General features: G+C 42.1%; 2 protein-coding genes and 1 non-coding gene across 4 annotated transcripts; all 3 read left to right on the top strand.

Annotated features, from left to right (window-relative positions):
- Positions 1-52,498: 52,498 nt before the first annotated feature.
- Positions 52,499-336,759, top strand: RNF150 (ring finger protein 150). 2 transcript variants are annotated; one of them, XM_026499389.4, is made up of 7 exons: positions 52,499-53,022; positions 205,220-205,470; positions 230,431-230,502; positions 230,960-231,042; positions 256,679-256,775; positions 264,238-264,448; positions 304,386-312,812. In XM_026499389.4, exons 1-7 carry the CDS (start codon positions 52,536-52,538, stop codon positions 304,502-304,504), a joined length of 1,320 nt encoding a protein of 439 aa, XP_026355174.1. In that variant the 5' UTR covers positions 52,499-52,535; the 3' UTR covers positions 304,505-312,812. The 2 variants fall into 2 exon arrangements, with proteins under 2 accessions (XP_026355174.1, XP_057166067.1); XM_057310084.1 differs by lacking the exon at positions 304,386-312,812 and adding an exon at positions 334,555-336,759 and having other exon boundaries at positions 52,513-53,022.
- Positions 336,760-389,545: 52,786 nt separating this feature from the next.
- Positions 389,546-498,653, top strand: TBC1D9 (TBC1 domain family member 9). Its single transcript, XM_026499388.4, has 21 exons — positions 389,546-390,596; positions 434,143-434,253; positions 446,550-446,668; positions 453,532-453,760; positions 454,173-454,434; positions 456,165-456,372; positions 461,768-461,974; positions 462,880-463,050; positions 463,796-463,946; positions 466,641-466,855; positions 469,189-469,306; positions 470,616-470,901; positions 471,643-471,772; positions 482,369-482,467; positions 482,615-482,683; positions 487,305-487,545; positions 492,654-492,719; positions 493,516-493,602; positions 495,148-495,222; positions 495,317-495,420; positions 496,488-498,653. Exons 1-21 carry the CDS (start codon positions 390,467-390,469, stop codon positions 497,205-497,207), a joined length of 3,798 nt encoding a protein of 1,265 aa, XP_026355173.1. The 5' UTR covers positions 389,546-390,466; the 3' UTR covers positions 497,208-498,653.
- On the top strand, positions 467,613-467,717 carry LOC113255828 (U6 spliceosomal RNA). The gene has a single exon (XR_003316451.3). It is a non-coding gene; the product is annotated as a U6 spliceosomal RNA (small nuclear RNA).
- Positions 498,654-499,013: the final 360 nt, after the last annotated feature.

Here is a 499,013-nt window from a genome sequence, read left to right as displayed (position 1 = left end):
TTCAATGGAAACCATGACAGAAGGATTCTTATCTGGTTTCTGATTTTAAAGAGAATGTTTTTATGATATTGCCATTAAAATGATGTTTGAAATTATAGATTTTAATAGATAACCTTTAAAAAAAATTCTTGGCAGCAGGGGGCAGAATAAGAATGTTCCTTTCTATTGCTAAGAGATTTTTGTGGTAACCATGAATCAGGGATGAAATCATGAATTCTTAAAAATAAACTTAAAAAGACAAACAACCCAATAGAAAAGTGGGTGAAAGATATGAACTGGAAATTCACAGACAGGATAATACAAATTGTGAATAAATGTATGAAGTTATTTCTAGCCTCATTAATAATCAGGTAATTTCACACCTAATTAAATACTCTAAAGAAACTTCTGTACATATGCACCAATAAATGTATGCAAAAATATTAATTGTGGCATAAATAGCAAAATATTACAGACCAGCTCAAAAGTTTATGAACAGGAGAACAGATCTGTAAATTGTTACATATTCACCCAATGCCATGTTTTATGGTACTGAAAAGAACAAAGTATAACAATATGCGGAATCATAGATAATTTCAGATATAGCTTACATATATATTGCATATTTTTTTAGATGTTGCAAAAATTATGTATTTTAAATCATAAGTGAATAATTGCTTTGTATCCTATCCTCTCAATACTTTCTATGGAGTGGGTGTTGAGAGAGGCAATGGGCCCTCCTCACCTGCCCATTTTTGCTGGTGTGCCAGGAATGCAAGGCCCTTTAGCAGGGCCATTTCTCGGGATTATGTTTGCAATGAGCAACCTTGAGGATTGAAGTAACATGTTTCACTGGACAAAGAGCAGACTTGCTTCCACATGCTAAACAAGGCAGTAAATTCCTGGAGCCCGGTGTTCTTGGGCTATGCGGCAAACCTGCTATGTGCACAGTATCCATGTGGCCCCGCAGCATCACTTCTATGAGATTTGGGAGCCAAGAGAAATCAATATGACGACCATATTTACACTCTGACTCAAGTCTTTCATCTCTGACCCAAGAGTCTTGCGTCTTCTGCCAACATCCACGGTAAGACGCTATCCTGCTAGCCTGTAAGTCGAATCAAATCCCAGATCCTTCACGGACCTTGACATAAGTCGAGAGACTAGAAAGACTTCAAAAGACCCTGACCCTCTTTAGTCACTAGCTCTCTTGACGTGGACTTTTCAGCAACCTCTACAGCCTTCTTGTTCCTCTTACGTAAAAGGAGAAAAGTGAAGTAAATAGTTTCTAATAGTCCATGATTCTATGTTGTGTGAGTACAGAAAAAAATACGCCAAGATCTGGAGGCAAAGATAAAACAGAGCTTGCAAGGAAGACTAGAGGCTCTTTTACTGTTTTACTTTGTAAGCATCTGAATCTTATATCATTAAGTGCTTTGGTAGATGGTCGTCTTTCCTCTTCCAGCCCTCCTTTCTTTTCCTACAGGTGGTATTAATACAATGGAAACCTTGAAATATGGTGATGTGCCAGCCCTTCGGAGTCATTTTCCTTTTGTGCTCATCTCTGGATTGCAGGAGTGGAAGCCTGGCTTCTGACTTTGAATCCACCAGCGAGAGGCAATCACGTGAGGTTTGAAAGCAGAAGAGAGGCAAAAGCCATTATTATCCCTCCAACAGAGCAAGGCAGGCATAGAGCCGTAGCAGACAATAGAAATGAACGTTCGCCAACCCCTTTCAGTCATTCTTCTGAGAAGCACTCATTTGGGTGCCACCAATAACTGAGATCATCTGCAGTGGGTTCTTGTGGTTCCTTCAATTCCCATATTTCATTACGCGTGGTTTTCCTCACTTTTGTTCCTTCGACCATGTTTTTCGTTTTTTGGGTTTTGCTTTTAAAATGCTTAGTAGCCTTCCTGCTTGAAATACCTGCAGTGGTTTCCCTTGTCCTGACTGAATCCTGCCTGATAAAGGAAGGTTAATTTGGGAAAAGCTTTCCTAAATTGGTTTTAGTTCCCCCCACTTCATTGTCAGAACTTGAACAGTAAAAATAGAACTAAAGATTCTATTAAAAGCTATATCCCTATATGTTAGTTACTTGCTGCCATAACAAATGTCCGAAACTTAATGACTTAAAATAACACTTTTTTTTTTTTTAATTTGACAGTTTCTGTAGGTCCAAAGTCTAGGTGGAGTTAAATAGGGTTTCACCAAGCCAAAATTAGAGGGTCGGCAGGGTTGTGTTTCTTGGTAGAGGCTGTGGGGAAGAAAGTTTTTCCAGTTCATTTGGCTTGTTGGTTTACTTCAGTTCCCTGTGGCTGTAGGACTAAGGTCCTCGGGTCCATGCTGGCCATCATGGCGGAGGTGGGTGGTGGGGTGTGGACTGGTGTCTACTCCTTGAGACTGACCACATTCACTCTCATGCTTTCCATGTGACCCTCTCTAATGACAGACTTGAGGAATTTTCTTTCCCACATTTCTCATCTTCCTAACTTCTGCATCTCCCTGATTCCAACCAGAGAAGCTTCTCTGCTACACCCACCTAGATTATCCAGGATAAACTCCTTAGTTCAATTTATCTTTAATTAGACCTGCGAAGTCCCCTTCACCAGGTCACATAACATATTCACAGGTTCCCGAGATTAGGGTATGATCACCTCTTGGGGTGGGGAGGGGTAGTCTGCCTGCCTGCCACACCATCTAAAAATGTGAATGTTATTTGTTACATATGCTTCATTTGACATTCTCACATGAAACTTTATGATACGCCTTTGACGGCAGCCATCTTCTTTAGCTTGGTATTTTGGTTTCTAGACACCCCTTTAGGTAGGAGTAAGACAAGGAGAGATGGAAAGGAACTACCGATGTAAGAGAGAAACAATAACAAAGCCTACCCCAGGTGACTTTCGAGAGCAAGAACTCCAGCAGTGATTATGAACGGACCTGGAAAAAAGAGTGCACCCACTTGTAAAGGAATCACTTCAATGATTTCCTTTTTAAAAATTAAGATTTAAGACCCGCTTCTTCCTTTCTCCAGCAATTACACATTAATTCTTTTTAATTGAGCAGCCTCCCTTCCAGCGAACACACACACACACCCACCCACACACACACACACACACACACACACACTGGAAGTGGCCAAAATTGGAAAACACAGTAATTTCTTAAAATCAGTTTTTGCCAAAAGTCTGATCTGAGGTGAATGGGGAATTTGGAGTTGTTCCTTGGGACCTAGAAATTAAGAGGTCATTCTGTGGGATGTGAGGACATCACCAATTTTCTTGTCAAATAAGCAAAATAAGTGTCTAGCTTTACAGTGATATGAAATATATTCCCTGCTATTTGGCTCTCAAGAAGAAATATTTCTCATCATAAGGATACCCCCTCACACATAAACCCTGAAACATATTTGTGCTTTGATGTGGAACAAAAATATTCATTAGAAGGATGACTGAATCTTTTGTCCTGCCTTGATAAATTCATCATCTTTCTCCATAATAGAAACTATTTTTCTTCTCTAATTTTGTCCTCCCAGGCCCAATTCTCATTCTTTCTGTTTCCTCTATTACCCATGAAGCATAGTCTAGAAAGGAAAAAATTAAATATGCAGAGATAAATAAGAACTTGAAAGAAATTTCTGTTTTATCATCTCAGATCTTTTGGTCTCAGAGCATTATAAGAAAAAATGGGATATGAAAAACATTTTATAAGCATTGTAAGTGAATAGCCTGTATACCTTTACTAGTCACCTACGGTATGGAGGGGCTACAGAAAACTCAAACGATTTCTTAATACTTGAAATTTATATTATACAATAAATGCAGTGAATTTTAATTCCACTTACTGGTAAAATTAAAAATATATCAAATTTAGCCTCTGGTTAATATTCTAGTCTTGTGTCAAATGACCTTAAAAACATGTCAATATTTATTTGATGTAAGATCATTTTAAGAATGTTTATCCCAAATGGGTTAACTATGTTCGGAAAAGACCTCAAGGCATGCATTTATAGGAATATATCAGATGGCCTTGCCAAAATTCTACGCTCAAAAATACCCCTGGGTTTTGCTTATATGAGAAAGGTCCTTTAAAATAATAAATGGTCTTAGCTTGTGGTTACACTGAGATTAGAACATTTATATCTCTGACCCTAAAAACATTTATTAATATTCTACCAAAGACTGAGGACCTCAGCTAGTATAAAATGTGCAAAAGAACATAATCATAATCTTTATATTTGTATTACAATTTAAAGTTTATTGAGAATTCCACCTCAGTTACCTTATTTGGACAAGATGAGTGTCAAGTTCGTCATTATGAGTCCCAAGAACGATTTCAGCTCTGTCACCAACAGTAACCTCATTTTATCTCCCTTAAAATCTCTCTCCACCTTTAGGGGAGAATATAGATCAATTTAAATGGCACGTATTCATAGAACAGGGAGGAAGTGGGGTGGACAGTATTTGTGTTTATTAAGTGTCTACCATATATTAAGTACCAAAGATGCATAAGTGAATAGGTAAGGAATTTTGTCTTTTTGTCTAAAAGCAAGAAGCTAATGAAGGCATTTTAAACAAGGTGAATAGATTATCATAATTACTTTTTGCAGAGATCATTCTGGGCGCTGCAGGAAGATCACCTCCCTTTCAACCCTCACATCCGATAAATCATAAGTTGTCAGTAATAGCTCCTACGTGTCACCTCCTTTTTCCCCTTCTCACCTCTCCTGCATATACCCTCGGGTCTTTCACCTACTCTCACCCAGGAGATTCCCAGCGGCGGACCGAGTCCCTGCTTCCAATCTCATCTGCCTGCATCTGGCCTCTAGTGGCAGCAAGACCAACCCGTGCTTCCAAACAGCACCCTGCTCGGAGAGCTTCTCCATTTCAAATGGACCTCATAGGTCGCAGAGCGAAGTCCAAATTCCTTCGCAAACTGCGTCCAGTTCCTGCATGTTTGTGTTTTCCATGGTATCACCTTGACTTAGAGTCCTCTCCCCACTCTCCTGTGCCTCCTACCAAGCCCCACCCAGCCCTAACAGAAATGTTACCCCTCTGAGAAGGGCTAGAGAAGAGCTCTGTTTTTCCCCCACTGTGTTCAGGAGAGCATGTGTCTGTTACTCTCGTGATTAGATGCCAGGAAGACCCGAGCTGACTTGTGGCCCTGGGGCCGTGTGACCGTGTGGCAGTTGACCTGCCTAAAGCCACAGCTCTCCTTTCAATCAGCGTTTTCTCTATCCACCTCAGACCCCAGCAGCACTGTTGGCAAAAGCAAAAACAAAACAAAACAAAACAAAATCTCCCCTGAAGGCAATGCCCAGCTAACTTGCAAAGGTACAAAGAAAAGACCTCTAAAGGTTCAGGAGGGCTGAGAGCAACCTTGCCAGACCCGGTGCCTTTGGGTCTGAAGTAAATTAGACGGAAGCGATCCTTGTCTATCCAAGGGCTGGCATCTGGGGAAATGGTGACTGGTACATAATTAGTTCTCAATCACACAAAATGATCAGAGTCCACACTTTTCAATATAATCACATTTTTTGTCTGCATAAATGTGCCATGATCCTTTTTAATGAAAAACAAAACAAATAAACAAAAAACTGCTGAAGACGTATTCAACTGAGTGGTCATATAGTCAAAATGTATATTACGAAACAAAATTGGGATAAATCCTTTGGCATTTCCACAGAAAACATGAATTCTATTTTTAAATGCATGCCAGACAGCATGCTCTTGTTTTAAGGATTTATTGCCGTTACATCCTCTACAGCCATTCCATTTTATGGAATAGGTTACAGTTGCAGAGTGAAATATTATTGTTTGTTAATTTGGAAGTGGTCTGACCCCTAAGGACTTATGGAAATATTTTTCTGACACTATATACTTAATAACTTTCAGAGTTTTCTCCTAAGACAAACGCCAATGACAAAACATTTGACTGCAGACAAGAAAATTTAATATGTTATAAAGTAATGAGAATAATTTTCTATGTAAGTCATAAACTGATTTTGAAAGCATTTTCATAAAAAATTCCAAATATCTGGGGTATCTTGGTGGCTCGGTTGGTTGGGTGCCCAACTCTCGATTTTGGCTAAACTCTTGACTTCAGCTCAGGTCGTGATCTCAGGGTGGTGGGATCGAGCCCTGACTTGGGCTCCGTGCCTAGCAGGAAGTCTGCGTGAGATTCTCTTTCTCCCTTTCCTTCTTGCCCTCCCCGCATTACATTCTTACTCCTTCTAGAATAAGTGGATAAACCTTTTTTAAAAATTCCAAAAATCTTTTACATATTTGCAGGATGTTTTAAATAAACCCTCCCCCGAAAAACTAAGTTGAAAAATAATCATTTGATATGAATTTCTGTGGTATTTTTAAACAAAAGTTTTACTTTATTTTTTTAAGTTCTTTTTTTAAGATTTATTTATTTATTTATTTATTTATTTATTTATTTATTTGAGAGAGAGAGAGTGTGTGAGAGAGGGGAGGGGCAGAGGGAGAGAGTCTCAAGCAAACTCCCTGCTGAGCTCAGAGCCTGACCCATGAGATCATGACCTCAGCCAAAATCATGAGTTGGACACTTAATTGACTGAGCCACCCAGACGCCCCTAAACAAAAGTTTTACTTTAAAATCACACCTAATAAACATGGACAAAAATATCTTCAGGAGTACATTTATTATCAAAATACTATGATTCTGACTAAACTCTGATTGTGTTTAAGACAAGAAGGATTCAGACAGTTTAGTGGGCTATTATTTTTATCTGTGCAGGAAGTTTTCTCATATCTCTTCATAAATAACAGGACGTGCTCCCCTGATTCCACTTGACACAGGACTTAAATTCCCTAACAACAGTGAGATGCCCAAACAGGGACAATCAAGGTTTTCCCTGGGATTCTGAGTGAAACGATCAAAATAACTCTTTCTACTATGGTCTCTAACATCTTTGTTAGAGATGGCAGCCATCTTCCAAATGATAAGGAGAGACTATATCTGCAAAATGAAGCCAAGCAGAGGGAGACAGCGAACGAGGAAGAGAAAAAGAAAAAAGTCTCTTGATGTGGTTGAGTCCCTAACTTATGAAGCGTTCAAGGCTTTGGTTTCAAGAAGAAAACAAGAGCAGGGCTGTACCCATCCTCTGACTTTCAGGCAGGCATTGGGGCAGTGGCATCTCCAGGGAAGAAATGAGAAAGGCGATCTGGTCAAATGTCCTTATAAACACCCGAATGACTGACCTTCTAGAAAACAGGCCAGTGATATTTACTAGGAGGAGAATTTTCATCTATGCAATGTCTTTAGAAGGATGTTCCCAGTCTATGTGGAATCACTTACAGTAAGCAAATCTGGACTCCATAAGTTTATGGGGCATGGCTCCCCAGAAAATCTCATGCAAACTATGTAATTATTTGGGTACAAAACATTCCTAAATAAAACAACATTCTTTCGTGTGAGTAATATTGCCTCGTGCATTAGAACACATATATAATCTGGGCCAAAGTGCATCCAGATGTGATAACAAAAGATGTGTGGCCTTGCACCAGTGGTCGGGGGGGGGGTCCCCAAACATTTCCCTGCTTCATCTATCACAATTACTTGTGTCTTTGAAATTATTGGTAAAGCTTCATAGAGTAAGATGTCAAATGCATGAGAATTCTGTCCCTTTTGTAGTTTTCCCATTTTCTACACCTTTTTCTTTCACCTTCTGGGTTCTGTGGGCCAGTAAACTATGCTTCTATTTAATCCAATTGAGGTTAGGTCTCTGTCGTTTGCCACCTGTGGAGTCCTGACTAGTAGAGCCACTAAAATACTTGATAGATCGGATTTGTTGAGAGTTCCCAATGGACACGATACCTGAACTTTTAGGTCCCTACTCTTTTCCAACAATTTCAGAAGCAGGGGTAAGCAAGAACTAAACCCAAAAGTGCTCCTGTAAAACCAAATGCAAAGAGTTGCTCTCTCACTATTCACAGATATTTCTTGATGGTGCCCTTGCACCTTTATATGGGTTGTCCTTACTCTGTTTTTATGGATTTTTACATCACAGCCTTATCAGAAATTCATGGTTTTTAAATTAATTTCCTCTGTTCATCCTTTTATACTTGAAATAGTTGGTATCCATGTATAGATCGAGCACTTTGAGTGTAGAGATCTATGTGCACACCTGTATAACTGAATAGTTTGTACTCTGATGGACTGAACGGAACTCAATATTGAGGGCATTACACTAAAGGTTGAATTTATTTTTATCTTCTTATTTATAGTTTTGAGCAAAAGACTAGGAAGTAAAACCCTGCTTTTTTTCATTTTTTTAAAATTTACATATAGTAAAATTCATTCTTTGTGGTGTACAGTTTATGGCTTTGACAAAAACATAATCATGTTTACGAACACAGTCATGGAATAGAACCATTCCGTCATCCCGAAAATTCCCTTCCTGCCTTTCTTTTGTAGTCAACTATCCAACAATCCCAACCCCTGGCAACCGTTGATTATTACTCTCTGTCCCAAAAGTTTTGCCTCTTCTAGAATGTCATATAAATGAAAATATACATTTTGTGTCCTTTTGGGGCTGACTTCTTTCAATTAGCAAAGTACATTTGAGATTCATCCACATTACTGAGTATATTAGTAGTGTGTTTCCATTGCTGAGTAGTGACCCATTATATGAGGGTATCACAGTTGGTTTATTCATTCGTGGGTGGAAGGACATTTGAATAGTCTCCAGTTTTGGGCAGTTAATAATCAATTCTATAAACCTTCATTTATGTAAATATAAGTTCTCATTCTATTGGCTAAAAAGTAGATTGCTGGGTCATATGGTAAGTGTATGTTTGACATCATGAGAAACTGACAAACTGTTTTCCAAAGTGGTTATAAAATGTTGCAATCCCACCAGCAGTGTATAAAAGTTCTAATTGCTCTGTATCCTCACTGGCACTTGGTGTTGTTGGCAGGGAGAAGGTGAATGGTATTAGCCATTCTAATGGGTATGGAGTGGTATCTCACTGAGTTTTAATTTGCATTTCTCTAAATAAATAATGATGTTGAATGAAACACATTGAATCTTTTCATGTGTTTATTTGCCATCCGTATTTCTTCTTTGGTGAAGTATCTGCTCAAATCTTTTGCCCCCCCCCCCCTTTTTTTAATTGGGATCTTCTCTTTCCTTTCCTTTTCTTTTCCTTTTTATTTTAAGCAGGCTCCAACCTGGGGCTGGGAGCCCAACACAGGGCTTGAACTCACAACCCTGAGATCAAGAGTTGGATGCTTAACCAAGTAAGCCCCCCAGGTGCCCCCCCCCCAGGATGTTTCTTTTCTTATTTTTGAATTTTGAGAGTTCTCTTTATCTCCGGACATGATAATCTTCATAAGATATGTGATTTGCAAGTATTTCTCCCAGTCGACAGCTTGTCTTTCATTCACTTTTGTAGAGAAAACCTTTTTAATTTTGATAAAGTCTAATTTATCTTTTTTTTTTTTTTACTTTTATGGATTATGCTTTTGGTGTTGTAAAACCCTACTTTCGTTAAGCTACCTAATTGCTCTATTTAGCCTTATCCGATAAACTTTCTCTTGAAGATAGAGAGTATGCTTGGGATATTCTTAGCATCAAACAGAGCAAGGAAATTTTTATGGATTTTTTAACACAGATTTGAAATTTCTGAGCTCATCTTCTGTGAATCCTTTCCTATCCGCAGACACCTTACAGATGTACATGTATGTCCATTTGATCCTTATCCTCTGAATGTGTACCACTGACCGCACTTCACCACTTTTTGCTCTTATCATCTGTTTACTCTTTAACTCCTTCTAACTCCTTGAAGGAAGAGATAATGCACAGAATTTCTGTGTAAGCCTGAAGCCCAACGCATTATAGATGCTCAACAAGCTTTATGCAATGACTGAGTCTCACCTCACGTGAACACTTCAGGTGAGCGGAGAGCGTTTCTGTATGAACATGGTGCAAACAGACCTAACTGATAAGCCTGTGGGTTAATCCCTCACGATATGTGAAAAGGGACAGATGAAGAAGTGTGATTTAATGCCCTTTAACATAGTTTGCAGTGAATAAAAAAAATTCAAATCAAATTGTCTTGTTCACTTATTCAATAAATATTTAATTAACCATTTACTGTGTGTTGGCACTTGGCTTGTTTTGACTATTTCCTAATATTTGATCACTTAACTTTAGAAAATACAAATTCAAAAAGATTTGATAAAGGTATATTCAGAGGGAAAAAGTAAAAGAAACTTTAGATTAACTTGCTTTATTATTCTGAAAATGGTTTCTGCTACAACGTAAGTTGAAATACAAAATGTTAAAAATTTTTTAAATTAATACATTGAGTATATTTTAATTCTTTATCTTTTAAATTATGTATTAAAATATTAAGATGATAAAATTACAGAAAAGGAGAGAAATGAAACTCAAAAATCAAGAAAACATATATCTAACAGATATAAAATTAAATTTATTATTGATAAATGATTCAAACCAACACTGATATATATTCAAATTAAATTTTGGTAAAAAAAATGACATTCAAAATTGGATTGCAATTATGAATTCACTAATTTTTGAGATGAATGATTTTTCATAAAATAAAAATTTCAGCGTGGCATTTATATAGTAAACAAAGTTGCAGCTCACGTAAAAGGAAATGACACAAAAGGATAAGAGAAAAATTATTAAAACACTTTGTCTTTGGAACAAAACTGAATCCAGCTCTTGATGTCAGCCACTGATCTGAACAAGATAGGTTCATGTTAATGTTTTGAAAACTGTATATTAAGGAAACAAAACTCATGGGGACATAGTGAAGATGAGGGATCATCTGTTAATTGATCAGGAGATTTGGGAGGAGGCAGCCACCTCCCTGGTCCTCCTCCTTGTGAAGCAGATTCTGGGAGAGGGGGAGTGGAAGGACTCCATCACTTGGGCTGAGAAAGAGGAAAGATGGGTCACCTCTTACTAGAAGGGTCAGTGTGCAAAGCTGAAGGAAATGCCAAAATGCATATCTTGGCGAAAAGCCTAGGACAACTATGACTGCAATTCGTCACTGGTTCCTCAATCCAAAGCTACATACCATAGGACAGTAGGACGGTTACTGGAACTGTCAGTTTTAGGAGTTGTAACCAAAAAATGCCAATTCTTCCTAACCTTATGTTTCTACCCCAAACCTTTTGAACTGAAGGGGAAGGCGGTGAAAGTGTAGGAAGCAGCTCTCAGAATGAAGGCAGACCTGCAGAACGGGTCCTGCAGAGGACAGAGGCTGGGCAGCAGCGGATGTGTGCACCAGTCAGATCCAACAGAGCTTTGGTACCTGGATCTCTCCTCGTCGGAAGCGAAGTCCTAGAAGAGGGAAGTCTGACTGATCTAATTTGGGCCTGAGCCCCCCTTCCTCTGCTATTGGAAGACTTGACCAACAAGTACACTGCATCTCCTCCAATGGGGGGATGTAAATGTCCTCAAGTGGGGTCAAGGTTATGTTAGCAAAAGAAAGAGAAGGATTGCTACAAGGTCAAAACTCTTTCCCAAACCATTACACTTTGTTATTTTGTATTCCTCAAATTAATTTCTATTTTGAGGCCCACTCATCCAGAAGGTGGGAAACTGTACCTGTCACTTCTTGGCTTTTCTCTACCCATAAGCATTTTGCTACTGTTTCCAGAGCTTTCTCCATTACCAAGACATAGGGAAGGGGCACTCTGAATTTTGGTCTACCGTCCACATAGATTACTTGGAGAATCCCATAATCTTTGTCCTCATGTGTTCTGACTGCCAGCTCTTTATCACTTCCAACCTGAGCTTTGCATATGGAAAACTTTAACAAGGTGTCTGTGGTCCCAGCTTCCCCGTGTGCTGTGCAGCCAATCCTGGAGTCACATCACAGGTTTGAAATTTTGGCAGGGAATAATGTTCAGATCTCTTCTACTGGTAAAACAGTCTGATGGCAAACCCTATCACAATCCAATAGGACCTCAAAAAATTGCAGGAAATCATTCTCTCCTTATGTTTCTTCTAGACTATTCTACCCCCACAAATTCACTTAACCTTTCTACCAACTTTATGGATCCTCTACTTATCAGATGTGCTTAGATTTTGAGCAAAGAAATTCAGGACGCTTTTCAGACTACTAGTGCCTTCCATCCTAATCACATCCCCCAACTTCACTTCCACCTTCACCAGTTACTGAAGCAAGCAGAGCCGAGTCAAAGGTCAGCTTGAATAGGGGCAGAGGAGGAAGAGAGAGCAAAGTTGTCAGGGGCATTGCAAAAGAAAAGATGCAGGAAGAAAGCCACATAAATTAATATCTGAAAAGATTATCTAATCACACAAGATCAAGGATTAGCACTACTGGCAGATGGAAAATGACCTGGAATTTGTCCAGGGAGAGAGCTTAGAGGCCTTGCAGGGACCTTTTACAGAGTCTCAGGTCAGGTTTACAAGGGCAGGCTGGTTCATTTAAAGGGGCAGACACTACATCCGGATCCCTGCACCCCTTCAAATTAGTGTTCCTGGTAGCCTGGGAAGGAACCTCTTCTCTTCATTTTCATGAAGGGGTTTATGTGTCTGCAAATGTGCATGTGTAGAGAAAGGTCTGGAATGGAGTCTTGTAGAGGGGACGGGTAGAAAAACACTTATTAATGCTCTATTTTGTATTTTCTTTTTGAGTATGTGTGCTTATCGTACCTACCATTAGCTAATAGTATTGTGTCTTTTGCACATGCCAGGCATCGTTCTACATGCCTTCACATGTTTAAACTAACTCCTGCAATGCTCACCACCACCCTGTGAGGGAGTTACCACTGTTATCCTCATTTTACAGAGGACTGCCCTGAGGTACAGGGTCAAGTGGCAGACTAGGGGTTTGAACCCAGGCAGTCTTGCTCCAAAATCCATGGTTTTTGCTACCTTCCCTGTGAACTGTGTTTCTCGAAGCCAACCGGTTTATATGCCATCAATTTGATCAATTCGACCCACCCTGAATACCTCCTACATGTGGGGCTCTCCTCGGTGCTCTAGAACCGTGAGAATAAAGAAGCATGAGTAGGATTCTGTCTCTCCCTGAAGGGGCTCACAATTATAGTGCTCTAGCAGGTAGTTCGGCAGCGTTCATGAGATAAGAATTTTATGTGGGCCAATCTAAAATATGAAAATGATATTAGCTATTAAGATTCATTTATGTATGAAAATACTATGCATTCATTAGAATGTAATGTCTAAATAAATAAGTACCATATATATGTTTCTTAGCCTTTTTCATCAGCTGTAATATACCAATACAAATTGATTCTCCCCAGGAAACTTTAAGCTATTTGTAATATTTTGAACGTGTATAATACTCTATTTCCAATTTCTTTCATTGTAATTATTGCCATACATCAAAACCCCCTTTGTAAAGGCATTAGCGCCAGCTATGGGGACCCGTCCGATTTTCCGGTTAACTTTCTATAGGCATTTGCCACATTGGAAGGGCGCCGTCTGGAGCGCACAGTATGTGCGTTTCAAATGGCGTGTCCAAATGCAAACCACGCGCTTGTGGGGATCGGAATGACAACGCTCCATTGCTTTTTACGGCCTACACAGATGTAGCCATTCTTCCTCAGTGGCCATTCCAATTTATCTAAGAACAAATTCAGAATAAAATGAGCCTCCTTGTCCTGTAATGAGGAAGTTTAACGGTAGCAGGAAATTGGGTAGCCGGTTTGTATTTATCCACAACGAGGGAATCCACGTCACCGCTCCCTCCCCGCTGAATAATTCCTTCAGGGGTTACTTGCCCGGGCATCTCTGCATCCCTCTGCAAGATTTGCATCAGACAGGCCTGCATCTCATTTCTTGCTCCTACCCTCCCCCCCATGACGCCATAGTTGGTGACTTGGGTAGTGGTGCGTCTTGCCAGGCTGGCTGCTGTTCCTGCCGCTCTCTGGCAGGTGGAAGCAGAGGAGAGTCAGAGGGAATGCATTTGTCACAAGACAGAATTTCTGGGGAAAAATTTTTGCTTAAAATCTAAGCTCCGTGGTGACAGGGATATTGTCTTCCTGGTCACCACATCTCCAGTGCCCAGGAAAGTCCTGATACATAGTAGGTGCCCCACAAATAATCATTAAAGGTGTGAAGGAAGGAACAAAATTTGGGTCACCAGCTAAAAATGCAGGTGTCTGGTTGCCAGGGATCTATAGCAAAGAGACTGAGATGAGACAGCCTTGGTTAAGAGGACCGTAAGAGGCTACAGGGACTGAGGCCGAGCAAACTCCATGAGGCAGGGAAGAAAACAAACCAAAGTGCATCGAAAATGAACAGATATGGCAACCACCTGTTTATTCATTCAGCAAACACTTATTGAATGCTTACTATGCGCCAGGCACTATTCTAACTCCTAAGATGCAATAGCAAATAAAACTGACAAAAATCCCTGCCCTCACAGCTTACATTACAATACACGGGGAAAGACAATCACTAAGACAGATGGATAAAACATATGGTTCATTAGATAATGAGAAGTGCTAAGAAGAAAAGTAAAAACAGGAAAGAGCGACATGAAATGTCAGAGCAGGAGGAACTGACATTTTTAGATAAGATGACCGAGGCAAGTGTTACAGACAGGATGCATTTTGAGTAAAAACTGGGAGAAGATGAGAAGTGATCCCTGTCACTACCCGGAAGAAGAGCCTTCAGCCAGAGAAAATGACAAGTGCAAAGGCCCTGAGGTAGGAACTTGCATGGTGTGCTTGATGTACAGAAAGGGGGTAAGCGTGGCTATTCCAGAGGGAATGATGAGGAAAGAAGGGGTAGATAAGGTCAGAGAGATAACAGGAGCCCCCAGCATTGGTTTAGATAATGGGGTAACTTTTACACGGCAGAGCGTTGTGGGTGATAGGAGGACTTTGGCTTCTGCCCTGAGGGAGATGGGAAGGAAGCAATTGCTGGCTTTCTCTCATGCCTCTTACCTTAGAACCCATGTTGCTCCCTCCACCTGGAGCGCGTTCCCCCCTGCACTGTGCCTGACCAACATCTACTCAGCCTCAGGTCTCTGTTGCTTTTCAACAGGTGCCTTCCCTGATGCCCCTGTCTAACTATGCCTCCTACCACGGTCAACCTCAGGCGTTTTCTCTCCTGCCAGCTGTTTTCCTTCAAACCACTGCCCACAACCTAGCATTATATGTTTATTTGTATAATATCTGTCTCTCTCACCAGGCTATAGCTCCAAGAAGCTGAGAATGTTCCATGTTATTCACTGCTGTTCACTCTGTGCACTTCAGTAATAACCTTACAAATATTACCCTGTTTTCCTCTCCTGCATTTCTGTGTACCCAGCTCTCTCCCCAGCCCTCTAGCTGGCAGGGGTACACAACTGCCTGCTGCAAGTGGAGAGAAGACATTAAGGTTATTACATTAGGAAAGAGAGAGAATTAAGGAATTAATTTTCATTTTCTAATATTCAGAATAGGGTTTTTGCAGTAAGGCGATGGACTCGAAGGGAGTTAGCATTTTCTAAATCCTTTAGCAAACCAGACTCTAAGCATTTGGGATTCAGATCGCTGTGGCTGTAGGACAGGAAGCAGTGGTGATTTTGAGGAAATCTGGACCAGAAAAAGAAGAAACAACCCAATTCATGTTCCATCTGGTTCATGGGGATCTGGGGATAAGGAGTGGGGCCCGAAGGAAGCAGGTTTGTCTACAAAGCCGGGGAGAACCAAGGTGGGACCAAAGCCTCAGGAAAGATGGCTAGGCCAGACCAAGAGTAAGAAAACAGGCCAGGACACTTCGGCCTTAGGCCTTTGGAGCACACACTGTGGAGCACCCAGAGATGGGACCGTCAGCTCTCAGCGGGCACAAGGCCATGGAATAGCCCTTGCTAGGATGTTCTTTAAGAGCTTTATAAACAACATAAAGCGTTGTATGTGTGGGTGGGTGGATGGACAGAGAAAGAGACTGTAAATCAGTATATTATATAAAGTGTTACATATATGTGTATTGTAAGTGTTGTATTTCTTTTTATAAAGCACCATACAGATCCACGCATGTTGTTTTCCCTCCATCATCAAGCTATACCACCCCTCCAATCACACAGATGCTCTCTCGGGCAGGAGCTATGTGGAAATACAAGGAAATACGCATGTCTATAGAAAGATATGGAGTATTATCTCAAAGGGTTGTTTGAAAGATTTCATAGCACAAAATTCAGGCTTATGAGGGGAAGCAAACCACTTAACAATAAATTAAATAAGCTACATTTTCTTTCCACATCAAAAGAAACAAATCTGCAAGTTTGCTGCATGAAGTAGCCCATTTGGGATCTTTAAGAACCTGTGGGAAGTACAATATCTGTACTGCTGACAGGTAACAAACACCCAGATGAGAATTTGAGAGTTGAATAATCTTGATGCCAAGACAATGAATACAAATTATTTATACAGGCAATTATAGACAATTACCAGATGAAAGAAAGGAAGGGGTGGGGAAGAGGAAATAAGACTATTTCTCTTTGAAATGACTGAGCCTTATTCAGCAGGGTGAAGTCTTATGCCAGCAACTCAGGCCCAGGACATGTTTCAAAAATTATGCCTTGGAGAAAGGGATCAGACTCCAAATCTATATTTAGGCCAGAAAGCATCTCCATAGCTGACAGATATGAAGCAAAGTTTGACTCGAGAAATTCACAAAGATAGAAAGTGAGGGCATTCTGGTCTTAAGACATAACCTCAGTGGTGACCTTTTCACTTCTGGGTTAGAGAGTCATGGCCAAAGAGAACGTGGAGGTGGATTCAGGTTTGGAGGTGGCATCTCGGAGAGCCTTCTATCTTTAAACATAGGAAACAACTCATCCCTAGCTAGTCAGGATCCCCTGAGTCTTACCTTTACTCAAGGGAAGCTCCACTTGCACACGTGACCTGGGTCTCTAAATGGCCAGTATTGGAAAACTCCAGCTTTCTTGGATCTGAGATGTATCCCCGAACACTGGAGCTGACCAGTCCCCAAGTTTACCCAGCTGCCCTCAGAGGACCTGGGGGCTGAGACAAATCAGAAAGTAAATTCAAGGCAGAAATTTAGCTCTTGCTATTTGGGTAAAGGGAGAAGGGACCCCTTAAATAGGAGTAAATATATCCCTGACATGGGGGAATTTTTATTACGCGGGCATTGTAGTTGGATATACTATTTTCAAAATACCCTCCAGTTTAGACTTATTGGCCAACCTGTCTTTCTCAACCACTTCCCATCCTCCATTATGGGTGAGGAATTAGGGAGCACAAAGCCCTCCCTTCCTGGCCCAAATGTTTTCAGGGTGTTCCTGGAAGAATAGAACGGATAAATAAAAATAAGCTGCTTCTACCAACAAGGGATGGTAGAGAAGAAAGAATCTGAGGGAGGAGAAGCAGGGAGGAGATATGTGTGTCTAAATCTGTCCCTTTAGCCTTTTTCTAGGTTGGCAGAAATGCGATAGATAAGTCTATGGAAACACTGATGGAAGGGAGTGTTGCTCTTCTTCACATCTAGGATTTTGGAAGGAGAGTGCCTCGCATCTTTGCAGCATGTAGACATGCCAAAAGAAACTCACCAGCATATTGTGATCTGGCAAAGGAAGGTTGAATTTTAGCTGTCTCAGGGAGGATGAGATCCAGAAGTTTCCGCATGCCTTTTGGAGACAGGCGAAGATGTGGATAAATGTTGAGTTAGAACCTTAGGTTCTGCTATTGGACCTACAAGGGCAAAAGGTTGAGAAGGAACATCCAAACCAGGGACAAATGGAAGGGGTTCAGAGGGAGTCAAGTGAGGCTGTGTCAGCCAGGCAGTGCCTGAAGCTCAGACCAAGTGAGAGGGATACAGCCATGGTGTATGGCAGCCACAGATCTGCAGCAGACCCCAGCAGAACGGTCAGTGATCAAAATAGTCCCAGCTCAGTGGTCACCACCTAGAGAGAAGCCCAGATCCACCCTTTCACGGCCAAGACCAGTAAGTAACCAGAAGTCATTGCATGGATCTCCCTTCTACCACCGTGAGAATGCAGAAAGGCAGTAAGTTCTCGATGGAACCAAGATGCCAACTTGGGAAGTAGGGGAACAGGTATGGGATGTTGAAATGTGTCTGATGGAGCTAGACTTCAAATTGACTAAATACTTACATGAAATGAGAATGTTTAAAATTAGAAGGAACAGCAATCACTTTAATCAGCAAGTTTAAGTTTAGAATTTTGACTAACATACCAACTAAATGAGTAATTAGGAGATCTACCACCATAATTACCTAGGCTTGTGAAGTGTTTTCCATGCCCCAACTGGTTACACATAGACTTTCAGGGTAAGGACGCAAACTGTATCTTCTCCACCCATGAGCACAAAGGGCCATTGCCCAAGGGGTCTTATGCCAAGATAATGATATGTGGAAAACATTTCCTTTCCTACGTGTTTTATTGAGAGTTGTTGGACATTTTAGTTCTTTAATCAGTTTCTTTTCTTTCCAAAACAATCCACATGGGAGACCCACATTTATGTGCTTAAGAAGCCCCAGTGTAGACTGACATGCTAGTCCATCTAAACCCTGGGAAAAACAATATAAGAGAGACCCTGAGATGCTAGGTACCTTTCCTTAGGATCTGATAGAACTGGGAGAAAACGGGGGCATCTGGGTGACTCAGTCAGTTAAACATCCCTCGATTTCTGCTCAGATCATGATCTTAGGATCAGAGATCAAGCCCCACGTTGGTCTCCGCACTGGGTGTGGAGCCTGCTTAAGATTCTCCCTCTCCGGGTGCCTGGGCGGCTCAGTCATTAAGCCTCTGCCTTTGGCTCAGGGCGTGATTCCAGGGTCCTGGGATCAAGTCCCACATCAGGCTCCTCCGCTGGGAGCCTGCTTCTTCCTCTCCCGCTCCCCCTGCTTGTGTTCCCTCTCCCGCTGGCTGTCTCTCTCTCTGTCAAATAAATAAATAAAATCTTTAAAAAAAAGAGAGAGATTCTCTCTCTCTCTCCCTCTCTCTCCCTCTGCCCATTCCCTAACCCAATCATGTTCTCTCTCTATTAAAAAAAAAAAAAAAAAGAACTGGGAGAAAACAGGTAAACATTCAGTCTTCATATGGTCATATGGTAGGGGAGAAGCTTTCCACACAAGACGTTTCCATTCTCATTGCCCCCACTTTCAAATTCTTCCCACGGCAGATTATAAAAATGCGGAGTCTGTCTGTATAAATATATTCTCCATTGCTATGACATGAGGAGCTTACCATTTATGCCAAATCACCGTGCAGCACAATAACAATTATACACATCATTAAATATGTGTCAGATTAACTTTCTATATATTTTATTTAAACACTGAACTCCATTTGGATGAGCACGGTCTTCATATTTGTAGGTCATGTCGCATGGACATTTGATGACAGCAAAAAAAAATTAGAGAGGACATTTGTATGCAAAAGAGAAAGTGTCATTGAGTGAGTCAGAAGAATTTCTATGCGTGAGTGATTGCCCATGCCCAATCAGAGAGGCAAACAAAAAGCAGAGCTCCAGGGTATTTTCAAAGAGGTCAAATCAAGACTATCAAATAAATGAATTAAAAAAAAATCGTTCGGCTTGCAGAATTCATTTATTATTAATTATATACAGATGAAAAAACTGAATAGTTCAGGTCAATCCATTTTTGTAAGTAATCACAATTATAGGAAGATTATACAGATTCTGTTTTTTCTTTCAGGTGAAAAGGTAGCACATTAGGTAACTTGATAGCATTACGTACTGAACTATCAACAATTACCAAGAACGTTGTCCTTTTTTTTTTCTCTTCTCGGCGAAATGAAATGTGAATCCATTTGCCCTTCAGGGGCACCCGGTGACTTAAGATACCACAGGTAGGAGAAATTCAGCCACAGATTTTGTGCTCATAATTTCGCGATGATTCCACCCAAGAGGCTCCAACTGAATGGTGGGACTCCTATGTGATAACACCTCTAGCATGGACAGATTTTGATTAAACTGTGTACTTTAGAAAGGCTGGCGGTGAGGACAGCATCTACCTCACATTACCTTTTCAAACAATAACAAATATAGTGACGTTCACAGCAATGCTTCTGTGCACCATGCAACCCAAATGGTGGAATTACTGATCTCACATCATTTGTATATCAAACTAAAAAATTAACTGTAGTCTGGTGTCAATGCCTACATTTATGATTCTAGGAATTGCAGTTACCTGAGAAAAGCCCATAGAAAAGAGGAAAACAATACCCTAGTGGTGGGGAGAAAAACATTTGAAAAAACATTTTTTAAACGTAATCTTTTTAAAATCGTATGTGTTCCGCTGATATGCTTAATCTACCATAGAAAGGTATGATTTGCTGATTCAGGGCCAAATATTTTTTTAAGGAGAGGTCAGGTGGGAGGTGTGGCACCAAACAGAGAAGCAGGAACATCTTAAGATCTCAAGGTATAAGAATGTCACCACCAAGAATGCAGATTTGGTCCTGTAATAAATGAGATTGGGAAGGGCTGAGCAGGGCCCCACTTAGAACCGCCTACAGACTCTTCTTCTCTCTTCAAAAACCATTTCCAAGTCCCTTCTCCAATTTCCATTCCCTACTATGCTCATTTTTTTCCCGGTTGGAGCAGGCATGTAACCTAGTTCTGGACAATAAAGCGTAAGGGGGGGGGAGTGGGGGGTGGAATAAAGGAAGCTGGGAAGCTTATGGGGAAGGTTTCTACCTCCTGGCGAAGAGAGAGACGGCAGTGAGCAGTAAACCTTTGCCGCCAGCTGCCCCGGCTGCCTGCCCGTGAACCTGGGCGTGTGAGCGGAGGCTGCTGGGAGCTGCGTCCAGCCTCTGCCTGATGTAAGAATCAGAGACACTACCCCAGAGTCCTGACTTCGTGAGCCACTGACCAAACATCAGCAAGCACCAACCTCCAGATTTCCTGCGACGGGACAAGTAACCATCTCCTGTTTAAATGACTGGCGGTCAGATAGCCCAAGGCGTTCTAAATGGGTACTGAATTATTGAGATCCTTGTGACTAAGAGGGAAAAGACAAATTGGCACGGTCACCAGAGGTGACGGCGCACCCAGGCAGGGTGTTCTGCTGTGTGTATTCAGCTGTGTTTGGTTTCCCGGGAAAGAGGGTCGGTGTGTGCCTCTGGATTGTGGAGCCCCGCCCTTCTGACCGGTTGAGCAGACTGTATGGTGGGTTTTGTTCTATTTCGTCGTACTAGGAGGAGATCTTCTGGCTCAAGAGTAATTACTACTCATTAATTGGCCTCATCTCCCCCCTGCGGCTCTGTGTGGCATCGGGACCGGGCTCTGGCCCCACAGCAATTGTGCATCTCGAGGTTATGAGCCCAGCGACTGCCCCTGGCCACCCACAAGCAAAACAGAACCGAATCTTCCCAAATCCTGTTAAACTGTGCTGTGGGGGCGGTGGGAGGTGAGAGTGTCCTTTACTGAAATTTGAGTGGGGTGTCAGCACTTGTGGAAGGACACTGCCCTAGCAGCGAAACCCTGAAAACAAGGGAGCATCTGTGAGAAAATAAACACAACCTTTAAAAGAATATGAAATATTTATACAATCAGATAACTTCTTTCTTTACAAAACAAATCTCTGTTGAACTCCTTTCAATATTAAATCCCCTGGCAATGAAGGAAGAACGACACAATTCTTAACCTGAACCGGTAAGGAGTAATGCCAACCAAAGATTACTTAATAAAGACAGGGAAGCTCTCAAACTCCACTCTGAAACAGAGAGGCAATATGTACGGATTCACTCAGGAAATCCTGCCTGGCTGTCTACTGTCTGCTACCGGACTGTCCAGATAGGATTCCCATCCTGTTAGAGAATATAGTCGCGTGTAGGAGAGAAACTTTTAGCAAGAGAGAGATCTTAATATACAATTATAAACGATCTCCCTGTACGTATATGTCTATACATATATTACTCTAAAGGAAAGGAACAGGGTACTGAGAGAGAAAAATAAAACAGGATCCTTCTATTTTATTTGAACTCAATTAGCCAACATAGGGGACATCATTGTTTCAGTTGTAGGGTTCAGTAATTCATCAGTTGCATATAACACCCAGTGCTCATCACATCACATGCCCTCCTCGATGCCCGTCACCCAGTTACCCCATCTGCCCACCCACCTCCCCTCCAGCAACCCTTAGCTTGTTTCCTATAATGGAGTTTCTCATGGTTTTTCTCCCTCTCCGATGACTTCCCTTACAATTTTCCGTCTCTTCCCTTATGATCCTTTGTGCTATAAAACAGGATCCTAATTTAGAAGTCAAATAAGGTTTCCTAGAGACAGTGGCAATAAGCTTGGACTTGAAAAATGGTGTTAGTCAGAGGAAGAGTGGGGCCAGCATTCCAGGTGGGACTACTCAATGTCGCAGGAATACTTAGATAGCAAAAATACATAATTGAATCTGAAAAATATTAAGGAGCATTGGAATCAGACCTGCCCTGGTCCTCTACGGTACAAGTTCAAATCTTTGACTGAACCTTGAGTCTCTTGACATCTGCACCCTCCTCCCCCCTGTCGGCCCCCAGGAACTCAACCTCTTTAAGCTAAAGACAGTAAATGAATGACCAAGGGACCTCTCAGCTGATAACTTCAAGCAATTGAGAAGTGGCCTCCTCCTTTTAGCCCTAAAATTTCTCCAGAACTGGTTCTTTCTGACACATCTCTCAGGTGGAAAAAAGAGAGAATGTAAGAGAAAATTAACTTCTTTAAATCTAAAGCACAAAGATTACTCTTTCACTACTCATTTAGAAAATTATCATTTTTAACCTTGATACATGTTTGGACCTCAAATTAGATAGAAAGCCTCCAATAAGCTAGCACTGCTAATTTAGCTCTGGAGAAAACGGTGTGTACGTGCATGTGCTTATTCTCTCTCTCTCTCTCTCTCTCTCTCACACACACACACACACACAGGTTGCAACAGACATGGAGAAAATACCCTCTCAAAGGTTCATCCCTAATCCTCCTCCCCAAATAAAGAAATCCTATTTCAGATACCTCCGAAAAGAGAATTTCTTCAACCTTCCTAAGTACTTCTTTTCAGTGTTATAAATATACTAGAAATCTTAATGAAACCTACTTACTCACTTCCAATCAAATGACCAGGTTTGTCAGTTCTATAGATAATTTGGGGACAAAATACTGCAGTTTAATTTGAAAAGGGTAAAACTGCCATGTCTCCCCAAAACTTTAATTATCATATTTCCAATTGTATTTATTATTTATATAGCACCATAACAGTATGAGATTCTTTATGGTAAATAGAACATAAAAGTAAACAAAAACAAACAAATAAAAAGCCCTTTGTTCTAAATGAGTCATCAGCAAGCCCCTCCTGGTCTCCCCAAGGTATCAATTAGATCTGCTGAACAGTTAAGATGATAAAGCACCAGGGCTCCTAATTTATTCTGTTCCATTAATTTTCTTCTATAATGTCAGAGAAAAAAGAACAAGAACTGAGTGTGAGAAATAACACACCCAGGAAAGAGAATGTCAGTGCATGCATCGAGATTGTGGAAGTTCTCTTAAAGAAAAATCGGCTTCTTAGGAAAGTTTGACATTCCTGGACAATGAAATGCCCTGCACCATGGTTTCTGCCCTGATATTAATGTACATTCAAGGCTGTATCACGAGAGAGAAAAGGAACAGGTGAGATCAAGATGACATTGCCACACCCCTGGACCTCATCTGCAATGCTGGCAGGCTGGCAGACCCTACGATCCTCAGTAGAAATATGGACTGGGTTTTAGGATGTATCAGAACAAAGCAGCAAAGAGCCAATTTGGAATTTTCCATTCCTATAGTGGGTTCATTGGAGGGAATCAGAAACATTTCAAAGTCATCTTCCTTTTCATACAATTACACACAACCGAAGTCCAGGATACAAACCCTTTTGCTAGATTTCCAGTTCTGTATGTAACTATAGATTGTTATTGATGATGGTGGAGAAATAAACTTTTTATATCTTGTACTTTTTATTAATCCTTGACTTATAGAACCAGTAGACATGAGCATGTTTAGTAGAGAACACTTGAGAGACTTAGAAGCTTTGTGCTAGTGGGTGGCTAGCCTGGGTGGCTCAGTCGGTTAAGTGTCTGCCTTCAGCTCAGGTCATGATCTCCGGGTCCTGGGATCGAGCCCTGCATCCCCCATGTCCCACATTGGGCTTCTTGCTCTGTGGGGAGTCTGCTTCCTCTCTCCCTCTGCCTTTCCCCACTGCTTGTTCTCTCTCTCTCAAATAAATAAATAAAATCCTTTAAAAAAATAAAGTTAGTATTTAAAATTAAAAAAAAAGCTTTGTGCTAGTGACAAAATGTTGGGCATGCAAGGCACTGAATGGGCTATTTTGCTTGTTATCAAGATAAAAGACAAGGAAATATTGATAAATTATATTCCTTGAAGATACTGAAAGTATAACCTATAGTCTTAGATGGTGAAGGTTCTTTTTCATCAGATTTTTACCTGCTTTGGGCTTTATTGTTAAACTGAGTGAACTGTCATTTCTTTAAAAGTTTCCCATCCTAATGGCTGGATGGGAAAGTTAGTCTAATTCTGAGGTTCCATATCCCAAAGTCTGTTTTTGTCACAGACCAAGCCACAGACTCGAATTTAGCTTTCCTCGGTAATAGGTCCGTGCTCTGAGTGGGATCACCCTGACTCCTTCGCTTTATCTCTCATGCGGACTAAGGTTCACGTAGGAAACAGAGTTGCAATGAATGTTTTAGCTCCCTTAAATCCCTGCAGTGAGTAACGCAGAAGGATTTGAGAAATAACATAAATTTTCCTGGGATGTGATAGCCACTGGTAATCCTCTCCCTGTTAGCCTCATCAGCTTCTCACCACTCTCCACTCTCTGCAATTACCGCGTTATCTGTTTACTTGATAACTCTCTCTCCTCTCTCTACAATTCAAGACCCACAACAATCATGTTGTCCCCAGCCCATGAAGGGTGCCTGGCAAAATAATAGGAGCCCAACCAGTTTGTGTTGAGCGGAGCGACAAGCAGTTTTCCAGGGCAGCGCAGCTAAGAGGCTTGATCCCGGCACTCGGGCTCCAGCCCGACCTAGAGTGCCCGAAGACTACTGCTTTCCTCCCTCCCTTCAGTATTCTGCCTGTTCCCTTTTCTCAGCTTGATTTTGGCCGCCTAGAGGCCTTCTGACGGTCACCTTCTGAAACAATCAATTTGGAAATCAATCCTCTTAACCTGGATCTTTTAACGCCCGCACGCCCTCCACCCCACCCGCCCCGGAACCCAGGGCTGGGTTCTGCTATTTGTCAGGAAACTCTTAGCAGAACTCGATTGAGAGGACTTGGGGCTTTTACTTCCTGCTGTGGCTGCTAATCCAGAGTCCTCGCTTAGAACTTCTCCATGTGGGTGTGCAACGTTTTCCTTTCGTAGATGGTCCCACGTAGTAGCCAACGAGACAACTTAGATTGCAGTTTCCAAGCAGAAATGCGGTCTGTCCTTCATGCAGCTGTGTTCTCTTCCAGCTTGGATCTCCCTGGATCTCCCTGATGCGGGCTCATCTCTCTTGAGTGGGACTTCGGTGCACCCAGAAGGCAGAAAGTGTAGCCATCAACACTCACCAGTTTCTCGTCCTTTCCCCAAAACCTACAGCCCCTGTCAGCTTATGGTCTGCCTTTCAAGACACAATAAGGACCACTGAGCTAAATAAGGATCATGACTTCCTAGCCAATAATATTTGATCCCTTGCCATCCACCACCTAAGTCACTTCCGCGGAGGCACGTGCTCTGGGTCAGCCACTCGCTACAACTCACGATTCTGGGACTAAGACCAGGTGCAGATAATGGCAGTCCTCAAACTAACAGTGGCTTTAACAAAATAGAGATATATTTCTGTTTTAGGCAAAGAGAGGAGGATCAGAACTGGTATGGTGTCCCATGGGGTTGACACACGGACCTCTGCATTTATTGCTCTGTTATGTTTGGTCCCAACCCTGAAGCTCAGGATGGTGTCATCTGCATTGCAGACAGCAGGATGGCAAAAAGGACAGAGAAGGAGGGGCCCAAACAGCACATGGCAATTTGTCTCTTAAAGAAGAGAGCCAGGAGTTGTGTCAACACTCCCATATACACCCTGATGCCCAAAATTTAGTCAGGTGGCCACACCTAGCCACCAGGAAGAGTAGAAAATGCCACTTTATTCTGGGCAGCATATGCCCAGATAATAATCCTTCTATTAATGAAGAATGGGGAAATGGATATTAGAGCCAGTTAGCACTCGGTCACAGACACATCTCTGAAATTGAATGTTAGGTAAGAAATGCACATTGTAGAAGACTAGGTAGGATATGACTCCTTTTCTGTAAAGTACGCACGCGCACATGCACACACCCCAATACCATGTAAAGACACACCCACAAACATAAAACGCATTTATAAAAGCATAAGGAAAGGCCAGGGAAAATTCACACCTAAGTGATAACAGTAGCTGTCTCCGAGGGGGGAAATGGAATGAGATTTGGGGATTTTGACAGTGAACTTTCACTTTTTACTCGAAATATTTCTACCCTGTTTACATGTTTATACTTGAGGCTGCATTTATTATTTGTAGTAACTAAAGTTTTCAGGAAATAAAGCAAAGGCAGCCCAGAGCTCCAGGTCGAGGAACCGTATGCAGGGTGTGAGCGCTCTGTAACATGGTATAAAGGCTGGGCACTTGCTACAGAGCTGGAAGATCCGGTCAGCCACTTATAAGCCTTGGCAGCTTAGGCAGTTCCTTGACCTCACTGTTCTTCAGTTTCCTCTTCTGTCAAATGGGCCAAACAAGAACTGTCTTGCATGGTTGTGGAGAATATTTGCAATGATACTTATAAAGCACTCAGCACGTGACTCGTTTTGCTTATTTATGTATTTAATTTTTTTTACAATAAACATACGGCGTATTTGTAATGAAAATAAATAAACACAAAATCAAAAATTTATAAAAGATGCCCAGTCTAAAGCCAACGTGTTAGCCATCACTGGAAGTAACAGGCAATAACAGATCAAAGCATCAGGGATTGGCCGATAAGATAAGGGAAAGCCTTATAAAGGAAGGGCCATTGTGGACAAAACACTAATATTTGGTACAGAGAGAGTAGTCACTGATTATCTCATGGCAATGAGTTGATAGAAGGAGCTTTTTCCTGGAAACCTGCCCTCAGTAACATTTTACTTTAAAATGAAATAAATATCCTGATTTTCTTAAACCCGGCTTTGACCACAGTGTAATTCATGCCCAAATGAGTGTGGTGATCCTGGGCATACAGGAAGGTAGCGCCAACCCTGGCAGTTCACCTAAGTGACTTGGCCTCATGGGCACCCGACTCACCAGCTGATGGAGGTACAGTCGGGTCACATCTCATACACGAATACATGATACCTTTCAAATACTTCTGATCACTCACAGAACAGAGCGGACATTGCATGGGTTGGGGGCAACTTAGGAGATTCAATTATTGGCCCCAATTTTTCCCCTCTATCCACATCCACACTCTTGCCATAGTCTCAATGTGGAGAGAGTATATTTATCTGCCCCTTCACTTTTGTGACTTGCTTTGGCTAATGAAATGTAGACAGAAAGGACTGTGCCAGTTCCAAGTCTGGGTCTCAGGAGATCCCACAAGTTTACACGTGCTCTTTCACACCCCTGCCTTCATCACGAGAAGCACATGCTAGCACAGCCTGCTCATGGGCCCAGAGAGAGATGAGAAGTGTGTTGAACAGAACTTACTGGCAAACTCAGGAGAAAAGAATGAAAGCCTATTGTTGGACACCATGGAGATTTTGTGGTTCTTTGCTAGAGAACATTATTGTGGCAACAGCTAATTAAAACATTGATCTTATATGTAGCTATAAAATAATGTATACATTATTATACAGTGCATACCAAATACCAGCATATAATGAAAGTATAATTTAAGTATTTTAACTCCTTCTAAGCAGGGTTAGATGATCACAGGGAAAGAGGTACCTGGGCATGGCAGACACAAGATCTACCAGCAACAAGCTTCCCCAGGAACACGGGGATATGTCTGAAACCTGAAGAAAATTATTCCAAAATATGGGGGAGGGGACTTAACACTGTCATTCAATATCTACAAAATAAAACTTGATGTCAACTAGTCAATTAGTCCAGCTACTTCATGGTTACATGTACATTGTATTGAAAGTGGGATATGGGGGCGCCTGGGTGGCACAGTGGTTGGGCATCTGCCTTCGGCTCAGGGCGTGATCCCTGCGTTATGGGATCGAGCCCCACATCAGGCTCCTCCACTGGGAGCCTGCTTCTTCCTCCCCCACTCCCCCTGCTTGTGTTCCCTCTCTAGCTGGCTGTCTCTATCTCTGTCAAATAAATAAATAAAATCTTAAAAAATAAATAAATAAAGTGGGATATGGATACATTTTAATAAGTTTTGATTTAAGGAGGGGCGCCTGGGTGGCTTAGTCAGTTGAGCAACCGACTCTTGGTTTGGACTCAGGTCATGATCTCAAGGTCTTGATACCAAGCCCTGTGTTAGGCTCCGCACTCAGTGGAGAGCCTGCTTGAGATGTTCTCCCTCCGCCCTTCCCCCACTCACTCTCTCTCCCTAAAATAAATAAATAAATCTTCAAAAAAAAGTTGATTTAAGGTGGCGTAGAGCCTCAAAAGTCAGCAGCCATCCCTGTGCTCAGAGGTCTTAAGCAGCCCTGACAGGTGCGTGGAATGAGGTGAATTGAGAGAAAAGCAGATTCAGTTCTCCCATTCCCTGCTTACTCACAGGCAAGCAGTGGGAATCCCCACTTCTGTCACCAAAAATGTTTTCCTGAATTCACCAAGAAGGAGAATCCACTGTATGGGTCAATCGCTGTGTAGACCACTGTAAAGAAGAAAGATGCCAAGAGGCATCTTCGTTGGCACAAAGAGCACTGGGAAGCACAAGAAGGTCCAGGGGCCGGTGCTGGTTCTGCTACACGGTGCTAACATCATGCCGAATGGGCTGGAGGGAAGGGGTCTTCCTCTGGAAGCCTCCCTCCGGCAAGCCAGTCTTTCTAGCCTTGTGTTGAAAGCTTGCTCCTTGCTTCCTAAACAGACTGTGTGTGTACTTTCCTAACATCGATGAGACTGTATCAGAATTACAGTTGTGCATTTTTGCCTCCTCCACGAAACTGTTGCTTCCTTTTTTTTTTTTTTTATGATTTTATTTATTTACTTGACAGAGAGAGAGCACAAGCAGGGAGAGAGGCAGAGGGAGAAGCAGACTCCCCACCGAGCAGGAAGCCCGATTTGGGGCTTGATCCCAGGATCCTGGGATCATGACCTGAGCCGAAGGCAGACGCCCAACAGTCTGAGCTGCCCAGACATCCCGAAACTGTTGCTTTCTTAAAGAAGCATCTAAAACTATTCTTCTTCATATTCTCAGCTTCTAACACAGTGCTTGCTACATCCTATACATTAATTAATACGTGTTATGTTCTAAAACTCAGCCTGGATGCTTCATATCTTGGACACAAACTTATCCAACTGGGGGAGGGAGTCAGAATGGAGATACTTCTGACACCCCAACTCACAACGCTCAAGTTCTAACAAGAGTGACTCTTTTCTGGAACACTCTGAAGCCAGTTGACATATGAGGTGATTCTTGTGGCCATTTCCAAAATGAGATTATTTACTGATTGTTTTAGTATCCCTGTATGGAAGTCTCCCCAAGACCCCCACTCTAATGGATTTTGAAAGTCCAAATAGAAGTTATGACCTTATCTTAGGAAAAGTAATCAGAGTCATTTTTGACTGCTTTGGTAATAGACTCTTCTTTGCAGAGACAGAAAAGAAATCTTTATAGATTTCACTTTCTTAAGCAGAGTAGGAATTATATCACAAGAATGGAAGTAATAAGTGTGAGTTAAAGGAGTTACTTTTTATTATTTTTTCAATCTGTGTGTAAAAATGGATTTTGACAGCTCTGATAATCTAGAGGCAACCTTCAGTCATCTAGGCATTATATGGCGATTCATGTCTCAATAAAAAATCATCCACAGGTGCCTCAGGACATGGAGCAAATGTCATCTACATGATAAAGTTCCTCAAAATAACTGTGAAATCACAGGCTACTTGGTCTAAAGTGTGTTTATCAACGTGCTGTATATCAAATGATTTATAACTGTTACAAATATTTATAATAATGGAATATATTGTTTAACACGATGAAGCCTGAAAAAGGCTCATTAACTCTAGATTTGATTTAGTATCTCCATTTCTTTTCATTTGCAGACTCATGATTCCACAGTTCTGTAACATTAGCTTAATTATATGAGCAGTGAACCATCCCTAAATCTAGATTCATGTTTAGTTTAGTGCAAAATAAATATTAATGTTGGGATTCTTATTTCTGAAATGCTTCTCTTAACAAGTTCATTCATCTCCTTTACTTCTTGGGATTTCCAGAACTACAGCACAAATTGGAAATTGTAGAATCATGCAGTTTAAGGAAGTGAGGACCCTTGAGGCCACAGAGATTAGGAAAACATGTTAAATGACTTGATAAGCTAGATAGTTTTTGGAGAGGTACAGAACTATAATTACCTTTCTACATGGCAAAAGGAAATAAATCGCAAATATTGCGACAAAACAAAGGCTAGACCTGAAAGGTGAAAATGACTAGAATAACAAAGAGCGAGTTAAATATAATATCTTAAAGTCAATCCGAACGTGACTAGATCACTCAAAGGAAGATGAGACTATAGCTAAGTGTAGGGGGAAATTTACTCCAGAAGGTCTTCGTGCTCACTCTAGCCCTGTCATGAATCCCATGTCAGACTCGCTCCTTTAAAATGTGGACTCTAAAAAACGCTGAGCAAATGAACTCATACAATGCAAAACAGAAAGAGGCACAGATGTAGGAAACAAACTGTGGGTTGCCAGAGAGGAGGCCCCGGGGGCTGGGCGAAACTGGAGAAGGGGGTCAAGAGGCACAGACTTCCAATTGGAAAGTCAGTCACGGGGATGCATTAGGGAATATAGTCAATAATCTTGCAATAACCATGTACGGTGACAGATGGTAACTAGACATATTGTGGGGTCATCTCATAATGTATAAAAATATCCAATCACTATGCTGTACACCTGAAAATAATAGGATATTGTGTATCAATTATACTTCAATACAAAAATAAATAAAATAAAATCGGAAGACCTGAAAAAAGAGAAAACAGTCTCTCAAAGACCTTGAAATGCAGACAGAAAAAAAAAAGTGTGTAAACATTAACCTTTTTATTGTGATTCTTGGCTCTTTTCCTGCTACTCATCCTGTGAATGCTTTGTTTCTCCTTCCTAAATGAAGTACTCTGATTCTTTACCAAATTATGACCATGAAAAAAGTGCCGAAGAAATATGTGTGGAGAAGTTAACTAATTTTGTTCTTTTACGTTTTTCCAGGAGGTGACACATTTGTAGACTATTTGTAAAGTTTTACATTATTCTTATTTTTCTTTGAGAAGACATCTTACGGTTATACTTTTGGGTTTATACAATCATATGACTCTTGGGATAAGATCGTCAGTATACCCACCAGCACCTCCCCTAAAATGCAGATTTCCAGCAGGCTTCCTTTCGGTTCCTACTCTTTAACAGTTGTTTTTGCCTTAGCCAAATAATCCACGATAGCTTTCAGACTCTCTTTTCCTTATCTTCTAGTATGTTCTGTCTAGTGGCTGTCAAACAGTGGTTGTTTTCGAATTTTAGCCTATGTCAGGATAACCTGGAGGGTTTATGAAAACACAAGTCACTGGACCAGCACCACAGGTCTAGGGGAGACCTGACGATTTGCATGGTCACCAACAAAGTGCCAGATGACGTTGATGCCGCTGATCTGGAACCCAGTTTCCAGAATCATAGCTAAAGAACATTTGGAAACAAGGAAGCTACTTATCTAAGGATTGTTGTCAAATTTTATCAAATGCTGCAGATTGTAACAGATGAAAGTAGTTTGGGAGTTAAAAACCAACTCTTGGTGTTTGTGTCTGAAACGTCAAGTAAATGAATCAGAAATAAGGGTTGGAATAATTTTCAAAGGCGAAAGTCTCAAAAACATCAGGAGGCCTTAGGATCCCTGACACTACTATCAAAGTCGCGCCCACCATGTCTGCCCCCTCAATGTCCCCAAAGATAGGATATCTACTTTTTCCTACTCACTTTTTAAAGTTATCTTGATCTGCTTTGACTGGACATTTCTACAAGTGCATTCTAGAAGGTCCTGTTCTTTTACTACACTTGTTTTTCTGTTAATTTCCAAGGCATAGTTCAAAAAACTAAAACTGTTCCTGGGATTAATGTTATTTTCCCCAATGTGTTACAGCTTTACTGGTGTAATTTGTGATCAAATTTTTCTGTCTTTCTGCCCTTACATTTATCTTCCCTACTCAAAGCCTCTGGAATAAATGAGTAGAAGAATGGAGTCTGGGTAATTTTGTCTTTCCTACTCTCCTTTAGTGCCAATGCCCGGATCACTATTAACTACTTTCTTAGCAAACAGAGGGCAGAATGTCATCTGTCCAGAAATAGAGGCAAAATCATTGCTTCTCTTGAATTATGTACAGGTACCTCAATTGTCCTGGGTCATTTCTTTAAGGAAGCAATATATCTAAGAAGAGATCCAGGAATGTAACTCATGGATTATAACATTGTTTACAACATCAAAAATTGAAAACAAGCAGGGGTACTTGGGTGGCTCCATTGGTTAAGCATCTGCCTTCAGCTCAGTCATTATCTCAGGGTCCTGGGGTGGAGCCCTGCGTAGGGCTCCTTGCTCAGCAGGGAGCCTGCTGCTTTCTCTCCTTCTGCCTCTCCCCCTACTTGTGCTCTCTCTCTCTCTCTCACTCACTCTCTCTCTCAAATAAATAAATAAATAAAATCTTAAAAAAGTATATCTCAAGTAAGCAAGCAGGCTGACAGATTAAAAAAACAAATGCACAAGAGTTAGATACCGCTCTTTTCCAAATTATATTCTTATCGCCCCTTCGGTCTTAATAAATGCCACATGAAAAATGAAAAAGTAAGGAGAGAAGGCTTGTGGTCTAAAGCAGGGGTCAGCAAACTCGGCTCATCAGCCAAGTCTGGTGCACATCACAAGCTCCAAACAAAATGCATACAGCTGCAGGTTTTTAGATTTTTAAATGGTGAGGAGAAGAATCAGTATGTCAGTAATATTTCATGACATGTGAAAATTACATGATCTCATGTCAGTGTCTATAAACAAAGTTGTATCGGAGCACAGCCACAGTCCTTCCTTTATCTGCACGCTGCCCCCGGCCTCCACCACCACCATGCTGGATTCGAGAAGTTCTAACAGAGACCCGGCATGACCCACAAAGGCTGAAACATTTCCTTATCTGGTCCTTTACAGAAGTTTGCTGACCTCCGCTCAAAAAAATTGGAAACGTTGTTAAAGCAACACCAAAGATTTCTTGGCTGCTGAATTTCTCTTCATTTAACTTGCTAATGAGGTTCTGCAGCTGCAAACCGGACTATCTTTTGCAGCATTTCCCCGTCTGACTTGACTGAAGAACCCTCCTTTTTGTGGCATGTTGCATGCCTTACCAATTTTGAAGAACTCCGATTTTGGAAATGCCGCTCTGGAATACAGGCCCTCAAAGCGGAAATGCAAACTTAAAAAGAAGGAATGAAGAGCTAATGATGAAGTCAGGTATCCGTGAATGAATTGCAAGGATGGCCCAGGTGAAAAGAGGGTATGAGTTCTAAATGTTCAAATTATACCCACGGGAAATATAGATGACTCCTCCTTGGGAATAGAACAAGGGGGGAAAACCAACTTTGAGGAAAGAAAATTTTCTATGAACAAAACAACCCCACCATCTTTACCTTGTAAAAAAAAGAAATGGTAATTATAAACTTGGGGAAATGTCACAGAAAAAAGTTAGCTATGGCAGTCAGCAGAATGTTTGGTAAATGTTAACACTAAATACACCAAGCGTAAGTTTTCTATTCCAAAAGCCTTGGAAAGTCAGAGCCTTGGGAAGTCAGGCAAAGTTATGTAACAACCACCATTATCATTTTACTTGGCATTTTAAAACAGAAGAGGGTGTTCTGACAGAGTAACAAGTTCTCCTTTTGTGAAATCATAGCGACCTCCAGTGGCAGTCTGGTTATAGTGCTTTATATTTTCTCAAACGCTCCAAAAACAAATCACTTAAATGACATGCACACTTTTCCAGAATTTTTAAAAAGTAGGTCCCGTGCTCTGTGTGGAGCCCAACAGAGGGTTTGAACTCATGACCCTGAGATCAAGACCTGAGCTGAGATCAAGAGTCGGAGGCTTAATCGGCTGAGCCACCCAGGCATCTCAACACTTCTCCAAGTTTTACATTGAATCCATTGATTTAACAAATATGTGCTGAGTGCTTATTCTGTTGTCCCACTGTTCTGTGCACTGGAGGGAGGCACTGGGCAAGGAGTCAGAAGACCTGGTTTTATTTATTATTTATTTGAGAGAGAGAGCACGGGAGTGTACAAGCAGGGGGAGGGGCAGAGGGAGAGAGACTCCCCACCGAGCAGGGAGCCCCCCCTCATGCAGGGCTCAATCCCAGGACCCTAGGATCATGACCTGAGCCAAAGGCAGCCGCTTACCCCACTGAGCCACCCAGGCGCCCCAGTTCCTTTCTTTTAATCACCCATAGATTATGCTCAGAGAGTTGCAAGTGCGTATACTGTATACCGTAATTCTCAGGTTAGTGGAGCAACAGGAGTTCAGACAAGACAAAAAATCTTTAAGAAGGAGGTTGGTCACATATGCAAGTAGGACAAAGGATGACATCCCTCAGCATTTGCTTTTGTGATCAATCAGTCGCAGTTCCTATCTCCTGTCACTATGTGCCAGGCATGGAGGTAGTTGCCTCTACCTACCTTTAAGGTAATTAAGGGGATTGAATGAGATGCTGCATCTGAAACATAGGTTCTCCTTGAATAATGGTTTTTTTTCTATTCCTTGTCTTTACCAATTTATATTCTTTCACCCATCAAACCTTACCAAGAGCTCACCTTCTAAAACAAGCTTTCCCCAAATTAAATTTATATGTTACTTTATGTCCCCTTTGAACTCCAGTCTGTGGGCTGCATTTTAAGTACCACTGCTAGAGTCTTCTGCTGCACGTGGGCATATGCTCTCTCTCTAGATATATACCAGGACTGCAAGGAGGTCAAGCAAGGCAGAAATTTTGGCCTTTACTTATCTGTAAATATGTGTGTTCTCTGACTCCACCCCCACCCCCACCCCCCCAGTATTTAGCCTTCTGATCTCAACAGTCATTGCCAATAAGTGGCAAGAACGGCTTGCCTTAGCAACCCTACTAACAGGAGAGTGTTGAGCTACAGGCAGGCTGAGGAAGGGCAGAATGACCTTGCTCTTTATCATGCAGGCTGCAAAGTTCCTTTTTAGCTTTCTAAAAGCCAGTTCTTCTCCCAGAGTGGAGAGGATTTGGCTGTTTACTGGAAAGAACAGAAGTTGGAATTGGGCCAAAGAACTGATAGCGGGATCACCAGACCCAGAATCCTGCTATATGTCAACCAGGAAGGCAAAGCTGCCCCTGTCACACACTCTGGACGTTCGTAAAATGACTGAGTTAGTAGCAGGGACTTCCTGGGTGCCTTTTCTGTGCCCTGAGCCGTTCTAGGTGCTTTCGCACGTGTGTACTCATTTACTGCAGCAAACCGATGAGGCGGGTATGAGGAAGAGCTCTGTTGTACCCACAAGGAAGCGGAGGCAGGGAGAGAGAAAGAAACTTGCCCAAGAGCAGACCACCTGTAAGTGACAGACCTGAGATTCAACCTCAGGCAATCTCACTCCAGAGCCTGCTCTCTTAACCCTGCAGTTCCCCACACCCCCCCACACAGGATGTCATTGCCGCAGCCTCCCCCAGTTAACCATGATCTATTCTGAGGGTTGTAGGAGCGCCCACTGTTGTGCAGAGGGCAGGGCATTCGAAGGCTAATTAGACAACATCTCTGCTCTGAGCAACACCACAATCCCGTTGGGAAACGAATAGAAAAGTAGGTAATGGAGATCCAGCATCCCTCTGGATTATTCTTGATCTACTATCCCACTATCTTGGTTTTATTTGGGTAGGTGAATGCTCAGCCGAAGATGTTTTACCTTTATTGCTTTGTTACGCATTACTTCGTGGAGTCCGCCAGAGCACAGCACCAGAGGCTGGGAGGCTCTCAACAATGGAAGTTACTGTCTCACGGTTCTGGGGTCTAGAAGTCCAACATCAAGGTGTCAGCAGGGGTGGTTTCTTCGGGGGGCTCCTCGGCTTGTAGATGATCGTCTTCTTCCTGGGTCTTCACCTGGTCTTCCCTCTGTGCCTGTCTGTGCCCAAATTTCCTCTTCTTATGAGGACACCTGTCAGTTGGATTAGGGCTCACCCTAATGACCTCATTCTAACGGAATCTTAAAGACCCTTTCGCTAAGGGCTCCTGGGTGGCTCAGTCGGTGAAGCATGTGACTCTTGATTTCAGCTCAGGTCGTGATCTCAGGGTCATGAGATGGAGCCCTATGATGGCTTCCACACTCAGTGTGGAGCCTGCTTAAGATTCTTTCTCTCTCTGCCCCTTCCGCCCCCCTCCCCCAGCTCTCTCTCTAAAGGGGAGGAAAAAAAAAAAAAAAGAAGAAAGACCCTTTCTCTAAACACAGTCACATTCTTAGGCACTGGAAGTTAGGACTCCAATATATGAATTTGGGGGAGTGGCCACAACTCAGCCCATAACACTGCATTAACTCCCTGTCCCAGACAGTGCTCTGACATTTTTAATGACAGTATACCCCAGCACTTGTAAGAATGAAAAACCTTTCTCAGCTTAAGGCAGGGAAAAAAAGAATATAATTATGTATACTGTAAGCAGAGTGTATAATTAAGATGTTGTGAATGATTCCTGGGGACATGCTCTTGGTTCTTCAAAAACACGGCCTAGAATCATTTTCACAGGTTAATTCGAAGTGCTTCTCGTCACAAGGTGTTACATATACAGACTGCAGGAAGTGAAGTTTATCCTAACAATAAAATATTGGTTGAACTTCCCTCTTATCCCCCAGAAGTGGTTTGTGTGTCTCAAACACCTCGTGGGGCAGGATAAAATTGAGAGTTGGTCCTAAAAATGAGGATAAAACAAATAGAAAGGTTGGGAAGACCTTATTACGTAATTCAGAGTGAGATCTTCTATCTACTTCAGCAAATAGAGGGCAATGCTTCCTGTGAATAAATTTTACCTCCTTTTTATACATATAAATAACAAAATAAATAGAAAAAAACACAAATAAATGGATGGCACTCTGTGATTCGCAGTGTGTTACATTAAAATAACAAACTGATGTCACAGTCTGAAATAATACTGAGATATCCCATATTCATTTTTTCAAGAGGGCAGACAATTCCCTCAAAGACTAATTATTTAGCTCTGTTCATCTTAAAACTTAATAACTTTGGAAAAGAATTCTCATGTTTTCTTTTCATAGAACTAGACAAAATTTCACAGTGTGGGTGTTTAATACACCCTCCGGTGACACAGGCAATAGAACTGAACTCCTAAGTGAATTTCACCCTGGAATTGCGTCACCCACTGAAGAGCCCCTGTGGGATAACGTAATTCTCTAATAAAACGTCACCGTTCAAACCTTCATGTGTTTCTAATATTTCATAGCAACACTTACCAAATTGCTTGAGAGGGATTAATAGATTGCGTAAAAGCCATTGTTAAAATTGAGTAAATGACAATTTTATCACTGTTACTAAAGTACGTATTTCTTTGGACATACATGAAAGATTTGTAAAAGAACACATGGCAGACTGACATCATGCTTTTTTCCAAAAATTAAATATTTCCCGACAGTATCTATCTGTTAAATCCATTAGAACAGCTTTTCTTTTCTGAACGAAATATGAAGCTGGTATAATAAGGAAATTTTCTGTGAAGAATTTTATTTTATCACAGCAACACATTGGCTTCCGCAGGGAATTTCAAATTGTTTGTAAATACAAATGCGATGAAGATTAAAATAATCATTTCCCTGCCCATAACGTCCTGAAATGTTGGCAGACAAGGAGCCACAGACAAATTTAAAACAAATAAACAAAACCACTCTCGTAATGCTGGAATTGTTCTATGTCAAGGTAAAATGTTAGATAATATTTAGGTTTCCTCCCAATTTATATATCACTGCAACCTCTGATTCATCTAGATTATTATCAACCTAGTTGGAACAGTGTATTTCAACGAGTTAAGTGTTGACTTAAATTACTTTTATAATAACATTGCTTAAAGAACTTAAAATAAAAAGCTGGGATTATTCTGAGTTATTCTTACAATTCTTTAATGGCTGTAAAAAACAACAAATTGGGGCACCTGGGGGGCTCAGTCCTTTAATCGTCTACCTTCAGCTCCGGTCATGATCCCAGGGTCCTGGGATGGAGTCCCGCGTAGGGCTCCCTGCTCAGTGGGGAGTCTGCTTCTCCCTCTTCTCCCCACTACTGCGCTCTCTCGCTATCTCTGTCTCTTGCAAATAAAAAAATAAAATCTTTAAAAAAAAGAAAAATTAAAATTAAAATTAAAATAAAATAAAATAAAAAACAACAAATTATCTTAATATACCTGATTCGTTCATTCATTCCTGAATTGTTTGTTTAGTGAGCGTGTACTATAGTACACAGGAACTAATCCTGGTCCTAAAGTTACAGCTATAAAGAATGTAGATGCAAAGCCCTGCCCTCTTAATATTTAAATTCCAGTGGAGTGAGGAGGGGAAAGAAAGAGAGGAAAAAGACAATAAACAAAATCAACTGTATACCATGTTAAATGGAGATCCGTTGAGGGGGATGAGGGGAAGAGCAGGAAAGGATATGGGTTCATTTTTAATGAAGTGATCAGGAAAGCAAAGATTTGAACAAGGTTTGGAGAAGGTGAGGTGGTGAGCCACATGGATACCTTGGAGAACAGCTTTGCCGAGGGAACAGCCAGTGACGAGACGCTGAGGTGAGAGGCATCCACAGGGAACAGCAAGGAGACCAGAGTCGTTGCAGTGGAGTGAGCTAAGAGGATGTTAAGGTACAATGAGGACTGGGATGTAGGGATGTTGTTTGGGGCAGCCAGTTCCGGGAGGGCCACATAGGCCATTCTAAAAACCTTCCCCCCACCCTGCCCCGAGTGGGATGGACTAGAGCTTTTGAGCAAAGGATTGATACCACCTGTCTTCTGTTTTAACATGATTACTCAGGCAGCTGTGTCAGGGAGGCCAGAGTAGAATAGAATAAAGACTGTTTCCAAGGGGCATGATTTTTCTGGACTAGCATTCCTGGATTCTCTCTTCCCCCTTTCTCTGACCAATAAGATGGGAAGAAAAATTGGTAGCATTCAATCAACCCTTTCCTCCCTACTCTCTGGAATCCACCTATGTGCTCTGAGCCTCTCCATCAGCCATGTATGAGCCGCAGTGAGGCAGCGGCTGCCCTGCAGGGATGCTCTGTTATTCAGGGATGAGTCTACTCAATTCCCAGAGGAAATCTTAGCAGGCCCACTTGCCTGAGATCTCATTATGTTGGCCAAGACCGCCACGTTTTCATGAAAATCCATCTCCTCTACCTTTTGGACATAGACTAAATTCCCAACATCCCCAGGCCTCCTTAGTGTTAGATCAGGCCACGTGACTAATGTAAGCGAGTGTGACCTGGACTGATGTGTGCCCCTTCCGGTACTGGCTTATAAAAACCTCCTGTGTAATCTTTCACACTCTCTCTGTCCAGTCTGTTGGCTAGGTATAGAGTCTTCAGAAAAATACTCCAAAACCCGAGGGGATGCTGGACCCACATGATGGAAGATCACCGAATGACCCTATGGAAGGGTACCTACCAAACAGGAACGTCCTTATTGGATTTCACGTGAGCAAGAAACAAACTTTGGCTGTATGAAGCTACTAAGATTTTAAGATTGGCTTGTTGACAAAACAGCATTACTTATAACCAATACAGTCACATTCTCCAAAGAGTTTTTATCAGTAATAGAGCTAATATATTGCCTCCACCTGTCTGAATCCTAATCTACCTCTCAATTTGTTCTACTCCTGGTAGTAGAAACGGTGTTATGTATCGATTCCTTAAACCTCCAACAGATTGTATCGTTCTCTTGGTGCTGATAAGAAACTTGCCCTGTGTGAGATGTAGGACCTATCGGACAGATGCCAGCGGGGCTATTTGGTAAGTTTCATATCTAAGAGCGCTTCAAGTTTTGGCTAATGTTCAATGGCAACTTTGTGTAGGGAGCTGTGTATGGTCTCATCCTAAATGTTGACATTTTTACCCTTGAATTGTATCCCCAACAAGTTTTTCTGTGAACCGGATCACTGGTTCACTCCTGAGGACTCCCAGGAGGCAGTTCCTCATTCAGAAAAGAGAAGATGGCTTACCCTACACTTTAAGGATAGCTGATTCATATTATGTGATCATAGTCACATGCTGACCCCGTTTCCTAAAGAACGAAATTACAATTCTCTGAATGACATGGTGAATATTTTTAATTAAGCGAACAATTATTCTTTCATGATCATATAATAATGGAGGTTGGAATAAAAAGCGTTGAAGAAGGTTTCAATCTCCACAAGGAATATTCCACCTGCAGATGTTTTCCTCCCCAGGAAAACAGGGTCAAAGGCTCTATCATTGAGATCCATGGTGTGATGTGAATTGAAAAAGTGCTTTGACTCTGTCAAGTGGACCAACCCTGTTTGCGACTCATTAAATGTGTGTCCCTAAGTTATACAAAGTAATAAATCCAATTGTTGGTTAGAACATGTCCTCTTCCTGAGTTCTAGAAAGATTTAACCAGTAAAGTTAGGTTCTTCTTTCTGATGTATCAGGAAAAGGGACCAGCAAGAAGCTGGTTATGTCCCATTGAGCAGTAGGTGGGAGGCAGCTGGACACTAAAAATGTCTGAACCCCAGGCATACACCCAGGCAGCTGACGGTGGCTGCCACATCTGTCCTGACACAGTGATACCCTGAGACACAACTTGACTCCTCAAAATCTCCTCAACTTACAGAAATTGGGAACTTGAACCATGGTAGAACCAAGCACTGGATCTTCCATAATATACAGTCATCCAAATAGGCCTTGACCCATGAGAGACTTTATTTTGGGTGAATAGATGATATGATTTCTGTCTTTCGTTTTTTGTCTCTATACCAGATAATGAGATTTTCTTTTTCTTTTTGTAATACCTGGTTTTAAAGATTATTCAATTTAGTGTACCCATGCCAAATGCAGCAAGAGTTGAAATAGGCTGTAAATCATTGGCCAGCTCCCAGAAGTTATTCTGTGATAAACGGTCAACTACACTATTCACAAGAACACATACACACACTCCTATTAATTGAAAATGATCCATGCATATTTTAGCCATATGGTCGTTGAGTTCCTTTATTTTATGTTTCTTTATTGGCTGCCTCCTATTAAGCTAGGCTTCATAATATTCTACACGTTGCATATTTTTATTAGTTTCACCTTATTCATTTTAAATGAAAACATTTTTAACTCAATTTGTATGTATTGCTTCATAGGCCAGTATTTATTTTGTTTTTGTTACCTTAATAGTATTTTGTAAACTATTTAAATTCTATACAGTTTTATTTGCCATTTAAAAACCGATATAACCTAATTTAGGTAAAGTTTAGGAAATGATTTAGCCAATTATGAACACTGACCAGTGCGGGAGTTGAAGTGTAACAGTTATTACCCATTATTCTTTTTTTAAATTCTCACTTTTCTTTCTTTCTTTTTTTTTTTTTAAATTATCCAAATTATCCATGGTTCTCAGCCTGGGTTGCTTTTAAAATTACCATCATCAGAGCCCCACCTCGGGTCAACTAAATCCAAATCTCTGTAGCTAATATATAAACACAAAAGCAAAACAAGAAACCTTCCTAGGTGATCCCAGTGTGTAGCCAGGGTTGAGAATATTGATTTACTCCAGAGACTGAGATCTGGACCTAAACGAGGTGATCTGAATGTTCTCTTTCCTGCACTTACCATCACCAATAAATCTGAGGATGTGAATTGAGAATTAATAATTAAGGGTGAAGTCAGCCAAAATCTGAAAATTTTACACTCTTATTAGGTATGATCAAATTTCTGTATCTGAATTTAAATATTTAAAAATCCCCAAGGTCACTCCTACAGTTGGCGAGAAAGTTAGATACGCACCAAAACAAACGTATATATGTAAATGTGTGTGAGTGTATATTTTCATTTTCCATCTAGTAGTGGGTCCTTGCCAACGGTTCGCTTTAATAGCACGGGAGTAGTTCCCACTATAGTTCATTACGCCCTTAGGATCCTCATTGAATGCCTTACAAGCAGAAGTAATTGCAAGTTACAGCCATAACAGTTAATATTTACTTTGTGTCTAAGGACAAATTGTCTTTATTTTTTTTATGAAACAAAAAACTACTTAATCCAATGTTTCCTTTTATTAGGAAATTTTGACTATACTTCGCACTCAAGAGCAGTAATTAGGCCAGTGCCTTGTCCAGAAAAACAATGGGTTTAGATTTATGAAATAAAATATAATAGAAAGTAGGCCAATTAAAAGAAAATACTAAAGCAATGAAAAGTAGAAAGAAAAAAGTGTAACCAGCACAAGAATATTTTAATTACTGCTCTTGAGAGCTAAGTTTAGTGAGATCCCCAATAATAAACGATAATAATAGATATGAGCGGGAATTCTCCTTGACTCCTGTCACGCCAGTGCTCTCCATGGTATAATGGGCTGAACAGGCTGGCCATGCTGGTGTCACCTTCCTCAAAGTTTCATTCCCATCGTACTAAAAGAGGAAAGCATTTCCAAAGACAGGAGGTCTGTTCTTCTGTCGAGAGTATTGAGTAGCTAGAAATTCCAGGTTCTTGGGATCCATTTGGAGAACTCAACAGAGTCAAGCCCAACAGCAACAATAACAGGAAAGGACATACACAGTTGTATGTGACCTGATGAAGAAAATCATGAAATTCACAGCAAGTGATTGTTGGATGGGTCTATAGAAATCATCTGTTCTGACACCCTCGTTTTACAGAAGAGAGAAGAGACTCGGAGGCGGCTGTCTCAGCTCCCATGTTGGTCACTGGCAGCACTGTGGCAAGACTTCAGCCTGGATAACTTAGATGACAACTAGCAGAGGGCTTGGGTTATGGGGCAAAATACACGAATGTTATTTTCTGTCCCTTGTTCCTACTCAGTGACCTTTCCATGTGGTGAGAGAATCAGTCAGTGGAAATATGTTAATGCTGTAGTCTTGGGACAGGTCCGTGTGACCACAGCTCAGTGGATGTTTCGGAATTAGTATCAAAAGGAAAGTATGCCCAAATGAGTGATTAGTCATTCTGCAGTCTTGACCTACATAGCAAATTAGACACGGTGCTGGGATTAAGACGCTCACACCTGTGCCCTTCAGGCCTGAGGCTGTTTCCCTCAATTGTGCAGATTGCTGTTCACCGGCCTCACGGCAATGGGCTTCATCCTAAAAGGGAAACGATGAAAACATCCTTCCAAATGGCGGACAAATGGCAAGGCCAGGAAAGGGCCTGAATTCTCTCCCCTTTGATAATTCTGACAAAGTATAGTTGAAAGCTGCTTGTGTCTAACAGCTGTTATGGTCAGTCAGCATGCAATCCTCTAAGTGTCTTGGCCTGTAGACACATCCTCTCCCATCCCAGCTTTCTGGTGAAAGAGGATAAGATGATCTTTAAAACTACAGAAAAGAAAAGATGCCAGTTTTTTAAAATGTTCCCAATGAAACATAATCACTTAGAAAAAAAATGAATAACCATATGAAAAAAATAATACGAAAAAGAAAAAAGAAACAGATGTATTGTGGTGAAAATGTTTTCTGTTGGTTTTGGCTCAAGTCCCAAGTGAATTTTTCTAGGCTGACTTTCCATTTCTAGTCACTCAAAACATTTCATGCCATAAAATTGTTTGGAAAGGTTCTGGTTAATGAGAAGCGTAAAGAAACCCAAATTAAAAGTCAAAGTTGTATCAAAGACTGAACTAAGAGGAGCTCATTTGATAATTCAAAGGAGCAAAAAAGAAAAAAAGGTTATTTTTAGCAAACTATGCTATTGTTCTGAAATTTGAGAAATTGGTAAGGGAACAAAGAGCCAAGAAAGGAATATTGTTACTTTTCTGCACACTCTCCGAGAAAACTTTCTATAACCTTCCATTTCCATCTGTAGCTAGCACTTGCAGCAGAAGTTGGGGTAGGGGTGGGATGGGGTGGGTGGGGGTGGGACACTTGGGTGGCTCAGTCCATTGAGCCTCCGACTCTTGGTTTGGCTCAGGTGATAACCTCCCGGAGCTGAGGAATGGAGCCCCCAGTCTGGCTCGCGCTCAGTGCAGAGTCTGCTTGTCCCTCTCCCTCTGTTCCTCCCCATGTTAGCAGGCTCAATCTCTCTCATTCTAAAATAATTAATTAATTAAAAAATAAAAGGAAGTTACAGGGCTTGTTGGATGCCAGAAGTTCTCCCACTCCGCCTGTGTAGCTAGTATCTGGTTGCAGAAAAACAGGACAGCCCACCACCAGTAGTGGGTAAATTGCCTATGGATGGAGGTTAAAGTGAACACAGCCTGACTGGAGTGAACAAAGAAATTAACCAGAGCCAAAAGAAGTGGAATTACGGGGCGCCTGGGTGGCACAGCGGTTAAGCGTCTGCCTTCGGCTCAGGGCGTGGTCCCGGTGTTGTGGGATCGAGCCCCACATCAGGCTCCTCCGCTATGAGCCTGCTTCTTCCTCTCCCACTCCCCCTGCTTGTGTTCCCTCTCTCGCTAGCTGTCTCTCTGTCGAATAAATAAATAAAATCTTAAAAAAAAAAAAAGAAGTGGAATTACAAGATGAAATCAAGTTAATGGACAAGATGGTGAATAGCTACGACAAAGAGAATACCAATGTGGTAGGATAGCTCTTAGGCACAGAGCCTGGAGACAGACTTCTGGTAATCAGATCCCCATTCCTGCAGTTGCTAGGTGCATGTCCTCAGGCAGGTTACTCTGCTTCTTTGAGTTTCTGTTTCCTCATTTATGTAATGGGACCAATGATACCTACCTCATAAAGTCATTCCAAGAATTAAATAAGACCATCTATGTAAAGCGCTTAGAAGAAATAGTGCCTGTATATATATTAAGTGCTCAAAAGTTACAACTCTTGGGGGCGCCTGGGTGGCTCAGTCGGTTAAGCATCTGACTCTTGATTTCAACTCAGGTCATGGTCTCAGCGTTGTGAGATGGAGCCCCAGGGTTGGGCTCTGCTGGGTGTGGAACCTGCTTAAGATTCTCTCTCTCTTCCTCTTCCTCTGCCCTTCCCCCTCCCCCTCTCAAAAAAAAAAAGAGTTGCAACTCTTCATTACTATTTATTATTCAACACCTGTATTGATGCTTACTATATGCTTACTGTATCATTAAACATCTTAGCAAATGTTTGGAATATAAGCAGGAATATGGCGTCCCAGTCCTTGGTAAAGTTGTCTCTGCTGAATGTGATACAGAATCAACCTGGTTCAGTCTTCCCTGCATTTTGTCATTTCCAGGTAGAATTCTTTTTGCTCTCACTGAATTCTTGTTCTGGTTAAAAGCTACCACATTCTACCTTCACGGTTCTCTTGGATGATAATGTCTGTCCTACAATCCAGATTCTGAACTCCTTGAAAGAGGTTCCCTGCCTTATTCCTCTTAGCATTGAGCACAGGAACTAACACAGGTTAGGTGACTGCATAAATGAATAAATGGACTTTCTTTAAATTTTTCTGGACACTAAATTTTCTAGATTCTGTTCCCTCCTATTTCCCTTGTCCTGACCTGTCCTTGGAGTCTCTCTCACTCTTCTATGTGCCCAAAACTCGTTAGAATCTTCCAACAGTCCTGGGAGGAGGTGTAATCACTCCAGGTTTAAAGAGAAAACTGTGTCCCAGCACAGTGAAATCGCCCATGGGGCAGGACCGAGATTCTAATCCTGGTTCACCTGGCATCAAAGCCCCCATTCCTTCACTCCAGCACATTGTACTTCCCCTCCACACAAATATAGAAGATGGGGAAAAGGAAAATATCTTTAAGACAGACCATATGAAATTAAATACCATAGAATGTTTCTCCATAGGAAATCATTTAAAAAAATAATGCCAGCCCTTACACGTATGGGCTTCTGAATCCCCCATTATATTTTGAGGATTCTTCCCCCTTCACAGTCATGTTTTGAAGGGTTTCCCTTCTTGTCAGTCATGGGGATAGTTATTTAGGAACTTACTGTGAAAAAAGGACCTATGCTGAAAAATTGAATGGTCATCGATTTTTTAAAATTATCATCGATGTAAAATCGAAAACACAATATAGATCAAACTCTGATATTGAAACTTCTCCACATTAAACTTTATTAAATCATTAAAATGTGTACATGTAGAAGGAATTGTACTTTCAAGGGTTTACATTCATTTTTTAAAAGTCTACAGTAGAGGGACACCTGGCTGGCTCAGTTGGTAGAGCGTGCAACTCAATCTCGGGGTTGTGAGTCTGAGCCCCACGCTGGGTGTAGCGATAACATTAAAAAAAAATTTTTTTTTAAGTCTATGGTGGAATTCCTTTTGAACAAACAGTGCACATTAATGGCAAGATGCAAAGGCAGTGTGGAGGCTGAGAGCTCCGAAAGGAAAATCCTGTTGGCTGCCATTTGGAGAAATGGGGCACTGCAATTCTCTGCTGGGGTTGTTCTTTGTTTCTGACTCAGACATGTGTGTGCTTATGCATTTAAGCCAGATCTACCTCTGCCCCTTATGAGAACACGAATAGCTCCCTCCACTAAAAAGCCCTGGAGAAACTTATGGCCTGGGCTGCTTGGCTGGTGGAGAGAGCCCCCCTTCCGGTCGGGACTCACCACTAAGCTGTCTTCTGGTGATATTTCAAAACTTAGGGAGCTCACTCTATTCTGGGTCATGGTCTATCAAGTGAGGCCAACCCTTGGAAAAGCAATTTAGCCATCCTGCCTGTGTCAACAACTTGGAAACTGTTCATGTACTTTCATCCAGCAATCTTCCTTCTGGGATTCTACGCTGAAGCAAATGACATTAAATTGCCATTTGGATATCTCTAGGCACCTCGGACCTCCTATTCAAAACTCTTGATTCTGACTTCACCCAGCTCCTTGGACAACTTTTCTCATCTCAGAAAATGACAATTCCATTCTGCCCGTTGCTTTGGCTCCAAACTGTAGAGTCCTTCTGAAATCCTCTCTTTTTTTCATACCTCATTTTATTTATTTATTTATTTATTTATTTATTTATTTATTTATTTGGATTTATTTATTTGAGAGAAAGGGAGCAGGTGCAGAGAGAGAAAAAGAGAGAGAGAATCCCAACGGGACTCCCTGCTGAACGCGAAGCCCAATACAGGGCTCCGTCCCGTGACCCTGAGGTCATGACCTGAGCAGAAATCAAGAGTCAGATGTTTAATTGACTGAGCCACCCAGGCGCTCCCATCATACTGCATTTTAAATGCACTAGATAATACTGTTTATTCCAGCTTCAAAATATTTTGAGGATCCAATCACCTCCCCTTGTTCATTGCCACCTTCCTGGCACAAGTCACTATCCACTGCTTCCTGAATTATTATTATAGTGCCTGCTCGTTCTCTTTGCTCCCCTACTTGCGCCAATAGAGCCAAAATAAACCTTTATAACATGTCAGACTATGTCATTTCCCTGCTCCAAACTCTCCAAAGGTTTTTCTTCCTACTCGGAATAAAATCCAAGGTGTTCTTACGTCGGACTCCAAGGCTCCGTATGATGGGCCGCCCGGCTCTCTGACCTCTCTTTTTCTCTTTCTCTCACTCCTCTCCAACCTCTTCTTCCAGCACAGCAAATACAATCTCACCCCAGGGCTGTTGTATTCATGCTTCCCTCTTCTAGGGACAACCAGTCCCCCAAATATATGCACGGATCCTGTACTTGGAGGATTCTGTTCCAAGGTCACGGCATCAGAGCCACTGACCTTGATGTAAAATAGCACCTTATATGGAATAGGGCTCCCTTTCTCGCTCAGCCATTTTCTTCAATAGCACTGTTATTACCTGATATCATCTGAAACTTAGAAGAATGTATTTCTTCCAGCCCAGAATGTAAACTCCACGAGAGCAAAAACCTTACTTGTCTTATTTCCTAGTGAACACCCAGCTTCATGGGTCAAGTAATGCTCCTGGAAAGAGAAGAATCGTCAGCACGAAGCTGGAAACAGATTTATTAACCACTCCCCCGCCGAAGTAGACTCGATTTTCTATTTTATCATGAATTGGGTTCCAGCTTCTCTGCAATAGTGGCTGGTGGAAACCAAGACCTTATAGGTAGATTATCTCACTTTTTTTTTTTTTTAACCATGTCAGAGCAAGTTGCAGACAGAATGCCTCATCACTACTGCGTACTTCAGAGCATATCCTCCCACAAGAACCTTCTTCTCATAGCTACGATACACACAGCCAAATGAGGTAATCAGCCCCGCAAAGACATTACCGTCCGATCCACAGATTGCATTCAATTTTGGCCAACGGTCATATTTTTCCTTTCTGGTCCAGGAGCCAATCTAGGTTCATTTGTTGAATTGAGTCGTCATGTCTCTTGAGTCTCCTTCGATTTGGGTTGATTAGTTCTTCTGTCTTTCTGTCTCTCGGGAGCTTAAGAGTTTTAAAGAATACAAATCTTTCATTTTATAGGCTGCCTCTCACCTTGGGTCCGCCCAGTGATTCCCCATGTCCAGATTTGGGGCAGACGTTCTTGGCAAGAAACGTGAGAGAAATGATGCTGTGTTCCTCTCAGAGCATCACATGAGGCACGTGATGTGACCCACTCCACTCCTGGTGATGCTTATCTTGTTCCCCAGGTCAATCTGGTGTCTTCCAGGGTTTTCTTCAATATATTCACTATTTCCCTGCTGGTAATTAATAAGCATTTTTCAGGAGGTACTTCAAGACCAGGCTGTCCATCAAACATCCACCCACCAGCCTTAGCATCCACTGACGGCTCCTAACTGAATTAATCAACACTGCTGAATAGTGACTTTCTATTTTCAACAATCTTATTAGTTTGAATTCTGCTATAAGGAAGAGCTGTCCCTTCTCCTCCATTTATTTATTCTATCATTATTTATTTATTCATTTATGGTAGCAGAGACTCATGGATTCCTGTTTTATCCAACAGGTTGTAATCAGTTACTATCATTATTTATTTTGATGCTCAAATTGTTCCAGATTTGGCCAGTGGGAGCTCCATCCAGCCGGCTCATGTGTCCTTTCGGCACGTTTCCCATCATGTTTTGAGCACTGCCCTATAAGAGGTTCCAGGCTTACTGTGGATTTTCCCAGCCCAAGCCCTGGTTCTTTTACTGGAGGAGGGTACTTAGAAGCCAAGATCTTTTGGCCACTTAATGATCCATTGCTTCTAGCCTCTGAATGAAAAGAGTTATGGTGTACATGTGTGTGTGATTTCACACCCATTTTTATTTAATTTAATTTATTTTATTTTTTAAAGATTTTATTTATTTATTTGACAGAGAGAGAGACAGCCAGCAACAGAGGGAACACAAGCAGGGGGAGTGGGAGAGGAAGCAGCAGGCTCGATCCCAGGAATCTGGGATCACGCCCTGAGCTGAAGGTAGACGCTTAATGACTGAGCCACGCAGGTGCCCCTCACACCCATTTTTAAACTAATCCAACACCTCGGAGTTCTTCAGTGCTTTCTTTCTTTCCATATTTGTAAAGTTTTTTCCAACACTAAGAAACCTAGCTCCCATTATATTCAATATTTTACTTATTTGCCCAATGTCCCTGTAATTAATCACTTCCCATCCAGGATGCTGCCTTCTTGATCCTGTCATTTCTTTAGCCTCTAACTTTTCTAAGAGAAAGGAAGGATAGTGATAGTCATGGATTGCTGGTTTGAGGATTTCCAACAAGCACTCTATTCCCCAACAGTGAGTCCCACACTATCACCCTTTCATGCTCCTGGCCTTGACCCAGTATTTACACAGAATCACAGCCTTTCACTTATTTCTTGCATGCTATTCTTTAACAGGCCATGATAAGAAACGTAGATGGTGGTGGGTTGCAGAAAATTATAGATCGGTTGGCTGTCCTTATTTATTTTAATGGATACAGTATTCTATTTCTTTAAAAAATGTGATTGTCCCACTTAAGTTTTGTTTTGTTTTTAATTTTTAAAAGATTTTATTTATTTATTTGTCAGAGAGAGAGCACACAAGCAGGAGCTGCAGACAGAGGCAGAGGGAGAAGCAGGTTCCCCGCGGAGCAAGGAACCCAATGCGGGGCTGGATCCCAGGACCCCGGGATCATGACCAGAGCTGAAAGCAGATGCTTAACCAACTTAGCCACTCAGGTGCCCAGGCAGTCATACATTCTTAATGATACAGATTCTCCAAGTGTTGTGGCTGGAGAAAAATTGCTAAGAGATGGAGAGGTTTGGGGAACCACTTTGGTTTGCTAAGGCATCTGTACAGAACCTAGCTAGGAGTTCTCAGCCAATGGACTCTTCCCTTCAGATCTCCAGTGGTTTAGGAACCAGCAGCCAGGCAGTCTCCACGTCTGCCTCCTTGGCATCAGGTACTATAAAAAGCACTGTCCCAATTGCCTAGAAGCCTATTTTCTAAAATGAGTAAGTTAGGAAAACACACAAAACCGGCACATCAAATACCATAGAGATGAATTCTTCTAAGCAGTTCTTCTTGTGCCTGCTTCTAATTTGGGGATAGCTGGGGCTCCTTGCTCTCCCCAAACAGCCACCAGCTGTTTGCACTGCTGCTGGAAAAAGAGAAGTTGTGCTGGGGGACTGTCATTAACAGAAAGCTGCAAACATACTAAGGTCTTATGGAAAAGGTGGACTTTTCCAGGTGGGAAGTTCAACGTGAGTGATTGAGAACCATCACTTGAATTATCTTAGAGACTTTATATGGCAGGTATCTCAAGCCAAGGAAACTGTTGGTGTAAAGTGTAACAACCTTCCAAACATTTAAATGGTAAGGGACTGTGCTGTGTCAGTTTTAAGAACACTCTTCTAAAGGGGCTGTACGCTCTGCTGAGGAGTTGTGATCTCTAGCTCCACCCAGAGAACGTGCTATAAACAATAACACAAAGAACCCTCCCTTGCCTGTTGACACTACCAGTCATGACAACCCAAATCAACACAGTGGAGAAATAGCGCACTCAGTTTCTTTTCTTATAGAGAAACACCCCTTTTGCAGGTAATTTTGTAAGAAAACAAATGCCACATGTTTGCTTCCGGATGGAAGGAAAGAAACCCATACCTCCCTCTAGTAGAGTGGTCCCTAGACCAGTAGCTTGGGCATCACCTGGGACCTTGTTAGGTATGTTCTGGAGCCCTACTCCAGTTGTGGTGAATTAGAAATTCTGTGGCAGGGCCCATCAGCCTGAGCGTTAACACCCCCCCAGGTGATGCTAATACACACTTAAATCTGATCGTCACTGCCCTAGAAAGTCCAGGCGTGGTGTTGGAAGGCCCTCGCTACCAATTTGCCTTAGCCTTTGGCCCTAGGGTGGGTAGTTACCAAGCTCGCTGCAGTTCTCCTGCACAGGACAAGGTTGTTTACGAGAGGCACGCTCGTTTCGCTATATTTAAGGCTCAGGAAGTTGTTCTTGCACGCGTAGGTCAGGGGGTCGCTTCCCCTTTTGCCTCCACCTGGACCAAGTCAAAGTCTGTGTTGAGTTTGAGACCCGGCAGGGGTCGCTGCTGCCCATCTAGAAAGACGGAGGAAGCGTGGCAAGCGAAGCCCAGAATCTTTGACATCACACTAAGCTCCTCCTTGCACGCACACATTATACACACACACAAACATATACGGACATACACGGACCTCGTACTCCCCTCCGTCCGCTCTCTCCCTCTGCCCCCGAGCCGTCCCCTCCTCTGGCAAGTGTGTCCCCGGTGCGGCCCCCGGGCGAAGAGAGGAGCGCAGCGTCCACAGCGCCAGGGAGGCGGCGCGCAGCAGCAGCGGCCGCCGCGCCAGCAGCGGATCCGCTCGCCGGACCGCTCGGCGGCGGCGGCGACCGGGACACCCTCAGCAGCTCCCCCGGCTCCGAGCAGCCGCGCCCGCCCCCGCCGGGGCCGGAGCGCGCGGAGCCGCCACCCCGCACGCTCCTGGGGCCCCTGCCACCCCTATGAGAGAAGCAGAAGCCGGGCCCAGGAGCCGGACACTCGGCAGCTGGACTCCTCCTCTGCCCGCGCCCCACCAGCACCCGTGAAGCGAAATGCAGCCGCCACGCTCCCGCTGAAAGGGGAAGGGGCCGGCGCCACCCCCTGGCTCGGAACCCGGCCCCCGCGGCGGCTGCGCGTCCCGGCCGCGGGCCCGCGGCTCCCGGGAGTGAGCGGCAGGAGGAGGAGAAGCCGCCGGCCGGGGTTGGCCGGGGCTGGGGAGGAGGGACGGCGCGGGGGGAGGGCGCGGGGGGCGGGGAGGGGGCCCCGGCGGATAAAGATGGCAATGTCTCTCATCCAAGCGTGCCGCAGTCTGGCTCTCTCAACATGGCTGCTTTCCTTTTGTTTCGTGCATCTGCTCTGCCTGGACTTTACCGTGGCTGAGAAGGAGGAATGGTACACCGCCTTCGTGAACATCACCTACGCGGAGCCCGCGCCGGACCCCGGGCCCGGAGTGGCGGGCGGCGGCGGCGGCACGGAGCTGCACACCGAAAAGACTGAGTGCGGGCGCTACGGGGAGCACTCGCCCAAGCAGGACGCCCGCGGGGAGGTGGTCATGGCCAGCTCGGCCCACGACCGCCTCGCCTGCGACCCCAACACCAAGTTCGCCGCCCCGGCCCACGGCAAGAACTGGATAGCCCTCATCCCCAAGGGCAACTGCACGTACAGGGATAAGATCCGGAACGCGTTCCTGCAGAACGCCTCCGCGGTGGTCATCTTCAACGTGGGCTCCAACACCAACGAGACCATCACCATGTCCCATGCAGGTAAGCGCCCCGGGCGGGTGCGCGGCGGACGCGGGGGAGGGGGAGCCCCAGGGGATGTAGGCGCCGAGAAGGATCCAGCGCCTGCCTCCTAGCTCCTTTCTGGGAAGTCTGTGCAGAAGACGCGTCTCTGTTCCCTGGACCTATTAAGTTTTGCTTCGCGTTACTTTGGGGGTTTACCAAGCAGGACTAATCGGATCGGGGAAGGCGGGCGGGGGGGGTGTCAGAGAGTGTGTTCCGGTTAGCATAGAGCCGCTGCGGCGTGGGTTCGCCGAGGTGGACTAACTTTTCCGAGGAGGATCTGGACGGTGAAGTTTGGGGGCAGGGCTCGCCTGTCGTTCTCAGTTATTGACCGGCCCCGCACCTGTTTGGAACCGGTAGATCTGATAACTCAGCCCTGCGCTCACTCGTGTGTGCATCGGGTACGCTCCTGATGCAGGCGTTCGTGTGTCAAGAGGCGGGTAGGGTTACTGGTGCTGGCAGTTCACCACCGCTAACTTGCTCCTTCAAGTCAGGTTTCAGCCCTTCCTGGGAGATTAAGAGTTTCCCCCTCCCTGCTGGGTTGACGACGCACGTCGTTAATAATAATAAAAATCCTGTGCTCTGTGTCATTCAGGCACGATGGTAAATAATCCTCAACCGGCCACGAAGAGCGTGGTGGCCATAAAGTTATGCCTACTTTTCCAGTATTGCATTATCCTTTGTCTCATTGGGAGATTAAATATGCTGAAGGTTTTCTTGCGAGAATGAGGTGACTTCAGGGTAGAAAGAATAAGCTTTTCTTAATGATTGAGGAGTGCCAGGGCTAGAAATACATTACTGCCCTGAAACTCATAATTATTTACCCGTAGGCCTGACATACCACTGCTTCCCTGATAGGAACCAAAAACAAACAAACAAACAAACCCAACAAAAACAAAAAAACACAGAACTCTCCAGGCTTGTCAGCATAACCAGCTACTTTTAGCAGACTGGCCTACTTGAGTTGGGCCCTCCTTCCCCAGGGGGGGTTCCTGGGTTAAGGCTGTGGCATCCATAAGGGTGTGTGTGGGGGGGGAGAAGAAATGACAGATGCATTTTTCTGACTGTGTTGCCTGATCAAAAATGTCATTTTCTTTAAAAGCTAGGTTTTAACAAACAGCTATGCTACTGAAATGGGCTGTATTGTTGGGGGGGGGTGCATTCTTGGGGACAAGTTTTTCTTCTGAGAGCTATATCACCTGTTAATGAGGTATAGAATTGGTCTGCCTCTGGTAATCGACACCAGCTGTCTTCAACAAGGAAACTGTCAGCCTTAACACAAACAGGTGAAATGGGGAAAGTTCAGTGCTTTTAATAGGCCAGAAAAATGCAGTCCCTTAATTAATGAAGAGGAGAGACAGTTCACTTAGAAAAGCTATGATACAGCATTTAGCAGAACTTAATCTATTTTCTTGAGCTCAACAGTTTTGTAGGGGAAAAGATTGTACCCCAACATTGAGTCATAGGAACACTCCTTAAACTTTATGATATTTGAGGATTTGGAGGACTGTGGAAGAGCACTTTAGGTCATGTAAAATATCTTTAAATAAACATTTAATATCTAAACTCTGATTTGAGGGGTCCTGAAGGAGGTTTTTTTGCTCTGTAAATTCCAAGAGGATTGTTAGCTAATTTGCAGGATTCCTTAAATGTTTCTCTGTGCATATGCATGAAATGTTAGACTTGGCTTCTTTGAACAGAAAGAGGCATCATTTGTTCCTGTCTAAAAAGGTTCTCAGGAGCTGCCAACACATTGGATCAATTAATGGCTTGCTTGTTCTTAAAGAAAGCAGTAGGCTGATTTTCCATACAAATGATGCTTAAGACAGAGTGGGAGTAAAGGGTTTGGTAATAGTTTGAACATTAAAGGCTAAAAAATGTAAATGAAATTCTCTATTATTTTGTTTCCAAAAATGTGTTAAGGCTCTGTCTGCTAATGGCCATAAAGCTTCCATATTATTTGACATATTGCCATATTAGGAGACTCTGTATTCGTGTTAGTCAGAGATTGCATTGATTTCTGCTAAAGTCTCATTATTAAGGAGATGCATGACTGGGTAGCTTGGCAAATCCTTCACTTTTAAATATTTCTCCCACATTTCAAACCCTGCACTGATCTCGCTGTCCATGTCTTTCCCCTTAGCTCCAGAACTTGCTCTACTTTTTTCTATTTAAAGTCCTGTTTCTAAATTCATCTTAGGAAATGGTGGACATTTTAGATGCAGATCAGTATTCTTATTTTGTGAACATGGGGTGCAATACGCCAGAGGATCCTTGCATTTGTAAACTTTTAGTCTCCAAAAAGCTAACATCAGGCTTTGCCTGTTCTTCTTGTTTGTTTTTAAATCTCACCTCTCCTCTAAATCCCTTATTTTTTGGAACTGATAGCTTTCGGGTGAGAAGGTCAGAATTTAGTTATGCAACCCATCGTATAATATCTATGCATATGGGGTGATATGACCCCGACACACCCACTACCTTGAAATTCAGTTAAATAGCAATCGGTTCCCCTTCCCCTTTCCATATAGACTTTCTGATTTTTTTTTTTTCTTTTCCTGCTGAAATGATTTTGGGTTTCTGCCACTTCTGCAGTTATGGTTTCTCATTCACAAAGACACAGATTCTCCTGGAATACACTAGTAGTTTTACTTGGTATCCAGTTTTTAAAAATCTTTTAAAAAATATGACTGCTTTATGGAGAGGGAATTCACATTTACAATTCACACATTTAAAGTCTGCAATTTAACGGCTCTTACTATACTGAGAATTGTACAACCCTCACCACTAATTCTGAAGAGAAACCCTCCGTGAATTAGGAGTTACTCCTCATTCCTCCCCAACCCCCCAGCCCTAGGCGATGACTAATCTGCTTTCTGCGTATTTGCCTATTCTGGACATTTCATTTACAGATGGTCCCCGAGTTAGAGTTAGGATGGTTTGACTTTATGATGGTGTAAAAGTGATACACATAAAGTAGAAACTGTACTTCGAATTTTTATTTTTTTTTTTAATCTTTTCCTGGGCTAGCAATATGCCGCTTGATACTCTGTCATGCCTGGCAGCAGCCAGCTAAAGCTCCCAGCCACTCAGAATAAACAACGGATACACTTACAACCATTCTGTACCCATATTACCATTCTTTTTTTTTTTTTTTTTTTACTTTCAGCATGGCATTCAATAAAGTACATGAGATATTCAACATATTATTATAAAATAGGCTTTGTGTTAGATGATTTTGCCCAACCGTAGACTAAGTGGTCTGAACATGTTTAAGGTAGGCTAGTCTGAGCTCTGATGTCCATAGGTTAGGGGTACTTAATGCATCTTCAACTTACGATGGGTTTATTGGGATGTAACGTCATTGTAAGTTGAGGAAGATCTATAAATGGAATCATGTAATATGTGGTTTTATGTGACTGGCTTCTTTCACTTAGCATGATTTCAAGATCTATCAATGCTATAGCATATATCAATACTGCGTTCCTTTTGTTGCGAATATTTTATTGTACGGATATACCACATTTCATTTATTCATCAATTAATAAACATCGGGGTAATTTCCACTTTTGTTTATGGATAATGCTGCTACGAACGTTCGTGTCCAGGTTTGTGTGTGGACATGTCTCTTGAGTATATAGGTAGAAGTGGAATTTCTGGGTCCTGTTTCAACCTTTTGAGGAACTGCCTGATTGTTTTCCGAAGCATCTGAATCATTTCACGCTCCTACCAGCACTCTATGGGGGTTCCATTTTCTCCGTATCCTCATCAACACATGTTACATTTTTGACTTTGGCCAACCTGTCCAAGAGTAGTATCTTCACTGAGGTTTTAAGCTGCATTTCCCTGCCGACTAATGGTTACTTCTAACATAGTCTTGATTTCTTTTTCTGCTTTTCATTTTGCTTCTTTTCTCCTTGTTCGCCATCACTTGTCCTTTCCTGGACTTTGAGCTCATACACTTTTTGTCCTACAGAAGAGAGAAAGATTAATAGAGAAAAATCTACCTCTTCCAATTAAAGCCCATGGACCACAGACTTTACATGTCCCCTATAAAAGGACGTGGGGAAGTGCCTTTTTGGTTCTTTAGAGAGCCTCTGCCTAAGTTTTCCTTGAGTAAAAAGCTATATAGGAATGTAGCTGCTGCCAGTGAGAGTCCTAGAAGTGAACTGTCAGGGGAGGGTAAAGGCCTTGAGACCCCACTTATCTCCTTGGAGCTTGTCAGATGCCTGTGAACCTTCTTATGGTGCAGTCTGAGGGAAGTCCTATCAGAAATCTATAGTGGCAGTTTCGGGAAGTGGTTAATTAGTGTGACCTCCAGGGCCAACCACTTGGGTTTGTGTCCTCGCTCTCCTGCTTTCTTTGTATCTTTTTTTCCTTAAGATTTTATTTATTCATTTGAAAGAGCGCGTATGTGCACAAGCAGGGGGAGGGGCAGAAGGAGAGGGAGAAGCAGGCTCCAAGCTGAGCGGGGAGCCTGATGTGGGACTCGATCCGGGGACCCTGGGAGCATGACCTGAGCCAAAGGCAGACTCTTAACCCAGGCACCCCTCTTACTGTGTCTCTTTCAGCAAGTGGCTGTACCCCTCAGGGCTTCATTTGCCCTGTTTGTGAAATGAGGGATAACAGTACCTACCTTGCTTGTAATTAAATGGGTCAGTACACACACGTACAGTGCTTTCATCTGTCGCCGGCACGTAGCAGTCAATAAATGTGACCCTTACACGCATTGTACACAGTGATACACAGAGCCATAAACTGGATCATCAGAGCCTTCGGGTGCACTGAGGCCCTGGGAAAGATCACTTTACTTACCCTCTTATGCTTTGAAGACCAGGGCGGTAGTGCTAATTTCTTTTCGTGGCTTCTGTGATTTGAGACAGGCTATTCCAGCTCCCTCTGATGGTTGGTGAACGTTTGAGGATTCTCCTGTTACACGTGTGCCTCTCTCTTGGCTGAAATTGAAATCTCCTAGCAGGGACGTGCATGATGAACATGGTAGATCTGTGAGTGTGTGGAGACAGTTTGTGACTGGGTTGTGACATCGAAGGAAGGATACCTTTTTTTTTCCTTTTTTAAAAGAATGTGTTTGCTATCTTTGTCTATTGCTAGTGTATAGTGAAAGGGAAATGAGAAGACTAAACGTCCAGCTGAATGGAAGAACATTTGAGGGACTTGGTCCCTAATAGTCCTCGGAGATGACAGAAGGGAGGAGGTGGTCGAAGTACTTGATTAGAGAATAAGCTCAGTGTGGTGAGGAGGAGCCCAGGATGGAGGATATCCCTTGTAAACTAGGACTTCTCCAAGGCTGGAGGAGAAAACAGGAAGCTTTTTAATGCTTTCTTGTTTTGGCGGGTGCTAAGAGTTTAATTTATGGGTTCATGCTACATTTGTGGCCGTTATTTTAATTTCTGATTTCTAATGGCTACCTTTGCCTTAACCTCTGTAAAGAAACTAGCTGCTAGAACTTTTTTCAGGACTCCTGATTTTCTAGGCCATGTGTGGTTTTGTTTTAATTAGTATGTTTGCAGTAACTCTCTTCCTTAGCATATTGTAGTTCTCTCTCTGAAAGTAATGTTGGCCATGCAGTGCTTACTCTGTCACGCATGCGGTAAGCACCTTATGTGTATTAGCTCATTTAATTCTCCCAACAACACTCAGGTGGGTACTGTTGTTATCCCTGTTTCACAGACCAAGGAACTGAAGCCTAGACAGGAGAGGTGCTCTGCAGGTGGCAAGCGGTGGAACCAGGCTTGCAAACCTGAGTAGTGTGTCTCCCGAGCCTGTGCTCCATATGCTCTCAGCTTGAAGGACACTATGAAAACTAGACGGGGACTGTGAGGACTTAATGGATACAGGAAGTGAGCTCAAGCTGATTCTTAGCTCAGAATCCTTTAGCAAGTCTGCAGGCTGAATGCACTGTTGACTCACAGGCTGCATGTCTGTGCTGGGAGAGGTGGGACCTTATGTTAAGGGCTCTCCTCCTTCAGGCATGCCTCTGATTAACTGGCTTGGGGTCACTCACGCTTTCTGTTCTGGATCTCCGTTTTCATGCTCTATAAAAGCTTTGGGTTAGTTGATCTCTAAGAGTTGTTTGAACTCCATAATTTATTCCTTATAGGTTCAGAAATCAAGATATTTCTACTCAAATTCAGATTTCTGGCTTCCTCACAAAAACTGATGACAGGGACCTGTGTCCCACATGGCAGCAGCCGGCTGGAGCAGAGCAGTGGCTAGCCACTAATAGGGGCAGTGCGCTCTTTGGTTGGCCCCAATCCCCATCACTTCTGGCCTGTGCCACTCCTTTATGCCCCTTCCTCAACCCCAAGGCCAGTGTATTTGGGGTCCCCACTTGATGGCGTCAAACCAAGGTTAGTGAAGAGAAGTTCTAGAAAGTAGACTTCTTTAGTAAAGGGAAATGTTCAGAAGCAAAGAACTGTATGAGGGGGAGAGGCTTCCTGGGGTAGATGAAGCTTTCTCTTGTGTTCAGATTGAAATCAGAACGGGTTTGCTGTGGAATAGCTGAATGTAGGAGTCATGCACAGGGTTCCACTGGGTGATGCCTTAAGGGTCTTCTGAAGCCTGAGCACCCATGATTCTCTGAAATTTGGATATGTAAGAAACATTTAAGAGCCTCAGTTTCCACTTAGATTTTCTGTATATGTCTTTAGAGGAAAATACCATTTATGCTTGTTCTTAATCTCCCAGGCCAATATCACCCTCCACACTTGATGTTTATATACTTCTTTATGTGGTACTAAACTACTTCTTCACCTGTCTCTCCGATGGCACACAGACTTGCAATAGCCAGGAATTCCAGACGCTGTTATTAAAAGTCATAATTCAGTGTCAGTGTTAGATAACATTCCTGGCGGTGTGACTTCATATGGCCTGGGCATTTCAAGAAACTGTATGCCTTGTTTACTCAGTTCGGGTCCTAGAAATACATATTTGGGGGATTTGGAAGGAATCCTACAGTCTACCTTCCTGTCTTTAGTAAGCATTCCATCCTCCTCTCTCCCGATGGCTCTGTTCTTAAAGATCCCCAGGCTTCGCAAAAAGGAAGGAATTTTAGGACTAGGAAATTTGGAAAGATTTAGAAAGAATCCAGGACTTTAGAACTCCTAGTTTTCTAGAAAGGAACGATTGAGCTTCTGATGCAACATTAATTTATCTAGACACCAGGCTCCATTTTTTTAAAAGGAGCGTACCTGTTATCGTTGCTTTTCTAGACGTAGAACTTAGTATATAAAGAATGTAATATTTTCATGGCCCCTGAAAGTCTTCAGCCTATCCCTGGAGGAGATGCCCCCTCTCATATACACTCTAGAGTCCGTCTTCTCTTACTGCTGAGTGACTGAGGTGATGCCCCAATTCCCTGTATTTGAACATGTAAATTGAGAGATGGTAAGTTTGAGTTAAAATGGAACTCAAATCCTATTCAGATTATCTCTGCTCTTGAGGATTTTGTTGGTAATATAAGACCCCGAGAAAAAAAGGCCGCCTTATGCTGTGCGATTGTTCTTTATGAAGTTGCAATTACAGTGGTTTTGTTCCGTGGAAACCTTGTCTGTAGGTTTAATGTCATTTTTTATTTTAAACACTGAAGGATTAATCCCTTGGCAGTTTAACTTAAGGTAAGACAAGTGTGTTTTACATATTGAAATAAAAATATTAATGATTATATTTCTAGTTCTTTTTTCTCTAGGAGAGGAAAGTTAAATTTCTTTTACTTCAAAAACATTGGTAATAAATTGATTTCTGTAAGTATCTTAATTTTTTTGTCTATTCCATAGTATATGTGTATTTAGAAACAGTTTTTTCATCAGAAATAAGCATCCTTTGTCATAAAATGAAAACTTATGCATTAGATTGTTAGCCCTTTTTTTTATATGAAATATGTGTTCATACATTGAATAATAGAGGTTAAAGATTAGAAATAATTTTGTGTTACATGTATGGCTCATTCATGTCCTTTCCAGGCAAAGATATATAATGAGTATATATTTTAGGTAAGATCCAGGAAATGTTTTTTTAACCAATTCAACCTGCTATCGAGCGATAACATCGTAAGTGGCTTTTTACATAGTCTGCTAAAGCACTGTTGAGAAGGCAAAGATTTGACATTTTTCTAAGTGTTGACCTGCACAAATCCCTCTTTTTTCCTCAAATTTTTCTCTTTTTCTGGTCCCCACTTTCCACAGAAGAAATCGTCAGGCCATTCTGTAGCTGTGAGCCGACTAAACCTACATCAGGAATGTGATTTCAAAACCCCTAGAGAATAGTGGAACAGGAAAGATGTTTTCCCCTCTCTTTACCAGAAAGCTCCTTGAAATGTTCTTCCTCCCAGAGACCCACAGGACTGGCTGCCTGGGTTAGGTCCCTTCTCTAAAGTGACCTCATCACTAAGGCACTCCCCAGCTCCTCTATTTAAAACAGCAGCATCCCTCCCCCACTCACCATCCCCAGCACTCCCGACCCCTCTCCCTGCTTCATTTTACTTCTCATTAACATGTTTCATTGTCTGTCTTCTCCTCACCCCCCAGTATAAGAGCCACAGGCAACAGGGCTTTAGACATTTTTTGTTCATCGTAAAGTTCCCAAAGCCTAGAAGAGTCCCTGGTGCATGGAATGTGCTCAGGAAATATTATTAAGATCTGTTAAATAACCTGGAGACTGGAAAGATGGACTGTGTTAATATGTATCTAATGTCATGAAAAAATATTCTATGAAACTAAAATTTTTCTTAGCTTTTGACTTACATAAGTGAAGTCAGGGAGATTCTAATTAGAGTCTCCCGCTAAAATGCTTATTCCTCCTGTAGAATGTGGCAGGAAGTAAGTGCCTGGTTCATCTTCTTGGTCTAAAGCGAAAAAGACATAAGCAGAAGGGTATCAAAAACAAGCTGTAACCAAATACAGTTCTGTACATGTGTTTATTGTCCTGCTTTAGGAAAAAAGTATATATTTTTTCTCTTGTTTTAAATGAGAGACATATGCTTAATAGAAAAACTTGAAAATATGGAACATTTAAAAAGAGGGAAGATAATAAAAACCATCTATAACTCAACCACTCAACTCTTTTTTTCATTATGTGAATACATATTTACTTTTACCAGCTTGGGAATATATTGCATATGTTTTATAGCTTTTTTTCAATTTAAGGGTACATTTTGAAATTTGTTTCCATGATATTTCTGTGATGATCCCACTTTCCCCCGACATAAACAGTGCTGCTATAAACATCCTTATGTACCCCAAAATGCGTGCGTATCCATGATTACTTTTCTTCGGTCAAGTTCCCGAGTATGGGACTAGCTAGAGGTTTTTCATGGGCAGCTGTGGAGCAGGGGTTTTGGTAACCCACTTAGTGTGAAGTCTTCAGGGGTATGCTCACTCACGAGGACGGCTCCATTGAAGGAGAAGGAACATCTGTCTGTTATTGGTGCTGCTGTGGGGGCCTAGCGTAGCTTTTCTGCAGGATTTTGCTCCAAGCTAGACCAGTCTGGCAGCTGGGGCAAGACGCAGTAGGTGGCGGATCAGAAGAAATGAAGCCTGGGTAAGAGGATCATCAGGACTGCAGCTGGTGGAACGCCTCTCTGCTCCCTGACATTCATCTAAGTCTTGGAGATGTTAAATGCAGATTGAACAGTGTGTTAGGAAATGCGGGTTTCAGCTGTGGCTCTACCTCGCGTTGGCTTTACCATTGGCAAGTGACTTCCCCCCTCTGGGTCTCATTTTCTGTCATTTGGAGGTGATAGGCAGGAGACTCCTGGAGGGGGCCGTGGTTTAGAGCAGTGGTTCTCCACTCTGGCTGCATGTCAGAATCATCTGGGGAGTTTAAAAATTACAGATGCCCAGCTTCCACGTGCGGAGATTCAGGTGTAATCAGTCTGGTGGGCGCAGGACTCTCCAGATGAGTCCAATGTGCAGCCAGGGCTGGCAGCCACCACGCTGGGTGAATCTAAAGGTCGCCTCGAGTTCCAACATCCCGTAGTTCTTAATAACCTAAAGAAATACTGTTTTTTTTTTCCCGTTAATATCTGAATTCTACAGGAGTATGTTTTTAAATTTCAGGATTATAATGATTAAAACTAAGAGGGTGTGTACAATAAGTATTATTTCAAGACCTGAGTTAGTGATTCCCTAATAATAACCAGATTTTGGGGACCAGCGGGAACACAAACAGATGGCAAACACAGCAAGTACAGGAAAGCACACAAACTTCTGTAACAGTCAAAAAAGAATACAGTAATGAGTCAGAAAAGATGAGACATTTTAATTAAGTGGGGTGAAATTTCATCGATGTGCTGAATGTTCATTATCTTGATCGTAGGCTTCTGGCATAAGAGGGAGAATGCCATGTTATTTTCACTGAGTAGGAAGTATCGCATTTGGCACATCATGGTTGTCCTTACCCAGTTCGGGAGGCCGTGTACGGTGGTGATGGTGGTGAGAAAGACAGTTCTGGTCCACAACTGGCCTGGGTCTGAACTGACAGAGTCACTTGCTTAGGGAGACCTAAAGCACCGTATGTATGGAGGTAGAAACTTGAAGTCTTCTGGTTGGTGAGAGTGATGGGAGGACTCTAGGATTTGAGTACAGTGGAAAAGGAACTGTCAAGAACTAAGAGTCTTGCGGGGCAGAGAGGGCTAGAAGCTCAGGAAGCAAGGGATTAACCTAAGTCTTCACCTGTGAATGAGTCTCATATGTTGTCCGTCAGAACTGTTGTGAACTCACACAATGCAGGGAAGGGGCAACTGTGAGCATTTAATTGTCAAAAGAAATATATTCGGGCTCGGACTACAAACTGACCAGATGATTCCCAGCTGTCATGATCTCTGCCTGGGCTGTTGTCATTCCCGGCCGATGTCCAGTTTCCTTTCCTGCCCCCCCCTGCAATCTGTTCTGCATGCTGCAGACCGGCTGAAGTTTCAAAAATCAAAGGACATCACTCCCTGCCTCAGATCTTCTGGGGTCTGTGTATCATACTTGGAACCAAGTCCAAGTTCTTGCTGTCACCCCCAGGGCCTGGCCCGGCGTTGTCCCTGCCTCCTGTCCAAGCGTCCTTTCCAGCCATGTTTCCCCTCCCTCACTCTTTCCCAGCCCCTCCTGCTGGTTTTCAGATATGCCCAACCTGCTGCCACTTGGGGCCTGTGGAACGCTCTTTCCTCCAGCTTTCCTGACAGAATTATTACGTATTTATACAGCAAATCATCTCTTTATGGAATGTCTCTTTATACTTCTGAAATGTGTGAGAATGACTCCCAAACAGGAATGTCTGGTAGACATTTATCTGTTTCCCCCTTATTTAACCAACTTATTTTTTTCAATTCCACTTGCTCTTCTATACCTTGTACCCTGAGGGGAATACCCTTCAGCAAAGTTCAGTGTGGTGGCTCTAGAATCATGGGAGTTAAGCACTCACGTGGGCAGGGAGAGTTACCAGTCACCACCCTCCATTTTTTGCAGGTTTCTTCCAGAGTTTTGTATGGCTCGCTCCTTTATATCAACGGACTCTGCTCAGTTGCCCCCTTTATCAAGAGTTTTCCCTGGCCACATCAAGTTTTGTGGGGCTTTTTGTTTTGTTTTTTATCTGCTATTCATTCTCTCCTCCTTTATTCTCCCTTATGTTTTTTCATAGCATTTATCACCATTTGAAATTGTTCTATTATTTCATCCGTTAATTTACTTGATTACTGTTTATCTACCTTAGGAGACTATAAACTCCACAGAGACAAGGTTCTTGTCTAAACTGCTGTATTCCTGGAGCTTGACACGTTAAAGGCATCCGGCAAGTATCTATGGAGAATGAGTGGGTAAAGGAAAGGTGGGACACGTACCCAGCCATAGTTTCCAGCTGCATTGCTTACTTAAGGGACGATGTAATGACTCCTGTAACATCTACATTATTTGCCTTATGTTGAAGTTAAGATTTGAATGATTAAAAACTTTTTTTATAATAATATTTTTTATTATGTTAGTCACCATACAGTATATCCCTGGTTTCTGATGTAAAGTTCAATGATTCATTAGTTGCGTGTAACACCTAGTGCACCATGCAGTACGTGCCCTCCTTACTACCCATCACCAGCCTGTCCCATTCCCCCACCCCCCTCCCCTCTGAAGCCCTCAGTTTGTTTCTCAGAGTCCGTAGTCTCTAAAAATTTTCTTATCCTGTGCACAGGGGTACTGCCTGACCTGAATTTAACCCTTGATAAGGTGCCCCCTTATAGGGCTCATGGAACCATTTTTTCCCTATTCATTATTCCCAGCAAAATGGAAAGGGCCTTTTTCTTTTGGCTTCCCTTCAGGAATGTTGGGAAGTCTGGAGCGGGAAGCCAGTCATTATTTTCTGAGATCTTCTCCAATCCTACCAATGTGTCTGAGGAGACCTGGATGCTTACTCCCCAGTACCTAAAAACAAGTGCTTCTCTGTTCTGAGGCGCTTTGCTTTGGTGGTCTGCAACCAATCTTTTTTTTTTTTTTTTTTACCGATAATGGAATAGAAATGTCCTTTGGAGTCACCTGTGAGGAAATACAGCAAGAGATCTGAAAGAAGTAGCTGGGCGTAGTGCTGCCTGGATGGTTTTACTCAGAGCTGGGCATCTGGTAGACTTCATACTTTAAGGGGACCCGAGTGTTACTGCAAGGAAAGGTTATAGGTTGACGGTAAACCCTATTTGTGTGGTTTATGAATCCGTCTCTCTGTGTACACACTACTTCATTCCAGAAGAATCTAAAGTTAATGGAGCAGGAAAAAGGATGTCAGGAATTCTCCAATGAAGGAAATAGCAAATGACAAATGATCAGTGAGATATGCCAAATTGTGACCTTTTGGGCAGTGAGAGAAATCTCAGGTTTTCTCTTAAATCTGAGTCAGAGGAATTTGCTAAAGCAACTGTTGGCTGCAGCATTGAAGTTTGCTCTAGAAGGAATTTAATTTCTTATGTATTTGCATGCCTTTACTTTTTAGCTCTTAAGAACATATGCATAGAGGGAGGAGTTGAGATGGCGGAGGAGTAGGAGACACCTTTTTCAGCAGGTCCCCCGAGTCGAGCTGGATAGGTACCAGACCAGCCTAAACAACCACGGAATCAGCCTGAGACGCAGGAAGATACATCTGGATCTGTACAAATGAACATCTCCAGCTCTGAGTATTGAGGTACGAAGAGGGGAGCCATGAAACTGTGCACAGATATCGGAAGATAAACGGAAGGGGGAGGGAGCCGCCGTGTTCGAGCGCCCGGAAGCGGTAGCCACTTGCACGGGAGAGCGGGCGGGCTTGAGGTCGGCACCCGCAAAACAGCAGACTGAGACCGTGAGCCGGGTGCCCGCGCCACCAGGCATCTCGCGGAACACCGGAATCCCGGTGCGCTCACTGGATCCAGACTGAGACCGGGAGCTCCCGGAGCGCGCGGGGCGGCTGGCGGCGTTAGAAACACAAAGGACAGAGACGCGCCGGCCCTGGAGGTGAGGGCTGGGACGCCGGGTGTGGGGCGCACATCCCGGGACGCTGCAGGGTTGAGCAGCACCAACAGGAACAGAGTTAAAGTGGCCAGAACATCAGTGGAGAACGGGCCGCAATCCCTCTGTTCTGTGACAGAGGCTGAAATTCGGCCGCTGCTGCTCTGACTCTCAGAAGAGGCACAGCAAACCGCCAGGGAAAGCCGCCAGAGAACAAAAGCCTGGAAGTACCGGCTCAGAGAGTGTCCATCCCCATCCCCCCTCGCAGGGGACACGGAGTCTCTACCCAAACAGGGTTGCCTGAGTATCGGCGCGGCAGGCCCCTCCCCCAGAACACAGAAGGCAGGCTGAAAAATCAAGAAGCCCATAACCCGGGGCGCCTGGGTGGCGCAGTCATTGAGTGCCTGTCTCCGGCTTAGGGCGTGATCCCGGCGTTCTAGAAAGGAGTCCCTCATTGGGCTCCTCCGCTGGGAGACTGCTTCTTCCTCTCCCACTCCCCTGCTTCTGTTCCCTGTCTCGCTGGTTGGCTGCCACATAAATAAATAAATAAAATCTTTAAAGAAGAAGCCCACATCCCTAAGATCCCTATAAAACAAGGGGCACGGCCTGGGACCCAGTCAATAATTTGGGCTCTGGACAACCCCGCAACCTCTCCTCATCAGAATGACAAGAAGGAGAAGCCCCCCCCCCCCCCCAGCAAAGAAAAGACAGTGAATCTGTGGCCTCTGCCAAAGAAATAATGGATATGGGTGTAACCAAAGTATCAGAAATGGAATTCAGAGTAAGGATGGTCAAAATGATGAGTAGAATTGAAAAAACTATTAACGAAAAGGTTACTGAGAATATAGAATCCCTAAGGACAGAAATGAGAGCGAATCTGACAGAAATTAAAAATTCTATGAGCCAAATGCAGGCAAAACTAGAGGCTCTGACGGCCAGGGTCGCAGAAGCAGAGGAACGGGTTAGTGAATTGGAGGATGGGTTAATAGAGGAAAAAATGAAAATAGAAGATGGTCTTGAAAAAATCCACGCCCACGAATGTAGGTTACGGGAGATTACTGACTCAATGAAACGATCCAATGTTAGAATCATCGGCATCTCCGAGGGGGTGGAGAAAAACAGAGGTCTAGAAGAGATATTTGAACAAATTGTAGCTGAAAACTTCCCTAATCTAGCGAGGGAAACAAACATTTGTGTCCAAGAGGCAGAGAGGACCCCTCCCAAGCTCAACCACGACAAGTCTATGCCACGGCACGTCATAGTGCAATTCGCAAATATTAGATCCAAGGATACAGTATTGAAAGCGGCCAGGGCAAAGCAATTTCTCACATACCAAGGCAAAGGCATCAGAATTACGTCAGACCTGTCTACACAGACCTGGAATGAGAGAAAGGGTTGGGGGAGCATATTTAAAGCTCTTTCAGAGAAAAACATGCAGCCAAGGATCCTTTATCCAGCAAGGCTGTCATTCAGAATTGATGGAGAAATAAAGACATTTCAGAATCGCCAGTCACTAACCAATTTCGTAACCACGAAACCAGCCCTACGGGAGATATTACGGGGGGTTCTATAAAAGTAAAAAGGCCCCAAGAGTGATACAGAACAGAAAGTCACAGCCAATACAAACAAAGACTTTACTGGCAACATGGCGTTATTAAAATCATATCTCTCAGTAATCAGTCTTAATGTTAATGGCTTAAATGCTCCCATAAAACGACACAGGGTTGCAGATTGGATAAAAAGAAATGACCCATCCATTTGCTGTCTACAAGAGACTCATTTCGAACCCAAAGATGCATTCAGACTGAGAGTAAGGGGATGGAGTACCATCTTTCACGCAAATGGACCTCAAAAGAAAGCTGGGGTAGCAATTCTCATATCAGATAAATTGGATTTTAAACTACAGACTATAGTTAGAGACGCAGAAGGGAACTATATTATTCTTAAGGGAAGTATTCAACAAGTGGATATGACAATTATAAATATATATGCCCCCAACAGGGGAGCAGCAAGATACACAAGCCAACTCTTAACCAGAATAAAGAGACATATAAATAAAAATACATTAATAGTAGGGGACCTCAACACTCCACTATCAGAAATAGAACACCCTGGCAAAAACTAAGCAAAGAATCAAAGGCTTTGAATGCCATACTCGACGAGTTGGACCTCATAGATATATATAGAACACTGCACCCCAGAACCAAAGAATACTCGTTCTATTCTAATGCCCATGGAACATTCTCAAGAATAGACCATGTTCTGGGACACAAAACAGGTCTCAACCGATACCAAAAGATTGAAATTATCCCCTGCATATTCTCAGACCACAACGCTCTGAAATTGGAACTCAACCACAAGGAAAAATTTGGAAGAAGCTCAAACACTTGGAGACCAAGAACCATCCTGCTCAGGAATGACTCGATAAACCAGGAAATCAAAAATCAAATTAAACAATTTATGGAGACCAATGAGAATGAAAATACAACAGTCCAAAACCTATGGGATACTGCAAAGGCAGTCTTAAGGGGAAAATACATAGCCATCCAAGCCTCACTCAAAAGAATAGAAAAATCTAAAATGCAGTTTTTATATTCTCACCTCAAGAAGCTGGAACAGCAACAGAGGGACAGGCCTAAGCCACGCACGAGGAAGCAGTTGACCAAAATTAGAGCTGAAATCAATCAAGCAGAAACCAGAAGTACAGTAGAGCAGATCAACAGGACCAGAAGCTGGTTCTTTGAGAGAATCCATAAAATTGACAGACCACTGGCAACACTTATCCAAAAGAAAAGAGAAAGGACCCAGATTATTAAAATTATGAATGAAAAAGGAGAGGTCACGACGAACACCATTGAAATTGGAAGGATTATTAGAAATTTTTATCAACAGCTATATGCCAATAAACTAAGCAATCTGGAAGAGATGGAATCCTTCCTGGAAACCTATAAACTACCAAGATTGAAACCGGAAGAAATTGATTTTTTAAACAGGCCAATTAATTATGAAGAAATTGAGTCAGTGATAAACAACCTTCCAAATAACAAAACTCCAGGCCCGGACGGTTTTCCTGGGGAATTCTACCAAACATTCAAAGAAGAAATAATACCTATTCTCCTAAAGCTATTTCAAAAAATAGAAACAGAAGGAAAGGTACCAAACTCATTCTATGAGGCCAATATTACCTTGATCCCCAAACCAGGCAAAGACTCCCTCAAAAAGGAGAATTACAGACCGATTTCCGTAATGAATATGGATGCCAAAATCCTCAACAAGATCCTGGCTAATAGAATCCAACAGTACATTAAAAGGATTATCCATCACGATCAAGTGGGATTCATACCTGGGATGCAAGCGTGGTTCAATATTCGCAAATCAATCAGCCTGATATATCATATCAACAAGAGAAGACTCAGGAACCATATGATCCTCTCAATCGATGCCGAAAAAGCATTTGACAAAATACAGCATCTTTTCCTGATTAAAACCCTTCAGAATGTAGGAATAGAAGGTACATTTTTCAATCTCATAAAAGCCATCTATGAAAAGCCTACTGCAAATATTATTCTCAATGGGGAAAAGCTGGAAGCCTTTCCCTTAAGATCAGGAACTCGACAAGGATGCCCAGTCTCGCCACTATTATTCAACATAGTACTAGAAGTCCTTGCAACAGCAATCAGACGACAAAAAGGGATCAAAGGTATTCAAATCGGCAAAGAAGAATTCAAAATGTCTCTCTTCGCAGATGACATGATACTCTATATGGAAAACCCAAAAGAAGCCACTCCCAAACTATTGGAAGTTATAGAGCAATTCAGTAACGTGGCGGGATACAAAATCAATGCTCAGAAATCAGTTTCATTTCTATACACGAATAACGAGACCGAAGAAAGAGAAATTAGGGAATCCATCCCATTTACAATAGCACCAAAAACCATACGTTACCTTGGAATTAACTTAACCAGAGACGTAAAGGACCTATATTCTAGAAACTATAAATCACTCTTGAAAGACATTGAGGAAGACATAAAAAGATGGAAAGATATTCCATGCTCATGGATCGGAAGAATTAACATAGTTAAAATGTCCATGCTACCCAGAGCAATCTACACTTTCAATGCTATCCCGATCAAAATACCAAGGACATTTTTCAAAGAACTGGAACAAATAGTCCTTAAATTTGTATGGAAACAGAAAAGGCCCTGAATCTCCAAGGAACTGTTGAAAAGGAAAAACAAAGCTGGAGACATCACAATGCTGGATTTCGAGCTGTACTACAAAGCTGTGATCACAAAGACAGCATGGTACTGGCACAAAAACAGACACATAGACCAATGGAACAGAATAGAGAGCCCAGAAATGGACCCTCGGCTCTTTGGGCAACTAATATTTGATAAAGCAGGAAAAAACATCCGGTGGGAAAAAGACAGTCTCTTCAATAAATGGTGCTGGGAAAATTGGACAGCTACATGCAAAAGAATGAAACTTGATCACTATCTCACACCATACACAAAAATAAACTCCAAATGGATGAAAGAACTCGATGTGAGACAGGAATCCATCAAAATTCTAGAGGAGAACATAGGCAGCAACCTCTACGACATCGGCCAAAGCAACCTTTTTCAGGACACATCCCCAAAGGCAAGAGAAACAAAAGATAAAATGAATTTATGGGACTTCATCAAGATTAAAAGTTTCTGCACAGCCAAGGAAACAGTCAGAAAAACTAAGAGGCAGCCCACGGAATGGGAGAATATATTTGCAAATGACACTACAGATAAAGGACTGGTATCCAAGATCTACAAAGAACTTCTCAAACTCAATACACGAGAAACAAATAAACAAATCAAAAAATGGGCAGAAGATATGAACAGACACTTTTCCAATGAAGACATGCAAATGGCTAACAGACACATGAAAAAATGTTCAAAATCATTAGCCATCAAGAAATTCAAATCAAAACCACACTGAGATACCACCTTACGCCAGTTAGAATGGCAAAAATAGACAAGGCAAGAAACCACAATTGTTGGAGAGGATGTGGAGAAAGGGGATCCCTCCTACATTGTTGGTGGGAATGCAAGTTGGTACAGCCACTCTGGAAAACAGTGTGGAAGTCCCTTAAAAAGTTAAAAATTGAGCTACCCTATGATCCAGCCATTGCACTACTGGGTGTTTACCCCAAAGATACAGACGTAGTGAAGAGAAGGGCCATATGCACCCCAATGTTCATAGCAGCAATGTCCACAATAGCTAAATCGTGGAAGGAGCCGAGATGCCCTTCAACAGATGACTGGATTAAGAAGTTGTGGTCCATATATACAATGGAATATTACTCAGCTATCAGAAAGAACGAGTTCTCAACATTTGCTGCAACATGGACAGCACTGGAGGAGATAATGCTAAGTGAAATAAGTCAAGCAGAGAAAGACAACTATCATATGATTTCTGTCATCTATGGAACATAAGAACTAGAATGATCGGTAGGGGAAGAAAGGGATAAAGAAAGGGGGGTAATCAGAAGGGGGAATGAAACATGAGAGACTATGGACTATGAGAAACAAACTGAGGGCCTCAGAGGGGAGGGGGGTGGGGGAATGGGATAGACTGGTGATGGGTAGTAAGAAGGGCACGTATTGCATGGTGCACTGGGTGTTATACACAACTAATGAATCATCAAGCCTTACATCAGAAACCGGGGATGTACTGTATGGTGACTAACATAATATAATAAAAAATCATTAAAAAAACAAAAGAACATATGCATAGAGTTTGAATCAATTAGGTGATATTATCCCTATCAATTTAAGAGCTTATTTGTATAAAAAATACATACTGTATCATTACTTTGTTCTTTCCTTTCACAAATGCACATATTATATGAACCAGATTTTATTTTATTGAGATGAATTCTCTCCTTCTAGACCGTGAGCTTTCTGAGTGAAGGTGCTTTATGCTTCCAGCCCCTTGCCCTGGTAATTAGCACGGGTTTCTTGTATGATTCCCCATCTGTGCTAATAATCTGGTGCATCATGACCCATCATGATGCCGTTCACCTGGTGGGAGGTACCTGGCCTTTATACCAAGCATTTAAAGGAAATAATCAGCATCTTATGAGGCTCCCCTTGCAAACACTAATCCTGCACAGGAGAGGTAAGTGTCCGTCTTACGGGGCCAAGCTTAGACAAAACATGAAGTGATGCTTTATTACATACAATCCAAGTTCTGTACATTAAAAAGTATTTAGTATCTTTCATCCTGTCAACCTTTACGACTATCTTGAAAAACCATTTACCTAATTAAAACTTGATTCTTTTAAATTAGAAAGTCTTATTCTCTTTGGTAAAATGAAATGACTCTTGTGATTTGGTTTACTGCTGTCTGAAACTAATCAACTTTCTCCCTTTTCTAGGGAGATTCTATATTAAGTTTATCTTAGCTTATTACTCAAGAAGACTTTTGTGTTTTATTTAGTCCTATTGTGAAAAATACATTGTAGGTAAAAGGAAAAACCATTTTCTTTGGTGAAACTAATTAGAACCTTAGAAGCATCTTGAACCGTAGCATAACCATGAGCCTGCTCATTACTTTTATATTTAATCTTTGAAAAGGTGGCACATAATTACTAAGGTACATTTTGTGCATTTCAGAGTAAGTGATATTTTGACATTAAAATGAAATTTGAGTAGGTTAGGATATTGGAACACAGTGCATGCTGTCACTGCTCTGTTAAAACAATTGCTGTTCATTGACTCATGCAAATATATTCTGTTTTGTTTCCTGTTTGCATTTCATCACATTTACTGTCAGAATAATTTGAATAAGAAAACAACAGCTCAAACTCTGACCCTTGATTGATAGATTTGCTTACTAAAATGGGGCATTATTTTTCAAAGGAACAGTAGCCTTGAAATATGCCATTACCTTGCTGGCCTCTTGGGTAACTGCCATATTTCTAAAAAAGGTGTGTTGTCACACAGAGGGACTGATGGGGGGGGGGTGTCACTGTCAGGATTCATTCCACTGTCCTGTGCTTCTGGGTGAGTCTCAGCCCCAGATTCCATCCATCTTTTTCAAGGAATGGGAATTTCTGGTGAAGAGGACATGCTTCCTTTCTGTAGCTCACAGGCGGTTTGAATAAGCTACTTGCTCAACCCCGTGGAGCCAGTCTTCCCTAAGTGTACAGCGTGGCTGTTACTGAACTGTGCTCCAGGCTGAGAAAAACCTGAGACACAAGGAACCAGGATCATTGCAAACTGGTGTTCAATGGCGGGGTTCAAAGGCTAGTAGGTGTGACTCGACCCTCTCCACCAGCCCATGTCTTGCTGTCTAGCAACTCGGTGATGGACAAAGTCATACTATGCCTTGCTGTTCGTGCGTTTAGGGCCATTCAGCAGTTCCCCAGAGATTAGGACCTGTAGAGCGGGAGTTCTCAGCAGCCACTCTGGGGGTGGGGGTAGGGGTGGGGGGCATGTGGCCATTCTAAATAGTCGCTGCACTCTTTCCACATGCCCCATCTTTTCTTCCCATGGAAGACCACTGAGGAAGATTCTTCTTTTATGAATAATCCCAGACAGCCTTTCAGCAAATCCCCTCTTCTGGCTCCAGGCTTATATATTAAATCTGTCACCTTCTTCGTTAGAAGAACTCCACAAATCTTGGTTGGACTGAATAAATATTGGAAGATTGTGAACACTCATTGTGAACACAGAAGGTTCTAGGCACTGTGTTAGGTGTCTTCATACTTTCCTCCTCTCACAGACCCTGTGAGTTGGAAACTTGCCAAAAGGCACAGATGGACCAAAGCAAAGCTGGTATTTTAATCCAGCTCTATATAAATTTCAAGTATATAGTAAGCCGTCTACTTTCTACTTTCTACTAATTTTTGTTTCAGTATACGTTTTTATGAGGGGAAAGATTTCTTTACAGATAATAAGCTGCATGGAAGCATTGTTTCCCATAAGAATTGGGAAACTTAGTCTGCCATTGTTAAATTTATCATGTGTCTGCAGCAATGTAATTCCTTGGTTGCACCAGAAATGTTTCTTACTGAAATATAAGGTATAAATTACCATGGATTTAATTGTTCCACAAGTCAAACCTTGTCCCCCTGTGAATCTGGTCATCTCTTTGGTATATTATAGTCCTTGTCTGTATATTGTGACTTAAAGAATAGTTCTAGTTCGAGTGATTTATTCCTATCAGTTAAAAATGATGGTGTTCTTAGAGAGTTGCATCCGGCTCCTGTCTGCTAATGCTATTAAAGTAAAAGGGTCTCTGCAGATTTCTACCACTGAATGTTATTTTTAGTTTTATAAATAAATCATTCCCTTCAAATTTATCCTACTGTGATTTTCCTAAGTTTGTAATTACTCTTAACATTTGCAAACCACTGCCAAACCTCATTTACCATAAAAATATTTCCAGGTCAAAATGAAAGAATGACACTGTTACTGTCATTATGGGAATTTAAAAATAGGTACGTGTATACATGTGTATATATATAGTATATAGCTTAGCATTTTAATTGGACTTGGATGATGTCTGATTCATGTAATCCCAGAACAGTTTTGCTTGCTCATTAAATTGCTACACCCTTGATTTTAAATAAGATTTTCTTTAATTGGGTTTGTGGTTCTTCATGCTCAGTAATTCACTTGTCTATTTTTAGTGTTCTTCTGTTGCCTATTTTAACATTCCTAGTATATTCTACTTGTAAGATTCTTATTAGTAAGAGTACTCCTGAGAATTTTTTTCTTTACATATGTACATTGTTTTTGTTCACAAACTTCCCTGGGTGCAAGTAGGCCAAAAAGGCCCTTATAGCGTGAGCTTATGTCTGCCTGTTGGTCAGTGGGTTTGTAATTTTTTTTCGTCTTTATTAAAATTACCTAGGTATTACTTATATTATTTAATTAACCACAAAATAGAAACAGACTTTTACTGAAAGATTTCAGAGATCATCAATTTTGATCACTTTATTTTATTGACAAAAAATATGAATTATTTTTTTAAAGATTTTATGTATTTACTTGACCTAGAACACATAAGCAGGGGGAGTGGCGGAGGGAGCGGGAGAAGCAGGCTCCCCACTGAGCAGGGAGCCTGATCCATGCGGGGCTCGATCCCAGGACCCTGGGATCATGACTTGAGCCAAAGGCAGACGCTTAACTGACTGAGCCACCCAGGTGCCCCTAATCATTTTACTTTATCAACGAAAACCACGAAGCCCCAACAGTTTGCCTTGCTGAAGACTCCATAGCAAGGGAGAAGTGCAGTTGGAAGGGAAACTCTCTTGGGTGGTATCTGGGACAGGTTTAGGGACCATTTCCTCTGGGTTGGAATTCTCTACCCTGGCACTATTGGCATTCTGGGCCGGATAACTTATGTGCGTCACAGGTTTTGTGAACACTGGTTAACTTCTGTCCCTTCTTATTCCCAGGGCACGGCCCTTCAGGTTCCTTACCAGATAAGTAAGTGGATGCAGAGGAGCAGATTTGCCCATGGTTACTCTGAAATTGCCAAAATAGCCGACTGGCTTCGTAGCCTTTGAACAGTTGCTTTCTGGTTGGTTTGAAAGCCTCTTCCCTTGACAGTGCGCAGCTCAGGTGTCGTCAGAGGCCTCAGGAGGAAGTTGCCTGCAGAATGTTCTCGGCACTCTGGTTCCTTTTTATCTGGGTCCTTGGTCTTACATGTCTTGGCAGCTTAGGTAGCCTTGACCTCCTATTTTTTCACCCCAGCTAGTAAGATTGCAGTAAGCCCCGGGCCGCTGCTTTCTGTCTGGTCACTATGATTTGAGATCCCATTTCACAGATTCCCTGGGGGAGGGGAGGGAGTTGGGGAGGCAGCAAATGTAGGGCTCCCCTAAGTGTATTTTCCTTTTTTCTGGGCTCTTGGCCCCTCATGTCCTTGTTGCCTCGATTATTCTCATCTTAAATGGCTATTTGTTTTTTTAATCTTCTGTTAATTGTGAGGGTTATTCTGTTACAGTCTGCTCCATCATAGGTAAAAAAAGAAATTAGCCTATTTAGTTTTCCTTATGCATTTCTGTTCCTAGAATCTGCAGCTATTGTCTTGCCCTCAAGGCTCATCTTAAATGCTTCCTCTTTTCTGAGGCATTTCCCTATGCTCCCTTCTAGATGTGAACTCTTCCTTACATGTTCTCAGACTTTTTGTCTGTACTTGTATTAAGGTATTTGCCATATTTCACCATGAATCTTATGTTTGCGTATCCCCGTCATTAGATTTGGAGTGACCGAAGACAGAGTAACTCCTTCTACACCCTGGATTCCTTTGTACCATCTAGTACGAAGGACAGGACCTTCTACAAAGCCCGTGCTCAGGATGTTGTGTAGAACTGAAGTGCCTGTAGAGGGCTAGCTAGCATGGGAGTAGATGTCTTCAAGTTTAGAACTAGAATTTTTACCATAAAATGTTCTTTCTTTTCTTGTTTTTTTTAAAGATTTTATTTATTTATTTGACAGAACGAGAGAGCACAAGCAGGGGGAGTGGCAGGCAGAGGGAGAGGGAGAAGTAGACTCCTCACTGAGCAAAGAGGTGACATGGGACTTGATCCCAGGACCCTGAGGTCATGACCTGAACCGATGGCAGATATTAACCAACTGAGCCACCCAGGTGCCCCCAAAATGTTCTTGGTATATGATAGGAACAAAGAGGCATGGTCATGGTAATATATTATTTATAATAAAATTGGGCTGCGGTAAAGAGCAAAGCAGACCTAAATTAATTCCCTTATCGCTGCCACTCGCTGACCACTTCGTATTTCTCATTTTTTCCTCTCATTGTGCTCTAAGCTTTTACATAGATTATCTCACTTAACCCTCTCAGAAACCCTCTAGGGTTAGATTACTTCGCCCATAGATGAGGTTATTAGGTTTAAGCAACATGCCCCAAATCATACTTAGTTTTACCAGCAGCACTGGGACTTGAGCCCCAGTGAAACTCCAGAGCCTGAGCTGTGGGCACGTATTATGGGATGGATTCCCTGTCTTCAGCCTGCAGTGAACTATAAAAAAGAAGATAAATGAAAGTGCCTTCTATTGACATGCAAATATGTTTACTTAGGTTGCTATGTCAATGTAAGGAATCTTGGGCAAATCCCGGTAACAGGTTGAACCTCCTTGTGTTCGACTTTAAAATAGCAATCAGTATGGTACTTACTAGCAAATTTTGTTGAATATCTTATGTACACTGAAAAAAAAACAATATCACAATTTTGACGTATTGATTATAAGCATCTTGATTTCAGAGATGTTAAAATGTAAAAAAAAAAAATCTTCATAGAATTGAGCTACCATGTCATCAGTTTGTTGGGAGAATTTTATGAGCATGAGCATGAAAAGCACTTAGTGTAGGACCTTTTAAATGATTAAATACAGGACCATAAAATATTGATAATGCACCAGTATGTAATCTAAGAACCCCTGTGATGCTGAAGAGACATGGAATTTATTTAAAAAGAACCAGTATTAAACTAGAAGAATATTCTCAAGCCAGTAATTAAAAGCCTGCTGGTACCAACTAGAACATGTAAGGATTAACCCGGCTGGAAGAACCCTGCAGAAGACTGGTGTGCCTCAGTCCTTGTGATGAGAAGTGCTCCCCAGGTCTGAAGCCAGCACAGGCCAAGAGTACCACAGAGATGCGAGCTGGGCTGGAGAGCCTGTTTCAGACCGTTCCTCCCTGGGGGGTGTGCTCAAGAGGGAACTGGAGGAGCTCCGTGGTGAGGGGAGGGAAGACGGATACCCGGTAATACAATGTGAACCATCCGTGTTGCCTGTAATGGAAGATGTAATTGATGTATTGGGATGTGTCAGAAGACCACCGGAAGAGCTGAGAGAACAAAAGTGGTGACCCCTCCCTCTTGGCCTCGGCCCAGTGTAATGGCATTTTCATCATTCAACAAAAGAACAAAGACATCCTATTTGGATGAATTAAGAGCTAGTAAAAATGGTTTGATCTTTTCTAGTTTTCTCAGAAATTCCAGAAATTCTATTCATGTAGTAAGGAGGGTAATACACGATACAGACAAGATCCCTTTCCAGAGAGTCTGTATAGCATGGGAAGCTTGTCAGGAGATGATGTAATAGGCCTCATGAACATTTGCACGTGTTGTCATCACTTCAGCACCACCACGTTCAAAAGAAAATGAACATTTTCAAGGATTTACTGGGGGTCAGGCGTTGTGCTGGCCTGTCACATCATGATTGAGGTAGGCTGCATGCATGGCTTACTGTTAGAGCCAGGCGAGACCGTCTGCATAGACACAGATCCCCGTTCTGCCTCATAATAGCTTTGCGACCTGGTACGCGTTAACCAACGTTCCTGGTTCAGTTTCTTGTATGTAAAATGCGAATAATAGGACTCAATGTTTCATTGAGTTTTTGTAAGAATTAAATGGGTTAATTTATATAAAGCATTTATACATACAATCACTGTAATAGCATTTGGTAGTAAGAAAGCAAAGTAATATGAGCTACTAGGATTCACATCTATGTTTTATAATATAGTGCTTCTACATGCCAAAACTTAATATCATAAGATCACATTAAATTGTCACCTTTGATTTTTAGCAAAACCGAATGCTAACATATTCATTGTGTTGGTGTTCATCCCCAATTTGGGCATTGGCTGTGGAATCTCTTAACCTTTGATATATTTCAGGTGAACAAACATTAAATGATTCTCTTCGATCATACTTAAAATATTTGTATTTAACATAATACTTCTATTTGATTTGATTGATTCTTATAATAGTACTTCATAGATGGAAGAGATACTATTAGCTTATAAGTGAAGGAATTGAAGGTCACAGGGTTTGAGTTCTAGCGAAGCCAGGACTCAAATTCACGTCTTAATTCAAAAGCATTTTTCACTGTGTTGACATATTTACTTAGCAGTTGTTAATTGGACACCTATTATATGTGGGTGTATTTAATCCTAGCTTTGCAAAGAGCGTTATACCACTTTTTTGCTGAAGCAGGTGACCGTCTAACTGACAAGAAGGGTGGAGAGGATGTGTGATACTGTTAGTGTGAACAGAGTATTAGAGGAACACCCAGGAATGATTAAGTGGCCTAGAGATTTGAGGGAGGTTTTATAGAGAAGGTGACATTTTAAAATAAGCAGAACTGTGAGCAAAGTAAAGATGGGAGCACTTTTAGCAAAGGAAACCATGCATTTGACTGTTGAGAGAAGGTGAATGGACCAGAGTGACAAGGAGATGGCTTTATGGTGAGAGGAGACTAAAAACTAGTTTGAGATGGGAAGGATGCTGAGGAAATTGGACTTTTTTTTTCACAGGTGATGGGTGACGGGAAATCATTAAAGGTTTTTAAGCAGACGTTGTCAGAGCTCTGCTTTAGAAAATAATTGTGCTAGGTCTACTGAAGAGTGTGCATAGGAGACATTGGTTATAACGGATGTTAATTATATGGCTGATAACAGTGGTCTAGAGATTTTAGAAATTTCTAGAAATTGGTGTCTGAATATGAGAGTGGACTAAAAAATGACATTGTGGACTGGGTGAATGATGAATGACATGAAAAAGGCAATACAAGAAAAAGGTTTAGAAAGAAAATGTAGATTTTTGGTATTGGGCGTGTTGCATTGGAGACTGTTGATGCTGTACACTGATGTTGGTATCACTAATACATTCCCGACATTGAAATAATGAGGATGGATGGGACCAACACTGGAGGAGATGTAAGGGGAGGATAAAGCCTGGGGGGGGGGGGGACAGGGGACAGCATTTTGGGGATGGGTAGTGGAAAGGAACTTTTTAGTTAGAAGGAAGCCAAAATGACTAAAATTATGGGAACCTAGGAATGAGTGAATTTCAGCAAAGCTGTATAGAACAATGTCAGATGCGGAGAGATCAAGGGGCTGAGGCTATTGAATTTGATTTGTAATGGTATACTTGGACTAGATGATATCAAAAATCCTATCCAGCTAATATGCTGGCCCTTAATTTGGGAGTTTTTTTTTCCCCCATACAGATTTGCCCAAGGACAAATAATATTAGGTAAATAGGCCAATCTGGAGAAATGCTTTAATTTACAAAATCATTGCCAGAGGCCTATTCCTGTTTGTGGGTGTGAATTTGGTCTTGCAGTGCTAGTCCTGGCATTCAGATCTCCAGGAAGAAATGTGTTAGTGGTTGGGATGTATGGAATATATAGAATTCAGAAGACTCTCAAATGTAACCTTGCAAACAATAGGCTTACAGGTTTGGGACTATAAAAATGAGGGTAAAATACCATGATTATATTAATATTTGGATGCCAAATCATGATGGGAATAAATAAGATCTGGAATTGCAATGCCATGAAAAGGTGGGGGGGGGGGGGCGGTGAGAGAGTGTTCTCACCATGATGGTGCTCGAAGTGCTTGAGTTTCTATTTGGGCCCTACAGAATGATTTCAACTTAGACATCCTTTCCAAACTTACAAAGATATAAACATTCAAAAATAATTCATTACTGGAATGATCATTTTTTAGGCCATTGCAAACACTGGCATTTTAGCAAGCATTGCTCCCCCCGCCCCCTTATGAAAATAGGTTGACAATTTGGGCTCCTTACGTCTGCAGCCAGTTTGAATTTAGGGTACTGAGTGGAATCATCAAAGTATTATTGATATTATCCGGAGTATCATTTGTTCCCTCCTCAGAGGAGGGAAGCGACGTGTTGCTCAAGCTCGAATACATCATTCTTAAGGTATAAAGAGATCTAAGGTGTTCTAGTTACTGGAAACTTGCAGTCTTCTAAAGATTAACTCTTTTCTCCTTTAAAGAATGGAAACACGTCATAGCTCTTCTGCTGAGTTGCTCCTTAGCTCTGACTGCCCTTGGCTTTATTAGAGATGATTCAAAACATATAGAAGACCAAGGTTTCTGCACTGAGAATTTTGTCCAGGGATGATGAAAAACAGTTGGAAAGATGGTTCTTGCGGTTATGCTTAGAACCCACATAATAAGGATGAGCAGATAGTTTTTTTGATCTTTACTAGTGACCTCTGACCTGAATTGCAGGAGTCTGTTCTCTTGTGCTCCAAGCAGTAGGTGCTGAACACTCCAGAACACTACCAGGTTCAGGGTTGAACCAATTAGGTGATGTGCTTAAGCCAAGAAAACTTGACCTTTCCTCCTTTGCCTGCATACCTCTTCACCATTTGCTTCTCTTCACCATTCCTGATCAGAGCACAGTCTCCATTATTTCATTTTGGAGTGTAAACTCGTTAAATTATTATGGGTTTATTCAGATGTGGAGTAAAACACTACCTACTTCCCCCTGCAGTCCTACTGCCTTGTCATGTAATAAAAGCTAAATGGATGTCCCCAGGCCTTTTGGTTTGGAATTCTGTGTAAATGAAATCATCCTGATACCTAAGGGAACAGAACTTGACATCTAAAACTTCCACACTACTGTTTCTGAGATTTTTCTATAAATAGGTCAATTTAATTATATTTCCACGTGTCTCATTAACCTTTTATACTAATTTTTTTCTAACTGCAATTCAAACAATAAATTTAGAAAGTTATACAACGCTCAGATGAAACAAGTGAAAAATAATGATAATTCACTGCATGTGTATGGGTTGCTATTGTTCTGCAGAACTTTTTATTACATACCCATGTATGTGTGCGAGAGGTCACAGAGGGTTTAACAGCTAAGGTCTTAGATAATATCTCAGTGATTCATCATATTTTTTTTCTCCACTCTCTAAGAACGCTTTCAGTGCCAAGTATTATGACCCTGTGTGTTCTCCGCTGTGCTGAGTAGTTTGGGAGCAGGCTGGTACCTGCTCCCACCAGGATGTTTACTAATAGAAGCTTGCACAGAAGGGCTTCTGGGTAAAGAAGAGCCATCACAGCTCAGAGTCTAGTCTTTCCTGAACAAAAGCCAGGAAGATCTCTTAACACTCTCCCTCGATTGTGCAGAGGTGTTTATAGCTTTTATCAGAGGCAGAGGGCTGTGTGCTCATGTTGGAGAAGGGTCTCCAGCGAATTTAGCTCTTGTGAACTAGCGAGTGGGGTCCGGAATCTCTAGCAATGGAGTGCGGTTGGTGGCGGCTGCACAGTGCGGGAGAAAGGCTCTGTACTTTAACCTCCAGATCGCGGAGGACAGGGGATGGAGTACACAGTTAGGATCTTCATTTTGAAAGTGGCTGAGCATGGCAGCGAATGAGTATTTGACCGAGACTCTGGGGAAAAGCCTGTGGACCGGGAGCCACGGCCCCTCTGGTCTCTCCAGGCTGCCCTTTAGTCGTAGCGAGTGAGAAGGGACTGCAGTGATGCCAGAACCCCACCCTACCTCTCTAGTTATTTTTACTTCGATTATTCAGTTATTTTGTAAGACAACTGCGTGGTGAATGGTGTACAGTTCATTCTGTGGTGTAAGATACATTTTCTCAACCGTGGCTTTACAAATGGGGAAGTTAAAGGGCCCTTCCTCCTGGATTAGCAGCTGATGTCTAAGCCATGGCAGGCTGGCCTGCGGTCAGCCCAGCCGGGAAAGCAGGACCACCACGGAGTGGCTTCTGGAGAGGGTGATTCCTGTTTGTGACCACCACCGCTCACGTAGGATTTCCCCCCTGCGGGGGAATGTGATGTGATCTACTTCTCTTTTGATACGGAGACTGTCAACCTCCCACAGCTCTCTGCTGTTGTCAGGGCAGGTAAGAGGTGCTAAATGGCCAGGTATTCATGCTGAAAGGCGTTCCTGAGCTTTAGGAGGAAGGAAAGGATCAGGGAACAGCTATCGGATGTCTGGCTTTTTGCTCTTCCTTCTTGTTTCTTACATTCTATGTCTTTTGGCCACTGTAATTGTTTTTAGAAGGGTGAACTAAGCTGTAAAATCCCTCATAGATCTTTAACAGGATTGATATAGTGTCGACAGAGAAATGGCTTAACGAAAAGACGTTTTGTAGATACGCTTGAAAGCTTACCCCAGATCTGTTTCCCCAGCGTGCATCCTCGTGCGGTACCCTCCATCAGATGACTCCCAGATCGGCTATCGGTGAGGCTGGTAAATGTCAGAAAGGGAAAAGGTGCGGTGAAATCCTGTCCCTGTGTGGCCTTTGCATTGTACCCCGTCAGTTTGCGATATGAGGGTCCGAACATCCCTGATGCCATGTAGTACGTATGTGGTATTTGGGTTTATCACTTTGGACTTGATGGAAGAAAAGATATCACTCCTTTCCATTAGTGAAAAGATTCTAGAATCTGTTCCAGAATTCTCTCCAAGTAGAGATGAAAACCTCTCACCCTGTTCTTGCAAGAGAGAATTATATATTTCTTTCTGGAGATAACTGCCTTCCTTAGGAAAGATTTTGAAAGAACTTGAAGACGTATGTAAATATATAAAGACTGGAACATAATTAGCATACTATAAAGTTATGTAAATGGTATTTGGGTAAAGAAGTAAAATCCAGATATCAGTTGGGGACCCTCTGTTCCTTGAGGTCTACTTAGTATTGATATGAATCTTCATTCTATGTCCTATAAAAGTTGAAATTCTTCCCTGAGATTTTTTGAGCTTTCCAGGGAGCTTATGTTTTCATGGTTATCATGAGATTTTTGCTTATGTCTGTCTCACATCACATTGATCCAAACCTCCTCAGCTTTCAGTCTCTCTGTCTCTCTCTCTCTCCACACCCCTCTAAGACAAAGACCCCCACTGAAACATAGAACACATGCACACAAAATCTCCATGTTTTAGTGCACCAGATTTTGCTGAAAATCTGAGGGATCACATCACATACAGTATAGTTCAATATTGCATTTTAGATCTTGAAAGTTGTTGTTTTTAACTTTGTGGATAACTGACACATCCTGTTCTTTGTCGTCATGTCAAGTCGCTTCCTGGTGTAACCCTGTGTTCAAACTGGCATCTCTGGTCCCTGATTTTTCCATCCGTTCCCCTGAAATAGATATTACCTCAGACGTCAAAATGTCCTTCCTAGCCCTTCTGCGTGCTCATGTGGTTTCTCATTAGACTTCTCTTGGGTGTAAGACGCAAGGATGGGGTAGGGTTCCCATGGTAGGTGTGCAAGATTTTGATGACAACTCAACAGAAGTTTCTCCTTTCCTGGTTCCTCCCTCCTCGCTCTCCTTTCTTCAACAGCTGCCAACTCCAGAACCGTCCATTTCTCTCCCAGGTTGTTGTGGGCCAGTTTCAGCCTCCTCCCTGAAGCTTTGGAAGTCGTGGATGCTCTCTGCTTGAGCTGTTTCATCTCCGGCCCCAGTCAAAGAGGTTTCCTGTGTTTAGAGTAATTCTGCCCTTTTATACCAGCATTGTGATTGTCATTCAAAATTCTCTGAACGCTATAAATAAGAAAATCTTAGGGTTAGTTTTCACTATATGAGGGGCAAAAAGTATTGAGATATGGGGACAGTAAGAAGGAGAAGAATCCCCCAAAGACTGCATTTCAGAAACAAAACTCCTGGTAGAGTTAGGTAATTACAGAACAGATTTTTTAAGGAAGTGCTGAAAGAACCCTGTCTCTGTGATTGGTAAAAACACCTGGAAAATGAATTCAATGTGCTTTTAAAGCCAGTCTGTGCTGGTGGAGGTGAGTGGGTCAGAAGTCTAATAAAACTCCTTGTGGTTTCTAACCTTGACTTTCAAGTCAACCCAGTCCTTACGAAATGAGGAAGGGAAACAGCTCAAACTGCTCTCTCTGAATGCAAGAGAGGCAAGATAGCAAAACATTGAAGAAGAGCACCTGTGGAGAAAGAGACACTTTGAATACATTATTATTATTATTATTATTTTATGATTGGGGCAGCAAGTGAGGAGAGCTGATTAGGTATGTACCACAGGCCAGGGGTGGGCGTTGGAAAGACCCTGGAGATCCCATATTCCTCCTGCTCCTATCCTAAAGATGAGCAAACCGAGCCCCAGCAAGGTAGAATTATTTCTCCAAGGTCACATCTCTGGTTAGAGGCAAAGCCAAAGTTCGGACCCATGACTCCTGACCCTGGGTCCAGGGCGGCACCCACCGTGCCCGCAGTCAGGCTGTGCTTGGACATGGCGGAGGCCGGCTGTGTTTGCGTGCTGTACTGGGGATGTCTGGCCTGCTGTGGCATCAGGAGGCCTGTGTGCTGACAAGGCCGGACGCAGAAAGCTGGAGGGTTCTAAGGAGTTGCTGTCAGAAGCTATTTCTCATCAAACTGCCTTTGAACAGGTGATCACATTATCACTGAGCGGCTGTGAAGTCACCCAAAACGAAAACCCAAAATGAATGCTGGTCTGCAAAGACCTCTTATGTCATTCTTTGAGGGGAAAATGTGACCAAAGATGGGAACTGGATGCAGGTCTCTGGTGTCTTATAATTTTTAGTGTGTGCTCATGGTAACTGGAGTTATTTCTAGCCATGTGACATTTATATGCATATGATTTTCCCCTGTCTGTGGGAAATTTTCATGAGGGAGGTGTCTGAAGAAGATTGATAAAATTTGATTAAATCTGAAATTGGCTGGCTTCTCTCACTAGTTGAATGTGTCTCTGAATTGAAAAAAAAATTAAGGAAATGAAAGTGATAGATAAGCTGAGAAAAATGTTTGTATGGCATAGATCAAAGGTTTAATATTCTTAATTTATAAAGAACTGCCACAACAAAGTAATCAGAGGGGCGCCTGGGTGGCTCATTCCATTAAGTGACCGACTCTTGATTTTGGCTCAGGTCATGATCTCAGGGCCCTGAGATCCCTGTGGCAGGCTCTGTGCTCAGCAGGGAGTCTGCTTAAGGATTCTCTCTCTCTCTCTCTCCCTCCCCAACACACCCTCTCTCTGCCCCTCCCTCTGCCTGTGCACACACACATGCACTTTCTCTCTAAAAAATAATTGGAAATAATAAACCTCTCAATAGAAAAATGTGCAAAAACAAAAAACAGGCAGTTTACAAAGGGACTATAAATGGTCAAAATGTGGGGGAAAGGCCCATCCTCATTAGTTATTGAAAATAGACACCTTGGGGAGCCTTGGGTGGCTCAGTTGGTTAAGTGTCCAACTCTCGATTTCACCTCAGGTCATGATCTCAGGGTCGTGAGATCGATCCCTGGATCGGGCTCCTTGCTCAGCATGCAATCTGGTTGGGATTCTCTCTCTCCCTCTCCATCTCTCCCCCCACTTGTGCTCTCTCTCTCTCTAAAATAAATAAAATCTTTAAAAATAAAAAGGATACCCATTAAAACATGGGTCATTTTAATATAAAATTGGCAAAGATAAAGAAAAAGCACAAAACCTAGTACTCGATAGAACTCAGGATACTGAATTCCCTTTCATGGAATTTAAGTTGGCAGCGTTAAAGCCCGACATTATTTCATGTATTATAAGAATTTTCTAAAATGTCATCACGTAAGCTATTGTACAATGTTATCTTATTTAGAATTTTGTTTTATAATTATCGTAAGATAGGGGCACCTGGGTGGCTCAGTCAGTTAAGCATCTGCCTTCGGCTCAGATCACGATTCCAGGGTCCTGGGATGGAGGCCCACATAGGGCTCCCTGCTCAGTGAGGAATCGGCTTCTCCCTTTCCCTCTGCCCCTCCCCCCTCTGCTCATGCTCTCTTGCTTTCTCTCTCCAATAAATCTTTTAAAAAATAATTATTTTGAAATATGCTTTTACTTAGATATAGATTTGAACCATAAGTCACTCCTTTGCATACTTAAGGAGAAAATACAAACAAAATGCTTTAGCTGGTTATTTTCTAGAATTTGTTCACAGTGAGTGCAACACTTCTGAATCTCTCTTCAGCTTAGAGCATCAACATCCATGTCTTTCACCCTGTGTTATCTGTGCCATCAAGAGCTTTGAGCATGTGGCATTTCATAAAAGAAGGCTCTGCTTGGATTTTTTCTTTCCAAGCCACCAACACTCAGTCTGTAAGATTCAGCGCCTCCACTTTCTTAAAGAAGGTTTCAGAGTGTTTTCAGATGATAGTCCAACTGCTAGCTCTTCCCGAAATGGCCTCTAAGTAGTTTTCCGGCTGAGGCATTGCAGTGTGACTTGGGCAGTGTTAGCCTCGTCCCGACAGCCACCTGACTGACAGCAGTGGTGGTGACAGGCCGGAAACTATAAGGAGCATTCTGATTTCAAACATGTCACAAGGCGAAAACCGTGGATCTGTGAAATGTGGAATTTGCTATTGTAGAAACACACACTGTTGCAGGCTTCCCGTTTGACAATGGGCACCCTAAACAATCCTTTGTGGTGTGTATAGTTTTAACCTGGAAAATAAACCACTAGGAATTTACTCTTACATCGTTCCTGTGAATGGACAGTTTGTATAAAGACGTTCATTGTTTAAAAAGTAAAAATTTTGTTGTAGCCCAGATGTTCATAGACGGGGAGTTGGTTAAGCCAAGTAAGATCAGTTCTCTCAGCATGCCGCCATGATGCCCAGCCGCCATTCCAGAAGGTGATGCACTTCAGTGAGAACTGCATTTGCGGACATGAAAAGATGTGTATGGTGTTATTGGAGTGAAAATCAAGTTCTAAGACAAAGTATATGTTAAATTACTGGTAACTTTTACTTTGTTTTGAAATTTTTTTCCTTTGTTTCTGAATTTTTTATATTCTGTTAATCATTAGAATGAAAGAACAATGCTATTTTCTTTTGAATGTGTCCAAGCCATCAGTAGAAAGTGTTTCAGGTTGATTGACCTCACATTTAGGGTGGGTTCCCACAGCTGATGCAGTATATGTTACGCTGAATAAAAGGACAGATCAAAGAGCACCTCGAAACACAGGAAAGGGCCATGTGGAGCAGGTCAAGGAATAGAATGTTAAATGTTTATTTGCTTAAGGATTTTGAATACCTAATATATCTGGAGCACTGTGATAGGTGGTGTGAGTTGAAGATTATTTCACATTTTAACACAATGCCTAGAGTTAAGGAAAGTGAAGGAGATGCATAAACAAAAACTGTATGGCAGCTCCAAGGAGGGAAAAACTTGTTCGAGTTCAGTGGAGAGTTTCTGCAGGAAGTGGCATTTGAGTTAGAACAAGATTAGGAAAGCGTTGAGAATGTGTTGAACTGCATGAATAGTAAAGAGAAACCTGCTTCAAGTCATACACTTTTAAAAAGTGTTCTTCTTTTTAAAAGTGAGCTACTTAAAGTATGTATATAAAGTATAAGCATATACTTATTCAAGTTGAACATATTTAAAGTGCCCAAATCATAAATGTACTGCTTGATGGCTTTTCAAAAAGTAATCACACCCAGGTTAAGAAACAAAACCCTAGGGGGGCCTGGGTGGCACAGCGGTTAAGCGTCTGCCTTCGGCTCAGGGCGTGATCCCGGCGTTATGGGATCGAGCCTCACATCAGGCTCCTCCGCTATGAGCCTGCTTCTTCCTCTCCCACTCCCCCTGCTTGTGTTCCCTCTCTCGCTGGCTGTCTCTATCTCTGTCGAATAAATAAATAAATAAATCTTAAAAAAAAAAAAAAAAAGAAACAAAACCCTAGCCTCATGCCCCTCATGCCCTCTTCTCTCCAGGCACTAATCTTCTCAAGGGTAACCACTTCAAACTCCATACATTCGTTTTGCCTGTTTTTGAACTTTATATAAACAGACTCATACAGAATGTACCCCTTTCTGTCTAGCATCTTTCACTCAACATGGTGTTTGGGACTTTAACTCACATTGTTGCTGGTATATGTAATTCCAAACTATGCTGTAGACTTAACCCCCTAAAGGCATAAAAGTGTATCAATCATATTTGTAATTTCAATATCTACTATTAGGTTGGCTCAGAGTTGGCACAGAAGAAAGGTTTGTGAACTGTATGGTTGGACGACTAAAATTAATTTTCTGAGCTGTAAAGCAAAAGCAAATGCACCCGACAACCCATTATCAGTACGTGGAGTGTTTCTGGCACTGAACTAGGCTCTGGCACTACGGAACTGTGCACAACCAGCCCTTGTTCTATTTGGGGAGAAGTAAGAGTCCCAAGCAACACAGTTCTACAGATTAGGGTCTGCTTTGGCAGATGATGCTTTTATATTCGGGCTGCTGTTCTCTGATAAAGCCACACGAAGAGAGTCTAATTGCATCACATTTTCCAGTTGCTGAGGACATGGCTGCATTTAAATGAAGCCCAAAAGATTTCTAGACCCAGGAAGAGCATTTGAATGCTTTAAGCCCCCACATAAAGTTCTTCTCATTCTGGTTATTGTTCATCAAACAAAGGAATTTTGAAGTCACTTAGGGATAAAAGAAATATAACACTGATGATTCTTAAAGGTTCTTGGTATTTCAGCCAAGCGTTCAGAGTGCTTTCTCCACTCGGCTAATCAGGACTTCAAGATCTCTTGTCTGTGTAAAGGAGTAAGCAGTCTTGTAAATCACCACGCTACCTTGTCTGGAATAAAAATAAAAGGATTATTCGATCCCAGTAAACCTAAATGCCACTTTTCCTGAAGCAAACAAATACGGCAACAAAGACTTTAAAGTATCATTAAATAGGGTATCTTTGTTTTTAAACTAATTACATGGCTTTTTGCAGCTTAGAAAAATGAAAGCTGTACAACCCTCATGTTCCTCCTTCGAGGTATTTTTACTGTGTAGCAGAAAAGAACCTTCCTAAAATGAGTAGTATTCATTGTTTCAGAAGCCAAAAATTATCTTAAGTGTTTTTTTTCCTTGAAAACAGTGAAGTATGAAGACACGCTACTCCTTGTGTTACCAAAACACCAGAAACAAATCCAGAAACGCACATTTGAGCAAGAAGTAAACGTGGCTGTGTTAACTCTCTCCTCCCCCCATCACAGGCAACTACTGTTAACTGTTACATGCATATCTGCACAGAACTTTTGATTAAAAAATAGATCATGCATGCATAAGAATGTATGTAACTTATACGTAAAGTTAAAGAATGATGACTACAAATAAAGCAAATCCCAGCACTCAGTCTACTAACTAGATTCTTCATAATCTGCACTTGAGAAGACCCTGGGCGCCCCTCCAGGATTGCATGCCTCTCTCCTGACCAGAGGCAGCCACTAACCTGAAGTTCTTAAATCATTCCTTTGCTTTAATTCTTACACATGTAGCCCTAAAAATACAGATTTTTGTTTTACTTGTCTTAGACACTGTATAAAAATGTGTGCATGTGTATATCAACACAAAATTTATATACAAATCTTACATGACTGTCAAGTTAATTGTATATAAATGGAATCCTTTTGAATCAGATTTTCCCCTTAGAATTATGTTTTAGAGAATCATCCATTTTAAAGTATGTAGGATATTGCATTGCATGAGTATGCTACACTTTATCCATTTTATCAATTCTTTTGTTGATGGACATTTGGGTGGTTTCTGTCTTTTTTTTCTTAAGGCTTTTGTTCCATATGAGAGAAGGGTCTGCGTGAGGAGTGGATTCTGTGCTTTTTAGGGAGAAGCACCTGATCCCTTCCTCCGTGCCTGCTCCGAGGAGGGGCTTCTTGGCCTCCTTCCTGGAGAGAACTCACTGGAGGAGGCTTATGGACAAGAACTTACTACTGACTGCAAACCCCTTTGAGTTTGGAGTCCCTAGCTTTTCCAGACCGACATGTCAGCCCACACTTGGCCTCCAACAATTCCTTAAAATGATAGCTGAGGTCATCTTCGCCTCCCATGGTGGGTGCCCCTGCCAGGTGAACCCGTGCCCAACCACCTGCTCTCCTGATGGGGGTTGGGGGCTGCCCCTCATTGGAACCCATTCTCCCCCGGGTGCCCAGCTCTCCGATAGGGTCAAGAAAAGTTAAAGTTCTGCGGTTTCTTCTGTTGTTCTTTTCCTCACTGTTAAGAGGGAGTAGCACCCTTTCCAGCTTTCCAAGTCTTACGCAGAAGCCCATTTTCTAGTGTTTTAGTTCATAGACTTTTACAGTATGTTATATATATAGTGAAAAACCTATCCAGTGTTTACCTGGATTTTCACGGGTGTTTACCAATGTTTGACTCATTTCTTCTTGCGTCTCCAACATTTTGGAGTCATTTTGCATCTTCCTAAAGTACCCTTTTCAAATTTTTTACTGAGAGCCTGTGGGTAATGTCTTTGTTTCCTTTCCACAGATAATTTTGTTGTCTCTTCCAGGGGCTGGCAAACTTCAGCCTCATGAGCCAAACCCGGTGGGAGGCCTGCCTTTGTTCAGCCGCATGCCAAGCGTGGCTTTTGCATTTTTACGTTGTCAATTAAAAAGAAGAATATGGGACAAAGACACGGGGCTGCAAAACTTAGAATATTGACTCTTCGGCCCATTACAGCAGTTTGCCAACCTCTGGTCCTATTCTGTCTTAACAGGGACTTTCTCCCAGTATTTTAAAGATGATATTCCATCGCCTTTTGTCTTCTAGTGTTGCTATTGGGGAATTGGCTAATAGTTACCAGGCACTATTTTATAATGTCCTATCTTTCCTCTCTGGCTGCTCTCAGTATCTTCGCTGTGTGTTGGGTGTTCTTCAGTTTCACTGTGAAATGTATGGGCACGACTCTCATTATCTAGGAAAGCCTGAGTTATCCTAAAACACTGCCTCTCTACACATCTACGTGTTTCTGACACTCCGAATAAATGCATGTTGAATGTTTTTGTTTTATCTTGCATGTCTCTGAACCTCCTTTTACATTTTCTCTTCTCTGCATTCTCTGTGGTCTTTCAGCCTCGTCTCCTAGCTCACTGATGGTCTGTCTGTCCCTCTGTGTCTGTAATCATCTGCCGAACCTGAGCGTGGACTTGCCGTTATACTTTTCATTTCGGCAAGTATGCTTTCTGTTCTCATTCAAATCTGCTCAGTTTTTATAGTCTCTTGACCTTTCATATTTTCAATCTCTTCTGTTCCCTTAAAAATAATAAACATTTATGCTCTGTTAACACCTGCAGGCTTTGCATGCCTGCTTCTGTACTTTTTCTGTTGCACTCATCGGGGCTTATATTTTCATTTGTATATTGAATTTGATTACAAATTTAAGTTCCTTGGAGCTTTGTCCATGAGCATTTTTCCGAGGCATGTGTTTATAGAGTTGTTCTGAGAGACTGTGGATTTGCTTCCGCTGAGAGCCTCAATGCACTAACCCAAGGCCACTTTAAAACAATTTGGAGGGTGAGGTGGTGTTACAGGTCACTCAGGAGAGTGAATTCAGGTCCTGCCTGTGTAGAGTGTGTTTAGAGGGGAGAATTATCCAAGGGAAATATATTTTAATATTTTATTCATTTATTTTTAGAGAGCGCACACTCATGGTGGGGGTGCAGAGGAAGAGGGAGGGGGAGAGAAGCAGACTCCACACTGAGTGCAGAGCCCGACAAGGAGCTCAGTCTCAGGACCCTGAGCTCATGACCTGAACCAAAATCAAGAGTCAGATGCTTAACCGACTGAGCTACCCAGGCGTCTTGGGAAGTATTTTTTCTTTATCACACTGGCATCCAAGGCCCAAACAGAAGAACATCCTATGGGGAAGGTTGTTTGTTTCTAGTTCATCCATTTCAGGGCTGCCCTTCAGGGATTCTAGCTTTACTTGAGTCTTCCTTTTCATTCTCTCATGCTACTGAGCCCCGGGATTTGTCGTCTTTGTCCCACAGGAGTGGTTTATAAAGTCCAGCTCCAGACCCCCAGGAGCAGTAGATGGCCTGCAGCACAGTGGACCTTTAGTGTTGGTTTACCTGTGTGGAATCATGCCTTTTTATTTCTGGCCTTTTTCTCCAACTCATTTCTTTTATAAGAGATATTTTAAATCTGTTATCCCGTATGTTGAGGTGTTTTGTCCTAGAATGAGTTTCTTTCCCCTGTGGTACAGGAAGGGATAAACCAGCCCTTTTTCTACTTACCTGTCTACAATATGTGTACTTACATTCTTCTCAAAAGGGAAAAAAATGCCGTGTGACCTTTTAAAGATACAATATGACGCAGCGGGAAGAAGATAGAATTTGGAATTGGAGGACCCTGCATTGTCACTTACTTTATACCATCCAGGGCCTAATTTTCTGGTCTGAAAAATGGAAATATAATCTCTGCCTGACCTGCCTTATGATGTATTATAAGAAAAAGAATAAGATAATGTCTCTTTGCCTAGAGTCATAAATCATTGAGTACTCCAGAAGTGTATGGCATTCTTTTTAATAATGCTAAGAATAAACATTTCAGGTACCTGATATCGAGGGCTCTGAAGAAAAAAATAATGAGGACCAATTACCTTAAGAGGTCACATTTGTTTCCCTTTTTTTGATGCCAACCAAAAAAAAAAAAAAAAGATCTGCGAGGTTTTACCATCACGCTAGCCTTGACTTAAGTCCGTCTCCCTACTGAGATGGCCTTTGGGAGTCTTGGCCGTGAATACTGTAGTGTGTGTATACATCTGTGTGTTGACACAATCAGACTGTTTGGCGGTGATTCCTTTTGGGCATATCTGAATTGCTGGCCTGTCCTTGTCCCTTTGTGTGCTGGTAGCAAGTTCCATGTGAATTAGCGGTCTGTCTTAAAGGACACCTGAGGAACTGAATGTATTTGCTTCTGTGCAAAAGCATCACAGAAGTGTCAGACTTGGAGGTCCTGAAGGTCACCTCGTTTATCTGATTCCTACACTCACCCTAGTTCAGTACTTGAACTACCCCCTGCTTTATCTACCCAGTGGTGAATTTAGGTTTAATTAATTTCCTCCAGGGAAAGGAAGCCTACCCTATTGTGTTTGGAAACAGCAAATTCTACTTTTGTTTCTTTTCCCAGATCCCAAATACCTTTCCATTTCCATTCATTCCATTTCTTTCCACTCCTGTCCTGGGACCTCATCAATAAGGTTGGCTAAGCCACCCCCACATATCCACACAGTTCAAGACAAATATAATGTTGCCATTTGATCTTTTTCTAATCTGAGGGGGAAATTGCAAGTTTCTGCAGTTCTCTAAAAAACCTATTTTCAAGTTTTCTCGCTTTCCGTTTAGCTTAAAATGCATCACACGTGGCTTTAGCTCTTTGAACACATTAGTGCTTTTAATCCTCATGTCAGTCCTAATGTGCGGTGGGTCTTGCGATTATCCCCCATTTTACAGATAGGGAAGCTGGACCTGCAGGGGCCAAGGAGGTTGCCCCAGGCCACGTGTCTGGGAAGGCCTGGAGCTGGGATTCTGACCCTGGTCTCTCTGATTCTAGAAGCCAGACCTCTAATACCCTCACCGATTTGCCACTATTTCTTCTCGCTGTTTCTCCTTAACGTTAGTGGCCAGGAAAACACACGGTTCCAGGGGTAGACTCCCCTCAGTTGGGTGGAGTGGGACTGACCTCTGTCATCCGAGATGTTGCCAGAAAACAAGCAGCCAGCACACCTCCCAGGAGGGTATGACCTTGGGGGGCATGTGTACTTTTATTTAAAAATTGTAAATTAATAACCAGTGTTGGAAAATGGAGATGTCAGCAATCCACATTTCTAACTTCTCTGGGGAAAAATTCGAAATCTGGTAACCCCAGGTCCTTCTAAAAAGCAACCACCGCTGGGAGCTGAGCAGTGGCTCTGTCTAAAGCAGGCCTGTGTTTGCCAGTTCACTTGTCTTCCTGCCGCACTTCCTTCACTTGCAGACCCTGTCGTCACCTGAGGGCATGAACTCAGCACCAAAGTATTAGGTTTTTATGCATGTACCTTAAGGACATACTGCCTCTTTGGGCTGATATGGATCCACTATTGTCTTGTACCAGGTCATGAGCCTCTAAATTGCTTTCTAAGGATGCCGCTAAGACATGCTTCCCTATGCTATCTTTATACGATTGCTATCCTGCATCCATAAATGTAGAAGTAATTTTTTCCACTTATCCCATTAAATGTTATTGAATTAGATCAACCCATTTTTTTTGCTTATTATAATTTGATGCCTTTTTATATCCTGATGGAGTTATCTATGAGATTAGCTATTAGTCTTAAAGAATAGAGATAGCTGCAAATAACAGAAAATCAAAAATTACGTGGGCTTCAACCAGGCAGAAGCTTCCCCCCTCATGGAAACGAAGTGTGAATTTGTACTATCCAGGGTTATTCTAGCACCCTCGTGATCCTTCAGGAACTAAGCTTTTCTCTTAGTATTGTAGCTTTACTAGCTCCAACACACATTCTGGGACTGCCCCGGCTGCCCTTTGGGACCACTTGGAAATCACATGTTAACATTGTCACTTAGCATCAACTTTCAAAGGAAGCTAGGATATGCTGACTTTATTCACAGTGGCCATGTGCTCAGCTAAAAGATCAGTGTCTATTATAGGAAAATAACTGGGGATAACCAGCGTCTTTGTCTCCTAGCTCTTTGTCATCTATAAATTTGATTCCAGTGGCATCCATGTACCTATAAGCAATATAGATTACTGCTTAAAAACACTAAGGGCAGAGAACAGAACTCTATGATCTGATGCTATGCATAGCTTCGAGTGTATACACAAGTGTGTGTAGCCAGTAATTCGAGATCAGGGAAAAGCAAAAGAGAGTATATCTACTGCTGATAGGAGGGGGCGCTCTCCATGGTCTGCTCCTTTATCCATGATTACAGGATGCCCCTATCATGCGTTTGGGGGGAACATCTCTGCAGTAGGCCTGGTGCTGGTAAAATTAGGTCAGAGATGCAGGGAGTTATTAGAGAGTTAGATGGTCCCCCTGATCACTTCTGTTTTCTTGCCATAAACCATAAGTTGTCAGCCAGTTTTCTTTTCCTCTTAGAGCTGTTTCTTCCCACTTTCTTACTCACGTCCCTGCCTCCAGTTGGCTGAGAATCCAAGATTCCTCTTCGATGCCCTCTCAACAGCACGCACCCAGGCCCTTAAAGATGATTAAAGACTCTCACAGCCACAGTCCCTGGGTCTGTGGGTTTTGCCTCTTTTAGATGGTATGGTAGCTCTAATCCTGCTGGGACCGCTTGTCCAATTTTATGTATTCCTAGAAATAGAGCTCACCAAATCCCCTAATGGCAGAGCTCATTAACCACTTACCCCCGCACCCCCGCCTAGTACTTCAGATTTATTCATCTTGGAGGATTCTGGGATCCAAACCAGGCAGCAAGAGAATTAGCAGTTCATTTTTCTTCCTTTGCATTTGCGAGTGCCTCCAGGCTGCATAACACCTCACCAGACCTTGCCTTTCTAGAGAACAGTCTACTGAGAGGCTGTAGGAGAATTCAACTGACTGCATGATAGAGACTTTGGTAGCCATAATGTAAAATACTAGGATCTGAGATCTGACTTTCTCCCTTTTATCTCAGACAATTATGGAACATGTTGTTGGAAGAGTTTTTTTCCTGGATGGTGAAAACACTGATTCTGGACACGTAAGCATGTTTTCCTGGTGATAAAAGACTAGTAAGGATGTGAATCGTCATATTCTCTTTTTCTCCCCCTCGTTCTTCCTCTCCCTCTCTTCCTCCTCCTTCCCCTCCTCTCTGCCTGCCTGCCTGCGTGCGTGCGTTTGTGTGTGTGTGTGTGTGTGTGTGTGTAAAAGAAAAGCAAGGTGTTTCTGCACCTTATATTTCTGAGGTGATGATATAGCAAGTCTTGATCCCCTTAGAGCTGCCAAAATTCACAGGTAACCAATATGGAACAAAAAGACATGTAGTTGAATTTCCCATTTAATTGCTTAATTTTTTTCATTTGTTTTATGCAACCTCTCCTAAGCAAATTTCTCAATTTTATCAGTAATTATAAAGCAAGAAAGAGTAATAGTTTAAGATGTCAGGCTAACATTCTAGGGGGCCTGGGTGGCTCAGTCGTTAAGCGTCTGCCTTCGGCTCAGGGCGTGATCCCGGCGTTATGGGATCGAGCCCCACATCAGGCTCCTCCGCTGGGAGCCTGCTTTTTCCTCTCCCACTCCCCCTGCTTGTGTTCCCTCTCTCGCTGGCTGTCTCTCTCTGTCAAGTAAATAAATAAAAAATCTTAAAAAAAAAAAAAAGATGTCGGGCTAACATTCTAATATTAACGATACAAACAGTTCATTCTTTCAAGCCCAGCTTCTCTTTCAAGTCGGCTTTTAGTCGTCTTAAATTATGATCATGCTGATAACCTGATGCTTTCCTCTGATCCTCCCTTTTCCTGTCATGGAAGGAAAAGCAGAAACCAGGAGGCTGGGTTGCTCCGATGAGTTTCAGGGCGCAGTCTGTATGCCAGTGGGACAGATAACTATGTGTCAGCCACTTTGGATGTTAGGTAACATGTTTGGTCCGTATAATCCACTGAGAAGTGGTTTTTGATATCCCAGGGTATCAGAGAGTAAATGGAGCCTCAGAAAGTTTAAGTCCTTTGCCCACAGTTATTAATGAGTAAGGGGCAGAGTTGATCTGCAGACCTGCTCCAATGGGCTCTGGAGCCCAGCCTCCTATCTCTGAACCGCCCCATTCCCCAGGGGAGGGGCACTGCCCACCACTGCTGGGATCCGCTGGAGGAAGTCCTGGGTGACCAGCCCAAAGAATTCAGAATTAATCTGGGGGCAGCTACTTTTTCCTGTTGATAAAAACTATCTGTGAAGCAACTGTCGTAAAAGATGTAACTGCCTAGGGGCACCTGGGTGGTTCAGTCGGTTAAGCGTCTGCCTTCAGCTCAGGTCATGATCTCAGGGTCCTGGGATCAAGTCCCACATTGGGCTCCTTGCCCAGAGGGGAGTCTGCTTCTCCCTCTTCCTCTGCCTGCTGCTCCCTCTGCTTGTGCGTGCTCTTTCTCTGACAGATACATGAAATCTTAAAAAAAAAAAAAAAAAAAAAAGTAACTGCCATCATCACAGAGACTTTCTTTTTTTTTTTTTTTTTAAAGATTTTATTTATTTATTCGACAGGATAGAGACAGCCAGCGAGAGAGGGAACACAAGCAGGGGGAGTGGGAGAGGAAGAAGCAGGCTCCCAGCAGAGGAGCCTGATGTGGGGCTCGATCCCAGAACGCCGGGATCACGCCCTGAGCCGAAGGCAGACGCTTAACCGCTGTGCCACCCAGGCGCCCCCACAGAGACATTCTTGCAGTCCAACTAGTAAGTGTTGGAAAAGGAGCTTTTTCTCAAGTGAGGGTCACTGACTCACAATAAACAAAATTAAGCAAGGGATATATGAAAGAAAAAATAGTACATAGTGCATTTTTAAAAAGAAGCGTTTAAAAGTGTAGGTGATTTTTTTAAATTAAGAGCTGGGACCATAAAGCATCATTTATTAGCCACTGTACAACCAATATTTCAAAGCAGATGTGTTTTCCTAGCATGAAGTTCAAAGAGTTGGGGAAACAGAGGAAGGGAGATGGAAAGAAGAAATACATTTTTTAAGGTAGAAATAGATAATTAGCCTCTTAGAATAGGGTGAAGGAAGGAGTAGATAAATAGGGGGAGGGAAAGGTAGACATAAAAAGAAGGGGCAGTAGAAAAAATATGCAATGTGGGGAAACAGTCAAGGGGAAGTTTTCCAAAGGTGCACACTCCTTAGTCATGCCCTATTCACATGAGCCATTGGCTTCATTGTTGTAACAAGGACCAGTCTATTTTATTTGAAATACTTAGTAATAGGTTTTTTTTTTTTGCACTCCAGGGTGGAGAACAGTGTCAGCTGTGGCTACCTACTGCAGGGATTTCTCTTCAGTATCTACAGGAGTTATTCTGTGTTTTAGTGGGACGTCAAAAGCAGTGCATTGATATTAACTAGGTGCTATCAACTATATGCATCTGATTTAGTAGTTTACACAAGTATATCCCTTTACTTACTAAACTGATAACTATATTTGTGTATAGTTCATGAATTGTACTAATTAATGCCAATATACTTCTTTTGCACATGCATCCCCCCCCCCTTACTAAGCTTAGGCAGGCTGGCCTTAATGATAGCAATCATTGAATAAAATAGGAATTAAGGCAAAAGCATGTATAGGGATAAATAAATAGTATTTATTACTAATAAGAACAGTCTACTAAAGAGATATTATAATCCTTAATTTGTGCTGTACCTACACTATAGATTCTAGATAAAACGCAGTGACTCACTAGGAAACCTGTAGAAACCCATGCTTGTGGCTTTTAGCATACCTTCATGAGAGAATAGATCAAGTAAGATAATTTGAAGAATACAGAAAATGTAACATATTTACTAAGATTACAGAGAAGGCATCAACCTCCTGAAGAAAAGAACATATTTGGAAAAGTGGAAAGGAGTTGAGAACAAATGAGGAGACCCAGATTGGCTGGAGTTTGGGGGAGAAAAAGAAGAGCTCTGTGGTGAGCATTTGTGATGAGTTAGTGGGCCTTTGGAGAGAAAGGGGCTGTATTAGTTTCCTAGGGCTGTGAGAATGAGTTATCACAACTGGGTGGCTTGAAGAGGAATTCATTCTCTCAGAGTTGTGGAGGCTGCAAGTGTGAAATCAAAGTGTCAGGAGGGCCATGTTCCCTCTGAAGGCTCAGGGGAGAATCCTGCCTTGCCCCTTCCAGCTTTTGGCAGTTCGAGGCATTCGTTGGCTCCATCTTCTCCCTTCTGTGCACGAGTCCCCATTTTCTTCTACCTTTCTCTGAGAAGGACATTTGTCATCTCAAGATCCTTAACTTAATTACATCTGCAAAGGCCTTTTTCCAAATAAGGTCACATTCACAGGTTCCAGGGGATAGGACTTGGACATATCTTTTTAGGAGCCACTATTCAGTTCATTCCAAGGTCAGAAGAGGATTTTTAGAAATCTGGCAGGGGGGGCGCCTGGGTGGCACAGCGGTTAAACGTCTGCCTTCAGCTCAGGGCGTGATCCCGGCGTTATGGGATCGAGCCCCACATCAGGCTCTTCCTCTGGGAGCCTGCTTCTTCCTCGCCCACTCCCCCTGCTTGTGTTCCCTCTCTTGCTGGCTGTCTCTCTCTGTCAAATAAATAAATAAATCTTAAAAAAAAAAAAAAAGAAATCTGGCAGGGGGTGGGGGGGTTACATAGTATCGTTACCTCTTTGCTACCTCTCAGAATGAAGTCAGTAAAGACTTATATCAAAAAATTTTAAAACTTTGGAATTATGATTGTCCTTATTTTTGTTATTTTGCAGGGCTTTTGGTCACTGTGCTTTAAGTCAGAAATGAGTCCATTTTGTGTTCACTGCATTTTATAACATCAGTGTTTCCTGCAACACAGTGGGTTTTACATCACTGAATTGTAGTTTAGTCTGTAATCTTTTATGCAAACTACTTTGCAAAAAATCTGGCACTTAGCACTTCTTATGTCTTTGTGGAATGTTGAATGAATGCATGGGTGAATGAATGAACATCAGGAGAGTCCTGCTAGAGAGGTTTCTCGCTCACCCTAACATTAGTGGGAGAGGTAACAGGTCCTGAGAGATTCTTACTGTAAACTGAGGGGTTTGCATTAGATGACTGTAAAGGACCCTATTAGTCCTGTGGTTCTGGTTTATGTCCCTGGGTTTATTGCCCATTGCTAGCAGGCACTGGCCTGTTGTTTCCCTAAGGTTTACAGTTTTTAGTGTTGTTGCCAGTGCTTGTCTTGCTGAGAGAAGCCAAGATGGCCAATACTGTTAGAAGCCAAGCCTCTCCTTAGGAACCGTGGGTCATACTCCCACATGCCCTGCTCTTCCCCTTTGCACAGGCTCCAGTCCACCTGTCCCCATTTGTACTTTAGTTTTTCTCTGTTCTTTGCAGATGTATTTCCTATGCAGCTCTACCCAAATAACATCCATAATTCCTTTTTTTGTGTAAAATAAATTTTCATAACCAACATGAAGTTTAAACACAGTTGAAGAATTTACTAAATAAAAGTATTTACTAAATAGAAAGTATTTTAACAAAAAAATAAAAAGTATTTTAACAAAAAGATTTTAACAGAAACTATGGATCATTTCTTAATGTATTTCCATTGATTATTTAAATTTCTTGGTGATTATGAGGGTATCTTTCTACGATCTTAGCTGTTTCAGGACATCTATCATACGTGGCCTGCACAAAGTTGGAGGCTTGTAGGAAGAGATTTGAAAGAAACATTTGGATCAGGGAGTGTATTAGCTCAGGCTGCTGGAACCATACCATTTTAACCTTAACCCCATAGGCTGGCGGCTTACCAACAGAAATTTATTTCTTGCAGTTCTGGAGGCTGGAAAGTCCAAGATCAAGGCGCTTGGCAAGGTAGGTTTCACCCTGAGTCCTCTCCTCTTGACTTATAGACAGCTGCCTTCTTTTTTTTTTTAAGATTTTATTTATTAGAGCATGCATGTGTACACACATGGGTTGGCGGGATGGGCCGTGGGAGGAGGAGAAGCAGACTCCCTGCTGAGCAGGAAGTCCAACCCAGGGCTCGATCCCAGGACCCTGGGATCATGACCTGGGCCGAAGGCAGACGCTTAACCGACTAAGCCACCCAGGCGTCCCTAGACAGCTGCCTTCATGCCATGCCCTCACATGGTGGGGAGAGAGAGGAGGGAGGGTCTGGTGTCTCTTCCTTTATAAAGATACTGGCCGGATCAGATTAGGGCCCCACCGTTATGACCTCATTTAACCTTTATCACTTCCTCATTGGCCCTGTCTCCAAACACAGTCACACTGGGGGTTAGAGCTTCACTTATGAATTTTAGGGCAACACAGTGCAGCCTATAGCAGGGACGAAATGAAAAGGAGGAAGAAGAACGAGGAGTGTGATGGGCAAAGGATTCCATGATGAAGGAAAGGAGAACTGTGCAGGATGGGAGGCCTGGGATGGACGGTGAGGGGATGGAAAGGGGCAGCTGAATTGGAGGGAGTCGGGAACTGGAGAAAGAGGCAGGTGCTGGCACTAGGAATGAAAAGGGACATGCTTTAAATAGATTGGTCTTTGACACTTTTTTATGCCTGGCAAAGTTAGATGCCCTGTAAATCTTAAGTGTTTGGCCCTCTTTTGCTTCTGTATTTTCCTTCTTTTCATAGAACAGTTCCATTTTGCACTTTAAACTTTTTTTTTAAATTTATTTGACAGAGAGAGAGACAGCCAGTGAGAGAGGGAACACAAGCAGGGGGAGTGGGAGAGGAAGAAGCAGGCTCCCAGCGGAGGAGCCAGATGTGGGACTCGATCCCGGAACGCCGGGATCACGCCCTGAGCCGAAGGAAGGCGCTTAACCACTGTGCCACCCAGGCGCCCCCCATTTTGCACTTTAAACTATCCCCTTTATACAGCGGATGTATGGATCTTAACCCATCTTTTCACTTAAGTTTTAGTCCTTTACTTCAAGCCACCTAAAGAGACTGTCCTCCTTGGGTACTTTACCATTGCATCAGATTTCTTGAGTCTAAATGGAAGCTGTGGTTCGTCTCCCACCTCCTGGTGACTGATTGTCCTGTGTGTGTGTCCCACTGCCAGTGGTTCCCGGGAGAAGTGTGGGTGGTTCCTCTCCTTTATCTTTCAAACTCCGTCAGCATCAAAACTCACTCTTCCAACCGCATGTAGTCTCCCTCCTCGTTCATTCTGTCCTGCTGCCGTGACATTAGACCAAGCCAAGGGGAGCATTTTTTTTAAATAGTTTTTCTTCTTACTAACTTAACTCCTCTAGTGTCTTCAGTTCTTCATTACAAAATCACTTTGCTTGAAAACCTCCTGTGATTTTCCATTACACCTGGTAGCCCGGTCATATGTGAGTTCTAATATGGTAGGTGTGTGTTCCAGTTACAGCCAACCACCCCAGAACTCAAGTGGCATAAAACCACCATTCTTACACTCACAGATTCTGTGGGTCAGGAATTTGGAGAGAGCACAGAGGCAAAGGCTTGTCTCTCCACCCCCGTTGTCTGGGCTCCCAGCTGAGGAGTCTCCAAAGCTGGAGGCGACTCGCTGATGCGGCGGTCTGGCGTCATCTCTCCTCATGTCTGGCAGTCGGTGCAGATTCTGCGAAGCCCTCCCCTGTGGCGTCGGCCGGAGCCTGCGTGCGGCTTCCGCGTGTGGTGCCTCCGCCCGGACTGGCTTGGAATCTCGCACAGCTTGGCGGCAGGCCCCGAGAGCGAGTATGACAAGAGAGCAAGGCCTTTTTAGGATCTCGCTTCAGAAGTTGCAGAGCACCTGTCATGCCCTGTGGGTGGAGGGGGTCCTACAGCTCTGCCCAGTTAGGTTCAAGGTGCGGGGCGTGGACCTCCTCTCTCAATGGGAGGAGTGGCAAGGTCGCGCTGTGAGAACAATGTGTAGGCGGGGAGGTATGGTGATGGCGTGTTTGTAAAATATGGTCTGCCACATGGGCCAACCCCAGCTTTGCCAAAAGTAACCTTCATTTCAACCAGTTAGTCATATCACCTCTCTGTTCTTCAGGCTTAGCCTGAGCCCGCGCTCCGGTGCATGCCACTCTGTAGTACAGTTGTCCCCGACCGTCCTCTCTGCTGATCTGAAGCCTAGGGATCCCTTAGCACCAGCTCAGTCTGCAGGCCACCAAGAATGGCCTTGGAGGGAAAAGCAAAAGTGCTTCTCTCTTATTTTTAAGGTCTGCTGTGTTTCCATAGTTGGCAAATTTAAGAGACTTAGTTATAATTAAAATAGGCACTGGGCTTATTTTCAAAAATGCTGGATCCCTGGTATTTAGCTTTGTGGTGAATTAATCTATTTGCTCTGCAAGTTCTCTCTCTCAAAGGGTAACACTCCTGATTTGGTTTTGTTTCCTGGAGAGAAGTTATAACCCAGATTTTTTTTTTTGTCTTTCAGAGATATTGCATGAACAAATATTTCCGAATATGTAGCATTGCTACAAACCCAGAGGAATGATAAGATAATACTCTTTTCAGTTATTTAGGAGACAGTGATAGTGCTCCAGGTCCTGGGGACAGTTATCTGCTAAGCTGAAGTCATTAAAATGGTAAACATTCAGGAGTTGCTGAGCTGCCTTTTTTTTTTTTTTTTTGGTCATGTGTTTCTGATTCATGCCTCGGAATGAAATGGGTGCATTCTACTTAAATATGATTCAAACTAGGGGCAGTCTTATCTATACCAAATGACACTGGCTAAAAGATAGAAATTAGGCACATTTGTGCAGTGGCGGGGTTGGGGCACTTACCGAATCTCTTACCTTGATTTTCCACTATGCTTCCCGAGAGTGTATTTTTAATCTTTGCTCAGTCTTATTTATGCGTATTTCAGTAAAGCTTTAGTCAGTTGCTGTTATAGCTTTCATAAATGCCTAGAAAGATATGAGTCATGTAAGAGATTTGTACTGTGCAACTGTGTGCATATACATGTGAATTATGTGTCCACATTCTGTTACATTGGCAGAAAGCACTCCACAAACTGCTTTGCACCCATTCTCGGGGTCTCTGTGTCTTTGGGCAAAAAGAAGGGACAAATGGAGATGTATAACCAGGCTCTCTCCTGTGACATTGGTTTCTTACTGATCAGGGTCCTCACTGTACCCTTTATGCACCTTGCATGTCTTATGATGCCATGTCTCATTGGGTTCAACACCTCCTGTGACTTCAGGCAAGACAATGCCAGAATTCCCTACTAAAACCAACACCAACGTGTAGATGAAATCTGTTAATAGTTCTAAGCTAGAGTAGAAAAGGAAGAGGAGGGCAAAAAAGAAGAGCATAACTTAGGATCAAGGTTGTGACCTTGAGCACAAAACATTTTCACTGTCATTTGATTTGTTTTTTTGTGTATGGTTATTGATGTTTTTCTTGCTTATGGTAAAAAGTCAGTATCTAAGGATTTCACTTATTCCACAAATTCAAAGGAATTGGTTCTTTCTCTGTGCTTTTTGGGTTGTAGAGAAATCTATGGTATGAGAGGGGAATTGTATAGTACTGCTGTTGGATTTACCATCGTTTATGAACCATGCTGATTGTTTGCTAGCAGTATGCCTTTTACTGCAAGACATCTTAAAAATCAGAAAACATCAGGCAAGCTTATTGTTGGACTATATGATAAGTATCTACAGAGGCTCTAAAAAGGTTTGGAGACGAGGAAAATGGTGTATTACTGATTTTTTTAAGATTCACTGCTGTACCTATCACTTTAACATGGAGATTCTTCATCTGAAGGTTGAAGGAAACCATTCTGAGCATGATCCTTGCAAGCGTAGCTAACATTACACTTAAAAATTAATTGAGGGTTCCTGACACCTTCCCCTGTTAGGCACATTTTTCCTTTCTGCACTGAGTTAGAAAGACAGAGGCGAGGACGTAGATAGTCAAGATCAGGAGCACAAGGAGCGTAGCCCCCAAATCATTCATCTCAGGACATAAAGACCAGAACAACCAGAGAATGCTGGAAGAACCAGGAATGGTGGGAGGGACAACTGAGCAGGAATTGTATTGAATCCCTCAATTACCCTGTGCATTGTTTTTAAAAGTTACATGGTTTCCAGGAAATGTGGCCCATAATGTATACAGCCCTGCAGCGGTGACATAGGAATCTCTATTTAATCCCTCCATTATGTACATTGCTTTTAGGCTTTTAAAAAAAGCCTTCAGGGAATATGGTCAATAATTACTTTGCATTATTTCAGTCCCTTTTCTCTGAAGAGTTGAGAATAGCAGAGGAACTCAGAGCTCAAATTACCAGTGTTGCAGCGACTCCGCCTGCCTGTTGGGCCTGAGCAATTAACCCAAATGGCGAAGCTGAAGCATGCTTTTGGGAAGCAAACGGCATTTACTTTCTTTGGTGCAAACACATGATTTTACTTTGACAGTGAAATAGCACTGAGTGCAGAGTGACCATAAAGTTCTGAGGACCCTGGGGCACAAGTAAAACAGTTTATGGTTTTGAAAATGAAACAGAATTCTCTGCAGGGAGTAGAAAATGAAAAGAGAATGCAAGGTGTGTGCATTCCGTGGTTATTGAATGGGCGCATGCGCAAACCCTAGTGAAGGACTCCGTGTAAATGGTTCTTTGAACACACGTGAAAGTTGCCTGTCTCTAAGGGAATAATCAGTTTTAGAAAACTATTAATCTATTTTCTCTCCCTAAATATAGATGGATGGATACTTTCTCTCCCATGCATACATACACGGATGTAGAAGAAGAATTCAATTACGATTATTCTAAAAGGTCTTGCACCTTACAGACCTCTTTTGTCTTTGCTTATTTTCCTTCATTATGCTTTTAGGTGGTATTCAGGATTGTGGTTCCCCCCCCCCCAATTTTAGAAGATAAAAATTTAACCTTTACTAGGGAAATTTCATAAATCTGAAGTTGCTAAATCAGCTTCATGCATACAAAATCCCTCCTGTCCCAAGAAGGATTTGGTTGATGGAGCTGTGGTTTCGTCTCTGTCCCATTGAAGGCAACGGTCTTCAGGTGTTTCCATTTTGGGCAGTGTGGGTTTCCTTTTGTCTCATTTATTTCCTGCTCTTATCAGCAGACATAAGAAGCCATTACTTAAAAATCATTCTGAAAAGGTACACCAAAAACCAGTTAATAGTGATTACCTCTGGGAGGAGGGGCTAGCCATGGAAGGTGAAGAGGGGAGAGTTTTCTGCATCTCTTTGAGTGAGTTGCTTGGCAGATGAAGGAGGAGCTCAGAGAAAACACCGAAAGAATGTAGAGAAAATTAACCTGCTTCAACGTAGCCGCTCATCTAACATCTAAAGCCATTTACTTTAATGACTGATAGCATTGTTCATAAATTAAAATAGAGCTCTCCAAATGCTGACACGTCCTTAGCCTGGCCTTCTGTCATGAGCACACTACGAAGGCGTGCACACACGTTGTGTCTTTCCACAGTGTTAGCTTTATTCACTCATAAAGCAAAGTTAAGTCACAGTGATAAAGCAGGTCCAGGATTCCAAACTCAGTGACAATTCACCATGTGGTTAAACCTGGCTTCTGACACAGCGCACAGACCCAGGCAGAAGAAAGCCATACAACAAGCAAGCTAACAGAAGGGTGCAGGACGTTAAGGAATGGAGCACAAAGTCAGTCTGTGGCCGCACAGTTGAGATAAGGCCTCGGTCTGGTCCAGGTCAGCTCTCGGCACTGACTGCTTCTGATGTTCCAGCAGGGAGGGATCTCGGTTCTGTTCAGAGATCAATCAGGCAGAGCCTTCAGGGCAGTTGCCTTTTTTAAGTGGTCGGACAGAGAGAGGTCAGGTCTGAAGAGTCTGACAGTTTGCTGCCCAAATTCTTCCCTTTTAAAGGGTTAAAAAGGGTCCCCACAGACCTCCTCTGATTCTGCTCCTTATCAGTTCTGCACCGCATCAGCTGACGTTGGTCCCAGCAAGATCTCCTAGCTACGGTACCTTGCCTGCTTGTGTCATTGCTTGACACAGGCTCCTGCTGGACATGAGCGACACCATTTTGCTCTCCTTTCAAATTCCTTTCTGGAATTTGAGCATGAAAGATATTTCAGCCGTAAGGGCCGCTTGCATCTGAAGCCGTCCGTACCCTCGGGGCCGACAGTGTGGAAGGCAGGTAGACAAAGCGGCAGATGATCCAGACAGTTGTGACTTGGGGTGCTCCAACTCACGATGGCCACTTACCCAAGGGGAATACTTTAGAAATCCTGCTGTTCTTCAGTGGGGACAGCCACACTGGACTTGTGGTGCAGTAGACAGATCACTAGACCCAGAGCCATATGAGCAGATGCCGTTTGGTAATCAGACTTCTCAAATGTGGTCCGAGAACCGTTCCCCGCTTCTGGCAGCACCCCCTGACTTCTGAGAGATTCCTGTGGACTTCCTGTCAGGGTCATGCTGTACCTTTGCCTTCAGCCTGGCTTTTGCATGCGGGGCATGTGCAGTTGTGATGGCCTCGTCTCTCTCATCACTGTCAGCCTGTCTTGAGGACCAATTCTATCGCTCTCTACAGAGCTGATCTTAGATGGTAACAGCTGACACATTTTCCTCTTGCCCTTTCTCACACAAATAGTTTGTTTAGAGACAGAAAAGGGGAGAAAAAAGATACAATTTCAGATAAGTCACTGGCATTTCACAGAAGAGAACTTCTAGGAGATGTTGTGAAAGAGGACATATTTGAGATAAGGAATACGAAATGAAGCTAATTAAGAAACGAGATTACATGTTTTAAGCGGTCACAGTGCCACATTTTGACAATGAGAAAAAATTTAGTAGCAGCAGCGAGGACTGGATTGTTAACTGAAGTTAACATTAAGTGGCCAGGCAGTTTCAAATTTGATGATGAGTGAGAGGTTTTGTTCTAGATTTGCCTTTGCAGCAAAAACAAAATAGTAGTAGGTGGGCTGATAACTTAGTAGTGGAGGCACAGGGGAAAGGACAGACTTCAGAGATTACTGGAAAGAGAGGCAGTGGGATTTCATGACAGACTATGGAAAGATTTCATGGGCAGCTGCAGGTTGATCTTCCTGTTTACAGCTGACTCTTCTAGTTTCCCTGGGAAGAGGAGTTTTTTGAAGGGAGAAGTACCTTTTCATTTGTTAATTTAAAATACTACCTAAATATGCTTTTTTAAATTAGGAATATTTTTTCCAGTTTCCTGTATGTTATACACAAAGAGCATCTGTCTTATAATTTTAAACAATGTATACAAAGTCCCAGCTATGCTCTATCTGCCTTATTTCATATAATCATCACAGCAATGCTGTGAACTCAGGATTGCTTGTATTGACATTTACTTATAAGGAACAGAACCTCAGGGAGGCTAGAAATGTGTCCAGAGTCTCACAGGCTGTATGGTCCGGAGCCAACCATCCTGACTGCTTACATATAGGAGCAGGATACTAGATAAATGCCAGGTGTTAAATCTGTGTATAAGAGTCATGTTAGGAAGCATCATTAGCCCCATTTTACTGATGAGGAAACTGAGTACATTAAGCAAATTCGTGGTAGGATTTAAAGTCATGTCTGTCTGAGTCCCCCAGATCATTCTCTTTCCACTGCTGTATGTGGTGCTATGCAGATTGAGCTGCTGACAACAACAGCTAGTAACAACAGCTAATTATACCCTTATAGTATTTACTATGTGGTGGGCACTGTTCTTAGCACTTTACATAGATTAACTCTTTTAAGGGAAGGATCTGCATGATAAGTATTACTACTTACCATTCCGATTTTCACATGAGGAAATTGAAGCATGGAGAGGTTAAGTATCTAGCCGAAGGTCATGTGACTGTTAAGTGGTAGAACTGGTGTTTGGGCCCAGGCAGTCTGACTCTAGTAATTGATACTATACACTCTTCAAAGAATGAACATGAAAATTGATCACCATACACTCTTCAAAGAATGACTATGAAAAGTGAAAATAAGAAAGGAAAAAAACCAAAGCAGCCTTTTGGTTTTCTTGGGAGTTTTAGTGGCCTAATGTTTTTCAGAATGAAAAAAAGGCTTAGTTTGATCATTGAAAACACAGTAGGATATGCTGAGAGCAAATAAGCTGGGGTTGGGAAGAGCAGAAAGCCAACATTTTTAGCCAAGAGTTGCCCTCTCCAAGTAGTCTCTGCAGGAAGAATGCATCTCTGTGGCTCAATACTCCTTATCACTGTTACAGTGAATTAGGCACATCTATTCACAAATTGTCTCCATTAGAACCTGACAGACTGATAAAGATGATGAAACTAAATAACTTATTAACCAGTACTATCTAACCCTGTGCTATCACTGTGAGTTATGCCGAGATATTTTGCATTTGAAATGGAAGACTTTTTATGAACCTATCTTTAATCTCAAACTCCTTTTGAGACTATTTATAGACACAGTCTCTGCTGCTTTTGAAAGCAAGCCCAGTAATAGTTTAATATGGGATAGGATGAAATTGTTTCCTTGCAAAGCAATGAAGCTTATAAAACATAGGCTCTCCTTTCCAAGTACCTTGTCAAGAATCCGACAGAGCCTTTTGAGATTTTAATTCTGAGATTTCAGAGGCAACCCTGTCAGACTTCACCATTTACCCCACTGACCCAGAGAATGGTCAAGTACAGGCATCTTGCAGTGGTCTCATCACAGGACAGAATAAATTCTCAGAGAATCGATGTGTGCCATTTGTGCAGCCCTCTGTTTCAGAACGTGATCATATTTTATGAAAAATTGAAACCAGAGTATTGTGCTTACCTAGGGATACTTAGGGTTCATTTTTTTACTGACCCAAACCTCAGAGATTGATGCAGGCAACAACTGCTAGTTCTTTGTTTTAATGCTACTGAAAGAAAAACCAAAGACTATAATTTAGATTAGAGAAATAACTTAACCTTGGTGGTCAGAGAATCAGGACAGAGCCCTGAGCAGAGCCCATTCCTGGCCAGGTCTCTAGCCAGGATGGATTGCTGGTTTGTCTTCATCAGGGTATGGGGCCAGGTCAAGTGGAACCTGTGCAAGGGCAGAATTCTGACAGGCACTAAGAACACCAGCCTGGAGAGAGGGGAACTTAAGAAAAGAAGCATAATCTTCCCCAAGTTATTAACTAAACAATAGTGGAATTTCATTTTCATGGGCTCTGTTCTTGCTTCCACAGCCAGAAGGCTCTCACCTCTTTTTGTGTTTATTTAAAAAAAATTTTTAAAAGACTTTATTCATTTGAGATGGAGAGCAAGAGACAGAGCGTGAGAGCACGAACAGGGGGCAGAGGGAGAAGGAGAAGCAGGCTCCCGACGTGGGGCTTGATCCCAGGACCCCAGCATCATGACCTCAGCCAAAGGCAGATGCTTAACCAACTGAGTTTGTGTTTATTTTTGAGAAGATTTTGACATTTATTTTTTAAAAATTCACCTTTTTTTTTTTTACATTCCTATGAGTTTTGTTAAGATCCATGTGCCGCCACCACCACAGTCAAGACACAGAGCAATTCCATCACCCCCTCCAAAATTCTCTTTGTGCTGCCCTTTTGTAGTCAAATCCTCCCCCGACCTCCATCCCCTGACAACCACAGCTTTGTTCTCTGTGTCTATGGTTTTGCCTTTGATGCTGTACGAATGGAATCATATGGAATGCGGCTTTTTGCGTCTGACCTCTTCTATTGGACATAACACATTTGAGATTTATCCCTGTTGTATGTATCCATAGTTTGCTCCTGGGTAGTATGCTTGTGATAGGTGTGCCCGTTTGTGTATTCATTCACCCACTGAGGACATGTGGGATGAGGTGATTATAAATAAGGCTGCTGTAAACATTCATGTACAGGTAGTTGTGTGGACTTGTGTTTTCATTTCTCTTGGGTCTTTTCTTATTTTGAATGGGCATAATTCATTGGCTTCCATCCCCCTTTTTTGTCTCTTCTTTCCCAATTTATTCAGAAGGAAGTATAGTTAGTGCAGTTAAAGAACATACAGCCCTGGGTGCCTGGGTGGCTCAGTTGGTTAAGTACCTGCCTTCCGCTTAGGTCGTGATCCCAGGGTCCTGGGATTGAGCCCCTCGTTGGGCTTGCTGCTCACTGTGGAGTCTGCGTCTCCATCGGCCCCTCCCCCTGCTCATGTGCGCTCTTCTCTTTCTCTGTCTCTCTCTCAAATGAATAAAATCTTAAAAAAACATAAGCCCTTGACCAGGCAATTTTCCCAAGGCCACCAGTAAGTCTGGGACAGTTTGTTGTTGCAACAGATTACATGGCCCACGAGGTTTAATATTTACCTTTTGACTCTCCTGAAGAAGTCTGCCCACCATGACTCTAGAGTCAGCTGTCTGGAACCAGGGCTTCCCTTCGTTGGGCAAATTTGGTCTATATTCAGTTCCTAGGACCCAGCTACTGATTTTCATTCAGGGAGATTGAATTACACTAATAGAACTCCTAGCAGACTATATTTAAAACAGGGAAGTTCCAAATTTACAGTCAGAAATTTAGGGAAATAGAATAGCTATTGTGTTGGTTAGTGAATGAATAGTCTATGTTCACTAAACAAATGGTATTTGGAAGGTTGTGTGGTGTGCACAAGGTCAGTGCCTGAGGATACGTAACCGGACAAGTCTCTGTCAGTTTGCCCTCAGAACCATTCCCTGCCCTTCCTTGAATCCCGGGGAACGTTCCAGTTTTCCTTGCCAACTGGTTTCTGGGAAGGTTTGGCAATGGGAGGCAGTGGTATAAGACTGGGGAAGGAGGAGCACGCAGGTGTTTCTCTTTCATTCTGCATAAGGTGACATCTCTGGAGTGATTTTGCCTGTTTCGTGGCTCTGCTCTACTGAGCACCTCACGTTTTGCTCCAGATCCCACAGGCCAGCCCCATAACCTCTTTCTTCCCTTCCCTCCTCCTCCCCTTTCTCTCTCTCTCTCTTTCTCTCTCCCCCTTTCCTTTCCTTCCCTTTCCCTTTCCCTTTCCTTTCCTTTTTCCTTTTCTTTTTTCCTTTTTCCTTTCTTCTCCCCAGAGTGGTAGAACTTCCTACTGAGCCTAATCTCTAGGTTGCTTCAATGTCCCCTATTTGCTTCTCATCTTTTCCTTGTGAACTAGTTTCCTTTGTTTGAAAGAGAGTGGTTTCTGTTTTTCAGACCTGACCGTGACTGGTACAGACATCAAGGCCTCTGCCCAGATTAATCCTGGAGAGTCACTTGTTCACATTCTTACTGTCAGGATTCCCCTTTTTCCGGTTGCTGGGCACCCCTGCTTTCTCTTATTATCAGTCTGGTCATGCTACACAACCAGCTAGGGCAGAATTGCATGCCAGCCATTGTGATTGTGATTTGCATGGTGCCAAAACTCGCTTCTCTGCTTGACGGATATGGCTTAATATCAACCACGTCCTAATAGATTCTATTCACTGTTATTTTACAATAATGTATTCTCGAAGTTCAAAATCAGGAATGACACTGAATCATACTGTGGTCCCTATGTATTGGCTATGCCTTCCTTCACCGCCTTCAGATTCTTCTGCTTGCCCCAGAAGTCCAGGATGGGGAGACTCCCAGTGACAGTCCTCCACTTCCAGAATCTTCACTGTATCTTCACCACTCTCCTGCTTGGTGCTGTAGCTGCCTGAGCTGAACACTCCGTCAGGCCCCACCTAGCCCCTAGCCCTTTCTCCACACCCTCTTTGAGCCAGGACAACCCTGTTCATCCACTGTATCTTTACCATTTTACCAGCATTTCTGGTCTAATGTGCAGCTAAGATTGTAGAGATGCCACCAAGCCTGACTGGTCAGACAAAAAATAAGAATTGCATGGAATTTAAATAAAAATAACTAGTGGTGGCTGGTGGCTCAGTTGGTTCAGTGCCTTACTCTGGGCTGACACTTGATTTTGGCTCAGGTCATGATCTCAGCGCCATGGGATTGAGCCCTTCGTCAGGCTTCGTGTTCAGTGTGGAGTCTGCTCGTCCCTCTCCCTCTGCTCCTCCCCCTGCTGGCTTGTGCGCGCGCTCGCTCTCTCTCAAATAAATAAAATCTTAAAAAAAAAAAAAAAGCTATCCTGCCATTTTCCCCAGGTTTTTTCACTGAGCACAGTATTGTAGTTAGCTACTTAGACCTATGTAGCAATCCAGGTGATAAATTTTTAAAATTTTTGCAAGTATTGTGAGTAGCAATTAATAATGAATAGCTTGGACTGGAGTCTTTTCATATCTCATTTTGTTCCACATCCCCTGTGAACTGAGGGTGGGGAAGCATTATTGCTATGTTATAAAAATTAAGAAACTGATTATGCAGCCATCAAAAAAAATGAAATCTTGCCATTTGCAACGACGTGGATGGAACTAGAGGGTATTATGCTAAGTGAAATAAGTCAATCAGAGGCAGACAATTATATATGATCTCACCGATAGGTGGAATTTGAGAAGCAAGGCAGAGGATCATAGGGGAAGAGAGGAAAAAAGAAACAAGAAGAAACGAAAGAGCGAGACAAACCATAAGAGACTCTTCATCTCAGGAAAGAAACTGAGGGTTGCTGGAGTGGAGGGGGGTGGGAAGGATGGGGTGTCTGGGTGATGGACATCGGGAAGGGTAGTGCTGTGTATTGTGTTAAGACTGGTGAATCACAGACCTGTACCCCTGAAACAAATAATATGTTATATGTTAATAATAAATAAATTTTTAAAAAGTTAAGAAACTGAGGCACAACGATCTCAGAGAGCAGGTAAGGGTTGGTCCCTTGGCATTTTATCTCTGGTATGAGGCCTTGTGAGATCTTTGTGTTCAATGGGAAGCAAAGGTTAGGACAGCAAAGGAGGTGCTGCCCTGTCAGATGTCAGGTCTGCCCCTTTGTCATCTTATCTCTGGGATGGTCACTGCTGCTTTCCATGACCCTGCCTAGGAAGCTGACAAAGCCTGGCTGTGGCCATGGAGGGGCCTTTTCTCTCGCTCCCCGAGGCCGTCTCTGCTTCACGGTTGCCATCGCTCTTCCCTCCTACTGGAACTCTGCCCCCCCTTGGCTCTGCCACAGTAGCTGTGAGGAACATCAGCACTGAGCAGGCAGCAGTACCAACACGCTGGTCTTGGGATTCCGGATTCCCAAGGAATCCTGGGTAATGGACCCTGTGTGGGGTAGTCCTCTGGGATGCCGTCATCCACCTTGCTTGAATCTGAAATAATTGGTTTTCAGTATTGCAGCTCTCTTGGTTCTCAGGCTGTGATTGTTAGAGGTAACTCAGCTAATGCAAAAGGGAGCCAGACGGGATAGGGTGCTCATCTCGCTCGCAGGTGGTAGAGGTGTATCGAGTAAAAATGAGACTGGGAACTGGTAGCAGCTTTCGACAGGGATGGCAAATTAAATGTGCACTTTTCAGATCTGTTTTATAATTTAGTTTTCAAATGTTTCTCCAAAAACTGTTCTAAAATGTAATTACTTTTGTGATTGCCTTTTTTATACACTGCTTGAGGTACAGATGTCCTGTCACTTGATACTAGACAGAATGTTTGATGAAGGCAACTTAACAAAGATAAACTTTATTTTTTATTAGTTAATTAATTTTTAAGTAAGCTCCATGCTGGGAATGGAGCCCAACGCAGGGCTTGAACTCACAACCCTGAGATCAAGACCTGAACTGAGACCAAGCGTCGGACGCGTAACTGACTGAACCACCCAGGCGCCCCCAAAGATAAACTTTAAATACACACGTGAATCTTCCTTTCCTTTCTGTCCCACTGAAAACACACCTGCCCGAACCACAGCGTGCTCCAGACGCAGAAGTGAGAGTGTTTGTCATTGTGCCCTTGGTCTGTCTCTGTTAATGTATGGCCACCTGTAATGACTCTGCCGAGAACTTCAGCCACAACAGAGGTTCATTAAAACTCAGTTTATCACAAGTGTCCGGTGGTGGCAAAAAATGTCATCCTTTCATAACGTAAAGCGCATTTATCTGTCGCTTTCAAATTATAAAACCCTTCACCTAATGCAGCAGTTTGTGTTGCAGGGCTGCGGGTGGAAAGGGCTCCTAATGCCCTAGCGTCTGCTTCTAGTGTGTTCAGCAGCAGCAGCTGCTGCCACTGCAGGGTCATGCAGGAGCTCAGGCCCCCAGCCTATGAAATCAGAAGCTGGATCTTAAGATGCCCACGCCATTCGAACGCACATTGAAGTTTGAATAGCAGTGCCCTGGAAGTTGCTGGAAATGATGGCAGAGTCTCTCATGTCTATTTGATTTTTTTTTTTTTTCCTCCTAGAAGAAAAAACATAAGTGTTGCTAGGACTCAACAGTGGCAGCTCTGACACGATAGCTTTCCATCTTTGGGACGGTGTCGAGATTTTAGTAGTGGTGAATGGCCTTTATTCTGAAAGAACAAGAGCTCCCACCATGATCACTTTCGATTCGATTAAAACATCTGTATTTCCTAAAAATGCGTAGGTGGTTCATGGTTACCCGTGAAAATACCCCTGTCTCTTAATACATTTCTTTTCAAGAACCGTAGGATGTTGTATTTTTGTAGGAGAATGTTACCACACTCAACAATTACGAATTTAGTTGTGTTCCTATTTTAAATTAATTCAAGGAGCGCCTGGGTGGCTCAGTCATGAGCCTTCTGCTCAGGTCATGATCCCAGGGTCCTGGGATCGGAGCCATGCTTCTGGCTTCCTGCTCAGCAGGGAGTCTGCTTCTCCCTCTGCCTCTGCCCCCTGCTCCTGCTCTCTCTCTCGCTCTCTATCTCAATTGATTAAATAAAAATCTTTAAAAAATTAAGAAATTAATTCACTGTACGCCAAAAATACCCTTTTTCCAGCAATAATATTCCTTCCTAACCTCCCTCCCTTACTTCCTTTCTCATTGCCTTCCTTTATTTTCTTTTTCTTTTTCTTTTCCTTTTTCTTTTTCTTTCTTTTTTTTTTTTTTTTGTCTGTAATGTGAAAGTATATGATGTCTCCAGCTTTTTAGAATTAGACTGAAAATGCTACCCAATTTTTAAATTTTTTTAAAAGACAAGATTTATCAGTAACCAGCTGGGAGACATTTGTTTTTGTTTGCTTGATCTCAGTGCTAAAACTTGCCATATAATTTGAGTGACAGAAGCCAGTTTAGTTCACTATGAAGAATCTTGACTCTAGCCTAGAGATAGAAAAATACATTTCATGGGGCGCCTGGGTGGCTCAGTCGTTAAGCGTCTGCCTTAGGCTCAGGGCGTGATCCCGGCAGTCTGGGATCGTGGGCTCCTCTGCTGGGAGCCTGCGTTTTCCTCTCCCACTCCCCCTGCTTGTGTTCCCTCTCTCGCTGGCTGTCTCTCTCTGTCAAATAAATTTAAAAAAAAAATACATTTCACATGTGAATTTTTCCGTAGAGATCCTTGATTTTTACCTGTATCCTTAGATGATTGAAAAACTCTTTTATTAGCTTTTTCTCTGGGCTTTTTGAGACTTTTCCATCTTAGCATAAAAATCCTTTAGAAAATTATACTCTCTGAACATGAAAATGGGAATCAAAGCTGAAAGCTCTAAAAGGTCACCTCTTAGTAATTTATAGTCAAGTCGTTTGGAAAAATAACCAAATAATTACATGGTGATATTAACTGATCAAGAAAATCAGTCTAGGTCAATAAGACCAAGGAATTTTTTCTTCAGTAGTAGGGAGATAATATGCCCTGAATTTAATCAAAGTACTCTGTGTCTGGTTTTGATCATGTCAAGACAGGCACTAAATGCTTAGCCTAGAACTTCTGGTTCTTGCATGGTAGTCAGACTGTTTCTACCATATGGACATACCCAGCCACAGACTTGATGAATCCAAGAAATAAGAGCTCTTGCAGTGAGTTGCCAGGTTACAATAAAGCTGATCTATTTGGAATTTACTGGAGCTATGATGAAGCTCATCTATTTCTGGTGTTTCTGATAGGGCTGACCTCTTTTCTCTCTGAAAATATTTCGACTTAGAATGCTAATAGTTTAAGGATGATTTCAAATTTTTGCAAAAGAGTAAATTTTTTAGACAACCTCCGTCAGTCTGTATTCAGTCTTTTACAAGTAAGAAGCAAATAATAATCTAACAGGTTATTTACCTGTTATTGAAGCAATTCCACATAAAAACTGAATTAGGCAAGCCTTGATCTACTTGCAAGTAATCTGAAGTTATTTAAAAACATATGTTGTTGTAGACATTGCTGCTATGAACGTTGGGGTGCTTGTGCCCCTTTTTTTCACTACATCTGTATCTTTGGGGTAAATACCTAGTAATGCAATTGCTGGGTTGTAGAATAGCTCTACTTTTAACATCTTGAGGAACCTCCATACTGTTTTCCAGAGTGAAGGTTTCAGAGGGGTATGGGGTGATGGGGTGTTCGGTGATGGGTATTAAGGAGGGCACGTGTTGTGATGAACACTTGGTGTTATATGCAGCTAAAGAATCATTGAACACTACATCAAATACTAATGATGCACTCTACAGTGGCTAACTGAACATAAATAAGACAATCATACCAATAAAAAAAATGTACATTGTAGGTACTCAGTGGTAATAGTTCAGACTTGATACTAAATTACATTAGTAGTCAACCAAGTATTTTATATTATTTCTGTTTAGTGGCTTGTATGTCTTTAGTGTTTTGGGGGGGAATCTTTGCAACAAAAAATTGAAAAAAAAGGAAGATCCAATATTACAAAGATCTTTTATTTTCATAAATTGTCACAGCAGGATGCTTACTTAAGGTGTTATAACTGCTTAGAAAAGTTTAGAACATGACCACAACTTAAAATGTAAGTTTTGTTTATTGTGATTTTTTGTTGTTGTTTATTGTGAATTCTTGATACAGATAACTGCTTTGGTATTAAGACATGTTTGTATTCGTGTCTATAAAGTATCTGGGAAGTGTACACTAAAAAAAGTTACATAAAGGAGGCATTGATATCCTGTTTTTGGATTAGGCTTCAGTATGTGAATTGCCCTTTGCTCATTTGTCGACAGCGCAGTAATTCCTTTTGAGAGCTTCTCTGTGGGAAGGAAACATTAATCTTTCTGCCAAGAATAAACTGACCTCACACACGACAGAGCTATACTCTTCTGAAATTTAAAGTATGATTTGTACAGTGCTAAAATTACTGAGGAACAAAATAATTTTTTTACACATATACTGAACAAATGATAGCTTGTAACAATTGCACCTTGCTCTACTGTTCCTGCATCCAGAGGAGAAGGGTCATAAGGAGGAATAATTTAACAGCAGGAGAGGAAGTTCATGCTGATTCATCCCTTTCCAAATTGAACACACTTGGATCAGATGAATCAAATAACACTGGAAAGGGTTAGAAGATAATCCCGATGAAAAGATCGGGGAGAGAAAGCTACCCATGCAGAGAGCATGCCTGCAGAGTGTTATTTTAGCAAGAACAACTTCAGGGAAAAAAAGCCTTTTCAGAGGTGACTGTAGAAAGATAGAGGATTCCAGCCGATTTCAACATCAAAATAAAGATGGTTGTGCGAGTTGTACATCGTCTCTACTTCCGGGATCGTAATCAAGATGTATGACTTTGTGCGGTTAGGTGGAGGGCTTACGAGTCAAAGGAGTTGGGAGTTTGATAGACAAAGAGAGGTGACCGTTGATCTCCTACCCTAGCCGTCTTGAGTTCGTCAAGGCCAGTTTTTCCAATGTTTGACCTCAGAAGTAGAAATATTGTTATTAAATTGCTGAGTCTAGTTTATCTTCGAAGAATGAATTATAAGGACTTTGTTCTTAAAGCATTCTAATTCATTGCCTTTTAAAATTTGCCTTTTGTTAGGAGGCCTCTCTTAAGTATTATTAAGCAGTTAGCTGGTATAGGAAAGTTGAAATATATTACAAACAAGGGTTTTCTATATGTAATTCTAGGAACTATTTCTCTTTCAAATATATTTTTTTCTTCTTTTTTTAAATTGAGGTATATATTTTATATATATATTCTAAGATTTTAAAAATTTATTTGACAGAAAGAGAAAGGACAAGCTGGGGGAGCAGTCAAGGAAGAGGGAGAAGCAGGCTCCCCACTGAGCAGGGAGTCCAATGTGGGACTAGATCCCAGGACCCTGGAATCATGACCTGAGCTGAAGGCAGACACTTAACTGACTGAGCCACCCAGGCACCCCTATAATTGACAAATTATATTATTTTCAGGTATACGGCATAACACTTTGATATTTTTATGTATTGCAAAATAATTATCACAATGTCTGGTTACCATCCGTCACCATACATAGTCAACAAATTTTGTGTGTTGAGAATTTTCAAAATTTCCTCTTAGCAAACTTTTTAAAAATTTTAATTTCAATTAATTAACACATAGTATATTATTAGTTTCAGAGGTAGAGTGCAGTGATTCATCGGTTGCATATAACACCCAGTGCTCATTACATCAAGTGCCCTCCTTAATGCCCATCACCCAGTTACCCCATCCCCCCCACCCCCACCCCTCCAGCAACCCTCAGTTTGTTTCCTATGGTTAAGAGTCTCTTATGGTTTGTCTCCCGCTCTAATTTCATCTTATTTTTCCCTCCCTTCCCCTATGCTCCTCTGTTGTGTTTCTTAAGTTCCACATATGAGTGAAATCATATGATAATTGTTTTTCTCTGATTGACTTATTGTTTCAAATATTTTTGAGTGGTTTTTTTCCTATTTTGAGGGGAGTCAAACATTCAGATGTCAATCTCAGGGAATTCCTTTATGTTTATTTCTGTCCCTTTCCTTCCTGCCTCTCCCTCTGACATACAGAGCCCAAGTCTGTGGCTGCCTCACACCTTAGCTAGCAGTAGCCCAGGATGCACAGGTTTATTGCTGAAACGAGAGAAACAAGTGCATCTGGAGATGTTGAGCCTTGGGGTATAGGTAGAATTTATTTAAGAATTGCCAGGCCATTAAACTTGCATTTTATAAAACCATAGTTTGCATTTTATTTTAATAACTATTTTAATAGTTTTTTAAAAATATGACTGTAATGGAAATGTAACTAGTTTCTTTTAGTGGAGGGAAGCCATGTACATTCTAGTCCTAACCTTTGACCTCCTAGTAGTCACAAGCTATAGGCTAAAATACAAACATACATAGCCAACAGTGATTAAGATTTTCAAACACCGACTTATATAGTAGGTTGAGTAGTGGATATTTTCTTAACCGAGTTCACAAAGGTTCAGATCCCACTTCTGCCACTTACTAGCTATGTGCCCTTGGTTTCTCAGATGTTAAATGAGGCAGTTAGTATTTCTTAACTCATAGGGTTGTTGCCAGCATCATATTAGTGAAGCTATGCTGAGTATTTAGCATCTGGTATACAGCAAATGTTCAATATGCTTTATGGTTATTAAGCAGAGCTTAAAAAGTAGAAAGAAAGAATAAAAAGAAATGTTGAACTTGATTGGTTCAATCAGGGGAGTCTGTTTTTTCACTTAGATTAAATCAGTTTATGGAGTCACCAGTCAGCTGCTTGGGACATTTTGTTCTCATAGTTCAAAGAACAGGAAAGGCTAAGACCAAAACCTTGAACTAAAATAAAGGGTATATGTCTGTTGGCTACTCAGTCTTTGGATTTACAAACCTCCCCAACCATCACAGATACACATGCACACACACAGGGACACATATACATGTAGGCACACATTCTAAATTGTGAGTGTAAAATGTACAATGGGAAGAATGCTATATTTATTTTTGTATCTTTAGAGGCTAGCATGATAGCCTGTACGTAGTGTGTTCTAAGTAATCAGTTGGTTTTTACTCACAGACCCAGTTTTATCAGGTTCCTCTTGAAGAACTGAAAACAATGTCAGCCTGAAAATAAATAAATAAATAAATAAATAAATAAATAAATAAATAAATAAATACAGTTTCAGCCTCAAACCAACACTTTTACCTGTGACTGCTAGAAATGTAAGGTAGCACAATCTTTCAGAAAAGCAGTTTGCTTATTTTTATTAAGAACTTAAAAATCAAACTCTCCTCCTAATTTAACTTTTGAGACTCTATAATAAGGAAATAACTTCGCTTTACACACAAAGGGTTTGTCTGCATTTACTTATTAATAAAAACTTGGACACAGCCTTTACAGCTGTAAGGACAGAGAGGAAGATGATTAAGTATAAGCCTTGTATGCTTCAGTAGAATTCAAAATCCAGGCAATTCCTTCAGTTCTGAAATTTGGTTTATATCAAGTGAGGTGGGTAGCATCTACATAAATTAGATTTTTTGTGAGTAGGTAGGATAGGCTAGAAATAAATTAATTTGCAAAAGATTCATTTAATGCATAAATTTATGAATATGACTCATTAAAATTATCTTTGCAATCATTAAAAAAGCCAACAAATATAATGTTATCTGGGGGGAAAATGCAGAATACAAAATTTCCTATAAAATAGAATCAGTACCTAAAGAATGCATAGGTTGGACGTCAGTTGGCTGGATGCCATGTCCAGAGGTGCTGCTTCTAAGCCTACTGTTATGAATGATTTTTCAGTCCAGGCGCTTTATACAGATGTACACCTTCCAGACTTGCCGCTAGTGAGTGTGTGTGTGTGCGCGCGCGTGCACGCGTGTGTCTGTTTATTTTATGATACAAAGAAACTTGCTAGCAATTTTACATAAAAACCCAAAAGCAAAACTCATCATTTTTTGCATTTAAGAAATAGATTTTACTATAGTTTTTCCTTTTATGTCTTACTTTACATTGGATGTAATATATTTCATTTTCTTTAAAATCTTGTTTTTCTACTCTAGTATAAAAAAAAGTCTCCCAAATCTTCAAATCTTAAATCAAAAGATAGCTACAAGTTCTTTGAGAAATGTTTTTATTTATAACAATTATGCAACTCTTAATTATCTGGTTGATTCCTTTTGCTTACATAGTTCATTAGATTTTAAAACCTATATACTTTGGGGAGGCATTTCCCTTACTTTTGAAATTTAGTTTATACCAATTGAGGTAGAGCCTGCTTAATTCAGATCCTTTTGTGAGTAGGTGGAATATGCTATAATAAGCAAATTTGCTAATGACTCATGTAAAGTATGATAAAATACTTCGTGTTATTTCTTTTGTATTATTTCTTAAGTTTTTTCACATGTAGTTGCCACTGTGCTCTTTAGGCAGAGTGAGCCTATATTTGCCAGGGTTCCTTTGAATTGATGGTAATTTATTAACGTTTTTCTTTGATGTGCTATAACTGATTTTCTCCAAGTCCTCTTTCTTTGACATCGAGTTCAGTGGCATTTTCTCATTAATGTGTGCTGTGTTCATTTCATCTTTTAGAAAAGCCATATTACATTTTGTTTATTGTCGGTCATACTGGGCTTAAATAGTGTGTAACACTAGTCTGATGATTTTCAAGAATTATTTCTGTTGCTACCATATAAATATTTGGTAACATTTAGTGTTAGTTAATAAGTTCCTTTTTCCAAGCATCCTTTTCATTAAGAATATACTTTATCCCCAGGGTGTGAACAAATAGCTCAATAGCTCAAAATTTATTTTCTGAAATGTTATGGAAAAAATAATGAAACTTCCCTGCAGTCATAAAAGATGGAAATTTAGTCCAATATCTGCTGGGATCTTATGTGAATGTACATCCCAGCTGTAGCAGCCCAGGAAAGGGTATGCGAAGCATCATTTCCCCCCCCTTTGGATTTCTCATATCTTGATGTAATTTACATTGGTAGATGATACAATGTAAGACCAAAACCACCCTACCCCTCCTGTTTCTATTACTCCTGATATTTGTATTTAATTTCGTATTTGGTTGCTATTTATTACGTATTTGACAATTATCTATAATAATCGTTATTGCACAGAATCTCCTAAGCTAAAATAGATTTTATTTAGTAGTGTTTTATAGCTAGCTTTCTCAGTCATGAAGATGAATGTTTTTGTAGTAAAACATTGCAATGTAAGCTATTTAGAAATAATGTGTGAAGGGTATGAAAGCTTCAATAAAATATTTTTTTGATTAAGTCCAGATTCTTTTTTTTTTTTTAACTCCAATGGATTTTTTTTAAAAGATTTTATTTATTTATTTGACAAAGAGAGCGCGAGAGAGCACAGGCAGGGGGAGAGGCAGAGGGAGGGGGAAAAGTGGGCTCCTTGCTGAGCAGGGAGCCTGATGCTGAACTCAATCTCAGGATTCTAGGATCATGACCTGAGCCAAATGCGGACACTTAACTGACTGAGCCACTCTGGTGCCCCAGATTATTTCTTTTTTTATCTTACAATCCTATAACTCATTTGGAAGACAGAACTACCTCTTCACATAGCAAAGTAAATATTCAGTTTTGTAATATTAAGTAAAAATCAGATTTTACTGTGAATTCTAATTTTAACCAAATACTTCTCTGAAAACTTAAAGAATTGACCGAGAATATTAGAAACCAGAAACATGAGCACTAAAGACTGTTAAAGTTGTCTCTTTTATTCTGAGATGTGAGTGCAAAGATAAAAGATGATTTTTTAATTGTGAACTTCCCCAACACAGCCAGTGTCTGCAGTTAGATTTTTGGGTAAATTACCTTAATTTTCTATCTCACATTGCATATACAGCTGAAGCTAAAATTTCAACCAGAATTTTTTTTTATTTTTTTATTTTTTCTCTATTTTTAAGTAGGCTCATGCCCAGTGTGGAGCTCAGTATGGGGCTTGTACTCACGACTCTGAGATCAAGACTTGAGCTGAGGTCAGGAGTCAGATGCCTAACCCACTGAGCCACACAGGCACCCCTCAATGAGAATTCTTAATAACTGATGGTGTTCAATAAACACTTTTATAATGTTAGGAAAAAGGTACTGCAAAAAATAAAATTGCAACTGGGATGAGTTCTAAAGAGACATGCAGGAAAATGGGGCCCTGGCTAAAACCATTAAACTTCTGGTGAAAGCACATGTTTTGTTAGATTAAAAAACTATAAGACTCTGTGGTTGAAAACAAATCAGCAAGAGAAATTTCCATTTGATGATTGACCAGTCAACAATATTTTTTTAAATGAGTGTATATAGACTTTGTGGAAATGATGCAAAATGCCATTGAAATTTGTATCTGGAAAAGATCAAAGGATCATAGGATATAATAGGATACAGGTGAGGAGGCTAAGGAATTAATGACCTGGCTACATGTATGCCCCCCCCCCCCCCCGCCCCGCTGTGTTGTTGGTGGCCAAGAAGATTCCAGGAAACAAGGGGACCACCAGGAAAGAACAGGGGCTGGAGAGCAGGCTTTGCAGAGAAAGGAAGATGATGTGGGTTTAGAGTCGAAGAACCAACCACGAGATCCAGGGTTGGAACAGAGTGTCTCCTGTTGCTCTCAGAACTTTGTGAAGAAACCTAATGTGATCAGACTCGCTGCGTTCTGCGGGGAACTAGGTCCTGTTTTCCAGATGTTTAGTGACCTCCTTTTTGTTGTCTAAAACCTCCCTGGGCTCCTGCCAGTTAACACATCAACCAGCCAGCCAGTCATTCATTTGGTCATTAACACTCTTTTCTCATGTGTCAACTCTGACCAGCTCTGGGACCTCAAAGTGCATAAAGACACATTTGCTGCCTGCAAGGAGCTCCCGCAGTCTAGCTGTGCAGGTGACTGTAGCAATTGGGAAAACCGGCTGGGTAACGATTATTAACTATGTTACTGTATACCAGACATCTGCTAAACAAGTTGTCTACAGCACTGTATTTAATCTTCACAACAATCCTATGAGGTGTAGTTTGTTTTTTTTCCCCGCACGTGAAGGATGAGGACGTTGAGGCATAGGACCATTTAGTGACATTACTAGTAACCAGTGGAGGCTGGATTGAGACCCAGGACAATCTGACTCCAGACCTTTGCCCTTCATCCCGCTGCATGGAACTGCCTAACAGGCTGGAGTACCGTGCGGCTGTTAAACACGATGCTGGTGATGGAGTGTCCTATATTTTGTAGGAAAGGGCAGACGAAAAATCAGAGGGTATATTCTCAATTCTGAAAAGCCACCAAAATATTTACAGTATTGTCCCCGGAGGGTGAGATTAAGGGTAAGGGTCTCCTCCCCCTACCTCCCCGTCTTCCTCCAATTCTCCCTTTCTTCCTCCTTTGTGTATTTCCCTAACCTTTACAATGAATATGTAGTAATTTTATAATAAGAAGCCTATAATTAAAGGTTTCCATTGGGAATACATCTTCTATATATGGAGAAAAATGAGAGATATTCAGCCTCTTAGTTGGAATACATCTATTTAGTACATCAAGATCAGAATACACATTGTGTATGCAGTTGATTGATAATATATACTCTATTTTGTGCACACATTTGTTTTATTGGGTAGCTCATGGGATCACAGCCAGAGTGACATCCTATTGCTTATTTCAGTTTTATTAAAGGGTAAGTGATGTTGTGTTTAATTACAAGAAGATCACGTGGAGTTGTTATTATGTCCTACGTAGTAAAATTTAGACTTCACCCTCCACCGCTTGCAGAGTAAAAGGGTTTTGGTTCTTTGGGTGGCACAGGATGTCAAGAGTGGAGTGTCGGCTCTTGCCCAGGTTGGCCTGCCGTGTGGGAAGCAGAGGAGGGCAGATACCAGCATACAGGAGCTCTGGCAAAGGGACTGCGGATGCATGTCAGAGAGTTGAGCCAGAGAGTTGAGCGGTCTTCAGGACCCAAGGAAGTCACGGGGAGGCCCGCGGGCAGGTGGGCGGGAAAGGATGTGTCTGAAGGGCAGAGGTCTCACCCACCATCCCGCAGGGCTCGTATGGCAAGTCCTGTGTTTTAAAGGACCAGAGACCTATTAATCAAGCAGACCATTCTTTCGGGTTCTTTTTGGATAATTAAAGCTCATCCATAGAAAGCAAATAAAGCGTGATGTTCTTAATTACCTTAACATGAATTATTTGCTTAATGGTTTTAAAAGAAAAAATTGAACACTCACCAATTTCTTCCAGTTTCTCTGTACATTGCTGAACTGCCTATTCAGAGAATTATGAAAATAAATTTGCCAAACAAATCACAATTTAATTCTAAAACCAGAAAAAGGGGTGTCTGGGTGGCTCAGTCAGTTAAGCATCTGCCATTGGCTCAGGTCATGATCCTGGAGTCCTGGGATTGAGCCCCACATCGGGTTCCTTGTTCAGTGGGGTGTCTGCTTCTCCCTCTGCTCCTCCCCCGCAACCCTCTCGTGTTCTTTCTTGCTCTCTCTCAAATAAATAAATCTTTAAACCCAAAAAGAGTGATTCTTTGGTGATTTCTGTCTTCAATCATCTGTCCTCTTGTTACTCGTGATTAGCAACTATAATGAGTTGCTTCTGCACCATTGTCATGTATGAATGGCTAGAGTCACCCAGATGGGAAATCAGAATGGTTGAGATAGCTAATCTCCTATTTTCAAATTAACCCACTTTAGCTCTCAGAGCATCTAACTGGATGTACTCCCTCCAGCCCTTGCCTGATTTTGACAGCTACATTGGTGGTTGTGATATGCTGGTTTTTTCATGTATAGAATTAAACTCCAGGGGCGCCTGGGCGGCTCGGTTGGTTAAGCATCTGCCTTCGGCTCAGGTCATGATCCCAAGGGTCCTGGGATTGAACCCCGCTTTGGCGTCCTTGCTCAGCGTGGAGTCTGCTTTCCCTCTCCCTCTGCCCCTCCCCTTGGCTCATACAGTAGCTCTCTCTCTCTCTCTCTCTCTCACATAAATCTTTAAAAAAAACAAACCACAAATTTCACATTGCCACACAATGTACTTTTTGATGTTCATGTTCTGATAATGAACGTAACTACAACATCATCAGATGTATTGAACGTTAAGGAATATAATTAAATTACCTTTTCTTTAGAGCCAAGAAAGATTTTGGAAACTTTTGTCTTCATATGAGCAAACACATGTTAACAAAAGAAATTATATTACCTTTTTGTAATAATAGTGTTTTTCAAGAGGATGACTTTTCATAGAGTAGCTCAGAAAGTCAAACATGTTTATAAAAATTAAGATAGCTTAGTCACATAGGAAGTAAAATATTTTTTCAACATCTTTATAGTTAGGGAAGACTAAAATGATTGTTTTAATTATTTATGGTTTTTAATGATTTTTTCTTTTTATAACTATATTGGTAATACATATTAATTGCAGACAAATAAAATCTATTTAGATAAATAACGGGAGGAAGGAAACAAGCCTAAACTCTTTACTTAGAAATAACCGATATGAACCTCTTCAGTTCTATCCTTCCAGACTTTGTCTCAATTATTTGAGAATTATAATATATAATTATACAGATACGTTTATGTAAAATATTTAAATATAGCTTATAATTATATAAATACATTAAAAAAATAACATTTGGTTGCCTACCATATGTAGGCACTAAATACTGTTTCAAAATTAATCTCAAAAGCTAAAATTGGATACAGTGGACCCTAAGGGTGTATCCTTTACACCTCACAAAACCCCTATGAGGTAGGTACTATTTTTATTCTCATTTTATAGATAAGGGAACTGAAACATGGGTTAAATAACTTTCCTGAGAGCACAAGCTCATATTTGAATAGTCAAGATTGAGCTCAACCCTTCATTTTGAAGCAATTACACTATTGTGAATCACGCATAACTCTTAACAAATCCAGTTATGGATTTTATATAGGTAGATTTTCTTCTTTCCTCAAACCTTGGGCCCCAGGTGGTATGACCATCAAAGGCATGCAGGGATATGTGAGGAGTAAGGGGAAGGCAGGCCAAGAAGCCCTAAGAAGCCCTGGTTCTCCAACCCTCATCTTGAGTCCTGGGATCTCTGTTGGGGAAGGTGGGGGAGGCTGAGGAGAATGAGAGCCCCCCCCCCCCCCACAATCTCTGGCTATTAAGGAGAGAGTTGTGGGTTCCTTGTAGGGGAGAAAAGGAATGCAAAGGTTATTTATTCCCCATTCTGTTGCATGTTTTTAAAACGTGCTACAAAAGAGAACAGAGAGGAGGAGCAACCTAAGACTCTTTGAAGTATAAAAAGACCTTGGAAGATCTGGCAAAGATTGTCAGTGCTGACTGCTCAGCCGTCTCCATCTTGCCAGCCCACACCCTTCTATTTTAAGGACCTGGGCAGGTGTTTAGGTATTATTTTGAGGTCTGTGTTAGCAACAATTATAAAAATAGCTACTTTCACAGATAAGTATTTAAATCTGTTTCTAGAATATGTGAAAAATTATAGTTTTATAATATTTGTTTTATAGAAGGAGTCCCGTCTTTATCAAGAGCTATGTAATAGGGTATTTCAAAATAGCAATGTATACTACACTACCTATAAAACAGGATTCAGTAAAAATAATTTATGCAGAATTTCTGGTCAACAATTACATTGTATAAAGAGGAACACCTTAATTATAGTGCACTGCTATGGTAAATTAGTGCTGGACCAGCTCCTGACACATAGGCATTCAGTAACTGCTGACCTAAGATGCACAATGTTTTCTTCAAAATGTGCATCTGTGCATGGGATACATGAGCAAAACAGTTTTTGAAGTGTGAATTCTTGAGTCATTTAAAAAAGTGTGCTTTCTGTATTTCTGGGTTTTTTTAATCAGTTATAGAAAATCCTCAGACCTTGAACTATTGTATCTCTTAAATCTAGTTTCTCCTTTTTTAAAATTAAAAAAAAATTTTTGAGAGTGGGTGAGTAGGGGTTGGGGGGCAGAGGAAGAGGAAGAGAGAGAATCCTAAGTAGGCTCCACACCCAGCATGGAGCCTGATGTGGGGCTCGATTTCATGACCTTAAGACCATGACCTGACCCGAAATCAGAGTCTGTCGCTTAACCAACCCAGCCACCCAGGTGCCCATTAAAAAAAAAAAAAAAAAAATTAATTGAAATATAGTCAACATACCGTATTACATTAGTTTCAGGTGAACAACATAGTGATTTGACAATTTAGTTTCTCCTTGAGACTCTCCTCATATATTAGACTGTCTCATTCTTTGTCCTTCATATCTCTGCACCTCTTTTGCAGATTTCTGTCTCCAGGTCTGTGTGCTGCATTGTGGGTAATTTCTTCTGCTTCATCATTCTGTTTACTAATTCTGTCATCAACTGTTTTTAAATGGTTACTTAATCCTCAGTGCCCATTCTACCCAATTTTAGCATTTTAGTTTCTTTTGTGGGCAATTATAACTATTTTTAAGAATTGATACCCCATGACTCATTATTTCTAAGAGGTCTTTTGAAAAACAAAGAAAATTTACTAATTTTTAATAGTATAAAACTTAATCTTTCTGAAACTATTGTATGGGTGTATTGAATACTGTTATCACTTTTCTATAGATTATTTACTAAAATGGCTTAAAAATACAAACATGAAAGGATATGTTGGACCCAGATTGTAAATGGTGATGAGTATTTTTCCTAGTGTACCCTGGATTAAACCATGAACAGAATATTTTTATTTCAGTCGTAATTTTTTTCCCAAAGATTCCATTTTTCAATCTCCTAATCATTTTTTATTACTTCCTATTGCTTAATTTTGTGATGTCATTTTTAAAATGTTCTTAAGCCTTCCACAGCTCTGTTTTATCCCAGTATATGAGGCCCTTGTCGTCTAACTCAGTTGTTTGTTATTTCTGCTGACTCTTGCTATGGTGGAGGTCAGATGTAGTTGATGTTAAACTGAAAAATAGAAGGTCTAGGTTAAGGTACTTTTCTCCAAAGACTGCATTTGTCATCAGGACATTTGACTTGGGGCCACCCTGGCTCCTGATCAGCATCTCAGGCTCATCCGGGACTCTGTGGCTCACCTCTGTCACCTTGGTGCCACCTAATATCCCAGTCTCCTAGTAGCACTGACTAGCATTTGCTCCCAGGAAAACATGACTTTTTCAGGCCCCTAGGTATCTGATATATTTTCACCTTGGAAATTTCTCTTATTCACTATGGGTTTAGAGCTGCAATGGAACATCTGAATGCTAGTTGTCTTATATTTGAGAAGACTCTTCAGCGCATCTCGCCCACCATTCTCCTAGAAGTGGGATTCTATAACATTATCTAACCTTTGACGATAACTTCCCTTGAAAGTAGTTTGAGATAAAACCAAGATATGTGTCCTGAGCCACAGCCGATTGTGTAACCTGAGTATTTTATTATCCCGGATGGTCCTAGGAATGTTGACCAACTCCCAAAATTGGTTCTTTTATCCTGATGAGATTAACCAGAAAACTAACCCGTGTTCATTTCACACTGCCTGCATGAAGCTAGATTTAGTAATTATTCCTAAGGCCCTCCATCTTTATTACAACACGCCTCTACTCCTCCTAAACCACTTAATACCAGTTGCTCAACTAAAAACTAGGACCAAAGTTGTTTCACGTAAATTGTGCTCTTCAATAACAGCATCATTGACATGTCTTTTCCACTGTATTTTGAAGTAATAGTGTTTTATAAAATGGCACAGGTGTTTTAACCTTGATTTTATTCTTCGTTATCACATTTACTCTAACAGTTTTTCTGGAGCTCTGTATGATTTATGGTTTCAATTCAATCTGTGCACTCACTCACCTCATCCTTTTATTCTATTAGTGCTTAATGTAGTTCAGAACTATGCCTTACTCATATTTCTCAGTATCGGATAATTCTTGTTTATTAGATTTGGAGGCTTGCAGAATCACTATCACGTCTCTCCTGGGCAATTTATCCAAAGAGAGAAGGTGGCTGCTTATGTCTTTACTATCAGCACATTAACTTTGTAGGGGGAGTTAGAAGGGAAAAAAGACCTGTCTTGACATTCAGTTGTACTCTGTTAAACATCCAATTTCTTGTATGTCCAGACCTTTTGAGGTCATGGAGCATCTTTCGACCTGAAGTGTAAGGTGGTAGAAATCACGCTGCAGGCTAAATGTCTTTGGCTATGCATCCAAAGTTCACAGTTCCTTATCATACTGTGTCGATCCATCATGTGCTTCTTAATATATGTCGATTAAAGGGAAATAAAAATGTACGTACCTTTTGGCCTAGTCATTCTGTTCTTTTGAATTTATCCTGAGGAAATTGTACAACAGCATTATAAACAAAAGAAAAAAAGCCCTTTCGGCAAAATGATGCATATTGTAGCATTTTCTGTGATAGAAAAGAATGGACATCATTTAAATGCCCAATATTTTATTAAATTAGAGGGCATCAACCTGAGGAACTATTATTATGCAGACATTTCGGTCATAATGATTGTAGAAACCTAGGGGACAACTGCTAAGTGTTCATGGTGAGTTAACAAAATAGGCAATGGGATTGAATATACACAGTGATGATAACTTGACAAATCTGTAGACTTATGGCCACAAATTAGACAAGAAGATTTAAAAATGGAAAAAATTGTGTTAGCTTTGGGAATTAAAAGTAATTTTGTTCATTTGAAATATCTCCCTTAAATGTCATTATGTGGTTTTACAGCAAATGTGCAATTTTTGAAAGGAGTAAAGACAAAAAGTATAGATAAACATAGGACGTCTCAATTGGCTCACAGACCAAGTGCTCAGAGTTTTTATACTCCCTGATGAGAGCAGGCTTTCAGTGTGATGATAAAGGGACATTTTTTATTTTTTTATTCTTAAAGAATTTGAGAGAGAGAGAGAGAGACAGCAAGTATGAGCCAGGGGGGAGGGGCAGAGGGTCAGACACAGGACTCCATCCCAAGACCCTGAGATCATGACCTGAGCTGAAGGTAGACCCTTAACTGACTGAGCCATCCAGACTCCCCTGAAGGGACATTTTAAACAGATCATCCTGTTTAACCCTTTAAGGGAAGAGAACATTTTGAAGAGGCAGTATTAGCAGAGGAAATGAGGCTGGGTTATTTATCTCATTTCTTTTTCATTTTTATCATGGTTGACAGATTTAATCTCTTCTTGTGACCACCCCTCATAACCAAATGCCCCAGGCCCTTACTCCCTTTCCAGAGCTCTACTCCAGCCAGGAAAATATATCTAACATGTGGGCTTCACACATTTGGACGACTTCCATGGTATCTTTCTAAACTTCCTAATCAGTTTTCTTCCCATATAGTCACCAATTTAAATATCCTCTCATGTCCTGTTTTGAAACCTGCCTAAATGCTCATTTTCCTGAGGAAACTACGGAGTGTGGCCTCATCCCATATCCTGCCCTGCCTTATTTTTTGTTTTATTTTGTTTTACTTTAATTCCAGTATAGTTACACCCTGCCCTACTTTATAATCCATCACCTCACATGGCCTCCTTGTCTTAAGTTTCTCAGCTTTACCGAGGATTTTGCTAATACCCATTTGCTCATTTTATGATTTTGGGTGCATATCGTTAAGTCGCCTTTTACCCTGCACATTTACCCTGGTTCCTCACGTTTTAGTTTTACTGACAAGGGCCTACGCCCTGCTTCTTTTTCCTTGTCTCTTTGTATCGTTCTCAGAATCATGATCTGCACTGAACGCCTGAATCAGGAAATAGTAGACTCAGAAACTTCAGGAGTTTTAAGTGGGAAGAATCTACGTGTTTATTTTCAGTGGAAAACTCATCACGAGAGTAGTAACCTTTTTTGAGCACTTACTATATGACACACACTAGGTCATGACATGCCTGCCTGTAACCTTATTAGGTATTGTTACTATCTGATTTTTACAGTTAAGGAAACTGAGGCAGACGTAGAGAGGCTAAGGAAGTAAATGGCTGATAGGGTAGCAGGAACTCCAAAACCATCGCATGGTGAAGCCTGGTACAGCTGGAGTCGAATGCAGATGTGGAAAGATTTGGTTTCATTTCAATATTTCAGAACTTGGGAGCTTTCATACAAACATCCCAATTTTGGCTCTTCTTGGAAAATAGAAAAGTCTGGCAACAATTTGCTGGAGTTGAGTAGAGTCTCTTCCTTCAGGAGGGAAACAGACTCCCTCTCAGCATGGCCACAGTTGGACCCATGTCACTTATAATTTTATTGTGCTACTTAATATTTAAAGGTTTTCCTGTTAATGCAGAATCTTGCTTCATTTGGGGCTTTCTTATTACACAAATTCATATTTGCAATTTTGAGCATTATGGGGAAAAGTTAATGTGAAATCCGAAGTGGTTCAAGAGTTGGAGTTAATTGGTCCCTATAAAGTAGACTCATTGAACATAACCATTGAAGTGTAAGGTTGTTACAGAGTAATAAGTAAAAATAGAAGCAATTTGACAAAGAAAATTTTAGGTTTGCTTAAAATCTCTAAGAAAATATCATCAGTCTCTTTATCATGGCATAGCTTGATATTTCCTATGCTTTGTTTAAAAGGAGAATCAGTATACCAAAGTAGTCATTTTAAAACATAACTATGATGTATCATATCCCTACTTCACAGCCCTTGCTGGCTCCTCCTCACCTTCCAGCTTTGGTTGGTTCACCAGGGCTTCTGTGATCTGGCCTGTGCTTTCTCCTCAAGCCTCATCTCCTCCCATTAAAATGCTATATTAAACTAGGAGCACTGGAAAAGACTTCAATAAGAAATTGACTCTGGGTGATGAAAGGGAGCCATCCAGATGCATATTTGGGAAACAGCATTCCAGGCAGAGGAAAGAGGTACAAAGACCCTGAGGTAGCAGCTTTTCTGACTTGTTTGAAGCAGAGAGGGGAGCCCAATGAGGCTGGAGTAGCACGAAGGAAAGGAGAGAGCTATGACAGATGAGGTCAGAGAGATTACAAGGGCCCAGGTTATAATGAGCCTCCTGGTCATAATAAGGATACCTAGGTGACATGGAAGCCATTGGAGGTTTTCGAGTAAGGCAATGACATGATCTGACTTATGGTTAGTGAGATCATCCTGGCTCTGGTGCTATTATAAATTGAAAAGAGCCAGGAAAGAAGCAGATCAGTTAAGAGGCTTTTACAATAATCCATGTAAGAGATGATGATGGCTCAGACCAGAGTGGTGAGAGTGATAAGATTCCAGATACAGTTTGAAGGATGAATTAACACATTTTGTTAACAGACCGGATGTGGGGCATGAGGGAAAGAGTAGCATCAAAGATGAGATTAAGGTGTTTGGTCACCAACTGGGAAAATGACTATTTACTGAGCTAGAGAGTATTTGGGGGACATGTTTGGGGGAGAGGGGTGTGGTGAGCAAGGAGTTTGTCCGAGACAAGTTGAATTCGAGATGCCTGTGTGACATCTCCCTCACGTGTCTAACAGGTAATTGGGTAAATGAGTCTGAGCTCAGGAGTGAAGTTCAGGCTGAAATTAGGAATTTGGGAGTCACAGCATATAGGTGTTCTTCAGAGCTGTGATTCTAGCTGAGAACACCAAGCGATGGAGCCCAAGAGCATTCTAGCAATCCTTAGAGGTCAGGGAGATGAGAGGGAGACTGAGGAGGAACAGCCAGAAAAACAGAAGGAAAATTAGGCACTCTTTTTTTGATGTGCTAGAACTTAGGGGGAAAAAGGGTTCAAAGAAGAGTGATTGACTGCCAATGATAACTCAAAAATAAGAAGAATTCAGACCAATTCTGACCAGGGACCGTTAGATTTAGCAAGTGGAGGTCACAGGCAACCTTGAGAAGAGTGGGCAAGGTCCCTGCTGTTGGAACGTACATGGTAGGGAGGAATAAAGACAGTAGAAAGTTTGACAAATATGTAATACGTCGTCAGGTAATAATAAATGCTACAGGACAAAAAAAGGGGGTGCTCATGAGATAATGACAGGCGTGCTATTTTAGTTAGGGCTGTGAGAGAATACCTCCTTAAAGAGGTAACATTTGAGCCCAGATCTGAATGGGCACCAAGTCTGCACCCAGTGGGGAAGACACATGTATAGCCTTATGAATTATATATCCAGCGTCCTTCAGTCAAATGGTCAAATGTCAGGACTAAGTGCTTCCCAAAAGTATCCCAGTTGTTTTATTTTGCATATAACCTCTGGTTGAGCCTATGATCATATGGGAAAATAGTGTTTCAGGTGGGAAAAACAGCAAGGTCAAAGATCCGAAGGCAAAGTATGTTCAAATGGTCAAGAAACCAACCCATACAGAGCCAGTGTGGCTAGAGCAGGGACAGGAATGAACTTGGGCCTCTGCTGCTGTTAGGAACGCTCTTCCTAAGACACGCTCTGTTATCTCCCAATGCATATGTCACTTAGAAGATTGTCACTCTCCAAACGTGTGTGTATGAATGTATAGTTTGTATGTATAGTATGTATATCTAGGTGTCTATGTAATTATGTATTGTACACACATATTTTGCTCATTGCCAGTCAGAAGAAATGTCTCTTTGCATCGATATTAACTTCTGCATACCACCAGTAAGTGCTACATTCAGCAATTTTAGAGTCCCATATTACTGAAGAGAAAGGAAGGTTGTAAGAACTGAGTTTTTTTCTTGAATATTTTCTCAAGGAGAGGGATTCTTACACAAATCAAATATCAGTGACCTTTAATAAAGTTATAAACTCACCTAATTCCCTTTCTGAGAAATCTGGGTCTGTAAACTCGTAAATTCTTTTGGGTTTTTTATAATCTAGAATATGTCAACTGGAAAATACCTTTCTCCAGGTTTTAAGAGTAGTTTCCTCTCAAATCTGCTTTATAAAATTAGGGAAAAAATTTTAAAAGGAAGAAAATTTTTAAAGGAAAAAATTTTAATTAGAAAAATATTCACCCATAATAAAAATCTCAAACACCTCAAAATCCAGTTTCATTTTTGTGCTCCCTTCTGAATTTCGTTTTACTCTTGAACATATTTACATCATTGGAATAGATGTATGCCTATGTAAATGTATATATGTATGTATGTATCTTTCTATTTCCCTTGCTATTTTCTGTGTACTTCTCCATATTTGTTAATTATATTTATCTTTTTAATGGCAGCATAATATTCAATATTCATAATTAAAAGTAATTTTTATGTACTTTAGTATGTGTATTCATATATATGTGTGTATTTACATATAGAGTTCCTTTTTTTTTTTTTTTAAGATTTTATTTATTTATTTGACAGAGACAGAGACAGCCAGCGAGAGAGGGAACACAAGCAGGGGCAGTGGGAGAGGAAGAAGCAGGCTCATAGCGGAGGAGCCTGATGTGGGGCTCGATCCCACAACGCCGGGATCACGCCCTGAGCCGAAGGCAGATGCTCAACCGCTGTGCCACCCAGGCGCCCCTACATATAGAGTTCTATTTTTCTTTTAATGATTTTAAGAGAATACACATTTCTATATCGGATTTATTCTTTTAGTGAGGGCATGTTATTCAATTACATCAATACACTCCAATAAAATTGGCTCCCTCATTAGGGGGCATTTAAATTGTTTATAGTTAGTTTTTATTGTAAGCATTATACACATTTAAAAAATTATACCCATAGATAAATTTACAACAATGGGATCACCAAACACATGTGTTGTTTTCTCATTGGTAAACCACTTCCCAGATATGTGCTATTTTTAATGTCAATAATGAATGAATGATTTTTCCCAGTCCAAATACCAGGACTTTTATTGTTTTTAAAAAAAAAAAGTTTTTCTGGAATATATGCTGATGTAATTCCTTTCATTTGTACTTTTTAAGTAACAATGTTTCTGCATTTGTGGGGGGGGGTTTGTTGTTAGTTTTTGGTTTTTACTTTCTGTATTTCCTCTTTAATTAAATTTCTGAATTTCTCATCCATTTATCCATTGGGGTTTTGATGGTGGCCTTATTTAAAAATGTTTTAAATGTCTTAATTAAAAAATAAACATTTTAAAACATTTTTTATTTTACTTAAAAATTAACTCTTATTATAGCTGTTGTAAATTCTTTTCCTCTTCCATTAAGCTTTTCTAACTTAATTTTGTTGTCTTTAGAGCTCTTATTTTTACCATTTTCCTCTTGGGTATGCCACTTTTTTTCTTTCTAGATCTTGTATCTTAAGACTTAAAACAAAATAAAACTATCATCCTTATCCTTGAGTTGGCTCCATTTTTCAGTTGTTATAATTAGTATTTACTAATAGACTATTTTATAATTCCTTCTTCACTATTTGCAAGATATAAACCTTTGAAATACCTAGCTTCTCCTTATTTTCCCCTCTGCTGCATTTTTCTGAGGTGTTTTTCATCCCTTTACTGAGGCACAATTGATGTTAACACTATTTCCTGGTATTTGTCACACAGAGTAGGTACCAGCCCAGTCTGCGGCTGAGTATCAGGCCAACTGCGGCTCTTATTTCGAAAGTCGGTTGCTGCTAACCCTTGTTCTTAGATTTTATCTGAAGGGAATGAGAAATATGAATTCTGCTGGTTTCAGTCATCTTGGTATATCTAGGTAGCTTCCTCAGAGCAATATATAACCAAAGAAGCAATTAGGAGAGATTCCTTCTTCTTCCTTCTTCTTCTTCCTTCTTCTATTGCAACAGCCAATCCTTTATCACTTGCATACACTTCTGGCCCATCCCAGATGCTGCCTGCCAAGATAGGTGGGCTCTGTGGGCTTTGTTCCCCAGTGGTCCTTTGACGGGTCCCACTATATTGGTCACATTCTTTCAGAAGGTAGCTCAATGGAGGCTTTGCAGTTCATTGCACTTACACTGTGCAGCAGTTCTGCTGTGAATTACTCTGTACTTCTCAGCCGGGTGGTGGTGTGTGACAGCAAGCAGTACTTTACTGGTTTCATTCAAGACTTTGTTTTCCATGGAATATAAAATGTGGCTTTATATGACATGATGAAAGTGTTCACGAAAAAGGTAGGGTGCAGAGTAGATCTCAGTCTTTAAGTAGGCTAATGAAAGTGGAGCATAACCCCTCTTCCCCTCTTCCTTTTTTTTTTTTTTTTTTTTTCCTGATCCCCTCCACGCTACCTTGGTAGCATACACACAGATGTGTTTCTCAAGCACCATACTGTCATTTTTGTGTTCTCTTCTGGCTCATTGCTGTTTCGGCGGTGGGAGATGCCTGTGCCACTCTTCATTACAGGTGACTGCTTTGACCACCTCAAGGGAAAAAATGACATCCTGGAGAAGTACGTGCACCATTAAATTCCTCGATGAAAGACAATAGAAAATTTTAACAGAAGGAAAGAGTACTCTCACCAAACAAGGGTTGAGGAGGCCCTTTATCACCCTGTGCGGGTACATAGCCTTTGTTGCTTCTGAACTATGATCCCTGGAAACCCATCTTGTGCCTATGATTCAAGAACAGTCAGCTGTATGAAGAAGTTTCCGTTGTCCATGTTTAATTTGATTCTTTGGTGTGTTTGGGGGCATTAAAAAAAAATCTTTATTTGACCTCCATTTTCTGTTTCTCAGGATGAAATGATTTACAACCGGTATCCACTGATATATTCCTTGAATTTATTTTTGATGAAAAATGTATCCTGTGAGTCACTACGTGTGTGTATGTGCCTGCCTTTGATCAGTTTTGGGAACATGCTCAGAGTTGCACAAGCCCACATCCTTGATCTGGACCAGCCTCTGCCCTTCTGGGCTACGGATGGAAATCCTGTTGACAGTGGAGAGCTGGGCTGGGGGTGGGGTGGGGGTGTTGTGTGAGGGGTCAGGATTCCTTCGGCAGGAAAGGTTAATGGCACTTAGCACGTGCAGAATACCGTCACAGCATTTTCACATCGGTAACGGCTAGCAAAACTTAAAAGCCAATTCCTCACACATGGTTTTTGAACTTTTTGTGGTAGATGTAGGCAAGCTGTGAAATATTAAAGCTGGCAAGCACACACGTGCATGCACGCGCACGTACGCGCGGGCGCGCACTCTGTGCTTCCATGACCGGGAAGGTCTGGACTGGCCTTCAAAACTGAGTTTGAGTGCTGTTCCTTTCAGTGGGAATGGGGAGAGGTCATTTTGTTTTATTGGTGTCTAGGGTAAATGTTAAGAGTTAAAAGGCAGAGAAAATGAAGTGATCCAAAAATGTCCTGCAAACAAGGTGAAACAATCAAGATCTCTCCTTTTATCCTTACATCTGTTTCTGAGGAAACATACCTTCTCTTACCTAGGCCCAGTGACGGGTTGGCCACATGACCTCTCTGGCGGTACTTTCCTCCCCAGTGGAAGAAGTGTGGAGAAAACTGAGCGTGATAAATTGCCTTTTGATTTGAAATCTTCAGTTGGCAAAAAAACAAAATAAAAATGGTCATGGGAACAGAGCAACACAGATGTTCAGAAGCTGAGGGAGCGATCAGCAGTTTGAAAAGAATTCTTCATACACCATGCTTCCAAAGATAGGGAACCAGTGACTCATGAAGTGTGAACTTCAATTTTGGCCCTGGTGGGTGTCAGTAAATAACAGTTGTATGAAAGCAGAGTCTAGTCTGCAGCTTCCTCCCAGGCTTGTGGTGGTGTATTTCCTAGAATGCTCCAATAACAAGTTTATATAACTTGTCTCAAGCTTTGGCAACCAAAGAATGTACTCTAGTCCAGTCATGGATGTGAGTAACAGAAGAATGCATTCTATTTAGAGAGGAGTGTTAGTATCTTCAGTGTTGGTATATTTAGGTAGGACACAAAATCTGAAAGCTCTGTAGAAATACAATACCCCATCCAAGGTTACAAGAGAGACAAACCTTTATCAACTGTCAGTCATACCTATAGACTGATATTTTGACATCCTTTTGCCTGTTGTGCTGAAACCCATCTTCGGATCATAATTCATTCCAGAATTTCTGTAATTTTAAAATGTTCCCATTTCTATCCATCTCCTATATTTCCCTCTATATAATTAGGCCCTTTGGCTTTCCTATTAAGTCATTTTTCCTTTACATTTGTAATTTATTTCAATTTGACCTTTCATGTGGACACCTTGACGAAGAAATATGCTATGGCTGAACTTCAATTTCATATAAAATACATTGCAAATATGTTTATATTTTAAGATGAGAAGAACCCTTTATTGGGTTATTTATCTTAAAGTGACCGTAATACTTGATAAGGATATGTTTGTAAATAAAAATGGGTTAATAAACTTTGCGGGTTACTACATCAGCATAATTACTTGAAATCAGGGACCTGGCTTATAGAGGTTTATAACCGAGAATCCAATGCAAAGTGCTTTGAATGGAGTAGGACCCTAATAAATGTTCACTGAGTGTAACTTAGAGTGTGTTCTATTCAAGAGAATGATTTGGGCAGCTCACATCAAATTTCTCTGACACACACATGTGTAGGTTAGAGAGTGAAGCGTGGTGTGACCCTCCATTTAACAAGATGTTTCTGTGAAGTCTCCAGTCTTGATTTAAAATTGTTGTGTATTCTATTCTTGTCCATTGATTTGGGAAATTTCAGTAGAGCTTAGTGATTCGGAACATGGCTTGGTTTTCCTAGAACTAATACTTTTTAGCCAAATTGTGTAAGTTTCTTAACCTCTTAAAACTGCCAGTGTTCTTATCTATGAAATGAAAATTCTGTTGGGCTGTACTTGATAGGGTTATTATGATAATTAAGAGATAATGCTTGTAGAATACTTATTCACTGCCCTGGTATGTAGTAAATGTTCCATAAATAATAGCTGTAAATAGATACATTAATATATTACCAGGTTACTCCCATTCCCAAACTGAAACAAATAGCACTGGATGCTCCAGTAAGATGCACGTTTTTCCAAGTTTTGAAGTCCTGTTCCGACCATCCTAGGCTCGTGGGAGCACAGTGTGTGCTTTGCTTCAATGTTCACAACTTGCCTTTATTTGAAAATAGTCCCAAAACGTGTAAGGATTGGCTTTTATTTTATTTATTTTTTTATTTTTCCAGGTGTATTTATCTGAGAGAGAGCAAGAGCGCATGCATGCGCAAGCTGGGGGGGTGGCAGAGGGAGAGGGAGGGGGAGAATCTCAAGCAGACTCCCTGCTCAGCGGGAAGCCTGACGTGGAGCTTGATCCCCACCCTGAGATCATGACCTGAGCCAAAATCAAGAGTCAGAAGCTCAACTTACTGAGCCATGTAGGCACCCCCAGGATTGGCTTTTAAATGTTAGTTTTTAGATATGCTGAATTTGAATTAGTTGAGGGAGGCTTCTTATCTGAGTCTAAATGGCTTTAAGATTCTTTTATCCTCCACATCTGGAGGCTAAAACAGTATTTTCCAGTCCAAGACAAGATTTTTTTCTTTATCTTTTTCAACTATCAATCCTGTTATGTAGATATTTAGCATAGGACACAAAGAGAATGAGAATGGCCAGTGAAATTTTTTTTTTTTTAAAGATTTTATTTATTTATTCGACAGAGATAGAGACAGCCAGCGAGAGAGGGAACACAAGCAGGGGGAGTGGGAGAGGAAGAAGCAGGTTCCCAGAGGAGGAGTCTGATGTGGGGCTCGATCCCAGGACTCTGGGATCACGCCCTGAGCCGAAGGCAGACGCTTAACTGCTGTGCCACCCAGGCGCCCCATGGCCATTGAAATTTTATGTATCCATTTTTCATATGTTAATGATTGGGTTACATGACATTGGTCAATTTCTTCTCCATTAGCAGGATTTGGATATAGAGCTAGAGTTCCTTTACAAAGATCAACATTTTGACCTTTTGGTTAGTGCTCATGTATAGAATTTCTAGGAAGTGCACTAAACTCAGTTCTGCTTATGGGCTGCAAAGTAGTAAAGACTGATTATATCTGTTGCTAGAAGAATATGATTTCATTGAAATATTTGTAAAATTAAAAAGGCATTTTGCTAACATATGTATGTATACTCCTTCCCCCTTCCAAAAGACACTGTTTCTAATGTGTTTGATAGATCACCTTGAACATGTGATATATGTATGGTTAATTTGCATATGCATGTTTAATTTGCATAAAGAAACAAAGGCAGTCTTGATAGGTATCAGTAGAGTACATTCACCTCAACTTTGCTATAGACCCTGTGAGGATATTCTGAGGGTCGAATGAGAAAAGATAAACAACCTAAGGACTTCATAAGTGTTAGTTGCTTTGGATTCTTCCTGATCCTGCTGGATAACCTTAGCACTGTTGTGTTGCATGTGTGTTGGGGGCAGGGAGATGATTTTGGAATCTGAAATCAGTTGTGGTCCATGAATCTTCTGAGTATTATTTTTTAAATATTTTATTTATTTATTTGAAAGAGAGAAAGAGCATGTGTGTGCGAGCAGGGGGAGGAGAGCAAAGCCTGTACACAGGCTCTGTCTCACCACCCTGAGATCATAACCTGAGCCGAAACCAAGATTCGAACGCCGAGCCACCCAGGTGCCCCTCTGAGTATTATTTTTATTTCTGAGTACACTTTCACTTGTAGAGTGACCTCTTTGACCTGCTTCCATAATACAGAAAGGAATGATTACCAATCAAACCACTGCATTCTGTAGATTCAGAAACTGGCTAGTAATGGAAACATCCATCCACTGACCTGTTCAGCCTCCTGTCAAAATGGTTTCCTTTCCCCTTAGACCAACCTCCTAGTATCCTCCTTCCTAAATGACTTCATTCTGCATATATTCCCATGGCTAGTCTGATTCACAATTCAAGAGAATAGAAATCCAAGCTTGACTCAGATGCCAAGAACATATTTATAAGAAGAATGTATTTCTGTACTTTTAGTCTCCCTGAATAGAATTTCTCTAGAAAAGATGTTAAAATTCACGCATCATGTGAAGTTGACAGGGTGTGGCCTAGAATTGGCCCTCTTCTAATACTACTGAGAGTTTTGGAACAAATGCTTTTGCTAAGCCATTTTGTATGAGTAAAAGTTTTATTTTGGCATAAAGAAACAGTGACCCATTGCTGTATTAATAGTTAAACTCCTTCCAGAAACTCTCGCTATGACAGACTGGTGTCTCTCCTTTATCAGAGAGACTCAGAGGTCAATTTTCTGTATGGCTTTTCCTCTCCTTCACAAACACACCATGATCTATAGGTCTTAAAACCTTCATCCTCCTCTTTGGTAATTACCTACTTATCTCTTGGGAGGATCTCCAGTTTTCCTTTCCAGGTAAATCTGTGTTATTTATTTGTAGACTCATACCCACAAAGAAATTATTTTTGAATATTTTTCTATATATTTGATTCTCAGATTATATTTTCCACTAAAACTTAAGTCAAAGCATTTCCTTCAAATGACTTGATCACTGGAAGATATTTTGAATTTGAAAAAAGATTGTCCTACAACTCTACCAAATTTTCCCTGAAAGATTTTTCTTCTCTTGGTTTACCTGGAAAAGTATGCTGAAGACAAGGTTCAAGAACTTCAAAAATTCCCCCAGGGGGCTTTACCTCTGTGCATTTGGTGTGGCCATAAGGAAGAAAGGACAGAGACTACCACTACCACCTCCAGCATGGAGGGCCCTGGGTGAGAAGGAGAATGAATATATGAGTATCAGAAAATGAAGTAGAACATTGGTGTAGGAGATAAGAGTCATACCTCCAATAGAAATTACCAGTTAGGTCGGATTTTTAGTGTTCAGTTTTTATATGATGGTATTTATTTTTCTGTTTGGTACTGGTGGCTATTGCTAGTACCTTTTGTTTTCCTAGCAATTTTAGAATTTGTCTTCTTTAGGACATAGTGAAAAATTACATGTGCAGTAATGAAGCCAAATTGCATTTTTTTTTTTTCAGGCTCACCTCATCTTGCATAGAACCTCAGGGAAAGAGAACCAACTCAAATTAAACTAGTTAAATTTTAGAAAGTACCTACTTTTTCAAATGCCTCAGAACTTTGGAATAGTTTGTTCTTTCATAATAACGTCAGAGGTATTTAATGGCAAAGTAAAGAGACCTGGAGGTGTTGACTTGGGCTTTATTTAATCTTGTTGATTTTAAATTTTGTTTGTCTTCAGCAATCTAATTCTCTAGATAAAATGAGGCTCACATTTTATGCAGTAAGACTGACAGTCTCCAAATGCAAAATGTTCCCTCAACACACTAAGTAAATAGAATTTCTCTGAGTCACTAGAAGTTGAGTTTTGTAGATTTTCCCCTCTCGCTTTGTTGTAGGCAGGTGAGCTGCAAATGTCAATGGCCAGAACATGTTCAATAAATACATGCTTAATTTTTATTGATGATTCCATATTCTTGAATCATTAACTTTTCATAGAGAAAGTAGCTATCTTTCAGGTTGGCCCCATTGAGACCTACAATTATGTTTCTTTAGTTATCAAAATACAGTTTCACAGGGATTTCTTTGAAAATAAGTTAGATCTTACAGTTTCTCATTTCCTCAGATGATTTTGCTCGCTAAGTGGTTTTTTTAGATCGACGTCATGGTGGCTCTGCAGATGGTTCAAGGCTTCATCACATGTATTACTTGTAGTATTCATTTCTTTAAAAATGGACATTTGAAAACTTTATTCATTTATTTTCTATTTTCAGACCTTATATTTGCTTCAGAGCAAATATCATTGGCATCTTATCAAAAGTAGTAGTATACTTTCCATTAATTCTTTTCCTAATTTTTCTTCCCAGTGGCCCGGAAAAGTAACCATGGAACATTTTTAGACAAAATGGCCCACAGAAGAAATACATTTGAAAAAATTAGCTTCCGGTCAAATTTTATGGTCTTGACAGCTGGGAACTTTTAGCCAGGTATAGCTCTGTGTTAAGGTGAGAAGTCTAACTTTCTTGTAATTTAGGCTTAAGTGGCGATCTTATTTCTGCATGTAGTTCCTATGTCATGTTTTGTTTGCATGGTATACTTTGATTTCTCCCTCATCATGAAGTGAGCTCTTCACCCTCATGCCGTTTTCTACTGCTCCACAGTTGATCCGTCCACCCGCCATGACCTCAGGACACACTGTTTATATATCCATGTGGCCTTCGCCATGGTATGTTGTGATTTACCTGTTTAGATAAGATATCCATAGCACTTGCTTGTATCTATATTAGAGTGCTTATCACAGTAGGTTATAATTATTTGTTTGAGTATCTGTCTCCCTAAATGAGCTCTGAGCTTCTAGTGATAGCAACCACACTTAGATTTTTAGCTCTAGGCTTAGTACTACATGGCAAGTACTCAGTTCATTTTTTTAAAATAAACGATTGTTTATAATGATAGCCAACATTTGCTAACCAGTTTGGTAAATACTTTGAATAACAGTGACTTAAAAAGTAAGCGCCAGCACTCTTAGAGATTAGAAGTTTTCTCAGGCACATAAGGTGGATGGTCTTTTTAGGAGCCATTGGTTGAGAAAATACATAATAATCAAAATTTACCAAGAGTTTTATAATAGTTGAAACATAGTTGAATTTTATAAACCATGATACTGTATTCTGTAGACATTTGAAACACACGTATATAAATGTGTATAATACGTGTCCCTCTACTGACAGTCCTTGTTGGACATTTAGATTTAAGTACTTACAATACTTCTGTGCCCACCCCACCCCCAGGGCTGGCTGAAGCCACTGATACAAGTATTATTTAACACTCATGAGGTCTGCCCTGAGGCAAACTCCCCAGTTTGCCTAGGACCATCCCAGCTTATGCCTGTTGTTCTGGTAGAATTATTCATAGCGTCCCCTTTTGCTCTCAGAATTGCCTTGATTTGGACAATAAAGTATATAGTCACTCTACCTTTTAGGCAGAGATTTTATTGCATTTGCTTTCTCTTGACCCAGGAAAATTATACATAAAAGAGAAAGTTCGAAACATGTTATTATTTCCATCTCTGCAGATTTTAGGAGCTATTTCAAAGAATTTATTTACAATATATTCTTTCGACAGTACACTCTTGCCATAACCTAATTCCCAAAAGTATGTATTTTATTTAAATGAATCTGTGTACTCTATGTACACTCCACATCTCCCCTCCCCCCAACCCTGTCTTTTTTCTCCTCTTTTCCTCTTACTCTCTCTTCCCCTGCTGAAACAAATTGTCCACTAATCTTAACTAGTTAAACTGGTTTCAAATGATCTCTTACTCCATACCAGTGTCTAGAATGCTGTGTTCCATGTTTGAATTTCACCTACTTTTCACTAAAGAGACTCTTAAGCTTACTACGTCTTCCTCCAATACCTGTTCCTAACCACAAGCAGGAGACTTGCAGTGATTTTCTTTCCAAGGGCCTCTACTTTGTTTTCTGAAAATACTACTTCTACACTTTACTGCCCACCCACCACGTAGACACAGAGTGGGCTTTTACATGCTTCCCAAGGGTAGACAGTATCATGGGTATGCTTGGGTACCGATCGTGGGAGAACTCAACCTCCTGAACTCTGGATCTCATCCACATTAGACCTTTAAGCAACACCCTCTCCCCCCAAAGCCACCCGCCTTTTCCCCAAGGGCCTGGCTGTCCTGGGTGAGGCTATTGCCCGTGTCTTGCCTCTGGTCCTGTCCTCCCTCCTCTGGCGTTAGGGGGCCTCATTTGAGGTCCTTAGCCTGTAGTGAGTAGAAGTGACCTCCACAGTTCTCTCTGGTCTGCGGCCAATGTCACTGCTTCTCCAGATGCCTCTTGCCATTTCCTACTGATCCAAGTCATTAGGTCCTCAAATGTCAGTTTGTTTGGGCCGCCGTAACAAAATACCACAGACTGGGTTATTTATGAACACCAGAGATTTAGTTCTCCCAGCGCTGGAGGCTGGAGATCAGGGTACCGTCTTGGCAGGGGGAGAGCCCTCTTCTGGGTTGCAGACTCGTCCTGTATCCTCACTTGGTAGGAGCGGCTCAGGAGCTCTGTGGGGTCCCTCTTCACTAATCCTATTCTCGTGGGTGCTACCCTCATGACCTAATAATCCCCTCCCAAAGACACCACCTCCTGATACCGTCACATTGGGCTTTTGTAAGCCAACGTGTGAATTTGGAGGACACAAAAATTCAGACCTTAGCATCAAAAGAAGCTGCCAGCTCCGTTAAGTTTTCAGCCTTATTTCTTGATTTCTTAGATGAAGTGCTCTGGACAAGGTGGAAGATATTTAAGTGATACCACTGAAGGTCATGTTCTAAGGAGTATCCCAAAGTTTGTATAACCTGGACCCCAACTGTTTCCAGCAGTTTTCCCAGAGACTGAGGAAGTCTTTTGTCTTCCCTGTTTTAGGGGGAGTTTTTATTCTGGAACCTGAAAATCAGCCAAGTGTTCCTTCACCTGGAGCACCATGGGGACTAACCTAATGTCCCAGATTTCTCAGGGTGGGGGGTACAAAAGAGTCTCCCGTCTCTGAATGTGTTATAATTATTTTGTATACAATTTAAATTCTATGAACTGTGAGTACTTAATAATTATATTTCAGCATGTTAGCATATGTGATTGTTTGCATGTTGGCTGTTTTAACATGTACATTCCTCTAGCATAGATACATCTAGGTAGGAACTTAAACTTTTTTTTATGACTGTGGTTAATTCTAAAAGTGTACGTGATGCCCATCGATTGATTTACATTGTTAATCTTGCACTGATAGTCTTTTCTTAAATATCACAAAAATGGCATTGAATTCGGCTAATACCGGCTTTCCCAGGAAAAATAAAATCAACTTTTACAGCTGGAAATAATTTAGTCCTTGGCACTGAGCTCCTTAACTTTCTATCTTGGGAAAAATGCTCTTTTTGATCCAACAGTTCATTGCAAAAATGGTTCAGGCTTCTGTTTACATGATGAAAAAAGAAAATAAATTATATTATTTTATTGGGAAACTGGGACTAAAATGGCTTCAAAGTAACTTGGAAATTCCAAAACTTCTTGAAGTATTTCATTTCCTTCAGAAGAAAATGCAGGTCTTATGTTCTCATCAGATTATGTTTGTTTTCTGTCTTCTTCCAAATTCTCTTAATGAAATTGATTTCTCTTGTTATTAGCTTATCCTTACATTAAAGTTTTCTCCCTAAACGTTATTCATTGGCTTCTTCAAGTCTTTTAAATGATGACTTATCGACTTAAAATAGGGTGGTTACTACTGGCTGTTTGAGTGATATGCAGTAAATTTACAGGTGCTACGTTTTACGCTTTCTAAAAAGCTGAGGAGTGATTTAGCAGAAAGATGATAAGCAAAAGTGATCTTACTTATTAAAAACAAAACAAAACAGGGATGCCTGGGTGGCTCGGTTGGTTAAGTGTCTGCCTTCGGCTCAGGTCATGATCCTGGAGTCCTGGGATTGAGCCCCACCTTGGGTTCCTTGTTCAGTGGGAAGCTTGCTTTTCCCTTTGCCTGCTGCTCCCCCTGCTTGTGCCCTCTCTCTCCGACAAATAAATAAATAAAATCTTTAAAAAACAAACAAACCTTAAGTGGAAAAAATCACATTAAAAAAAAAATAGAATACTGTATCCATTAAAATAAATAAGGACAGCCAACCAGTCTATAACAACCCACCACTATATATGTCTCTTATCATGGCCTGTTAAAGAATAACATGCAAGAAATAAGTGAAAAGCTGTGATTCTGTGCTAAATACTGGGTCGAGTGGAAGAGTGATAGTGCGGGACTCAATGGTGGGGTAATAGAGTGCTTATTGGAAGTCCTCAAACCAGCAATCCATGACTTGCAACACTTGAGGGCAAATGGCCTTTAGGGAAATAAACATATTCTTAATTGTAATCTATCTTGAGCTGTGTTGTTTAGTATTAGGTTACTATTTTAAATAATTAAAAAAAATGTTATGAGCAAGCATTATCAATATTTTTCAGATAAATTTACATATCATCAATTCCAATAAATAGGTTGCATCTGGGATTTTCCTTATGAAAACAACAATATAAAATGTAGCCAGTGCACCATAGAGATTCACTAACCCCTTTCTTGTAACCTACTGATAGTCTAACACACCCTTAGCATTACTTATCATTCTTACAGGTTACTTCCCAAAATGCAGGATTCTTTCTCAGAAACTTTCAGGAATACGTTATCGCCCACAAAACAAAATCCAAATACTGAGTTGTTGTTCAAGGGGATTGAGTTTCAGTTTTGCAAAATGAAAAAGTTCTAGAGATGCCACCCAACATTGTAAGTATACTTAGCACTACTGAATTGTACCCTTAGCAATGGTTAAGATAGTAAATTTTAGGTTATGGGCTTTATACTATTTAAAAAATGCCTGATACTCAAGGGCAGTTATAACCTGGCCCCACAACTGTCTTCCTAGCTTCATGTTTTGTTGATCCATTCAACAGATCTCTTCAAGCACCTGTTCTATGCCAGAAACGTATGAAGCACAGCAATGAACAAGCCAGGCATAGCCCCACACGCAAAATTTACGATAAAATATTGCTACAGTGGGAGGGGATACTGTATGTATTCTTGTTCCTTAGGCTTTGGCCATAATCTTTAGTATTCTCCATATATACGTCTCCTTATGTACTTTTACAGCTTTACGATCCTCTTAAGTCCTAAACGCCCTCTTGGCTTTCAACTCTTCTCTCAATTCTCATGCTTCCTGGGCCTATTAAGACATCTTTCCACGTGACCCAACGATGAAGCTCTTCCTTTGACTGTCTTATTGTGTTGTGTCATTTAGCTTTCCTTGTGCCCCTGGCCTGGCCCCGTGGTTGGTGCAGTGTTTTGCATGGAAACAGACACAGAAGAAGGTGTGGTAAATTAAGTGACACTATTAAAATATCTTAAATTCTTTCCTTAGTACAGACCAACTACATTGTTTTCATTTGTATTTGTATCTGTTTTCTATTTAATTTTTAATTTTATATTCCTACATCAATTTCTGTTTTCTTTATAGTATTTATCTGTCTCTGCAGGCTCGGTGGCATACCACCTCGTGCCGTATATGCCTCATTATGAGGATCGGGTGTACTTAGATCACATTCTTACGAAGGAGCTGCGAGCAGAGCAAGGATGTAGCCTTGAGTCATGAATGCGGGTCACTGCCTTTCTATGCTGTGTTCTGTCACCAGCATCATCTCCTGAGCTAATGGTGCCATTCTGTGGGATTTTATTTTATCACTTGGCATTTAGCAATACACACTTTCCCCATGGATATTGAATGTGTAATTAACTTCTGTTGTGTCCTCTTCATTTATTCGCTAAACATTCCATGACCTTCTTCTCGGAAGAAACTGTGGTGAGGATGCCCATGTGCATGGCCTTGTAGGCTGTGAAGCAGCAGCAGAAAGCAGCTCGGATTTGGAGTCTTTGCATCGTGGCTCACACCCAGAGGGCTCAGAACAGATGGGTGAGGGCCAGTGTCTCCATTCTCCAGAGCCAGTGTAGACATCTGATTTGGATTAAATATTTTCAGTTATGTCCTTTTTAAAAATTTTTCAGCTTTATTGAGGTATAACTTACATATAAAATTGTAAGATATTTAAAGTGCATACCGTTGTGATTTAATTACAAATATAAATTGTGAGAGGGTTCTTCCTATTTAGATATCGTGTGTGTGTGTGTGTGTGTGTGTGTATGTGTGTGTGTGTGTGAACGTGTGTGAACTTTTAAGCTCTACTCTCTTAGCTAATTTCAGTTATGTCCCTTTTTTATTCACTGACCTTTGGAAGGGAGAGTGCCTAACAAAAACTTCACAAAGTTATTAAAACATGCTGGAACTGTAGCTTTTTGGGTTTAAATTGGCAAGAGTTGGGGAAAGTAAAAGGTACTTTGGTTTACCTGAAAGGAGCTTTGATCAGCTGGAAGCAACTAGCCCTGCCTTTGGGGGAACCGTAGGATTCTAGTGGAGTTTTCATGACTGTGGTTTCTTAGGCTGGCCCAGAGGGCTGTGTTTTGCTTTGTTTTTGTAATTTTGAATTGTGGTAAACAACATGCAATTTACCAGCTTCACGTTTTTTAAGTGTACAGTTGAGTAGCAGTAAATATATTTACATTGTTGTGCACAGATCTCTAGAACTTCTTCATCTTGCAAAACGGAAACTCTGTACCCATTAAATAGTAACTCTCCGTTCTCCCATCCCCCTCCTGGCCCCTTGCAACTACCATTCTCCTTTGTCCTATACCTCATATCAGTGGAATTTTATAGTATTTGTCTTTTTGGGACTGGCCGATTTCTTCTCACTATAAGGACCTCAAGATTCGTTCATGTCATATGCAAGATTCTGTTTCTTTTTAAGAATAAATAGTGTTCCATTGTATGTGTGTATCCTATTCAGCTCTTCCTTGTGGATGGATACTTGGGTTGCTTCCACCTCTTGGCCATTGGAATAATACTGCTATGAACATGGTATGCAAATATCCCTTTGAGATCCTGCTTTCAATCTTCTGGGTATATATCCAGAAGTAGGATTATTGGATCATATAATTCTACTTTTAATTTTTTGAGACTCTACCACTCTGTTTTCCAAAGCAGCTGTACCATTTTACATTCCCACCATCAGTGCACAAGGGTTCCAATTTCTCCACATGCTCACCAACATTTGTTATTTTCTGTTCTCTTTCTTTATTTTTATAGTAGCCATCCTAATGGATATGAGATGATCACACATCATGGGTTTTGATTTGCATTTCTCTAATAAATGGTGATGTTAAGCATCTTTTCCTTGTGCTTGTTAGCTACTTCTATACCATCTTTGGAGAAATGTTTTATGGTTCTATGTCCATTTTTTAATTGGGTTATTGAGGTTTTTTGTTCTTGAGTTGTAGATCTTTATTCTGGATATTAACTCCTTATCCGATACATGATTTGCAAGTATTTTCTCCCATTCCATAGTTTACCTTTTCACTCTGTGGATCGATAGGACTGGCTTTAATTTAACATCTGATGCCATAATTTGTGCAGGAATTCTCTTTGGCTGGTCTGCTGATGTATAGCTAGGAATTTCTCCTACCCGGATAAGTACTAACCATTCATTCCTGTTCCGTGTTATGGTTATCCAACTTCCATTAAACCACTAACAATAATAAGGACGATATTTTGATACTTTCCTATATACTAAAGTGTAAAGTAAAAAACAACAACAACAACAACAAAAACTTAACATATTTCTTGTTGTGACTGTAAAATAGGGTAATCTGATTTAAGGTCTCCATAAACTGAACGAGGGTTGAAGGGAGAGGTGCAGAGAGACTGTTTTGTCCTAAGTCTGGTGTGCCTGACCCTGAGTTTGTGAAGTAGGATGTCTGGTCTGTATTGTGTAGCCTCATCCATGGTACCTAAGAAAATAAAAGCTTTATCAGTAGGGACAATCTCAAGGTTACTTGGCATTACATGGGGGTGGAGCCTGTTTCTATAAATCTTCAAGGGAATGACATACTAACTAACCAGGATAGAATCCAGGGAAAATGTTTGCCTTTCTTTTTAAGGAAATATGTGCATTCTGTGGTTTCTGCAGAACCTTTCATCTCAGGGAATATCAATGTGTTCACAAGTTATATATAGTCATCTTCTCCATTAAAATGCAGCTAGCTCTTGGGTGACTGTAAGAATAGCTGTGAAAATATCTAGGGCATCCATTCTTAGATGCTTCCTAAGTACTCACAGAGAAAGCAAATAATCATTAATGATGGTGGCATATCTTAATAAATTGATGTTGGTTTGGGTGAATATTAATGTTATTTTTAATTGCCAGTGTTGAATCTTTCCTAAATTAGTGTCATCATATCAAAGAAAGCCCACTCAATAGTTGAATATTTAGGATATGAGCTTTACTGAGTTTTTAAAAAAATTTTAAATGGTATTTTCATTATTGAGAAACACATGAAATAAAGTGAAGTGTCAAGAATGCCTTTGGGAATTTTTTGGTGTTTTAAATTTAAGCACTTCATTTCCATCATAAGTCCAACACCAGTACTAAAGTCCAAAGCCTCAAATGCTCAACAGTTCTTGTTTGGAATTGCAAAATTATAATCGATATTTAATTTTGAAGAAGGTTATTAAAGAGCATGGTGCTGCATTGTTGCTTTCTTTTATTACTTTGTTTTTTAGTGTTCTCTGCTGACAGTAAAACTCATATTCCGTTTGTCTAAAGAGCCATAAAGCTGGAATTTCCTAAGAGCACTGGATGTAATGATTATGGCAAAATTCCAGAATTTTCCAGTGGGGAACAGGCTTTTATTCTTTTTTAAACTGTCAAGCTGTTGGCAAAAGCAAACACTCTAGGTAAATGACTAAGCAAATGGTTTCTGAGACATGCTCCAGTCCTTTAACGGGATCCATGAGAAACATCTGGCTAAGTGACTGCCCACCATTTGTGGCCATGCATATCAAAGATTAATCACCAAGGATTCTGACTAATTCCAGCCACTACCTCTTAATGAATGCCAAATGTGAACCCATCAGCCTTTTTTCATATGACATCAGTAGTATTTGAATGGAGCAGTTGTCTGGTGCTCTACGCAGTAATATGATTAATTCTACAGAGGGGATTTTGGGTTCCAACTTGTCCCAACAGTGTACTCAGTATGCAAAGTGAGATTTCAACAGTGTGTTTATCAGTAACAGTATTCTCAGCCTTGCAATTCATCATTTGTTATATTCTAGCTTTAAGTTCCTGTCAGATTTACTCTGTACTATGTATACATCTTGATTAAGCAGGATTGGAGAAGAATATTCTAAGCTCATTAATGATCTTGAAGAACCCAGCACAGGGAGGGTTAAAATCAGTGTCTAGGGGTGCCTGGGTGGCTCAGTGGGTTGAGCGTCCAGCTCTTGCTTTTGGCTCAGGTCCATGATCTCAGGGTCCTGGGATCGAGGCCCACATTGGGCTCTGATTGTCCCTTTCCGGCTGCTCCTTTGCCTCCCTTCCTCTCTGTCTCTCTCTCTCAAATAAATAAATATTTTTAAAAATCGGTGTCTAATCCAAATCCATAAATGAGAGACTGGTTAAAGCAACTGGAATATATCCACACAGGCTATCCAGTGGGGCAGGGAGGAGAGCTCTGTCCTCTGTCACCCAGGACCCAAGGTTAATAGAGGCCTCACCTTCTTGACACGGCTTCCAAGGTTGCTGTAGGTGTGGACCTTCAGCCAGCAGATGGGAAAAGAGGGAGCATGAATGGAGGAATTTGTTATGGGCCAGACAGGGAAGTGACGAGACAGTCACCTGATTGAGACTCAATCGCATAGTGTATCTAATTGCAAGAGCGGCTGGGGAATGTAGTCTCGCTGTGTGCCAAGACAAAGAAGAAACAGGATTAAACACCAGCTACCCAGTTTCTGCTACATAAGTGATGGAAGCTAGGCAGAAGAGCAGAATGGAAGCTTTTCATTGTATAAGACAGTGCAGGTGTGCGTGTGTATAATTTGAACAATGAGGCTATATGACCTATTAAAAAAAACACATTTTTTCAGAAAAAGTGAAGTTGTTGTCTGTCTAATGCTGAGTGCCCCAATCCTAATTATCAGTCATGTACTCCAGAGAATGTTGTTCTTTATTATGGCTTGCACGCATGGTCTAATTCCTTTTGAACTAAACTGGTTCCAGAATCAGGGAGAACCTATCTGTGACCTGGGTTCATTTCAATTTGGGGATTTTTTTTTTCCTCCTCTCATCTCAGCAGGTCCCCTGAAGAAGAATGATTGTGTGATCAGCTGACAAGAAAGAAGTTAGCCTTGCCTGTATTTAACCAGAGGAAAGCATCTGACCATATCCCTAGTAAAGTCATGTAAGGACCCCCTCTCAACTCTGGTCTAGGAAATGGCAGACTATAACATCTGTTAGCTTCATATGGTCACATATGAAACTCAGGCATTACAATCCTAACTCCCCTGCTCCAATGTCTTCAGAGCTTCCTATCGCTTATTATTTCAAGATCCGAACTTCTTAGCCTATCGGGTAAGATTCTGATCTGACATTAGCCTGGGTTTCCAACTTTACATCTTGCCAATTCCTTTGAGTTTCCATATGACTGAAATCAGAGTTTCTCAATGATATTCCACAGCACATTTCTCCAGGAGACATTATCAGATGTGCAGTAGACAAAAAGTACTACGTGAACAAATACATTTGTGAAACATTAGAGTGCATACCACGTTCTCTCTTGGGGGTGTATACATATTAAAGGCTCTGAGAAGCTCTTCAGTGGCTTAGACTTTAATTCTGCTCATCGTGGAATTTACCAAACTCATCTGAACACAGAAAATATATTGTGCACTCCACCTAAGTGTCCTTGAGCACATCGATACACAGAACATTAAGTCATAAGCTGTTGCTCTAGTCTAGTGTCAGCCAGTGTGATTGCCATCAGCCACGTGGGACTACTGATACACTTGACGTGTGTCTCGTATTTCTATTGGGGCTGCTCAGCAGGGCTGCTCTAGGATCCTCACTAATTCTTTCCTGATTGCTCTATGCAGAATAGATAATTTCTTCCAACATACTCTCACTTTGTGTCTTTTCTCAGTGTATCATAAATATTTGCTTATGTTTCTTATGCATCAGCTAAATGGTTTTTTTCCTTGATTATTCATTCTGGGGATTCCAGTGTCTCATACAGCACCTGATCTATAATGTTGTGATTGGGTTTACTGCATCTCCTCTTTCCTCTCTGCATGTTTAAAAAAAATTTTTTTAAGTATTTCAATTTTTAATTTTACCCTTAAAATGTTTAAATGTATTTACAATTTAAAGTATAAAGCCAATAAGCATCTTATTCTTAGAAGACCACTCATCTCCCATTTCTAGTACCATTTTTAGGTCTACTTTTTCTTATATCTTCCAAATAAATTATTCTATTGTTATTATTCCTGTTCTAAACAATTGCTTAAACAATATTTCAGTACTTTTTTAAAACATGGGTCTCTGAGTGGTAGACTAAAGCTTTGCCTAAAAATATCTTTAATTCTTAAGTGGTAGTTTCTCCAGTTATGGAGTTATAAATCATTTTCTTCCAGTTCACTCACCATCTTTTCAAACTAAATCAGAAGTCAGTACTTAACCCAAATATAAGGGCTTTTTTTTTTTAATTGAATGGCAATATTCACCATTTCAAGTACAATTTAGTTATTTGGTTTAATCTGCCTGCTCTTTTTTCATGACATTTGTTCTTTTCTCGTGTTTTTGCTGCCTCCTTTTATGACTTTAATATTGTGAGTGTATTTATCTTACAGGTTCTCTTTGATATTTCTAGTGTCAGAATTTCGTGAGGGGGTCTCATCCTGCTGTTTGTTGGTCCAGCTAACTCTCGCCCAGGATGTGTTGTTTTCTCATTTGGTTTTGCATATACTGTGAGCTTAACCAGTTACGATCTGCTGTGCCCTGGGATGGGGTATATTCATATGCGATGTTTTGTGTTTGCCTCTGCAAGCACCCAGTAGTATTTCTGGGAGTTATTGGAACGTACACATCAGTTTAAACGTGAACAAGCCTAAGTGGGGGAGAGATCCATAGACATAAATTTTAAGAGATTTTTTTCCCCATTTATTCTTGTCTTCCTCTATGATTGAGGGAGAATTCCTGTTTTACCGTGGGAATACCCCTCTGTGGTCCCATTGTTAGAGATAGATTTCAGCTCTAACTCATGTCTCGAGCTCTGCCAGTCCTCACTTTCGTGACATGGAAGCCCGACTTGTCAGATGCCGAGGACCAACCCAGTGGCAACCTAGTTACCTCTTCCACCCATGTCTAGTTTTGGGTGCAAATTTTCCTTCTTTTCCTCTAATTCGTAGCTATTTATTTCAAAGAATATTTGTTATAGCAAAACTATCTTCGGATTTTATAAGAAGTGGGTTTACAGGCTCATTATTCAGCTGTGCTGCCATAATCAAGGTTTAAGACATGTTGAATGAGTAAGTGGACGTATGAGTGAAGCATCAAATCATTCAGGCAGAGAGAGCAAAGCAAATAAGTAAGACAGGCAGGAAAGCACAACTTGTCTACAAATACGCTGTCCAACTTGGGAGCCATTAGCTCTCTAGGGCTGTTGAGGACTTGAGTGTGGATGGTGAAATAAGACACTGAAGTTATAAAGTACCAACTAGATTTTGAAGACTTGGAATAAAAAAGAATGTAAAGGCGCAGAGGATCATAGGGGAAGGGAGGGAAGACTAAGAAGTCAGAGAGGGAGACAAAGCATGAGAGACTCTTAACTATAGGAAACAAACGGAGGGTTGCCTGAGAGGCGGTAGGTGGGAGAAATGGGTCACTGGGTGATGGGTATTAAGGAGGGCACATGATGTGATGAACACTGGGTGTTATATGCAACTGATGAATCCCTGAACTCTACCTCTGAAACTAATGATGTACCATATATCGACTAATTGAATTAAAATTAAAAAATGTAAAGTCTGAATTTTTATGTTGACAGTATATTGAGATGATATTTTTGATAATTGAATAAATATTAAAATTTTATTTTTTAAAGAATATGGCTACTAGAAAAATTTAAATTTCATTTGTGACTCCCCGATTTCTGTTGGTCAGCACTAGAGTACCTGCTATGTACACAATAAATACCAATTGAATAAGGAAGGTATTTAGTACAAATTGTCTCTCTTTATTCCTAAACGTGGTATATAAATGATGAGACTTATGATATGTACAAATACTTTCCCATAATGGATCGATCACCGACCAGATTTTCCCAGCCGAGGGAGTGTGAGGTGAGGGAATAAAATATAGTTCACTGTAGTGCAGCAGATTTAGGCGGAAGGTAGTTGGAGAAAATGAGTTTGGATAAATGCTTTTGACAGTCACTTGAGTAGAAAAACACTCCTGCCTTCAGTAATCGTCTTCCATGGTTTTGTCATGCTTCAGACATTTTGGTGCTGTAGAAAAGTTTTGACACGATATATAATGAAAAGCACTTGAGGAAAGGAATCTCAAAAATGCAATTAAAAACTTTCTCAATTTGATCCGTACTTTTTCCCCAACATTTTAGCCAATCTGCTTCCCTAAATTGGCTTTCATTCATTCATTGTTTGGGTGTACAGAATGAGAAAGAGGGTGCTAGAATTCAGAAAACACCAAACAATGAAAGTACTTGTTTCATACCGGGATTTTTATACTTGCGTGGTCACTGAATGGTATTTTGCCTTTAGGTTGAGAAATGAGCTGTCACTGGCAAAGTCAGACAACCAGCTTCCAAAGGCATCAGCTCATTCTCATTGTACGTAGCCACTTCTTTTTTTTCTTTTTTCTTTTTTATTATGATATGTTAGTCACCATACAGTACATCATTAGCTTTTGATGTAGCGTATGTAGCCATTTAGCCGGTGATGTGACTTTCTTAAGGGTGTTTTGCCTTTGTTACTGTATATATTCTACAATAACCCCTCCGACAAAGTCCGTATGGTCTGTTTCTAAGTGGGGGTGGGGGAGGTAACCTCATGAAAGAGTATAAAGCTACAAGATCTGAGGCTCCCAGAGAGCTGTTGTCCCAGTGCAAAGGATCATAAGCCTTGGTTCCAAATTGTGTACCAGCTGACTGTCCCCAGAGACCATTTCTGCCTCTGTAAAGAAGGCTTTCTTTCTCGTTGCCCCTTATTCTCTTAACTTGGCACCGTATCTTAGCACGTGCGCTGGGCCTCCAGTTGCAGTCCCTGCAGCTGCTGTCCTCGGACTCTGCTCAGATGAAGAGCAGAGCATGAGTTGCAATGCAAATTCTCGGTTGTTCACTGGTTGCAGAGGGATTGGTTAGCAAGCCGTAGAGCCCAGCTAAGTACTCATGTTTTCCCTTTTGGGTTCTGCCACAAAAGTTTACTTCATTTACAGTTTCTCCCATGTGTGGGCCGTTGGTGTGGGGCACCAGGGGCCGATGGGCTTTGGCGTGGAGTGTTACTGATGGCCTGATTCCCACATGTGGGGCTTTTACCTGTAACAATGGGACACATCTGTTCCCCTAGCGGCCTGTGTTGCAGACCAAATGGGCCAAGTGATTAAAGCATCTGAAAATGGAAAGTGCAGATATCTTTGAAGTGGAATTATCTGTAACTTTTATCACATGTCCTCCTGATTCCATCCATATGTGTAGCGTTCCAGTTCACAGGCAAGGAATTGTCCATTTATCCCCATTGTTAGCCAGACGTAGAAGTCCTAAAAACCAAGCAGAGGGCCAGGTTTGGTGACTTATGTCTCTTATCTTCCATTACCTTTATACCCCTTAGATTCTGATGTCGCTCAGTGGTGTTCGTGAGCGAGATAGCGGTGCTTCACTGGAGCACGCAGGCGAACTTGAGAGGGTGAGGAAGTGTTTTATCCACTCGGTACAGCTGAACCACCATGTGTGTCTGTTTGCATGGGTCTAGTCTAGGCAGAATCTCTTCCTCAACCCTCCCTGGCTCTTCCTCCATAATCTAATCAATGGAATAGCTGAGATCACAAGGAGCTTCTGAAAAGAAACCACATCACGAAATGACCCACACTCTAGCTTTAGCTTGACTATAATTGTCCCACTGAGCCGAGTAGGTAGGAATTGTATGGTTGGCCATGGTTCGTAGGGTTTGCCATATGCTCCTGACTGTTGAGAAGGATTGGGGTGGAGATGCCCGCAACCTCTTGGTCCCCAGGCAGGAGGAAGCAGCATTACAAACACACCAAACAAGAAGTGTTTTCTAGAACCAGGACATTTAGGAACTTACCTCTGGGAGAATTCGAAAACTTCCCTGAGCCGAAACTCCATGGCTCCAATGGCAGAGATCAGGTTGGATCCCAGCCCCCATTTGGCCCTCAGCCTAGTGCTCTCATGCCAATGCCTTGACCTCAGAGCGTGGAGTTACATCGCATGTGCATATAGCTTACCCAGATGAAACTCTTATTTACTGGGGGCTTGGGGAGGGGAAAGAAGAAAAACATATCTGTAAATATTCCCACTGACCAAATAGGTTTTTTTTGGGGGGGGGGGGCTACACCATAGGGAACAGAGCAGTTAAGCCTAACACAGAGAAGCCTACAACATGTATGTATGAAAGATTTTAAGAAAATTTTCTTGCCATTGACCAATAAGACATAATAAAATGAAAACAAAACAACAAGCCAAAAAAATCTCCAGTGGCCAAAGAGAAAAGAGTGTTTTGTGGATAAATGAGCTGAATAATGAAGGGTCTAGAGTTCAAGGGATGAAGTTGCCAAGCAGGTGGTATGGTCTACACAAACCAACCCTTTATATTGTACTTTGTGGGTGATTCAAGGAGTCTGCCAGGTACATTTTGCCTTACAGGCTGAATGTAGAGCTTAACCATAAAATGCCAAACTATTCCAGTTATGTATTTAAAGCTCTCTTCTCTATCAACTTGTGAGGGTCTATCAAGGACCAAATCAATAACCTTGCTACTGGGACTTTCCATAATTGACATACCTGTTGTTCAGAAAACCATTTGCATTGGTTAACATTAAAGACATGTGAAAAAGTCATTTGCTCTTACCAGACTTGGAAATGTGAAAAGGTTTTCATATGCATTTTCAGATGGCAGACATTACATAGTCAGTTTATAAACAGATGCTGGCGAATAAGGAAGGTGGGGGGTGGGAGAGGTGTGATGGTAATGATGATGAGAATTTAGCACATATTTCTAATCCCCAACACAGCTCACTTGAGGAGTCACCTTAAAATACTGTATCTTCTCAGATTTTCTTACCATAAAATTTCCACTACATTGAAAGCGATATGATTGATGATTTTCTTTATCTAATAAGAACTAAATATAGTCTTCCAGTCAAAGACTATTATAAAGCACAATAGTGAAGTGTCTTTTTTGTACCTGGAAAAAATAATGTTAAGTCAATTACAGACAACTAGAAAGGTGTCAGCCACAAATACCTAAAATTATTTTCTTGATAATTACAAGCTATTTCACATTTGACACATATCTTTTCATTCAAGACCATTGATTTTATTTACATTCTGAGATCCAAGGGTTTGTGTCTGTAAACAAGATTAAAATATTAATGTCGTCTATACAGAGCCAGAAGTTATGTTTTAGGAAATCTGAACTCATTTTATTCATTCCAGTGTATTTCTCCTAACATGATTTGTATAAAGTCATTTTATTATATATTTCTTTGCTGTTAGGTTGCCTTCAAAGGATTTTTTTGTAACTCCAGAGACAAATAGGAAAAAAAACCAGCAGTGTTAGACTACCAGGACAACCCCTAGGACAAAAGACCTGTGCAACATTTCAGTGACTTTACTACCCTTTCCACTTTATTTCTTTGAGTCAACAAATAATGGGGTCACTAGTTTTAGCGGCAGTTTTGCCACTTCTTTTAAGGGTTTTTTTTTTTTTTTTTAGATTTTATTTATTTGTCAGAGAGAGAGAGAGAGCACAAGCAGGGGGAGCAGCAGGCAGAGGGAGAAACAGGCTCCCCGGTGAGCAAGGAGCTGATGCAGGACTCGATCCCAGGACCCTGGGATCCTGACCTGAGCCAAAGGCAGACGCTTAACCAACTGAGCCACCCAGGCGTCCCAGTTTTGCTACTTTTAAAAAGATGTATGCATAAGTACAAATGCAGACTGCATCTTTTCTTCCCCCAAATCCTTTTGTGATTACATCGGCAGGCAGAGGACAGCTGGGAACCCTTTCTGGGCACTCACCTCTCTGCACCACCTGTCTCTGGAACCCATGTGCAGCAGCCAGCCCTTGAGATGATAGGGAGGGGCCAGGGTGGCAGAAAGCTTAGAGTAGCAAAGACTTAGAGGAAGGTGGGTAAGGCCGGGGGTGTTACTGACTCTTTAGGATATAAAAAATGCACAGGCACCCGGCGCGGGGGGGGGGGGGGGGGCGGGGGGGGGGGGTAACCCAGGCTACGGGGCTCTGAGAGCCAGGGTGAGTTGTTGCACTTTATTCAGGAGGCAACAAAGAGACGCTGAGGCTTTCCAAGCAGGGAGGAGATGGTGTGGTGTATTTAGACTCTGTGTAAAGTGGTTGAGGGGGCGAAGTTAAGAAGGCTGATTAGACCAGGAGAAGTGTAACCGAAGAGGAGACCATTGCGAGTTCATGCATGAACATCCTTTCTGAACCACACCGGTGACAGTGGGCGTGAAAAGGAAAGGGTGCATTCAAGACACGGAACTTAGGACTTGGCAGCTTGGAGGGACTAGATTGATGTTTAAAGGAGACAAGCTGGGGCTCACGTCCTTGCTCCTTCTATCCCCACTTCCATGTCTGCTAAACATAGTCCCCGTTTGTAGTTAGGAAATTCAAATGCCTATAGCAAACGGGATAGTACATTTAAGTGTATATAAGCCTTCAACATTATATAAATTGTTATTATTGGCTGTGAGGTTTATGGAGGATTAAAAAAAGAGCCTAAAATTCGCACACAGATGTTTGTAGCAGCTTTATTCATAGTTGCCCAAACTTGGAAGCAAGCAAAATGTCCTTCAGTCGGTGAATAGGTAGATAAATCGTGGTCCATCCAGACAGTGCGATATTATTCAGCACTAACAAGAAATGTGCTATCAAGCCCCAAAAAGGCATGGAGGACATTTAAGTGCACATTGCTACGTGATGAAGGACATCTGAAAAGGTGCCACATTGTATGATTCCAACTATATGATATTCTAGAAAAGGCAAAGGGCTAAAACTATGGAGACAGTGCACAGATCAGTGGTGACCAAGGGTTTAGAGAGAGGGAGGATGAACAGGCAGGCAGAGCACGGAGAATTTTTGAGGGCAGTGGAACTACTCTGTAGGATACCGTGGTGATCTCTGCATGTCATTCCTCATGCATTTGTCCAAACCTGTCGAATGTACCACACCAAGAGGGAGCTGTCATGTGAACTGTGGGCTTGTGGACTCTGGGTGATTGTGATGAATCAGCGGAGGTTTGTCCTTTGTTACGGAAGGTACCGCTGTGTGTGTGGGGTTGATGTTGGAGGAGGCTGGGGGTGTAGGGAGAACCAATGTGGGAAGCCTCTGCACTTCCCACTTAGTTTTGCTGTGAACCTAAAACTGCTTTAAAAACTAAATCCTATTAGGAAAAAAAGTCTAAGATGATTTCAGGATCTTAAACCTTCTTGACTAAAATAATAGCATTGCCCTTCACAGAAGGAGTGTGGGGAAAAGAAGCTGGTTTCTGAGAAAGATGATAAATTCCAGCTGAGGTATTTTAAGTCCAGGGGCTTGAATAACAACCATGTGGAGATGTCCAGCAAGCAAACGGAATGCAGAACTAGATTGTCCTGGTGCGGGGTCATGAAGCGCAACGGTCGAGAAAGAATTCTCGAGATGTTGTGTGGTGCAACTTCCTAAGTTTATTTAAGTAGCCCGGGGACAGGACCCGTGGGCAAAAAGAGCTGCACGTTTGCTGCATGAAGCTGGTGGTTATATGCTTAGTGCTCAAGGGGGAGGGCATGTGCAGGGCGTATTAGACCATAAATATTTCTTCGAATTTCTACACGTAAAACTACTTTCACAAAATTTCTCTGGTGCTTATCATTCAGTTTGCTATTAACTATTGGTAAGATATACAGGCAGTCATGAGACCCTTTAAGAATATAGCAACCAGTGTGTGTTTGATCCTTATCAGAGCTGTGCAGGCTATAGGTCAGCCTTCTGGGCTAAAGGGGAACATTTCTCTGCTTCTAGCCCTCATCGATCCTAGACCTGGCATTCCTATGGTACTTACAGTTTGGGAAACATGTCTGCATACGTTGACTTTTTTCCCTTAGTATCGCACACATGGGATGAAGCGATCAACTAGATGATTTCTAAGATTTTTTTTTAATTGTGAGATTTTTGTGGAAAAAATCTAGGAACTCAGAGATGGAGAGGAGAAGCAAGACAAGTGCAGGGATAGGAAAAGCAGCACAGAGAGATTCAAGTGGAAGTGGGTCGTCAGCCAGCTGCAGGGATGTTGAGCGGGGTGAAAACTGAGAAATATCCAAATGATGTGGAAATTAGGTTATGTTCTCTCCCTTGAGAAGCCTGTCGATTCAAGGGGTGAGGATGGAAACGCATTGGAAAGGCTGAGCACACAGGTGTCAGGGATGTTGGCAGGGAAGGCTGCAAGCAGAAAGCCATGGACTGAGGGATGAGATGGTCAGCAAAAGGCCGTTTTACAGTAGGGAGACCTTGACAGGAACAGGGGAGTGACCAGTGGAGAGGTCACATTAACAGTGTTGAAAGAAAGAAAAGTAGAATTAAACAGTCAGATATTTCTCTCTAGGCTGAGCGTTGGAGAAAAAGGAACACTTCCTCAGAACCTAGAGTGAAAAGCGAGCAGGTGCCTGTAGGTATACATATTTTGATATGAGGAAGATGACAACATCAACAGGTTAGAAGAGCCTCTCTTGGGGATGCAATTGGCATCAATCCAAAAGGACTTCTGATACTGGCTCTGTGACCTTAGGCAAGGTACGTAGCCTCTAGGGACCCCCAGCTTCCTCACTGGCAGATGAGATACTTTTTTTTTTTTTTAAGATTTTGTTTATTTGAGTTAGAGAGCCCTGAGATGGAAGGAGAGGGAAAAGCAGTCTCCCTGTGAGCAGGGAGCCTGACGTGAGGCTCGATCCCAGGACGCTGGGATCATGACCTGAGCTGAAGGCAGATGCCCAACCGACTGAGCCACCCGGACACCCCTGAAATTTCTTATTATGGAAGTTTTCAAATATACTACAAATAAAGACAACCCATGTTACCATTACAGGGTTTCAAAAATTAGCAAAATTGTACTAATATTGTATCATCTGTCCACCACACGCTTTTGTGAGGTGGAAGTGTGGTGGAATATTTTATTGCCCATCTCAGTCATCAGATAATTTTACCTATAATTACTTCAATATGGATCTCTGGCTACTAAGTGCATTTTGAGACATATACAACCACCATGAGATTATTGCACTTAAGAAAATTAAACATTCCTTAGTCTCCTTAGGCACACAGTATTCCCTGGAAAATACATACTCCAATTTCCTAGCTGTCTCAAAATGAGTGTTTTTTTCAGTTGTTTTTTTGTTTTGTTTTGTTTTGTTTTGTTTTGTTTTGTTTTGGCTTTTTTTTTTTTTTCCAGTCAAGATTCAGAGAAGGGCCAGTGGTGGCCTTCGGGTTCCTAGGAGTCATGAAAATGAGGTGAGGTGAGGAGTATGAATGCACCGAGCCCAGGGCTGGCACGTGACAGCGTGCAACACTTTTTCCCTTTCTTTACCTCTCCCTCTTCTGGGCAGCATATTGACCATTGAAATGGGAGTCAGAGGCATAAGATCCACAGTGGGGGCACAAGATCCCCCTTATGGTGGCAATGGTGAGATATCAGGGACTGGACCAGCCAGGAAAGGTTTAGAGGCAGAAGATGGTGGACAAAATGCCTCCTATCCTAAGATGCTGTTGATGCCAAAAGAATAATAGCCATTCCGTGTTTACTCTGTGGTTGGCATTGTTCTAAGTACTTTTGTATGTGTTAGCTCCTTTATTCCGCACAGCAACCCTATGAGTTAGGTGATGCTATTCTCCATGTTATGATGAGAAAACGGAGGCACAGAGAAGGTAAGTGACTTGCCTAAAGTTACCAGCTCGTGAAAATGTTGGAGCTAGGACTCAAAGCCAACAAATCTGTCGTTAGAGACCAACTGCTTAAGCACTCCTCTCTATTGCCACCTCTAAGTCAAATGAAAGATTTAAATCTACATACAGATACAAAGACCCTGTAACATCTGGAGTCAGGAGACATCATATGACATCAAATGTCCAAGGAGAGAGTCTGACCAATTCTCCCAAGAAAGCAGGAGGTACAGAAACAGGTATTGCAAGAGGAATGGAGCTGGATTTTCAAGGATGAGGAGGAGAAAAGTGGGAGATGTGGGCTGAGAAAGTAAGGTGTTGCACAGGAGTCATTTATAAAGGCAGTCTTTAGGAGGAAGAAGAGCAGAGCATAAGCAAAGTTTGTAGATTGCTCTCTGCTTTCCCTCTCATCATTCTTGCTTCTAGCAACCACTTTCACGAGCTTTGTCTTTGAAGATCCAGTGTATTCTCCTTCTGAAGTTATATCATTTAAAAAAAAAATTGGAGGGGGGGTGGTTAGCTCAACAAAGCGTTTACACTATCAGAGCCTCTTCTTAACATCACCCTTAGATTTATTAGGAAAAAATAAACTTTTCCCCCAATGGGAAGGCACATCCGGGTTCTTTATTGTCCGGTGATTTGCTTCTGTATGTGTTTTTAATGCATCTGTGTAATCAACAACCAACTGGATTCCCAGCAGCTGTCGCAGCTCAGCAGTGGCTCAGACGCCCCAGGATTCCCTTTAAATGAAAAAGAACCCAGAAACTCTAACTATCTTGTGACATTTTTCATATGTTGTTAGAAATGTTTTAAATGTTGACTGTACAATGCTGCAAACAGCAAGGACTTCCATTTCTTTAAAAAAAATTATCCCCCCCACCCCGGAGTTTCTACTATAGTGCTTAGCAGGGAGCAGTGCAGGAGTGCCTCAATTAGCTGTGGCTGTGAATTGTTTGCAGACAAAAATAACAGAAATGTACCTGTCCCCACACAATTTCCTTTAAATATAACGTTGGTATGTTTGTGACAAGCAGTTAAAGGTTGTTTAGGTTCTTTAGTAAAGAAGTAAGGCATCATTTACATATAAAAAGAAAAAGCTGGAACACCTTTTCCTATATATATATGTATACATAGTCTCCATTTTTCCTGTGAATCTTTGCATGTGGCTGAGATGGCGCACACACACAAACTCAAAATACTGTGATATTACAATGCAAGAGGAGAGAGGGCAGAAAGCCAATTTATTTCCCCATTGATACCCAGCAATTACATTTAGGGACGCAGACATTGAAGTCCCGTGGCTTCTCAACCAGTTTCTCCTGGTGAACCCACCACGTCAGGACCAGAAGCCCCACTCCTGATGGGGGAGGGGGGGATGGGCAGGCCTGGGGGCTTCTTTGCAGGTCCCTTCCAGGCAGTTCTCCAGGAGAAGTGGCTGCCTTGGGAGCTCTCCTATTTCTTTGTCGGGCCCCATGTTATGATTCGAATGTGGATTTTTGAAAGAAAAGATCCCTTACTTCACAGTAACTCCGATATGATTGGCAGTGATTCGTGAAAAAGTAATTTCTAAAAGGAGTAGCTCTATTCAAAAAGGAACAGGGTTAACGGAAATGCAGCTGTAACCTGAGAATATGAAATCTTGGAGTTCAATTTAATATCAAGAATGTTCTTTGTTCTTCAGAACTACCAAGTACATCCCTTGATAAGCTTCCAAAATTCCTTTCACTCTGAGGAGATTTTTGTGCATGTGAATCTGAAAGTTAGTATCGTATGTCCTAATATGGAATTGATAACTACTGAGTGAATGGAAGTCACTTATATTCTAATTTATCACAAGTGATCTACTTGTGTGATGATTTAAAAATTTGTGTTGAATGCAGTGAAGAGAAATAGTGAGGAAAGAAGGAGACAAATATTCACGGAGCGTCTCGGCAGTGTGCCAAGTCCTTCTACATAAATGATGCCATTTAATCCTTACAACTTGTGGTCTTCATGGTGTCGCCCGGATCTGTCACATAGTAGTAACATGACAGAGCTAAAATGGGAATCAAATCTATTTGACTTCAAAGCTTATTTATGAGTTACTTAGGCATGTCCTGACAGGGAGATATCCAGGATAGGATGTTATAGCTTTTGTTTTTCTCAGAACAAGTAAGTAAATAAATCTGATGTTCTAACATCTGTGTTTCTGAGAAGAAAAATATGGAGTGGGTATAGATCATTCCGTTCAAATCGGTGGAGAAGTTTCTGATGAACCTTTACTAATAACAACCTGTCCTCCCATTGGCCATGATGTCCTGTTATGATGTGGTTTTATTTTATTTTTTTTAAAGATTTTATTTGTTTATTTGACAGAGAGAGGGAGAGAGAGCGTACAAGCAAGGGGAGCAGGCAGAGGGAGAAGCAGGCTCTCCGCTGAGCAAGGAGCCCTATGTAGGGCTCCATCCCAGGACCCTGGGATCATGATCTGAGCCAAAGGCAGATGCTCAACCGACTGAGCCACCCAGGTGCCCTCTGATGTGGTTTTAAAGCAAATGCTCATTTTTCTCTTTTTCTTTCAAATTAGTCTGAATGAGGTAGAAGTGGCACCGAGTCCATGGCTTTCAGAGTTATGGTGGGGAAAAAAGCCCAAGGAAAATAGCTTGCTCTTTGGTGACTACTTATGTTTTACTATTACACAAATTCTTTAATATTTAAGACTTTTCATTGTTGGGGAGAAGAGAGTAACACCAGAATTTTGTTTAGTACTGTAGTACTGGTGATTAGGAATGCCGGTATTTCATGGAAATAAGGGTTTGAGAATACTCTGAGATAAAAAATATTCCATCATTTTGCATATTATTTAAGTAGCTTTGGTATTCCCCTTAGATCCAAGCAGGAGGACCCCATACTTTAGAAAACCTTGTTTTGGTGTTTTTCCAGCCATACCCTCTCCATAATGCAAGAGAAGGGCCACACCACACTAGAAAGCCCAGGACCCCAGAACTGCTTTCCAGTGTCCAACAGCTCTTTTTCTTAGGTCCATCTTCCAGAAGCTAGACCATGCTGTCTCTGGGGCCAAAAGAGCAGCTATTTGTGGGCAGGTGTTACTGGAACTTGGATACATGGGCTGGCTGTCCATACCTGCTCAGACCTGCTCAGGAAGCCAATCAAGATCAGGGACAGCTGGGGCTGGAAGAGAAGGGAAGCCTTGGCACTGTGGAAGTAGGAGGAGCCCAGGAATTCTCAATCTGATCTTGGTTTCCAGGTCCTTATGAAGGTGGAAGGATAGAATGTATTTTGTGTAGCAGTTCATTACCTTAATATTTACCTAGTAAATATTTACACATATTGTATGGGCCCCTATTTGTGCTCTTGCCTGGGGATCTTCAAAGTGGGCAGCCCTAGAGATAGGACTTTTTTCTTTTTTCTTTTTTTTTTTAAGGGAGAAAAGAGTATGTGAGCAGAGGGGCAGAGGGAGAGAGAGAGAGAATCCCAAGCGGACTCTGTGCTGAGCCCAGAGCCTGTGACACAGCCCCATCCCATGAACCAGAGATGATGATCTGAGCCAAAATCAAGAGTTGGAGGCCTACTTCAGGGATTTTTGTAAATAAGTCTCAATGGAAAGTAAAAGCCTTTAGCACAAATTGACCTTTAGAGTCAATCTGAGTAAATAAAAATGGTATTATGCTAAGTGAAGTAAGTCCATCAGAGAAAGACAATTATCATATGATCTCACTCATGAGGAATTGAAGAAACAAAACGGAGGATCATAGGGGAAGGGAGGGTAAATTAAAACAAGATGAAGTCATATAGGAAGATAAACCATAAGAGACTCTCTTTTTTTTTTTTAAAGACTTTATTTATTTATTTGACACAGAGAGAGAGAGAGAGAGAGGGGGAGCCAGTGAGCACAAGCAGAGGGAGCAGCAGAGGGAGAGTGAGAAGCAGGCTCCCCACTGAATAGGGAGCCCGATGCAGGGCTTAATTCCAGGACCCTGATATCACTACCTGAGCCAAAGGCAGATGCTTAACCGACAGAGCCACCCAGGTGACCCCATAAGAGACTCTTAATAGTAGGAAACAAACTGAGGGTTGCTGGAGGGAAGGGGGTAGGGGGATGGGGTAGCTGGGTGATCACATTTAGGAGGGTGTGTGATGTACTGAGCACTGGGTGTTATATAAGACTGATGAATCATGGACTCTACCTCTGAAACTATAATACGTTGTATGTTAATTAATTGAATTTAAATTAAAAAATACTCCAGGATTAAAAGCTCAAGGCTTTACAGCCACAAACTCAAGACTGAGCCCAGTGTATGAAAATCCAATTCTCTTTGAAAACTACAGGTATCTTAGGGGCACCTGGGTGGCTCAGTTGCTTAAGCATCTTACTCTTGATTTCAGCTCAGGTCACGATCTCAGGGTCACGATTTTAGGATTATGAGATGGAGCCCTGCGTCGGGCTCCCTGCTTAGTGGGGAGTCTGCTTGAGAGTCTCTCCCTCTCCCTCTGTCCCTCCCCTTGCTTGTGCTTGCGTGCATACATGTACTGTCTCTCTCTCTAAGATAAAAAAAAGTATTTCAAGAAAAATTAAAACTGCAGCTATCTTAATATCCCCTAAGGCAGTTTCTGGTTTTGATATCATAATTGGAAACATCTTTATCAACTTCATAAAGGCAGATTTTACCCCAGCCACTTGTTCCACTCAGTCCAAGTGTTTTCATGCCAGTGTCCAAGCCACTCTCCTGGATCTTAGCATAACTGCTCATGGCCTTCCTCTTAGGTCACTAAAAAACTGTCCTTTTAGTTCAACTGTTTGTTTAAGCGGAATTCCAAATGGCAGGCTTCTTGGAAAGCAAACACATCCAGTAATATTATTACTCAAGGGCACCTAGCAGTCTCCCTTCCTGATTAGATTTGATACAATGTAACCAACATCCATTGAACATTTAAGTGCCGAACACCAGGCAAAGATCTAGAGAGACACTCAGGTAAGCAGAGATTTCTATCTTGGGGTGCTCACAGCCTGGAGGGGCAAACACCAGCAGGGCAATCCGTAATCAAAGCCAAATATATTAAGAATGAGAAAAGATTAAAATAAAGTGTGGAGAGAGGGAGAGGGACTATGTGTCTGTCAGAATTAATATTTCCATCCTCCTCTTGTTGAAAAACAATTTCATGGAGGAGGTGCCATTTGGACTAAGTAGGCATTGAAAGGTAACGTTACAATAGGTAGAAAATAATAATCACAGCTAAAGTTTATTGAGCTCTTACTGGTTGCCAGACACTATTCCCGTGTGGATTGTATCATTTAGTCCTCTCAGGACAACAACCCTAGGAGGGTAAGTACTCTCCACTCCCTCCACCATGTTGCAGATGAAAATCATAAAGGATATGCAAACACACTAATCATTTTGTCCACATGAGATACATGAGGGCAAGTAACTCACCCACAGTCACCCCACCAGGTAAGGTGGAGCTGCAATAGGCAGGCAAGCAATTGGACTCTAGAACACATGCTTTAAACCACACACGAAAGAAAGAAGGAAGCACCAGACATGGAATGGCATGAAAGACTGTAGTGCAATCACTGGGTGAAGAATAAGCGTATGTTTAGCTCTGGTAGGCATTGTCAAATATTTTTCCAAAGTGACGGGGTCAGTTTGTTTCATGCTGGACATGTGGGAGAGTTCCAGTTGCCCCACATCCTTAGCAACATTTCACATTATCAGATTTTAAAATTTTTTGTAAATTTCATCCATTTTCCTTAGATATGCAGTGGTATTCTCTTATGGTTCTAATTTCTCTCCAATTAATGGTGATAATTCTCTCAAAATAGGTTTATAAATACTGTAAAACTCAATTCAAATCTGAAACAGGTCACACATGTGTGTATGTGTATATAAATTGATGAAGTAATGTTATATTTATATGAAAATGTGAAGGGGCTGTGATGCCCAAGGCATTGTTGAAGGAAAGCAAAGTAGGGGGATTTATGCTAGCACGTATGTGGATGTGTAATAAAGTCACAGTAAGACAGTGTGGTATTGGTACAGAGATAGACAAATAGAACAGGGACATACAAAGAGAGTCCAGAATCAGACCAAAACATAAAAGATCACTTGATTTGAATAGTCTCCATTGCAATACAGGAAAGAGGAGATCTTTTAAATAAGAGTTGCTAGATCAGTTAGATAGCCATGTGGAAAAGGATCTTTGAACCCTCCATTACACTGTATAAAAAAAAAAATTGATAGATCACAGCTAAAACAATAAAAAGTTTAGAGGAAAGCATAGGTTAATGAATATCTTTATAACTTGGACATAAACAAAGATTTCCTAAATTGGAAATAAGAGCACTAACCATTAAAAAGATTGATAAACTAGACTTCATTATATTAAGAATGTGGGTTCATAAATTATAGCTGAGAACCTCCCTAGTCTGGCGAAGGAAATAGGCATTCAAGTCCAGGAGGCACAGAAAACACCCCTCAAAATCAACAAAAATAATACTTTTGTATTATTATACAAATATAATATACTTTTGTATTATTATACCTGGACATATTATAGTGAAGCTTGCAAATTTCAAAGATAAAGACAAAATCCTGAAAGCAGCTCAGGACAAGAGGTCTTTAACCTACAAGGGTAGATATATAAGGCTGGCAGCAGATGTGTCCACAGAGACCTGGCAGGCCAGAAAAGACTAGCATAATGTATTCAATATGATAAATGGGGAAAATATGCAGCCAGGAATACTTTGTCCAGCAAGGATGTCATTCAGAATAGAAGGAGAGATAAAGAGTTTCCAGGACAAACAAAAACTAAAGGAATTTGTGAACACTAAACCAGCCCTGCAGTAAATATTAAAGGAAATTTTTGAGTGGAAGAGAGACCCTGAAAGGAACAGAGACAGTCTACAAGAACAGAGACTTTATAGTATATGTTAATTAAACTGAATTTAAAGGGGAAAAAAAAAGAATGTATATGCATAATGGGGTCTTTCTAAGAGATTGAAAAAACAATCACACAGTAGAGGACATTCACAATCTATATACATAATAAAAAAGACTTAATATTTAAAATAAAAAAAAAACTCATACCAATCGGGGAAAAAAACTGCCAACTCAATTAAAAAGTAACAAAATGACTTAGACAATGTACAAAGGAGGATAAAAAATTTTTTAAAAAATGTATGATGCTGGGGCGCCTGGGTAGCACAGCGGTTAAGCGTCTGCCTTCGGCTCAGGGCGTGATCCCGGCATTATGGGATCGAGCCCCACATCAGGCTTCTCCTCTATGAGCCTGCTTCTTCTTCTCCCACTCCCCCTGCTTGTGTTCCCTCTCTTGCTGGCTGTCTCTGTCTCTGTCGAATAAATAAATAAAATCTTTAAAAAAAAATGTATGATGCTAATAGAGATTTTTCTTTTTTCTTTTCTTTTCTTTTTTCTTTTTTTGTGGAGAGGGAGAGCACCTTCACTCATGCATGGGGCAGGGGGTGGGGCAGAGGGAAAGGGAGAGAGAGAGAATCCCAAGCAGGATCCTGAGATCACGACCTTAGCCAAAATCAAGAGTCAGATGGATGCTTAACCGACTTGGCCATCCAGGTACCCCTGCTAGTAGAATTTTCAAATATATATTGAAATTTCCTTCTTTAATTATGTGCTTATTCAAGGATCTAAAACTCCAATGCAGATGGCTACAGAGCAAGTATATTCATCTTATAATAGACGTGCCTACCTAGTGGGTAAGGATCTTTGAGTAATCTCGGATCCACCATGCTTGCTAAGTTGGAGGACTGGAACTGCATCCCCTCCTTATTCTTATTCACAGGCTTCTTTGCTCAGGGTTTTCACTTCACTTACAACCTTCATCACTTCCCTTGGGCAAATAGAAATGTACTTAGGTTCACAAAAACTTGGAGATTCCTTCTTATAGAATACCTACTGTTTGGAGGTAGGAATGGAGATGGTGAATATATATCTCTCTGGGATCAGCCAGATGTGTGCACACACACACATGCACACACACACAAATCCTGAAGGCTCTGCAGCCAAAATACCAAGAATCAGAACATCAGACATTCTAAATGCCAGGATGAAGACGTTGGTCTGTGAGATTTTCTCTATGAAATAAAAGCAGAGTTGTAATTGATCCATGATACTAGTCCACGAGTTAAGTGACTTAAGTCTAGGACCTTGGCAATGGAAATCTCCCTTCCCCGTCTTCCCAAATTAATCATTGAGTACCTACTGTATGCAACCTTTGGGCTGAGAAATGGAAGTATGTAGGTAATAGAAGGCTGTTTTCCCTTTAATAATTCAAGGAATTTCCAGTCGTTAGCTGTCCTGGAGGCAAACTGGTATATTGGAAAGAAGATGGGATTTGGAATTAGCTAGGTCTGAGTTTATGCCAAACCTATTGAGTTCTGCCAAACTCTCTGGCACTTTAGTGGAAAGGGTGTTTTCACATTCCCACCTGAGTTTTATCTCATATTATACTTTGTAAGGCCTAGATGGAAAGAGGTATAGAAACAAAGTTCACTTCTGTTAATTTTATTAATCATACCAAGGAATGGGAACCGTATTAATGCTTAAATCTGCTTTTGGTCAAATAAAACCTTTAAGTCTTTATTTTGTTGAAACAGTTGAGGAATTCTAATTCAATATCCAGAGTTATTTTTATAAAATAAGAAAATTTACAGATACCTGGGTTTCTCAGTCAGTTAAGCGACCGCCTTCAGCTTAGGTCATGATTCCAGGGTCCTGGAATCGAGCCCCACATGGGGCTCAGCAGGGAGTCTGCTTCTCCCTCTCCCTCTGACCCACCCTTTTCTCGTGCTATCCTTCTCTCTCTCAAAAATAAATAAATAAAATATTTTTAAAAAATTTAAATACACAAAGAACAAATCAGATGGCCTTTCAAGGACCCGAGATGATTGGGAGCAGTAAGGTTGCCAAAAATCAACTGAAACATAAGAAAAATGTGATTATAGAACTGGGTGAAATTTTAAAGTTATTTATGCAGTCTACTTACTATATTTAGGAATAAAGATGAGTTTCAGAGACATTCACTACATTTACTACACTTACTACTAGCCTACAGTTACATGATTAGTAAGGGCAGAAGTCAGACATGAACTTGGGTCCCCCAAATTTCTGGCCAGTGGCCTTTCATTTTCCAGGAGAATTATTTTCACAGAGTCTTTACGGAAGTCTGTCACTACCACTACACCATTCCCCTGTATGCGTAAGCTGAATGTTCAGTAAATCTCTGTTATCTTCAAACAAGGATGAGCCCGGGCTGCCTTCCAGCTCTTCTGTATTTCAGGTGTGTGGATATGAGTCAGTGAGCCGTTCAGCAGATAGATGATTCAAGAAGAGGTGGGGATTGATTCATGCCTCAATTCCTTTCCAACCTTTGGAAATTAATATTTTATATTGAAAATCAAAAAGTAATAAAAAAGAGGGGCGCCTGGGTGGTTCAGTCCTTAAGCGTCTGCCTTCAGCTCAGGGCGTGATCCCGATGTTCTGGGATCGAGCCCCACATCAGGCTCCTCTGCTATGAGCCTGCTTCTTCCTCTCCCACTCCCCCTGCTTGTGTTCCCTCTCTCGCTGGCTGTCTCTGTCGAATGAATAAATAAAATCTTTTTTTAAAAAAGTAATAAAAAAGAAAGTCAAAAGTAATAAAAGGTTGCAAACTTTGAAATGCCTTTTAGGAGCTAGGGTAGTACACAGAACTCTTTTTTTCCCCATGAAGAATTAACTGTCTCAGACATTTGTGGTTTTCTTACAAACTTCTATATTCTAGAACAACATTGTTCTCAATACAGTCTAAACTCAAGTATATACATATCTTTAAAGGAAGAACTGTCTAAACCTGTTTTGTTCTCCTCTGTTTTAACTCACAAGTATAAGTCTAAACCTCAAAAATATGGATGTAACACAACTGCAAAAAAAAAATTATGCAAAGTACTTCTTATTCTTTAGGAATGACATGCTATTTATATAGACTGTTGGGTGTGAATGAACATCAAAACCGCAACTCCAAAGCCCATGCTTCCTCAATGTACGTCCTTGATTCTGAGAAGTAGATAAGGATTTCAGCAGAGCCATAGCCTCAGACTTCCACGTATCAACTAAAACAAACAAGCATCGAGTGCCTAATCAAGCATGTCCAGTTCAATCATGTATTATTGAGAGGATTAAACACAAAGGAACTTGACATCTGTCTCTGGTTGTAGCTGTATTCCCTTCCTTAGCTCATTGTTGCCAGACATTGCTTTAGCCAGAGATCATGTTGGTCAGTTCTTCCCGCTGGCACAGAGAATGCAGGGTCTGATCAGCTTACAGGAAACCACAGAACTGACAAAGACAAAAGCGAGATTCACAAAGAGTGGAGAAATGTAGTTATGTCTCAGTCCTCCTTACTCTTCATTCTAGTTCTTAAAAATAGATACTCAAATGACAGCAAATTCCAGAAATAAAATGCTATTAGAAAAAATAACCCTGTTCACTCAAAATATTTAAGATGTAACTAAAATAAAATATGTCCTTCTGTCATAGTACATGATTTACTTAAGTTGCAAATGTTTCAAAAATTAATTTGTAAGGTGGGTTGGTCAACACCCATTTTGGTATAATCTCATTTCTCTTAGGTTTTACCTGCAATTCAGGGACATTTTTTCCAGTGTAAGTATCTTGCACAGTGCTTAGGCTCTCATACCCCCTTAAAGAAGCCCACTTATCTAGAATTCTATCTGAGAAAAGACTTCCTCTCTTACCAGGCATAATTGTAGCGCTGGTCACGGCAGGTTGTCACCTGTCTCTTGGGTATTGCTTTTTGACCCCTTGCAGGCTCCTTTTCCTTTGCTCAACACTTGATCTCAGGCTCCCTTCTCTTTTCTCTTTATACCACCTGCCTGCTCAACCTTGTCCCCACCATGGTTCAAGTACCATCTACATTCTGATGGCGTCTCTCCTTCTGAACTTTTCCACAGATCCACCCACAGTATCTCTATTTGTACTGCTCAAAGTCACCTCCGACTCAGCATGTCCAAAAAGCATGTCTTCCCTCCAAAATTTGGATTCTGTCCATGTCCAACCACCACCCTCAAGTCAAACAGAGGCTCTACCATCTTTTCAGGTGTGTAGGTCAGAAATTTCAGGGTCATTCTTGGCATCAACCTTCCCTCATCACGCATGTCTCTATAAGCCCTGTCAATTTTCCTCCAAATCTACCCATTTTTCTCCAATATTCTTTGAACATTCTGTGCTCTTTCTTGCCACAGGGTTTTTGCTTGTGCTATTTGTTGGGGCAAAAATCTCTCACTTGAGCTTTAAAAAAAAAAAAAAGGAAGTCATCTGCTGGAGTGCTAATTTATTGATTCATTCAGACCTGAGGGCGGAAGAGTAGGGAGCAGAGTTTTGAAGTTCTTCTGTTAAATACCAGGTAGAAAGCAATTTCTTCTGACAACTAAGATTAATGGCTATATTACAAAGGCAATAACTTTTGAAGTCTGCATGCCTCAAAGACAACTTCCTTAGAAAACATAACCCAGCAAGGACAATTTTGTAGTTCATACAAAAAAAGGTTGTTATAAGACAATTGATGACACAAGGGTCACTGATCAGAATCCTGTCTCCATACTCACCTGGGTCTGTAACCTCTTACCTTACAAGAGTATTTCATTAATGGCCTTGTAGAAAGTTTTCAGACATGATTCCATTAGCCTCATTTGAATAATGTAGAAAATTATAGACTTTCAAGTTCAAGGGGGTTATAATTTCCTGCCTCGTCATTTTCCTTCTGCTCTCACCCCTGCCTCCGCTGAGAAATCTCCTACTCATTTGTCAGAGCTCAGCTTTAGTGTCAGTCCTCTGGAAAGCCTTTCCTGACTCCTAACTCTCCCTCAGGCTCCTTGTAGAAAATTCCAGAGAATCTCATTTCTTTTCTTTATGATGGTTATCTTGGTTTGTAATTGTACATTTATGGGTAGAGATTTTTTTTTTCATTCGTGTCTTTTTCCACTAAACTTTAAGCCCCGTGAAAGTAGGCAACATGTTTTGTTGTTTTTGTTGTTCACCATCATTCTAGCCCCAGAGCCTAGGGTGGTGTGTTGGAAATGCTTAGTAGATATTGACTGAATGCTCTTGAATGGATGAACTGAAAACAGTCCAGAACCACTGCAGCGGGTATAAGGCGTTGTTGATACGCTGAAGTCAGAATCCTAATCGGTTTCTGGTACACAACCCCACTCCTTCCGCTCCTTCCTCCCCTGATCATAGTGGGCTTCCTTTATCTGCAGGCTATGATAAGATGGAAGCAGCTGGTGGTTTTCTGGTGATGTAAGACAAGGGCTTACTCAGAGCTGGGACCAGGGAAGAAGAAAGCGAGGAGGGTGAGGAAGGCCCGAGAAGGGGAACAGAATAGAAACAGAGTCCTGGGCAAGAGTGGGACTCACATCCTTAGCTGTGCAGGCATAGTTTCACAGAGAACCTGGTGGGATGGCTTTCCTTCTTTCCAGAGGCTCTGTGTTTGAGCTGCCTGTTACTCCCGTCCCCTGTAGTCCTCACCAGGACTCCCTTCCTGTAGAATGGAAGAAAATTTAATCCTGCAGCATCCTACTTTTTCACACATGGTCTACAGACGTCCATGGCCTTCCTCCCCTTCACTTGGGTTCCTGATACTGTGGTGAGAAGAACCAGGGTACGTGAGAATGTTGGGGATTGAGTGACGGGGGCGGGGGATTGCAATATGGTGGGTGCTACCGAAGTAGAACAAGGCAATGGGAAAGGTGAGGGAACAAGAGAAGACAAGGCAGTTGCCTTCTTTGTCTCACTCCCTATGCCATCAGTCCCCTTGGACTTAAGGGAACGGGTCCTGGTAGTTTGCAAAGGTGGTAGTCCGGTCTAATAACATCAATATAGAGGATGGGGGGGGTGCCTCCTAGATTCTGCTCCAGAGTCTCTTGAATTATACTCTATGGTACATGCTCTCTTTTGTGGCATAAATTAATCTTCAGAGTAGTACTACTTTGCAAAACGTGTTTACTCTCAAAAAATATTCCCAGAGCCCTTTCTCTCCTTCTCAAAATTCAGTCCTTTCCTAATTATTTAGTTTTACCTCCCATACTTGGCCAAATAAGTAGTACTTAATCTCGTGTCTGCTCGAGAAATCTCTCTCCCCAGGGCAGAAAGAATCGGATTCTCCTAAATGAATGACAGCCACTTGAGCGTATAATGGTAAACTTGCCACTCGGTTCATTTTTTCAGCAAGTCTCTTTTAAGCACCTAGTATGTCCGTGCTGTAGGCCCTCAGTGTGTGAGTACTGAATACCAGAGGTAATGTTCTTCCCTTTTGGAATTTAAAGAGCACTCGGTGAGGAGCTTAAAAATCAGAACTAGAAGAGGCCTTTGAAATAAGCCAACTGCCTCATTGAGAAAATGGTGGCTTGGCGAGACGTGAGTTCGTGGGGGTGGCAGCTGGAACCAGAGCAGGGAGCCCGGTCTCTTTGCCTGGCCCGACTTCTGCCACTCTTCCCCCCGCACTACATCTGGCTGGGTTATAAGCTGCCAGCCGCCCCGTTCAAATCGGAGGCTGTCACGTGGTGCACGCAGCAGTCCTGCTTCAAGGTTTAGCAATTTGTCAGTGGGATTAGGCCAAGTGGTATTGTTTTCAGTGCAAGCCTGGAGTGGAGATGCATTCTCTGAGCTGAGAAGCATACTGAGTAATTCACAGGGGAAGCATTTCCATAAGACAGAAATAGTGGGTGTTTATATAACCACATCATTTTGACCCAAGCTCTTACTCCATGTGGCATGGTTTAAGATAGTGAGGAAAGGAAGGAGGTGGGGGAGTGAGTTAGATTGAGGGCTGACATCATAGATCTGTTCTTAGAACGAGAGGCTGTTGATAGAACGCTGAGAGGAGTCCGATAACCTGTCCTCGTGTGCGCTTAATCCAATGCAGTAAGGACTGTGTCCTGCATGTGACTTTGACAATTAAAAAGTTCAGGGAACACCCTGGTAAAAAGATTTGCTAATACTCAAAACTGTAACTCTTCAAATAGTGCTGCTTTAGCTCTGTAGTGATCTGTAATAAAAGTATTTGCTTTCTCTAAGCAGAACTGAGATATTGTATTTCCTCAAACTAAAATGGGAACTCAAACAACGAAATGACTTTAAGTGATGTGTGGATCAATATTACAGATAGCTATATACACATAGCATATATATATATATATATGCACATAGCAATCACATCAAACCCATTATTTCACAGATGTTATTCATTAGTATGAAAATAAAAGATAAAGTGAGTAAATTTAAAGAAAAAGTATTTGTGTAGACTGCTTAAAATTCTTTTGGAGAAAAAGCTTGTATAAATTATTTAACAGATCCAGATTATTTCAGTTTATTGATATTATCTGTTGGATTTTTATGTGCCTTTAAAACATCCTGATTTTCCAAGAAAGTCCTTTCCAACAAGAAAAGAATACTCTTTAATCTCTATAACTCTCTATTTGTGGCCTCCATTAAAAGTATTTACTCTTTTGCTTACATTTAATACAAATACCTATTCAACTATTTTAGACATTTTTTTATTTTTTTATTTTTTTTATTTTTTTATTTTTTTTAAAAGATTTTATTTATTTATTCCACAGAGATAGAGACAGCCAGCGAGAGAGGGAACACAAGCAGGGGGAGTGGGAGAGGAAGAAGCAGGCTCATAGCGGAGGAGCCTGATGTGGGGCTTGATCCCATAATGCTGGGATCACGCCCTGAGCTGAAGGCAGACGCTTAACCGCTGTGCCACCCAGGTGCCGCTAGACATTTTTTTATACCAGGGATGGGAGAATATATTCTGTAAAAAACAAGAACAGAATTACTGAAAGATTATAAAAAGAAAACAAGAAAAGCCATTACATTTGATTTTACTTCTAATCCTCTTAGGAGATTATATAAATGTATTCCTTTCATCTTCTTTACAATTGAGAACAGAAAACACAGATCTCTATTGAATAATCACTGAGAAAAGACAGGAGAGGAAGGAGTAGACAAGACAAATGAAGAGGGACTATTACAAGGATGAGAAAGAATTGGGAAAATGTAGGAAGATCAAAGATGATCCACAAGAGAAGTACAAATAGAACAGTATCTAGAGAAAACAAGAAAGATACCTGGAAGGGGAGGCTGTGATGGGATGACAGAGTGCTTTGGAGGTCATTTCAATTGGACTTTTAAAGATAGGTTGCATTTTACAACCAGAGGCATGGTGGGAATACAATCGCTTGAAAGTTTTTGATAAACCTGATTGAATAATAGATATGGGGGTATAGATATGGCCTATATCTTAATGGGTTGTCTCCCACATTTCTCCAAAATAATTATTCAATTATAAGTAAAGTTAGGCTAATTTGTTTCTTTTTGTGGGTGTAGCCAGTTTTGAAAGGCCACAGATAAATCAGTACTCCGTGAGTCATTCTGGTAGTCATTATGCCAGAAGACTCGCAAAACTCAGCTGAAAAGGTTCTGTGTTGTTACACTTACTTGGTACCATTTGTAATTCTAACAAGTTGAGATAACTTTTGAATAAGGATGCCTTTCTCAAGGAGTCAGCGTTTATGAAGCATCCCAAACAAAATCCATCTTGAAGTACAATGTTTTAGGCAACAACTCATTTGTGGGTGGAGAGCCAGCTGTTCTTAGCAAGGCCCATTACCTGTCTTGAGCTATAGGCGAGGCAAGACCAAGATCACAATTTTCAAATCCATATAGGCAACTGTCTTTATCTTGAAGACGAAATACTTTTCAAAGACATTATTCCATGCCCAAACCAACAAGGGTATCTATTCCTCCGTGTTGCTACACAAGTATTCAGACCTTAGACTGAAAAAAAAAAAAAAAAGCCTCCATGCTCTTTCATTAGGATGTGAAGTTGAGTGGTAACCACGAGAGTCTCCTGGCTCTTTCTCTTTCAAGTGTTGGATCAGCCCGTCGGCTAAGTCACTTCCCTCTTGGTGTGAAGGATACCCGAGCAATGGGTATTGCAGTTACTGGCTTAACACCGCGTCTCTTACTTTGGTAACGGTAGGAATTGTCAGAGTTTCTCTTTTTTTCCCCCAGAGTGTGCAGTTTTCTGGAAGGTGGATTTCCAGAGTAGCAGATTCTCAGAGTAGAACATGCCCTGCCTTCCCTGCCTAGAGAATGCCAGCAACACAGAGAGCGTAGGGGAGATTCTGTGACTGCAAGAGTAGCAGTCCGCTTCGGGAGGCTTCGCAATCTGAGCTAGATCTGCTCTGATTGGGAACTCTTAGGTTACAGGCTGCTATGTGTCGCTCACAAATATGAAACTGCTCTATTTTTGGAAGTGAGCTTGACTCTCGGCAGTGGCATATTTTGTTGTCTGTGTGTCATAGATCTCGGAACCCACAAGCTGGAAGTAACATAGAGATTCTTGAGACAAACACCGCGGAGGCTGATCGTTAAAGGTCACAGTCCGGGGAACCAGGACCCGGGGCTGCTCGCTCACATTCTTTCAGTTTTACCGAGTGGCGTGTTACAGTGTCTCAGCGGTCGGGTGCTCCCCGGGCAGACCAGGCACTGCAGGCACGCTTGAGCTCAGCTTACCTCTGGCTGGAGGACTGCCAGCACAGCCTGCCAGCACAGCCTTAAAGGTGCCGGAGTCCATGATGGCACCTGTCTTGGTCAGCTCGGGCCACCAGAGCAAAGCACCACACACAGGGTGGCTTAAACAACAGAAATTCATTTTCTCACAGTTCTGGAGGCTCTGAGTCCAAGATCAAGGTGCCATTAGGGCTGGTTTCTGGTAAGACGTCTCTCCCTGGCTCCTAGACGGCTGCCTTCTCTGGTGTCTTCACGTGGTGGAGAGCGAGGGAGCTCTGCTGTCTGTCCCTCTTCTTATAAGGATACTAATCCTATAGATTTAGGGTCCCACCGTTATAAGCTTATTTAACCTTCATTATCTTCTTAGGGGCTCTGTCTGTAAACACAGTCACATTGGGGTGAGGGCTTCAATATATGAATTGGGAGGGGGGCACACCATTCAGTCTATGGTAGGTTATGTCCAGTCTTATTTAGTCTATAATCACTAAGGTCCACAGGGGACTGGACTAGACCATGTGTTGGACAACTTTATTTTGCATCGTTATCTACCTGGAAGCAATTTTAATTAGAGACTCTTCAGGAAACACTGTGTATCAGGGCTTCCTAAATTGAAGTCATAGTCTGCAAATTTATCTGGAGTCTCTGAAAACACTGCGCCGCTAGATCATACTTCTAAAGTAATTTTTGAATAGATAACACGTGAATATTCTCCGGAATTCAAAAGGGAATGGTATGTCTCCCCTCTCGCTCCTCTCTCCTAATCTGTTACTAGTGACTACCTTTGTACAAGCAGCCTGTGCACTGACACACAAACTGCATAGTCTTTTTCTTTTCCCACAAATGGTGGCATATTGCACACGTGGGTCTAGACTTTAGTTTTTTCACCTGATAATGAATCTTGACAATTATTCAAAATCAGTGCAAATAGAACTATTACATATTTTATGTTTTATAGACTCTGTGAAGTATTTCAGTGTGGATATACCACAGTCCCCTATTGATGGCCTGATTATATTTTTAGATTTTAAATTCTGTTTCTATCAAGTATATAAACTGGGCTGAGTGAATATCTTTCTAAATATTATTTACACATGTATATACATATACGTCTATAGGATAAGTTCCTAGAAATGAAAGTGCTATATTAAAAGGTATGTACATTTCATGTTTTGGTGGAGATTGTCATATTATTCCCTATCATGGTTTGTAGGAGAGGGTATTACATGGGTCTGAAATGTGATGGAGTTTCCTGGAAGCCGAGGAACTGTATAGATTTACTTCACACTAATCTCTGTGTTGGCTCACAAATACATTCTGGAATGTTCTCCCAGTTTATTTCTGCCTCATTATATCCAATTCAAGATCTTTTCTTTGAAGTTTTTTTTTAAGATTTTATTTTTATTTTTTAAAGATTTTATTTATTTATTTGACAGAGAGAGAGACAGCACAAGCAGGAGGAGAGGCAGAGGGAGAGGGAGAAGCAGGCTTCCTGCTGAGCAGGAAGCCCAGTGCGGGACTCGATCCCAGGACCCTGGGATTAGGACCTGGGCCTAAGGCAGAGGCTTAACCGACTGAGCCACCCAGGTGCCTCAGATTTTATTTATTTATTTATTTTTTTAATAATGATTTTTTATTATATTATGTTAGTCACCATACAGTACATCCCCGGTTTTCGATGCAAGGCTCGATGATTCATTAGTTGTGTATAACACCCAGTGCACCATGCAATATGTGCCCTCCTTACAGATTTTATTTGTTTTAGAGAGAGTGTGGGAGAAGGGCAGAAAGAGAGGTGAGAGAGAATCTCAAGCAGACTCCACACTGAGCATGGAGCCTGACACAGGCCTTGATCTCACAACCCTGAGATCATGACCTGAGCTGAAACCAAGAGTCAGACATTTAACCGACTGAGCCACCCAGGTGCCCCTTTGAAGTTTTTTCTGACAAATGCTTTTCTCACTTTTATTCTTGGGCTATACTGCAACGAACTTTTATATAAGTACACGGAGTCAGAAAATCTCATTGACTACAGGACTCTCTCCCACTTTGCTAAAGACTATTTTTCTCTTTAAATATTTCTTGTGGGTATCTCATTTCCCTAACTAGATTCTATCACTGAAACCAAAATTTACTTCACTCTGTAATAGTAGCATATAAATTTTATAACATTTAATAGGATAAAAACTTTTCCTTTATTCTTTCATCAGCCTTTTGAAATAACCATAGTAGGAATAATAGTAAAAATAAATTCTTAGGTTTAGTAAATTCGTTATTAAAATCTAATTAAATAACACATATTATGTAAAGTATTATTGTTATTATTTCCTCATAGAGGTGAAGAAACTGCGACACGGTGGGCTTAAATGGCCAAGTCACGCAGCTGTGAAATGATAAGGCAGGATTTTAAACCAGTTTTAACTGTTTACTTCCCACTCACACTGCGTCTTAGCAGGTAGTGTGAGCACTCCGTAAAGAGCTGTGGGCTGATTGAACATAAACGTGCATCCAGATGACCCAGGTGAAAACCAGATGGGTGACAGCCAGGAGTGAAAAGTCTGCCCTGCTGTCTACTCTAGCGCGCCTGGCAATGAATCTGCTTGTCCTTCAGTGTTGCCAGTCTTCAGGGAATACAGAAAACTGTTTTTCATTTCTTTCATAGCCTGGATTTCCTCACCAGGGCCGTATTTTTGGTCTCCATGCCTTTTAAATGCGGTTTTTGTTGTGTGACCAGCCCCGACAATACCATCACTCGTTCAGTATTAGCGTCTGGCTTTGGTTTGATGAGGGCTGGTTAAGTAGGCAGCAGAGTGTGTGTGTGTGTGTGTGTGTGTGTGTGTGTGTGTGCATGCGTGTGTGTGTGTGTGTGTTTGTGCATGCGTGCACGTGTGTGTGTGTATGTGTGTGTGTGTGTGTACAGCAGCAACAGCTCCACGACCGGTACCCATATTTGTTATAAATTCCCGGTGAGTTTCATTCATGCCTTCAGCTTGCACCCTTGGTCTGATACACACACAGATCGCTGCGTCCTAGAATAGCCCTGCCTGACAGGTCATTTGGGTCTTGGCCTTCAAGACAACACAGTAACTCCCCCTGTAGGGAGATGTTAATCTGGCTACAGCTTAACCCTGTTTGAAATCTTTCAGGATTTGGCTGTTTGGGAGCAGGCATGACCGTGGATTTCCATTCCAAACACAGCTAATCTGCCCGCTCTTGTTTTTACCCTTTCCACGAGCAGTTCTCTTGGAGGGACTAGAAGTGTGCGTGTCTCCATGTGGCTTATGAAGGTCTAGAGGGAGCAGGGATGGAGTGGGTAATTATTTAGAAAGCTCTTCCATTCTCAGATGCTGGGGGCAGCTATTTCTGGCCCCAGGAGGCAAATTATCATTGTTATGCCAACAACACCCACACGCGCAACTTTTTTTCATACCAAAATGGACCAGGCCTGTCATCCTTCCTGGCCAGGGTTGTACAGTGAGTGTGTGTCACTGCCTTGGAATTCTCACCCCGGGATCTTGCTCACTGCTGAATGCCTGCCGCTGTGCTGGGATTTGGGGTGGTATGGTGGGTGTTGAGAGCTAATAGGCAGGGAGGAGAGGAGAGACAGGGAATAACTATCCTTCTCAACTTTGAGAAATAATGCCTTTAATGTTTTTTGAAATCAGCCCCTGGCTGAAGTCAGTCTATTTGAGCAGGATGAAGGGAGAAATCATAAACAATATTCTCCAAGCTATGTAAACACCTGGGAAAATCAGGGGCCTTCCCTATGATCGGGGAAGATCTGGGTCCCTTCACATGCCTCTGGGAGGCCTAGTCAAGAAGTATGTCCTACTACCAATGTCACTGTGGTAGGCAGAACAACGCCTCCAGTCCAGAGATGTCCAGAGATGATGGAGACATTCTCATCTCCAGAATCTGGGAATACGTTGTCTTGTGTGGCAAGAGGGATTTTGGAGATGTGATTGAGTTCAGGATCTTGAGATAAGGAGGTACAAAGATCAGAGAGGGGGAAGTTTGTCAAATGAAGCAGAGGTGGGAGTGATGGGGCCACAAGCCAGGGAATGCAAGCCGCCTCTAGAAACCGGCAAAGCCAAGGAAACAGATTGTCCTCTGGAGTCTCCAGAAGGAGCACAGATCTGCTGGCGCCTTAATATTAGCTCACTGACACCCATTTCAGATTTTCAATCTCCAGCTGTAAGAGGATAAATCAGTGTTGTTTTAAGCCACTATGTTCGTGGTGATTCGTCACCACCACCATGGGAAACTAATCCACCCATCACGACTGACCATGACATCCTCAGGGCAGATGCATCCCTCCTGGGAGCCCCCTCCCTACCTCTAGTGGATCCTGAGGAGGAAGACTGATGTCGCTTGCTGCTCTGCTCCAAGGGCCTTCCCGGACTCCTATGCAGGAGGAAACTGCCCCCCTGATCCCAGCTCTTTTCCCCAACAAAAACACCCCCTCTCTTCACATAGGACAGACCCCGACTTTCACAGCTGTCCCTGAGGTGGGGAAGGAGGATTGCTCATTAACACCCCCAGCTCACCCTGTGAAATAGGTATTTCTGAGCGCTTCCTCCCCATGAGGGTCCGAGAGCCTGGTCAAGGAAAGCTTCATTCACAGGGTCGAGGTGGAGCATGCTGTGTGGCCTTGCCCTAGGCTGCTTTGCTACAGACCAAGTGCCTCCCCCCCCACCGGCCACAGGTGCAAGGCCCAGGCCCAGCTGGCCACGCAGTCGCCTGCTTTCCGTCTCCACACCTGCCCCGAGGTGCAGCTCTACCTTCTGCTCTGTCTTCCTTGTTTTCCCCAGTGCCTGGTGAGCTCTTTGTCATTCTCCTGAGCATGTTGTCTGAAAATTCCTAGGTACTCAGATGGAAATTCTGAAAGCTGAGAATAAGAAACATAGAAGTATACCCAAGTACACTAAAATTTTAAATAAAGAGAACTCAAGTTGGAATCATTGCTGCATGTTCTTCTGGGACAAGGAATTTGAGAACTTGAAGAATTTTACATATTATCAATAAAAGCCCTTCCTCCTAGAAACAAACCGTGTTTACTATTATTGTATGTATTTTGAGAAGACATTTTGCGTTATTCTAAGGATTTTAGCTCTTGAATGACCTCATTAAGATTTGGACTATCTGAAGATAAGAATATTAACAGGATTTCAGTGTCTCCACATTTGGTATAATTTTTCTGTCATTACACCAGGAAAAATGAACCATGCTTTTCTTTGCTCTTTAAATTTATGCTTTTGTTAATACTATTTCTCTATAAACTATTGTTCTTAAATTTCAGTTAGACTGAGTTTATTTGCTTCGGCTTTGGAAAGATACTTTATCAGTTGCTCAGCAACCCAAACATGTAACTATATTTTGCCTTCGTTAGAATCTTATTTAAGTTTGAAATCTTGACATTCAGAGTAGTATGTTTCTAGTGAGGAAATGAAGTTGACAGCTGTAATCTGTTGGAATGGTTCTAAGGCTCTAGAAACTAATATCCGCAAATGATTTTTCCCGATGAAAGTTGTTAATGTGGTGAAAAAAGCTATCATTTTGTTTCACTTCAGTTGTTTACAAAGAAGAAAACAAGTAGTAATTTCTAGAATCAGCAAAGGGAAACATTTAGCACCACATAATGAACACTGTGCATTGGCTGAGAAGGCAGCATATGGAAAGCGGGCGATGGGTGTCAGAAGAGGCCTTTAGCTCTTTGGTGTTGAGAATGCCATCGTGGGCATGTGTAAGCCAATGAATATAAATGATAAAATTACTGTGCATTAGCAGGGCTGTCTAGAGTGATCTCACTAAAATTTGGAAAATTTGAATAGATGCTAAAAACCAGGTCCAAAACAAAGGAAGAACAATTCTATTTCATTTTATTCATTAGTTCTTGACTTGTTACTGGTGCTTTCCTTTTACACAAATAAGTCAGTGACCTCAGGCCCGTGTCTAAGGACTTTGGCAAGGCTGTCTCTGAACAAGAAGTCAAAATGCTCTTAATTCTGTGTTCAGCAACCTGCGACTAGCTGGGTCTTTCTAGAACCAGACTAACCATTAGCAGTAACCGATAATTTGCTTCAAGTACTTTCCAAAGCCAGGTGGTAAATAATTAATAAGTCCTCAAAGTTTGTGTTTCATGTGGCGAAAGAAAAGAAAAAAGAAAAGAAAAACAAGGGAGAAAGATTGTGATTCATTGCTTCAGTTTACACATTTAGTTGTAGTATTACAGGATAAATGCCCAAGAGTTAAAGTTATCAATATAAATATTTAAGTGATTCTGCTTCTCCCAGGAAGCTTAGCTTGTGCAAAGTCACAGCATCCATCTGCAAGACCATAATTTATCTGTTAGCAACCAGTTACTTTTATCTTTCTAAATGTTTTTTCAGTATTTATGTATTTATTTTCGAGCAGGAGTGTCTACACGTACGCACATATAGCGGGGAGATGGCAGAGGGAAAGGGAGAGAGACAGAATCCTCAAGCAGACTCCCTGCTGAGCACAGAGCCCAATGGCAGGGCTCACCCTCACCACCCTGAGATCCTGACCTGAGCCAAAATCGGGAGTCAGACGCTTAACCAGCTGAGCCACCCAGGCACCCCACTTTCTAAATATTTTTAGAAGCCTACTTACAAGCTTCTACCAACCCCTTTTTTTGTCTTGGGTAAGACTGTAGGCCTCAGTTTTCTCTTTTGCAAAATATGGAGTTCAGATTTCACAGGTGGTCTCCAGGTGGCTTCCAGAGGTAGAACGCTATGGTTCTGCAACAACTTTTCATAGCTCTGGAATTTCTTCGGTGGTCAGCTTAAAAGTGGTGCTTTCTTTGGATGAGCAGATCAGATAAGCAGGAGCCAGAATGCCTTCATCACCACCACCAGAGTAACAAAGCCCTGGCTTTACATTCCAAATGGATCCACATTACCTGGTCATAAAAGCCTCTTGATTCTATTTTCCAATGATGACGAGCTAAGTAGTTAGGAGTTAAACAGAAGGTAACCCTGGAAATATTGCTGACTGACCCCCGCACCCATGTACTCCAGGTCTGGGCAGCAATGAGGCTAATTTACTCTGTGGCTTTAATAGCATTGGCTGGAGGGGCAACCAGAATGCTTCAGCGCAGTATCTTACGCATGCAGAGTGTTTGTGGTGGTGATGGTAGTGTTTTGTTGTTGTTTAATGTGTGTCTGCAAATACAAATAAAAGCTAGTTTTAAAGTGGACTTGAGAAATAAACTTTTCCCAACCCTAGATTGCCTTGCAAGACAAGCCCCCAGATGACAACTGCACATCGGGCTTCAAGCCAACCCGTCATGTTGGAGCAGGAGAATAGTGGGTTCCAGCGGAGAGGTGTCCCAGTTGAAAAGACAAACAGAACTAGTGTATGTGAAGAATATAGAAAATGTTATTGTAAACACATTCGGAGATGGCAGCATTTGGGGAAAAAGAAAGGTGGAAATACGGAAAACCAGGCGAATGAAGGAATGATGTAATGACACACTTTGGGAAAAGTGAAGAAAAGGTGCATAATTGTTGTATACTACCTGGCTCTGTGCTGAGCAGTGTCTGCATTGAATATCCCTGATTTGTCCAGGGACGGATTAGATAAGGATGTGGGTAGGCTGCCGTCTACATGGCAGGATGTCACTAGGAAATATCCAAATGTGATAATCCGAGATATACTAGTATAAGCATATTATTTAGAAACATGGGAGGAAATATGAGGGGAAGTAGAAGAGTTGATACATGTGAGAACCACTTGTTTTTAACATATGAGCTTTGCAATGATGGAAAATTTTTCACTGATAAGAACATAAATTATATTTGAGAATTAATGGAGTTTTTTTCCTTTGAGAAAGAAAGAGATGATTTCCAACCTTAAACAAGTCACCTAACCTGTAAAATAAAGAAGACAATGTCAGAGTGGATGATGAGACCCCTTCTAAGACCTAACTGCCCAATTCTGTTACTCCATGCACATCTAGAAAGCTGACATTGGCAGAGCATTCAGCTCTTTGTTTAGGCGGAGCAAGCTCTGTAGGCTCTTAGAGAGGATAACACTGCTTCTTACATCACTTTCTGTAATTTACTTTAATATCAGTAATCTATTCGTATAAGAGAACAGCTCTTTCCATGAGAAAGTTTTATATACCTTTACTTTTTATTTTGCTTTAAAGTTTGGCTTCAATATTATGACCGAACCTGTGACATTTCTTTTAAAATGTCAACTCCTTAAGAACAGGGAGTGGTATTTTCTTGTCTTAATCTTTTTATACAGCAATGATTTTACCCACTAGGCTAGCAATAAAAGTTACCCATAGGGTGGATGAACAGTGCTGTCCGACAGAACTATAATGTGAACTGCATGTGTAATTTCACTTTCTCGTGGTCACATTAAAAAAAAAAAGGAAACAAGTTAAATTTAATATATTTTATGTAACCAAGAATATTATCACTTCATTTAATCAATATAAAATATTGATTACTAATTATTAATGATTGAATATTAATTACTAATGACTTTTTATAGTGTCTTCAAATTCCAGTGCATATTTGACACTTCATGTCTCAATATGGGTCCTGAATTTCTATCAGACATTCTTGATCTGTATTTAAATTTTATAAAATTTACATTTTAAAAAAGTAGATTCTCATACCCAAGTTGTTTCAAAAATGTTTAAAAGTTTTACAATAATTGAACTGAGTAATGGTTTTAAATTAAAATTTAAATTAACTAAAATTGAAAGTTCGATCTCTCAGTCATACTTGCTACATCTCAGGTACTCAAGAACACCATATGTCTGGTGGTTACCATATTAGCGATGCCTTTCAGAATGTGCAATAATTTCAGTGAATGCTATAGAAGGACTGATATGTTCGGTAATTTCTGTGAATGCTCAGTGTCCAAAGAATATCCTTCTCCACTATGGGCAGAGATGGAGAGAAGGATACTTGATTCTCTCTCCAGATAAATGGTTTGAACAAGTAGTTTTCAGGTATGTGACTACAGCTATGTTCAGGGTAAATGGACATGAGAAGGTATGAAAGCTACTTCTGCTGAATAATTCTTTAGTAAAAAAAAAAAAATTAGTGTGGAGGAGCTCACGTTCTTGCTTTTGGTGTTTTCTTTCCATTTGTAGACCTATTAAAGAGTAATACTTACGAAACACTGTGTGTCGCTAAGGCACAAGCAAAGATAGCTAGTATTTAGGGCATCAGGGAACTATAAAAAAAAAAAAAAGAAGAAGAAGAAGAGAAATAAGTTTTGGCACATTCTTAGTTTGGGTTTTCCCAGAAGCAGATGTAAAAAAGAATTCAAGTACAACCCATTTATTTGAGAGGTGATTCCAAGAAACACCTGTTTGGAAATGGAGACATGTGACAGGGAAGGAGAGGAGCCAGTAAGGGATGTGTTATTTGGCAAGTTACCACTGAGAGTCCCTAAAGCTTAATCCCACTGGAGAGCTCTGGGAAGTGTGTGGCTATGTGCCATGGAGTTCTACAGACTCAGGGAGGAGGGAACTGAGGTACTTAGGCACCAACGTCTTCAGTCATTAGTTCAAGACTGTTCTCCAGTGATGGCAGTTCCTCCTTTCTCTGGACTGCACACAGTCCGAGTGGTATCTAGGAAGCAAGGGAAGCCATTTAGGCAAAGTAATGCAGAGCTGGCAGTTGAAAGTCAGGACAGTGTGCACTAAAATAGTATGGGCTAGGGGATCAGGGCCGGGGGGTTGGATAACGGACAGCATCTATGATAGACACTCCTTAACTTACAGTGTAGAATGTATTGAACAAAGGACAGAGAGGTATATTTCAGATCTGTGGAGCTTCTTCAAAATACATATGCTCCTGCCCTGCCCTTCGCCCCTTCCTAGACCTGAGATCCTAATAAAATGTACCCTGTTCCTCTTGCCCTGATATCTATTAATGGAGGCGTAAAGACCAAGGAGGCTTATAGGCTTTATCTATTTACATGTTAGTCTGAAGGTATTTCATACAAATGTTTATCACAACTAGTTACTAGAATTTGTGGGTCTGGCCAAGGGATGTGCAGTATTTTCTACTTCTTTGGTGTTTCAGCTCTGATCCTTGAGAAGCCCGTTCACTGTGCACCAAGGTTTATCATCAAGTTCTGTCCCACTTTTGCTGTGTTTTCTCACTGTATTTATTAATAGTTGGCCTTTCAACTGACCTTAGTATTATTTGTTGGATTTATAGTCTGTGTCATCTTACTATAGGGAAAACTATGTGGGGATTCCCAGCTTCCTCTTAGAAACCAAAATAGTAAACTTCAATTGCTCTTAAGAAAGGGATTTTCCAATATGGACTTTTAATAAAGAGTTCTCACTTTTAGTTTTCAAAGACTACTAAAGACAACTTTGGAGATTACTAAAAAAGAAACATCGAGATAAATCAAGGAATGAGGCATTTAATAATTCTGCAGTGAATTGGGAATTCCAGGTCACTTCTGCCAATTAAGCAAGGATTGTGAGGAGAAAAGCTTCATGTATATTTCCCTTTCTATGCAATGGCACATAATAGTGTGCCACAAATATCTAGAAGCTCCTTAGATCCTTGACATTGTGGGGTTTTTCATTGTAATACGAAGTTCTTAGCCATGCATTGTTAAAAATCATCTACTGGGGAATGATGCTGATTTTCCCCAGTATTGCAAAGCAAAACAAAACATACATCCATGTATTCTTTGATTATGGACTGTTTTGAGCTAAAAGTTACATTATTTTTATTCTTCACTACCTATTTTAATAGCAGTATCTTTTAGGCCATTCATTGCTAACCCAGTGACATTCATTTTCTTCCTTTGAAGATTCCTTTCCTGATTACCTACCTCAGAGTTTCCTTTTATTGATCAGTGGGAGGTGAAAAGTTAACCCTTCATGTTGCAGAAATGGCAACTTGCTCAGCATGGGCCTCATGGCCCCCAGCTGTTTGGAGGGGTCCCCATTGTATTCATGCGGTATAGGTTGGAAGCCAAGTCTGGAAGTTTGGAAGCCAAGAAAAAGAGGGCATTGCTCCTTCCCACCCCTGCCCTACCGCCTGCGCTGTCAGTGGAAGTCTTACCCTCTCTGGAATGTTTTAAATAATGATTTGATAGATAATGTTGGTGATAATAACTTCTGTTTATTGAACACCCACTATTTCTGGGTTCTTTATATGCATTATTTCCTTTAATCCTCGCCCACCCCTTTGGACTAGGTAGGTTTGCTGTTAGAGTTTTGGAGATCATGAAACTACAGCTTCAAGATTTTGTAAACCTTCCAGGGTCATCCAGCTAGAAGTTATGGTGAATGATTCTGCTATTTAATTTCATCTATTAGATTATTAGGAAGGGAGAAATGCTCTAGAGTTTTGGTCTCTCATCATCTCCTATCCTGTGATTCCATCAGTTTGCTCTTTAATGAGATTTATACATATGTTGGTTTTTATCCAAGCTAAAATTAGAATTTAAAGAATTTTATATGTAAGCAGAAGGTTCTTTAAGCAAGATTATCTGCTCTAATAAAAACAGAATTATTGTACAGATCAATGTAGTATTCTGTGATTAGTTTTATTTCAGCCTGGGCTCTATGATACCATTTTAAGTCATTTAAAATTCTCACAAAAACTGGAAGTAAGTTATTTTTGAGTCTGATTTACTGAAAATGTTCAAAGAAAATGCTACAGGTGGGGCTATAAATAAAATACCTATATTATATTCATCACTCCCCCTACAGTTATCACAAATGCATAGAAAATTCTACAGACTTGTAAATCAGGAAAACATATGAATTTTTTAAAGAGTGTGAGTCATTGATCATCTCAAGTGTAGCCGAGGAACTGACATCAGTGAGTTAAGTTACTAGAGCCACTCCAGAGAAAATGAAATTGGCTATTGTTAGCATCTCCTTTAAACATTTTTTTACCTCATGAACGTTCGTTGCTATTGAGTGTCTGCTTGACTATAATGGTAAATCTCCACTTAAAGGACCTGTGCATAATTAAAATGTACTTTGGTAACATCCAGCGTTTGACATATTTCAAGTTTTCAGCAACAGACTAGGGGAGCACAGATCCGCCAGTTTTTAGCCAACAACTCAAATAAACCTTTAGTATTTTGTGCTTAAGGGACTTCTGGAGGAATCATGTCTGTTGATGTGCACTACAAGTTGTCTGCTTGGTTCCCAAACGACACATTTCATAGTCCTTAATTAGTCCTACTGTGACTTTGTTTTTATCCCCTGAAAACTATTTTTATAGTTCAGACTAAGACTGAATTCCAAAAAACATCCTTCCCATCCCCAACAAGTATAGTCACACATGGGTTTCAGGAAAGGTACATGGCTCAGGATAGTGCTAACCTCTCTCTGGAGTAGAAGAGCTAATAACACACTGGCTCCATTTGGAATGGCCATTCATTTGTGGCTTAGGATGGCCTTGGAATCATATGTGCAAAGCAGACAGTAGTAATCATGCTTCATGTGGACATTCTTACCTGATATGTACACAGATGAAAACACTAAGGGAGAATATTAATGTGAATTCAGATAAAGTAAAATTATAGACCACCTAAGAAATTACATGGAAATATAATGAGGTTCAGTGACAGTGGCTTGGGATTCAGAAGACCCGGATTTTTTTGCACACACACACACATACATTTTGGGGGGATAACTACCTGGTTATGTCGTATGGAAGCGAAGGGCAGAAACTCAACCCAAACTGTCTTTAGCAAGATACCCCTGTAAAGTCCAAAGAGATTCTAACTTCAGGTATGGCTTGATCAAGGCTCTCAGATCATGTCATCACTTTATTTCTGCCCTGATTTTTTGGCTCTCCTCCGTCTGTGCCAGCTCTATCCCTAGTCTTTTCCCCTTGTGGTGCTAAGGTGACTGCCACAGCATAGCCTCCCAGATGTTTCTGTTTAAGATCAGCAGAAAAAGAGGGCATTTGCTTTTCTCTTCCCTCAAAATAAAAGTCCTATGTGACTTGCCCACAGCTGACAAGTGATGTCACTGGTTGGGCACAGTTGCACTTACAGGATTAGGCCTTTGGAGCAGAGGGGACACGTCCTGCATTGTGCTAAGAAGAGGATGGGGCGGGGCAGTCCCATTTGTGTATTTGGCAGTAGTAAAACCTTAATGATTCTAATAAAACTTGACATCTATATCATGGTTTTTATATGGCAGGCCTTGTGCTTACGTGCGTCACTGTGAGTTACCTCATTTAATAACAGGACAGGAGATTTACCTCTGGTGGGTGTTTTTTCTCAGGGACTCCTGCAGTAAGATCACTAACTGAGAATGTGGGTGGGAAGAGGCACAGGAGATTTGGGGAGAGATGTAAAGATCTGAGGTCATCATTTGGACAAAGGGAGAGCGGGTCCAGAACAGAGTAGGATAGGCAGTGTTAGGTGTTCATTTGTGGAAAGGGATCGTAAATTTGAAGTGAAAACAGATGACTTGTGAGATTTTTCTCTTAGCAGTGCTCACGTGATAAAGTGGAGGCATAGAAAAGCACATTTTGTAGGGCACGTTCTGTGGAGAAATAGAAGAGCAAGGAGCTAAGGGTATTTTGGGAGGATTTCTGATAACGATGGCCCATGTGACCTATGCTGAGATTAGGATAGATGGGTAAGGACAGAAGTGAAGATGGGGGAGGGTTGATGGGCAGTAAGAAAAGTAGTGGAGGGGTCATGGGTAAGGAGGTATCTGTGCAAAAAGAGCTAGAAGAAGAGGCAAGAGGCATTGGGAAAGTGACATCCTTGAAATTGGGATTTCAGAGGTAGTGCAGTTTCCTAGTAGTGACAAGGTCCAGGGTAAGAATATGTGTCTTGAGAAGGACTAGAGGACAAGGAAGATGAATGGGGAAGAGAAGAGCAAACAACCGACAGGCCAGAGTAGTGGGTGGCATATCCGTGTGAATACTGAAATGCCAGCCCAAGGAGGATGAACGTTATGAGCCAGGAGCTAAAGGGGGTGGTAAAAGAGATGAACAGGAGATTGGTAGGCAAGGCAAGGAGATGAGAGACAGGGTTGGAAACACAGGTGGAGGGAATCTTAAAGACAAGTGGCTTTCAAAGGAGGATGGGAAGGGGCTGGGAATAGCAGTCTAGAAGTAGCAGAATAGAGCCTGGACACCAGCCTGTCTTCTGGCTCTGAGGTATGAGGAGTGTGGTTTGATAAAAATAAATAAAAATTAAAACACCTTTCCCCTTCATGATAGTGCAGAGAAACTAGTGTCCTTGTCAGGTAGCCAGATCAATCAAAGCAAAGAGGCAAAGGAACCACCCTAAGAAGAGATGGAAGCTAGCTAGTAGGAGGTTTGTTGACAAGAGACTCAAGTTTCCAAGAGTCGTAGACGGAGGTTTGAGAAGCAGGCTGTGGGTAGGGGATGAAGTTCGGTCAGAGGATGTGCAGAGCCACAGGGACCTGGGAGATAATTCCTGACTGGGCTGGGGGGGGAACTTCTGCAGTGCCTCAGAGGAAGGGGACAGGGCCCCTGAGAGGAGGGTGAGCAGTCTGCAGTATTGCTGGGAACCTGCCTGATGGGAGAGAGAGGCACTGCTTGTGCATGGGGCCATCTGAGCTTATTCACGTCTCTCCTTAATCCCCCGGAGGAACTGAACGAGGGTCCCTGCCTTGGTTTTCCCACAGAAAATATGACTGGGCAGAGTAGCTGATTCCACTGGGGAAATAGGAACTCACAGGCAGAGATAAGGAGCTGTCTGGGGAGTACCACCATTATTAAGGAAAGTACAAAGTGAGCAGATACCAGCTGAGAAAGAGTGATTGAACAGATGGACCACAAAAATTAAGTAAGAGAAGCTTCTATTCAGTGGAAGTTATTTAAAGGAGGAAAAAAAAAAAAGGAGCCGGAAGTTGTTGTTTGTTTTTTTAAAGGAAACATTTAGTATGAAAAATTCAAAGGTTTAAGTAAAGACCACAATAAATAAGATAAAGTACAGAATGGATACAACTAAAGACAAATTCATGAGCTGGAAGATGAGCTTGAGAGACTCTTCCAAGGTCAGCCAGAACAGATAAAGAGAAATTATAGAAGACACAGTGAAATACCTCTATATACCTATTAGAAGGGCTAAAAGAAAAAAAAAAAAAAACTGGTAATTCCAAGTACTGGAAAGGATGCTGAGAAACTGGATCACACGTTGCCAGGGGGGATGTAAAATGATACATCCGCTCTGGGAAGCATTTTGGCAATTTCTTTTACAAACTAAATATGCAGCTACCATACAACCTAACAATCTCACTCCTCGGCATTCATCTCAGAGACATGAAAACTCACATTCACACAAACACTTGTGAGCCAATGATTATAGCAGCTTTATTCTTAATAGCCCCAAACTGGAAATAACCCGTATGTCCAACAATGGGTGAATAGTTAACCTGTGGTTAAATACCATAGAATACCATTCATTGGTAAAAAGAAATGAATTACTGATACATGCCACAGCTTGGATCAATGTTAAGGGCATTATGCTGAGCCCAACAACAACAACAAAAAAGCCAATATCAAAGTGTTACATATTGTGTGATGCCACTTATATAACATTCTAGAAATGAAAAAATTCTAGAGATGGAGAATAGGTAAGTGGACGTCAGAGGTTAGGGCAGGGAAAGGAGAGGGGGAGGCAGTGCTTTTTGGTGATGGAATATTTCAGTATTTTAATTGTGGTAGTGATAAGAATGACTCTACATGTGCGATAAAATGTCATAGATTTTTACACAAAGACCTTTCAAAACTCTGCACATGCGCAAACCGGTGAAGCCTAAGTCCTGTAATCTGGTTAATTATATTGTGCCAGTCAGTTTCCTGTTTTGATCGTGCCCTGTACTATGTGACATGCCACCATTGGGGACAGTTGGGAGATGTGTGCATGGGACCTCTGTGTGCTACATTTGCCACTATTAGTCTGTAATCATTTCAAAACAAAAAGGTTTTTTAAATGAGGGGGGAAAGTATTAAAATATAGCTAACAGAATGAATTCCATCAACAGGATAATAGGAATCACAGGGCAGAAAAAATACAGGAGGAAATATTTGAATAAAGTATGGACAGATGTTTTAGAAATAAAATAATGAAATACCTCAGATTGAAAGTGTTCGTGTATAGTAATTCCCCCTTATCTGCAGGGGAATGTTCCAGGACCCCCAGGGGATACATGAAAGCATGCAGAGTACCAAACCCTATATATATACTCTATTTTTTCCTACACATAACTATAATAAAGCTTAATTTAGAAATTGGACACAATAAGAGAGTAACAGCAGTAACTAATAATAAAATAGAAGAATTATAACACTTTACCGTAATAAAAGGTACGTGAATGTGGTCTCTCCCAAAATACCTTATTGTACTCTACTTTCCCTTCTTCTTGTGACAGTGTGAAATGATAGAATGCCTGCATGATGAAATGAAGCGTGGTGAATGGCGTAGGCATTGTGATGTAGCGTTAGGCTACTAGGGACCTTCTGATGATAGTCCGGAAGATCATGGGCTTCTGGTCTACAGTTAACTGCAGGTGAACTGAAACCATGGCTAACGGGGCATCAGTGGGCTACCAAACTAACTGAAGAATACTCATAAATAGACACAGTAACATCTAAAAACATCAAAGACTATTCTCAAATATAACTTCAAAAGGTCGCAAAGAGAACAGATCACTTACAAAGAACAAGCATCTTGATGACCCCAGACCCGTCCCGGCAACAACGGTGTAAGCAGACAGAACCATCATGAAGTCATATGTGCAGTTCACCAGAGAAACTCAACGTAACGAGCAGCAACTGACAGAACTTCAGAGGGAAAACAGCAACAGTGGTAGGAGACATTTTAACGCACCCCTTTCAGGCAATCAAGTAGACAAAAATAAGCAGAGATATGGAAAATCTAAATGTAACTAATAACCTTAATCAATGAGATATATATACCAAAGAACAGCTTTGAATACAATGTTTCTGAATACAAATGGAGCATTTTTCCCCCCAAAAATGTATTAGATGATTAAGGAACACGAGCCTATGTTCCTTGACCATAATGAAATAATAAAATAATGATAATTACACATGGATAACTCAAAAATCACGCGTGTTTGGAAACTAAGTATATAACACTAATACTAAATAACCCTTGGGTTAAATTGAAATCTGCTTCAGAAATTTTTAATGTCTTTCGGAGAAACTTCATCGTATGGTTTTCTTCCTATGGGGCTGGTGTTTATTAGATGTGGGCTTCGATATTTTATGACTTCTGCTGCTATGATGTATAGATCATTTTTTCCATTACATTTTCTGGGCAGGTTCTATACTGTGTATAGAAAGCTCGTCATTTTTTATGTAGATCTTGAATCTTGTATTTCCTGAATGTTCTTTTAATTTCAAAAGCTAAATTATCTTGGCTTTTCTAGATGGTTATGTGAGTTCCTGAAATAATGAGAGCTTGCACTCTTTCTTTCTAGTATTTACATTCTAGTTCGTATGTCTCTTGGTGCCAGATATCACTTCTGCTTTAAATGTTGGCTCCTCCTGGTCTTACTTGCGATTTGAATTGGAAACCTTCTAATCTGTCCCCCATTTAATGTGCTACTTCTAGAAGATCCTTATCGCATTAAGGACATTGCCTTATACTGTTCTTAATAAGAATCAGGAATGGGTGCCATCCCCAACACATGGCTTCCTCCCCCAAGAAGCCGGCTGCTCCACATCTCTCTAGCTGAAGTCAGGGAAAAGGGAGACTGTCTGGGAGCACATACTCAGTCCTTTGTGGATAAGACCCTGGAGTGGCAAGCGTCGTCTCCATTCACATCTCAGTGGCCAAATATTAATCACGCACCCACATCTAGCCGCAAGAGAGCCGAGGCACTAACACTCCGCTGGTCAGCCTGTGCCTATCTAACACACTCAGACTGTAGGTGAGAAAGAGACCAGATATTGAAGGACAGCTAGCTACACAAGATGATCATATGCTTTGTTCCTTTCACTTGTTATATATTAAAAAACATTAATATATTTTCTGATGTTAAATCACCCCCACATTCCTTAAATAAATCCCACTTGGTCATGAAGATTCTTTGACTGTATTTTTGGATTCTAGTTGTGAGCGCTTTACGATTTTTACATCTGTGTTTATTAAAAATATTTTTAAGTAAGTGGTAATATGATACTTTGCCGTTTTTAAGATCAGTTTACATACATTATGTCACAAGAACAGATGATAATCAGGAGCTGACTAAAAAACAAAAACATTAGATATTAAGTAGATGAATAGAAAATATCTCCAAAGGGAATACTGCGGCCTTCTCTTATTATTGCCTAAATTCTCAAAGGCCCTCTGTAGAGGATACAGAGATTTGAAAAAGGATTTTTGATCACAGGAACCTAGGAGGGATGTTATCACCCTCAGAGATGTGCAGGAAGGAACGGGGCTGCCGCTCTGTAAAATGCCTAACACTGTTGGCGTCCTAGACGTTGTCTTAATGCCGTGTTTGAACGACCTGGTTTTGAATTTCTAAGTCAAGGATTTTCTAGTTATTAAACATTTTTTAGCTTTCTGCACTCTTGTTTTGACCCTTTACTATCTGCATATACCAAATTAGATAATGGCAGTGGAGCTCTCTCCTGGGAAAGGGAGCGCTAAAAATACAGACTTCTCCTGCTGTTTGGCCGCCAGGTCATACGTGCGCTGGGCACACTTTGTCTCGCACGGCCAAAGAGCTTTTCCAGAATACACCATAATTATATAATAGCGATCACTCGGAGGGATGAAGTGCCTTTGGGAGGAAAATAAATGATCAGCTGACATAATTTTGCAAAAGAGGCACTCAATATTAAAGCATCTAGGTATCACGGTAAACACAGAATTGCCCAAATAGCAGGCAGGGCCTCTGTGGATTTTACCCCAACAAAAGAGGCTACCTGCTAACTTCTCTTCCCCTGAGTCTCAGAGCCTCCCATGTGTCCTAGATTAAATACTCAGGGCAGCATGTAAGTCTGAGATCACTTAGGCTTTCAGTGCATTCTTCCCCGCCCCCTCCTCACCCCTGCTTCTCTCCCTCCCTCTCTGCCACACACCCGTAGAAGCAATTACACTATCATTTACCTGGGGAGAAGCTGCTGGCTTCTCCCTGATGCTGTGGCTGCACGTTTCAAAATGAAGCAAAGGTCAGGGAGTCATCTGATTACTTACCGTGGTGCACATGCCTCATTTGAACATATGAGACCCTGTGGTAGCTTTTGCCCTGGATTTTGTGCATTGATAAGACTGATCAGATAATTCATCCAGATCCACTTCACTGTACTGGTTTTGGATAACCTAAGTACCTAAATTCTTAAGGACTATTACTGTTGGGATAAATGCATACCATTTTTTATCATGTGCAGTAATCCATAGCCTAAAGTACATGGAGAAATATCCAAGAATCCCATCTATTTTTGTGGTTTCTTTTTTACCATCATCAGCCCTAGAAAGATGAATAAAGTTGAGGTCTAGATGAATAGAACTGCTCCACTGCCATTTTCACTGTTTCTCCTTCCAAGCGTCTGTTCTCTATCATGAAGGTACACCAGTAGTACGAACAATACGGGCAGTGTTAACTAAGCACTTAAGTTTAAATGCTTTGAAATAGTTAATTATACTTTACCCTATAGGAAGAGAAAGTGTTTTCTCAGGTCCCTAAAAATGAATGATGAGTGATTTAAATAAAACTTCGTGGATATCCAAACTTTGGTTGCCTATTTTTATTTATTTTTTTGTTATATGCAACTAATGAATCATGGAACACTACATCAAAAACTAATGATGTACTATATGTTGGCTAATTGAATTTAAATTAAAAAAAAACAAAGATTTTATTTATTTATTTATTTATTTATTTATTTATTTATTTGAGAGCATGAGCGGGAGGAGGGGCAGAGGGACAAGCAGACTCCCCACTGAGCGCAGAGCTGGGCATGGGGCTCGATCCCAGGACCCTGAGTTCATGACCTGAGCCAAAGTCAGGCACTTAACCCAATGAGCCACCCAGGTGCCCCTGGTTGCCTGTTTTTAAAATGCTGAGCTGGGGTTTGACTCTTCACTGTTAGGTTGTATGGTCTTTTAAGGATAAGCAGAGAGTAGGAAAATTGTATGGAGAATTATCAAAGACAGAGTTAAGCTGCCAGAGAATTAAGATGTTAAAAGCTGCGCAACTGGGGGGGCGCCTGGGTGGTGCAGTCGTTAAGCGTCTGCCTTCTGCTCAGGGCGTGATTCCAGAGTCCTGGGATCGAGCTCCGCATGGGGCTCCCTGCTCAGTGGGGAGCCTGCTTCTCCCTCTCCCACTCCCCCTGCTTGTGTTCCCTCTCTCACTGGCTGTGTCTCTGTCAAATAAATAAATAAAATCTTAAAAAAAAAAAAAAAAAAAAGCTGTACAACTAAAGCAGCCTACAGCAGGTTCAGCCAAAGAAAGGTCAGCCTTACTGTAAAACACAGTCCAAAAGTAGATCTAAACGTATCTGAGAATTTAGGGGGAAAATAAACTGCATTCTGTCTCCTCTCTGCCCATCACATTATAAGAGCTCAATACATACTGTTTTGTTACTAAATCACATTCGGGTTAAGATTTAAATGTAAAACATAAAACCATGTTTTGAGAAGCAATTTTCGATGAGTCTTTCTATCATCTTGAGTGGAGAAGAGCTTTCTAAGCAGAGAATCAAAACCGGAAGCCATAAAGGAATACATTAATAAAATTAGACTACTAAGAATTGTAAAATCCTATCATGGTGGGCATAGCATCAGGGCGCCTGGGTAGCACAGTCGTTAAGCATCTGCCTTCGGCTCAGAGCGTGATCCCGGCGTTCTGGGATCGAGCCCCACATCGGGCTCCTCCGCTGGGAGCCTGCTTCTTCCTCTCCCACTCCCCCTGCTTGTGTTCCCTCTCTCACTGGCTGTCTCTATCTCTGTCGAATAAATAAATAAAATCTTTAAAAAAAAAAAAAGTGACATGGTGGGCATAGCATCGTGTATAGAATTGAATTGTCAGGTCACTATGTCATACATCTGAAACGAGTACAGCCCTGGATGGCCACCGTACTTCAATAAAAATAAATAATTAAAAAGGACTGGACTAGGAATGAAAAGTGTAGAATGCGTGCAAGTCTGAGCACAAAAGTCTCATAAATAACCCCAAGGTCCCATCGTCAGAAGTCTAGTTCTAGAGTCCTGAATAGACATGCTTTAAAAATATAAATAAGGAAGTAAATTAAATGAAAAGTTATTATTCTACCACTACTTAAATACCTATAAAATAACTACAGCTCTGGAAAAGCCTCACCAGGCCAGATTAGTCCAGTATACACAGAAGATTGTATTTCTGTTGAGACAAAACCTGTCAGCAGCCTTAATCCCTCACAAAACCTCAGACCACAAGCAGCCATTAGCCAAAGTAAACATGAAAAGAGAAGGAGCATCAGAATTGTCAGTAAATTCTGCAGAATTGAAATTCAAGCCATCAGTTTCAGTAATTCCCAGAAATAACAGCTAAATCTAGATACTCTGTGGCTTTGTGATTTTACAATTGGGCCAACACAAAAGTCTTAGGAATTTTTAAAAATACGTAATTGATGTAGCACACTTAGATATCCTCGTACGTAGTTAGCTTTTCAAGTATTTACTCAGTGAAATACCAGCAAGGAATTTAGGATTGAAAACTTGCATAGAGATCAAGGTCAAGTGAAAGCCCTAAGTAGCCTCTAAGAGCTTGCAACACTCTGAGCAAATGTAATCTGGTAGGTCATCCAGCTGACCTCAGCACGCTAACAAGGCCAGCCCGGAGCAGCGATAGCCCTGTTTAATTTTGCCCTGAATCTGCAACATCCTAATTGCAAATTTGCTCCTTTAATTTGCAGTGACCCCCCCCAGGTGATGGGCTATTTGCGTATGGAAGTAGGGCTCAAGAAGAGCTTTGTGGGCATGAATTGGGATGATACCAGAGAACCTATCCTGGTGAAATCGAAATCAATATTCTAGTTCAAGTATCAGACACATGGCATGTTGAGTTGGTATCATACCCTCACTAAAGACGCCCTGTAGAGGCTGTGCCTCCTGCGGCATCCTAAAGAATAGGGACAATGATCCAGGGTAATTCCGACCCCCCAAAATTGCTACTTTGGCCGCACACTCTCCAATAATAGGCATGGGGGTAGGAATATTTGAAAGCTGACGTAAAATAATTTTGAAATTATCTGTGCAGTCTCCATCTTCCCTCTTTGCTGAGTATGAGGAGACCCAAGCTGTTTACATTGAATTAGATAAAATAAGCAGGAAATAGTTCTGAGACCACAATATTATGTTTACAGATCATTAGAGCTTGTCAAGAAACCCATTTGGGGTTACTTTGGGTACTCAGTGTAGGAGAAAATTGCCTTACAAATGACAGAGATCTGTATTTGAGTATTCCTAGTGTCGTGAGGGGGAAGGGAGGGTTCGCAGGTGGACGCACAGAATCGGGCATTTTACCCTTCTCCCACGGGGTAGAAGGTGCCTCTTCCCCTCCTTGGCGGTCTGTGAAGTGCCCCAGAGAGCTGTAAACTGGGCTGGGGGGGAAGGGTCATTAATTCAACTTAGGTTCTTTTTTATATACAAGGTAGCTGAAAGAGGTTGAGAATTTGACCCCGTTTCTGGCTGTGAGATCTTAGAATTAGAGTTGGCTATTAGATCTGGCATAGAATTGTCAAAAGTAGGGTCATTATATGGCTCTGAGTCACTTTGTCTAGACATTTCACTATGATTTTCTCCCTCTCTCTCTTCTCCCCTCATCCTTGTTACCCCCTCCTTGCCCCTGTCACAACAGGTGTAGAAGACATTGTGGCAATAATGATTCCTGAGCCCAAAGGGAAGGAGATAGTAAGCCTGCTGGAAAGGAACATCACGGTGACCATGTACATCACCATCGGAACCCGGAACTTGCAGAAATACGTGAGCCGCACTTCGGTTGTGTTTGTCTCCATCTCCTTCATCGTCCTCATGATCATATCCCTCGCATGGCTGGTCTTTTATTACATCCAGAGGTTTCGATATGCAAATGCCAGGGACAGGAACCAGGTGAGTAGCAAAAAGCTTTTTAAAAAAAATTAAAAATTATTACAAAAGTAATACATATTAACTATATAAACTTTGGGAATCACGGAAAATACCACGGTAAAACCAAAATTACCTGTTATCCCCCCACTCAAGATAAACATTGTTCCCATTTGCCATATAGTTTTTCAGCTCTTTTCCAAATACACGTATCGATGTTTTACTAGTATTGTTCTGTGGCATGAGGTGCTTTGTCCCACATTTTTTGGACAGTTATTTATTTAGGCACATAATAAAGGGAGAAAGGGGAGTGAGCTGAGATTGTGCTCATGCGGCAACGTTGTGTGGGAAGAGACAGGATTTTCTGGCGAATGGAAGAAGAAAAGGAGATTAAAAAATAAAAGCTGTTTTATTTTTTTTTATTTATTTTTTTTTAAAGATTTTTTATTTATTTATTCGACAGAGATAGAGACAGCCAGTGAGAGAGGGAACACAAGCAGGAGGAGTGGGAGAGGAAGAAGCAGGCTCATAGCGGAGGAGCCTGATGTGGGGCTCGATCCCAGATCGCCGGGATCACGCCCTGAGGCGAAGGCAGACGCTTAACCGCTGTGCCACCCAGGCGCCCCAAAAGCTGTTTTAAAAAGCAATTAATTTTGGAACAGATTATATATATATATGTATATATATATATATGATGAAATGCAAAAGATATAAAATGGTGTGCAGTTAAAAGTAATTGTCTTCCTGTGCCTGTCTCTCAGTTATCCAGCCATCTTCCTGGAATAGCTTCTCTTCCAGGGATATTTTATGTGCTTACAAACACACATTTTTTAACAAATGATAGCACACTTAATTCTGTACCCTTATTTCTCACTTCTTGGAATTATTCATCTCCACACTCAATCCAAGCTGCCTTCTCATTTTTAATGACTGTCTAACATTTCATTTCCTGCATATTTCACATGTATTAAACCAGTTTCTCTTACCAACATGTTTTCTCTTACCAAAACAACAACAACAAAAAGGTACATGTGGTACTGAGCACATTTGTGTGTATACCTCTAAGGTAAATTCTGGAAGTTTAATAGGTAGGGCAGTGATATATATATATAAACCTATGATAGATACTGCCCAAAGTCTGCCAAAAACGTTGAATCAATTTTTACATTAACCAATGATATACTAATATTGTTTATACTAATGTAAACATTAGGATAATACTTATACTTAAATATACATTAATACACTAATAATACTGTTTTCCCATTTCCTTAGCAAAAGAATGTTAAAGCTTTTGGTGCATGCAATTTGATGTAAAAAATGGTATCACATTTTTCTTATCACAAGTAATGTTGGACATCTTTTCAAGTAAAATAGAAAAAGAGAATTTTTTTCTCTGGAGTACCTGCTTATATTATCTGACCACATTTCGGTTGAGTTGTTGGTCATTTTCTTCTCATGTGTGTAAGTCAAAGAATTGGAGAGAAGACTATTAGTCAAAGGAGTTAACTGACATAAGATTCAATTTTATTTTCCCAATTTGTAATTGCCTTTGATTTATCTCTGGTGCTTTTTGCCATGCAGAAGTTTGTGGGTTTTACATAACTGAATTTATCTTTTTATATAACTCCTAAGATTTGTATAATAAGATCTTCTATAGACCAAGACCTTAGAAAAACATTCTCTCATATTTCCATCCACTACTTTTTATTTCACTTTTATGATTAAGTCTTTACAGAGAATTTATCTCAGTGTAAAAAATCAGATAGAGAGCCAACATTATTTGAGATGGCCTACCTACCAGTTTTTATAACTCGTATTTGTTCAATAATTAATCTTCCCCCCTCATACGCAGTATCCCCATTCAGCATATATTAAATACCCATATGTAGGGCACTGGATGGCTCAGTCACTGAGCATCTGCCGTCGGCTCAGGTCATGATCCCAGGGTCCTGGTATTGAGTCCCACGTCCGGCTCCCTGCTCCACAGGGAGTCTGCTTCTCCCTCTACCCCTCCCCCCACTCATTCTCTCAAACTCTCTCTCTCACTCTCTCACAAATAAATAAATTAAATATTTAATAAAATAAATAAATAAATACCATATGTATTTGGTTCTATTTCTGTGACCTCGAAACTGTACCATAATCTATCTATTCATACTCTAGTACCATACTACTTTGAGTACTTTAGCACTATAATATTGTCTCATATCTGTTCATGCTAATCTTCCTTTATTGCTCTGCCTTCACGTTTTATGTCTATTTTTATATAAATTTAGAATCACTTTTATCTGTTTTTTAAGTTTATAGAATAATTTATAACCTTAAGTTGTTGAATCTTCCTTAGTATATGTTTGCCCTTATTCAGTGATTCTGTTTGTCCCCTAATAGCATTTTTAAATATTCTTATTTAATCATACACATTTTTATGTTTATTCCTAGGTATTTAATAATTGTGTTGCTATTATAGATGAAATATCCTCTTTCATATAGGAAGGATTTCGATTTTTGTACTTTTTATTTTGAACATTATAGTTTACATATTTTATAGTTTATATGTTTTATAATTTGTAATAATTTTGCAATGATTATAACATGCCTTAGTATTACCTTAATACTAATGGTAATACTAACTAGTATTATATGCAGGCATATTCTAAGAGTTCTGTATATATTTGCATAGTTAATAGTCTTAACAACCCTTTGATAGGATTTTATTGTCCCCATTTTACAGAAGAAACAAAGAGATTAAATAGCTTGCTCAATGGCACACAGATAGTTATTAATAAAGCCAGTAATTGAACCAACAGCAGGGCTTTAGAGTCCATGCTCTTAACCACTATATTGAAGTATTCGTGATTGTTTATATTAGTTTATCAGGATCACATTAATAATATGCACAGTTAGTGATATTTTACTTCTTCCAAATTTTGAACCTCTTATTTTTTTCCTCTTACCTAATTTCATTGGCTTGTACCTCCAGAATCAACTAAAGTAATAGTGGTAGTGCTGAATATATTCCTCTTCATTAAGCATTTAATAGGAACATCCTGAGTTTAATGGGATTTTTTTTTATCATTGCTCCATTTTATTATTTTCCCATATAGTTTTCTAGATCGAGATATGTATTTTCTTGTGTTATGTAAATGCGTGTTAGTCTTATTTCATTCAGAGTTTTGTATTTTTTTTTAAGATTTTATTTATTTATTTGAGATAGAGAGCCCAAGTGGGGAGGAGGGTCAGAGGCAGAGGGAGAAACAGATTCTCTGCTGAGCAAGGAGCCCAATGTGGGGCTCGATCCCAGGACCCTGAGATCATGACCCGAGCTGAAGGTAGATGCTAAATCCACTGAGCCACCCAGGCGTCCCTCATTCAGAGTTTTTAATCAGGAATGGAGGTTTAATTTTAACAAATGCCTTTTCAACAGCTGTGGTCTGAGTTTTTCTCTTGATCTGTTAATAGAAGTGTATTATATTATTGGATTTCCCAATATTAGACCATCCTAAATCTTACTATTCTTCTAATCCTACTATTCTTCTAACACATGCTAGACTGTATTTGTATTTTATTTATTTTTTACCCTGATATTTGTATGTGAAATTCATCCACAGTTTACATTTTTATCATGTTCAGGTAACAGTTATACTGGCTTTTTTAAGGAATTTGCAAATTTTCCTCCATTTTTTGTAGTCTAGAGCTGCAATGTCCAACACGGTAGCCACTAGCCCTGTGTAATCATTCAAATTTAAGTTAATTGTAATAAAATTTAAAATTCTGTTTCTCAGTTACACTACCTACATTTCGAATGTAGGTATATATGCACTGCCATTTGGTAGCCATTCCCATCATCATGGAAAGTTCTATTGGAAGTCCAGCTCAAGAGCATTTTAAATAGGACTAGAATTAGCTGATTCTTAAAGTATTAGTAGAAAATTTCTACAAGCCAGTAAGGTCTGGGTTGTTGTTTAAGAAGACAACTCCTTGACTTTTCCTATTTAATGGCAGTTGGTTTGTTTAAATTTGTTATAGCTTCAGGACAATTTCTAAAAACATTTGTTACTGCTTTTCATTTTTTTTTAAAGGAAATTTACCTTGTTGTTTATTTTTGCATTTCGTAGACAAGGTAATAAGAGAATAACTTGCCTAAAGTCACACATCTAGGAACTACCTATTGGAATTTTTTTTTTATAATATTTTTTTATTATATTGTGTTAGTCACCATACAGTACATCCCTAGTTTTTGATGTAAAGTTCCATGATTCATTACTTGCGTATAACACCCAGTGCACCATGCAATATATGTCCTCCTTAATACCCATCACTGGCCTATCCCATTCCCCCACCCTCCTCCCCTCTGAAGCCCTCAGTTTGTTTCCCAGAGTCCATAGTCTCTCATGCTTCATTCTCCCTTCTGATTACCTCCCCTTTCTTCTTCCCTTTCTTCTCCTACTGATCTTCCTACTTCTTATCTAATCGTCAAAAGATACATGCTCAGTCTAACAAATTTTGGCATTCAAAAAAATTACTCAAAGAGAAGACAAATCACCCATTACCCCCAGTAAAGGTAAGATACCTTTCAGGTTTTGTAACCGCCTAAATATATATTCGGTAAATTGTCATTGTATGTGTCTAAGAATTGCCTTATCTATTAAACGTGATCCAGTTAACAACTGTCTAATATGTCACACATATTTTCTATGTGTGTCTATGTATGAGACACAAATACACATATAAGTTTTCAGTCCTATTTTTTAATTAGTTGAAGAGCATTTTCCCTGTCATTAAATAATCTTTAAAACATGATTTTTAGTGGTTATTTATTAGTCCAATTCCACCACTTACCAAACATGAGCAAATTACTTACTCTCTTCACGCTTTAGTTTTCTGAACTAAATGGGAATATACCGTCCTCTTATGGTTATAGTAAAAATTATATGAGTTAATGTATATTATTTTTCAAAGCCTCTGAGCATGATGCTAATCACTTTTTAAACTTTCAATGAATAGTACCCATTATTACTGTCATGTAGATTCCTTGATGACTACTTACAAATCCACTTTACCACTTTTATTGGATATTTGGGATTTAAGTGGACACTAACTGCCAGTCAGACACAAGACAGTGAAAATATAGAACTAATATGTTCAGTTTCACTTGTTGCTAAAGTTTACATTATATAAACTATACACGTGTGAGTCAGTTATTGCTAGGATACCTAGCTAATTCGATAATGCTAAATGAAAATGGTAACCCTGTTTTTTTGAGTCTATAGATAGTCCAAGTCATTATTAGACAATTGAGTCAAGCGTGAAATTTTAACCTTGGATTTATTAGTTGATTACTTATTTCCATCATCAGTTCCCTTTGTGCAGGTAGATTGAGTTTGCGTGTCTCTAGGCGTACACATACTCTGTGATTTGTGTGAAAATTGGAAGCAGATGGTATGGAAGTGGTTCATAGGGTTTCAGTTTTTACTCTGCTCCCATTTTATTAACTTTCCTCAGATTGCAAGATGTTACCCTCAGGGTCACTCAGCGAATTGGGATCATGTTAAAAGTTAGCACCATTTCCTGATCAAAATAGGCACTGTACTTTGGCCCTTTGATGGATGGAATAAGAACATATAATTTCCTTTAGAAAAAAATTTCTCCTTTGATGGACAGTGTTCCGTTCCATTTGATAGAGAGCTTCAGCTGGGCAGGCTACGGCTCTAATAAGCCTCAGGTTAACTTAAGTCATTTATTTTTATTAAAGCATTACTGGCCCTTCAGAAAGATTGGCTCTCGGGTTAGAGGTAGGCTCACAACCTAAAATGGAATATCAAAGCCTTAGTGTTGCATTGGTGACGTATCCAGCCACTCAGGTATATGCAAGAGAGACTGAACTTGAATTAGGCAGGTGAGCACCCCAGTCTCTGCTTGGCTTTGTGCAGATCGCAACTAAAGGAAAGTCACCATCATCTCACATGATCACTAGCCCTCATGTCTTACTGTACCTGGAGAAGATCATTTCACGGCAGCTTCCCATGGAGGACGACTTGCTAGATAATCTATATGTTAATAGCCTCACACCCCAGGGTCTTTTAGATGGTGACATGGAGAATAAGGGTAGAATTGAAAGTGGAGAGATTGGGCTGGTGTGCTGCATTTCCTAATGCAGTTACGCAAAGATAAATCGAGCACAAGGTAATCATCACAGACACCAGCTTTGGAGTAAAGTCTGGATTCCAGTCTGTGCTCTGATGATTCCTGGGTCTGTGAGTTTGCACAGGTTAGGTTCTTTACCTTTCTATTCCTGTCCTTCCTCACATGTAAAGTGAGACTGATCACGTGTCAGCCCCATTCCAAGGGGTGTCGAATGAGAAAATATGTGTGACCTATTAGACAATTGTTAACTGGATCACCTTTAACAGATAAGGCAATTCTTAGAAAATAATACCCTCCCTTACATTTAAATAGCTCAATTCTATAACTCACAAAGACTTCAAGCTAAATATGGGTTTTTAGCTTAGATGACACAGTTTGAAACAAAATGGGATCTTTTTTCCATCTCTTCTCCAGAGTTATGGGAAAAGGAAAGCATATAAATGGACTACAGAGAAAGAATCAGGCTTTCTTGGAGGTTAATTCCCCATGTAGCAGGGGTTTTTAATTAACAATAATAGTGTACGCACACAGTATTTTTTAAAAAGCAAATAAAAGCGTGTATATTTAAAAGTAAATTTCTTTCCACCTCAAACTCCCTTTATCAACCTCCCTTCCTCCAGCTCTCCCCAAAGGGAGCAACTCATAACACTTCCCTTCCAAGTCTTCCAGACGTTTCTGTGCTAGATATAAGAAAGGTTGTTTTCCGCATTTGTTGCAAAGACAAGGACACCGCCTTTACATAGCTTGCACTGTAGTGGCATCAACAAGCAATACACACGAAAACCAACAGAACCCACTCAGAGGGTAGTCCAGTAGTCAGATGACGGGTGACAAATTTGGGCCAGAGTGAGCGAGAAGTCAGCAGGAATCCGATTAGGACAGTATTTTAAAGTCCTATGAGTAAAGCGTAGACTATAAAGAATATATCGTAGTTTATACCTGTTGTACCAGCCTAATTATTAATAACTCCCCATTTTACTCTCAAGAGTGACAGTTTGGATAATAAATGACATGTTTACCATATGTGCGAAAGAAAGAGAAGAATCAAGGATGCAGTTAGGTCTGTTTTCACGGCCTGAGCTGAAATGGGAAAGACAGGAGAAGAGACCCTGAGGGGCTGGGAACTCTGAATTCAGGTTTGGAGACGTTACATTTGAGAAGACTGTTCTATCTACCACAGCCCTAACATAGATGCCGGGTATTATGACCTGCAAGTCTGGAGGTCAGGAGAGAAGAAGAGCTAGAGACAGAAATATGGGTACATAGATGCCATTTACATGGCCAGGACAGGAGGAGCTCCCCTGGAGAGAGAGCATCCAAGAGAAGAGGTCTGAAGACAGCTCAAGACAGCTCGCTCGATATATGCTAATGTGGCCTCAGGCCCCACTGTCTCTCCCACTGGCATATTATTTTATGTATTTGTTTTATTTTCTCTCCAGTTCATATCACTATTTGAAGCCATCCCCTCCTTGCCTCACACCTCACTTTCCCGTGCATGCCGGCACCCAGAGGGAGGTAAACCAGAGGGAGGTAAACCAGAGGCTGGTTTGCAGAGACCAGCCATGGCCTCACACTCCATCTGGAGCCACTGCTCCTCTGCTCAGGGTCCACGGGTCTGCAAGGACCTTCTTCGCTCATGATGCTTGTCTTCTGTACAGCCCTGTCCTCATTTCTTTCAGGCCAGCATCCTTTGGAGACCCTGGTCTATCAGCCTCATTGTTTCAGCAGAACTGAAGGAGGTGGCCAGACTCCTGATTCCCATTTCTGAACAAGCCCTGTGATGTGTAAGAGGCTGCTGAAGCGGCCCCCTCCGGGTTAGGGCAGGTCATCACAGAGCACAGGACCTCGAGGGGACTGCTTTTCATAATGTCACATTCCAGCCCACTGGAGCCTCATCTCTGAGGAATCCCGGAGTGTGCTGTTGCATAATCACACATAAACCCAGATGTAAATGTGACTCTCCCAGGCAGTTTAGCCGAGGATCCAGAATATTGTCAAATCTGGGGTGTCTACCAGGAGCTGGGACTACTTAAAAGTAAACAGAGTTTGCTCTGATTTAAGAGTTAGATATAGATATAGATATACTGCTTCTTAACAGCTCTATGATGAAGGCACTGTATGTATCACCCCACTCTATAGGTGAGGAAACAGAGAAGGTAAGCAATTGCCCAAGGACACACAGCTTGGCAGTGTTAAAGCTGGGATCTTTAGCATCTTTGAAATGCTCTGTCCTGAGAACGTCTTTGGCACCTGCTGGTCCAAGCCCAGCTGCTGGTCTTCTCCTGGAGATGCCATTCTTCTCTGGCTCACAGAATAAGCACCAGAAAAGTGCTCACTGTTTTTGATTATCATTGTAGATGTAACTTCATTCAGGACTTCTGGGAAAAAAGATATCTTTTCTACCAGAAAAAGATTTCTACCAGAAATGAGAATGGTGGGAGGGCTGCTGTTCCTTCTAGACCTTTTTCCAGGGACCGTGAGAAATCCCTAAGAACCACTGATAATTCACGTTTCCCCAGGTTCACTCCTGTCTCTCTGGCAGCTCAACACTGCCCCTGCCACATGTAGATTTTACACATGCATTGAAATCTTCCATGTGTGAAAGGAACTCACTGACAGTAAAAACATTACCAACATGTATGGCAAATTCAGAAGGTGAATTTCTTTGATAAAGTATATGTTCCTGCAATGAACAAAAACTCCACAAAAAAGATAATACTTGAGCTAAGGAGGGCAGGTGGTCCTTGGAGGAGGACACTGTAAGGGTAAGCAAATTAAACAATCAGATATGATTTTATTTTGCCTGTCCATTTAGGAAAAAACAAACCTGCTAAAAAACAATCCTGGGGAGGCAAGGGTGTAAAGGGCTCTGTAGTTAGGGGTCGGGGGCTTCCTAAATTGGTATAATCCTTCCTGAGGGTGGTTAGCAGTCGGATTGCATTTGCTCCATTATGCTGAAATATAATTTTTGAATAAATAGTATATTCTCATGGTTCAAAATACAAGGAGTATAAAAAAATTATGGACTGAAAATTCTCTTTCCCACCCTTCTCCTCCAGAAACCCAGGTACTTCCCTAGAGACACCCATGGTAGTGATCTCTGGTGTAAACATTCAGCGATATTTTTATGAACGTACCCAAATCTGTACATGTTTTTTCATCTTAGAGATTTTCCCATACCACTTCATAAAGAGCTTCCTCTTTCTTTTTACGGCTGAGTATTACTCCACTGCATGGTGTTATGGGTTGTATCATGGCCTCTTGAAAATTCATATGTTGAAGCCCTAACCCTGCATACCGCAGAATGTGGCCTTATTTGGAAATGGATTATTGCAGGCATCATTATTTAAGATGAGGTCATTTTGGAGTAGGTTGGGATCCTAATCCAGTATGACTAGTTTTCTTATAAAGGGGGGAAATCTGGACACAGACATGCATACAGGGAGAATGCTGTATGGAGATGAAGGCAGAGATGGGACCATACATATTCAAGCCAAGGATTGCCGGCAAACCACCAGAAGCTAGGCAAGAAGCATGGGACAGATTCTCCCTCACGGCCTTCAGAAGGAACCAGCCCCACGGACCCCTTGATCTTGGACTTCTAGCCTCCAAAACTTTGAGACAATAAATTTCTGTTATTGAAGCAAAAAAAAAAAAAAAAAAAGTAAATAGGGTTTGAATCTGTGATTTTGGAGCAGAGTAGAATCAGGGTCTTAGGCAGGGCAGAACCATGAGGCAGAGGACAATCCAATGTAGGAAGAGAACAGAAGCGTTTGAAGGCAGGAACCAGATCTGAACGATGAAGTTTGGAACAGTGGCTAAGCCAGCCCGAGCGAAGAAAGCGGGCCAGGAGAGGAAGCTGAGGGAAGGGGGCTGAGGTAAAGGAGGCCTTTTCTACCACACTTGCACCTGTGGAAGGAAGCAGGCTACTGGTAAAGGCACCAGGATGGTGTGGGAAGGGAAGACGCAAGCCACAACCCACTTTTCAGAAATAGAAAGGTCCTGTAATGATTAGGAAAAACATTTCAGTGGCCATTTGACACGTCTGGGTGACTTCTAAATACTGTGACATTCTCTTTCTCTCCTCACGAGTCTTCACGATGTCCCTGGATGAGAACTTTAAGAAAATAGCCCACCGATGGCAGCAAGGTGGACTTCTCGATGCATAGCCTGGACACATCTCCCCCTGTAAACCCCCATTCCCAGAAGGCAGTGGATGAGAAAGCACAGTTGTAGGAACTGGGAGGAAGAAGACACTTGGCCATGATTCTACTCATGCAGTTGAGAATGCTGATCGTCTGACCCCAGAATCATAGTTTTTAGAACTTAAAGGGATATTAGATATAACGAATTTGAGAGAGAGAAATGATAAGTGATTTTTTTAAAGAATTTATGTATTTGTCAGAGAGAGGGAGCGGCAGGCAGAGGGAGAGGGAGAAACAGACTCCCTGCTGAGGAAAGAGCCCAATGAGGGACTCAATCCCAGGACCCTGGGATCATGACCTGAGCCGAAGGCACACGCTTAACCAACTGAGCCACCCAGGTCCCAAGTGATTTTTTTTCCATGGGGATGCAGCAAGGTTGCTGATTTCAAGTCAGAGTAGTTTCCACAAGACCAAACTACCTCCACAGTATTGAGATACTGAGGAGACTTGACCCACAGGGAGGTTGCCAGCCCCACCTCCGTTGTAGCAGTGAATGGAAGGACTCCTCACCTTTCTATGATTTGAACATTGGTCCTTTTTGGCATTAGAAGTAAGGATTGATTAAGTCCTTTCTGCTATGTAGTTTAAGATTCTTTACCTCAGGGGGCTTCACAGAGGATGCCAAGGATTCATCTTCATTCTACCCATCCAACGACCTCTGACTATTAACTTCTTGAACTCTGAGGTGGGAGGGCTGGATCCGTGACAGACTCCTGACCCCAAACACCACTGTGCAGTATGGGCAGTCTCCCCTCCCCACCAGGAGGTTAAGGTACCACGTGTCCCTCATTTCACAGAAGTGCCACTTCTGCTGCCCTGTTGTAATTCTTATCCTGCTTGTAGAAACCCTACAGGATGGCAAAGCAGAATCAGCAGGCAGCATTCCCGCCATGACTGGGGCAGGTGAGCCTGCCTTCTGGTGATGCCCGGTGGTGCTCTGGCACGTTGTCTCACTGTCTACTAGGGCAGCCCATCTGGGACACAAGGACCGGGTCTGTGGCCTGAAACCACAGGACTCCCAGTAGATGGCGGCTACTTCAAATACAGGCAGATAAGAGAAACTAAGTAAGGTTCTTGTTGTTTTTCACAAGCAATATTGCCTTTGAGGCTAATCCAAGGAGACCAGACCTTATTTTGTGTGAGGCCTCATAATGACATTCAAACAAGTTTTTTTTGAAAGAGTTACCTCTCCCTGTGAATACCTTTTCCTGTTATTTGCATATACATGGCCCAGGTCCCTTTGATTGCATTTGCACATATCAGTACCGAAGCTCTGTTAGAACAAGAAAAGTAATGGAATGCAAGACAAATTTGAATTTTACAGGGAGAGCAAAAGGGAAGGGAATATGTTGAGTGTCAGCCACCAGGGAGGAGATCTCCAACCAGAGATGCTTCTGTCTCCTGAAGAAAAAGGACCAAAATAGTCCCTGATGTTGATCTGGAGAATGTGTGGAGCCCTTGGGTGGGGGAGGGGAACCCAGAAAGGCAAAGTCTATGTTGTATCCATGAAATATTCAGTGAAGTAATTCACCATGGATTTGCTTTTTTTTTTTTTTTTAAGATAATGCAGATCTGAAAGGATCTTTGATCCCCAGTTCTGTTCTGCGTGGATGAAAATCCTAAACTGGTAAAGCTGAAAATGGCATTATTTTACATACCTCCTTTTACTAATAAGGGAAACTAAGGCCCACGATGTTTAAGTGACCTGGTCAAAGTCACACAGCTAGTGACAGAAAATAGGACTAAAAATCAGATCTTCTAACTTCCAAGCCATTGCCTTCTCTTCTCTAACAGCCTCCCACAAAAAATAACCCTGATGTTTTTACCTCGCGTTGTATGTATGCAAATAGCCTTAAGTCACCACTCCATGAGGTCACCATGGCCATTAGAGTAGTCTAATTCTTTATCTATTTTTCTAGATTTATGGAGCGCAGTGCCTTATATCATAGAAATTGGACTAGCTGTGGAAAGATTTCTGTCACATCAACCAGGTCTGGAAGGATTATTATTATGTATTAGAGCAAGGGAGGAAGCTTGAGTCACCTGTGGCCATGTGAGTTTCCAGGAAATTGGGACCAATTCTTTTTATGCTTACAGTGCCCTTCCTTCACCTAGAACATAAGAACAGTTAGTTATTTTTCCACTTGGTGGTAATGATAATAATCATGATTATAAAATAAAGCTGTCAGGTAAAAGGAGAAAATATGATAACAGAATTATCCAGTGAAGTGAAATAAAAAACATAAACTTGATTTTGATGCAATGTTTTGGCACCCTTATTCCTAGTTTTGTTTTGTTTTGTTTGTTTCTTTGTTGTTGTTTTTTAATCAGCCTCACTGCACTTCTGTGCAGGGAACAAAAAGAGAGTGTCTTATTTTTCTCAGTTTCTTAAATATGTAGGAGATAACTCTAAGTATTGGGTTGATTGGAGTATGCTGTTTACCATCTTTGTTGGTATTCTATGTGGGAATTTGTTCTGTTAATAAATAGTTCTGTATTTATTTTTCATAAAGCTGTTTATCTTCACTGTTGTCAAGGAATGAGTAATCCTGGTAAATGTTTTCTTATACCTGTTCGGATCACATTGGTGGATAAATCTAATTACCAAGATCGTCCCACTCCTGACAATCTTTGGTGAATGGTATGATTTGGGTACAGTTGTGGTAGGGAAAATCTATAGGAGCACCCCGGGTTGGGGGGGGAGGAGCCCTGCATGAAACAGAAGACCTGTACAAATGTAGGATGGCCCCTAGGTCTCATTTATACTTGGCACAGTTAAGAAACACAAAGACAGAAAGAACCAATTACAGAAGCAACTAACTTGTTTGGGCCATTTTATTAAGAATGTTGATGTTGTACTCATTATTTCTTTAGTTTATATTTTGGAAATCCAAAAATACTGGTCTGACAGCTGTTGAATGTGGAACAATTTTTTTTTAATTCAGGAGTCAGTATTTCTGTGTGTGATTTTCGTGTCACCTAAAAAGAAATAGAGACATGCAGATACTAACAAAATTTGACTACATGCAAATGGCCGTAGCATTTTTAAAACTTTATGGTACTTTGTCCTTTATTTTGTTAACCTAGAACTCCTACCGAAAAAAATCTAGCACTACATGGTTGCATAATGCTCATATATATATATATCTCAGAGGTTGATTTTTTTGTATTCTCCAGGAATCAAGAGCATCTGTCCCTCCATTGGTGGGGCAGACTTTCATATCCCCCATCAGCCTCTTTCAAAATGCTCTCCTTTTCTTCCTCAAATGAGGTATATGTGTATCGTCTCTCAATAACATATGGAATGAGATTTGACTCAAGGACTCCATAGGAAAAAGGAAAGGAAAAGGAATGCCATTATACCATTTTTCAGAATAATTATAATTATAGAAAACATGTTTTCCAACCTTTGTGAATCATTTGATATCTTGGGGCTTCCAGGGAGGAAGGCCTCATAGACCTTGAAGATGTTGAAGAGGACTCGATTATTTTCCTTTTTACTCTAATTTCTCCGTCTGTTAATTCTGCTAATTTGGGAACTCTCAAATGACTTTATCCTCCACTGAACTCCTTAACCTCATCAGCCCTCAGCCACCAGAATACCAGAAATGGAATTTGTCTGATTCCTTAACCATTATCTCTGCTGTTAGCCATAATCCCTGACACCTTAATGTCCACTTGCTTTACATTTCCTGAATAGATACCTTTTTTCCCTTAAATAAAGGCAGCTTGAATTTTCCTTTAAAAGGGCATGGACATGGCTTTTTCTGGAAGAGAGAAAGGGGATGTTTTTTAAAGACACCTCATCTTTACTCAGATATAGCCAAAAGTAAAGTTAAATGCAGGGCTAAAATTTAAAGTAGTCTTTGAATTTACCTTTCATGCTCACATTTAAGAAGGGCATATTTCATTTGCTAAAGAATTGTTTTAAATAGAGGGGAATATGGCAGCAGAATGGGAAGACCTTAGGCTTGCCTCGTCCCACAATTAAAATTAGGTAACTATGAAATCATCTTAAATACCCCAGAAATCAATCTAAAGACTGGCAGAACAAACTCCACAACTAAAGGTAGAGAAGAGGCCATAACAAACACAGTAAGAAGTGTGGAGACACGGTTTGGGGAAGAAATCGATTGTGGCCACCATGGTGGGGCGGGAGCCGTGGTCAAGGAGGACAAGAGACAGACTAATACACAGGAGCTCACGGGGAAAATGAATACCTGTAGCAATTGTCTGGGAAAGCAAGAGGGCCCGAATTTCATGAGTTCTTGCAACCAGCAGGGCTTAAAGCCTGGAGTTTTAAACTTCAGCATGCTTGGCTCTGGGAGAGCTTGGAGGACTTGTGGCCACTCTTGGAGAAAAGACAGGGCCAATAGCCTATGGACATACAATGTGGAAACAGTGATCTGAGGATGGCCTAGGGCACACAGTGGGGAGGTTAGTTGTTCATCTTGGAGCAGGTCCCAGAGAGTCATTGTTCAAGGTGAGACCTCTCTGGGAACAAAGGAGCTGGCAGGCACTGGCTCCCTAACTTGCTTACACCAAGCCCTGCCTCTCTGTGCAATAGTAGGACTGCCCTTCTGAGTCGTGCTTGCCTCAGTCCCAGTACATCAGGCCTCCTCCCCCAGAAGACTGCTCCAAACTCCTGCCAGCACCATGTCTCCCAAACTGGGAGTTTTGCGAGGCCTTGGTTCTAGGGGCAGTGGTGACAAGTCTCATTTCACAAGCAGACTAGAGTACACCTAGTTAAAATGTGCCACAGTCAGGCCAGAAGCCAAACATTGCCCACAACAGGCAAAGAGAGCCTCTGCAGACAACTGGACTGAAGGATAAAGTGGTCAGGACACAACAGCAAAGTACACACAACACACGTGGGAGACACTCCCAGAAGCACCAAGCTCTGGGTAATGGGACACCACACCGCAGGGCACTACAGGACGTCTTCTTCATAAAGCTATTACCCTCAAGAATAGGAGACATAGTTGACTTTCCTAACAAACACAAAAAGGCAAAGAGTCTTAGGTAAAATGGGAAAATGGGAATTTGTCCCAAATTGTAGAACAGGACAAGGCCATGGCTGGCATTTTAATTGAAATGGATGTAAGTAACATGCCTGATGGAGAATTTAAAGCAGTGATCATAAGGACACTCGCTGGACTTGAGCAAAGAGTGGAGGACATCAGTGAAACCATTAACACAGAGATAAGAAATAGCAGAGATAAAGGGCTCAATAAACAAAATGAGAAACATGCTTGATGGAATGAACAGCAGGCTGGAAGAAGCAGAGGAACAAATTAATGATCTAGAAGACAAAGTAATAGAAAGTAATCAAGCTGAACAAAAGAGAGAAAAAAGAATTATGCAAAACAAAAATAGACTTAGGGAACTCAATGATCCCATCAAATGTAATAACATTCATATTATACGAGTACCAGAAAAAGGAGAGAGAAAAAAGGGGGGCAGAGAATTTATGAAGAAATAATAGCTAAAAGCTTCCCTAATCTGGGAAGGAAACAGAGATCTCCTAACAAAATCAGCCCAAGGAGGTCCACACCAAGACACACAGTAATTAAAATGGCAAAATATAGTGGTGAACAAAAAATATGAAAAGCAGCAAGAGAAAAGAAGACAGTTACATACAAAGGAAACCCTGTAAGGTTATCAGGGTATTTTTCAGCAAAAACTTTCCAAGCCAGAAAGGAGTGGCATGATGTATTCAAAGTTCTGAATGGAAAAAACCTGCAGCCAAGAATATTCTATCCAGCAAGTCATCATTCAGAATAGAAAGAGTGATAAAGAGTTTCCCAGACAAACAAAAACTAAAGGAGATAGTGACCACAAAATCAGCTCTGCAAGAAATATTAAAGGGGATTTTTGAGTGGAAAGGAAAGGCCCAAAATGACAGTATGGAGGTAGGAAACACACAAGCACTAAAAATGAATATTTCTGTAAACAAATCAGAGAACTCACAAAATAAAAGAATGTAAGCTATGACACCATATACCTAAAATGTGGGGAGGAGAAAAGAATGGGTCCATCTTAAACATCCATCAAATTTAATATAGACTGCTTTATGCAGAAGATATTATGTACAGACCTGATGGTAACCACAAGTCAAAACTAATACATATGCAAATAATAAAGGGAAAGGAATCCAAATATATCACTAAAGAAACCAGAAAACCATGAAAGAAAGACAAGAAAGGATCAGAGAAAATCTTCAGAAATAACCACAGAACAAGTAATAAAATGGCAGTAAACGCACATCTATCAGTAATTACTTTGAGTGTAAATGGACTAAACACTCCATTCAAAGACACAGGGTTGCAGAATGGATTAAAAAACAAGACCTATCTATGTGCTGCCTACAGGAGACTCATTTCAGACCTAAAGACACTACAGATTGGAAGTGAGGGGATGGAGAAATATTTATCAGGCAAATGAATGTCAATAAAAAACTGGAGTAGCAATACTTACATTAGACGAAATAGACTTTAAAGGCTGTAACAATGCAGCGCCTGGGTGGCACAGTGGTTAAGCTTCTGCCTTCGTCTCAGGGCGTGATCCCGGCGTTATGGGATCGAGCCCCACATCAGGCTCCTCCGTTATGAGCCTGCTTCTTCCTCTCCCACTCCCCCTGCTTGTGTTCCCTCTCTCGCTGGCTCTCTCTATCTCTGTCAAATAAATAAATAAAATCTTTTAAAAAAAAAAAGGCTGTAACAAGAGACAAGGACATTATATAATAATAAATGAGAAAATCCAACAAGAAGATGCCACAATTTAATATTTATGCACCCAACATAGGAGCACCCAATACATAAAACATTTAATAACAAATATAAAGGAACTAATCAAAAATAATATAATAATTGTAGGGGACTTTAACACCCCACTTACGTCAATGGACAGATCATCTAAACAGAAAATCAATAAGGAAACAACAGCTTTGAATGACACACTGGAACAGATGAATTTCACACATATATCCAGGACATTCCATCCTAAAACAGAAGAATATACATTCTTTTCAGGTGTCCATGGAACATTCTCCAGAGTAGATCGTATATTAGGCCATAAAACAAGCCTCAACAAATCAAAGATCAAAGTCATACCATGAATCTTTTCTGACAAGAGCACTCTGAAGCTGGAAGTCAACCATAAGAAAAAAATCTGGAAAGACCACAAATACATGGAGGTTAGTTAACATGCTACTAAACAATGAATGGGTCAACCAGGAATAAAAGACAAAATAAGAAGTATATGGAAACAAATGAAAATGAAAACACAATAGTTCAAAACCTTTGAGACAGAGCAAAGGCAGTTATAAGAGGGAAGGAGAAGCAAGAAAAGTCTCAAACAACCTAACCTTACACCTAAAGGAGCTAGAAAAAGAAAAACAGGGGCACCTGGGTGGCTCATTTGCTTAAGCATCTGACTCTTGATTTTGGCTCAGGTCATGATCTCATGGGTCATGAGATCAAGCCCCACACTGGGCTTCATGCTAATCAGGGAGTCTGCTTGAAAATTCTCTCCCTTCTGCCCCTTCCCTCACTTATGCTCTCTTTCTCTCTCTCACGCACATACATCTTTAAAACAAAAAAGAAAAAAACAAAATATAAACCTATAGCCAGCAGAAGGAAGGAAATAATAAAGATTAGAGCAGAAGTAAATAATATAAAAAGTAGAAAAACAATAGAAGAGAATGATGAAACCAGGAGCTTGTTCTTTGAAAAAAAAATCAATAAAATTGATAAACCTCTAGGCAGACTTACCAGAAAAAAAGAGAAAGGATCCAAATAAATAAAATGACAAATGAGAGAGGGGGAGATAACAACAAATACCACGGAAATACAATTTATAAGGGAATTATAAGAGAATATTGTGAAGAGAAATAGAAAATTTGAACAGACTAATTATCAGCAAAGAAATTAAATCAGTAATCAGAAAGCTCCCCCCAAAATAAAAGTCCAAGACCAGACGGCTTCACATCTGAATTCTACCAAACATTTAAAGAAAAGTTAATACCTATTCTTTTCAAACTATTCCAAAAAAAAAAAGAAAAGGAAGGAAAACTTTCCAATTCATTTTAGGAAGTCAGCATTACCCTGATACAGGATAGAGACACCACACACACACACACACACACACACACGCACACACACACACACACACAAGAACTACAGACAAATATCTCCGATGAACATAGATGCAAAAATCCCCAACAAAATACTGGCAAACCGAATCCAACAATACATTTAAAAAATCATACCCCGTGATCAAGTGGGATTTATTCTCAGGATGCAAGGGTGATTCAATATTCACAAACCAATCAATGTGATACATCACATCAGTAGGAGAAAGAATAAGAATCATATGATCATTTCAATAAGCAGAAGAAGCATTTGACAAAGTACAAAATCCATTCATGATAAAAACCCTAACAAAGTGGTTTTAGAGAGAACATACCACAATGTAATAAAGGCCGTATATGAAAAACATACAACTAACATCCTCGTCAACGGGGAGAAACTTAGAGCTTTTCCCCTAGAGTCAGGAACAAGACAACGTAGTACTAGATGTCCCAGCCACAGCAATCAGACACCAAAAAGAAATAAAAGGCATCCAAATCAGTAAGAAAGAAGTAAAACTTTCACTATTTGGAGATGATATGATACTATATGTAGAAAAGCTAAAAGACTCCACCAAAAAACTGCTAGGACTGATGAATGAATTCAGTAAAGTCACAGGATACAAAATCAATCTATAGAAATCTGTTGCATTTCTGTACAGCAATAATGAAGCAACAGAAAGAAAAATTAAGGAAACAGTCCCATTTACAATTACACCAAAAATAATAAGATAACTAGGAATAAACCTAACCAAAGAAGTGAAAGACCTGTACTCAAAACAATGAAACACTGATGAAGGAAACTGAAGATGACACAAAGAAATGGAAAGACATTCCATGCTCCTGGATTGGAAGAACAAATATTGTTAAAATGTCTATACTACCTGAAGCAATCTACATATTTATTGCAGTCCTTACCAAAATACCACCAGCATTTTTCACAGAGCTGGAATAAACAATCCTAAAATTTGTGTGGAACCACAGAAGACCCAGAATAGGCAAAGCAACCTTAAAAAAAGAAAAGCAAATTTGGAAGTATCATAATTCCAGACTTCAAATTATATTACAAAGCTGTAGTAATCAAAACAGTATGCTACAAAATGGACACATAGATCAATGGAATAGAATAGAAAATCCAGAAACACACCCACAATTATATGGTCAATTAATTTTTGTCAAGGCAAGAAAGAATATCCAATGAGAAAAAGACAGTCTCTTCAGCAAATGGTAGGAAAACTGGACAGCAACACGCGAAAGAATGAAACTGGACCACTTTCTTATACCATACACAAAGATAAAAATGAATTAAAGACCTAATGTGAAACCTGAAAACATAAAAATCCTAGAAGAGAGCACAGGCAGTAACTTCTCTGACATTGGCCTTAACAACTTTTTCCTAGATAGCTCCCCTGAGGCAAGGGAAGCAGAAAGCAAAAATAAACTACTGGAACTGCATGAAAATAAAAAGCTTTTGCACAGCAAAGGAAACGGTCCATGAAACTAAAAGGCAACCTATGGAATGGGAGAAGATACTTGCAAATGACATATTTGATAAAGGGTTAGTATCCAAAATACATAAAGAACTTATAAAACTCAACACCCAAAAAACAACTCAGTTTAAAAATGGGCAGGAAACATGAACAGACATTCTCTAAAGAAGCCATCCAGATGGCCACCAGACACATGAAAAGATGTTCCTCGTCGCTGATTGTCAGGGAAATGCAAATCAAAACTACGATGAGAGAGATACTACCTCACATCTGTTGGAATGGCTAAAATCAAAAACACAAGAAACAACAGATGTTGGTGAGGATGTGGGAGAAAAAGGAACCCTCTTGCAATGTTCGTGGGAGTGCAAACTTGGTGCAGCCGCCTTGGAAAACAGTATGGAGGTTTCTCAGAAAGTTAAAAATAGAACTACCTTATGATCCAGTAATCACACTGCTAGGTATTTATCCGAAGAATACAAACACACTAATTCAAAGGGATACACGCACCACATGCACCCTGTGTTCATAGCAGCACTGTCTACAGTAGCCAAGATATGGAAGCAGCCCAAGTGCTCATGGACAGATGAATGGATAAAGAAGATGTGGCAGATAGATGCAGTGGAATATTATTCAGCCATAGAAAAGGAAATCCTGCCATTTGCAACAAATACCATATGATTTCACTCATATGTGGAACTTAAACAAAACAAACGAGCAAAGGGAAAAAGAACAAACAGATGGTTACCAGAGGGGAGGTGGGTAAGGGGATGGGTGAAACAGGTGATAGAAATTAACAAGTGCACTTGCTGTGATGAGCACCGGGTAAATAAAATAAAAACTTTTGTAAAAAATGACATTCCTTGTGGGTTGTGTCAAAAAAAATAACTATCATATAATGAAGTAACAATACCAAGAGACGGTAACATGAAAAAGAAAATGAATATTGAAAGTATAAGTTAACATAAGCCATACTACCGACTTTCTAATAAAATTAAAGACATGCCTGTCTTCACTTTTTTATATGTATCCTTCTTCAGAACTATACAAATTGTCTTAAAAATTATTTTAGGCACTTGTTTTCATCTCTCCTAAAGCAGTAATGCTGTACTGTATTTATTAAGGTAGCTCTCCCACTGCAATGGTAATTTTACAAATAGATTATAAGTTCCATGAGAATAGGGGTTATGCCTTATATTTCATTATTTTTCCCTTGTAATGTCTATCACACAGAATTATGCATAGAAAACAATGTACTCAGTATAGTACATGAAACCTCATTACAGATCAGCAAGTGATTCTGATGATGGGAAGCACTAACTCTGAACCCCAAAGGAAATGTTATTCTCACCAAAAACAATTCCATTCTCTTCATTAGTATACTTACACTAAAAAAAAATAATTGTACTCAATTAGGTTTTGAATTTCCATAAAAATTTATGAAAGTTTTTTAAAAGAATTGTTTTAGATAAAATTAAATGTTGAAAACATAATTTCTGGTTCATCTCCTTAAGAAATGTGGCTCTTTCTTTGAGTATACTCTGTGACCATTGTTTGAAAATAATATTTGCCACTTAATTGCTCTGCTTAGCCTTTGAAAATATAAAACAGTTGAAGTGATTCTGTTGGGGCCAGATCTTATATAATTAAACACAATTGCAAAAATATCTGAGCTCTTGACTGAAAAACAATCAACATGTGTTTATTTGGGTCCAGATTTCTTATTCTAAACGTAATATTCTTCAGGTTTGTTGCACTTAACTCCTGGTAACTTACTCCTGGTATCCCTTCCTTTCAATTCCTGCTCCAGGCTTCTTCAATGAAAAGCAGCTCTTGGTTGAGACTGACTGGTTTTGCCAAGGCCAAGATCACAGCTTTGCTTATCTTACCGCATATATTGCTTATAGTCTGTCCATTAATTTTCCCATTAACTGGCTAAATCTCACAGATGGTTTTCCATGCTTTAACAGAAATCTTTTGGTTTAAGTTTTATTCACTCATCAACCATTTATGGCCTTGCCATTAGATTGTAAGCTAAAAAGAACAGGAATTTATGTGTGTTTTTCACTACTATGTTTTTAAGAGATTTTTAAAATTTTTTGAAGTATTCTCTATCCCCAGCATGGGGCTCAGACTCACAACCCCGAGATCAAGAGTTGCATGCTGTACGGACTGAGCCAGCCAGGTGCCCCCTTTCACTACCATTCTTTCCAAAACCCAGAGCCGTGCCTGGGACAAAATAAATGATCCGAAATACATGTGGAATGATTGTGAGTTATCAAAGGCAGCTTTGTTCTAGGTGCTGGGACACAATGAGAAGCAAAAATAAATACAACCTGGCCCTCAGGGAGTTTACATGAAGGAAACTTAACAGGGATTGGTCATAAAAACAAATGTCAAATTGCCAATGTTATGACAGTGCTATGAAGCAGAAGGACCAGGTTCCATAAGGTATAGACTGGAAGGATCTTCTTTCTTGGGAGACATGGGGGAAGAGCTCCCTGAAGAAGTGGCCTGAATTGAGATCAAAGGATGATCACGCAGTAATTAGAGGAAGAGGAGAGGACAGAGAGTTCCATCCTTTTTTAGTTTCATCCCTGTTTTTCCCTCTCACTCGATGTCCTCCCGCCACCGTGGTATTTATCATTACAGACACTCCCTGTTTTTCCTGCAACCTTAGTTTGCTAGCTACTCATGGACTTCTGCATAAATCTCAATTGTATGTAGGTCTCCTTTAAGATAACAACCAAACTTACTTTTCTGTTAAAATTGCCAGTAATCATTTTAGAAACTAAGGACAAAACATCAAAGACAAAATGAATTAACAAGGAGGACGCCTCTCTTCTGCGTGTTTACTTTAACCGCTGTATGCTCGAGGAAGTGCCGTATGATAAATACTTAATAGATTTTGGTTGGTTAGATGCTTTTGGCTGGCTGGCTGAATGGCTGGTTGACTGGTTAGCTGGCTGGCCAGGTGTTGGTTTGCTGCTCGGTGATTGGTAGGTTGGCTGGCTGGCTTGTTAGATATTGGTTGGTTGGCTGGTTGGCCAAATGTCAGTTGATTGCTGGCTGGCTGGCTGAGTGGGTGTTGGTTGGTTGGTTGGGTGACTGGCCAGTTTATTGATGGCGTGGTTTAGTGAATAATAAGAGTGGTGGTTTAGCTCTGGCTTTCAAGTCAGACTGAATTTTATTCAGATTCTCACTGACCTTTCAATGATTATGATAAACGATTAACTTAAGCTCTGTAAGTCTCAGTTCATTCTATAAAATAGAATTTTTTTTCCTCACAGGGTTGTTGTAAGAATAAAGGTGATACTGCATATAAAATTTTAGCATGGTACGTAGGATATGTTAACTGTTCATTAGTATATGTTCACAATTTTAAAGAAAAGAAAGAAGCTTGAGTGTTGTTTCTAAAAGGAAGAAAATTAGTGAAAGCAAGTGATTATTCCATGTAAATGTTTGTCTGATTTATTATAGCCCTTAAAATATGTTTCACTGCTGCAAATACATGTCTATTACAGGATCGTGGTACACAAGCCTAAGAAGGAGCTGTTACATGTAGGAAACTCACAAGCACACAAGAAAGCCTCAACAAATTAAAACTTAATTCACCATCTTCCCCCTCTCCCCGTCTTCCTGACTGTCCTATCATCACATGATTGCAGCTCTTATTAGGATAGCAACTTTCTCTATCAAAACAAATTTATGCCAAGTGAAATAAGTCAAGCAGAGAAAGACAATTATCATATGGTTTCACTCATGTGGAACATAAGGAATAGCGTGGAGAACATTAGGAGAAGGAAGGGAAAAATGAAGGGGGGAAATTGGAGGAGGAGTCAGAACCATGAGAGACCATGGACTCCAAGAAACAGACTGAGGGTTTTAGAAGGGGAGGGTGGGGTGATGGATTAGCCCAGTGATGGGTATTAAGGAGGGCACGTATTGCATGGAGCACTGGGTGTTATACGCAAACAATGAATCATGGAATACTATATCAAAAACTAAGGAAGTACAGTATAGTGACTAACATAACATAATTTTTTTTTAAAAAGGTGAATTTCAAAATTTTGAAAGCAAAAATTTTTTAAAGGAGTGCGAATATGTTATTTGACACGAGTGACAGTGGTTATACAGGTGTTTGCTTTATAATTATTTGCTAAGCTGAACATGTATGTTTTATGTATTTTCCTATAGGCACACCCACACTTAAACAAACACAGAGGAGGTGAAATTGACATGGAAGAAAGTGATGGAAAAGGATAGTACAGATGAAATATACAAACCCGTGCTGGGTCTATATAAGCAAAGGAAATTCCTTAAAATTCCAAACTGAAAGAAGTACACAAGCAATAAACCCTGATTGTGTAAAAGAGGACATGACGTTTATTCCAGCTGTCCAGATTGGCAATCTCCTTGTCACAGATTAAATGGCTAGAGTGGCAATTTACCAAACTTGGGTGTGTGTGTGCTAGTCTGCACACATGTAACCTGTGCTGGAGTCACTGTAGGCCGGGACTTTTCCAGGCCATTTGCCCCTTGTTTAACATTGGGCATGAAGAGTTTCTCTCATTGACAGCGCTTTAATAGACCTCAATTACTAGACGCACTTTGCATAGCTCTCACCGCCCCAGCTCCCCAGCCATTGTCCTTAACATTCATGCCACTTGTGCATGATTTCAGAGATCGCTGCCCTGGTTTATTAAATGCCATCGGAAACAAAGTCAAGAATTACACATCTTGGGGCGCCTGGGTGGTGCAGTCGTTAAGCATCTGCCTTCGGCTCAGGACGTGATCCCGGCGTTCTGGGATCGAGCCCCACATCAGGCTCCTCCGCTATGAGCCTGCTTCTTCCTCTCCCACTCCCCCTGCTTGTGTTCCCTCTCTCACTGGCTGTCTCTATCTCTGTCAAATAAATAAATTTAAAATCTTAAAAAAAAAAAAAAAGAATTACACATCTTATTACTAACAAGCAGTTTTGGGTTATTTTTTTTTTTTTTTTTTTTTTTTTTTTTAGCGCCGACTGGGAGATGCCGCAAAGAAAGCGATCAGCAAGCTCCAGGTCAGAACCATCAAGAAGGGTGACAAGGTAAACAGCCTCTTTTCTTCTTGGCGAGGGACTATTCAGAAAAGTTCCTGACTTTTCTGGCAGCCAGGGTAGAAGAGGGGGAAGGACGGGAAAAGGGGAATACCTGAAAATAGCTCTCCTGTGTCTGTTATTATACCCCTCTAATTATACTGACTAGCATTCCTAGTCATGGTATATTTAAAAATTGCTTTCTCACAACCATAATAAATAACATTATTAGTCACGATACATTAAAAAATTGTTCCCTCACGAAAGCACTTGCAGTGGAGCCCAGAAACAAAAAGTGGAGCTTGGAAGGAATGGAAACGGAGCCAAAATACAGTCAATTATTGATTAAGAAAACTGGCACGGGGACGACTGAAAGCCTTGCTGCAGCCAAGCTCCCCATGCTTGTTTGGGGATTTACACAAGATTTGAAGGCGCACAAGTCAGCTCCTCTGTGCTTTGTCCGTTGCAGGAAACAGAGCCTGATTTTGATAACTGTGCAGTTTGCATCGAAGGGTACAAGCCCAATGACGTTGTGCGGATCTTGCCCTGCCGGTGAGTCACTGGGGCTCCTGCTTTTGAATGGGGTGTGTGTGTGGAGGGTGCCTGCTGGCCTCCCTGGCTCAGACCTGCTTGGCCCAGCCCTGCAAGGTCAGTCAGCCCAAACGTTTCAGGGTTTAAATATCAAACAATCAAAAAGCTGGTTCTTCTGGTGTAACCTTTCTCTTTGAAAACATGCTTTCTTGTGAAATAAATATTTTTCTGATCTTTGCACCAAAGGAAGCATACTGCTATGAATTAGAACCTCATGAGACGGAATTTGATGATGTGACTCCAAGTGTGAGTTTCCTTTAACAACAAAATTACGATATTCAGAATCAGTTCTTTCACAAGTGCTGTTTTAATTTAATTAGTGAACTCATAAAAATATGTCGTGAATTGGGGCGCCTGGGTGGCTCAGTGGGTTAAAACGTCTGACTTGATTTCGGCTCAGGTCATGATCTCCACGTTGTGAGATCAAGCTCCGAGTTGGGCATGTGGAATCTGCTTAAGATTCTCTCTCTCCCTCTCCCTCTGCCTCTCTACCCTCCTTCTCTCTCCCTTTCTCTCTCTCAAAAAAAAAAAAATTATATATATATATATGTTGTGAATAATTATGAAGAGATCAACAGCCAGAATATAGTCAGGAGCGAGTGGGAAGCCAAAGGCAAATTCCATTTCCTTTGTTTTTTGGGTTTTTTGTTGTTGTTGTTTTATCAGCGAGAAGGAAATGTGACAGTCACCCCAAAATTTCTAGAATCTAGGGGAGGATGCCAACATATGTAGTTGGAAACACTCCTCAAGTGATTTTCCTATAACCCTAATCCTTCTCCTTAATTGAAATTTACTGTTAAGGTGTTTGAATTTTTTATATAGTTAAAATTAACTAAGTTTAAATACTTCAATAACATCAAATATTTTAAAGTTTCATAAAAGCTGTCTTCCTATAATTGAATACCTTTGGTGTTGTTGCATCTGTGAAGTATCCTAAAAAGAAAAAATTATCCCTTGAAGAAAGGTTCTTCACTTAGAAAGATGAGCTTTAAAAATTCTTAAGGGGCACCTGGGTGGCTCAGTGGGTTAAACGTCTGAGTCTTGATTTTGGCTCAGGTCATGATCTCCAGGTTGTGAGATCAAGTCCTGAGTCAGGCTCCACGCTCAGTGTAGCTTCTGCTTGGGTTTCTTTCTCCCTCTCCCTCTGCCCTTCCCTCCCTAAGATAAATAAATAAAATCTTAGAAAAAAATTCTTAAGAGTACTTAATAAAGTAGATAAAAGAAAGATACAAATCAATGCACCTTTAAGAACTATTTCTTAAAAATACGAAAGAAATAAAATATGCCTGTAGAGGAATTAGTTTAGTAATCCCAAAATGACAAAGAGGGGTCAAAAAAGGACAGATATGTAAATAGATGCAGAAACTCCCGAGGGGAATGCATCTTTCTTGAAATGCTTTTAGGCAAATTGATCATCAGGAAACGGGCCTGGGGAAAGTGCACTGTGCTGGCCTCAGCCAAAGCCTTCAACTGGGATTCACTTTCCTTAGTGTTTAGATGCTGGACTAGCTCTAAGACAAAATCATAAATTGGGACACAGCAAGACTTGGTGGTTTTCTTCCTAGGGGGGAATATATAAATTCTTTCTTTAGACATTACGCTAGGTATTTACATGGTGACTTCCAGAAACACTTCCAGAAACCCGGTAAAGAATGGCAGGCAGCGTGTGAGCCACCGGGAGCCTCTCAGGGTACCGTCTTTTATCTCTGCAATATTTTCCTAAGGGTTTTATTAAACCTCATAATGATAAGCAAGGAATGTGCTTTCCTTTCCTTCGCTGCTTGGAGACTGTTTAGAGCCCAGTGAGGGTACTGCTAATAAAAAATATCCAAAGTAAATTTAATTTAAATTGCAACTTTTTCCTGAGAATCTAAACGTAATTAAGAAAATCTGTTTTAAAAAACTATATACAGCATTACTTCAGCTCCGTGGTCCATACTATATGAAATAACATATTCATTTGAAGCTCTGTCATGAGTCTATTCCGTATGACTGCATAGAATTACTAGAAGCTGCATACTCTCTAAGCCATAGATGTGCCATAGTTCAATTTACTATGCCCCTGCTGTGCGGCATTTGGCTGATTTCAGTTCTTAATTATGACAAATTACATTGCTTTAGCAGTGTTTAGACTGTCATGATGTATTATTCCAGATCTCCTACAATATAATTTTTGGAAATATTAACCAAGGAAAGAGCTTTTTAATATTAAAAAAAAAAAAACTTTGGGAACTTTAATTTTATTTATACTAGCCCTTGCCCTAGGCCAGTTCAGTTTGGCCTAAAACTCTTCCCTTTTTACATTATGATTTGTTTTTCCGCTCATTTCTTGATACTTTCTGTTTCAAGCTTCTTGCTGTCCGTCTGCTTTTATTTCCTTCTTGTAGGCCTGGCTTTAAATAACAAAACACATTGAGAATTACCAAGTACAGGTTTGAGTTACTTGTTGTTTGATCTTAGATGAGCCATATATATTTACTCTTTGAAGAGCTCATCCATTTTTTTTCCACGCTGACTCTAAAATCGAGATATTTTGATGCCTGTTGCTTGTCTCTGCCAGACGGTTTGCACTAATGGATGTTATCAAACAAATGCACTGGCATTTGCTTTCTGCTACATAATTTCCTCTGGGGTATTATTAAGCCCCAGCTCCTATGAACTTTATAGACTCTTTCTCATTATTTCCAGGCTGACTCACCCGCAGAATTTTTTGCATCTCCTTGGAGTATAAATCGTTTCAAAAAAAAAAAAAGATCCAGTTTTTGTCTTCCTTCTTTTATACTCTTTTCTGTGGCCTCCTGACTCCTCACCCGCTGCGTGTATCACTTCTCTATTGTGGCCACTTCGGGTGTCTTTCCAAATCACTCCGGGATATTCTTGTACTGAAATTTTTTTCAGAATCATTCTCTTGTTTGCCTTGTTTAGAAACCGTTGCACAAATTAGGATGAATTAATAAATGATTTCCCCTCTTCATTTGTTGTCATGGCGATTACTAAAGTTAAATCATGCGTGTACACACTTACATTCTCGCCTTGCTCTGTCTTCCCTAGGGGCGTTCCCCAGCGCAGGCCGGTAGCGAGGCTCCCCACGCGTGGGGCCAGCGGGCATGCGCATCGGCAGCAGCACGTAAAGCACTCGGGGTCAGACAGCTCTAACTTTTGTGGTTTGGGTTGGATCCTAATACACCACTGGGGTATTTTCCAAAGAACTTTGGTTTTTGCGTAGAGCATATATATGCCGAAATCTACATCATGGTGTATTTTAAGGCTGGTTCTTGTGAGTCAGGTTTATACTTGTGATTATCATTTTTAGCTAAAGAAGATATATAATGGAAAGCATATAATGGAAATTGTATATAATGGAAATTGTATCATCTTCCCTTGTCCAGAGAATAAGTTGGGCTCTCAGATTTTTCCAGAGCTTTAATCCTATGGTGTTTCTACTGTTCTTCAATGGTTATTCATTTCAGTCTATTTACCTGCCCAGTTTCAAACAGTCCTGCTCAGAAAGAGCCTCCTTGGGCAGGGCAGAAGTCTTTGTTTGCCATTAAAAAAAAAAAAAAGCAATGTATGCGTCCATACCCTAGGTGCCTCTAAAATTCTTTGCTTTCTCGAATTGATCCCTCCAGCATTATCGCTACTTTAGGAGGATATTAGTTTCTACTACTGTCTTTCCTTTGACTTTGGGAACTCTTCTATGATGCAGGAAGAATTTTAAAGCTCCTTGATAACAAGCAGACCCTTTTCATAAACTTTTTAGTAACTAAATGCTGCATTTGCAACAACAAACATTTATTTTGTAGCCACTGTATGCCAGAAATAGTAAGAGGTACCAGAGTTGAAAAGATAAATGGCCTGATCCCTGCTCTGAAGGAAATCAGTCTAGTGTGGAGGAGGGATGGGAATTTAAATAAGTAATCACAATACAGAGTGAGATGTGCAACAGAAATAGCAAGATGGATTTTTAAAAACTGGAGGAAGCAATATCAGGCACAAGAAAGGCTCCCCAGGGGAAAGAACATCTTCGTATTTTCTAACAATGGTTTGCTTTGCCAACTGCATCCTCATTTTAGAAAATCTGTATAATGGATAAATATTTAATTATCTACCTAACTCCCCCATGCGGATAACTACTGCTACCATTTTTATGTATTTCCTTGCTTTTATTTGCTATACCTGTTTTTGTAAGTTGGAGATACTGCTATTGACATCATTTATCATCCTGCTCTTTTCACCTAATATTCTAGGACTATGTTAAAAATGGTTCTGGATTATTAGTGGCGCATCTTGACCTTCCTTTGGCCTCTGACTCTGTGGGCAGATGCTGATCAAGATCTAAGTTAAATAGACCGACCAAAGCCCCTGGGACGTTGGTGCTTATGCAGAACTTGCTCCTCGGGAGTCAGGACATTTTCGCAGGCCAGGCAGAATTTTCTACTGAGGTTAAACAGGAATGTCTCCGGGCTCCCTTTTGCTTATTTCTTCATAAGCCATTGATGCGCCGTTCGTGTTTCACCATCCCACCCCACTCGAGAAGACAGACAAAAGCAGCGCTTCATAGACAGCCCATGTCGGTATCATTTGGGTGTGCTGGAGTGGCCCGTGGAGGCAGCATGCCCTGCTGGCTTCCTGTTGTTACAGTTGGATTGCAATAAAATCCTCTAAAACTCAAGTTATTCTCTCCCATCGATGTGCCCCCACTTTTACCTTGCTCCTCAACAAAGTTCCCATGCGACACGTTCCCTCACGGAGTTACATTTTGTAAACAGTGTCTCCTGGAGGACGCTGTAGGAGGCAGTGTGACTACCGCCTGTATTTTGGGGTCCTTGCATATTATATTTTAGAGCAGGGAGTAGTGGTTGGGTAAAGAAGCAACTAGGAACACCTGTGCTGAAGCAGTTCTGCTTGGGAAGCATTGCACTCGTACTGTTTAGTGTTGGGGCTTCAAGGCAGCTTCCAATGTTTGAAGGCGAGCAATGGCCATGGCCGCTCTGAGCAGCCTCTGAGTCAAGGGCAGTGGGGGGTCTGTGGGTCCAGGGCTTGTCAGGTTCCTCATTCTTCACAACAGGATGTCAGTTTTGTCCCGAGCAAGGTTATCTGTTTGCTTAGATGATTCTGGAGGGGGTTGGGATAAAATGCATACAACATAAAAATTGACCTTTTTAACCGTTTTTAAGTTTACAATTCACTGGCGTGAAGTACATTCACATTGTCGTACAACCGCCTTTACTATCCCTCTCCTGAACTTCATTTTCTCAAAGTAAAACTCTGTGAGCATTAAACACGGACTCCCCATTCCCCTAGTCTGGAGGGGTGTGTGTGTGTGTGTGTGTGTGTGTGTGTGTGTGTGTGTTGTGTTTGTAATTTAGCCTTGACTTTTATTAAAAAGAAAATGTCCATGAAGAAACTTAGATTTTGATTTAAGCATCTAATTTAAGCTGGCTAACTAAAAATCGGTTTTTACATACTCAGTTCAAAACCTAACAAAGAATGATAATTCTACATGTTTCTGGTATTGTTGTCCTTGTTGCTATTCCTGCAATACTAATATGATGTTACTCTTATTATGATTAACTCTCACTGGTCCTGTTACCATCGCTCACATCATTACCACCATCAATTCTTCCCAGGCTTTCTGCAGCAGCGTTCTCGCTAATCTTCCTGCTTCAACTCCTGCCCCTTAATTATTCATTCTGATAAGCCTATTTTTAATTATCCAGCTAGATGAGCTGGACTCCAGGTACTTTTTCAGCAAGTACAACTTTAAACTCATTAAGTATAGCAAAAGTGTGACTTTAAAAAAGCTATTCTTTGGGAAGATTAATTGAAGCAGAATTCAGTCCTTTTGTGTCCCTAAAATGTACCTCTAGGTTCACAGAAAACTGGGAATCATACCCTATTGCATATTAGCTCCTTCCGGGAGAGCTGAGTTGGCTGGGGCCACTGCCATCACTTTTATCAGGGATTGCTGTGAGAAGCAATCTTCAGGAACTTGCCATTGTGTGTCTTATTAGGATTTTATCCTGTGACTTCTTCATGAGGGCTTGCCAGAGCAGTTCATGTACGGCGTAACCACATTTCTTCCCAGCAAGGGAATGTTTTTATACTGTGAGTACTGAATTATGATACCGTCCAGATTTTTTTCTATGTTTGTTGATGGAAAGTTGAGAGCCAAATCTGTCGCCCACCCCTAGCCAAAAGGGATTTTTTTAGCTTCAGCCCCGACTGTTTTATGTCTCCATTCTTGTTTTAATGTCTTCTTTTGTTTTTATGATACTTTTTTTTAATTAACAATGCTTAGCCCTTTATTTAAAAAAACAATCTGTACATACCAAGAGGTGCTGTAATTCTATAACTATGGGAAAGGTCAGGCCAGTTTTAGGGAACCTTTAAGTCGTGGGCATCTTTGCCTTCCCTGTGGCAGAAACTGGCACTGTACCCCGAATGTCCATGTGTACCCCCACGTTTCTCAGCCTGTTGCTCACTGGAGGGCCATAGCACTAGTTTCAGCCCTCAGAGAACACTCAAGGGCAGAGGCAAGCCCTCAGCTCTTGCTTACTCTGCCACAGCAGCCCTAGAACCATGCTGAGTGGATGGAAACACGGGCAGGAAACAGCCTGGATCCCTGAGTCACCACATGGAAGATGGCTGCTCTGGAGTCAGCCAAACTGCACACAAATTTGTGTGAGAAATAAACCTTTATTGGGCAGGTCTCAGATTTGGGGTTTAATTTGTTATCGTAGCAAAGCCTAATCTAACACACTGGGTTGCCAGAGAAGAGGTGAACGCTCATGCAAGGGGTCGTGGAAGGCATTCTCCTGGATATCTGCATCTCCTCAGTCACCTTAGGTCTTTTCTAGGATAAACATTTTCCACGTTTTTAAAACTTTGTCAACATCATTTTTAATTAATAGATCTCCTATGCCATACTTTATTTGACTATTTTTGGACATTTAGGCTGTGCATATAGATTTGTTTGCTCTGATAAATAGCTTTTATGTAGACCTGAGGTCACATTTCAGGTTATTTCCTTGTTTCTGAGGTTATGAATTCAAATTGCCTACGTGTTTTCCATAAAGCGCTACTGAAGGAGTTTTCCAGTCAGTCAGAGGTAAGAATATCTCAAGCAACAATAACTAGCAGTAACCTGGAATTGACAGAGCATAGTGCACAGCCGGGGATAATGGTATAGAGGTATAGATCATAGAGGACCTGAGTGCCCACCTGGGTAATAGCCAGGAGCTGGGGGCCTGCTGAGGGGTTCAGCATTTGCTGTACATATAGCATGTGACACCATGTGGAATGTAGCTCAGAGGGATCTGACAGGAGCTGGGGGCCAGTGAGGAGACCGTTACTAAGTCAAGGTAAGAAATGCTGAAGGCCTGAATGGCAGCGTTGGCACTGGGAATGTAGAGAGCTTGATCTAGTCAGGAGAGATTTGGGAAGTAAACCCCCCATGAGACAGCATTCGGAGTAGTTGAAAATGGCTGCCCATATCAGCTGGTGACTGGTAGATACATCTGTATTTGTTTATTTAAAACATGCCCATATCTTTCCATTCTGATTCTAAACAATAGAAAAAAGTCCAGCAAGTAGCATCATTACTCAAAACCTGTAACAGAAGAAACAGATTTCAAGCACTGAAACATTTTATTACTCAAAAAACAAAAACAACAACAAAAAACCCAAACCTTGAGGACCAGCTTTGGCTTATCTTTTTAAGATTTTCTTCTGAGTTATTGGCCCCAGAACATGCCCATAACTTGGTCGTTTAGGCAGAGTTCTTTTGAATAGATAATTGTTGGTAAGGGCTATGTTGCCCTGCCTCTTCCTCTTCTCGCCATTTTAGGAATGAGACCGAATTTCAACTGTGTCGGTTTAAGAGCTCTCTTTGGTAGCTGTGGACATAGAAGATATCATACTGTCCTTTTTTTTTTTTTTTTAAACAAAAGTCTACACTTTTACAAAGATCAGAGCACAAGTAACACCATTTGTTTTGAAAGAGATGAAATGGAGACTTAAACACAATAATATGCCAAATTATAAATCAAAAAAGAAGACGTGGTTACTGTTAGAGTATAGAACAAATTTATAGTGAAGGACTAATGAAGCTTATATGTGCAAATTGGGGCAATAGATACTCTAACTTACAAAGGAATTTCTGGTGACATTTCAATATCTGAGTCAGACAGAACCTAAAAGGGTTAGGCCTGGGAATTTGGAAAAGGAATGTTTTGGAGGGCTGTTGAAAAGTCAATGCTGAAATTTGTTCTACGGGTTTTGATGAATTCTTTGAAAGGCCTGTTACAGATGCTGACAGTCGGCAAGATGCCCATACATCATCCCTGTCCAGTCAGCCAGCCAGCTGCTTTCCTTTCTCAGTTAATGTAACTGAGAGAGAGTTTTAACATGGACCTCATTATTGCCTCCTCAAATATTACAATCCATTAACTCCTGTGCTCTAGGACAGGTGACATTTTCCTCTACCAGAGAAACAGCTCTGGGAGACATCTAGTATAAAGTCCATGGCAAACAGTAGAGGGATCCACTGGTAAAAGTTTCTGAACAAGCATGCCTCCTATGACTTCCAGACTGACTTGCCTGGCAAGGCCCAGCCCCCTTAAAATCAAATTAGTAAGTTGTACTGAGCTAATGGAGATGTTAGCCACTAAGAATGGCTTGCATCCAATGGGCCTCCCTGGAAAACTGTTCACTATGTCTCAGGGAATTTTCTTGTTTTCGTTGGATGCCTCCAACCCAACCCACTTGGCCAGTTCATAGGCTCCCCTGCTTCTCCTGAAACTCTGATGGGAGAGCCAGGTGTTGGATCCTTTAATGACAACACGAGAAAATATCGCAGTTCAGTCCTGATATTCATCTGTGAACTTCCCTTTTTAGGGGCAAAGGGCCTTTCATTCACTCTCCCTGCCAGGTACTACAGGGTCATAATAAACCACATAACATAAAAATAACTTATTATCTCATATAAAAATGAACATCATTTTAATATTTGAAAACTTTAAAAATCACAATCGAGTTTTACTGAAAGTACTAAAAATAGGTACTAGCCCCTTAAGATTTTTAATGCCAGGGGCCAGTCTGATTGTAAGATGAGTCAAATAAACTGAATGTCTGTGGACATTTTCTGTGGACAGAAAATTCCAAACTTTATGAGTAAAAATAATATATATATATATATTACATATATAAAGCTCTGTAATGTGATCAGGATTCTGACTATGAGTCCTAGAACTTATGAAGCAGGAAACAAAGGGGTGCTTCCTAGCCAGGCAGAAATGGTCTATCCTGACTTTACCCTGCCATGCCTGTTACGTAGGCTTGATTAGGAGCAGATTTTTTTCCAAGTTCCTTTTTTTTTTAAAAGAGCGATGAGTGTTGGCTGATTTTCATGAGGTTTGACTTATCCTTTCATGCGCATGTTAGGCAGATTAGATTATTGGTCATCATTTTCACAGCTGTTCTTTATAGATGTGATTTTTAAAATAACTTCAAGGTTTATTGCTAATTGTGGGAAATTTTGAAAATAGAAGTATAAGGGAGTAAACAAATCTAATCTCACCACCGAGAAGTAATCATTATTAATGATCGGTAGATTAATTTTTTCTAATGCATAGATGTAAGCATCACATGTATATTGTCAAACATTGTAGAGTCAGGCCATTAATACAATTTTGTCTACTTTGTTATTTGACATTAAAAAGTAAGCATTTTCCTGTAACTTTAGAAATTATTTTAAGGGACACCTGGGTGGCACAGTCAGTTAAGCATCTCACTCTTGGTTTCAGCTCAGGTCGTGATCTCAGGGTCATGATCGAGCCCCATGTGGAGTTCCATGCTCAGTGCAGAGTCTGCTTCGGATTCTCTCTTCCTCCCACTCGTGTTCTCTCTCTCTCTCTCTCAAATAAATAAAGTAATCTTTAAAATAAAAAAGAAATTATTTTAAAATACTTTAGTGGTTGCATAATATAGTCCATTATTGGAGTTTATTTTAACTGCCCCCTACTGGTCAGCAAATAAATTGCTTCTAGTCTTCACCATTACAAAATCACGACCTTAATTGTTTATATTTTTTTCTGTATTTATCCCTCAAACTACATTCCTAACAGTAAATTTACTGGGTTAGAAGTGATAAGTTTTGCCTAACTGCTTTCCTGAAAGGTGGTAATGATTTACTCCCCACTAGCGGGATGAGAGCGTGCTTATGTTAGTGAAACTTCAGAACCGCGGAGTAGCATGGTTTAAGCATCTTTCTCATCTGATAGCCAAGTATAAAGAGAGTGCTTAGTTTTGGTTCCCATGTCTTTGATTTCTCTGAGACGTTACTATTAACTACCATAGTACTCTGTACTTAATCCATACTGTTGACCAAATCGTAAATCATATCTGATGTAAATTGTCATTGGCTGTAAGACGCTTCCTAATTTCAGAGATGTTAATTTGGGGGGGGTGGTATGGCCTAGAATTGGTAAAATATGATATTGACTATTTTTAATATTTGTTTTCATATTTTTAGTAAATAGTATTTCTCATTTTTTTCTCATTTGTTTTTATTTTGTTTTTATAATGCTTTTTGACTAAAAAAAAAGTACTTTATAAAATTTATGAATTTTATCCTTTGTTTATCTCTTTAATGCTTCCCTATCAAGAAATAAGATAACTGATCAATTAATTAATTGTATTTTTCAAATTTATCTGAAATTTTGTGGGTATAAAGCATCTCAATAGTCACTGCATATGAAAACTATTATTTAGAACACTCATTTTTTCAGAAATGTAATTTTACATACTCTGCCAAATTATAAGTTATATGGTGTGGTGGGAGTTTAAAATTTCATAGTTGCTTTGGAAATTTGTTTGACAATTTCTACTAAAGTTAAACACATACTACCCTCTAATTTAGCAATTCCACTCTTAGATCTGTCGCCAGGAAAATGAATGCATATGTTCACAGAAAGACTTGTACAAGAATGGTCATAGCATGTTTGCTCATAATGGGCAAAAAAAAAAAGAAAAAAAAAAAAAGAAAATAACCCAAATGTCTAACAACAGGTAAATCTAGATCAGTTTGGTATTTACATGCAATGGAATATTACTCAGCAATAAAAAGAAATAAGCTATTGCTGTATATCAAAGCACAGATAATTCTGAAAACATCTTGTTGGGCAAAAGAAGCCAGGTAAAAATAAATACGTACTTTATGATTCCATTTATATGAAATTCGGTCACAGGCAAAGCTAGTGCGTGGTGACCGAAGTCATAATGGTGGTTTCATGGCAAGGAGTGGGTATTGACTGGTAGGGAGAGGAGAGAACTGTCTGGAGGTGATGGAAACAGTATCCATATCTGGATATTTGTACATAAATATATACATATACACACTCAGAAAACCAAGCTTTCTTAAGATCTGTGCAATTTACTGTTTATTATACCTTCATTTCAAATAATGGAAAAAAAAAATGTCTTAAGCACCAAAGAAGCTATGTTGTGGACTTTTTTAAAAAGCAGTTCACTGGGGCGCCTGGGTGGATCAGTCGTTAAGCATCTGCCTTCGGCTCAGGGCGTGATCCCAGGTCTCTGGGATCGAGCCCCGCATCGGGCTCCATGCTCCGCTGGAAGCCTGCTTCTTCCTCTCCCACTCCCCCTGCTTGTGTTCCCTCTCTCGCTGGCTGTCTCTCTCTCTCTCTCTCTGTCAAATAAATAAATAAAATCTTTAAAAAAATAAAAATTAAAAAATTAAAAAATAAAAAGCAGTTCACTTTGTACATTAGTCAGAATTACATAAAACTTAAACTCAAAGTTTGTTGATGGTGTTTTCTAGTAATTTTTTCTTTGATTCCTTCGGGTTTACATGTATACACTGCCAAAAATTAGTGATCACTTAATCTAAGGGATTAAGGGAAGGAAACATGAATGGAAATGGCAGTGCTGATAAATGATGTCTGATGAGTTATTTTCTGTTGTACTTTCAACAGAGAAAATGCTGCCGTAGGAAAGAAGTCTTGAACTGTAATAACCTTGTTAAATATGGCATTCTGACTTCAAATGTCCTGATCGCCAGTTATATTAATCAACTAGACGCACGGGACGAATGCCAACCAGCTTTGCTGCCCCAGCCAAACGATATAATTAGACCAGGGTCAAGCTTTAAGCAGAGAGCCACCCTGTACCAGAACCTAACAGAGTGAGACACCTATAAAATGAGGGTTTCTGCAATTCCCTTGGAACTTGCATTCCCAAAGGATCCATTTCTTCCATTGTAGCTAAAACAGAAATTGAGTGTAGTCAAGAGAGGATCTTAGGATTTGAAGTTTTGTTGGGTTTTCTTTAATGCTCTTTAAACCTAATGCTGTGGGCAACTAGGTGAAATGAAGTGGCTGTTTATTACAATACTTTAACTTTGAAAAGCACTCTGCTGTTTATATATAAAGCTCCCTTACATATAATGTCTAGTTTCATCTCACAGCACCCTATACCAGAGGTAAAGCGGGTACCATTAATGCTCCTTTATTTTACTAAAAGAAACCCTTAACTCAGAGAGGCTGGTCACAGGGCCCAAAGCAAAGCCAGGTTCTCTGACTTCGGGGCCAGTGTTCTTTCCACTGTAAATCTGGCAGAAGATCTGACACCTTTGCCCCGCCCTCGGCTCTGGGAATATGGTTTTGCCTAAGTCGGCTCCAGAAACCCCCATCTCACTCTAAGCCAAATGCGGGAGCACCCCGAGGGAAATGAGTCGAATGGAGGCTAGCTTTAAGGGTTTTACTTTCTCCACAGTGGTTCCAGGCTTGGTTGTGTGGCCCTGAAAACAGGCCAGCTTTCTTCATAGGAAGGCAGTGCCGGTGCTTGTGAGGGAAGTAGTAATGTCCTTCAGTGAATTCTTTTTCTTTCCCTCCATCAGGTAAAACTGCTAACATAGTGTATTAGCTTGCCAAAACAAAGTAATTATGTTTTTAAACAATAGCCAGAATATGGTTACTGCTGGCTCTGTGTGAGAGCTCTTTTTTTCCTTTTTCCTTTTCCTTTTCTTCTTTTTTGTTTTCAACAGTGTTTCCATAACCTAAATAGGGGGGAATCAGGGAAATGCAGTTTCTCATAATAGGTCCACAGGTTTCAGACCAAGCCCAATAGCAGAGTCACCCCCCCCCCCCCCCAGTGAGGCACTGGGCCAGTTGGATAGGGTTACAACAGGGAGGGGCTGGTGTCTGCTTACCTGGCCTGATCCACACCATGCCCCAAAACACCACATTACCACATTGTCACCACTGCAAGGACTTTCTGTATAGGAGACATAGAAAAATGAGACGGTGTGGAAGGAAATAACTTGATGACCAGAAGACCATCATCACAAGGAGGAAGGGAAATCGAGCTCAGCTCCGTGATTCTTTTCCTCAGTGTTCATACCTCTCGGCTACTCAGCCCACCTAGATTATTTCAAAATGCTGATTTGGAGCCATCCTTTCCAGCTTTAGTTCCTGTTCTTACTTTTTAAATAGTCTAGTTTTCAACCCCACTGAGTTTCTCATACCTATCATGCTACTGCTGCTGTCTTTATTTACGTAAATTCCTTCTCCTCAGAGCCTTGCTTCCACTCCACACTTGAAAGTTCTTCCCATCCTACAGTTTCCTGATTTCCTCACAAAGTAACTGCTCCCTTCCTTGAATTCTGTGATACTTTTATTTGTATCTCTTTATGACCCATCCCTTCATATGTTTTACTAATATCACTTAATACAGTTAATGGCACCGTTATCCACTGACCACGTACTAGCCAAGCACTTAACCAACAAGTATTTAATCCTTACAACAACCTGGTGTGGTGTTTTCTTGCCAGGATAGCCAAGGTTTTGCAACAGCACCAACACCACCGAAAAGTCCCAACGCTCAGTGGCTATAACACAACAGAGATTTCTTATGTTTTGTGTTTATTTGTGCATCAACAAAGAGTGTATTCTCGTGGCTGTCGGGTGACAAAGCAGTTACCATCTCGAACATTGTAAATTTTGACAGGTCAGTAATTAAATCCCATGGCCTGAAGTGAAATCTGTTATTTCTTTCTTTTTTTTTTTTTTTAATCTTTCCAGAATTAGTCACATAGCCATGGCTACCAACAGGAGAGCCTGTACTCATCCCATGTGCTTGAAAGATGCAGAGGTAGCGAATCGGATGAATTATATTAATGAGTGCCTCAAATGGGTACTCGTATCCTCATTTTACAGGCAAAGAAACTAAGTTTCAGAGAGGGTAAGGGTTATCTCAGAACTGTAGCCAAACTGTGTCAAAAATGAAACTTGTTCTACCTCCCAAGCCTGAGCTTGTAACCTCTATATAGTACAGACTGTGCATCTTCCTATCAGCCGATCAATTCTTTGTTAAAAGCACCTCACCGGAGGGATGCATGTCTGACTCATCTTTGCAGCCCCAATGCCTCGCACAGTGCTCTGTATAAAGTAGTACTATATAACTATTATGCACTAATGAATTTGTTCTTCTCTGTTGATATTCCTACTTTTTCTGAGAACGCAACATCCCAAGTAGTGAGTTCTGGTATCAGCTTAAGAATCTCTTTAGCAACATACAGAAGTACTCTTCCAGATTTTCTCATGTATAGCTAAGAAATGCACCTTCCATACCGTATTCAAGTGCTGCTGTGTCAACGAAGTTCTTTTTTCACTAACAGGGATGGAAATAACCTACCGGTCTGCGTAACATAGCACAGGAGAAAATGTAGAGAAATCCCATGACACATTGAATGCCTGGGTTGCTAGTTATTGGACTACAGGCATGGCATTTGGGCCGAAGATAATGCACAAAGTTTCCATGTGTCTGTCAAAGCTGTGACAGTCAAGAGTCTGGTGAAGTTCTCATTGAATTCACCTGATTTTAGGAGCAGCTAGACAAATGGAATCCTGTAAGAAAATCAATGAGAGCAAGTTAGATTTCTTTTGTCCTCTCGGGAGGAATAGAATACATTTCTCCTACGCAACACCCGTGACACCGTCTGGGCTCAGTCGGCATTCTCTAAGTGCCATCCTCACTGCCGTTTTGGTCATCTAACCTAGTAACGCTTGTGCTCAGATCCATAAATCAGTGTTCCCAAAATGAGATTTTCATAAAAGGAATGGCTGTGTGTGATGTCTACCAGGCAGTCTAGGCAGAGCATAGCCTCATCAATGCCCCTAATATTCTTGTTGGGAGCCACTGGCCCCCAGAAGAAGGCAGAATTGTTTCATATTTTAGAATCCATAAAAATTAAGAGAAGTGCTTCCTGGGGTGCCTGGGTGGCACAGCGGTTAAGCATCTGCCTTCGGCTCAGGGCGTGATCCCAGCATTCTGGGATCGAGCCCCACATCAGGCTCCTCTGCTGGGATCCTGCTTCTTCCTCTCCCACTCCCTCTGCTTGTGTTCCCTCTCTTGTTGCCGTCTCTATCTCTCTCGAATAAATTTAAAAAATCTTTAAAAAAAAAAAAAGAGAGAAGTGCTTCCTGAGTGAGCTCTACCACGGAAAGCTCACTTACAAGGAATAAGAACTAAATTGTTGTTAATTAAATCATGACTTAGGGGAAATGGACTTTCAGAAATCATTTTTTCAGCAAACAATACTGAAAAGTATATCTTATTCTAGGTACTCTGCTAGGTTTTGGAGAAAGAAATCCTTTGACTCTGCCCTCCCAGTGTGTCTCAAACTCACTTGGGACGAAGAACAGGAAAGCAGGGTGAATCCTGAGCCTGTGGGGCTGTGTTCACCGTTTAGAGCTGGTATCCGTTCTGATCCGTCAGTGCCTGTGCTGTACCAGTTGTTAAAATACTGTTAATTTCACCTATGTAAATAAGTGATTAAAAAAAAAAAAAAAACAACCAGGGGTGCCTGAGTGGCTCAGTCAGTTAAGCATCCGACTCTTGATTTCTGCTCGGGTCGTGATCTCAGGGTCGTGAGATTGAGCCCTGTGTCTGGCTCCATTCTGGGCGTGGAGCCTGCTTAAGATTCTCTCTCTGCCGCTCACCCTTCCCTCTCTTAAAAACAAACAAACAAAAAACCCATGGTACTTTGGCTTCTAATGTGCCGGATAGTATTCTAAATATTTTATATTTTTCATCCTTTTTTCTTTTACAACTTAAATTTCTTCTCAGTTTAAAGACCTAAATCTAAACCAGATTCTTTTTTTGCAGGATAAATGGAATTATGCATTTCAATATTGGTGCAGTCTGCCATATTGCTCTCATAGAAGGTTAGACCAATTTATGTTCCCACCAAAAGTATATGAGTGTTTACCCCATTGCCAGCACAAGCTATTATCAAATTTAAAAATAAATGCAAATTATCCACAAAAATATTTCATTGTTTTAATTTCCATTTTTCTTATTTTAGTTAGGAAACACTTTTGCAACTATTTTTTTAAGATTTTATTTATTCGTTTAATTGAGAGAGAGAACATGTGAGTGTGAGCAGGGGTGGGGAAGGGGAAGGAGCAGAGGGAGAGGAAGAGAATCTCCAGTAGACTCTACACGGAGTATGGAGCCTGACACGGGGCTCGATTCCACGACCGTGAGGTCGTGACCTGAGCCGAAACCAAGAATCCAATGCCTAACTGACTGAGCCACCCAGGAGCACCACTTTTGCAAGTGTTTTAAGACATTTATCTGAAGTCTTAATTTCAGTTTGGGCAAAAATATCAGCAAGGAATATTCTTTCATCAACAGTAATTATGCATTTGTGAACATGTATTAGAACAAATAAGGCAATTTTAAGATATCTGAATATAAGATCAACATGTAATCAGTGGTTTCCAATTCATTGGAATGATATTAGCGAAGCAGCACCAAAACTATGTATCTTTTTTCCTTTCTTTCTTTTTACCTTTTGACCTCCTCACCCATTTCTCCCACCTGCTACCGGCAACTTAACAATTTGGTCTCTATATCTATTTGTTGTCTAGCTGTTGTTGTTACTGTCTTTGTTTGTTTTTTAAATTTCACATACAAGAGACGTCATACAATATTTATCTTTCTCTGACTTATTTAACTTAGTCTAATGCTCTCCAGGTTCATTTATGTTGTCACAAATGGTGAGATTTCATTCTTTTTGTGGCTGAGTAATATATTCCATTGTGTAAGAGAGAGAGAGTGTGTGTACACCATATTTCTTTATCCATTCGCCCATTGGTGGACACTTAGGTTGCTCCCCTATCTTGGCTATTGTAGGTAATGCTACAAGGAATGTGGAGGTGCAGATGTCTTTTTGAGTTCATGTTTTTGTTTTCTTCAGACAAAGACCCAGAAGGGGAATTGTTAGATCATATATGATAGTTCTATTTGTAATCTCTGAGGAGCCTCCATACTGTCTTCCACAGCGGCTGCAGCAGTTCGCATTCCCACCAACAGCGCGTGCTGGCCCCCTTTCCTCCGCATCCTCGCCAACGCTTGCTATGTCTTGTAATGTCTTGAAAAAAAGCCATTTTAACAGGTGTGAGGTGATATCTCATTATGGTTTGAATTTGGATATCTCTAATGATCAGTGATATTGAGTGTTCTTTCATGATTTGTTGGGCATCTGGATATCTTCTTTAGAAAAATGTCTATTCAGATCGTCAGCCCATGTTTTGCTGTCAGGTTGTATGAATTCTTTATATATTTTGGATATTATCAGGTACATGACTTGCAAATATCTTCTCCCATTCAGTAGGTTGCCTTTTTGTTTTGTTGAGGTTGCCCTTGTTCTGCAGAAGCTTTTTTTAGTTTGATGTCATCTCACTTGTTTATTTTATTCTATTTGTTTTTTGTTTTGTTTTGTTTTGCTTTTGTTGCTTTTTGCCTTTCATGTCAGAGTCAAAAAATCATTGCCAAGCCCTATGTCAAGGAGCTCACCGGCTGTGTTTTCTTCTAAGAGTTTATGGTTTCAGGTCTTATGTTTAGGTCTTCAGTCCATTTCGAGTTAATTTTTGTGTGTGGTGTAAGATAGGGGTAGACTTCTCGTTCTTTGGCTGCCCAGTGTTCCCGTCACCATTTGTTGCAGGGGCTGCACTTCCCCATTGTGTATTCCTGGCTTCTTTGTCATAAATTAATTGACTGTATTTGCATGGGTTTATGTCTGGCTCTCTGTTTTGTTCCACTGATCTACGTGTGTCTGTTTTTATGCCAATACCATACTGTTTCAACTATTATAGCTTCGTAATATAATTTGAAATCAGAGAGCATGATGCTTCCAGCTTTGTTCTTTTTCAAGATTGCTTTGGCTATTTGGGGTTTTGTGTATGTAGATCCATATAAATTTGGGGATTATTTATTCTATCTCTTTGAAAATTAACAATGGAATTTTGATAGGGATTGTATTGAATCTGTAGATTGCTTTGAGTAGTATGGATTTTTAACAATATTGAATTCTTCCAATCTATGAGCACAGAGTATCTTTCCGTTTATGTCTGTCTTCAGTTACTGTCCATATCTTATAATTTTCAATGTACAGGTCTTTCACCTCCTTGGCTAAATTTATTCCTTGGTATTTTTTTGGTGCAATTATAAATGGGATTTTTTTCTTAATTTCTCTTTCTAACAGTTCACTGTTAGTATATAGAAGTGCAACTGATTTTTGTGTATTGATTTTTGTGTCCTGAAACTTTACTGAACTCATTTATTCTAACAGTTTTTGATGAAGTCTTTAGGATTTTCTACATATAATATCATGTCATCTGCAAATAGTGACAGTTTTACTTCTTCCTTTCCACTTTCAATGCCATTATTTTTCTTGCCTAATCGTGAAGTCTAGGACTTCAATACTGTGTTAAATAAAAGTGGTAGAAGTGGGCATCCTTGTCTTTTTCCTGATTTTAGAGGAAAAGCTGTCAGCTTTTCACTGTCGCATATAACGTTAGCTGTGTTTGTCATATATGGTCTTTTTTTTTTTTTAAGATTTTATTTATTTATTTGACAGAGATAGAGACAGCCAGCGAGAGAGGGAACACAAGCAGGGGGAGTGGGAGAGGAAGAAGCAGGCTCATAGCGGAGGAGCCTGATGTGGGGCTCGATCCCATAACGCCGGGATCCCGCCCTGAGCCAACGGTAGACGCCCAACTGCTGTGCCACACAGGCGCCCCTGTCATATATGGTCTTTATTATGTTGAGGTACCTTCCCGCTATACCTTCTTCGTTGAGAGTTTTTATCATAAATGGATGTTGAATTTTGTCAGATGCTTTTGCTGCATCCATTGAGATGATCATATGATTTTTATCCTTCATTTTGCTAATGTGGTATAACATACTGACTGATTTGTGGGTCATCCCCTGATTGGTGTGCATCCTTGGAATAAATCCCACTTGATCATGGTGTATGACCCCTTTAATGTATTGTTGAATTTGTTTTTCTAATATTTTGTTGAGGCTTTTGGCATCATATCATGTTCATCAGGGTCATTGGCTTATATGTATTTTTTTTGTGGTGTCCTTCTCTGGTTTTGGTATCAGAACAGTGCTGGCATTATAAAATGAGTATAGAAGAGCTCCCTCCTCTTCTATTTTTTGGGAGAGTTTGAGAAGGATTGATGTTAATTTTTCTTTGAATGTTTGGTACATTGCACCAATGCAGCCATCTGGTCCTGGACTTTTATTTGTTGGGAAGTTTTTTATTACTGATTCAATCTCCTTGCTAGTAATCGGTCTGTTTAGATTTCCTACTTCATCATTATTTGCTCTTGTAGATTGTATGTTTCTGGAAACACATCCGTTTCTTCTAGGTTGCCCAATTTGTTGGCATGAAATTGTTCATACTGGTTTCTTATGAGCCTTTGTATTTCTGTGGTATCAGTTGTAACATTTCTTTCATTTCTGATTTTCAGTCGTCTCCCTGTTTTTCTTGGTGAGTCCAGCTAAAGACTTGTTGATTTCATCTTTTCAAAGACCAGGTCTTAATTTCATTTATCTTCTTTATTGTCCTTTTAGTCTCTATTTCATTCATTTCTGCTCTGATCATTGTTATTTTCTTTGGTCTACTAACTTTGGGCTTCATTTTTTCTTCCTTATGTCCTTTGTCCTTTGATTGTTATAACAGCCCTCTGAGGGATTATCACAAACAATATCACTTCAGAGGGTTGTTACATCAATTAAAGGATATTGTCATAAAAAACAAAAGAGAAAACTGAAACACAGGCAAGTTAAATTACTTACTCAAGGTCACAAAGCTAAGGAGTGGTGGTCAAACTCCAAAATTCGGAACACATACTCAGCTACTGCAGCTTATGTAGGAAAACACAATAGGGCAAAAAGGAACAGAAACTAACTCTCCTTGGCAGAGTTTCGAGAAAAGGGATGGGATGTTCAGAGAAGAGAAGGGATATCTGAGCTATGACTTGAAACATAAGCAAGATTTGACACACCAGGGGGAAAAAATTGAGAAGGGCATTCCAGAGTGATGGCGAAAGTATGGGGTAAATGTGGGGGCATAACAGAAGATGTGACAAGTGCCAGATTGGGTGAGCCTTCTGTGTGCTCTGTGTTCATGCATCTTGACTTGGTGCTATGCGGGGGGGGGGGAGGGGCAGCTGGAGCATTCCAAGTCTGCAGAGTGAGGTTTGCATTTCAGAAAGCTAAAGCAAGAATGGGAAACCAGACCATGTCAAGAAGAGCCCTGAAAAAAAGTTGGGTATAACTTTCTCTGGTACTTCATAATTCAAACATGAAAATCTTGTGGAAAGGTGATAGAGCTTGCCAACGCAACATTTACCAGATCCGTTGGGCAGTGGAGAATGGAGGAGTACAGAGCATTTAGAGGCCAGTGTTAGCCTCTTCCCAAATAAATCAAGCAAACTAATATCTAAGTATAGTCCTGATGAGGCCAATGTTTGACAGCTTTTCCCTTTTGGAGCCAAGTGAATATACTTAAGGCAGATCACTTGTCCCCTTGGTTTTGCCTGATCCCCAACCCCTGTAAGATACTGCCTCCTTAAAGCTGAACCACAAAAATACATTGGGAAAGAGTAACAGTTTGAATTCTCCCACCCCACCCCAACCCCCCACCCACAACAGTCAGTAGGGGAAGGAGGGTGGTGGAGCGCAGAATTAGGTAAAACCACTGGCTGTCAGACTGGGTTTGAGCTCTAGCTCGGCAGCGTACTAGCTCTTTGGAGAGTTGAACTTACTTCGATGACCTTCAGCTTACTCCTCCATAAAATGGGAATAATAATTTCTACCTCACAGAGCTGTTATGAACTAATAATGTATACAGCGTGCCTGGTACAACGTAGGCATTTAGTAACCAGTAGATATTTATTAATTAAGTTAAATTTGTGTTTATTAATTTAAAAGCTCTGACTTCATTGACAACTTTACAAATAAGATTCTGAGGCTCTGAGAAAATATCCTGACTACCCATAGAAGCACTAGATGCATCCTATTTAAATAGTTCATGTTGCCTGGGTCCCTGAGAGACTCGTGTTCTTTGATAACCGTGTCACTGAAGGGAATGAAGCAGCTTGTACTGGTGCTAAAAGGGAAGCCACGGAATTTTACTGTTAATGTCAGGGGCTGACAAAGCCCATGAAAACGAATGAGATAGAAAGGCCAGAAGGGCTCCATTCTTCATCCATGTGGAGAAGAAAACGCTATTTAATTGGAGAGAGTGTCACACACATAGGCAAAAGGACAACAACAACAAAAAAGAATTAATAAATGTGAAAATGAGCTTAACTGGGTCATTACTGCTAAAAAAAAAAAAAGGTGAGAACTTATTACTCATAATCAGCTCAGCGTCATGAGGCGGTTGTCAGCATCATCTTTTGTCAGGTGTTTGAAGAACTTTTTCCTAAACATTTGCTTCCCTTTGATGACTACAGAGGGAGAAGAGTTTTGGTCAATCCTCTGTTGTGTTTCCAGCTTGCCAGGTTTGTTAAGAGATAGACTCTCTTGTCCCATTGTTCCTCAATATGGACTTTCTCCCGCAGGCTTTGTTGAAACAGGGGAAGGAACAGTGCTGTACTGTGGATGGTACAAACAGGATGAGTTGAGATTGACTTTGTCATAGACATGTTTACTCAGCCATTGGTGCATCTCACTAAAGGCCCGATTCTTTCCCTATCTCTCTGTTTATTTATTGAGCCTAGTAACTTTTATTTTTCTTTCCATGGGGAGGGAAGAATTGTTTTGCAATCCCAATGATAAAGATGCAGTCTTCATATTTGATGGTCCACACAAGAAATATGGGGCTAGAAATAAATGAATGTTAGTTAATAATCAGCACGATCGCCCTCTGTGTCACTTTAGCACTTGGAGTTTTTGCCCTATTCTCCCTTTGATTTTTTCAAATTTGCCTTTACTTGTTAAAATGTTAAAAGTATATTCTAAAAAGTAGCAATCAGAGTAATAATATATCTAAAAACAAGATACAGTGCAGTGGTATGAATAAGATTAATGGTAGCTTATAATTAAGGAGGGCCAGGAGTTATGTTTTAAGCCTTGCGGTTATTATTTATCCCCTCTACCCCAACACACACACACACACACACACACACACACACACACACACGGACTCATTCACTTGCAAACTCCAAACTTTGAGGAAAATTTCACAGGTGAGCAGCTGAGTCTTAGAGATGTTAAGACTTGCCCAAGACCAAACAGCCAGAAAGCAGTGGATCCGGGAGTGTGGCTTTTCAGTGGCCTTTCTGTTGCAGTTCAGAGGGACCCACTGAAGCCCTGTGCTCCTGCATTGGTGGAGGGCCCTTGTCTTATTCATCTTTGTACCCAGCTCCTAGCACAGAACAGAATGGAACAACGGGGTGACGCAACCAGTGCTGTATTTTAGGAAGATAAATCTGGCAAGGATGAGTGGGATGAAAAGAACAGGAAAAGCTGGTGGCATGGAGAGCAGTTGAGAAGTTATTTTAATAATAAAGACCATTAACAAGATTAGGAGTGAGGGAGAAGCTTTGAGAATAGAAGGGAAGCAGAGCATGTGAAAGAGATTTAGCTAGAGGGAGGCCATGTGGCTTGATGGCGGTACGTAGGCAGTGAGGAGTACCAGGCCTCTGGATAAGTATCCATCCATGTAGCAAATGTTTCTTGAGCATCACCTTTGTGCCAGGAACTATTCTAGAGGCCGCGGATGAATTAGGCAAGCAAGAATTTTGCTCTCATGGACCTTATATTCTCATTGGGGGATGTACTGGTCAGTGTTCTACAAAGAATCCCACTGTATTGTACTATATTATATATCTCATATATATATATATATATATATATATATATATATGGGAGAGTTTTCAAAGCATTGATTTTTCAAGAAATTGGCTTAACACAATTATAGGGCTGGCAAGTCAGGAGTCTGCAGGGCAGGCCTACAGGCTAGGAATTCGGGCAGAATCTGATGCCGTGGACTGGAGGCAGAATTTCTGCTTCTTCAGAAAACCTCAGTTTTGTTCTTATGGCCTTTAACTGATTAGATAAGGCCCACCTCAATAGATTAGGATCATCTCCTCTATGTAAAGTCAACTGACTATAGATGTTAACCAGATCTGTGACATCCCCTCGATTAGGGTTTGATTGAATGACTGGGCCCTGCAGCCTAGCCAGGTTGACCCACAGAACTTACCATCACAGAGATGTCAGAATGACCAGTGCACAGAGTGGAATGCCTAGGGGCATTCGAGAATAATTACCAGCTTTTGCGGACTGGAGACTCTGGGAAGATGTCTCTGCATGTATCTCCAGCTTCCAGGTGGGTTATCTGAGGATTAGGGATCAGAAGAGACTTATTGAGGCTCAGACAGCTGCTGACTGGCCTCCCGTCGTTCTGACACCAGCACGTGTGCAGGAGACGCAGCAGAGGCTGCCTCCCCAGAACAGTCAGAAGGATCATGATGTCCAGCAGTTTTCCCAAAGGAACACCAGTTGCTGAGCACGTTCAGATTCCAAGCTTACTCCCCTAGTGAAGAGCCCGAACATGTAGAGGTCTGCACTGCTACTGGGGGGTGGGGGGGTTCATCCCGCGTTAGTCCCTCCCTCACTTCTGCCTGTGCCCAGCTCGGGGCTCTCGTGCCAGTCCATCATTCTGCCTAGAATGCCCTCCTTCTTCTCCCCTCCCCTCCATGCGGATAATGTCCGTGTAGCCCTCAAGTGTTCGCTTTGCCACTTCATCAGGAAGATCTCCCCTGAGTACCCAAACTAGATAAGTCTCCCAGTTATAAGCCTCCCCGAACCCCGTGTTCTTCTAATGCGATACGCGCACTGTTGTCGCTGAGTAGTTGATTTCTAGTATTTTATTAACATCTGCTCCTCCTGTTACACCCCCTAAGGGAAGAAGCCAAATCATTACCATGCTGATTCCCCACGTTGAGCACGATCCTTGGCATTTGTTACTTGTTGGCCGAATGTATGGATGTAGGAACAAATGAGTGTGATGTGTATCTTCCAAGGAATAAATCTGCGGGAATTCCAAACGATCATCTGGGAACATGATGACACATGCAGGTTGCTCCTCTCCTCCTGTTCTAATCCCCAACCTAATCCCGTCCAGTGTACAGCTAACCCCAGCCTCAGCACGTGGGTTTCTTCTCAGTTTCCATTTAAAAGCTGGCCCTTGCTGCGCTCTTCCCTTGTTTAAGGGTCCCTTTGAAGCATTTGAGCCTAAAGCCCTCTAACACAAAGTAAACGATTAGAACCGTTACTATGAAAGAAGACAAAGGCGAGAGAGAGTAAACGTATTCCGGGAATAGTGCAGCACCGAGGACGAAGTCAGGCACGGACGGGATGTCCTGCGAAGCCCTCATACTTCAGACAGACCGTTCCCTCTCTTCCTGCCCCAGGCAGGAAGTTCTGACTACTTCTGCCTGTGGTCAGGAGTCTTGTGAGTGAGAAGCAAAGTTTCTGACTCGAGCGGTCCCTGATGATCTCTTGGGCCCCTGAGAGCCAAGTTGAGTGAAAGGTCAGTTAGGAAGCCCCCCTCCTGCCCCTCCTAGTGCCCCGCTTCTGCTGGCTCGCAGGGAAGGCTCCCGGGCCTGGTGCGTGAGAGCGGCAGTGGCATTGAGCACATCAGCTGCGCCAACAGTAAAGGCTACAGGACGGCTCACTGCAGCTTCTGACTTGACAGCCAGCAGCCATCACAACATAAAATGTCATCTGTGTTGTTAAATGCTTCCAGGAGCTCTTCTGCCCTTTTGTGTAATAGCCCAAATATTAATGGAAACAAGCCTTTATTTTGCAGTTGTCTTCTGACCGTGGAAAAAGAAACTTTGGATTTATTTGCAAGTAGCCTCTGTCGAGTTATCCTCAAAGGTTTATGCAGCCTCCCTGCTTACATTCTTTCCGCTAAGCATTCTTCCTACTGAGAAAGAGAAAAGTCTGTCATTCTCTACATTTTCTGAAACTTGAAAGACTCAGTTGTGAATCACAGAGGACAGACCTGGGATCCAGACAAATTCTGACTGTAGCAGTGCAGGGTATAAGAGGAAGCTCCCTGGCCCAGGAGCTAGGAGACGGAGGTTTGAGTCTTGGCTCTGCCTCTGAGCAGTCGAGTGACCTTGGACAAGTCTCTGGGCTGTGGTGGACTAGGTCGTCTCTGCAGTTACCGCCGCTCTAAGATGTATGGTTCTCATTGCAGGCATCTTTTCCACAAGTCCTGTGTTGACCCCTGGCTTCTAGACCATCGCACCTGTCCCATGTGCAAGATGAACATTCTTAAAGCCCTAGGGATCCCGGTAAGCACAGCCCAGCCTACAGCATCGTAATGTGTGTCTTTCTGCATTACCCCCAAAGCAGGGAGAAAACATCACACGTGGATTTTCTCTGACCCCTCATCTACACAGCAGGGGTATCATCCGCTGAGGCCCCAAGAGGACACCCATGTCTGAAAACATTTCTCCTCTCACTTCTCTCAGTTGGAGCACATCACGACCCTCTCACCACATCCACGCCTGTGACTCGAGATGTTGCTTCTCGAGAAGCTTGTAGTCTTCTCATCTGGGCTCCAGGGTGTGAGCACAGGCAGGACACGGCAGAGGGGGGACGGCCCAGTTGCCCCTTGCTCGCCTCCTGTGTCCTTACTCACGCGCTGTCTGCAAGGGCATCTGCGTGCCACGCTTTCTGAGGCTGCCCTGCGCCTAGCTTTCCTGGGAAAGGAGCTCTCCTGAACAAGGGGAGGGAAAGCCAGCCACTGGGACTCTGGCCCCGAGCCCCTGCTCAACTCAGGTCTCCGCAGAGACCTTGACTGAACAGGAAAGCAGAGCCAGAGCCCCTTCATTCTAGCGCTACCATCCCGCTGGTGCCCTCAGTTGTGTGTTTCTGAAATTTAGCCTCTCCCCCAGTGCAAAGCGAACCCCACCAGCTGGCCGGCTCGCTGCTCCAGGGAAGGGCTTTCCCAGGACCGTATGCACGCGAAGCCCACAAGCGGGTAGTTGGTGAGGCACCAGCTGCTGCAGTGAGGGCCGGAAGCGAGCCGGGCCACCAGATCCGAGGGCTGCACAGGGATGTGGGACAAGCATAGGGGCTGTCCGAAAGCAGCTAGACAAACAGGATACGGAGCGCAACCTCCTCCCCGTTCCCTCCACTCTGCTGCAGCCTCTCTGTTGTCGCTTCTCACCACTAATGGCAGAGAATAAAGAGAATGTTAAGGGTCCCAAGATATCGCTGAAGAAGAAAGGATCAGATATCAAAGGTTTCCTTTAATGCCAAAGGGCTAATTATCCTAGGACTCGCAGAGTGGCTCTGTTGGAGAGGGCACACCGGAAGCATTCGGAGGTCAGGCATTGGCTGAATTTTCTACCCGGTGTTCTACCCGGTACCAGCTGCGTCCACGCCAGCTGTGTGCTGTTTTTCATGGTTGATACACCAAACACAAATGAACTCGTGTGACCATGGCTTTGAGCTAGATTTTGAAAGGCAATGCATTAAATTTTCAGACCAGAGTTGTAAAGGCGTAATGCATTCAAGGTGAAAATCAGTTACAGCGAACATGAAATATTAGTAAGAACCCAACCTCTCTACCAGATATTGGGAGCTTAGAAAATTGAACTCAGGGTTTGCACTTTTTACATTTCTGGCTGCACCTGGTTCATACGGGGAGGGGGGAATGTATGTACGTGTGTGCTTGCATATGTGTATGTTGTCTTTTGTCTCCAACGTCTTTAGAATCCTTACAGTGAAAGGTAGACATTCACATTATTTGACCCAGTTCCTGTTCCTCAGGGTATTTCCGAAGCTCCAGTGCTTCCTGGTCAGGACAATGAAACCAAACTGCCCCTGGTAGTTAAGTTTTGTACTAAATAGCATTTGACTTCAGACTTTTCCAGAGGAGGTATGACTTCTCCAGAAGCTACTTGAGAAGGAGTTGAGAAAAAGATACTGTTTTAAAAATAGAATTATTGCATGGCCCTTGGGCTTATTTCCAAAATGAATAACATTTTCACTTTTAGCAGTTGGGCATTTTGTTTATGGTTCCCCGCCCACCAAGTATGGACGATAGGATTTTACTTAGCACACCTGAGTTCCAGAAAAATAAACACGAGTAGCATCTTTTGGATTTTACTAAGGATTCATAAGTCTAGCTGAACAAGAACATGACACGCATCTGAGCTTGACCCAGAGAACAAAACAGCCTCCAGGAAGAAGAAAGCATGCGTGCTACTTCTCGGGAAACACCAAGGCATATGGCTACCCTCTTGCCTCCCGAAGGCTTTTCTGGTTTTGTCCCAGAGAATGGTACTGAAGTCTGGATCTGGGAGGAATTTGGGATGTTGTTCCTCTCCATACTTCGCCATTGGGTAGCACTATGCCTGAACTATACCAGAAAGATGACGTTTTATTGCATTCGTATAACTTTCCATGTCACTGGACAAGCTCGCCACCTTCTCAATTAGCAAGCACTTCCTAGAGCTGACTGAAAGCCTTTCTATGCTGCTTGAAGAGATTGTTTTATATTTTTTCTAAATTCCTTATACTCCATTCTTAAGGAAAATTGAAAAGAGCTTGTCAGTCTCTAACAATTAGTGCCTGTTGGTTCTTATCTCTGTATCCCTTTCATATGCCAAGTGCTCGGTCAAGGTCTGTGGCCTTGTTGCCCTTTGGGGTCTGAAGGCTGCCGGTCACAGAATCGGATCTATGAATTTCAGGCTGACCCTCCTTTGAACAGTGTTCGCTCACCAAGGACTCGGTTGTAATCTTGGTCAACTAAATTTTCCAGATACAGGTGGTACGGATTTTTTGGCTCGTTTTTAGTTTTGGTTTTGTTGTCTTTAACTGAGTATCCTTGTACACACCTGTGCTATAAGGCAAATCCCTGTCAGTTGAAAGCTGGAAACTGGGGACATTTTCATTTCGTAAGTGGATTTCTCTCAAATGAGCTAAGGAGTGAAAGCACAGCTTGCAGATCATGAAGTTCCCATTACAGTGGGTATCTTTTTTTATTGTATTTTGCCAAGAGAAATAAATACTGGGGAGCCTGGGTGGCGCGCTGAGTTAAGCATCCTACTCTTGATCTCGGCTCAGGTCATGATATCAGGGTCAGGTCATGATATCAGGGTCGTGAGATCGAGCCCCACATCACAAGTTCTGTTTGGGATTCTCCCTCTCCCTCTGCCCCTCCCCCTGTGTGCCCTCTCTCTCACATCTCTCTCTCTTGCTCAAATAAATAAACCTTTAAAAAAAGAAAGAGAAAGAAAATACTCCTTAAAGGGGCAGGGGGCCCTTTCTTGTCAGAAGTGTTCTCATCCCTTTATCTACACAACAGTGCTTCACCCTCCTTTCTCTCCAGTCAGGTCTAGAGGTGTCTTTGTAGACGACAGAACACGGGTCTCAGAGAGTGCTACAAGGTACCATGACAGCCAGGCGGTTCGTATCCCAGCAAACACCTTCTCCTATCACTGTTGTCCTGATAGGAACAGGACGATAGTTACTGCATAGAAATCCCATGTAGCTGGGGTATTCCCAGGTTCCTGGCTATTTAGAGATTGGTTTATTTGAGGAGTTTTCCTGTGCTCACCTGAGTTTGAATACCTAGACCGGATTCACTTGCAGATGGCGTTTGTCATCTCTGCTAAACATTGTGACTGTAATTTCTCTTGGAACTCTATAAATTGGGTTTCTTTTCAAAATATTCTTCTATTTGATGAACCACTTAGAGTGGATATAAACTGAGTTTCTGTAAGTTGTGGTCTATTAAATATTATACCTAAGCCAAATTATCCATGTATGCCACAATTAGCAGTCTCACTGAGCTGATTAGCTCTTTCTCTTTTCCCCTTCTGTTAAGGATATAATACTGTTCCTCCTAGTCCACAAAGTAAAAGAGAACATTCTGCATCAAAATTAATAACTTTTTTTTTAAAAGAAAAGAGATAAAACAAAGGAACAATATCGACAAGAGAAGTCAACATTTTGAAAAATATGTCAGTTGTTATCGCATCTGTGACTGCATTCAGATGCTTCTGGATGAAAGACCAACCAGCAGTGTATTCTCATCGTGAAATCTTTTCTTCCGTGACACCCCACACACAATCAGTTTTGCTTAGAAGTACTTTTATATACTGTGGGGGAAGAAAAAACATGTTTTTCCCTTCTACCTTCCTAGGTTCTCTGGTCGGGGTCCTGTAAATGAGACTGGCAAAAGATTACTGAGAGAAAAACAGCTAGGGGTGCCTGGGTGGCTCAGTCGTTAAGCGTCTGCCTTCGGCTCAGGGTGTAATCCCAGGGTCCTGGGATCGAGCCCCGCATCAGGCTCCCTGCTCTGCTGGGATCCTGCTTCTTCCTCTCCCACTCCCCCTGCTTGTGTTCTCTCTCTCACTGGCTGTCTCTCTCTCTGTCAAATAAATAAATAAAATCTTTAAAAAAAGAGAGAGAGAGAAAGAGCTAGACATTTACTCACATGTGCATTGCACATGCGCATGGGAGCACCGAGGGATGAGTAACTCAAAGGGGTGGTAGAACCTGGACATATAGAGCATCTTCACGAAAGAAAAATTTTTAGAAAAGTGACAAGACAAAGGAAAAGGACCCTGAGTTTCTAGGGAAGCAAATTGTGGGAAAGTACATATATGAGGGAAACTAATGGTAGATGAGGTCATGGTAGTAAGATGTGTTATTACAGATCCATTTTGGTGTCAACTCCCAGACTCTGGTGATAAGAATGTTCTTCTCTTCCTGGTACAAGGAGGGAGGCCACCTTTACAAATTTATGACCTGAAAGCACAGCTTGCAGATCATGAAGTTCCCATTACAGTGGGTATCTTTTTTTATTGTATTTTGTCAAGAGAAATAAGGCGGGAAGAGGGCAGAGAACATCTCTTTATCTGCTTCTTCTTGACTGTGTTTAACTGTAAAATAATCCTACGTCAGCGGCACATTTTGGGGTGGCATATTCTACCCTTGAATAGCATACCCTGCCTTCACACACAGCTTGACAATTTTTAAAAGCATTTTCTCAAATCCTCCTTTCATTGATCTAGGGTGGATACTAACATTCCCAGCTTCTCACAGCAGTAAACTGAGACTGGGATAAAATATTCAAATTGACATTTACTGAGCATAGGGTTTGGAATTCAAGACCAATATAATGTAGTGGCTTTACTTTAAAAAGCCCATGTCTCATTTATATGTGAAACATAAAAACCTGAGCTCATAGAAACAGAGAACAGACTGGTAGTTGCCAGAGGCCAGGGGTTGTGGTGGGGGTGAAGTGGGTGAGGGTGGTCAAATGATAAGATAAAAAAATCCTGGGGATGTAAGGTGCAGCATGGTAACAATCCTGTATTGTATATTTGAAAGTTGCTAAGAGAGTAGGTCTTTAAAGTTCTCATCACAAGAATAAACTTCTAATTATATGGGGTAATGGATATTGACTAAACTTATGTGTTAATCATTGTCCAGTATATATGTGTGTATCAAGTCATCCTGTTGTCTAAACTACCAATGTTACATGTCAGTTATATCTGAATAAAACTGGGGGGGGGGAGAAGAAATCTTGTGGACCAGTAGAGTGAGACAAAGATAAGCCCGGTTACAAATAAACTGTAACAGAAAGAGAAAAATGCCTACAAACTGTCACAGTATCAAAGATGCTACCTGGGAGGGAACACTACTTAGAAAAGGTGACATTTGGCCTGGGAATTGAAGGATGGTTAGTAATTCATCACAGTTAGTTTGAGACCTGGGGATGAGAAAGGGGGTGGGGATGTTTGGGGCTGAGCAGAGGAACAGCATAAGGGGAAGCGCTGAGATAGCAAATATATGGTCTGTGTTTCAAAGGCTGAGGTGAGGCCAGAAAAGCTGGCTGAGGTGAGGGTGTAGAGACCCTATTTTGCCCCACTAAGGAGCTTATAATTCATTCTTTAAGAGAAAAGAAGAATCATACATTTTTGGGGGGTTTTAAGACTTCTATTTATTTGAGAGAGAGAAAGAGAGTGAGGGGGAGAAAGCATGAGAGGGGGGATGGTTAGAGGGAGAAGCAGACTCCCCTCTGACAGAGAGGCCAATGCAAGCCTCGATCCCAGGACTCCAGGATCTTGACCTGAGCCAAAGACAGATGATGAACTGACTGAGCCACTCAGGCGCCCCATTTTTTTTAGTTGTTTTGTTTTTTAAAAAGTGCTCTGGTGAGAAAGTAGAGAATGAAATATACCAGGGAAGAAACTATGAAGGAAATAGGAAGGCTGGGAATGGGGAGAAAAAGTCCATAACATACCTGCTCGTGTCCAGTGTTACGACCTCTAAGTTTAATAAATATGGTGGGTTGGTCTTTCAGTGAACTGACTTTGGATAACTTGTGTTTCAATGAATTGGCTCACTTCCAATAGAGATGAAGAAGGTGAAACAAAGAGAAAATACAGAGATAGAAGAAATGATCTGAATTTGAGTTTTTTATGAGACTGATGGAAATTTCCAGCTGACTATTGGAAACCCAGGTGTGGAGCTTGGGAGACTGGTTTAAGAGTGGAAATTTAAGACAAGAGTCCCCCGCTTTGGGTTTCTTGCTTTGTGCTCCCCGTGAGTCCATGAGTTATAGATTTTCCCTTTGGGTGAACTTTGAGCACAGTGTAGCCATTGTGATGTTAATTCAATCAGTGCCAATCCAGAATTTTCCTCCCCTGATCCTGCCTGTCCTGATCTGCGTCCATTGCAAGTGCAAAACCACGTAATGGTCATCACTCAAGGCAATGTTGATGGTTAGATCAAGCAAAGAAGAATTTAAGTCCTGGCTGTTCTTCATATTTCTCAAGACCGTGTGTCTCTGCAACACCATCTTTTTGAAATGATTTTGGAGTTTAGAAAGAGGCACAACAACTGAAAATCATTTTAAAAGCTGTTTGTGGAAGAGATATAAATATATTCAATATAATTTCAAATAGCAGAATTAAGACCAAAGAGAAAACCTTGCCAAGGGTAAGATTTTGCCCAATGATAGGATGAATAGTGTAACAGATCTAGCCAACACAGACTGCCCCGAAAGCAGAGAGCTCCCCATTTTCATGTTATTCAAGTGAGGCTGTCTGATATCCGAGGATGAGGGCCTGAAGGGAGGGGAAGTCTTGCAATGAGTGGATCATTAAACTAGATGGCATCACCCTAGTTTTAGGATTCTAAAATTTTAATTTAGAGGATTTGACAAACCTATGATTAATTTGCCTGTTAAGTAAATAGGTTAGTTTTTACAGCTGGCTTTTAGCTCATGTTTACCCACCGCCACAACAAAAACAGCCTCACCCTGTGCTTTTGTGTGTATCTCTACTAAACAGTGCACCATGAGGCAGATTCTGTGCCCCTCCCCTACTCTGCTGTCATCAGTGCATTTGCAAGCAATGCATGGGTCTTCAGGGGTAATTATCAGCTGCCGGCTACTTCCTATATGAGGAGTAAACATTATAGATAAGGAAGGGCTATCATTATAAATAAATGCCTTATCCCCCCCAAGATGATAGTAATATATGAATATTGCTTCTCCTGGAATGAAAATGTTATATCTAGATCTAAATGGAACCCTTGAAAAGGAAATTTTGGAAGATGTTTTCATGTTAGTTACAGAAACTATAATGGAATATTTTTTTTAAGTGATTCAGGAGGAAAACAGTAAAGAACTTGGTTTTCCACTGAGACAAAATACTTAGGCTGTAAACCTTTCATCTCTAACTTGACAACAAGCACTAAGAACAGATCCTTTTCTGTTTGTATCAGCCCAACGCCGACTGCATGGATGACTTGCCCACCGACTTCGATGGATCTCTGGGAGGCCCACCCACCAACCAGATCACAGGCGCGAGCGACACGACTGTAAACGAAAGTTCAGTCACTCTGGACCCTGCTGTCCGGACGGTGGGAGCCTTGCAGGTGGTCCCGGATACAGACCCCGCCCTGCAGGAAGGAGAAGTCATCTTTACTACCAACAGTAAGTTCTGCTCTGCTTAGCGCCATCGTCCACAGGGTTGTCACCAGATGGGAATTAGAAAAAGACACTTTTCCTCAAGAAGTGGGTACCTGAAGTGTGTAGGGTGCTGGGTCTGGTCTGGTGAAGGGCAAGTGAAAAAAGCAACTGCAGGGGAGGCTTAGCGGGACTGGGCTAGGACACACACTGTGTGTGTGTGTGTGTGTGTGTGTGTGAGAGAGAGAGAGAGAGAGAGAGAGAGAGAGAAAGAGAAAGGAAAAGAAAGAAAAGAAAAAAGAAAGGAGAAGGAAAGAAAGAAAGAGAGGGATAGAGAGAAAGTGTGCACATGGCCCTGTGAGCTGGTCCGGGCTACATGCAGGCGGTGCTCTCCGCTGTTGCTGCAGGACTCAGATGGAAACGGCATTCCTTTAGATGGGTGTTTGTACAGTCCAGCCTAACCCGTACATTGTGGCATATTAAACTTTCCCCTGGATTTCTTCACCATCCTCCGCACATACTCGAACTCTGGTTCTGTTTGATGGTAGTTATAAAAATATTAAATAGCTGTGTTAGCATCAAGATTGAAGCTAAAACCTAAAGTGTCTGCTCTTTTTTTTTAATAATATTTTTTTATTATATTATGTTAGTCACCATACAGTACATCCCTAGTTTTTGATGCAATGTTCCATGATTCATTACTTGCATATAACACCCGGTGCACCATGCAATATGTGCCCTCCTTACTACCCATCACCGGCCTATCCCAATCCCCCCCCACGAAGCCCTCAGTTTGTTTCCCAGAGTCCATAGTCTCTCATGGTTCATTCCCCCTTCTGTTTACCGCCTCCCTTTCTTCTTGCCTGCTCTTTAGTCTTACACAGGAGAGAGAAAACCTTCGGGAGGTCTAAGAAAACCAGCATGCAAATTAACTTTGGTTTAAGGTTTAAAGGGTGGGTGGAAATTGAGATGTTAAAATAAGGTGTATTATTTCTCTTTATAGAAGTAACCTATTCACTACAGAAAATTTGGAAATGGAGAAAAGCAGATTAAAGCCTTTGGGGATATTTCCTTTTAAGTTGGTCTCTTTTTTACATATTTGTGATATTCGTAGAATTTGTAAAATTATTCAGCCTGAATTGTAAAGATATGCTTTTTTTCTGATGAAGAAACCAACAGACCTCACTGTTGAAAGATTGAAACATGAAGAAAAGAATAAAAAAGAATGCAAAAATCACTCAGCACCCCACCTGGAAATAATCACTTTTAATAACATTTTGGTATATTTCCTGATAATCTCATATGGGGTAATTGAGACATTACCATAGGGTTTGAATGTTGAGTATAATGACTGTAGAACTTCCCGAGGTCCTCAACAGAAAGTAACTTTAAGAGGAACTTGGTGGCAAATTATCTCTCCCCGCGCAGTTTATTAGTTTTGGGTGGATAAGAATTTTGACTTTGAAAACATGACTTTTAGAGGCATAATGACCACAATATTGAAACAATGACTTGAAACATTTGAAGTCCTTAAAAAATTCCCATCCCTTTGTTTTGAAGGTCTAGGGCGGTGCTGTCCAGTATTAATATCCTGTGAGTCACATACGTAATTTCGAATTTTCTGGAGTCACAGTAAAACACATAGGTGAAGTTCCTTTTCATGATCTATTTTATTTAACCCAATGTGCTCAAAATATTTTGCATTCTTTCTTTTGTATTAACTCCTCAAAATCTGGTGTGTGTTTTCCATTGACAGAGCACCTCAGTTTGAGCTAGCGGCAGTTCAGGTGTGAGGGGTCGCATGTGGCTGGCCAGTGGCTACCGTACCAAAGAGCACAGACCTAGAGTCCTAGTCACTTTCAGGGCAGAAGAACCTTAATAGTCATTTAATCTTCACCCTGATAAACTTCTAATTTTTAGCATGAGAGAGTCGTGGCCCAGAAGAGTAAATGGCTGATACAGGTCAAACGATAAGTTCCCTTTTCAGGGTACAAGACTGTCCCGTGATTTTTGCGTTTGTTGACGTCTTTGCTTACCGTCGGACATTTCACTGCTCGTGGTCTAAGTGAAGTATATTGGGAGGCCCGATAAAATTTTGCCAGCAGTTTGAAAACACTGACGGCATAGCTTTTCTCGAGCCCATAAGAAGAACCCGATCAAAAACAGATCCTTTTCCTTGCCATAAAATATTATTTCATTCTCAAGAGAAAATGTGTTATGTGTGAGATTCCTTATTTTTAAAAGTGGATACATACTTCATACATCCCCATAAAGCCCAGCTGACAAGTGGAAAGGCATAACTTGTGGGCTAAAATACATCCAAAAATGAAATACAGAATCATGGTCTGCACCTGTGTAATTCGTAATCTCGAAACTGTTTTTGCCTAAAATAGACTCAGAGTGTTTAGTCCATGACAGGCCTTCAGTAGATGTGTCCAACCTAATCTTGAAGCAGGGGGCTCCTGTTCGACAGAAGGAAAAATGCCGGGTCATTGTAGAGGAAGCTACTGGTAAATTTGAGGAACAAGAGGCCCGAGGCCACCTCTGTAGTCTGAAGACTGATGGCATCCAGGAATATGGCTAGAAAAATCAGTCTCTTAATACAGAAACTGAGTTTATTTTCAAGCTATTTTTCCTAGCCCATTTATTTCTGATTAGTTTTATTTATTGGGATCTAACAGAATGTTCCAAACGCAGTCATTCTGATTAATTGTTGATGTCACCAACCAAATGGCTATAGAGATTCCTTAAGAAGAAAATCCTTTGCTGTTTACAAGTTTGTAAATGGCCTAGTGCCCTAACTCAAATAACTGATCCATAAATGAACAAACACAGATGTGTGAATAAATGGGTGAAAAGATTCAACTTCTCATCAAGACCGTTAGAACGAGCTCTAATGCTGTCTAAAAATAACGTGCATGGAGAATGAAGTGTAGCTGGCGTGCGGTATTGCTGCGAATCACAGATAAGTAACCCGGTAGAGGTTGGACCTAACTTTTCTTCACGTTCTCCTTTCCCACCTCACATCTCGACAGACCCAGGAAATTACTAGATAATGAGGAAATAACCATAACTACAAATATATCACACCACCTGTGCACCGGCACCCTTTTAAGCCCTCTGAGGGAAATAGGATTTTTATTGTCATTTTACTGATGCAGAAATGGAGGCACACAGGGATTAAAGAAAGCAGCCCAAGGTCCCAGCTAGTGACAGGTGGAGTTGGAAGTCAGACCGTCCGGCTCCAGAGCCCCGTGCTTAGCTGCGCTGTGCTCTGAGGATGAACAAGGGGAGAAAAATAAACACACTTGCTTGCTCCTTTCATGTACGTATTCCTTTTCCCCATTTTTTCCCTGAATCTCAGAAAGATCGAAAATGTGTGTCGTTCCTCCTTGCTCGCTCATGCCTACTTCTGCTCCTCCTGTCTGGCAAATGGCGTTGGTGTGTGGTCGATCGAATGCATGTGAAAGTCGTTTCAGCACTCGGGCAGGGGGGCGGGGGGGAGAACAGCTTGCCTTCAGAGTGAGGATGGAAAAATCTGGCATGGAAGGATCATTTCCAGTCTCAGGAAAGGGAAAAAAGAAAAGCACTTACACAGCAAAGGAAACCCAGACCTGTTGCAAGTCTGACATTGGGGAGGAAGATGTGCTCGTCCGCATTATCTCGAATGTGTCTGACGTTCTGCCTTTTACAGCCTCACATGGCAGTCCCACATCGCACAGGGATTGCCAACCTCGGTGCAAGGGGGCATGCGCCTGAGCGCTCCGACGTCCCTCGCGGGTCTTTACCTGCGGGCACGCCGAACTGCACCCAAAGACGTTGCCGTCTCACTCCCCAGGCCCGGGCTGCAGCCTATTGGATTTGCTTTAGGCAGAGGAAAAGTTCCTGAGGATCAAAGAAAAACACAGCTAAACAAACAGCTCTGTGTGTTTGCAGACTTCCAGACAGGAGCTAAAGACACAAGAGGAGAAGACTCTATTAGTTCCCCCCAGAAACAGTCTGTGCCACCCCACGTCCACTCAGGAGGGTCTGAAACCTTCCCTTTGTTCTTTCAGGAAGCTGCCCGTTTGCTTTATGGAGTCACTGCACTCCACAGCCCTCTAGCAGTCTCTCGGTCATACCCACTTGCTACTCCTTCTACCTTTGACCAGAAAAGCCAGCCTTCAGCCCAGGTGGTGGAGGGTGGAGAGTGGAGGGTACGAGGGGTGGAGGGAGCTGTGAGCTAGAAAGAGGCATGGAGATGGGTCAGATCAAGACACCTGCAAGCTACCCCTGTATCTTCTGAGCACATGCCAAAATGTGTGCTGCTGGGAGATCTGGTCTTCAGATTTCACAGAAGTTAAGCGGCACGCATGAATTATTATGTACTCGGCCAGTGGAAATGAAATGTGGTATGGGATTCCTCCAGGAGACTTCCTTCGCTAACTTTCTATCAACTCTGATCCTTGGGGGAAGCATAGTGCATCCAGTGTATTCCGCAAATACGATGTGTGATGTGTTTAAAATACATCTTTATTTTTGCCTCACTGCCACTTTAAATGTACAGAGTGGGTATAATATTCTCCTCCCCTGGATGAAAATTCCAGCAGGCCTAGGAATTTTCTGCTCACTTCTAGGTAACTGACAGTTCTAAAGGTCCCTTCAGGTCCCAAACACAGATTTTTTTTTGCAGGGCCCTTTTCCTTGTAATTCCCATGCCTCAGGACAGCTGGATCTCTTACGTACTGGCAGGGCCCCCTGCCTCCCCAGTACATCCCCAGTCTGTTCGCAGCTGCTGTCTGCTGAAGTACCCTGACCCTCTAGGCCCTTTTGGATAGGGCCCAAGCTGAGCCCAGTCCAGCTCTGGACCCTCACACGTCATCTGTCCTGACAGTCCTCTCCATTCCAGCAGCTGTGTCTGGCCTCTGACCTCATGCAGGCCATCTGCCTCCTCTCTCTACCCTCCAGACAGGAAAGAGACCCAAGTCCACAGTCTGGTTTAGCTTTTCGAAGGCTGAAGTCCGTTCTCTCTGAGTCAGTCCCACGTAGAAGAACACATTTCAGGATTGCCTCTAGGGTGCCCTCATAGTAACTCCTCTCTGGGCTTGGGTGTGGGAGGTAGCCCTTCCCCACCCCTTTTGTTAGAGGGGTGGCATTCAGCAGGACCATACTCTCTCCTCAGACAATCTCTTTACCAGTTTCTCTACCTCCCTCTCCTTCTCTCTCCTCTTTATTATCTCAAGATGGGTGACGCAGTCAAGAATCTTGGAACAGGTTCCCCTTCATATCCATCATACGTCCAGCAGTGGAATGGGGAGCAAAGCAGTGGATAGAGGTGGGAGAGGCTGTCCACACCTCTTCAGTAGAAACAGTCAGGAAGAGTCCCACGAGAGAGCTAAAGAATTAGTTTCTGAACATCCTGATGACCTCTACTGGAGGGACCATATTCGTAGCACAGAAGGCTACTAAACTATGGTCTCTTTTGAAAGAACCTAGAGATAGGTCAGCCTTTTTGGAAAAAAAAATATGCTCATACTCTTCAAAATGCATTCATGAGACAAAAATAATTGCTAAAGCATAGCCGAAACAGTAGCCGGGGAGGGGGGGAGGCATTTATAGAAAAAAAGCCACCAACAGCTCCCCCTGTAATCCCCAGGAGCCCTCCAGGGACACATACTCCATCCTAATTATGGGGAAAATGTCCAGAAAGTTCATTCAGAGACTTGTGTATAGTCTCTGGAATGATTTGCTTTCTCTGATTTGAGGGACTCAGTATAAGCTTCTCTGAGGATTCTTCATTGCTAAAGACACGTTCTCTTAAAATTAGGCCAGAGGGGACATTCACTCATTTTTTTAAGTTCTTTGTTTACTATTTAGGGAGCAATCGGTGAAGCACTAAGGACATCCATGTCCAGAAGCTTTAAATGCCCCTAGCCTTGCTCTGCCCACAGCCTGAATGTGAAAACAAGGCAGACCATACATTCAGGACTTTTCCAGGGAATCCAGTTTTGAATGTCTGAGTCGAGACAACAGAGAGAGAAAAGGGAGGGCTGGTATGAGCATTACATTTCTGTTTCAAATGTGCATCTATGCTCTGCTATATTTGCAAAGCAGCAATTTCCAGGTTTTATGTGACTGCAAAGTATGCTGGTGCATCCAGAAATAAACACATCTAGCTGAAGTATTCCATTGTTTATGGGAGAGGCAAGAGTAAGTAGCCATGTCTGCTTTTGTGACTTGCATCAAAGCCTGAGATGGCAAAGTAGCTACCCTTGACTCTGGATGAATATGCTGGCTGGAACCAGCGATGAAAATGATCTCCCTTGGTGCCCATAAGATTCACATTAGCCTGGGAAAGGTGATTGCTTTGATTTATGGGAATATTCCATTGTAGCAGACAGCAGCATCAGCCAAGCCTGTAAGAGTTTAGACCCCACTATCCTCTCCTTCAGAAAATAGTTAAGCCATAGGTGGACTACTTCTGTATAGAAGAAAGCACTTGGGGGCGCCTGGGTGGCACACGGTTGGGCGTCTGCCTTCGGCTCAGGGCGTGATCCCGGCGTTATGGGATCGAGCCCCACGTCAGGCTCTTCCGCTGTGAGCCTGCTTCTTCCTCTCCCACTCCCCCTGCTTGTGTTCCCTCTCTTGCTGGCTGTCTCTGTCTCTGTCGAATAAAGAAATAAAATCTTTAAAAAAAAAAAAAAGAAGAAGAAAGCATTTGCAGATGGCAATACTGCCCCCCACAATCAGCGCCATGTCTCATCATGTGCCAGGCCCCCGGAGCAGCATCACCCCCTTGATTCTGAGCCATCCAGAATCTGCTCATCCAGCTCACCAGCTCAGTGACAGCATCAGCGGAGAGAGAGTTGTTCTGAAGAGGAAAGATCATTGTGATAAGCACGTGCCTTGGTCATCAAATGCCCCAGGTGGCAACTGTCCAATCCACAAGCCACCAGATTTTCCACGATAGCACTTTTCCTTGGGGCGCCTGGGTGGCTCAGTCGGTTAAACGTCTGCCTTCAGCTCAGGTCATGATCCCAGCGTCCTGGGATCGAGCCCCATGTTGGGCTCCCTGTTCAGCAGGGAGCCTGCTTCTCCCTCTCCCTCTGCTGCTCTCCCTGCTTATTCTCTCTCTCACTCCCTCTCTCATAAATAAATAAATAAAATCTTTTTAAAAAATTGTTAAAAAAAATTTCTTCTTGATTAAAAACATTTGCCAATCCAAGAAAGCCCACTCAGGACCAGCCTGCCAGGGTTTTTCTGTCTTGTGCGTCTGCTGCCTCTGACGGGAAGTGTTGAGAACCTGTAGATTTACAAACAGCCTGTGAGAGTATTAATCAATTTACACCCCCGATGTATTGCCCCTTGGAGCCCTCAGTCTGGACATGACACACGCCATCCAGGTGGAAGAAACCTGTCTTCCTGAAACAGAGTAACCCAGCCAGCAGACCAAATCCATCCATTTCTGGGAGATTGTCTCAGATGTTTTAAGTCACTTGTTGAGAGCGCCATCTCCAGCTTGATGAATCTCTCCCAGGGCTGTCTGGCTCCAGCTAAGCGTCGCAGCTCAGCAGCTGTTCCAAGAGTGGGCTGGGGAAAGGGCTGTTGAGTAGACCTGCATTTTGTCAGGCATTGTCACACGGAACATGGATCTCAGCAGGAGGTGGCAGCTGATGGCAGGAAACACAATTCACAGATCCGCACTTTTTCGATATTTGAGTAGCATGGAGGGCAAGTAAGATAACATTTCTCTTTGCATTTCAATTCTAAAGCATATCGTGAGGAAATTCCATCATTCAAAGATTCAGAAAGCAGGAACAGCTGAAAATGCCTTTTGAATGACATAAGAATTGGCTCTGAAAATTCAGAGTCTCAGGGTACTGTAAGTCAAAATATTTCAGAAATGAAAGTCAGTGGTACAGGGGGAAAAAAATGCAACCACCAGGACATTACTACGTGAGGTAAGATGATAAAAGGGAAATACCACTAGCTTGAGGCAAGAAATTTGGGCCTTAGTCCTGATTTGGCCTCCAATTAGCTATGTGACCTTGGGCAAGTCACTTAGCCTCTCTGCACGTTCATTTCCTCACTTGTCAAATAAGACACTTGTACTACCAGATGATTTCCTTTTTTTTTTTTAAGATTTATTTATTTTAGGGGTGCCTGGGTGGCTCAGTCGGTTAAGCGTCTGCCTTTGGCTCAGGTCATGATCCCAGGGTCCTGGAATCGAGTCCTGCATGGGACTCCCTGTTCAGCGGGGAGTCTACTTCTCTCTCTATCCCTCGCCCCTGCTTGTGCTCTCTCTCTCTCACATTCTCTCTCTCTCTAAAAAAAAAAAAAAAAAATCTTTTTAAAAAAGATTTATTTTAGAGAGAGTGTGTGTGTAAGTAGGGGGAGGGGCAGACAGAATCCTGAAGCAGGCTCCCCGCTGAGTGGGGACCTGGACATGGAGCTCCATCCTATGACCCATGAGATCATGACCTGAGCCAAAACCGAAAGTTGAATGCTTAACCAACTGAGCCACCCAGACACCCCTAGCAGATGATTTCTAAAATCTTTTCCAGTTCTATAACTCTATGATTACAGTTAGACTCCCTCTTGGCACCCTCCCAAGTCCCACTAGGAAAGACTCAGTCAAGATCTGGCATTCTCACGCGCTCTTCTTGCTACCCTTCCCCTTCTAGTGCCTCTAAGCCAACTAGCAAGGAACTGTGCCCCAGCTCTCTCCCCACCGCCACATTCTCTGAAACTGGAGAGGGTTTTAGGAGATGCCGCATCTGCCCATCTTCGAGTCAGATGAGTGGATGGAAAGACAATGTGTGTAGATGGCGGGAACAACACTGCCAGAGCCCCTAGGAGCCCACCACACAGTGTACCCCGGACCCAGACTGTGACAACCGTCTGCTCACAGAAGCTCTTCAGCACCACTCACCTGGCTCTCATACAGCCTTTAGTGGTGATTTTTAAAATGGTAGTGATGGTGACATGTCATATAAACCAAAATATTATGCGGAGCAACTCTCGATTCTGCTGTAATATTGGTGCTAGGCAATGAGAAGCCATACTTCAAAAAGAGCATTGAATTTCTTCAGTAGATAGGGCTGTCGGTGTGAAGTCTGTGTTTAGGTCTTGATATGTATGTGAATACACAGTTGGTGTTTAGTTCCAACCACTATTCATATGATTTTTGTGTGTTTATAATGCTTTTTATTTTTACAGTAGATACCGCATATATCCTCACTTTCTCTTCTCAGGCAAGTAGTTTAAAAAAAAAAAAAAAAGCCCTGCGACATCTTCTGGAAGTGGTATTATTTCCACGTAACTAATGAGGGTTCTGCCAAGTACCACATTCAGAGCTGTTGGTCCCAAAATGAGGAAGCAAATCCCCCTCGGTGGACCCCCATTCTAGGGCAGGCTGCACTGTGTGGCTCCATTCATGTATCCCTCATGTAATTTTAATGGAAATAACTGATAATCACCTAAGAATAGCTCCAGTTCACCTGAATATTTTAGAACCAGACTCTGTTTTACTTGTCACTGAAATATTTAAACACCAGATGTTTTATTAGGGATTTAGTTTAATTGGTTAACAAGTTGAATGCTAAAAAATGAGATTCCCCTCTCTATTAGAAATTATGAGGCAGAAACATATTTTGTAAAGAACATTTAATTTAATAATTAATGTTAATCCATTATTAAAGCAGTAGGAGTAAGAAATCTTAATATCCTCTTTCAAGGAGTTGAGGCTTGCTCTCCCCTGGCAGAAAGGAATTCTTTGAATCCAGTGATTGGCCATTCTTCCTAAGGTCTCAAAGCATAATTCACCCACAGTATCTTGTTCTGTCTTCATAATGTTCTTGGGCAGCAGAAGCAAGCAGGAATATCTATCCCAAAAGGAAAAACTGAAATAGAGGAGCTAAATCGAGTTCCTGCCTTGGCCAAATAGTCTTTCTAATACTGGACTACAGAGTTATACTGGTTGCCTGCAGAGAAATGCTAGGAAAGCTCATTGTTCCAGACTAATAATAGTACGTAGCTAAAAATCTAGTTAAAGCATGCCCATAGGAAGTGGTTGAAACTCAAGGGCATTACGACTGGTTTTCTTGGTGAAAGAACCATCTAGAATCAACTTGAAATTTCTGCCTACACTATGAAAGATTGAACCCACAGGTTTATCTCTGCTACCTAACAAAGTCCCATCAAAGGGTTTATAAAAAGTCAAAACCTGTATGGGCACTAAGAACATAAAAAGATTACAATAGGCCAACAGATTCTGGGTGACAGATGAGTGGAAATTCATTTAGCAAAGTGGAGAAAGACAAAATCTAGTAAGTGGTTCCTAAGGAAGATGCTGATAAGAAACAAGCAGTTTAGCTCAGAACCCTGGGGATCCCCAAGATGTAGGGCACCAGATGCCCAGGAAGGCCAGGGTGAGGAGTGGTGCTCAAAAGTTCTGGTGGTAGACCGTAGAACATTTAGGCGGCAGAACATTTAGGCCCCTCAGATCCCCTTCTCCATCCTGAGCCACCTGCTGGGGGTCTTAGGCCTGTAACAAGGTCCCTTCCCCTTGCAAGCCCCACCCATGCACGCTTAGAATGCTTCCTTGGTAAATAGGAGTGGAAAGCAAGGATGGCTAGACAGTTATGAGAAGGCACTAAATCTAAGAGAGAGAGACTGCAACAAATAAAAACAAAGAGAAATCCAAAAGAAACCAAGATAACTCAGAGCACAGAATTCCATAAGCTATAATTTGTGTCCTTACAGAGGAGATAATCTTGCAGGAGATACTGTTGAAACAGATACTATAAGAAATAGGAATTTTCAGAGAATGAGAAGAATGCTCGAATATTAAAAATATAGCAGAGTGACAATTCCCAGAGAATGATGAAAAGATAAAATGCTGTTTGTCTAGTTAAACTGTGTTCTTGGCAAGAAAAAAAAAGAGTGGTTGAAAAATTTAAAAATCAGGAAAAACAAGAGTCAGTTGACATGCCACTGAAGACCGAATTCACTAATTCCACATACATTTTGTATCAGCAACCCTCCTGCCCAAAATGTGTTTTTTTACCACAGTGAAACCTATGGCCTTGCATGGCACACTTTGCTTCAGCAAGTGTTCACGGTACAAAACTTTTAAGAGTGTTTTCTTTTTTGCATATGCCACATTTGTGTTATATTTGTAATATATGAGTGTATAGGTTTATTAGATAAATTAGTGACCACAGATTTTACAACAAGATTACTTCCTAGTGCTCAAGCCAATAAGGTGGGATTACCTGTGTTCTTTCCACTCTATTTCCCTCTGTTGTAAAACAGTCACCGAATGTTTAGTCTGCCTTTTAACCATCTGCCCATGGCCCATTCCCTCTCCCGCTACTGTAACTCAAGACCTGATCCTCGCTTACGTCTGCGTTCTCTGCGGCTGCCACTGCACTCTCTGCCTCCAGCCTCGAGCCCCACCGGTATGTCCTCGCCCTGCTTCCTGGAGAACCGTCTACAGAAATCTGATCTTGTCACTGTTATGCTCAAAATATTTTTATCACCTATGGGTTAAAATCTCTGGCTGGCTAATCTAAACAAATCCGGAAGCATTTGGCATCAGCGCATCTCTTTCTGGATTTTAACCACTCCCACCTGGTGCTTGATACAGAGCATCTCCAAGCTGCTCATAGTTCCAGACACACCTCCCCCAACGCTTCTCCCTCACCTGCCAAGTCGTGTGCATCCTTCAGGAACAGCTCATCTGCTGTATTCGCTGAGATGCCTTCTCTCCTACTCCAAGCAGAATAGAATCTGGTGCTCCTTTTAGAATTCTCTTCTTCCAAGCAATTCTCCATTACAATTTCTTTTTTTTTTAAAGACTTTTTTTTTAAGATTTTATTTATTTATTCGACAGAGATAGAGACAGCCAGCGAGAGAGGGAACACAAGCAGGGGGAGTGGGAGAGGAAGAAGCAGGCTCACAGCGGAGGAGCCTGACGTGGGGCTCGATACCACAATGCCAGGATCACTCCCTGAGCCGAAGGCAGACGCTTAACCGCTGTGCCACCGAGGCGCCCCTCTGTTAAAATTTCTTAAGAAAGGGTCTGTCACCCCACTGAATTTATCGGACCTTAAAAAGTATGGACTGTGGCTTTTTGTCTTCACATCCCAAAATCCAGCACGGTTTCTGGCCTGTAGTTAGACTCAATAAGCATTCATTGAATGAACGAATGAATATGCTAAAGAATTTTAAAGAACTCAACAACAGCAATAGTTAAAAGAGGAGGCTGTATTGGGTTATATTTTTGTATTTTTCCACTAATGAAGAGAAAATACATATATTCTTCCAAGGATCCTCAAGCCAAACCCAGGTACCACTGGACGAGCCTCCCCATAACCAGTTCCTCTGGGATGACTCTGTGCCCTCCCCCATTGGACAGGGGCACAAATGCTACACTTGTCCCCCACCGCAAGGAAGGAGGGAGAATAATGCCTCATGGAAATGGATCGATGATTTATTATTTATCATTATTGATATTGAACTACACAGCAGAAATGGGGGATTGAAGGCAGCAGCGAGCCAGAGTGGCAGAAATGGCAGTGGAGGGGGCTGGGGGGGGTGTGGAGAAAAGGCTCCACCACCTCCCAGTGCAGCACCTTCTGCAGAGGCCTGGAAATGACACAGATCAAAGGCCCCGGTGCTGGTACAGCCTAAAGGAAACTCTTCCCTTTTTTGCGTGATACCATAGGCACTGCTGTTACTATTTATATTATATTCATCTACGATGAGTGAAGATAACCCTCCCGAGAGAGAATCCAGGCTTGGGGGGAAACCAGATGACTTTGGCATCAGGCATATCTGGGCTCAGATCCTGGCTGCCCGCTGAGCCGGTAGCTGTGGCCAACTCAATTTCACATCCCTGGGCCTTAATTTCCTTTAAAATTGTTCCAGTAAAATCCACCTCACCACCCCTTGTGAGGGCGAAATGAATGCATGTATCTGCAGCTGCCGGATTGCCTCTCCCCACCCGCCCAGCACCTCCCCACGAGAGCACGCACTGTACAGACGCATCGCAGGTCCCTGTTAGTGCCACTGGACCGTCCTCATAAAAATATCTACAGAGCGCCTTTCTCAGATAGACTCCAAGGCCCTACGGCTGTAGGTTGTATCCTGAACCATTGGACATTACCTGGTTCTTCTTCAATTACCAGAAGTGCTTCACGTCCTGAGCCAGAACTGCACGCTCTTTTTCGCTAATTGATCATCTGAGTACTACTGAGTTATCGACTGCAAGCTTTATGACCATGATCTCATATAAAGCAATGACTGTCCTTCTAACACCATTTGTAGAGAAACGGCTCAGGTTATCAGGATCATCACGAGGCAGCCCATCAATCAATCAACAATCCATTAGTGTCAGTTCCTAGAAAGGCATAATTAGGTCTTTCTGCGCACAGCTCTCTATGGTACTCAATAGACTGCAGCCCCACAAATAACCGTAGAGAGTGTCTTGAGCAGACAGCCCTGCAGATGAATGATCTGTGGATAAACTAGTAATCTCAGATTTTGCTCCGTCGGGGAAACAGCTTAGAACAAAAATTTTGGAAGTACCCATTTTAGAAACCTCTGAGTCTTCAGCAAATGGGTGCCACACCCCCACATAGAAAATCCACTAGGAGACTTTGAAGATAGAGAAGTATCTAACTCACTGGTGTTTTCTGAGGTGGTCCTCACTGTGCTTCCTCCCTTTGGGGGTAATTTGCAGAGAAACTTCTAGAGAGAAGAACATGCATGGTGGCTGAGTTAGCCACCCCAGCTGTGGTGTGATCAGTTAGGTCACATGCCACTTGGCCTGGGTAAGTCAGTCAGTATGCCAGGACGGTGGGAAGACTCTCCATCCTCCTCACTCCAGAGGCTTCCCATGGAGCACACGCCAAGGTGGGGATCCAGCGAGGTTTCCTGCACACGTGTGTATGCACACTTGCACACACATAGACACCATGTGCACATGCACTCACACACCACCACCACCAATCCCTTGGCTCATCATCCAAAAACCACTAGGAAATAGATTTCTAGGGATTCCCAAGAATTACTGTGGGCAGAGGGAGCAAACTATTGTCCCGTGTGACTCCTCTTGCCGGCAGAGGAGTCGAGCTTGGGCCTGAGAATGCTTCTGAGGATGCTTTAGTTAGTAGCTAGCATTTAAATACTGTATGGTGACTAACATAACATAATAAAAAATTATAATAAATAAATAAATAAATAAATAAATAAATAAATGCAGCTAGATTTTACATACAAATCTGCATTTGCAACTTGAAAGCTTTGGAAGCTGCAGCGATCCTGGGCCTCATTCCCTGGTGGTGCTAACTGGCTAGACCTGAGTCATGACGGGCCCTCAGTGCCAAACATGCCCTCCGCAGCTCATCCCAGCTTTGTCATCACAAATTTAGAGACGGTTCAGGGCAAGCAGGGCTTCTGTCATCGGCACTGATGTCTAAGGGACAGTCACAGTTGGGAATAGTCCTATTAGGTCGCATTAAAATAACAGCACTGGTAAAATCCTGGCAGTGCGACCATGTGTGCCGATCAGGCAGCCGCAGACACAGTTACTGCTCTCACTGGTGACTACTGTTCCCAGCGGGGAGAAACAATTAGTAGATTTATAGACTAAAGTTTATTCCAAAGAATTTTTGTCAAACGTCATTTATACAAATAAAGACTTCTGCCTTAATCAGAGCTGTCAGCACAAGAAAGTGTTGGCTGCGCTTAAGTCCCTGCTGTACAACAGGAACAATGGAATGAATTTTTTAAGGAAACATAATACCATAATAATACTGCGGCTGTGGTTTAAATAGGAGTTAATTAGGAAATTGGATTTGGAAATCAAAGTATATCAGTTTAGTGTCACACGTGGAGCGTGCACGTGCATGCACAGACGGATGCCAGGAACACATGTGTTCGCACACACTCACACCTGCATAGCGTGTAGTGTGCGTGTGTGCCTCAAGCAGGACTTACGTGCACGTACGCATCTTACGTTTATATGGCACACGCACGTGCCTGCACACATATACACGCGTGACTCCGTACCCTCAACTCTGTGTCACAGTAGTTCACTGCATCTCAACAGGGTTCAGTGACGTTTCTGGTCATGACTCTCAATTTGTTACTCCTGAAAATGAAACCGTGTGGTTCCACTTCCGCTTGTCAGAGAGGGAACAGCGTCCCAAACAAATTCGTGTGTCATTGTTTCTTTAATGGACCTTTACGCTCTCTAATATCTGGAAAAAGGAAATGGGCCCCCACAAGTAAAGCAGTCCTCAGTTTTAGATGGTGTGTTCCTAGCCCGTGTGCCCTACAAGGGAAGGACACACTTACAGTGACATTACAGCCGTGTGGGTCTGTGTCCACGCTGAGTGCAAGTGTCATGGTCCGCTGCTGAGGCATCGGGGAACAGGACCAAATGGTAAGGGTGCCAGGAAGTGAAGGGTGGGTCTTTATTAGACAGCGGCGAGGTTTTCACGTTCCCTGTCCCTGATTTGTACCCCTGAAAATAATGCAGGCTCTTGCCAGCCTTGGGCAAATTGGTCAACCTCTCTGTGGCTCCACTCCCTCACCTGTAAAACACGAGTAATACGAACACCCGCCTCATGGGATTAAATGTGATCAAAACTCCTTGGAAAAGGGTCTGGTCCATAAAAGCATTAAAAAATGTTCTTTCTTGTCTGAAGTGGAAGAGAGAGAGGGAGCGCAGGCATTATGAAGCATTTACCATGTGCCCAGGACCTTGCCGAGAGCTTTTAGGGTATTTTGTTTAACCTTCACAGTTACTGTCACCCTTACATATAAGCAGCTGACGTGAGAGTGGTCCAGGAACCTCATCAGAAGTCACACGTTGAGTAGATGGCAGGCGGGGCTGAGAGCTCTGTCACTCTGCCCAGCGGCTCTTCCCCGCACTCTGGCGTTGCTCGGCTGTGGGCGGACATCGCCTGGGCTGTAACTGCAGTGCAGACTCCTGGCCCCGGCCCAGATCTACCAAATCACAATGTTCAAGGCTGGGCTAAGAACTGTCATTTTTAAAAATTTTTTATTTGAGGATAGTGGCCAATAATGTCATGTTAGTTTCAGGTGTATAACATAGTGATGTGACAAGTTCGTACATTATGCTGTGCTCACCACCAGTGTAGCTACCGTCTGTCACCATTTAACGCTCTGATGGTATCATTCACTGCGTTCCTTACGCTGGGCCTTTTATTCGCATGACTTCTTCATTCCATAACTGGAGGCCTTATGTCCCCCTCCCCTTCACCCATGTTGCCAGTTCCCCCCGCTCGGCTCCCCCCACCCAGCAACCATCAGTCTATCCTTTGTATTTATAGGTCTGATTCTCTTTGTTTTATGCATTTGGTTTTGTCTTTCTCAGCCTGACTTTTGCAGCCTGACTTATTTCGGTTAGCAGAATACCCTCAAGGTCCCTCTATGTTGTCACAAATGGCACGCTGTCATCCTTTTTTGTGGCTGCATTATACTCCACCACATCTTTCTTATCCATTTGTCTATCAATGGATACTTAGATTGCTTCCATATCTTGACTATTGTAAACAATTTTGCCAGAACCATGCAGGTGCGTGTATCTTTTCAAATTAGTGTTTTCATTTTCTTTGGGTAAATACCCAGTAGTGGAATTATTATCCGGCTTCTTGGGTGATTCTTTCTAAAACCAGAGTCTGAGGACTAGTGCTGCCATCCCAGAATGCCTGCCCAGAGAGAACAGACCTGGGGCACCTCGCACATCCTGGGTTGTCTACCCCTACAATCCATGTACATTTCATCTCTATCTACCCTGATGCTAATTTTATTCAGGGACACTGGCGTTGGAACATTCTCTTCAACCCAACTAACTTCACCTCTTTCTTTCTGACTCAGCCTTGAATATTTCCCAACTGAACACACTTTGGTGCCACTTTGTGTGATTGGTCCTTGGGTGATAAATTCCCACACTGTCTATCCATACCTGCTGGTCCCTGTGACACTGATCCCAATCCCAAAAGCAAATTGATAGAAAGTCTAAGAATATTTTTATTCAGTTCTATCTTGTTTGAGATCTTGATGGAGATTTAATCCTGGCAGCCAACATTGCTATATGAGACAGAGACCACTGCCTTTTGATTATTAAAACAATTGTTTCTTTGCTCGTTGTTTCTTAGACCTGGTATGTGACCAACACGCTACGTTATAGGCATTCATTTACGTTTTGACCATAAGCAGTAACTCTGGAATCACCTCCTGGTAAAAGGAAGTGCTTTCTGTAGAGAAAATACTTCCAACAGTCCTGAGTTACTAAAGAGAGTCCTTGATCCAGTAGAGCAAAAGGTGAATTTGGAAAAAAAATCACGATTAGTTTTCTCAACTATATAACTTTATTGAGGAAAGAGGTCTTTAGTGTCATAAAATTAACTGCCGAGAAAGGATAAGGCAACAAGGTTACGTTTTATAGTTCCTTTGGATTTATGGCAGCTGAGAGCTGCAGCATAGCACTAACTGGTAACAGCTAAGGAGCATTCTTTCCTGTCCAAGACAGCGTAGAAAATTTGCTTGGGGAGCTTAATACCGTTGACCCGTGAACAACATGGGTTTGAGGTACATGGGTCCACTTATGTGCACATATTTTTCAATGAATACAGTACGTTACTATAAATGTGTTTTCTCTTATGATTTTCTTAATAAGTTCTTTTCTCTAGCATTATTGTAAGAATACAGCATATAATACTTAGAATACACAAAATGTATACTAATCAACTATTTATGTTCTCAGTAAGGCTTCCCATCAACAGTAGGCTATTTGTAGTTAAGTTTGGAGGCAGGCAAAAGTTATACTCAGATTTTCAACTGTGTGGGGGTCAGCGCCCCATCCCCTGTTTTGTTCAAGGGTCAGCTGTACTTGGAAGGAGGTTATAATGGTAGGAACTCTTTCTTTTTAATTTTTTTTAATCTTGATGAACATTAACCATTATGGAACATATGGAACCATGACCTTGCTCTCATTATGTATATAGTTAATTTCTTAAAGTCAAGTATGTTTTTATCTGCCAAGTCTTATTGTTGGGACTTTGCCTTTACATTGATGCATGTCTGTGCTTACGGTACGGTCATCTTTACTTCCAGGACTCTCTCAGTGCCTAAATATGCAGCTCCCTCTTATAGAAACTCTCTCTCTAAAAATGCAACCATAAAATGGAAAAATACACTCACCTCCAATGCTGGGATTACAGTCAAAGTTTTGAGGGAAAAATATTCGGTCTCAGAAATTTCAACCAGCTCTCATGCTGCGTGTACCTCCCTCTCCAGGAGATTTTCTCTTAGGGGAGCCTAAGAAAAGTGAAGGTGGCCTGAGCCTCAGTCTCCGATGGGTTAATGAGCAGGGTCTGCACAGATAGAGTTCTCAAGGATCCTTGCTACTTGTCTCTAGGCTTGCAGATCCTGGGGGAGTGAGGGAGTTTGCTCTCTCTATGACTTCCCGAATTGGAAGACAGTCCCTGGCTATCCATGGAAACTCAGCTCAGCACCAGATGAGTGGGTTACATGTGATTTGGGGATTTATGGATTTTTTAACCACCCTGCGCCATTATTTACCAATTTTGGCAAAGCATCCCATGTTACAGGAGACTGTAACAATAGTGTGAGGCAGCTATTTTTCTGTGGCAAAGTCATATAAATTATTTGCAAGCAGGAAAAGTGGGGGAAAAAATAAACATTGAAGACCAAATGGTAAGATCTGTCCAGCGATAGAGCTCCTCTTATTTGGGACACTGTCTATGCTTGTGTCTATAGACCCTTCAGAAATACAAGTTCAAAATGTTCATTCATTATGAGCCACTGGGGAGCACTGACAAAATGATAAACACAGCATGCAGCAATCAAAGGGGGTTGGGCGGGAGCTCTGTCCCGGACAAATATTTAGGCCAACATGGGATTTAAAAAATGGGGGGAAGCTGGCAGGGGAAGTCGTTGTAGACATCAATAATCTTTCCAAATAGCAGGAGCGTGATCCTTAAAAAAAAAAAAAAAAAAAAAAGCAAAATTCAGAATCCACATAGGCCCCATGTTGAAATGACTCTGTACACAAGGATCAGAAAAGATACTAAGTATAACTGGGGGGATAAACATTCTAAAGTACCCTGAAAGTATCTAGAACGAGCTCACCAGAAGTTAATCTAGAAGTCCATTTCATCAGCTGCACAAAGCCACTTTGCCAACAATGTCAGTGATTCGGTATAATGTTTATTAATAAATGCATGTTTTGAACTAGGATGAAATCGCCCCTCCCCTGAAGAAATTTGGATTCTGACAGATGTAAAACAGATGTGTACAAAGTAGAAGTTACTTTGCCAAGTGCCATTTTTTTTTTCTAAATAGGTCTCATTTGCCAGGTCTGCTAAAGGCTTTGTCTACATGAGGGATTTGCATAGCTTTCATTAGTTTACAGAGAGAGGGGGAATGGCCACTCTCAGGCTGCTGAAGGAAATGCTAAGACCTTCACCCCCACATTAAATTCCACAAACTCCCGACGGGCTTGGTCAAGGGATTTTGCCTTTTGAACACATATTCAAGGATATTAGGATGAAACTCCTCTGTTTTCTATTTTCCATCCTTGATATTAGAAAATTGCTGGGTCTTAAGTCATTTTCCTTGTTCTGTGTTTATCATAGATATGTTCACCCCATGATGGTCCATCTCGAAATGGTACCTTTTGAATTCTTCTCGTCTCTTCATGTTTAAGTTTAGCAAGCCTCTGGCAGAACTGCTGGCTTAGCCACACCCCCACCCATGTCAGCCAGAGAGACAGAATTCCACATAGATGGCCCCTCTTCTCAGAGAGGTGCTGAGCGCAACTCTGAAACCATTAAAGAGAAATAAGATACTAGAAAATGTTCTTAGAAGATACCTACTAAGGTGAAGGGGCTGGGAAGAGCACGAGTAAGATTCCTGGCCCATATAAGTAAATGAAACACTTACCTCAATTACTGTGTAGCCTAGATCTTGTTTTTCTTAGCTCATTCTATGGGCCTGCTTGATGTCCTAATGTAACATTTTGCATGCAGCCTTGAAATTAGAAGGGCAGGAGTCTTGGGGTGCCTGGGTGCCTCAGTCGGTTGGGCATAGTCCCAATGGTTTTTTAAATTTGATCCAGAGTTGTAATTCTTATCAATGAAAACTTGGGAATATTTATTAGAAAGATGGCCAGGGGGTGCCTGGGTGTCTCAGTTGCTTAAGTACCTGGCTATTTTTTTTTAAGATTTTATTTATTTATTTGACAGAGAGCACAACCGGGGGGAGCGGCAGAGGGAGAAGCAGGCTCCCCGCTGAGTAGGGAGCCCAATGTGGGGCTCAATCTCAGGACCCCAAGACCATGACCTGAGCCAAAGTCACGCACTTAACCGACTGAGCCACCCAGGCGCCCCAGGCACCCAGTTCTTGATCTCAGCTCAGGTCTTGATTTTAGAGTTGTGAGTTCAGCCCGTTGGGGGCTGGGTTCCACACTGGGCACCGAGCCTACTTAATCAAAAAAATAAAAAAAAAAAAGTAGGTGTCTCCCTCCCCAATGTTTTCAGCCTTTTAAAAACCAACATAATTTATTCAGATCTTCCCATTCTTTTCTTTAATGCATGCTGGTGGTTACCATTATATTTCATTTATTTGTATAGCATTGGGGATGAAGGTTTGGCAGTGTCCATGTGAAGTAAACCCCTGCCCTCTGAGAGCTAACAGCTCTAGTTAAGAGGAAAATACCTGCATGGGTGGAATATTTAAATAATGAAACAAGGCGGTGCTGTTAATCAGGTGTCAAGGATATCTTGGATTACAGGCTCTCTTCAGAAAAGTGGCAGTAGCATCGTGGCAGGCAGCACTACCCTCTGACCTCTGGCCACACCCATCCCAGTGGGAAGGAGCCTGCAGGAGTGAAGAAGAAAATCACTCAAGAGTCCGTACCCCACTTACTAGAGCCCAACTTAGCAGGATGCAAACTGCCATTGTGTGGAAGGCTGGAATTGGCCACACCCTTCTTTTTATTTGGGTTTTTACTAGCAAAACCCATTTTCAAACCCAGTGCAAATGTAGGACAATTCAAATGTAGTAAAGAGGTAAACTTAAACTGGTTTTGTGGGGGCTAATGAAAAATGAAAAGTCCCCAACACAGCGTAGTCCAGTGAAGTACTGGTCTACCTCCCTCCTTCCTATATCATCTTAGGAAGAGGCATTTGATAAAGTTCACTGTAGCTACTAGGTGCTTGTTTTGTTTCACTTTGGCTTTCCAGGAAATAAAGATCAGATTAGTAAAATAAATGAGAGGGTTTAACAAATGGTTTCAACAAAGATTCATTACCCTATTAACTAATCGTCTCCCTCTGAATTTGCTACACTAAATGCTGGGGCAGGGAGAGGATGGGTGTGGAAAGAGCAGTCTAGGCTCTTCTTGTGCCAGTGACTGTCTTCACCTCCATCATCATCACCATCCTCACGCACCACACCCAGCACCCCGGGTTCCTCCCAAAGTAGACCCCCTGGGCCTGCTAGCAAAGCACCGAGCACCATAAAAACCACCCAAGCAGGAACAGGAGAGCTGGGTTCAAGTCCTAGTTCAGCCACTTACTGGCACTTCAGGAGACCTTGAGAGCGTAACGTAGCCTTTCTGAGATACGGGCAGCCTGCTTTCAAATGAACTCAAATCTTTGAAAGCAAGTAATGAAAGCAAATAATGAATGATGATGATGATGATGATGACAGAACAATATTTATAATTGTGAAAAAGGATGTTAGAACAATCTTGTGCCAAATCTGCCATTTTCTACCAGTGTGCTATTGCCCACCCTCACCTTCCATCCTCATTGACCCTTGCCATAATCATGAAATACTGGTAGTTATGGGCAGGGGACCAGCTATTATAATCAATCATTTTTGGGACCAGTGATTAAAAGCGGTCATTTACACTTCTTTACTTCTTTTATTCTTCTAATGTTTATTTTCTGGAAGCCAAAAGAAATGATAGCACCTAGGAGCTATATAAAACTCCTCAAAATGCCCCTTCCCTAGAGAAGAAAGTGATCATGTATTCTTACTCTGAAAAGAAGGAAAGGAAAAGAAAACTAACATTTATGGAGAATGTGCTAGAAGATACATATAAGGAAAAATTGTTATAATAGTCAGAAATTATAATCCCATTTTAGAAAGACATAATACAGCATATTTTTAGATGGACTCTTTAACAGCATTAAAAAACAAGATTAAGAAAAAAAAATAAGTTGAAAAAAACATATGCTGCAAGCTTTCATTTGTGTAAAAAGTTTAATGCTTACACAAAATAGCACTTAACTTGTTCATAGTTTTATTTCTTACCTGCATAGATGTATGCACACGTGTGTGCCCCCCCCCATACACATTTGTATAAAATGCAAAGACTCATGTCAGGTTTTATTAGTATTTGCTTTGTTGGGAGTATAAAACTAGAAATGAGATACAAAGGGAATGAGTGTGATTTTGTTGTTTTTGGGGTTTTTTTTTCCCCATTTATTTATTTATTTATTTTTATTATTGTTATGTTAGTCACCATACAGTACATCCTTAGTTTTTGATGTAGTGTCCCATGATTCGTTGTTTGCGTATAACACCCAGTGCTCCATGCAATACGTGCCCTCCTTACTACCCATCACCGGCCTATCCCAATCCCCCACCCCTCTCCCCTCTGAAGCCCTCAGTTTGTTTCCAAGAGTCCATAGTCTCTCGTGGTTCATTCCCCCTTCTGTTTACCCTGCCTTCATTTTTCCCTTCCTTCTCCTACCGATCTCCCTCCTATTTCTTATGTTCAATAATTGAGTGAAACCATATGATAATTGTCTTTCTCTGCTTATTTCACTTAGCATAATCTCCTCCAGTCCCGTCCATGTTGCTGCACATGTTGGGTAATTGTTCTTTCTGATGGCTGAGTAATATTCCATTGTATATATGGACCACATCTTCTTTATCCATTTGTCTGTTGAAGGGCATCTTGGCTCCTTCCACAATTTACCTATTGTGGACAATGCTGCTGTGAACATTGGGGTGCATATGGCCCTTCTCTTCACTACATCAGTATCTTTGGAGTAAATACCCAATAGTGCAATTTCTGGATCATAGGGTAGCTCTATTTTTAACTTTTTGAGGGACCTCCACACTGTTTTCCAAAGTGGCTGTACCAACTTGCATTCCCACTAACAGTGTAAGAGGGTTCCCCTTTCTCCACATCCTCTCCAACATTTGTTGTTTCCTGCCTTGTCAATTTTTGCCATTCTAACTGGTGTAAGGTGATATCTCAAGGTGGTTTTGATTTGAATTTCCCTGATGGCTAATGATTTTGAACATTTTTTCATGTGTCTGTTAGCCATTTCTATGTCTTCATTGGAAAAGCGTTCATATCTTCTGCCCATTTTTTGATTTGATTATTTGTTTCTCATGTATCGAGTTTGAGAAGTTCTTTGTAGATCTTGGATACCAGTCTTTTATCTATAGTGTCATTTGCAAATATCTTCTCCCATTCCATGGGCTGCCTCTTAGTTTTTTTGACTGTTCCCTTGGCTGTGCAGAAGCTTTTTATCTTGATGAAGTCCCACAAGTTCATTTTTTCTGTTTCTCTTGCCTTTAGAGATGTGTCATGGAAGTAGTTGCTATGGCCGATGTCAAAGAGGTTACAGCCTATGTTCTCCTCTGTGATTTTGATCCCATCCCACTGGGGGAGGTGGGGATCCCACACATACAACACCAAGCAGTTCGGAGACACCAGCAGCATGGCCACGAGTTCAACTCAATGGTGACCCTATCTACGTGGAGATAGTGTCAGATTCCCCAGGTTAAGGGATCAGTCCTATAGGACCGCCTGCCCCACCACCATCATTTCCACTTCCAGTCACAAGCCCAGGCTGTTTCCTTGTGCTTCTGACTGACCAGCTACAGATTTTTGGTTCCAACAACCTCCTCCTTGGGTTCAATTAATTTGTTAGAAAGGGGCACCTGGGTGGCATTGTCGGTTAAGCCTCTGACTCTTGGTTTCAGCTCAGGTCCTGATCTCAGGGTTGTGAGATGGAGCCCTGCGTCTGAGTCTGTGCTCAGCACAGAGTCTGCTTTAGATTCTCTCTCCCTCTGCCCCTCCTGCTTGTGCACTCTCTAGCTCTCTCTCAAATAAATAAATAAATAAATAAATAAATCTTTTTTAAAAGATTTGCTTGAACAGCTCATAGAACTCAAGGAAACACTTCTGTTTACCAGTTTATTAAAGGATATAATTAAGTTTATTAAAGGATATGAATCAACAACCAGAAGAAGAGATACATATGGTGAGGTCCCAAACAAAAGAACTTCTGTTCTCCTGAAGCTTGGCGCCTGGCTCTGAACCATTCTGGTTCTCCAAGTGTGGAAGCTCTTAAAAAAAAGGGGGCCCAAAAATGTGTCCTCTTGGGTCTTTATGAAGGCTTCATTACATAGTCATGACTAAGTCATTGGCTGATTCAACACTCCAGCCCCTCTCCTCTCCCTGGAGGTCGGGGCAGGACTGAACATTCCAACTCTCTAATCATGTGGTTGGACCTCCTGCCCTTGGGTGACGTCCAGAAGCCACCTTAATAACAAGACACCCTTGTCACCTTTATGGCTCTGACGTGTTTTCAGAAATTGTAGACGAAGATCAAATATATCTGAGAAATATATTTTGGTCATCTGAATAATCAAATATATCTTTCTAATAAATCATATCACATTACATCATTTGTATCTCCCTTACTTTTACCCTAAACTCACGGCAAGGAATTCCCATTGCATGGCCAAATATTGATTAAAATTCTGGTTTCTGCCCTAAACACAAGGAGCTAGAAATTGCATTCTGCGAGCCAGAGGAATGGGTTAGGTTATGATCTTATAATGCATGACTGGACCACTGCCCTTGCTACTTTGTGCTTCAGATAGAATCCATGAGGTTTTCCAGGAAGGCACATCCATCCCCATTGCTGTGAATTTCAGTAATTTATTGTTGGGATATCAACTCGTGCTCTGGGTCAAAACATCAGGCCTCTTTTCTTGAGCTGAGAGGAGTCTAACAGTTTTTGAGGACTTATTTGTGCCACCACTTTGAGTCCTCCCCTCCCGCCCCAGAACACCAGGTCATAACCTGTTCTCACACCAGACAAAGGTGAGTGATGCTGTGTTTGTTGGAGGAGGTAGGGGCAACCAGGGGTTCCTCTAAACAAATGACTTGCAGTCTTGAAGTTTTATAAGCAGGCTTCTCGATGTGCTTTATGGGAAAGCAGATGGTCAGAATGGTCAGAAATGACAACCATAGTAAAAACTTTAAATTGAGGGGTGCCTGGCTGGCTCCGCCAGTTAAGCATCTGCCTTCAGCTTAGGTCATGATCCCAGGGTCCTGGGATCGAGTCCTGTGTTGGGCTGCTTGCTCAGCAGGGAGCCTGCTTCTCCCTCTCCCTCTGCTACTCCCCCTGCTTCTGTTCTCTCTCTCTCTCACTCTCTCTCTCAAATAAATAAGCAACATCTTTAAAACAAACAAACAAAACTTTAAATTGATTGTGGTGGTAGAACAGACTGATGTAAAATGATGCCTGCCTACAGAGACCCAAATGTGCTCTTGGCAGTGTCTAGCCTCTAGCACTGAACTATTTATTACCTTACAGTTTGCTTATGCTCTTTTTGAAGACTTACATTTCAGCAGAGTCCCTATTTAAATGCTTCTTTCTTTCAAAAAGGTATGTGTAGGGGCGCCCGGGTGGCGCAGTCATTAAGCGCCTGCCTTTGGCTCAGGGCGTGATCCCGGCGTTCTGGGATCGAGCCCCACATCAGGCTCCTCCGCTGGAAGCCTGCTTCTTCCTCTCCCACTCCCCCTGCTTGTGTTCCCTCTCTCGCTGGCTGTCTCTGTCAAATAAATAAATAAAATCTTAGAAAAAAAAAAAGGTATGTGTAAGAAACCGTGTCCCTACTTCTGCCCTCCCCCATCCCTTCCAGAGCGAAGTGAAAGATTCCCGACTTGGCTATGTTCTGCAGCCTGACCTTTAAACTAGACTTTGTGTTTCCATCAGAGCCCTGTTCTCTAGTTTCCTCTGACTCTTGTGTTAGGCTATCTTGTGACAGGGTGACACTTTTACAAGCAGTAGGGATGAGGCTGTCACATGGTGAATGAGCTCTTGATGAAATGTTGATGCATCAGCCTGCATCCAATAACACCGAGGAAACAGAACATTATAGAAACAGTAGGGTAGTGACAAGGAAAGAGAGGGTACCCATTGTCTGCCAGCACATTAATGGGCAAAGAAGGAAGCAGCCAAGAGTCTTAACAGGAAAGGAATAAAGCAGGTTCTGAGTAAATTTATTAACTACGATAATGGCAGTGTATCGTCTGGTACAGCACGTGTCAGGCATATGGTGACACAAAGCAGTGTGTGTGTGTGTGTGTGTGTGTGTGCGCGCACGCGCACACAAGTGCATGCATATGTGTATCTACACAAAAAGGTACCGAATGTCATTACAGTCTACAAAAAAGTATTATCACTATTTTGTTGAGAGAGAAACTGAGACTGTTTTTTTTTTTTAAGATTTTATTTATTTATTTGACAGAGATAGAGACAGCCAGCGAGAGAGGGAACACAAGCAGGGGGAGTGGGAGAGGAAGAAGCAGGCTCATAGCAGAGAAGCCTGATGTGGGGCTCGATCCCAGAACGCTGGGATCACGCCCTGAGCCAAAGGCAGACGCTTAACAACTGCGCCACCCAGGCGCCCCGAGACTGTTTATTTTTTAGCAGTTTATCTAAACAAGTACTTCTTATGCACAACATAATAAAACCCATGTATGTTAAAAAAACGTTTATGACTTGTTAGCCTGGCATTCAAATTCCTCTTCATTTTCGTACAGCCTCTCTTTCCAACCTCATCACTGTAATCAGTGAGACCAGTCAGGAAAGTGGAAATCACTCTAGGTATTTAAAAAGAGGGGAATTTAATATAAGAAAACGATCACAAAAATCTTGGGTAAATATGAACGGCAAGCTTTACCTCACACATACGTAAAATTAACTTAAAATGGATCCTAGATCTCAACATGTGATTCACCACATTATAGCACAAAGGATAAAAATAACAGGATCATCTTGATGCAGAAAAAACATTTGACAGAATTCTACACACTTTTGTGATAAAAACACTCAACAAACTAGAAATAGAAGGAAATTACTCCAGTGTATTAAAAGTCACATATGAGAAGCCCACAGTGAACGTCATCCTCAACAGTGAAAAACTAAAAGCTCTCTCTCTAAGATCAGGAACAAGACAAGGATGCTTACTCTCACCACTTCTATTTGACATAGTACCGGAAGTCCTAGCCAGAGCAGTTAAGCAAGAAAAAAATAGAGAGCATCCACATTGGAAGGAAAAGTCAGATATCTGTGTTTGAAGATGACATGATCTAATATGTAGAAAATCCCAAAGATTCAAGTAAAAAAAAAATCCCTGTTAGCACTAATAAACGAATTCAGCAAAGTTGCAGGATACAAAATCAACACACAAAAACAACTGCATTTCTATAACACTTAGAGTGAATAACCTGAAAGGAAATTAAGAAAGTAATCTAATTTACAGTAACACCAAAAATAATAAAATATTTAGGAATAAATGTAACTAAGGAGATGAAAGACTTGTATACTAAAAACTATGAAACATTGCCAAAAGAGGGGCGCCCTGTGGCTCAGTCAGTTAAACATCTGACTCTTGATTCCAGCTCAGGTCATGATCTCAGGGTTGTAAGATCGAGCCCCATGTCAGGTTCTGTGCTGGGCATGGGGCCTACTTAAAATTCTCTCTCTCCCTCTGCCTACCCCCTTACTCCCTTTGTAAAACAAAAAACATTTCCAAAAGAGATTTAAAAGACACAAATAAATGGGAAAATGTCCCATAGTCATAGATTAGAAAACTTAATATGGTAAAACATTCATAGTACCCAAAGTAATCTGCAGGCCCAGGGCAATCCCTATCAAAATCTCAATGGCATTTTTTATTTTTATTTTTTTTATAATAATATTTTTTATTATATTATGTTAGTCACCGTACAGTACATCCCTGGTTTTTGATGTAAAGTTCCATGATTCATTAGTTGCGTATAACACCCAGTGCACCATGCACTACGTGCCCTCCTTACTACCCATCACCAGCCTATCCCATTCCCCCACCCCCTCCCCTCTGAAGCCCTCAGTTTGTTTCTCAGAGTCCATAGTCTCTCATGCTTCAGAAGGGGGAATGAAGCATGAGAATCAATGGCATTTTTCAAAAGATTTATTTATTTTTAGAAAGAGGGAGAGAAGGGGCACCTGGGCAGCTCAGTCAGTTAAGCATCTGCCTTTGGCTCCAGTCACAATCTCAGGGTCCTGGGACCCAGCCCCACATCGGGCTCCCTGCTCAGTGGGGAGTCTGTTTCTCCTTCTTCCTCTGCTCCTCTCTCCTGCTTGTGCTCTCTCACTCTCTCTCAAATAAATAAATTATTTTTTTTAAAAAAGAGGGAGAGAGGGTGGGGAGGGCTAGAGGAAGAGGGTTCTGGGGATCTGTTGCAGAACAATGTACATAATAGTTGACAATGTGGTACCATATATTTGAAAATTGTTTTGAGAGTGAATTTAATGTGTTGTGACTTTTCACACACACACACACACACACACACACACACACAGTTTGGCTGTTTTGTTTTTTTTTCAGACTTTTTATTTATTTATTTGACAGAGAGACGGCCAGCGAGAGAGGGAACACAAGCAGGGGGAGTGGGAGAGGAAGAAGCAGGCTCATAGCGGAGGAGCCTAATGTGGGGCTCGATCCCATAACGCCAGGATCACACCCTGAGCCGAAGGCAGACGCTCAACGACTGCGCCACCCAGGCGCCCCTTGGCTGTTTTTTATATAGTTTACATATCCCTACCATATGGACCCAGCAATGCACTTCTAGATGTTTACGAAAGAGAAATGAAAATTTATGCCCTCTTTCACTCATATGTGGAATGAAAGAAACAGGATCATAGGGGAAGGGAGGGAAAATGGAATGGGAAGTCATCAGAGAAGGAGAAAAACCATAAGAGACTCCTAACTAAAGGAAACAAACTGAGGGGTTGTGGGGGGGGGAGGCGGTGGGGAGATGGTGTAACTGGGTGATGGGCATTAAGGAGGGCATGTGATGTGATGAGCACTGGGTGTTATACGCAACTGACAAATTATTGAACACTACATCTGAAACTAATTATGTACTGTATGTTGGCTAATTGAGTTTAAATTTTTTTAAAAATTTCTAATGTATGCCCTCAAAAAGACTTGCACGCAAATGTTCATAGCAGCTTGATTCACAATAACCAAGCACTGGAAATAACTCAGATGTCCGTCAGCTTGTGAATAGATAAGCAAACTGTGATACAACCGTCCAATGGAATATTACCCAGCAATGAAAAGAAATGAACTATTGATACGTGCAACATCGTGGACAGATCTGAAAACGAGCGTACTGAGTGAAAGAACCCGACACCAGAGACGGCATGCTATAAACTGGCATGATAGAAAATGCACCTTAAACTAGAGCCCGGAGTCTTCGCTGGGAGTGATTTATTTGGCAATGTCTGGAGACGTTTTGGTTGTCACAGCTGGGGAGAGGGTGGGACTACTGGCATTCAGCGGGTAGAGATGGAGGTGCGGCTCAATATCCTGCAATTCAGAGGACACCCCCCCCACAACCAGGAATTATCCACCCGTAAATGTCAATTATACCAATGTTGAAAAAATCAGATGAAAAGTTACTTTTTAAAAAAACAAACAGATGAGATGTCACCTGGGGCCAGTAACAGAAGGAAGGATTGACTCTGAAGGGGCACGGGAAAACTGTGGGAGGAAATCGAAGTGTTCACTATTTCAGAACACCCTCAGGATCGTAATGGTGATTGCACAGGTGTATACATCCATCAAAGCTCATCAAATTATACACTTTTTTAAAAATTTTAAATAGGCTCCACATATAACATGGGGCTCAAACTCATGACCCTGAGACCCAGAGCCACACACTCTACTGACTGAGCCAGCCAGGTACCCCAAATTATACACTTTCAACAGACGCAATTTATTGTAGGTAAATTATGCTTCAATAAAGTTGATTTACAAAAAAAAAAAAAAAAAGTATCCAGCGGTGTTACCGAGATCACCTGAGTGTGCATTCGCTATTCTGATGTTGCCAGGGCTGTCTTGCTTGTGCTGGGGATGCCCCAGCACTGAGGCTAACTAGGAACTCAGTTCCTCCCCACTCTGATTCTCTTGAAACCACTGCCAACACTTCTGGAACCCACAACCTGAACCAGAAGTATAGTAGCTTCCCTCTTCCTCTTGCCTTCCAATCTCCTTGGCAGAACCTCACATAAGCCAGCTGGCAAAGGAGCCTGGGAAATGCAGTTCCCAGCCTTCTTGCTCCCCATGAACCAGGAGAGGGCGGGAAGGGTGCAGAGTACCTACCAGCTACTTCTGGCACATAGCGCATCATCGTCCATATCCTAAGCTACAGTCCAGTCCACATGCCTTGACGTATGCTCTGATAACAGCCAATCATGCTGGTTCGCCTGAAAGGAATGCCGTTTTCCCTCCTCCCCATACTTCCCAGTACCAGTTAGATCTCACCACTGGTTTACCTGTGATCCACTTCATGAAGCCCTTTGGTTATCCAGTTGAAGGCAAAATTCTCCCCACCCCTCTGTTTCTTTAGCATTTTATTTATACCACCTTTGGCATAGATCACCTTGGATTAAACTTACACAGGTGCAAGTCTTTTACTAGATCAAATTCAACTTAAAAGTAAGAGTGTGTTTTAGTTCATCTTTATTTCCTCCACAGCTCATCTCCAGTGTTGGGTGCCTACCTAATAAGGTGATCAGTAAATACCCGTTGAATGAAAGAGTGATTAAATAAATTGATGAATAATTGAAGTCTATAGATAATTTTATACAATTGTAAAAATGGGTAAGTGTGTATATTTGCCTATCTCTCTAAATCTATCTGGCAGCTTGCCCTTTATTACTTTTTTTTTCATTCCAATTATATTCACATTTCCCGAGAGCTTTACATATACCAGATATTACACTTACTGCTGAAGGTTTCCTGTACGTGGAACCTAACCGGGGATTGTAAAACAGCTGTTAACAATGTTAATAAATGTTCACTAGGTTTTACATCCCTTCCTGCACAAACTAATATAAAACTATCGCCAAAGTCACATTGTCCCTTCTTTGGCACTTAGTAAGGAATTGCTCAACGAAGGAACTGTTAATGAAATCTGTAAGGAATTTGAGCAATTGGACGAAATCATTCCCCTCCTGGGTGAAGTGTCACCAGGGAAGAAAAGCAGTGATGAAGAGGTAAAAGCAAAGTGAAATCATAATGATGTGATCTTACTTAGTATATAAGCTTCCTGGAAATTCTCCTTCACCGAGTCCGCGTAAAAATAATGCCTTAAACCTTCCCATTTAAAGGGGAAGAAAGACTGTTTCCAGTTTGATCTCAACATGCATGTATTTATCATTATGGAGCAAGAACTTAAAAAGGCAAAAGTGCTAGTTGTATTGGAACAATTTAGAAGTCACTTCACCAGGTGGATAAATTCATATTGTCGCCCTGGAATGCTCAGTTCCCAAAGGTGGCCAAGTGTTGTCTGTAAGACCAGCTTAGCAGCCACATAAAAACCTGGCAGCTCTCCCGTTCCAGAATGGCATAGTTGTCAATATCACGGGCTGGGGTAGGGATTCCATTCCTGCCCCGTTCTGTGCACTTGACTTTGGACAAGTTGGCTGCACCTGTGAAATGCGTAGCCGTCATTGGGGCAATCGTACGCCTACTTCACAATGTCGTTGTGAAGCAAGCAGGAAGGAGTCAGTACATTCTAGCTGTTGTTATTAATACTATTGCCCAGCCTCTAAGGACAGTGACCCTCAGGCCTGCCATTCTCGCAGAAGCAGCCCCTCCTGAGAGGGAAAATCTAAACCAAATTAGAAGTTTATCTCAGAAATTCTTGTTAGGCAGAAGAGATAAGGCAAGGAATCCATGCGAGAAAAACACATTTCCTTATTGAAAGCACTCTGCATTTGCCATGAATTAACTTGCCCACTAAGATTATGACGGGGAATAATATAGGCAGTGCCCCAGCCCCAAGAAACCTCACTTCTGAGAAGAGATGAAAAGGTAATGTTCTAAGTCATCCAGTCTGGTTGAGCATCTCCCCTGTGGTGCTCTTGCATCATACAGGGGCGATTGGAAATGATGTCTTATTTTCAAGAAGATAAGCATTGGTAGCAGTGGGCGGAAGGGTGCCATTTTCCTTCGAAACCTGATTTTTCAAGTACATGGGAAAAAATAAGGCTTTATGTAATGCAGAGAGGCTCCCAGCAGGTAACACCAGACCCCCTGCAGAATCAGGACACCTGGGGGATTATATTCATCACCACCTTATTTTCTCTCAGCACAGAGAACACTTACTCTGAGGGCAATGTTTGTTAATTCTTAACAGAGGAGGACTTATTCCAGCCTGCGACTGCTCTATGCCTTCTTTCATAAGACAGGCAGTAAATATCAAACTTCATTCTGGGAAGGATAATTTTCTGCTTTAGCTTTGAATAGCCATCAGAAAGAAACAATTAAGTAGGAAAACAGTGACTTCATATGAAAAGTGTCATATCAGGTTAATAGAACATATAGTCAGTGAAATGTAAAGCAAAATAGGCATTAAAAAGAAAGGCAAGCCACTCTTACTGCATACAGGATGTGAAATCTCTTCGGTGAACGGCTCTTAGCCTTTTTGTGGTTTGGCGAGAATCTAGTGAACGCATTCCTCTTACCAGAAAAATGTATATCTGCACATAACCGTATAAGCTTGTATGGATGCCCCTACAAGCCCACTAATCCTCAGGTTAAGAATCTCCCCTCTAAAGTATAGATATGGTCAAGTTCATGGACTCTGCAGTCAGATCTAGGTTCAAATTCTACTTCCATATCTTACTTGCAGTGTAAGCTCAGGAGGCATTTAACCTTTCTGAGCCCTAATTTCATCGCCTGAAAATAGAAATAATACTATGTCATAGGTTGATTTTGAATATGAAATTAGACAATCTGTTTAAATACTTAGTGTAATCCCTGATATGTACTAAGTACTCAATAAGCATTAAGATTGTTACTGGCTGACAAAATTCAAAACTTGAGCCCTACATGGCCAGAGAGGAACTTCCATTCAGCTTCAGTGCTACAGACATCTGCCAAGTGCCTCTTATTTCTGAAGGAGCGTGGTGGGATTCTGAAATGGGAACACTGATGGGGGCATGGGCCGGAGCCAAAGAAGTGCCAGGGACAGGCCAGGTATGCAACACCAGACAAGGCAGATCTCAGGGTCTTCTGTTCCCAGGAGGGAACTTGAACAGTCATTCAGGCACACTTGATACAAACCTGATACAGAACTACAACTGCATTGCCCATTTCACAAAGGGAAACTGAGTCTTTAGGTAATTTTTTTATATATTAAAGAAGAAAGACATAAACCTAAGATATTTATAATTTATGGATTAAATGGAATAAATCCCAACACTAAGAAATTTTTGATTAGGTTAGGCTACTGCTGGATTTTGCTTAAAATTAAATGTGGAAATGTATGAAAGCAGTAGTTATGGGTCAACAAAATAGGTTACGAAGCTCCATTTTAAGTGAAGAATTTCCTGCTCACCATCTCATCAGATGCTCGTTAATGCTGTGATAAAGACACTCGAAACTGTGAATTAGATGACAGAGTTAGCCTTAAAACCCACCCAACCAAAACAGTAATGCTCACAGTACCTCGTTTCCTTGGGTATGGATTGTTCATTGTGAGTCAGTGCCAATAAAGGAGGTAAAACAGAATATGTTTAAAAGAAAAGAAGGAACTGAATCAATGACATAGTATTCTCTGGCCATTTTCACGCTCTTTGGGGGCTTACCCTCCTCTGGTGTTCTTCTGCCCTCCCCCTAAATATGAGGTTTTCAGCTGGCGTAGCTACACAGGCCAAGTACCATGAACCAGGGCAACAGACGGTTGGACAGCTGTGGGGACCCAGAGCCTCTTTGCTTGAGCTAAGTGGGGCAGCCCTCACTGTGTTCCCCCTCAATGATTTCATCCCCAGAATTGAGCATATATTGCCAGATATTTCTTTTTCCAAGATAAATTTCAAATCTAAATTTGTATGTAAAATATTGTGACATTTAAATATGGGTAACTAATTCATACTTTGAAGGAAAACATGGTGCAGGCCAAATGAATCGTGTTGGCGGGATGAGTTTGAGTGTTTGGCAGTAGGTTTCTGTGCTCTGGGGAGCGCTGCCCCTGGTGTTTTCTCTGTAATCTTTTGCTAGAAACACCTCATCTACTGTCCTGGTTTCAAATTGCTGAAGCCTCTCACTTCATGTGTTGTCCTCCAGACTCCTGTCTCTATCTAGCTGCCAAGCCCACATCTCCCTTTGCATGTCTCACATCTCCCTTTGGGCCTCTCAACATGGCACACGCGAAACTAAACTCTTGCTCTCTCCCTTCCGGTTCATCTTCCAGTTCCTCCCGCTGGGTAAATGGTACCTGTATTGCTCAAGAAATGTGGGGGTTATCCTCTACTTTCTCCTCTCTTGTTGCCCTTGCCCAGCGCATCGCCTTTCTGTATATCCTCCTTCTAAAATAGCTCTTCAGTGTGTCCCCTTGTCTCCATCCCTGCTGTTGTACCAAAGCCAGCAGCACGCTTCATCCGTTTTGCTGCAATAGTTTCCTCCAGATTCCCTCCACCCTTTGTCCTACCCATCTGTTCTTCACTTGACAGCAAGAGTGATCTTTTAAAATATTAAGTGGATCCTATCACTCTCTGTTTCAGTTCTCTTGATGTCTTTATAATGCATGAAAACCAAGAGAAGGAAGTATGTCAAGTAGGTAGAATACCGTTGCATCCAATGGACTGAGAATTGTTTTGTTTTTTTGTTTTTTTTTCCATGTGTAGAACAGGAATCAAGCTACCTACATCAAAGGGCTGTTGTGAGGATTCAGTAAAGGCCAGTGTTATTTCTGCATTCCTTTTATATCAGCTTTTGCAGGGAAGGAGGTAACGTTCAGTGATCATTTATATTGTTAATAGCTACTTTACACTCACCAATTAGTACCACCTACAGAGAACCTTCTAAATGTTTTAGTGACAGCAGTTTCATTTGTATTATTGTGACCTCAAAGTAAAACATCTGCCTTAATTAAAAGATAAAGCCCTGCTTCCAAAAATTATGGAACAAACTAAGTTCACATAAAAACACGGGACAGAGTAAAAAAATAATTTCAAATGTCTTCAGATCATTTTTTTAAAGTTTCGAAATGGAAAATGATTAGACGATATGCTTGATGTGGTGCTACGTTGTAAAAATTGAACCACTTTTTGGCACGTATCGGATTTCATTGATTTGAATTCATCTTTGCCTGGGGTTGTGTGGGATGGTCGTTTTCCAAAATAGCATCACGAATTCAGCAGCCATAGTTCCATCAGTCCCCATGGCCTTTCTTTCTTTCAATTCACAAGTTCCAATTTAGAAAACACTACAGTGAGAATGAGCCCATGAAAGCTGCTGAGGCCGGTGGCTTGAAAAGCCAAGAGTGGGGGTGAGAAGCTGCCGCTGCGGGTCCATGGCGCCATCTTCATAGAACGCTGACCAACTCAGCCCTTCATTGGGGCTGCCTTTGGTTTTTTTTACTAGATATTTATGAAAGTCATAAAACCACCCCTTGATGAGCTCCTTGGTTGACTTACAGTGTAATTGTGAGCTGAAAATTTTGGCCATTCATGAGCTGAATTAGTTCATGGGCCATTGCAATCAATCAAGCAATCAAACAATCAATATTATATCTCTATAATATAACCCTCATTTTTTATCTCCAGGAATAAGAATAATTCAGCTTTCACTACACCTCAAAGTAGTGAATTCTCCCATTTAGTATATACTTGTATTAAATGTACAACAAACAGACATTTTTTGGATTAAGAAAAGAATGTTCTAGCAAAACAACAACAACAATTTGGAGAGTTGTGCAAAAAGAGAGGCTTACAACTTTGTTCCTCGGTGGGAATTCTCGTAAATATTTACTGAGAAAGCAGCATGTAGGAGACACTGTGCTAGGGTGACATCAGCATATCCAGGTACAAATTCTAACAGCTGGAAAGGACTCTGAGATATCCAGTCCAAACCCATTTTGTAGACAACCAAACTTTAGCCCTAGAGGACAGAGTGACTTAGATAAAGTAACGTGTAGTTACTGTAGCTGAGACTAGAATACAGTCTCATGAAGTAAAATGGGTTCCCAGTTCTTGTGAATACAATTTTAATTATTTCTATTTCTCCTTGTAAAAGTGATGCTTTAGGAGAGTGCTGAGTGAAACGAGTAGATTGAACATATGAAACTACTTCCAGCCTCTCCTAAAACCCCACATAAATTACAGCAAGGGAATTTTGTAAGGTGTAGACCAACATGGACAGGGAAAAGGTAAAAAGAGACAATAACAAGATCTGGGCAACTGGAAAAAAAATGAATGAAGGGCCAAGGACTTAGTGGATCTGAGAAACAGAGCGAGCTCCTGTGTCCAGCTGTGCAGGTTGTGCACTGTCCCAATCTAGTGGACACTGCTTACTCTGACTCCAAAGTGAAGGCTTTCTTCGGAGTGGTGCTGAGCATAGCCTGCACAGCAGCAAGCCATAGCCCTGAAGAGAAAACAAGTGCAAAGTGGCCATGAGGGAAGGGAGAACCATCCCAATTTGCAAAAAGTCAGGGATTGAAAGTACCAGGTGGCTCTGGAGAAGAGGATAAATGGGAAGGAAGTGCACACACACAATTAAAAATGGGCTACAGATACAGGTACAGATGTGGATGTGGTCTAGATGTAGTTATAAATATAGGTATAGACACAGGTATTCCCCAGCCTAGAATGTGTTTTGTTGTAATGTGGGGCAGGGATCCAATTTTGCCTTTTTTTCTAAATGACTAGTTTTATTACATATTTGTTGAGTGCCCCCATTTTCAAATACTACGTACTTCTATCTGCCGAGAGCTGCTTCCAAAGCCTTATTCTAGCCATGGATCTGTCTCCGTTACTATGAGCCTCATGCATTCATGGGCCTAGGAAACCTATTAGAGCTCAGTCTCTAGTTTGGATATATACCTGTGAAGCAGCCAGTTCTGTCGATCTCATTCTTAAGGCCAGAACTCTTTGTTAGTTCTGTTTGTCTCCTTTTAAACATCTTAGGAATTCACTGTCTTTTCCCATGAAAAAATGTTCAATATCACTCAGCATCAGGGAAATACAAATCGAAACCACAATGAGATACCCACCATCTCATATCGGTCAGAATGGCTAAAATTAACAAGTCAGGAAACAACAGATGTTGGTGAGGATGTGGAGAAAGGGGAACCCTCTTACACTGTTGGTGGGAATGCAAACTGGTGCAGCCACTCTGGTAAACAGTATGGAGGTTCCTCAAAAAGTTAAAAATAGAGCTACCCTACGACCCAGCAATTGCACTAGTAGGCATTTACCCAAAGGATACAAACATAGTGATTCAAAGGGGCACCTGCATGCCAGTGTTCATGGCAGCAATGTCCACGATAGCCAAACTATGGAAAGAGCCCAGATGTCCATCGACAGATGAATAAAGAAGAGGTGGTGTGAATGTGTGTGTGTGTGTGTATACACGCACACATACATACACACAATGGAATACTACTCAGCCATCAAAAAGAATGAAATCTCGCTATTTGCAACAACGTGGTTGGAACTAGAAGGTATTATGCTAAGCAAAATAAGTCAGTCAGAGAAGGACAAATATCACATGATTTCACTCAAATGTGGAATTTAAGAAAAAAAACAGATGAATGTAGGGGATGGGAAGGGGGGAAAAAAAGACAAAAACAGAGAGGGAGATAAACCATAAGAGAGTCTTAATCATAGGAAACAAACAGAGCTGCTGGAGGGGAGGTGGGTGGGGGGATGGGGTAACCGGGTGATGGGCATTAAGGAGGGCACGTGATATAAGGAGCAGTGGGTGTTATATGCAACTGATGAATCGCTGAATTATCTCTGAAACTAATAATACACTATATGTTAAGCAAATTGAATTTAAATTAAAGAATTCCCTGTCTTTCATGAAACTCCTGTATTCTCCTTAAGCGTACCTCAACATGAAATTATACCAGTGATTATCAGAGCAAAAGTATTATGACCACCAAGACGTTTTGCTTGTCTTCTAATGGTGTGTTTCTTCAGCAGGATAATGGGACCTGCAAGCTCTTTTGGTTTTAAAGCTGCCTTTTCTGCAGCTGAGCGCCCCAGCCTCCCTTCGGTGTCCCTGGCTTGAGCTTGCCTTCTGGTCCTATTTCAATACGCTCTGACATCCGTCTGTAGAAGGCTCCCTGTCATGCTCGGACATCTCCATCTACACGTGCTATTGCTAGTGCTTAAGAGACGCTTCCTTCTCATTCGTCTGGCTAGAATACGAGTTCTCCTTGAGGGCTCAGTGTAGACGTTGCACCCCATGGGAATCCTTCTGACTCTGCAGTCGGTCACACAGCCCTCTTACCTGCTCCTGTAACACCCGCTGCATCTCCCAGCAGCAGGCATATCCCAGTGTGCTGTGATTGACTATCTAATAGTGTGTCTTCCTACGAGCCAGTAAGCGCCTTGAAGACAGGGATTGTCTTGCTCTTACCCAGGTCCCTCACATCTAGCCAGATCCTTTGTAGATAGTGGGGACTGACTATATCTTGAGTGAATGAATGATATTTGTTCATTGCAGAATGTTTGGAAGTAAAACTGAAAAAAAAATTTTTTAAGAAAATGAATGTAAATCCCCAAACTTGAGACAACTCTTCCTAGCGCTGTTGGCTTCCTTGCTTCTAGTTAACTTTCTCTTGCTTCTTGTTAATGTCCTCTGTCAGCCTCACTGTATATAAAGCTTTGACTACGTCAGTGTTCACTTAAAAGAATACTGCGAGCATTTTCTTACGTAACTGCAAGTTCTTTGGAAATGCCACTTTAGTTGTTACAACAAGGAGCTGGTGTTCTAGAAGTAACACGCTTTCCTCTATGTTGTATTCTCTGTTGTTGGACTTTGTTACTGGGGATGTTTTGCTGCTGTAAATAATGTTTCAATGAATATTTTTGCATCTCTGTTTCTCTGTGATACATTCTGGAAATGAAATTACTGAGTGAAAATGTCACAGTTCTCCATGCAGTAAATCAAAGTACTTGCCTCAGTGTAATGCTATGTTTCTTCAAGAGTGAAGATTTTATTTTTTAAAAAAATAGCCCATTTCTACCTTATAGTCATCGGTCATTTTGTTATACTGCCCTGTGGATTATATAATAGCAACCTGTGCCCACTTCTCTGATTAGTTTTTCTTACCGATTTCAAATCTTTATGTTGAAAGTGCAGCCCTTTGTGAAATGTTCACAGATATTTCAAGTTTGATGTATGCCTTTTGATCTTATTTTTCATGTTTTTAATATTTTTGAATTTTATGCACATTTATCGATCAGCTCTACTGTGAATTGCTCAGCTGCTTTTCCACATAGAATTTCTTGCCCTACTTCGATATATGAGATATTTTCCTACTTGGATATACACTTATAAGATATATCTTCTTCTAGCTATATTAGTTTCTTTTTTACATTTAACTTTTTGACCTACTTAGAAATTATTTTGGGCTATAGTGTGAAATGAGGCTCTAACTAGTTTTGGGGTTTTTTTTACAAAATAGCCAATATTTCTAATGCCTTCTCTCAGCCATCAAAGAAATGTTACTAAAGACAATTGTATTAAAATAAGCAGTGTCCAAAAACATAGTTCAGTGTTCACCATGAACTTTGCTTTCTCCTCGCAGGCGAGCAGGAGCCAGCTGTAAGCAGTGATTCTGACATCTCGCTGATTATGGCGATGGAGGTTGGACTGTCTGATGTAGAACTTTCCACTGACCAAGACTGCGAAGAGGTGAAGTCTTGAAATGGTGAATATAGAACAAAGGGATGGTAGGACCCAAGGGGAAGGAAGGGAGGAGGACCTCAACAATTGGACCGGGCACACCACACCTCCAGAACCACTTGGTAACTCCACAGCGCTCCGCTCAAGAATGGGAACGAAAGCATTATCCAAAGTCACGTTAATCAGGAAGCCGTCTCTCCATCTGTCCAACAGTCCGCAGCCTTGGCAGCTGGGAAGTCGAAAGCTGATTCTCCCTCCCATGTCCTTGTAGACACACACTTCAGAAGCTCCTAAAACATACAGGAAGGACATGTTTAGGGCTTCTTACTTCTATTTCCTCTTCTTCCAGGTCTTGTTTTGTTGTTTGGGGAATGTTGTTTGATTTCTTTGGCAGTTTCTTTTGAAAGACTGTGTGTGGTTTAAGGACGTCCACCCCTTTGGCTGACTCCAGCTTTTGCAGAGAGTTCTGTTTCGAAGCACCGGTTCCCACGATGATCGGTTTGTATGCACCATCTCTGAGATGAATGGCCTTGACCTCTCAGCATGAAGTGTGCATGGCTTGGGGAAGTGCCGCAGCACCCTGAAACCGTCTAAGGCCAGCTTTCCTTAAGAATCTAAATTCTTTTAAGTGGATCTTAAAGATCCTAGCTGCCAGAGACCCCAGCACTAAGCTCTGAACCCACCGAGGTTATACTCACTATTTGCACCCACATCACGCTGGCTTCCACTTGCCAGGCTCTGTTAATGGCCCACGTGACATGAGAAGGAAGCTCCATTTTTGCCTGGATTTTACAGTCTTTGACTGAAATCCCAAACTCAGAAGTCCCCTCCAGGGCTGAGGCGCTGTTCTCCATGACCGTAGGGCTTGTAGCTGGGACGGCAAGCCCAGTTTTAAGACCAGATACCACATACTCTTCCCAAAAGCAAAACGTCTGTTCTATTGGTGTCCCCAAGGCTAGAACGGTCTTCTGTTCCCTCCACAAGTGGTTTCTGCAGGCGATGGAGGCTTCAGAAGAGACCCAATCCTCTTGGAGCCCAGTGTCCAACACAGTGGGGGCTGCCGGAGCACCTAGGTTTTACCTTAATCCCAACACACTTCTGTTAAACGTCACCAGACCTCCAGGAAGGGTTTAGGGGAATCCTTAGCAGCTGGCTTCCCAGGGCTCCCCGAGTACATCTAAATACCAAGTTGAGGAGGGACGTGTGATTTGATAAACCATTCGATCTAAAAAGTACAGCATGGGAATTTGCTAACCGTTTCTTCTAACAGAGAGAGACAAGGAGGGAGAGGGAAAGAGGCATCCAATCAATACTGAAGCCCACCGGCATTTTTAAACTACTTACGTTTTTATTCTTTTTTTGTAACTATGACAGAGATGTGCTATTTTTTCAGTGGGCAATTTTGTAATACATTTAGACTACCCAGATGCAGAGATGACTAAGGTAGTGAATGGTTTCCCTGGACAGTCGCGGATCACCTCATCCTCCGTAAGAAGGCGACATGTGGGTTACTAAGAAGGAGAGCTTTTCTCACTGAGTTATTTACGTCTTTGACGAGGCTTCTCCACCTCATTACACTAATACTCATCCCCAAACCAGAGCTGGGCTGTGTCGTAAATCCCCGCTGCCGAAACATGGACTGGATGTCAAGGGGGTAGATGTCAGACTTCTGGTTGCTCTTTTTTCACCATCTTTAACGATTTCCTATTTGATGCTTTCTAAGTAGGCAGCAAGGCAGGGAAAATGATTACCACCTTCAGAAATGTCACCTCTCTCTGGGAGTGTCACACTTCCTGTAATGAAACCCAGTGTCAGTGTGCGAAGGCAGGCAGGGGGAGTGAAGGCAGCATTGAACCAGGAGTCCCGGCTGAGCCACGCGTTTGCTGGGCCTCATCTTCTCCCTCTGCGAAATGAAGGAGTTTCACAAGATGATGGCCGAGGCTTCTTCTGGCCTTAAGACTGCCAAGGAGCTTTTTGTCAGGAGGGTCCATGTTTTGGCAGATGGCGATGACATACCGCTGACTTCATACCTTAGGGGCGGTTCCGCGGCAGGTGACATGCGCTAATGGCTTTTTGGAATTCGGCACTCCTATGTTGCTGAAAAGGAATATTGATATGATGCAAGGTCGAAGTCCAAGTAAGAGTGGCTTTGTCTTGCCTTGTTTAAAACCACGGTTAGTCACAGAGTTTGTCATCTCTGGATACCTTCAAATCCTAGTCCTTAGTGTGGGATTCTTCATCTCAGGGTGGTTCTTGTTCTTGGTCAGCATAGGGTTATACCATGTACTCCTTCAGTCAGCTCTACCTGAAGCACATCCGGGTATTAACTTAGGTCACGTGGAATTAGAAGAACAATCCAACAGCACGAGAAATACAAATCGTATCCCATACCCAGGAGAGAAAATGCCTTTTGGATGGCATCCTTCATTTGATGGGTGTTGTCTCTTCCTGCTGGTGACCAGGTGAATCAGGAATCAGTTGCCCGTGTACCCCTCTGAGGCCTGTGACTACCCCAAGGAGTTTCTGGAGCCTAGGAGGCTCTCCACTTACCAAAGGTTTGTTTCCGGAGGATTTTCCTGTGGCTTTAGTGGTTTAAAAAAAAAAAAAGTTTAACCAGCATAGAAGGGTTTAAAAGAAAGGAAAACCTTCTCCCATAGACTTCTTCACCACCTCCCCCCACCCCAAAGAGGAAATTCTGAGCTGGGAACCCTCTAGAAGTATATGCAAACTTTATTGTGTATTGACAGATGTGCATTTTCCTATAATGAGTGTCCAGACCAGCACTATCCAATAGAAATATAATGCAAGGCACCCATGTGAATTTTACATTTTCTACTGGCTACATTTTAAAAAGGAAAAGGGAACAGTTCAAAATAATTTTAATCATTTATTTAATCTTTTCGTTTCAACATAAAAAGTATAAATGAAATATTTTACATTCTTTCTTGTACTAAGTCCTCTAAACCCATCGTGTGGTTTGTGCTCGCAGCACACCTCACTTTGGACTGGCTACATCTCCAGCTCCATCTCAACAGCCACGCGTGGCCCGTGGCTCCCAGCTGGACCCGCCCAGAGCTGCTCCAGTATTCTCACACGATCCCCTGACCCTTACAAAGAAAAAAAAGTTAAAACCTAATTACCTCCAGAGAGAGCTAGTCTCCACCCAAGTTGCCTAATGAGAGGCCCAAAGACCTGTTTGTTTTGTAATGAGTAAATATTCAGGCCATTCTTTTTGAAATTTCTGCCTGATCTTTCTAACCATACACTGATATCCATTACTGTCACTGTTACTTCGCTGACCAGTTGGTTGTTTTTTTTTTTAAAGTCACACAAACCATATTGATTTGGTGCTGAAACAAAATTATCTCCCTCACTTCTATGACAAACCCTCAGACTGGTATGTGGCACTCAGGAGCCAAAAAGAATTCCGGACTACAGTCATCCAACTTCACCTCAATCCCTAGTTCTCCTGCTTCCGGGCTGGCAGAAGGCCTTTTCCCAGTGCCAGTGCCTCCTTGGGATTTGAGGGGGGAAAGTGGGAAAGTTATGTACTGACTCCAAATGCAAGACTCTGAGTGACCTTCTTGAGAAGTCTTTGGGGTTGTGACTGCCCAGCCTATTGGGGGAATCACAACAGCCTACAACCACCAGCTCTCCCCCCAAGGCTGTGGCCAAGAAAGGGAGCATTTCCATTCCCTCAGAAAAACTGAGAGTCACCTCGGGAATCGCCTTTTCTGTGTGGCTGATCCCTTTGAGAAGAACTGAGCCCTGATCAAGAGTACAGCAGCTAAACATTGATTTTAGTCTCCAGGGCTTAGTCGCCCCTGAAATACTAGCTCTGTCACTTAGGCAGGAAGAAAGGGAGTTGTGAGAAGGCAGAAAGTGAATAGTGGAGGGGCGCCTGGCTGGCTCAGTCGGTAGAGCATGCGACTCTTGATCTTGGGGTTGTGAGTTCAGGCCCCACATTGGATACAGAGATGACTTAAAAAAAAAAAACTTTAAAAAAAAAAAAAAGAATACTGGCAAAGGCACCTTCCTATTCTGACATCACCTAGTCATGATGGTAACCATGGAGGCAAATCCCTGTCCAAAGATTGTTTCCAGCATTTCCCTCATTCTGGACATTCATGGGTCTGGGTTTGGTTATGTCAGAAACCACACTGCCCAGTGGCTACTTTGGACAGTGCCGACGTCCTTGCGGCCACCACACCTTCAGAACCAAAAATGGTGACAGATAGCCTAACATAGGGTTCTTTCTTATTTAGGAGTTATGTTGAGATGAAAATGCTTGCAGAGCCTAAAAAATAAGTGGCATTTATTTATCCATTGAATGCATCACCTTGACTGAAAACAAATCTCATTAAATCAAAACTCTTTCAGAAAATCTAAGATAGGGAGTCACATCCTCTGTGGAGCAAGGACCCAGCCCTCTGTGGTGCTGGGGCCCCTGCAGCAATTTCCAGTAGCATTTTTATATGCTTGATCTTAGATTTCTTTCCCTTTTCTGTGTGTGTGTGTGTGTGTGTGTGTGTGTGTGTGTGTGTGGCTTTCTCTGACTGCCTGTCTCTTTCTGTACACACACCTACACACATTCTTTTCCCATCTTTCGGGACAAAAAAACCTTGGTGGCTTTGGATCTATAGTCTTATCATTATTGTGATTACCATTGTTACTGTTGGGTGTTTTTCTTGTTTTTCTTGTGTGGCAATGTCTATATTTGCACTTCTGATGAGGAAAACCAGTTTACTCTAAAGGCAAATCAGTTTCCTCCATAATGGAGTTAGCCATGTTTTCGCCTCTCCTAGCACTAATTTAATCACAGACCACTATAGCTATTGCCTTTTTTTCAGGCTTCCTTGCCAGAAAAGTCTCCTAGGCAAATAATGGCGAAGTCGCAATTCCAGAATGCTGTCGAGATCTATTATCTTCTGCTTTGGGCATTTGTGACCTTCCTAGTTCACCACAGGCCCTGAGGTTAGGGCTTCTAAGAAAAATGTATGGGCTGACCATATCTGATGTCCACTCATGCTTCTTACTTCAGCTTCTTAGCACAAGAACTTCCTCTTCCTAAGGGATCTGAGAGGCCACTTTTTCCTTAAAGACTGAAAAAGAGACACAAAGAATCCATTCTCCTAAGGGGAGGGACCCAGGTTCCTTGTGCAGTGCCGTGTGTCACAGACGTGTAATTGATGATGGCATTAAGAGGAGGTGGGAATGCTAGCCCGCAGGAAGTGAGAAAGGATGGCAGGATATGAACATGGGCACCCTTCCCAGACAAATGCTCATCCCCTAGGTTTGGAGCTGACATGGTGTTTTGGGGTGCGTATGTGTGTGTTTTAAGGAGTTTAACCCTCGTGAGTTAAATACTCACGGTTGCAAAGAAGGTTGGGATTGCCTGAAAGATAAATTAGTTCTGAGAAACAGGAATGAGTCTCTCAGCATCACTCACCTCTTCTCTTTGCCCCCTTGTCTCCCCATCTCACAGCTCCAAGCCCTTTGTAGTAGGAACAGTAATTTGTAAAAACCCATACAGATTGGTAGCCATGCTTCCATTTTGACCCTTGTGATGACACGAAATTACCCCAAAACGAAAGAGGTGATTCTGGATCCTAGATGTAGATCCTTCATTATCAAGCCCTTTAATGACAAAACCTGCTGGTTGTGCAAAGAACCCAATGAGGTCACTCACATCTCTCTATCAGCCGTGAACCATGCCTGCCTCAATCAAGTGGCTTTTTCAGGAATCTCGGCGATCAAAGACCTTTTCATCTTTGTGCTGCTCTTGATTGACGTTTGCACTTCCTACAGAGCCATTCGCTCCATGGCCACCTGAGACATGTTTGTTGGTGTTAATGATAAGGCAAGGACATAGTCTCTTAAGGGGTCTGCAGTTCTGTACAGAGCAAGGGAGAACTTCTGTGGAGAACTTAGCTCCACCCAAGGGCCCCAGAATCACTGCTTGGCAGAATGTCTGTGGTCTTGTCATCCTAACTGAATCGAAGGGCTTGGAGGAGCAGGAAAATGTGAGGACCATGTGTGCTATGTAAACCAAAGACCGATCACCATCCAAATGGACACATGTTCTTCCACTGACTCGCTTAATTTTCTCCTCATGTTCTTGTCAATAAAAGGGAAGGTGGGTTGCCTGGTCAGACGAAACTGTGAAACCTTAGGGGGTTTTCTCTTGCAGGCTGGTGATTGCCCTTATTAAATCCAGAAATCTAAAAAAAAAAAAAAAAAAAAAAAAGTATCGTGGCCTTAGTACCACACCATCTTTAGTCTGGTGTTTCGTCCCCTTTTCCCTCAAAAAGTTTTAGACAAAACTAGCGCTTTATTGTACTCGGAATTATTGTTCTCTTTGAGAATGTGAAGATTTTAAATAGCCAAAGAATTTTCATGTAGGAGAGCTTCGTAATTAGAGTGGATCCCGCGTTTTTGAAGAAACTACCAAACTACTGCCTGTACGACTAGAGAGCAGAGCCTTTGAAGAAGGGTTGCCAGCGCACGACTTCCTCTTGGCCTCTGGGGTACTTACTGGTGAGCAGGCGGTTAGTGCGAGGGGGCAGGGCGCCCTCTGCTGGCAGAATCGCCGTTATGCGTTCAGCCAGTGAATTTGACTAGGGTCACCATTTCCTCCACGGACTCGTCACTTGCCTTCCGTCATACAGTCTCCTCGGTAGTTGAGAATTTGGTCCACGTTTATCAAAAGAGGAACGCATGTCACAAGCTCGGAAACGTGGAAGGAGAGCCCCACAGAAGATCTTACTGCGCTCAGCAGCCCTTTCTTCAGCAAATGTCAAAGCGTCTCGTTAGTTCTGTTGGCAAAGAAGCTGCGTCCGGCTGGGATGTTTGTGCAGAGTTCGAAGGCAAGGGCCTGAGTGTTTTGTAACTTATCTCAACTCTCTTCTTGTCAAATCACAAAGGAAGATCAATAAACAGACTTCTTTCATATGAATGTAAATGGTGTGAAATACTGACGTGTTTTGTACATGTACATAATAATATATTTACTTCCTGCTTTCACATTAGTAATCTGAAATGGTCGTACCATTTTATAACCAGAAAGAGATGGTGGGGGTGGGGGAGGGAGGGGAGGGGCTGTTATTTTTATAGTGGGATGTCCCTTCTATTTAGAAAACTTGAAGTAATTTTGTACTCGTGAAAAGTTACATTCCATTCATCTCCTGAAAAATAATGGGACTTGTTCTTTAAAATATTCATGAGCTGGGAGGATGATTATTCTAGTTTCCAGGGGAGCCTCCCAGGCAGTGTATATGTGATACCCAATTTTATAGACTGCAGACCATGACCAGCAATTGCCATCTCAATAATGTGAAAAGAAAAAAAACCCGACTTCTTTTAACCCCTTTGTATATAACACATTGTTATTTTCACTGAAAAAAAAAAAGTGCTACAAAGAATTTACCATTTTAAAATATTCAGAAATGGCACCGTAAATCGATCTCTAGTATTTCCCTGCTAGCGAGAAAAAAATGCAGTGGCTTTATTTTTCCTCCCTCTACATGAATTTGTGTGCTTTTATCGTACAAGAAATGATGTCACAGGTAGAATTGTGCTTCGGCCAGTCTGCAGATGGTACACATGGTGGTGCTGTCACACTATTCCCCATCCTCCACCTTCAGATCAAGGGACAGCTTCCTGGATTTATTTGCCACCTGACTCAAAAATCGCAAAAATGACCCCTGATGGCATTTGCATGGGTAGCTTTTAATGTGGACCTTGGTTAGCTCTTCATTGCCAAGAAATTTAGTAGTGGATCATGTAGCCTTTTTACCAAAACATCATCTTCTGTACAAAATCACAGGTATATTTAAATGATTGGTGAAGGTGGTGTAGTTGGCTTGGGGCTTGAGGGGGGGTAGGCAGTGGGGGAGGAAGGTGGTATAACTCTCTTTCTCTTTGCTTTGTCCCCGCCTCAGTCACCCACCTTACTCCTTCCAGAGCACTTTATATCTCTCTTGAAATACACAGAAGTTTAAAAAACTGTCTTTAAAGGGATTTGTCTTCTGTTAAGAGACATGGACTTTTATTTTGCTTTATTCTATTATCTGTGTGTTTGGCGAGCATAAACAGTCTGTCTCATACTGGGCTAGTGGTGAAGTATTAAGGACGAGAGTTGGAAACACTCAACCGTACAACATGGCTATCTTTGTTCTATAGCAGACGATCATGTAAATACGTGCAATGGTGTTCTTATGTACCGGTCAGAAAAAAATGCAACTATAAAGATTTGAAAAGGATTGTGAATTCTAGGAAATTTCATTGCAAAATTTTGTTTGGTTTTGTTTTTTAATAAAATGGAACCAGATGCCTGTGTTCGTGTCATCCATATTTCCCAATCGCGTTGGCTCGTCTTGAGTTCCAAAGGCGACCCTATGGATTTTAATACATTGGTATTTATCATTACATCATAATTATGTTTTAAAAACATTAAAATGAGAGATTTTAATAACTGTTTTATTTCTCTCAGGTGCCAGGCACCCGACCTCCTTTTAACTCTGTTCCTCTAAGTAAAGTGATCAGAAGATTTTGAGCAGGGGCCCCTGGGTGGCTCAGTCGGTTAAGCGTCTGCCTTCAGTTCAGGTCATGATCCCAGGGTCCTGGGATGGAGCCCTGGGATCAAGTTCTGCTTCGGGCTTCTCCCTCTCCCTCTCCTGCTCCTCCCCCTGCTCGTGCGTGTGCTCTCTCTCAAATAAATAAATAAAATATTTTTAAAAAAGAAGATTTTGAGCAATTCAGAAGAAGAATGGCAGCTGAATTAGCCTGAGTGCTGTTCTGTAGGAACTGAGATTACAATGTATGCCATCTTGGGCAGGGTACCCTAAGCAGGGACCACCAGATGGGCTGGGGGGGTGAGGTCTTTTTTTTATATTTACTTATACTTTCTAAATGATTTTTAATAGCAATTCCCTTGAATTAGCAAGGGAATGCTAAGGAAATAAAAAATATGGGAGCTGCCAGCTGGAGAGGTAAGAAAGGAAGGTTAAAAAAGGACAGGCACCCCTATTTGCTGTTATCACCTTCTTGAAACTGCCAGGCCCCTTGGTGTGCCTTTGAACCTCTGTCTGGCCCATCCAAGATTGCTGACATGTCCCCTGGAGGAGCAGGCAGGGTTAGACATGCCCAGTGCAGTTCAGCCACTGACTGAAGCCCTCCACCTGGCGAGGCACCCCTCCAGGAGCTGCGGATTCTAGCAGATCTAATATTTCCCAGTTAGCAGGAAAAAAAAAAACAAAACAAACCCAATGGATTTATTTTCTTCTTCCCAAACATAAGTGTGTGTGCTTTTATTGTAAAATGAACAATGTCCCAAATAGAATTTTACTTTGCTTCCCTATGAGGTCTTTCTGGCCAGTCTGCAGATCACACACATGGTGGTCCAGATGAATGTGCCAGAATGTTCTGGCAAAAGTCAAACTGTATTGAGTGCTGTGGCCTCCTGCAGCTCTTTCCCACCCAAATGGCCAACTGCTGTGTCGATAGCCAGAAAACCATTCGTGCCCTGGAGGCTTTGCTCTAGGGGCCAGTGCTGGCCTCATTTGTAGGTAGGAAGATAGTCCCAGGGAATCGGGGAATCGTTAGTGACAGTAAAGATTCTGCCACATTAGAAGGCACTTCGAACTTCGTTTATGCTTTTGTTATTGCGATTTTAACCTTCCCAGACACCTACTGTCAGCAGTGAAGCTGACATCTGCGTGTGTGGCTCAGTGGAGGGGGTGGGGGCTATGACTCAGGATCTAGAAACCATCTCTCCAACTTCAACACTCCTTCTGCTGGACCAGGGTTTCCCAAACTGGAAAATGGATTCTGTGGGATCCATGCCAGGATCTGTTAGAAATTACAACACAGCGTCCCAAGGTCAACTCAGTTGGAATAAGTCTTCATAGAATATATTAGAAGCGATTAAAAACTTACGAGAAGCCTTTTCTTGAGTTACCCATTTAATTGTGTGTAACTCAGCTTTTCTTAAGCTGATGGATGACAGTCCTCTTTTTCAAAGGTCATCATTTTCAAAACTGCACAGGACAAGACCACTTATGTGGAACATGTTGGCGTTCAAACTAGAAAAAAGCTGCTAGACCTTGTCTCCCCGCTCTCCACCTCTCCTGCCCCCGCTCCAGCGCTCAGGGGAAGGTCGCACTGGCCACCTGCTGCCTGCTTCACCTGACCAGAGCTGTCCCGGGAAGCGGGCCACGGGGCGCTGCTCACAGCCACACGGGTGCCACGGAGCACTGGACGGCTACGCAGCCTGCTGTCACCTTTCCCGGAGAAATAGAGGCCCTACTCTCCGAGACACTCCACTCGGCAGGCTTTTGTTTTGAGAAGTCATGCAGCATATCCGTCCTTTAGAGAATGGAAAATGTGAAACTCCTCGGAGCTCTGCAGTAAGCCAGCTAGGCCAGCTTTGCCCCTGTTTCTTAACTCTATTAACACTGATGTTTGGAGTACAAGGAGCTAAACCATTGTTTTAAAAGTACAAAAAGGGACGCCTGGGTGGCTCATTTGGTTGAGCGTCTGCCTTCAGCTCAGGTCATGATCTCAGGGTCCTGGGATCAAGTCCCACATCAGGCTCCTTGCTCAGTGGGGAGCCTGCTTCTCCCTCTGCCCCTCCTCCTGCTTGGGCTCTCTGTCTCACAAATAAATGAATAAAATTTAAAAAAAAATTTTTTTTTAAGTACAGAAAATGGGGGCACCTGGGTGGCTCAGTGGGTTGAACCTCCAACTCTTGGTTTTAGCTCAGGTCATGATCTCAGGGTCGTGAGATCGAGCCCCATGTTGGGCCCTGCACTCAGTGCAGAGTCTGAGTAAGATTCGCTCTCCCTCTCCCTCTGCTGTTCCCACTTGTGCTCTCTCACTCTCTCAAATAAATAAATAAATCTTTTTTTTTTTTTTAAGTACAAAAATATGTTTAGTTCCTATCTAGGTCTCATAATTCCTTCTAAATCAGCGTTGGTGTCTCTTCCCATCTCTTCGCCTTGGCTGAGCAATGCATTACACCAGACTGGGGGACAGGGATGCAGGGGAAGAGTGTGAATTATATTTACTCTGTGATAATTACTATACATAGAAGAGATAAGCGTCCACTGATATGAAATTCAGATGACTGAGAGAGGTTTCCTGTTTATGAGACATAGACATTTTAGAATAATTGTTCCATCATCCTTAGTGATCCAAAGACAGTCTACCTCTTATTCCATCACATTCATCGGTATAGTTTCCCTCAGGTCTCTGTGAGTCTTTGTTCTTGGCTGTGAGAATAAGGGACAGTGCCGCTGTCAAAGACCAGGGGGCCCTCAGCTTTACCGTGAGCAGATGTCCCATCATTGATTTGCAGTCACAGCACCTTACCCTGAGTCTCCAAGCAGTGGGCACTCTGGGAGGTAAAAATTAGACTGTCCAAGCCCCTCAGACCTTTTTGTCGTGGAAGACATTCCCATCCTCTCCTGTGGGAACATCCAGAGGGTCTGATCACAGTCATGACCCCCTTAACCTAAGCACCCCTGCATGCATCCCCCTCATGTTCCTGCCTTCTTTGTTCTTAAGGGTCGTTTACTGACCCGCCAGGGGAGAAGCCAGGGCCAGCTTTCGGGGCAGGCCGCTGCTGTGGTCGCCACGAGAGCTGTACACACAACACAGCTGTCATCGATCTTACAGATCTAGTGGGAGCCGCGGGTCTCAGGCCTCTAAATAAAATAACCCACATCCTTCAGAGCGTTAGAAATGGCATCAGGACCTATCAATACATGTGAGGGCAGAGAAGGTAATTATACAACATGAGACTACAATAGAGGGAGACCTGAGAATAAGATCCCATCCCGCTGGGCCTGGGCGGATGTCTGAGAGCACACAGCTCTCCCAGCACGACAGGGAAAATTGAACGTGGGCCATCTGCCTCGTCACTTTCTCTTCCCTGCTTTTTTTTATTTCTTTTGTTTGAAACCAGGAGGAGGAGAAAAAGGGAGAATGTTAATGAGGACCAGAGTGAAAGCTAAGAACTTGGGGTTCCTGAGTTGCCAGAGCTCTCTGGGCTGTACTATGATCCTTCCATAAATGGGGAGGCAACGCCAGACGACTCAAAAATCTCAGGAATGAAAAACCAAGAACTGAAAGTTGAACTTTACTAGATTGACAGGGGGGTTGTTGTGTAGTCAGGAAACACTCCCTGATCAGAAGCAGTTCTAATCTGGAAACAGAATAGGATGGACACAACCCCAGGGGGACATGGGCACGAACACATGCACACCCCCACACTCGCCCACCCATGCGAAACCCACTATCCGCAACGGGGTCCCCAGTGAGTGCGGTCTAATTTTAGCTGTGCAAGGAAGCCGGCTGCCTCAACATCCCAATGTGAGTTATTACGTTCTAGACTCACTCCTTCAAAATAAAATAGTTATTATTTTGCTTTTTTCCAAAACTACCTCACAGACAACAGCCTGCCCTTGCTCCAGCCCCTGCTGTAGCCCTGAGACTTGCTTGACAGAAAGTCTAGAGGGAGGAGTTCTTTTCCATATATTATGGGGAAATAGATGTCCAAGAAACCCCCTAGACTACAGAACATTTAAAAATATGAGGATCAGATATTAGAAATGTCCTTTAAGATGAATAGCTAAGCTGGTGGTAAAGTAAGAGCGATTCTTGGAAACTAGAAGGTTCTACCCAGAGGGGAAAATGAACATCAGAAATGCAGTTTGCCCTGGGTACATATGCTGACCCTTGGTGGTCTAAGGACACACAATTTTTTTCTTTTCTGTAAAGGTGTAAAGGGCTAGATAATAAATACTTTGGGCTTTGTGGGCCACATGTGGTTTCTGTAACTTTCCTTCCTTATTGTTTTTTAACCCTTTAAAAATATAAAAACTGTCCTTAGTTCAAAGGCCGTACAAAAACAGACCAAAGGAAAGGTTTATGCTGCTCCTGCCAGGAATAGGGACTAAGTCCAGGGTCAGAATCAGAGACTCCGGCACAAAACCAACACCACAATGGGAGATAAACTAGGAGACCTTGGTAAATAAACTATAAAAGCAAATGTTCATAAGTAGTAGCATTGGTTCTAGACAAAGTGTAGAAAAGATAAGGCCCCTGGTCCCACCTCTCACCCTCAGATGCCCTAACCCCTAACAACCCTTTCATGAGCTCTGGACCCAAGTCCAACCACCAGTGTGACCTGAATACCTAAGGCACAGACTTGGTGTAAAATGGTCCCAAATTGATAGTTACACTAAGTGTTTAGTAGAATCAAACTCATGAACTCATATCCTCACTGGAGGAATACTCTGAACCGTGAGAGGAATACTCCGAACCCAGGTCTCAAAGAAATTCCTCAAAGCCACGTTGCAAAAGAACGTACATTCACAATCACAAATCCCAAAGTATATGAGAAAACACAGCACAGCCAGGAACAGAGTGCAGAGGCAGGCTCAGAAATACCAGGTACAGGATATAAAATACGTGTGCAATGAATCCCCCAGTTGATACTAACATATCCTAAGGTTGAAAACACCTTTCTAGTCGTTTCAAGCACAGAGTTCCCAAAATCAAGACGGGAAGGGGAGAATAGCTGAAGTCATTAGTCTGGTCGGGCTACTCTGATCGTATGATGGTGGACTTGGAGAAGAGTGAATGTCATCCCTAAAATGCTTTATTGCTTCAGACTATCTGACTTGCAGATAGGGACGGGGTAATCAAGGCTCTCCTTACACTTGACGTGCAGGGTCCCACCTGATCTAACCCTGCCCACAGCTCCCATGTCCCGCTGTCTGAGCATTCTCCACCTGACTGGCGGGCTATGGCCACACTGTATCTGTTGGTTCAACACTGTATCTTCAGGATCGAGGAGGAGCTCATGGAAGATTGTTAAACCCACGACCGAATGAACTAGCCAGGCATAGCCTCTCAGCCCAAAGGCCCCAAGGCCAGCCCGGCATACCAGTGGAACGCATTGCATGCTGAGGAATTGCTGCTGTGGACAGAGGAATAAACTCAGCAGGGTCTTTAAAGTGAATACACAGTGCTCATGATTATTGCTGTCATATTCGTGTTAGTAATCATGGCGAGCATTTGAGTCTGAGAGTTCGCTGCTGCATCAGCGGGTCCGTAAGGGCTTTATGTACATCGTGTCCTTTGACCCTCAACCTAGCAGTTGAGGAAAGTACTACTATCCCCATCCTACAAATTCTAATAGTAAAGCTTAGGAAGCAACTTGCCCAGGATCACACAGAAGATGAGTGGTAAACCCAGATCTCTCTGGCTCCGAAAAGCGGTCCTTCACCACCAGATTACACAGCCTTCCCTCTTCTGAAAGGAAAGCTGACAAGTTTCTCTATCTATAGAAAATAAAAGGAGAGAAAGTTAAATTTAAAAAAATAAAATAAAAACAGGGGCGCCTGGGTGGCACAGTCGTTAAGCACCTGCCTTCGGCTCAGGGTGTGATCCCGGCGTTCTGGGATCGAGCCCCACATCAGGCTCCTCCGCTGGGAGCCTGCTTCTTCCTCTCCCACTCCCCCTGCTTGTGTTCCCTCTCTCGCTGGCTGTCTCTCTGTGTCAAATAAATAAATAAAATCTTTAAAAAATAAAATAAAATAAAATAAAATAAAATAAAATAATAAAAACAACAACCAAGAGTAACTTCGCAATGGAAAAATCCAACAAACACCACCCACCTCTGCCAGGCGATCACAGCTCACCTCGGCAGCAGTGAGTCATGTTGATAGCATGTTCCTAGATATGATGTGATGGGAGGGTTACTTCACCTCTGCAGTCTTCCTCCCCAGAACCCAGAAGCCCGCCGTAACCATGAGAAAACCATCAGATCCACACGGAGGAGCATTCTCCTGAATATATGACCAGTACTCCTCAAAACCATCGAGATCATCAAAAGCGAAGTCACAGAAACTCTCAGAGACCAGAGGTGCCGAAGGAGACGTGACAATGAAATGTAATGTGGTGTCCAGGATGGGATCCTGGATCAGAAAAAGGACCTTCAAAGAAAACTGGTGAAATCCAAATAAAGACTGAAGGTCAGTTCATCGTACTATACCAACGTGGTCTCCGTAACTGTGACCAAGGTCCCATGGTCACGTCAGATGTTCACAGTAGGGAAAACTAAGTGAAGGACATCCAGGAACTCTCTATACTATCTTTGTAACTTTTCTGCAAGTATAAAACTATTCTGAAATAAGTTCGTTTTAAAAGATATTTTTATCAAATAAGAAACCATTGGATTAGTAAAAACACAGAATTTGGTCTTTGATGGTACTGTGGAGTATACTTCCTGGGAAATTTTAGGAAGAGAACAAAGAACTCCACATCCTAACGATGTTTGATGTTCTTTTTCTTAAAGCAGGAGATTGGACTGAACTATTTCTTCACATCAATTCCAGACTTTTTTAAGACTATAAATTTGAGATTTGTATTAATTGTTACAGTGACTCCTCAACCCAGAGTAACTGGAAAATGTACCAAATGAGAAGTTAATTATTTACAACTACATGTCAGACTTATTGCAAAGGTAATGGGTAGATTTCTTAGCTGGTGCACAGTAATTACATTTAACATCGGATGGGTAAACCACGTACACAAAAATACTCCACATGTTACAGGACTCTTGCCCTTTGTGTCGGTATTTATGGCGTTGAGCTGTGTTTCTCCCAGTAGGGGGCTCTGATGCCCATCAAATGGAAAAGACACCGGCACTGGCACAGAGGTAGGTGGCTTCCTCTCTGAAGAGTTCTTGGGTAACTTTGAGAAAGAGTAAGCATTCAGAAATCTCCAGTAATACTTGTAGGGCAGGAAAGTGCAACTAGGCAATAGAAACCTACATGGTTGGGGTACAGGTGTTTCACAGAGGGGAGCATAGGGACTTTACCAGAAAACAGAGCCCTTAGGGCTACGTATTACTGAAACCGTATATCCCTCCATGAAAAGCTGACTAGAATTGACAAATCTAGAAATGCCTTATCCTAGACCAGACTCGTTTTCCTGTAATGTGGGAAGGATATTCTTAGAGTATCATCTACTCATTGACCGCAACTGTACTGTTCCATGTAGCGTTCAAGATAGCGCATGCTCTTAACCCTTTACCTAAACACAGCCCCAGGAACAGCACGCAAGCACACACACAGAGCGACCCAATTAAAATTCTTTAATACCCTCCCATTTCTATTATGTCCGAGTACAATACAAAATTCTGAACATTCTGCAGAGTCTGTTGATGTAGCCCCTGATAACATCTCTAGAATTATCTTATCACTCGTCCACTCATTCCATGTGCTCCAGCCCCTGTCCCCTCCTTCTAGTTACTGCCTACTTATCCTGGGGATCTCAGCTCGAAAGCTTTCCCTTGGAGAGACCTCCTCTCACCCCTAGATTAGACAGCCCTGTTAAATGCTTACATAGCACCTTGTACTTTGCCTTCATACCTCTAGTGACAGGTCTGCTCCATGTGCTAAACATAGCAGTAAACAACGGTTAGCGTTGATAACTCTCTTATGTGGTTGTTAGATTGAGATCGAGTCTCCTCTGTGGACTGCAAGGTCCTTGGCATTAGGGCTCATGTTTTTATTCCCCATGTATCCCAGGGCCTGGCGTAGGACCTGGCTTAGCATGGGTTGTCAACATATATTTATAGAATAGAAGATTGAAGGAACAACTAATCCAGCTCATGCCTGCCTGTTTTAATTTTTTCATCCAAAAAGAAAAAAACGTTGCACTCAGGAACAAGAACTAGTAAGTATTTGGCTATTATAAACAAGGCTATTTGAGAAAGTTGGGGAAAATAATGTAACAAGAAAAGCACTTAGCTATAAAATATGGAGAAAAAATAATAGAAAAAATAAGAGATAAGATGACATCAAACAAAAATTTTGTCATATTTGAGACAGGTTATCAGAGGCACATATTTTCTAGAGAAATATCTCCCAGAATACCTGTGCTGATGGGGAGCGGATTAGCACCTCTGTATGTTGATTCAGGTTGGGCTGGGTATTATTAAACCAAGGAACCTGGAAAACTCAGCCCCTGACTCAGTGCAGCCTCTCCTTAGCAGGGCGAGGTCCTAGTGAGAATACTGAATGCCAGGGAAAGCCATGCCCAAGGCAAGATTGTTATAAACTGGACTACACCAGTTAGATTGCTCCTTTCGCTTAGACTTTGGGAAGCTTAAACTGTTCTATCTTTGAGTTGGTTTCTAAGTCCTTTTTACATGATATCACTAGTCTTCGAGAGCTTCCTCACTATCTGGTATAATAATGTTCCAGAATCATCGTGTACATTTTCTGCCCAAACATGGAATCGGCCTATCTCTAAGAAATAATATGTCAAGAAACGATCTGGGAACTAGCAATGCTCATTGCTACTGGCTTGGGTTTTTTATTTTTTTATTTTTTGTTTTTTATTTGTTTGGTTTTTTGCTAGAGGCATGGCTATTATTTCCATGTCTCTTTGGAGATATATACGTTAAAAAGAAGAAGGGGGGGGTGGGGACGAAAGAAAAAAAATACCTCTTGACTTTATATTGATAATTCTCTTTTTAAAAAGATTTTATTTATTTGAGAGAGAGAAAGAGTACAAGTGGGGGGTGGTGCAGAGGGAAGAGGGAGAAGCAGAATGAGGGGCTTCGTCCCAGGACCCCGACATCATGACCTGAGCCAAAGGCAGCTGCTTAACCTACTGAGCCACCCAGGTGCCCTATATCGACAATTCTGATTCAAGGTCAGTACCACACGATTTTCTAATTACTTTTCTGTTACATATGTATGCATCTCCTTTATGATGAGAAATCTGAATCTCAAGGACGCAAGAAATGATAGAATAACAATATCTATTAATTATTCATTTATCCCACACTACACACACAGTCTCAGAAAAACAACACTTGGATTTCAGAATTTACTACTTCTGATGAGATGAAAACCAATTCCGGCTGACTTCAGAGGAAGTGAAGCCAGAGAGAAAAACAGCAAAAGGGAGTACCTTTGCCCACAATGTGTAAATTCTAGGGCATTTACTCTCTTAACAAAGCCCACCCTGTTTTTTGAAATGCTGAGTCAGGTTATTCGGACCAGCGCTCCTGGTAAAAGCTTAATTTTTAAATGAGATAAAATTAAAAAACAAAACAAAGCATATAAATACACACACACACACATGTATATATGTATATACATGTGTGTGGATATATACATATCATCTTAAAAGAATCAAAAACCTGACATGATGGTAGTAAGGATTTACTACGCTTACAATGAAGAGAAATCAGGATCCCAGAGGCTCAAGTAAAGACAGAAGTTTCTTTCATTCTCAGAGTAATTATCCATCCCAAATATTTTGGATTTTTGCTTTGCTAGCCTTCTGGAGAGAGAAAGAAAGAAGTCAAAGCCCAGAGATGACATAAAATAGAAAGTCTAATGGGAGATTCACCCCATAATAGTCTAGACTACGAAGGGCTGCAACCCTTATATGCACCAGTCCTGGCACAAAATTGCAGTTAAACTCTTCTCCCTCTCCTTTATTTTTTAGGAAGTTTCAAGTCTTGAATTTGGTTTGGCGTTGTCTTAAACGAGTAGTACCACCAAGCACCTGGTATCGAATGTAAATTCTTTCTGGAAAAAGCCCAACTTCTATTAGGCCTCAAATAATTTATCCAATACATTTTTCAAATCCAACATTAAGTCAAGGATAACAAAACACATAAAGAAGTACATGCCATGAGTGATACCCAGTGGAAATTATGGACTACAATATATAGACTATGGTCTATAGACTATCATAATTTTACAAAGACTTCAAATATTGGAATTTATAAATTTACTATGTTTAAAATTTTGTTTGACAATTAACATCTGAAGAAAAAGAGAAACTGTCAAGAGAGTCATCATTTCATAGTTAAAAGTATAAAACAGATTTTTAAAGGATCAAATGGAACTTTGAGATATGAGAAATAAAATAACCAAAATGTAAAACTTAGCAGATGGGTTTAAGAGAAGATTTAACACATGATAAAAAAAAAAATGAACTGGAAAAAAAAATAAAAGTATCCATAATGAAGGCTGGAGTGTCAAATTGCTGGTGCAGAAGAAAAGGTAAGAAACATGAAGAATAAAGAAGACTGCACATGCTTACTTGAAGTCTCAACAGGTAAAAAGAGAAATGGAGCCAAAGCAGTATTTGAAATTTCAGAACTGTTAAAATTATTCAGAACTGTTAAAGTTCAGAATAGTTAAAACTGATGAAAAACACAATTCCACAGAGTCAAGAAGCCCAGTGAATCCAAAGCAAGGTAAATTTATAGTGCTAAATGTGTGATCAGAGAAGAGAAAAAGTTTCAAATCAATAATCTAAGTTTTCACCTCAAGAAGCTGAAAAAGAATAAAATTAACCAAAAGCAAGCAGAAGGAAGGAAACAATAAAAATTAAAACAGAAATCAATAACATTGGAAACAGAAAAACAATAGAGAAAATCAAAGAAGCAAAGACCTGGTTCTTTGAAAAAATCAAAAAAATTGGCAAATCTCCAGCAAGATTGACAAAGAAAGAAGAGAGAAGACATGAACTACCAACATTAAGAATGAACAAAGACTATCACTGCTGATCCTCCAGATACCTAAAGCGTAATAAGGGAACACTACCAACAACTGTACACACATAAATCTCACAACTTAGATGAAATGAACCAATTTCTCAACAAACACAAACTACCACAACTCAGCCAACATGAAATAGATCATTTGAATGACCCTATATTTATTAAGAAAATCGGATCTGTGAGGTGCCTGGGTGACTTAGTGGGTTAAGCATCTGCCTTTGGCTCAGGTCACCATCTCAGAGTCCCGGGATCGAGTCCCGCATCGGGCTCCACGCTCAGTGGGGAGTCTGCCTCTGCCCCTACCCCCCTCCACTCATGCTTTCTCTCTCTCTCTCTCAAATAAATAAAATATTAAAAAAGAAAAGAAAATTGAATCTGTAAATACAAAATCTTCCCATAAAAGAAATCTCTAGATCAAGAGGATTTCACGGAAATTTCTACAAAACATTTAAAGAAGAATTAATACCAATTCTATACGGTCTCTTCTCCATCAGGACAGAACATCAGGACAGAACATCTGCCGGTTCATTTTCTTTAGCCAGTATCACTCTTATACCAAAACCACACAAAGAGAATACAAAAAAGAAAACTACAGACCAATATCCCTGATAAATACAAATACAAAAGTCCTTGACAAAATTAGTATAGATAACTCCCAAAACTCCACAAGAGAAAACAAGCACTCCAATTAAACATGGGCAAAGACATGAGGAGACATTTTGCTGAAGAAGATAGACAGATGGCAGATAAGCACATGAAAAGATGTTCAACATCATTAACCATTAAGGAAATGTAAATTAAAACCGCAGTGGGGTACTCCTCCATACCTATGAGAAGGACTAAAAATTAAAAAAAAATAACAGTACAAAACATGATGGTGAGGATGTAGAGAAACTGAGTCATTCACACATTGTTGGTGGGAATGTGGAATGACACAGCCACTCTGAAAAACAGTGCGACAGTTTCTTAAAAACTTAAACATGGAGCTATCCTATGAACCAGGAATTACATTCTTGACACGTATCCCAGAGAAATAAAGACTATGTTCGCACAAAAACCTATACATAAATGTTCACAGAAGCTGCTTTCATGATAGCCAAAAACTGGAACAGCCTAGTGGCCCTTCAGTACGTGAACGGCTAAACCACCCATGGCGTACGCACACCACGGAACACCAGTGAGCTGCAAACACGAATGAGCAATTGAGACATACAACGGCCTGGATGAATCTCCAGAGAATGATGTTGAGTGAAAGAAGCCAATCCCATCAGGTTATATCTTGAAGGATTCCATTTACATAACATTCTGGAAACGACAAAATTATAAACATGGGTCAGAGGTGAGTGGTTTCCAGGGATTAATGAGGAGATGGGAGCAGAAGTGGGTACAGCTGTAAAAAGGCAGCGCACGTGATCCTAATGGTGATGGAATTGTTCCGTATCTTGACTGTATCAATGCCAGTTTCCTGGTTATATATTGTACTATAGTTTTGCAAGATGTTATCATTGAGAAAAACTGGGCAAAGGATACACAGAATCTATCTCTATAATCACATGTGAGTCTACAATTATCTCAGAATAAAAAGGTCAGTAAACCAGTAAAAATTTCTGTCTTTAAAAAGTGCTCATTTTTAAGAAGTTTCAAATAAAACCTAGAACTGAAATTCCCTATGGTATCAACAATGGAGTGGGACAATGCCCCAGGTGTCTATTGTATAATAAACTTCCTCAAAAGTCAGCACTCTTAAAAACATTCCTTTTATTTTACTCAGGATTTTGTAGGACAGGACTTCAGGAAAGGCTCAGCTGGGGGCTTTGTCTCTGATCCATGCGTGGTTTCCTGGAGTGGCTAGGGCTAGAGTCTCCACTTCCAGATGCTTCCTTCCCTCACTTCCTGGTGCCTCTATGCACCTTGCCCTCTGGCGCTACACTATGTCTCCTCGTCCAGGGCCTCTCCACACAGCCAGGTCTTCTCACGGATTACTAGTCGTGGGCTAGTTGCACTGACATGGTGGCTGGCTTCGAGGAGGCAGGAACAGAAGCTCTTAAGCCAGTAAGAGCTACCCCTGGAACAGACATGTGTGTCACTTTTGCCGTATTCTATTGGTCAACCTGTCCCCACATGGAGCAGCGTCCTTTCCCTGTCCTTGCGGTTTAGGAATGGATGGCCTTCAGCTTCCTCTGCTTTCTAAGGACAGTACTGACCATCCAGACAAGCCCAAAAGAAAGACAAGAAAGGCAAAGATGCCTGAGACTCAACAACCTGATGACAAGCTGCTAACAGACTGATTTGATGGTAGTGCACAGCAAAGTCTTTCTCAAACATTCAGGGTTGAGAAAAGTCCCCATAAAGCCCTCTGCTTAAAACCTCCCTTAGCGACCATTCCCACTTCATCTGCTCTTTGGCGGCAATCTAAGAAGACCGCATTTCAAAGTGCAGTGGTCAAAGTACTACTACATTTTTTAGGGGAAGAAAGTCCTTCTAACGTGTTTCACTCTTTGGCATACATAGTCCATGAACCTATTTTGACTTTTGTAAAAGAGTGTGTTTTCCAAAGACAGCCACAACACTGTCTCCCACCCCACGGTGCTATTCACAATGGGATATTTGACTCTCTGGGACCTCTGAAAACACTTCCACTGATTGGATGCATTGGAAGTGGTGTGACAAGACTTCCAAGATGAGATCATAAAAGACAATACAGCTTCTGCCGGGCTTTCTCTTTAGGAACATGCGACTTGGAAGCCCGAGCTGATCTGTATGAAAGTGGGCTATCTTGCAGCCATCACATGGAGAGATGATCTGGGGATAGAGGCCAATTCCCAGGGAACCCCAAATGACCTCAGTCCCAGCTGTTCTTATCTTCCCAGCCCAGGCACCAGACATCAAAGTGAGGAAGATTTCAGAGGAATCCAGCTCACAGTCTTCAAGCTGCCCAGCAGGGGAGATGAGCTGTCTTGCCAACCTTGCCAAATTGTAGACTTGTGAGCAAAATAATATTAACGTAAGCTGCTAAGTTTCGGGATAGTTTGTTATACAGCAGGTGCTAACGAATGGAATCTTGTACTTATTTAAAGGATTACCTTTCAGAAGTAGAGAGACAGTAGGTGGAGAACAGGAATATGAGGTGGAATCTAGAATGGGTGTTTGGGGTATGAATACATTAATTGTAACAGATCCAAAACTGACAGATATGATGAATGACTTAAATTTGGTAAACCTCAAGGCAGACTCTGCTGGAGTTACCACGACAGGAGAAAGCGGAGGACAACATCGGCAAGTAGAGATCACTCATTGGCCAGAAAGTTCGGGCAAGGATGCCCGATCTAGGGCTGGAGATATGTTGGCAAACTCACCAGTGTCTCTGATGACTGTACCAGCTCCATTCATAGTCAGTGTCGCAACGGGGACTCTCTCCTGTGCAGTCTACAGCCCTGCGTTCTGCTCATACTGTTCTTAGTACTGCCTCCTGCTTTGCATAGAGGGAAATGTGCACCTCTTTTCTAGATTTCTCTATCTCTTGCCCACTTGACAGGATTCAACTTCTCACTCCGTTCATCACCTTGTATTACGTGTCCATTCTTCTTCTCCGTCTAGGCCACAATTCTTACTGTTACTTAACTAATATGATTGGATTCTATATGCCTCTTAACCTTTGCCAGTCACATTACTAAAGTCATGGCAATAACATGTACCAAATTTTCAAATCATGCATTTTTAAATAAATGACGGAGGATGAACATCCTCGAATATCAATACTTGTCTCTTTTCCTTTTTCCTTAGATAAATTTGCTAGAATTTGGAATTACTGGATCAAAATGTGAATACTGTGACATGCATAGATTTATATCTCAACCCTCGGAAAGATGCTAACAATACTCCACCCCCACCATGATGCCTCAGTCTACTTCGCTGCTACAAGCAGCCCCATCCTGGAAAATCAAATCTATCTCACAGAGACCTCTTACGACTAATAAAAACTCAGTCAGCCTTGAGCTCCTTAGGCAAAAATATGATGTCAAAATCTTTTTAAGAAACAATCTAGAAACTTTAAATGTATGAAAGACAAAACAAGAAAGTCAAGGAAGAAGACAGTGCTGAAGACTAACATGAAGATATGTTTAGTCTCACAAACAATGATGGGGGTATAAAGCAAAGCAATGGAACCCATCATCATGGCAAAGTCTTAACACTGAAAATGTCCAGCATTAATGAGGATACCTTGACAGAAATCTTTAACTGAATTAAAATTATTATTTCAGTAAACTTATTACTTATTATTAATAGCCATGTATTAATTTTTGATTTGTTAAAAATAAAATTAGTTAAAATTTCAGGTTATCTAGAGGGTGATCTGAAAATATAAAAAATTTGAATATTTACCCTTGACCTCACAACTCTATTTCTAGAGTTTATTCTAAGAAGATAGCCAGACAAGTGTGAAAGAATGTGTCTGTTAACAAGGGCGTTCATTACAATATTATTTATCATTGTAAGAACTGGAAACAATCTAGAGTCCAACAGGAGTTACTTTGTTAATTTCATTATGCTCTACACATACCAAGTTTTACTAAGGTACTAAGAAAATCTTCCTGGAAGATTTGTCATTTTCTAGCCACAGTTAGGTCAATGTCACATGGCAGTATAAATATTTTCTATAAGCTTTTTTTTCCTTTTCACAAATTCCCTATGTACTGACTTGAAAATATGCCCAATACATCATATATTGAATAAAAAAGATGTTACAGAAAAAAAAAATCACATTCTTTCTTTCTTCCTTCCTTTCTTGTTTCTTTCTGTGAGGCATGCCCTGTGGATATAGACCTCAAACCTACTAGTAGTTATCTCTGGAAGAAGCTACTGTGTTAGAGATTTCTATATACTTATGAGTTGTTGTTTTTTTGTTTGTTTTACAATGACATTTCAGACTTTTTATAATCAACAAATATATCAAAGACATTTCCATTTATTAAACAAAGCATTCCTTATTGATTTACTCATTAAACAAACAGCCTCTGAAGGCATGTCTTCTGCCAGGCTCCGTCCTGGACAAGGAAGCCCAAGATGAGTAAGCAGTCCTTGGAATCTAGGAGGAAAAACAAAGAATCGTAATGTCACATGACCTTGCTAGCTTTATGTATATGTTAATGAATGATGAACGATGCTTTGTGAATGAAATGTAAACTCCATTTGGAACCCCATGGAATTCTGAGGTCCCTCACCAGCTGAGATCTTTATGGGCATAATCGGCTATCTTATAAGTATCAGTCAGAGGCTGAGAGTGGAAAAAAGAGGAGAAAGGATGAGTCATCCTTTCTGGTGTTCAGGAACCCTGACACCCAGGTCTCTGGCCTTAGGCCAGGACAAGCGCACTTTTAGAGACTGCAAGAGTTTCCCAGGCTGAGGTGGAGGCACTCAGAGGTGTGATGACTTCCTTTGAAGTAGAAAGCATTCTCTTCTTCCTGGAAGATTTATTATTTTCTGGACCCAGGTCAATGTCATATGGAGATATAAACATTCTCGATAAGCTTTTTTCCTTGTCAACTGACACACGGATTGTCTCGTATGTACATCAGAGCACAGAATCATAAACTGTTTACTAGAAGGAGGAAGTTGAAGTTTTCCAGAACTTGCCTGCGGAGAATCTTCCTTACGATGGAAGCAGACCAGGACTGGCCATACCTCCAAGGCCTCAGGCAATGCCAGCTACCCCAAACAGCGACATGGGGGACGGCAGCTACACAGAAGAGAGCAGCTACAAGGCTCAAGCAGGCCTGGCTTCCAGACTTCAAAGACACAAACATACGTTTTTAAATTCAAATGACATCTCTTGGTCTGCCTCTCATCCATTGCACACTGATGCCTTTTGAGCAATTTCCCCCTATTTTAGAAGGCAGTACTACACACACGGAGAACTTCGTTTTGACTTTATTTTTCTGGCATTAAGAGGGCTTACTGGGGCGCCTGGGTGGCTCAGTCAGTTAAGCATCTGCCTTCAACTCGGGTCATGATCCCAGGTTCCTCGGATCGAGTCCAGCATCAGGCTCCCTGCTCAGTGGGGAGTCTGCTTCTCCCTCTCCCTTTCTCTCTGTGTGCGCTCTCTCTCTCAAATAAATAAATAAATAAATAAATCTTAAAAAAAAAAAAAAAAAAGAGGGTTTAGAAACTCATTTATTGCCATGATACTAATTACTATAATTTTTTAGCCCTGGCCAGCGTGGCAGGATTCAAACAAATGTGTGCTGCTTATTACAGATTCTCCCAGAGCTCAGGCAAACCCACTTTACGGGCTAAAGAACTCCTAAAATCCTAAACGAAGCCCAACAAGTGAGAGTATCCAGAACAGCGAACAGCATGTCAGATAGGCCTTTCTTCCTTACGTAAATCTGGTCATGAATTCTTTGCCCTGCTCCGACGTATCCGTAGATTCTTGCTGGACTGTGAGGATGCAGGCCCCTGCCTCCCCCAGATCAATGAGCCCGATGCTGACTCAGCCATGCGCCAGGCCCTGGCCCTGACCTGAGAACCTAAGGGTAACCAGCCACCACCAAGCAGGGTTTGCACTGACCGAAGCTACTCCATCAATCCATTGATCCAGCTTGTACTTATTTGGTACATTCACTGTGCCCGTAGTATTGAGCGTAAAAGAAAAAAAAAAACAACACTTCTTGGAATTTGACCCATGTGAAGACAGGTAAGATTTGTATGCAAATACATCCAGAAGAGTTCCAAAAAGAATGTAGGTGGGTTCTACAATGGAGTTCATTTTAAAATGCTAAGATTGGTTTAAGGAAGAACAAGTCACAGCACCCAGAAGGCTCCTTAATTAATCATAAATGTCAGTTTTGTTTGTTTGCTGGCTGGTTTGTTTATGGGCATCCTCCCCACTGTGTGTGCCCGAGGGCACTGCTTTATTCACTGGTATATCCTTGGTCTAACACAGAAAGCTGCTAATGGAAAGGAAGGAAGGGAAAAAGGGAAGGAATAAGGAGAAAAATAAAGAGAGCAGCAGGGGGAGGAAGGCAGTATACATAGCAGTTGAAAGCTTCATTATCTACAGACTGCCAGGATTAAACCCCAACTCTGTGACCTCAGGCAACTTACTTAACCTCTCTGTACTTTTGTTTCTTTATCCTGAGAATAGGGGAAATAATAATACCCACCTCACTGAGTTGAACAAAACCTTGACTTAATGTTTGTGGCTTTAGAACAACGTCTGGACAGAATAGGCACTGAATAAACATTTATTACATGTTTAAAACCATAAAGAAAAGAAATACTCACCAGGGAAAATTAAGCAATGACTTTGAGAGCTGTTTAGGGGTTACAATGTGTAGAGCTTGGCAATTGTTCTGATGCTTTAGGTTCAGAGAAAAGAATAGAGAGTCAAGGCAGAGAGGCCGAAAGAGCCAGAACGAATGGGAATCCCAGACCTCCAGCCAGATGGTGCCTGCCATGAGGCGAGCGGGTTCATGGGCTCGGCCCCATCTGAGAAATCTCGTGTGTGTGCGTGTGTGTGTGTGTGTGTGTGTGTGTGTGTACCCACACTGCCACGGACTTTCAGGGTGTATAGTCCTCCCTCATCTGACCTGGAATTCCTCGGGAATAGGGGCTGCTTTTTTCACACTGTATTCCCACTGACTTGGCTCTATGACCTTGGGCCAGTTGCTTGGCTGTTCTGTCGCTCAGGTCCCTGTTAAGTTTAAAAGTGATAGTGACAAAGCTAACAGTACTGTTGGACATGTTAAATGGACAAGGTTTAAAATGTGCTTTGTGCAATGCCCAGCATGTTGTAAGCACTCGGTGATCATTGGCTCATATTATTATAAAAGTCAAGCATATGTTTGTGAAACCAAACAAGGTAATGATATAAAATTTATAGCTGAACTGGAATCAGAGATCATCCATGTGTCCACAGGTAGAGGGATGTGCGTTTGGCTAAGAAAAAAATGTTAAATGAAAAAGAAAAGAAAAGAAAAAAGAAAAATGCACCAGCCAAACAAGAATGAGAGCTACAGTCACATCTCAGAGAGACCTCAAAAATATAATGTTGAAGGGAAAAGAAGAAACAGCAAGGTTTTTATGGCACAATACCATTTCTTTTTTAAATATTAAAAGATAAAAACACAACCACATGACACATTCCTTGAGGCTATAAATATATAAATCCATGTTTGGAAGGTAAATGGGAAGAAAATGCATGAAATGTGTGGAAGTGCTTAACTACGCAAAGGGCAAGAAGAGGAGGGTAAGTGGGAGATTGTGCTGGCTGGGAAATGCTTCCCTCCAAAGATACTGGGACTCAACCCCTGCAACCTGAACATGTCACCTTAGTCAAAAAAAGGGGCTTCCCAGATGTGATTCAGTTAAGGATCTCGGGATGGGGAGGGTGACCTGGATGACCCGGGAGTCCCTCCGTACAGTCCTGAGTGTCCTTAGAAGAGGAGGCAGAGGGAGATTTGACATTCACAAAGGAGAGGGTGATAGGAAGACGGAGCGGAGAGAGAGAGTCAAAGCTGCCGATCTTCAGGATCGGAGTGATGTGGCCACAGCCAAGGAACACCAAGAGCCACCAGAAGCTGGAACGGGCTCCAGAAGCCCTCCAGAGAGAAAGTGGCCCGGCAGCCCCTTGATTTCCACCTGGTGGTATGGATTTCGGACTTCCGGCCTCCGGAACTGGGATAGAATCAGTTTCTGTTGTTTTAAGCCACTAAGCTTGTGCTCACTTGTTACAGCTGCCACAGGAAGTGAGTGATGAAGAGAGAAACTTAAAAAGATAAAGCCGCTTTACATGGCTGTGTGATTACGGATTGCTCTGAATAGAGGCTGATCGGCCCCTGCATTCCCTTGACTCACGGTTCTAAAAGAACAACGGAACAAACAAAAAACTGACAATGACCACTTAAAACGCCGTTGTTAATCATACTTCAAAATGTATTTAAACATTCCTCTTAAGATGTCATCAGGTAGTTCTAGAGGTCTCCCGTGAAACTTACTCAACACAGTTAGGGGGAGAGGCGAATGCGTCAGAGTCCAAGGGAGCAAAGACAGAAGCAGACATGTCACAAAACAGGAAATGCAGCAGAACAGCAAAGCCGGGAGATCACCCAGCCTCCAGGCAACGCAGTTTAAAACAATCCTGACATTTCATATTTTTGCCCATCAAAATGACAGATTTCTTTATTCACTGTAAATTTCACATTTTTCCTCACACTTTATTTTTAGCCTGCTTTTTCCCACTTAGCAATTTATCTTCTAAACATGACATTGAATGAAATGAGTAAAATAAATACTGAAAAAAAATGGGGTAAGATTGGCAGTATCCCACATCGCTGACGGCTGTGTCCTTGGAGGGAGAAATCTGGCAACATGGAGAGCCTTAACATTTTTCAAAGACTTTGGTCTTCACTTCAGTCTTACTATTAGAGTTTTCTAAGGAAGTGGTCCTAGTGGAGGAAGCGCCGTGATCATCACAGAATCTAAAATAGCAAAAATGAACACGACATAATAGCTTGGAAGAGGGTCCACGAACTCTGGCCTGTGGGGCCCACGGGACCTATGGCTTGTTTTTATAAATACGGTCCTAGTGGAACACGGCCACATTTATTGGTTGACATAGTGTTCCTGGCTGCTTGCACCACTCTGGTAATGCTGAGTGCTGTGAAAGAAATCAATGTCTCACAAAGCCAAAAACATTTATTGGCTGGTCCTTTATAGAAAGAATATGCTCATTCCTAGTTTAGATCTGCTGATTGGGTCAGGAAACTACGCCCCATAGGATTCCTGGACTATTTTGCAGCCCTTGAGAAAAATGTTCATGGGGAGTTTGTTAAAAAAAAAAAAAAAAAGGGAAAATGTCTCATGCTATGAGAAGACACGAGGATACAGAATAATAGGAACTATATAGTTACAGTTACGTAATCATGATAGTTACGATCATTTAAAAAAAGACTGCAGGGAAGTAGGACAAAATGTTAATATTAGTTGTCTTCAAGTGATGGATAATACATATGATTTTAATTTTGTACTCTCTCTACTTCTGTGCTTTTCTTCAGTTTATGGTAATTCAATTATTCCATGTGTATTAACGGACATATTTCATCTTAAAGTATAAAAATAAATATCCATTTAAAAATTGAAACTAATATTAAGTGAGCCTCCAGGGCACTAGATTTTACAGACTCTTAGATTAAAGATATGATTATGTATCATAATTAATATCTTCTCCTAGCACTTCTGGCCCCCTGAAGAGAACTCCTACCCACCAGAGTTATAGATTTTATTTCCATTCAAATTTATATGACAGGAAGGGCCTTTCTCCATTTTCACCCTCTTCTGGTGGGTGGACTCATGTCTGCCTCATTTCTGGAGCCTGCCCTGTTCTATAAGGAAAAAAGGAAAAGGGGGGGGATTTCTAAAGAAGGAAAAGAAACACATAGACTTCTGCTAAGGTGTGTTAATTCCACAGGCAGCAAGTCTGGACCTCGAAGTCCCTTTCCTTCTTTCCTGGATGATCTGCTGTGACTTGACACCACTTCCAAGGGAAAACCAGATGAGCTGAAATAAACAATGACAACCGAGGCCAGAGAAGGAAGAAGCAGACATGAGACTTCGAGGGCAGGTGGACAAGAGAGGAGATGGGGAGCAATGACAGATAAGTCCTTCCTTCCTTCCGAGGTGGGCTCCATGTAGATTAAAGCAGCCACAGGAGAGAAGCAGAGATCTGTTTCCCATCCCCCTCTGGACGTGTGTCTGTGAACTTAGTTCAAAGCTGAAGTAAAACTTCTCCCCTCCCATCAAAATGTTAAGGGTTTAGCCAAAGGATCATTCTTAATTCAAGCCTATCATGCAATGAGGAGCAAAGCAAGTAAGACAGAAGCGATAACAAAGTTAAACTAAAAAGGGGAGGTCAGCCAAAGTAGCTTCACTTCCCATAATCACTTCCTATTATCTGTAAGGCCTGGAAGAATCGCAGCACTAACTTTCTGAACTGACTGGGGAGTACAACAGTTCCCCATTCCTTGGGGGATAAACGGTCAGGGGTGCCGATTCGGTTCCAATTAGACACAAGTCACTCCAAATCACCAGGCAGCCCCAGGCTCTCATTCCTCCGCCCGCTCTGCCCGTGTGCGCACTCACCGAGCCAGAGTGAACAGCAGACAGCTGGGGCTATGGACAGCCTGGAAGAGTGAGCCAGAGAAAGTGACGGCCACAGATCCATCATCGGCCAACTTGGCACTGACTCATCGCATCTCATCTCTTAGCCCCACAAACAGATTACATTTAATTTCCTTCCTTGGAGCCAACAGTGGCCGCTAAGAGCATCGTTGGCTCCCTCTGCATCTCTCTTCCTTTATGAAAAATTTCCCAAACTACAAAGTGGGGCCTAGAAAGGAAGCCTGACCTGGAGGGACTCCATTCATTTGTTCAACAAATGTTTATTGAGCACCAACTAGGTGCCCAGCACAGTTCTAGGCTTTGGGGATACAGCAGAGAGAAAATAAAGATCCCCACGCCTGTGGGACTTAGATTCAAACAGGGGTGAGGGACACTAGGGAGCAAAGGTAGTAAGTAAATGAGGTTGGAAGATAATACGTGATGTGGACCAAAAGAAAGCAGGAGAAGGCCAGGGGGAATTGGGAGTGGGTGTGGAGGGGTCCGTCCATGTCATGAAATAGGACGGTCAGGACAAGCCTTATCATAGGTGAGCAAAGACTTAAAGAAGCTGAGGGAGTTAGAAAGGAGCAGCCCTCCTGCTATGAGTAATACCTTTTCAGATATTCCTCCCGGGGCCGTCACGACGGAGCAGTCAGCGTGCGATCAAGTCTGGCTCCTTTTCCGGAACACTAATAGAGAAACCATGTCAGGCCCAAAGAGAAAATAATCACTACAGCGCAGGCTTGAGCAGGGACTTCCTTTTCTTTACCACTGAATTTCTAGAGCCTGGCAAGTAGAAACCACTCGATTCATCTTTGTGGGGTGGGTGACTCAACGACTCCCTGCTGCCTGTAAGTAATGCGCGGTTCGAGACCCAGCGCCGGAAGACATTGGAGCCACGCTTCAAGCAGGGTGCGCTGATTTCCGGAACCGACTGTCCCCTTCCGGCTGTGCCCAGCAGGAGTTCTGGGTGGCCCACACAGAAGTGCAAATGGTGCGGAGAGATAAGGAGATGCTTGGGAACATTTCTCCTGGTGGCAGCACCTGTTTTATCTCGGCGGTGTCCACAGCTTTGTGCTCTTTAAATCAACTTAGGAACCACGCAGGCCCTACCTATTTTCCGTGAGCCAGGGCTAGATCCTGGAGTGATCGCAGTTTGGTGGCGCGCGGTGGTAGGCAACCTCTAGGATGGTCCTAATGATCCCTGGCTCCTGAGAGTCATGTCCTGCGTAAGCCTGTCCTTTTGAGTGTGGGTGGGATCTAATAGCTGACTCATCTTTAAACAAGTACAATATGGCAAAAGGGATGGGGCATCGCTTTCAAGATTACATTACAAAAAGACTGGAACTCCAGTCTTGCTCGCCATCTCTCACTCTCTTTCACTCTCTCTCTAGCCCTTGCTCTGGGGGAAGCAACCTGCCATGTTGTGTGTGGCCCTATGGAGAGGTCCCTGTGGCAAGGAAGGGAGTCTCTGACCAATAACAGCCTGCAAACACTTGAGGTTGCCCCCTTCCAGGTGAGTGGGCTTCGAAGCAGATGCTTTTTGTAGTTGAGCTTTGAGAAGCAGGGCCCCAACAATACCTTGAACGCAGTCTCTGAGAAGCCCTGATACAGAGGACTCAGCTAAGCTGTACCTGGGTTCTCGACTCTCAGAAACTATGATGGGGGCAGGGATGCCTGGGTGGCTCAGTCAGTTAAGCACCTGCCTTCAGTTTGGCTCAGGTCATGATCCTGGGGTCCTGGGATCAAGTCCCACTTTGGGCTCCCTGCTCAGCAGAAAGCCTGCTTCTCCCTCTCCCTCTGCCTGCCGCTCCCCCTGCTTGTGCTTTCTCTCTCTGTGTGTCAAATAAATAAATAGAATCTTAAAAAAGAAAAGAAACTATGATAAATGTTTGTTATTTTAAGTCACTGAGTTTGGGGGTTATTGGTTACGCAGCAGTAGATAACTAATACACATGACCTACCCGCAAACTATGGTGAGGTGAGTGCCATATGAGTGATAAAAACCAAGTATTTGGGGTAGGGGGCGTTCACGGGAATAAGAAATAGGTGATGGCGGATTGACATAAATTTGCATAGCTCTTTACACTTTACTAGGTGCTTCCACAACTGTCTCATTTGATCTTTACAATAAGCCTAAGGATGATACTATTTGACTTACCCAACATTAAATATTAATTGATCTAGTCATTCCGTAAAAATTTTAAGAGTCAAATAAGCACCTGTGATAGGTACAAAGGAAAACTATATAAGCCATAGTAAGTGTCCTCAGAGAACCCAAAATAGTTTAATACATTAAATAAATAAATAGATCAATAGACCCTGTGGTCCTTTATATTAGAGACCATAATACTTGATAACTCAAAGGGGGAATGATGAACTTTTCCAGAGGACCTAAAAATTACTCAAAAACTGATTCTTTTTTTTTTCTAGCCTTACTGTGGTATATTTGGCAAATTAAAATTATATATTTTTAAGGTATACAATGTGATGTTTTGATATATGTATACATTGTGAAATGTTTACCAAGCTCAAGCTAATTAGCGTATCTGTCACCTCACATAGTTTCCATTTGTTTGTATGGTAAGACTACTTCAGGTCAATTTCCTTTAACAGATTTCAAGTATGCAGTACAGTATTGTTAACTATAATCATCACACCGGACATTAGATCTCCAGAAGGATGAGCTGGAAGTTTACCAGATGGTTGGATCTCAGAAAGGATGGGCAGGGAGGGAGAGAAGAGTATCGCAGGCAAATGGGGTTGGGGCCAGGTGCAATACATGGAGTTTGAAACAGTATCGTCTCTTACAGAAGATGATGATTCCACCTGGACAGGGAGTGAGGTGCATATAGAGAGCAAATCAGCGAATGAAAGAGCTGTCTTTCCCACTCAACTCTTCTGGCTTATATGCTATGTTTTTTCCATGATGTCACAGTCTTTTCTCATCTTTCTCAGTCTCATTTCCTGATTTCTCTTACTCCTTCATGAGATCTGATGATCATTATAGATCACTAGCGAACAAATCAGAAGCCAGGAAGGGGCTCAGGCCAAGTGGCAAGTAAATTAGGGAGTGAACCGATGTTGTGAAGAGGGATAAAGAGGTGGCACAGAGAGAGGAAGAGAGGGAAAGATGAAGAGGGACATATGGAGCTTGAGGAAAGAGCAGGATTAAAGAAAAAAAACTGTCAAGAAGTGTGGGGGAAATTAGAGAATTTTCGTAGCTAGATTGTACAGAGCCAAATCAGAAGGAAAGATTTGCGTACGGTATGTTAGATGAAGACGAGTAAAAGCTCAAGGTTTTAAGAGAAGAAATAGATTCTCTAAAACCATAAACCAACATACCTCCTGATATGATATGGTAAGAAAGATAGTTCACCTCTGTGGTGGTCTTCCCCCAAACCTATAAACCCATTCTCATCATTTGTTACAAAATTTCTCTGACAAATTGAGGAACATTCTACAAAATGCCTGACTAGTAGTCTTCAAAAACGGTCACAATCAGTCCTTTTTTTTTTTAAGGTATAATTATTTATATATTTGAGAGAGAGAGAGAGCAGGACGAGGGGCAGAGGGAGAGGGGGAGAGAGAATCCCAAGCAGAATCTCCGCCGAGCACACAGCTGGTCACGGGGCTGAGTCCCACAACCCTGATATCACGACCTCAGCTGGAATCCGAGTCAGACACTTCACTGACTGAACCACCCAGGTCACAATCAGTCTTTGAGAAACTCACAAACCAGAGGAGACTAAGGAGACATGATGATTGAACATAATATGATATCCTCGATGGGAGCCGAGAACAGAAAAAGGGCATTAGTGGCAAAGCTCATGAAATCTGAATAAAGTGTGAAGTTTAGTTAATAGCAACATACCAATGTAGGGTTTCTCAGTTTTGATAAATGGATCTGAGTAATGCACAATGATCACATTAGAGGAAACTGAATCTGGTGGGGGCATACAAGAACTTACTGCATCCCCTTTGCAATTTCTATGTAATCTAAAAATATCCCCAGATAGAAAGCTTATTTTTGAAAGTGAAAGGCCAGTAGTGAAGTCTAGATTAGGGCTTATGTGAACTAATTTTTCAGTGGGCTTCACCATCTACAAATCAACCTTCATAACCCTGTGTACACAATCTCTTGAGTGCACTCTTTAAGTAAAGGTACAATTCTCTGAGAAACTTGCAAGATAGTCCTAATTGAAGTGTTACATCAAAAGCAGGTTTGGGGGGCGCCTGGACGGCTCAGTCGTTAAGCATCTGCCTTTGGCTCAGGGCGTGATCCTGGCATTCTGGGATCGAACCCCACATTGGGCTCCTCCGCTATGAGCCTGCTTCTTCCTCTCCCACTGCCCCTGCTTGTGTTCCCTCTCTCGCTGGCTGTCTCTCTCTCTGTCAAATAAATAAATAAAATCTTTAAAAAAAAAAAAAAAGCAGGTTTGGCCCAGGAGAATATAAGGCACTGACAATAGTCTCACATAAACAGTTAGTAAAAGAGAATAGGAAATATTGGGAGACCAGATGAAAAATACCAGAGACTAAGCAAGCTGGGAGACAGGACTTGTATTTGAGCATCTTCTCGTGGTCCTTAGTCTGTGGACTGAACATAGATGCTTTCTAAGTAAGTGAATGAATGAATGAATGAATGAACGAACGAATACTGAGAGAGTTTACTACTTACGGACCCTCGCTAAATTGACTATAAAATGACAACAAAAACGTGTAAATTGGGAGGGGAATGATCAAAGTTAAAATAGTCAACAGTGTGGATTTATTTCAGAGGAAGTTGAAGATATTGATTAACTTTAGACTTGGCTAAGACAATTGCATTAATTAAGTTAATTTTGCACAGCGGAAGTTCAAGGTAACCCTATGACATCCAAACTTAGACTTGCTTTCCCCTTTCATAGGGAATTAGACCCACACACAAGCTCCTTATTTTTCTCTGTTCCTCATCTTAAACTCTCTGCTTCTCTCCTAGAACTACAGTATTCTCAGGCCCATGAAAGCCACTTTCATATGGCAAATGAGGACCAAGAACCACATAGAACAAAGAAATGAAGAACTGGAGGTAATTATCCAACGAACTACAGATCCAGATCCAGCAGAAACAAGGCTGGAGTTGCCCTCTCGAGCTACCACAAAGTCCTGGAGAAAGAAATTTCTTGACGCACTCTCTGCCTCAACAGCACTGGACTGTGGGTTCTTTCTCAAATACACCACGCTTTTCCATGACTCAGTGACTTTCTTCATGCTATTCCCTCAACAGACTGCCCTTGTTCAGAGAGGAAGTCTGGAACAGGACCTTCCCTCCTAGTCCCCAGAAGGAACCAACCCTGATCTTGGACTTGTAGCCTCCAGAATTGTAGGAAAGAAGTTTCTGCTGTTTGAAAGGAGTCCATGGTACTTTGTTATGGCAGCTGGAGCAAGAGAGCACACCAGTCCTCAGAGGGAGCCTGACTCAAAAGGAAGATAACAGAGGAATACGGAGGGGAGAAATGGAAAAAGACAGAGCCCTGCAGGTAGCTGTTCCCAAGACCTTTCAGGAACCTGAGCTAATAAATGTCTTTTTGCTAAAAACATTTTGAGTTGATTTTCCGTCATTAAAACGAAAGAGCCCTCACTAAGAGTGCGTGTGTTCCAAAACCCCTGCCTGGGATAATAATATTTCATCGTGTAATTTCCTTGTTTCTGGTATTTCCTTTTTCTAAAAAAGGTAATGAAACTCACTTCCATCTTGAGAATGCCATGACTTGAGAGAATGGACTATCACCTGAGGGGCTAGCAAGCCGTCTTAGGACATGGTGGGTTTTCTATCAGACACTCTTAGGTAGGGAAATCCAGGTGTATAAGAAAGGAATATGGAAGGGAAACCAATCAAGGGTGAATTTTAAAATAGGCATATTTTGATGCAACGGAAAGCAAATTAAATTTATAGTAGGAATACCTCAGTTCTTTGCGCAAATTATGTAAGTATGATCGGGTGGAAAGACCCCGGGATCTGGAACTTTGGTGCTTTCTATCTAGCCTGAGGCAAGTAACAACCTCACTGAGCAACAGAACAGCAAGTTCTTTGTCTGTGAAATGGGGCTCAGGGTGTACCTGGCTGGGCTGATATGAAATCAGTGGTAATGTGAGTAGAGCACCTACCACCATGCCTGGCCCAGAGTAGTTCCTCAATAGACGGCAGCAAGAAGTCACCTTTATTCTTATGATCTTACTACTTATGCTTAGGGTCCTCAGTTCTTTTATTTGTGAACTCTGGATAATTCTTGCTGGTAACAGGATTCTCACGGAGATCCAAAAGATTTTGCAACTTGAAAGTGTTTTGTCACATATATTTCAGATAGAAATGAAAAGACGTTACTAATATAAGTGATTAGAAGACCCCTGATTCCTGCGTCTAAATGTGGTTTTCCATAGCTCCAGCTTCACGGGAAGGGACCGGCCCCTCTTAAGCAAGTGGCAGCAGCTCCGGTGTGAAGCCAGGCCCAGGGGGGAGGCCACCCATGAGGCCAAGCCCATGCTGGAGACCGCTGCACTGTGACGCATGCGCACACACACGGGAACCGAATTAGGGGAACCGAGCCAACCGTATTCGGAAAAACAAAAGGTGCTCTAACTAGTAAACAAATGTGCATGTTTCATACATCGTCCCTGCTTTTAGATATCGGTAAGGGAAACAGCACAGTTGATACTGAAATGATCTGGGCAGCAAGAGTTCTTGCACCTGGCCTTGCTTAGCGAATGTTTTGAATTATTCTCGGTAAACACCGAATGGGTAGGAGATTCTCCCGCTCCACTCGGTGCCTTGCTATTGGCCCTTAAGGAGTTTTCTAATGTACTGAACTGACAGTGAGTCATCGCTCCAAAAATAGCCAGGGAGAAGTTAGCTTGCCAGAGTCCAGAAGTGATCAGTGACAAGGCGCCATGGTTTCCAACACTTTTATCCACCCCAATCACAGGAGCGCTCACCCGAACAACATGGAAGTCGAGTGGGTTTTTTAAAGACAATGTATTCTAGGAGGAACAGGCAACGTGTTGATGCCTCACAGGGAAGATGAACAGAGGGCTCCCTCCGACGTTTTCAGAGGAGGGCTAGCTCCTTCAAGCCAACACCACAAGTGGTGTGGAAGGGGAAGAGGAATCAGACAAGGCAGAGTTTGGGGGTGTCCAAGGGGGAGGAGTGAGCCACACACAGCTTGTCTTGTGGTGTTTTCCAGGGTGACGGCTTGGAGGTTTAACAGCTGCAGGCGTGCTGTGTTAGCAGCAGGGAGGCTGGGCTTCCTTGCGCCATGCCCAGCTTTCAGATGAGGACAGACACAGCAGAAGACAGCTGGTTCATGGAAAGAGAGAGCCAGCCCCGTGCCATGTCCTCTCTATGGGATACCAGTGCCCTAAGAGCAGTAAGTCCCACACGACAGTACCGTTTCCATCTGGGAAACAGACACCAAAGTGTCTTAGCCTCAGTTTTCTTAGCATGTTCTTTCTTCCTGCTGGCTACATTTTGGTCTGTTTTCTCAATTAGATCAGTGGGAGGGAACTCTTATTTTTTTCCAGCTTAACAACTTGGTTGATAAGGTCTGGATAAAATTACATTTGAGAAATGATTTGTGAAAAGCACTTACAGGTAGTACAATGTCCCTCTGCATAGATAAGAGAATAAACGTTTAACACCAGGAAACCTGCAGACGGACAGCATCTGTCCCATTAGCAGCTAGTCCTTGAGGAGGATATTCAAGTCTTAGTTTCCTCGTCCATAAAATGTGGTCCATATCTTCTTAGGAAAAGAAAGTGCATTCAGGTGTTAGGTCAATGCGCTCTGTGAGCTTAAGAGCATTACAAAAATGTGCAATTATTAATAATAGCAAGAAAGAATACTTAGAAATTGCTGACAGTGATCCCCGAGAGGCCCAGATGGTAGCAGATACATACACAAAATGCACCTAGCTGCTCTCAAGGTGTGAAGACATCCTTCCTGATAAGATCAAAATAAATCTCTCTCACACACACTCACACACACACACACACACACACACACAGGAATCCTGAAAATATGAAGTTCGTCTTTTAATACCTTTCTTTGGAAGAAATCCATTAGAAAAACAAGATGCATCTTCGCACTCTTTTCGGAAGAGCAAATTCACAGCGGCGTGCGGAAGCTTTGTGGATATCTAAGAGGATTCTGTCACATGAAATCTCCCAGCCTCCAAATTAAATTGATGAAAGAACAGCAAGCAGTCTCTTTAGTGATGTCATGACTTGGGATTTGGCACGAGTGGATAGATATTTGGGAGACTTCGTTTTGGTGATTTGATATAACACATTTATCTGGTTCACTTTCACCCCCTTGGGTGGGACCTTCTACTCCCCCACTCAAGCCATTCTGGCCAGGGAGAGACACCCCCCCCCCCCCAGACAAATACTTTATACCACTTCTGGTCATTTGTTATTTCCTTTTTTTCTGCTCTGGCCCTCTTGCAGAATTTTGCTGGCAAAGCCAAATGAGGATGCCTTTCCTCTACCGCCCAGGCTGGCCGTCACGATCATACTGAGCCTGCGCAGATCTGCTCAGAGCAGCTCTACTGAAGTGGGGCACGTCCTCCCTGTGCCACCCTCTGTCACCATGGTTCCAGACGAGACTTGCCCTTAGTTCTCAGTGCCATGCAGTGACCCGCGTGTGAAAACCATCCTTTACCTTTCTGCTCATTCTCTCTCCTACCTGAGACTGAGGCACAAGTCCATGGGCTTAGCAGGACAAACTCTCAAGGAGCCAAGCCTGTCCTCCAAATTCTCATCCCCTTGCTCCTATCCCAGTCGCCTTCTCCCGTCTTCTGACCAGCGGTCTTGCTTCCATCATTGCTTCATAGTCAGCTCACTCTAACCAAGTTTTGCGTTTCACCAAAGCTTTCACTAAGTGACAGTTGCAAATAGTCACTCCTTCATCCCTAGCATCCCATATCTGGTCCATTCCAGCGGCAGCCTGATGGCCCCGTGAGTAGTAGAGGAAGTGCTGACTCGGGTTCCGGCAAAACCAGGACAATCCCAGCACAGGTGTCAGATTTCCATGATTTGTGGGATTTTCTTCCAAATTTTCTTCTCCTGGTGCTGAAGTCCAAACCATGTCCATGAGTCACAGTCCACTGATGTTCTGAAAACAGTTCTTCACATGCATTTAGCTAAAACGGATTCCAGTCCCATCCCTTTGCCTGATCAAAAATATTAAGTTCTGCAAGCCAAAATGTCCAAGCCAACCAAATCTCCTTAGCATTAGAATAATGCTTTGTATGATGTGAGAAAATTCTTTTTTTTTAAAGATTTTATTTATTTGAGAGAGAGAGAATGAGAGAGAGAGAAAGAAAGAGAGAGCACGAGTGGGGGGAGGGGCAGAGGAAGAAGCAGGCTCCCATGTGGAGAAACATCTCATTGGCCCTATAGTCGTGCCATCATGTCCGGACAGCTGAAGGATCCTGCCAGTGTGTAACAGAAGCTGCCTTCATCATTCACCAGATATTTGTCAAGTGTTCCATTATCGTGTCCCCATGCTGCTCAGCACCAGCAGGGAGGCTCTGTGGGAGCCATGGGCTGCCCAGGAAAATGCTGACTCTACCACCTTCCAGAAGAACTGGTCACTGTCAAGGAGACGGGAACATATCAAGGAGAAGGATTAGTATAAAGGACCCACTTTGGGGGCGCCTGGGTGGCACAGCGGTTAAGCGTCTGCCTTCAGCTCAGGGCGTGATCCCGGCGTTCTGGGATTGAGCCCCACATCAGGCTCCTCCGCTATGACCCTGCTTCTTCCTCTCCCACTCCCCCTGCTTGTGTTCTCTCTCTCGCTGGCTGTCTCTCTCTCTGTCGAATAAATAAATAAAATCTTTAAAAAAAAAAAAAGGACCCACTTTGGTTCCCACTTTCTTCTCTGACACCTTGCTCCTCTCTTAGTCTTCAGTAAACTCATCACCAGTCCCACTTGCTCCGATGCTGACTTGGTTAACTTCAAGCTCCTCGGGTAGGGACGAGGGTTTTATTTGGTTTTGTGTTGTGTTGTTTCTCCAGGTTAATGCCACTTAGAATTAACCTGGAGAAAGCCTGAGATATTTACCTCTTCGAGAGGGGCATTATTATCCTTAGCTGGATAATGTTCTCTTTTTCCTCAGTTTAGCTGGTGGAACTGAGATTCTATGAAGATAAAGAAGTTTGCCCAAAGTTAAATGGCTCAAAATAGTAAAGGGTGTATTTGCAAACTCCCCATGATAAGCAGTGTGGTCTATATCTTTTCCCTACTATGAAGATCCAAGATTATGTGCTTCATTATTCCCCATTGCAGATCCACCCTCCAACGAAATGCTTTGTTAATGATACTAGACGGCAGTGATCCTCTTATTTCCTTACCCCTCATGGCGCTTACTGGTTCTCTTGTATGTTCCAGGTAGAGGAACTAGGATCAACAAAAATACAGAAATAGGACTTCCTAAAGCGCTTTGGGGAGATGCCAGAGAGGCAGACTGTGGGTTGCATACTGAGTAATACAGGAGATAAGACTGTAAGGGACGAGCCATGGTACAATGACTACTGAATCTCTTGCCAAAGAATTTACCCAACCCGCCAGTGGCCATGGAAAACCATAAACAATTGTTTAATGGGAAATAACAAGCTCAGATGCGTATTTTAGAGAGCAGCTGGGTAAAGACTAGAACCAATCACATGATACTACCACAGATGATATTTAAAAAAAAAAAGCATACAGCAGTGATAGAAAAGATGGTGAGGAGGGAAAGCATTCAAAAGTCTTCGTGAAGTTAGAAACGACAGCCATTGGTAACCAGTTAGATTCTAGGGAGGGGGCTAGGAGAAGGACAAAGGGTAGAAATGAGAAGGGTAAGTCCAGACTTTCTAACTTGGCGTCTAGAGAGGATGGTAATGTTCCTACTTGCAGTGGATAACACAGAAGGAGCAGATGGACAGGCCAGATGACAAGCTCAACTTTAGGCAGGTGGCACTGGGACAGCTATGTGACCTTCAGGGTCAGGCATCAGATAGGAAATTCTAAGCTGGAATTCAACACAAAACATGAGTCTACGTATAAAAAAAATGTATTAGAACAAATAGGACCGCTTGAAAAGAGTAGAATAAGAAAAGGAGAGGGGGGTGCCTGGGTGGCTCAGTCGTTAAGCATCTGCCTTCGGCTCAGGGCGTGATCCCGGCGTTCTGGGATCGAGCCCCACATCAGGCTCCTCCGCTATGAGCCTGCTTCTTCCTCTCCCACTCCCCCTGCTTGTGTTCCCTCTCTCGCTGGCTGTCTCTATCTCTGTCAAATAAATAAATAAAATCTTTAAAAAAAAAAAAAAAGAAGAAAAGAAAAGGAGAGGATGGGGCACCTGGGTGGCTCTGTCAGTTAAGAGTCTGCGTTCAGCTCAGGTCATGATCTCAGAGTCCTGGGATCGAGCCCCATGACAGGCTCTCTGCTCAGCAGAGAGTCTGCTTCTTCTTCTCCCTCTGTGCTCTCTCTCTCACTCTTGCTCTCTCTCAAGTAAATAAACAAAATCTTAAAAAAAAAAAAAAAGAAAAGAAAAAAACAAAGAAAGAAAAGAAGAGAATGAATGGCAAAATCTTGGTGACTATAGAAACATGTTGGTGGGGGCGTTCAGAAAAGTAAGAGCTCAAGAAACTGGCAAACTGTGGTCAGAGTCATAGGTGGAAACAATGACACACACGTAGGGGGAAATACCAACACTGTGCAAGGGACAGGGGAGCACACTTGCTAAATGTTACTGCTGAACTATTTTACAAACATTTTATATGAAATATCAGTCTTTAAATTCTTACTTGTTCTCAATCAAGGAGTTCATTGCTTTCACATCACATCCTTTTCCAAAGCCCTGCCTGGGCCCTCCTTTTTCTTTGCTAATCATATTGCTTGCTTCTCTCGGGAATGCCTCTAAGAGTTTGTAATGGAAGTAAACTAGAAAAATCTTATTTACTTTCTAGACAACATAATTTGAAGATACCATTTTCGAAAATTAAAGGATACTTGATTTTGTGGTATAACCATTAGTGCTGTGTTGCTTGACGCATACAACCAAATCCAAGTATTTGCTCAAACGACTAGCGCAATTGCGTCTATGGCTTGGCTCTTGAGATGTAATGAGAGGAACTGAAGTGGTAGGCGACATCCCTGCCTTCAAGGACCACAGAGTGTAATTATAGTGGGAAGATAATGAAGGCATGCCAGTGTTGTTCTTAAGACACGCAGTAATAATACAGAGGCTCCTGCCGCAGACTCCTTTTATCACCACGCCCCCCTCCCCCAACCAAACCCATTCTTTCCTCCTTCCATGAAAACAGACTAATCCTGGCTCGGCACAGGCTGCCAAGCTAGAGACTGTATCTCTCAGCTTCCCTAGAGTTAGCGATGGCCATGGGATCAAGTTCTAAGCACAGATGAGAAAAGTTCCATGGGTGTCACTTGCTTAAAGGAAAGTCGATTATCCTAGATTGTCTCTTTCTCCCACCCACTGGCTGTAACAGGGACCTTGCAGCAAACCCCACTTTGTACAGATGAGGACAACACCCTGGGATGGCAGAGAACAAAGGGGAAGGGACCTAGCGTGCCCCTGACCTTGCAAAGCAGAGGGCTTGCCTTCTTTCTCAGTCTGGCTGGCTCACTGTTACCTGAGAGAGACGTAAGCCTCACTCTTCTTTCAGGACTGTGTTTGCAGCCTCTGGGTTAGTTTTTAATGTAACTGATGGAGCTACCATTCATTGAATGGTTAATACGTGTTTCGTATACATCAGCTCTGCAGGTCTTTACATAGTTATGCGACATAGTGATTTCATGTCCCCACTTTACAGATCAAAAAAAACAAGACACAGGGGCACCTGGGTGGCTCAATTGGTTAAGTGGCCAGTTCTTGATTTCAGCTCAGGTCTTGATCTCAGGGTCATGAGATCGAGCCTCGAGTTGGACTCCATGCTAGACATGGTGCCTACTTTAAAAAAAACAAAAACAAAAAACCAAAAACCGAGACACAGACAAGCAGGTTGAATAACTTGCCACTGATCAAGCAGCTACTGGAGCTGGGAATCCACGTCTGTGTAACTTCAAAGCCCACAATTTTAACTCAGTGTTGTCATTAATTCTTATTTTAATAAGAACAATTCTAAGTGTTAAACTTTTAAAAATACGTCTTTTTAAAAGATTTTATTTTCAAGTAATCTCTACACCCAATGTGGGGCTCGAATTCACAACCCTGAGATCAAGAGCTGCACATTCTACTGACTGAGCCAGCCAGGTGCCCAAAAATATAAAATTACTAAATAAGACATTTAATAGATAGCAATAGTCGTTAAGTAGCATTATTAAACAACTGTCGTGTACTGAATAATTATTGTTTATCAGGCTCTGTGCTAATTCCTTTACTCACATCAACTCATTCGGCCTTACGGAAGCCCTGTGGGACCCCCATTCCTACCATCCCCATAGTGCAAGTGAAGAAACTGAGCTCTTGAGCAGCTCGCCCAAGGACACTTATGAGCTGAATCGTGTGCCCCCTCAAAGTCCTATGCTGAAGTCCTAACCTCTGGTCCTTCAGGTGTGAGACCTTGTTTGGGAGGTAGGTGACTTGGGAGATGTGTGATCACAGAGATGATTAAATTAAGAGGGGACCCGAAGGGTGGCCCCTAATCCAATATGACTAATGTCCTTACAAGAAGAGAAAATTTAGGGCACCTGGGTGGCTCAGTCAGTTAAGCATCTGCCTTCAGCTCAGGTCATGATCCCGGGGTCCTGGGATCGAGTCCCACATCAGGCTCCTTGCTCAGAGGAGAGCCTGCTTCTCCCTCTCCCTCGGCCCCTCCCCCCTGCTTGTGCGTACTCTCTCTCAAATAAATAAATAAGATCTTTTTAAAAAAAACTATAAAAAAAGAAAGAAGAGGAAATTTGGATACAGACACATACAGAGGGAGGACGATGTGAAGACACAGGGAGAGAAGATGGCTACCTACCAGCCAAGGAGAGAAGCTTGGGAAGAAGCCATCCCTGACAACACCTTGATCTTGGACTTCTAGCCCTCGAATTGTGAGAAGTATGTATGCGCTGTGTAGGCCCCCAGCGTGTGGTATTTGGTTACCACAGTCACACCCATCGTAGACCACACCTGCTGACCTGAGCCGCGTGCTGTGCAGAGCCAGCTCAGAGACAGCTTCACGGAGGAGGAGAGACACATGCAGGCCGAACCTCATGCGGGAGGTGGCCGTGGAGCACAGCTTGAAGACGTGCCCAAGTGTTCTCCGGAGAAGAAAGAGAGAAGACAACCTGCTCTCGTGGAGGAGGAGAGCCCGGAAGCCAGCTGGGGCTCTCCAGAGTGCGGGACCCTCTCTGTCCAAGCCTGCGGCTCAGGCTGGATGCCGGGAGCAAAGGGGGCCTGGGGGTGGGGGGCGGGGGGCAGCAGCAGGTCCACAGAGGATACCCCCAGCTGGGTCTGGGGGCACACTGGGGTCTCTCAGGAGCCCTCAACAGCTGTGTCTGGCCTCCCAGGAAGAGGTGCCTTATGTGGCCCATCTGTTCCCTTGCCTGTGAAAATCGGCAGCCTGGATCTGATTGGTGCTTCTCCCTTTTGACCTTTTCCCATTTAGAGAATTGTTTGTTTTCTAGTCTCACTGGAAATACGGCTCAGAGGCCTTTGCACTAAATCCTCTAGCTGCTAGTCAATCCCACAGGCGGGGAAAGTCCCCTGTTTGGTTGAACATGCTGGATGTTTTTGCAAGGGTGTTTTTTTGATGAGATTAAAATTTAAATTCGTAGAAGTTGAGTAAAGTAGATTACCATGTATTATGTGGGTGGGCCTCATCAGATCCGTGGAAAGCCTTAATAGGACAAAGACAGGCCTCCCCCAAGTGAGAAGGAATTGTGCCATCAGACTGCCTTTGGACTGAGACTGCTACACTTCCCTGAGTCTCCAACCTGCCGGCCTACCCAGGCCCCCGCAGTCGCCCGAACCTATCCTTTAAAATCGACCCCCCGCCTCTCGCTGTTGCTCTTTCTGTTGGCTGTTTCTCTGTAAAAACCTAATACCCCCACCCTTCCCTGTTCCCAATGTCCCTCTCTGGTTATGAGGTTTAGGAAATGGCCACTGAAGGAGCTAACTTTGGAAAAGCGTGGAAAACAAGGTCTGCCGACCTAGCACGCTGTCCTCCCTCCGAATGGTTCTGCAACACCGTGGCACTGAGGTGTGACAAGAAAGCAAGGCCCTTCATCCTTGATTTCCTGGTGCTTGAGTCAACAGGTCATTTCTGAGAACCAATTTGGGCCCCAGCGACGGGCGGGACCTGCCTGTGGAGAACACAATCCATGGAGCCTGCTTCCCACACGGGAGCCTTCTTCTCAAGGGACAACACTTACCACCCAGAATACAGAAAGCAAAAGGATCCCCCTGAAGGCATGGCGTCTCCTGGGTCTAAGTCAGGAGAATATGTCCATGTGGGAGAGACCACAGGTCATGCGGCCATGTGGCGGAGGGAGGAGAGAAGTCCCCGGGGCTGCGGCAGCCCAGGCCGCTTTCTTGGAAGAGCTGGCACCGAGCTGTGTCTTGCACAACGGGCTGGGCTTGACTGTGTGGAGAAGGGCCAGAGAAGCTTTGCTTGGTTGGGGAGGGAGGAGGAGAGCTGATAGCAAGAGCTTTGAAATGCCTAACTGCCAGGGAGCCCAAGCCTCAGGGAAGCCACTTTAAACTGTATTCAATTTCAAAATTAATATCTATTTCCATGAATTCCAATTTCCTATTCTGTTCGGCCCCTAACAAGATATTCCACCTGCAGCCTAAAAAATTCAGAGGGAACATTGATCCTAACACCAAAAGCAATTTCCTAATGCATAAATACATGAAGCTGGACTATAGTAGAAATTCTCCTTGAGAACAGAAAGTGACCAGGGGCGCCTGGCTGGCTCAGTCGAAGAGCATGCGATTCTTGACCTCGGGCTCGTGAGATCAAGCCCCACATTGGGTATAGAGATTACTTACACAAACATTAAAAAAAAAGTGGGGCACCTGGGTGGCTAAGTTGATCGAGCATCTGATTCGATTTTGACTCAGGTCATGATCTCAGGGTCGTGAGATGAAGCCCTGTGTCGGGCCCTGCATTCAGTGAGGAGTCTGCTTAAGACTCTGTCTCTCTCTCCCTCTGCCCCTCCCATCGTGCTCGAATTTTCTCTCTCTCTAAAAAAACAAAACAAAACAAAAAAACCCAAGTGGCTGAATAAAAAATACCCACCCTTCTAAGATGGCTTTTCTCTTCATGGCCAGTGTAGCCTTAAAAGGGCAGATTGAAACTCCCACAGGGAAGACCTTCAGGTGTGTCACCGCGGCGCCTCCCACCTGCCCTTCAGAACTCTAGGAGGACTAGTATGGACTCCGTGCCTGACCCTTAGCCCCCATCTTGGGCCTCCCAGGGCAGGACCACAGCTCAAGTTCCCTTTATCATAACCTTTCCTACAGGCTTCTTCTATCTCCTGGCTTCGCACTCTGACCCCCAAACTAAAATCTGCCTCGTGTTCTTTTTGCTAGTCTTACCAGCTCCACTCCCGGTTCTCCCTCAGCTTGGTTTGCGATTTGGGACACCACTTTTCTTCGCCCTGTCGCTCTGAGTAAGGGACAGCTACCTCCCTGCTGGCAGAGCGGAGCTCGACCCATCTAGCATTCCCATGTAGCCCTGGGTCCCTTTCCCCCAGTCGTAAGAATGTAGGTGCACGTCCCTGTGGATTTTTGTTGTTCCTATGACAGAGCGTCAGAAAAGGGTCGAGCCAAGCCCTGGGCAGAGGGCAGTGAGGCAGGGAAGGCAGCAGGGCCAGAGGGAGCCACGGGGCAGCTTTAGGAGACCAGGCTGGAGCAAAGGGCAGGGGCGTCTTTCCCCTGGAACCCTGAGGGTTCCCTAATCCCTGACACACTGGTGACTCCTATCCAGCCTCTTTTGGGGACCCTCCTGAACCAGGAGACACTGAAGGAAGGGGAGGTCGTGGGGGTCTTGGGAAAGAGAACAGACGGGTGTGCCGAAGAGGTTTGGCACTGAGAGATTACCAAGGAGAATCAGGAGAGAAAGTTTCATTTTCACATTTTTTCTAATTAATTACCAAGAAATAAGCCAGTCCTGCTCTGTCAAGATAGAGAATGACCAAAGAGAGTGAGAAATGTGTCTTCCCAGTGAAACAGATCTGTGCGAATATCAGCATGAGCCAAAGTGCCCACGGATAGACAGGGAGAGAACCAGGCAGGCTGGGGAGGGGGGGCGGTTGAAATGGCACAGTCATATAAATTACACCAAAGAACAGGGGGTTTCTTTAAGAAAAAAAAAAAGCATTTTCTATACTGGTGAGAATGTGGGGGTGGTTTGTTTTGGTTTTTACTGTGAAAAGAACTGTGACTTATGTTTCATGACTGATTCCAGGTATGATCAGGTCAACAATAGTGGCCCCTGTTCTTCTGCTGGGAAGTTTTTGGGAGGGTAACAAATTCCCGTACTCTTTCCTTTCCTCTCTGTCATGTCGGAGATGCATTGCTCTGGTTTATCTAAAGGAAACTGCATGCTCACCGACCTGGTCTCTGAGCCATGACTCCTTGCTGGTGCTTAAGATCAAGGACCTTAAATTGAAAGCAGGGACGGGGTTCACAGCAACATTATTTACAATAACCAGAAGATATAAACAACCCAAATGCCCTCAGCCAATGTGGTGTGATACACACAGTGGAATATTATTCAACCATGAAAAGGAAGGAAGTCCCGACACGTGCTATGACCTACGATGCTGACTGAAATAAGCCAGGTACAAAAGGACAGATACTGTATGACTCCACTTATGTGAGATCCCAGGGTCCTGGGATCGAGCCCCGTGTTGGGCTCCTTGCTCAGTGGGGAGCCTACTTCTCCCTCTGCTTCTGCCACTCCCCCTGCTATGCTCTCTCTCTCTCTAATAAAAAAAATCTTTAAAAAATGCTTTACATGGTAAATTTATGTTATGTATAACATATTACATTATATTATAACATTATATTATATTATATGTCCATCATCATAATAAAAAAATGAACGTTTATGGCTTTACAGTCAGCTGAACCTGATTCAAATCTCTCTCTACCACTGACAGGTGAGATTACCTTGACCCAAATTTTTAGGCTATGGGTTCGTTTCCCCATTTTTAAATGGTGATAATAATACTCCCTTCACAACATAATTGTAAGGGTAAAACACCGAGCCCCACACCAAGTGCTCAGAAATGTCCAGCAAGTGTTGATTTTTATTACTAGCTATGTTCTGCCGGGAGAACCGAAACCTCTAAGAGGAACTGGCAGAGCCAGGCTGCAAAGTTCTGCTCTGTTTTGGGTTTGAGAGGTAACCTAGACGGTGATGCAAATGGTCCTTCACAAACATCAGAGTTATTCTAGGAAGCAGGAGAGAGCAACTCCAGAACAGAAAGGGCTGGACGCTTGAGCAGAAACCCAGATAGAGAAAAAAAAGAAAAAAGAAAAAAACCCTTAAAATGCAAATAAACATTACCTGCAATGATGCAAAGCGAACCTCTAACCATCTCGGGTAAATGGGGGTGGGGAGCGGAATCCTGAAAAGCATCTCACAAGCAGGAGTCAGTACATGGCAATGAATACGCCCAGTGCCCTTTAACTTAGGCCCGTGTAATGTCACTGACGGTCTATTTAGTTATTAAGTGCTCCGTTGTTTGAGTTACCAACATGTGTGGTAATATTTGTAAGTTCCTACAGGGTTGGCTCCTGTTTCTCCCTAAGGCCTTAAGTGACCCAAACATAGTATCGCTTGCTATCCTATAGGCCAAGCTTCGGGAAGACCTTTCAGTTGTAGGGAGAGAATTCTATTCTAGTATTGGTTACGATCTAAGTGGTTGTTTATTCCCACTGAATCTAATTTAACCGTCACCACTTACACTTGGGTAATAGGGAACTCTGTTTTTTATATGTAATCATCCCTTTGGCTGTACCAGTCAATGGCCTGCCTTTGGCCTTTGCCTCTGTACTAATAGCTCTCAGCTCCACCCTTGGTCTTAAAAAAGCAGCAGACCCCACGTCCACTTACCTGCTCTAATACCTGCAGAGGGATGGATATCCTATTGCATAACCAACATACCACGATCCAAACCAAACTTACCTGTCTCTTTGCTCACCTGCCCATGTCCCACGCAGCCTAGGCCTCCAGTTTCCAGGTGGGAAACCAGTGCTGCCGCATGGGACAGATGCGAGGATGGGAACACCCTGCAGAAGGGCTGTCGGGGGGTTAAATCCAACCTGTGCCCACATGGGTGACTTTATCCACTTCTCACAAAATCCCAGGTCATAAAGGGCCTAAAGGACAATCGCAGATACCTTTGTCTATGAAACCTTCTTTCTCTTCTCTTTGTGTCACATCCAATTGCTTGCCAAGTCCTGAAAATGATATCTCCTTAGTAATTCCCACATCACTCTTCTCTGAAAAGGCCTATTCAGGCCCTCAGTTCTTCCTGCCCTAGACAGCAAGTTCTTAACTGAAGGGCATTGAAAGCACCTCTGGAGTGTGTGAGTCAGTAGATCTGGAATGGGGCCCTGGGCTCTACGGTGGTTCAGATGCATAGCTCTGGTTGGAAACTACCGCGTCTCTCCGCTGGCTCCTCGGTTGTCCCCCACTCCCCCACCATGGTGGACCACTTAAACATCATGGCCTGATTCATCTGCAAGTGGAGCTGACGCTACTCTCTTGACCTTCAGCATGGAGTTTAGACTCACAACAATACTGGGGGGCCTGAGGGGCTCCGTGGGTTAAGCATCTAACTCTTGATTTTGGCTCAGGTCATGATCTCAGGGTCGTGAGAGCGAGCCCCAAGTCAGGTTCCAGACTGGGCTCTGCACTCAGCGCCAAGTCTGCTTCAGCCGTTCTCTCTCTGCCCCTCCCCCTGCTTGTGCTTGCTATCTCTCTCTCTCTCTCAAATTAATAAATACAATAAATCTTAAAAAAAAAAAGAGTCACAACAGTACTAAGCCACATACTCTTCCCTCCCAAAGATCACAGAGGATGAGATTAGTGATGCAGTTGGAGAAAGTTTTTTTCTAATACTTTAATTAGGAACTTGGTTGATCTGCTCAGTTGACCAGGCATCTGAAGCTTCTTTCCATCCCTGCCATCACCATCCTCTGCCACCTGGACGCCTTTACTACAAGCCATTCTCTGCGCCACAACAAATGAAATCATTCTGGATGTAAATCCTAGCAAGACACTAACCTTGTTTAAAACCCTCCAGTAGGGGCGCCTGGGTGGCACAGCGGTTAGGCGTCTGCCTTCGGCTCGGGGCGTGATCCCGGCGTTATGGGATCGGGCCCCACATCAGGCTCCTCCGCTAGGAGCCTGCTTCTTCCTCTCCCACTCCCCCTGCTTGTGTTCCCTCTCTCGCTGGTTGTCTCTATCTCTGTCAAATAAATAAATAAAATCTTTTAAAAAAAATAATAAAATAAAATAAAATAAAACCCTCCAGTGTTGTGGAGAAAGGGGATCCCTCCTACATTGTTGGTGGGAATGCAAGTTGGTACAGCCACTCTGGAAAACAGTGTGGAGGTCCCTTAAAAAGTTAAAAATTGAGCTACCCTATGACCCAGGCATTGTACTACTGGGTATTTACCCCAAAGATACAGACGTAGTGAAGAGAAGGGCCATATGCACCCCAATGTTCATAGCAGCATTGTCCGCAATAGCTAAATTGTGGAAGGAACCGAGATGCCCTTCAACAGATGAATGGATTAAGAAGTTGTGGTCCATATATACAATGGAATATTACTCAGCTATCAGAAAGAACGAGTTCTCAACATTTGCTGCAACATGGACAGCACTGGAGGAGATAATGCTAAGTGAAATAAGTCAAGCAGAGAAAGACAATTATCATATGATTTCTCTCATCTATGGAACATAAGAACTAGGAAGATCAGTAGGAGAAGAAAGGGATAAAGAAAGGGGGGTAATCAGAAGGGGGAATGAAGCATGAGAGACTATGGACTCTGAGAAACAAACTGAGGGCTTCAGAGGGGAGGGGGTGGGGGAATGGGATAGACCGGTGATGGGTAGTAAGGAGGGCACGTATTGCATGGTGCACTGGGTGTTATACGCAACTAATGAATCATCGAACTTTACATCAGAAACCAGGGATTACTGTATGGTGACTAACAGAATATAATAAAACAAACAAACAAACAAAAACCCTCCAGTGTTTTCCCAGTGCCTTGGGATAAATCCATAACGTGGCCCTCTCAGAGCCAGCCCACGCCGGCCTTTTTCCCTCTTGTCCTATAGGCTCAAGAACTTGATGAAGTTGTTTTGGGCCCTCACGTGCTTCATGCTTATCTCTGTACCTTTCAACACACCGTCCCTCTACCTAGGACACTCTCTCTATCCTCCCCACACTCCCGACCCCCCCAACCTGACTTACCACCCCTCAGCTTTCAGCTCTCAACCTTCAACACTTGCCCACGAGTCCTTCCCTGACCTTCCTTTAGAAGTAGCACCTTTACAGCGTGGTCAGATGGCATCTCTTCTTGTATCACATTAATGGCTCCTTCAACGCCTGTCTCCCCCATTGGATGCAAACTGCTGGAGGGGAGCACCACACATGAGTTTATCACCACTCTACCCCATGACTGAGGCTAGTGCTGGATACATAGTTACTAAAATAATACATGGAGATCAGCAGAGAAGTAAAATATGGTGGTCAGCTCTACCACATGAAACAGTCATGTTAACATACTTTGAGACAGTAAGAGATGCTAGAAATTTCTCTAGAGCCATAGAAAAAAAAAAGAACAAGATGACTTCTCTGATCTCTAGGAGCTGACAATTTCATGGAGGAAATCTATAGGTAAATGGTAACTATAATCCAATCCTAAGGTGGCTTGAGTAGAGGTTATAAAAGTGTTTATAGTTATACATATCTACTCTGGAAGAAGTGGCGGTCTAAATGTCAAAAACAATGATTCTCAAAGTTTGGCCCAAACTATGCCAGAGCCTTTCATTTTTATTCTTAAGGGCTGCCTGGGATCCTCCCCAGTTCCACTACTTTTTAGCTGTGTAATGGAGCAAGATACTTGATTTCACTGTGCCTCGGATTTATAATTCCTATCCATGCGAGATTAAGAAATTAATGAACTCTTTAGCCCAGTACTTTCCACATAGTAAAGGCTCAAATACGTAAGTTTCATCATTATTATCAAGACTTGCTAAATAGAGTAAGCCTCTGAGAAGTAATAAAAATCAGTGTTGGTAGTGAAAATGATCATATTCTAAGGTTTACTAAAGACTGTAATTCAGTAGACTGGTTGCTAGGCAATGCTGGTTCCTGTACCAAAGTTCCTACTGCCCGTGCACCCCCACAGGTGTGGGATGGGATTCCTGCTCTTCTCAGGAAGCAAATCTTGTCATCAGTGTTATTCTCAGATGGTTATATTCTCCACTGTGACTCTTTTTGTTCTTTTAGCCACCAATACCCATTAGTTTAGCTTTCTTGCTATCCACATAGTTTATCGTTGCTTGTCGAGTTAACTCATGTATTGTTAACTGGTGCATCAACAATATTTTGGGGGCTTATAACTTTCCAGTAATTACACTTTAAGATAGTGCGTTTCAAGTTTAAATGACTGTATTCCTATTGGAAACACAAATGAGTTGACAATCCTTCCACCTCCGGTTTCCCTGTACATTTCTTTAATAATAACTTTTCATTCCTATTACTGAAATAACTAAATTATTTTACCAGTACAAAATTGAAGCAGGTGATGTAGGTGGGCCAAAAGGTTTCTTGCATTTCCTGAATAGACCTGAGCCAAAATCTTCAAAGTGAGAAACAAATGATTACACACACACACACACACACACCAAATACTTAACACAGTGTCCAGCACATAGAAGGCACTGTATTATTATTATTATTACTATTACTATTATTATTTAGAAAATATTTTTTGAATTTTTTATTAAAAAAATAATAGTGCCCTTCCAGTGGTGGGCTGAATATGACCCCAAAGATACGTGGGTCATAATCCCTGGAGTCTTGGAACAGGACATTACAAGGGAAAGGGGTCTTTGTAGATGGGATTAAATTACAGATCTTGAGGTGGGGAGAGTACCATGGCTTATCCGGGTGGCCCTAAATGCAATCCCAAGTGTCCCTCTAAGAGGAAGCAGAGGAGAGCTGTCACAGAATAGAAAGGAGGAGGTGTGAAAATGACAGAAACAGAGGAAGACGTGAAGACGCGACACTGATGGCTTTGCAGAGAGAGCAAGGGCTGTGAACCAAGAGGTGCCAGCAGCCACCAGAGGCTGGAAAAGGCCAGGGAACAGCTTCTCCCCGAGAAACTCCAGAGACAGCACAGGACTACGACGTCTTCACTTTCACCCAGAGAAACTGATTTTGAACTTTTGGCCTCTGGAACTGCAAAGGAATAAACGGGTGATGTTCTAAACCACCAAATTCATGGTCATCGGTGACAGCAGTCAAAGAAAACTAATACATGTCATTTTCTTCATTTACGTTAAATCTTTTTAAAAGGTTGTACTGTATTTTATGACATCTTACCAATAACAAGCACAAAACTTTAAAAAATTAATGGAAGCATTATCGAGCTATAAAAAGATCAGGACAGGTCTTACGCTGGAAAAACTTCTATTCTCTTTTTCTCTGTAAAGGTCCAGAAACCTTGGGGGAAAGTCTCCAATTTCAATAAATGCTCTTGGCGGGGGGGGGGGGGGGGGGGGGGGGTTGCAGTGGAAGGGAGCAATGCGACTTGTTACTCCAGGAGCCGTGTGCTTCTGTTTGTGAGATGAGCCTGGTTACCTACTCTAGAAGGGTCTACTAGATAGTAAGTGCTGGGGCGCCTGGGTGGTGTCTGCCCTTGGCTCAGGTCATGATCCTGGGGTCCTGGGATCCAACCTTGCTTAGGGCTCCCTGCTCAGCAGGGAGTCTGCTTCTCCCTCTCCCTCTGCTGGTGCTCACAGGCCCTCTCTCTCCCAAATAAATAAATAAAATATATTTTAAAAATAGATTAGAAGTGCTGCATTTTCTTATTTTATTTTTAAAATCCAGCTTTATTGAGGCATAACTGACATAAAATTATAAGATATTTAAAATGTAAAGTGGTGATTGGATATGTGTATACATCGTAAAAGGATTCGTCCCATGCAGTTACTTAACACGTTGACACGTGCATCTCCTCACATGCTTACCTTTTTCTTTTCTTGGTGAAAACTTTTAAGTTCTACTCTCTTAGCAAATTTCAATTACACAATAACAGTATTATCCAACTATAGATACCATGCTTCACATTAGACTTTATTTAGACCTTATGCATCTGATAGCTGAAAGTTTGTTGCCCTTCACAGACTTCTCTGTTTCCCCCACCCCCCAGTTTCCAGCAACTTCTTTTCTCTTTTATTATAGAATATTTTTAGTCTATTACAAATGAAAACTATACACATCTAATATCTTCAAACTACTATTGAATCCTATCATCTCATTGGAAACACACAGTACCAGACAGAGCAAATAATGTACCCATTCTACAGACGAGAAACCCATTTTTGCCAAAAGGAAAAAGAGATGTGACGTGCATCACAGAGCTGGCAAGGGGAGTAGCTGGACGTCTCCTTCCCCCGAAACATTCAAAAAGGACATGCCCAAAAAACGCATGTGTGGCTCCCTCAGCCGAGAATTCTTTCCAGGGAGGAAGTGCACCTGTTCTTACAGTGAACAGGAAGGAGGTAGAAGCACCTGAGGGGGAGTGGGGTGGCCGGAGACAGATTTTTAGTTCCATGTTTTGAAGGTCGATGCAAATGAGGGGAAGCCTACCGAGCAGCCATAAAACAGCGGGTCACAGAACCACCCCCTCCTCGGTCCCCGCCTCCTCCATCTGCACCCCAGCCTTCCCTGATGTGTGCCTTTCCTTTGTCCTGAGAAGAGACAAGAACCAACCTTTATTGCCTGTGCTCTTCTGTGCTGACACCTGGCACGAGTTTTTTGCCTACGTTCTCAAGGACCAGGCCTCCTCACGGCAGCTGTTTGAAACGTCATATGTGGAACTTGAAATACTAGGTTTAATAACCATTAGCATAGAAGATAAGCATAAAACTGTGAAATCTCTTTGAAGAGAGTAAAGCAGGAGACATGGTCTAATATTTTGAGAGGCTCGCTTTGGCTGCTGTGTGGAAAACAAACTGAAAAGGCCCAGAGCAGAAGCAGGTTAGCTCGGTGAGGAGATGATTGCACTAATCCGGTGGGAAGCAACGGTGATTAGGCCCGGAGGCAGCCTAGAGCCGGGGAGAGGTGGCTGGAGCCAGGATTTACCTTGAGGGTAGAGAACAGGATTTGCTGACAGATTGGGCAGGAGGGGTGACGAAAGGAAAGACCTGAAAAGTGACTCAGAGGTTTTGCCCTCGGGGATTGGAAGAAGAGCGTTGCCATTCCTTGAAATGAGGAACACAGCAGATTGGCGGGAAGGTGGGAGGGGGATCGGAGCTCCCTTTTGGATACGGCTCCAGTGAGTTTGAGGAAACCAGTAGATAGCCAAGTGGAGATGTCAAGTTGGCAATTGGTCATCAGAGCCTAGACTTCAGGGCAGTGGTCCAAGACGAAAAAAAATAATCGCTAGAGGGAGAAATAAGTCAGGATTTGGAGATAAGACTGGCAAGGGAGGAGGGGGGAGATAACATTGTAGATAGGAGAGTTAGAAGACTTCAAGAGTGCTAGTCAACCGAGACCTGGGTGGAAGGAGCGAGAAGTCCATGTGTTACCTGAGGGCAGGGGAGTCCCGGGCGGCGGAAGCAGCATGTGTTCAGGTGTCAGAGCAGGATGTGCTTGGCTTTTGTAGCAAGAGCTGGAAGCCCAGTGGTGTGACCAAGAGATCACCTGGTAAGGATGTAAAATCGGAGAGGTAGAGACAGATCATGAGTTCAAGTCCTTGCTCAGCCACTTGCTAGGCGTTTGACCTTTAGCAGATCACTTAACCTCCCCTCAGTTACGTTTTCTTCATAAATAGAGGAAGTAACGGAACCGACCACAGAGGAGCTTGAGGGGATTAAATGAGATAATGTTTATAAAGTGTTTAACACAGTGGCTGCAGCATAAATATTTACTGGGTGTATACACTTTTTTTTTTTTTTTTTTTTTTTTTTTTTTTACATCCTACAGGATTTCCGGGAGGTACCTACAGTTTGGGGATGAAGAATGTTGTCCACTTGGGAGTTTGGGGTTTGTCATTGGTGTTTTACTCTTCAGTCTCTGTTTCACTGGTCCGGCTGGCAAAGATGCCTTTCTGGTAGCTTGTCCTTAACAACCACAGCCACATAGGGGCATATGAGCGTGGACAGGGAAGTCCGGAAGATCCACAGTCATGAACTTGAATTACAGACGGTGGCTGGATATTCACCTAAGCCCTCCAGCTTCTTAGTGGTCACACCGGCTGTCCCTCCCACAAACAGCCGCACCAGGGCTGGCAAGACATGCAGTCAAGTCATCGCACTCCCACACTGGTTCTTACGAAGCACTCAGCAAGAAACCCAATCACGTCTGTCCTCAACCGACAATATTAGCCTCCACCCGGAATCGCAAGCGGAGCAGTGTCCTGGAAGTTCCTACGCTGAGCCTGCCTCTGGTTCTCCCGAGCCTCTGTGGGAAGGGGACAGTCAGAGCTCAGAAGGTTTGCATTTTATTTCATACGTCAAATATCACTGAAAACCCCCGGTGTAGGGACGCCTGGGTGGCTCAGTCTGTTAAGTGTCTGTCTTCAGCTCAGGTCATGATCCCAATGTCCTGGGGTGGAGCCCCAGTCGGGCTCCCAGCTCAGCGGGGAGCCTGCTTCTCCCTCTGCCTGCCGCTCCCCCTGCTTGTGCTCCCGCACTCTCTCCGCCTGACAAATAAATAAATAAAATCTTAAAGAACAGAAAAGAAAAGAAACCCCCAATGTAATGTTCTGGGTGTGCCCTGAGGCAAAAAGAATAAGCAGGAAGAACAGAAAAGGTTGAGGTAAGGAGAAAGAAAAGAGCCCAGAGAAAATGAGTTTTTATTAAGTCTTACCTAACAGTTGAGTCAATCTTTCAGAAAGGTCAGATAATATGCTAATGACAACACCTGGCCACGGCGCGACACACACCCTCTGCTGTGTTCACTGTGAGCAAGGTTCAGTCTTGGTCAGGAGAGTCTGACCATTGCACTTGCAGGATTCTGTGAAAAAGAAATGAGAACGAGGGAGGAATAGAACAAGCCAAGAGCACGTGGAGGTCAGGAGAAGCTGAAGGCAAACAACGCTCTGACTGTCGGGGGAAACGAAGCTAGACTCTAGCTACAGCAGTAAGGGTAGACGTTATCCAGTAATAACGACTGAACAGGAAAAGAAAGTCCGGCATGAACGGAACTCAGTTTGGCTGAAACCAAAGGCAGGAGCCCTTTTAAAGGTGGGAGGTGCTAAAGGAAAGGCACTGAGCATTGTAAAGGGAGTTGGTCCCTGTGACTAGAACCTCCGGGTTTGTTCAATGGCGCTTATCCAGAGAAGAAACACACTGCTCATATGTTTATTACAAAAGGCAGTGAGATAAGTTTGAGCAAGGGGAGCACCAGACCACAGCAGAGAGTGACCTTATCCCCTTGAATGTTTGCATTGCAAACTGACAGCTCTCAGGTCCTTGAAAAGACAGTTCTAGGTGGTAGAAGATTTATGGCTCAAAGGGTCAGAGAAATGATTTATAATTAAAGTTTTCTAAAGTCACTGCTGTATGAGAGAATTCAGTGGCCTGTCTGCCTTTTACCAGTTTGGGCTAGAGCAAACGGCGAATTCTCCTGAATTCACTGAGCTTTCTCAAAAGAGCAGGCAGGCATCTTAAGGGGCCCTAGAATCATCCTAGGGATGTGGCCTTAAGCGGCTAGATATCATGCCAGTGTTTGTTCAAGTCTCTTTGTGTGGGGGCGCCTGGGTGGCTCAGTCGTTAAGCGGGTGCCTTTGGCTCAGGTCATGATCCCAGGGTCCTTGGATCAAGCCCCCCTGGGCAGGAAGCCTGCTTCTCAAACCTGCCCCCCTCCCCCGCTTGCGTTCCCTCTCTCGCTGGCTTTCTCTCTGTCAAATAAATAAATAAATAAAATCTGAAAGAAAGAAAGAAAGAAAGAAAGAAAGAAAGAAGAAAGAAAGTCTCTTCTCGTGTGTGTGTGTGTGTGTGTGTGTGTGTGTGTGTGCATGCGCGCACCTGGCGGGCTGGGCGGGCATGGGGTGAGAGGAAGCCTGCAGTTTTTATAGACCCAGTTTGAAGCTTAGTCCAGAAGTGAGCTCAGAGGAGCCTGACCAGAGTTTGTCAAGATCCTTGTTGGGATCCAGCCACAGAAAGTTTTCAAATGCCTTGATTTTTTATCTCCTTGGGCCGATAGTTTTAGTCAATGGTTTTATAGGAGGACCTAAACATATATTAAGCAGAAGGAAGAGATTAATCAAAAAGGGAAAATGAGATGTGGGAAAAGAGGAACCAGCACAAAGATCCGCCACCAGCTGGCTGGCTCTGTGCTGCATGTGAATTCGATTCTGACTAAGTGATGAATCTTGACGCCTTCTTGCAGCCTTTCCAGGTCTGAAACTCCCCAGTAGATCTTTCAGTCTTTCCTTCTGCAGGGGGGACAAAGCTCAGTTCAGACAGACAGGGCAGCTCCAGTGCCTCTGAGTTGACCCAAACAGTGATCCAAAGACCTAGTGGGCCAGTCTGGAAGCTCAGCAGTTTTTCCCCTAGACAGCTTTAATTCCTTCCGTTGCTCCTTCCTTCTCACAGCTAAAAGACCTTGCTGAATATCAAATCCCCTCCATTAGCTCAAGGAGAGTGGTACTGGGCAGGCTAAGGCACTGGAGGCCAGGACTGGAGTTGGCCCGAGGCCAAGGTTTGGTGAGAAAGAAGAGAGCAAGAACTCCATTCAAAACAAATTCTCGGTAAAGAAAGCAAGGAAGGAGAAGCAGACAAGGGAAAAAAGGGAAAAGCTCTCCCTGGGGCTATTGTGGTGGAGGAAGAGGCCTCTGACCTAGGAAGAGCCCAGAGGCTGGGAAGAAAGCCTTTCAAGGTGTCTGTTGGGTTCTTAAAGTAACCACAGCCAGAAGATCAAAACCAAAGAGCTAGTGAAAGGAAAAGCAGAGATTGTCCAGTAAACCTTCCGAGCAACACAACTCAGTCCTGCATGGATTTTTTTTTTTTTTAAGATTTTATTTATTTATGTGACAGAGAGACAGCTAGCGAGAGAGGGAACACAGCAGGGGAGTGGGAGAGGAAGAAGCAGGCTCCCAGTGGAGGAGCCCGATGTGGGACTCGATCCCGGCACGCCAGGATCACGCCCTGAGCCAAAGGCAGACGCTTAACGACTGCGCTACCCAGGCGCCCCGGATTTTTTTTTTTTTTAACTCAGATTCCAGTTTTTATTCTCACAAAAATATGCAGTGTCAACACAAACCAATCTAGTCCCTTCTGGATTACTGTTTCCCAAAGGGAATTCCATGGGATTCTAGTTGAGTGGAACACATTTCGGTACTACAGAATTTTAAAAGATTCTTGTGAATTGCAAATCTCTAGATAGAAGATGGATGTGGTCTGCCATCTTTCCAAACTCTTTCAGAGGTGTCCTAGGAACTGTCGACCTAAAATTGTCAGGGAGCAAAACTTAAGCAAAAACATTTATTTGAGATCAAAGAATTGCAATTCAGGGTACACAGATTTGGGTAGCAACCTAGATAAGTGTCCCATTAAGGTGCAAAGCGAGGGGTTTCTAAAGAGAAAGGAAATGCTTATATACATTGTTTACGAAGAATTTTTGATTGGTGTTGGTGGCAGAGAGCTAATCGTGGCTAAATATAATTGGTTGCCAGGGCTATCACTGAGCAAAGTCTTTACTGTAGCAAGTTGCAGGTGTTCAGGTTGAGTCCTTGGAATATTTGTGTTTTGGCCCAGTTCAAAAGTTCATGGCTCTACCAGTGAGAACGTGCGTATGGCCCATCTCCTAGTGGCCTCCTGGCTTCATCTTAAAACCCCTTCATGTGAATTACCCCCTTTCATTTTACCCGTCACGGAACTGTGAACTAAGTACGTTGAATTAATATTATAAAGATCACATCTGGAGAAAGTCATCATACAGATGTATGTAGGATCCCATGTTATCATCCTGTATTTTATCTCCTTCTTTCATTTAAGGCAATGTCCTAATTCACTGCAGTGTGGAGAAACAGCCTCCTGAGGAAAAGACTGTAAAACATGCTGAGAAACTTTCTGAGAAAAAGATTGTAAAATGTCTTCATCGATAAAAATTCCTTATGTATTAATTAAGATATGTGTTTAGCTGCTTTCAGTGAAGCCCGAATACCAGTCAACAGGGGGTTTATTTCTCTCTCATCTAACAGTTTAAGGCAGGCATGACGGGGGCCCAGGCTATCTCGGTGCTCAGCGATCTCTAGGACATGACTTACTCATTGCCTGAGATGGACAGCACGTTCACGTTCCAGAGAGCGGGTTAGAGGAAAGGGGTTTAAGGACACGTTCTAGAAGTAGGACATGCTATTTCTCCTAACATCCCATTGGCCAGTACTTGGTCTATTGGAAGTTCTGTTGCTGTAAAATAAGGGAATATTTCAATTATCTATGGCTATGTAACAAAACTACTCCAATACTCAGTGGCTTAAGACACAAGGACTTTTTTTTATTGCTCACAACCCTAAATCAAACGGTGGTTCTTCTGCTGATTTCCGGTGTAATTGCGGTCAGACAGTGGCTGCAACTATAATGTCCAAGTTGGCTTACTCGCCTCTGTGGCTCCCTGGCAGGGATAGCTGGAAGGCTGGCTTCAGCTGACAAGCACGGACAGCTGGAGCTTTCTCTCTGTGTAGACTCAAGATGTTTCCCTTTCTACAAGGCCTTTCCATGTGGTCTCTCCAGCAGGGTAGCCAAACTCCTTAAATGGCCTCTCAGGCCTCCCCAGAGTGCAACATTTTAAAAGCTAGGCCTTCCTAGGGCTTTGGCCCAGAACTGGCCAGCCTCACTTCAGTTGCCTTCTGTGGTTTACAACAAGCCATGGGACCAGCATAGATTCCAGAGGAGTGGAGTGAGAAGGGCATAGATCCTGGGAGGCATGGTTCCTTGGCGGTCACTACTGGAAGTAATGATTGAGTGAGTTCGCTTGCTAGGGCCGCCGTAGCAAAGTACCACAAACCACGTGACTTAAAAAAACAAAAACTTACTGTCTCACAGCTCTGGAGGCTAGAAGTCCTCTTGATTTTAAGACGACAGCCAGTTTGGCTACTTTCTAGGGCTGTGAGGGGAGGTTCTGTTCCAGGCCTCTCTCCCTGACTTGTAGATGGCTGTCTCCTCCCTCTGTGTCTTCATACCATCTTCTCTCTATGCTTGTCTCCATGCCCAAATTTCCCCTTTTCCTAAGAACACCAGTCATATTACATTAGGACCCACTCTTATGACCTCATTTAAATTTGATTTTCTCTGTAAAGACCCTATCTCATATAAGGTCACATTCTGAGGCCCTGGGGATCAAGACTCCCACATATGAATTTGGGGGAAGACACCCTTTGACCCATAGCACTGAGGAATAACTAACTAATGGTCTTTCCCATACTCTGTAATACATTAATATTTTCCCTCCCTAGCAATATGTTGATAATTATTTCCTCCTTGCATTGCTCTTTCTATTATTTCTTGAAAAAAGAAATCAGACATTTTGAATGTCTTTCTATTTTTTTTTGCAATATATAGTATCTTATTATAAATCAAGATCGTCACTAGCAACATAAACTCAATGTCACAAAAAATGATAGGAATATTCAATTCTTCCTTTGTTTCATCTTTTCTGTTAAAGAAACTGATCTTCAGCTTGGAAAGGAGTAAGAGAAATTTTTATTTTTAAGATTTCATTTTTAAGTAATCTCTACACCCAACATGGAGCTTCGACCCGCAACCCCCAGGTCAAGAGTCTCATGCTCTACCAACTGAGCCAGCCAGGTGTCCCAGGAGCAAGAGAAAATTTTAACCCTCCCCCAAAACAAGTGAGAAATTTAAGAGAAAACCTCTAAATTAATCTCGCACCCCAAAGGAATTAAGTTTCATCCTTTTGGGAGAACATACGGAATAAATCAACCTGTTGCTATAGTTATCTGATTATATCAGGTCCACTTGAGCCTGTCAAGTGGGTGATGTGTCCAAAAGCAACATAGATCTAAATTCCACAAGGTGAACTGCTTGGGGATGTATCATTAGTATCGTTGCTTTTGAATGCAAATGAGCAATAATGTGTTCAGTGACAGTATATGTTTTTATCACATACAGTACCTCTTCCGTGATTGATAACTAGGGTAATGATGTCAGTATGACGACAGAGTTATGTTGGATCATACACAGTTTTTCCTAGGCAAAGAAAGATGGAGGAGTGAAAATAGCATTAAGAACCTTCTAGAAGAGAGACAACAGTGCTCAGATCAACTGTTGCACACAGACCAGAGTCTTTTCAGCCCCATCAAATAAACAAATGATATCAGTGTCCCACCTCCTCCCTTCTTGCCTTGAGAGGTACATCCCCCTCTTTGCGCAGGTCTACCTTCCTGTGTCTACCTTAAAGGAAGTCCCCTTGGCTCAGAGCTTCACTTCCAGGTACAGAAGGATAGTGTTTTGGTGCATTTTTAATATCTCCTTTAGGTAGCCTCTAGCCTTGATGACCTACCTTCCTGGGCTGTCCAGGAGGACTGTTCTATGTAGCCAGGCCAAACTTGCATCGTAATAGGCTGAAGGTCAGGCCTGGAACAGGGGGGACTGAGCAAAGACAGTTATTGTTTTTGTTAGTGCTCTGGTTATAACGCTGCATAGCTTTTGAGTCGTCTGCCCTAGCCCACTTTTTCCCGTAAGTACCATTATTTGGGGAGCATGATTTTCCAGAAAATAAGATTTCTCATGAATGATTATATCTAGTAGGAGTACTAGATACAAAAATGGTAATTCTAGTAAAATTGTAACTGTATTTTGTATATGACCCAGCGTGTCTCCTTTTCAGAATCTATCTTTGAAAGACTCATATGGATACACGGGAAATATGTATGAAAATGGTCACTGCAGCATTGTTTGAAAGGGTAGAAAATGGGGGGAGCTAACTGTCTAACTCCCACTGGGGAAGTGCTTAAATAAAATATAGTATAACCATACCATGGAATATTATGCAACAGTTGTTTCTCTTTTTTAAACTTTTTAAAAAGATTTTATTTATTTGTTTGATAGAGAGAGAGCACAAGCAGGGGAGCAGCAGGCAGAGGGAAAAGCAGTCTCCCCACTGAGCAGGGAGCCCAATGTTGTGCTCGATCCCGGGACCCTGGGATCATGACCTGAGCTGAAGGCAGATGCTTCACCGACTGAGCCGCCCAGGAGCCCCTTTTTAAAAAAATATTTTTAAGTAGGTTCCATCCCCAACATGGAGCCCAATGCAGGGCTTGAACTCACAACCCTGAGATCCAGATCTGAGCTGAGATCAAGAGTAGGATGCTTAACCAACTGAACCACCCAGGTGTCCCGCAACATTTTTTTTTTTTAATATGTAGACCTAGAAGGATCTCCAAGATACAGTTCTGAATAAAACAAAATAAAAAATAAATAAAACACACAAACAATATTATTTATTTCCTATAATTACATATATACATATGTATATGTATGTGGGTTTATGTGTGAGTATATATGTGTGGGTATATGGGTATATATATACACACACATACACATGCATACATACAAATATACAGGAGATAAAAGATCTGGAAGAATATGATTACCTCTAAGGAGGAAAAGAATATAAATTTGAAGACGGGGAGTGGTTCAGGGATGGTTTGACTTACTTACGGTTCAATTTCTTTAGCAAGGAGCCTATATTCATTTTTCTATGTTTAATAAAAATCCAATGTAAAAAAGGAAAAGAAGACGCAGAATACCATGGCTAAAAGCACAAACTCAGGGGCCAAGTTGTGAGTTTGAGGCTCAGATTTGTCACTTTCTGCCCACGTGACCTTGAGCTATTTATCTTCTTTGTGCCTTCGTTCCCTCAATAATAAAGTAGGAAAAGTAACTGTGTCCACCTCATAAGGTTACTATGAGAATTAAATTATCTGTAAACCACTTAGAAAATACCTGGTGCACGTAAACATGTTCGATAGTTATTTTTTAAATGTTTAAAATAACAGATTTAATTTTTTTTCCCCAAAATGTAAAGGAAAATGATAAAGGATGTGTTGAATAAGAGTCACTGGGACACAGCCACCATGGGAGGAATAGAACATCACCACCCACAGCGGTCTAAAACTCCTCTCCTGTTTAACTTGTTTATTTCCTCCCTCCCCGTCCTCCTTCCTGACTTTTCCTTACTGTGCCTTCTCCTACAGAGAGGGTCTTTCCCCTACCCGGGCACCTTCGGTTCGACATCTCCACTAACTATTGCAAAGGCCTAGGAGCAAAGGAACAGGCAAAGGGTTGCCTTTAGGATGGGGGGGGGTGCTGTAAATACATTTCCATTTCTTTTTTCACCTTGACACACTGATAATCTTGTCTTTTCCAAGGATGGTTGGTCCTTGCCTCAATGCCAAAGATACCAGAGCTGTTAATGGAGCTTCTGGGAATGCCAGAGGAAGCAATAGAAGTAAGTTTTTTCTAAGCCCTACCAGCCCTGCTGGTTGAGGTCCCTGGAGTGCACAGAGAAGCGTGGGGGGCGGGGGGGAGACAGAGCATCCCCCTGAGCTGCGAGTGCATGGGACAGCCTTAGCCCAGAGAAGATATCATGCCTATCGTCTCGCTCCCTCTCCCTCTTCCTCCCTCCCCTGTCACTCTCTCTCTCCCTTCCCCTCTCTTTCTCTCACTGTCATCACCACCAGCCAGGTGGAAGGGGAAGGGACACCAGGAGACTTCCTCTGCAGCAGCTGTCCATACAGAACAGGAGGAGCCCTCTCCTATCACACCCTGCGTCCATGTCAAGGTGACGCTCCTCAAACCGCTCCTGCCTGCTGCAAGGGGGTGAGTAGGCGAAGCAGGCCAGGGACACTGAGACAGAGCGAAGGGCCAGTTCTCGACCCTGCCTTAAGTTCCGACCCCTCCAGGGTACCAGCCTACAAACCAACCATCACCGGCACTGTTCAGAAGCCATTTAGCTTAATCCTTTATATTCATTCTCTGATTCTAGAGACTAAGCTCACCTTGTTTTGCATAATTTTATTTTACTACTTTTATATTGATAGGATAGTAAGCTAATTTTGAAGTCAGAAAATACTATTAATCTTAAATATTATTTATGGTTTAACTTATTGGGTAATTATTCTTTAACTTTTGCGTGCACTCTGATGATCCTTATCAGCTCATTGAACATTTTTGTTTACCTATTTTCACACTGGAAACAGAAAATGTTGTTTTTAGAAAGGAACTGATACTAGTCACACTCTACACCTGGGGTTATACCTTCTCTATACTAGTTGGCCTTAAACAGGCCCTTTCATAATTCAAACCAGATTGCCATGGCCATCTCAATGGACACCTAACTACAGTTGGCTGGGACACACTGAATGCTGTATTTTGAACCATCCAGGTCACTTAGGACATGCTCAAACATCTCCAAAGGAGATGTATGGAAACCATTCAAGTTATGTGCCATTTTGTTCTCAAGATCATTCATTGTCCCTTTGGAGATCGTTCTGCATGGCTGGGCCAAGCCTATATCATAACAGGCTGGAGAGTGGGTGCGCTGAGGAAAGAAACAGGCAGCAACATCAAAACAGAAAAGGGGACACACACCTCTGATGACGAATCTTCAGCAGCTCATTGGCTTTGGGGGGCTGCCAAGCCAAAGACCTCACTCTTCGGATCGTAAAGTGGCCAAAGACCTGAGCTGGCTCTGGAAGAGGCAGGTCCTAGCACTCTGGAACACCCATTACTGCAGCCTCGATTTGTTCTTCAGAAACATCACGAGGCCGTGGCACCCCTCCCCTTCCCCCTTCCTCCCCACCAGAGCCCCAAGGGGAAATGAAAGAGGAGCACACACCCTGATGGAGGAGAGAAGGACCAGAGAGGGCATGCATGGCCATAACTACCCACGTACAAATACCTGTGTGTGCTGGACAGCGCCTGGCCTCAGACTGAAGTCCTAAAGACAAGATACCCTCCCTCTCTTGATTACTCAAGGCCCAGCAGGAAATGTCCTTCACAAACAGGATCGCTGCCATTTCACTGAATGATACTAATAGCTGACATGACCAAGCTTTTCCTGAGTGCCAAGCACTGTTCAGAGAACGCTCTACCAGGCTCAAGAGAGGTTCAGGAATCCGCCCAAGCTAATAAGTGGTCCGGCGGGGATGGGACCCAGCATTGTTGCTATAGAACCAAATGCTTTTGACCTTTACGTTCTCCCTCTTTTAACTTCTCTTTACCTCCATATCTTCAAAATAACAGTAACAGTCTCTTATTATAAGGATGCTGTGAGGGCCCTAAACAAACAAACAAACAAACAAACAAAACAAGCCCTTGCCCCCTGCCTAGTAAGTATAAAAGCTCAAGGAGTGTCAGTCGCCAGGAGCAGGAGATAACCTGCCCAGAGTCACAGGAGTAGGTGGCTGAGCCAGGACCCCAGCCAGTGAGCCTGCTCTTCACACTGCCTGTCCCGCCGCTCCCGCCACTGCCAGCCAGTGACATCACAGGTGAGGCGGCCAGGACCGTGCCTGGCCCCAAGTGCGCACTTGGGAAACGTCCTTTGTGTTCCTCTCCCCCATCTCCCTCCTCCTCACTGAGGGATGAACCATGGCACAGAAACACTCTTATTTAAGCTAATGACCAACTTTGAAAGGAGAAGCCTGATTCGAATTTCACCTCATACTTCCTTTCCCGTGCTCACATAGACGACAGAAAGTACAGTACATGAAATAGAAGACACAATTTTTAAAAACGTGTTGTGTATTTGGCTTGATCCTCTTTCCCTCTTTGCTTTGCTGTAATTCAAGCTACCAGGATGGAATGTATCCCTCTTTAGTCATGATGCATCATCTGCCCCGTGTCGAACAGAACGCTCAGATTACTCACATGCTCACAGCTATGGTAGACACCTTGCACATTTCGTTGTGAAATGACAGCATCTACTGCAAGCATGAGCATTCAAGTTCAGCTATGAAGGAAGTTAGTAACGACCCAATAAGCATTTAGCAATGTAATAGCGCACTTCTAGTTTTCCTCCTTAAGAAATCTTGTACTCCACCTATTGCGGAAGACTCTGTCCTCTGATTTTCTCCGTGTGCTGGAGTCATCTTTAAAATCATGAGGAAATCACTCTGGCCTTCTTGGCTTATCTACATAATGAATCAAACCTTAAAGAGATCCACAGAAAAATTTTAGCAGCTCGGAGTCTCTAGGAGAAAAATAGCACATGGTTTCAGTCTTCCCCCCCTCTTGTCTCTCCTCTTCCATTGTCACCTCCCTAGGTCAGTCGGGAACCATCTCTGGAGCTGTAATGATCTTCCTGGTGTCCAGCATCCCCAGCACTCCTGAACAACCCTTGCTGCCATATTTTAAGAACATACATCTAACGTAAAACCTTTGCTCTGGTCCACCTTAGCCCCCAAACACTTGGTTTCACTCATTGCACACACACTTATCTGTACTATAGACCCTTTGACCTCTTGCAGTTGGAGGCTTTCTTGCTGATCTCTGCAGACACAGATGCTATACCGGCCCAGTACGTGGCAAACACCTATGAAATACTTTCTATATTGAATATATCCAAACCCATGTGGCTCAGTATTGGTACTATGTTTATGAAGCACAGTCCAAATAGCAAAGATAAGGAAAAATAAATTGCATTCTTTACTGAAATATCTTGTAGGACAGTAAAAGAAATCCAAACACATTATCCACAGCACCACTTGGTGAAACTCCCAGGCTTCTCTTACTTTTTTCTCCCCCACGGCTGCTGCAGGGCAGCTGTCCTTAAGCCCCTTGTCAGAAGAAGCCCCTCTGTCCACCTTCCAAGTGCCAACTGTTTCCCTTTTCCTCTTTCATCTTCCCTACTTCCTCCATAATTCACTATGTGGATGGATTTTGCTTTTGGACTAGCAAGAAGAAATCTTCCATGGACAGGGAAACTGGGTTGACAAGGACAGAATTCCTATTAGGGTCCTGGAAACAAGCTTCCGTTCCTAATTGTATTCCATCGCAGTTACAATAATAAAATAATTTGACTACCAATTTAGTGAGGAGGAAGGGGAGGGGAACGAAGGTAAATCATCGGTCTTATAAATTCTCCAGATACCTTTTGAAATCCCATCGTATTTATTTCCCTTTTTTATGCATAATATCATATATATATACATGCATACATGTAGTATCCACATACGTATGATAGTGACACATGTGCATGTAGCATATATGATAGTAAGCTTGTGTAGGTTTCTACTACAAAAGTTCTATCACGTAGGCTTTTTCTTTGAAATCTTGCAGCAATGTGAGTTTGCTATTAATGGCCAATTTTAGATGTAAGAGAACAAAATCGTAGTTTAACATGGCCAAAGCCATACCTTAAATTAAATGTCCTTTCCCTGTGCTTTGGCCTGTGGCCTCCATCCCATTGGTATGCTTATTTTACCTCCCTCTATTGAACTGAAACTAAAGGTAGAGACATTATGTCCTATCTTTTATACCCATTATGTTCAATGCTAAATAAGTACTTCTTGAATTCTTGACTTTAGTAATTAATCCTCAGGATTCTGTGTACTATTCTACAGTGTACCTGTCCTCTTGAATACTGAATGTGCCCCTTTACCCTGTTAATTCATTTTCACATGGATTAACATCTCTTCAGAAATAGAATACATTGTGTTAGAGATGGAAGAGAGCACCTCAGTAAAGACTTATTTGTTTTCTTTGTATCAGTGGGAAAAAATAGGAAAATCAGTCATGGTTTGCTAGCTGAATAAACATCTGAAATGTTCTAAAACTGCTGGTCAAATTGACCAATTTCCTGGTTGATGAGAAGTGCTCCGTGGAGCCTAGAAAGGGACTGGCAGATGGTTCACGGAGCCTTTAAAAATAGCTGGTTTAGTTAATGAACTTCTTTAGTTGTGACTACCAGATACCAAAACAAGAAGTCAGTTTGGCCAAATGTTTTAAGCCAACTCGATGAAAAGCATCAATCAAGCCAGTTATTTATTTGAATCAATTTGGTGTTAGATTAACAAGAACGAGTTTATCTGTCAAAATAGCTGATCCACACGCAAACTCAAAAATTGTTTGAAAAAGATCATCTCATTCACAACAAATCTCCTTCCATAAGTTGTTGACATATTTTCAGGGTAAATATGGGGTTGGCTTAACATGTACAGTTTAAGTTTCATTAAAAGGCACCGAGTGGACTCTATTCAGTTTTTGGAATACAATGTCATATTAGGAGGTATTAATTTTTAAAAAGAAAACCCGATTTACTATTTGTATTATTCATGGGATCTGATTACCAGGACTATATTTCATTAGATCAGTCAAACCTTTAGATTCCACTGAATGCAATGATATTTTTTCTAAGCCAGGAGACCATATTAGAATGAACTCAGTGCTATTTAAGTTTACAGAATGTTCTAGAGGGAAAATAAATATGGCTGATTTAATTATAAAGGGTAGAATTTATCAAAAATATATAAAAATAATTTATATATAAATATATGTAAATATTTTAACATAAATATATGTAAATATTTTATATATAAATATATAAAACCGGGTAAAGTATGAAATAAAAGGCTCCTGTTTTCTCCTTCCCCCAGGCCTCTAACAAAAGCAGCATGAAGCAGGAAATGTCCTCTTTCTGCTTTGCCATGAGAATAGCCATGGGTTCTCTGTTACTTATAGCAATTGATCAATCAATCAATCAACAAAATCTTTTAATAAAGAAATGGCCTCAAATGCTACAGGAAAGTCAAGGCATGTGAGGATCTGGCGAAGACCTCCCTGGGTGCTGCCATTTGGTGGTGGAAAACCAGGCGAAGTATGAAGAAAGTAAAAGTGATCTCTCCTTTGGAGGCTCAAAGATGAAGTGAGAGGACAATGATGGGCCCCACTGATCTCTCTGAAAAACAAATATTTTAAAAATCAGATTGAAAGAAATCTTTAAAATGCTTTATTGCCAAACATTTTATATATAAATATTTTATATATTTTATATCTGCTTATCATGATAAGCAGTAATCTTAAATGCCTAGGAGAAGAATCGGCAGTGTTTGCTGCCACAGCTATCAGCCAAACAAAATTGTGAATTCCAGGAGAGCCAAGTCTGTGTCTTGTTTCTTGCACGTAGTACCAGGCCTGCCTGAAGGTAGGCTACAATACATGGATGGATGAGTAAGCATTAACCCAGCTCCTGGGGCCAAGAGCTCTTGCTTTCCAGCTGTATTCTTCCTGCTCCTACCGTACAGCAGTCCTTCAGTTTTACTTCCAGAAAGCAGATAGGCAAGCAGGCTGGCATCTTTGTGCCCTGAACCCCGAGAGAGGAATAACATCGTATGCAGAGAGTCTACCTCTAGTCCCAAGTCCGGTCTTCTCCAACTAACAGTTTTTGTCTTTTTTTAAGATTTTATTTATTTATTTGACAGAGAGAGAGACAGCCAGCAAGAGAGGGAACGCAAGCAGGGGGAGTGGGAGAGGAAGAAGCAGGCTCCCAGCTGAGGAGCCTGATGTGGGGCTCGATCCCAGAACGCCAGGATCACGCCCTGAGCCCAAGGCAGACGCTTAACGACTGAGCCACCCAGGCGCCCCCCTCCAACTAACAGTTTTGCCAGGAGAAAGTTCTGGTCACTGTGAATAGATATCAGATGTCGTAGATAAATTATTAGATTTAAATTGTTCAGTTCAAAATGCTTTTTTAAAACTACCTGTCTGCCAGGCACTGTGCCAACTGGTTAGGATACAAAAGTCAATTATGAGAGAGAGAGGAGAAATTGAGAGAAAGAGACAGAGAGACAGCAAGAGTGATAGTAAGAGGTCAGAGCTGAGCAAGCACAGAAGAGGGATATTTAGCCCATGGATGTAAAAGAGGCTTCCCGGAGGTGATGATTGTTCTGCTGAATGTTGAAACATGAGGTAGAATTATCAAAGCAAAGTCACGGAGAGAGGGAATTTCGGGCTAGGCAAACAGCTTGAATAGAGGCAGAGAATCTGGAGTCAGCATGACGCAAGTAGATGTCAGCAACCAGCTCCTTATTTCCGGAGCGTGAAGCATGAGGTGGGAATGTGGGGGTTGAGGCAGACAGGGATGAGTGCCGTCCTAGACAGACGAGGCTGAGACTTCCTTTGCAAAGCTGTGGTGAACCACTGAAGGATTCAGGGCCAATGGCGCTCTTCTGAGTTACCATGGGGCCTCTGACTCTCCCTTTGACCTCTCTATTTCCTCATCCTTCACCTCCGCGGATGTCTTATACAGGCTGAGTGTCCTTATCACGCCTCAGAAAGCACTATCGCAGACACATGGCCAGCTTAGACAATCACATTTTCTCCCCCAGAGCCTTTGTATATTATCATAGAGAACAAGATCACTTCCAATGCAATACGGTTCACAGGCTAGGCCGCTCTGATAAAACCAAGGGCATTCACATGGAAAATGCCAAAGGCCTCAGTCATTACCTGCAAATTGTATGCTTAACAATTCACCTGGCCCATTAAAATTTAAAAAGGAGAAAAGAAAAGACATTTCACTCAAAAAAGTTGAGGCAATGAACTCTTTCAGGACACTGCTTTATTTTATCAATTACTTTGTTGCAGATAATCTTACTGTTCTGGAAGCAGTGAAATCAGACGTGGTTTCTGATCATAGGCTCCAGTTGATTGTTTTTGGACCCAGAATGGCAGGAGAGGGGGGTGTGGTGCTGATAGAACATGGAGGCCACAAGCAATATCAGCTTCAGAGTTAATGACCTACTTTACCCCCAACAATCTCTTGCTACAGTTCTTACCTCCTCACCTGCTTCTATTGGTGCTAAAAGGAGCACAAAGGAAGGTGTGAGAGGCCAGGCTGATTTGAAAATATGTGGATGCTCTGAAACACTTACCAGGTCTTATGGGCTGCACTGTGTCCCTCCAAAATTCATACGTTGAAATCCTTACCTCCAATGTGACTGTATTTGGAGATAGGGTCTTTAAGGAGTTAATTAAGGAAAGACATAAAAGGTGGGACCCTGATCCGTTGGACTGGTGTCCTTATACGAGGAGGAAGAGACATAACAGATACCTCCCTCTCTACTCATGCACAGAGACATGTGAGCACATAGTGAGGAAACAGCTGCCTACAAGCCAAGGAGAGAGATCGCACCAGAAAACAAACCTGCTGATACCCTAGTTTAGACTTTTGGCTTCCAGAACCATGATAAAATAAATTTCTGTTGTTGAAGCCACCGAGCCTGAGATATTTGGGATGGCAGCCTGAGCAGACAAATACAACAGGGTTACCAATACAACTAATGTAGCCTCTACCTTGCAGAATTCAAAGAGCCTGACCCGTGCTGGAGTCGACTGGGAGTACACACAGTCAGGTCCTTCTTTCTGAAACAAACAAACAAAAAAAACACCAAAACACTTTTTTAAAAAATTGTATAAGAAACACACATGGGCATAGTAAAATGTTTATATACTACATATGGGATTTGAGGACATTTAAATTCTTCTTCTCATCCCAGACCCTCACTGCTAGAGTCCTCCTTTTCCAGAGGAAACTACTGGAAAATACCACTATTAATAGACTAGAATATAGACAGATGGATGGATAGAGATAACCCCTCTTTTTATATAAATTAGAACATTCGACATATACTGTCCTGAACCTTGCTTTTTTTTTACTTATCGGTATTCCATATAAACTCATTTCATAGCAGATATACATGTAGAGGGGTTTCATATTTTAACAGTTGTGATTTATACCATTTATAAGAATATAGCACAATTTATATAACCTGTCTTTTGTTAAAAGGACATCTAGGTTTTTTCAATCTTTGTGCTTTGATGCAAATAATGCCACAATACAATAGATGTATGTTCACCTTTGACACATATTTATGTGTAAAATAAATTCTTAGAAATGAGATTCTGCTTCAAAAATATTTGCGTTTTTAGATATTTTATATTTATTTTATAGAAATTGCCAAATGCAGATATTCTGCCAACTTTCAGAGACAGCTGGAGGCATGTAGTTTGGCTACCAGGCTCTCCCTCTCCGTGATGTCATTATCAAGGTCTTTCCTAAACAGCCTCCATATGCCTAAATGCCACGTGACTAACTTCTTCCTGAACTTGACCTAGGGAATAATCCTGGAATGCTGGGTCTCCAAAGCCTGTCACCTGATCGCTGAGCAAACAGTTCTTCCCTCCGTTACTACTCACGCCCCTGGGACTCTTTTCCTCTTCCAACCCGCTGCCACGGGAAGTGTTGTGACTCAGCTTTTCAGATTCTTCTCAGCTTCTACTTAGGAAGCGAAGAGAAAAGAAATAAAAATTAAGGGATGTATTTCACTCCCACAGCCTAGGAAATGTGTTTCATTTTCTTTAATAAGCCTTGGGGAGAGAAGATTATTTTCTTGAGGAAATGTTCGGAGTCTTCATTGGAACAAAGCTGGACTGCTCCAGAGATTCACACCAGTTTCGCTCATATGAGTCAAAGGTATTTTAGCTTTTTATTTTCCACTTCCCCTCAGAGGAGGAGGAAAGTACTAAGAACAATTTGCGTTAATAAACTTTTCTAAAAGAACTGAGACTATGAGCATTTTCCCAACTCTAGATATTTTCCCCAACACAAGCGGATCCCCGGATAAGTGAGAAATAAACCCTGATCAATCCTTATGAGATTCATGTGATGTTTTAAAACTTGATTTGGCACTTTGAAGTACAGAAGTGTCACGGGATTTGTAGTTTACTAAAATACCACACATTCTAGTCCATTCGACAATCCACAGGGGCTAAGGGCCTGGGTGGGTCAGTTGGTTGAGTGTCTGCCTTTGGCTCAGGTCATGATCTCAGGGTCTTGGGATTGAGCTCCATGTTGGGCTCCCTGCTCAGCAGGGAGTCTGCTTCTCACTCTCCTTCTGTGCTCTCTCTCAAATAAATAAAATAAAATAAAATAAAATAAAATAAAATAAAATTAAATTAAATTAAATTAAGTAAAATAAAATAAAAAACCAAAACAATCCACAGGGGCCCTCTTGGGTTTTGGGAACGTTTCTCCTCTTGCTAAAATTATTTTGTATTTAATGTTACTTACCATTTGAAATAGACATCATTTGCAATATCTTTGAGTGGGGTTTTTGGGTTTCTCTGATCCTTCAGCTTAAAGCATCACCTCAGGAGGTGCTGATGATCACGATTTAGTAAAACCCCCGACTTTGAGATCACGGAACACATGGCCTTCTCCCTCTTAATGCTTATCACAGTAGAATTGAATTTTATTTGTTGATTAATATTTGAATCCTGCCTGCTATAAGCTTCTTGAGGGTGTAATAGTGTTTGATTTTCTTCGACGTGCACTCTCACTCCCAGCACCCAGCAGAGTGCCAGGCATCTAGGAGGTATTCGCCAACAGTTAGTGCCGTCACGTGTTGGTTATAAGTAGAGCCCAGCAATGAATACAGGATCACAAGGGTAGTCTGGGGCCCAACGTAAAACTGAGAGATCCGTTTAGATCATTTTACAAGGTAGAGTCTGGGGTCAAGGGGCATATGAATCCAGGGCCGAAGGCCCGATACCTAGATTTACCTGTCTGTTTAAGTAAATCCATGCTTGTCTAAAAGAAATAGCTTCCAGCTCACATATCCATTTTTGATCTAACCAGTGGTTCCCAGAAGAGTGGCCCCTGGTTCAACACTACCAACAGCACCAGGAAGCTCGTCGGGCATGCACATTCGCAGGTCTCCCTCAGACCTACCGAATCAGAAGTTCTGGAACGGGGGTCCAGCAGTCTCTTTCAACAAGCATCCCGGTGGTTCTGGTGTACTAACATTTGAGAACCACTGAGATACACAAATCTTATGACTTTCAAATGGTAGAAAAGGCAGACAAATGAAACCATAGAGCCTAAGTTTCTTGCTGGAAATGTAAATAAAAAATGAAGGAAAGAACTGAAAACCAAAGTCGACACAGAATTTTGGGCTGTATTCAACAGTTCCCTGCTGAAAACCTTGAAGAGAGGAGCCCACCACATCCTCACCGACAGGTCTGTTTTTGTATAATCTCATTTGCCTATCTGCATTCAAAGCACTTACAACTCTCTCTTATACCAAAGAAGATCTGAGAATGATTTCATGACCTAAAAAAGTTTATTGAGATAATCATATTGAGACAAATAAAAAAATATAAAATGATAGTAATAATAGACAATATTTATAGAAAAAAAGAATATGATTAAGAGGGCAGGCTGGGTTTAGGCAGCTTGGTTTTGAATTTCGACTCTACCACTTCCTAGTTGCATGACTTTGGTCGAGTTACTTCTCCTTTTTTTTTTTTTTTTTTTTTAAGATTCTATTTATTTACTTGAGAGAGAGAGAAAGAGCACAAGCAGGGGAAGCAGCAGTGGGAGAGGAAGAGGCAGGCTCCCTGCTGAGCAAGGAGCCTGATACGGGGCTGCATCCCAGGACCCCGAGATCATGACCTGAGCTGAAGGCAGACGCTTCACAGCCTGAGCCACCCAGGCACCTCAAGTTACTTTACTTTCTGTAATTTGGTTTCCTTATTTATAACAGGGAGTTCAATAATAGCTTACTTAGTTCCTCCCTCAAAGAGTTGCTGTGAGGAGCAAATGCAATAATATACATGCCCTTAGACATAGTTCATGCTCAATACATTTTAACCATATAATATGCAGGATGTGTGCATAAATAATCCCCCCCACACATACACACATCGTCTTGCCCCCATGGCCTCCCCAGGTTGAATCCCACGTAATGTGACAGCAGAGCTCCTGCTGTAAGTTTAAGACACAACAGAAAGAGAACTAGGGCCTCTTCCAGTTCCTCTTCCACTATATGCCTCAGTGAGAAGACGCCCCACCCTGCTTTCTCTACCCCGTCAGTAACACACCCCCCGCCATCCTACTGAAGCAGGTGTAATAGGAAGTGGAGTTGTGTCATGTCCGTGGTGGGAAGGCAGACCTCCCAGAGGCAGAGAGGGGTCCAAAAATTTCTGTCTTTCCATTCTTCCCCCACCACTTGAACACCAGCAGGCCTGGAAGGGGTTCCCGGGACTGGGAGAAGGGCAGTCTTATGGGAAAGACGTGGTGTGGCCGACTCCAGGGCTGGGTGTGGATCCAGCTACACCTGGGTGGTCACCAATGCCTATGAGCCAAGTGGGACCCAAGGTGGTCCTGGCTGAGAAAGTCCGGTGGCCTTCTGAGGGACTTCCCTGAGAAGAGGAAGAATGCTCAGGTCACGAGCAGCCAGAAAGACAAATGTTCCCCCTGAGTCTCTTTGGCTAGTAACCCCTCAGCAAGGAGGGATATCAATTCCCATAAAAGTACAACATGGACAAAACCACATTTTTTAAAAAGTTTATTTATTTGTCAGAGAGAACGAGAGAGCACAAGCAGGGGGAGCAGCAGGCAGAGGCAGAGAGGGGGAAGCAGGCTCCCCTTTGAGCAGGGAGCCTGATGCCGGACTTGATCCCAAGACCCTGGGGTCATGACCTGAGCCAAAGGCAGGTGCTTAACAGACTGAGCCACCCAGGCGCCCGGCAAAACCACATTTAACAAGAAGAACTATCCTAACAAAGAGGTTAGGGAAAAAAACTATTACAATAGCATTAAATGCCTATATTTTTAGCTGTAAAATGAGGTTCTAGAAGCCATCCGTTTTCAAAATATGCCAGATTCATCAAAACATTGTGAAGCAGCTGGGCTAGTAGGTGACCCTTCTGTTCAGGAAACACTGCGCGTTGGCAGCCGGAGGGGAGGGTTCACCACACATTTTACCTAGGAACCCTCATCTCTTCGAAAGGGGAACATTTAGAATCACTCGCATTGGCTGTGTTTCCCTTTTAAGTTTGAGCAAGATGCTGGGTAGTCACTGAACTTTGCCTACATCTTCAGGATCTTTTCAGAGCCTACTCTACCCATATAAATAGAAGGAGTGGAGCGTAAAGGGACCTCTTTCCTCCACCCTGTCCTTGCACACTCTGAGGGAAAGAGGACATCATCACAGTTCTCATCCTCCCTTTCGCTCTGCCTATGGAACAAGCAGCAAAGAAATCTTCCAAGCACAGATGCAAAGCCGTATTATCTCGAAATTGCACCTAGCCGTGGGATCCCACTGTAGCCATAAAATTACTTTTATAGAGTTGACTTAATCAAATGGAATCTCTAAAATAGCACCGTTTCATGTAACCACCAACTAGCTGTCTTTATCTACACTTCTGTGATTTTTCTATTGGCCCATCTGAGATAGATTTTCTCTTTTCTTTCAAAAGGCTTTTTAATTGAGACTTCATGTTAAAATCCAAGGGCCACAGTTTGTGACAAGGATACATTCAAAGGTATATATTTTTGTGCTTTAAATACGTGCCTCCCACTTCAGTGCTCTTTAGGTGAGTGAGGGTTGGCTCTGTATAAAGGAAGAAAGAAGGAATTATGTTTTCAAGTTTCATTCGGGGACAGTATGTCTAAGGTTCGATTTGATTGACTGAGTCATTCCCATTAAAAGCAAACTGTAATTTTCATTGGAATAGAAATCAGTGTGATTTAACACGTCCCTTTTTATGGAAGATTGCATTTCACAGCCTATAAGAGGATCACAAGTGACAAAAAAAAAAAAAAAAAAAAAAGCAAAATTCTCACCAGTACGATTTTATGATGAAAATGCCTATTTAGGTCTGTATTTTATAGAAGAAATCAAAGATGTCACTAAAGGGCAATATATTCTGTTAAAAAAAAAACCTCAGTAATAAATGCCTAATGAGTGTGTTACGAGCCCTGGGGATAAATAAAGCGTGAGTTATTTTTTGCCTTTCCCCAATTCTGATAAAGATAGCTCCACAGCCAACTTGCATGCTTATCCTTTAGGAATTAAGTGATCTGAACTATTTCTCCCTTGGTGCAGAGAATAAGCTGGGTTTTTTTTTCCTCACTTAATGTTATATACTTACAGTTTTTCAAAGATTTGCAATCTTCAGATTATATTCTGTTTTATAATATGTAATCTAAAGCTGAGGGAATTTTTTTTTTTTAAAGATTTTTATTTATTTATTCGACAGAGATAGAGACAGCCAGCGAGAGAGGGAACACAAGCAGGGGGAGTGGGAGAGGAAGAAGCAGGCTCCCAGTGGAGGAGCCTGATGTGGGGCTCGATCCCATCATGCCGGGATCACGCCCTGAGCCGAAGGCAGACGCTTAACCGCTGTGCCACCCAGGCGCCCCTTAAGCTCTGAGGGAATTAAGAGGTAAAGCGTTTAAATATAGTTGATAATGAAGGGACTTTGGGTGATACGTTATTTTGTGTTAGTATGGATGCCTAGATATTGTTTTCTTTTAAATCATTTCGTCCAACATATAAAAATGTTTTAAAGATTTGAGATTCAAGATAGAATATAGTACTTCTCTACTAGGAATGTCGTCAGTTTAACAAAAAGATAGCTGGGTTGTCTTATTAAAAAGGAAACTGCATTTTTTCCTTGTATTTTTGAATTAGAGAATCTGTGTAAAATTGACCATTTTCTTTCATAAAAACACGTGTGTGAATCAAAGTACTTTATTTAAAAAAATCGGTAAAAATATTGGTTCTTATCCTCAGAGGAAAAAAAAAAGTTGTATTCTTCTATTTAAAAAAAGAAAAACCTACTTATTAGGTTTATACGTGCAATTCAGAAGAAACACTATTATTACCTTAATATCAATGTCCTGGTCTATTTTTTTTACCTATATTCAAATGTTTAAAAAATTTGCATTTAAAAAATTCACATGTTTAAAAAATCCTGTTGATGGTGGGGTTTTTGCATGTTTTTAACAAGCAAGAAAATGGACAAATTAGTCACTGGCAAAAGAACAGCATGACTGTAGGGGAAAAAAAATCCTTAAAAGAAATGAGGAGGTTATTTTATGATCATGCATCATGGGAGCCCACAGCTATAGACCAGAGTAAAGAGTGTTTGCCTTTGTTGATATGGCTGATTGGCTTATGCAAAACAGGGGAGATGTCAGACATTTCCCAGGTAGTAGAGTATTTGAAGGCCAAGTAATGGGTCAATTCTCAAAATGACGAATTTTTTAATAAAAAATGAACTTACAGTGAGACTTTGTGAAGTATCAGTCGCACACAACAAGCATACGTACATGGCTGCCATGTCTTGGTAATCTGACCACACGGCAGCCAGTCATTGGCTGGGTGACAACCTGGTCCTTGGACAAAAATATAAGGTGAGAATCAATCTCCCTTTGATGAATTACAGCTATGAAATACCTGAAGTTTTTAGTTAACAGTGGAGCTATGGCTTGAAAGCAATGACAAAAGATGGAAGCAGAGAAGCTCTGAGTCACGCACATGCTTAAGTTAAGAGGAACAGAAACTATGGGTGAGGAAAGGAGGCTAGTCAGTAGAGGAAAGACACTAAAACCTGTGAAGAAAATCAGAGATTCAGAGAGAGGGAGGGAGAGAAGGAGTAAACCCATTGGTTGCTCCAAGGGGTGGGGGTGGGGGCATCAAAACCCTATCTTGCAAGTGCAAGAGAGAGGTTGAGAGGCTGGTCCCAGAACTTCCTGAAGGTTTCTGGTACTAGTATAGTCTATGTGAGTTCTTACAAAAAATTCTTCCTTCCCTCCCCTCCCCTCCCCTCCCCTCCCCTCCCCTCCCCTCCCCTGCCCTTCCCTTCCCTCCTTCCCTCCTTCCCTCCTTCTTCTTTCCTTCATCCCTCTGGTAAATTAAATGATCTTTGACCTTAATTATCAAAAGGGTCAAAACACTAGGTTTTAGCAGAAAACAAAACAAAACAAAGTATGTTATATTTATGCAATAGAAAATTACAACCAAGAGGATTTAGTCATTTCAAAAACAATTGTCAGGGGCGTCGGCGTGGCTCAGTTGTTAAGCAAATGCCTTTGGCTCAGGGAGTGATCCTGGCCTTCTGGGATCGAGCCCCATGTCAGGCTCCTCCGCTGGGAGCCTGCTTCTTCCTCTCCCACTCCACCTGCTTGTGTTCCCTCTCTCGCTGGCTGTCTCTCTCTCTGTCAAATGAATAAATAAAATCTTAAAAAAAAAATGTCAGCAGTAGGTTATCTAGTAGAAGTCTGTTGTTCAGGCTTGCCCACAACCCTCACACCTTATTTTGATAACAGCTCTATGATTTTCCTTTGGGGACTATCCCACACCCACTGACCCCTCACTTCTGTCACCACCTCTCCAGGGCAAGCATGTGACTCAGATCTAGCCCATCAGTGGATATGGACTCAGACCACAGTGATAGATAATGGCCATGACAGCATTAAATAATCATCAATCACTTTAATTTTGAGAAAAATGTGACAATATGTGGGGAAAGAAGGAAAAGTTGCCATTAAGATTTGGGGCCATAATAGTCACCTAAATAAAAAGACCAAATTCCAACTCTGCTATTAATTACTTATGTGAACTGAGTCAAACCCCTTCCTTTTTCTTTCTTTTCTTTTCCTTTCTTTTCTTTCTTTCTTTCTTTCTTTCTTTCTTTCTTTCTTTCTTTCTTTCTTTCTTTCTTTCTTTTTCTTCCTTCCTTCCTTCCTTCCTTCCTTTCTTTCTTTCTTTCTTTCTTTCTTTCTTTCTTTCTTTCTCTTTCTTGACTTCTTTCTTTCTCTCTTTTTTAAGCCTCTTCCTTTTTCTGAGCTTCAGTTTCCTGGTACATAATATGAGGAGCTGAATGTAACTGTAATCAGGGTCTCTTTTCCTTCCTAAATCTCTAAACCTTTCTTAAATTTGAAATTCAGCAGTCAACTACGCACCTCCTTGTTGGGCATTTTCAGAGGTGCATGTGCTATGCCCGGGGTTATGACAACGATCTTTTCACAGTCTTGGCTTTCAGGGAACTTGCAAGGATGATTTTGAAGCAGGCGGAGTGTCTCCCTTCCCTTCCCCATGGTCTAAGCTCTTGACCTTATCTCTCCCAACCATTAAAACGTGCCCTCTTTAATGACAGTTAGTGAGGAAATGAATTGGTGCGGTACCTTGCTTCATTTTCCCCCCCAAAGACTTGCTGTCTTCTGTCTTTTCTTCATTCCAGGAACACAGCATTTGACAAAGGTCATCTGACCACAGTTCTCCAACATGGAAGGAAATAATGTTTTATTCATTTTTGATTTCCAGAGCATCTCAGAATTCAAAAGGTGGACTGATTCACTGAATAGACGCAGGGCAGTACTGTTACAGACCCGAGCTGTTTTGAAGGATCTTTCCCCTCAATGTGCACTTACATGTAAGGATGGTCATGGTCTTGGCTACGGATCTGTTCAGCCATTTAAAGCTCAAAGAACCAAACTGTGGCTTCTGTATCATCAATTAGCTCTATTACTTGCAGAGTAGACATTGTGGTGACTGGTAGATCTAGTTTTTCCAGCTGGATTAGCAACGCAGACCCACCGGGAAGGTCTCTTCAGATATCAAAGCTACTATAAAATCTTGGATCTTTGAAACAATATCACCCTTCTTTACTCCAACTGGTAATCCTTCTCCTTCTACCTCACTGGACACTAGAAATTCCACATGTCCTACCGTAGCTACTGCCCTTCCACGTTGGACAAGGAAAATATGGGCACTTTAAGAAAAAATGGTTCTTATTAACATGTTACCTTCAGCTAGAAGGCTAGGGAAGGAGTGGGTTTCTCCCAGGGAAGCATTAGTACTTTCTTTCTCTGCTGGGTGAATTTTCTCTGCTGAAACTAGACCTGGATTTTCTACTGACTTGCCCACTCTTGAGGCTGCTGGAGTTGAGAGGTGAGAGGGTATGGGCAGAAATAAGGTCCCCAAGACTCCACAGCATTTCCAAGGGTGGGGCAAATCCCTAAAAGGCAAAATTGGAGAGGGGTGAGGACAGAGAGGAAAATAGACCACTGAGAAGGTGATAAGCAGAAAAAGTAGAAACATTGTAGGAATGGGGGGGGGGGGTAAGAATTGCCAAAGACAAATCTACTACCCTCACAATTTTGTTTCAATTAGATCTGCCCACTAAGCAGCAAACCCATTGGTTGCTCCAAGGGGAGGGGATGGGTGTGGGGGCATCAAAACCCTAGTTGGGTTGATTCTTTCTGTGTGGGGGAAGGGAGAGTAAAAGATTTCAGTGAGACACAAAGACTGACATCATTTATCCCTACTTTATCTAGGCATCTGTTAAATGCTTTTCTTTTTTAAGTGGTTTGAGACAATCCTTGGGCTTAAAATCAGTGAGAATGAATTGAAAGCTAAAAATACCTATCTCACTGAGGAACCGGTTGGATTAATTAGGTTCTCTTTGCATTATTTCTAGTTCAGGTATATTTGATTGTCTTTTTTTTTTTTTTTTAACAAAGATACACTTTAGTAGGCGATTAGTTGGCAGTATGAGACCAGCAAGCTGCCATAAACTCCTTGTAGCTTTTCTGATTCTTTGCAATGCCTTCTGCTACAGGTAACACAACTCATTATAATAATGGAAACCCCGATTTCCTGGAAAGAATGTGCTCTACCTCTTATAAGAACTAGAAAATAGCTAAGGACTTCACATTTTTTCTTCTTTCCCCTTGGCATCCAATCTTGTTTTCAGAGCAAGTTTTTGTAAATTTGTTCTGTTTTTTTATTATTTTTACATTTTAATCTTCATGAAGGCAAAGATTTTTATACTGTTTGTTCACTTGTTATCCCCAGGGCCTAGAGTATAGTAGGCATTCGATAGTTACGTGTTGAATTAATGCGTTTTGGTACCAATAGATAAAAAGTGCTAAGCTAAAATCACACTTTGGGGTTATGGTAGAGCTCTCAAGCCACAACTTTGAGCAGTAGGACAAGGACACTCTAAAAGACAATATGAAAGGGGGGTGGCGCCTGGGTGGCTCAGTTGGTTAAGCATCTGCCTAAGGCTGGGGTCATGATCTCAGGGTGTCTGGTCTCTGCTCAGCTGGGAGTCTGCTTCTCCCTCTCCCTGTGTGCCCCCCACCTCAAATAAATAAATGAAATCTTTAAAAAAAAAAAAGACAATATGAAGGTACTTAGTGGAGTTTTAAAAAATGCTAATTACATAAAATGAAGGAATATTCATGAACCCTTCGAAAATATTCAGTTATATAAATATATTATTATTAGATTTTTACATATGTATGATTTGCAATCTTAATGTTTATTGTGCTTGACTTGCAATAGATTCTGTGACTAAAGGCACTGTGCCAAAGATGCCAAATGACATTTTTGAGTCTGTGTTAAATACGTGAGGTTTCCACAAATACCTGGAGGTCTAAAATGTTTCCTGAAGAGGCAGAAGGTCAGTCAATGTGATAAGGCAAAGAGAGACTTCCGTTCCTTGAGAGCTCGCTGACTAGAAACCGACAGGCACGGAGGCAGTCTCATTAAAATGGCTGGGATGCATTCACTTTGCCATTTGAAGGAATTCAGCAGTTCAAATGAGAGCTACAGAAGTAAAATGCTTAAGTCCACACTAGAAAGTCTCGTTTGCTTTGAGAATGGTTTGCTTTGCTTATTTGGAAAGGAAGAAGTCTCTAGGATGTCCACAACAAAGCAGAGCTTGGTAAATTCCCATTATCTGGGAAGTAGAGCCTCTTTTTGCTGATCTGGCTGTCTGCAGATCTCCCCGGTGTAAAAAAGAGGTGAAAAAAGGTAATCAGATACATAGGTAGATTGGCTGTGATCCCAAGAGGCTTGAAGTATTGGGGGAACGCCAAACCGTTTAAGGATAAAGGGGGCCTTTGTGTGTCTCTGATTTCAATGATTAAAAACAATTTTTTAAAAAAATCCATCTAATAAGTGTGAATAAATCCCTGAATTCTGCTGTGCCCGGTCCTCGGATCTCCAAATGCCTGAAATAGGAACAGCTGTAGTGTGAATTAGTTGGCCTAAGCTCTTGGGCTGCTTCCAACTTCGCTATTGCTCATGCCCCACAGGTCAAGGAAAGAAGTGATGTAATGCACTTAGCTGGGCCACTTTAATTACAATGCAATGGAGAGGGGGAGGGGTTATAGGCGATGACAAGTTTAGCGCATGACTTGCCCTAGGGATGCAGGAAACAAAAACACGGACAACCATTGGCTGCGTCCACTTCCGACCGGGTATCTAGCTCCTAGTCTGGAACCTTGAAACACTTATTTCCTGGGAAGAGGGGTGGCGCTAGCCTGCAGAGCGTCAACCATAAACACACAGCAAACACACGCACACACACACCCCCACCGAGGCTGGCAGCGTCCTCTCTGCTGAAATGGGTGTGGGGCCGACAGCTTGGCCCACGGTCCCCAGAAGGTTGCCCCCAAGCCGGCCGCAGCAACTGGGCTCAGCGCTCGGAACCCGCCGAGGAGCCGCGTCCGCGGAAACTGTTGTCACCCGGGCCCGCTCCCAGTGAGCCGCGCTCGCGTCATTCATTCGCAGCGTCCGGAGCGTCCTTCCAGCGGCGAGCCGGGCTTCGCTGCGTGCGCGAGTGGCCCCGACGCGGAGTGTTAACCGCCCCGTGGCCTCCAGGGCGCGGAGCAGCTAGAGACCGAGGCGGCCCGGAGCTCCGCTCGGTGCCGCGGGAGCAGCCGCGCCCCAGCCCAGCTCGGTCCTCGCCGCGGGGCCGTGTGCGCTCCTGCCGCCCCAGCACCTCTCGCCGCGGACCCGGCTCCCGGGACTGAGCGCCACCGCTCCCTCCTCCTCCTCCTCCCGCTGCTCGCGCCGCCGTGGGCCGAAGCCGGGCTGCGGGTGGCGGGCCTGGGCGTCTGCGGCCGCGGGCTCGCGGGGGGCGGCGCCGCCGTGGGGACGATGCTGCTCGCCGCGCCCGCGTCCTCGCCGTCCTCCCGGGCCTCCCGCGGGGGCTTTGTTGGGGCCCGGGCGCCGCGGGCGGCCGGCTGCTGAAGTCGCTCTCCGCCGCCGCACCTAGCGGGCGGGAGGGCGCGCGTGTGCCCGGGAGTGCGCGCCCGTGCGCGCCGGTGTGTGCAGGACCCGACCCGTCGCCCCATTGTGTGTCCGCCCGCGGCGCCCGGGAACATGTGGGTGAACCCCGAAGAGGTGCTGCTGGCTAACGCGCTGTGGATCACCGAGAGGGCCAACCCCTACTTCATCCTGCAGCGGAGGAAGGGGCACGCGGGCGATGGAGGCGGCGGCGGCGGACTGGCGGGTAAGGAGCGGCGGCCCGTCTGTGCGGGAGGGGGCCGGCAGCTCTGCGGCGCCGCCCGCGGCCCTGGGCTGCGGGCACCCGGGACACCGCCCGGTCCCCCGGGGCTGGGCGGCCCGCCCCACTTGGGTGCGTGGAAGGCATCAGGTCAGGATTTTTCAGTCTGTCAAAGAGATGATTCTTCTCTGACCCTGTCAGGCTAGGGGGCCCTTCGAGTACCGGGCGCCCCCTAAGTGGGTGATGTTGATGAGAAAGGAGATGGGGGGAGCAGCCTTTAGGAATTGATGCAGTACTTCTCCCTGACCCCCCTTCCCATCCCCCTTAAAAAATATCGCTTTGTATATGGGCAAGTGAGGGAGAGGACGGTTGATTTTTACTTCATTCTGTTTACTGATGGTGTTAGGATCAGGTATAAAATGCCCTTTTGTTTCCAGGGAAGCAATCACTAAGAGGCTGGTGTGGTCATTTCCTTTATTAGTTATGACTGAAGAGAATGAAAAAGGATTTTTGTTGTTGTTGTTGCACGTAATTAGACATAATGAAGCAAGTTATCTGGTTGTAAAAAGAATTAGCAGTGTAACTGCATTTTAACTATTTTAACTCAATCACTTAGCCGAATCCTCTCACAAGGTATTATTAATAATGAAACTATTACTAAAACCATGCCCTGTCGTTTCAGGATTGTAAAATCAGACCCATATCCCAAGTAGTGCCATATGAGAAAGGTGTTGGTTATTAACTAACTAGTTTGCTTGCTGAGAGGTTCCAAATAATCTTGAACTCATACCATACTAGAGAAATTGGACCTTCCCCTCTCCATGGTGGTTAGAATGAAGAGAACTGGGATACTTCTTACAACGAAGTTAGCAGAAGAAATAGAGGTTTAACCAGAAAAGAGATGAACTTCAGAGTCCAAACTATATCAACCTCTGGGAGCTTGCATGCTAGCCAAATTGTTGCTTTCAAAATGCTGTGCTATTAACTAAAAATTTTTGATATGGTATGTATTTAGTGCGATTGTAGTTTACGGACTAGTTTTCTCTAGATTAAAATTCAAGTGACACATTTTATGGCATATATGTGTTTAAAGAATCTTGCTAATATAACATGTCGCCTATACCTAACCTGACTTTTCTACACTTTTTCTGCCATAAAAGAGAAGGCAATACGCAGAGCTCCAGACCCTGTTCTGGAAATTCTGATTAGTGGCCTAGAATTAGAATTTTCCAGTTCATTTTGTAGAAGTTGTCTAACTATGTACACTAATATGTAGCTTGCATATCTGATACTGGGATCAGCCCAGATTGTCCTTCTTTAAGCCTTAAACAACAAGGTAAAGTAGGTAGTTTATTGTATTAACAAAGAACATTTCCTGCCTGGAGCTAACCATCCTACACTGTGTAACTACTAAATAGTATTTCTTTTCTAGAGTCGTATGCAATAGGTTAGGAAAAAATCAGAGATGCAGAGCGTTCTTTTCCGAGTTAATATTTTTATTATTTTCCTACTCACTCAGAGCTATAACTAACCACAGTCCACCAGGAATCTCATTATTGATACTTCAGAAAGATAAAGTTGTCTTTTTAATTGAAAAATCATTAACTATTGCACTTATTGCTAGAATAATTGAAATTGTTATCATGAGTAAACATATTCCTGCCAACAAAGGCTTTTTTTCAACTGAAAGAGGAAAAATGTCTGCTCTGATAGATTGATGCCACGTTAAATGTAGCAGGAGCATTTTAGAAATCCTTGTACTATGTAAAGCATATTTTGATCCTAACATGAGTTCCTTCATGCATTCATTAGCTTACTAAATCATTTCACAAATATTTGTTGGCAATGTCTGAAGTGCCAGCGTCATGAAGCTCACAGCCTTGTGGAGAAGACAAGTGTTTATAAAATCATCATATAAATTAATATAGAATTGCTACTCCACAGGGTCCCAGCAGAAAACAGAACCAAACCTAGTTCAAATGAAGAGAGCTGGTGAAAAGACAACTTAGAAAGATGGAGGCAGGGTTACCAGAACCGGGGAAAGGCCCAGCGGTGGGGGCTGTTACCACTCTAGGCAGCAGGAATGATGTTACTGGAAGCCTTGTGAGCTGGAGTCAGGCAGGAGGAGCTTGGGCCTCTGGAGAAGCAGGCTCCCCCGGAAACAGAGAGCACAGCAAAAAGGAAGTGGAGAGGACATGCCTGACTTCTCTCCTCCTATCCTGCCAGCTCTGCCACCGTCTATCATCTGTGGAACCCAAGCTGGACAGGATGTCCTGGTAATCTAGTCCCTAGGGATCAGCCACCTAGGGATGGATCTGGGAGGTGAGAGCAAACTGAGAGTGACCAGTCCTAATGCAAAGGGGAGGAACATGGTGTCGGTTACCCTAGTCGGAGGGGGTGGGCACGGATGGGGGCAAGGGAAGTTTCCCTGAAGAAGTGACACTTGAGCTGAGAACTGAAGAAAGAAAAACATCAGCCTGTGAGGAGACATGACCAAGTGTTGGGCGTCAACTGTTGGAGATTTTCTGGAAGAGCTCAGGACCTTTATATAATGTGCTTTACCTGGGCCAGTGCACTCATTAAATGGATGGTGATGATGATGAGATGATGAATGGGAAACCTGCTCAGTGAGACCTGGCCAGGAATGCTCATTGGTCCACATGCTTGGTGAGATGTCAGTGTAAAAGCTATAAAAAATAATGCATCACAGTGAAGACCCTTGCTTTTTTTTTTTTTTAATTAAGCTATTCCCTCCAGAATCCAGGCAATATACGTAGGTACTGAGGCAATGAAGTTGTTTTTTTTTTTTTTATTGTAGATGCATTAGGTTTGTTTCTTTAACCCCCTTTAACTGAGATTTCATACATATACAGAAAAGTACACAAAATAAAGATTCAGAGCACAGTGATTTTTCACAAAGTGACACCTTCCAACTAATACCAGGATAATAAATAGAACATTGCCCCAAAAGCTCCTCCTTGTAACCCTCTCCCCATCATTACCTACCCTGTCCCAAAGGTAAAAAAGAAAACAACAAAAAACTATCCTTGTGTTTTTTTAGTAACAGTTTGCTACTTTTCCTTATAGATTTTTTTTTTTTTGACAACATAGCTCTAAACACATGTTTTGGTTTTGCCTGTTTTTTGAACAAGGAATGAATGTAATCAGAGTCTGTGTTCATGCGTTTGGATTCTTTGCTCAGCATTGTGGTTGTGATATGTATGAATGTTGTTTCTGGCTGTAGTTTATTTTTCTGTGCTGTATGGAAAACTATCACTCAAGTATACCACCGTCATTTGTTCATATTTGTCCACTGGATTGTTGGTGGCTCTTTGAATGATCTTTTTGGGGGCATTAAAGGCAAGGTAGCTATGATCTTTCTTGTGTGTGTTCCTGGTGCCTATGGGCATACATTTCTATTTGGTCTGTACCCAGGAGAGGAATTACTAGCTCATAGGTTATGTGTATCCACTTCAGCAGATGATATCAAACTGTTTTCCAGAGTAGTTGTAGCAGTATACTCCCACCAGCAGCATGTGGGAATTTCCCTTGCTCCATATCCTTGCCAACATCATCAGTCTTTGTAATTGTAGCCATTCTGGTGGTTTTCTAGTAATATTGCGGAGTTCATTTGCTTTTTCCTGACTAATGAGGTTGAGCACCTTTTCATGTTAATTGGCTGTTTGAAATGCTTGTTCTGACGTGCTTGTTCAAGTCTCTTGCCCACTTTTCAATTGTTTCATTTATCTTTTTCTTACTGATTATCGTTATTTTTAAATATATTCTAGAGATGAGTTCATAGTTGGTTATATGTGTGGCAAAATCTTCATTCTGTTGCTTGCCTGCCTATTTACTCTCTTAAGGAGAGAGTAATTTCTCACTTAATTTTAAGGTCCGAATTCTTTATAGGTTCCATTTCCTTTATGGTTAACGTTTTATTGTGTCCTGTTCAGTAAGTCTTTTTCTAGACTGAGGTTATAAATCTATAATCTTCTAGAAACTTTTCAGTATTAACCCCTAAATGTATATTTACAATTCACTGGGAATTAATTTTTGCATATTGTGTGAGATAGGGGTCATGTTTTATTTTTAAAAAGTTTGTGTGGACATCCAGTTGCCCCAGCATGATTTATTGGTTAATCTGTTGCCACTGCTCTGTAGGGCTACCTTGGCCATAAATCAGGTGTCCAGATATATGACAATTGATTTGTTTTGGGCACTCTAGCCTATTCCTTTTCTTTATTAGAATATTCTTGCACCAGTATCACACTGTAGTTTTATCATAAGAGTTCACATTCATTTGATCAAGTATTCTTATCTTGTTTTCTGTCCTTTAAGAGTTTCTCACTATCTTTGTCTTTTACATTTACACAGCATTTTAGAATCAACTTATTAAAGTTCCACCAAAACAAAACAAAACCGTAGCAGCAACAAAGACTTAAACTGTTGGGATTTTGATTGCAATTGCATTGAGTCTGTAAATAAATTTGGGCAAGATTGTTATCTTTATAATATCAAGTCTTCTGGTCCATGAACATGGGCTGTTCCTCTATTTATTTAGATCTGCTAAAATTTCTCTCAATGATGTTTCATAGTTCTCTGTGTAGAGGGTTTACACATATCTTATTAGATTTGTTCCTAGATATTTCATATTTTTTCACTCTACTGTATGTTTTATCTTTTTAAAATTTCATTTTCTAGGGCACCTGGGGGTGCCTGGGTGGCTCAGTCGGTTGAGCATTGACTCTTAGTTTCAGCTCAGGTCATGATCTCAGGGTCATGGGATCCAGCCCCAAGTCAGGCTCTGTGCTCAGTGCCAAGTCAACTTGTTCCTCTCCCTCTGCTCCTTACCCCACTCTGTCTCAAATAAATAAGTAAAATCCTTAGAAAAAGGAAATAAATATCTAGGATGCCTGGGTGGCTCAGTTGGTTGGGCTTCTGATTCTTGATCTTAGCTCAGGTCTTGATCTCAGGGGTTGAGTTCAAGCCCCATGTTGGGCTCCACACTGGGTATGGAGCCTACTTAAAAAAAAATTCTCTCTAAAATTTCATTTTCTTTCTTTTTTTTTTTTTTTTTAAAGATTTTATTTATTTATTCGACAGAGATAGAGACAGCCAGCGAGAGAGGGAACACAAGCAGGGGGAGTGGGAGAGGAAGAAGCAGGCTCATAGCGGAAGAGCCTGATGTGGGGCTCAATCCCAGAACGCCGGGATCACGCCCTGAGCCGAAGGCAGATGCTTAACCGCTGTGCCACCCAGGCGCCCCTAAAATTTCATTTTCCAATCCATTTTTGCTGACCTCTAGACATATAGTTATTTTTTTCATATTGACCTTGTATCCAGGCTCCCCCACTTGCTAATCTTTTATTTAGGAATTTTGCATCCTTTTAAATTAGTAGCATTGGATTGTACTTTTTCTTTGTGAAATTTGGTATCAAGATTATACTGGCCTTAATTAAGTTGGAGAGGGGCATCTGGGTGGCACAGTTCGTTAAGCATCAGACTTTTGGTTTCAGCTCAGGTCATGATCTCTGGTAGTGAGATCCAACCCCTCCTGGGGCTTCACTCTCAGCAGAGTTGGCTTGAGACTCTCTCCCTCTCCCCCTGCCCTTCCCCCCTGTGCTCTCCTCTCTCTCTCTCTCAAATGAATAAATAAATCTTAAAAAAAAAAGTTGGAGAGAGCTCACTCTGTTCAATTTTCTAGAAGAGTTTGTGTGATAGTAGTATTATTTCATCCTGATATTGTTTGGCAAAATTCACTGGTGAGGAAGTCTAGCTAGCCTTGAACTTTTATTTGTAGGTTTGTTGAATGGTATTTCAAATAATTTAAAGTTTTCTTTTATTGTCAGTTTAATTAGCTATTTCTAGGATTTATCTTTTTCATATAGATTTTCAAATATATTGGCATAAATTTGTTAATAATCTCATTTTTCATATCTGTAGGACATACGGTGATATTTTAGATGTGTCTTTTATAAATAACAGAGTTGATTTTTTTCCCTAATCCAGCTTGAAAATTTTTGCCTCCTAATTGGATTATTTAGTCAATATACATGTGACTTGGGTTTAACTCTAGTATCTTACTAGTGCTTTCTCTTTTTTTTCCCTATCTGCTCTATTTTTAATTTTTCTTCCCTTTTGTTAGGCTATGGGATTTTTTTTTCATTAAAAAAAATTACATTTTCAACCCTCTATTAGCTAGAAATTTTGTATTCATTTCACTGTTCTTTTAGTGACTACTCTGGAGATTATAATGCATTCTTAATTTATCAAAGTATATTGTTCATTGGTACTTTCATTTTATTTAATTTTTTAAAAATTGGTACTTTTAATTTTTTCTCAGATAACACAGGGACCTTGGAAAACTTTAACTCCATTTACCACCCCCCCACCCCCAACTCGTATACCATTGTTTTAGTATATTTTAATTCTTACATATTTCAACATGAAAACATATAATTACTATTTTTAAGTCTGTATTCAGTTACATTTCCACATATGTTTATAGTTTTTGTTGTACTTTCTTCCATTTCTGTGTTTTTTTTGAAATCATTTTTCTATTGTCTGAAAAAAAAAAAGCCCTTTTCTTGTTTCCCTTAGTGAGAGCCTGCTTCTGAGAAATTTTGTCTTTTATGCCTGAAAATGTATTTGTTCTGTTTTCATTCTTGAAGGATATTGTTGTTTTGAATGGCTGACAGTTAATTTGTCTATTGTCTAATGATTTACTATTTTTTTTTGAGGAGTAAACTGTCACTCTGAATTATTATTCCTTTGTAGATAATATGCCTTTTTCTCCAGCTGCCTTTAAGGTTTTCTCTTTGATTTTTGTTTTCTGCAGTTTTTTTTTAAATTTATTTTACTTAAATTCAATTAAGTAACATACAGTGTATTATTAGTTTCAGAGGTAGAGTTCAGTGATTCATCAGTTGCATAAAACACCCAGTGGTCATCACATCACGTGCCTTCCCTAATGCCCATCACCTAGTTACCCCATCCCCCACCCCCTCCCCTCTGGCAACCCTCAGGGTTTTCTAGTTTTATTATGATCCAGCTATTTGTGGATTTTTTAAAAACCTGCTTGGTGTAATAGGACTTCTTTCATTGGTTTTGTAAACTTTTCATCCACTGTCTCTTCAAATATCGCTTTTCCCTCATTCTTTTCATCTTTCTTTCTGGCACACCCATTATGTGTATATTAGATCTTTTCATTGTATCTTCTGTGTCTGTTACCTTCTGACTTTTACTTGTTTCATCTTGGTTATTTTCTTTTGGTATATGTTTTAATTTACCATCTCTTTAATTGTGTTTAGTCTGTTAAGCCTACCCATTCTGAATTACTTTTTAAATTCTAAAATTCTCATTTGGCTCATTATTGTAAATTCCAGTTATGTATCAAAACTCTCAATATAAAAAAATCTATCTTGGGGGCACCTGGGTGGCTCAGTTGGTTGAGCGTCTGACTTGGTTTTGGCTCAGGTCACAAACTCAGGGTTGTGAGATGGAGCCCTGAGTTGAGCTCTGTGCTCAGCGGGGAGTCTGCTTGAGAGTATCTCCCTGTCCTTCTGCTCCTCTCCCTGTTCTCTCTCTCGCTCTCTCTCTAAAATAAATAAATCTTTTAAAAAAAAAATCTGTCTTGAGCATGGCAGGCATAGTTGTTTTATAGTCTCTGTTCCCTCCCATATTCTAAAGCCCATGTGGGTCTGTTCTGTTGTCTCTTGTTTCTCCCAGTTTTCGTTCATGCTGTTATGTCTTCCTGTATGCCTGGCTACTTTTGATTATGTGCTGGACATTGTACTTCTACTTTGCAGAAGTAATCTGAAGTAGAAGATGGTTGATATAAGAGAGAATTTTTTTCCTGCCACTTGCAAACCAAAATCACTTTAGGTATTGATATATTTCAAAACTGAGCTCCAACCAGGTGATTTTGCCTACTTAAGATTCACACTTATGATTAGGTTGTAGGTTTTGCAGGTCCCAAAGCAAAGAGAGGGAAGCAGTATTGGTTTCCCTACCACTTTGGTGGCACTGATTCTTATCCTTGTCTTCCCAATCTCTGATTCTGTTAAAAGCACATCCAGACTTTCAGCCACTCAGCAGCCCCTTCTAGAAGTGGCAAATACCTCCCCAAATAATAGCTGCCCATATGAGGGCTCTTCTCTTTGAGCTGCTCTCTTTCCTAAGTGAAGTAATTTCTGTTTTTTTAATTTTTTGAAATTTTAAAGTGTATTTTATCCCTTCTGTAGAGTTGTCCTTAGTAGCAAATTACCTTGTGTGCCATTATAAGGTGGCTGCTATTATTATCCCCATTTTATAGAAAAAGAAACTAAGGTGTTAGAAAGGTTGTGTGCGTTGCCATGGGTCGCAGCTAATAAGTTAAAGGCCAATTAGATTTTGTATTTATTTATTTTTCTTTACAAGATTATAATGGTGTGGACTAATCTTATTTTCTTTACTATCTTCCTTGAAAATGTAATAAAAACTATTGACTCTATCTCCAGAAAAATGAAAACACCCCCAAAATGTTACATGCAATTTCAGGAGCTCCATGGATCCCAGGTGAATTAGAACATAGGTGCTTCAAGTTAGAGGATATCACCAAGAGATCAAGACAGTTTCTCATTACGGAAATCAAAAGTGTAATATCCGCTGTAAGCAGTTCTGTCAGAAATGTGCTTGAGTACCAGCTATTATGAATGCTGAACTTTATAAAGATATACAAGAAGGAAAAGGCAAGAATGGCTCTTGCTGAGCCATTCATTACTAACCTAGTGATCAAACCTGTATCGATAAATTTGGGAGAAGTAAGAATGTAGGCTTGAAGATGATGATACTAGTGAGGACTAAATCTCTCAGATGGTTCCCATCAGAGATTCAGCACTGGACTGCCCAGGAATTGGACTTTTTGTTTTTTGTTTTTTTTTTTAAGATTTTATTTATTTATTTGACAGAGATAGAGACAGCCAGCAAGAGAGGGAACACAAGCAGGGGGAGTGGGAGAGGAAGAAGCAGGCTCATAGCAGAGGAGCCTGATGTGGGGCTCGATCCCATAACGCCAGGATCACGCCCTGAGCCGAAGGCAGATGCTTAACCTCTGTGCCATCCAGGTGCCCCAGGAATTGGACTTTTTGAATCACTGGAGACCTTCACAACTAGGGAAATGCCCCATTGGCTTACTGATAAGGAAAACCAGGCTGTCCCCCAAAAACATGTCGCTTTGACAGAGGAATTATTTTGAGCTAAAAGCAATTAAGGAGCAGTAAACATGGAAAACACTCTCACTTTTCTGCCTCAAGGCAGGAAATAAATTCCCCTTTTCCTGACAACAGACTCTTATCTGCCCAGAGAAGACACCAGAGGAACAAACAAACCTTGTTAAACTCCCCCTTATCTTCCTAGTTAAGGAAGGTGAAGACAATCTAGTTCTAGTTGGATTACTCCTAGCCCAAACCCCTATGTCTTTCACAAAGTACTGTTTCTTTGACTAAAAGGTATAAAAGCTTCCTGCTCTGGCCACTTCTTTGTTTCTTTATTCTCTTGTGAGGGCTCCCTTGTACATGCACAAATTTAGTAAAATTTGTATGTTTTTCTTCGGTTATCTTTGTCTGTTTAATTTTCAGACCCAGCCAGGGATCCTAAGAGAGCCGAGGAAAATTTTTCCTCCCCTGCGTGAACAAATAATTCACAGTGGTGAGAGAACTAACAAAGCAATGCTCTTAAAGCCCTCACCAGTTAACAGGTGCCTTTTTAGGGTGAACGCTTTCATCTTGCTTATTTGTACGTACCTTATCAACAAAGGTGCTTCTAGTTGCGCATAGCAGTAAAAGTTTTTCTTTGTGGATTAATGATATATAAAAGCGAGTAAAATTTGTGTTAGATCCTGATGAAGTTTCATGTCATAACTGGTGATTCTGTGTTGGGATGGGCAGTCCTCTGCAGCTGTGTATGCAGTTGGCTCATAATACGTAATAAGCACGTGCTCCTAGCAAGGAGCATGATTAGATAAAAGCAGATGTTGCTTGCTTGTTCCACGAATTCTTCCCCCTCTGCTTGTTATTAGGAACTTTAAGAGAATTTCGTCCACAGAATGATTGAATCACCCATTCCCATTTGTCTTGAGACTTTACCGTATTCTACAAAGAAGCTGAAGAGTGAATGCGTGTAATTTGGGTAGGCCTGGAGATGGCTTTTGAAATCTTCTGGGTTTTTGTAAACTGGTCTCAAAAAGGTGGGGGGGTGGGGGTGCCTGGCTGGCTCAGCTGGAGGAGTGTGTCTCTTGATCTCGAGGTGCTGAGTTCGAGCCCCACAGCAGGGGGTAGAGATTAAATAAATGAATAAACAGACAAACAAACTTTTAAAAAGGAGCGAGGGGACTATTTACTCCAAGATCCATTTCATAAATTTGAGGGGTTGGGCTCACCTCCTGTTCTAGGGACATTGCATATACTTTCTGCTTTGCTCTCATGCACAGGGTTCCCACTTTCTGAAGAGATCAGGTTCTCAGTTGTGGGATGGTTCCCACGCCTGCACAAAAGCCTACACAAAGCCTGTTTTGTCGTTGTGTACAAGTCAGGACTTTGTCATTTGGAACTGGGCGGCTTATGCCAACAGCTCTGATAGATACCACCTCGAGTTCTGGGTGTTGGGGGCTAAAGCCCATGCGTGCTTCAAGGCACGGTGGAGTGTAAGGAATGCCACAGGCAAGCTGGAAAACCACCAGGATTGCTCTTCACGCAGCTTCTTTGTGTTTACTACCTGTGTCACAGGGCTCTGCTCTTTTCCAGTCCTTCCCTTAGTAAGCAGACCTTGGGATTCAAATCCCAGCCCCATCTATTACCAAGACATAGCATCCCGGGAAAGTTTCTCTTCCTTTCTGAGCTTGATTTCCTTATGTAAAATGGCTTAATAATCCTTTAGCACCTGTTTCGAGGATTCTATGGATTAAGTTATGTAAAGTACAGGCATAAAGAGCCATTCACAGATGATGGCCCATCGTTGTTCTACCCTTGCAGATGATCTAGGGAAGGTGTTAGGAGGCAGCTGACTCCTAACTAATTCACACTAGTGTGCGAGCCAGGGAAGTCTGCAGTTTACAGAGACATTGCATTTTTCAAAGGGTGCTGTTAAAGCAAGTGGATAACTGTCTGATATTTAGGCGGCTTAAAAAAGCTAAATCATATTCAGGGTTTTTGGAAGATGGTAATTTTTTTTAAAGGTGATTTTTGATCAGCAACTTTAAATTGTTTCTACATACCTGCCTTTTTCCCCTCCCTCCCTCTCCCCCTTCCCTTCCAGGACAGGCACTTTTTGAAAACTCTGCCAGGAAACCTAGTGCTCTCTCCCACTCTCCTGCCTCTCTCCTCTGTCCTTCTTCCCTCTTCTCTTCTCTCCTTGCACAAATGATTCTCTCTGACGTGGCAAGTGGGACTTCTAAGCAGAAGACTGGGGCAGGAGACAGAGAGGGACTGCCTTTTCTCTTTATATGTATAAATGGTTAATAGTTAATCAGGAGTTTGTAATTTAGAAACATGGGTTCTAATAGTTAAACCAGAGAATGATGGAATAGTCCTTAACCCACTTTCCGCATTTCTTTGTTTTCCTTTCCTGTTAGATGTATGTTCTAAAGAGCTCGGAGGATAGGCCAGTCATTTTTTTGAAAGTTTATTTTTGAGAGAGCAAGCCAGGAGCAGGAGCAGGGGAGAGGGGCAGAGGGAGAAGGAGACTCCCCGCTGAGCAGGGAGTTCAGACTGGATCTCAGGGTCCTGGGATCATGACCTGAGTCACCCAGGAGCCCCTGATAGGCCAATCATTTTTAAAGGTTTCTAAAATTGCCACTGGCTTCTAGCTTTCTTCGAATCTCCTTTCACACTTTTGCTGTTAGGTTATTTACACATCCTTTCAAAAGCGCTGGGATCATTCTAGAGCTCGATGAAGGTTCTTCTAAACTCTCCTCTGGAGATCTGGACTAGAAACTGGCATTTAGATGAAGCAATTCTTTTACTTTCTGTGTGGGTCCTAGGAGCACAGAGCTGGGCAGGTAACTGTGTAGTCCTAGAGGTGAGGTCTGTGAAACACTCCCCTTCGCATCTGCATTATTCTAAGGCTTGCTGGGCAAGTACTTGCCAGAGGGAAGGTCAAAGCAGGACATTAAGGACTTGATCTCTGTTTACATTCGGAAGAACAAAAAAAAAAATGAACTCTGTTGATCTTTAGTTTTTTTCTACGTTACTTGCCTGTAATACTTCTTAATAAGAACAACTATTTACATTTCAGTAATACCAATTAATCTTTTAAATCTCTATGTTAATCTAGGAACCAAGGTAGTCTTTAATAAAAATAAGCAAGACTTACCAGACCTATATTTGGACTCTTTCATTAAAGCATAAAAAAAAAGAAATATTAATTCGTTTACTGTCTTTCACCCCACTGGCATTTTATAACATTTACATATCTATTGCTATAGTAAATAATAGAAAATACACTGTTTCTAAAAGCATCTTTGTAATAAAGTTTCAGATCTATGTGGTCAAAAGCCAAATTTGAAAGCATTGTTATTGTGGTCATATTTTTTAGTTAATACTTGATTATGTATATTTTTTATTAATTTTACAAATGTGATAATTATAAAGGCAGAGGAGCTAACATTTGCTGAAGTCCTTCTGTGGTTCATGCATTCTGCTGACAACTTATCATATGTCACAAATTTGATTTTCATAACAACCCTGTAGGCTAGATGTTCCCTCTCTTACAGATGAGGAAAGTGAATGCTTCGAGAAGTGAGATACTTGAGAAGACCCTGCTACTAACAGACAGAGCTTGGATTTGCACTTGACTTTGATTCAATTCGGAAAGGGAGAAGGGAGATAAAAAAGAAGAGAGAAAGGAGCACTTGGAAAGCTAAAGGAAACTGGGGCGAAGTGCGCCCCAGTCTTAGAAATGCCGTCTTTAGTGTGGAAATGAAGGCAACAGGCAGAGCAAGGCTGCCCCTTCTCCTGGATTGTAATGTCATTGACTAGCGGCTGTCGTGGTTGACACTTATGTGACTGTGTACAGCAGGGTGGAAATCCGAACACCATCTATGGATTTTCCTAAAAAGGTTTCCAAACTTTTCCCATTTCCTGGGATAGCAACCTGTCTTTGGGACCACAGTGTGGAGCCATTCCAGTCAAGAAGCATATTGACCCTCTGGGTGGAGGACAGACAAGGGAAAGGCCTGTTTGTCTGAATATTTCACAGAGAAGACCAGTATCCATGCTTATTGTGAATGAGATCAATGTCAAAGAATTTATGGCCCCCAAGGAGGAAAAATGTAAACTTGACATACAGTATTGATTTTTTAGTAATGTAATTTATGTCAAATGTCATAAAGAATTTCTCTACTTAGTATCTACTTTTCTCTGTGGATATAAAAATATTGAGTTTTTTATGGGATCATACTCCTGAAACCTTTTTTTCTTTTAGAAATATTTAAGCTGGTGGGGATTTCAGGAGGTCCTTGAATGGCCTGAAATCATATACAAGACTTATGGAATTCATCAGGAGTGTGTATTTTTCTAAAGCTGAGGCCCCACCACTTCCATTAGCTGCTTAAAGTGGATTGTGAATCAAATAAATGAAGAGCTAATACCCTACAGTCTTACCTTTCTCAGTGCGGAATTTTCCACCAAAGCAGTTTTCAGAACTTTATTGCTGTTGCTTGTACCAGGATTACTATGAATTGTAAGAAGGCTTATCCATTTCCAGGTAATTCGGTTGCTATATATTGTTTAAACAATCGGAATGCATCACTGTCTTCAAATACAGGGATAAAAATGCTGGTGCTTCTTTTACTCTTACCCTGGTACCCAGATGTGGGACTGTTCAACTACAGTTCTCAGTTTCTTATGGTGGGGAAGACCCTAGGGTGTGTGTGTGTGCACATGTGTATGTGTGTGTGTGTGTGTGTGCATGCGTGTAGGGGGAGAGGGAAGGGGGCAGAGAAGGAGGGAGTTGGCTCTTGCCTTCCCTATAGATGCCCTTGGCAGGCAGCCCTCTGTGGGATGCTCTGTAACGTAGAGCACACAGCTCTAACAGGTAACTTCCCTGTTTCTCTCTTATTAATTCTCCTTCTCTTTGGGCGAGTGGAGAGAGGAATGGAGTCTAAATACAGAGCAGCGAGTTGACATTTCCCTTTGGCTCTCTTCAGTTCAGCTATCAGCCTGTCATTGTGCAGATCTGAGCAGACGGCATGGCTAACCATCACAGAGCATGGGCTCCGCTTCACTTAACTGCCAGAAGCCTAATCCTCAGAATAGGAGTTGCAAACTCCTCTTTCTTCCCAGCCTCTGTTTTGCAGCTGGACCACCTCTTGTCTCTCAGTCCTGGCCCAAGATTACTGCCCAGGCATAACCTGTGGTCTTTAGGACGAGGCTGCCGTCTGCCCTGTGACTTTAACATTTATCTGTTCTAATCTGTGTATCTGAGAGCCCACTGTCTCCTTCTTCCTCGCTGTCTCCCCCGGAAGAGCCAGTGTTTCCTTCTTCTGACAACCCCATCTTCATGGCAGATTCCATGGAGTCTTCAGAAAGGCCTCATGTCATTTTGTTTTTGAAAAGATTCATAGATGTATGGGCTGTTCTTTTTGGAGTGCTCCTAGTTTTGTCCACATGATGCCAATTTTGGGATGTGTTTGACCACACAAACACCCTAGGACTTTTCCACAACTTAAATAACTTAGGTTGTACCTGGGTAGAAATATCTATAATGTGTTGTGATCTGTCTCCCCTTTCTTAAAGCCAATAGAAACTTCGGGCAGCAAAGGACATCTCCTTGCTCTTTTGCCCTTGGTGGAGATCTCAGGTTGTTACTGGGACTGAATACAGTTGGGTGTCACAGCCATACTCAACTGTAGCGCGTGTGCCACTTGCGGGTTTCTATTTCTATTGTGCTTATAACCCACATTTTTAAAGTTTAGAAGAGCACACAGATTTTTAAAGTCCTTAGCTGAAAACTTTTCTTTTCCTTGTTCTTATTTACCAGCTGGATCTTTGTCTTAAAGGATCCGTAATGCTTATACAGAATGGAAGAGAGAGTACTTTCAAAAGGCTTATTAGTAAATGGGGATGGTCATCTCTGAAAGGGCTTGGAGATGTCCTTCAAAGAGAATGTAAATGTCAAAGAGAATATTTGTTGCTGTCTGAGGTTGTTTATGGAAGAGAGCATTTGATAAAGAGAAATTCTATATTTTTCATTGTAAATTATATTTGTAGTGAAAGAGCTTAAACATTCTTGGTGGTTGCTATCTTAGAAGGATCTCTAGAGTGGAAGGAGACTCAGCAATGGTGTCTCTTATTTTGGGGCTATTTTCCATCTGGAGGTGGGGATGGTTCCCTCCAACCACCTCGCATTTCACTGTGAGGGTTAAATGAGGTACTGAAAGTGCTTTGGAAGCTGAAGGCGTCAGTCAGGTTTAATACGGTGTCAGGATTTTGTATTTCCAAAGAATCCTCCATCCACTCCGCCAAAGCAGGAACAGCTGCAGTGACCGTATCCCGAACCCACGGGGCAGCCACCAGCTCCGTAGCAGCAAGCGCCAGGAGAAAACAGTGCGCACAGAAGACAGACTTGCCCACAGGAGCAGACGTTCATTAGAAAGAAGGAAGGAAAGAAAGACAGGAAAGAAAGGACGGGGAGGAAAGAAGAGAAGAGGAAGGAAAAGGACAGTGTTTGGTTTCAGTAAGCGTCTGGGATGGCGAATTGTCAGGTTCTGTATTTTTAAATCTAAGTGAAACTGACCGACTCTTCCTTATTTCTTGGGGAATAGGCCAAGCATTATTTTTACATCTCACACAGTCAAACAGTTCCATGTACCTTGTTATGATTTCATTCTGGGACAATCAAAACAGGAAATGGGGAGGAAGCCTGCCTGCCTGTTCCTGGGCGGCCCTTTGTCCTGGTTGCCAGGCTCCCAGGTACAATCGAGAAGAATCTGGGTTTATAGAAGTGAGTGTTTAAACGCACATAGTAAGAATTTAATGTTTCATTTAAAGTTGTTGGGTTGTTTGCTGAAATGTAACAGGGAAAATGAAGATCCTGGCATTAAGAAGGACTTACAGTCCCTCCCTCCCCCGCAACCCCTGAAGGATCTAGAAAACATCTCTCAGAAAGAGAAATTTCTCTGGGAAGACTTTTTGTTTTCCCCTGGGGCAAGTCTAATCTTGACACCAGCTAAATAAAGGAGGGATTAGTACCTGGATGTTTAATAACTCCTGGCATTTTAAACTCAAATAATGATTTTTGAAGGGGAGTGAGGAAGGAGGGAATGGAGGGAAGAGGGATATTGTCTGTATAGTAAAGGTCAATTTTTTTAAATGTTAAACACGTAGGAATATTCTTTATTGCACGAAGAAATACCTTTTCCCAAATATTTTGAAACCTATAGTCCTCTCAGCCTGTTCCCCCCCCCCCCCAGCTTGAATAGAGATGTAGTGTTGGTTCTAGAGATACATTTCATTACTATGAACAATGATTGTAGTTTTTTTGAGTGCAAGGTGATGAGTGGAAACTGGCCTTCCTCCCAGTGTCGGGGAGACAGTCAGCAGTGATGGGACCAGGGCAGACTAGCGAGTCACTGAGCTAGCTAGTCCCAGGCTGTTGTTTATACCGGCAATGGTATTGTACGGTTTCACCGTGATGTCCATTATTACAATTTACAAATAGATGCTGTTGGTTGGAATGTATCAGTAGGAATGTTCATTCCCTGCTATGTATTCAACCTCTTTGAAATTAGCCCCAACATGTTACTGATTCTAATAATCACACTTTCCATAGAAAACCTGGTTTCCTGATAACAGCGAGGGAATTCTGGGGCTTGGTGGAGTGTTACATCCTGTAATATAAAAAGCTCTGGAAAGACTTGAGTTCTATATCAAAACTGGTTTTAACTGGTGGTGGCGTGGCTGATGCCAGCTGACCAAGACCAGATTTTATTTCAGTTAATGAAATAAACACTTAATGAGATGAGATGGGAACTGAGCAATGTTTTGTTTAAAACTTGGATGAAAGAAGCATTAAGAGTGTCCTCATTGGGAAAGGTGTTCTGATTTCCCAAAGGTCTTCTTATATTTGAGACATCTTGCATTAGTATCTGCCTATTAAGGCAGAACACATTTGCATAATTGAATATATTTGTAGCTGTACAAAGGTACCTGTTAGTGATTGGTTTTCTTTCCAGAGAAGGCCTGCGGCAGGTGTCCGACAAGGATAAGCAACTGTCCACGGAGACTTGCTGTCCTGGAAGTCAGCCAGGAAAGAGTAAGGTATAATCTATCCCATGCCTCAAAATCCCACTCCCTTGTAATAACTTAGAACCCATTACTTATTATACATTATTCATACATTCATCAATGCTCTTTTGAGTTTATATTTTCAACGAGTACTCCCCATAGGGCCAGTGGTGTAGTGTTTAAGAGTATAGGCTTGTGTTTAAGAGCACGGCTTTGGAGCTGCTTCCTGAGCAGGTCTGGCCCAGGGCCGTGTGCACTTAGAACAAGGTGTCCCTTCTGAGCTGTGTTGCTGGGAAAACACAGCCACTCCCCCAACCCCACCCCGACCCCCTGGATGGAGCTGGGGCTACATTTCCGCACCACCCACCACCCATCCCTCTTATTCAGTACCTTTTTGCAATGAATACATTGCTCTGAGACCTAAAGCAGCCCTGTACTTGAGTTTGAGATCGACTTCTCATTTCCAGGCTGGTGTGATTCGGGGCAAATTGCATTTCCCTGCCTCAGTCTTCTCTTTAAAGTAAGGATGAGAGTACCCTCGTACTGGAGTTGTTTACATTGATAAATGGCAAAGCGTTGAGGCCAGCACTCGGAGCCTAGCAAGAGCTCAGTAAGTCCTGGCTCTGGTGAAGAGGAGTTACAGAATGGGCAGCGAGGGTGGGGAGGTTCACCCCATGGCACTCAACTCCTTTTGTTAGTAGAAGGTTTCCATTATCGGAAAGAAGCGGAAGCCCCAAGTAGGCACGCTTCTTACCGGATTCCACCTCGAGGTCCAAAGCACCAGTTAGGAATCATTTTCACTTCGGGGTGCAGCGGAAAGAGAAGAGGATTTGGGATAAGAAATAAGTTGGGCTTTGAGTCCCCGTGCTACCAAGTTCAGTTTTTTCATACAGGTATAGGGTGCGAAAGGTAACTGCTCCTCGGGATTTTCACTAAGATCAAATGAATTATGAGTCTGGATGCACTGAGGTGCTTTGCAGATGTTTAGCTGAGTATTGTTTTACTGTGAGCTTGCAAGGATTTTGGACCGGGTTTTCTTTCACGAAACAGGCACGAGCTTGCAAACCACTTACACTTTTGTGAATCAGTCATTCTGGTGATTTCAAAGGCTCGTTTTTTGTTTTGTTTTGTTTTGTTTTTTTTTTTAATGGGTTAGTCAGAAGACAGTGTCTGGATTTGGGCAGTGAGACTCCTCCTAATAACTAGTGATCCTAATAATAATAATACGTAATACCAGTTGAATACTTACTGAGAGTCTGGTGCACTCCTTTGACCATCAGAACAACGCCCAAAAGTAGCACTTACCATTATCCCCGCTTTTTGGTGAAGGAGACTGAGCCTAAGGTCACTCAGCCAGTAAGTGCTTGAGCTAGTGGTGTGTGAACCCAGGCAGTCTGCCTTGAGCCCACCTGCTGAAACACTTTGCAGCCTACCTCCCGAAACGTCACTAGAGACATGGGGCAACCCGTTAATGCCCCTTCCATGGTTATGGTGAATGAGGACTGTGACATAGAGAAAACCCAAAAAGGAGGATACATAGGGGAACAAAGCAATGCCAGAAAAATCTGGTATGGACTCCAGAATGGCAGTAAATACTCCCCTTTATTTGTATCACATATGCCTACATTTTCATCAAAGGAAGTAGATCTCCACCTTTTCTAAAGTGGCTAACTTAATCAAAAGCTTTGGTGGAGCGGTTACATCTCTACCTTGTGAAGTAAATAAATAAATAAATGCAGACCTTCATGTAGCTCAGAAGCTGCTTGAACTTGAGAGAAAATTGTTTCCTTTCCTCCTTAGATTGGACTGTGGCCAACATTCCTGACTGATGTTGAACGTGGTATCAGAAGAATGTGCCTGAAGTATGTAGCCAGTGACCTTTATAATCACTGTACCATTTGATGGAAAAGTGTTTACCACATTACATTCTTCATTAACTGAAGTCCAGTAGAATCTCCTCGTTTCAGCTTTCGTCTTGGCGAGGGCCAAGTGTCAGACTGCCCCTCTATAATATACCTGCAAATGCTTTACAGATAAATGCCCATGAAGATGCTAAACCATAGTCTGTCAGAGAAATATAATAAAGACTACTACAATTGGAGAAAGATTTTAATTAGAAAAGGGTAGTACTGCTTTTGTGTAATCAAAGAGATATTAGAGATAGGAAGGAGAGGCCAGCTCATGTCTCAGCTAGAGTCTACCAGCCCACAGTACAGTTGGATGAGCTCTTTTTTGCCTTTTCCCTATTTGTACTCTCTGCTAATTCATCACCCATTCATTCATTTATTCATCCGTTGACTCACTCATCCGTCAAACATATTAGGTGTTTAGGCACTGAAGATGCAAAAATACATGACATCATCCCTACGCTTGAGAGCCTGGATTCAGCAAGAATCTGCACAGATGTTTCATGCTGAAATTAGTTTCTTGGTTTTGGTGAAGACTTACTGAGAGACACTTTGAAATGCAGATTGAAATGCATGCGCCCTCTATGGAGAGTTGTCATTTGTACTAAATGGGGATGATGTCATCACGGATCGTCCACACTCTCATCCTAGCCCATAAGTGGTTTGAGACTCTGCCCCGGGATGGGGTTTGTAAGCCTGGAAGTGGGCACTGCAGCGGGACCAGGCGATTCCACAGCTGTGCGCAGTGACACAAAGAGGGCATCGAAGGTGAAGGCAGGCTCAGGGGCCAGAGTTGATCCCTCAGAGGCTTAAAAACCAGGGCAGAGTCTTCAACTGGGGCAATGAACAGGGGCAGCATCTCACAAACATAGTAACTGATTACAGTTGTGTTTTGCATCCTACGATCTGGGTTCACTCTCAGCCTGAGTTCTCTTCATAATTTTTAAAGTTGATTTTTTCACTGTGCAGCATTACATGATAGATTTGCCATTTAATGAAATGATAGGCAGACACAAAAAAGAAAAAGAACGGCGACATTCTGTGTCCTGATATAGGAAGACACATTGATGTTAAAAATTAATAATGTGAATTAAATAATCTTAATACAAGTTTATCCTGGATTATTGGAGTGACCATCTTATGAACGATAGCAGTTTCAGCGCTCAGGTAGCGCTCGGCCTTATGTCTGATACTTTGCTATCAGCTGTTTTCAGCCATTGAGAAACTGACGGAGGAGGGGAATACATCAAAGATACATTTGGTCAGAGGAGGGTCCGATGATTTAAACACAGGCCACGCAGATGTTCCTGACTGTGAATAGAGGAAGATGGTGGTAGCGTAACAGAAGGTAATGCAATATACTGAATCCCGGAGAACCTACACAGGATTCCTGCCCCAAGGGACAGTGTAGTTCAAACACATCAGCCTCGTCTTTCAATTATAATCTGGTTATTTTAGATTTTTCTTGGTTCTATAATTTTGCTCTATTTAATTTGAAAATACATTTTGGCTTTAGAAAGTAAATGAGTTTTGAGCATAAGAAGTTTATACTTGGTTCTGTGCTTGTGTGCATGTAAGTAATGCCATTTCAAGGAAAGATACTACTGGGGTGGGGGTTGTGAGAATGTTTCCACCTTTAAGGTCCATAATTCATGTTTGGGAAGCTGTATAAGACACGAAGAGACTGCAAATGATGACTCTTAGCAGCTTACCCTCAGGTAGCCTCTAATTCTTGAGGTTAATGATTTATTAATGTTCTCAGCAAAGAATATCTTCGACATTCAGGAAATTACTTCCTAAAATATAAAAAAATTTTGAATAATAATACATTTCTATGATTCAAAGACCCAAAACTATTAAAAGGTATATACTGCACTATCTCTCAGCCCCGTTCCTCCCTCTTGGTGACCACTGTATTCATGTTTTGGGTGTATCTTCCCCAGATCCTTTTTTGCATATACAAGCAAACAGCAGTATACAGCTTTAGCCCACCCTTCCCTCAACTCCTTGTACAGAAAGGCTGTTCTGCACCTTACTCTTCTTCAGTGAACAGTATATCTTCCTATATCAGGACATAGAATGCTGCCATTGTTTTTCTTTTTTTTATGGCTGCCTATTATTCCATTATATGGCAAATCCATCGTTTCTTTAACTTCTCCCCTATGTTGTTTCCAAACATTTACTGTAAAACTAATGCTGCAATAAATAACCTTGTAAATGTTATTTAGCTAAGTGAAACAGATCTGTAGGGTAAATACCAAGAAGTGAAATTGCAGGGCCATTGGATACTTGCATTTGGAATTTTGATACATGTTGCCAAATCACCCTGCCTTGGGGTTTTACTGAGTTCCACTCTCCCAAGCACTATGTGAAGACTGCCTTTTTTTCCCAGTCTCGTTGTAAAGAGAATGTGTTATCAAACTTTGGATTCTTCCCATTCTGATAAGTGAAAATAGTATCTCGGTATGTTTTTAAGTTGCATTTCTCCTATAAGTGATGTTGAACATTTTTCATATATTTATAAACTATTTCTCTTTCCTCTTCTGTAAACTGTTATTGTTCTTTGCTCACTTTCTATTGGGTGGCTGCTCTTTTTCTTACCAGCATTTAGGAACTATTTATATATTAAGGACGTAAGCCTTTTGTCGGTGATCTGAGTTGCATCTTTTTCCCCCGTCTGTCTTTTGACATAACTTAGGGTATTTTTGGCATGTAGAAATTTGGGGGTTTAAAAAAAGCGGTTTCTGGATTGTGAATCATAGAAAGCCTTCCTACTCCAAATTCAAAGGGAATTTTGAAAAAGCCTTCAAAACGTGTACTCAGCAGTGCTGAGGCGGTTGTACTTCTGGGTTACGTCATAGCCACATGACTCTGGAGTCATGTGGTACTTCCTACATCACTCTTACCTATTGCAGAGCTTCAAGGGCCTGACACTGGACGAGGACATTTCAGTTGCCTATCAATCCAGTAACAGACCACCCCCGGCCTTAGCCTGTATCCGGTTTCTTTTCCTTAGCACTTTGGTAAGAGAGAAGGGTAGAGCAGAAATGGCCAGCTGACCCTGGAAACTGCACAGTGACCTTGCATTTATCAGGCCCATTTGGTCTCATTTTACAAATATACCATCACTTGCTATTTTTGTGACTTTCGTTATCTTAAATTTGTTCAGAAAGTAATGCTACCTATGCCATTGCAAAGCAGTTTTTTTGTTTTTGTTTTTGTTTTTTTTTTGGCGGGGGAGAGAGGAGGGACAGAGGGAGAGAGAGAATCCAGAGCAGGCTCCACGCCCAACAGGGAGCCTGACACAGGGCCGGATCTCACGACTCTGAGATCCTGACCTGTGCCAAAATCAAGAGTCAGATGCTTAACTGACTGAGCCACCCAGGCACCCCTGAAAAGCAGCGTTTTTGATCATTAAATTTGACATTTTTATGGAGCCTATATGTTAAAAATGTTCTCATTTCAATAATTTTAAGTGCCTATCCAAATTGGAAGGAAGCTGTCAAAGACTGGAAAGTAATGATAAAAATCGGTTAGTTTGAAGCAGGGTCTGTTGGTGATGCCTTCTTCATAGTAAGTCCTTGAAGGAAGGCCAAAATGATTAAGTTGTGGTATATGGACACCCTTTTATTTATGTCAGCCACCCAGGGTCTTGAGAAGAGAAGCTGAGAGTGAGTGTACAGCATATAAGGGGTAATTACTAGGAGTTATTAGAGTTTGTAATTCGAGATGCCATAGTCACTCAGACACAGTAAGGCCTTTCTCATTTGAAAGGACTCTAATGAGTAAATACTGTGCTTTCCATCATGCAATATAATTTGATGGTCTAAGAAAAAATGAAAAGCTCACCCACTCCCAAAGGAAGTTGAAAGAAGTAAAGAAGAGGGAGAAAAGCAGTGATGAGGGGAGGCATGAAAGATGATAAGAGAGAGCCCAAAGAGTAATTAGTCATAATTCAGTAGACAGGAAGGAGAATTATTGGCAAAATTCAATGCTCTGAGAAGGAAAGAAGGGGGAGAGTCAGAGGCACACCTTACAGGGGATGAGAACGACATTTCAGACACAATGGTGATGAGAGTCTTTTCAAAGTAATATGGAAAAAAAAAAACCACCAAATAAATAAGTAACAGCATGGAGCAGAAAATAGTGGTCTAATTGATTTAGTAATAGCTGAAGAGTGAAAGAAGAGTGAAAGGCTTAGAATGGTATTAGGTTTTTTTTGTAATTTTTTAAAAAAAATATTTAATTCTTTTATTTGACAGAGAGCGAGAGAGCACAAGCAGGGGGAGCAACAGGCAGAGGGAGAGAAGGAAAGGGAGCCCAATGTGGGACTCAGTCCTGGGACCCTGGGATCATGACCTGAGTCAAAGGCAGATGTTTAACCAACCGAGCCACTCAGGCACCCCAGAATGGTATTACTTTTGAGAATTAATATCAGGCCAGAATTACATTATTTACCAAATTAGTTAGTCTTGGGTTTAGTTAAGATCCACATAGCATTGCCATGACTCAGCCCCATACCAGACATCTGGTAAGTCACTGTGTAAATGTTTGCTGGGTGAATGGATGATTGAATTGATAAATAAATGGTCTGTTCGGGGCATGTTTAGATCTCTGACCTAAGTTCAGACTGAGTAAAAATATGTATGGCCTTGGCTTTATTATGACAGTGATTTACTTCTTTGTAGAACCAGGTGAAAAAGTTAATAGAAAGGATTTCGGTAAACACACTTGGTGCAGTATACACGGCCACTGTTCCTTCTAGATTTCTGAGGGCTGGTGTTTTTTATGGGAAATGAGTGAAGGTGAAGAATGATCTGTGATCAGTGGAACTTCTCAAATGACCAGATACCCGTCTTCATCATGGCATATGAGAGACGGGCAGACAATTGGTTCATATGCCCAGGTAATATTGTAACACTTCTTTGATTTCGTGTCATTTGGAGCTATTCTGATTGTTGAAGCTTGGCTTGAATTAACTTTTTCTCGTCCCCCAAAGGCCCCTGACTTGTATGGATTCAGCATCAGTTATTACTTCCATTGATTGAAAAACAGGCTCCGGCCTTGTGGGAATCCAGGCAGGGGAGGGTTAAATCCTGGGTTGGTGATGGGACAGGCCGGCCCTGGGAGAATGGAGCTAGACACTTAGACCCACCGAGGCTAGGCATGTTTCTGAGAGTCTCAGCAAAAGGCAGTTGGTTAAGACATAGGCAGAGATGAGCAGGTGTTAGCAGGTAGAAAGACTGTATGCTAAGGGAATGGAGATGCTGGGCAAGATGCCAAGATGGCCATTCAGCCACTGGAGAATAAATCTAGACACTGGGTCAAAATGACCTTGTTATTCACCAGACCAGCCGGAAGACGGGGACTCCTCAAGTACTCTGTCACAAAACATTGCTGGTAGCCAGGTACCAGTGTTCCGCCTTCCGCCACTCTGGGATTTAGGAAGATGAAGAGAGGTGAGGGACCACTGTGGGCTCACAGATGGGAGGCTAAATCAGGATCTGTTACAGGCTAACCGGTGCTCTAAGCTGACGCACAGTTTCCAGGACAATGCCTATTGTGAGTCTCTCATCTTGACTGTGAGTCATCTTTACATATGAGAATTTCCGACAGTTCCACAAGTGGGGGTTGACGAGAATACCACAGTTTTTAATAGATTGTCGGTTAAAAAAGTTATCGAAATGGTAAGGACACTGTAGGATCTAAAGTAGATAAGGACTGAAATAAGGTTGAATTTTCTGGAAACTAGAGGAAGTTCTGATTATTCCTCTTTTTATTTGTACTACTTCCTTCTGAGCAACCTCCACTCCCTTAAAGAAATGATTCTAGAAGCTGGTACGGTGAGCTGTCACAGGCTTTGCCGTCCTCCTGCCCTGGGCACGGTGACTGGAGCTGCCACCTAAGCTGCGTGCCCACTGGGCAAGTTGCTTCACCTCTCTGCGCCCCGGTGTTCTCATCCATCAGATAGGGATGACAAAAAATACGTATATATATATGGCATAGGATGTTGTGAGGATTAAATTAGAAAGTGCATATAAAGTGATAAGGACAGCAGCTGGCATATGGTCACTGCTGTTAGCCATTATTGGTGATAGCGGTATTGGTGTTAGATATTATTGGTGATAACTGGTGGTTGTTTCAGGGGTCCATTGGAATAATATACATCTGCTTGGCATATAGAGCAATTTTCATTTCATTTCTCCAACCAGAGTATAAACAGGCTTCTAGTGGAAATGTGGATTCTGTTCCCCAGACCCTAAGGTTCTCCCTTTGGGTCTAGTTATCTGTTGTTAGTTAGATGCCAGGGTAATTCTGGAAACTTCCTTGAAGGCTGGCTGAGCTATAGTGAGGACATTTATCCCAGACAGAAAAGCACCTTCTAGGAACCAGGAAAGGAGCTGTGTTTGCTGCTGGGGCCACAGTGGCTCCCCTCTGGGTGCACACATGAGGAGCTGGTGTGTGGGCCCAGCTACTAGGGTCCATCTTCCCTCCTGGACAGTAAGCGGAAAATATTAACTTGTGAGGGTCGAACTTGCTACCAGGGGTAGAAGCTTATGGGTCACCTTAGAAACCAGCTCTTCAAAGGCTAGTCCCCCTCCCTCTTCCCCGGAAAGAGTGGATTAAGAAACCCTTGCCCCTGATGGAAATAAAAACAGCAGAGAATTTGCCACCTTCCCTGCGATGGCCAGTATTACCGTCCAAGTAATGACAGGTAATGAAGCGGTATTTGTTTTTTCTGGCTGCACCTGACAGCCTGTGGCCCTTATCACCTGTACGGGGGAAGCACCACCGTGGACTCACCTGGACAGTTCACAGATCCTGGCTTCATCCTTAATTTCTCTGAGCCTCTATTGTCTCATCTGTGAAATGGGGTAAGAACTTGCTGGGGGTTCACGAGGATTAAAGAGGTGATTCTGTATAAGGAAAGTTCTTGGTATAAAAGAAGGGGCTCAGTAAATCTCCTCCTCATAAAAAGTTCCTAATTTGTCTTCTGGCTTCCGTTCCCCCTTTCCCAACTACTACACAACGCCATCAGAGGGATTTCTGAACAACCTATGTAGCTCCAGACGGAAACTGTCATGGGTAGAGTAAAGTCCAAACAGTGTAGCACCGGGCTGCCCAGCCACAATCTGGTCTCTCTTCCAAACCTCGTGGTCACTCCCCAAGCATGCCCCATACCTGCCCTCTTGGCTGGGCTACCCTGCCACACCTCAGCAACCCCCGTAGTTCCTATTATTGAAAACTTACAAAGTGCCTGGCGCTGTGGAAATGTTTTTTACACATCACATCTTTTAATCCTTGCTGCAACCTTGTCTGGGTGAAGAAATTGTGGTTTTTATAAATTGTATGCCTTGCTCCATCCTGACCCGAGGATATAGTCAAACTGGGATCCCATTCAGGTTCTCCATGCTAGCTGTTTATGTATTTATGAATGTATATGTTTATTTATATATTTGAGATATAATTGACATATAACATTATGTTAGTTTCAGGTGTACAACATAAGGATTCAATATTTGTATATATTGCAAAGTGATCACCACAATAAGTCAAGTTAACATCTTCACCATACATAGTTACGAGAAAATTTTTTTTTCTTGTGGTGTGAACTTTTAAGATTTACTTTCTTAGCAAGTTTTATCTCAGTGCTTTTAAGTGTTACCTTCTACCAAAGCCCAACTCCAGGACACTGTTCAAAACTGTCCCTTGCAGGAGCACCTCAGCCCTGGGCAGTCGCCCCTATGGCATCTGTTAACATGCATCCTTGAACTAACGGAGCAAATTGTCATTCTAATAGTACTTGTCTGCATGGGCTCCTCCTGTCTTCCCAGCCAGATCTCATTTTCCTCCAAGAGAGTAGAGATAGATTATATGTCCAATGCCCAACAAAGTGAGGATCTCCAGAACTGCGACCATATTTATTCCTCCATCTTTTCTAGACAGTTATAACCATTAGTAAGATTCAAAACATAACATTGGCAAGCACTTTTTCATCTAATGCTCAGTCTCCTTCTCTGTAATACAAGAAGATGGAAATGTGTGACCTAAAGCTTCTCTCTTGCTCTAAAATTAAACATTATTTCAAAAAAATTCTAGATACATTACACAGGCAAGATATTCTATATGTCATCTGACTTTTCCAAAAACCGTGGGAGACGGGCAGAGAAGATAAAGTATCCCCGACTTAGTGGAGGGAAACTATGGCTCAGAGAGGCTAAGAGTGACTTGTCCGAAGGCACACAGCTCCTGAGTGGGGAAGTGGGAACCTAAACCACTGCCTGTGATTACTCTTTGCAACACGGCGTGGGCCCTGCCATGTTAGAAACTTTCCTATTCCCTCAAGGAAGTAGGCCAGTACAAACATCTAAATGTTTCCCTTGGATTCCCGGGTACTCTTCCAGATTTAAGTTAGAAGAGCTGAGTTTTTCTAAGGGGTTTTCCTGGTGATCTTTTTGAAAATAATTTGAAGTAGGCATGTTAGTAATTTCCTAATCACTTGGCTTGCTCATGGGAAGGTGTTTAGTCGCAGTGGTTGTCTGTTCATTGGACTCTTTGGCTGGGGGGCAGGAGGCCTGAGACCTGGGCACCGGTTATGGAGCGGCCCTGGCTCGCTTCTTCGGGGTCCTTTCAGAAGATTGGAGAAAGGGATCAGAGATCCCAACACTTTTAGGGGAGACTTTTTTTGATCCTAATAAAACTTTCCCAAGAACTAGCATAAAGAGAAGCAAAGATCAAGCAAATGTCGCATGAGTCACTTCCCAATGTACAAATTTGGGCGTATTTTTTTCTTTTTTCGTTTTTAAAAACATCATTTATTTATTAGAGAGAGAGCATGAGCCAGGGGGAGGGGCAGGGGAAAGGGAGAGAGTCTCAAGCGGACTCCCCACTGAGCACAGAGTCTGACGTGGGGCTCTATCTCATGACCCTGAGCTCATGACCCGAGCTGAAATCAAGAGTTGGACACTTAACCGACTGAGCCACCCAGGCACCCCTATGTTTCTTTCTTATAAAAGAAGAAAAATACATATATTGCATTTAAGTAAACTAAAGCATGTTTAGTACAACTTTTTAGGCAAACTATGGGAAAATTACATACTGTTAACTCAGTTGAATTATGTCACTGAGGTTAAATGTATAGAAATTTTGTAGTGGAATGTGCTGCGACCTGAAGCCTTGTTGTGCTCTGTTTTGTCTAACACAGAGCTTTCCACCTATTTTCACATCACAGCACACTTTGCAAATGGTAGTCTTAGCAGGACACGCAGGGGAAGACCCCACTCAGCTCCACCGAGGGCTGCGGAATCCATGTGCCTCTCCAGTGCTGAAAGTGTATTTCAAAACCAGACTTGAGTGGCATGGCTTGTCTTCCACAAAAACCCTCGGGAATGGCCTTTCTGTCTTTTCAATAAAACTCTGAAAATGCAAAAAACAAAACAAAACAGAAACCCAGCAACAACAAACACTTGTGACCATCTCTTGGCCTAGCAGACAGAGAAGTAAGGGGTGGGCACCTGGGAACCCAGGGTCCTGCTTTCCTGCCGCTCGTAGACTGCACCGGATTGCTCCCCGTGGAAACTGTGAGTGCGGGAAACACATGCCTCTCCGAGTGCCTGGTCTTCACAGTGTGACTGAGCTGCAGAAAGAATCTGCTCTCCTAATCCACGGTGTGCATTTCAGAGGCCCTGGCCCTCGAGCCGTGAAGGGCAAGTTGGAAGCCGGGGAGTGCTGGGACGCCATGCCTCCCCGTGCCCGAGCTTTCTCAGCAGAGCGTTTGCCCCTGTTTTCTGTGCCCAGCGTCGTGCCTGTCCCTGCCATCCGTGGCTCCAGAGGACACGCTGTCGGGAAATGAATTTGATAGCCATCAACTGTCATGACGGGCACAAAGGGGAGGCATGTCTAAAAGGATAGGGGATGTGAATGCGCCATCAGAGACCATATTTGAATGATTTATGTAGTAGTTATGAACAGGAAGCTAGTGCAGTTTGAAGAAGCTTCTTAAATATTGTCAGTTTAGGGCCGCCTGGGTGGCTCAGTGGGTGAAGTGTCTGCCTCTTGATTTCAGCTCAGGTCACCATCTCAGGGTAGTGAGATGGAGCCCCGCGTCAGGCTCTGTGCTTAGTGGGGAGTCTGCTTGGGATTCTCTCCCTCTCCCTCTGCCCTTCCCCCCACTTGTGTTCTCTCTGTCTCTGTCTCTCTAAAATAAAAAATTTTAAAATACTGTTATTTTATAACTGATAATTTGTTTTAAAAAACAGCCTTTTCTCTGTCCCCCTCTATTTCTATCTCCCTCTGTATCTCTCTCAAACAAATGACAGAAAGGAAAGTTGGGGCAAAAATCTTCTGTGTGTGTCTTCTCCATTCAGGGAAAATAAGGTGATTCTCTACAGAATCATGCGTAGGCGGCATAACAATCTGAGGGAGAGAATGGCATTTTTGGTGTTTATTCAGAGAGTATATTGGTTGAGAAACACTGGCATAAAAGGAATTCTAGCATGTGATTATCTTTTTAAAAAGTTTGAAAATATTTATGTTGATGTAACCTTATTCTTTCATTGCATCATCATGTTCCATTAAATCCAAAGATCGAAGCCAAGCTTTCAGGGGTCTTTCAGAGCCCACACTACTTTAAACTCGGTTTAAATGAACATGCTTTCAATGAGCGTGATGTGTTATGGTATGTGTGTGTACGTACGTGTGTCTACACTATGCATGTATATACATGTATGTGTACATATGTCACTTTCACTTGCAAATTAAGGAGCTAGGTGTAAAAGGTGTAATTCAGGGTGAGAGAAACATCACAAGACCTTTATTACTTTAATTTCCCCATTCATTAGTAAAACAGCAATATGGAAAATAATTTCCAGGGCGCCTGGGTGGCTCAGTTGGTTAAGCAGCTGCCTTCGACTCAGATCATGATCTCAGGGTCCTGGGATCGAGCCCTGCATTGGGCTCCTTGCTCAGCAGGGAGTCTGCTTCTCCCTGTCTGTCTGCCCGCCTCTTCACTTGCTTGTGCTCGCTCTCTCTCTCTCTCTGTCAAATAAGTAAATACATAACTAAAATCTTAAAGAAGAAAAAAGAAAAGTGATTTCCCTCACCTTTCATCTTTGTTCTTCAGTCTCTAATTGAGGATGTTTGAGGCGGTGACATTGCTGGTATCACACCGTTGGGGTCATGCTGCTCCATGTCTCTTGTGTCATGACATAGTTTATAACAGGAGAAAAGAACAGTTTCTTGAAAACAACTTTAAAATCATGTTGCAACGGAATGCTCCCCCCACCTCCGTATACTGCTTTTGTAATTGTCAGTGAAACCTTTTTCCATCCATTATCAGTATTTTTCCAAATAGTTTATAGGCTATTTCGAGGCCGTACCTGAACTGTTCTTAGGAAATCTCATTTGGATCTCATGTATTCCATAAGGGACTCATTTGCATATGCAGGTCATTTACATATATTGAAAAATGCATAATATTATGATGAATAACTTGGCAAAATAAGGGCGTAACTTGCTCCTACACAGCTGGCTTTGCAAAGTGAAACCATGTTTGGCAAGCTTCCTTGTTTAGTTTCTCCAGTCATGGGTGCCATGATAGCCGCTTTATATTCAGGTCTTCCCTGCTCACTTTTCTGTTTGAAGCTTTACCTGGACCTTAGATGAAGGCTGCTATCACTTGATGTGTCACAAACTGAATGAGTTCTGTGAAATATCCCTTTAACCTTATCTAGGTGCATTAAGGCTAAGCTAGAACTGGAATTCTTCTCTCTGTCTAGATATCAATCTATTTATTTGAGAGAGAGAGAGAGAGTGCATGTCCTAGCAGGGAAAGGGGCAGAGAGAATCCTCGGGCCGACTCCCTGCTGAGCGAAGAGCCCAAAGACAAAGACACAGGGCTCCATCCCAGGACCCCCGAGATCATGGCGGGAGCTGAAACCAAGAGTCGGCCGCCCAGTCGACTGAGCCACCCAGGCTCCCCAAACTGGAATTCTTCTGAAGAGGGAAGGCAAGGGGAGGTGCATGCCTTCCAGGTGATGGAGTCGGACAAAATTCCCAGTGATCAAGCTGGGTGGCTCCTCTAACTCCCCTGGAAATAGCATGACTGTTGTCATTACAGTCCTGTAGCTGCTATTTTTGTCTGTTTTGGAATATTGGGATGCAAGGCTGGAAAGCATATTATTAAGCTGCTGTTAATGCCTTGATACTTGGTTATGTAACCAGTCGTCCTGCCGTACAGAAGGGAATGTTTACTCAGTTCAGCTTAGATGAGCCAAAGGCGTGAGTTAGGGTTTTAGTTGGCGCTTTGGGTGCAAGGAACTCAGGCCTCTAGTACCTGGTGCTTGTAGCAGGGGTGCCCAGGAGCTGGAACCAGGCTCGTTCGGAAAGCTGACAGGGAGCCAGGCAGCAGTGGGGAAGTGGCTCCTCTCCTCCCTCCTCCCCTCCCAGCTCCTGGGGATTGCACATGCGTCTGCGTCTGCGGGGCAGGCGGGCTGCTTGTCTGCCCTCTGCATTTCTGTCCCCTTCTCTTTTGGGGCACGGCTGCCTTTCTTGACCTCTGCTTTCCCTCTTTCCTTTACCTCGGTGTTTCTGCTTCCCTGTCATCTGGCTTGTGTGCTCCGTTCCGTTCCCTTGCCTTGAAATCCTTTCATCTTCTGCTTCTGTAGCTATTTGAATTTTCACTTAGCATTTCTCAGCTCAAATTCCCTGGAAGAGGGTGTGATTGGCCTGCCACATCTTTCACTCCAGGCCACCTCTGAGCCCTGTGTGTTAGCCTTGACCATAGTCCCTGGTGAAAGGCAGTCTTATCAGGTCCGGGATGATATTCTGCTCTCTGCCCCCAATCACTCTGTGGGTGTGCTGAGGGTAGCCCCGTGCCCGGTAGAGAGAGTAGCAGGAGCGGATTGGTTACAGAGTTGCATCTTTTATAAAGTCTTAGAGCAGGGTATTTATTATAATATTTTGTTTTTCTTTATTAGTTCTTGTATTATTACTTTGTTGTAATACATACTCAAGAGACTAGTTTTACATAGTTCCAAAAGCATAAAAATATTTTAAAATTAAAAAAAATACAGTTCTAATAGTCAAAAGAGTCTGATTTCTTCCCTATGGGGTGTCTCCTCATATCGATGTCATTTCCTAGAAGTAACCATTATTAACAGTTTAATGTACATCCTTCCTGGACATTTGCTATGTAAATAGAAGCACATACAGCCTCTTTCCTTGCCTTGCTTATGTGTAGCCAAAGGCAGGGCCATGGGTACTTATTACAATGAAGACTCAGTAATGAAAGTAGCAAAACTAATTTCATCCATTTAACGTTTGTAGTTTTTATTTGGGGAATATAAACTTCCTGACTTAAGCTAGTTGTTTCAATCTGTAGTCCCTACAATTGAGTTAAGCAATTTGCTGCCGCGTGATTGAATATGGATCAGTTTATGGTATTGATGCGATTTGTGTACCAGAGGGAAAAAATGAACTTTAAACAAATTTCTGAAAGATAAAGCCAGGCCCCTCTCCATCAGAGTGTGTTTTTGAGGATGCCATTCTTTTAGATATTGACCCCCTCCCCGTGGGATTGCATTCTAGCAACAAGGTGACTAACCTGTGACTATCTTGAGTGAAGTAGCAGCCTTCTCACGAACGCAGTGACCATTCATTTCCTTAAGGCTGTTACCTCTCTGTAAGTAAAACAGGCCCACGATAGAAGGTTGCAAGTAATTGAGATAACAAAACAATTTTTTTGCATCATGAAAGTATTGAATGTACATTTGAAAAACTTATGGAAACACAGAACAATACAGAAAAAAGTAAAATTATTTCACCCACCAATATGTTAATTTTGTAGTCTTTAAAAAATAATGCATATATTATAGTTTATAATATGGTGATATTATACTTATATTTTGGTTGGAATCCTATGGAACAAAAATTTTAGTTTTGTGCTCTTTTCTTCACATAACATACCAGACATCCTTCACCGTGTCATTAAATAATCATTTCAGGGCATGATTTTATTTTTTATTTTTTAAAGATTTTATTTATTTGAGAGAGAGAGAGAGAGAGAGAGAGCACATGAGTTGGTTGGGGGGGTGCAGGGGAGAAGGAGAGGGAGAAGCAGACTCCCTGCTGAGCAGGGAGCTGGGTGCAGGCCTGGATCCTAGGACCCTGAGATCATGACCTGGGCTGAAGTCCAACACTTAAGCCACCGAGCCACCCAGGCGCCCCAAGGGCATGATTTTCAATATCTATCATTGCGTAAATATACTATAACTTATTTAGACATACTAGGTCATTACCTAAATGTAATTTAAAATTCATAATTGCTTCTATCTCATGATATGAATTCGTTGTGGAGAAGGGGTTCCATGAATTAGGAGGGTTGGCAATGATCTTGGGACAGTGAGTGTCTCCTACAAGTGTGGCCCACCGGGTAGAAGGTATACGAGGGGCATCGTGCCCAGGCTTCAGTGAGGTCATGGATGTGGCTTATCTCTTAGAAATGGTGGGCTTCACAGTGTGGAACTACTCCCACCAGCACTAGAAAGGTCCCTCCATCTTCACTCTGCAGGCTGACCTTGGCCAGCCCTGAGCCACCAGTTGCAGTTTTCCATACCTGCCTCTACAGTCAAAATCAGAAACACTACACCTTCCTGTTGCATATATGGAAGCATCTGGCAACGTAACAAAAGTGCACCTACCTTCCTCTTTTCGGGTTGAGGGCTTGTTTGTGGAATCAGAACACACAGGTACCTAGAGCGTTTTTTTAAATAAATTCAGTTCCTTGTCCTCAGTGGTCTATGTCAGAGCAGACTTGAATCCCTGCTAAAAGTCTGAGAACAACCGGCTTGTCTGTGGGGATGAAATCACCACCACCCCACTGGGGTTGGGGCCGGCCTGCTGGGGATGTGGCTTTGTGCCGTAGCCCAGGAACCCGCATTTTAGAGGGCTCCGGGCTTGGTTGAATGTGCTACTAGTTGTCTTTCAATTCTTAAGAATTCCCAAGCAAGGGGACTTGCATTTTATTTTTGTACGGAGCCCTGCAAATTATGTAGTTGGTCCTAACTGGGGTGTTAGGTAAGGTATTAAAATATTTTAATGATTTCTTCTCAGACATGGCCCCAAAGAGAAGGAGACATCAATTCCAACTGGCCTGCCTTTTTGTAGGAGGAGGTGCGTGTGACTTTTAAGAGACTGGGCTACAGGGTGAACCGGAGCAGCTCCTGGAAGACGTGGCCTTCAAGGGTGCTTGGTAGATTTGAGCAGCACATACTCCTTGGCTGTATGACAGCGGCTCTGCTGCGGAAATGCTCTTCAGATTGTAGTTTCTGCACTTACTCTAGGTATAAACCAGCCTGTGTGCTTTATCTTCTGTGGTGGAGAATATGACAGTCTTGGCTTCTTTCTCTCCTTTTGAGCCCTCATTTTCTGTGTGTAGTCATTTTCTCTTGTCTGTGGGGGATATGTTCTAAGACCCCCCTGTGGACACCTGGTACTGTGCATAACGCTTAACCCCATGTATACTATGTTTTTCCTATACCTACATATCCGTGGTAAAGTTTAATTTATAGATTAGGCACAGTAAGAGACTAGCAACAATTACTACTAATAAAATAGAACAATTATAACAATGTACTCTAGTAAAGTTATGTGAATGTGGTCTCTCTCCCTTGAAATATCTTATTGGACTGTACTCACTCACCTTCTCCCTGTGATAACGTGAGATGATCAGATGTCTCCGTGGTGGGGTGAAGTGAAATGGATGACGTAGGCATTGTGCCATGCGTGAGGCTACTGTTGGCCTTCTAACCACAAATCAGAAAGAGGGTCATCTACTTCTGATGGCAGTTGACTGGGAGTAAGTGAGACCCAGGAAAGTGAAACCATGGAGAGGGAACTACTGTACTTATATAAGCAAGCATGAACTTCAAAGACCCTGCCTTGCAGAATGAGCTCGAACTACTCCAGAGGGAGTGCTCTGCCTCTCTGAGCTTTGTCTTTCTGCCCCTGAGCCTATCCCCCTCTTGGTAAGAAGTGCATCAAGGGTCTCCCAAGACTCATCTAATGCAGAAGTGCAGATTTTCCACACTTTTAAACCAGTGCCCTTGGAAGAAATATACAACAAAATCCTCATGCCTCCCCCATTCATATATTCTTGCCTTCAATTGAGAAATGACTTTGTTGACTTTCGTTTTAATGCAGTGGGTAGACAAGTATGTTAATTTCCCCCCCAAAAATGCATATTATAGAACTGAATGTGCTCTTTAAAACGATGCGTGTGATTCTAATAAACACAGTCCCAAGGAAATTACTGCCCTCCAGCCTTCCCGTCCCTAATTTAGTGCTATTCAAAGTACTGGTTTGCAACCTATATGTTACCAGTGCCTTGAGCTAAAGAACATAAATTGAGATTAAGCATTTAGAAACCTAGAGCAATTTGTTGAATTAAATAAGAAAAAAATTGGAGGCTTCTTTTTGTCTTTTTTCATATTCTATAGAGATAGCATTTCACATGTACTATATTTTACAAAAGTGTCATCAGTCTATGACCGATTGGAGACTAAAACCAAACTGGTGTTTGATCACAAATAGCTTGAGGAGGGGCGCCTGGGTGGCACAGCGGTTAAGCGTCTGCCTTTGGCTCAGGGCGTGATCCCGGTGTTATGGGATTGAGCCCCACATCAGACTCCTCCGCTATGAGCCTGCTTCTTCCTCTCCCACTCCCCCTGCTTGTGTTCCCTCTCTTGCTGGCTGTCTCTCTGTGTCAAATAAATAAATAAAATCTTTAAAAAACAACAACAACAAATAGCTTGAGGAGTACTTGCCTAATTGACAGAGTTGGCAGGGTATTTCCTGTGCTACCAGACTTCTCGTGAGTTCATCTTTCCACAAATGGTGACATCGTGTGAGTGTGTGTGTGTGTATAAGACGGGCACTCTCCTCTCTCCCCTCAAGAGAGAGGCATTGTTGTATGGTAAGGTGGCCATGATGTACCTGTGGCTGGGATGATGTCATGACAGACTGCTATTGAAGTTGAGAGAGTTGTGGATGGCCTGTTAAATCAACAACAGTGGTTTGAACTGTGTTGAGAAACTGTTTTTACCTGAACATGCTAGAGGGGTTAGAAAGTATGCAATACTTAAAATAAAAACATGCCCAGACAGTTCTACACTGAAGGTAGAATCCCAGTATTGGGGTTCAGTCTCTCCCTTTTAGCCAGTACGACCCCTGTTTGACAAAGGCTGTTAGACTCTTTGAGGTTGTGAAACTGAGAAACTCATTGCCGCCATCTCCAGCCCCAGCCATCTCTCCCAACAAACCTACATCCCTCAGCTCCTTACAGACAGGGCCCCTCTCAAAGATACTGTAGCTGGTCTGCAGTAGTCCGTGTGTCCCTTTACATGGTTCATGGTGACACTATGGACTCGGGTGCTTTTATAGCCCTGGAGCTGACCCCCCACTGGCGATTCCAGCATTCTCCTTCACTGCACACAGGATGGTTTTTCCTAGTCTCTCGCCTGGTCCCCTGGCCAGTATGATATGCAAACAAATTGTTTCCCAGTCTGTGTGTGGGCGTAAGAGTTTAAACCGGCTAAACTTTAGGGTAATTTTCTGGGTTTTCGGCAACAACTGCCAATCTCTGGACTAGTTTCCAAAAGTAGGAGAATAGAAAGACTTGTGATTTCCCAAAGTATCTCCGCTTTTGGTCCATCTTAATTCTAGATAAGTCTCAACATTCATTAAAAAGTGGCAAATTACTTCTGAAATTAGAGAAGTTGATCTCCCATGGTACAAAGTTTAGATGTGGCTTTGATCTGTATTACCTCACACTCTCCGAGGTGGGATTTTCCAACCTTTTCTCAAGTGTTGGTCTCCATTCATTGAATGATTCTTAGACAATTTTAATTATTTAAGGTCAATTTGCTAGAACTTATTAGGTACTATGGTAGCTGAATAAGGTTTGAAAATAATTCTTGGTTTCTTCCAATGTCCATCAAAGTGAAACTTTGTGGCCCAGTTTATAAATATTCAGCATAACTTGAGGGACTCACTGTAGGCTTTGGGAATTCCAAAGTAAACAAGGCTGTGCCTGTCCTCCAGGAGCTCATAGACTGGTGGGAAGAAACAAGATTCATTAAGAGAAGTGTAGAAACTGCGGTGTCTCTGGAGGTTATAACTCTGTCAGCAGCTGCTTCTGGGTGTTACTGTTTAATTACTTTCTGCCTAAGAGCATGTCACCCTACCTCAGTGCTAAGACTTACAGGGGATGTACCAATAACACCTTGGGAGCAGCAGGTAGGAGAAGGTGGGAGCCCGTGACCTACGGAAGCTTTCCATGGGAGTGATGCAGAGGGGTTTGTAAATACTGATCCCAAATCCCTCCATATATAGAATATATATAAAGAAGTAAGTCCAAGTATACGCCTTTCTGGCTTTAGGGAGATCAGTGGATATTTGGTGAAATGAATTGCAGGGTATATATTCGTGGAAGCCTCTAAAAGGTAAACTCTGAATCTCTGAACTGGATCCCCGGCACAAGTCAGTTTGGTGGGGAAGGCAAATCGGTCACAGAATAAGAAACCTGAATAGCCAATAAACAGGAAAAGATACTCAAACTCATTAATAATCAGAAAAATGCAAATTCAAATAACCAAAGGAGGGGCACCTGGCTGGCTCACTTGGTAGAGCATGCAATTCTTGATCTCAGAGTTCTGAGTTCGAGCCCCAATGCTGGGTGTAGAGCTTACTTAAAAACAAAAACAACAAATGGATACTATTTCTCACCCTTGAGATTGGTGAAAATAAAAAACCAAAAAACCAAAGCACTGATAATACTAAGTGTTGGGACCATTGTGGAGAAACATTCTCTAGCTTTCCTGGTAAGAGTAAGTTGGCATAATCACTTTGGAGAGCAGTTTTGTAATGTCTGATAAGGTTTAAAGATGCACTTACCCTATGACCCAACAATTCCATTCTAAAATGTTTTCACATGCTTAAAACATCATATATAAGGAAAATGATTGCAGTGCTTATTATAGGAAAAAAATTGGAGATAAACCCAAAATGTCCTTTATTAGGAAAAAGAGTAACTTATATTTATACAGTGGATATTATACAGCATTTAAAACGAGTGAATCAAATTTACAAGTCTAACCTGGGTCAACTTTATCATCATTTTATTGGGTGAAAAAAACAGGTTGCCAAACAATTTCTACTCTTCATCATTAATGTGAATTTTTAAGTGCACATCAGTGTTAAGTGTGCATTCATGTATGTACACGAGGGGCAATAAAAGTATAAGGACCTGGGTGGGGGGAATACAAAACAACCTGACAGTGGTGAATGGAGAGAGGGAAATAGGATCGAGGAGGCATTAAGGGGACCCTTGCTATGTGTGTTACATTTGCTTTGTTTAAAAAAAAAAAAAAAAAAACAAAGCAGCTGAGGTCAGATGTTGAAAGTCAGAGTAGTGGCGCATGTATTTGTAATTTCCTATACTCTTCTGTGGTTTTGAAAGCCATCCTTGAACAATAGTGCTTAGGGCATCTGTGGCAGTCTCAGCGGAGGGACTGTCCCTGCCCGTGCACTTGACCGTTCTGCTGCCATGGTCTTTGTAGACCTCTGACTGGCTGCGTGGCTGAGGGGGTGGAGGAAGGCTGCGTGAGCTGTAGGATCTTGTCCCCTTTAATGTTAAGGTATTCCAAGATCATCAGTAGGTGATGGGTCATTGTCACAGGCACATTCCTACATTCCTGCATGGGAGCAGAGCGAGCGATGACTGTGTGTATCGCACACCCTCCAGTGCCCACAGGCAGATGGGAAGCCTAAACGTACCAATTTTGTAGTGTTTTCTGAATCTCCTTGAAAACAGCATTTTTATGTTACAAGATGCCCCCAAACTAATACAATAGGTAGAGTTATTTTGAGGGCCATAATTTGACTCAGTTATCTCAGGCAATCAAAGACTGTTTAACACCAGAAATAGCTGACGAGAGCAGCTGCTACCAGCGCTTCGTGTGGGAAATGATCAAAGGTTCAGTATTTTGACAGCCATTTCAGAGGTATGAGTAATAAAACTTCTAAGAAAATCTTGATTGCTGGGTTGGTTTTTTGGGGGGGTGGGGTGAGGGGGATTGGATTCTCTGGCTCAGATTTCCCATCTTGTAGTATTCTGTATGGATAGTGGCTATAGGGGGAATATTTTCCCTCTCCCAGAGTCTTGACTCTTTGTACCCATAGCGTGTAGGTAGCACAGTGGTAACTTCCGTAGGTTTTCAAAACCTAGCGCTCATCCATTGATCAAACGTGTGTTCAGGGCTTACTGTGCCCCAAGCAAAATGCAGGACCTAGGAGTCAGAGAGAGTCAGCCTCCACCATAAGAGGTCCTTTGGAAAGAGGAGTCCACGTGGAACGAGGCAAATGTGCAAGTAATTTTAAATAAATTCAATAGATACTACAGAAGCAGAACTTGGAGGGGATGAGGGGTAGAAAGAGAGGTTTTAAATAATTAGGAATTTGTCATTTAAGGCAGTGGGAAGTGAGAGTTAACAGATAAGCACAACATTCCAAATGGAGGGGAAATTCCGGTCAGTGTTACAAAGGGAAAGGGCACATCTGGGTTAATGTGGAAGAGTGTATTTCTTGATTCGACTGGCCACCTGCATACCTCGATTCACAGTACTACTTTTTTTTTTAATTTTATTATTTTTTATAATAATTTTTTATTATGTTATATTAGTCACCATACAGTACATCCTTAGTTTTTGATGTAATGTTCCACAATTCATTATTTGCGTATAACACCCAGTGCACCATGCAATACGTGCCCTCCTTACTACCCATCACCGGCCTATCCCATTCCCCCCACCCCCCTCCCCTCTGAGGCCCTCAGTTTGTTTCCCAGAGTCTGAATATCTAGTACCTTAAATTTTCAAAGAATTTTCACAACAGTTTTCTGATTGTACTGAGTGCACGTCATGTGAGTATTACAATATTATGCTGTCTGTAGTCTAAAGCATTTCAGCATGGACCCTCTAGTAGGTATGTGTGTACCTATTTGTTTTCATCTAAATCTTACTGGAAGCTGGTGGTGCCAAGTTGTGAATGCACACTGAGCGTTCATGAGCTGCTATCTAATCAGAAGCCCTCACTCTGGGGTGTGTTCTTTAAACAACCCAGTTCTCTTTGTCCCTGAGTGACCCTGGAGATTTTGTTAATTAGGATCGTGGGTATTGAAGATGGATTTTAGTTGGGGACATTTGCGGTGGCCAAGATGAGTGGATCAGGTTGAACCTTTTCAGAGGCCTTCCCTCCTGTGTGTTACAGAGTATAGAAGTCTAGTGAGACCTTAAGGATGGGGAAACTGAGGCTCAGGGAGGCTGGGTGTGAGAGTTGGGTGGTGGCAGGGCCAGGGCTGAAGAATTCCAGAACCAGGACCGCTTCTGTTGGCTGCTCTGCCCAACGAGCTGTGCTTGCCCATGAAGAACCTTTGTCTGTGAGGACACTCTTGTAGGCTCATTAAACCCTGTAGGCTAATCCTTGACCGAATTCCCGAAGCCCAGAAGGAAGTGTGTGTTCCTTTGAATCAATGTACGTGACATTTCCAGTATTTGGGGATTTCATTTCTTCTTTTGATTCAAGAAGAGTGAAGTATTACAAACACTCAGTTACGAATGATGTACTCGTGTTTCTAGTTAACATTGAAGGGAATCCAGCTTAGCTCACGCTCTTTTCTGCTTTCCTATTAATATAGTCTTTCATCTGCAGAGAAATGAAAAGGAATTAGAGGTCCTTGCAGTAAATCCACGCCACAGTAGAGAAAACAAAAATGCATACATGCGTGGCATTATGTGGAAATTTACCCCTTGGAAAACTGTAGGCTGTAGGGATTTTAATGTATTTCCTACAGGCCAGATCAAACAAATGAATTAATTTCCACTTTAGTGAAAGTTTGTTTTTCCTGGTGTTTTCAGGTTGACTATGGTCACTGTGGTTTGGAGTGAACCTAAATGTGCTCCTGTCCTTGGACAAAGACCAAGGACAACTGTAGGACTTGCCCATGGTTAACCTCCTGTAGGCTTCTTGATTAATAACCTTGGTCCAGGAAGGCAAGTGCTATTATAATCACTTTACAACTGAGCCAATCAAAGCAACAAGAAGTTAAGTGGCATGTCCACACCACAGAACTGGTTCTGTCAGAGTCAGAGCCAGAACTGAGCTCGTGGGCACGCTAGGTGACTCAGCAGTATGGCTCTTTCCATGATCCCAGGCTGCCAGTGCAGAAGGAAGTGAGTTTCAGTGGCATCACCCACAGCAAGGCATTCAATATGGTGATAGGGTGGGAACCAAACCTCAAGACATTGTCACAAGACAACATGTCAGGAGATACTAGTGGCAAGAGTTTCAGCAGAACTTCCTGAAAATCCTGCTATGAGCCAGGCACTGAGCTTCCTGCTTCCCGGTCTGCAGCTTCTCTTCAACAGGAGCAGAGCAAGTGAGCCTGGGGGCCTTTGCTTCCCCTCGCAGCCGCAGGCTCTCTCAGTAGTATCCCAAAGCCATTTTTAATAGACATGCCATCTAAGTAGAAGTCAAACTAAATAAAGGAGTGTCTTGGCAAGTTCTAGACAGGTTTCTTTCTTTCTCTTTTCTTTCTTTCTTTCTTTCTTTCTTTCTTTCTTTTCTTTTCTTTCTTTCTTTCTTTCTAGATTTTATTTATTTGACAGAGAGAGAGACAGCCAGTGAGAGAGGGAACACAAGCAGAGGGAGTGGGAGAGGAAGAAGCAGGCTCCCAGTGGAGCAGGGAGCCCGATGCGGGGCTCGATCCCAGGACCCCGGGATCACACCCTGAGCCGAAGGCAGACGCTTAACGACTGAGCCACCCAGGCGCCCCTCCAGACAGGTTTCTTAACCCCTATTCCACTCAGCCTCTTGCCCTGAAATCCTGTTACATTCGATCTTATTATAAGAACAATCTTGTAACTGCGATACTGTCTCCATTTTGTCATTGAGAAAACCGAGGCATTGGAAATAAGATGTCTTGCCCTAAGATGAAAAGTAGCCCAAGTTCCTAACTGGTTCTTCTGAGTCCAAATCCTGCTCCCTGCTGACTTCTGTCAGACGTTTGGAATAATCATGGGCATTTACTTTATGGGAATCTTCTGGATTCATCCTGCCAAGTTAGGGATATAGTTTATTTGACTTTGTGAAATTTGTGGGTGTGTCCATATTATTTTTGAATAGTGAAGAAAATGTTCGGGGCCTAATACCAGGCTGGGGTAGATAGAGGAGGCACTCTTTCCTGGAGGAAGGGTGTTGGAGGAATGGTACTTACAAAACAGATTTGCACTCCTGAGAACAGAAAACACTGCCTCTTGTTAAGTGAGCATTGGTGTACTGAGTATTTGCATTTCTCACAAATAAATAGATAAATTCATTTGTTGACTGTTGAGGCATCCTGGACTTGGATGACGTGGGCAAGTTTCCCCCAGGGTCTGGACAGATCAGTGGGGTTCCTGACCCACAGAATGCCACCGTATGCTACCCCAATGCCTTTTCTGGTCCTCAGCCTAATTACTGCATCCTTGCAGAGGGCAGTCACCTGCAGCCATCTCTGGTTTTAATGATGGATGTGACAAATGCCAAAGGACTCTGCCACTGAGGTGTGAAAATGCTTGTTTCACAGTCCTTGTTCACGCCTAAACAAGTGTTCAGTCACTGCTTGGCCTTCTCCCCTACTAGATTATAAATGCCTTAAGGACTCTGTCTTACTATGTTTTGTGCCCGGGGGCTTGGCCTTGCACCTAGTAGGTACTTCCTTGGTGTTTGCTGAGCTGACCTATACTTTTTCAATACAAAGAAAAGTGGGACAGATTAAAATAATATGTAGGCCAGCCTGGCACACTGACTCAGATAGACATGACTGCTTCCCAGCCTTGGCAAGTTACTCAAATTAAGGATTTGTTTCTTAGGTGAAAACGGGGAGGAAGTAATGCACATTGGGCATAATGTAGATAAAGCAGAGACACCAACACGTAAGTGCTTAATACCGTACTTATTTTTATTTTAAGTAAGCATTTGTAAATACCGGCATATGCCAGGGACTGAGCTCCCAGCTCTGTCAGCCTCCCATTATTTTTGATACCAGCAGACTGCCTTCCAACTTTGCAGTTTCTCTTGGAGGTTGTTGGAACAAGTACTGTAGAGCCAGCATCGGACTGTTTCAGATGAACATTTTGTCACGGTGGGGTGCGACAGGAGAGGGGCTGTCGAGAGGGGTTGTAGGGGAAGAAGGAGGTCCAATGGAAGGAGTGTGTGGACACTGCCTCTGGGAATTTGGGGAAGCACTGGGGAAACCCTTAAGCATTCTTCTCCCTTCTCCACCCTCAGGCCTTCTCGTGGGTACCCTTGATGTCGTGCTGGACTCCAGCGCTCGGGTGGCTCCTTACCGAATCCTATACCAGACTCCAGACTCTTTGGTCTACTGGACCATCGCCTGTGGTAAGTAGTGATATTCAGAAATACAGAGAAACATTATCATTAACTTTCTGCCAGAAGGGAAGGAACCTTTATTTGGGAATACAATCAGTTGGTATGTTAGGGTAATTAACCATAGCCACTAAAGCAGGTAGACTCCAGATCTTAATGGCTCCTTTATCTACCCCATTCTCACTCTGGCAAAGTCTCCTTTGGATCCTGGGCCTTCTCCATCCATAGTGACACAAAGCCTGCATGGGAGAACGACTTAGAAGGGAAAAGTGGGAGATAAAGGCACGCCCACATCTAACTCCCTGGGCCCAGACGTGTCACACACATCTCTTCCACTTACACGGTGTTGGCTAGAACCAGTCACGTGACCCCAGCTTAACTCCATGGGCAGCTGGGAAATGAAAAGGTATGTGGGGACTACTTGGGTGTACTAAGTAATACTTACATATCTGAGCACCCTATTTCCTACTTGAGTAGGGATCTTTTTTTTCCCCCCTGATCATAATCTATAATAATGTCCTGTGTTTAAAAAGGTGGTCAACAGCCCTGCCATTATTGGATCTCTCACAAGAATTTTTAACCCAAAGTGGCCAAGATTTTTTTTAGGTATAAGTTTGCATGTGGCTTTGCAAATAGCCATAGAAAAAGCAAAGGCACTGAGAACTTATTTTTTTTCCATTTTTTTACCTCCGCTTGATTTATTATTATTATTATTATTATTAGACTTTATATTTTAGAACAGTCTTAGATTTACAGAAAAGTTGGGCAGATAGTACGGAGAGCTCTAATCTGCCCTCATATACATAGTTTCCCTTATTATTAACATCTTATCTTAGTATGGTACATTTGTTTTAGCTAATTTACTTTTTTTTTTTTTTAAGATTTTGTTTATTCATTTGACAGAGAGAGAGAACACAAGCAAGGGGAGTGACAGGCAGAGGGAGAAGCAAGGCTCTCCGCTGAGCAAGGAGCCTAATGTGGGACTCGATCCCAGGACCCTGGGATCATGACTTGAGCTGAAGGCAGACGCTTAACCGACTGAGCCACCCAGGCGCCCCTTGATACACTATTACTAAACAAAAGCCATAGTTTATTTAGATTTCACCTAATGTCCTTTTTCTGTTCCAAGATCCTATCCAGGATACTATATTTAGTTGTCATGATTCTTCAGGCTCCTGGCTGTGGAAGTTTCTCAGGCTTTCCTTGTTTTGGATGACCCTGCCAGTTTTGAAGGATACTAGTCAGGTATATTGCAGAATGTCCCTCTATTGGAATTTGATGTTTTTCTCATGATTAGGCTAAGGTGATGGATTTTTGTTGAGGGAGATCAGAGAGATAAAGTGCTATTTTTATTACATTATGTCAAGCAAGGGTACACATTGTTAATTTATGACTGATGAGGTTTTCCTTGATCACCCAGCTGAAGAAGTATTTTTTTGGTTTCTCCACTGTTATATCACTACTTCTTCCCCTTTCCATGCTATATACTCTCTGGAAGTCACTATGCACAACCCACCCTTAAGGAGTGGGGATTTTTCATTTATTCAATTATTTTTATCAGTATGGAATCATGCATATTGATTTTATACTTTGGAGGAGTCCAATGCTGCTTTATTTTCTTGCTCAAATCATTCTAGCTTCGGCCATTGGGAGCTCTTTCAGTTGACTTTGCTCAGTCTTTAAATTGATCTCTACTCGGTAGGAAGTACTGTCCTAGGATCTAAAGATATAACAATAATTAGATCCGGTCTCTGCTCTTGAGAACAGAAATAAATATTCAATTATAGCCCAGTGTGAGCCAGTACCACGCAGTGCCAGCTGATTGCAGGGTGCCCAGCTAAATGCAGGAATCTCAGCTGGCCTTTCACACAGGTAGGAGAGGTTATCTGGGTGTGATTTCCAGCTGCCAGAAGGCCCTGGTGCCCTAGGAATGCTCCCTCAAGGATTTAATGGTACCTGAAATTCTAACTTTGTAGTGTTATATTCCTTTCGAGTTATTCTGGTTAGGGTGCAAACAGTCCCATGAGAAATGATGGAATATATCAGTCATTTATGCATTCTGGTGAATGAAGGAATGGCATCAGGGTGCAGGGCATGGAGAAAACCACCTGGGAGGGAAGGGTGGGGATTGGAGCGAGAGGAAGGAGATCGAGGCTAAAGGAAGAGGGAAGCGGGGACCCTGAAGAAGACAGGCCTTCCCCAGCCACCCAGGCTTTTCTAAGCCAGCACTCCAGCCATCATTCAATACACAGGGGAAGGACCCAATAGCTACTGTAGAGGGGAAGCGCCCTGGGGGGTGGGGTGGGGAAAGGGTCACAGTTAGTCGGCAAACATTCTAGAATGTGTTAAAACAGACATTGTAGGCAGCAAGTGAAGAGGTAAAAAGAAAGGGAATTGGAAATCAGGCAGAGCCGCTTAACCACTTGACTTAACAACCGTGTGGAAAGGACACTCTGACACTTTCTCTCTCACCTTCCAGCCTGCCTACCACTTGCGTCCAGAGGCTTTTGAGATCCTTTGGAGTCTGGAGCTCCTTGGAGCCCTCTTACGTCTCCTCACAGCAACTCTAGGCGCCTGGCCTTGCCAGTCAGCTTGTGTTTACGGTGAGGGGAGCTGCTGGTGTGTGCCTCTGTGACCTTTCTTTCCCTGCCGCCTCAGCCCTAGCCTTTTCTTCTTTCCCTGTGACCCGACGTCGCTACTCCTCAGTTTCTGGGGCTTTGCCATTCTATGATTCTGTGAAGCGGGTGTTCCTGTGAATGCTCGTGTAGGACAGAGCCCAGAGTTTCAAAGCTGAATTATTCCTGAATTATTTGCCAAACCAAAGCTAAGGAACAGGAGGCAGTACATGCTGATGGCATAATTTATCCCACAAAGAGATGTACTTTCATTTCCCCAGTAAATAATGCCTGTCACAACTGCATGATCTCATTAGAATAAGCCAAGAACAGTTTCAGTTTAGCTTTTGTGGATATTGATTACCCATAGAGATACCTCCAGAATTTCCTTATGTAAGACTCCACGGAAGTAACAACCAGTGTGAAAGTCCCATTCACCCATTAGTCCTTCTTACCGATTTCCATTTAAAACCCAAATTGCTGGCTCCGTTTCAGGAGAGGATTTTAAGAGCGGAAGCTGCCAGCTTTCAGATTTCTCTGATACGCTGACCTTTCGGTTTGTAATTTTAATGTTGTTTTTTTGTGAACTACAGAATTGGTATTTGGTGGGACAGTGTGTCAAGAGCTTTTTAATTTGCTTAACTTTCATGAATCTTTGCTGTAAGAGAAGCATCAGCAGAAAACTAGGTGAGTCTGACTCCCTGCCCCGTAGAAGCCACAGGATTGCAAAACACTGCTGTGCGCCGTACGCGTCGTGAATTCACAGCGTGTAAATCGGATTCAAGGGAGCGTCTACCATCAGTGTGTTCGTGTAGACCACTTTCTATAGAAGAGCAGGGGTAAATCCTAGGTGTTTGACTTGCCTTAGACTTGAGCCGCAAAGAGCCAGGCAGGGGGAGTCTTTTGCGTTGAGTCTCACTTACTCCCAATCTAGCAGTCAGTCACCTGGCCCTTGGCGGTATGAACCATACAGAAAGAAGAGCGGGGAAAAAGCAAGAGCTATTTGGTAAAACATTATTTTCATATGCTGCTTCTAATTTAACAGTTGTATCCAGATTGATTGGTTTGTTTTGTTTTGTTTTTTTACTTTTCCTTGGCATTGAGACCTTTAATTGGGAAAGGGACCCCAAAACAGTCCTCAGTAATGACTGTTTTTTTTCCACTACCACCCAAAATGAAGCCACCATTCTCTTTGGTTTTTTTTTGTTTGTTTTTTGTTTTGTTTTGTTTTTTACGATTTATTTTATTTATTTGTCAGAAAGAGAGAGTGCAAGCACAAGCAGGGGGAGTGGCAGGCAGAGGGAGAAGCAGGCTCCCCGCTGAGCAGGGAGCCCAGCATGGGACTCGGTCCCAGGACCCTGGGATCATGACCTGAGCCCAAGGCAGATGCTTAACCAACTGAGCCGCCCAGGCGTCCCGACCACCTTTCTCTTTGGTTGATATTCCATTGTGCCATCAATTCTAGCCTGCTGAATTGCATTTTGCTCAGTGGTTTATGCATTAAATTATACCTTTTGCCATCTCTAAGAACATAAACGAAGCAGTACCATAGGAATTTGTCTAGCCAGCTTTGTTGAGCTTGTTATATTCCGACAGTCTCCCCTTCTCCCCACCAGTCAGTTCACTGACCATTTTGCATCTGAGGCTCTCATTAGGGAGCTAAACAGCTACAGGTCTTCCCTCAGCAGCTGGTGTTTTGGACTTGGTGCCCCAGAGGCTGGAGAGAGCCCAGTCCTCTGCCCTCCTTGGCCTTCATTGGATTTCAGTAGAAGGCAAACCATTTGGCTCTCCCTATTAGAAGAGTTAGAAGGTTCTAACTGTAAGAAGGGTTATACAGCCTCAGTGAGAATATAGACACATAAAAATGCTGGTAACTCCAAAGACGTTGTCTACAGAGGAGCTCTGGGACCACCGAGAAGAGAGACAAACAGAAAGAAAGAAGGAGCTGATGACAATTCCCTGTGGATACATCTGACCTTCCAGCAGGGCTGATAAAGGAGATGGGATGGGGGATGTGTGTTTGATGGGCACTTCACTGATGACACAGCCCTGCTCAGTGCCTTGATTGGGCTCCCTGCTGATTTAGTTTCTCTTTTCTTTACCATCCCAGAATTTCATCTGGGCCTAGATGGTCATTCATTTTCAGACCTGCAAGATATTTTAGTCACCATCTTGCCTAACAGTTTTATTTCACTAGGATGCAGAGGCAAGGTGAACTGCCCAAGTTCACAAAGCTGGTTGTAGCTAGTTAGTGCAGAGCTGAGACCTAATTCTTAGGTCTCCCCCTTCCTAGCCCAGCACTTTTTGAGCAGTGCTATACTGGCTTTTATGATGAAGCATTCTTGCAGTCAGCAGCTGGGAAGACCCAGCGTTTAATTAGAGATTGCTAGTTGCTTCTGCTTCTGCCGTTTCTCTACACTAGAGAGAGAAAATGTGGGGTAATTTAGTTGCCATCCACATGAAATGCATGTAATGTGGAAGTTCGTATTTTATCATCCTTTCTTGGTCCGGGTAGCTCAAGAACTATTCTCGTATCCTTGGGAACACAGCAGCTTAAGAAAAAGAACTTGAGGGGCGGCTGGGTGGTGCAGTCAAGCATCCAACTCCTGATTTGGGCTAGGGTCATGGTCTCAGGGTTGTGGGGTCGAGCCCCGTGTCAGGCTCTGTGCTCCGCAGGGGGTCTGCTTGGAATTCTCTCTTCTTCTCCCTCTGGCCCTCCCGCTTCTGCTCACTCTCTCTCTCTCTAAATAAATAAATACATCTTTAAAAAAGCGAAGCTCAGGTGTCTGGAGTCTGGGCTGTGCCAGGCAAGGAGAAAAACTAAAGATTTGGGTTTTTTCCAGGGGAAAAAAAAGAACTTGTTTTTTTCTTTAAATAATACATGTTCATTGCAGAGAATTAGAAAATACGGATAAGCAAAAGGAATAAAAGTTTGAAAACAATAATGCCACTCTCCAAATCACCTTTTGTTTATTTTTTATTTATTTTAATGTTTTTTTAAGGATTTATTTATTTATTTTAGAGAAAGAGAGAAGGAGCACACGGGTGTGGAGGGTGGCAGAGGGAGAGGGAGAAAGAAACTTCAGCAGACTCCTCGCTGAGTTCGGAGCCCCACATGCGGCTTGATCTTAAGACCCCGAGATCACAACCTGAGCCGAAACCAAAAGTCAGACGCTTAGCTGACTGAGCCACCCAGGAGCCCCTCCAAATCACCTTTGAGATTTTGTATATATATGTGTGTGTGTGTATGTAAAAACATATATGTATATATGTGTGTATGTACATATATGTATAGGCTTTCCATGTTAATAAAACTATTTCTGTAATGTCAGTTTTAATAAGTAGACAATATTTTATTTTGTGTGTAATATAATTTATCTGATACACTATTATCGGAAACATGAGTCTTTTTTCCCCTAATGTTAATTGCATTTTGAACAACCTGAATCAATATCCTCTGAAAAAAATCTTTTCACATTCCTTTATTCATCACTTGAGGGTAAATTTATAGAAATAGATATGCTGAGTCAAAAAGTATACATATCTGTAAGGCTTTTAGTGTCTCTGGCTGGATTGCCTTCCAGAAAGATAGCCACTTACTTTCTCCCCATCAGAGCGGGAAAGGACCTTGGCACTTAAGTGAGATAAGTAAAGTAAGGAGATCAACCACATCCAGGACTGTAAGAATTTCACAGTCAAGGCTGGAGGAGTTACCCGGGCTTCTCTTTTCTCAAAGTGGTTATAATGCTATGAGCATATTATTATGACCCATAAGAGATCAGAGGCAGGGTTATGTAAGAAGCTTACAGTAGTTACACAAGGAGTTGTTCTAGGCGCACCTTACTCCAGTAACGTGCACACTTTGCAGTCTGAACATAATGATGCCACGGCCAGAGAGATTTTTGCTGAATGTGTGTTACTCAGGCAAGGGTTAAACAGCCGCTATCTTAGTGCCCTGACATCAGAATGCGTCCTGCATCACCTGTCAAATGAGATCTTTGTCTATTGCTTGCAATGGTAATAGCAAAAGCAGCTGTTTATTGAGTGCTTTGTGTATTCTAGACCTGTGCTAAGGACTTCACATGTGTGTGTTATCTTCTTTAATCCCCAGCACAAACCAATGTGGTATGGGTTATTACCTACATATTACAGATGAGGTATTTGAAGCACAAAGAAATTAAGTAATTTACCTACGATTACAAGTCAGTATGTGTACTTTTGAAACCAGCTGTACTGTTTTTTGACATCAAAGCCTGTGTTCTGATCTATGATGTGATCTTGTCTCCCTGATAAGCAGGCTTCTTATTATTAATCTCTAGTCATACTTACTGCACTTACGCAGGTTTTGTTTTTTTGCATTTTGTTTTGTTTTCCCAACTAACATCCTTTTTTTAAATTCAATTCGTCAACATATAGTACATCATTAGTTTCAGATGTAGCGTTAAATAATTCATTATTTGCGTATGACACCCAGTGCTCATCCCAACACGTGCGTGCCCTCCTTAGTGCCCATCATCCAGTTACCCCATCCCCCCACCTACTCCCCTCCCGCAGCCCTCAGTTTGTTTCCCAGAGTCAAGAGTCTCTCATGGTTTGTCTCCCTCTCTGATTCCCCCCCCCCCTTCAGTTCTCCCTCCTCGCTATTCCTTCTGTTCCTCATAGGAGTGAAACCATATGATAATTGTCTTTCTCTAATTGACTTATTTCACTTAGCATAAACCCCTCCAGTTCCATCCACATCAATGTAAATGGTAGGTATTCATCCTTAAGTATAGGTTTCGGAGCTAGGTAATCATGCATCACAAAGAAATAGCTGCTGATTATCTATCAGTAGGGCCCTAAGCCTTTGTTTTAATCCTCAGAGGCCAGATATGATAGAATCAAATCGTGGGTCCATCTTAATACTTCTTCCTTTTTATTTCAAGTAGTCTTTATGTACTTTAAGATATATTTTAAGTTAGGTGAAAGGTTAGACTAGGATGATTTTGTATTTTTCATCATCTTAAATAATGTTCAGATTTTGCCCAGATATGTGCAACAGGGCCTATGACTAGCATTCTTAAAAACAAAACAAAAGAAATAAAACAAAAGCCACCACTCCAAAAGATAAAGATTCCCATTTTTCCAAAATTAATTTCTAAGTAACCTTAAGCCCCTCAAGTGTTGATCTAGTTTTTACCACAGCAGAATGCTTCAGCCTGGATTGACTTGGATTTTCTGAAGAATTCTCATTCCCAATGCCATCTTTCTTCGTTGTTCCAGCTGATTGCACAGTCAGGTCAGCTTGGATTTCCTGCTGTAGCTCTGCAAATGAAGCCTTTCCAGAAAATCGACAGCCAAGCCCTTCCTTTCTTATTCTGAGCATCTAACACCTTCTGTTCAAACTTCTGGGTAAACAGACCAGTCCCTAGTCACAGCACCGGAGCCCCTGTTACCTCGCCTTCAAAAATAACAAAAGAAAGTTTCCAAGATCTTAACTATTGCAGCACTTGTATTTAGTGTCTTGAGAAAGGAAAGAGCTATTTATAAGGAACATTTAGGATTTCAACATTTTTCCTTTGGCGTTTTGCTCATTCCTAAAGAGTGGTCCAGCAAAGTGACAGTGGGTCTCAAGCAGTTAACAGGACATTTGCTCTGTGATCTCTGAGAGGTAATGTGGACTCTTTGGTCTGGAGTGAGAACTGGACAGGAATGGACACCTGATTACAGAAATACTTTTTAGAAGAGTGGCGTCTTTAGAATTTGTCTCGTCTGCTGGGTCAGGGAATCCAGCTCTGTTTTATCCCTATTGATTGTACTTCTAGTCCCCAGAACCTGGAGCATTCAGGAAAGTGTTCAGACAATGTGGTGCTTTTCTATAGTAAGCAATAAATGTAAAAGGTATATTTCATTACTCACCCTAGAAAATATCTCTTGGGAGATGAATGGATAAAGATGTGGTTCATATATACAATGGAGTATTAATCAGCCATCAGAAAGGATGAATACCTACTATTTACATCGATGTGGATGGAACTGGAGTGGAATATGCTAAGTGAAATAAGTCAGTCAGAGAAAGACAATTATCATATGGTTTCACTCATACGTGGAACATAAGGAATAGCGTGGAGGACATTATGAGAAGGAAGGGAATAATGAATGGGAAGAAATGGAGACAAATCATGAGAGACTATGGACTCCGGGAAACAAACTGAGGGTTACAGAGGGGAGGAGGGTGGGGGGATGGGGTAACCGGTTGATGGGTATTAAGGAGGGCACATGTTGTCATGAGCCCTGCGTGTTATACACAACTAATGAATCATTGAACACTGCATCGAAAACTAATGATGTTGGCTAACTGGTCATAATAAAAAAAAAAGTATCTGTTGGGTATAGATAAGTGTCCATAGTTAATTCCTGAAACTACCAGTGGCTGATGGCATTTGTGTCTTTTTCTCTTCTCGAGTAGTATATGGTGAAAATGGTTTCCTATAATGGTACACAAAGTCCTTCCTTATCTAGAGCTCAGTCTTCTGGAACTTTGGAATCTTAGATAATAGATAGAGCCAGAAGAAACCTCCAAAACCTGTCTGGTAGTACAGAAGCAGGTCCAAGGCACTGAGCACACTGAAAGAGCTGCAGGACCTCAAGATGCTGAGATATGCGGTGTCGGCTCCTCTCCTATATGTGGGAGCAGTGAGCGGCTCAGGATAACTCTAGAGGCCTAGTCTTTTCATGTGACACTCAGAAGTATGGGAGAAGCAACAGGAGATGGAGAGCAGAATGGAAGCCTCACGGGCAGCAGCAGTGGGGGGCAGTGGTAGTAATCGAAGATAGAAATGCGGGGATTTCCATCCTGGGCAGCAAGAAGTAGAAGAGCCGGTGGTGCAAATGGTGTTAGGTGGTACAAGGTGGAGATCATGGACATGACGGACAGTGTAACAGGTGGGACACAGCAGGTCCTGGGACGGCAGAGAAGGCAGTAGGTGGGGAAACAATGTTTATAGTAAATCTGAGCTTTAGTACAAGGGTACTGTCTCTCTCTCTGCTTCTCCCCTGCCCCTGTGCTCTCTCTCTCTGTCTAAAAATGAATAAATAAAATCTTAAAAAATATATATTAAAAAAAAAAGATGAGAATTAGCCATAATGTCTTTGTATTTTATCCACGACAGTTGGAAGTATGAGTAAATGTTTGTTGAATGAGTATATGTGTGCACCTACACCATTTTTACCCTGCGTGTGTGGGTGGCTGCGTGTGCTTACGTGAATACGTGCAGAAGGAACACTCTGAAGGCAGCATGTGCAAAGCTGAAAGCACACCTGTTCTGTCCTGGGTCTTATAGCTGATAAGACTTTTCCATCCAGAATAATTGAACATTAGTGAGGGTGAGCCGAGGCTGGATTCCAGAGCCAACGTAACCAGGACTCTAAAGTCAAGTACCTGGTCAAGGGCCGCGCATGGTAAGGTACCAGTCAATAGCCAGACCGTGTGAAAACCAGCCTCTGGAAAGCACCTCTGCGATCAACATAGGCAGGGGCAGAAGAAGAAGCAAGATCAGACAGGTGCTGGGAGTTGTGCCCGGCAGGTCTGTGGAAGCTCAGCCGTCCCGTGGGTCTCCAGGAGTGCCTCTGTCCCGAGGTGCACACATCCGACAGTGCCAGCAAGCACAGGTGCCCGGGGTGGCGGGCTCATGGCAGGCATTAACAGGCTCCATCTGCCTACCACAGCCAGTCACAGCTGGTGATGGTAGGGACCTGTTTACGGACAAGGAAGGGCACGGCATGTTTTAGAAACTTTTCCAGTGACCAGGGTGCCTGCTTGTCTCAGTTGGTTACACGTCTGCCTTCAGCTCAGGTCGTGATCTCAGGGTCCTGGGATCGAGCCCCTGAGTCGGGCTCCCTGCTCGGTGGGGAGTCTGCTTCTCCCTCTCCCTCTGCCCCTCCCCTGCTCATGCTCTGCTTGCTCTCTCTCAAATAAATACATAAAATCTTTAAAAAGAAAGAAACCTTTCCAGTGACTGTTTAAAATTTTGAAGTCTGAAGTGTTTTAAAGCACTCTGGTAAACTCCAAAATGACTCATTCCCCTCAATATTCCAAATGGGCATTGTTGTTTGCATCTGAAAAATATTTCCTATTTTCCAAAGTATCTCTGTGGACGTTATTCCTTGGGATTTTTATAGCATTGCTCTGAGATGGATAAAGGTGTGTGTGTGTGTGTGTGTGTGTGTGTGTGTGTGTGTGTGTGTGTGTGTTAATTCATCTCCATTTTACAGATTAAACAAAACTGTCTAAAGTCATCCAACTGGCTGGTGGCGGAGTGAGGGGGCGCAGGTGTCTGCGTTCTAGCTCTCTCCGTGACATCGCGGTACAGAGTCATCACTTGTCTTTCCCTGTGGTTGACTGTGGCCCCAAATAACGAGCCATGGGTAACGCCCACAGAGATCAGCGGTCTGTTCTTCGTGTTTCACAGCGCTGCCTCTCCACGAACAAATCTGCTTTCATCCTCTGCATCGGTATTCCGTGTAGGCAGCTTTGGTGGTTAGTGTTAAAAGAAAAGAAAATGAACTTGGGTTTGGTTTTGTTTTTTCTCTCCTTACACAGTGGTTCTGAAACCCCTCAAACCTGCCTCACCTCGGGGAGATTTTAGTTCTGCTCTGACAGTTCTGAGTATCATTGTAGACACATTCGTGCCTCCCGCCTTTCTTTGTCAGGAGTCAGAGTGCGATTCTGACTTACCGTGAATTACTGGTGACAGAGAACAAAGAGAAGAAGAGACACTGTTAAGAAATTAAGGAAAAGAAAGCTTGGAAATCTAAGGAGATGCCTGGAGGTTGAATCAGTGGAATCAGAAAGTCATTCCTTAATTCTGGGATGAGTAGCCTACGATTTATATATATGGATATGAATGATTTATAAAACATGGTTTTCTGCAAGATCATTAACAATCCCAGAGCAAGAATAAAAGGGGAAGGGGAAGGAATTTAGCCCAGTATCTTTACAGCCACATCCTGGCGGCATACCTCCGTGGGACCCGTGCAGCCCTGAGCGGAGAGCGGTGCCCATTACATGTGCTACAAGGCTAGGGTTGTGTCAGTGTGGAGCTTGCCAGGCGAGGTGACTGATGCTTCTCATCACTGACCGAAGTGTGGTGACTTGCTCGGAGGCTGTGAGGATGACCTCATCCCATTACATTTCAAGGCAGCCGTGCTTGCGAGAGCCAGGCAGCTGTTCCACAGCGATCGTCCACTTTCACATCTCATTCATAATTGAAGTGAGCGAGGATCATTTTTGCCCATTATAGAAGGTGGTTACATCAGACCTCCAGGGGCATACCAAAGCTCTCATATTCTTGCAACTTAACAACCGTAACCTCGTATCCTAACGAGATCTAGCTTCCCTTGTGAAGGGCATGCAGGTTCTAGGAGGGAGACAAGTGGAGGGTCGTGCTCAAGTCCCAATCCAGAGAAGTAAGTGGGAGAAGTGTTGCTATCTTCTAACTGGAGACAGCGTCGGAGAAGTTTCTGAACCCACCTGATCAGACTTGACTATAAGACACTGCTTACTCAGAAAGGGAGAAAGCATTTTAAAGGCAGAGCTGTTGGGACAGCGGTCTCCTTTAGTGACACTGTGTATTGATGAAATGAGTCTATTTAAGTATCTTGTAAATTCACGAAATGTTAGTATCATGTTTTATCATCTTATTATTCATACAGGCGGTTCCAGAAAGGAAATCACCGAACACTGGGAATGGCTTGAGCAGAACTTACTGCAGACACTGTCCATCTTTGAAAACGAGAATGATATCACCACATTTGTGAGAGGAAAAATACAGGTAGAGGGTTGTTTGTTTTGTTTTGTTTCAACTTTTAACTGGAAATAATTTCACACTTACAGAAACGTTGTAAAAATAAGAGCCTGTAGACCTTTTGCATGTTCTCCTATTGTTAACATTTTACCCCATTTACAGTATCAATGGAGTGCTCATTTACTTTCTGTTTGAGGGGAATCCACCCCCCCAAATCCTTCACTGTGTATTTCTAAGAACATTCTGTTAAATAATAACACTGCAGTTATCACCTTCAGTAAATTTAACGTTAACATTATACTTTAATATTTGGCACATACTCCAATCTTGTTCATTGACCCAGTGTCTAGCATTTTTTCCCTTTCAGTCCAGTGCAAGATCCAGTCTAGGAAGCTGTTGAATTGGTTTTCATCTCTTGTCTCCTTCAATCTAGAACGTTTCTATAGCCTTTCTTTGTCTTTTATGACATTCATGTTTTTATGTATGTGTTTCTATTTTTTTTAACGGGATATTTTTCATTTTAGGTTTTGTTAGATGTCTCCTAGGATTTGATTCTGATTTTGCATACCCAGGAGGAGCACCTCATAAGTGACCTTACGTCCTTTTCAGAGTGTCATTTCTGGAGGCACATGATATCTCCCCTCGTGGCTGATAGAAACCCAGCAAGGCGTTACCTACCCGGGTTCTCCACTGTAGAGTTACTAATTTTGCCTTTTCCAATAATAAACAATTTGAAATGTTCTATGGGAAAACACTCTAAAGCCATGCAAATAACCTACTCCTTATCAAAATTGCCCCATGATTTAGTGTCCGTTCGTGATTTTTTTGTCTGAACCAGTCTTCGCTGTGACATTTTTACAAAACGATCGCTTTCTGATCCCAGCATTCTCTCACATTTATCAGTTGGCACCTGTTATTCTGCTATAAGCAAGAGCTCTCTTGGCATTTATTCATTGATTTATTTTTGTTATGGACTCGTGGATTCCTGTGTTTTTCAGTTGTTCATGTTTCATTACTGGACTTAATAATTTTGGCACTCACACTATCCCAGGTTTAGCTAGAGGAAACACCTACAGATTGCCTCCTTTGTCCTTGTGACATGTCCCTGTAGCTTTTTTGAACACTTTACTTCTGCTATATGGGATGCCACAGACTCCTCTTTTTTTTTAAAGATTTTATTTATTTATTTATTTGAAAGAGAGCGAAAGCGAGAGAGATCACAGAGGGAGAGGGAGAAGCAGACTCGCCGCTGAGCGGAGAGCCTGATGCAGGGCTCGATCCCAGGACCCCGGCATCATGACCTGAGCTGAAGTCAGACACTTAACCGAGTCACCCAGGCACCCCATGTCCCAAACTCATCTTGTACTTTCTCTGTCCCAGTCCTGGAATCAACCCTTTGTTTCAGTTTGCTTTCAGTTTCAGGCCCTTTCTTCTTTGCTGCATTGTTAGTTTAACTTCATTTTTTGCATGCAGAAAATATTAGCATGCTTCCAAAATTGTAAATTTCCCAAAGCGTTAACTCCCTTCTGCCTCCTTGCTACCCTGTTCTCCCCAACCTCTTCTAGTTAACCAACTTCCTTCTTATCTGGCTTGTCCTTCCTGTGTTTCTTTTTGTAAAAAGAGGCAGATGTATGTATTTTTCTTATTTCTTTTTAATTCTTACACATAAGCCTTCATGTACGTATGCTCCTCTGCAGTTGCTCTTTTCACTCAGTAACTCTTGGGTAACACTTCATATCAGTTCATAGAGAGTATCCACATGTTGTGTTTGTTTTTTAAAAAAAACATTTTAATAGTTTTGTTTTTATTTTGAAATACTAATTTTTAGGTTTACAAAAAAACTGTAAAGATAGGAGAGGGAATTCCCATAGACCCTACTACTTAGCTCCCATTAATATTAACATCTTCTGTAACCATAGTGTATTTATCAAAACTAAGAAATGAACAGTAATGCAATATTGTTAACTACAGGGGCACCTGGGTGGCTCAGTCGGTTAAGCATCTGACTCTTGGTTTCAGCTCAGGTCATGATCTCGGTGTTGTGGGATCGAGCCCCTTATCAGGCTCTGCACTCAATGGGGAGTCGGCTTGAGGTTCTCTCCCTCTCCCTCTGCCCCTCCCCCTGCTCACCCTGTCCTGTGTGCATGCATGTGCACTCTCTCTCTCTCTCTCAAATAAATAGATCTTTAGAAAAACAATATTGTTGACTACAGACTTTATTTGGATTTTACCAGTTTTTCCACTTCATGTCCTTTTTTTTTCTTTTTTTTAAAGATTTTATTTATTTATGTGACAGAGAGACAGCCAGCGAGAGAGGGAACACAAGCAGGGGGAGTGGGAGAGGAAGAAGCAGGCTCATAGCAGAGGAGCCTGATGTGGATCACGCCCTGAGCCGAAGGCAGACGCCCAACCGCTGCGCCACCCAGGCGCCCCTTCATGTCCTTTTCTATTCCATGATCCAATCCAGGATCCCACATTGCATTTAGTGCCTAATTCTTTTTCATAGGTGCATGTTATGTGTGTATGTGCTATAGAGAATTCAGCACTCTCCTACACTTGGACATTTAAGTAGTTTCCAATATTTTGAAATTATAAATAGTTATATACATACACACACACAAACATATAGTATATGCATGAATTATAATTCACACATATAAAAATATACATGATATATATGAATATGGAGATATATATATATGCACACACAAACATGTAGTATATGCATGAATTATAATTCACACATATAAAAATATACATGATATATATGAATATGGAGATATATATATAATATATTATATATATTATATATATTATATATATATATCTCCACGTGTGTGTGTGTGTATACATTATACATTATAATTATATAATGTATATAATGTATATAATGTATATAAATTATACATTATAATTAGAAATTATAAATAGTTATATACATACGCACACACAAACATATAGTATATGCATGAATTATAATTCACACATATAAAAATATACATGATATATATGAATATGGAGATATATTACATATATATATATAATCTCCACGTGTGTGTGTGTGTGTGTGTGTGTGTGTGTGTATTGTGGGGATCTATCTTTATGATAAATTGGTAGAAGTGGGATTGCCAAATCAAGGGGTAAATGCACTTGTCATTTTGCTTAATATCGCCAAATTCACCCCCGCGCACAGGAGTTGTACCATTTTATATTCCCACTGGCATGTATGGGAATGCCTGTTTTCCCACAACTTTGCCAAAAAAGTAGATTATCAAGCTTTTGAGGCTTTGCCAATCTGATGGGGGAGAAATATTTTAGTGTTGTTTTAATTTACATTTATCTCACTTATGACTGAAGTTGAACATCTTTTTAAATGTTTAATAGCCATTTTTATATCTCTGTAGATTGCTCATGTCTTTCACCTATTTTTCTATGGGACTTTGGTCTTATTTTTCTTTAATTTTTAAAAGTTCTTTTATATAAAGGCGACTAGCCTTTTATTGGAGATATAGATCATAGATATTTTCCCTAAGTTTGTCATTTGTCTTTTGACTTTGCTCATGATAGTTTTTGCCATGGAACATTTAAATGTTTTATTTAGTCAAAATTAGAAATTCCTTCCAAATTTTTAGTCATCACTAGGAAGCCTTTCTTTACACCCAGGTTAAGGAAGAATTCTAGGAAGTGACCTGATAGTTCTCTTCTCATTAAAATTACACAGGATGGTCACTTTCTACTTGATTTCTTCTCTTTCACTAAACTTTTACACGAACAAGTAGTAGTTTTATAATCAGAAAAAGAAGTAGACTATCATTGCTTTTTAGGGTCTGATATTTTTGAGGGAGAGAACGGAATTTTAACTGGACCACATAAAATTAGGAAGGGCTGAGCAGCCCAAAAGCACGTATAACATATCACCCTCTTCCTTTCCCTTACCCTTTGCCCCCAAGATGGATCTTTTGCTGCTTCAGGATGGCTGATTTCAGAAGGGTCAGTTTGAAGCTGGGAGGAGGTGGGAGCTTCCAAACAAAAGAGTGTTCTCGAATAACTGAGAGTTATTTTATTGATAAAACCCTTCTGATTTTATAACTTCTTCATTTCATTTCTGAGTCATGTGTCTGAATTTCTGGGAAGTAATGGAAATGGAGAGAGTGTGAGGTTCCTCATTTGACCGTGTCGCAGGGGACCGCTGACTGGTGTGGGGATGGGCGAGAGGCCTCTTCCCTGCCCAGGAGCCACTACCGAGGTCCTCAGTTAGGTTTTGCTAGTCCTCCCTCAGATGGTACTATCTTTGGGCAATAGATGCAGATTGCTTAGAAGTGACAATAGCCAGGAGGAAAACAAACACAAACACAGAAAAATAGAAAATAAAACAAGGGGCGCCTGGGTGGCACAGTCGTTAAGTGTCTGCCTTCGGCTCAGTGCGTGATCCTGGCGTTCTGGGATCGAGCCCCACATCAGGCTCTTCTGCTAGGAGCCTGCTTCTTCCTCTCCCACTCCCCCTGCTTGTGTTCTCTCTCTCTCGCTGGCTGTGTGTCTCTGTCAAATAAATAAATAAAATCTTAAAAAAAAGAAAAAAAAGAAAAAGAAAAGAAAAGAAGGACCAATTATGTCAAATAGCTGTTCTCACTGTTTTTATTATACCAAAAATGTCACATTTAATTCCCCTGAAACCAATTATGAGAAAGGAATTGCTATTAATGCAATTATGTGTGAAAGAATGTCATTCATGTGCAAATGAATGGTTTAAGCATTCTCAGTTGTCCAATAATGAAGGGAACCAACAAATTTATTTGTTATGAGATTTAATTAACTTTTATAAATTATAAATGTAATAATTAACTACAGAGGAGGCAACCATAATCCAGACCCATAGATAACATTTTGCATATTTCTTTCTAGATTTTTGGGGTGCATTTTATCATCATAGTAGTCTTACTGTGCATATAATTTTGTATCACATCTTTGTTTCCTTGACTGGAATTGTTATAAAATTTTTAGTTGTTATTTTAATAGTGGAATATCATCCCACTATTGACCTTACCATTCCTCTCTTTCTAGAAGTCTCCTTAGCTTTGAGACCGGTGGGGGCAGGCACAAACAGTAATACACTACAGTGAACACTTTTTCATATAAGTCTTCCTCTAGTTTTTGTTTCATTCCTTTGGGATAGATTACAAATTACAAAATGTTGATTACTGAGTTAGTTTACACACTTTTAGTGGCCCTTCCTAGAGACTGTCAGTTTAGTAGAATCCCTGTGCAATTATACCATTGCTCACTTTTCAGCATTCTGGTTGTTTAAATGGTTTTCCAGCTTTAATAGGTAAAAGTTGGGGTCTTCTTGTTTGAATTTTCTGTCTTTGATTATGAGGTTGAACATTTTTTCATGTTCACGAAGTTAATTTTCCTTTTTGTGAATTCTGTGTCAGTGTGTTTTGTGTATTTAAATTTGTATTGGGCATCCCAAATATTTGGATTGTAGTAATTTTTCTAAGTGATGTGGAGCTGTTGCCTGGGACCAGGATAACACGTTTTATGTTACGTAGAACCTGTAAGGCATAAAGGAAGGAGATGTTCCATCCCTTTGTTCCATCATCTGGTCCACCTGGCTAGAAAATTACAAGCAAACTAAGGAGAGGTTCTGCATTCTACATCCTCTCTCTTCTTAAAGGTGGGGAAGTTGGGAGTTGAACCTGATGGGGACTATTACCCTGACTGTTGAAATCAGTTGGCAAGGCTTGGTTTGTTGATGTTACGTACTAGGCCCTGGAGCGTTCCAAAGTGTTGTGTCTCAGTTCTGTAGCCTCACAAATTCTCTCACATTAGAAACAGTTTGGTTTTTTAAATTTAGATGAGCATTCTAGAAGTGTGATAGTTGGTAGATCTGGGATAATGCAGTTTGAATGTTTTTCCACTCAAAACATGGGTATCATTTGGTTTTTTTTATACCTCACTCCCTTCTAATAGTCTCCTTATTCTGACTTTAGGTCAGAGCCCTGCTAAGTGGTCCAGGGGAACAGGTATTAGCCCACTTGAGGGTCTCCAGGCTTACTCTAAGTTGATTGGCCGTTGGGGTTGCCTAGAAACCCAACTGCTCCTACTTACTAGTGGGTTCCCACTCAGTCACTTTTATTTACTCATTCATTTATATATATATATATATATATATATATATATATATATATTTACTCATTTATTTATTTCTCTCTCTCTCTCTCTCTATATATATATATATTTTCCCCCTCTAAAGGCATTGATAATTTCAAAATGTCACATAGGCTGTAGGTATATTTGCCAACTGGGAAAGGTTTGTCCATCCTTCTCCTGAACTGGCTCTTCTCCCCACCCAGAGGTCCAGGGCCCTCATGCCACCTCGTGGTTGTCTGAAGTTCCCTGACGCAGCACGTGACCAGAGCCTGCTCACCCCCGAATTAGCCCTGGTTCCAAATGGATCTCCCCTGGTCTGCATGAAAGCCAACCATCTCTGTTCTCTTAATGAAGTAGTAATGTTGAGAAAAGCAGAAATTGACCTTTGGGGTGACTTCGTCATGATGAGCTAGGAAAAACAGTCTAACTTGCAAAATCTTTACATCTCCTCATTTGTAGAATAAAACCATGGGCTTCATCATAAGTGAACTTCTTAAAATGACTAGCACCAATAAACAGATAAATCCATATTGTTATTTGAAGATCTTTTAGTGCACAAGTGCTCCTCGGTAACGGGCTTAGAATTTGGGGGGTGCCTTTGAAAAAGAATGTATCAATTAAAAAAAAAAATTCTAGCATTAGGAATTGGTTTTTTCCTTTCCAGTATTTACAGCAGGCAGCGAAAAGCAGCCCTAGTCTTATTAATGCTCGTGGCGTGCCTCGTTGTCTCCTTGCTTTAGGGCATCATTGCAGAGTATAACAAGATCAATGATGTGAAGGAAGATGATGACACGGAGAAGTTTAAAGAAGCCATTGTGAAATTCCACAGGCTGTTCGGGATGCCCGAGGAAGAGAAGCTCGTCAACTATTACTCTTGCAGCTACTGGAAGGGGAAGGTCCCCCGTCAGGGTTGGATGTACCTCAGTATTAACCACCTTTGCTTTTATTCTTTCCTTATGGGAAGGGAAGGTGAGTTGTCTCGAATTTCAGAGGGAAGCTTGGGGAAGTCTGCTGAGGTTTGCCCTAAACGCATAAACCACGTCAAAATGCCAAAAACAGACCTGTAGTTACGACTCGGTCAACACTGTGTTTTAACTACATAATAAGTGAAGTCAGTTATTTTCACTATTAAAAAAAAGGTTATTAAGTAACAGAGATTCCCCGAAGCTATGATAAATGTCATCGACATGGACTTCATAATCATGATGACTTCGGAATTTCTGGGGTCCGAATTTGTCTCTGAAACAGACAAAACAGTAATAAATAAGGGGCATGCACACTCAGAGGAGTTCAGCGCGGGCGGGGGCTGGGTTGTGAGACTGAAGGATCCTTCGGGGATTTTAAGGGGCCCGGTGTTGACCAGTTTGTTCCCCGTGCTCAGCCAAGCTGGTGATCCGGTGGGTGGACATCACACAGCTGGAGAAGAACGCCACGCTGCTTCTGCCTGATGTGATCAAAGTGAGCACGAGGTCCGGTGAACATTTCTTCTCCGTGTTTCTCAGCATCAGCGAGACCTTCAAGTTAATGGAGCAGCTCGCCAACATCGCCATGAGGCAGCTCTTAGATAATGAGGGGTTTGAACAGGACAGATCCCTGCCCAAACTGAAAAGGAAGTCTCCTAAAAAAGTGTCAGCTCTAAAACGGTAGGTGACAGAGACAGAGTCTTACACACTTCAGGAACGAGAAACTCTTACATTCTTTTATGAAATATAACCTCTTCTGAATCACTTCAAGGTTCCGAACGCTTTTCTGGGTATAGATGCAGAACTGAAAAAGGCTGTCTGAAGGGCTCAAATGTCAATGAGGGAGGCGGACACGGCCAGCACGGCCAACTCTGCCACAAAGTGACGGGAACTCTTCTGGTCCTAGGGGGCGGGGTGCTATGGGGAGATGGGACAGGGTGGTGGGAAAGGCCCTCGGGGGAGGCTGCTTGGAATGGATCTCAAGAGGTAGTAGAAGTTCCCCATCCAGATTCAGTAGGATGGCTGTTTCAGGCAGAGGGAATAACATGATGCCGGAATCTCAAGGGGAAAGCACAGAGGGAGTGAAGTCCATCAGTGTCTAGAAAGTGGCAAGGCATGTGACGAGGAGAGGCTGCAGACAAACCTGGAAGTCCGGATGTGGGAGTGGAGCTAGAGAGAGGGCGAGGGAAAAATCCATGCTGTCAAGTGTGAGTATATGCACAGAACTCTCCGGAACTGCAGTGGGGAGTGAGAGAGGGAGAGCGTGTCCAAGGGATGCGCCAGCTCCGTTTTGATTGTGTGGAGCTGGTTGTCTGCAGAGCATCACACAGAAGATCGGCCCCGAGCATAGATGGGATTGGAAATCCCTGCCTACAGCTGGGAATTGGAACGTGACAAGAGATCACTGTGTTAAGCTGTCCGGTGAGGTGTTTCAGTAGACTGGTTGAGGGTGAGTGGTGTTACTGCAGTGGATTGAGTCACAAAGGAAAGGCAAGGAATGGGAATTAGGCAAGTGTAGACTGCTTTTTCAAGAAATTCAGTGGTGAAGGAGGAGGGAGTGCTCTTCTTCGAATGTAAAAGATTTGAATATAGGATAGAAGGGGAAGGGTTTGTGGTGAAGGTAGGTGCGGGGAAGGAGGGGGCACAGAGCTAAAGCTGTAAGAAAACCAGTCATTATAGAAGCGACATCCAATAGGGCATGGGAAAAATCGCTTGCATGTGTGTAGATACCTCTCCCTCTGCAGTGGAAAGAAAGCAAGGGCAGGTGAGGGTGGAAGTGAATTGGAGGGAAAAGGGAGGGCGTGGGGGGAGCTCCCCTTTGTTCTGGGGAGCCAGAAAGTCGACCACCCAGGGGCCGAGGTGGCACAGAAGCTTGAGAGGAGAGGTTTGAACAGCTGACTTGATAAACAGGAAAAAGGGGGAAAAACAACTGAGCTGAGGTTGGAAACTCTAGTTGTTTCTGTGTTTCAGGCAATTTTGTCGTCTTTTTAGGGCGGACAGTGATAGCCAGTAGATTCATGAGGCTCGTCTGCGTTCTCATTAGATCTTTCTTAAGCGATAAGGCCTCAAAAGTGGCTCTGGAGAAGTGCGAATAATCTCTTTAGAAATTATTGTATTCCTTTAGAAAAAGAGTGGATTTCCTATCCAGACCTGGTTTTCCTAAGATTCTTTAGCATTTATAGTATTGATTGTAAAATGACTGCCCAAGGGGCCTGAGTATATTAAAATAATTAAATTGTGCTTCTGGGTCATAAGTTAGAGTTCGCTCCAATAGAAGGGCGAGAAGGTGGGGATGAGTCTGACAGGATGGAGGAGCAGAGAGATGGGCCAGGGGACCTCCCCTGCGGCCTCCTTCAGAAGCCATTGAAATGTTGCTCTCGCTGTCAGGTGACTCTGTTATTGCTTTCCAGTGATCTCGATGCCAGGGCAAAGAGTGAGAGATACCGTGCACTTTTCCGGCTGCCCAAAGATGAAAAACTAGACGGCCACACCGACTGCACCCTCTGGACTCCGTTCAACAAAATGCACATTTTGGGGCAGATGTTTGTGTCCACAAATTATATCTGCTTTACCAGCAAGGGCGAGAATCTGTGTAGCCTCATCATCCCACTCCGGGAGGTAGGTGTCAGGTCAAAGTGGATATTCTAAGAGTTTCCTTTGTAATCCTTTTCTATGTGAACCACAGATGTTTTCTTTACCAGCATTTCGTTGGTTTTTAACCATAGGTGAATGTTCATAATTCTTTGGTGGCCCCAGTCACCCCCTTTTGTGTGTTGTCATTGCTCTCAGTGACCTGAAAGAGCTTTCCTTCCTAGAAAAGGCAGCCTAGAGGTTTTTTGGGGTTTTTTAAAGATTTTATTTATTTGAGAGAGAGAGCGAGAGGGAGCATGAGCAGTAGGGAGGAGCAGAGGGAGAGGGAGAAGCAGACTCCCTGCTGAGCCGGGAGCCCGATGCAGGACTCGATCCCAGGACTCCGGGATCATGACCTGAGCTGAATGCAGACACTTAACCAACTGACCCCCCCAGGGGCCTCCTGCCTAGAGTTTTAAAATGGAGATTTTACTATTATTCAGGTGTGGTGAGGCCAACACATCAGGAGGTGGCCGTCCTGGAAAGAGAGCTTGCTCTACTCACCATCCCTCTGGGAGAGGCCATGGGGCACACTGGGGAAGCACCATGGTTGGTCCATAGGCGGAGGGAGTCAGGAAATAGGGGCAAGAGCCTTTATTGTGATTTCCATGGGAAGAAACAGGCAAGGCAAGGTAAGCAGGTTTAGGATGGGCTAGTTGGAATAATTTCAGCAGGGGCATAGGGGCCATCCCTAGCTATCTGGTATCTGGGCTCCCAGGGTGACCAGGGCAAGGATAGTTGACCCTGAGTGTGAGAGCTGGGTTAAAGGAGGTGGAAGCAGTGTGCTTGGTTTGCACAGGAATGGCCTGCTCCCAGGTGAGTCCTTTATTATCTCTTGGAGTTCGCTAACTCTGGGAGGATGGCCCCTGCCAGGGTCAGCAAGGCCCAGGATATCAAAGCATCAAATACAAAAACTAGAAAATGTAGTTATTACACCTGCTTATGGCCTAAGAGCAGCTTGGTCCCAAGGAAACAGTCTAGATTGTGAATCAGAAAGCCAAGTGTTGGATCTGGTCGGCCAGTTACCAGCAACAGAACCACCGGGCTGTTGGCCACAGAGGCAGATTCTGGAGCCCGCCCCACATTTTCTGAATCTCTGCAGGTTTTGGAATCTGAATTTTAATAAAGTCCCAGGCTGATTCTCGTGCACCATGAAGACGTTGTTCCTTCTTACTCTGTACGCATTCTACTGTTTCTGGCGAGGAGGTGGCCTCTGCCCTGTTTCCACGGTGCTAGGTGGTTCCAGTACTCCCTCGGAGAACTTGCCTTGACGTTCGGAGTTGAGAAGGAACTCCAGGTTAGGCTCTTGGGGGCTAGAGTCCTACAGTTTCTAGTCCTGGAGACCACTTTCAACCTGCCCTGGTCCTTTTCTAGAAGTTAAGGTGGTTAGAAACTTCGGTTATGTAATTAAGATTGACCCTTTGTTAAGATTCCCTAGAGTAAAGGATTCAAGTATCCCTCTGCCTTTTTTTTCCTTTCTTAAAGAGATATTTATTTAAAGAGATTTTTTCTGTTTTTGCTTGTTTTCTTTTGTTTTAAGAATAACTCACCATTATCACAGAAAATTTGTGAAAGTACAGACAAATAAAAAGAAAACAAAATTCATCCCTACTCCACCAGTCAAAGGTAGCCCCTGTTATTCTGCTGTATGGCTTTCTAGGCTTTTTCTGTACTTGGCTGTGTATATGTCATATATGTTATTTAGATATAAAACATAGGGAATTTTTGTTTTTTGCTTATTTCCCTCAACACTGAATGTATAGTAAACTTGCCCCCATATCATTAAATGTTTTTATAGCATCATTTTTAATGACTGCATATTATTCCGTTAACTGGATGTATAAAATTTATTTGTTCAGTTGCCTGTGCTTGGACTCTTGCATTGTTTCTCGTTTTCTTCCAATTATATATATAATTTTCCTTAAAGTAGGAATTATAAATTCCAAGAAGCCGAATGGGTGGGTCAGAAAGAATCCAAAATGTTAGGTAGTTGACAAATCTAGTTCTGCTTCTTCTAAGATGAGCAAACTGGTATTATAACACTGTGTGAGGTGAAATGTGGCGGGGGTGAATTCTGAGGTGGATAATTCGACAAGTACTTACATTTGGCTCTGGAGTGGATTTCATAACTTTTTCCAGCAAATGTACCTTCTTTGCCTTAGACTGTTACTAAACTTCATTTTCTTCGTTTCTGGTTTTCTTCACCAAGGATGACCCAAAAGGAAGTTACCTGCAAAAGCTAGGGCAAAGGGTTCCAGGATTAAGGATGCGCATTGGTGAATCCGAGGGAGTCCTCACTCTGTTTATCCAAATAGAGATAAGGAAGGAGTGGGGCGGGCTCAAGATGTCTGCTCTCCTGTTCCCCACCTCCTGCTGGCTTCTTCACCCGTCAGTGCAGCATACAGTACAATAGTGAGAGTTCAGGGCAGCTGAGAGAACGGGGATTGATATTCTCAGCCCGTCTTTGGCTTGCTTGTTTTCCCTAACAGCTGGTAGAGCAGAGATCACCCAGTCATATTTCAGGGTAAATTAGAGGAGGAACAACACTGGAGGTAGTAGCCTTGAGAAATAAAGCATGTGATGGTGGGTGGGTGCAACTTTAAAGAGGGCAGCAGTGCCCCTCCTTTAACCTGATGAATCTCCAGAGTACTGAACAATAGATCCCTAATCCCAACTAATGGAAGAAGCAAAGGACTCAGTGTAATTTTTACAACCTTTACGTTATCTTAATGACAGAAAAGTGATGGGGTGGCCCCTCTCCTCCCCCCTCCCTCTGTCCCTCCCCCCATACATGGGATCTGTCTGAGCGGAGGGGGTCTGTCCGTGAACTGGGTACCTTTTAGAACTGACTTAAGCTGACTGTTGGGCCGCAGCCTCCCTGGGAACATCCTACGTGAAGCGGCCACTTTAGGACTATATAAACTAGGAATTGTTGTTTCATTTAATTTTTTATAAATAAGCTAAAATATGGACTGGAGATGGTTAATGTATATTCCACAGATAGACTTAAGGTGGATCAAATAGGCACAGGATCATATGTTACTACAGATTTTGAAGAAATTCCTGAGGCAGCAAAGCAGGGAGATGAAGTGAACCGATCGGGTTTTTCATTAGAGATTCCAGATGAAGTCTCTCTCTCTTTTTTAATCGTAAATTACCTTGCAGATATTACACATTAAACATCAAGCTTTGACTAAATTCCCATCTAGTTTTATAACCCAAGTTGGTAATGAAACGTGTCTCATTAAACTAGAATACTCGTATGTAGCTGTTGCCCTTTGCTCGCGTCACAAAACTTATGGGATCGGATCCTACCAGAAATAATTTGTCAGCAAAAAAATATTTTGTGGTCCATGTGAGCATTTATGTTCTATGTGGGAGCTTTCTGGTTGTTTCTGTATTCGTAATCTAGCTAAAGGACTTTCCACTTTGACCTCATCAAGTCCACATGGCTATCTGGGTTTTAGATGAGGAACTTGAACCTTATGTCCCCTTGGCATTTGTCATTTAGTGTGAGACAGCTGGTGACCAAAAGAATCAGAAAAAATTATTGTGAGAAAAGGGGTTTTTATAGGTCTTTTTTTTTTTTTTTTACGATTTTATTTATTTATTTGACAGAGAGACAGGGAGAGAGGGAACACAAGCAGGGGGAGTGGGAGAGGGAGAAGCAGGCTTCCCGCTGAGCAGGGAGCCCGATGCGGGGCTCGATCCCAGGACTCTGGGATCATGACTCGAGCCAACGGCAACCCCTTAACCGACTGAGCCACCCAGGTGCCCCTATAGATCTTTTAAAAATAGGTACTGTTTAGTACATTTTAAGTACCATGGGAAAATCCTCTTCATGATAAAGAAATTTTTTTCCTATTTCTCCAGCTTGTTTGCATTAGGAAAAATGTGCACCTCCAAGTACCTCAGGGGATTCCTTTAAAAGTATATAAATATACCTGGTAGCTTAGTCAGTTAAGCATCTGACTCTTGGTTTCAGCTCAGGTCATGGTTTTGGGGTCGTGGGATCGAGCCCCATGTCTCAGGCTCTGTGCTCAGCGTGGAGTCTCCCTCAGACTCTCTCCCCCTCTCCCTACCACTCACTCTCCCTCCCTCTCTCAAATAAATTTTTTAATTAAAAAATATATAAATACATATCTAACTGTATGTGTTGCTAAAATCTGAGAGTAGAAGTCAGGTCCTGCAGTCTTCCCTCTGTGGATCCCAGTTGTCCCCATGTTGTACTTAGGGCCATTCAACTTTTCAGGCAACTCCAACAGGTTTCTTAGCTGTGAAGGGGAAAAAGCTTTTCAAATTCTGCTTTGGGGACAATGTATTTCACATGAAAATGTTGATGAGGAGGTTAAAGTTGAACCTGTCTAGACAGCTTACAGGTGGAAATGAAGAGGGGAGGAGAAACTGAACTTGAAGGATATAGTCAGAGCTGCTGCAAATAAACCATTTATCTAGGGCTTGCCTTGAGATTTTTTTTCCTACTGTGCTAAAGAAAAATATTTTTATGCACTTACCCTAGCTTCCAGTTGATGAAAATCCTATTATAAAGACCCAAATGTAGGTCTTCAGTTCAGAGCTGAAACAGATGTCCTTTCCTGCTCGTCTCCTCACGTGGTAGAGCTACTTCACCACACGCATGCGCACAGCCTCGCGCACGCAGGGTCAGCCTGTGCAGTGGGGTTGCGATTAAGCTGTTTACATCGTGTCTGTTCGGAATTGAGCCTCTAAAATGTTCAGGTAGTAAGAGGAGGGTTGCAAGCCCTGGAATTCGAATGAGATGTTTGAAAGATTGGTGCGGTTTTGGAAACCATCCCAAAGTTAAGCCTGGTAAAAAGGCACCGGTATCACAGGTTGTTTCTGTCTCTTAGGGATGACGCAGCAGCGAGGAGTCCTCTCCTTTAGGACTCCTTGAAATTTTAATGAAAACCAGGGAGTTTTTTCACAAGTTTTCTAAACTGTGGCCCCGTTGACGTTGTGGGCCAGACTTGGTTGGGGGCCATCTGTCCTGTGCACGGCGGGCTGTTGAGCGGCATCCCCGGCCTCCGCCTACTGGATGCCTGGTACCCTTCACTCCTGGCAACCGGAAATGCCGCTAGGTGTTGCCGGATGACTCTGCGGGAGCAAAATCACTCCCAGTGTAGAACTGCTGATTTAGAAAGACCAGCACGATGAGTCCAGCTTCTGATACGAGCTCCAGTTTGAGTTGTTAGGAGCTATTTTTTTTTTTATTGGAACAGAGTCAGAGAATCTCATTTTTGCCTCAGTAGAATATGGGTGGTTCCTACAGAATGTAAAAGTGTTGCATTCCTTGTTTGGTGCTACTCGGAGGCTGCTGTTGGGTCATTCCTGGAAAGTAATGTTCTTTGTTTCCTGTTTCTTTCAGGTGACAATTGTGGAAAAGGCAGATAGCTCCAGCGTACTCCCTAGTCCTTTATCCATCAGCACCAGGAACAGGATGACCTTCCTATTTGCCAATTTGAAAGATAGAGACTTTCTAGTGCAGAGGATCTCGGATTTCCTGCAACAGACGACCTCCAAGATATACTCGGACAAAGAGTTTGCAGGCAGCTACAACAGTTCAGATGATGAGGTCTGTGGGATTCGCCTGTGGGTCTATGCATTCATCCTATTTACTCTGCCCAAGTGGTACCCTCCCTGTCCATTTTGTTTGATCCTCAAGCTATGCTAAGATAAGGCAGCTACCCTGATGCCCAGAGCAATATCTCAGCAATAGCTCATTTAAATCTCATGGAGTTTGTCTTTGGGATCACAGAGCTGGACAGAACCCTGTAGATCATCTGGCCTAACCTTCTTATTTTGTAGTTGAAAAACTTATTAAGTAATTGGTCCTGTTTACGCAACAAGGGACTCTGGTCCGTATATTGACATTGTTGGGAATGTACAGAGGTCACTAAATAAACTCTGGAATCTGAAATGCAACATCATGATGATGACTTTATTATGATAAAATACATACTGTGTCCCTTTTTAATTAGGCCCTGGGCTGACATCCAGGGAAAGTGGAGCCCAGGAAGATAGGTGAGCAGCTCAAGTGACAGAGCAATTACTGGCAGGTGAAATGTATTGTAAAGATGATGACCTCACAAGGAACATGCCTGCTCCGTCCACCTGGTCCAAGCTCACGGGGGCATCAGAAGCCAGAGCGGGCATGGGGAGGCGGTCCCATAAGAGTTGATTCAGCCATGTCATGCTTTGCACGCATGCCAACCAGAACCTAGCAGCCAACCAGTTTGCTGCAAAAATGCATCTAAAATAAGAGGAAACCTGTTTTGAGCATCGAAGCTTCATGGTCTATGACCCACACACCTGTTTAATCTCCACCAAGCGCTGGCTTGCTGCCGTCCTCCTGTTTTCACATAGCAAGAAACATGTTGGCAACCATGACATAGCTATTGGTGTCTGTACAGAGGACACTGAAGAAGTGGATTCTACAGCCCACACTCTTTCAACATCTGTTCCTCTCTGCGTCGGCAGGTGTATTCTCGGCCCAGCAGCCTCGTCTCCTCCAGCCCCCAGAGAAGCACGAGCTCCGATGCTGATGGAGAGCGCCAATTTAACCTGAACGGGAACAGCGTTCCCACAGCCACCCAGACCCTGATGACCATGTACCGACGGCGGTCTCCGGAGGAATTCAACCCCAAGTTGGTGGGTGCCTCCTGCTTGTGCCTGAAGCTTTCCATGTTAGAACAATAGCACTTAAAAATATTTTTTAATCAAAGTAAACTCATAAGTATCCATGTAAATAAATACCTTCCTGTAAGCAAAGCAGATTTTTATCTAAATCTCTCATTAAATTTTAGAATGGCTTTTTCACGGAAGGAGATGAGTTATAAAGTACGGGTGACATTTTTTTGTCTTGAGTTTTTTTTTTTCTTCTTTTTTTTTAAAGATTTTATTCATTTGAGAGAGAGAGCAAGGGAGAGAGAGCTGGCGGGGAGGCAGAGGGAGAGGGAGATGCAGACTCCCCACTGAGTAGGGAACCCGATGCGGGGCTCGATGAAAGGACTTTTGTCTTGTTTTTAACTGTTGTTTAAGTCAGCCAACAAGTACATAATTTCTCAGCCCACATTTAAAAATTATCAACTCATTTTCACTTGGAGGTGTGGACATAAAGCCATAAATATAATTTGCATTCTGCTGACCTGTTTCAGGTAAGTGGAATTCTGATTCTGGTCCAGAAAGCTTCAAAGCAGAACCACAGGCTTCAAATTAGGTTCCGGTATCAAATGAGGGAAGGACTCTAGAAAATCTGAGTTCTTTGTTCGTCAGAGTTCTGTCCAGAACATAACCACTCCATTCACTAGGGGAGATATTCTGACTTTCCATTCAACCTCTCCTTGCCATCCTTGAAGTGCTTTGGGACATAATAATGTTTCATTATCTGTTTCAGGCCAAAGAATTTTTGAAGGAGCAAGCTTGGAAGATTCACTTTGCTGAGTATGGGCAAGGGATCTGCATGTACCGCACAGAAAAAACACGGGAGCTGGTGTTGAAGGGCATCCCAGAGAGCATGCGGGGGGAGCTCTGGCTGCTGCTGTCAGGTATGACCGGGCTTGGGCTGGGGGCCCTGGCCCCGGAGTGTGCAGGACCTCAGCGCTCCCTTTCCGCCTTCCATCATGCATCTGGGCTCTTTCAAATATGCAGCCCTCCAGTTCAGCACTAAATTGCCTTTCCTCCCTAGAGTGTTGAAGTCCCTCAGTGAAAACACAGAACACATATACAAGTGTCCAGATATTGAAGCCACCATCCCTCAAGTCTGCATAACCTCTTCCATCCCTTCACTAACACTACTTAGGAGAAAAGAGAACCAAAGGGAAAGAGCGTAATTCTTTGTGATTTGGGGAGTTTTTTTGCCTTCTCCTGGCTGTGCCCAGTGATGAGAATACATGTCATTGAGAATGCTTAAGTGTGGCACATGCTGGGAGTCATTGAGACACAGGGAGGGAGGAATGAGAAAGCCTCGTCCTTGGTTTTTGCCACCGCCTGGATTTTCTGGTTATCACGTGGAAATGGGAAGGAGAGGCCAGAATGTGCACTAGAACTAAAGGCCTAGATCACACTAACACCCCAAGCTGGAGTGCCAGGAAGGACAGAAGGGGGTGTGTCAAGGACCGGTGGGAAAGATGTGCCCACCTTCACTGGTCCACAGCCAGGCTCATGCCCCAACAGAGCCCTGTGGGGTCACCTTTGAGTCTTGCTGGAGACCAGAGGCTCTTCAGGCTAGGTCCATCATGCCTTCCTCCCAGCCTAAAGTGTCCAGTGTATCCCAGGGGTCTTTTCCGTCGTGAACATCAGGGCAATTTTTGGTGTCACCAGTCTTTATAAATCAGTTGCTGTACCTGGTTAGAGGCCTGAAATGTAATCATCTTAGATAAGCTTATTTGAATATTTTTATTTGAACCTAAGATGGTCCAACCCAAGTGCTGTTACTAAAACCTTTTATTTTAAAAATGACATTAAAATTAAAAGAATAGTGGCCACACTTACAGGAAAACCTTTTAAAAACAGCCAAACAAACTCATATCTCTTTCTAAAAGTAGATATAAATGATAATTGCCCGTAATGAGATGTATTAACATCTCAGCAGTTGGGGGATAGAATCCTGAAAAATAATTGGCTTTATGTGATTTATGTAAAACTAGCTTGTTCTATCCTCATTTACGTGGCTTATTTTCCTTAAGTAGACCAGCCTTAACTCCTCATTTAGAAATCCAAATTTGAGTCAAATGATCTCTGATTACAAATCCAGCCCAAGAAGAGCCTTACTGTCCCGTCTTCTGTCTTCCTTGTGTCTGGAGAACTAGTCACCTTGACAAACTGACTCAGGACACTGATATAGCAAATGAAAAATGTTATTTTCAACCTCATTCAAATTAGAAGTTATTTACAGGCTCTTTGGCTGAAAATGAGATTCAAAGTGAGAGCCAAGGAATAGGACACAATAGTACACAGCACTGTTGCAGAGACACACTTAGAGTTGGACGCCATATTTTCTTTAACGGTGATGGACGATGTGAGGCCACGGGGTGGAGAGGCCCTCAGCTCATATTTCCACCCAGCTCACTGGGGGTAGGATACATGTGGTAGGATGCAAGCCAGCTCACCTATGGAGAGAGCCCCACTCCTTATAGAGGAGCCCTGCCTGGGTCCCGCCCTGCTCCCCATGACTCTCAGAGCCACTGTACCAGGCCCTGGCTCGGTGTACGCAGTGAAGTGACCTGCAGGCCAGATGGTAAGATAGCTTTGCAAATCTCCCTTGAGAACAAAGCAAAAGCCAGTGTTAAGTTGCTGTCAACCAGACTTCCTTTTCCAGGGTGAGTGTGAGTGGGAAGGCTGTCTCTTCTGGGTGACTATCATTGATACAGTCCAGGCCAGCCCAGGGGTTCTAATTTCTAATCAGTGAAATACAGATCAGTTTATCCTGTCATTTAGTATGTGTGTGTGGGGGGGGGGTAGTATGTATAGTATGTATATATATGTGTGTGTGTGTTTTATATATGTATATGTCTATGTATGTATAGATATTTATAATTACACGTTATATTTAATTAGATTTAGATATTTTCATACAGGCTTTTCTGTCTTCAAGAATCTTAAACTGCAAATATCTTAAACCAGTGATTCTCAACCCATTTCCCCATCCTCATCCCCACCACCTGAGGACTCCAGAGCGGTGCTCACTGTGAGGAATGCCCACACCACCCACTGCAATCCTAAAAACCCTTGCCTACATTTGAACACCTGCTCCTACCCTGCAGTATGGCCGTTCGAGCTCTTCAAAGCTTATGCGTTAGCAAGCCGTTTTTAAACTTGTTAAGGGAGACAGAACTTTCTCGTCTGAGTGAAATCTTAAGGAAAACCCCAATAAAATACCGGCAGACCTGCTATGGTGGAGGGAGGGATGAGACGGGGGAGCTTTGGCTCCCTCTTATTCCTTCCTCTTCTTGCCCCAGTAGTGCCCCAGAATCATCTGAGGAAGTTCTGCGGAACACAGATTTTTAGCTTGCAAACCTCTGATTTGGCTTACGATGAAGTTGAAAGAAGGATTCAGGCCGCAAGTAAATTTATTAGTCTGGCCGCAGTTGCAACAGCCCCCCTCACCTGTGGGCTGTCATTATGTTGCAAGTGTCCTTTGCGTGGTAAGGAACGCGAAGAGGTTCACCGGGTAAGCTGTGTTTGCAGACCGAGGGCAGGGCCCGCCCTTTCGGATGGTGTATCTGCTGGGTATCTCCTAGGTGCCATCAACGAGAAGGCCACGCATCCCGGGTACTACGAAGATCTAGTGGAGAAGTCCATGGGGAAGTATAATCTCGCCACAGAAGAGATTGAGAGGGATTTACACCGCTCCCTTCCAGAACACCCAGCTTTCCAGAACGAAATGGGCATTGCTGCTCTAAGGAGAGTCTTAACAGCTTATGCTTTTCGAAATCCTAACATAGGATATTGCCAGGTAAATGACAGAGGTGGTTTTTATTATTATTATTGTTTATAAACCAGTAAGTCAGTAAGAAGAATAAAGAAGAATGGTTAACAGAACCATCCCTGCATTTAAGTTTCTTGACCTTGGCACTACAGACGTTGTGGACTGGATAATGCTTTGTTCGGGATTGTCTCATGCTTTGTAGGATGTTTAATAACATTCCTGTTTAATAACACATTTAATAACACCTCTCCCCGAAATGCCAGTGGAACTGCCTAGTTGTGACAGCCAGACTGTCTTTAGACATTGCCAGATAGCCCCTAGGGAACAACTCTCCCTGGATTGGTACTACAGCACTGAGCAGAGGAGCTGGGAGACAAAATGCCCTTTCTGGATCCGGCACCTCATACCTAGGTGACCTTCAGGTCGCTTCTGATTACTCTCTGAGCTACCCCTCATCCCTCCCTGAGGTAAAAGAGAGCGGGTCTGAGCCCCAGGCCTGTAATTCTGGATTCTGAGTCCCATAATGCTCCTACTTTGCACCTTAAGTAAGAACATACTTGAGAACATAACTTTTATATCTTATGATTATATTTTAATACCCAGGAAAATAAATGCTTAATCCAGTACTCAAAAAACGTTGCCCCCCTACCAACTAAAATTACCCCTTGTACTGGTACATCTAGCCCAATTTGGAAAGCGCCAAGATCACGTGACTCTAGACTTAAAGGCCACATATTCAGAGAGGCCTTCTCTGACCGCCCAGCTAAAAGCCGAAGCAGGCTTGTGCTCGCTTTGGCAGCACTACACTAAAATTGGAACGATCCAGAGAAGATTAGCATGACCCCTGCTCAAGGATGACACGCAAATATGTGCAACATTCCATATTTTTGTGGGCGATATTGACTTCCAGTACTGGAATCAGCAAGTGATGGGAATAGAAGACACAGCATAAGAATGTGGTCAGCGATACTGTAATAGCGACGTATCAGTGTGTCTGTCGGGACGGACGGGTAGCTACACTGGCGATGAATGTAGCTCATGTATAAACTTGGGTCAACTATATTCCAAAAAAATGTGAAAAGAAATCACAGCAGAATACAACTTTTAATATATTGACAAATACCTCAAACATCCCCCAAATCCAGAAAGATGGCATAATATATTTTTTACTAAATGACCGCTTAACGCAAAAATGGATAGATAGAGGGAAAGGTAGGTAGGTAGGCAGATAGATAAACACTAAAGCAGGCTTAATTCCTCTACACACACAGTACGGGTCTTCCTGTACCACTGTATTTTACCTTTTTGATAGCCCTTAAGTACACCCCCAAATTGATTAATTAACCTTTCCATCTAATAAATCCTGCGAGACTCGTCACCACTGTACTCCCCCACTTCCTCTCGCCCAGTACTTAGTCCAGAGCCTGTTACAAACTTACCTTGACTGAATGACTAAGGAGCTAACCGTGACTTTGATCGTGTACTAGAATCAGCAGGTTAATTCTCAAGTGGAATTTTAATAATGATTTCACTTGGGAAAATATTACAACTTACAAGAAAAAGCCTATTAGACCAAAATTCCTTTCTTTGGTATGTATGTTGTAGAAGTCGGAGGAGCAGTTACTGGTTTGTAAAATATCAGAAGAAGTACAGGAGTTAGTTGGCCTCTACAATTACAGAATTCGTTTTTATCTTTTGATCTTTCTCTTTTTAATTAAGAGGACTATTAAAGTACTTTGAGCCTTGAGTGGTTATGAGCTATGTGGTAATATCTTTTAATAAAGTAGGTTACTTTAGAATTTAAATCACTGTTGCTTATCTCTACCATCCTTATCCAGATGGAAATAGTGGGTGAGGTTTCCAAATTTGAAAGGTTTTATTGTTCTCAGAGGAGAGCCTCAGGCCATGTGTACTGGGTTATAGAAACCATTATGGAAGATTAAAAAGGAAATATTTACCTTGTGAATTAAGGATTAGAAACACTGAGATTTTAGCAGGTTAAAAGCTTTGTCAAAGAGCCTTGGGGCAAAGGTTTTGAGTGAGGGCCTGCCTGCGTACAGGGGCTCAGTCCTTAGTGAGTACTGGTGTTCCTGAATGCCCTTAGCAGTTCCAGGCTCAAGGACTCAAGGTTTGTACATTTTTAAAGGGTTCTAAGTAATAAAAACAAAACAAAACTTAGAAGAATATGTATGTGGAGCTTGCAGAGCCTAGAGATACTTATTACCTGCCCTTCTGGTGAAAAAGTTTGCTGACCCTGTGAGACTAACTCAGTAATTTTTTAGGTCCACAAACTTTCTTATGTTAACCTGTGTTTGATGCACTTGAAATATATTTGATGACACCCTTTTTCATTCCTTGAGGCCATGAATATTGTCACATCCGTGCTGCTGCTTTATGCCAAAGAGGAGGAAGCTTTCTGGCTGCTAGTGGCTCTGTGCGAGCGCATGCTTCCTGATTACTACAACACCAGAGTTGTTGGTATGTGGGGATGGAGTTAACATGTTAACCCGTGGCTCATCGCGAAGGTGTTCCTAGAGCCAGGGTGCTGGCTAGAACACCATTTCCAGGCACCATTAGCCAAAAGAGTTTCAGACTATTCCAGTTTCCCAAAATGGGAATGAGAGGGCTTGAATTAATATGGATTGTACTCAAAGGAGCCCCATGGAGCTTAAGAGAATATACGCGTTTCACTGTTAGAGAAATTATTATAGAAAACACTCGATGTCGCTGTCACTCTGTGGCATGTGGGAACTGCACCAAACATGTTGACCATCAATCAGATTTGACAAAAAAAGTTTTCATGAAGCGGATGGACTCTATGGACAGCAGAAGTATGCAAAAAAAAAAAAAAAAAGCATCTAAAAATTTATCCAAAACTAAGTTTCTATAGTATTTTTCAGAACTGATTTCATTGCAAGGAAACAATGACTATAAGCCTTTAAACAAATTACTGTTCTTACTCCTTATAATCCTCTCAAGTATTAGACACTGATTTTAGCAGGACAAGCTTTTTGTTGCTAGTGGTAAAATGTATGCTTTATGCTTCCCTCTTGTGCTTTTCATATCTAAACCTTTTCACACTAATTTGATTCATTGGAATACTTCTCTGGAAATGTCAGTAAGTTGATCATGAGAATGTATGTACAACTGGAATGCTTTTTTTTTTTTTTTTTTAGATTTTTTTTCTTTTTTAAGTAATCTCTACACTCAACATGGCCTTGGAACTTAACTCTCTAAGACCAGCAGTCTCATGCTGACTTGCCACTAAGCCAGCCAGGTACCCCTGGAATGCTTTTAAGTTTAAAAAAGACACATTAAAAACAAAACAAAACAAAACAAAACAAAAAAACCTCACCTCATATATGGGGACTATGCATCCAGAAAAGTGACTTGTTTTTTAAATAAGTTTGCCAAGAAATGGAGCTACTGAGATATATCTTTCATGCCTAACCAAACAATTACATATCAGGAAAACTTTCTAAACTGACCTTTCCAACAACCCTTATGGTTGTGTTATTGCTCTTTTGTGGTAGGGAACCAGACCAGGAAAGCTCCGGAAAGAGAAGAAGCACCCAGAACTAATCTGCTGACTGAGCAGTGTTGACACCTTGGTCTAGTAACACAGTAACTAGTAACATGGTAGCAGCAGAACAGTTAGAGAAAGGAGCCCAGTTGTCTCAGCAGCAGTTGCGAGCTAGATTATCTTAGCCGAGCCGATTGGTGGGGTCCCTCAGGAAGAAGGTGCGGTGGGTTCACCTGTGGCCTTTTGTGCCCACCCCTGCTGCAGGCGCACTGGTGGACCAGGGTGTCTTCGAGGAGCTAGCACGGGACTACGTGCCCCAGCTGTACGACTGCATGCAGGACCTGGGCGTGATTTCCACCATCTCCCTGTCTTGGTTCCTCACGCTGTTCCTCAGCGTGATGCCGTTTGAGAGTGCAGTTGTGGTCGTGGACTGTTTCTTCTATGAAGGAATCAAGGTGATATTCCAGTTGGCCCTGGCTGTGCTGGATGCAAACGTGGACAAACTGTTGAGCTGTAAGGACGACGGGGAGGCCATGACTGTTTTGGGAAGGTAACGGGCGAAGCCTCGCTTTGTTGTTGTTGTTATTGTTACTGTTTTTAAAGATTTTATTTATGTGAGAGAGAGAGTGCGCACACGCAAGCAGAGGGAGGAGGAGGGGGAGAGGACAAGCAGACTCCACGCGGAGCCTCAGCGCTTGATCTCATGACCCTGAGGTCATGACCTGAGCCAAAATCATGAGTCAGACGCTTAGCCGACTGAGCCATCCAGGTGCCCCCTAAGCCTCACTTTGTAAACCGCCTCTGGCTTCTTCTCTGAACTTGCCTTCTATCTTCCTCCTTGGTTTCATGAGTCTTAATTGGCTTGGTGGTAATCATAATGCCCACTTTTGTCTGTGGCTGAGGATTTATTTTAATAAGCTGCCTCTTTAGAAGGAGAATTTCATTCTGTTCTTAGGAAATTCTAGGCTTTTTTTAAAATGGCAGCGTTTGCAGGGGCGCGTGGGTGGCTCAGCCATTAAGCATCTGCCTTCAGCTCAGGTCATGATCCCAGGGTCCTGGGATCAAGCCCCGCATCAGGCTCCCTGCTCAGCGGGGAGCCTGCTTCTCCCTCTCCCACTCCCCCTGCTTGTGTTCCTTCTCTTGCTGTCTCTTTCTCTATCAGGTAAATAAATAAAATCTTTAAAAAAATAAAATAAAATAAAATGCAGCGTTTGCAGAACACGGGTAGAGAACCGTAATGGGAGAATTCCAAATTAGCCTCCCGTGACTTCTGATTCATTTCTTTGTCCAGGTATTTAGACAGTGTGACCAATAAAGACAGCACACTGCCTCCCATCCCTCACCTCCACTCCCTGCTCAGTGATGACGTGGAGCCCTACCCTGAGGTAGACATCTTCAGACTCATCAGAACGTCTTATGAGGTGGGTCTCATTTCCTGCCCGAGTGTTACCAGTGCTCTGAGAGCGCGGCACCTGCTTCCATTGCTAACTACGGGTATACCTGCTTCCTTTCACCTTCGGAGAACTAATTGTCAAAGCAAACAGCTGCCTAGCTGCCTTCCAGCTGACAGCTTTGAGCTCCAGGGATGGGAACAGAGTGGGGCCTAGGACTCCCGTGGGGTCTCAGGCCATAGCGCAAATGGCATGACAAGCTCTGACCCTCTGGTGCTTTCTTTACCATGCCCACCCTGAAGCTGGACCAAGTAGCAGCTCACATTCAACTCTGGGTGTATTAAGGAGGGGCTGTCAAGAGCAGGCCTGGTGAGGCTGACCTGTATGCATCAATCCACTTCCTGTCTCATGCCAAGTACTTGGGTCTTCCCTGAAGGAAACAAGCCAATTCTCTTTAGTCCAGGACACGTGGAATAGTGTATACCATCCTCGAGAAGACCCAGAGTCCTCGTATTTCTCTAAATTTGCTTGGCGTAGGTGGGGGAAGAAGCCTTCCGGTCCACAGTGACCCTGGATCTCGTCCTGAGTCTCAGAGTAGAACTAATGAGCTTCTAGAGGTGAAGGAGCCAGTGTTATGCACTCAGGGGCATTTGGTGGTTTGTGGAGCCTCAGGGACTCAAGTGTGCATAATACCTAATGGTTTCTTCATTTCCTGATCCTTGACTCTGAAAACTTTTTATAGAAATGATCAGTAAGAAAGAACGTGAATACTCTGCTGAGCACAGTACCCCTGACAGATGTGTGCGGGTTGTAGGACTGTGACTGTCCGCATGCCAACTAGGAACAGCCTGGATTAATGGTGAGGGACAAGCTGAGGTCAGAAGAAACCTCTCTTAAAGTGAATAAAAAACTTGGTGCTTTAAAAAATATTGGTATAGATCCAGAAGCCTTTTCAGAAATTTGTGTCCTTTCACTCATAAAGGGGGCAAGACTGTTCATTTATTATTTTTAAAAATTTTCATTGACACTCAGTACATACTGAAAACAAAACATTTTTTGTATCTTTTAAAAAATCATAAAAGTAATGCATGTTTATTTTTTAAAATGTAGAAACTATGGAAAAATATGAGGAAAAAATAGTCTATAAACTGTATTTACCATATTTTCCCTCAAGTATGTTTTTATATTTGCAAAATACACTTAAAAAGATAAGTCTCTACTAAAAAGTGCCTTGCAAATCCTATTTTTCACTTAAAATATACAACGAGCACTCTAATGTATTAAATACTGTTTAAAGCCATAATTTTTTCTTTTTTTTAAATTTAAATTCAATTACATATAGTGTATCGTTAGTTTCAGAGGTAGAGTTCAGTGATTTATCAGTTCTTTATAACACCCAGTGTTCATTACATCACGTGCTCTCCTTAATGTCCATCGGCCTGTTGTCCCCTCCCCCAACCCACCTTCCCTCCAACAACCCTCAGTTTGTTTCCTGTGATTAAGAGTCTCTTGTGGCTTGTCTCTGATTTCGTTTTGTTTTACTTTTTCTTCTCTTCCCCTGTGATCCTCTGTTTTCTTAAATTCCACATATCAGTGAGATCATATAATAATTGTCTTTCTGTGATTGACTCATTTCACTAAGCATAATACCTCTAGAGTCCCATCCACATCATTGCAAATGGCAAGATTTCATTTTTTTGATGGCTGAGTAGTATTCCATGGTATATATACACCACATCTTCTTTATCTATTCATCTGTCAATGGACATCTGGGCTCTTTCCATAGTTTGTAAAGCCATAATTTTAATAGATTATTAATATTCTGCCTTAATGAAGTTCCAGAATTTATTTAACTGGTCACTTTTGTTGGACATTTATTTTGATTACTTCCAAATTTTCAGTATTTTACAGCAAACTTATATGGTATGATTATATATATATATATTCTATATTCTATGATAAACTAGTATGCCAGTATCACATCTCTGATTATTTTCTTAGAGTCCATTCTAAGGAATAGATCTATAGGAATAGATCAAAAAGTATGAATTATTTCCAAGCTCTTAGCACATGCTGTCCAATTTTCATAAAGATTGTCCTAATGTATATTTCCACCAGTGGAGGTTAAGGATGGCTATTTCACATCAGTCTCTCCAAAACTGGTTATTATCATAATTCAGTAAAGAAACATCATTACCTCAGGACTTTTGGATAGCAGTCTGTTGGAAATTTTGGATGATTATTTTTCCAGAAAAAGAGCCCATGTGATTAAAGGCAATAGTTATTATTATAGCGGTGGGTGCTTTTTCCTAAAGTCATCCCCTGAAACCTTTGTTGTTAAGAGAATTCTGGACCAAAGTCATAAAGCTTAGTATGTGGAAACACAGCTTTATTCTTGACAGCAGATAAGCTAACGACATGCTGAGGCAGCACTTGAGCTATTTTTAATGGGAAAGAGAAGAGAATGGAGGCAAGACCAAGGGCTGGTTTCCTGTCCGGCTGATCCCCTGTGGTGGCCCTTTGGCTGTCAAGCATCCTATCGCAGGATACAGCAGCGGTTTCCTTCCTCTGCCTGGATAGACGACCCCTTGTATTGATACCGATGTGATGCCTGCATCACCTGGTCTTCGATGCATGACTGGTTTTTTCTTGTCTCTACTTCGTGTCACCACACTGCTCATCGGTTTCCAGTGGCTCCCCAGTGCCTTACAGTTCAGCCTAGAGGGACCACCACAAACCCTTGCTTTTCTCTTTTTTCCCTCCTAACCATTAGATTGATAGTTCTCAGTCTCGCTTGTGCATTAAAATCACTTACTTTTTTTTCCAAAGTCAGCCTTTTAAAAATGTGAATTCCCAGGTTCCATTCCAGACCAATTAAATCTGTATCTTTGGCATGAGGCCTAAGAAATAAGTATTTTTTAGAAGTTCCCCTGATGGTCCCAGTGCCTGGTGAGGGTTGAGAATCCCTGCCCTAGATGCAGAATGGGGCCACTAGTCGCAGAGGCTGGTTATAACCTGGTTTGAACTAAGGCATGACACCGGTTTTCTGAGGCATGCAACACATTTATTTCTGTGCCAGGAAGATAGAAAAGTAGGAAAAACACTGGAAGTACATTCAGCTTTGAGGTCTTGTCAAGGACTCCCCAGGTGGCTGGAGGTAGGTTAGCTATCGATCAGATTTCTCCTGATGAGATGATAACTTTATTCATAAATGCCTCATGGAGAAATTCTTGCTCATTTTAAGTTCTCCTAAGACCCTACTGGAAGGAATTGTACAGACCATTTGAAAGACAGTATTCTCTTTTGTGGGCCGGGGGGGGGGGTGCTCTGCAATTTTGCAGAATTATGCAGAAGTGCAAGACAAAGCCCCAGCCTTCGGGTTTGATCCATAGACCAAGGTGAGACCCTCCTCAGAAGCACAAGGGCACAAGAAGAACCTTACAGCACGCACATGGCCACTGTGCAGTTTCTTCGTGTTCAAGACAACCCAACCCAGTGGGTTGAATCTGAGAAAAGTAGGGGAAGGATGTGGCTTATAAAACACAGGGAGGAGTTTGTGCAGGACAAGCAGTTAGGAAAGTTCCAGATAATGTGTCGAGCTTATTAATGAGGACCACAGAAGTTACCGCTCACTGAGAGCCTACCTTGTGTGGGCAGGGTGCTTCACAGATAGCCCCACCAGGTAAATATTAACCCATTTTTAAGGTGAACACGTAAGTTGAGAGAGGTTGAGCTAGTTTTTCCAGGCCACACAGCTAGAAAGCTCTCTAGCATTAAAGCTAGAGCCAGTGGGATTTGTCTGGATAGAACGGAGATGGAATTGTACATGTACATATGGACATGAGATCAGTTGGTCCAGGAGAGGCTGGCTAGTGGGGGTCTTGAAGCCACTGATTTATTTGCAAGGCACTCAACAGCCCTTTGGAAGCTGAGGGGAATTTTTCTTCAAGGACATTATTTCTGCTCCCCGTGCAATAAATTGGAGTGGGGAGAGCTGAAGGAATAGACTGGCAAAGAAGATACTACAGTTGTGTCAGTGGGGGAAGACCCCAGAGATACAAGAAACACTGTTTGTCTACCCATTTATTGAAAAAAAATCTTCATTTAAGATGTTGTAAGTGCCTGTCTTATGGCAGGCATCATGCTCGGTCCTGGGGATACCTTATCAACACCTCATGTGAATATTTTTCTTTCTCGTTCTTTAATGTATAGAGGTTTTCCAGCACAGTAGAAATCCAAAGGATGACCTGATGCATTTCCATAACCCATCACACAGTCCAACAGTTACCAACATTTTTCTGATCTCTTTCATCTAAGTCACTTTTTTTTTTTCCTGGAGTATTTTCAAGCAACCTCTAGACAGCATATTATTTCACTTGTAAACCCTTCATTATGTATCTCTAACAGGAGGGCATTTGGGGCTTGACATTTTTTGCTAATGCATAGCTTTGATTTCCAAGTTAATTCTTAAAAGGCTACTCATCCCTCAAAAGAGAAATGTAGACCTCTAAATTAGTTATCACCAGTTGTTAGTGGAACCTGAGTTACAACATTGGTACATTCTGCCTGATCTTTAGATATGTGCTTTGTCCCTCCCCCTTTTGCCAACATTACTAGGAGTAATAACAGCCACCCTGTAATAGTTGCTTTGCCTGTGTAGCACATAAACTTCTTACCCAACCCAAAGAAGTAGGGATAATTTTCCCTATTTTGCTGATAAGGAAACTGAGGGTCATTGGTTTTCGTGAAACTTCTGTGGAATGTGAGATTTGCATCCATATCTGACTGTGAAACTGTACCCTGTCTATAATACCCAGCTGTCAAAAGCATGTCTCCTTTATAGAGGCCAGACTTTACATTAACAGAGTTATGGGGGTTTGGGTTTGTTTTTGTTTTTGTTTTTGTTTTGTTTTGTTTTGTTTTGTTTTTTAGAGGGGGAGAGGGGGTGTGGGATTGAGGGAGAGGAAGAGAGCGAATCTGAAGCAGGCCCCATGCCCAGCGCAGAGCCCCGTGCAGGGGCTCCATCTCACGACCCTGAGATCATGACCTGAGCCTAAATCAAGAGTCAGACACTTAACTGACTGAGCCCCCCGGGGGCCCCAACGGTGTATTTTCAGAGAAGGTGCTCAAGAGCAGGTGGCAAGTTCACATGACTGTGCCCGCAAGGCAGACACCAAGTGGGCAGGGGGTGAAGGAGTGGGGAAAAGTGGCCTTGGGGTACTAGGTGGTAAAGGCCTGCTTGGTGGTGGGCCAGTCTGTCTGCCACTGGAGATGAGGAACCACTGTTTCCAGAACCTATGATTTTTCAAGAGAACTTGGAGGTCATGATTTTATTTGAATTGGCCTAACTTTCAAAATACTCTCTGGGCCAAACGGTACGTGCCACGGTCTTTCTAGCCTATTGGCTGCCTCTTTGTAATTTCTACAACTTTTAAAATAAATTGTAGGTAAATATATAACGATACAGGGCATTGTGCTTTGACTTTTCCATGCCCTATCAGAATCAGTGATCCAAAGACTGAGAGTTGGGTTGTATTTTTATGCTCCTTTTACAGATAACAGAACTCAGAGAGGTTAGGTAGCTTGTCCGAGGTTTCCCGGTATGTTGGAGCTGAGATTCAGACCCTAGGTCTGTTTGTCTCTACTGCTACTCGTCTTTTCTTACGTTGTAAATAGCATGTTCAAGCTAGCTAATAATCGGTTCACATGGGCTATTTTACATTGAAGCTGATTCAAGTGTTTTTTGTAAGCCTTCTTCTTGTGTGACAATGGCTTTTCTAGCCCTTTCTGCTAGGCAAAAATCTTGAAAGAGTTAGTACCTTGAGGAGAGCAACTTTGGTGGTAAATTAAGGGCCTGCTTTCTGACCCGGAGTTATGAAGGTGTTGCATGGATGTGAGTATTGTCATGAGTTGAGAGTTCTTTAAAGATCGGAGGACCCTAGAGAGACAACCCATTTGGGAAACGTAAGAGACTCCATGCGACTCCAACAAACAGAGTCCACACTGACTTCATATCCTGATTCCTTCTTATCTTCTTCCTCCTCATCCTTCTCTTTCCTCCACCTGAAGACCGCCACCCCACCCAACACACACGTGTACAGGACAGACAGATGCCACCACTGCAGAAGGCGGCAGGGGACAGTTCGGGGGAAGTACTCCGTCAGCTGTTCGAGAATCTATCACCCATGCCTTGGTTCCAGCCTCCTACAACTTCACAGCTTTTCTAAGTCCAGAGGCTCACATCCCGTCTGTTGCTCCTCCCACCCCGGCCACTCTTCCAAGGCAAAGCCTCACTCACCCAGGCACTTGGAGATTTCGGGCCAAAGAAAGGACCCTCAGGTGCGAATGGTGTTTAGTCCTCTGGCTAACAGGGGTGAGCCCCATTCTGCATCCCAGCGAAATAAGTACCCCACAAATTCAGAAACATTTAAGAGTCAGGGCTCCATCTCACGACTCTGAAATCATGACCTGAGCCTAACTAAATCAAGAGTCAGACACTTAACCAACTGAGCCACCCAGGGGCCCCAACAGTGTATTTTAAAGAAGATGCTCTCTCGCTGACAAATAAATAAATAAAATCTTAAAAAAAAATTGAATGGGAGAAGAGATGTAAAGGGGATGGATAATTCTGTTTATTATTTAAGGAAGAGTAGATTTTAGAATAATAATTTTAGGCTCCTTCACCCCCATCACTAAATTCTATTTGTTAGAAAAAGAATTGTTGTTACATTAGTGAATTGGTTCTTTTCATGGGACTGAAATGTGCAGTGCCTGGGAGAGAGGATTACACCCGGGCCCTTGTTTCGGGTAATGGGAAATGTTGGCTCCAGGATGGACTGAGCCACCTTTTATTTGCCCCATTTTTAGCATTTCATTCTGTCAGAGCCCGTGCAAAAGGTGGGAGAGAAAGGGGGAGAAGGGGAGAGAGAGAGAGGGACCCAGTCATTCTCATTGCTCATTTTCCTTTAGACATCCTCCGGAAATAGCCAGTCAGGAACTTGGACTCGGTGGTTTCCTTTTAGGTTGGGACTGTTTGCTTCAGATGGAAGCCTCATTGTATTTCCATTGCGTTCTGTCTGTGGCCAGTGCCAGGGAGAGGGTCCTGCCTAGCAAACAGCAGGATCCTTTTCTACCTGAGAAACAACTAGATCTAGTTAATTAAATATAAATATACAGGGGCCTTTGAAGGTCAGGCTTCGGGGGAAATAATTCTTTCTTTAGCAATCTGCAAAGCTTATCAAGCCAGTGTTTAATATTAGTACTATTATCAGTAGTTTTTTAAATTTATTTTTATTTCATTTTTTAAGATTTTATTTATTTATCTGTGAGAGTGAGAACATGAGCAGGGTGAGGAGCAGAGGGAAAGGGAGAAGCAGGCTCCCCCTAGAGCAAGGAGCCTGATGCGGGATTCGATCCCAGGACCCTGGGATCATGACCTGAGCGGAATGCAGACACTGAACCGACTGAGCCACCCAGGCGCCCCTGTTATTGATACTTTATATTAATATATCTATCTCTAACAGCAGTTGTACAGGGACAGTTTTGGGGTCTCATTTTACAGAGAAACTGAGGTTCAAAGGACGCGACTAAATTGTGCAGTCACAACAGCTAATCAGTCAAAGAACATGAATTTGAATCAGATTTTGTGTAGCCCCAAAAATCTATGTTCTGACGTACACAGAGACAGGGAGGAACTTACTGTCGGATGGAATGGTAGGTGGCGGAGGTACGGAGCTGGGCTCCGGGCCTCCAACTTGGAGCGCCGCCCCTGTGGAACTCTGGGTCACTGTGAACCTTGGTTTTCCCATCTGTGGAATGGAAGTAACAGTACCAACTGACAAGGTTATGGTGAGGGGCCCACAACGTGGCCCGTAGTGGCCCTGCCAGTTGTAGGTGCGATAAAACTTCGTTTCCTTCTGTCTCACAGCTAATGCTTTCTCGTTGTTAATCAAAGGCACACTATGGCCCAGTGTGAAGTAATCCCGGTTCCGTCGTTAGCATGTACTTTTCAGTGAATACTTCGCCAGCTCTGTGGACTCGAGCAAGTTAATAGTTTTTGTTCAACTTCTGATGGCTTGTCTCTGAAATGGGGAGAAGGAAAGCCCTTTCCTCCTGGTATTATCATGGGGATTCAATGTACTCAGCAAATATTTGTTGAACACTTATTAAATCAGCACGGTTCCCCACGCCGGTGGACACAGCCTCTGTTCTCATTTAGTAAGGGGGGGGGTAGGTATAAGAAGTAAAAACCAAACATAACGTAAAATGATAAATTCAAGAAGAAGCATAACAGGGTAAAAGGTGGATGTGAGCTATGAAGGTTTTATTTCTGGCGAAGTGACATTTAGCCAGGACACAAATGACACGGGGAAGCAAGCACATGGGTTTTGGCAAGAAGCACGTGCCAGGCAGAGGGGGCAGGCAGCGCCCAGGCCCCGGCTGCCAACGGAGCCTGCATGACGCATTCGAGGAGCCACAGGAGGCCGCTGTGGCTGGAGGGGAATGAGCAGAGGGGTAGCTGTGGAGCAGGGAGAGCGGGTAGGGCTTGTAGGCCTGAGCTGAAGACTCAGAATTTGACCCACTATAAAGCGCCTGGGGTTTCCAGCATAGTGTCAGTAGACACAGAGTTTAGACAGAACACTCTTCCTTCTGGGAGAAAAATAAAGGTGCTTTGAGGAAGCAAGATAAGTTTAGAGGCTATTATAAGAGACAGTAGTGGCTTCGACTAGGGTGGTGACGGGAGAGGGGGTGAACCGTGACTGGGAGTCCCCAGAGAGTCGGTGTTGTTAGAGAGAAGGGGTCTAAAGACGAAGCCCTGGAGCTCCTCAGGGTTTAGAGATGGGGAAGATGCGCAGAGGAGACAGAAAAGAAGTAGCCAGTGAGGAATGAGGAGAACCAGGGGATGGGATTAAGTGGAATTAAAACAAAACACGTGAACTTGGGGCACCTGGGTGGCACAGCGGTTAGGCGTCTGCCTTCGGCTCAGGGCGTGATCCTGGCGTTATGGGATCGAGCCCCGCATCAGGCTCTTCCGCTATGAGCCTGCTTCTTCCTCTCCCACTCCCCCTGCTTGTATTCCCTCTCTCGCTGGCTGTCTCTATCTCTGTCGAATAAATAAAATCTTTAAAAAAAAAAACAAAAAAACACGTGAACTTACGCCAAGCACCATAAGAAGCAGTTTATAAGTGTTAGATCTTCTGTTACTTGGGATGCAGACTAGGCGGTTGTAACAATGGACTCCAAAGTAGAGTTAACAGGATAGAAATTTGTTTGTCTCTCACTTGAGTCGGCTGAGGTGCTTCAGGGCTGGTGTGGCGCTCAGTGGCATCAGGGACCCAGGCTTTTTCTTATCCACTCTTAAGAAATGTCTTATCCCCCCAGGAAGGAGATAGGGTGCATGTGCTCTGCTCCTTGAATGAGCCCTTGTCCGTGAAATTTCTACTCACATCCTGTTAGCCAGAATCTAGTCACCTGGCACAACAAGCCACAGGAGAAGCTGGGAAGTGTAGTCTTTTGCTGAGCAGCTGGGTACTCGGCTGAAATTTTGATTCATATACGTGAAGGGAGAACAGATTGGGAAGACAACTGCCAGTCTGTGTGACAACGGTTAGGAACGTCTCGCATTTGTCTTGGCTAGATAATGCTACTCCTCATTTCATAATTTCAAACATGAGCATTTGAGTGGTTACTTGCTTTTGGTGAATAGTGACACTATGAATATTCTAGCATAGGTCTTTGGTTAAAAACATATATACTTTTGGGGGAAGTACTTAGGAATGTGTCGTAGGTATATATATCTCTTCAGATTTAGTAGATACTGTGGACCAATTTCCCAAATGGTTGTACCAACTGATACTCTGAGCAGCAGCATCTGAGAGTTTTGGTTGTACTGTAACCTTGTCAACACTTGATATTATCTGTCGACCTTTTCTTTATCTTTTTAATGTCTTGAACCATGTCAGACATTGCTTGCATGGGTCAAGCTTCATGCTTTAAGCAGAACTTCTTTGTTTTTCTCTTACACTGCTAGGAGATGTAAAACTCGGTATATTCCTTCTCAGTCTTCAGATTGAAAGACTCACTTAGCTTTTGAAATTTCATTCAACAAACATTCAGGTAATAGGAGGTATTTTGGAGTTTGGAAAGGTAGCTAGCCCATGGTGTCTGCCATCCAGAGACAATGTGTGTTTCTGAACCAGTACAAATGCTATCGAACTAGAGAACAGGAACAGGGAGCCTCACACAGTCGTTTCTTCCAACCTCCCAGGCTAATAGTAAGCCTCAGATACTTCCTTTCTTCTTGTAAAGAAAATTCTTCCTTTGAAGCATTTTTTTCTTACAGCCTGGATGGCCTTATTTAACCTTTTCTTCCCTATAAACTGTTGTTGATTTGAGCAAGACTAACTTGACTTTGAAATTTAGTTCGGTTGTTAAGCATGAGAATTTCCTGTATTTACTTATGGTTATTAAATTGCTTTTAAAATAAATAAAGGTATAGTCTAGGACGCTTGTCGTTTCATAAGAAATTTCTTCTATGTATCCGGAGTGTGTTTCCATAAATCTTGCAGACATGATACTATGTGCTTGAGCAGATCTCTCAGAAATACCGCTGTTGCTCCTTTCTAGAAATTTGGAACCATCCGGGCAGATTTGATTGAGCAGATGAGATTCAAACAGAGACTGAAGGTGATCCAGACCCTGGAGGATACTACGAAACGGAACGTGGTAGGTCCTTTGAAAGATAGCGAGTGGCCTTCTTTCTCCATAAATTCCTGCTGGACAGACCGAGATGATTTAAAAGAAGAAAATCACAAACTTTCCCAATATAATATCTTTGAGATTGTGAAATTCATCGTGTCTACCTTCTTATAGGTCCGGACAATTGTGACAGAAACTTCCTTTACTATTGATGAGCTAGAAGAACTTTATGCTCTTTTCAAGGTGAGTTTCAAAGCAAATCCATGTACATTCAGGGGAATAAAAGAGTTCCCTTTAATGATTCAGTTAGTTGTAGGTTTTCCTGTTAAGTCGTTAAAGGACAGCGTGAGGATCAACATGTGTAAATACAGAGAGCTGAGAGTATAAAAACGGAATGCTTAATGTGAAAAATGAGCATGTTCTCCTAACTCATTTAAGCCGATGTTTTAGCTTCGTGGCACTCCATATATTTTAGCTGTTTCCTTGGACTTGACAAAAAGGGGTATTACTTTATAATACTCATTGGAGCAATGGCAATTGAGTTTAAACACTGCCTGAAATTATTGTAAATTGTGATTTTTTTTTAAATATTAAGCTGCATTAAAGCACCCTTAGAGCTTTCCTATATTCAGCTATGTTAAAACACACTGAAAAAGAAATATGTAGCTAGAATAAGAAGAAAGCTGTTCAGCTGTCTAAGGAACAGCCTGATTGATTAAATTTCTGTGGTTTTCGTTCCATAATTCAGCCCATACCAATCTTAGGTCTGAATGACAAAACATTTTATTAATAAATATAGCAAAGTAGAATTTTTTTCTTCTAGAAAAAAATACTTTTGTCTTAACTATCTTTATCAGCCTCATAGGTAAAAATGTGGCAATGAGCAGGAGAAAACTTTGAAAAGATGTCTTTTATGCTGATACCAATTTTATCCTGATTTCTTTTTTTTTTTTTAATGATTTTTTATTATATTATGTTAGTCACCATACAGTACATCCCCGGTTTCCAATGTAAGGCTCGATGATTCATTAGGTGTGTATAACACCCAGTGCACCATGCAATACGTGCCCTCCTTACTACCCATCACCAGTCTATCCCATTCCCCCACCCCCCTCCCCTCTGAAATCCTCAGTTTGTTTCTCATAGTCCATAGTCTCTCATGTTTCATTCCCCCTTCTGATTACCCCCCCTTTCTTTATCCCTTTCTTCCCCTACCGATCTTCCTAGTTCTTATATTCCGTAGATGAGAGAAATCATATGATAATTGTCTTTCTCTGCTTGATTTACTTCACTTAGCATTTTCCCCTCCAGTGCCGTCCATGTTGCAGCAAATGTTGAGAACTCGTTCTTTCTGATAGCTGAGTAATATTCCATTGTATATATGGACCACAACTTCTTAATCCAGTCATCTGTTGAAGGGCATCTCAGCTCCTTCCACGATTTAGCTATTGTGGACATTGCTGCTATGAACATTGGGGTGCATATGGCCCTTCTCTTCACTACGTCTGTATCTTTGGGGTAAATACCCAGTAGTGCAATGGCTGGGTCATAGGGTAGCTCAATTTTTAACTTTTTAAGGGACCTCCACACTGTTTTCCAGAGTGGCTGTACCAACTTGCATTCCCACTAACAATGTAGGAGGGATCCCCTTTCTCCACATCCTCTCCAGCAATTGTTGTTTCTTGCCTTGTCTATTTTTGCCATTCTAACTGGCGTAAGGTTTATCCTGATTTCTAATTGGATAGCTTCTTGTATGTAGTGCCTTTTCCTGCCAGAGCTAAACATGACTATTTGGAGGACTGCAAAGATAGCAGGAAGCATAAAAGGACGAACAAAGATCTGGGTTGAGTACTAATAGATCTTAGCATCAGAGGATGTGATAGCTGGGAATGTTTTTGCTAATATTCCCACTTGCTTGTGAGCTACTGAAGAGCGCCACTATTTTATTTCTTCTTGTTTTGCTGCTGCCTGCCCTAGGGGCTCTGCCTGGCAGGTGCTCTAAACACGTGTGTTGAATACATAGGTAAATTAGTGATCACTTACCCATCCAGTATAAGCTCTGCATGTTTCTGATGCGGGTGCACGGCTGGTTAGTGATGCCCTTCGTGCAGCCCAGCAGTGTGACCCGCAGAGTGGATACCACCCCCTCCCCCACCAGCCTCCCTTTGGCATTTGACGGTGAAGTCTTTATAATATGCCAGCCCATCCGTATTTTATCCGTACATCGTAACGACTGCTCAGTGTAAGCTGGTTATCCATAAGAAAGAGTCCCTCTTGGTTTCATAAAGGAAAAATATAATGATCCAGCTTGGATCAAAACAAAAAGATACAAGGATCCAGTTAAGATCCGATTATAAAGGGATGCTGAGGACCAGAAGAAATGTGCTTCATGGGATGGCGTGGAGGTTAGAGCTGGGCTTTGGGGTAAGTGAACAGAAGCGGGAGTAGCAGCCGGAGGCAGCAAGGCTGTGAACAGGTAACGGGAAGGGCAGTGACATTAGAAAGAGGAGGCTGGGGGATGCCCGGGCAAGGAGGACCAGGCTGGTTGTGCGGAAGTCCCGGATGTGGAGATTGCTAAAGCCACGGCTTCTTCCCTGGGCACCCTGCACTCTCTGCTCGGCGCACCGTCAGGTACCAGGTGTGTCCTGTGGACCCTGAGGATATGCCTGAAGAAAACACGCTATTCTTAGACTCCAGAGCCCTGCCCGAGTTCCCCAAATCTACCCAGCACACCAAGAAAGAATCCGAGACTCTGCATCAGGGTTGGGAAGGAGCCTCAAGAGATAACTGTGGAACCCAAGATAAAAACCTCAGTTATGGACTCTCTTTTGAGTCTTCTGAACACTCTAATCGGCATTAGATCACTTGAACAAACATGTATTGAGGTGTCAGTATGTGTCAGACACTCTGCCAGCCTCTTGAGTCCTTTAAAAAGTTTCCAGGGGGGTTTCTGCAGATACAAAGGAAAGGTGCAGCCCTCTCCCAAAGAGCTCATCAACTTGTCAAACCACTAAGCCTCCACCTGAAACTAATGTAACATTGTGTGTCAACTGTACTCAAACTAAAAAAAATAAAAAAATAAGTTAAACTTGGAGGAAAAAGGTGGAAAGGCTGCCACCTTGAGGCATGTTTGATGGAAAATGTAGTTCAGGGCCCCTTTGCCCTAGTTTCTCTTGAACTCTGAATGAGTCCTTAGGTGCTTTCTGGATGTCTGGGTCCCTGGTCCCTACATGATGGAGTGTGGGGGCTTACCAAGGTACAGGCTTGTCTTTGCCTGATGGTTGGGAGCACCATGAAAGGGCCTGGAGCCACATTCAAGCCTGGTTCCAGAGTAACTTGAAGGTTTCAGTAGGAGGAAATGCTCTGGGCAACCTTTATCCACTGACATAGCTCAGGTAAAGAGGACTCCTCCCAGGGGCAGATCACCAACACCGTCCCACCCACAGAAGGCTGCTGGGCATCCCCTTCCCGCTCAATCCTTGCGGCCTCTCTGATCTCAGCCTCTCTGATCTCAGCCTCGCCTACCTGCCTTCCTCTGATAGGCGCACTCTGACCTCCCTCTGCAGCCAGGAATGCGCCCCAAAGGCCTGGTGAACTCTGACCTGCTTCCTTCACTCTCCTGAGACTGCATTGTGGAAGCCTGGCTTTGTCTCTGCTCCCCACCTCTCCTTCCTCTCTTGCCTACTCCCACTCCTCTCTCTCTTAACTTATTAGCTGTGATTCCCAGTAAACAATTGTGATAGAGACATTTGAGCTTTGCTCCTTTCTAAGTGAGAGCAAAACTGAAGTACTACGCACATGACTGACCCCCCCTTACACAACTCCCAGGCAAGGGGGAAAGATCTGTTTCGAAAGTGCTTTTTTTTTTTTATTGCAGTATTTATACGTTACTGTCGTGAAATACTCAGTACAATAGGGAATAAAGTAAAAATAAAGTCCTCCTTTTCATGCCCCTCCCATCTCTCCCATCTACCATCCAGAGCTAACTGTAAATGGTGGGGGAGGGGTGTCCTTCTGGGCTTTTCTTTTACAAGAGTTTTATCTTTGTGGTCTTCCTAGAATGGGTGCATATATCTACCAGAATCAATATGACTTCATGAATAAGAGGCTGCCTTGTTTCCAAGGACAGAAACAGGAAGCTTTTTGTTGTTTCCAGCTCTCTATTCTCCTTCCCATAGTGGTTCCTACTCATAATTTTCCTAGAGCTATTTTCAGATGTATGCAATAAGAAGACCACACGTTTGTAGCTTGAATACTGTGACTATGATATTTATGTAATTTCAGTGACCAAGAGACAGGGGGTTTATGGGCCACTACACTAGGACTTCAGAAACCCCCAATGTCATCATGCTTGTGCTCTGAGTAACTGGGTGGACAACCTGTGAGAGCCACTCAGCCTCTGGGCTTTCTCACCCTCACCTAGAAAACAAGGTGGTCAGATCACTTAAATGACAGAGCCTTTTCAGGTTAACATTCTGTTTAATTTTTTTAAATGAAAAGTTTTGCTTATTTTCACAGGAGTTATTTTTTTAAATGCTTGTGAGTGTGTGTGTGAGGGAGAAGAACACGGGGGTACGGGAGGGATGTTGGGGGGGGACTTTCTTCACCTGCCTCCAGGAATCGAACTGGACCTTTCACGCCAGATGTAAGCTGCAGGGGTGGTTACTGTGCAGTTAGTGGGTGGGCGGTGGAGGTCTGCGTAGAACAAGGAGAACACCGGGAGCCCTGAGACCAGAGCACTGCCCCAGGAGATGTACACGGTTGACCAAAAGCCTTTTTCCCAACGTCAGGCAGGGCCCTTTTCTTCCTGGTATTTGCTGTGAGATCGCCTCCCCAGTAACCCTCCTGTTCTCTCCTTTTCCAGGCAGAGCATCTCACCAGCTGCTACTGGGGCGGGAGCAGCAATGCGCTGGACCGGCACGACCCCAGCCTGCCTTACCTTGAACAGTATCGCATCGACTTTGAGCAGTTCAAGGGGATGTTTGCTCTCCTCTTTCCCTGGGCCTGTGGAACTCACTCGGAAGTGCTGGCCTCCCGCTTGTTCCAGTTATTAGATGAAAACGGAGATTCTCTGATAAACTTCCGAGAGTTTGTCTCTGGGCTAAGTAAGCACGTGATGTAATGACAACTTTGGAGGGGACAGTGCCGCGCTCCTGGTGGTCCTCAGTGCTGCCCTCAGGGCCCCAGCCCCACTCTGCCTCCCAAGATTGGGTTTAGAGGGCAGGGGAGCACATTTCAAGGTTTGCAGACTGCTGGTGACATTTGTTTTTTGGGAATGGATTTACGATATGAGTAAAGCATTTTCTTCTACGTTAGTTAGCTCTCAGCACTAGTTAAAATACATTATCAGAGAATCTGCAAGACAATAAAATGCCAACTTAAACACTGAAACCACAGACTATGATAACTTTATAAGAGAAAAATAAATATTTGGGTGGATTATTTTTCTTTGACAAAAACTGTATTATATTTCATAAAATTTTATAAAAACATTTCATAATGTTTTTAATAGAGGGCTGAAGAAACCACAACAGCTCTGCAGTCTAAATGGAGGTCTTTTCTCTCCCTTTTGCTTGGAGGAAGGACCGTCATGAGCAAGGACACCCACTCTCACAAGCAGCACGCAGTTTCTGCCCGTCAGCCTCACTGACCGTGATTCTGTGTTAGCAGGACTGCCCTCTGTTCTTTTGAACTCTTGTTCTGCGTGTTATTCAGCAGAAGAGCTACAGGCTGGTAGAGGTTGGCCCAGCAGATAGGAGGTTCTGGTTGTAGCAGGCGTTATGTCAGGCTGCCAGAATGAGAGAAAAAGGGAAAAAAAGTTGATTCTAATTGTGCTACTTTGTTTTTTTTTTTTTTAAATATTTTATTTATTTGTTTGATGGAGAGAGAGACAGCCAGTGAGAGAGGGAACACAAGCAGGGGGAGTGGGAGAGGAAGAAGCAGTCTCCTAATGGAGGAGCCTGACGTGGGGCTCGATCCCAGAACGCTGGGATCACGCCCTGAGCCGAAGGCAGACGCTTAACGACTGCGCCACCCAGGCGCCCCTAATTGTGCTACTTTGTGACGTTGGCCATGTACTTTAAAACGACATGCCTAGGAAAGATGAAGGGGTCAGGCATGGAGCCAATGATGATTCCAAAAAGTGCTCTAAATCTTTAAGAATAATGACTAGAAGGCTTAAAGGCCAGAGAAAGCGGATGGTTTTTAAAAAGGCAAAGGGGTATAGATGAGATGCTCTTAGGAAGGAAAGAATTATTTATATAAAGCACTCACGTGTATGCTTAAAGGGGGAGGGGGACATGGAAGAACTAGCCTTTTTTTTTTTTTTAAGATTTTATTTAGAGAGAGAGAGAGCACGAGCAAAGGGGGAGAGGGAGAAGCAGGCTCCCCACTGAGCAGGGAGCCCGACGTGGGACTCGATGCCAGGACCCCAAGATCGTGACCTGAGCCAAAGGCAGCCACTTAACCCACTGAGCCACCCAGGCAGCCCAGAACTAGCCTTTTTTAAGTGTAGACGCTGTTTGGATGCTTTAGAATTTGTACTTGATCGCAAGATCCAAACAGCAGCCTTTTGAGGGGATCCCAGTGACATGCAGCATTTACTGTGCTCCGGGCACAGCCCCAATGCTAAATGTACCTTTAATCTGCCCAAGGCACACAACGACAAAGTTGGAGTTCGACCCCAGGCACTCCAGGGGCACAGTTGGTGCTGTTACTATTATGCTTTATTACCCACCTGCTTACTATTATCATCCCACCCCCTTTGTCAGTTAAAGAGATGAAAGCTCCGAAAAGTTAAATAACTTGCTGGGATATTAGTTTTTAGTGAGTCAATACTTAATCTGTCATTGAACTGAACTGTACAGTTAGTCCTGCTGGGCCTGGGACTCACACAAGGGCTGTCAGTCTTGATCGCTCACCCTTATCTCACTAGTCTGTGCTGACGACAGCAAGCAGGGTATTTTTTTAGGGAAGGAGGAGCCATCAACTTTTAATTACACAAGTAACACATAAGTACCTTCCACTTTTTAAAAAACAAAACAATCCAGGGCCAAAGACCCCTTTGACCCTCTTCCAGTCTTTTCTACTCCAAGGTAAACTACTTATTACCAGATTGGTAGCTATCAAAAGGAGATTTTTAAAAATTATCTTTGGACATGGATAAGGAAGAAGAAAAAGAGACCGTTCTGCATGTAGAAAGTGATAGAAATCAATATAAATATTTAATTTACTTAAGTTCAGTGACTCGAGTAAGAAAATACTCTTTAAAATCTTCAAGAAAGGAAAGAGAAGCTTGCAGTCCGGGATAGTGAAAACACTGGAAAAGAGTATTCAGGCTTCTCAAAATGCAATCGAGTTCTTGAGCAAAGTAAGCCTCGCCCCAGATACTGGGAAAATGCTCAGAGCTGTTGTTAGTTATGTGGGTCAATTATAGTTACGGAGACAGACAGAAAAGAGAAGTTCTGTTCAGTCTTTAAAAACTAAAAGATGAATTCTGGAAAAGATGGATTAGTAATTTTAATGCCAGTCCCCAGAAAGTTCCCTCGAGAAATTCATGAACAGATGGTCTATATGGAATTAGAAATGAAGGGTTCCTATCAGAAGCCACGAATGAGCTGTATCTCCTTTTCCAGTCGTGTTGCTGAAAGGCAGTCTCTAAATATGTCATAGATGTCATGATGCAGCTGGTCATTTGACAGATAGCTCGTTATAAATGGAAAAGGTAGGAGTATGTAAAAGTTGGTGATTGGGTGACTGGCTGAACACTACCCCCCCCCCCTTGGGATGGTTAATGAATCAGTTACAACTGAGTTCTCTAGTACCTTGGGCTTGATATTTAACCTCTGATCTTTCTTCATTTGCAAATGAGTTACTGTCAGGATTAAATGAAATACTTCGAGTAGAGTTATTGGAACAGTGCGTGACTTAGAAAGGGTTAGTTATTATTGTTACTATGATTACTCTTCATCCCCCTCTACTGGACTCAGTCGGCAACTGAAGCCACAGAAAAAGAAGGCCAAATTAAAACTTGTTAAAAAACAAAAAACAAAAAACAGTATTGCTCACCAAATTTTCCAACTAAAGTCCAATGTCTGATATTTTGAATATTGGGGATCTGAAAGAATGAGTTTCTATGTGACGTTGACTCAATAAAGGCCAACTCTGGTAGTTTTATAACTGGAAAAAAGAGAGAGAGAGGAGGCCTACTCCCCCAATGTGTGGGCTACACGAAGCTGAGAGAGAGAGCCAATACATTGAATGACAAAAATGAGATTAAAAAAAATAGGACTGGAGGAAATGATTGGCAACAACAAATTGGTAAGAATAAACCAGAAATCCTAAATTTTAAGAAATGATTATGAAAACAAAAACAAAAAAAAAACAGGGGCGCCTGGCTGGCTCAATTGGTGGAGTGTGCAACTCCTGATCTCGGGGTTGTGAGTTTGAGCCGCATGTTGGGTAGAGAGATTACTTAAAAATAAAAAATATTTTAAAAACCCAAAAAACTAGCTAGCGTTTTTACATATGGTATGGTGGATTTAAGCATGGGATCTAGGGTCAGACAAATGTCAGTACAGATCCTGGGCTTGCCACTTACTAGTCTATGACCTTGAATGCAGTACTTACCACCAATAAGCTCAACTTTCCTCATCTGTAAAATCGAGATAATATTTATCTCCATCTCATAGAATTGTGCGAGGAAAGTGAACTACACAAGTTAAATAGCATGGGACTTAACACAAAGCAAGGAATTAATAAATGTCCTTATTTTCATGATGAGTATTAGTTGTTGTGCAAACATCTTGGGGTTTAGTTAACCATGTGGTCAATATGAAACTCCAGAGTGAAAGAGTATAAGAAATTGAACGCAGACTCAGTCTGTATTAGAAGAGTTGAGAATAGCTCCACTATTCTGTGAAGTGGACAAGAGGCTTCTGGAACTCTTCTTCCAGAGAGAGGATATTGATTGACAAGTTGACACATAAGGTAGATGTGCATAAAAGTAGGGAAGGGTTTACAAACTATGTCACATGAGAAAGTGGAAAATAGATAAACTTGCCTTGAAAAGATAAGCTTGAGGGAGACAGCTGCGTTATCCTCAAAATCTGAAGGTTTGTGGTATTGAGGCAACAGAAATATTCTGTTTGCCTTTAAAGAGTAGAATAAGGGAAAGAGCAGTTCTCAACCTTTAAGTCATGGACTCTTGGAGATCTAATAAGGACTGTGGATATTTTCTCCCCCACAAAAAGACATATGGACATAGAGACAAAAATTTTACATTTTAGGGGCTTCATGGACTTTCTGAAGTTGAGATTGCAGGTTAGGGATCCTAAGACAGAAAAACTGCAGAATTTTCAGTATTTAAGAATACATCGGTGGAATGAAATGCCTCTGGTGGTGACGATCTCCAGTCTCTGAGAGTGTTCAAGCAGGTGCTAGACTCCGGTCTTTCATGGATCACAGGAGATGCCTACATTCAGTGGGACATCAGACAAGACAACCCCCGATGTTCCTGCTAACCCAGATTCTGTGATTCCTCTTTTCCCAAAGCTGATTCATCTCCAACTAGGTGCTCTAAGACTAGATATTTACAGAGGATTTTCTGATTCCTGAAATAAATAGGGACTTCAAAGGAAGAAGTAACAGAGTTCTTTTGATTGAAGTGATGGTGATTTAGTGGCAGATAGATTAGGATGAATTAAACTGAAGAAACATTTTGGAGACCCCCAAAACAACTAAACGGGGTTTCTACAATGAGTAATTGGAAGCAATCTCAAACATATTTTGAGATTATTTCTGAATTCCATTAGAGTGCTGAGACCCAGTCATGATTTTTCTTATTAATAATGCATTTATTATGTGCCAGGCACTATTCTAAGCATTTTATATGTGTTCTCACATTTAATTCTCACATTCCTTTGATCCTGATGTCAAGACCACTGGTAGAATCTTCTGTGTATCATCCGGCCTTATACAGGGGAAACAGAGATACAGAGAGGTTAACTCTCTGAAGGGCGTATAGTAAGTACAAAGGATTTGAAACCAGGCATCCTGGTTCCAGAGCTCTTCCCCCAAATATGTGCTGGCCAGACCTTTTGTCACCCAGTATCTTGATTTCAGTTCGCAAAAAGTAGACTTTCCGGGGGAATGCTAAGCCCACAGGTGTTGGCACCACACAATACATATCACATTGGTACTTACGTGATTCTAGGTGCTGCATGCCACGGGGACCTAACGGAGAAACTCAAACTCCTGTACAAAATGCACGTCGTGCCTGGTAAGTGAGCTACACGAGGAGCCCATGTATCTGTAGCTATGACCTGGGGTGTGTGTGTGTGTGTGTGTACACACACAAAATCACTGGTCACTAAGGGTGATCTGAATAGTAATTACCTACATCGGTTCCTGAATCAGTAAGTGCTTGAATCCATGGTCATTTACCTGTCCGAGGTATGAGTTGTAATAGAAAAGAGCAGACTTCTGCAAGAGAGAGAACAAATAGCGTTTGGTAACTCATGGGATACAAAGGTTGTAAAAGAGAAAAGAGGGTAGGTCCCTGAGACTTTGAGTTAAGAAGGAATCGTTTTAACACTGATAGAAACAAGTGGGAAAGATGGAGAGGTTTTGAGCTCAGGTTTTAAAAAGGTTGGCCTGTAGCTGGGATATATCTAGCAAACACTTAAAAATATATATATATGAGGAATTAGCATTAAGGACAGAAATAGGGTAGAACTGTAGATTCGAGAATTATCTTTAATTGCATACAGTTTCCTAAAAGTTGGTTTGTGAAGCATTTCACAAAATTTGGGAAAATCTCATAAAAAGGAGATATAAAAGGACACTTTGGTGTGAGGTTGTTAAAAAGGAAGATGGAGTGAAAAATGGAGTGAGCCCCCCCTGCCGCTCATAAGGCTTTAGAGGCCGCAGGCGTTCAGGGCCCCCGGTGATGGGCCCCACTCCACCTTCGTAACGTCAGCTCTCACCCTCCCTTGTCACTGCTTTAACAGCTAAAGCACGCTTTCATTGAGGCTCCGTTCTGCCAATCTGAGAATTACCTCTCCTCCTCTCTCTAGAGCCATCTTCTGATCAAGACGAGCCAGATTCTGCTTTTGAAGCAACTCAGTACTTCTTTGAAGATATCACCCCAGAATGCACACATGGTAAGCGACTTTCCTCGCCAGGGGTACTGTGTTTCTTTTCTGCAGAGCCCCCGTCATCGGAAGAAGCTGTCTCCTAAGCTAGTCAGTCAGAGAAGTATACCAATCCAGTTGCCTCGTATGTTACTTTTCACATTTCTGAAGTCGGGCAACCAACTACTGGGGAGCGGCTACTTGGCCCACGGAAGGGACCACGTACACCGTGTCCCCCTGACTTAGGGAAAACATGGCCCAAAGAGCTATATATTTTGCTCCCCTCTCCCTGCTGTAGTCAGGCTCATTAAGAACATCATCCTGTTAGTATGCTGCTCTCCAGAATCAGGACGTGTCTGCCAGAAAGAGTTCTCTTGTATCTGTCTTTGCTCTGTAACAGCCGTCAGCAGACTTGCCCGTGGGCCCAATGTGGTCCATGGTCCATTTGCACAGCCTGTGAACCAAGAATGGCTTTTCCATTTTTAAATGGTTTTTAGAAATCAGAAGTATAATAATATTTCATGAGGGGAAAATTATATGAAATTTAAACTTCAGCGCCTAGAAATAGTTTTATTGGCATACAGCCAAGCCGCTCGTTTATGTTTTGCCTCTGGCTACTTCGTGCTGCAGGGGTAGAACCGAGTAGTTGAGACAGAGACAGTATGGCCTGCAGAGCCTAAAATATTAACTCTCTGGCCCTTTACAAAATAACCGTGCTGACTGCTGCCTCATGTAGTTGTTAGACGGACACAGACATGACTCCACTCATTGTATACGTCTGCAGATCTGTAGATCGGCACGTACTGTTTACTTGTGAACTGCTAGAATGTATTCTGACAGCTGAAAGACTGAATGGGAATGGGGGTGGGGGTTATATGCCTCTCCTTTTTGAAGTCCTTATGTGCCCTGTGATGTCCTAAGAAGAAAAAGGAAAACAGTTATAAGTGGTTTCCTTGAAAGTTATCATATCTTTGAAATACCAGATTATGAATGTAAGGAATTTTGTAGGATTTTTTTGTTTTCCTTTTTATCAACATAGATCTTTTTTTTTTTTTTTTTTAAGTTCTTGATCTTCTGCAAGGCCTGGCAGAAAACTGGTCTCATGTGTACAAAGTTAAGATGATGATGTAACAGAGAGGGTAGGGAAATCAACATTCACTGGGCCAACACCACCATTTTTTAAGTACGGAAGACTACATGACATCGTTCCTTTAATCCCTAATTCTACACTGAACCCCAGTTGCGAAAAATAATTCTGGGGGAAACCATTACTGAGAAGTAGGCCTATCAGATAAAATATGGAACACGTAGTAAAAGCTAAGTTTGAGATACTTAAAAAATCATTTGTTCAGCCTATGTTCCATGTGATATTTAAGACTCACTTATACTAAAGCATTATTGGTTATTTATCTCAAATCAAATTTAACGCCATGTCCTGGGTTTTGGTTTTGGTTTTGTTTGTTTTGCTGAATCAGGCAACCCGACCTAGAGGTTTTTCTGTTTGCTACAACTGCTGAATCTCTGGGTTTATTATATAATCTTGTGCTCTTTTTTCTTGTGAATATTTCTTGGCAGTGGTTGGGTTGGATAGCAGGAGGAAGCACGGAGCAGATGACGGCTTCGTTACAGTGAGTCTGCAGCCAGACAGAGGTAAGAATGTCCTCCTTGGCTAGTTTACCTTAGTGCTGGTGGGACACTTGTTTCTTGACCTTGGAATACTTACTTCTTGACACTTCGGTTTTAGGGAAGAGGGCAAATTCTCAAGAAAATCGTAATTATCTGAGACTCTGGACTCCAGAAAATAAATCTAAATCAAAGAACGCAAAGGATTTACCCAAATTGAATCAGGTAAGTGTTTAACATTTCAGTTTATTCATTGCGAACCTTGGCGCTCTGTTTTCTAGTCATAGAAAAATGTAGCATAAGTACCCCTCAAAGATAATGGTAACTCGGGCTGTTAGGGTCTGTTTGGATCTGTTTTGTGCATGGTTTTGTGCATCAGAAATAGGCTCAGTCGTGAGAAGGTGACCCCTTCAGAGAAATGTGAATCACACAAGATTCCGTTTTGAGACTACAAGCACTCTCATTTCAGTTATTAAAAATACCCTCAGATACTCAAAAGACAAGCTCATGCTGTTTTCAGATCACTGTGCTCGGCTATAAAGATATCTAACACATTTTCTCCTTAAGAAGCTGAAATGTCATGAGGCAGATAAAACAGTATAAATAATTGTAACACAAGATGACAATGCTGGGTTTCCTGATGGAGAGCAGATAAGTCACGTGGGTGGGGGCTCATGTCATGGGAGAGGGGACTGGAGCTCACCTTGGGCTGTATACCAAAGCGTGTAGACGTGAAATGAGATGAGGCCTGGGATTTACTTATGATACTTGAACAAAGAATAAAAGAGTTAATGGAGCAACTGTCTGACAGTCATTTCTGACTCTAGGTGACAGGTACATGAAGGTTCATTATTTCATTCTTTCTACTTTTATGGATGTTGAAAAATTTTCAAATTAAAAGGAATGGAAACATGAGTAAAGAGACTTTAAGCAACACGTCAATTCATCCGACATCTAGGACTTTTTCTGGAGTCTTTCAGGAGCCCTAATATTTTAAGTTTTTATTTATTTTATTTGACAGAGAGAGAGAGAGAACAAGCAGGGGGGACGGCGGGCAGAGGGAGAGAGAGAAGCAGACTCCCCACCGAGGAGGGAGCCCGATGCAGGACTGAATCCCAATCCCGGGACCCTGGGGTCATGACCTAAGCCGAAGGCAGACGCTTAACTAACTGGGCCACCCAGGCGCCCCTAGGAACCCTAATATTAAATAGCTTTCCAATCCACTTCAGTCCTGCCTCTGTGCTTCCCATGAGATGGTCACATCCTTTGTGTTTCTCTGAATCACTTCTCAGGGGCAGTTTATTGAGCTGTGTAAGACCATGTATAACATGTTCAGCGAAGACCCCAACGAGCAGGAGCTGTACCACGCCACGGCTGCAGTGACCAGCCTCCTGCTGGAGATTGGGGAGGTCGGTAAGCTCTTCGTCAGCCAGCCTGCAAAGGAGGGCGGCAGTGGGGGCAGCGGACCCACCTGCACCCCGGGCATCCCAGGCATGCTCTTCCCCAAGAAGGGGCCCAGCCAGCCTTACGTGGTGGAGTCTGTTGAACCCCTCCCGGCCAGCTTGACGGTGGAGGAGGAGCACTCCCTGGGAGGGCAGATGGAGGACATTAAGCTGGAGGACTCCTCCCCCCGGGACAACGGGGCCTGCTCCTCCATGCTGATTTCCGATGACGACACCAAGGACGACAGCTCCATGTCCTCGTACTCGGTGCTGAGTGCCGGCTCCCACGAGGAGGACAAGCTGCACTGCGAGGACATTGGGGAGGACACAGTCCTGGTGCGCAGCGGCCAGGGCACGGGGGCACTGCCCCGGAGCACCAGCCTGGACCGGGACTGGGCCATCACCTTCGAGCAGTTCCTGGCCTCCCTCCTGACTGAGCCGGCGCTGGTGAAGTACTTTGACAAGCCCGTGTGCATGATGGCCAGAATCACCAGTGCAAAAAACATCCGGATGCTGGGCAAGCCCCTCACCTCGGCCAGTGACTATGAGATCTCGGCCCTGTCAGGCTGACACCTGCGCCTTCACTGGGGATGGGGACACGGGAGGGAGGGGAAGGGTTTTTTTGTTTTGTTTTGTTTGTTTGTTTTTTAATGTTCTGTGTTGGGGTTTCTTTCTTCCCTTTAAATTAAATATTTATTAGTACCCGGCTTGAAGCCTAGTGTTTTCATAATATAATACAATGAAAACCGTTGGAGAAATATTTAAACACCTCGATATAGGTACAGTACACTGTCTTGGGGGGAGGGGGATTTACCAGAATACAGTTTGTTCAGTGAATTCCAAAAAAAGATGAATCTGTCCGTGGTATGTGTGTATTTAACTTCTTAATCTAGCTGTTGAGCTGTAGCCATGGTTTGAAAAACAGTGCTCTTTAATGCTAAATAAGGCAACAGCCATTTGTGTATTTGGGCTTTCTAAATGAAAGTAGACCCGTAAGGAAAATGAATGCCGCGAACACAAGAATGTTCCCAGAGGGAAAAGACACTGTCAGCCGAGGGAAATCCTGTACCATCTTAGGGAGCATTCAAAATATTTTTTAATATTTGAAATATATTTCATAAAAGTCCTCTATTCAAAAATCATATTCAACAGATGTTTCCTTTCAAGCAGAAAACATTTGAGGTTCTAAACAATTATGAACATGTAACTGATTTTTACATGACACCAGAATCATGCCTTGTAGTTGATCAACCTGGACCAATACCAGACTGATTTTGCATTAGAAAACCATTCTGATTATTTAAGTCAGCTGACCAGAATTCAGGGAAAATGAACAGTCTTTTGTTACAGAGAATCTGAAAATGGCAACAAAGATGACAGAGGGCTCAGGATTTTTTTTTTTTTTTTCCTGGAAAGAGTAAAAGTACTGATGCTTCTGATACTGGATCTTCAGCCTCTTGTTACTCATTGCAAATAAAGCAAAAACTAAAACAATAAACTTTACCATTTCTATATTCTACATAGATTCGAGAAATTATATACCATGTATCGCCTATGATCATCTTTCCAGTTAGATCAATGTAAAGTAGAGATCGTGTAAACTTAAAAAAAAAATCTGCAAGATAATGTACCTGAATGTTTTAAAGCAGAACTTGTCACTTTATTAAAAGAATAGTATGCTCTATCTATTTCCTGAATGGATGTGGAAAAGAAGACTAGCGCACCTGCACTTTGGATTCTTGCTTTTTTTAAAATTTTATTACTGTTACAGTTTTGCCTTTTACAGATGTTGAAGGTTTTCTCTCCTTGTTGAATCATCATCATGGTCACATTTTCTTTGCTTCTTCACAGTGTTCTTTCAACACATTCCTTTATGATGCATTGTGTTTTTATTTTAGCTCTTGCTGCCGTTTTTTATTTCATTTACAGAATGATTTTTAAACTGTCCAATGAAGTAGTGTTAACCTCAAGTAGGACAAATGTGAACAAATAAAATACATCAGATATTCAGACACAGCTTTTACCTCAGTGTGTGCGTTCCTGCCTAAGGCAATGACGTGACTCTTCCGACAACTCTGGGGACGGGAGATTCTCTCTGGGCAATCATTTTGACTAAGTACACCAGCGCTTACAGGCAAATATTTTGAGATAAGAAATACCATATGTAGTGATGTGCGTGCGAATGGGTGTATTTAAAATAAGGAAGAGAATGCTTATCAGTTATCTAATTATTTAACTTACCCTGCAGAAGCGATAAAAGCATGAAAATCCCTCTGTTTCATCCTTATTAATACACGGTAGTACCATTTGCTTTGTATCTAGTTGAGTAGTCATTCATTTCATTTAACTTTAAGACAGTTACACATCATTCCATCA

Source organism: Ursus arctos, unplaced genomic scaffold (genome assembly GCF_023065955.2).
Source record: "Ursus arctos isolate Adak ecotype North America unplaced genomic scaffold, UrsArc2.0 scaffold_11, whole genome shotgun sequence".
In the NCBI taxonomy this organism is placed as follows: domain Eukaryota; kingdom Metazoa; phylum Chordata; class Mammalia; order Carnivora; family Ursidae; genus Ursus; species Ursus arctos.
The sequence above is the reverse complement of the archived record's forward strand: the minus strand, read 5'-3'. Positions and strand labels throughout refer to the sequence as shown.

Bases quoted from the DNA above. Each gene is read 5' to 3' on its own strand.
- RNF150 (XM_026499389.4), top strand. From the start codon at position 52,536: ATGGCAATGTCTCTCATCCAAGCGTGCCGCAGTCTGGCTCTCTCAACA. The intron at 205,471-230,430 runs GTGAGTAGCAAA...TTTTTTTTTTAG, and splicing joins ATGCCAGGGACAGGAACCAG to CGCCGACTGGGAGATGCCGC. The intron at 256,776-264,237 runs GTAAGCACAGCC...TGTTTGTATCAG, and splicing joins TTAAAGCCCTAGGGATCCCG to CCCAACGCCGACTGCATGGA.
- TBC1D9 (XM_026499388.4), top strand. From the start codon at position 390,467: ATGTGGGTGAACCCCGAAGAGGTGCTGCTGGCTAACGCGCTGTGGATC. The intron at 390,597-434,142 runs GTAAGGAGCGGC...CTCCACCCTCAG, and splicing joins CGGCGGCGGCGGACTGGCGG to GCCTTCTCGTGGGTACCCTT. The intron at 470,902-471,642 runs GTAACGGGCGAA...TTCTTTGTCCAG, and splicing joins GCCATGACTGTTTTGGGAAG to GTATTTAGACAGTGTGACCA.